General features: G+C 35.8%; 1 pseudogene; it reads left to right on the top strand.

Moving 5' to 3' along the window:
- Positions 1-422,418: 422,418 nt before the first annotated feature.
- Positions 422,419-422,744, top strand: LOC113925649 (annotated as a pseudogene).
- The last annotated feature ends 153,972 nt before the right edge of the window (positions 422,745-576,716 follow it).

Below are 576,716 nucleotides of genomic sequence, written 5' to 3'. Positions count from 1 at the left end.
CTGGTTCCTCTGACTTCCTTTTACTGATTGTTTTAGTCTCTGTCTTTCACATCAAAGAATTTTCTGAAATGTCTATTGATCCTTGATTAGATATTTCTGTTTAAGACATATACACTAAATCTTCAGAATCTTTGTACGTGCTTTAGGGAAAAGAAGACTTGTTACTAGCTGGGATTCATAGTAAGGTGTTCTCCACCTGGTGGAGATCCACATAACTCAGGGTTTGTTCTATTGGGTACATTTTTCTTGATAATGAAGTCATCTTGTCTGTCACTTGGGAAATACATATTTGAAACCGACTAAGGGAAGAGGAGTATATGTGGCTGATTTTCAATATGGTAATTTCTGGTCTCTCTTGTGCCTGATTTCCCCCAAAGTCCAGTCCTTCTAGATTAATATCTCCAGAAGGAAATCCTGGAATCCAAGAACTACTTACATATTTTTTCAACTACTCCTCTTATTTTTTTTCCTTACTGCCACTCCTACTTTTAGAGTTATAAGTTTCTTCCAATTTCTTAATCTTTCTGGATTTTTAAAGATCAGTTTATTTCTTGATTTCTACATTGCATAATTGAGTTTCAGCTTATTAGGGTTTCCAATTATTTATCATTTGTCCATCTGCTTTATTTTTCTCATTTTGCCTTTATGGGCTTTACTCTTCTTTTTATTTCATAGGGTTTTGGGATGGAGAAGATGTAAATCAATCTTTAAAAATCATTTAACAGAGGAGGTTCTAATTAATTTTATTTCAGGAGTCACAAAATTAACTCCACCTTCTCCCAAGATATAGTCTTAAGAAAAAAAAAATGAATTGTTGCTACTTCTCAGATTATAAAGCAAAGGTCATTGACATTGACTGTGGTTGGCCTTGTAATGGTACAAACCAGTATTTGGGTATAGTCAAATGGTAGTTTGTGAAATCATTCTATGACTGTCAATGTTTAAAGAGCTGGTTTAGGTTAGGAGACTATAATAATGATTTTCCTGAGCACCCTCTATGTAAGAAAGAAATACATTCAAGTAGAAAATAAGGGCTCTTGTGTTTGAGTTCCCATGAACGTCTTTCCTTCAGGCAGAAAAGGCATTGCCTGAGGACAAGAGCATGGAAGCTTCAGAAGTTATCATCACTGGAAACTAACTTTCTGTATTTGTGGATCTTTCTTATGAGCTTTCTACTTAAGCCTACACTCAAGAAACAGATGTACTCTTGGTGTGCTGACAAATCAGGTTTAGAATATGCAAGGTTTAAGGACGGACTCTGGGCCAACACAATTTCACAAGATAAATGTGGTGCTGAGTTGGAGAACAAATTTCAGAAAATAACTTTAAAAAAAAGGCAAGTTGGGCAGCCAATATTTCAAACATAGAAATGGTCCAGTGAGGAAACAGAAGACATTAAAATGGAAACAACAGTGACTGAAGTCAGTTCCTAGTTTCACTATGGTTCCTGGAGGCCAGGTGTATCAGTCTGGAATCATATAGCAAAACAGAGAGTGCATATGAAGGAGTCCAATAAAAGGCTCCCTGTTGTACATATAGGGAACTTATTACAAAAACTTTTAGGAAGGGCCTGAAAATTAGACAGGTTTCAATGAAGCAACCAGGGGTTTTTCAGCACCATCCTTAGGGCAGGGGGTACTTAGGGAAGGAGTGACTGTTGGACTGTAAGAGCTGGGGCTGCCTGGCAGGAGCTGAAAATACAGAGGAGATAAATCTATTATCTGTAGATTCCACTAGAGGTGGAGAAAAAGAGAGGGACAAATAATGGCTTTTCCTTCCTCATGCCCTCCCGTACCCCACCAATGCATTCCATTAACTGACCTTAACTAGAAGCCAATTATCAGGGAATCCTAGAAAATATAATTTTCAGGACCAAGGCAGGGAATGTAATTAAGAGCAAACAAGTTAAAATCTGCACTTAGGCTGTAGATACTCTCTCCACAAGTATTGTGCTTATGAATCCAGCAAATAAGCACTGGATCGGCAAAGAGTGATAGCCACACTAACTATCTGATTGAGTTTTTTTTTTTTTTTAAAGATTTATTTATTTATCGGGGGCAGGGGGAGAGAATAGTAGGCAGAGGGAGAAGCAGACTCCATGCTGAGCAAGAAGTCCGATGTGGGACTCGATCCCAGGACCCTAGGATCATGACCCGAGTCAAAGGCAGACGCTTAACCAACTGAGCCACCCAGGTGTCCCTTGTGATTGGGTCTTTTTGAACAGCCTTGTGTGCAGTGGAATCCTTAGTAAATATTTATGTGAAACAGATTTATTCTTATAGTTTGGGCTAATTCTTGAGCTGTATGTCTTTTTACAGCTTCTTCAAAACTTCTTGCCCCCAGAACTCGTCTTGCCCTTCCCAACTTCCAGAAAATCTATCTAATCTGTTAACTATTGACTAAAAGAATTGTGCATATTTTTAATTCTGGATATCTCTCTATCATGTAAAAGAGACAGTAAGATATATTACCGGAAATGCATCCTGATGGGGGAATACCAACTTTTATCTCCTCTTTCTACTCTACTAATTTGCTACAGTTCCACATCTGGAAGAGCAGCTGCAATCAGAGACCCTGCCTATTTAAGTTTGCAATAATTCAATCATTCTTACAGACCCATCAGTCTTTGAAAGTGGCCAAATCTGAGAGTTAAATGGGCTGTGCTATAAACCATCACTCTTGCGTTTTTAGTCTTCGATGGTGGTACTTATCTTTTTTTGCCTTTTCTAGTGATTCAGTATTGCTTTTTATATATAATTTTCTTAGATATGATGAACTATAGTAACTTGGCTCTTCTTTCTATAATAACTCTTCCTAAAGATTCTGTCAACTGCTTACATTATTTCCAGAACCTATACACTCTGGAACTGGAAGAGCCAAACACAAGTGTCCTATTGGGTATACAGTGAGGTGGCCATAGGTCAAAATTGCACTTTTTATTTGATCGCCAATAACACCTTTGTCTATTTTCCCAAGAACTAGTACCAATTCAGTCAGTGCTCAAGAGCAAATTTGGCAGGATCTTTTGGAAGGCCAGGAGATATATTATTAGAATTTATTTGTGATTTCATTATGGTGTCTTTCCTCATAAATACCTGACATCCTCTTAATTCAAGGATACCAGGTCTGTTACAGGATTTAGGTCTGGAAATTCAATAAGAAGTTATGACTCTCTATGGAAATGACACTCCAGACTTCTGCCCATCTCATTTGGATTTTTTTCAGCTGCATTACTCAAGTGTAGTCTTACTGCACATTCTGTATCAATGCTATGGTCAAGAAACTTGCTATAAAGATCACTAGAAGTTAAATGATGTTGATCATCATGTGTTCTGCTTCCTGAAGTGGTTACCGCTGCAAATCTGGCTCTGGTATTTATAGCACTCCTTTAATTCACCCACTCGGTAACTTTCTGCCCCATGGAAATCAGGGAATCTATTTCAACTGCAGCACCGAAGTATCTCTAACCAACATCCTAGCCCAGCAAGATTACACATTCACTTAAATGCTTTTAAAGTTACTGATACTCCTAGCAACAGTGCATTTCTTAAAACCTCAATACAAGGCATGCCTTCTGAGAAATAGTAAGGAAATATGTGAGTCGACCCTAATGACAAATCCACTCTAACCTTCTTCTTTTACAGAGTATTTGGGTTTCTTCTTTACATCACACCAAGTTGTTTTTCTGATATCCTGACTCTATTTAGCCAGGGCAACTCTTTAGTAAGGACTTCGGTTACCCAGTTGAGAAAGCCATTAGAACGACTTTCAAATGCTCAGGTTGACACATTGATCCTGAGATCTACAGGAAGTGCATCCATATTAAAGTTAATGGCCTCACCTAACATTACCTTCTCTACTATTTCTGATGTCCTTAAATTAGTCCCTCTTCTAGTTACCCAAATGTTTGCTAATGTAAATTAGAAAAGTTTAAAAATTTTTGGCATGTACTTAGCCTCCCTGGGCTGACCTTTCGACTGCTTCCTTATAAGTTAGAAGTGGGCTGTGACAAGACTGTAGTTTTGGGGCTGGAGATAATGCGGAAGGCAAAAGATGGGGCACAGAGAGAACTGGCTCCCTCTTGTAGGGTGACAGCGTCCCCTGCATGCAGGACTACACTTAGAGGAAATCAGAGACAAGGCTGTTTTGGCTCATTGGGTTTGTGGGTACAGGGTGTGCAGATTCCTCCAAATTCCCCTATACATATGCATCCCAGTCCTGGTTTCTTCTTTCCCTGTAAGTGCCATAGTCCTCACGTAATAATCTTGAAAGCATTGTGAATTCACTTGAGGTCAGAATTTGTCATCTGTAGGATAAAGTCGTGTGCTTTTAAATTTTGAGATATTTCTGTCCTTTGATATTGAAAGTTTGCCAATCCTTTTAATATATCTCAAAGCCTCCACTGGTACGTTGAGCCAAAGTTATAGGTATTTTGCAGATTTTACTTTGATTCTCTTTTCTTATGGTGTTCATTGCTGTAAAGGCAACTATCTCTTCCCATAGACCTTGACTTTCTAATGGACTTTATGTTTTGGAAGTAGCAAGGCAGTCCCTAAAGACTTACCTTCATTTCAAAGGGGTGATTTAATTAACTGGTTTGTCACCATTCACCAAGGGGTTCCAGGACCATTCCTCACTAGTGGATTTTCACTGTCTTCAGGTCAAATTAAATGTAATCACTGTAGTCTATTGAATAGTGTTCCCTAGAAATTCGCATCCACCTGAAACCTCAGAATGTGACTTTATTTTGGAAGTAGGACTTTTGCAGTTGTAATTAAGGTAAGGATAGATATTAGATCATATTGGATTATGGTGAGCCCTAAATCCAATGCAAGTGTCCTTATAAGAGACAGAAAAGGACACAAAGAGATACAGAAACCATATAAAGATGAAGGCAGGGATGGGAGCTATGCTACCACAAACCAAGAAATACCAGGAGCCACCAGGAGCTAGGGGAGAGAAAGAAATATTTTCCCCTAGAGTTTTAGAGGCAGTCCAACTCTGCCAGCACCTTTCATTTTAGCCTTCCAGCCTCTAGCACTGTGAAAAAATAAATATCTGTTGTTTTAAACCACCAAGTTTGTGGTAATTTGTTATAGCATCCCTTGGAAACTAATACAATCACAAATTATATTTCTTTTCATTTATCAGAGTTACGTGCACTATTCTGATTTTATTTATTTCTGTACTAATTGGGATTCTTAGTTTCAAGAAGAAAAAAATTGCTCCTTTCTGACTAAAAAAACCAGGCAGTTTAGTGAAGATCCCCATAAAGTTTTGGGGATGAAGCTTAGAAAATGGTTAGTTAATGGATAGAAGTCTAGGCAGTCAGAAACAGCCTAGATAGGGACCCAGGTCCAGTCTGGTGAGCCTAGCACTGCCACAACCATGGAACACCAGACTGAAGAGCTGTTCCTCTTCAGCTGCTCTGGACCCAGCATAACACCATTGACCCTGCTGTCACTGCTCCTTGGCCCCTGAACATTGTGGGTGCTTCTGGCACTGCCACAATGAAGTCTTCTCCCTCTTCCTGCTTCTTGGAATCATTAGATGCAAATTTAGAGTCCTAAGAGGTCAAATGAGATTGGTCTAGCCTGGGTTAGTTTTTCATGACTTAGTTTGCAGGAAGACAAAAAGATAGCCTGGATATGCAAACATCAGTCCTCAGAAATCGAAGAGGACTCTGCTTCCTACCAGATCTCATAAATGTTGGGAGGAAGAGTGGAATTTCACAATCACAGGAAGGAGATCAAAGGTGGGGAAAAAATCAAAATAAAACAAGACCAAAACAGCAAAAAATCCTCACAAATATGTGTTGCACATGTTTAAGGCCAGTTCCATTGACTCTGTAGAGAGAAGAAACCCCTTCCAGACTATCAAAACCCCTTCCAAAACTCTGTCATATAGTCTTAATGAGAAAGTAGGAGAAGTTGCATTAGGTTCTGTCACCCAAATGATGTCTTTCTAGTAGAAAAAAGAAGAATGGTAAATACACGGTTGTTCCTTGTATCTCACTCATTACAAGTTTATAAAACACTTGGAACAATAGTGTATTTACTTTTCTTGTTTATCTCCAAGAGATCTTTGCCCATATTTTATCATTATGGTATCTTTGTTAGTGCCATATTCAGAATTAAACTCAGGTGGTTAACTGGTAACATTTTAAACGAATGAAAATGACATTTTTATTTATGTATATGTAAAAATATCAAGGACAATATTAAAGAAACTCAAAGCTTTGATACTATTGTTTAAAGAAATTAAATGAGTAAAAAAGCCACTTTAAATTTCAATTTATAGTATTATTTCAAAGGAAATGTATTTCATATTTATCAAAAAAGAAATGCTAAAAATGAGTTTAATAGACCACTTGAGATGAAAGAAAATTTACTGATGATGGCAATATCTTATTGTCTAAGAAAGTCAGATTTATTGTTGTCACTGGAAGTTTCCCAAAGAAACTTATTAACCAATTCAAAATAAAAATCAGTTTCCATGGTTTATGCTGTCACCACTATGGACGTTTGAATACATATGACTGAATGGCTTGTCTTTGTGTTTGTCAAGTAATGAGTGAGAATAAGTCATCAGTGTAGCATACATAATGTCTATCAAAAATTTAGGAATTGGAAAAAACACAACATGTCATGTCACGTTGCTTTATTCCATAACTCTACTGTAGAATGAACTTCTGGTAAACTGGAGAGAGGAATGGGAATCTGAAAAAGTTTAGCAAACATTTTCACTCTATGAATTCATGCAATCTAAAATTAAAAGCATTCTCTTATATTACCTTTATTTGAAAATAATAACACTTGTTTTAAACATGTATTTGTGGTTAGGTAATGCAGATTGCTTTGCACTTCCTCCATTCTATCAATCTTCTAGTACATTTTTCTAATGCAAATATTGGAAAACTAAAAATTATATTTTTCCAATTTTTAAATTTATTTTTAAAGATTTTATTTATTTATTTGACAGAGAGAGACACAGAGAGAGAGGGACCACAAGCAGGGGGAGTGGGAGAAGGAGAAGCAGGCTTCCCGCTGAGCAGGGAGCCTGATGTGGGGCTTGATCCCAGGACCCTGGGATCATGACCTGAGCCAAAGGCAGACACTTAACAACTGAGCCAACCAGGAGCCCAAAAAATTACATTTTTAATAATTCTTTGTTGCTAAGGTTCCAGATGCTAATTGATTCCCACTAAAAAGACCCACCCATGTAAGATTTGGAAAGCCCAACTGGGAATGAGGCCATCTTTTGGTGTTTGACTGTTTTCTGTGGTCAAGGTCATGCGGATAGGACATTTTTCTGCAGCAGTCAGCATTCCAGTTTCTCTTCTCCAGCTTCCTGATTATAAAGAAGCTGTTACCATGTTCCAGGATCCAGGCACGAGTTTTGTGAATTGGGAGACATTTGTGGTAGTGATGGCTTCCTGACTCTGGATTCCTGATGTCTGTAATGCAATCATGGCAGTGTGATCTTCATCTCAATAGTTTTCATGGTGGCTTCAGGGGTAAGAGCTCCCTTGGCCGGCAAATTGTCAGGGTTTGGGAGTCAGTCTTTGAAATCCCATTCTAAATTTTATTCCTCCAACCCTTGCAATAATTTTGTGGGTACCTACCTATTTCCCTACAGAAAATCTCTTTCTAAATACAGGCACAGAGTGCTTTAGTCTTTTTTATTTCCTGAGTAGAATGGTGACTAATAAAACATTTAAAAATAATCCTTTCCAGGCAATTTCATCCATCTCCTAAACATGAATTATGGCATCCAACAAAGTGTAGGCAGCTCAATTTGAAGATGGACACATCTTTGAGAGGTAGCCAGTCAGATCTTCTCTTCTAGAAAATTTTGGCTTTGGCTGAACCACGACTTCCTTAAAGATGCAAGACATAGGAAGGACTTATAGAACAGACCAAACTGCAAGTCTCACTCTGGTAGTTAGTTAGGGGAATCGTCATTCTCTCTGTGACCTTCAACCCCTATCTCCCAAAGCTAATCATTCACTAATGCATTCAGATTCCTGCTGCTATCACACCTTCACTTGAAATCCAGACCATAAGGAATCTAATATGTAATGATAAGATTTTTAAAATCTCCCAAAAGAGATTAAAAAAATATATTCATCAGTCTGGTTTTCTAGTTAGACTTCATTGTATCTATCATGAAATGTGCTGTTTACTTTCTTTTGCTTCACTCAAAATAAGGTCATATCTACTTCTCAGAGATGCCTAGATTTCACTTAGTGATAAAGAAATGCACTGCCGTAGCTTTCCTGGAGACTTGTTTCTGTTCATTCGTGTTAATTTTTATGGAGCTGGTAATTAGTGAATTATTTAACCAAAATATCTTCCCAGTAATCAGGAGTTCATATTTTATAATTATTACTAAGTTCTTCCACAATAAATGGTGGCAAAAAAGCATTTGAAGCCATAAAAAAATGCGCCATTTAATGAAATTAAAACTCTGGCTTCCCAGAGTATTATACACAATGACATGTTGCTTGAAGGAAGTCCATTTTACTCGGAATAAATAACACTGGTGGGAAATAAATCTCTGTTTCAGATTTCAAATGCAGTTGTTTACAATATTGCACCTAAGGGTGAAAAACAAATGAGGTAAATGAATTTGTATATACATTCCATGATTTTCCAGCAGTGTTATAATTAAGACAATAAAACATCGCCGTTAGCAAATAACTATTGTGGGAATTCTTTCCCACAGCCTTATAAATGGCAACCATACTTTGTTTGCCTTGATTTCCTCCGACAATGATTGTGACTGTCTGCAAAAGAAGGCAAAATGTAATTTTTACATAGAACTGTTTACAAGAAAGACAAATGCTCACAGGATTAGTTTACCCTGATTAGCTTCTGAAAAATAGAGACAATTCTAGATTCAAAACCATCCCTGTGTTTTGAATGGAACCACTGAAGCCCTGATGGTCCCTGGGCAGAGGCTCAGAATATCACAAATCATACACAGAATTGCACAAATTCTAAGATAGGTGAGGGGAATCTCTGCATTGTCAATGTCTTTGTCAATATATTGTACCTTATCCCTGAGGTGACTGGATTTAACTCGTTTTTTGCTAAAAGGCAGATTGCATAATTAATCCAACATTAATACCCCACACCCAAGCCTTGATGTGATAGTGGGAGCCAGCTTCCCAAAGCTCCTGGATGTATTCCCTACTGGCTCTGTGTTTCCTCCTACGCAGAACACTGCTCCTTCTCAGTTTCTTCCATTGGCTCTTTTTCTTCTTTCTGACATTTAACTATCAGCATTTCCCATCACACATTCCTTGCACTTCTTCTCCTCTCCAACCGCACTCATACTTTGGGTAATTTTATGCAGGCTATGGCCATAAATACCATCCCTATCCTTATGATTGCCAAATTGATATCACCAGCCTCAGACTTTCCCTCGGTTCTAGACTCCCCTATTTGATTGGCACATACATTTTAACATGTTTGAATGAGGACTTCTGATCTGTATCTCCAAACCCGCTACCTTCCCCTGAGTCTTCACCATTACTTTTCACTAGTAGCTCAGGACAAAAGCCTAGAGTCATGTTTGTTTTCCTTTTTCTTTCACAGCCCAAATCCAATGCATCAACATGCCCTGCTAAGATATGTCCAAATATATCCAGAATCTAATCACTTCTCACTGCCTCCACTGCTATTCTGTTCAAGTTGTCATCATGTGGACAGTGACAACTGCAACATCTCCCAACCGGTCTCATTCCTTCCATCCCTACCTCTCACCCTTCTCGCCAACTTCACCCTCAAGTTGATTCTCCATGTAGGTGAAAAATATTTTTCAGAGCACATTAAACTCAAAGTCCAATGATTTCCATAACATTTAGAATAATCAAAAGTCTTTATGGCATAAAAGAACCTCTTGAATCTGAATCAGGATTCGGTGAGTGACCTGATCTCCTCCGAGTTCTTCTGGCCCACTCACTTCCAGCCCCACTGAATGCTTGGCTGTTTCTTGAGCACTAAGCTTGCTTTGGAGACTTCATTTTTGCTATTCTCCAGTGTCATCTCCTCTAAGAGACCATGTCTGACTCTCTAACCTAAATAGCATAGGAAACTGACATACTCTGTTTCTTACTCTGCGTTCTTTCACTACACATCTTTTAGAAATCCCTCCTTAGGAGGAGGAGTTTGGTGTTTTGTTTTGTTTTTCCTTTCCTTTTTTTTTTTTTTGAATTTTCTTACTTGTCCCTCTCCCTCAACAGAATGTTAAGTACCACAAGTACCTATTCTCTTTCTTATTTGCCACTGCGTCTTTGTGCCTAGATCATAGCTTGGCAAATAGTAGATGCTCAAATATTATTCATTAAACAAATAAAATTTCCTTTCCCCCCAGCTTCGCTAAGTCAGCCTCCTCCTGAGTATAGCAATTTCAGCATGCAATTTAATCCCCCCTTGAAGAAAATGTTTATTAATCCTTACTTGCTTACTCTGAGCCACTGATACTCTTAAGTCTTACACAGACGTGTTATTTGAGCTTGGCTCTTCTTTTGGGTGTCTTCATTTTACCAAATAGTTAACATTAAAGAATGATTGTAACTCTAAGAAAAAAATTATTTTTAGTCTGAGTTTATAGATTCTATTTGGATTACATATTAGTTCCAGGAGTTAAAAAAAAAACAGAATAATTTTAATAAAATAAAAGTTTCACAAACAAAAACATAGCTTTAGGGGCTATGTTTTTACATACATACTATGTTACAACAATTTTATTTAAAAATGATTCTCATTTATTACTCTAGTTTTTCTTTACTCTTTGTGCTGAACATAAGCTTATTATTTTTGTCTCCATTGCAGTTATAGAGTGAAACCGAGGAAAAATCTATAATTATCATCAGTTTGGAGATTAACATGTTGTTTTTACTTTCTTTTGTGTTTGTGATTTTTTAATCACAAATCTGCACAAATACCACAATGAAGATAGTGTGGAATGATAAAATAAAGATGGTATGTTTTGTTTAACTTTGTTTAAGCTCAGAACTGAGAACAGTGCATTTGATTGTGCTGAATTAATATTTTTTAATTAGATTAACTTGACTTGCTCAAAAATTGGTGGAATCTTAATTATCATTAAATATTTATTATAATTCCATTATTTGTGACACAAGCTGTTTACTTGTGGTTTCTTAATACTTGCTTTCTATGGAATGAACCATTTTCCATAATGATATAGATTAGTGTTCAAGGATCCTTGAACACTTGGTTTCTCTTTAGACAGTTTATGATTCTATCAAGTATCTTCTTGTCAATGAGCTATTAAATACAGGGAAAATTAGCGTCTTTTATTGTAGTTGAAAAATAACCTTTATCATCTCTACAGTGTTTCGATTTTACAAAGACTAGTCACAAACATTATTTAACTTGTTCCTGACAGTACCACTTTAGATTTGGTGATGTTCTCTCCAAACAGCCTCTAAGGAAACAGTCTCTGAGGAACTAAGCAATGCCCCAAGATTATAGAGCTAAAGAGAGGCAGAATCAAAAGTTTAAATTTAGTTCAACTAATTTCAAATCCCAAACTATCTTTTTGTAATATTTTTAGGAGAAACTTAAAAAAGAAAAACAGTGTGCTGCCTTATTACTTGTAATAAGTAGGGAAGAAAATAATTAGACCCAGGGAAATGTACCACATTAAGAGATGCAAAGCTTTTTTTTTTTTTAAGATTTTATTTATTTATTTGACAGAGAGAGACACAGCGAGAGAGGGAACACAAGGGAAGTGGGAGAGGGAGAAGCAGGCTTCCCACAGAGCAGGGAGCCCGATGTGGGCCTCGATCCCAGGACCCTGGGACCATGACCTAAGCCGAAGGCAGATGCTTAACAACTGAGCCACCCAGGTGCCCCACCAAAACTTTTTTTAAAACCACTCCTTTCTCTAACCTGCAAAAGAGTGAAATGAAATTTGTCTCTTTCCTACCTTTCACTAACAGTCATCACAATTTTTTAAACTAGGACCCTATTTCCTATTCTCAATTAGAAATACAGTTGATCCTTGAGCAACATGGAAGTTAAAGGTAGGAGAAACTTTTCTAACCAATTTTTTGTTTTCTTTCATGGTTGTCTCTTTGGTCAGATTATAATGAGTTATTAATCTTTAAAATTAGTTTTTAAAATTCTCAGTAAAATTAAAATTGAACTTTTCATCAAACCCTTGTTTATGGGAGGGCATAGTGGGAAAACAAGAGCCTCAGAGAATTAATATTTTTCTCTGCAGAAGGCCCTAAGTAGAAGTATGAGTGAAAAGACCAACATATAGATTTGCATCCGAGTATAAGCTTTTGTGACAGATGCTTAACTGTGTTCACCCTTATACTAAATGGAGCATATGATACTCCTATTCATTATAGTAGTACTTTATTTCTTCTAAGATATGTTGGCTATGGTAATTGAGCACTCAATAAATCAGAAGGAAATGAGAAATAAAAATATTAAAACATTTCATAGACATTAATGTAAAATCCTATTCATATATTTTTTAAATGGCAGAGATTAATTATAAAGCATAGTTTTTCCCATCAAACAGCAACATGTGGAATCAGGTTCCCTGACATAACTGAACTTTAATCAGAGGAAATAATTAGAAAATGCTCACTGTAATAACTTATTTTTCACAATTTGGAGTGTGTCATATATCAACAGAAACAGACCAAGAGAAGGGCAATGGAGATAAATTATGTTCATAAAATGTTCATAATATTAGTAAAGGAGTAATGATTCTTTTAAGCGCAGATGTAAAAGCAAAATTCTAATTATGGCTTAACTTTCTCATGAATTGTAAGGTGCTGGAACCTCTACAATCTCTAAATAGTTTTCTGGGAAATGCTTCAATACACTAATTGGATTGTTTGAAGGTTGTTAAGACACATGGGTCTTACAGCATTACAAGTATGCTGTGGAAGGCCAGAAGAGACTGGAGAGAATTCTCCCTAAATGCACACTATTGGTTCTCAGTGTTTTGCTTGAACAACTGAATGACAGGAAGTATCATCTGTTATTTACCATTCCAGATACCTTTCTCAGGGCAGTATGCACCAAAGGGCTCTTTGTGGAGTGGCATGATGGGTTTGGGGCACAACCTAAACTAGTCTGCAGAGCAAATAGGAAAAATTACCCAGTGGGTTGGGAGGGGATGTTATGAGATAGATGACATCAGTGGCTTGAGAAAAGAGACATTGAGTGAGATTATGTGTGTTGTCATACTCCTCTGTGATCCCTTCTAGAAAACCTTCAGTAAGATGTAAATCTCTCTCTGTCACACAGTAGGCCAGGGCCAGGGCTGTTGCCCTGAAATGACAAATAGAACTCATGCTTCGATAAGAATTAGAGTAAATAGATGTGTAACTGTGATAGGACAAAGATTCCCTTCTATGGTAGCCGTGTGAGCCTTTGAATGCTGACATGGTCTAGCATTGTAGTTTAAAAGAGGATAAAATTACTGGGCTTTCCTGACCTGGCTGATTCCTCCTTCCACACCCCACACTAAGCCCATCCAATTATTGGTGTGCCTCCCTGAGGAACAATGAGAGACATTGAGGGCCTGTGTACACTCTTTTTATTCTTAGCTGTAGACATTTTGAACTGCTTTTCACAAAGTGAAAGTAAGGAGTCAAATCTAAGTCATCTCTTGCCATGATCCTGAAACCTAGAACTGCCTTTGTGGCCTGCCCTATTTTACCCTTAGATTGGACATACTCTGGAGAAATATAAACTTTGTGTCTCTGCTTCAAGTTTTTAGGTGTTTTTAGGGTAAAAACAGAGGATACAGTTTGTGACAGCCAAAATCTGGAGTGGAGCATAAGGTAGTGAGTGGAGCATATCAGTAGTATTTCCGAAGCCCATAGTAACAGAAAAGAAATAAATAGAACTATAGGAAGACCTAAGGAAGGCCTTATTTGCTAAACTGCCATAAAAAAAAAAAAAAAAAAACTATTGAGAAACAAACTATAGAGAACTCTACAACTTATAGAGGACTCTATACTCAATACTCTATACTCAAACTCCAAACAAACTATAGAGAAGACTATAGAGAAACAAAGAAAAGTATACTTACAATTTAAATCTATCCCACCTGATAGTGTCTATCAAAAAAAATGAAGCAGGAGGAGGACTTTTCATCATGTAGAGGTATGTTCCCTCTCTGTCTGCTTTGTTGAGAGGCCTTATCATAAATGGATGTTGAGGGGTGCCTGGGTGGCTCAGTCGGTTAAGTGTCTGCCTACGGCCCAGGTCATGATCCCCAGGTCCTGGGATGGAGCTCTGCATCAGGCTTCCTGCTCACAGGGAGCCTTCTCTCTCTCTCTCTCTCCTTCTGCCCCTCCCCACCACTCATTCTCTCTCTCTCTCTCTCTCTCAAGTAAATAAATAAATAAATAAAATCTTTTAAAAATGGATGTTGAATTTTGTCCAATGCTATTTCTAAATCTGTTGAGACGATCATATGATTGTTATTCTTTGTTTTGTTAATGTGGTGTACCACTTTGATTCACTTGTGGATGTTGAACCATCCTTGCATCCCCAGGATATATCTCACTTGATCATGGTGAATGATCTTTTAATGTATGGTTGAAGTTTTTTTTAAAGATTTTATTTATTTATTTGACAGAGAGAGACACAGCGAGAGAGGGAACCCAAGCAGGGGGAGTGGGGGAGGGAGAGGCAGGCTTCCCCTTGAGCAGGGAGCCTGATGTGGGGCTCAATTTCAGGACCCCGGAATCGTGACCTAACCCGAAGGCAGATGCTTAACAACTGAGCCACCCAGGCGCCCCTGTATGGTTGAATTTTGTTTGCTAATATCTTGTTGAGAATTTTTGCATTTAGGTTCATCAGAGATATTGACCTATACTTTTCCTTTTTTGTGGCATCCTTGTCTGGTTTTGGTATCAGGGCAATTCTGGCTTCATAAAATGAGTTGAAAGAGTTTTCTCTTCTGTTTTTTGAAAAAGAAGGATTGGTTTTAATTCTTCTTTGGATATTTGGTAGAATTCACCAGTAAAGCTATCTGGTCCTGAATTTTTGTTTGTTGGGAGCTTTTTGATTACTGATTTAATCTTCTTTACTACTAGTTGGTCTGTTCAGATTTTCTATTTCATCATAATTCAGTCTTGGTAGAATTTTTGTTTCTAGGAATTTATTAATTTTTTTTCTGGGTCACCTAATTTATGGCATATAATTGTTCATCGTAGTCTCTTAATGATCCCTTGTATTTCTGTGGTATCAGTTGTAACATCTCTTCTTTCATTTCTGATTTTATTTATTTGAGTTCTCTTCTCTTTTTTTTCCTGGTGAGTCTAGCTAAGGGTTTTGTTTATTTTTCAAAGAACCAGCTCTTAGTTTCATTGATCTTTTCTGTTGTCTTTTTAGTCTTTATTTCATTCATTTCTGTTCTAATCTTTATAATTGCTTTCTTTCTATTAACCTTGGGCTTTATTCATTCTCCTTTTTCTGGTTCCATGAGGTGTGAGGTTAGGTTGTTTATTTGATTTTTCTTGTTTCTTCAGGTAAGCATTTATTGCTATTAACTTCCTCTTAGAACTGCTTTTTGCTGTGTCTTATAAATTTTGGTATATTTCCATTTTATTGTCTCAAGGCATTTTTTTATTTCTGTTTTGATTTTTTCTTTAACCCATTGGTTGTTCAGTAGCATGTTGTTTAATTTCCACATGTTTGTGAATTTTCTACTTTTCTCTGTGTAATTAATCTCTAATTCTATACCATTGTGGTTGAAAAAGATACTTGATATGATTCCAATACTCCTATATTTATTAAGAATTGTTTTATGGCCTAACATATGATCTATTTTGGAAAGTGTGCACTTGAGAATGTGTGTTCTGTTGCTTTTGGGTGAAATGTTCTGTAAATATCTGTTAAGTCTATCTGGTCTAATGTATCATTTTATGGTCTATGTTTCTTTATTGATTTTCTGTGTGGATGACCTATCCATTGATGTAAGTGGAATATTTACATCCCCTACTATTATTATTTTGCTGTTTATCTTTTCCTTTAGGTCTGTTAATGTTTGCTTTATATATTTAGGTGTTCCTATGTTGGGTGCATAAATATTTACTAATGTCATATTTTCTTGTTAGATTGACTCCTTCATCATTATATAAAGCCCTTCTTTTTCTCTCATTATAGACTTCGTTTTAAAGTCTATTTTACCTGATGTATGTATAGCTACTCCAGCTTTGTTTGTTTGTTTCCATTTGCATGGAAATTTTTTTTCCCCATCTCTTCACTTTCAGTCTCTGTGTGTCCTTACATCTAAAACAACTCTTTTGTAGGCAACGTATAGATGGGTCTTGTTTTTTTATCTGTTCAACCACTCTATGTCTTTTTGTTAGAGAATTAAGCCCATTTACATTTAAAGTAAAATTATTGATAGATATCTACTTACTGCCATTTTGTTCATTGTTTTCTGGCTATTTTTGTAGTTCCTCTCTTTTTCTTTTTTCTCTTGCTCTCTTCCTTTGTGGTTTGATAACTTTCTTTAGTGGTATGCTTATATTCCTTTCTCTTTATTTTTTATGTATTTACTATAGGTTTTTGCTTTGGGATTACCACAAGGCTTACATATAACAATTTATATCTATAACAATCTATTTTAAGTCAATAACAAGTTTAATCCCTTTGTAAAGCTCCACATTATTATTCCCTTTCACATTTTGTTTTTGATGTCACATGTTATAGCTTTTTATCTTGTGTATCACTTAACAAATTATTGTAATTATAGTTATTTTTACTACATTTGTCTTTTAATCTTCATACTAGCTTTATAAGTGATTAACCACTACCTTTATTTTATATTTACCTTCCCAGTAGGATTTATTCTTCATATGAGTTCTTGTTACTAATTAGCACCTTTTCTTTTCAGCTTAAAGAAAAGATTTCTTAATTAAAATATTATCCAACGTTATGTCAGTATATCCTCTGGGAGAAAATGCCGCATAGAAAATAAGTTGAAAGGAAGCTCACAGTTTTTAAGATAAGAACACTGACACCTTAACTTTTATTTATGTATTTTAAAATCACTAGCACAGCAACAATAAATGAATAATTCAGTTGTTCATTACTTCCATATTTTTTCAAAATAAAACAGAAAAATTAGTATTTTAAACATCCATGGCCAGAATATTAGTGAACTAAGTTCCTAATTTAGTGAAGAATGTTAGTAAACTAAGTTCCTAATTAGTGAACTAAATTCCTAATTCCTAATAAAAGTGAGAAGTTGTAGGAGGTGAGCCCAGGGTAAGTGACACTATTAGCCAAGAATAGGTTGGAATATTAGGTTTGTCTCCATTCCAAAAGAGCTCTTGGGGATTTTTTTGTACAATATGGGGGTAGGAAGAGTAGATTGAAGCTCTAGTAGAGTTAGACTCTGTGAGTATTCCTGTGATTTAGTATTATTTCATTTTGAGACAAATTTGAGTAAAAAGTAAATTCCAGTTTCCATTCTTAACTCGATTTACATGTGAAGGCAATTTTCATTGTCACTTAGACTACCCATACAAAGCTTTTTGTAATCATCAGTGATAGTAGAGATATTTGTTGATATTTGAAAACAAAATTCTTCTTATCTTTGAAAAAGTGAAAAATGATGAAAAAGTCAACTTTATATTATACCTTAATTATTCTGTCTTTATTTTTGTTAGTTTTTATTTGCATGTAAGTTATAAGTGCGAATAAAGAATTATCAAATAATTCCATGGTTTATTTATTTATTTCTAAAGATTTTATTTATTATTTGTTAGAGAGAGAGAGCACAAGCAGGGGGAGTAGGAGAGGGAGAAGCAGGCCTCCCGCTGAGCAGGGAGCCCAGTGCAGGACTCTTTCCCAGAACCCTGGGATCATGACCTGAGCTGAAGTTGGATGCTTAACCAACTGAGCCACCCAGGTATTCCTCAAATAATTCCATAAAGTTTAATAACCAAAATTACAATCTCCTTTCCCCTTCCCACCAAAACTCTCTAGAAGTAATCATTTTCAACTCATATGGGACTTAAACCCTTTATTTTTCTGTTACAAGGTTATTAAATTTCTACCATGGAAGACAAGGTGAGGTTCAGCTTGATTTAAGCATCACTACTCACCACTAATAGTGGAGTTTTCATACTTACATTCTTCTAATACTGTTAATTTATAATTTTGGTCAGACTAAGTATTACTGTTTCCATAAATATTACCATGCTGAAGCTAGTGAGAGTTTAATCTATGTAATACAATATAATTATTTTTCCTAACAACATTTGTTGTCATTGGTATTAATATTTTTCTTGTTTTGTCCACTTATATTTTAGAAATACTTATCATTGGGGCACCCGGGAGGCTCAGTTGGTTTAGCGTTTGCCTTCGACTCAGATCATGATCTCAAGGTCCTGGGATCAAGCTCTGCATCAGGCTCCCTGCTCAGCGGGGAGCCTGTTTCTCTCTCTCCCTCTGCCTCTTCCCCCAGCTTGTGCTCTCTCTCTCTCGCTCTCTCTCTCTTGAATAAATAAATAAAATCTTAAAAAATAAAAATACTTACCACTAATTAATCCATAAACTGTCCTGCAGTTGTTTACACTCCCCCTCATGTAATACAGTCATAAGATTCCGATATTCTGACACTATTGTCTTCTCTCTCAAATGCCTCTAAACTGTGCCAGTTTGGACCCTTTGTACTCCAGAATTGCTGCACGAAACTTAACCTCTTATTTTCCATCACAATCAACCAGAGAATTCTCTTCAACTCTCTGCAGTTAGATCACCTGTTTCCTGGATCTCATGTGTTTTACTTTATTGAGTTATGGCTTTTTGTTTTCCCCTCCTTGAATCACTTATTCTAGTAGATTCCTGAGAAAATGTGCAAGAGAGACAATTTTTTAAGCCATGATGTCTAAAAATACCCCTACTCCATCCTCACATTTGATTGAAAACATGGTTAGGTATAGAATTCTAGGTCTCTCAAAAGTTAAAAAGCAATTTATTAATTCATTCTAATTCCTGATGACATTATTAATAAAACCAAAGCATTTTTTATTTTTATTCCCCCAGTAATGTGTTCATTTTTTTATTCTCTCAGAAAGTATATCCTTTCCACAGTGTTCTGAAAGTTCATTAACATATGCTTTGGGATGGATATATTTATATATTTGCATAGTATTGGACACTTTTGGGGGATTTTCCAATGAAATGCATTTACTTAATTTTTAGGATAATATCTTGAAAAATCTCTGACATTTTCTTCTTTCCCTTTTTACCTTGTTTCTTTTTTATATCTTTGCCTTATTTTTTCTCTGTATTTTTTGAGATTTAAAAAATTATAATTTTATTAATTTTTTGGTAGGTGTACATATATGTGTGTCTTGAATGTTTGTATATATATTTTTTTCAAAAAGCTTTTATTTGTTTCCTGATAATTTCTTCTTTCCATTCTATTGAATAATTAATATTTATTTATTTTATAAAAAAGCTTACCATGAGAAGCATTACTCTTTCACTTCTTACTCATATATCCAGTTCTCAACCATCAAAATTAACACTTTTATAAATTCTACAAAGATTTTTATACAAATCATCTTTAAATGTATTTTTCTCCTTTTTACACAAAAGATAGAATATTACATCTTTATTTTTATCACCTAATATTTGGGGTTTTTTTGTGTGTGCAGATCACAGAAAGCTTCTTCATTCTTTTTTATGTATAATCGTTTACTTAATGAGTTCTCCCTTGATGGACGTTTGATTAATTCCCATTTGTTATTCCGACAGTAATGCCACAATGAATCACCCTGTTTATAGGCCACTTAATGTATGGGAAAATATATGTTTAATGCATGAGCAGAGCTAAATTCCTAAAAGTGCAATTTCAAGATCAAATGTTATATACATTTGCAATTCTGATAGATAGTTCCAAAGCTGCACACCATAGTCAGTTTTGAATTTTGGTAATTAAACAGGTAAAAAACAGTATTCCAGTATATTTTTAATACATTTATTTTATTCTCATGATGAAGGAAGATTTTTTTTGATGTTTGAGAGACATTTGTATTTCCTTTTCTATGAACTGTTTATGTTTTTTGCCAAATTTTATATTTTGGTAATTGCTTATTTCTTATCAGTTTACAGGCTTTTATAACTATACACTAAAAAAACTTTTTTTTCTCTCTGATATGATTTGCAGGGTTTTAAAAAATATATTATTTATTTATTTATTTATTTGAGAGAGAGAGAAAGAGAGCATGAGCAGGGGAAAGGGGCAGTGGGAGACAGACAAGCAGACTCCACATTGAGCGTGGAGCCCGACAAGGGGCTTGATCCCAGGACCCTAGGATCATGACCTGAGCCAAAGGCAGATGCTTAACCAAGGTCTGCCTTTGGTTTGTCCCATGATTTGCAGGTTTTAAAAAATTTTCTCATAGTTCTGGGAGTTGGAAGTCTGAGATCAGGTGCCAGTGTGGTAAAGTTCTTGTGAGAGCCCTCTGCTGGCTTACAGGTGGCTGCCTTCTCATTATATCTTCACATGGTGGAAAGAGTGACAGAGCTTCCTGGGGTCTCTTTTATGTGGACACTAATCTATTCATTCATGAGAGCTCCATCTTCATGGCCTGTTCACCTCCTGAAGATCCCATTTTCAAATACCATCCCATTGAGATTAGAGTTTAAACATCAGAATTCTGTGCAAATGTAAATATTCAGTCTGTAATATTCCACCCTGGCCCCTCAAAATTCATTCTCTTCTCACACGCAAAGTACATTCATTCCATCCCAACAACCCCAAGAGAGTTAACTCATTCCAGCATCAACTCTAAAGTTTAAAGTCCAAAATTTCATCTAAATATCATCTAAATCAGATATGGGTGAGACTTGAGGTACGATTCATCTTGAAATGAGGTTCCTCTCCAGCTGTGAACCTGTGAAGGCAGACAAGTTATGCGCTTCCAAAATACAATAGTGGGACAGCCATAGGATAGACATTCCCATTCCAAAAGGGAGGGATAAAAAAGAAGGAAGGAGTGATGGGTGCCACGTAAGTCTAAAATATAGCAAGGCAAATTCCATTAGATCTGAAAGCTGGGGAATAATCCTCTTTCAACCGATTCTTTGCTCTCAGGCCCTCTAAGTTAGCAGTCCCACCTTCGGGACCTACTGGGGTGGAGGTCCCAACTTTAGGGTCCACTGAAGGGATGGTTCTGTCCCCATAGCTCACATCTCCAGGGTTCTGCCAGGGGACTGTACCCCAACTTTGATCAGCTGTTGAGATAGGGTCTATTAGGGTTTACCACTGTAAAGTTATTCTTTCCCCTTTCTATCCTGTACTCATTGGAAGGTTGTCATTATGCATGGCCCACTCTTATGGAGTAAGGAGTTATTCTCTATCTGTCTTAGTCAGTTCAGGCTGCTATAACAAATCAGCATAGACTAGGTGATTTAAGCAACAATGGAAACATTTCTTATGGCTCTGGAGTCTAGATGTTGGAGATCAGGGTACCAGCATGGTCAGGTTCTGGTGAGAGATGTCTTTCAGGTTGCAGACTGCTGACTTCTCATTGTATTTTGTCATGGCAGGAAGAGTTGGTTAGCTCTCTGGCTTCTTCTCTTAAGGACATTAATTTTATTTATGAAGGCTTCACCCTCATAATTTTATCACTTCCTACAGGCCTAACCTCCAAATATCATCACATTGGATTAGGGTGTCAGCATATAATTTTGGTGAGGGTACACAAACATTCGTTCCATAATGCTACCTCCTTACAGGTGTGTACCTGCAAAAATTATTAGGATTTCTTTTGCATGGGAAACTTTTCATAATGTTTTTAATCCACCTGCAAAACCTTTTAAAAAAGATCTGTTTTGTTCTATTTCGTTCTCTATTTTGAAGCATAGAAGCTTTCCTCTTAAATATGGTGATCCTTGGTTGTCTGCTAATAAATAGGAGTTGGGAAGAAAAACTAAAAACCAAATATAAGCTTTGTGTATGGGGATGAGGCGAACTGGCTATAGGCTTCACTTTTAGGTTTGCCTGAATAAGTAACCCTAGGTCAGTATCATTGGTTCTTTTTGTTTGCTTGTTTATCTGTTACTTTGGGGTGGTCAGAGTCTGTAGTCAATAATATATTTATAATCTCCTACTGAGAGGGTATATAAGCTTGGCTACTACCTTTGTGAGTTCCTGAGTTGAGGATCTGAGGGAAGTTGGGGAGAGAGGTGGTGTTGTCTGTGGGGATGACTCAGCCCTTAGTATACAGCCAAGTTTTCATTAACTCCTGTGAGACTCTAATGCTCACTCATCAGCTGCACTCTCTCTAATGCAGGGATCTCTTACTCTGCTTTGCATTAGGAAAATGAGATCAGAGGGATTCTAACTTCTTCTCCCTCCATCCTTATTTTCCATCTTTTATGTAGACTTCAGGTACATGTGAATTTAACTATGAAGGAAGTATCAATCAAAAGATCGACCTTTATCACTACTTCCAAAAGCACCTGGTTTCTGGAATCCTGAGTCTTTCGCTTGTTTTGAGTTGTATATCAAGTTGCTTTTCTTTTTTCTCTCATTTCTCCCGAACTGGCTTAGGATTCAACTTTCTTAGCACTATCGACCAGTTTCCTTTGTTTCTAGATTCTAAAATGGTGTTGCTATATGTTTTTGATCTCTTTGTCTTAGGGAGTTTATGACTTTAAAAATTCATCTCCTGTTTTTTAGTAGAGCTTTGGAAACAGATGAAGGTAAATGCATGTGTACAATTGATTCCCTTTAGTTAGCTAGGTCTTATTTTCGTATTGATATAATGAGCTGAGAATATTACCCTCCATCAATGTTTTATAATATCTTTTAAAATACCATCAGTAAAGGAAGGGGAGGGAGCATGGAAATGTGTTGTCCTGCAGCTAATATGCAGTGAGATGCTGCGGCTAGTCATTAAAAGCTGAAGCATGGGGGGCTATGTTCAGTCAGGAGGCTGTGGATGGAGTCTCTTTGGGGCTGGGGATGGGCTGGAATTTTGATAAGAGGTGAGAGAAGCAGGATAAGAGAGAACAACAGGGAGTGAAGAAATTTGACAGATTAGAAAAAGTCGAGTGAAATTATAGCAGTTGTCATGAGTTGGAACATTGAGGGGAGGGTGCAGATCAGTGTTTATGAATAATTTCTGGGATTTTTTAGATGTAAAGTTGCTTCTTTTATGTGCCCGGGATTGCCTGTTTAATCAGCAGTAATGATTTTCACTGTTCCTCAAGATACTTGGAGTCATATTTCTTTTTATGTGACTTTGTTGAGAGTGAACCATGTGTTGTCCTATTTTCTAGCCAAATAGCGCATGCATTTAAATTATAAAATACTTGCTACTTCCAAAATTATTCTAGACAACATATTAAAAACACAGACATATTTACATACTGCATCTGCAAACAGAGTAAAATTTAAAACAGATAATAAATAAGTGAGAAAAACATCTGGCCGACATTGCAAAACCCCTTTTTGAGGAAAATATGACATACAGCAAGCTCTCCTTTCCAAGTAAAGAAAGCATGATATTCATGAAACTCTTATGGTGAAGAAGGAGAAGCAGACATGCTTCTGAAGTCTGTAAAGAGTTCATGGACACTATATCAGTTTCCTGTTGCTGCTGTAGCAAATGACCACAGATGCTGTGGCTTAAAACAACACAAATTAATTATCTTTAAATTCTAGAGGTCAGAAGTCCTAAAATCAAGATGTTAGCAAACTTCGTTCCTTCTGGAGGCTTCAGGGGAGGATCTGTTTCCTTGCCTTTTTCAGCTCTTAGAGGTCACCTGTATTCCTCAGTTGGTCGCCTTATCATCTTCGAAGCTGCAAAGTAGCTTCTTCTATCTGTAATGTCCAACCCCCTTCTTCCACTTATAAAGACCCCTGTGATTCCATTGGATTCACCCAATAATCCAGCATAATATCCCTATCTGAAGATTCCCAACTAAATTATATTTGCAAAGTCCCTTTTACCATATAGGGTAGTAGAGTTAGAAATTTCAGGGCTTAAGCCATCTTTGGTAGAGGGAGGAGACATTATCCCACACATCATAGGTACATAAAAGGTGAAAAACCCAATTCAGTCTAGGGAGTAGGAGGATATATGTTATATGAGTCCAGGCAAAAAATTCAGGGCATAATCATCCATTTCATCCTTTCGGTCATCTGCTCTTTTCTTTGCTTGTTAGTAAAATCATTAAATCATAACAGGCAAAGAAGGGAAAAGAATGCATCAGGAAATGGAAAGCACATGAGAAAAGGCAGCACCACTGCAGGAACGGGCGGTATGTGGTTGGATAGGCTGTGTACATGTGAGCATACGTGTGTGTGCACGTTTCTGTGTCTGTTGTGTTTTAAGCACGTTAGAAATTTACAGAAGGTTCTGATCTAGGAATACAGCATTCTGACTTTATCTGACTTTATAGAAATAATTCTGCCAATTGTAGGGCAGGGTTGGTCTTAGTGTTATTTTTGATTCAGGTACCGAGTTGTAAAAATATTGGAAATATGCCAAAGCAATTTCCCTCTTTCAAATATGAAGTACAAAAAAGTAAACAAATGAGAAAATTTCCAAAATCACTCCTATAGCAAAAGCATTAAATAAGACATTGCTGAGAATGTACTGAAGGAGAGGCTTAGAATAAAGTATGAATGATTTAGAAATAATCAATCTTATAACAACAATCAATTTGGAAATTCTTATGGCCTAAGTGCTGTCACTTATAAAGTCATCACACCACCTCATCATTTAGGATGGGTAATTGCTTATGTTGTTCTGGGATTTGGCAAATATGTGAGCGTGGACAGTCTGCTAAGATGAAAACAATATTCAGCAGTGGTTTCCACTGATCTAGTGTCTTGCTTTCAAAATAAATACAGAATGTCTTTCACTAAGTCCAATAAAAATTCAATTATTGAAATAACTGTAAGGCTTGTGCCAGTACTCACAGAGAAGTAAAGAATAATAGAAGAGTGTTTACATTTCTGCTTGTTTACAATAGTAAGTAGTTTTATCGGGAATATTTCCCTCATGTTCACAGATAAATATGCATAAATACAGACCTTTCTCATTGAACCAGATGCCCAGCGTGTGTGCGCATAACCACAGAGCTGAAGGAGGAAGTCAGAAATCATATTTGATCTAACCTTGAAAATCTATATGCAGAAAGCTTGGGGTGTCTCACCATTTCTTAGTTGCCGTTCCTGTTTATACTGCAAGCATCTGAATGAATGCAGACTTTTTTGGGGACTATTTCTCAAAATAGAGAGGACCTATAAATTATTTATGTTATTGTATAATGGTTGCATAACCCAAACTGATCAAACTAAAACATTTTTAGAGTGTGGCAGATGTAAATAAAATTCACTATGCCACACTAACCAATAATGTTATACTTTTGGCATTTACTTGGGTATTTATATCTGATACTTGATATTGCATCCAAAATTGCTGTCAGTGTAAGTAGTTAATGAGTCTATATTTGCCATCCTTAGAACATTTTTCAGAGGGTTGGTAAACAATTGTGGGTGTTAACTTCCTCCCCTGGTTACATAAAGCTAGTTAAATATACTCTTTCCTGTATATGATAATTTTTTTCTCATTTTATGTTCCTCCCCAGTAATTAGGACAATGCTATCATCCATTTGTTCAAAGGAATCTTTTTTTTAAGCTTTTTTTAATTGTTATGTTAATCACCATACAGTACATCATTAGTTTTTGATGTAGTGTTCCATGATTCATTGTTTGCGTATAACACCCGGTGCTCCACGCAGAATGTGCCCTCTTTAATACCCACCACCAGGCTAACCCATCCTCCCACCCCCCTCCCCTCTAGAACCCTCAGTTTGTTTCTCAGAGTCCATCGTCTCTCATGGTTCGTCTCCCCCTCCGATTTCCCCCCCTTCATTCTTCCCCTCCTGCTATCTTCTTCTTCTTCTTTTTTTCTTTTTTAACATATAATGTATTATTTGCTTCAGAGCTAAGATTCAACAGTCTTGAATCTTTATTGCTGTATTTCTCTTGGGGTTGCACTGCAATGCATTATTGCATGATTTTGTTCTTTCTTCCTGGTCTTCTTTACTCCTATTTTCTCTATCCCACTTTAGTATATAACAAATTTGCCTTAATATGTATGCAACTTTATGAAATACATGTTTTTTTCCTGTTCTTTTGCTTTTCTAGTATTTGAATTTATCTAAGAACATTGGTCTGTTCAAGATTCCCATTTTTTTTTAATTTGGCATTTTATACTGGTTCCAGCAGTTCATTCCTCTGATCAATGTTTTAAAATTCATTGACATGTAGTATTGATATGTTGTTTCTTAAGTCTTCTAATATTATCTGTCTTATTTCCTTATTTTCATTTTGCTTTATTATTATCTCCCCTCTTATTTTTTATTCCACCCTAGGAGATTTTCTGTTATTGATTTTTCCAAAGATTTGCCTTTTCATCCTCATGTAAAAATACATACCATTAATTTCTATTCGCATTTATTATTTCCTTCCTTTTTTAATCTTCTGGCTTTCTCTGTTGCTCTATAACTGTCTTCTTGAATTGAATATTCATTTGTTTTCAGTTATTTCATTTTTTTCTGATAAATATGTTCAAAGCTACAAATATACCTTTAAGGATTACTTTAGCTATATTCTATACAGTTAATTTGAGTATTTTTATTTTAATACATTCCTGAGTGTTATAATTTTCTTTTTGATTTCTTATTCAGTATAAAGTTTACTTATTGATTAGCTTTCAAAGTATGCAGTTACTTTTTTTTATTTCAAGTTTAATTATAGAGGGTTAGAATGCAAAGTCTGTGTTCTGCTAAAACTTTAGAATTCATGAAGGTTCCTTTTTGGACTAGATTATCACTGATTTCTGCTTATGTTATACCTGTACTTGGAGTTCTCTGTTAATCAACTATAAAGTTTATATGTGTACCTTCAGACAGATAAAAGATATTATGTATGTGAGTTTATTAATTGTGATTTAAAAGTATGGTATAATTTTGTTTAGTATTTTTTTCTATGTATCTTTCAGCTTTTGAGAGGAATACACTTGAAAAATCTAAGTACCAGTGTTGATTTATCCATTTCTCCCTATGGTTCTGTAAGTTGTTGCTCTATTTATTTTCGAAGCTCTATTATTATGTGCATATAATTATAATCATCACACTCTATTAAGCTTGATAATCTTTTACAAGTATATAATATTTTTATATTTTATGGTACTTTTGCCTTAAATTTTATTTGATGTTATGTGAAAGTCTTACTTGCTCTTTCTTATGCTTCAAAATGGACTGGTATATCTTTTTTCTGCTCCTTTATTTTCATCCTTTCTTCACCATTTTATATATCTTTTATAACACACATTGTTGTATATGGTTTTAAAAGTTTTCTTCTAATCTGAGACTCCATGTTTTGATTAAGTGAATTTAATCCACTTATGTATATTGCAAATACATTATATTGGGATAGTTCTTCTGTCTTATTTCATTTCTTCTTAGTATATTATTAAAAATCTATTTTAGTTTTATCTTTCCTTCCACTGGTTAGATTAAAATTTCCTCTTCTGTCTTAAAAATAATACTGTCAAATTAAATTTTTGGTGTGATTACCTTACTTATAAGACACACAGTCATATTCACATTTTCTTACATATTGTTTACAATTATTGACATCTTGTCCTTTAGATGAAAGAAGTCCATGTTTTAAAATGCTACTGTCTTTTGGTTGTGTACCCTTCATGGTGTTTTCTTCTGTAGTATCCTCAGGGTCAGACTGAATAATGGAGCTAGCATCCGGGGTCATTTGCCTGCCAACCCCTCCCCATCACTGGAAGTCTGTGAGGTCTCTCTCAAAAAATTTATCTTTGAGGTATTAAAAGCTTTAACCAAACAAATGAACAATCAAACAAATAAGTAAAATAATGTCTCTTTCATTAAAATTCTTTATTAGAAGTAGACTTTGAACTTGAATAACAGATACATAGGGACATATTTTCTGGTAAGAGATCACATGGGCTATTAATGGAAGGAGCCTAGATGTTTAGAACTTCATTTACAAATTTATTTTAATTATAATTTTGTTTTGGCATCTTATGTTATCCTTAACCAATTAAATGGAAGAAAAATGAAAACTTGGGCATAAATATGACAGGGCCATAACTAGGAAATCCCTAACTTACTGGACATATATATGCCATACATACATTCGTATGTGTGAGTAGAAGAGGGTGCCAAGGAAGGCAAACTTCACCTACTGTTCACTTGAGGGGCAGATTTCTGTGGGAATAAAGTGAAATGGTGATCCTATCACTACTGGACCCACTGTTGATTTATTTTATGCAACATGTATCTTCATAAGTATTAGAACTACTTGTACAATGCCAGCGTATAATATAATGCAGAATAACATTATTAACAATTAGACCATCCAGACAATCTGTCGACTAGAATTAACAAAGGGTATGTCTAAATTGTTGTTAATGGTCCATAATAGTAGTGATTTATCATCTTGATTAACATAAAAATCCATTCCTGTTCTTTTTAAACAAACAAGCAAAAAAAAAAAATAAGGTTCACCTAGCTTCCTTCCATCTATTGTTTTGTAGTGTGTGGATTATTTTTATTGTATTTATTTAGTTTCTGTCTGACCAGCATTACCTCCCTTTTCTTGTCCTCACACCTCCCTCTTAATTTGGGGGCTGCTCCTTTTTCTTTTCTAGCCAGTCAAGGAGGAACTGTTAACTACTCACATGATCTCCTCTTTGGCCACCATTGACTGGGGCTGAGGTGTACAGTTATCAGAAAGCAATCATTGGTCTTCTCTCGGGTTGTAAAACTGGGAACTAAGAAAAGAAGCCAGTCTACTCGTGGAAGAAACCATGAAGTTGTCAAACTATCTGTGCCCATGTTTCCCAGTGTGTAGAGAAACTCTGTGGAGAAACAAAACTAATGTACTTTAAAGAGAGAGAAAGGGTGGGGTCTGTGAGTAAGGGAGAGAGAGAGAGAGTTACAAAGTGATAAAATAAATTCACAGGAATATAAATAAGCTGTGTGTGTGTGTGTCGTGTGTGTGTGTGTGTGTGTGTGTGTGTGTGTGTGTGTGAGGTTTAACAGTCCTCTAAGCTGTAATTGTTAACAAACTATGTTCTGACTTAGAATCCTGAATCAAATTCCATTTATCAGGAGGGACACAAACAAGTTACTTACCTTTTGTGTGCTTCCCTATCTTCAACTATTAAATGGCAACAATTGGAACACTTTTCTAGAATAGCCACAAGCTTTCAATGACTGGGTAAAAAGATATGGACATGGATATAGATATAAATACATATCATTTAGAACAATGCTTTGAAAGAGAAAGTGCTGAACATCTTTTATTATTTTCAATAACTGCTAAACGCTAGCTTTTGTATTTTCCTCCTATGACAGGAGCTATATGAGTATCAAACAATTCCCATTCTCCTTTCCTGAAACACACTTAAAATTCCCATCAGTAATTCTTTTCTCAGCCACACCATATCACCACTATCTGAGGTAAACCTATTTCACAAAACAACAAAACAAAATTGGCAATAATCACCAAAATTGCTTTTGTGTGAAGGTTACTACAGGGTATTAAGTTTATTTTTAACTTGGGTTTTTGTCATGACAAATTCTTGTATCTGCACTGCAGTGACTTGTGTGATTTATCCCTCTAAGATGGATTAATAATGAAAGATATATATGTGTGTGTGTATATATATATATATAATTTGCAAAATTACAGAAGACAGAATTCACGTGTTTAGCTTTCAGTGTATGATGTGCAGTGCAAACAGAATTGATGGATATTTAATAGGTTGTACTTAACAATGAAAACGGGCTAGGGCTAATGATTACATTTCTTAAAACAAACTGAGAGTAGGATTCACTTCATATATGTTATTTAAGGTATACAGTACATTTTAAATGCTCTAAACTTAAGTAACTTTATAACACAATTTTAGAAGGTCATCTTAGTCTCAGGACATTAATTTTATATTAATATAAATCATTACATATTGCCTTCTATCTAATTCAAATGTAGAAAAAGATTTAAGCTCTATCACCATACAGAATTTCATTAGTTTCACAAGAGTTGAAGTAGGAGTGTTTGTGTTTGTGTGCATATGTGTGTGCATATGTGAATACATACATCCAAAATATGATTTTATGTTATTTCATATGCACATTATATATTGTAGACATTATATGAAGACACAGGACATTTCTGTGACTTCATTTGAAGAAGTTTAACATAAATATGGTTAAATTTTAAAAAGAGCATTAAGTGACTTTCTTTAATAGGAGAAAATAAAAACTAGAGAAAAAGAAACTAAGTAAGGAAAAAAACCTTAAGAATCTTTGAAGGAAGAAAAGAGGGAAGTAGAATCAAGGGACATTCAATAAATCTCTGACAAAATGTGTCATGATTCATGTTACAATGTTTGAAGAAGGGGTTTACAGAGTCAAAAAATGATCAGAATATTGAGTGATATGATTTATTTCGTTCTCAATGTAAGATTTTCAGTGAGTTTTGAATATAGAAATACGTGACAAATGAAACATTCATAAATGGACTTAGCATATCAGAACAGCACCTTTGGAGCGCCTGGGTGGCTCAGTTGTTAAGTGTCCACCTTGGCTCAGGTCATGATTCCAGGGTCCTGGGACTGAGTCCTGCTTCTCCTTCTACCCGCAGCGCCCCCCATCCCAGCTTGTGTTCCCTCTCTTGCTCTCTCTCTGTCAAAAAGTAAATAAAATCTTTAAAAAAAATTTTTTTATTAAAAAAAAGAATAGCGCCTCATAGAATTAACGCAGAGCCCCATTTGCAAGATGGGGTCTATTTTTAGCCTGGTGAACCATGCATGTCTTCTCACTTCATATTTTTGGAGTAAAAGCCTTAAAGACCCTTAGAGTCTCCCCTTGTAAGTAAGTTTCAAGTTTCCTCCTTTCAACCACATATTCAGAATTAGTTTCCTTTGAAATTTCAATTTTTTTGCTATATATAATCCGATTATTTTAGTTTGAAGTGATTGCAGTACATGAGAGAGCTGCAAAAATTCCCTTTTCCTCTTAAAATCATATAATCTTCTGTAACTTTAAAAAACATTTAAGTTAGAATATTCTTACCCAGTCAGATGTGTTGCTAATTTTCCCAATATACTCCACACACCTGTAGCCCTTTGTGTGATAAGAAAGTGGAAAAGTATCTACAGACCTGCATTTAAATACCTGCTGTCAATGTCCACAATAGCCAAACTGTGGAAAGAGTCCAGATGTCCATCGACAGATGAATGGATAAAGAAGATGTGGTATATATACACAATGGAATATTATGCAGCCATCAAAAGGAATGAGAGCTTGCCATTTGCAACCATGTGGATGGAACTGGAGGGTGTTATGCTGAGTGAAATAAGTCAATCAGAGAAAGACATGTATCATATGACCTCACTGATATGAGGAATTCTTAATCCCAGGAAACAGAGTGGGGGTGGGGTGGGAAGGGATGGGGTGGCTGGGTGATAGATATTGGGGAGCTATGTGCTATGGTGAGCGCTGTGAATTGTGTAAGACTGATGAATCACAGACTTGTACCTCTGAAACATATAATGCAATATATGTTAAGAAAAAAAAAAGAAGATAGCAGGAGGGGAAGAATGAAGGGGGGGAAATCGGAGGGGGAGACAAACCATGAGAGACGATGGACTCTGAAAAACAAACTGAGGGTTCTGGGGGTGGGGTGGGGGGATGGGTTAGCCTGGTGATGGGTATTAAAGAGGGAATGTTCTGCGTAGAGCACTGGGTGTTATGCACAATGAATCATGGAACACTACATCAAAAACTAATGATGGAATGTATGGTGGTTAACATAACAATAAAAAAATTTAAAGAAAAATTAAAAAAAATACCTGCTGTCAACCTAATAGACAGGCTGGGAGTGAGGATAATTGATGTGTGTAGGGCAATAAGAATCAGCCCAAATACTAAATTATGTATTTGTTGCCGCTATGCCATAAAGTCCAACATATCTGGTATGCTTATAAATTTTAAATTCTACTTGCAGGGAAGATGTACTTCTAATAGCTCTGGCTTCATGGTAAAATTAGTCCTTAGAAACATGATTCCAATATGTACTTACTTTTGACTGTACATAGGAAGATAATCTTTCTGTATCCTGGGCTAAATATTTCTTCAGGATTAAGTGTTGAAAGTACTATATTTCTTGGTAACAAGGAGGGATAGAAAACTGCAACAATTCTGGAATATTTTCATATGCATGTTTACTTCCCTTTTCATCATTAAATTAGAAATCGACATGGGCATTAGTTCATTTAAATTTTAACTGGTGGAAAAAATATTTAACTGGAGAATTTACAGAGGTGGTAAAGAGATGTATATAGGGACAAATGGCTGAAGGGAAAGAGAGAAAGCATGGTACATGGCTTCATGGTATCTTAGATCTAGCTCTCCCTCTAGCCTGTGAATTTCTAAGTAGAAATGTGGGCAGAAGAGAGCTAGAGGGTGAAGAAAGTACTATTTAATTTGTATATCCCTAACAGCCACTACTGAAATCTCCTCAAAACGCATTATGGTCAGTCTGCTACCAGCATGCCAACAGGCTGGATTATCAAAGTTCATTTTGGTATGTTTGGGTGTTTTAAAACACATAACACATTTTCTTATGAGACTATAATAATGACATTATAATGTTAAAAATAATGATTTTCTAAACTGGGCAACATTATCTTATTTACTCTCCTTTATAATTTAATTCAGGACTAAAGAGTACTATAGAACCTGGTTAAAATTTATGAAATTAATTCTACAGAAAAGGTTTTCAAGTGCCAACCTGATCTTTGAGAAACACATCTTCCCCTCTGACTTGGCAGTGAAACAACTAGAATCGGTAGTTCCAGTGAACAATCTACAGATTTGTATGATCTATAGATCTGTATGTTTAAGGTGATTTACAACCAGAAGGAACCATGAATGAATCAGCTCAAAGGCAACTCATTATGTTTCCTCCTGCTACTGTTTCCTATCAAGAGAATGGCTTTTTCAGTTGGCACTACTGTGTAACAGAAAACATAACCCACAGTTTACAGAGGAGGAAACAAACTTAGAGTGATTAAGTGATTTGCCAAGGATCATACAGCTAGTAAAGTGGTAGATCCGGGATCAGGGCCAGCTACATAATTTGAGGGCCCAGCAGAAAATGAAAATTCAAGGTCCCTTGTTCAAAAATCAGGAAAAAAGATTTTTCCTTTCCTTGACAGTCTGTTTCTTCAGCTGTCATGGTGTGTTTTATTTTGTGTGTGTGTGTTTTTTTTTTTTTTAATTTTCCATTTGATGTAATGCTCCCTCCAGCATGGGGATATTGACGGGATGAAGATAGCAGACTTGTACGATGTCCTGCCTACTCTATATGTGCGGGAGTGGCGCCAAGATATGCTCCTCACCTCCCCCTCATGGGTGAAGGATGGCAGCAGTTGCTAGATGGGGGCAAGTGACAAAGAACCCACCCAGGAGAGGCGAGGAGGGATGGTGGGGCTGGGAGGCAGGACATGTGTGAGCCAAGACTGCAAGCCCCCAATGCATACGTGATCCCTTGTTCCATCAGACTTCACTTACAAACATAAATTCAGAGATAAGATCGAGAATTTCACTATTACTTCTGCAGAGCATTAACCCCCCAGGTTTGAGGCCTCCTTCTGAGCATGGATCCCTGTTTGAAGGTCACATGCTTTTGAAACTGATCCTATGCAGGACACTAAACCAGGTCATTTTACTTCAGAATTTTGTATTTTCCTCCATACTAACTAACCATTCAAGGTTGAAGTTTATTTATAAAGTGGCCTTCTTAAAGTGTAGCATTTCCATGGAGTGGGCCTGAGATCTGAGGTCTTAAAGAACCCTGGACAAATGGTTCATAGACTTTGGCTTTTGAATTATTCCAAAGGTGCAGTCTTCATACCAAAGTGCATGCATTTTACATTCTTTCCAATAGTAGCCGTTGACCCCTCTTTGTAGAACAGCCCCTGTACTCTTGAGATCATAAAACTCCCCAGGTACAAAATATATTTTCCACTGGGGATTTCTTGACAATTAGTTATTGAGAGTGTCAGAAGTAGAAGTTGGCTTTCAGTTTCATGTATCTTGCTTTTTTTCCTATACCATGCAGCCCATGCCTCATCTGGATTTGGCATTTATTGGCTGGTTTATTGAAATTTACTAGATCCATCAGGTACCCAGCCCACGTTGTAGCTTTTAGTTATATTTGTGTATGCAGTGGGACTTAAGTGCACATTGGAAGGAATATGAAATAGAAATGCTATTCATATCAATCTTAACAAATGAAGCAATTAACGTACCTTCTCAAGAGGACATGGATAAAATTTATATTGTTTGTTTTATCAGTTAAGATTCAAATTCTGACAGAAAGGATTTAAGATAATTGTGCTTGGTTCCATTAATGGAAACAGGTATTTATATTTTTTCCTAGAAAAAATTTTGTCTTTTGAAATACCAAGTATCTAAATATACTGTCAATTTGCTTACCGATCATTTCTCAGCTACATAAGCAGTTTGTGCTCATCTTTGTTTTTATCTTAAGGGTGACAGGCATTTTAATGGTCCTGGCTTGATCTAGAATGATGAGTTATAGCTTTTTTCCTTTCTCTCAAAAGCACTCTAAATCTTTGTAAGTAAAGGAAGATAGTTAAGATTGACTGTGTTTTCTCAATTTGCTGAGATAGAATTTTCTAAATATTTTATGTGCTCAGGTACATGTGAAAAGTGGTAGAATTTCAATATTTATTTTAGAATGACTTGAGTCAGCTCCATTTATGATTGATTCTAATTATTTCTATTTAATAAAGGTAATATGAAGATGGTGTTGCTTTTTCACCCTCCTGTCTTTTTCCCCCTAATTGCCCAATTGATCTAACTTAGCTGTGTAAGAAAGAAGTCTCCACTTCGAGAGTTTCCTCTGGATTATCTTCGCAGATGCACCAAAAACAATTAGGGGGTGGAAATGAAGTGTACACGATTCTCACTTTTTCAGATTTATTCAATCAGTATATTCAGGAGTAAAGAACCAGGAATTTGAATAAATAATTAATTTCCTTAATGATTGCTATGTAGTCTGTCTAAGTCTGCCATGCCTTTTCAATCAAACTCCTGGAATCTTTCTTCTATTCTTTCCAAGATCCTCACATGATTGCTTTATTATGTTTTTCAGGTGTCAAATCAAATGTTCCTTCTAAAGAAGAATTTTCACTGAACAATCAGCTAAATGGGGCCTTCATTCTATATCCTATCCCCAAAGTCTGTAACTTTGTTAACTTTGTTTTTCTGTATTAATTTGAAATTGTTTAATTTACTTGTTAATGTAATGTTTTGTGTTTTTTTAAAGATTTATTTATTTTAGGGAGAGAGAGTGTGGGGGGAGGGGCAGAGGGAGACAAAGAGAGAATTTTTTTTAATTTTATTTTATTATGTTGTGTTAATCACCATACATTACATCGTTAGTTTTTGATGATGTAGTGTTCCATGATTCATTGTTTGTGTGTAACACCCAGTGATCCATTCAATACGTGCCCTCTTTAATACCCATCACCAGGCTAGCCCATCCCCCCAGCCCCTTCTAGAACCCTCAGTTTGTTTCTCAAAGTCCATAGTCTGTCATGGTTCGTCTCCCTCTCCAATTTCCACCCCCTTCATTTTTCCCTTCCTACTATCTTCTTTTTCTTCTTCTTTTTTTTAATATATAATGCATTATTTGTTTCAGAGGTACACATCTGTGATTCATCAGTCTTACACAATTCACAGCACTCACCATAGCACATACCCTCCCCAATGTCTATCCCCGAGCCACCCCATCCCTCCCACCCTCCACCACTCCAGCAATCCTCAGTTTGTCTCCTGAGATTAAGAATTCCTCGTATCAGTGAGATCACATGATACATGTCTTTCTCTGATTGACATATTTCGCTTAGCATAATACCCTCTAGTTCCATCCATGTCGTTCCAAATGGCAAGATTTCATTTTTCTTGATGGCTGAATAATATTCCATTGTATATATATATATATATATACCACATCTTCTTTATTCATTCATCTGTTGATGGACATCTTGGCTCTTTCCACAGTTTGACTATTGTCGACAAAGTGAAAATCTTAAGCAGATTCTGTGCTGAGCATGGGGCTGGAAGTGGGGCTCAATCCTATGACCCTAAGATCATGACCTGAGTTGAAACTGAGTCTGAGGCTTAACCGGGCCACCCAAGGACCCCATTATTTGTTAATGTAATGTAACTTGAAATGGAACATTAATTGTAAAAATCTCACCAGAATGAAGCTTTATGGAAGAATTGTTTCCATTAGTCATTGCTGCATTCCCATAACTAGAATGGATCTGATTCATAGTGATTATTTTTAAAATAATTAATTTTAACTAAAGTAGTTTTAAGAATAGTTATTGAGGAGGGTGATGTCAGCATCATGATGGCATAAGACTCAATGGGAAAATGTAACTAATCAGTAAAGTTGCAGTATGTAAATTCAACATATAGAAATCAGTAACACTTCTATACACTAATGATGAAATATGTGAAAAAGAAATAAACACTGGGGAGGGTATGTGTTGTGGTTAGCACTGTGTATTGTGTAAGACTGATGAATCACAGTCTTGTACCCCTGAAACAAATAATACATTATATATTAATAATAATTAAATAAACACAACACACAAAAAAGAAATAAACAATCCCATTCATAATGGCATAAAAAATCAATGAGATAGTAATAAATTTAACCAAGGAATTGAAAATCCAAAAACTACAAGTTTTGATGAAAGAAAGTGAAGAAAACACAAATGGATGGAAAGATAGCATGTGTTTGTGGATTGGAAGAATTAATACTGTCAAAATGTCAATACTACTCAAAGCCATTTATAGATTCTATGCAATCCCTATCAAAATTCCAATAGGATTTTTCACAGAAATAGAACAAATAATTCTAAAATTTTTATGGAACCAAAGAAAAAAGAAAAAAAAAAACCCAATAGCCAAAACTTGAGAAAGTAACAACACTAGAGTTGTCATGATCCCTGATTTCAAACTATGCTTTAAAACTATAGTAATCAAACCAGTATGGGACTGGCATAAGAACAGACACATAGACCAATAGAATAGAATACAGAGTCCAGAAATAAACCCTCACATATATGGGGATAATATTTGACAAGGGAACCAAGAGTACTCAAAGCAGAAAGAATGGTTTCTTTACTGAATAATATTAACAAAACTGGATCACCACATTCAGAAAAATTTAAATTGATTCCTATTTTACCCCTGTCTCACTGACCACTCACCAAAAAATAATTCAAAATGGATTAAGGGCATGACCTGAAACCATAAAACTCCTAAAAGAAAACATAAGGGAAATGCTTCCTCACACTGGTCTTGGCAAAAATTTTTTTGATTAACTCTAAAAGCACAAGCAATAAAGAAAAAAAAAAATCAACAAGTAGGATTACCTCAAACTAAAAAGTTTCTGCACAGTAAAGGAAAATAATCACCAAAATGAAAAGGCAACCTATGGAATGGAGAAATATTTGCAAACTATATATAGGATAAGGGTTCAGATCCAAAATACATTAATAACAAAATTCAATAACAAAACCCAATTAAAAAATAGGCGGGGGGGGGGGGGTACCTGTGTGGCTCAGTTGGTTAAGCATCTGACTCTTGATTTTGGCTCAAGTCATGATCTCAGGGTCATGGGATTGAGCCCCGCATTGGGCTCTGTGCTCAGTACAGAGTCCACTTGACCCTTTCCCTCTGCTCTTCCCCCTGTTTGCTCTCCTGTCTCTCTCAAATAAATAAATAAAACCTTTAAGAAAAAAAAAATAGGCAGAGGAACTGAATAGATATTTTTCAAATAAGATATCCAAATGGCCAACAAGTACATGCAAAGATGTTCAACATTATTAATCATCAGGGAAATGCAAATCAAAACTACAATGAGAAAATACTTTACACCTGTTATAATGTCTGTCATAAACAAGACAAGAAATAACAAGTGTTGGGAACACTGTATGTTAACTATAATGAAATTAAAATTAAAAACTTAATAAAAATAAAATAAAATATTTTCTTACATCAAGAAAAAAGAATGTGGAGGAAAAGAAACCCTAGTGCACTGTTGTTGGGAAAGTAAATTTGTTTAGTCACTATGGAGAAGAGTGGAGGTTCCTGAAAAAATTAAAAATATGGAGCCATATGATTCAGTAATATCACTACTAGGTATATGTCCAAAGGAAATGAAAACAGGATATTGAAAAGATATCTGCACTACCATGTTTACTATAACATTATTAAAAATAGCCAAGATTTGGAAACAACTTGAGTCCATCAATAGATAAATGTATGTGTGTATCTGTCAACACATGAATATATGTCTATATATATCTATAACAAAGAAGGACATCCTGCCTGCCATTTGGGAAAACATGGGTGGACCTTGAGGGCATTATGCTAAATTTGATAAGTCAAATAGAGAAAAACACATGCTCTATGATCTCACTTATATGTGGAATCTAAAAGAGCCACACTCATAGAAACAGGGAGTAGAATGGTGGTTACCAGGGGCTAGGTGGTGGGGAAATTATAGAGATGTTAACCAAATGAAACAAACTTGCAATGAGAAGATGAGTAAGTTCAGGGGATCTAACGCACAGTATTGTGATCATAGTTAACAAATCAGTATTATGTACTTGGAAGTTGCTAAAAGAGTAGATCTTAACTGTTCTCACCACAGAAAAGAGAAATGATAATTATGTGATGGGATAGAGGTAATAGCTTATGTTATGTTAGTAATCATACTGCAACATGTAAGTGTATCAAATCAACATGGTTTACATCTTAAACTTATACAATGTTATATGTCAAGTATATTTCAATAAAAAGTTATTGAATGAATGAGCCAGTTGTATAGTTATATTGCATTGTTGACTGTCACAAGCAATTTTTCAACATCCATACAAGGCAACCCTGCTTCATTGATTTCTCTGGCTGGAAAACAGTGCTATAGGGACAGCAAATGGTTTCTTTACCACCTTCTCTCAGAGTTAGAGTTCTATATTTATGTGAAAATAAAATATGCCTTCAAATAGGGATTGTTAGAACAAAAAAGGAAATTATGAGATCATTTTATCACATTTCTTTAATAGATTATGAGATCGGTTCAGAATGAATAAATGCCTGATTTAAAGATACAATGATTTATAGGGGAACAAAGTCTCTTATAAATTGGTAACCAACCAATTTGGTTCACCAACTTAGCAGTGTTGCCGCAACTTTCTTTTCTTGAATGAGAATCTTAGTATTAGAAACCCCCAACTCAAACCAAGGGAATTTGCTTACCACATGAGAAAAAAAAGTACTGCCTTCAGTCCCTTCTTGATCCCAGCCCTCATATAGGCTTGTAAGTGATTTCTATGTCTCCATTCATCTCTTCTCTGCTGTTCTCAGTGGGTTGGTCTTAGGTTTCTCAGACTGGAGATGTGCTTATTTAATGTGACTAGAGTTAAGTCCTATGCTCACTCTATTTTACAAGATTTCAGGTTAGGAATGCTAGTGAAAGATGGACAGCATTTTTTCTCCAGGATCATAGATACATAACACACAAGGCCTCTAAGGGTCCCTGGTTGAGTATGTACACTTCTCTGAACCACATACTGTGGGAGACAGATTGATGGTGATGAGCTCAGACAGAGTTCTAAACTCAGTTTTGTATCCAGGAGAACAAAGGCTTATCAATAAAAGTAGGAGAAGAAGAAAAATTTATATAAAAGACAGACAAGCCCATCGCTACCGCAAGCTATTATTCACAATGATTTTTTTTACATCCACATGAATTTATATATATATATACAAAGTTTATATAAAAGGCATTTTCCAAATGTATTCTTCTTAATTATTTATTTACCAGTTCTAAATTCAGTTATTTCTTTGTATCTAAAGCTCTGACATCTTTTGAGATTATCGTATATTTTTTTGGTGATCCTTTCCAAGCTACATATCAAAAAAGAAAAAAAAGGATTTGTATTGTTTGAATATACATCATAATTCAGAAAGAGGAACTGAACACTTTGGTAGAGGAGGAAAAAATGTAAAAACTAATTTCAGCTAGTAAATAATCAATTTTAATAAAAGTATTATCCACAGTTATTATGAACAGTTTTCCATATTCTTAAAATGTGACTTGTAGAGCCATTGTTTGGCCCAAATATGTTCATAGTATTTAAGAAAAAAATATTCCATGTGAAAATATCAGTTCTTTTTCACTTTCTTGCCAAGCCAGACTTCTAAGTCTTATCTCTCTGCACATGTTGCTCTTCCCATAAGTAAAGGTGTCCTATTTATAGAGGAAGGAAAAACTGCTCTTTTTCTTTCCTATTTATATTTTTTGTTTATTTAGTTATTTACTTATGGGGGGAGGAGCAAAGGGAGAGGAAGAGAGAGACCCTCAAGCAGACTTAGCACTGAGCAAGGAGCCTGACACGGGGCTCGATCTCACCACCTTGGGATGACGACATGAGCAGAAACCAAGAGTCGGTTGCTTAACCAACAGAGCCACCGGGTGCCCCAGTATTGCTCTTTTCTTTCAACTATATCCTAGACAAGGAATAGCAATTTTCCACAGAACAGTCAACTTTAGTCATCACAATTAATAAGAATTTCCTAAAACTTTAGAATTCTGGAGGGAAGTAAATACAGCTTGTAAATTCTATTAACTTTTTAGTTTTAGATACCTTTAATGTGTCACCTCCCTGCCTTATTCCTGTACCACAACTCTGTGGCGTTGGGAAGGATCTATTCACTGCCATGTTTCAGAATCGAGAAAAAAAAAATGACTCCAATACTTAGAAATGAAGTTCCCTCCACTTGAATTGAAGCCCAGTCTCCCATGTCTTTATTTCTTGGATAATTTCCCAGATAATTTGCAATAGATAAATCTAGTCTTTTCAGGGAAATCTCCACTCCTGTCCACACTCCTGTTGCAGTCAGGGTAATGGATAAATCTAGTCCTTTCAGGGAAATCTCCACTCCTGTCCACACTCCTGTTGCAGTCAGGGCTTCTGAAAGTATGTCCAGAGCCCATATTTGAATTTGAAAAAGACATCTCATTCAGGCAAACAGAAAACAGTGCCCCTCAGAGGAGCAGATCCACAGACTTCTACTCTGTACAAACAAAACAAAACAAAATAAAACAAAGCAAATAACCCAAACCAAAACCAAAACAAACCAACTGAAAAAAAACCTCTGTTGGGAACCAGACATGGGCCAGGCTGAATTTCAACCTCTATCTGTTCCCAGACAGGGTGCTTTTTCTCAGGATACGAATTGCACAGCTGTGCATAGCAGCATGGGTATGGTCTTGCAAAAGTTATCACACCAAAAATTCAATGTAGTAGATTTTTTATTATCTAAAGAATTTAGTCACAAATAATAGCACAAAAAAAAAAGAAAGAAAGAAAGAAAAGAAAAAAGAGAAATAATAGCACTGGTGTCTTCTGAGCCTTCTATGTCATCATTCTGAGCCAAGTCATGCTCTGCATTCCTAGTTCAGGTTGTTTTCATCAACTCACCTATGATAGAAGGTAGAGAGCTTATCAGGTCTGGAGATCCTACTGTTTTAAGGGCCTACATTTCAGATCCCCTCAGGAACAATTCTCCAGTAGCATGCTCAATTCTGCAGCAATAAACCATATATGAGAGTCTAAATTCTTCCTTAGGAAAAAAAAAACATTAGTCTAAATGAAGCCTATGCAAGAACATAAATCTGCTACAATAAAAAGTAAATTTACATTACTAAATATAGCACTTAAATGTTTGATCCATAAATTCTTTCTGTCAGTTGCTTCCCTGCATTAAGGTCTTGCCTAACTCACAAGGTTCTACTGAGTGATTTATCTTTTACTGTCCAAAGGAAATGGCGCAAAGATAAATTTGTTTTAACACTAAGTAAACAGAAATTTCTTTCAACTTTTAAATGACAGTCTTCCTAACTTAAAACAACAGCCACTTACGTTCAATTCCTAGCTAGGGAAATTTCTTTTTTTTTTTTTTTTTTTTAAAGATTTTATTTATTTATTCATGAGAGACAGAGGGGGAGAGAGAGAGAGAGAGAGAGAGAGAGAAGCAGGCTCCCAAGGAGCAGGGAGCCCGATGCGGGACTCGATCCCAGGACCCTGGGATCATGACCTGAGCCGAAGGCAGACGCTTAACCATCTGAGCCACCCAGGCGCCCTCCCTAGCTAGGGAAATTTCTATATTGTCAGAGAAAAGCTTGATCAGAGACAGAGAAGTAAGGTAGGAATGGTTCTCTCTCTCTCTCTGTCCTCACCCCTTTTTACCCTCTGTCTTTCTTTCTCCCTCCCTATCTCCTTCCCTTCTGATGTCATTAACTATGGAATATTCCTTTCATAAATATGCACCTAAGGAAAACACTCAAGATAATCTTGAATTCAATAAGAAATAAGAGGGTGATCCCAAGGTATGGGTTCAGTTATTTCCATATTTACAATATGAACAGAGCCCCATCTCTGGTTTATAGTTGATCTTTGGGAGCTGGTCCCCATAATGAGTGTGATTCATCATCAGTGGGTTAGAAATTATTTTTTCTACTGTGAGTTTTGCACAAATGCTTTAGCAATAAAGCCCAATTTTGCCTTAGCCCATTTTGATTAATAAGAGTGCTACATTGTCCGTAGAGAAAGAGATGCCAGATTCTCTAGCACCTTACTTTATGTATGACCTCCTATCTGAAACTTTAAAAAAAAGAATCTATTGGGGGATTTTGAATTCCTTTAAAATATAACTATTTCCTTCTCTTAAAATTGATAAATCCTGCTAACTACCAAATTTGTGCAATTTTATTTAGAATTTAATATTTTCAGTCATGTTTTTCAGACTGTGTAATCTTGGGTAACAGGTAGTTTTATATTATGGATATCTAGAGGAGGCCAAGTTACTAGAATTTTAATCCATGCTTCAATATTTAAAATGGGTGAGTCACCTCTACCGGTTTATCAATAGAAGAGAAGGACATATAAAATTTAGGAGACATTTGACAATTGAACTAACATTGCTGGCTGGATCCATATAAAGTTATTAGCCTACTTTCGTAAGAAGAAACACTAGGTTGCTTTTTTAAATTTATAGTGCCAAGTGAATTATTATTTGTTAATACAAAACAATATTCAAAAGGACCACCACATTATGTTTAAGAAGACCGACAATTAAAGATATGCCAGTTTTAGCAAATTCAGTTGTAAGCAGTTTTGATGAACTCTTACGGATTTGTCCTATTAGTTATTTTCTTTACTTGTAAGATAAGAATAGTAAAGTTATTTTTAATTTGCTAAATGGAAATACAGAAATAAAGTATGAGCCCCAATTATTTTCTTGTATATTATCCACATTTGTTGCCTTCATAAATTTTTCATCAGCTGAGATTGTCTCATTTATTAATTTTGTATTTGTTTATATTCTGCTTTTACCAACTGGAATGTAAACTAACAGGTCACTTTTCCACTCTGTTTAACAAAGTGTTTCTGGCACCTACTGTTAGACACATTCTAGATACCTTATAAATATTTTTTGAATGAAACAATGGATAATGAAATATACTATATTCTGTAAAACATTCATTCATTAAATAAAAACTTATTTGTGCCTCGCAGATGCAAAATATTCTTATAAAACATGAAAAATTATGTTATCTGAAAATAGATATGAAAAATATCACATATACATAGATATTGTTTTCAACTTTATGGAGACTTATTTTATTTGGATCAATTTATATTTATGATTTATGAATCAGCAGAGGTCGAGAAAAAACACTGCTAAAAAGCCAGATATTCTAGTATTAACTCTGATTTGAGGAAATACTAACAGGATGAAAATACTCCATTTTCAAACTAAGGAATGCTTTAATAGACAATTATAAAAATATTGCTACTTTGAAGTGGTAAAATCTCATACACACAAAAAGAATGTTCTGACTACCAACTTTAAGAAAGAACTAAGTTATGTCTGCATTAAATTAAGGAAAAACAAAACTGTTTCAACTGAGATGTCTGGTTGACTTTCAATCCATTTCAAACCCTGGTCATTGAGTGAAACCACAAGTAATTAACATTCTCTTCATTAACCAACTAACTAATGAACTACTCTCTGGTGAGTAATTGTTTATAGGTATATGTCCACATAACCTCTTATGTCAATAATTACTAGTCCTACTTTTCAAATCTATAACATAGTTCAAAGCAATTGCATGCTAACTTGGTAGTATCATGGAAAGCATGAAGACAATTTAACATATACAATTATTCCTGTGCTCTCATTCATCATTTTGTCATATATTGTCCATACATTTATTGAGTGCCTGCTCTTGTGTTTTCTATGAAAAATAAATATAATAACTCTATCCTGCAACAAAATCCCAAATCTTACATTTTAAAATAAAACTTGGTGATTAAGGGATGCCTGGGTGGCTCAGTTGCTAAGTGGCTGCCTTCCGCTCAGGTTATGATCCCCGGGTCCTGGGATAGAGCCCCGCATCAGGCTCCCTGCTTGGTAGGAAGCCTGCTTCTCCCTCTCCCACTCCCCTTGCTTATGTTCCTTCTCTCACTGTCTATCTCTGTCAAATAAATAATATCTTTAAAAAAAAGAAAAAGAAAACAAAACAAGAAAAACCCACCTATTAAAAAAAACTTGGTAATTAAAATAAAACAGTATACTTAGTATACTCTGAATTAAGGAGGGAATATCTATTTACAATTTACTGTGTTCCTCAATGTGTTGAAATATAAATTAACTTACTTTAACTCTGAATATTTTGGATAAAATTGTTTAGTAAAATAATTTCTACAATTCTCAAAAATTGGCAATATATAAAAACTTACAATATTTACAACATTAGATTTTGTTCCTCATTAGCTGTTCCTCATTAATAAATACCTGTTGAAGAGCCAGCAAAAACTACCTATCAGTACAACACAGATTCACATCAATTGTAAGTTTCTTCACTGAATGTAAATAAGAACTCTCATCAGGGTTTATGATTTGCAGCGGTTACTGAAGGTATAAAATTGATGTCATTGGATATTGTTAAAAATGGGATTTTCAGGAGATACAGTTTATGTGTGATGTTCTGTGGGCGAGGGAGACATCCATGTAATTTTCCAAGGTCATGTCTACTTTCTATGTATGGCAAACACATTTGTAATATACCATAACTCTAAAAAGTGCTGGATCAAGGTTTTACCAGGTCACAATTTCATCATCCAAAGTCAATGGCTGCTGTCTAAAGATTTGCAACTACAGCAGAGACATTGAAATTTGTTACAAATGTCTAACAGTTCCATTCCAACTTCTGCCATATGGAAGGATTAATGTTGTTCCATTAAAAAAAATGTTTTATCTTGCATTAACTTTCTTGATGATTAGTGGAGCTTTAATCAAGTGGGATAGAAAGACCAGCTATTCAAACTACTGAATATTGAAAAGGTCACTGTACTGCAGCACACTCCCATAATTTACTGTCTCCTATTACATACTCTAAAAATGATCATATTCCTTTCTCAAAGGCAAAATACTAACTATCTGACATAAAGTCACCGTATCACTGAATTCAGATCCATTAAGGTCAAAGCTAGTAACACTATGTTACCTGTATAAAAGCATTACTTTGAAGAACACAGCATAATAGAATTATACAAGAGCAAACCAAATTCAACTTACAACTATGCATCATTAGGGATGTGAAACTGAAAGTATCATGTGTTTATAAATAATACAGAAATTGTTTTTAAAAATCCTAGATGGCACATATCTACAGACTAGAACCTTTCACCGTCTGATGCATCCAAGAGACTCCCACATATATCTTCATGTTAAACTTAGTTGTATCTAACCAAGGCACTGGAGATTTTCTCTGGATCCCATTCTTGGGATGATGTCTCTTACTTTTTCTTAACTTTGACTCTTCTTCAGACTGGTGCTTACAGCACACTTACACGATAGTAGAATAGAACTTGTGTGTGCTGTTAATTTCCATGTTGATAGTCTCATTTCTTAAAGACAAACTATCCAAACCTTTAAAATTACCTTTTTATCTTTACTCCCAGAGTAGCTAATTTTTTTCTTCTTCACTGGAGCATTTATGCTGTTTCACTCTTCTATCCTGCAAATGTAACCTCTGATTGTGTCTCTCTTCTCTGCCATTTTATAGACCCAAGAAAGGAAGTTCAGTGCTTCCTGTGATACTTCCCAGAAACTTTTCATTTTATCTCTCTTTCTGAGTAATGATGATTTTGTAAACTAGTTGACAAAATATTTTTTTATATTTCAAATACTTCACTAATATATGTTTCAAGAAGAATCATAAGTGTCCATTTTACACTGTAAACAGATTTTTGGTAGAGATAGATTTTAAAAACATGATTATGTTTTCAATTTTATTGGAAGGTCACAGAAGGTTTATAATGAAAATTTGTAGTCCTTTCCCTTATACTATATGCAACTACTCTGAACAAATGCTTTTAATCCTCTTAATTATTCTTATTTTTGTTCACTAGCGTATCTCTAAATAATATGCTGATATTGGTCTTTCTTGATTTCCTAATTTGAGAAATTATCTACTGATTTTTGCTGTGGTAGATCATGATTAAGCATGCTTCCACACCCTTGCCTTTCCCCTTCTAATAATACATTATATCATTATTTTAATTCCTCTCTTGGTTACTTCTCTCACTCTGAATAGTACATGTATTTAAAGTGTATTGCACCATTACCTCAAAATACCACTTCTTGACTTCTCATATTTTGAGAATATGTAGTAAGCTCTTGCATTACCCCACTTTTTTTTCCTTCACTGTTCTCAACTTCTTTGCTTTGTGTATATCTATATTTTTTCTTTTTTTAAAAAAGATTTTATTTATTTATTTGACAGAGAGAGACACAGCGAGAGAGGGAACACAAGCAGGGGGAGTGGGAGAGGGAGAAGCAGGCTTCCCGTGGAGCAGGGAACCTGATGCGGGGCTCTATCCCCGGATCCCTGGGATCATGACCTGAGCCGAAGGCAGACACTTAATGACTGAGCCACCCAGGTGCCCCTGTCTATATATTTTCAATATCATGGGTAATGTTTTATATGTAAGTATTGAAACTTTGAACGTAATTCTGAAAGTTAAAAATCAATGGACAAGTTTTTCATAATAATGAACCTACAAATAAAGTTTCTTGTATACCCAAATAGTGTGTCTGTATTTCCTTTTTGTACTTTTCCATTTCTGTTTTCCTGTGTAAGTTATTAAAAATAGTAAAGTCTCTCTTTTTCTCTCTCTCTCATTCCCTCATGGATGTATCTCCCTCTTGCAATTTTCCATTCTCTTGCTTTAATCTGGAGTATTTGTTTTTTAGACTGTTCCTAGTGACTGGCCACCACACTGCACATTCCTATCATGTGCATCCTGGCTCATCAACGTCATAATGCCATAACTTTTTGCTTCCCAATGACAATGTTATGGAAAAGTCATTTCCCAGGATGCCTGGTTGACTCAGTCAGTTAAGCAGCTGCCTTCAGCTCAGGTCATGACCCCAGGCTCCTAGGATCGAGTCCCACATCAGGCTCCTTGCTCAATGGGAAGCCTGCCTCTCCCCCTTCTTGTGCTCTCTCTCTCTTTCTGACAAATAAGTAAGTAAAATCTTTAAAAAAAAAAAGTCCTTTCCCTTTAACTCTATGTTCATCACAGATCTGTCTTCTTCCCCTGCAAAGGTTCTTCTCCTTTTAAGACATTACATGAAATATTTTTGTCCTGTGTGAAGGACAATTCTGAATTAGTTCTTAAGCAGAGCTAATGGTCAACACCCTGAGCACAATGATTATGTACTCTGCCTATTTCTCTTAGATTTCCTTTGTGGTTTACCACTTAGGTATTCCCAAGGCAAAGTGGAATATTTCTAATGATCTTTGGTGATTATTTGAATAGGTATTATGCTATATAAAATTGAAGGAAAAAATCCACTGCTCTTTACACTGTGTGATGAGGTAAAATCTTATACAGATTAGTATAAGTCCTTATTGGACATTTCTATTAGTTATCTGGAAGACAAAGCAAATACAAAATCTCAATAAGATTAGCAAATGAATTATGAGACATTAGAATCCTTAATCAGGACTAGTAGTATCAAAGAGTTATAGAATTTAGTAAATGAACATGATTGAAATCTCAAACTAGGGTTCTTAATCAAAGGTCTTAAAATAAGAACAGAATACAACAAAATAGACTTGTTAAATATTCATTTGGAAAAAGAAATGTTAAGAGATCTATTTTAAATATGCATATTGCCTTAATGCAAAAACTAGGATTGCAGCAACAATGAACACAATTGTTTAGTTCTACGTTAAAAACAAAACACTCCTTTGGGACCAACACATGCTAAAACTTTTGGATTGAATTATCAGTCAGACTACGGTAAGAATAATTTATTCTAATTTGGGTAACTCATTTAAGAGAAATATTCAAAGGAACTAAGGATACTATGTTATGAGAAGGTAAAAAGCGTCAAACATTCGTGCATATTCAAGTCTATAAATCTGTTTATAGCATAAAAACTACTTGTAAGGAATAGGTCACTTCAATATGGTCAATGTAAAATCAATTTGGATTCAGTCAAGAATGTCATTTATCAAGATAAAGAAAATTAAAATAAAATAAAGGCTTTCCAAAGTTGATGTCAGATGCGAAAGAAGTTAGATTTTTTATTACTGTTATTTCTTTGAAAATTATATTTTTAAAAGTTTATGACCACACATTAAAGAATTTATACAAAGAGAAATAGGAAGGTGTCCAATGGCCTGACTAAAGACTTTCCAAAATGACACTCCAAAGACATTTTCTAAAATCCAAAAGTGGTTACTCTACAAAAGGACCCTTGGGTATTAACTCTGAGTTCACTTCCGGCTCTTCTCCCCAATATTTACCCCTTTCCAGCCACATTACCTCAAACTCAGCTAAGTTGATTTTGGCTCTGCCCTTCATACTTCCTCTTCTCTTTGCCTGAAACTTCAACATATTAACATAGCTGTCTCCTGAGCTCAAACATCTTCTCTGATGAGTCCATCTAGAATAGCCACTTCTTCCTACTCCCCATCACCATCTATACTTTGACCCTGCTTTATTTTTCTTCAAATAATTTACTTGATATTATATATTTGTTTCTTCTTCTTCTTCTTCTTTTTTTTTTTTTTTTGAGAGAGAGAGAGAATCTTAAGCAGGCTCCATGTCCAGTGTGGAGCCCAACACTGGGCTAGATCTCATGACCCTGAGATCACGACCTGAGTCAAAATCAGGAGTCAGATGCTTAACTCACTGAGCCACCCAGGTGCCCCAATATTTGGTTCTTATTTACACCCATCTCCTCACTAGAAAGGCAAAGATTTTTGTTGGTTTTTTATTAATTTATTTTCCTAAATATTTTATTGAGGTATAATTTGCATACCTATTTATGTGTAAATTTCAATTGTTTTTTGTAAATTTCCAAAGTTGTGCATATATCACCACAATTCAGATTTAAAATATATTTTCCTCCCAAATACAATCCCTTGTGTTCTCTGCTATGAACCCTGGTTCCCACTTCCAGTCCCAAGCAACCATTAATCTGTTTTCTCTCTCCATAGATTTGCCTTTTCCCAGACATTTTATATAAATGGAATCATATAATACGTAATGTTTTACAATTTTGTCTGTTTTACTTACTGCTGTGCCCTACTTAAAATAAGGCCTGGCACATAAATGGCCCTCAATAAACATTTGTTGTATAAATACAAGAATGAATTGATGCAGATTTGGGGCTAAAATTCATAAGGCTGCAATATCTAGCTCAGATATAAGTTATATGGATTAGCAGCTTTAATAGTTTAAATTTAGAATTTTTTAAAGAGGAAAAAAAGAATGAGAAGGAAAATGGAGGAAGCCATAATTTAGAGTAATAAATACTGTATGGTGGAATAATATGAATCGTGAATATTCATTAAAATATGTAGATTCAAGAAATCTTAAGGTTATCAATGCATATTTTTTATTAAAAGTCTGAGACTCTACAGCAGTTGATTTTTTATTATGACAGGAAATGTTAAGAGCTTTAAGTATAAAAAGGAATATTCCCTGGTTTACCTTGATAATACTTAGCAGAAAAAAATAATTTTTATGCTTCTACTGATAAATATCTCAAAAAATCAACACATCTTTATAATGAGGCAATTCAAAACCAGTAGTTTATTTTATGTCAATCACCATGGTTATAAACTATAATTATAAATTATTTTGCATGCAGGGTGGGTAAAATAATCCTTTGAGCCCCATTTTAAATCTTTCTCAATTAAATATGGCTCTTAAAAATATCTTTTATAGGGGAAAAAGAGAGAGAGAGAGAGACAAACCAAGAAGCAGACATTTAACTATAGAGAACAAACTGTTGGTTATCAGAGGGGAGGTGGGTGGGGGATGGGTGAAATAGGTGATGGGGTTAAGGAGTGCACCTTAAGGTGATGCATAGAATCGTTGAATTACTATATTTAGACCTGAAACTGATATTACACTGTTAACTAACTAGAATTTAAATACAAATTTTAAAAAATAAAAATTAAAAAATATGATTACCTCTACAGTGTCAAAATTTAGTTTATACATCAGAGTTTTTTTAAAAAATGAAATTACACTCAGAACAAGACCAGTCACTGTGATGTTATTTTCAACACCTTCTAAATGATATTTGAATAGTAAACAGTTAAGCTGTTTTTCTACTTTTAGATTTTTCTCATGAAGCCAATGGGTGAATAACTGGCCCATGGCTTTGGAGAGCTAGAATTTGAATTCAGGTGAGCAATTTGCAGTCATTTTCAGTAAATCCCTTATATCATTTGAGAGAGATTAGCAAACAAGACTTTTTTTATTTCTTATTTTATTTTTCAAATTCCTGGCATATCCTTTTTCCTTCCATGCAGCTTATGAAGAAGAACGTAAGGTGAAAAATTTAATTTATTTTTATTATTGTCTAAGAATTCTGGTTGTTTGAATATGTGGGATGCTTTGCTATGTTATCTTATTTGAAAATATTTCTGCTTACAGGAAGTTGGTAAAATATTGTCATCCACATTGTTTTTTTTAAATTTTATTTTATTATGTTATGTTAATCACCATACGTTACATCATTAGTTTTTGATGTAGTGTTCCATGATTCATTGTTTGTGCATAACACCCAGTGCTCCACGCAGAATGTACCCTCTTTAATACCCATCACCAGGCTAACCCATCCCCCCACCCCTCTCCCCTCTAGAACCCTCAGTTTGTTTCTCAGAGTCCATCGTCTCTCATAGTTCGCCTCCCCCTCTGATTTCCTCCCCCTTCATTTTTCCCTTCCTGCTATCTTCTTTTTTTTTAAACATATAATGTATTATTAGTTTCAGAGGTACAGGCCTGTGATTCATCAGTCTTATATAATACCCAGTGCTCATTACATCCCATGCCCTCCTTAATGTCCATCACCCAGTTACCCCATCCCCCCACCCCCCTCCCCTCCAGCAACCCTCAGTTTGTTTCCTATGATTAAGAGTCTTTTATGATTTGTCTCCCTCTCTGATTTAATCTTGTTTCATTTTTCCTTTTCTTCCCCTATGATTCTCTGTTTTGTTTCTTAAATTCCACATATCAGTGAGATTATATGATAATTGTCTTTCTCTGATTGGCTTATTTGGCTTAGTGTAATACTCTCTAGTTCCATCCACATGATGGCAAATAGTAAGATATCATTTTTTTTTGATGGCTGAGTAGTATTCCATTGACTATACATACTGCATCTTCTTTATCCATTCACCTGTCAGTGGACATGTGGGCTCTTTCCATAGTTTGGCTATTGTGGACATTGCTGCTATAAACATTGGAGTGCAGGTGCCCCTTTGGATCACTGTGTTTGTATCCTTGAATAAATACCTAGTAGTGCAATCGCTGGGTCATAGGGTAGCTCTATTTTCAACTTTTTGATGAACCTCCATACTGTTTTCCAGAGTGGTTGCACCAGGTTGCATTCCCACCAGCAGTGTAAGAGGGTTCCCCTTTCTCTGCATCCTCGCCAACACCTGTTGTTTCCTGACATGGCTTCTTTTTCTATGGCCCTTAGCTGAGACTGGATTTTATATTTTTAAATGATTGTTTTAAAAAACACATAACAAACAAACAAGTAAATAAAAAAGAAAATGTGACAGAGACTGTAGGTGGACTACAAAGCATAAAATATCTACCATCTGACCCTCTATAGAAAAAATTTTACCAATCTCTGGTTTAGACCATTTCCATTTTACAGAATTATTGAAATTGGCTGATGTTAAATCTCCTATCTTGCTATTCGTTTTCTATATGTCTCCTTCATACCTACCTCTTTTTATCTTCCTTCCAGGTCAACTTTTGGACTATTTTCATATTTCCATTTTATCTTCATAATAGGGTAAGAGCTATAACTCTTAGTTTTGATTTTTAGTAGTTGGTTTAAGGTTAATAATACACATATTTATTTATCAAATTTCCAAATAACATTTTACACACACAAATACTGTAAAAATCTTACAAAAGTACTGTCCATTTCATCCCTCTTGCCCTTTGTCTTACTGTACTAATACATTGTATTTCACCCTACTACAAGCCACATGATATATTGTTATTAGTTTTGATTTAAACTATCAGTTAATTTTAAATAGTTTAAATATGGACAAATATTTTATGTTTGACCATATATTTACTGATTCTGTCACTCTTCATTCATTTGTATAGGTATAAATTTCCAACTGGTATCATTTTTCTTATTCCTAAAGAACTTTCTTTAACATCTCTGTTAAAAGGTCACTTAGTAAACGTCACTTTCGATGAATGATCTCAGCTTTTTGTTGTTGTTGTTGTTCTACACTTGATGTTCTCCATTTTGGGAACATTTTTGCTAGCCAAAATTTCTAGGTTGACATTTATATCCTTGTAGTAGTCTAAAGATGGTGTCCCATTGTCTTTTGAATGCTGTTGTTTCAGGTGAGATTTTGCTATAATTCTTAGTTTCTTGGAAAAAAATATATTTTTTCCACAATGGTTTAAAATTTTTCTCTTTGTCAATGCTTTTTAACAATTTTATTATGATGCACCTGGATGCACTTGACTTTATATTACTTTTACGTTGGTTTCATTGAACTTTGTATGTCTGTGGATTTATAGTTACTAATGTGAGCAAATAATTTTATCTCCAGTATTTTTTCTACCCACCTGTATTCTCCTCTGTTTTTCTGGAGCTGCTTGGTACTTTCCCAGAGGTCACTGAGTCACAACTCATTTTATTTTCAATCTTTTTTCTCTCTGTGCTTCATTTTGGAATGTTTCAAAAGCTGTGACTTCACTGATCAAGTTGACTTCACAAAAGCAAGTTCACTGATTTTTTTCTTCTTCTTTAGTATCTAATCTGTGGGCAAACACTTCCAGTGTATTTTTTATTTCAGATATTTTTTTCATTCTTAAATGTTTCATAGTTTTTTCTAGTTTGATCTTTATGTCTGAAATTTTTATTTTGTAATTCATTGCTGAGATCTATCACTTTTCATTCTATATCCTCTTATTGTCTAATCATAACATTTTAAGATTTTTAAGTTAATTTATATTAATATCTGTATTTTTTGCTTATTTCTTTTATTTTGTTTACCTTTCATGTGTGTCTTACTTTTATACTTAATTTTTTGATATTTTAAAAATTTGATTACCTTTTCTTTCATCTTTTTAAAACATTTCTTTAATGATATTTTAAAATCCTAGATCACATTTTTTATTTGCTTTGTGAACATGGTTTATTCTTGTCAATGCTCAGCCTATAAATATGTTCAAAGTTTCAAAAAATATTTGTAAAGGTTTAAATATTGTGCCTTTAAGATCCTGTGTTTAAATCACACAGCCTTTAGGAGCTATTAAGAAAGGAGATTTCTGAAGTAATTTTCCTAGGTTCATGGCTCAGGTTGCTCCCTATCCCCACATCAGTGATCAACTATTCATTTCTCAGGGCTATTCTGGTTTAGGAATATATTCTCCCTACAGCCTCATATTCCAGCACGAGATAGCACTCCCCTCCTCAGATGCTATATTTGATTATAGACTCTTCTGGGATATGCCTTTTCTCCCACCCAACGTGTACCTTTCCATTCTTACCTCCAGTATTTGTCCTTCTGACCTTCTCAGTTATGTTTATTTCCCAGTGATTATCCTTCTGGGTCAGATTTTTATTCTTTAGGAGCAAGTATTACGGCCAGTTTTATTTGTCAACTTGTCTAGGCTCTAATTATTCAATCAGACTCTACTCTGTTGCTGTAAAAGTATTTTTGAAATGTACTTAACATTACAATCAATTGAATTTAAGCAAATGATATTATCTTAGATAATTTGGGTGAGCCGGATTCAATTAGTGAAAAGGCCTTAAGATCAGAACTGAGAACTTTTTGTTTCAAAGAAGGGTCAAGGGTTTGGGGAGAGAAAAAATAATTCTTGCTGTGTATATAATATATATATACATATATGATACATTTATACATATATATAATATGTATGTGTGTGTTTCTATGAGAGAACCCTGATTGATACAAAGTATATTTTAATGTTTCTAAGATTCTTGAAGGTCACACATGCTTCTCAGGGTCCATGAGGATCTTCCAGTTATTCTTGGAATCATCCTAAATTTGCACTCTGAATTGGGTTCTTTCCTTTCATGGGAATGGCAGCCTTTGTAATGCACTTCTCAGACAGTGTGTGGGTATAGTTAGTGGGCATCATCCATCTGCAATACCTTTGGGATACACTTCAATGTCTACACTAAAGCCATGATCCCACCAAGCTGCTTCCAGACAATGACTGCAGTTAATACTAATAATAGAGCTGGACATTTTCAGCCCAATGTAGGATTTAGCTAATGGGTAATCTTTGCTAATCTCTACAAGGATAATCTTTGCTAATGTTTTATGGGTTTGTACATTTTTAATTATTATAGTTACTTTCATTGCTTTTTTAATGTTCCAATTGACTGAAAACTTAAAAAAAAAAGATTTTATTTATTTTTCAACAGAGAGAGAGACAGCAAGAGAGGGAACACAAATAGGGGGAGTGGGAGAGGGAGAAGCAGTCTTCCCGCCAAGCAGGGAGCCCGATGTGGGACTCGATCCCAGGACCCCGGGATCATGACCTGAGCCAAAGGCAGACGCTTAACGACTGAGCCACCCAGGCACCCCTGAAAACTTTTTTTTTCTAACTGAAAACTCTTTAAAGACAAGAACCATGTCCTATTTCTTTTTGGAAAGTAACATTGAATAATGAAAAGTACATAGTATTTGCAACCAGGTAAATTTGATTTTAAATACAAAGTCAGCTATTCATTAGATGTAAGAGACTTTTGCATTTGCTCTAATTGAGACTTTCTCAGAAATACACAGCGATAAAATTTTCTAACCATTATTTCTTCATGTTTGAATTTTAAATTCTCCGTGTTTAGTGTTGGTCTTTTATGGCTAAATAGTTTTTTTCAAAGACTCTGATCATCTTGGTGGGTTTTATCTCAGAGTTCTATATACTGCTTAAGAAGTTTTTGACTTGAAAATTTGTCTTTGTCCTGCTATGGGAGCTTCTTTACACATATTTTGTTTGGTTAGAATCAACTGTCAAATACTTGTTTTCTTACACTTTTCTTTTTACCTCCATTTGGTTTTGTCATTTTAAACTATTTATTTTCCTATACTTTCTCTATTTTTCCGGTTTGAAATGTTCATTGATTAACTTTATATTTGAATGATGATGTATTTGAGTAAAATATTTTGGAAACATTCCTTCCCTCAAAACTTGTCTTCTAAGTTCGAAAAATCCTGTTTTATCAACAGTATTTTATCAATATTACTTTTCAATTTTTTTGGAATTTATATCACTTAAAAAAGAAATTTATGTCACTTTAAATTTGGACTTTAATTTCCTTTCCTCATACTGTGGCAGAATCATGCAATTCTGGTCTAAAATTCTTTATTCTACATGTGCTACTGTTTTAAGAAAGAAACATTGTTTTTAAAATATGATGATTGCTTTTGAAAGTGAGCTTTTGAGAGCAGTTCTTCTCAAATTTGATTAAAGAACTTACTGTGCAAATATTATCAAGAATTCTCAGAGGCAAGAGGTTAAGATAAAACAGATATTACAAACTAAGACAGCAATCATGCTTAAATCTGTACTCTTGGGTTGAACTGAAGAGGGAAGACACAGATGAAATTTACACTAAGATGCAAAGGAGAAAATCTATTTAATTAGTAATATTTTGACAGACGTTGCCTAGAACTTTTCCATTTTTGTACACAGGCAATTATGCTTAATTAGCTTGACTCTTTTTCACTTTTATCCTTTTTGTGCCTTTTTAAAGTCACATTGAATCTTTTATCTTCCTCTCCTAAATACTTTCAGAATATGCTAAATGGTCAATATTTTAATTAGCAATAAAGTGTTATAGAGTAAAATTGAACCAGATAATTATTTTAACAAATACTTCCTGAAACAGGACAAAACCATTTATTGATTTTTCATCATGGGTAATCCCTGTGCTAGGAGCTTGACATACTCGATTTTATTTAATCTTCACACACATCTTTCAGTTATTAATATCTCCAATCTAAGAAGGACAAAGGAGCTCAAGTAATGAGGTAACATGCCAAGTCTCCTACATCTAATAAATAGCTGGCTTTGTATTCAAAATTACCTGGTTGCAAATGCTATACACTTTTTATTATGCAATGTTACTTTCTAAAGAGGAATAGGACATGGTTCTTGTCTTTAAAGAGGTTTCAGTCAATTGGAACATTACCAAAGCAATAGAAATGATTATGATAATTTAAAATGTATTTTAAAAAAAGATTAGCTTTCAGTACTTCACCTGTCAGTATGCTGACCCTTGATTCTGACCGTTTTCTATATTCTATTGCTGGAGCTTTTAATAAACATTTTATACTTATGACTTATTTCTAATATTTTCCTCTCTTTAGAGCATCATATCATTTACCTGAGGATACTTTTTTATAATATCTATAAAATAATAACTCATGAATAGCACATTATAAACAGTTGAATGAGTATCGGTGATAGTTCACATACTGATTGATAGAAAATACATCTTTTGTCAGAGGACAAATAAAGCAGCATAACGGATAGTTGTCTAGTGAAAATAATTTATTTTTTAATATATTTTTAAACACTTAAATCAGTGCTATGGAATCATAGGGAGTCTGGTAAAAAAATTACTGGGGAGTCAATAAGATTATGAGCAGTGGGGGTGATGCAATCAGAATTGAATATTAAAATAGGGGTAGAGGGAAGAAAAGACTATAAGGAGGGAAGCCTGTGGGCAGAGGAGCTATTCTAGTAACAATTGCTATGTTCTGGAGAGAGATGAGTGCCCAAGGTAAGGCAACAGTGAGGATTAAGAAGGTAGAAATGACCGCACTTGAGATCAGTAGTTTTCAACTCGTGTGTGTGTGTGTGTGTGTGTGTGTGTGTGTGTCTGTGTGTGTGTGTGTCTGTGTGTCTGTGTGTTTGGAGAATTTGTTGGAGAGAAACTAGTTAAGAGGCAAGTAAAATTTGTACATTGTATGTAAATGTGTAACCACCTATTTTACAGCCTTGAAAAATTGGTGCTGTCTGTGGAAGTGCTAGCATACTATTGAACACATGTGTCTGAAGTGCGACAGGGAGGGGAGGTTGAGAACTGCTTGACCATATCCAGGGGAGGATGGAAAGTCAGAGATCCAGGATGATTCTGGTAGTTTCCAGCTTTAGTGTCTGACTATATGGTTAACATTGACCACTTTAAGAAGAATAGAGGAGAAGTGGTTTGGTTGGTTGGAGATTGAATTTCTCTTTCTAGGATTAACAACTTGAATAGTTAACGAGATTTGTGAATACAAGAGTCAAATCTGATAGAACTCTTCCCTGTTGGATATGTATTATCTCCTTCTGACAAGCAGGATGCTCACTTTTACATAATACAGGAGGCTTGTGAGAAGATGAGGCTTTAACATCTTTTTGACTTTTTCCTAAGCCCTTTAACATCAGGCTTGTAAAGCTATCTTATGATGCCATTTTCTTTTGGAAATATATACTATTTGTCAATTACATCATCTGTAATTCCTCCACATTGTTCTTCAGCAGTATAGCATTATAATTATTAAATACAATTGCAAATTTCCTAATTTTCCTGATACTTTTTAAAGTAATCTTTTCTATCGCATATTGTGTGTTGAACTAGTCCCTCTTGTGAGTATAGGGAACAAGCAGTTTTTTTCCCCTCTGGAACTTTGGAAAATTTGGAAATGTGCACCAAGGAATATTTTTAAGTATTTTTCTAAAACTGTTTAAAAACGATGCTTCATATATCACATATCACTTTTTTTCATTAAGTAAGGCAATGAACAATAACAACTAGTGATGAAGGCTAAAAACCATTATGTGAGTTGTGGTATTATTTACTGACTTGATTACATGGGACCGATTTCCTCCCACATGCACCCTTACACGTTATGTAATAACAACCATCAGGATTTTTTTTAACATTTTTTAAATAAACATAATGCAGATTATACCTGAGGGAATATAGACATTGAGTGTAAGGAAATGTGATACGAGAATTTTAATTATTGAAGAGGAGATGAAGTAAGAAATTACAACATGTCTTCTTAATTAAAGCCACATCAAGGAGCCCCTGGGTGGCTTAGTCGTTAAGCATCTGCCTTTGGCTCAGGTCATGATCCCAGGGTCCTGGGATCTAGCCCCGCATCGGGCTCCTTGCTCAATGGGAAGCCTGCTTCTCCCTCTCCCACTCTCCCTGCTTGTGTTCCCTCTCTCGCTGTGTCTCCCTGTCAAATAAATAAAATCTTAAAAAAAAAAAATAAATAAAGCCACATCAACCAGTGCTCTGAGATCTCAGTGATACTTAGAAAGCTCCATTCTCTTTCTGTTTAAAAAAGCAGAACATTTAGAGATAAGGAAGTTTATGCTGAGAAGTAATCATTTTTAGCTATAATGTTGCCCTTGAAGCAGTATGGTATCCTGCTTAGAACAGGTGTTCTGGAATTATATAAAGCATCCAGCTCTACTACTTATTTGGTTCCTAGACGAAGAACCTTAGTGCTCTACACCACATTGATGAATCTGTGAAATATATCTTTTCTTGAGGAGTAAGTGAAAAATATACGCAGAACACCTATAACTAGGGGATAGCAAGACCTTTGTTTATGAACATTATAACTATTATTACTGATTTTTTTTCAAAATTTGGGGAAGTGAAAAGTTAAAAGAAAGCAGTTTTAAAGTAAATTTGATAATTGGAAAAAAACATGTTTTTTTTTTGTGGATGAAAGAATTGCCTATGTGTGATTTGGAAACTTTCAAGAAGGGTTGTAGATAAAGATAAAATTTGGTATCTATTTAGATTTTAAATTATAATAATTTTTATTGATTTATTTTCTGGTCCAGTTGACTAAAGCCCCCTTGAAGACTGAAACTATGTCTTATTCTTCTTTAGAAGGTAACATGGTGCAGTGGGTATAACATAGAGTTTGCAAGTAGTTGGCACCCCTCTGTCCAGTTCATCAATAGGGGTGCCTTTCTCTTCTGACAGTAATAAAATCTGCTAAGGAAGAATGTGTTTCCAGACACATGCTTTGAAATTTTGGTTTCTCTTTATCAGCTCAGTATCCAATGTAAAAACTCATGATATATTTTCTGACTTTCTACATTGTACCAGCTATTTTTTTAATTTAAATTCAATTAACATATAATGTATTTGTTTAAGGGGTACAGGTCTATGATTCATCAGTCTTATATAACACCTAGTGCTCATTACAACACATACCCTCTCCAATGTCCATCACTCAATTACCCCATCCCGCCACCCCTTTCCCCTCCAGCAACCCTCACCAGCTATTTTTAAAGTGATGAGCAAAGTCATCACAGCCCTTATGTCTACTTACATGGATATTGAGGATATTTCTCTGTCACCAAGAGCTAAATTGTTTACTAAGTCTCCTACTTACACAAGAATCTGGAGCAGGGACAGAGCGCCGCAGAGAAGACTGGGTAGGTCCCGGGAAATCTTCTATTTAAAATAAAGCCAACTATGGGAAAATTATAATCACTCTTAAAATTTTCCTTAGAGTGAGTTTGTATTTAACAGAGGATAAGAGATACCAGCGGCTATAGCTTTTAAAACACTAGGAAAATAGTACAGAATAGCAAAAATCCATAGTAATAGTTTATTCATAAGGCAAACAGTATAATTAGTTGGGTCTGACACTTTCTGTACATCACAAATTTCATGTTCCACTGAGGACTGGCAGATTAATTGCACAGAAACTTTAGTCAGCAGATTCTCTTTCCATGAAAAATTGTCAGAGACAAACACTTCTTAAATGCCCTCTTTTTGTTGATTACTTTTAAAATTACATTGTTGATAAAATGTCAATATAAATGCATTCTTAATTCATTTTTTATGTATTCTTGTGAATACACTTTTTAAAATATCTCTCCTGGTTACATATTTTTGCGTTCATTTTCAGTGACTTCTCAGAGAAAGTCATGACACTGAAGCGTATTTTCGGCCAATTTTCAAATATCTATTAGCCCATGGGTGCATGGCATTTAGTTTACCACCCCCCCTGTTTTATAAAAAAGTCACAGGTTAAATGAAGTAATAAACATCTTTGAAGTACCAACGATACTTGGAAAGTAAACAGAATGGGGAACACCTGCAAGTAAAATATGGGAAGTCTAGGAAGTGAAAAGATGAATACCAAAAATTATTTATGGCCATTGTCCTGAATAAGCCTCAGAATTGCATCCTGGAGCACCAGCTTTTTGTTACCATCTGGCCCTGCATCTAAGAAGACTTCCCTGCCTTGATGTAGTCTGAGGACATATTATCATCAAAGCCTGAAAGCACTTCCAGCACTAACTACCTACCTTTGCAGATCATAAAAAAAAAAAAGGTGGAATCGTACTTAGCATCTACATTACATCTGCTTAGTTTTAGAAGGTTTTACTGCAGGGGTACAGGAGGAATGAGTGTCTAGTTATATCCAGTAAACTCCATATGTTATGGCTGATTCTAAAGGTATCTGGCTCTATTATATTTGCTTAAAACTCTGTTTTATTTTCAACAAATGATTGTTTATATTGGTCTCCTTGTAGCCCATGGTTATGGTTTTAAGGTGTTATGCTATTTTTGCTTACCAGAATGGATATTATACATATACACTCGGCTTTGGGGATTTTCACTTTGTTGTTAGAGATTTGCTATGCATATGCAGAGAAATGCTGGTGAGTCACTGCACTTATCTGTTGCCCAGAGAGATGATGATGGGTCATAAACCCAGATATTAAAACAAACAGCTAGATAAGAGTTCATTTCTTTCAGGTCTGATCCCTAAACGTTTTTCTTAGCCGCAAATGAAACAGGCAGTAGAAGGGAGTCACATTAACAACCCCTTACACATCATATTTACTTGTATCATTGTTAGGTTATGAAATAGAACCAAAATCAATACAATTGCTTATATTTATCCAGTACTTATTCTGTGTCAAGCAATCCTCTAAATGCTGTACATGAATCAATGCATTTAATCCTCAATACCATTCTATAAGATAAATACTAGTATTATCCTGATTTTGCAGTTGAGATAACTGAAGCACAGAAAGTGTAATAATTTGCTCGACATTTTCAGTTGGTAAGTGGTAGGGCTAAGAGTCGTGCCTAGAAAATTTGGTTCTAGAATCCATATGGTGAATTAACATGCTATACCATCTCTTAATGTAAGCTGACACCTGAAAGTGCAGAATGATTTAATTTTGGAGGGACAACTATTCAGCATAAAGAAATTTGCGAACATTGTCCAACCAAATCCATTATTACAAATTTATATGATTTATACAACATCATAAAATACAGGGATTGATAAATCTGGGAGCTGGTTCTGGGAAAAAAATGAGAAAAGTAGCCATACATTAGAAGAATGTAAAATTCATGATAAATACTACAATCAAATGGCATTCATTGAGATTGATTGTTTTCTAAAAAAAAAAATCCAAAGCTGAATTGATATAACAGACCTATAAAAAGTAGTAGACAATAACTCAAAAAAATTGAAAATATAAAAATACTACATTAAAAGTCACAATGTCTTTACAGGTTGACTGGTGAAATCTTTCAAAGTTTGAAGAGCAATACAATTATCAAGTTATATTATCTGTTCTAGATCACAAAGATAATATGAGATTAGCAAATTCATCATATGAAGTTATTATTATCTTAATCCCAAAATGGCGATAAGTAATTAAAAATAGAAAACTCTTTACCAATTTCGCATATGTACACAACAAAAAATTTAAACAGAAATGTTAACAGCTATAGTTAAATATGATTCAGCATTACCAAAAAGATTTGATCCAACAGTGAAAGTATAGGTGATGAAATGATATATGTTAGTTACCAAATAAAAAAAAATATATAGTATTGATTAAATATGCAACACTAGTAACTTAAATGTCTTATCTCAAGTTTTAAAATTGAATTTAATTGTTTTAGAGAATTATTCTTTAATGAAATATTTTATTTTTTTAATGAAATATTTTAAACCAAAACTTTAAAACTTTCTCTTTTTATTCAGGAAAAATGATTTCTGTTTCACTATTATTATTGAGTATAATTTGGAAACTTTGGTTGGTCAATGATGTAAGTCAGAAAATAAAATCAGGAGTAATAAATAAGGGAAGAGGAGAGAGAACTATATTATGTAGAGATGAGGCTGTTCTATCTCTAGGAACTAGAGAGCTAGTTTAACCAAGAAAGGAGGGCATTCTCAGTAAAGAGAATGCAAGTGAAATTTGGCATTTGACTAGATCTCTCACTCACTCTCCCCCTCCTTTTTTTTTTTTTTGTAGTACTGCTCTTCTTTTTCTGACTTTCCTTTGGTTTTCTGTCCTTTTTGTTCTTACACAAGGAATATTTTACAAAATTCTGTCTATCCTATGTCTGTCTCACCATTAAATAGCATATAATTTATTTATTTTCACAGGTTCATGGCTGGAGAGGAATTTTCCCTCAGAATAAATCATACTTTAAGCCTCACTCATGTCTGAGTTAGATGATATTCAGATGAAATTTTGGATTTTAGACTTTAGACTTTAGAGTTGATGCTGAAATGAGATGGAATGAATATATTTGCATGTGAGAAGGACGTGAATTTTGGGGGCTAGGGGCAGAATGGACTGAATGTTAGTGTCCCATCAAATTCTTACACTGAGGCTGTAGCCCTCGATGTGATAGCATTAAGAGGTGGAGTCTTCAGGAGATAATTAGTACTAGCTGAGGTTATGAGGGTATAGACTTCCTGAGGAGGATAGTGCCAGAAGAAGAAGAAGACGAAGAAGAAGAAGAAGGAGGAGGAGGAGGGGGAGGAAGAAGGAGAAAAGAAGAAGAAGAGACACTAGAGCTTCCTCTCTCTGCCATGTAAAAGCAAAGCAAGAGGGGAGCCATCTGCAAGACAGGGCCATCACTGAGAAGCAAATCTGCTGGCACCTTGATCCCGGACTGCCCAGCCTCCAGAACCGTAATGATTAAATGCCAGTTGTATAAGTCTATGGCATTGTGTTACGGCAGCCTGAGCTGACTAGGACACCCAAATACAAACAGTTGGCAGAATTGAATCCACTGATAGACAGACCTGAGATCATAGAAAAGATAAGGCTTAAGCTCTAATTAAGAATCACCAAGATGTCAAATCCATAAATATTTGTCCCTGAAGTCACTTTTAGATTGCTTAATTTACTTTAATTTGTCTTTTTAGTCCTTCGTAGATGGAGCACCCCACACACATACACACACATACACAGAGAAAGACAGAGACAGAGAGCGAAAGAATATTACTACACTTCTTGGGAGAATATTGTGTGTGTGTACCTGTATACATACGTATATACTATGTGTCAAAGATTGTACGTTATCATAAAAAATGCCATCGAGTGAGAGCATTAGTCCACCTTTTGAAGATATTAAACTGAGACACAAAGATAAAACTTACACAAGATCCCACTATTTGGGAATTAATTGCCAAGATTTTATGCTCAGTTAGAATACCAAATGAATGAAGTTGAACCATACTGTGGCCCTCAACATCACAAAGTTCTGCGTCTACAGTTCTAAAGATCACTTTTAGATAAGAGATCAGTAGTGGATTTTTCCATGTGTAAGGCTCTATTTGGCATTTATAATTATTAGCAGTAGTAATTCTGGAAAAATTCTTTTTACAGTTTCTTCCTTCTCCTCCCCCCTCCTCCTGCTGCTGCTTCTCTTTCTCCCTCTTCTTCTGCTTCTGCTTCTCCTTCTTCTTTTCTCCTCTCCCTCTTCCATTTAGGAGGGGAGCATCTCATTGAATTAACTGGAACAAAATGGATCTTTGTTTGATTGCATTGTGTATAGACAGCAAATTGTTTGTTTTATTGTATTGTGCATAGAACTGAAAATACCCCAGGAAAGGAGACAGTATAATAAAAAGGTACTTACATGTCTGCCTTTCATTTGTGGTGTGTACTCATGGTATCTTGGCTTATCTTCAGGCCTGCTTACGACTGCTTCTTAACGGTTTTGGCTCTCTGTGACTCCACATAGTTCCCATTGTACTCCAGACTTCTCACAGCATCTCTTCAGGTTTAGCTCCTAACACTAATTATCTTGATACTCATTGTCTTGACATATGGTAGGTCAAATTTAAAAATTAGAAAGCGTATGATTAGACTATTTGAGTTTCTTTTCTGCTATGTCTTATCAAAGGACTTTGTCTTATGTATTGGTCACCCTTGAATTAAAGTATTGGCCACCTTTGAATTAAAGTATTGGCCACCTTTGAATTACCCAGCTCCCACCTTACTCAGTGGTACTCAGAGAGGGGAGGACTGCTGAGGGGAAAGGGCCAATAATTGTGTCTTAGGTTTGTCTTGGGTTTGTGTCTATTCATTCAGTTATTTGTCCCATAATATTCAGTATTTATTATTATTATTATATTTATTATTCCAGGTTCTGGGTTACAACCGTGGTCAAAACAGGCAAAATCCTGTTCTAATGTAGGTCATATTTAATAAGGGAAAGACACGTAGGAACAAATGCTGTGTAAATATTCAATATTTCAGGAGGAAATGGGTCCTTTGAAATAAAATAAAGCATCATACAGGTGAGAAGAGTGGTAGGGTTGCTGCTATCATTAAGGTAATCAGAGAAGACTCCTCTGATAAAGTGACATTTGAAAAGAGACATTAAGGGGCACCTGGGTGGCTCAGTTGTTAAGCATCTGCCTTCAGCTCAGGTCATGATCCCAGGGTCCTGGATCGAGCCCCACGTTGGGCTCCCTGCTCAGTGGGAAGCCGACTTCTCCCTCTGCCACTCCCCCTGCTTGTGTTCCCTCTCTCGCTGTGTCTCTCTCTGTCAAATAAATAAATAAAAAATCTTGAGAAAAAAGAAGAAAAGAAAAGAGGGTAGGATGAAGGAAGCCAAATGACTCTCTAGGGGGATGATGTCCTAGGTGTTCTGTGATATGAGTGTACATAGAAAGTTTAAGGATCAGCTAAGGACATCAGAAAGCAGCCAGGGCTTTTGGTCATGAAAGGACGTTGATTCTTACCTTTTTTTAGATGGAAATGATTTGAGCATTTGAGCAACAAAGTGACATCAATTTATTTATGCTTTTCTTTAGAAACATTATGATGGCTGGCTGTGGGAATATTTAGTAAAGTTGTTGGAATGAGAACAGGGAATTTTTCCTTAAAGTAGTTATGGATGATTCGGGCGCCAGGACTGGTATATGTCCATTTCAATTACATACAAAGTCTGGCTGATCAAATCTAGTATACCCAGTGAAACAACTTACTATACTTAATATTTATAGAGTAAACAAAAGAGTTACTGATTTTTATAAACATATATTTTAGGAGGATATTAACAGTATCAGGGAACTTCCACAGTCATAGAGAGCACTTCTGTATATCCTGCAAAGTTCAAAAAATTACCAATGCTATTTTCAGTTAGTTCTTTTTACAGACTTCTGTGTGCACTAAAAGTATGACCTATTCATTTCATACTCATTAAGAAATCAAGGTTTTAGAGCAAATGTTACAAATGAATATTTAATTTAGTTGCAATTAAGAAAGTGTATTTACAGAACATTTCTTATTAATTAACACAAACCAGAATGGCTAAACATAGAGAAGTTTGACCTTCTACTAAACCATTCACTTGGCTCTGCATTATTTTCAAAAGCACCAGAACTTGATCCAACCTGGTCATGTCTCCCTCTGTAAACACATCTCTTCCTAATGAGGTTTCACTCCCCAGGCGGTATGCAGCAGGTTCAGCTCTTTGCATTTCTCTGCAAAGAGTCAAACACATAAATCTCCGGTTGATACTGAGGAAGGTTTAATATCCAGAAGCCATTCCAATAAACCGCTATTATATAGTGCCTTCCCATTCCTACTCAAAATGAGCAAAAATGAGTGACTTTCCTCAAAATGAGATCTGTAGTACAAATATAAAGACAATACATTTAGATATACACTTGAGTTCTAGCCCTAGGAATCACAAATCAGAAGAAAAACTGCATTCTAATTTAACTAGACCTTTATCACTTTTTTTCCTCTTTGGACTTTTCTTCTAATTAAAAGCCAAAATTAACATCAAATAGTTGGGAACTATGCTATAAAAACTTAACTAAGCCAATCAACTAATTTCTAAATGCATGCATTCACTTAAGCTCGGTGAATAAAGAAATAACAGCATATTTCTGGACACTTAAAGAAATCACCTGTGTTCTGCCTGATCATAATCTCTCCAAAAAAAGATTATAAACATATTCTGTCCATGTTACAGCTCATAAAACAATACTTAACCCACCAAGTCCCAACCACAGATCATGATGGTTTCACAGTTCACTTCAACCCTTTAGAGATAAATAACCTGCCACTTAAGTCATGAGCATTGCTTATAATTTTGTTAAAATTGTTGTCATTTTGCTAAATATAGAGTCCTGAAGAAATAAGAGGTAGTTTTATCTACTATTTATCACCACTTAACAATGTTTTCTGGGCTTTAGAAGTTGACATTTGGTCTGTTATACAGGAGCCACATATAAGAGAATTAATAAGGCCATAGTTATGTTCTTATTAATGTTATACATTAATGTCTTGAAAAGTTGGCAGAGGATCGGTACCTAACATTGTTAGAGCTAGTTAATAATTATTCATTGCAGATTTATGCTATAATGTAGTTAAGTGACAACAAGCTCTTTTCTTAAATGTTAATTAAGAAACTTCTTAATTTATGAAGCTCTATGCTGTTTGTGCAACATTGAAAGAGACCACTCGTATTGCCAAATAAGTTCCTCTGAATAAATCATGTCTCAGTAACAATCATTTGCATTTTTGTCAGTGCAAAATAATTTAGGAAACACCGTGTCAGAAGACACGTGTGGACTGGGCAACCGCTAGAAGACTATCTCTTTCAACCTTACGATTATTGAGAAGATTTAATAATATTATCTCTAAGTAGGAGGAAACTTGAATTTCTGCAGGCAATTATTTTTTATGAGAATTAGTAATGATTTACATCTTTCACTTATCCTAATTATGCAAAGCATATGCTTTTTCAAATATATGAATGAATCACATAAAGAAGAACCTTTTTCGGAATGTTACATAAGCATTTTATGATATATGCTTTCTTGGTGGGCACTAAAATGAATCTTAGGGAGAAATAAAGTTTTCAATCGAATTTCTATGTTGGAAGTCTCAAACAGGAACAATGGTTAATTATTTTCTGTAGGATTCTTGATTAAAATTATAGTAGGGAACACTTTTCTATTGTCACAATATGCCAAGACCTATCTGCCTTGTATGAAATGTGGGTTGTGCGTGTGTGCATGTGTGTGTGTGTGACATAAAATGACTTAATGATGTATCTTTGCTCCCAGTTTTTACCTTTATATAGGAGGTGTGATGGTTACACATAGAACAAATGGAACTAAAAGTGCATTTCACAACTTAAACATTTTTGTATAGTATTATGTTCTGTGGTCTGCCAGATTTAAGATAGTTGTATTTCCTTATAGTCACATTTTCCTTTGTTAATAAAAAGACTTTAGGCTTTCATCTGACAGTCTCCAAGTTCCAGGTGCTATGTTTCTGTCACATAGCTTTGCATACTAGCAAAGACAGTATGATTCTTCATATTAATCAATATCTAATTGAGGCTAGAAAGGTATTGATGGTATATTGAAACAAGACTTGATTTTCCTTGATTCCAAATTAGTCAATTTTCTGTCTTTTGTGAATATTTTGATGCTCTCTTTGAATTCTTGGAATTATTTTTAATTCATTATACAGTTTTACCACATGTATCTATATGAAGTATACTTTCCGCCCTGAAATAGGGTCACATAATTACCCACTGACCAATTTCAAAATCCCTTCATATTTGTCAACTTCAGCACTATCAATGAAATCTTCATATAGTAATAGAAATTCTTTTCTTAAAACCATGTTATTGAGGTATTATTGACATATGAAAAGCTGTACATATTTAACATATACAGTTCAATGAGTTTGGAGATAAGTATACATCTGTGAAACCATCATCACCATCAAGTTGTAAACAAATCCATCACCCCCCAAAGTTTCCTATTATTATTATTATTACCATTGTTATTTTTGTGGTAAGAAGACATAACATAAGATCTTAACAAATTTTAAGTATACGATAGAATATTGTTAGCTATAGGTTCTATGTTATATAGTAGTTCTTTGAATATGAAGGTCTTAAAATTATTTTTATAAGATTTTAGACATTTTTGTGAATAATTTTTATATTAGATATTTCTCCCTCCCATATGTTCATCTGTTTTGATTCTTAAATTCCACATATGAGTGAAGTCATATATTTGTCTTTCTCTGACTGACTTATTTTGCTTAGCATAATACACTGTAGCTCCATCCACCTCATTACAAATGGTAAGATTTCATTCTTTTTTGATTACTGAGTAATATTACTGTGTGTGTGTGTGTGTGTGTGTGTGTGTGTGTGTGTGTGTGTGTGTACCACATCTTCTTTGTCCATTCATCAGTTGATGGACATTTGGGGACTTTCCATAGCTTGACTATTGTTGATAATGCTGCTATAAACATCAGGGTACATGTACCTCTTTGAATCTATATTTTTGTATCCTTTGAGTAAGTACCTAGTAGTGCAATTTCTGGGTAGTGCTATTTTTAACTTTTGAAGAACCTCCGTACTGTTTTCCAGAGTGGCTGCACCAGTTTGCATTCCCACCAACAGTGCAGGAGGGTTCCCCTTTCTCCGCATCCTTGCCAACACCTGTTGTTACTTGTGTTGTTAATTTTAGCCATTCTCACAGGTGTGAGGTGGTAACTCATTGTAGTTTTGATTTGTATTTTCCTGGTGATGAGTGATGTTGAGCATCTTTTCATGTGTCTGTTGGCCATCTGGATGTCTTCTTTGGAAAAGTGTCTATTCATGTCTTCTGCCCATTTCTTAACTGGATTACTTGGTTTTTGGGTGTTGAGTTTGATAAATTCTTGATAGGTTTTGGATATTAACCTTTTATCAGATATGTCATTCACAAATAACTTCTCCCATCTTGAAGATTGCCTTCTAGTTTTGTTGTTTCCTTCACTGTGCAGAAGCTTTTTTATCTTGATTAAGTCCCAATAATTCATTTTTGCTTTTGTTTCTCTTGCCTCTGGAGACATATCTAGTAAGAAGTTGCTATGGCCTTTGTCAAAGAAGTTGTTGCCTGTGTTCTTCTCTAAGATTTTGATGGTTTCCTGTCTCACATTTAGGTCTTTCATCCATTTTGAATTTAGTTTTGTGTGTGGTGTGAGAAAGTGGTCCAGTTTTATTCTTCATCATGTTGTTGTCCAGCCTTCCCAACACCATTTGTTGAATGAGGAAAATGAGTTTGTCATCAAAATAGGTGAATATTAAACAAACATAACTGCTCTGTTTTCCTATCTGTGTATATATCAGGACTTGGGCGGGTGAATTTTGTTTATTTATTTGGTTGTAGATTTTGTATTCTATTTAATCACACAGTATAGTACTTTGGAATATAATGTGGTCAGGGTGAAGATTCCATAGACAAGATGACAATGGACAGTTTGGTCTGGCTATGTTCAAATAACAAGAGCAGTGGTTGCAGCAGCAATAATAATGTCAACTAGCGTTCATTGAGGGACACTAGTAATAGTGCTGAGTAGTACATCACAAACATTAACATTTAGTTCTCCCAGCCTATGAGATGAATGTGCACTGTGGTCTAAGTTTCACAGATGAAGTTATTAAGACAGAGAAGTTAAGCGATATGACCCAAGTGACCCAGCAAGGGGTAGAGCCACCATCCAAACCAGGATGCACTCTTGTCCTCAAATCTTTATAAAATGTTCTTTCCCATTTGATTTTTAACTTCTGGGTTGTCATATTGGTTTGTATGATACAAATGTACAGGGTTCAAATTTTTGTTGCATTTTTTAAAAGAAAAAATGACTTAAAAAGATGGCAAATATTGCAAAGTTGAAACATGGTAACTTTACAAACACCCAGCTCTCATGGAGTAACTAAATACTGGATTTGATGTTGAAAGACATAGTTTGAATACTTACTATAAACCTTATTATATAAGACATCTTGAAATTTCTTAGGGTGCTCTTTCTTTTTCTGGAAAAAAAAGGGTAATGATCTCTACTATATGGGGTAAATATAATATTCAACATTTACTTTAAATGGAAGCTTTTTTATAAATATGAGAATATGGGATGTCTTTTATGAATCTAAACACTACCTTGTGTTATCTATGTCTTAAATCTAAGACTGATGTTAGACAACTTATTTGACATATCTTTGCTGTCCTCTGTTATACACGGGCACTTAAGTGATGCCCACGTTGGGCTAGCGATGTGATGTTGGTGATGTTGCCAGAACAGCCCTGTGCTCTGCCATCATTCTCCCTTCTGATATTGGTGATATGCATTTGAAGGAACCTGTAACAAGTTTTAGTGAAAACCTAGTTAAAACCTTCTTTGATGCATGAGAAAAAGAGATCTTGGGAGGGGAAAAAAAAGTTACTTGCAGCAGATTTGATTAGTGACAGAGTGAAGATGAAGCCCTGGCCCTGGCGATCAGTCCAAGGGTTCTCTCTAAATGCCCTCTTCCTGGTTGGATCAGGAAGGTCTTCTATAGAAGAAAGCAATTATCATTTATGAGTTAAGAGGTGGCTTGGGATTATTGAAAATATCATAGAATCCCTTCTAGGGAATGCCTTGCTTAAATACCATTTATTAATTGGTGTGGCAGATCACTCATTTCTTTTCAAACATTATTCTACAAATGTATTCAACAAATATAATGGTGCCCACCAGTATTTTAGAGGCTTAACTAGATGAAGGGAGGATGGTAGATTAGGGTATTAATTCAAGGCGAACTTTTATTTTTATTCATTTTTCAATCACATCTGGGTTTTAGGTCTATTTCTCCCACCAACTACCTGGCAAACTTGAAAATTATAATTAACTCCTTTAAATGGATCCAGCTTATTGCATCTGTACATAATTTACTGAGGGCCTACTATATATCAAGCATGCTTGCAGCATTCTTTAGGTAAAAACTCACTTAATCCTATGATTGCCTACTCTGTCATTATTTTTACTTCTGGTTTATGGATGAGAAAACTGAGAGGACAGTTTAAGTAACTTACTCAAAATCAGTCAATACATGGGATTTTAACTTATGTATCAGTCTCCAGGATAGGGTTGTAATTACTACATTATACTCTATCCTTCCTACATTGTACAGTTCTACCATTTAAATATTGACTGAGATAATGCATGCAAACTACTTAACACACTTCTCATTTTGAGGACTGTGTGAGGGTTATTATTATTATTATTATATTATTTTAAAAATTTATTTATTTATTTTGAGAAAGAGAGAGAGAGAGAGAGAATGTACAAATCATGGGGAGGGGCAGAGAGAAAGAACCTCAAGCAGACTCTTCACTGAGCAGGGAGCCCGACCCCACCCAGGGCTCGATCTCAGGACCCTGAGATCACAGCCTGAGCCGAAATCAAGAGTCAGATGCTCAACCAACTGAGCCACCCAGGTGCCCAGAGGGTTATTATCATTATATACTAAGACAATCTCACAAAGTTTTATGCATCACTGAAAGACAGATGAAAAATATATAGGACCAGAAGCAATCTGCATCTTTTTATTAGGACAGTGTCTATAATCCATGTTTTAAAGAACAAGTAGAACAAAAACGATATAGTCTTTTGTCGCAACGGCCTTCTTTATTCCCTTTGCTGCTGCTTCTGTTACCATCTCACTCTTCATTAACACTTTCACAAGAGGGTGAGCTAAGTCAGAGGACCTTTGTGAAAGCCAGTCATTTAATTTGGCAGCACTTATAAAAGACATGGATTTAAAAGAAGGAGAACATGGACCTGAAACATATTGTTTAAAATTAGCCTCAGGAGTTTAAAGATTCCCATTACATATGCTACTTGTTTCCCCGTGGAGACATGTAACAGAATCTCAGTCTCTATTCCACTTCACTATTTTTAGACAACTTTGACTATAGCCTGTCAACAATATCATATTATTTTGATTGTTTCATGATAGAAAATTCAGATTCAGAAGATGCAAAAATCACCAAGCCCATCTAAGCATTTCAGAAGCTCAGATAACATGTATCTTTCAGTCTGTTTTATAGACTTTCATCTTCTCAGAGGTAGTTCTTTACACATCTCGGCCACAATTTCTACAGAGTATTAATTCCCCCCAGTTTGTGGTGCAGTCAAAAAAGTGTCATGGTGCCCAAATTATGAGCTCTAAATATATCTTCATTTTGCTGATGGTTTCAGCTTGCTATATTCCAAGTGGATAATGGTACTGTTTTAAGGTTTTGGTGTTCTGTTTTTGTTTTAAATGAGGCAAACTGACATACAATATTATATTAGTTTCAGGTGCATGACATAGTGATTCCATATTGTATACATTGCTAAGTGATCACCACAGTGAGTCTAGTTACCATCTGTAACCATACAAAGTTAATACAATATTATTGACTATATCCCCTGTGCTGTACATTACATCCCCGTGACTGATTAGTGTCATGTCTGGAAGTTTGTACATCATGACCCCCTTCACCTATTTCACACTCCTCCCCCAAACTTTCCTCCCTCTGGGAACCACCAAACTATTCTCTATACCTATGGGTCTGGGTTTTGCTTTTTTGAAACTTTATACTGTTTTCCACAACGGCTGCACCAATTTGCATTCCCACCCTTTTTCTCCACATCCTCACAAGGGTCCCTTTTTCTCCACATCCTCACCAAAACATTATTTTTTGTCTTTTTGATACTAGCCTTTCTGACAGGTGTAAGGTGATATCTTGCCATGGTTTTGATTTGCATTTCCCTGATGATTAGTGATGTTGAGCATCTTTTCATGTGTCTGTCGGCCATCTGCATCTCTTCTTTGGAAAAATGTCTATTCAGATCCTTTCCCTATTTTTTAATTGGATTCTGTTTTTCTTACTGTTATTTAGTTGTATGAGTTATGTATAGATTTTAGATATTAACCTCTTATCAGATATATTTTTTGCAAATTTTTTTTTTCCATTCAGTAGATTGCCTTTTCATTTTGTTAATGGTTTCCTTTGCTGTGCCAGAAGCTTTTTAGTTTGATTTAGTTTCATTTGTTCATTTTCGCTTTTGTTTACTTGCCTTTAGAGTCAGATCCAATGAAAACATTGCTAAAGTTGATGTTGGGGAGCTTACCACCTATGTTTTCTTCTAGGATTTTTATGGTCTCAATCTTATGTTCAAGTTTTTAATTGATTTTGAGTTAATTTTTTATATAGTGTAAGAAAGTGGTCCAGTTTCATTATTTTGCGTGTACATGTCAGTTTTTCCAACACCATTTTTTTAAGAGATTGTCTTTTCTTCATTGTTTATTGTTGACTTCTTCATTGTAAATTAATTGACCATATAAACATGTTTTTTTTGGGGGGGGAGAAGGGGCCTTATATTCTGTTCCATTAGTTTATGTGTCTGTTTTTATGCCAGAATGATATTGTTTTGATTACTGTAGCTTTGTAATATAGTTTCAAATCAGGGAGCATGACAACTCCAGTTTTGTTCTTCTTTCTTAGATTTTTTGGCTATTCAACGTATTTTGTGGTTCCATATAAATTTTAGAATTATTATTATTATTTTAATTTTAGAATTATTTGTTCTAGTTCTTTGAAAAATGCCATTGCAATTTGAAAAGGATTGTACTGAATCTGTAGATTGCTTTAGGTAGTATGGACATTTTAACTGTATTAATTCTCTAATTTGTGAACATGGAATACCTTTCCATTTATTTGTGTCTTCAGTTTCTTTTGTAAATGTCTTATAGTTTTCAGTGTATAGATCTTTCATCTTCTTGGCTAAATTTATTCCTAGGCATTTTATTCTTTTTGATGCAGTTGTAAATGGAATTGTTTTCTTGATTTCTCTTTCTGGTTATTAGTGTATGGAAACACAACAGATTTTTGTATATTAATTTTGTATCCTGGAACTTTACTGAATTCATTTATTAGTTCTAATAGTTTTTGGGTGGCCTTTGGGGTTTTCTATATCTAGATTGTGTCATCTGCAAATAGTGCCAGTTTTTATTTATTCTTTTCAAATTTGTATGCTTTTTAATTTCCTTTCTTGGATAACTGCTGTGCCTAGGACTTCCAATACTGTGGTGAACAAAAGTGAGGATTTTTATCTTATTTCTGATCTTAGAGGAAAAGCTTCAGCTTTTCCCCATTGAGTATGATGATAGCTATGGGTTTGTCATATATGGCTTTTATTATGTTGAGGTACATCCCTTCTGTACCTACTTTGTTGAGAGCTTTTATCATAAATGGATTTTGAATTTTGTCAAATGCTTTTTCTGAATCTATTAAGTTGATCACATCGTTTTTATCTTTCATTTTGTCAATGTGCTGCATCACATTGATGATTTGCAGATGTTGAACCACCCTTGTGTCCCTGGGCTAAGTCCCACTTGATCATGGTGCATGATTCTTTTAATGTATTGTTTGGTTTGCTAATATTTTGCTGTGCAGAAATATTTACTAATGTTATATCTCTTTGTTGGGTTGACCCCTTTCTCATTATATAATGACCTTTTTGTTTCTTATTACAGTCTTTGTTTTAATGTCTATTCTGGCTGTATAAACACAGATACTCCAGCTTTCTTTTGGTTTCCATTTGCATGGAATATGTTTCTCCATCTCTTCAATTTTAGTCAGTATGTGTCCTTACCTGAAATGAATAGTGAATTCTTTATTGGCAGCATATAGATGTGTCTTGTTTTTCTTTTTTCTTTTTTTTTTTTTATCCAGTCAGCCACTCAATGGCTTTTGATTGGAAAGTTAAGCCAAGTTACATTCAAAGTAATTGTTGATAAATCCCACTTGGTCATGGTGAATAATCCTTTTAATGTACTGTTGGATCCTATTGGCTAGTAATTTGGTGAGAATTTTTGCATCCATGTTCATCAAGGATATTGGTCTGTAATTCTCCTTCTTGATGGGGTCTTTTTAAAAAACTTTTTATTGTTATGTTAATCACCATACATTACATCATTAGTTCTTGATGTAGTGTTCCATGATTCATTGTTTGTGCATAACACCCAGTGCTCCACGCGGAATGTGCCCTCTCCAATACCCAGCACCAGACTAACCCATCCCCCCACCCTCCTCCCCTCTAGAACCCTCAGTTTGTTTTTCAGAGTTTGATGGGGTCTTTGTCTGGTTTTGGGATCAAGGTAATGGTGGCCTCATAAAATGAGTTGGAAGTTTTCCTTCCATTTCTATTTTTTTTTTTTTTTTTGGAACAGTTTCAGAAAAATAGGTATTAATTCTTCTTTAAATGTTTGGTAGAATTCCCCTGGGAAGCCATCGGGCCCTGGGCTTTTGTTTGTGGGGAGATCTTTGATTATTGCTTCAATTTCCTTAGTGGTTATTGGTCTGTTCAGGTTTTCTGTTTCTTCCTGGTTCAGTTTTGGTAGTTTATACATATTTAGGAATGCATCCATTTCTTCTAGATTATCTAATTTGCTGGCATATAGTTACTCATAATATGTTCTTGTAATTGTTTATATTTCTTTGGTGTTGGTTGTGATCTCTCCTCTTTCATTCATGATTTTATTTATTTGGGCCATTCTCTTTTCTTTTTGATAAGTCTGGCCAGGGGTTTTTCAATCTTGTTAATTCTTTCAAAGAACCAGCTCCTAGTTTCGTTGATCTGTTTTACTATTCTTTTGCTTTCTATCTCATTGATTTCTGCTCTGATCTTTATTATTTCTCTTCTCCTGCTGGATTTAGGCTTTATTTGCTGTTCTTTCTCCAGCTCCTTTAGGTGTAGGGTTAGGTTGTGTATTTGAGATCTTTCTTGTCTTTTGAGAAAGGCTTGTATTGCTATATACTTTCCTCTTAAGATTGCCTTTGCTGGGCTGCAAGTTGGTTCAACATCTTCAAATCAATCAGTGTGATACAATACATTAATAAAAGAAAGAATAAGAACCATTAGATCCTCTCAATAGATGCAGAAATAGCATTTGACAAAGTACAGCATCCTCTCTTGATCAAAACTCTTCAGAGTATAGGGATAGAGGGTACATACCTCAATATCATAAAAGTCATCTATGAAAAATCCACAGCGAATATCATTCTCAATGGGGAAAAACTGAGAGCTTTCCCCCTAAGGTCAGGAACACGGCAGGGATGTCCACTCTCACCACTGCTATTCAACATAGTATTAGAAGTCCTAGCCACAGCAATCAGGCAACAAAAAGAAATCAAAGGCCTCCTAATGACCAAAGGAGAAATCAAACTCTCACTCTTTGCAGATGATATGATACTTGATGTGGAAAACCCAAAAGACTCCACCCCAAAACTGCTAGAACTCATACAAGAATTCAGTAAAGTGGCAGGATATAAAATCAATGCACAGAAATCTGTGACATTCCTATACACCAACAACAAGACAGAAGAAAGAGAAATGAAGGAGTTGATCCCATTTACAATTGCACCAAAAACCATAAGATACCTAGGAATAAATCTAGCCAAAGAGGCAAAGAATCTGTACTCAGAAAACTATAAAATACTCATGAAAGAAATTGAGGAAGACACAAAGAAATAGAAAACATTCCATGCTCATGGATTGGAACAACAAATTTTGTGAAGATGTCAAAGCTACCTAGAGCAATCTACACATTTAATGCAATCCCCATCAAAATACCACCCATTTTTTTTCAAAGAAATGGGACAAATAATCCTAAAATCTGTATGGAACCAGAAGAAACCCCGAATAGCCAGAGGAATGTTGAAAAAGAAAAGCAAAGCTGGCGGCATCACAATTCCGGACTTCCAGCTCTATGACAAAGCTGTCATCATCAAGACAGTATGGTACTGGCACAAAAACAGACACATAGATCAATGGAACAGAATAGAGAGCCCAGAAATGGACCCTCAACTCGATGGTCAACTAATCTTTGACAAAGCAGGAAAGAATGTCCAATGGAAAAAAGACAGTCTCTTCAACAAATGATGTTGGGAAAAATGGACAGCCACATGCAGAAGAATGAATCTGGACCATTTCCTTACACCACACACAAAAATAGACTCAAAATGGTTGAAAGACCTAAATGTGAGACAGGAGTCCATCGAAATCCTAAAAGAGAACACAGGCAGCAACCTCTTTGACCTCAGCCACAGCAACTTCTTCTTAGAAACATCACCAAAGGCAAGGAAAGCAAGTGCAAAAATGAACTATTGGGACTTCATCAAGATAAAAAGGTTTTGCACAGCAAAAGAAACCGTCAACAAAACCAAAAGACAACCGACAGAATGGGAGAAGATATTTGCAAATGACGTATCAGATAAAGGGCTAGTATCCAAAATCTATAAAGAACTTAACAAACTCAACACCCAAAGAACAAATGATCCAATCAAGAAATGGGCAGAAGACATGAAGAGACATTTTTCCAAAGAAGACATCCAAATGGCCAACACACACATGAAAAAGTGCTCAACATCGCTTGGCATCAGGGAAATCCAAATCCAAACCTCAATGAGATACCACCTCACACCAGTCAAAATGGCGAAAATTAACAAGTCAGGAAACGACAGATGTTGGTGGGAATGCAGAGAAAGGGAACCCTCCTACACTGTTGGTGGGAATGCAAGCTGGTGCAGCTACTCTGGAAAACAGTATGGAGGTTCCTCAAAAATTTGAAAATAGAGCTACCCTACGACCCAGCAATTGCACTACTGGGTATTTACCCCAAAGATACAAGTGTAGTGATCCAAAGGGGTACGTGCACCCTGATGTTTATAGCAGCAATGTCCACAATAGCCAAAGTATGGAAAGAGCCATGATGTCCATTGACAGATGAATGGATAAAGAAGATGTGGTATATTATATACAATGGAATATTATGCAGCCATGTAAAGGAATGAAATCTTGCCATTTGCAATGACGTGGATAGAACTGGAGGGTATTATGCTGAGTGAAATAAGTCAATCAGGGAAAGACATGTATCTTTCAGTATACTGAAACTGCCAGTATACTTAGGCATGCAACAGCATGTTCTCTGGTGCTTGTGGATGAATTAGGAAGAGGTACTGCAACATTTGATGGAACAGCAATAGCAAATGCGGTTGTTAAACGACTTGCTGAGAACATAAAGTGTCGTACATTGTTTTCTACCCACACCATTCATTAGTAGAAGATTATTCTCAAAATGTTGCAGTGTGTCTGGGTCACATGGCATGCATGGTAGAAAATGAATGTGAGGATCCCAGCCGGGAGACTATTACCTTCTTCTATAAATTCATTAAGGGAGCTTGTCCTAAAAGCTATGGCTTTAATGCAGCGAGGCTAACTAATCTTCCAGAGGAGGTTATTCAAAAGGGACATAAAAAAGCAAGAGAATTTGAGAAGATGACTCAATCACTGCGATTATTTCGGGAAGTTTGCTGGCTAGTGAAAGGTCAACTATAGATGCTGAAGCTGTCCCTAAATTGCTGACTTTGATTAAGGAATTACAGACTACATTGGAAGCTTTGAGTTGGCTTTGACAAAGGTGGTAAATTCAGACAATATTATGATATAATAAACTTTAAATAGGTTTAAATAAAGCCCTCACTGATACGAGGGATTCTTAATCTCAGGAAACAAACAGAGTTGCTGGAGTGGTGGGGGGTGGGAAGGATGGGGTGGCTGGGTGATAGACATTGGGGAGGGTATGTGCTATGGTGAGCGCTGTGAATTGTGTAAGGCTGTTGAATCACAGACCTGTACCTCTGAAACAAATAATATTTATATGTTAAAAAAAAAAGAAGATAGCAGGAAGGGAAAAATGAAGGGGGGGAATCAGAGGGGGATACAAACCATAAGAGACTATGGACTCTGAGAAACAAACTGAGGGTTCTAGAGGGAAGGGGCGTGGGGGGATGGGTTAGCCTGGTGATGGGTATTAAAAGGGCATGTACTGAATGGAGCACTGGGTGTTATACCAAACAATGAATCATGGAACACTACATCACTACATGGAACACTACAACACCACATGGAACCCTACATCAAAAACTAATGATGTAATGTACGGTCATTAACATAATATAATAAAAAAATAAAATAAAATAAAAATTTTTAAAAAATCAATTATTGATAGGTATCTACTTACTGCCATTTTGTTAGTTGTTTTCTGGATGTTTTTGTATTTCCTCTCTGTTCTTCCCTCTTCCCTTGTGGTTTGATGGCTTTCTTTATGGTTATGTTTAGATTCCTTTCTCTTTTTCTTTTGTGTATTTATTATAAGCTTTTGTTTTGTGGTTATCATGAGGTTCACCTGTATCATCCTATGTATAAAAGTCTATTTTAAGGTGATAGTAACTTAAATATGAATGCATTCCAAAACTCCATGCAGGGAACATCCTTCGATTGCCTGGCTCTGGTGGCCGAGGGGGCTGGTGTTCCTGAGTTCCATGGAAATATACAATAGAAAAGACAGTTCTTGACAGGCCAAGATTTTAGCTAGATAGTCGGAGAGTGTAGGAGGTGGGGCATGCTGGCTGACTTCAGAAAGGCAGCAGGAAAGAGAAAACAATGTCTGGTCCAGTCAGATTTCAGCAGGCATATCTGAACAAATTGTCTACAATATTTAGATGTACACTTTGATATCTATTTTCTGCTTTACTAGTGATTTTTTGTTAATATACTATAAGAGTTAAAACCCTATAGGGAAAGAAAGGTAAATTTTACCCCAATTCCTCTCTTCCTCCTGAAACCATTGCAGAATGCAGTAGTTGTCTTTTAAAACTATAATGTAATTTTCAGAACCATATTATAGCAAGCTTACCCCCAAAACGATATAAAAAAATAATAACTTTTATATGAATATTGTGCAATTTTTTAAATGTTTTGTGGCTTCCTTCATAGTTCTATTGTAGCATTAATTGAAAGTCTAAATTCAGCTCATTGGTTTTCAATAGAAACCATAGGGAACTCCTGCTGAGAATATTATAAAACTATTTATTTATTCATTTATTTCCAAATGTATAATGTAGAGATGAAAATGGCTTTGCTATTAGTAAAATGAGCCATCTTTGACAAATATTTAAAGTGGGGAATAAACTAAAAAATATGGATTTGACTCAGCTTTTCTCTCATTCCAAAAAGACTAATCTTCAATAAACAGAGCACTGAGGACATTTCCACAAGATGGTGGCATAGGAAGATTCTAAACTCAGCTCCTTCCACGGACACACCAAATGTACAGCTATATATGGATCATTTGCCTCTGAAAAAGATCTGAAAACCAAGTGAATTGCTTCTCTACAACAAAGGAGTGAAAAGACCACATCAAGAAAGTGGGAGATGCAGAAACACAGTGTCCCAAAAACCCCACCCCCACTGCAGTGACACATAATAAAGAGAGATCTCATTAGTCTTGTGGGTACTTCTCCAGGGGAGCAAGGATTTGGTGTCCCACATCAGGTGCCCCAACCCCTGGGATCGACACCAGAGAGATGAGGCCCAAAAACTTTTGGCTTAGAAAACCAACAGGGCTGATGTCCAAGGACCCAAAGTGTTATGGAAAACTGAGCTTCCCTTTTAAAAGCCTTGTGTGTAGATTTTCTCCCTCTGAGACCCAGGCAAAAAATAGCGGTTTGAAAAGCAGTTAGACTATGCATGAGGGACATTCATTTGCTAATCTGAAAGCATATGCTGGAAGATCAGGGGACTGTCAAAACTCTGCCTAGAGACAAACAGACACCATTTTTTGCACCATTTTGCACATCTACCCCACTAGCATAAATGGGTGAGCTGGGACCTTCCACCACCTCACCATGTGGGGTTGAGTGGATGTGGTACTATCCTGCTATCTTGCTGTCTTGCTAAAGCCAGAGAGCACAAGCAGTAGCAAAGTTGTGGATTAGCCAGAAGTGTAATGAATTGACTGGAAAACTCAGTTACATGAGAAAGGATTTCAGGCCTGATGTATATTCCCATTTGCAAGTAAAAGAGTGTTACTTGGTGGGTCTTTCTGTTGAGAAGAGCTAAGAAGTCATGCTTATATCTGTCTCCTGGAAGGGGTGGGGGGAAGGAGTTCCAAAGAGTTAGTTGGTATCAGCGGGAAGTGTAATAAATTGGCCAGAAAACAAGCTTGCAAAAAATTAAATTGGAAAATTTATGATACCTGCTTTCAAGACTCACTACAAGCTTATAGTAAACAGTGTTCTATTAGCTTAAATGTAAATAAATAGACCAATGACAGAAAATAAGGAGTAAAGATAGACAACAAATCACATAATTAATTGATTTTTTAAGTAAAAGTTACTAAAGTGATTTGAGGAGAATAGAATAATCTTTTGAACACATAATACAGAAAAAACTTAATATCTGCATAAGAAATAAAAGGTGACAATATTTTATAGCAAACACAAAAATTAGAGATGGATTATAGACCTAAGTGTAAAAACTAAAAAAAAATAAGTTTCTGGGAGGAAAGAAGGTAATGCCTTCATGGTTTTGGGGCATGCAAGTTTTTTTTTATTGCCAGAACATGGTTGCTGTACATATATCTGACAAGGGGCCTCTGTTCTGAATATGTAAATAACCTACAATGCAATGATTAGGAAAAAAAAAACAACTGAATGAAAAAGCTAATAGATATAAGTGGGCACTATGCAGGTAAAGAAACAAATAATTCAAAAGCACATGCAGAGCTGCTTAACATGACCAATCACTAGAGAAATGCAAATTAAAACCACAGTGTGATACTCTTTTTCACCCACAGAAATGTCTAAAATTTAAAGGCCAGATAACATTCCCTGTTTATGTATGTGGAGCAACTGGAACTCTTATACCTTGCTGGTGAATTGCAAATTGTATAACCACTTGGGAAATCATTCTGGTAGTTTCTCACATAATTAAACATACATTCTTATGACCTACCAATTCCATATTTAGATATTCTCAAAATAAAAATTAAAACAGGGGCGCCTGTGTGGCTTAGTTGGTTAAGCATCAGCCTTAGGCTCAGGTCATGATCCCAGGGTCCTGGGGTCAAACCCCATGTCTGTCATCCGGTTCCGTGCTCAGCGGAGGGCCTGCTTCTCCCTCTCCCTCTGCTGTTCCCCCTGCTTGTGCTCTCTCTTTCTCTCTCAAAAAAATAAAATCTTTTTTTAAAAAAAGAAAAATTAAAACAAATACAAAAAGGACTCATACAGAATGTTTATAACATCTTTATGCATGATAAAGATGCATTTCTCAAACTGGAAACTGCTCAAATGTTTGTCAAGGGAAGAATGGATAAACACTCTGTATTAGGTCCATACAGTGTGTCTTGTTAATCAACTCCACTTGCAATAACAAAATACCATAGGGTAGGCCGCTTAAACAACAGACAGTTCTGAAGGCTGTGAAGACCCAGATGAAGGTGCCAACTGAATCAGGCTTTCGTAGGGCCCTCTTCCTGGCTTACAAATGGCTACCTTCTTGTTGTGTCTTCACGTGGCAGAGAGGAAGTTCTGCTATCTCATCCCCTTTTTTTCTTTTTTTTTTAAGATTTTATTTATTTATTTGACAGAGAGAGACACAGCGAGAGAGAGAGAACACAAGCAGGGGGAGTGGGAGAGGGAGAAGCAGACTTCCCGCCGAGCAGGGAGCCTGATGTGGAACTCGATCCCAGGACCCTGAGATCATGATCTGAGTCGAAAGCAGACGCTTAACGACAGAGCCACCCCAGGCGCCCCCATCCCCTTTTTATAAGGGCAATAATTCCATAGGGTCTTTACCCTGATGACCTCACCTAATCACCTCACCTAAGTGGCCCTACTTTCATATACCATCACATTGGAGCTTAGGCTTTCAACATACGAATTTGGGGGGAACACAGCATTCAGTCCATAACATTCAGCAATAAAATAAAATATGCTACTAAGATGTGCAATAACATGCATGAATCTCAAAAACATTATTCCAAGTAAAAGGAAACATGTACAGAGAGTACTTACTTTACGATTCAATTTATGTGAAGTTCTAGGGCAGGCAAAGCTAATCTATGCTGAAAGAAATTAGAGCAGTCATTGTCTATCGGGTTGCGGGCCTGGGAAAGAAGGGGCACAAAGGAACATTTCAAGTTTCTATATATTCGTAAGACTATGACTTGTGACTATTTGTCAAAACTCATCAAACTATACTCTTAAGATCTGTGTATTTCATTATAATGTAAATGATAAAAAATTTTAAAAATAAATTATAAACTTACAAAAACTTTAAAATATCCAGTGAAAAATTCTAGGGTAATAATTAGGTAAAAAAAATAAAAGAAGTACTAATATTCTTCATCCGATCCACCACTCATAGTAACTACGATTTTACCCTCAAAAATTCACCAAGATCCAGCAATTTCCCACTACTTTTATTATTATAACTCTACCAAAACAATATCTTTCTTTAGACCATGTCTTTAACCTCCTGATTTCTCCCACTATTTCAATTCTTACATCCCTACAGTTATTTTATTCTTCAAGCAGTGTCAAAGATAAACAAAGCCAGACACTAGTTAAAGCCCAGAGGACAGATTATTCAGCAATAACTCTTATAATAGGGTAGAGGGTCCAGCACGAACTGAACTCTATTACAATTGTGTAGAAGTAACCAGGCATTTTAGAGGGAGAGTTAGGGAATAGGGAAGGGGATGAGCAGGAGCTTGGACAGAATCAGGGAAGTGAAAATTTCCAAAAGATGAGAAGGGGCTTTGGTTAATGTGATTAGACCATCTGGGTTTGCTAACTGGCACTTGCTGAAGTTAGGCTATTACCTCCCCACAGAGACTGGAGACAAAACCCTTATCTTCAGGTGTTAGCTGGAACAAACAGTAAATTCTTTTGGCAGCCTTGAGCTTTCCCAGGCAGGAAATTAAGGGGCCTGCAGTCATGCAGGAAAGCAGTTTGAGCTGCTAGAAATATGTTAGTGTTTGTTTGAATCTCTTATTGCTTGTGTGTTTGAGTGGGTGGGGGCGGGATGTGGGTGGAGGTGGATGGAGAGTCTGCAGCTTTTATAGGCCAAGGTTGTGGCCTAGTTAAGTAAGAAAATAGCTCAGAGGAGTCGGAGTAGAATTTGGTTAGGGAGATAGTCTTTGTCAGCAGCCAGAGAAATCTTTTTTGAAAAAGTCAATCAATTTCTGTCATGCCCTACAAAAAATTCTCCAAAGGTTTGCCATAACACAAAGAAGAATGAAACCCCTTAATGTGGTATGGAAGGATTTAAATGCTCTTTCCTAGTCTGTCCATCCAAAATCAAATCCAACATTCTCCTCTTGATTATTCTGTTCCAGCCGCCAACCTTCTTTAGATTCATTGAATATACCAAATATTTTATTATCTTAGGGCTTTTGTATTTCTGGCTTCTTTTTTTCTGCAAGCTTCTAATTTGTATCTTTATATAGGCTGCTCCTTAATTTCCTTTAGGAGTACTCAAGTATCATTTCAGAGAACCTTCCATGAACTTCCTATCTAAAATTGCACCCCACTCTAAATCACTGTTTAATTTTATGCGTGGCACTTTTCCTTCATATATTATTCATGTGTTTATTATTCAGTCCATTTCTCCTCATAATGATATATACTCTTAAGGACAAGAATGTGTCTCTCTTTTTCACAGCTCTATCCTCTGTTTTTAGAAGAGTATCTAACACTTAATAGATGCTTGTAGATATATGTTGAAAAAAAGAAACAATTAATTAATTTTCTACATGTGGTTTTATATTTTCACTTGAAAAAATTAGTGTTGCTATAAAAGTTTGAGTTCATCTCTAATTTCAGGATAGCAACTTACTAGTCATTCAGAAAAAGGGACTATTATTGGGGAATTAAGCTTAAACCTATTTCCAGAGTTTATATGGCAATTTGAAGACATTATGAATAGGACATATTGAATCTGATGAAAATCTCATGAAGAATTAAAGCATTTTTTTACTAACAATACACTCATTAGGAAAATAAGCATGATCCAAACATATGAGAATGGCAGGTGATGGAGAATATTTAGGTTGCCCGTGTTTAGTGATATACTTTACTGAATTTAAAACTCCTTTCTGTTGAGTCAGATTTATAGCACTATCTGCCCAGGATTTTTTTTCTTATCTGGTATTTCCTTGTTTAGTAAATTAATAGAGTCCTTCTGCCTACAGAATGTCCATCTTGGACCTTTTTTATCAACTTGAAATAAAGTAAGTACTTGAAAAAAAAAGAAGTGCCATTTGATGGCAGTGATAATGACTTCCGTACCTTACATTTCTCTAGGATTAATGATTAGATATTCATCCCAGGGACATGGATGCCTCCCACATGATCATTAATCTCCAGGAAACCACCTGCACTTTGATTGTTATCCTTAAATTAAAACTTAGGGGCAACACAGAGGACAAGGCAACTGATCACGATTCTCTCAAATTCAAGTACCAGATTATGTTCTGATAAAGAATTCTAGTCTTATAGAATCTCATAATGAATGACTGAAGAAAATAAATGAATGTGTTTTTTACAGCCCTGGGTCAAATGAATGAGAAGTCTTGGTACACTTAAATATCTAAGCAGTACTATGATATGCATTCCCGTATTCTTATATAAAGATCACTGGATATACATTTTCTCCTCTTTTTTACTTAATGCCAGGCTTTGATAAAGGGATATCCCTAATACAAAATATGTTTGAATGGTGAATACAAGAGTGGAGTTGTAGGGCAGATGAAATGGGGGAAAGGTCAGAGAAAGATGAAATAATGACCATCTTTCTGTAAGATCTCAGGACTAAAAGCTAATAGTCAACAGGAAGGCAAGGGCTTTCATCTGCCTTTGAGAGCCTATTTAGTTTGTGAGTCCATACTCCTACCTCTACCCCCAGATCCTTATTTCCCTTTTTTGGTTTACATTTTTTTCCAGAATATTTGTCACCATCTACATGCTATATATTTTATTACATACTTTGTTCTAAGGTAAGTTACTTAGTTGGGAAATTTTTTGTTTCCTGTTGTTTCTTTATCAACTGGAACCTGAGTGCTACATAGTAGGAATTCAATAAATATTTTTTGAGTGAATTAATGAGGGTTGTTATTTGTCAACTTCTACCAGACAATAATCAATATCTGTACCACAGTTTTCCCTTAAAATAATACAACCAAATCACTCAAAGAAACTTCATCTTTACCATTAAGCATGGTTTGATTATTTACAAATTTTACAAAAATAGATGCCAACAATATCATTATTTGGCCACTTAAAATTCCTTATTAGATTTTTATTCTTTCACTTAAAAAAAAAACTTTCCTTACTCTCTAGCATTTTTTACTTCCAATCATTTTGTTAAAAGAGCAATAAATACTTGAAAGATAATCAACCTGATATGTATTCATGGAAATTCAAATAAAACAATCTATGGAATATCATTTTTACCCTCATAATTTGATCCCAAACCAGAGGCAGACAAATAGCTGAGGAAGATTGTATATTGGGAAAACAATTTTTGAAAATAAATCAACATTATTTTGTGTGTTGAGTTATACACTTCATAATCTAGCAGCTCCAAATATAGATGTATATGGCCAAAATAAACTCTGGGTTACGAACCCAGACATATTTAGAATCCATTGAATTGTTTATGATAGCAAATAGAAAAAATTAAGTGGCGATGCCTGGGTGCCTCAGTCAGTTAAGTGTCGGCCTTTGGCTCAGGTCATGATCTCAGGGTCCCGGGATCAAGGCCCATGTTGGGTTCCCTGCACAGTGGGGAGTCTGATTCTCCTGCTTCCTCTGTCCCTCCCCCCAGCATATGCTCTCTCCCTCTCTCTCTCTCAAATAAATAAGTAAAATCTTTAAAAAATATGTGGAAACTGTTTGAAGCTATTTATGTTCTTAATTTATAACCATTTTCCTTTCTGCTCTGCCACATTTCCCTGAGGGTAGGGTCTATTTCCCACACTATCGATTTCAGGCTTTACCACATGAACTTACATGGCCAATAGAATGTGAGTATAAATGACATATGTTCTGTTAAATGTTTTCATTTAAACCATCTGAGGTCAATTATCTTCCTTTCTGAGATTCAGACTTCTTTACATGCAGTGTTCCTGAATGCCATGATTTGTTTACTTATAGGAATAGTGATTGCATAATTTATACTTAATGAAAATATGAATAAACTCATCTGAACTGAACTCAAGGCCCTATTGAGTGAGGCTTCTGGGAGGTGAGCATACCAAGAGATGAAGACAGATGAATAAATGATTTATTTCCATGTAGCATTTAGGCCCCAAGTTCTCGGAAGGTGGAGCAGGTCACATGGAATTCTCACTTCTCCTCCTCTCTCTCCTTTCTCTATTTTTTTCTTTGAAAGCTAACAAGTCTGAGAACTAAACACAAAGCTGACTAAGTGACTTCTTAGCTCTTTTCCATCTAAACTCACATATAGCCTTTGATATTCTATATCTTACCACCTAGATACTAAGGTAAGGTGAGTTCCAGCAAAATAAAATCAGTTGATGAGCAGGATAAACACGTAGTACTTGTCTCCAATACCAAAGAAGAGCCGCTGTGGTTGATACAGCCTGGGCAATGATAAACCCTCCTGTGTAACCCAGCCAGCCTATGTAGGAGAAAGAACCAGGGACAGCAGACTTCACATCACTATGGGCAAATGAGTGGGAGGAATCAAGAGAAACCTGGAGTCAAAGTTGACATATGACGGTAACTATGCCTATTCCTAGGTCTTCAGGTCTCCCCAAATAAGGCTGGTAAAATTGTTTCAGCTAAACAATTCATTAGATTAGCAAAAAACTTAAGAGTACAGGTGATAGAAAAGAAAAAATTCCATATTGACTGAATGTCTCACTTTTTAATTCTTTGCATTATTAAAAAAATCTATGCATTTAGACCAATAAAATACTTGAGAAATTTCAGTAGAAAGGTAATGCTAATCACCCTTTTATAAGCATCAGATAATCCAGCAAATAAGATGCAGTAGTCTGGGTTCTACAAGAAACAGGAACAATTGGAGATATATCGATTCTAATCTGTATCATCCCTATGTATCATTTTTATCTCTATTATATCTATATCTATCAGAAATTTATCATAAGGAATTGACTCATGGGGTTATGGAGGCTGGGAAGTGTCAGGATCTGCAGATGGCAAGCCGGAGACCCAGAAAGTTGATGGTGAAATTTTATAATTTTAGTCCAAGTCCAAAGGTCTGAGAATCAGAGGAGCAGGTTGTGTAAGTTCCAGACAGAAGGTTGATTGGCTTGAGATCCAAGAAGAGCTGATTTTTCAGTTTCAGCCTGAAGAGGGGAAAAGAGCAATGTCTCAGCTCGAAATTTATCAGAGAAAGGGAATTCCTTCTTTCTCTCTCTTTTTTCTCTATTTAGGTTTTCAGTGAATTGGACGAGGATCACCCTCATTGGGCAGGGTAATCTTCTTTTCTCAGTCTGATTCAAAAATCAGTATCATCTAGAAACACCCTCACAGTTACATCCAGAATAATGTTAAACTTAATACTGGGCACCCATGGCTCAGGCAAGTTGGCACATAATATTAACCATCACATTCAGGCATTCTCGGAAACAACTTTTTAGGAAAGATTATTTCCTGTGTTAAGAAATCTTCAGTTTCTGTTTCCATCACTACTTTTTTTTCTAAGTTTTTCTTTATTTCTTTTTGACATCTTAACATGATCAATTTTCTTCATATGATTTTATTGCTTACAAAGAATATATTATGCACAACAATAAAACAAAAGGAAATGAAAACTAAACCCTAGAGTTAGCAATATTTAGCTTAGCAGTGTGCCAAGTAACTTGGATACTTTGGGAAGTTTTATTAATCTTTTCAGGTGGCTTATAGTTGTTCTTGAGAGTGTGAAAGATCCTGACTGATAGGGAGGAATGTACAAATTGGGAGACTGGCCTTTAATATTTGCTTTAAGGCTGGTATATAAGGCCTTCCATAATCTGCTCCTGATTATCTTTACCTCCTTATTTCCTGGTACAGTTGTCTTGAGAGTTTCCATGTCTCAGTCTGGTTGTCTCACTGCCTCTCACTTTTGACCCTTGTCCTTGATTCCCTGGCCTACATTTTCCCTGAATTTCCCTGAATGTTGAGCTGCCCACCACTGAGAGTCCTAGTGGAAAAGGCACCTGAAATGGGTTGAGTGAGACTGGATTTGTGTTTCAGCACCCCCACTACCATCTGTGTAATCCTGCACATAAACATCTCTTAAGTGGATGTAGCACACATTACACGTGTTTTATTCTCCAATCAGAATAAATTTAGTTTGTAATCAAAAACTCCTTGGAAATAGAAAAAAAATTCATTATTATCCATTGTTACCATATTTACATTTCCATCTGTTCTTCTATTTTTATTGTGAATACTATTAACTCTATGTTTTATTTATTTTTTTCAGATTTTATTTATTTGACAGAGAGAGAGAGAGAGAGCACCAGTAGGCAGAGAGGCAGGCAGAGGGAGAGGGAGAAGCAGGCTCCCCACTGAGCAAGGAGCCAGACATGGGGCTCCATCCCAGGATCCCGAGATCATGACCTGAGCTGAAGGCAGACGCCTAACCATCTGAGACACCCAGGTGCCCCTTAACTCTATATTTTAAAGGAGCAGAACATGATTTTGAATCATTTTAAGGTACCACAAAAATGCCACCAAAAGAAAATTGGTAAGTGAATTAATAAAAGAGCAATCTTTGCTGATAATAATGAAAAAAAGCAACTTTAAATATATACTTTTATCTTAAAGACTGTTTTTTTTGGAGAAAATGTGTTTTCCTTAATTCAGTCTAATGTTTGATTAGCATGAAAGAATTCAATATAAGTTCAATAATATAATGAAAAGTGATAAAGAACAAATTAAATTCATCTGAAAAATAAATGTGTCTGGATTTATTGTCCAATGAGAATCCACAGAATGGTGACTATATCTATTTATATGTATAGTACTGTACCTACCATATTAATAGGGTTCAATAAATGTAATAATAAAGTATTCAGTTTATGAAAAAGTGTAAAAGAAAGTTCTTGGAGTGGAATCACCTGATTCTATATCTTAAAATTTTATAGGATGGTGGGTGTATTATATCTCCAAAATAGATTTCAAAAATCACTGGTGCCTTGAATTTTAAAATGATCTTTCATGAATTCATGCATGAGTCACTTAGAGAATAAAGTTACTATATCAGCATTTCATTTACAAAGCAGCTATTTTGGTAGAGAAAGAATAATCAGAACTGCACTACTGTGAAAAACTACAGCACTAATGATGATACAGAACTCCAGTTTATGTAGATAAAATGGATTCTGGCAAAAAAATAAAGCCACAAAGTGACCATAAAAGTAAATATATGTAAAAAAATTGTAATTCAGAATGTATATTCCTTGTAACACCACTGAAAATATGAAAATACTTAGGAACTAAAGATTTGGAAGAAACTGTTTTCATGTTCATGACCACTATTGCTGATACCTCATCTCATCTCAGACAGACATGGAAGTAGAATTTTTTTATTGAAGATTTCTTTTAAAGTTATAAAAGGTGATCTGTTCTAAATGAATGACATCACTGGTTTATAATTATGTAATTGATATAAAAACATCAGTTGTATGCAATTATGAAAACCATAAATTATTTAAAATCATTTCAAATGATTAAAAAAATCTTTAATATTAGTCTGGCTCCACACTGGATGTTGTATAGAAGGGATGAATCACTACATTCTACATCTGAAACTAATATTACACTGTACATTAACTAACTGGAATTTAATAAAATCTCAAAAAAGGAAAAAAAGGGGGGGTCCTGGGTGGCTCAGTTGGTTAAGTGTCTGCCTTCAGCTCAGGTCATGATCCCAGAGTCCTGGGATCAAGCCCCACATTGGGCTCCCTGCTCAGCAGGGGGTCTGTTTCTCCCTCTGTCCCTCCCCCAGCCCATACTCTCTCTCTCTCTCTCAAATAAATAAAAAAATACAAGTTAATGATGTGATAAAAAAAATTAGTCTGGTTGCAAATAAACTGATGACAAAATTCATTATTAAGAGATAAGATGGTTTTCTAAAATTAAATCAAAATATCCTTTATAAAGTACATCATGTTGGTTTATGTTATAAAATAAATATATGATATTTTTTCAGTATGACATTTCTTGATTAGCCAAGCATTGAATCTACACAGTTATTTCAAATGAGTTTCTTGAGCACTGGAAATTATATTTCTACGATGCAGGAAACAATAGTCTTTTTTTTTTTTCTAAAGAGGATGATTCTCCAAAGACAGTTATTGAAATTTCCTTTATTGAGCTGAATAGTCCGAAAAAACAAGCTCATTTTTACTCCTACATTGGATGAAAATTTGCTATTTCTTACTTAAGATGCTGCAATTGCCTTAGGCGTCTTGTTGACAATAGATTCCACCAAATTATATAAATCAATGTCTGAAGTGGTGAATAACCATAAGTAAACATAGACTTGCAAATTCTTGGAAAAATCCATAACTTCTGACCTTATACAGCACTGGAACACATACCTGTAATTCTTTTATGCCTTGGATCATGCAATTTTCTGTCTTAGATGGGTTCCGTTTCTATTCTACCCCAATTCATATATGCTATTCTCACTGAATTGTGTCCAACTTCCTGGAGCAGATCTGCTGTTTCCTTCTATATCACTCCTGTGCACATTTGGCCATATCATCATTGCAGCATTTATTATTCTATTCTATTCTGTTCTATTTTGTTTAAAAATATGACTCCCTTAGATTTGGACATCTAAAAGGCAGGACCTTGCTGAATTAGTCTTCATAGTCATGATGCATAAATAGAGTCATACAATAAATAATGCTTAAGTATCTTATTTGTTAGATTTAAGTGTCTTATTTGTTATATATACATATGTTATATGAGAACAAGACTTTAATGAAACTATTTTTAACATAGAGAAAAGCGTACTGGACAGGTTTTGCAGATCCTGAAACATATAACTTGGGGGATCTTTTTAAAGAAAAAGAATGTGAAATTATAAACTAAAATGATGAATGAAAACAGGTCATTGTTGGTTCTCAGTCTCAGGAATTTCCCTGGTGATATCTGAAACTGGCATCCATACATGGAAGGCAAGAAGAGACCAAAGAAAAAGGCAGGCCCCTCCAGGTTGGTGGGTGGCAGGTTTCATAAACAAGGGAATGTATCTGCAAAGCTTGTCTTGGGTTGCCACAAGATCTCTCCATCTGCCTACCAGAATCTTAAAAATTTATATAGAATCTTTACCTGGGTTCAGCCACATATATTATCCTGAGGGTCTCAACAACACATTGTTCTCTCAGGGCTGTGTCATTGAAAATGGCTCCCATTGTAGAAGTGGTGGGCAAAACATACATTCCAAGGACAGGGAAGGCAGTGAGGTCCTCCAATTGCCTGGGTCCAGCTCAAGGGTCAACCTGGCATCACGTTCTCTTGAAGACCTCCTCCAACAGTCATTAGAGCATTTTTTGTAGCAATTACTACTTCCAAATGGCCAGCACTAATAATTCATGGAAAGGAATGAAAATCATATAGATATCCTCCATAAACCTAGCCAAATGTTTTTCCAACTCAATTTAGCTGATGGCCAAAAATGTCCCTGACTATTGCAAAGACATTTAACATAATGGGAAATGTGATGGAGGGAAGTTTAGAATGGAAAGAAATAGCATTATTAAATGATTGAAGTTAAAATCACATCTGCAAAATTTACCAAAAAAAATTTTGTGTGAACACTTTGCTTGACTTCTTCCAGGGTTTTAAATGGAGCCAGAGAAGCCAAAGGAACCTGAAACTTCACTTCTTTTAGCTTCACAATGGAGCCACCTCTGCCAGACAAGAAGCTAAGAGATTTGTATTCAAGTTCCAAGTAATCAAATAGGTATCATGTACTTAAAAATTTGTCGAGAGTAGATCTCCTGTTAAGTATTCTTATCATAACAGCAATAACAAAAACCCCACAATGAGACACAAAGAAACTTTTGTAGGTGATGAATATGCTCATTACCTGGATTTTGATGATAGGAACATGAATGTCTACTTATGTCCATATTCACCAAGTTGTATATATTAATTATATGTAGTTTTCTGTGTACCAATTATATCACAATGAAGCTGGGAAAAAAATTTAAAAGATTAAGAAGGAAAGAAGCATGATTAGGATAAGGAAAGGATCCTAAACAGCAGATATTGATGTGATTAAAATAATTATAAGATAATTCTCAGTGCAAATTTATGGTCAGAAAAATGAATGAATGAATGAATGCCAGAGGAAATGATCTCTTGAAAAAACTAAAATTAACAAAATTAATCCCCCCAAATCGAAATACTGGATTAGACCATTTGTCATTAAATACAGTGGAAAAGTTACTAAAGATCCACCTTTAAAAATAGCATCAAGGGGCACCTGGGTGGCTCAGTTGGTTAAGCGTCTGCCTTCGGCTCAGACCATGATCCCAGGATTCTGGGATTGAGCCCTGCATTGGGCTTCTTGCACTGCAGAGAGCCTGCTTCTCCCTCTCCCTCTGCTGCTTCCCTGCTTGCTCTCTCTCGCTGTCAAATAAATAAAATATCTTAAAAAATGACATCAAGACCAAAAACCAGTTAATTCAAATATTTTAGACAATACAAGGCCCTAAAAGATATAAAGATACAAGTTACTATGGTGGGAACGTTTGTGCACCCCCAAATTTATTTGGTGAAACCCTAATCCCCAAAAATGATGGTATTAAAAGGTGGGGCACTAGAGAGGTGATTAGGCCATGAAGATGGAATGCTCATGATGTGTTTAGTGTCCTTATAAAAGAGGTTTCAGGGAGATCTGTGGCTGTGAAGTCACAGCAAGAAGTCACCAGCTTTGAACCAGGAAGAGAACCCTCACCAGAAGGCAACCATGCTGACAAGCAATTGCTTGGCGAGGGAAGGCTCCCACATACTTGGTGACCAGAGTGTCAGAAGTGACTACCCAGCCTCCAGAACTGTGAGCAATAAGTTTCTATTGTTTATGAGCTACTCAGTGGTGTGTTGTTATAGCAGCCTGAACAGACTAAGATGCAAACATTAATACCAAAACTTGATTAAAAATAGTCCAGGGGTGCCTGGGTGGCTCAGTCGGTTAAGCGTCTGCCTTTGGTTCAGGTCATGATCCTGGGATCCTGGGATCGAGCCCAGTGTCAGGCTCCCTGCTCAGCTGGGAGTCTGCTTCTCCATCTCCCTCTGCCCCTTCCCCCTGCTCATGTGCTCTCTCTTTCTCTCTCAAATAAAATCTTAAAAAAAAAAAATAGTCCAGAAAAGGAAATCTCTATGTAAACTTATAGGGTTCTTGTGATGAATAAATTATTCAAAATATACAGTTTTTTAAAACAATAAAACTCAATGTATGGTAGCTAAAAACTCCTTCTTTTTAATAGGAATGCTAAGACCACAGTTACAGGACCAGCAAAGGGAATTGTACAGGGTATCAGCAGAAGACTGTGCTATGACTAGACCAAGGTTTCATCTAAGAAACAGGGATAATTTAATATCAAGTATACAAAATTTATCTGAACAAATGAAAGAAATGATGTCAAATGTTGAAAAGGTAACAATTTGGTAGTCATTCTAAAATTTAAGTATAAGCCACATTTCTTACCTAAATGTAACACTTGCTATTTACCCCCAAATCAATGTCAAATGATGCTATATATTGAAACTCAAAACCCATGTAAAATAAAGCCAGGAACTCGGCAGGAATTTCTCATTTTACTTAATGTTTATATGGAGATTTTAGAAAATGCTGTAAGTTATTTTATTATTTAAAATACTAAATGCCTGATGTAAACACTGGAAAAAATAAACAAAATACATTTTTTCTGATGATATGACTAAAAACCTTGAGTGATAGAGATGAAAAACAAAACAATAAAAATTAATGAGACTTTGGTTAGTGGCTGGATTCAATATAAATATCCATAAGTCAAAACTATTTCTCTACTCTGTGAAAAGTATCTAAAGGAAGTGTGAAATAAAGTGCCCATTAAGTAGCAAGAAGCTACAACATACTGAGGAATACTAACATTTTTGGATAATAAGATACCATGTCATATGTCATATATACACAGTCTGAATAATAGAAAGACATACAAATTCTATATGAGAAGACTTTGTTTAACAAAAATATCAAGTGTCCCTAAATTGACAAGGAATATATTGCTGGAAGCTGTATGGATAAAAGGATCTTAAAGTTTACATGGTAAAATGAATATCAGAGACTAACAAGAAATAAATAAAAAAGACCAGTGAGGGGGGAACTTCTTTAACTCAATATCAAAATGCATTATTCTAATAAACCCACTGTAATCAAATCATTTGCTTTTGGCTTGGAAATAGACCAGACCAGAGGAATAGAACGAAGAACCTAGACATCAACTCTAGAATTTCAAAGAACACAATATATGGTATTCATGACAGTTCAGTTTAGGAGGAAAATAAATAGACTATTTCATAAAATTTGATAGTACACGTGGCTAGGAGAAGGGGAAACCTTAGCTAAACTTGAAAACTCATAATTAAGATTATAGGTTTTCTCTTAAAGGAAAAAGTATAAATAAAGATATGGAAAGATACCTAGGAAAGGAAAATAAATATATATATTTAACTATATTAAAAATTTTAAATATTAAATGTTAAATTCATTAACAATATCATTAGACAAAGCCTAAAACTAGGAACCATGTAATATAGAAGATAATGAATTAGTAACTATAATCTACAAAGCACCAACAAGTTGACAGATGTATAAAAAATGGGCAAAACATGTCTGGACAAATTAGTAAAAAAAAAATTACTTAAGAGAAATAATTATTTTTAAGAAAAGATTAACGAAAAAATGTTCATTACACTTAGGAAAATACAACAGGAAAAGTAGCTTTACAATTTTATATCTTTCAGAGTAATAATAATCACCAAGATCTATATCACCTATTCTTGAAGTCATGTGTGGGTGAGGGCTTATGTTACTAGTGGAAATGTAAAGTATTATAGACTTTTCAGAAAGCAATCTGGAAATAACTACAAATAATCATATATCTTCACTCACAACTATTGTACTCCTGGAAATTTAGGTCATAGCTAAATGATATCTATTAATCGATTGATAGATATACATAGAAATAAGAATATTTTTATAACCTCTTTATAGTATCCAAGAAGTGAATAAAGTATATTACAATGAACAAGGGGGTCACTGAATAATCTATAGTATATATACACTATGTCATGTTATGCAATCATAAAGAGAAGAATGAATTAAATGATACTTGACTGGGAGGATTTCTCACTAGATATTGTTGAGCAAAAAAAGAAAATGTAAAAAAAATTTAATATGACCATATTTTTTGTAAAACAGTGACTAGGTATTTTTATATTTTGTGAATATACATATATATCCTACATGCATACATATGTACTTATATGTATACACATATGCACTTATCTCACAGAGAAACAAATGCACCATGCATCTGTGTACTTACTTTTTTTGATAAGCTAGCGTTGGTGAAGAGGAAATGAAAAAGGAAAGCCAAGTAAAATAGTGTTTATGGGGGGAAAGAAACGACATATGAAATTACATTTATACATTTCTGTAAAATTGTGTGTATTTATATATAATAAATTTTTAAGATTATTATGGTTTAAAAAAACCTCAGACAATACTAATAAAAACATGTGAGACATAAAGAAGTAGAAATAGCAGGGTAGAAAATGAGTTCTTCAAGGATTATGGTATGGAGAAGCAAAGAAATTGGATTGGAAATGGAGGAACAGTGCAAAGGAAGGATTTTTAAGATGAGCAAAACTGTGGTACATTTTTACACTGACAGGAATGGCTCAGGAGAGAGGGAGAGAGAGACAACACAGAAACGCTACATAGGAACTGGAGTAAAACCCTTGCAAAGTTGAGAGGGATGGGATTCAAAGTGCAGTGGAAAGATCCACTGGTGTTGTACTGGGGTGGACTTTTTTCCCTTTTGGTAGTAAGAAAGAAGGAGGTAAAACTGACCACTTGCATACATAGTCCTGCTGACATTGTGATGGAATGGGGGATGTATGCCTGGTGGCTTATATTCTTTCATTAAACACACATTTCCTAACCTTAAATTTAAACTCATAAGAAAATAACATAGGAACATGAAGTTCTTCACATTTCTTTCAACAGTAAGTATTGTTAGTCTTTCAAATTTTTGCTAATCTGACACTCTGAAAATTCTAATTTCATTTACCTTTATTTGGTCACTACTTTGAGGAGTGTGAGATAATAGGAAATACAAATATATTCATTTCTGCCCCTAAACAGAGCTCCTGAAATCCTTGTAAATTCCTGACTAATAAAAATACCGGAAGCATCCTTTGTTCTAACATTTGGTCTTTGACCCTGGGTCTTGACACAGGGCACTAAACCCTTGGAATTTCTGGGCGACAGCAATATCTTTTGTTCCAAGGAGGTGACTCTGGGTGAGCTCCTGGATGGCTCCTGGGTGGCAGCTGGTCATCTGAAAAACCAAGCCATGATGAGAAGCTTGGAATTTTCAGCTCCACTCACCATCCTCTGTGAGAAAAGAGAGGGGCTCAAAATGAAGTTAATGATAGGTAATGACTACTAAGTGATGAAGCCTCTACAAAAATCCCCAAAGTGTAGAGTTCACAGAGCTTCCAGGTTGATGAGAAAGGTAATGCCACCCAATTCCATGGAGGGCAGAAGCTTCTGAACTCCAGAACCTCCCAGACCGTCCTTATGCATCTGTTCATCTGCCTTTCATCTGTTTCCTTTATCATATCCTTTAATAATCTGATAAATATAAGTAAGTGTTTCCCTGAGTTCTGTGAGCCTCTCTGGCAAATAATTAACTCCAAGGGGGAGGTTATGCGAACCTCTAATTTGTAGCCAAGTCAGACAGAAGTTGTGGGTAACCAGGGACCTACTACTCTTGATTGGCATCAGAAGTGGGGGGAAGTCTTGTGGGACTGAGCCCTTAACCTGTGGGATCTGACATTCTCTCCAAGTGGGCAGTGTCAAAACTGAATTCAGTTGTAGGACTCCCAGCTGGTGTCAGAGAATTCCTTGGCGAGGGAAGGCTCCCACATACTTGGTGACCAGAGTGTCAGAAGTGAAGTATTCTGTGTAAAAGTAAAGGAGATAGACACAGGATGAAGACTGAGGTTTTTTCTAACTCAGGAAGAGATTACTGAATTTTTCTAACTCAATAAGGGAGCATATTAGTTCTCAATTGCGGTTTTAACAAATTACCCTAAAATTAGTGGCATGCAGCATATTCTCTTAGCATTCTGCAGGTTAGAAATCTAACTTAGGTCTCACTGGGCTAAGCCAACGAGTTGACAGGCTGCATTCCTTTCTGTAGGCTCTGGATAGGATCTATTCCCTTGTCTTTTCCAGATTCCAACACCCGCACTCCTTGGCTTATGGCCCCATTTCATCCATTTTCAAAGCCAGGAACATCAGGCCAAATCCTTTTCACATAATATCACTCTGAATGCCTCTTCTGAAACCTTCTTCCAGGCTTATTCTTATGATTAAATTGGGCACTCACAGATAATCCAGGATAATTTCTCTACTTTAAGGTCAGCTGATTAGTGACCTTAATTCTGTCAGCAATATTATTTCCTGTTTTGTATTTCATAACAATTTCATGAATTTCAGGGATTAGAGTATGGCCATCATTGGATGACCATTATTCTATATACTACAGGGAAGATGGTTTTATATAGTGTGTGTGTGTGTGTGTGTGTGTGTGTGTGTGTGTGTTTCTTATTTCTTCTGTTTATATCCTTTACTTTGAGATGTTTCTCTTTTTTATGATTTGCCACTGATGATATGATATTTGCATGTAAAATCATCTTAAAATTTGATAGCTAGTATGAAATTAATTCCTATCAAATAAAATATATAGTCTGAACACCTTGAAATAGTATCCAGTGTTAGTGAAACAGAAGTACCTTTCCAAACTAAACATTCACTGTGTGTTTATGTGTTTAATTCAATTTAACCCTCTAAGCTCAGATGGAGGCAGAGCAGTAAAGTTTAGAATTAACTCAGTTCTCATTTGCCACGTGATTAGATGTCTTTACAGATTCTTTACAGATTCAAGCACATAGACCATATTATATCTTCTTTTAATTTTTATTGTAGTTAGGATAATTGGTTAGTTAGTTGATTATGACATGCATTTTCTCAGTGTAAACTACTTATTTGATTCTGTCACTGTAACTACTAGTTAGCCACTAAGATGGCCCCAACTATCTGAGTCTCCTGGAAAATTCACATCTTTGGGTAGTCCCTTCCCATATTTTATAAGAGTTGGTTTGTGTGAAAATGGCAAAAGTGATTGTTTGTCACTTTTTAAAAAAAATATTTATTTTATTTTATTATTTTATTTGAGGGAGAGAAAGAGCACAAGAGTGGGTGGAGAAGCAGAGCAACAGAATCTTCAAGCCCGACTCCCTGCGGGGGCGTGGGGAGCTAGACATGGCGCTGGATCCCACCACCCATGAGGTCATGACCTGTAGCAAAGCCGAGTCCCACACGCAACCAACTGAGCCACACAGGTACCCCTGTATGTCACTTTTGAGATGAGGTTACAAATACTACTTCAGCTTCTGTCATTCTTTCATATTTTTTCTCTCTTTCAGATCACTTTCTCTGAAGGAAGCCAGCTGCTCTACCTTGAGGACACTCAGACATAACTGTGGAGAGAACCACAGGATAAGAAACTAAAGCTTCCAGCCAAAAGCAAGCAAGGAACTGGACTCTTGGTAACAGCTATGTGAGAGGACCTTCTTGAAGGTAGATTCTCAAACCTCAGCCACAACCTTAGCTAATGCAACCTAGTTGAAAAGTTGACTTCAATCTCAGGAGACATTCTCAAAAAGACCCACTTGGCTAAATTACTCCAGGATTCTGACTCTCAGAAACAGAGATAATAAATGATTATTGTTTTTAGCCATTAAGTCCTGGAATAATTTATTGTACAGCAATAGATGACTACCACAATCATTGTTATTATAAAGTAACAACCACCATGGACTGTGTTTTTAAGCTTTAAAATGGAAATGATAGAACCAGGCAATACAGTATTTGAAGATCAATAGACCTTTTTAATTAGAATATATCTATATTTTAATTTTAGCCCACACTGCTTGCTTATTTTATTAGCACCCAGTATATTTCAAAAATATTAAAGGAAGAATTTGAACCAAAATTTACTTGACTAAATGATTTGCATTTTTTAAGTTTTTGGGTATATTTTGATCATTTGACCTCCTTATACTTACTGGCATAAGAGATCAGCCTGTGGCAATTCCACAAAATATTATCTTTTGCTGTCACCCCAAGAGTCTGGCAGATCAGGCTATTGAAGTCATCTTGGGAAGTTCCCAGCACAGATTGGTGATAACACGACTTTTCCATTTCTGTATTTCCTCGATCTTACCGCTGTCCTATCAGTCTCTTTATTGTTTGCCTTCACCAATTTTAAGTACTATTCCAGTTTGTGCTGGGGCTCAGACAGGTTTTAACTGTCTTCTACATTTTGCTGATTTATCATTGGTTAAGTGTCCTGACCTCTGTAGTATGAGAATGAAATCCAGGTTCATACATGTATTGACCATAAAGACCCTCTTTCATATAACAGATCTTTATAAGCATAAAATCCAATTCCTAAAATTCATTTTCCAAAGACTAGCAAAGATAGATGGAAAAATACCATATTGGATGATAGCAATTGGGTAATCCAGATTTAGTCTAAAAAAAACTCACCTAGTTAAATTTTGAGTCTGTAGCCAAACTATTAATTTGACAATCTTTAAATTTTGTGTCTGTAAGTGGTGAGTGACTTTGTCACCGAAGCTGTAAAGCATAGTTTTCAAATTTCACCATCCTCTCTCATATGAGTTTGGTTATGCATTTATATTACCATGATGGATTTAGAAGTAATCTTTGGGGTTAATCTAAATTCATAGTGATTAATTTACTATATTTTTTATCTTCATATTCAAGAGAATGCACAAGATCCATGGGTTTACCGACAGCTTTGTATGTACAAGTACCTCATTCTGTCAGAGGAGATTTTTGAGAAAAAATATAAAGGAAATTTAGAAACACAAAGCCATTCAGTATGCTCCAGTGGCTGTATATAGGAATTTAAAATTAGGCTGCAATGTACCTCTCAATGTCAAAAATTCATTTGTTTATAAGTTTTGTCTCTCAGAGACCTTTGATCTGAATCCTATTTTCCATCTTGCAACTTCAATATGTATAATGTTGATTCATTATTTTCTGACATTTTGCTTCCTAGTGAGCAGGTAGAATTTTAAACTGGCATATAAAAGCGATTTCTAATGGTGTTTCCAACATGTAAGAGGCAATCAGATTTTCAGTGGCTCATTTGAATGAAGAATCTCAGCTCTGAATTGAAGATTTCAGAAAAATGTACATGTTTTTTACCTTACCACTCAAAAGGGCTTTCCTGATTTTAAAAAAAACCCATGTGTATATACATTTTTACTATGAGAATTAGAATCTATACATAAATAATCATGTTAGCTGACATGAAGTTTGGGAAACCACTACTGTTACCCTAAGCATGTTCATTACTTTATAGTAAACAATCCTGAATTTTTTTTATAATATTGTCCATATTTCACTGATTGCCGAGAATATGAAATATATGGCAAATCACACTTGATTAAATATAAAATTAAAAATATTGATTATTATTTAATATGGTTAAGAAAAAAATACTTAGAACTTGGAAATAATGAAAGGGATAGCAGCATGTACTTCTAATGTCATACTTGGTTGTTTATCAGGTCTAACTAAAGGCTTATTCAGCTTTCTGGGATAATGTATCTGTGTTTGATTTAGCCTTTTACTCCCAATTAGAGCTCACACTCTATGAAATTATAAGCTAATTTGTAGATTTTTGTCTGATAGTTATGCAAATGGTTTCTTTCTGATAGAAATAATAACCTCAAAGGTTATGGTTATGAATTTATTGCCTTGTAGGTTATTAACTAGTTTTACATATAATGTACCAATTTTATCCTCATGTTTATTTTTCACTGCTTATAAATTACTCATTTCAACAAATAATATTTGAATCAGCTTTACCATCTTACTGGTTTCATACATAAATTAAATAAATTTTTGACGAGTTTATGAATTAAGTTCAGCGTGCTTCACTAAAAATTTATAGACATTCTTCAGATCATGCTACATTTATATAAGAATCAAAAAATTTTTTTTTGAAAATTATAATCGGCATTTTCAATCACATTTCAATAGTTAAATCTGTTTAAATTTGAGGCAGCCTTTCAGAACTTATTTCACTATGGAAACTTTTCATGTAATATGCATGAAATTCCATAGTATCAGTAGTGTAAAAATTGCCTGGAATATGGTTGAAAATGGCAGCCTCCTGGCTCTACAATCTTTGTGACACCATTGTCACCATAATGACTAAATGCCTTGGTAGTCACAATTATCTCCTAATGCCTTGTTCACAACCTGCCCTCATTCAACGCCATCCTACTAATAATTGTTATAATTGTTCCTCCACATGCAAGGATTCAGTGCCTCATTTCCTTCTGGAAGCAAGTTTCAAGCAATCTTCAAATATGTAAGGTTGCTAGAAATTACCAGAAATATTTAGTACTCCTGGTATTATTATTTTTTAAGTCTCCTAGCAGGGAAAAGATAGATGTTTAAATGAGATAATAAGGAGAGAGAAAATTAATTGACTATTTGCAAAAATATAATCAGAATTAAAGGAAACCAATAAAGACTGTTGAAGCACTCCAGGATTGGCAATAACAGGAGCCATTACCAATCCTAGGCCTGAAAGAACAGTGACCGTGTGCACCTGGAGAGAGCTAAAGCTGTAGCTAAAAGGACTAACCTGTGGCTTTTGATAGAAAAACACAGGGATTGTCCGCCACCTAAAGCCCAGTAGTGAAGAAGGCAGGGATGTGAACCCCTATTTCCTCCTGGTGCCTCCTATTGGAAGTCAGAAGTCAAGAAGACCCAGTTGATGCAGCCCATAGAGGTCAGCTTCACAGGACAGTGTGGAACTATAAGGACAAATAGAAAATCCAGGAAATTCTCTATTACCTAAAATTTGCACAAATTTCCCTCGTCAGACACCAGGTCTTAACTTTTATGTCAGGTCATCATTACTAGAAAGACCATTGAAGCTAAAGCTACAATTTGATATCCCTGACGTTTGAACTATGACTCCATGATTCCCAAGCATTCTGTCAATTCCAGGATGAATAATATAGGCTTATCTTAATTAAGGCTCTTTTGGTAATATATAATAGAAAGCCATTCCAGCTATTTGCTTTTTTTTTTTACAGCTTTATTAAAGTGTTTATGAAGTACATACCATAAACCTCATCCATTGTAAGTGTACAATTGACTATGTTTCAGTAAATTTATAGGGCTATGCCATCGTCACTGCAATCTAGTTTTATAACATTTCTATCATCCCCACAACATTTCTAAGAGCTCTTTCACAGTTAATCCTCACTCCCAATCCAGGCTCCTGGCAATTGCTGATTTGATTTCTGTCTCCATCAATTTGTATCTCCTGGATATTTCTTATCAGTGGGCTCCTTTTTATCTGGCTTCTTTCACTTCACATACTGTTTTTGAGGCTCATCCATATGGAAGCACACATCACTATTTCATTACTTTTTAATTGCATTTTAGTGGTTCATTCTCACGAACAGGGAAATGCGCTATAATTTCCCCAGTCTTAAAAAACACGTAAGCAAAACTCTTTCTTGATAACCACATTCTGTTGAACTACTATTCTCCTCACGCAAGTCTTCAAAAGAGTTATCTATATTATTACCTCCACTTTTCCTTTTTTTTCTCTTGAAACACTTCCAAGGAGACTGTTCTCCTACCTGTCCAAAAAACTGCTGTTTCCACAGTCCACAATGAGTAAAATCTCAATTTTTACTCTACTTTACAAGTCTATTCTCAATATAGCAACTAGGGAAGAAAAAAAAAAAAGTTTTTTAAATGTAAGTTTGATCTCTTCACTCCTCTACTTAAATCCCCCCAATTCTTTACCACTTTGCTCAGAATAAAAGTCAAAACCCTCATGATGGCCTACAATGTCCCATCTGGTATGATGAGCTTGCATTAGCTCTCTGTTCCCACCCCCTCCTCCTGGCCCCTTTGAGCATCCATAAGAGCCACAATGGTCTTCTTGCAACTTTTGGAGGACATTTCAACTTTCTATTTCTTCTTTCTGGAAAAAAAAATCATAGAGATACTCTTATGGCTTACTCCTCTCTTTCTTTTTATCTGTGAAGATTTCCCTGAATGCATACTTAAAATAGTTCATCAACACCTTCTTCATTTTTCTCCTTAGCACTTACCTGACTATATATTTTACTTATTTATGTCTTGTTCTTTGCTGGACTCACCCTTTGAATGAACATTCTATGCTGGAACATATTATTAGGTATTTAATGAACACACATTGATTGAACAACTAAATTCAATCACTTACTTTCTTTTCCAGTAAAAAGGTATTATTGAGGAAGAAAAGAAGAAATTAAAATCCTGTGGGAAAATAATAATAGGACTGTGGAAGATTGTTTTCATTAATGACATTGATATTTCATGTTTTCCCATATCTTCTCCCTTTGGTGGTTGCCATGCTGAGGTGACTTTGTCCTTTGCCATGTGAGTAGCTCTGGCTGATGGGATAGCAGACCACTTGGTATAAGAAGATACTAGAAAAGTGTTTTCATGCTCCCATCTTTTCTCTTGTTCCATTGCTTTCTCCACCAGAATACCCTCAGGCTTGTCTGTTGGGGGATTAAATATAGAAAGCAGAGCCAAGTTACCCCAGAAGATCCAGCTAAGGCAACAGACTTGTGACAGAGCCCAGCAAGTTCTGCAAATCTATCTAGTCAAACAACACCTGACAGCAATTGCATGAGTGAGCCAAACTGAGCCCAATTCAGATACAAACACCTGACCAGACAATCCACAGACTGAGGAGTAAATATAAACATATATTGTCATGTTTACTCTACCCTGGGGCTTAATGGTTGTTTGTTACACATCACTATAATGGCAACAGATAACTGATACAAGAATAATTTTATACTAGAGTACCTGAGCTGTAACTGGATACACCAAATATTGATGTAATGATGCTGACTCACTACATATGAGGATGTAAAGAATAGAAATAAAATTAAGTTGAAACATATAAAGCACAACACTTAAAGAAAGCTTTGAGGGCCATGTGCTGATAAAGAAGGAACACATTGTAGCATGATCTTTAAAACTCAAATTTAAAAACTGAAATATCTATCTTTGAACATAATTTGTCCCAAATTGTGTGTGCGTGTGTGCATGTGTGCATGTGTGCGTGTGTGTGTGTGTGTGTGTGTGTGTGTGTGTAGTGCTAGGAGATATATAATAGGTCTGAAATTGACTACAATGCTAATATATCAAATTAACAACACAAATATATTTTTCTTCAAAAAAACAAACAGGTATCCAGACTTCAATTTAAGCATTTTTCATACTACTTATATATTTTTTAAAGATTTTGTTAATTTATTTGCTAGAGAGAAAAAGAGAGAGAGTGGGAGCTCAAGCAGGGTGAGGGGCAGAGGGAAAAGCAGGCTCTGCACTGAGCAGGGGGCCTAATGTGGGGCTGGATTCCAGGACCCTGGGATCAGGACCTAAGCCGAAGGCAGATGCTTAACCAACTGAGCCACCCAGGTGTCCCTTTTTCATACTATTTAATATCAAGAATAAAAACTGAGAAATTTCTTTATAAAACAAAGGAAAATCACGACAGATAATAGGACTTTAAACTTGAATTGCTGATCTGATTTCTTAGTTGAGGAAAATGCATATATCCAATTCCAAATGTTTTAAAACAGTAACACAAATAGAGCATTGTGAACATAATAGTGTCATATGGGTAATGTCTTAACTAGAAATATCTGCCAACAGAATCCTAATCTATACCAAAATGGCCAGATAATGAGCCATCAACCATGGAGAGAAAAACACAAACTTGTGCTTTAGTTGATTAACCTTTTTCACATGTAAAGAAAAAGAACCCCAAGCTAATCAAGTACATTTCTGTTTAATAGAATAGATTACTCATTTCTCATAGCAGTATCCTGCTAATGGATGACAAGAGATGAATGCTTACCCATGATCTAACCCAACATGTTAGCTAAATTAGAAAGATATCACAATTAGTATGATTTGATCTCCATATGAAAGTTAAATAACACAGGAGACGAATGATGAAGAAATTCAGAAATTTGGATCTGTGGAGCCGCTTTGAAGTCTGCTCACTAGCTCATTATCTTTTTGTCAATAAAGGCTTTAGAGCTGAAGATTCAGGAACTCTGTGTGAAACCAAGATCTTCAGAGCAGCAGGTAGCCATAGTTTTCTGCTTTTATGGCTCTGGCATCCGCTTCCTTAATTGTAATGTCTATGAATCATACATAGCATTAAGTATCAGAACACATTAAAAAATCCATGAGGGTCCTATATTTTGATCAATTTACCATTTCCAGTCAAAAGGGTGATATAGGTAAGATTTGCCTGTAGGACTCATTTAGAGTTCTCCAACTCTTCCTCGGTATAGCTTTTGTTTTTCTATTTTTATCTACATAATAGTTATTTTATGACTTCTTTTTAATGTCCTATACATTTCAATAGCCTGATTAAAAAAAAAATTGAGGGGCACCTGGGTGGCTCAGTCATTAAGCATCTGCCTTCGGCTCAGGTCATGATCCCAGGGTCCTGGGATCGAGCCCCACATTGGACTCCCTGCTCTGCGGGAAGCCTGCTTCTCCCTCTCCCACTCCCCCTGCTTGTGTTCCCTCTCTCGCTGTGTCTCTCTCTGTCAAATAAATAAATAAATCTTTAAACAAATAAATAAATAAATAAATAAGAAATAAATAAATAAAAATTGAAACTAGTATGTTCAGGGTTGACAAAGGACAAGCATGGTACTTTACTAGATGGTTATTTTTCTTTTTAATATATTTGCATTTTGTTATTGGGCTCTGATGGATTAACCTGAAGCATAAGTATTTTGGAACATATAGGTACTTTTGTGAGGATAACCACTTTGTGGCTGGGGGATGTTTTTTGTCCACTAATTAGAATGAGTAGCCATTTTGGAGATTGGGTGATTCTAGGCAATAGACTAGCAGCTGTAACTCATTCCCAGTAAACAATGTAATGCCTTATATGAAGAAAGTGCTTTAGAAGTAAGAATAGCATTGTTATAACAATTCTAGAGTAATAATATATAATTCTAATAATAATTCTGTAATAATAATTCTAATAATAATATATAATAATATAATATAATAATTGTTATAATAAAAAACATCATTCTAATACTTTTAGAAAACAACAAATGATATTTAACTTGTCCTTCCCTCATTTTTTTAAATTTCAATTTCCCCCTTATTAAATTAACATTTATTTCACTTACTAATTTTAATCATTTTGCTTAGGAGAGAAATATTTTAATATCTAATTTTTAATATATTTTTAATACAAGCTCGTAGAGTTGCCATAACTTCCATGTAACTAAATCATTTTATTACCAAAATAAAATCTTTTCCAATATATACCACTTATTTCAGAGATGGCTATTTAAAAAATAACCCCCCCAAAAATAAAAAATAAACCCCCAGAACAAATTTGGATATATAAACAGTAAAACATAAATAAATAATGAACTGATGAATATACCTATATATATGTATATATACATATATATGTGTGTGTGTATATATATATATGTATATATGTCAATCAATAGAAAACTTATTGAGATTTGTAATTTATTTATTTTTGCATAATGAAAAACACTTTGGTGACCTAAAAATGTATGTAGTTTATAAGCATGAATTATGATTTGTAAATACATAATTATAATATTATGTCTACATATAGGACATTATTAAAACTGATATTCATTTCTGGGTTTCTACATAATATGATGCAATCAACAATTTTTAAAAAAATTTATTTATTTATTTTAGAAAGAGAGAGAGAGAGAGAGAGAGAGAGTGTGGTGGGAGGGGCAGAGGGAGAGGGAGAAAAAATCTTAAGCAGACTCCCCTGGAGCTCAGAGCCCACATGTGGCTTGATCCCATGACCCTGAGATCATGACCTGAGCCAAAATCAAGAGTCGGATACTCAACTGACTGAGCCACCCAGGCACCCCACGATCAACTTTTTATAATTCAGCACAATGTGCTTATGTAGATTCTTTTTTTTAAATTTAACCCTTTTTTAAAAAATTATATGTAGTATTGGTTTCAGGAGTAAAATTTAGTGATTCATCACTTACATATAACACCCTGTACTCATCCCAAGTGTTCTTCTTAATGTTCATCACCCATTTAGCTCATCTCCCCTCCCACCTCCCCACAACAACCCTCAGTTTGTTCTCTATAGTTAAGAATCTCTTATGGGTTGTTTCCCTCTCTCTTTTTATCTTATTTTATTTTTCTTTCCCTTCCACTATGTTCATCTGTTTTGTTTCTTAAATTCCACAATAAGTGAAATCATATGGTATTTGTCTTTCTCTGACTGACTTATTTCGCTTAACATAATATCCTCTAGTACCATCCACATTGTTGCAAATGGCAAGATTTCATTCTTTTTGATGGATAATATACACATACATATATACCACATCTTTTTTTTTAAAGATTTTATTTATTTATTTGACAGAGAGAGACACAGTGAGAGAGGGAACACAAGCAGGGGGAGTGGGAGAGGGAGAAGCAGGCTTCCCTCTGAGCAGGGAGCCCGATGCAGGGCTCGATCCCGGGACCCTGGGACCATGACCAGAGCCGAAGGCAGACGCCTAACGACTGAGCCACACAGGTGCCCCAATATACCACATCTTCTTTATCCATTCATCAGTCAATGGACATTTGGACTCTTTCCATAGTTTGGCTATTGTTGATAGGGCTGCCATAAACATAGGGGTGCATGTGCTCCTTCGAATCAGCAATTTTTTATCCTTTGGGTAAATACCTAGTAGTGCAACTGCTGAGTCATAGGGTAGCTCTATTTTTAACTTTTTGAGGAACCCCCATGCTGTTTTCCAGAGTGGCTGCACCAGTTTGCATTCCCACCAACAGTGCAATAGGGTTCTCCTTTCTCCACATATTTTGCCAACATCTGCTGTTTCCTGAGTTGTTAATTTTAGCCATTCTGACAGGTGTGAGGTGGTATCTCATTGTGGTTTTGATTTTTATTTTCCTGATGATGAGTGATGCTGAGTGTTTTTTCATGTGTCTCTTGGCTATTTGTATGTTTTCTTCACAGAAATGTCTGTTCATATCTTCGGCCCATTTCTTAACTGGATTATTGAGACATTATGTCTACATATAACATATTTTTGAAACTGATGTTCATTTTGCAGAATTCTGCATAATATGATGCAATCAACTTTTTATAATTCAGCACAATGCGCTTACATAGATTCTTAAAATGGATAATGTCTTACAGAAAAAAAATAATCTTAATAAGATGGAAATGTTCATATAATAAAAAGTTGTTTTGCAGTACCTTCACTACTGTTTAGAAGATTGTATCTTACCACTTCTTTAAAACTTTCTTCCAACATTCTTCATTTTTAATAAGTAAACTCTCATTTTCAAAGTAATTAAAATACATGTTTGTGTGAATGTTTATTTAAAAACTTAGAAATATGTCCCCCAAGTCAGCCACTTTTAAAGATAATTTCTATAGTTACTTCAGCCATACAAGTAAGTGCACACTTATTTAAACTCACTGTTGGAATGTTCCAGAAGTGCAGAGTATACATAAATTAAATGGAAATATGTTCTAATTTGAAAGTATAAGAAAAAAGGAATTCCTTCTGTCAAGAGAAGTTAATATTTTAACCCCACTTTTTAAAAAAAAGATTTATTTATTTATTTTAGAGAGAGGAGTGTGTGGAGTGAAAAGGAGAGAGAGAATCTCAAGCAGGCTCCCCACTGATTTTGGATCCCGACATGGGTCTCAATCCCACGACCCTGAGATCATGACCTGAGGCAAAATCAAGAGTCAGACACTCAACTGACTGAGCCATCCAGGTGCCCCTTACTGCACTTAAGAAACAAAAACAAAGACAACTTTTTTGGGGGAATAACTTCAAACTTAAAAGTCAGATCAATAGAAATATTTCATATACTCTTTACCTAGATTCCCTGCTGTAGACATTGTATACTATTTGCTTTTAACTGAGACTTCTTTCCTCATTTTCATTTGTCTGGTGTTTGGTCATGATTAAACTCAGTTTATATGTTCCTGGCCAAAATATTATAACCCAAAGCTGTGTGCTTTGTGGGTATTACATCTAGAGGCTCTGTATCCATCCAGCCTTTATTGGTGATGTTTAATTGGTCAAGGTGTTGTCTGATTTCTCCGTGGCACAGGCACTATTTTTTCCCTTGTAATTACTAAGTAATCTATAGGGAGACAAATATCCTCCTCATCAAAATTTTACCCTAGGTTTGTCATCCATCCATGATTCTTTTCTAAAAGAATTTTTTAAATGATTGTTGCAAAATGATGATTTGCCAATCCCATTTCTTTCTTGTTGGCATCTATTTTCAAGAAGTCTCCCTTTTTGTTTTATCTATCATCCAAGTGTGTAAGTGTGTATCTGTTGTCTGTCTATCCGTATAAACTCATGGAATCCAATTTTTCCAATTGTTTATAATTAATTTCCCTACTTAATGATTTTGGTGTTTAATTTGGTGTCTTGGATTTGGCTAAAGGAGCTCCTCTGAGCAAGCTCCTTTGTTCGTGTGACATGTGCCCATCATTTTTGAGCACTTCTTTTATTTTTGGTATCACAAAATACCCCAGGTACTTTTGTACTTACCCTGCTACAAATCTGAAAACAGCAAATTCTTCAAGAAGCCTTGGTTCCTGGAGCGCCTGGGTGGCTCAGTCGTTAGGCGTCTGCCTTCGGCTCTGGTCATGGTCCCAGGGTCATGGGATCGAGCCCCGCATCAGGCTCCCTGCTCAGAGGGAAGCCTGCTTCTCCCTCTCCCACTCCCCCTGCTTGTGTTCCCTCTCTCGCTGTCTCCCTCTCTGTCAAATAAGTAAATAAAATCTTTAAAAAAAAAGAAGAAGCCTTGGTTCCTTTTAGTTGGAAATAATATTAGAGACCTAGATCTGAGTGTTAGATCTGTTCATTATACTGCAAGAATGTTCAGTGGACAGAGCAAGGAAATAAATGTATGTGTATTAATATAAATTATATACATACCTCTACATACACACATTATTAAAGAATTGTTTTTTTCCAAAAGGCAAATTCATGCTTCTTTTCAAACATAAAAAGAATACATTAATTAATGAGGACAAAGTACTGTATTACAATTGGTTCAAAAAGGAATTCAAAGAGCAGACACATACAGGTATCCTCTCACTTTCTGAAAGTTTGCATTATACTACATTACTTTCATGAAAGACTGAAGTTTTTTCCAGTGGAAAGAAATCTGAAGAGGATTTTCACTTTTACAAAACAGTTCTTACCTTATTAATGTAGGTTTTTGGGTTTTTTTTCATAAAAACAAAATGGCCAAATGTGAACTTTTGGGAAATGGGGTGGGGAGATGAACACAAAGTTTGTTAGATATTTCCATTTGCCAAATTTGCCTCCAAAAAAGTTGAATTATTTTGTATTCTACCAGCAACGTGTAGATGGCCTGTTTTCACACAACCAAATCAACATAGTGGATTTATTTTATTTTTTTTAATCCTTGTCAAACTGATGGACAAGAAGTGATAGTTCTCTATAGTATAACTTGCATTTCTCATTATGAGTGAAATCAACATCATATAACATTTAAGGATCATTCTTAAATCTCTTTTTATAAATTTTTTGTGTATTTTGTCCATTTCTATAGAGTTTTTGGTCATTATTTTATCAATTTTTAGTTTCTGTAAATTAAGGATATCAGCTCTTTATCTGATATATATTGTGGATATTTTTTCAGTTTATCATTTCTTTTTACTTTGCTTATATATTTTTTGTCATTAAATTTTGTAGTCAAATTTAGCTATCTTCTTTTTAAATTGCATGTGGTATTTGAGTCATAATTAGAAAGGCTTTTCCTCATTCAACTTGCTTTTAAATTATTTGTCTTCTTATTTTGTAAAAGCAGGTATCACCAGTTTATAAATTAGAGGACTGAAAGCAAGAATTATTAACATCAAGGAGAAACAGTTGTTTGGAAGAATGGATCAAAGAAGAATTTAAGGTACCCTTAAAGTTCTCTTATTTAGAATAGATGATCTCCAAATATTTAAATCCTCAATTCTTAGAGGATCATATTAGTTCTGAGCTGGACCTCAGAGTAAACCAAGAAAATTTCTATTATAGATCGTTAGGCATAATTTCCTAAGTTCTCAGCTTCCTACTCTATCCTCCATTAATTAATTAATTAAAGATTCCTTGACATAGAATAACATTGAAATTGAGTCTCAATCTATTTTGCTTCTTAACTCCTACTCTGCTTAAATTATCAACCCACTACTCAAGTTGAATTAGTTTATACCTTCTCCTCCAACACAACCTTTACTCCTGCTAAATTGTCACTTTCAATTTTGTTCCTTCTCTTCTTCACCAATCTAAATGTCCCATAAGAACCAAGTTATCTTTATCTATAAAAGCTTTCCTAGTGAGAACGTGGCAAGAATGAGGTTATCTAATTTCATTTACTTGGTGAATTGCTATGAATGCATGCATGACTTAGCATTGTACTACAGACACTGATGCTTAAACCTATAACTGATCTGTATTGGCATTTCAATATTTTATTCTGCACTATTAAAACCACCCAAAATAGAGAATTTCTTGAAGGAAGAGTTAAAGAGTGTTTTATGTTTCCTTTGGGATAGTGGACATTTGCTAATTTTGACTACTTAGGAATAAGTACTCTCCAACCTCTCCCTGCGCTTCACTGGAAGCTGACTTTGATCTTGAAGTAGGCATGACAGTCTGGTCTCAACTAATGGAGTAATCTCTCTCTTAGGCCATGGAAATAGGTGGAGAATGTCATAGAAACCCTAAATCAATTTAATCAGAGTAAAGCTCAGGATTTCCATTTAAAAATTGGTGGTAAAATCATGCTCTTTCTCTTAGACAAGAATGAGGAACAATTTACTCTATGAGTCATTGACAGTCAACTGGGTTCAAAAGTACAGATATTCAGAACAAAAAAAAAGTATAGATATTTGATGTGTGTGGATTCTATACTAAGACAGCGGAGTCAAAATAGAAGAATTTTGGTCCAAAGCTATTTCTGGAGGTTCCATCTCCACTTCTAACCACTCACTTTAAGAAAATTAGACACTGGGTTAATACAAAAAGACTTTTATTTATATTGAAGTAAAAGTTTTCTCCAACCAGGATTAGTAGGTGATGCTGTTGTTAGAATACTATGATATATTAAAATACTGGGCTGTGATTTTCTTTTACATTTTTTTAGTGTTATTTACTTATTCCAGAGGGGGTGAATGGAGGGGGGCAGAGATAGAGAGAGAGAGAGAATCCTAAGCAGATTTCCCACTGAGCATGGAGTTGGATGCAGGGCTCAGTCCCACGACCCTGAGATCATGATCTGAGCCAAAACCAAGAGTCAGACCCTCAATCAACTAAGCCACCCAGGTGCCCCTGGGCTATGATTTTCTAAAGCATAATTTCAGTCAATGCATAACATTTCCTTTGAAGCTTTGTGAAATAAAAATCTATTCCAAAGAATCAATGGACATAGGAAAAAAGATATTTTTGAAGATGCTTAATAGGGAAGTAAGCTCTTATTTAATTGTTAATTGAGAATAGAGCATTGAAATTCTTCCCCCTTCTGTCTCCATAAATATACTTAGAGAAATTAAAAAGAAATAGCATACTAATATCCATGTTATCAAATTTATATAATTTTAAAAAATCTCCCAATTACCCATCAACATACAGGAAATCATTGATAAATCAAGACTCTTATTTACTGAGACAATGCCATCTAATTTTTGTTCTCGGAAATTTTTTAAGGTTGATTTAAGATTCACTGGCAGCAGAATATTAGCAAGAGACTTAATATCAGTTACTTCTAATATGATCTAATGTTTTTCAAAAGAGAATTGTGCTACTTATGATTACCATATTTTTGCTCCAGTTAAGGCCAATCTTTGCTTTTTCCCTTCTCTATGTACTTTACACAAGGCACAAGCCCCCAAAGAAAATCTTACTTATAACTAGGGCTGGTTTCCTCACAGAAATTAGTGTCATTCTTGGTTTGAAGAATTCAAATTATTATATCTAATTTATTGCAAAGCTTCAAGCTGATTAACTGGTAAGAGAAAATGTGTCATGGCCTTAAGGGAAATTCTTTGATCCAAACTGTTTCTTGACACTCTACCTGTGCTGCAAATGTTTCAGTAGAGGGTAATTGACGATGGTGTTGACATTATGCATGTCTCATAAACAAATGCATGATTAAAAATTCAAGTAAACCACTGAACTTAAAACTTCAGAAACACAAGATGATGCTCAACAAGAACAGAAAACTCAAAAATAGTACAACAGAATCAGAAAATTAATTTTGTAAAGCTCAAATACTCATATATATCTATATCTAGCTAGCTAGCTATATCTATATCTATATATATATGTCTTTAGTATTGTGGTAAAGTAGGAGCCTGGAATAGAGTCTGGCTTTCTGCCAGAGGAGCTTCTTAATGTTCTTGAAGTGATTAATTTTCATACATAAAAAAACAAAGAGAACATGATTTCCAACTTTGGAAAGATACCATCAATGCGTAGAAGTTTCTACACTTTTTAAAATAAAGTTTGTAGGATGTTGACACAAAAATTGTATCAGTAACGAAAGTCTAATCTTTTAGAAGAATTTTGGATGGCATGGAAAAGGAAGTCTGGTTAAAGTGGTACTTCACTGAAAGGGGATTACTATTGTAATTTTAATTTCCTTTTGTCTGGAAATGTACATCTTAGTTGCCAAGTGATATTGACATCTTTTGTTAACACCCAGCATAGACTTGTGGCTAGGTCTTCTTATTTCCCTTCTTGTTTTCTTTTTGTCTGCTGAATTCCTAAAGAAACCGTGAAAACAATCACCTCACTTTAAAATAAAAACAAAAAACTAAAAGTAAAACAAATAAACAAACCTAAACTTTATTTATATATGTTTGGAAAAGTTAACCAGCCTTACGTTGGGCAAAATACCTTCTTAGAAATAGCCCAACTGAAAAAAATAAGGACAGTTTTCATGGCATAATATCCATTTATTGTATTGAGCTTTAAAAAAAAGAAAGCCTGTAAAACATTAAAAAATGTTGTTAGTTTTGGGCCACCTGGCTGGCTCAATTGGATGAGCATGCGACTCTTCATCTCATGGTTGTGAGTTTGAACCCCGCATTGGGTGTAGAGCTTACTTACGAAAATAAACTTTACAAAGAACAAAAATATAAAATTAAAAAATAATATCATTAGTTTTGTTGTCATAAGATGTCACTGGAGTTATGCTTAATTCCTTAAATACCTAATCCCATGTCAGAATTTAATATAACCTCTAACTCTTTCTTACTAAGTAGGTTTTTAATTTGTGTGTGTGTGTTTCCAAACCCTAAGACCTTTATTCCCTCACCTGCAAGTATATTAAATCAATGTTTTCAGCACAGAGATTTATTATTGCCCTTTTGCTTCTCAAAGTTCTGATTCATCAGCTAGTTGTTTAGACATTGAAGAGGATGTATACACTCATCATTTGTTTTAAACGAGCCATGTTTTAATGGCCTTCATTTTATAAAGTTTTGCTTTTCTCCTCATATTTTTTGAAACAGTCTGGCTATACCCTCTTTCAGTTTCAGATTCTTTCTCTGTAAAATAAATATAATAACTCCCCACAGGGCTGATGTAAGGTTCACGTAAGATACATAAATTACCTAGCACAATGCCAAGCACAAAGTAAGTATTCTCTAAAAATATATAGTTATTTTTAATATCATATTTTGGAACATTATTTGAGATTCGTATTTGTAATCAAAATGTGTAATAACATCTGGTACTCCAAGCAAATGAGCTAATCTGCTTACATTTTACATAACCAAACCTGAGTTTTGAGTTAATTCTTAAAAAGTTCTTTTAAATTCGAAACTCTCTGAAATGCGCCACATATATTTTTCCCTTTCTAAGTCAGCCAAGATATACGATAAAATAATGACAATTGCTCTTGATGATGAAGTCTTCTATGAAGAGTGGCCATTATGGGTCTCGCAGGAGCTGCTCACTCTATACCATGCCGAAACTCTTTGCACAAGTTATCTCTATCCTCCTCAAAAAGATACAAGTTGGATAGTAATAATGCACGTATAGGCAACATAGCTGAAGATCAGAGAGGTTAAAAAACTTGCTTAAGATCAAATAGAATAAATAATACAGCTACATTTTAAATCCAGATTTGCCTAATCTGAAAATTTTTGAGCTTGATTACTATTAATCAATTTGTTAAAACTTGAAATAAATAGTAAACACTTAGTTTTGTGATTTTTTTTTCACAAAGGACTTTCATGCATATGATTTTTATGGACAGGCAAATATAATTGGGCACATTCTTTGCATCACAGAAAAATTGCAGTTAAAAGAGAGTATATGACTTGCTAAGTTTATGCAACAATTGGTAGAGATATTGTCACTTTTTCCCAGTATATTATGTGGTCTAAATGAGAGACAGAAAGTATGAGGATATGTGGGTCCAGTTTTCACTGAAGCTAACGAGAAGCAGTATAGTTCTGAATTAAACTGAATCTCACTTGATGCTTACTCGGTGTAAAAACTAATTGTAAACTTGGACTGTACTGGCACATGCATAGTGTTTGGGTTAAGAAAGTCCTTTGCTCCAATGTGTAGAGGTAATATTTACTGCTGTTGGGACACTTTTCAACAGGACACAGACACTGAAGACAGACTAAGAGTCGTGTGAACAATATAATAAAGTGTAGCTCCTGTCATTGAGAAACATTTACAGGTGCAGAAGATATTCAGCCCTAGAGGAGTTGGCAGCTCCATTTCTGCTTTCAAGTATTTGAAAATCTAAAACATGGAAGAGGAATTGGAATTTATGTTCCATAGAGCTACGGGAATGAGAACAACTGAATGGGGACAGATTTTGATTTCAATAAAAGGAAGAGTTGCCTGGCAGAGCTGTTCAGCAATGTAATGAGTCGCTTATATGATTGGGAGGGTCTTGTCCCTAAAATGTTTTGTCTTCTCAATAAAATATATAAAATTTAATAGTGTGTAAAATGTATTCTTTGGTGACAGTTTTTTTTCACCCACCCTGAATATCAAATATGTGCTCATTACTCTCAACCCTTCATTCCCTGTAGAAATGGAAGGTAGATGCAGCACATTAATGAAATCTAGAGCAAATCCCAAATTTCATTTGAGCAATTAAATTCCAACCTTCTTCCCTTATCAAATCTTCCTGACATTGTTAACAAGCTGGCCTACCGAACTGATTTACATTTCAGACCTTTTACATTTATTTGGTTTAAGCAAGGACTGGGGGCAGGGGAAAATAAGCAGCAGGAAAATAAACAAAACCTGATGAGATCTGAAGTTTGGGAAGATATTTGTAAAGGGTTAATTTGTTTGAACATTGACTTTCCATATATAAAATATATATCTTTTATTTTATTTATAAAATACATAAAATCTATATTTTAATGTTTTCTGTTAATATATGTTTGAAAAGATCAATGGGTATTACTTTACCTGCTTTCCTCTTTGAAAACAACTCTTATTTTATTTCCTCTTTCCTTATTCTGAATATTTTCTAGTTTTCCATGTCACTATTCCTCAGCAGAGGACCCCATGTAACTTAATGAGGAAATTGTCAATTCTTTCATAAAAACAATGTTCATTTCCATGCTTTAATTTAATTTTTGCTTATATATGTGTGTCTTGAGTTGACTCAAATGTTATACCATTGCCTACGCCATTGCCTCTCAGTGAGTGGTGCCAGGGCCAACAGCTTTGCCCTCACCTGGAACTTGTTAGAGATGCAGAACTTCAAGTTCCATCTCAGAAACCACCAAATCAAAAATCTGGATTCTAACAAGATTCCAAAATGACTCCATTTTACCCTAAAGTGTAGAGTCACATGCTTTCAAGCTTTCCAAATTCACTGTTCCCACCTCTATTCTGATTTGTTAGTTCATTAAGTCATTCCTTCACTAAAGAAATATTTCTTGAGGACCTATTATGTGCGGAGCACTATTTTAGTCCTGTTTAGAGGACACAGCTCTTAAAATTATAAACAAGGCCCTGGACTCTTAGTAGCTTATATAATAAGCAATGAAAAAAAAACAAACAAAAAATAGTTTCAGATATATGTTGTGCAAGTATTTGTCCCAGTCTGTGATACGTCTTTTCATTCTCTTAATATTTTTTTTTTGAAGAACAGCAAAGCTTTTAATTTTGATGAAGCTCAGTTTACCAAATTATTCTTTTATGGTTTTATAGATTGTTTTATATCTAAGAAATCTTTGCCTAATCCAAGGTAACAAAATTTTATTTCTTTTAGAAATTGTATGGTTTCAGATTTTATATTTAGATGCATGATTCATTTTGAGTTATTTTTGTTTATCATGTGAAGGATGCATGGAGGCTCATGCTTTGTTTCGTATATGAATATCCAATTAATTCAACACCATTTGTTGAAAAGATCCTTCCTACACCGAATTAATTGCTTTTGCACTTTTGTCAGAAACTAGCTGTCCATAAATGTGTGGGTCTATATTTGGCCTCCAAATTCTGTTCCTTTGATCTATTTCATTACTTTTACACCAATACTGGATTCTTTTGATCACTTCAGCTTTATAATCACCACATCACTATTCGTGGAATCAGGAATCAGTTAACACTAGCCCTCCAACTTTGTTCTTCTTTTTCAAGGGAATGGTATTTTTCTTTTAGCATTCCAGACCCTGAGCATTTTGATTTTTAGGATCAGTTTGTGGATTTCTGTGAAAAAACAAAACCAAAAACAAACTGTAAGAATTTTAATTGGAATTGTGGTGAATCTAGACATCAGTTTGGGGAGAATTTATATTGTAACACTAATGAGTCTGCTGACTCATGAACAAACTGTACTTCTGTATTTATTTAAGATTTTTTTAATTTCTCCCAGCAATAATTTTTAGTTTTTGGCATATATGTCTTACACAGATTTGGTTGGTGTTTATATAAATATTTCATATATTTTGATGTCAGTGTAAATGGTAGAGTGTTTTTACTTTCAATTTCCAATTGTTGCTGGTATATAAAATACACTTCATTTTTATATCAATCTTGTATTCTTCAATGCTGCTAAACTCATTTATTAGTTCCATGAGCTTTGTTATTAGGTTCCACAACATTTTCTACATAGATGATCATGTCCTCTTCAATTAAAAGCAGTTTCACTTCTTCTTTCCCCATCTGAATGCCTTCTATTTTTTTCATTTTTGCCTGATGACATTGACTAGGACCTCCAGTACATTGTTAAATATACATATATATCTTATATATTCTTTAAATATTACATATAAGATATATGTATTATATATTATTTATAGTCTATATATATTCTAAGAACTCACCAATAACAATCAATACAATTAAAAATGGGCAGAAGATTTTAAAAGTTTGCTAAAGTGATATATGGATGACATATAAAGCTTATGAGAATAAGCTCAATATCATTAGTCATTAGGGAAATGCAAATTGAGACTACAGTGAACTCTCTACAGACTTACTAGAATGACTGCAATTGAAACAACTGGCTACGCTTTGTGTTGGCAAGGATGTAGACGAAGTGGATACGTCACTGTTGGGAATACAAAATGGTACAGTCACTTCGGAAAATTTGACATTTTGTTAAAAAGCTAAAATGCACCCACCATGTAATTCAGACATACTGCTTATAAGAATTTCCCAAAGGAATCGTAAGCCTGTGTCCATGCAAATACTTTCATATGAATATTCAGGGCAGCTTTATTTGTAATAGTCCCCAGATGGAAAGAACCAAATGTTCGTGAACAAATGACAGAATAAACAAATTTTGATGTATCAATACAGTGAAATACTACTCAGCAAAAAAATAATAAACTCTTGATGCATGCAAGAACCTCTTGAATCTCCAAGTATTTATGCCAATTGAAGGAAGCCCCAGACAAAAGAGAATGTGCACTGTGTGATTCTATGTATATAAAACTACTCTGTGCTGATGGGAAGCAGTTACAGTTGTTGCCTGGTAGGAGGGGCCAGAGCAGGGATTCCAAAGTAGTAGGAAGAAAATTGGGGTGAGACAGTTGTGTGCATTATCTTGACTGTGGTGATGGTTTCACCTATATACATGTTGTCTACATTTGAAGTACGCAACTTGATGTTTGACATATATAAAACCATATATATGATTTATATAAAATTATATATGAAACTATATATACATACATATTTATATATACATGTCTATTCACATACATATTTGCATATATGCATGCATATAATTTCATGTGTATATATAGTGCGGTTTAATTTATGTCAAACATCAAGTTGTAAACTTCAAATGTGGGCAGCTTTATCATAAAAAAGACTCTTATCATTAGCTGACATAATACAGAATAAAGGAACACTGGGTCAATAATTAACTACTTTGCTAAAGTCTGGGGGGGTAAATCTGACCTAATATTTTGTTAGAGTTCATTTTGGTCCCCTGAGCCTCGGAGCTATTACCGACTGGATATGTCCTTTCTGACATAACCTCATGTATCTATAACTGTGTTCAAATCGAAACTTGTCATCTTTTCCCAGGAAACTGGTTTCTCCATATTATCTCATTTAGAGTTATGTCTGTCTTTCTAATTGCTCACACCTTCATGTTGCTGTAATGCAATTAGGCTAGGCAGTAAATGCTATTTGAGTTGGGGTTTGAGAGAAGAGTTCTTAAGTGAGCCTGGAATTTTCTCACTCTGTCTAATCCCACATCAAATCAGGCACTAAGTTCTGTTGGTTTTACTCTGCAATGTCCTTCAAATTTGTACACCATTTCCCAATGCCACTTTTTACTCCTTTAGTTCAGAACACTTTCGTTCCTATGTTATAGGACCAGCTTCCTAACTGATATCCCTGTGTCTTATGTTTTAGTCTCTACAATCAGTTTTCTGCCCTGAAGCCAGAGTAATCTTTTCTAAACTGCAAATCTAGTTATTCCAAGAGCCAAGAACAGTGCCTGGTATGTGGTAGGCAGTCAATAATTATTTGTTGTATGGGAGAACAGAGGAGTGCCACTTTCCAGATTAAAATTCCTCATTAGCTCAGCATTGCACTCAGGTTCAAATTAAAATTGTCAGTCGTAGCCCAAAATGTCTTCCCAATCTAATTTCGCCTACCACTCCCAACTAAAGGTGAACACTATTTTTGAACTAAAGCATTTCCCTGAAAGTACCCACTTTCCTTTGCCTCTGGACCTTGGACTTACTACTTGAACTCCCTGCCTTGTCCTTCTCTCCTCTTTAATGTCTTGTTCTACTTATATTCCAGAACTAGCCCAAACTCTTTTTTCAGGGAAATGTCTCTGCTGCTGCCAACTCCTCAGGCTGCCCTATGTTCCTTGAACATTCTGCAAATGGAGAGTGCTAGCCTGATGACACGCATCTACAAAGTGCAGAGATTATGCCTTATTTAATGTCCCTTTGGTATTACGTAGACCCTGAACCATAGTAGGCATTCTATTAAAACTACTTTAATAAAATATTGATTCTTTTAGCCCATTTTATAATCTATCTAGTAAGACTGGTAGTAGAGAACAAGGCTGAGTTTAAGAAAAAATATTTTATCCCCCACTATGGAATCAGAATCCTTGTAGTTATAAATGGAAGGGAGCATCTCCTAGTCCAATACCTTAATTGTGAAGGTGAGGCAACTAAGATGCAGAAAATAAATTGAAGTAGACTTGGAACTGAATCTGTTGCATAGTATTGTTCATTTCACTGCCTTAAACTATTATCCATTCATTCATTTAATCATTCATTCATACATTTATTCATATATTCAACCAGTGTAGTGCACACTCCTTTAATTATTTGGTAATTCCTTGTAGCATAATGATTAACAACATAGCTGCTGGACCCAAATTCTCCTGGTTTTACTGCATATGTAATACTGCGGGAGGTTGTTTAACCTCTCAGCTTCCTCTTCGTTTATAACAGAGCCAATAGTTGTAGGTACCTCCTCAAGACTGTGTTAGTCTCTAAAGGGCATTAAATGCCTTTAATATATGTTAAGCATCTTGTGTGCCCGTTATTATATGAGTAAAAGATTCTGCTGTTTATGTATTTAGTACTTAGGAGTAGGCTTTGCCCTTTGCAACTTTTACACTCTGTTCCATTCCTTCCTTTTATTTTCTCTATAGATATAAAAATTTAGGCACCTAGATGGCTCACAAAACATGTGTCTAGGACCTACAGGGAGGCATTTTCAGATGAATGAATTCAAATTCTCTGTAAGCACTAGGTGTAGAATGATATAATCAAATGGGAAAGTATTTTAGTAGAAAAGCTCATGCAGCCTTTTCTCCATAAAAACCTATGAATATAATAAATGATGCCTTCACAGCTGAAAATCAGCAGGCATTATAAACACTTACAAAGTGGGTTAAGAAAATGTTTTTCTTCTTATGGGAACAGCAGTTTAAAAGGCCTAATGGTGCTAATTATAATAAGTAGCTGGTAAATGTTTCATCAAGAACACTGACCCACAGTCTTAGCAGGTGCTCATTAAATGTGGAAGATTCTATTGTTAATAACCATTTACTCCCTTGTAATATCTACATTTGTAATCAAGAAAAAGAAAGTAATAAACATTTTGTTGGGGAGACTCATGAGGCTGTGAAAAATAGCCAGAATGCTGTAGTAAAACGTCTTAATTTATCAGGCATGAATACACAAAGTCAAGTCTTATAAATGCATACTTTTGAACCACAAAATGACTTTAAGAGAATGCCATTTTTAGATAAGGTATTTAAAGCTCTGGCATTCTGTAATTTTAAAAACTCTATTAATGAATATTTGATTAGACAAGAGACATCTTAGAAGCAACCAATATCTCAGTTCTTGTTTTATCTTATTTATTTAAGATTTATAGCACAAATTCTTTTTAAAAAAAGAAGCAGGCTGGGTTAAAATTCATCATGCATAATATGTACAAAAATAAAGTGGTTTTTAAAACAAGTAATGCATTCACCTGGTTAAAGAAATGAAATAATATATAAAAGTTCACAATGAAACTCCTCATTCTCACCCCAGCCCCTCCTACTTCTCTACTATAAGTAACTAATTTTATTAACGTTTCTGTTTCCAAGAAAATACAACCATACAAAATCATAAATTTCTTCACTTCTTTCACAAAAGTTAGCATAACGTGCATTTTCTGTATCTTGGTTCTCATTTGCTTATTTTACAATTAGTAATATGAACCACATAAAACTGCCCAAGAACTACTATGTTATTACATTTCATCAATTCCATATGATCCGACATATCTTGGAAATCTCACATTAGGACATGAAGAATGTCCTTATTTTTTCTTTCCCTCATATTCTCAACAGTTGCAGAGCATTTCATTGTGTGGATATTTTGTAGTTTACTTACTCAGTCCCGTAGTATTGAACACTGGGCTGTTATCTACATTTTGGAATTCTGAATAAGAGTCAATTAATAAACTCTCAAATGCATTTTAATCATATGCAACAGTATCTGCAGGATATACTCTTAAAGTGGAGTTATTGGGTCCATGAGTAAATGCACTCATAATTTTGATGGCAAGAAGTAAGATTATTTTGTTTCTTTATCAGTTATTAACTGTAGAGTTAAAAACTGCAGCTGCAACATAATCTCACCAGCATTCCCCTGGCCAGCATTTCCAACTTTTCTGCAAGTGTCTTCAGGATGGACTGGAAGTCTCTATGTTATACTTTATTGTGAGAACTTTTTCTTGAAAAGTACCTAAAATTTCTGATAGTTCTTTCTTTTCATGTGTTTGGTTTAAAATGAAACGTTTCTAAACCAATGAAACATTTTCACCAGGGAATAGCTCATAAGAAACTGAGATTTCTTCTTAACCAGGCCACACAGGAACTCAAGCATAAACAAGCAGTGCCTAAATTAGGTGTTTGGGGACCTGCTTTTAGCAGATGAGAGAAATTAGAAATTAAAATATCTTTGTTTACATATAAAATGGTGCATCAAAATCCGTTAACAATGTTTATATTGTCAATTTTAAAGTAAAGCTATTCTCCCTAGGTAATGATGAGTTCTTTTCAAATTTACCACAAATTCTGACTAAGTGGGGTTCAAATTAACAACTTTTATTCAAGGATCAGTCAAATGATATACCATCCACACTAGTCCCAAACTGACTTCTGAAGGATGTCTTCAACTTATAAATCCTATTGCATAAGATTCCAATGGTTATTTTTATTTGTAACGGTGACTTTTTCTTTCATCTAATAATGGGTGGGTATTTTATTTATTTGTATTCCTGTTATCTTCCACACAAGGATTTACTGCTGATATATTGTTATTAAATGGTAAGTAATTTATAAAATCTTAAATTATAATTCCAGAAATTGAGTCTGAGCCCTCTTCATATTCTGAGAACTCAAGAAATAAAGCATCTTCAATTTTGTTGTTCCATGATGCTCCACTAACTTAGTTCAGGAGGGTGGCGATTACATTCCAGGCACCCATGTTCTGAGCAGTGGGATGGAAGAATTAAAAATAAAAATTTAAAACATATGCTCTTAAAAAAGTTGCCTGGAATCTGCTACATGGCAATTTTCACCTGCCTCCCATTGACAAGAACATCATCTTTTGGCCATACTAACAAAAAGGCAGTCTGGGAAACAGAGATCTTTTGCTGAGCAGCCAGTTTCCAAGATAAATATGAATATGACAGTAAAAGAGGTAAACTGATATTGGGGACAACCAGCTATTTCTTTCTCATGTCCTTATACAGTTCTTGAGAAAATATCACACATATGTAATAAGATATTAAGGCCAGGTTTAATCCCAGAAGATGATACCTCAAAGCAGTCATAAAATCCCAAACAAATCATGTATATCTTCTAAAATAAAATGTCGAATGGCTAGCAGCCTCTGAAGCTCTGGCGAAACAAGGAGGAGGGAAAGAAGTGAAACATGAAGACATTAAAAAGATAGAAATTCATGACAGTACCAAAAATCAACGTTTGGTTAGTAAATTCTTCAAATCTGGGAAGATCTCCCATTAATGAAAGAGCATTACTGGAACACAGATGTGGCAAGCTTAAGCACTTTTTCTTGTTTGATTCCTGGCACCCTGAACTATCCAGGAACACTTGCCATCGATATATAAGGTTTTGAGTATTTGAGTTCTCCTCTGGCCTTCAGATTTTCAGACTACAATTCCCACAAAAATCAAAGTGGTATACCTGTCTATGATACAATGTATGCGGGGAAATGAAATCCTCCCAAGTAAAGCCCTTTGGAGTTCAGTAAAAGCCTTACTAGAACTACATAGTATAGATTGGTGTGTGTGTGTGTGTGTGTGTGTGTGTGTGTGTGTGTGTGTGTGTGTGTGTGTGTGTAGAGGGTGATTGCTTTTGTTTACCTTCACATGGTAATAGAATTACGCAGTGGGAAAAGGGGGAAAGTCCACCTCAAATCAGTGAAGATGAATGCCTGATAGATACTGTTAATTGGACCAGAAGCTGTGTATATCAACTGATTCTTCAGTTAACTAAAAATGAAATTTTATGATTCATCCATTCAAGAATACATTAAGTACATAGGGTAGAAATTGTGATGATCAAAACAGCTGCGGTCCCTGACCAAGTGGAGGTGTCATTCATTTTTTTGGGCAAGAGATAACTTACCTACTTCCTTTTCTTCACTGTTTTACAATAATGGCAAATTCCTATATTAGATAAAATGATGTAATTTGAAAAAAATAAACCACTGTGGGGTCTATGTCACAAACAATATCTTATGTATGAAGATATAGTAACGTATACATGAGGATATGAATAAAAAGAAAAACTTTTGGTGAATTTTACTAAAAACATAAGAAAATTGTAGAAAGTTCTGTGATGATTTCACTAGGATGAATAAAAAGAGATAAAAGCAATAAAGAGAGAATAGACTGAAAATGAAATCTGAAATAGAAAATATTGTTTGGGTTCAGAAAAGTGTTTAAGACTGCTCAAAATTCACTAAGTACATAAAATATAAATTGAGAATTGTAGAAATAATTAACACTGAAGAAGATGAAACAATAAAGATGTAGGATTATGGGTGTTAAGGAAGGCACTTGTAATGAGCACTGAGTGTTGTATGTAAGCTATGAATCAGAAAATTCTACTACTGAAACTAATACTACACTATATGTTAACTAACGAATTTAAATAGAGACTTGGAAAAGAAAAAAATTATGAAATTTTTTACAAAAGTAGTGGTAAGGGAAATATTAAAGAAAATAATTAGACAAGAGATACCCAAAAAAGACAGAGAGGTCAACTAAATGGGTTGTAGTTTGCAAAAAACTTTGGCAGCTAAAATAGACCAGAGTATATATTGTATTTTGGATAAAATTAGTAAAAGAGACTTAATCATCATTTTCAGGCAGCATTACTTGATCCATAAAAAGTCAGTGGAAATCAATGGAAAAAATAGTTAGAACTATTAAAAATTTACTAAAGTGTCTAATAATAAGATAAACACAAACATACACCAAATGATGACAACAACAAAAAGCTTTCTTATATGCAAACAATGGAATAGTGAAAATAATAGTTCCATTTACAATAGAAAAAATAAACATTATTAAGTAGCTGTAAGTATCTAATAAGGAATGTATGGGTCTTATATGAAGAAAATTATGAAACATTAATGAACTTTCTATAAGAATATTTTAATCAGTGAAAGGATATTGCTGCCAACAGAAATCTATGGCCATGAACCCACCCTTCCAGAATGGATCATGTAGATATCATTTTAGAGCCCACTCTGGTTTGCTGCCCTCCTTTGACTTTTGAGCAGGTTGTAGTCACCAAATTAAATCTTCCAATCCCATCTGCCTTTGGCCTAAGGCCTAATTCTCTTTTATTCATTCTTCTACTGTTACAATTCAGGTTTTTTGTTGCTAAGCCCACAAGAATGAAGTATATACTTCACCAGATATTTACCTAAAAAGACGCATTTCTCCCTCTGAAAAAACTTCCTCTAAGTACATGCAAAACAATGTGGGTATGAGGAGTCTAAAATTAGAATTAGAAAGACCTTTGCTGGAATCATGGCTCATCATTTAATAATTGACTATTTTTAACATTTTACACAGGCCTCCAAGCCTTGGTTCTTCCTCTATAAAATGAGAACAACATATTAAAATTATTATCTAAAACTGCTGCTATTAAATGTCACAATTATTAGTACTTAGCTTTTTTGATAAAAATAGATCTATGTAACACAAAAATCTTTGTGTTCACTGTTCTTGATTTCTTACTACCAATTTTGTCATATTCTCTAATTTTTCAGAGGTAAGTTTTAAATCTTAAAAAAAAGGTAGAAATGGAAGAGTCAAATGTAACCCAAATTCATCAACATTGTAAAAGAATCCATTTGCTCTGTAAATATTGGACAGGCCAAACTTTATGTGATAAAGCAAGAATAAAATAGTGCTAGTTAGTAATTTTACAGTCCTATCAAAATATGATAGAATCTAAATCTATGCAGTCCTGTGTTTAGAATATGTGGTACCAGCCCAACTTCATTCTGTTGATATAAAAGACTTTTATCAAGTTTAATTCCAGAAATATTTATGTCTTTCATATTGATTGGTTTCATTAGGACCAAGATTTATAGATTTAAATTGCACCTTTTTATACAATATGAGCTCTGTTACATCTAGAACTACTTGAAGGAAAGTTTGTGGTAAATAAATGGTTAAGATATGTTATGAATCTCACCTAAGCAGAATAGGGTAAGAATAATAGACAGAGCATTGACATCAGATACATTACCAGAAGAAAATGGTTTATGAGGGCAAAGAAGTGAGAATGTTAATTGTTCAATGATTGTAAAAGAGCAACAACTGTCTCTGGTAAGGAATTAATATATATTTCTCAGATTTCCTTAAGGGCTAGAAAGCTACACTTACATAGGAGTAGGAATCAAGCATGGAGAATAAAAACAGTTAAAAATGGTACATTGAAGGTTTTGGCATTTGAATTTGTTAAATTAAACTTGAAAATCTGTATTGCTAACAAACCAAATCAATTATATTGTGGCTCCTGATTAAGGAATCTGTGATCAATTAAAGGTTAAATAGGGATTATCATGGTTATATGATTATAGTTGTAGAGTGGTTAGATAGATAGCATACTTTTAAAGCATATATAGTTTTAAAGGAAGACTAAAATCAATGAAAACATTTCTCCCTGTAACCGCATCCTTTGTATCTCACACTAGAATGTGAGTGTCTTGATGGCAGGCGCAATGCAAGTCAGGTCATCTTTGGGTCTGCAACACCAGGCACACTGAGAGGGCTCAATAAAGGTTTGATTGATAAGCCCGTGAATGAATGAAAAGCAACTGAAAGCAGTTATTTATGACACACCAGAGCTTGGCATTTCTCCTTTCAAAGGAATCAATCATTCCACTTTTTAACCATGAACCACCTTTCTTCTAGATTTCTCACTACGTTACTACTACCACTACACTGCCAATCCTTTGACACCCCCTCTTCATTTCTATATATATTTAATTCCTTTCTTATTGAAGATCCTTACTTACTTATTGGTGACCTTTCCATATCCATTATTCTTTTATGGATACCTTAACTTCGCTTACCTGCTGCTCTTGATTCCAAGACCCTTGATCCAAGCCCTGCCCTCGATCTAACTAAATGTAGTTAAATCCAAGTATCCTTTCCTGTCTTACCCCCAGATTAAACTTATCAGAGAAAATTCCTCACCTATACAGATTCACGGTTATAGTCTCTGACTAGAATCTCTGTACCTGCCACCCAGACTGCCTTTTATGTTCTAGATTCTGTTCAGTTGGTAGAACACAGGAAGAAGGGTGAGAATTTTCCTGCAAGGTGTTTATAATATAGAATGAGAGAGAGCTAGCTAATGAACATACAAGCAAACACATGCAGAGGGCAATGGTAGGTATTAACGAATGTCATGAAGAAGATGAAATGAGAGGTTCACAGTAACTATCAGAGTTGGTGGCCAAGGAAAAGCTCTAGGGCGAGGTCTCATGTGAATTGAGACCTGGACTAGAAAATCTAGGCAGCCTTATGGAAAGAGCTTGAGAAACCGGAGAAGCAAATTTGTAGATCCTGAGATGGCAATATGCTTTTCCTGATTAAGGGGCAAGAAATAAAAGCAAAATTTGTTGAAGTGTAATGAGTGGTGGCAAGAGAGGAAGAAGATGAAGTCAGAGAAACTGTCAGAGATGAAGTTCTGGCCATTGTTAGGGAGTTGGATCTTATTTTAAGAATAATGAGAAGACTTGTGAGGATGTTCAGTGGAGCTGTGTCAAGCTCTGATTTCTATTTTAGAACAATCATGCTGGCTCACATTTGAAGAGACAATAATGGTAGCAGGGAGATTAAGCCATAGGCTATTTTTATGTTAGATGTTAGGATGGTGATTTGAACTATAAAATTAGTAGCTGAGACTTTCAGAAATGGATGTATTTTGAAGATATAAATAGCATGACTTGCTGATATATTAAGAAAAATACAAAAAAAATTTGTGAGGAAAAAAGAAACCTCAAAGATGAATCAACTAGATAAATGATGGTATCATTTACTGAGTCTGAGAAGACTTCAGGTAGAGAATAGTTTCAACGGGAAGAGATGAAGACTTCAGTTTCCATCATATTTAGTTAGAGATGCTTATTAAGTATTAAAATGGAGTTTTCAAGTATAATTATGTATAGACAATTACATATATGGAACTGTAGTATACATGTTTCAGTTCAAGGCTCAGGTGAGAGCCCAGGATGAAGAATCATATTTGAAGCTGTTGAACTGGATAAAATAATTTAGAATGCAGGAAATAAAATAGAACGCAGTTAAAAAGAGGTAGAGGCTGAATATAGTGTCCTGGTTGCTGTAATATTTAGAGGCCTGTTAAGGACAAAAAGCCAACGGTGAAAACCATGTTCAAGAAGGAACCCCATGGGGGAAAAGAAAAAGAAGGAACCGTAGGACAAAGTGATATCCTGGAATTCAAGAGGGGAAAGTATTTAAATGAAGGAATTGTCATCTGTGTCAAATGTTGAAGAGGGTGTAAGATAAAGTCAGAGAATTGACTGTTGGCTTTTGCAAGAAGAAATGACGTCCAGAATGATAAAAGGAAGACAGAAACATTTCTTGCATTATAATAAGAGGGAAGATAGAATATGTGGCACAGGTATCAATGACTTGCTGGAATTAATGAGAAGTCAACTCATCTGATACTTATATTTTCCTATGAAAAAGTAGAAAATGTCATTACCTGAGATTTAAGGAAGCAGGAAGTAACGAAGAGTTAAGAATATGAGGTTGTGTAAATGACAGTCATAGACTGTGGGAAAATAAAATTTTAAGGGAAAAGCCCTAATATTTTCTGGTAGTATAGATCATTTGACATTTACAATCATAACTGAAGTGATTTCAGTCAAAACTTCATTAAACCTTTCTACAGCAACTTTTGGCTAAATGGAAGTGAGAACCTGGATTTAACTAGGGTTGGAATTTTGTCAGTTGAGAAAAAAAAGGAGAGATAAGGAAAGAGTTGTAAAGTGTTTGTAAAGGAATGAACGTAGTACAGGATCATAGAGGTTACAATGGGTTCAGGGGAATTGAGGATATGAGATTCTAATGTTTATTATAAATGTCATTGTGTTTACACTTATCAGAGTGGTATAGTAGCCCAGGGAGATGAAGGATGAAAATGATGGCCAAAAAATGGTATGTTTCAAAATGAGACTTTGATATAGTTACAGAGGATAACAGTAAAGTAATTAAATGATTAACTGAAGATATCAAGGAACTGTGGGTTATGTTGAATGGATCGTCAGTGGACTTCAGTGTTCAAAGCACCATGAGGGTTGATCTTGATCGCAGGGCAGTGAAGGGAGAGTGCCAGAATCCAGGGGCAGAAGTATTCACTGAAGGTTGGAAAAGAACTGGAATGTCAGTAATGCCAGTCTTCAGGAAAAGAAGAGGCTTATCTGGGTTGGGTCTAGCGAACTGGGTGCTAAATTCCTGCCTCATTCTGAAAAATGTGGGTCTCACATTTTCAGAAATAATTAGATACCTAAACCAATGTCTATTTTTACTTATAAAATGATACATTTTAACAAAATATGTAGAAGTTCATATAAATGGAAGTTAGCATTTAACTTTTATTTGAATCTAAGTCTAAGTAAACATTGAGACTACTCAGGAATTCAGACTCTATTTTCTTGAGGTTTTCTTGTTAATTGGTTGTTAGGCAGGTATCACTCTGATTTCTACCCTCACTGGAAAGCTCTCTAAAATATATAAATGTACCTCTCTGTCTTAGGGAGCATGGAACAGTAGACTATATCTTTAATAGTTGAGGATGTTGCTATGTGTGAGATAATCATGTTCTGAGTATGAATTTATTTATATAAATGTACCATAATGAATTTATTTGTATAAGTATTTATGTAAGTATGATAATGAATCTGAATCAATGTAACTTCAAAATTGTTTTCCTCAAAATATATGCTTATATAACCTTAGAATATTAAAAAAAACAAAAATGACTTATTATTGAGTGATTCTCAAACCAAACCAATGAGTTCTGCTGCATTGTCTTTAGAAATAGAAGCTTTACAAAGGCAAGTCTTTTAAAATCTTGTGCAAACTACATAAACTTCAAGTGTATTCTATTAAAATGTACCAATCACAGCACTTAAGGATATAGAGTTATTTTCAACTCTAATCTTATGACATTTTGATTTGAAGTAACTTATCAATATATTATTTTAAAGATTTTATTTATTTATTTGAGAGAGAGAGAGCATGAGCGAGTAGAAGAGCAGAGGTAGAGAGAGAGAGAGAATCTCACGCAGACTCTGTGCTGAGCACGGATCCCAACGCAGAGTTGATCTCACAGAGAGATCATAACCCGAACCGAAATCAAAAGTAGGATGCTTAACTGACGGAGCCACCCAGGTGCCCCAAAATATTATTGTATTTTAATATGATAACAAAATAACTTTAATTCTGAAAGATGGTGGTGGTTGGAGTGTGATGCCACTGTTTATGCATGGGAAGTGTTAGTGTCAATATGGTGGAAGAAACTGGAAAAATCCCTAAGAGACTTGCACACTAATTTCCTATTAAAATATAAAAACTGTCTTCAGTTTGGCTAATTTGACAGGTTGAAAAAAATACTATCTTTAAAGAGATTTTCAGTATGTTCAATTTTAATGCTTTTTTTTGTTCCTTCTTTCAATTTCATTCATTCATTAATGCATTTTTCTCTATCTTTAGACTTCTCACTGAATTGACACCATAGTAACTCATTATATTGTAACTACATTTCTAAGCGAGTTCTTTTTTCATTGGAATATGTTTAAAATTCTTGTTTGTTAAAAACTTTCTCTTGATTAATTTTTCTTCTTATATGTACTTGAACAGAATGAACCTCTGAAATCTTTTACCTGGAAAGTTAACTTTACCCTTTTCTTACTAATCAATTTGATGTGCATAAAAGAAAAGCTTTTCAAAAATAATTGAATTTTTTCACAAAAAGTAAAAATTAATTTACTTTATTATTTTTTATTTTTTATTAACATATAATGTATTATTTGTTTAAGGGGTACAGATCTGTGATTCATCAGTCTTACATAATTCACAGAGCTCACCATAGCACATACCCTCCCCAGGGTCCATCACTTAGCCACCCCATCGCTCCCACCCCCTCCACTCCAGCAACCCTCAGTTTGTTTCCAGAGATTAAGAGACTCTTATGGTTTGTCTCCCTCTCTGGTTTCATCTTGTTTCATTTTTCCTTCCCTTCCCCTATGATCCTCTGTCTTGTTTCTCAAATTCCTCACATCAGTGACATCATATGATACTTGTCTTTCTCCGATTGATTTATTTTGCTGCTTATTATTAAACTCGACTTTTTTTTTTTATTTTGACAGAGAGAGACACAGAGAGAGAAAGAACACAGGCAGGGGGAGTGGGAGAGGGAGAAGCAGGCTTCCTGCTGAGCAGGGAGCCCGATGCTGGGCTGGATCCCAGGACCCTGGGATCATGACCTGAGCCGAAGGCAGATGCTTAACCGACTGAGCCACCTAGGTGCCCCTAAACTTGACTTCTTAATCACAACCCACATATTGATCCTTGTGATGTGTCAAGCACTGTATCAAGCACTTCACTTTGCATATTTGTAAATGTGTTCTTTGTGGCTACAGTAAATCAAGAAAAAAATTTTAAATTACCCATTAGCAGCTTGTATTAAATAGCTATGTTGTAGGTTAGGGAAAGAATGTCATGAGTATTCTTTAAAATAATTTGAAAGTGCTTTCTTTTCATTAAGAAAAACAGTAAGAACTAGGCAAATCAGGGCATTACTGTGTCTTAAAAAAATAATAGTTCTTTATTCAATTAATAAGAATGCTTCAGACGCAGTGGAGTGATTACTTCAAAATCCTGAATGTGAAAAAACTACTCAGAAAAGAAATAATTAAGGTGGAGAATGTATCATACCTCTTAACTCCGGCATAGTTCTCCGGATAATTTATACATCAGATGTATTCAAATATTGTTAGACTCTAATCAAATATTAGTCTCCCACCAATTTTTGAAAGCATGTATCTCAAAAAGAAGAAATAAACACCCAAGGAAGTAAGTCTCTATTACCTGAAACAGGTAAATTGAGGGTGAATATAACATACATGGAAATCTCAAGTAGTGTTAAACATCTCAAAATGCAAAGTCACATTAAAGTATACATAAATACAAGGTAGTCAGTGCATTGATTTTTTTTTCAGGATAACAATTCATGTATCTTTACATAAAACCTCAAGTAAGCCTGCTTAGTGGGTTGCTGCAGTGTATTGATTAGCCCCCCTTCTCTGTAGCCTGCCCCTTTCCCTACACTTAGCAATTCAATCTCCTGAAGCAGAAGATAAAGGAACGGAATGAACGAAGCCAAGACCTTTTCTCTCTGCTTCCACGTTGTTTATTCAAAGCCAAGAGAGCACCCTCAGCACAGCATTCAATGATGCCTCATTTCTTGATTTTTTGGAATTCACTGGATTTTCGATTTTCAAATTCTATAATTTATAATGTTAGACTATTTCAGTAGATCCTCATTATTTACCGATTCCATATTTGCAAATTTGCCAGCTCGCTAATGTTTAACTGTTACCCCCAAATCAATCTGCGTGGTACTTTGGGGTCATTTGCCAACATGCACAGAGTGGCGAGAATTTTTCGGCATCTGATGTTCATGTGCCCAGCCGAGGTCGAACAAGGCAAGACTTCGCATTGTTTTAAGTCTCAGAATGAAAACAAGCACCCTTTTCCGGATCTATTTAATGCCATGACTTCCACATTTGTGCGCTTTTTTGTTGGTGATTCTGCTGTTTACGATGGCCCCCAAGCATAGTGTTGAAGTGCGGCCTAGAAGTGCTAAAGTCTATGATAAAACTTCCTGAGGAAATATGTGTGTTACATAAACTTCGTTTGGTAGGAGTTATATTGCTGTTGGCTGTGAGTCTGATGAATCAGCAATATCTATTGAATAAGGTATCTTTAAACAAAAGTTGAAAAAAAAGCTATATATTGATCGGTTAACAAAAATGTAATTACAGACTCCAGAATTCTAACTCTATTTTTCCCCTAGGAACAGTTGTTCTTTTTCACTAATTCAGTGTTCATGGTGACTCTATAGAATCTAGAACTCTATAGAACCTACATAATGAGATCGGCTTTGTATTGTTTTATATATTGCTGTTAATAAATGATACTTCCCTTTATTTTACTTTTTAATTTTTTTTAAATGATGAGTTCTTACATTTTTGTCTGCTGTCAATTAATCATTCAATGTATTTGTTCTTTTATTGCTGTGATTTACTCTCATGGCTGTAAATGTTTGGTTTCATATTTGAATTTTTATCTATTTAAAATTATTTGTGCAATGGAAAAGAGGCTGAGTTTTGGACTGAAAATGAGACCTCGGTATTGAACTGGGCTTAATTCTAACAACAGCATGAACAAGTGGAAATTTATAGCCAAGGAGCATGGTGAAGATCAGTGGATGCAGAATTACTAAGAGGAAATATCAGGAGGCAAGGGGGATTTCTGGTAAACCAATGGATAGGATTCTTGCTGAATGAAGGTGGACCAGGGTTATCAGATATCCACTTGGGCATATGGAGACAAAAAAATATGATCAGGTATAGAGAGCAATCAGATACTGAGAGTGGGGAATTCTCCCTCAGCAGATTTAACAAGATTTGGCTGTTGAAGTCAAAGCCCAAAATGAGGCCTAGTTGAAAAAGAGTTTGGAAGAACCTGACTCAAGTTTGGTTAAGAGGAGAGTCTTTGCAGTGTAAAGGCTTGGAATACCTTGGGACCCTGCGTGGACCTTGTATTTTTCAACCCAGAAATGAGGGGAGGGGAGGAATACTTCTCAATGGGCTGCAACTGCGAACAATAGGAAATAGGAATTGGTGGATATATTTACTATCCCATGTCTCCATACCCTCCATCACTGTAAGATGTTCTGAGATACAGCTGATGTGATATTTTAACTTCTAAAAAGAAGCAAAGTTAGTAGAATCGGTCACTCCCAGGGGTCTCAGGTTGGCTCTCTCTCTTTTCCTGTCATTTCTTTTATTCCTCACTCTTGCTTTCCTGAATTGCAGACCTAATGAGAGTGTGGCAAATGAGCATTTGCCTCAGAATTGGCTTTCTAAGAATCACAGATTAAGATACTCAGAACTTTTTTGTTACTGTTGCATAATACCTAAATCAGAACTATCAGGTGGTGTGTAGGCTTCAAAAGTGACTCAGTTCGGGGCTCCAAAATTATCATCAGACAAGATTTCTTTCCAATTCTTGGTTCTGTTTTGCAATTTCTTGTTTTTATTCTTGAGCACCATGTGCAATACAATGAGAGTGTTTTTTCGGTTCTGAAATCTGAGGTACCATAGAAAAATCAAGAGACCCCTTCATATAACATTCTGCCAAAAGATTTATTTCATTGTCCTGATTGAGTCACAGTTCCATCACAAAACCAAACACTTCTGTAATACTAGCTTAAGTTCAGTCATCTTCTCATTCTGTGAGTTCACAGTGAACCCTGATGGCCTATAAGTGGAGTGAATTGTGTTTCCTAGAAGAAAATCAAAGCTTGTTTGTGAATGGATGCTGCGAAGTCAACATTTGTCCTCTACCCAGGAGACACAAGTACAAGAGATAGAAAAGGCATTTTCCTAGTTCAAACAGCTTTGGGTACAGAAGCATCTAGAGATGTAGCTCTAATTGGTGAAGCACAGAAAACAAAATACTTCTAGGTGAATCAAAATCAGGGTGGACCATTGTTACTGCATGCAGAGCTGAACAAGAGTGTGGGGGCCACGTGGATGGGGGCATTAAAAAAATGAGAAAAGAAACATCTGTGGACAGTCAAGAGAAGTGTTGGAAGCAGCAACTGCACCAGGTGTGAATAGAGGCAATGCCACCAATATGAATTACATGTCTTAGTAATCCCATTGACTCACAGAGATTAAAAAAAAAAAGTAGATGAGCTTCAATTTTGTTATTTGGAAGGTGGGAGCTGTTGATTAGTGGATTTAGGCATAAACTCCTAAATGCCTCTATCTACACTCTTAGTATCACCAATTTCAATTCGTCAAGTCAACTTAATGAAACTTAGCAAAGACTGAGCTTTCATTTATTTTTATTTTACATTTATTCTTACTAATGTGCATTTCACACGTTCTTCTGTGTATTATTTTTACAGGATTTGGATTCCAGCTCTGCCCTTATATATACTTAGGAGAAAATTATTTATTCTCTACCTCAGTTTCCACATCTGTAAAATGAGACTACCTAGTACCCACCTTAGAAGATTTCTTGGTTAAGAGAAAGTACTCAGGAGGCAGATTACCTGCCAAATCTCAGCTCTTTTATTGATCACACTAGCTCTGTGATCTTGGACAAATTACTCTCAAATGTTCAGGTTTTATTTTTCCATAAAACAAGAAACAGAAAAGTATCTGCTTTGTAGGTTGTTATGGGAATTAAGTAAACTGGTATTAGTAAAAGGTTTAGGAGAGTGCCTGGCATACATAAGTACAATTTTGCTTAAAAAATGGTCAATACACATTTTCTTCCATTTATCAAAAATTATGTAAATTGGAAAGTTCAATTAATGAAATCATCTTCTTTTAAAAATGCACCAATTAATTGGAGAGGTTTTTTTTTTATAGATACTGTTTTTGTAACTTATCTGTGCACTATAGACAATCCTAGAATGTAATATTTCTATTATATATCATCTGAAATCAAGTGGAAAACATTGGTAAAATAATGTACCTAAAATTGAAGACACTACTTTGCATTATGAAACGAGTGTGTCTCTGTAATATGCAAAAATATTAGATTTGCTCTGGATGGCTACATATAGAAAAGTTTAGTAATCATCGGCATTTAAAAGGATCCGAAGTAGAGATGTGATCTTTCTTTAAACCTGAGTATCCACTGATGCTGTTTTCCTTGACAAATAGTGAATTTGATTGGATACTCAGGTTTAAAGAAACTTCTCTAGAGAAGTTTACGTAGTTATTATTGTGGAGTCCATTTAAGAAACTGTTGGACATTGGTTCAATAACTGTTTTTAATCTTTTCTATCTTGGAATATTATAATGTAAGTTCATTCTCTCCAAATTTAAATAAGTTACACCTTTGAAGAGAAAAATAAAAAATGAGGGCAAATAACAATGTTTAACAAAGGAACTGAATCTAAAACTAATGCTCAAGGAGTGATGTCAAGGCAAGTTCTCATCCGTTTTTTGAACCTCTTGAGAAATCTGAGCTACACTTTACCGCAAATGAAGCATTTAGATACTTTGGAAGGACAGCTGTGTCAATCAGATGCTCTACTTACCATTGAAAGCTTTTTTCTTATGCTTTGCTGAATTTCTAAACATGTCTCACATTACCCAGCTCTAGTGATTTAAACCTGTTTCTCTGTGACATACAAGTAAGGAAAGCCATTTATTTTTTCTTTAAACAGAGTTGTTCACAGGGTGGGAAAGGTCTCACACTTTTAATTTTCTTTTCTTCATTTACAGGGAGCCATAATCTGCCTGGAGACTTGTAGCGTTTCCCATGGGCTGCAGACATAGCAAGATAATAAAAGCAGCTTTATGTTGGACCACTGCACAGTTATTTTAAAGAAAATCCATGAAAATCTCCTCTTCTATTGTTAATGCATTTTACTTTTCCTATTGAATTTTGTATTGTTGAAGATCCAGTGAGAATACACAACTGTAAAATAAATTTTAAGTATAACGTAAATCTAATACGCTTATCCAGAAAGATAATTAGTATTGTCCAAAAAATGCTAACAATTTCAGCAAGATACCACCACCTTCAACAAAATGATAAAATATTTATAACAAAATTGTGAAAGTGAAAAACTTGAAAAGACCAACTCAAATTGGTAAGAGGGAAATATGTGCTAATGTTAAGTGCCTACAAATGTGCCAATTAATTAACATATCAATCTTCAGGATGACTCTCTGCATTTATTATTTTTAAATAAATATTTATTTAGCTCCATTTATGTGCTGAATGTTTGACTCTATCAATTAGTGAAAGAGGCATGATCTCTGCTCCCATGGAGGTTCTAGGCTAATAGTCTCAGTTTTGCCTTGATGAAATATGTAATCTTAACAAATTTGAACCATTATCCTCATTTTCAAAATAAGGAAACTAAGGTTCAGAAAGGTGTTGTAATTGTCCCTATTTAACACAGCTATTGAGTGGCAGATATCAGAGGTGGGATTTACACTCCTTTTCAGGGGAGTCTTCAGAGTCCAGCTCCTTCCATTTTTCTGTAAGTTTGGGATTTGTACCTTAGCATCAACATTTTCCTTTATAATGTCTTCCTTTTTAACTCTGGATTTAAAAGAAAATATGATTCTTTTGAAATTTCAGGAGAAAAAGTGCCTACAACTTTGATTGTTAATGAAGATTTTGCCCTGAAAAATAGGAAACTACTATTCAAGCCAGTTTTAGATAAATTAATAATTAAAGACAAAGATGAGGAAGAGAAGTTGAGTTTGGTATGTACTGACCTACACTGAAAAATCATAAACATAGACATGTAAACCATGGCCACCGTAGAATAAAACAGACCTATGGAAAGTCAAAAAAGTGAACTACCTCTATTTAGTGATAAAATTCTGATCCCTTAGAGGGAGGTTTTCTACTCTAGCTTATAAATTGTAAATTGGGCTCACATTCAACAAGTGAGTTCTGAAATACAGAATGTAATTCTATCTGTTCATGGATTTGCAAAGTTCAACAATAAGTCAGCAAAAAAAAAGCCTAAAAACTCTATCATGAAAAAAATTATGTGTGTGTGTATGAATGTATGCACTAAAGAAATTTGAAGTTTTTTTTATTTCTGTTTAGTTAATAAAAAATTTCTTTACTACATTTAGTTGAGTCATGTATTTTTTTTAAAGAGTGACCGAATGTGTCACCGCCAAATATGCTAATTAGGCCTAATAATTATTTTGAGCTGAAGGCTATTGAGAAGAAGCAGATACAAGGAAACTCCCCACCTTCCTCCTATTTCCCTAAAAGCAAGACACAAATTTTCAAAGGTGTCCCTCCTCCCTCTCCACCAGGAAGAACAAAAGTTAATCACCAGAGGAAATTTGAAATCCCTATCACCCTGAAAGGGCAACAGCAAAATCTACGTAAGAAATGTTACTAACTTTTCTTTATCTACCATTAGTTTCCCATATATTTGCATTCCCACAATTTGCTGCCCCTAGAAACTCAAGGGCCTTTTCCTTTGTCTTGTGACTTCTCTAAAAATGTATTGTCCCTAAGCTAAGATAGCATATAAACTCGTTTGGTTTTTAAAAATTTTTTATTGTTATGTTAATCAGCATACATTACATCATTAGTTTTTGATGTAGTGTTCCATGATTCATTGTTTGTGCATAACACCCAGTGCTCCATGCAGAACGTGCCCTCCCCAATACCCATCACCAGGCTAACCCGTCCTCCCACCCCCCCTCCCCTCTAGAACCCTCAGTTTGCTTTTCAGAGTCCATCGTCTCTCATGGTTCGTCTCCCCCTCCAATTTCCCCCCTTCATTCTTCCCCTCCTGCTATCTTCTTCTTTTTTTTTTCTTAACATATATTGCATTATTTGTTTCAGAGGTACAGATCTGTGATTCAACAGTTTTGGACAATTCACAGCGCTCACCATAGCACATACCCTCCCCAATGTCTATCACCCAGCCACCCCATCCATCCCCCCCACTCCAACAACCCTCAGTTTGTTTCCTGAGATTAAGAATTCCTCATATCAGTGAGGTCATATGATACATGTCTTTCTCTGATTGACTTATTTCGTTTAGCATAACACCCTCCAGTTCCATCCACGTCGTTGCAAATGGCAAGATCCCATTCCTTTTGATGGCTGCATAATATTCCATTGTATATATATATACCACATCTTCTTTATCCATTCATCTGTCGATGGACATCTTGGCTCTTTCCAGAGTTTGTCTATCATGGACATTGCTGACAGTATGGTACTGGCACAAAAGCAGACACATAGATCAATGGAACAGAATAGAGAGCCCAGAAATGGACCCTCAGCTCTATGGTCAACTAATCTTTGACAAAGCAAGAAAGAATGTCCAATGGAAAAAAGACAGTCTCTTCAACAAATGGTGTTGGGAAAATTGGACAGCAACATGCAGAAGAATGAATCTGGACCATTTCCTTACACCACACACAAAAATAGACTCCAAATGGTTGAAAGACCTATATGTGAGACAGGAGTCCATCAAAATCCTAAAGGAGAACACAGGCAGCAACCTCTTCGACCTCAGCCGCAGCAACTTCTTCCTAGAAACATCGCCAAAGGCAAGGGAAGCAAGGGCAAAAATAAACTCAAGTTTTAACCAAACCTTTGACTTACTCATTTTTCCATGGGCATCTCTCATATGTACATAAGTACACACGTAAATAAACTGTTTTTCTCTTGTTAATCTGTCTTTTGTTATAGGGGTCTCAAATGAGAACTTAGAAAAGAGAAGAAAATGTACTTTTCCCCTTCTACACTTATTTATATTTAACTGACAGCTGTTCTCAAAGAGTCTTCAGTGCTGTGTCAATATGACTACTACAATTTCTCCAAAATCTGCCATGAGCTCTATGGTGCCTTCCAACTCCAGACACTGGTTAAGGAAAGACATTTTCAATATAAACTGAAAAATAAGCAATATCCTCATGAGTGCATGCTCACATTGCTATTACCTCTGAGATTCTAAAAGATGAAGTGAAATATTTGTTAGCATCTGGTGTAGTTTTCTCTCTTAGTGCATATTTTCATATTTTAGCTTATTCACCCTTTACTGACTCATGCATGCATAGAAACATTTGTTCAACATGTTAATGAATCCCTCCTATCTACTAAGCACTGTTCTTTTGTTATAGACAGGAAATAACAACAACTAACATTTACCCAATGCTTATTATGTTTCAAGAATTATACATTTAAAATTAATTTCCAAGCCCTGAAGGATTCCACTGTTTACAAAAGGAACAGACAAACCATTGTGATTCAACATGGCATGTTAAAATAGATATCTTTGGACGAGAAGTGTTTGAAACAAAAAAATGAGTGATTAGCTCTCTTTTGGAGGCTGATTTAGTGAAGGTTACATGAACTGTGTGTTTGTTTATTTGTTTGTTGTCTTACGAGGAAAATGAAAACATTCTCAGACTTCAAGCAGAAAAATAACATAATGTGTTTGAAGAGCATCATGTAGTTCAGTGTATTTGTTGCAGAGAATGTGATGAGGTTATAGAAGGGAGAGAAGCTTTGTAGCTCTACCTAAGTCATTCAGTTTTTTTCCAAAACTATAGCAAAAATTAGCCATTGGTTGATCCTATAGGAATATGACATATTCAAACTGGCATTTTAGAAAGAGAAGTCTACTGGTAATATGGTAAATTTAGGTGAAAACTGGTGCATGAAATCAAATGTCAACTGTTTAACCAGATGTGAACTGAAAATCATCTGAACAAAGGAAGTAGTAATAACGGGTGAGAGAAGTTGTGTAAATTTTAAAGGGTTAATGAGTTATATCTGAAGGAATTAATGATCATTTGGAAATAGGAATGGACAAGAGTTGAATGCCAACCATGTGCCATGCACTGTTCTTAGCAGAAAAGGGAAAACAGATGAACAAAGAAACAATAGTACAAGAAAAAAGTGAAGAGGAATATGGTAGACAGACCATATCAATAATTTCACTGAATGTAAATATACTGAACATTCCAATTAAAGGACAGTTTACCAGGCAGAGTAAAAACAAAACATAAGCTGTACGTATGAGACTTATTTTAAATCCAAAGACACTGCCAGAAACTGGGATACTTAGATTTCATAGGTGGAAGCGATTGAGATGAAACCGAGTTCCATAGTAAAAGTACTTAAATGGAGAATGATCAGTATAAGAAGGATATATTTTTTTGAAAAGTATACTTGTAACTTTCTTTTAATTGTTTCCTTCTATATGACTTCTTATTCAACTGGAGGCTTTGGTTGCTTTGAGGATGATTAGTAATCTAACAATAAAGGAAGAGAAGAAAGAACAGTTGTTGTTGTTCAAATATAAGATTAGGTAAGGAATTGAAATCCATATACCTCAATCAGAGACAAGCAGAAGCCACAAGGACGGCAACTACAAAGGATCAAACCGGACTATGGCATCTTTCAATGAGGCTTGTGCCCCCTCCCCCCATGCTTTATCAAAGACCTTATGGAATTAATTATGTTAGAAACTTTGAAGTCCCTCACAACAACCTGATTGACACTCTTGAAATATTTATTCACTAGCCAAAGTAATGTATCATTATGTTGTTAATATAAATTGAAATTTAATTTCTAAAATATAAATAAATGATAGCACTATGTCATCAAAATAAAAATAAATTTTTTAACAACAGAATTCTGATTAAAAAATGGGCAGGGCTGGGGGGCGCCTGGGTAGCTCAGTCAGTTAAGCGTCTGCCTTCGGCTCAGGTCATGGTCCTGGGGTTCTGGGATCGAGTCCTGCATCAGGCTCCCTGCAGAGCAGGGAGCCTGCTTCTCCCTCTCCCTCTGCCTGCCTGTTCTGCCTACTTGTGTTCTCTCTGTGTCAAATAAAGAAATAAAATCTTTAAAAAAAAAAAAAGGGCAGGGCTGGAAGTCAAAACTATTGATTCCTGTCTTGGCCATGGTAAATGAATTCCGGAAAGTCTCTAGGCCTAAACATTCTCATTTATAATTAAGAGAGTCAGATAAGAAATCCAAGGAAAGACTTTAAGTGAGCTGATTGTTTATAATAAAAATTAAATGATCTAAAACACCTATGTAAATACAGTCAACTGATCTTAGACAAAGGAACAAATGGAATACAACGAAGAAAACATAGTCTTTGAACAAATGGTGCTGGAACAATGGATTTCTACCTGCAAAAAAAACCTAAATCTAGACAGTTTTTATATCTCTCACAAAAATTAACTCAAAATGTATCATAGATCAACCTAATTGTAAAAACACAAAACTTTAAAACTCCTAGAAGATAACATAGAAAATCTAGATGACCTTGGGTTTGGCAATGACTTTTTAGATAAAACACCAAGTCAGGATCCATGAAAGAAATAATTAATAAGATGGACTTCACTAAAATTAAAAACTTCTGTTCTGCAAAGACATTGTCAATAGAATGAAAAGACGAATCACACATTGGGAGAAAATATTTGCAAAAGACATATCTGCTTAAGGACTCTTATCCAGAGTATATAAAGAACACTTAAAACTCAATAAAACAAACAACTCAATTAAAAAATAGACCACAGATCAGAAGGGACAGCTCACCAAATAAGATAACAGATGGCAAATAAGCATATGAAAAGGTGCTCCATATTGTATATCATCAGAGAAATGCAAATTAAAACAACAATGAGATACGTATTAGGATAGCCCAAATTCAAAACACTGACCTCACCAAATACTGGCAAGGATTTGAAAAAACAGGAACTCAAATTCATTGCTGGTTGGAATGCAAAATGGTATAGCCACTTTGGAAGACAACTTGGTAGCTTCTTACAAAAGTAAATATATTCTTACTATATGATCCCACAATCTCATCCCTTGGTATTTAAAACCAAAGGAGTTGAAAACTTATGTCCACACAACAACCCACAAACAGATGTTTATAGCAGCTTTATTCATTATTGCCCAAACATGGTAGCAATCAAGATGTCCTTCAGTAGGTGAAGAGAGAAACTGTGGTACAACCAGACTATGGAATATTATTCAGTATGAAAAAGAACTGAGGTATTAAGGCATTAAAGACATGGAGGACACTTTTTTTCCTCCAAATTTTTATTTAAATTCCAGTTAGTTAACATAGAGTATAATATTAGTGTCTGGTGTAGAATCCAGCGATTCATCACTTACATAACAACACTCAGTGCTCATCACAAGTGCCCTCCTTAATACCCATCACCCATTTAACCCATTCCCCACCCCCATTTCCTGTCCATCAACCAACAGTTTGGTCTCTACAGTTGGGAGTCTGTTTCTTGGTTTGCCTCTTTTTTTTCCCCCCATGTTCATTTGTTTTGTTTCTTAAATTCCACATATGATTGAAATCATATGGTATTTGCCTTTTTCTGACTTATTTCACTTAGCATAATACCCTTTAGCTCCATTCACATTACTGCAAATGGCAAGATTTCATTCTTTTTAATGGCTGAGTAATATTCCAGTGTGTGTGTGTGTGTGTGTGTGTGTGTGTGTGTGTGTGTGTGTGTGTGTGTGTACATACACCACTTATTCTTTATCCATTCATCAGTCAGTAGACATTTGGGCTCTTTCCATATTTTGGCTATTGTTGATAATGCTGCTATAAACATTGGGGTCCATGTATCCCTTCAATCAGTATTTTTGTTTCCTTTGGGTAAATACCAAATAGTGCAAATATTGGATTGTAGGGTAGTTCTATCTTTAACTTTTTGAGGAAACTGTAATGTTTTCCAGAGTGCCTACACCAGTTTGCACTCCCACCAACAATGTAAGAGGGTTCACCTTTCTCCACCTTCTCTCCAATACCTGTTGTTTCTTGTATTATTAATTTTATCCATTCTTACAGATGTGAGGTGATAGCTCATTGTGGTTTTGATTTGTATTTCCCTAATGAAATGAGTGATGTTGATCATCTTTTCATGTGTCTGTTATGGTCGTCTTTATCTCTTCTTCGGAAAAATGTCTATTCAAAGGCATGGAGGAAACTTAAATTCTAGTAAGACATATTTCTTAAACTTAGTAATGCATATTACTAAGTGAAAGAAGTCTATCTGAAAAGGCTACATACTACATAATTCTAACTCAAAGACGTTCTGGAAAAGGCAAAACTATGGAGACAGTAAAAGGCCCAATAGTGGCCAGGGGTGAAAGGGGAGAATTCATGGATAGTCAGAATACAGGAGATTTTTAAGGCAGTGAAACTATTCTATATTATACTTCACTGGTGGATATATGCCATCATACTTTTGTAAATCCATAGAATGTACAACAGCAAGAGTAAACTTAGTGTAAATTGTGTTCTTGGGTGATAATGATGAGCCAATGTGGGTTCATTGATTGTATCAAATGTACCACTCTGGTACAGCATGTGAATAACGAGTGAGGCTACGCATGTGTAAGAATAGGCAGTATATGGGAACTCTCTAACTTTCTGCTCAATTTTTGTGTGAATGTAAAATTGCTCAAAAAAGTCTATTAAAAATATAAAATGGTATAAATATTCTTACAAAATAGATCTGCCAGTGTATAATTGCTTCCATTCTTTAATTTTAGAGCCTGGCATTATGTATAAATTTTGCTCTCTTCGACTATGGTTTGTCTCACTCAAATTCAGCTAGCAACCCAGGAGCCTCAACATCTTATCATTATACACAGTACAATGATATATTTTCAATTAAATATAATTAAAACTGAGGGAGAACTTTTTCTTATAGAATATTTTAAATTTTATTGAGATTAGTATTATTCTGAAAAACAATTTAAAACAGAAGAGGTTTTCAAATAAATAAAACTGGGAATTTATCTAAAGAGTGCTAGAAAATCTTTTTTGTTTTGTTTTTTTTCTGGTTCATTCACATGATACCACCTCTTCATTCTCGGTTATTTTTTTATGCTAATTCCAAATATTATGACAAAGTATTATTTTAAAAAAACTTATTTTCCTTACTGCCTTATGTTTTCATTTCCATTTAATCACCAAATAATCCTGCTGTGTCTATAGAATATATTTCTTCTCTTCATTTTCAGGTTAGGGAAGAGAAGACTGTCAATGATTTTCTCAAAGCCACATAATGACTACACAGAATACAAATCCAGATTTTTACACAATCTGACTTTGTCTCTGCTGAATTCCTTCTGCTTCAGGGCTACACTTAGGAGCTTGAGTAGACTTTCTTGGTAGGATTCCTGCCTGTATGTTAAATGTCATTTCACCATTTCTTCTTCATTTTTAATTCCTTAATGGGAAAAATAGAGGGTGGCAGTAGGGAAAGAGAATAAAATTACTTGCAATTGAAAGACAATAGTATTCCTTTTCCTTTTGAAATTTAGATTCAAGCCTTTTACCTTTTATTGTTCCACAAAAAAAGAAGGAAGTAGATTAAACAATCCAAACATATTATCATCTTTTTATTTTTTCATCAGAATTCTGTTTTTATTGATGATATTGTTTCCTATTGTTCTCATCTATTGATTATCCCATTTCTTAATTCTATGTTTACTTTCCTCACTACAGAAATAAAATAGACTTACTCTTCATTCCTCCCCCTGTGTTTATAACTAGTTCCTGAATAACTGATTTTATATATAGATACAGACAAGAATTTAGATCTGCGTCACTACGTAACAGAACTTCCAAACTTATTTTTCTTTTTTTTTTGATGTAGTGTTCTATGATTCATTGTTTGTGCATAACACCCAGTGCTCCATGAAGAACGTGCCCTCTTTAATGGTTCAGCCCCCCACCCTTATCATGTATTATATTCTAGAACAAGAGTTTCCAAATATTTTATGATTCTGTAACCATTTTCATAAAAAAAATCTGAATACACACCTCAAATACATGTGTACTTGTCTATTTATAAATATTATACATGTCCTATTAAAATAAATGTTATGTATTATAAAACAAAGTATCTATTTAACAGCTAATATTAAGTTACAGGCAGATATAAGAATCTGATAGTGAATAATTCTTAAATGAGTGAAATGTGAATATAGATATAAATTTATAAATGCATCTGTATGTTGCTTGCTACTCAGTTGTAAACCGATAGTCTAGGAAAGTGAAACAAGGCAATGGCAGTCAAACCTGGAGACATGTTAATAAAAATAAACATAGACTTGTTCATTGCTTACACGTTAGAAAGCAACAGCTACCGAATTCTAGGGGAAATAACCAAACCTTCTCTTCAAGAGCTTACACCTAAGGGTATTAAGTCAAGAACATAAGTATCTATCATAGGAATATATGATAAGCGCATATGAAAGAATCAAACATCATGCTGTGGAGATATAAAGGAATCCCAGGCAGGAAGGGGATTCTCATTCTCTCCTTTTGCCATCTCAGGTGGTGATAAGGAAATTGCTCTTTTCTTGAGGGTGAAAATGCAAACTACATCAAAGACACACAAGGCTTCTTTAGAAGGAAAGGCTGTGTTGACAGCAATCATGGCCATTTCAAAATTAGAAAGGGAACTGGAGGATGAGCTAACCTGCAGAGGAAAATATTTCTCTACACTGACTTCTCAAAGTGTGTGCCAGGAGCCACGGAAGGAATGGGATTAAATGCATGCAACATCACTGTTTTCCCCCTTCATTTACCATACCTCTGTTAAAGCACACAACATGCACCTGACCCATGCTGTTGAGGGCACTTAGGGGTTTCAAAAACTCATGTATTTCTGACTTAAAGATGGATTTATATTTTTATGTAATAAATGAATGAATATTGACATTAAAATTTTTGTATGTCTTAAAAATGAGTGTTATATTCCCTGACACAGAGATTTTGACATTCTGGCCAGGTCTGTGGTGAAAGCTGTGAATTGCCAGATGTATGAATGCATAACATCTCGACTGACAGATAATCTTTACGATCTAGATAAAATTTAACATTGAGAAAGAGAACAAGGTGCTTCTAGTTTCCTATTGATCTGAAAAAACTATTAGAGAAATAAAATTGTGAAATACTTGTTAAGATCAGAAAAGGTCTGAAAAAGTCAGACGGCTGCTCATGGGAGGTTTCAACTACCTAAATATTGACTGTGTAGCAGCTATGCAAAAAATGTAACAATGTGTTTTTTAGAGAAAATTCCATTTGTTCATAATTTAATTTGATGAACAGCTAATCTGGCAGAAGAGAAAGAACCCGTTTGTTATACATTGTAAGGTTCACAGCCAGGAATTATTGATAAATAAATATGAAACCAGGGACTTCGATTGCATGATAATAACCATGATACAGTTTGCAAATAAAGAAAAAAAATCAGTTACAGACTTGCAGATTATAAGCGGTTTCATTTTCTCCTGTTCTTAGACAAATTTGCTGCCCAGGAAAGACTACATTCAACTAAGCTCCTCATTCAATAGTCTCTTTTTCCTAGTTTTGGGTGAAGTACAGTGTGGAGTGAGTTAGAAAGGAAGAGGAGACAGACAAAGAGAGATTTCAAATCAAGATCTTTAGGTATGAAGTCAGTTGAATATAAAATAGAGGCAGTCTTATTAATAATTTCCCTTGGGCAGAGGTTTCTCTTGGTTCTCTCAAGCATCTTTTCTATGTTCTTCTTTCTATCTTCTCTCCAGATGCAAGCCTGATGCTCCTGGCTTTTCACATTTAAAATCTTACTAGAAAAGATACCAATGGATTGATTTATTTTGTACAAAACTGATTTGTTATAAAGTACCCCCTGTAAGGACATTTATATTCTAGTTTGTCAACAAAGCATTAAGCCAAAGGAAGAAAAATGCAGAAATAGACATTAGAAATTAGAACCAGAGAGTGGAACTTAGAATAATAGCAACAAATGAAAGAAAGGAGAAATTGAATTGGAACAGAGCTTGATTCAGGGCTGACTTGCTTAGCAGGTATCCTGGGCATGAACAAACAAAAAGGGTTTACTACATTGTGGGGAGTCATAAACAACCTTTCTTCTGATAAGAATGATGTAAATTGAAGCCATGCTGAGATGCCATTATTCACTTACCAGATTTGTAAATATTCCTAAATTTGGTAATATACTTTTGTCAAGGCAGTGAGGGAATCAATGATGTCAATATATTGCTGGTGGGAGCATAAATTACAATAATCTCTGTGATCAGAAATGTAGGAATACCTATTAAAATTTCAAATACACGTTTTTGACCAGGCAATTCTTTTTCTGGGAATTTAGTCTACACATGTGGTTGTACGTATGCAAAATGACATAAATACAAGTTTCTTTGTTGCAGCATTGTTTGTAATAGCCAAAGAATCAAACCGCCCAAAACACCATCAAAAGCAAAGGGTTTAAATGAATTATGATACATCCATCTAATGGATGATATGTGGATAAAAACCAAGTAAGCTACCTGTACACTGATGAGAGCCATCCTCCAAGATATATTTTAAGTGAAAAATCATGTGCAGAACCTCGTGCATAATTTACCACCTTTTGTGTACCCTGAGAGAAAATCAGGATCTGTATCTATGTTTCTTTGGCTATAAAGATACATAATAATAGATACATAATAATCTATGACAGTGATTTCCATGCTGAGAGGGGGGAGGGATAGAGAGAGGAGCAAGCAGGAAGGGAGATGAGTTTTTCAGTGTGCGCCATTTTATACTTACATATGCATATTACCTGTTGGAAAGTTAAATAATAAAGCTTTTACCAAATATTACTGGAATAAAATTGGAAATGTAGAACCACTTAACTTTTGCATATGCACAAAATGTAAATTGATACAACTCCCACTGACTAAACAGTACATTTTAGTTTAAAAAAAAAAAGTGTCCAAAGAACAAGATACACTGTATTAGTCAGGGTCCAGCCAGAATAGACTAGGTTATGTTGCAGTAATTAACAACCACAAAATCTTATTATTTTACAAAATATGTTTGTATTGAGGGTCTGCTTAAGTTTTTCCCCATATTGTCTGCATCCCAGCCCAATGTCGATGAAACTGCTCCCACTAGGAGTCTCATGCCAGAAGCAAAAGAGTGAGAAGGTGAACCAGAAACTCCTAAAGCTTTCTTAAAAGTGATACATATTACTTATTACTTAGCAATATTTTATTGGTCAGTGCAAGTCATACAGCCTCTCTTAAATTCAACAAGACAGGAACTATCATCTTCCCAGGAAGGAGGGGTGCATCTCAAGTCACATAATCAAGCCAAAATTTAATGGCATAAGGAACTATAAATCCCCACACAGGAAATATTTTCAAAAATAATAGTAATTACTATATGTCCTTTGTTATTAAAAGATCTTCATTTTCTCTTTGTCCCCATTCAATGCATACTGAACCAATCCTAACACTAATGTTAATTCTAACCTTGTGTAATAGATGTAACTTTAAGGAATCTGCCTAAAGTTCCTACATATCCCATTGCTCTCTAGACAGGAACAGACCTTGGAATTGTCAAAATTGTCAGGAAAGGGTTTACTTTGATGGTAAGTGAATTGGTCCTGTTTTTAAAGCCAGTTTCTAATGTTTTCTAATAGATCACATCACATAGTTAAGTCCTCCAAAGTACAGAAGCATCAGCAGGAATTTATGCCTTTGAAGAAAGTGAGATTTATGCAAAAGATTATTTTTAATTGTGGATGAGCAGAGATTTCTTTGAATGAATGAATAAAAGAAACTTGCATTTTAATAATCATTCCCAAATATGCAACTTTTTCTCATACTGAAATAGCTGAGTGAATATAATCTACAGAATATAGCTCATTAAAATTTTAAACTCCATTACTTAATTCTCTTTAGTCCCTCTTCGGTTATTATCAGACACTCTGTACCTTATGCGGATAAGTAGCATATAACATCTGGTGTAAAAATTGAATATCATTTGAATTCTGGATCTTCCTACAAAATTATATTATCTCTGACTCTGTTAATCAGGTAGCATCTATGTGGATTTTATTACCAATAAAAAGCAGAAACCATTTTGACTCAGATAAAACCTTCTTGGGGACCAAAAAAAAAAAAATCCTAAACAAAAAGAATATTTTTCATTTAAAATCATCATCTAGGAAGGGCTACTTGATCATGATTTGAAAGTGGCTGAAGACTTGAATTTCATTTTAATGCCACTTCTTAAGTTGTCTATGCTGTTGTGATTGAAAGTGAGAAGTGAATGAAATTACATGACTGATGGAGAATAAAGGTAGGGAAATGGTATGAGTTTAGGCTTAGAGGGCAGATCTAAGAAGGGATATTGAATAATGAGAAAAGCAATCTGGCTGAAATAGAGGGATTATGCTAGTAAGTTTGGAAAAGTAAATTAGGATAAATTATAGAGGACCTGGAAATCCAGCTAAGGATCCTGATGGAAAGGAGCAGATATGACAGGTTTTCAAATCAGAGGCTGGGAGAAGGAACGGAACAAAGCAGATTGGAAGCGCATGATTGGAAACAGAGAAACCGTTGCCTCAATGAGCAATACTCAGGGATGACAAGGAATCTGAGTTAGACAATGTCATTCTAAGGAGATATGAGAGAAGGATCAGAAGTAATGAAAACTACAAACTAACAGAACTTGCATAAATTAATATGAAATGAAAAGTAGAAAGGAATCTGACTGTGAAGCTGGGAAAATTGGAGGATGGGTGGCTAGGAGAAGCAGAATTCATAGGGGGAAGAAATTGAAGATCAGGCTTGAAGTAGAAAAGGTGTGTGTAAGGTATATGTTTCTGTGTAGAGAGAGACTTAGAAAGTTACTTTTACTAGTATTGAAATTAGATATGAGATAATACAAGTTAAAATGTCAACTAGATATTTCAAATGTGAAATTCAAATTTGAGAAAGAAGACCAAAGAAAAATTTCACCTCCTTCCTTCCTTCCCTCCTTCCTTCCTTCCTTCCTTCCTTCTTTCCTTCCTCTCTCCCTTCCTTCCTTCCTCCCCTCCCCTCCTTTCCCCCCTCCCTTCTCCCCTCCTTTATTTCCCCCCCCTTATTATTCTGGCTGTTCTGTGTACACTTGAAAATAGTGTCATACTGCTCTTGTTGGATGAAATATTCTATACATATAAATTAGGTTGACTTGGTTGATAGTGATGTTCATGCCCTGTATTTCTCTTGAATTGTGTGTGTGAGTGTGTGCATGCAAAAACAAATGTTATTAAGGATATTAGGTACAAAAATGGGTAGGTTTATAATACCTTGATTAATTCCTGCTTTATTAATATGAAATGACCTTGTTTATGCTGTTATATTCTTTGCCCTGAAATTTACTTTGTCTGATATTAATGTAACCACTTCTGCTTTTTAAAAAATTAGTATTAGCATAATTTATCTTTTTCCATCCTTTCCCTTTTAATTGATTTGTGTCTTTATTTTTGACATGAATTTTTTAAGGCAGCATATGGTTGAGTCTTGCCTTTTTTTTTTTAATTTATTTATTTGAGAGGGACGGGGGAGGGACAGAGGGAGACACAGAATCCTGGAGCAGACTTCCCGCTGATCATGGAGCTAGACAGGGGCTCTATCTCACCACCCTGAGCATGACCTGAGCCAAAACCAAGAGTTGGCTGCTTAATCTACAGATCCCAATTCTTGCCTTTTTTTATTCAGTCTGACAAACATAATTGGTATGTTTAGTTTATTTACTTTTAGTGTGGTTATTGATATTTTGATATTGTCAGATTGTCAGATTTAAATTTAGCACTTCAGTATTTGTTTTATATTTGTCTTTTCTGTTCATTTTTATTTTTCTTCTTTTTCATCCTTCTTTTAGATTATATTTTTATGATTCCAGTGGTTACTTAAGGGTTTAAAGTATATACTTTTAACTTATAATCTATTTTCCTTGTATACCATATCACTTCAATTAACATCTACAAATTTCTAATAGTATACTATCATTTTTCTCATTCTAGTAATTATGGTATTTTTGTGTATATTATAAACCTCAGATTCTATTGTTAAAACCTGTTATTAAATAGTTAATTCTTTAAAGAGCGTTTTGAAAGAAAAAAATATATATGTTTACTTGCATACTTAACATTTCAAGTGCTCTTCATTGCCTTGTGTAGTTCCAGATTTCTATCTACCACCATATTTCTTCTGCATTAAGTACTTATTTTAAGATTTCTTTTAGGGGCGCCTGGGTGGCTCAATCGCTTAAGCCTTTGACTCTTGATTTTGGCTCAGGTCATGATCTCAGGGTTGTGAAATCAAACCCTGCGTCTGGGTCTGCGTTCAGCAGGGAGTCTGCTTATGATTCTCTTTCTCCTTGCCTGTCTTCTCCTCCCCACAACGTGCTCACACTCGCTCTCTCTGTAAAATGAATAAATAAATCTCTAAAAAATTTTCTTGTAATGTCCTCTGCTGGAGATGAATTATTTCAATTCTTGTATGTCTGAAAAAGTCTTGATATCACCTTCATTTTTAAGAATATTTTCTCTGGATGTAGAATTATTTGATTCCTTTTGTTTGTATTTAAAACTCTAAGGATGTTTTTCTCTCTTCTGTCCTACACTGTTTATCATGAGAAATCTTTGTCATCTTTGCTTTCCTATATGTAACAATTTTTTTCTTGGTTGTTCTTCAGATTATTTTTCTTTGTGACTGGTTTTAAGCAATTTGATTAGAATGTGCCTTGGTGTATTTCATTGTTGTTCTTTTCATGTTCCTTGTATTTGGAGCCTGTTGACTCTCTTATAAAATTTGAGGCTATTGTTTCAACAAAGTTTTTATAATTTTCTTTCCCTCTTTTGGAGACTCAAATTCCCTGTAGATTAAGTTATGCAGAGTTGTACCATAGCTTCTTGATGCTCTGTTCATTGCTTTAAGTCTTTTCTTTTTGCCCCCTGTATTTCAATTTTGGTAGTTTCTATTGCTATGATGTCAAGTTAACTAACTAATTTTTGCAATATCTTATCCTTCTTTTATCCTATCCAGTGCACTTTTCATATCAGTTTTGTATACTTTCCATCTCTATTTGGCTCTTTTTAAAAAATATCTTCCATGTTTCTACTTAGGATATTTAATCCTTCTTCTGGCTTTTTGAATGTGTGGAGTATAGTTATAATAACTGTGTTATGATGCGTTCCTGATAATTCTAACATTTCTTTCAGTTCTGAGTTGGTTTGGATTGACCAATTATTCTCCTCATTATGAGTCATATTTTCCTACTTCTTTCCATGCTTGGTAATTTTCTTTAGATGCAAGACATTGTTAATTTTGCCTTGTTGAGAGCAATACTGCCCGGATGCTAAGTATTTTTGTAGTTTTCTTGGTAATACTTGTCCAAGTATTTTCTTGGACATTTTTCTTGGACTTAAGTTATTTGTAAATAATTTAAGTCTCTTTGGTCTTCTTTCATTTATTTATTTTTTAAGTGGGACAAGAACAGTTATTAGCCTAGGGCTCATTCCCCTCCTTGACTGACAAAAGATCCTTCTGGGTATACAACCAGTTCTGCATGAAGTGTGATGCTGTACCACCTGAGCCTTAGGTACTGTCTTTTAATCCGTTTGGGTGGTTCTTTACGTGGCCTCTCATAGTTTCTCACACATGTGCTGAACCGTGCTCTGCATAATACTGCAAAAAGACTTGCTGTGGGTCTTCAGAGTTCTTTCTCTGTTCAGCTCTAAACTTATAAATATTCTTCCCTGCTGACTATAGTTGCCCATGTCTCCTTGACTATCAGTTCTGTCTCTTCACCTCAGGGGATCCACCAGTCTCTCCTCGGTTTTCCCTTTCCTGAACCACAGCCTGGAAATGTTCTCAGAGAAATATACCTAGTAATTGCTGAGCTTATTTTATTTGTTTCCTATGAGAGTAAGATGTCTTTATTGCCCAATGCCCAGGGTCCTGAACACAGTTGCTCTATACATCTTGTTTGGTTGTCTGTTTTCTTCAGGTAGATTGGTAAAATCCTTGTATGATAAGTCTCTTTTATCTAGAAGTAGAAGTCTCTTGGTTTTAAGTAATGGAAACTCACAGGAAACAATTAAAAACTGAATGCATAAGAACACAGCACAGACCTGGAGACTAGACTTCTTGATTTTAAATCTTAGCTCCACCCGTGTAACATCAGACAATTTACTTCAATCTCTATGATTCATTTACCTCAGGTGTAAAATAAGAGTGATAAAAGTAACCACTTCACTAATTTAGTATGAGGACTAAATCAGTTAGTATATATGAAGTGCTTAGAACACTGCCTGTCTCATGGCAAACCCTCAATAAGTACTTGTTATTATCATATTAGTTGTATGAGTAAAGGAGCTCTTTTTATTAGTATTACTACAAGAAGAGTGTCCAATAAGGCTCTTCAAGGAATGGAGAGAGGAAATGGATATGCATCAGTAACCAAGGTTACGGTTTTTTCTTTCTCTCCAACAATGGGTGTACCTCAACTATGTTTTTCTCAGTTTCTTCTTCATTCTGATCTTTCCCTCTATAAACCCACTTTCTCTGCTTCTCTTAGTGATTCTGTTTAAATACTCCTTACCTGAATCGCTGAGTTTTTATGTAGTAATGCCAAGATATTGACTAGCATTGTTGACTCTATTGGAAAAATACACATGACTGATTAGGTAGGAAGAGAACTTTTTAGAAAATGCATATTTGGGTTACAGAGGTATTTACTATAGGGACAAGTTTCCATTGAGAATCAAAGAGCCCACTCGCATATCTGAGTTTGTGTGTAGGGGGGCTGAGACACTCATCTTCGGAGATTTTGGTTTCCTTCAGAGATATAGAGATGTCAAAGACATATGATTTAAGGGCTGTAAAAGAACAAGGCTTTGCAGGTGAATTGGGAATAATCTGGAAGCAAAGTTTCCAGAGGTGGGCTTTCTATCTAGTTAACAAATGCCTCCCTCCTTTTCATTATTCAGTAACTCTCACTTCAAATGAATAAGTGTCATTGCAGTAATGCTCTATTTCAAACTAGCTGTCTAATTTTTGAGAGAGATGAATGAAATAATTTCATGAGTAATAATTAACAAGTGACAGAAGTTAGCTATGACTTTTTTTAATTATGAAGAGATAAAATTTTCTTCCATTATTTGTTTAAAAAATTTTGTTGATTGCTCTTTTCAAAGAGAAATGAGCTGTCTTCAGTTAACATCTACAGAAATGATTTCAATGAGAGGATGTTAATATTAGTTCTCTCAATGATGTTTGTATTAAAGCCTACATTAAAAAAAAGCCTTTTTGGACAATTCGCTTATAAGTACACATCAAAGTATTATTATCATCTTTCTGTAAGGCAAAAAGAAGCCTCTAACAGATCAACTCAAATATTTCTTTTTTGGTAGAATTATTTATGGGAGAGAGTGTTCAGAAATAGAACTGTTAGAATAGATAGACAAAGCAAGAAATGTCTGGTTAAAAGTTACTAGGCTCTGGACTGATAGTCCTCTTGGTGGATGGTTTGTTGCTTTCTCAGAACAAGATTTAGACTCATTGTAGTTTAGAATAAACTCCTTACTCATTTTATCAAGACTACGATTTTCTTCCCATAAAAACTTAAGCATTTTCTCACCCAAGTAGCTCATTTTCCAAACCAAGTTTTAAAGTTTTTTTTCCTTCTATTGATCCTACAGAAAGACATTACAGTTCCCCCAAAATCTAGCCTCTTATCCAATAAACACTGGTAAATTTTTGTTATGTGTAGATGAGAAATATGATGTATTTTGTAACATGGAAACTGAATCCAGTTTCAAATGCAAGAGAGGAAATTATTAAACAAACTGAGGGTGAATCCTTTTGAGAAAGCAAAATTCTTAGGTCATGTAAATAAACATTTTGGTAGGCCAGACAGGGTAGCCTACTGGGATGGCTTATAGGACAAGTTATAAAATATTTAAATAAATTAAGGTTTTGTTGTCATTGTTCATTTCTTTATTTTGTTGCTGCTTTTGTTTCAGTGGGTTTTTTTCAATCTATCACATCATGGGAACCATGGTGTGTTTGTTAATTTAAATTAAATTATTTAAATATATGTGCTCATACTTTACAAATCAGAGAGACTGATTTCTTACAGATAAATAGTGAAAATAGTATTCTAAGTCAACTTATAGGGTCAGAAAGGAAACAGGAAAGCTATTATGCAAATGATCTCATACAAAGGCTTTCAGAGCTATTCTGTGGGAAGAGAAAATGTGCAATCTGGAGGAAAGGGGTGGGCCCAGATGGTTTTGGTTTGTCTAAGTTCAAATCTAATTTTTTGTTAATATTGCTTTTCTATTAGATATCTTTAATCACCCCTTCAATCATCTGTTTGTTCAATTTGTGTTTTTAGTCTTCTTTGCTATTTTTAAGCAAATAATTCTCTTTCTATGATAATATAAGTTCCATGAAGGCAGATATTTTTCACACTTGTGGTCACTGTTGTATCCCATTAAGTCCAGAACAACATCTGACTCATAATAGACTTCCAATAAAATATTTGTCACTGAATGTTGAATGACTTTATACTACTTGGAAAGTCATGGAAACAGTCTCTCTGCTACACTTATGGGAAAAGGCAGGAAAAGGAAAGAGAATGTCCAGTAAGCTCATAAATGTCTTGAGCATTGAAAATCTATATGGTGTCCCTTTGTATATTCATAACATAAAAAACTCTAGAAAAAATATAATAGTTTTGAACATAGAAAATAATCAATCACTGCCATTGATAGATTTTTCTTCCAGTAGTTTGTTCCCAAAGATGAAATAGAGAATTTTGAATGCTTTCATTTTTGGCATGTATCTAAAAGTCCAATTCAAGAGCTAACTCCCTCATACCATTTTTTCTTCACAGGTTTCTAAAAGAGAATAAAACCATCCAGGAACTAGTAGTTTCACAGTGTGGTTTTGAAGATAATTGGTGTGGCATTTCACAGCTTTTGAAGGAATAAAAACCACTTTGAGTTTACTCCATTATGAAATAAAACTTCCCTTCTCTTTTTGCATCACTCTCAGCACAGTTTTTGCAAAAATAAAATGCTTGAGGGGCACCTAGGTGGCTCAGTTGGTTGAGCGTCCAACTCTTGGTTTTGGCTCAGGTCATCATCTCAGGGTTGTGAGATTGAGCTCCACCTGGGGCTCCGCGCCCAGTGGGGAGTCTGCTTGAGATTCTGTCTCTCCCTTTCCCCCTCCCCCACTCTCTCTCTCTCTCTAAAACAAATAAATAAATCCTTAAACTAAAATAAAATGCTTGAAAAATATTTATTGACTGAATGAATGGTAATGGTAATTATACAGCAAGATTCACTGTAATAGACTGGAGGAATGGGATAGAAGGATGCATTCTTCACAGCTATAGATAATCCAAGTGTCACTTTTACTTAACTTGAGGTTATCAGTTTTAGATCCCATTTAAGTATGAATAAACCTAAATTTTTGAGATAGTTTGACATAGTAGAAAGAGATCAGGAATCACTCTCTTTCATTGCCTGATATATAATACCCTGAAAATAATTTTTTTCTCTTTTTTCTTTTTTTTTTAAATTATTTTCAGGAGGAAGGTTTTATCTGACCCCTATTACTTCATGTTGGCAAGAAGCAGAAGTTGGAATGTCTTTTTGAAGACTCGGTTATGCACCAGATGGTAGAAACACCTTGCAAAGCTCGCATAATGTCCTCCAACATATCAGCTACCAATATGGTGCTCTTTCTTCTGTAGCCAGGATTCATAAGTCAGGAAATCAAAATTTTGAAAGACAAGTGGTTCTTCTCACTATTATCTACACTGATGTTCTAACAAACTTTTTACTTCCTCTCTCTGCAACTCTAGGTTCTACATGTACCAGAAAGGAAGGCTCCCACCAAATGAAACATCAATGGTTTCATTAAGCTGGATTTGAGACAGCCACTGGGACATTTTGAACTCTTCATGCTAGTGAATAAAGAAGCAAAGAAGGTGGATTAATGTACTGGATTTGATGATTGATCTTTATAGCCATGGGGAAGGTTTGTTTCTTCTACAACACAGTGGTAAGAAGGAACATGTCCATAAAGCAAAAGATCCCCTGGGGTGTTTCCTAGTACGCCCATGTCCCTGATTAAAGTCAAATGAGAAAACTACAATAACCCAATACAAACAGGTCTGGTGATGGTCCATACACTTCAACATTTGAAGAAGGAGGATTTGGATCACTCCTCGTGAGAAAAGGAACCTGGGTATTGTCTGGGAATTGAATAAAACCTGGCAAGCCAAGGTACCTGGGTAAAGCAGTTATAAATATCAACTATGACCATGGAATTAGTTGTATGAAGAAGGACTGTAAAAGATATGAATCTTACTTTTTCTGTCCATTCTCCTACGATCTGTCACAAGATATGTTAATAATAGTTACCCTTAGATCTCAAAATTAAAATTGCAAGATATGCAAGGAGTTGTATGTCAGCTAGATGAAGAATGAACATCACCCACAAACAGATAAAAGGACCTTATGTCCTTTAGGGGGAGATAGTTGGTATATTTTCAGTTATACAAGGGAGAGCTGCTAAAGTGTGCTTTAAAGTTTGCTTAATTTATTTGTCTTTATTTGAACGCTACCTAGTGGTAAAGAAGATGCATATGAATTCATGTTGACCAAGGATGGACTATGGTGGATTTGTATTGTGTCAATTTAGCGAAGCTGGAAATCTGCTTCTCAGAATTTTCTTGTTCCCTGTCAGTGTGTGCCAGAAGCAACATTCGGCACAGATTAGGAAGGCAGAAGGAGCCAACAGTCATCTTCCTGTTAACGTGCAAGAGGTCAGGGAATGCACAAGGAGTTGTTGAAGCTTACACAATGGGTTCACTACGTGGTGGTTCCCTTGTTGGTGTGGGGTAGTAGCCAGGCCTGCAGTGACTTCAGATCATGGCAGATTTTCTTCATTAGTTTCTTTGAGTCTTGGCTGAGGCATGTGGTTAATTAGGTGATGAAGGGTGCCATCTTCTCCAGTTAAACACTGTCATCTTTCAACTTGGAGATTTGGAGATAGTGAACAAGTTGCAATTTGTGTTCATTCTAGATCATCTTGTACTTTCCAGCCCATCTCCACAGGTTCCAATTTGTTCTTGTTTCCTACACTTCACATCCATCCTTCCTTCCTAACTTCAGAATGTAACACCAGACACAGGAGCCAAAGCCCCATATGAATTTTTTAACCAGTTGTGTAAGGCCAAATCTCCATAAAAATCATTTTGTTATAGAGATGTGTATGTATGTGTGTGTGTGCGTGCGTGCGTGTGTGTGTGTGTCCTACTAGTGATTTTGTTTCTCTGAATAAACCATGCCTGAAACATGCGGCTATCTTATTTAAGGTGACTAGAGAAGACTTCTCCAATACCATGAAATACGAGTAAAGTAAGGAAATGAAGAATGGATACAATATACCATTTAATGCAGTTGTGTGTGATTTGAGGAACTCCAAGGAAGCCAAAATGGCATAGTATACTGATCAAGGAACAATAGATAAGGTCAAAATGTGAACAGGGGAAAATTTATTTATTTACTTGTTGGACGTGTTCAGTAGTTTGGCTTTAACTGTAAGTGAAATTGGAAGTTATTGAATGATGCTGAGCAAAAGGATGGCATTATCAGATACATTTAAAAAGATCACACAAGGGAGATGTGGTATATATATACAATGGAATACTACTCAGCCACCAAAAAAATGAAATCATGCCATTTGCAACAATGTCGATGGAACTAGAGGTTATTATGCTAAGCGAAATAAGTAAATCAGAGAAAGACAATTATGGTATGATCTCACTAGTATGTGGAATTTAATAAACAAAACAGAGGATCATAGGGGAAGGGAGGGAAAAAGAAAACAAGATGAAATCAGAGAGGGAGACAAACCATAAGAGACAATCATAGGAAACAAACTGAGGGTTGCTGGAGGGGAGGGGGAAGGGGGTAACTGGATGATGGACATTAAGGAGGACACGTGATGTAATGAGCACTGGGTGTTACATGAGACTGATGAATCACTCAACTCAACCTCTGAAACTAATAGTACGCTGTATGGTAATTAAGTGAATTTAAAGAAAAAATAAAAAACTTCTATTACCTATAAAAAATTTGAATGAGGGGCGCCTGGGTGGCTCCGCCGCTAAGCATCTGCCTTCGGCTCAGGTCATGATCCCAGGGTCCTGGGATTGAGCCCCACATTGGGCTCCCTGCTCCACAGGAAGCCTGCTTCTCCCTCTCCCACTCCCCCTTCTTGTGTTCCTGCTCTTGCTGTCTTTCTCGCTATCAAATAAATAGATAAAATCTTAAAAAAATTTTTTTTGAATGAAAACTGCAATGGAAAAAAACCACCATAATTAAAAATTAAGTTTCCAGTGAAGAGTTCAACAGAAAATTAGGCACGGTGTGAGAGGGTTAATGATCAGGATTGTAAGACAAAGTAACGGTCCAGTTGGAAGTTTGAATAACTAAGAGGATAGAAAATATTGAAAAGAGTGTAAGAGACCTTTCAGACAAAGTGAAAACTTCTAACACATATATTTTGGAGTCAAAGAATTAAAGGATAGAAGCAATATTTGAAAAATATTGGCTCTGGGAGAATACTTCCCAAACTGATTATAACCATCAAACCACAGATTAAAAGGATCATGTTCACAGTTATGTGTGGATTAGATTATGAAAGCAGGGAGACCAGTTGTCTATTACAAAGGTCTAGATGAAAGATTATGTAACTAGGTCAGTTGTAATAGTGTGAAGGTGATGAAAAGTAGGCTGGATTGGGATATATTTCAAAGGAGAGCAGGAAGGAAGTGCTGATAGATTAGAGCTTCGGTGTAGGGAAAAGGATGACACCAGTCTGAACAACTGGGAAATTGAACTGCTTTTACTAAGATGGAGACAAAATTACAGAGTGATCATGTTGGAATTGGAGAGGATGTGAGAATTTGTTACAAAATAGTCACAGATAAAAGGTAGGAACTCTATTAACAATAGGCAGCACTAATCAGAACACACAGCCATACAGTATAACCATATTGAATAAAGGTTCAATTGTAACCACATTGAATAGTTTCAAACACCTGTGGCCACAAAAACGTATCACGGAGATAGAGGGTTCAAAACGGCCTGGGCGGCTCAGTCGTTGGGCGTCTGCCTTGGGCTCAGGTCATGATCCCAGGGTCCTGGGATCGAGCGCCGGATCGGGCTCCCTGCTCGGCGGGGAGCCTGCTTCTCCCTCTCCCACTCCCCCTGCTTGTGTTCCCTCTCTCGCTGTGTCTCTCTCTGTCAAATAAATAAATAAAATCTTTAAAAAATCCCAAAAAACTATATTCTAAAGCAATGAATTAAAAGCTGGCTGAAGAACCCTAATCCCTCATCTTCTAGAAGTCTATAAGTTTTAAATTGCGTTTGTTTAAAATTGCCATTGATTCTCCCTCATTCTTAGCTAGTCAGAGAATTTAGCCCATTGAAATTTATTTGGTAATAGAATTCTAGATTGGAAACTATTTACCCTTACCATTATTAAATACTGTTTCATTGTCTTCTGACATTCACAATGGATGGGAAATTTGCTACTAGTCTAATTGACATTTCTTGGTTGGGAATCTACTTCTTGTTTATTCTTTTGGTTAAATTTTACAATTTTATTAAAATGTGCCCATGTTGAATATGTTTTATTTTTCTGCTTTGGGCTTGGAATAATTCTTAAATCCTTTTTCAATTCCTGAAAATTCTTAGCCATTATCTTATCCTGTTTCTCTATGTTATCCTTCTGAAAATACTACTAGCTACATGCTACAATATTTCATTCTACCTACCAAATCTGCTGGGCATTTTATTACATTTTGTATTTTTAAAAATTACTTGGTTATTTAATTCATAAATTCTCATGATTTTCTTTTCTGATATCTAATCCATTTATTGTTTTTATTTTAATAATTACATATTTTTACTTCTAGATCCTTTCCAAATCCTTATGTTTAAAATTATTTTTTTAGACTGTTCAATCTTTTCCCTGTTCTAGGGATATTAACCCTTTCCTCTTTGCATATTTTGACTCTTACTTATAGGGTTTTTGCTGCTTTTACGATTTTAATTTTTTATTGTGATTTTATCTTCTATGTTGTGTTTTTTTTTAAGTAGTGGGAGTACTATGGCCTGAATTTGACAATAGTCTTTAAAGAGTTATTTTGTGATCATAGAATTTAAGATGAAACTGATGAGCAAGCTCAGAAAGGATAAGAATTAAATGGCTATCTCTTCATTGTCCTGAAGAATTAACTTTTCTTTTTGTCATATTTACTACTCATGATTTAAATCCCAGGAAATAACAACAATATGAACCTAGCATAAGTCACATGGTCACCCCTAAGGTAGAAGAACATAAAGGTTCAATTGATATTCCAAGTAAGACTAAATGACACTAGAGAAGAGCAGAGTGTGGTAACCAAAAATTATCTTTAAAAAAACAAAACAAGATCTTTACATTGTTTACCAAGCATAGTTTAAGTAATGATGTCATTGTGAACTATGATTTAAGAAAAAAGAAAATTATGCTTCATCCTTTTGATTCATAGTAGACAAGGGAATCATTATAATTTATATTCTTTAAAGAATGGATTTTGGCTAGGGAAAACAACAAATATCTATCAACATGAAAGAAAGTTCAATGTGTTAATAGTATAATTAGGGGTGAGGATGTCCTGAATAAGAATTGATCAGAGAAACTGGGCAGATACCAAAAGTTTACCCCAAGTATAAGGTAGAGGAAGACATCATTTGGGGAGGGTGATTATAATTTAATATAGTTAGTGTCTGAGGAACAGGGACTCGCTGAAGTTGCCTAGGTGTCAAACCAGGATGGAGGAGTGACTGTGTAAGCTATAAGACCTAAAAGAAAAAAAGAGTTTTGTCTTTTCTGTGTGTGTACACATGTGCGGTGTCTATGAAAATGAAAGTAACAGAGAGAGAGAAACAGATCAAAAGACAGAAATTAGTAAGTATATGTATAGATTTTGAATTGAGGGGATACTGGTAGTTTGGCCAGAGAATAAATATTTATATTTGGATGCATTAGTATTGAAATTAATATTTGTAAGAAATCTAACAGACATTTCAGAATGAAAGTCTAGAACTGTGCCATCCAATACAGTATCCAATAGCTACAAATAACTATTTAAATTTAAATTTCGGTTTCTCATTCTTAAGAGAATGAATCCAGCCACATCAAAAGGGCTCAATAGCCACATATGTCTAGTGGCTGCTGTTTGGGCAGTGTGGATAGAGAACATTTCCATCACTGTAGAAAGTTCATAGGATTGGAGATAGAATTCAGGAGAAAAGATTTACAATAGGATATCATTGACTGAAATCTGGGAACATTGAGAGAGAAATGAACAAACTGAGAATAGAGCAAAAGAAAAGAAAGTAAAGAACAAAATTTTACAGGATGCCTTATTTTATAGGAGTTAGAAAAAAATGCTTTGTAAAATAGTTAAAAAGCAATTCATATACTCATTATTTCTGTTACTCATGTTTAAAGGTTGTTAGAGGTAGAGGAGTCAGGAGGAGAAGAATCATGTATCTTTATCAATTTAGATCCAAAGAAAATAGACATGATTTGATTTAAAAATGGAATTAAAATGTTATTCTTAGAAGTCTAATTTTTAAAAGTTCAAATTCTGTACTTTTATTAAGGATATTCAGGGTAAACTCTGAACTCTCCTTTGGAAAAAAAAATCTGAAATTTAACAGAGATGAGGGGTCTGTCTATGCTTTCAGAGTCTTCCTCTTTGTATATCCTTCTCTGCAATGTTAATAGAGATTTGAAACAAAATCTTGTGTAGATGTATAAATTTAGTGATTAAGAGGTTACAACAATGCAATGAAGTTGATTTTCATGATTTTGTAACATTTTTTCTACTGGGTGGTTATAAAAACACCAGTATGGATTTCAAAAATCTATTTTAAAATTATTGTTTTAGAATTTACTAAGAAATTTTTATTTTTAAAAAATTTTTAAAGATTTTATTTATTTATTTATTTGAAAGAGCAAGAGAAGGAGAGAGCATAAGCAGGGGCAAGTGGCAGAGGCAGAGGGAGAAGCAGACTCTCCACTGAGCAGGGAGCCCAACATGGGGCTTGATTCCAGGACCATGAAATCATGACCTGAGCTGAAGGCAGATGCTTAACCAACTGAGTCACCCAGGCACCACAGAATTTACTAAGAAATTTTTAAAAAAATATTTAGAGTTCATCAGCTGATAATTTCTTACTTTATTAAAGCATGTAAATATGACCAAAATGTACGTGTGTGTGTGTGTGTCTGTGTGTGTGTGTGCGCCTGTGTGTGTGTGTGTGTGCGCGCTGTTTTAGTTAGGAAATGAATTTGTATTGCTAAACCATATTTTAAACATAAATACTCAAAAAACATTAGAAACAACAGAAATTATAATACGTGTTATCTCTGATGCCAAGATGAGAAATTGATATGCTCTCAATGGCATTTCTTTTTCCTTCTCTGTCCTCCATCAGTTTTAAGTGTACAAAATGGTTTTGGCTATTTTTTTAAAGATTTTATTTATTTATTTATTTGTTTGTTTATTTATTTATTTATTTATTTATTATTTATTTAAGAGAGCGTGAGAAAGAGAGAAAGTGCAGAAAAGTTTAGGAGGAGCAGAGGGGGAGGGAGAGGGACAAGCAGACTCAGCCTGAGTTCAGAGACCAAAGCAGAGCTGATCTCCTGACTCTTCCTGACCTAAGCCAAAATCAACAGTTGGACGCTTAACCAACTGAGCCACCCAGGTGTCCCTTCTGCTATTTTTTTGATTGCCAAATTGGTCATGTAAGCCTTTTTTTTCTTTTTTTGCACTGAATTCTTTTAATGCTGATCCTAGATCTTTTTTTCTTTTTTCTTTTTTTCTCTTTCTTTTCTTTCTCTTTCTTTCTTTCTCTTTCTTTCTTTCTTTATTTTTCTTTCTCTTTATTTCTTTATTTCTTTATTTGTTTATTTCTTTCTTTGTTTATTTGTGTCTCTTTCTTTCTTTCTCTTTTTCTTTTTCTTTCTTTCTTTCTTTCTTTCTTTCTTTCTTTCTTTCTTTCTTTCTTTCTTTCTTTCTTTCTTTCTTTCTTTCTCTATCTATCTTTCTTTCTTGTTTCTTTCAAGAGAATGAATCCTGGAACTTGGACCTCCTTAGGTAAATTCATTCCTTGACCTTCTTATATAAAGTTCTTTCCATTTGGTAACTGAGGCTGCTGAAATCCTGCACAAGATGTAGCATGGTTATTGCTGTCAGCCCCATCTATATAAAGATTAGCTGAAATATTCATGCTTCATCAACTGTCATACTCCCTTACAAAAGACTGCCTCAAAACAAAGTCCACATATTATATGTGGCCTAATGATCCAGTCATCTCAATTACCCATTAGGGTCTTGAACTAAAATAGAGAATATAGAGTACCTTTTCCAACTATTCATTCATGTTTTGTATAGAATTAGAACTCTATTTTAAATGAGCAGAACACATAAGAGACCCTTAACCTCAGGAAACAAACTGAGGGCTGCTGGAGTGGAGGGGGGTGGGAGGGATGGGGTGGCTGAGTGATGGACATTGGGAAGGGTACGTGCTATGGTGAGCGCTGTGAATTGTGCAAGACTGATGAATCACAGACCTGTACCCCTGAAACAAATAATACATTATATGTTAATAAAAAATAAATATCTAGTCAACCCCCCCAAAAATAATAAATAAATGAGCAGCACATACACTTCACAGAGTCCTTATGATTTGAACAAAAATTAGGATATAAAATATCTTGATAATTTTTTGAAGTGATCTTTGTATTTTCTTATTCTAACTCTGATTTTATCCTGTGTAATTAAATCAAATTCTTTTTTTTTTGGTAGGGGGAGTTTATTGGTGATAGTTCATGGTTCTGGGATCATAGCCTTTAACTTCTGGCATGAAAGAAGTTTAGGCTTCTCCTTATGGTAACAGATGTAAAATAGACCACAGCTGTACTCAAGAAACATGAATTTCCCTGAGTAGCTTTTTCCATTACCTGAGACTTTCATGAACTCTTGAGTACTTCTCTTAAATTTAGTTTGTTGACCCTTGAAGCTAGGCTTAATATTACTCCTAATTTATTTTCAATAATGAAGTTTACTTAAGACAATCAATGCTCCAACAAATTTTTATAGCTAGTATTTGATGTAATCTGCACTTTAGAAAAGAAATCATGGCTCTTTCCAGAGACATTAGTTTTTAAATTTATTTTAACCAAACATATCTACTTTAAATGAAAATATTAATTTCCACAATATTCAAAGTACAACAAGAGTGATAAGGAAATTCTATTGTAGATGTTTAAGAAAAGGGCATTTCTTGCTAGCAGAAGTATTAAGTACCTTGTCAACTGGTAGGTTAACAAAATAGCAAAGTATTTAGATTCCTCCAAAACTATTCCTAAAAATATTCCCTTCTAACCAATAAAAATGATAGGCCTTATTTCCTTTGCCTAAATATTCCTATTTACCATTAACTAAAATAATTTAAATTTCTAGGTTTTCCAACCAGTATGTACCACTTATTACCTAAGTGACCTTACACAATCCTTATTAGGAAAATGGGGATAATTATACCCAACCTGCAGAATGATAGCTGAGAGGATTAAAAACGGCAAGTTTATAAGCTGTTTAACAAAATCTCTGAGGATATGAAGAGGGACATAATAAATGTCATCTCCCTGTCCTCACCAGTAACACTCCAAATTCAGGGTGGATGTAAAGTTATACAGAAGCTTACTAGGAAACATGAAAAAGCTGCTACGCGGAACCATCCCACTCAAGTGAGCTCACTGAAGTTTGAAGTCATCTCTTGGTCATTTAATAGATGTAGGCTGCTTGATGACAGATGGAGTGACTTACTTGTATTGTAGTCAGGACCCACTTCCTAGCCCAGAGCCTTACACATATAAAGGGAATAAAATATGTTGTCAGAATTAATCAAAGTGAACTCTTATGCTCAAAATGCTTTTGGTCAATAGTTTATATATTTAAAATTGCTGGGGCACCTGGGTGGCTCAGTCTGTTAAGCATCTGCCTTTGGCTCAGGTCATGATCCCAGGGTCCTGGGATCAAGTCCCGCATTGGGCTCCCAGCTCAGTGGGGAGTCTGCTTCTCCCTCTTCCTCTGCTGTTCCCCCTGCTTGTGCTCTCTCTCTCGCTGTCAAATAAATAAATAAAATCTTTAGAAAAAAATGGCAATAACAAACAAGGCTATGGATAAACACATGAATTAAGGGCTTCTCTTCCTCCAGAATAATTGTCTTAAATATCCCTCTCTAGCTTAATTGTTTTCCCAAAGCCCCAGGAGTGTTGTCTGAGGCATAGCTCTTATGCAAAAGCTTTAGGACTGGGAAAGTAGGTGCAGTGCAGGTGCCTCTGCTACTGTCCTACCGCACTCCTACCTGAACTGGTGAGACTTCACGATCCTTCTTACCTTAGCACTTCAAGGAATCACTGGCGATTGTTTGGATCTGTCTCCTGTCCTAAAGGATCAAAATTTGAGGTGCGATTCATGTATCTCTAAACTATTATCTCTCAGGGAACTAGAAGCTGTATAATTAAATATCAAGGGACACATTATTATGTACTAAAAAGGCAACCTGATCAGGTTATCAAGAGACCTACATTTCTGCACCATTTTCATCATCTTTAAGATGAAAACAGTTTCTACCATTAGTTTCCTTCCAGTTCTAACATCTATGATTCCTCAACTGAATCCCTGAAACACACCTTCCACCTGACTGAAATGCACGCATTTATCCAAAGCAGTCTCTGTAAGGCATTGACCATGGAATAAATAAGAACAACTGAAGTAGTTCTTGGGTCAAATTCTAGCTAAATAACCCAGCTGGTATTTGCTTACCTTAAGAGTTTATTGTATTAGTGAAGTATCTCCAGAAAAAAGTGAACTAAGATAAGTATATATATATATATATATATATATATATATATAGGAAGTATGTCCAATATCTATATATAAATATAACATCTATAAATAAAATGCCTATAGATATAGGATACATATTACAGGATATATACATATATTTATATATATATATATATATACATAAATTTATTACGAGAAGAATAATTGAGAATCCACATGATCTGCCAATCTGCAAGCTAGAGACCCCCAGAGAAGCAGTGGTATAATTTCAGTCCAATCCAAAAGCTTGAGAACCATGGGAGCTGATGATGTAGATTCCAGTCCAAGGGCAGGAGAAGACTGATGTCCCAGCTCAAACATGTAGGCAGGAAAAGAGAGAGTTCTCTCTTCCTCCATTTTTTGTTCTATTCAGGCCCCCAACCGACTACATGATGCCCACCCACACTGGGGAGGGCAATCCATTTTCCTGAATCTACCAGTTCTAATGCTAATCTCACCTGGAAACACCCAGAAATAATGTTTATTGGAGCACCCCATGGCCCAATTAAGTTGACACATAAAATTAACCTTTACACTTATTAAGAGTCCATATTCCTGAATACTAGGACATGTTTCATTGGTAGCTACATTCAGGAACACAAAGGCAAATTAGTGGAAATTGGACCAGATCACTGAATATGTTTTCTCAATTATTCTCTAATTGAGGAATTAAATCAGCTAGTACATACATTTAACACTTTGTGAGTTTCTGTGAGCTACAAAATCTGCACAAGACACTTCCCCTGCCCCTGTAGAGACCAGATACTTTAATGGGAACATAAATCATATGTACATGAAATATCTAGTGGAAAGAGTTAAAACAAAGGATAATATGTTATGCCTATATTCTTGAGTATCCTATCTAATGAAAATAAATAGAAGATTGCATAAGTCTTACTGAAAATTTTCTAAGATCTAAACTATCAGACAAAATGTTTTCTTTACTGAACTCATTTTGTGATAGTAATAACTATTTCATGTACAATCCTCAGAAAATATCATTTATCTTGTCCTCCTAGGCATGGAAAAACTCATCAGCTTGTGGTTATTTAATAGGAGTTAATCTTTATGTTAATTGCTATGAATTCTGCCGATAGCCACATCTTCAGAAGTTAGTGAAAAGGCAGGGGTCAGGAAGATGCTACCTGAAGAGATGCCAGAAAGACATTTTGTCAACAGGGCCTTTGTTTTTGCTCCCCTTGTAACTAGTATGATTGTCTTGGGGTAAGTTTCTAAGTGTTTTGCTATTCTATGTATACTCCAGATAACAACCCTTATAACTTCTCTTGGGCTTTTTGATCATTGCCTTCTTGACAGCTCAACAGTTTTAATTCTCCCGAATTTCATATTTAAAAAAAGTCAGAAATTTCTCCTGTCTTTTGCCACCTGTATTGATTTTTCACAAAGGAGCAAAATGAGAATGAGTTTCTTTCATCTGCCGCCATGACCTGCTAGTCTGCAAGTTCAAGTACAAGTTGACTCTGCAAGCAACAGTCTTCAAGGGAATAGTGCAATATTTACTAACATCTTCAAAAAGCAGGAATCCCTTTTAATTTGGGGGCCACTCATTTCATTTCTTAAACATGTCTTGAGTCCCTTCTCAATGCTTGGAATAGAAGTAGGCAATAAAACCACAGAATTGAGTAAGATGTGGTATGATCTCATACCCAAGGATTTTACATTTTACTCTGTGGGCTATGAGACGTCCACTGAAAAGAGCTCTTTATGAAATGTTAAAACAAATTTAGACAACTTAGATAGAAGTCTAAATACTAAATTGGAGTTTGGACTGGGAACAGTGCTAAAGGCTGATATGTCAAGGCAGCAGAATAATAAATAGTCGAGGTAAAAAATAAGTAAGACTGAACAGAGGCAGTGGGCTTGGAGAGAGAAAAGAGCTAGAAATTTGAGACATATTTCAGAGTTGAATCAACCAGAATATGGTGATTTCTTGAATGTATGGATATTGATTATGAATTTGTAAAACTGTCTAGGTTTTCAAGAGTAAACAAATATTATACATCCAAGAACAATAGACCAATTAATTAGCATCATATAGAAACAAGTTAGCCTTCTATTTCAGTGGTGATAGTGAGCAGTTTACAGTGTTTCATATAAAAGTTTTGTCTCCAAAAACTTCACAGCTCACAGCTTGCTGAAATCTCTACTATTGCGACCATCTCAATGAATATTAAGGAGATATTTATGTTAAAGTTTTCTTATGGGCAGCATAATGTGCAGAGATTAGGGTATCTGGAATTATGACCACTAGCTAGACAAAAAGTGAGCTGGATGCAAAGGTAGAATATGAATATGAAGAATATGAAGTGCACTAAGGAAATATTGGGGCGAAGTGAGGCAAGAGGGTTGTATCGTCTGCTAAAGCATTTGACTAAACTAAATTTTAACAGGATTGTTCTGAATGTAACTACCTCTTTAAGAAGTTAGCATAAGATATGGACTTTGACAGCAAATAAACTAAAGTACACTTTTAAAAACCATTAAGCTTTGGGGCGCCTGGGTGGCTCAGTTGGTTAAGGCAACTGCCTTCGGCTCAGGTCATGATCCCGGAGTCCCGGGATCGAGTCCACATCGGGCTCCCTGCTCAGCAGGAGTCTGCTTCTCCCTCTGACCCTCTTCCCTCTTGTGCTCTCTATCTCTCATTCTCTCTCTCTCAAATAAATAAATAAAATCTTTAAAAAAATAAATAAAAACCATTAAGCTTTCAACTAATTTTGATGGTAGATTTTTTCGAAACCTAGTGCTATCTATTTGTGTGTGTGTGGGGGGGTGCTTTCTCCATGACCCATTTTTTTCTCTGTGCTCAATACATGTTTACTGTTATTATTCACTGAGGTTAATGTTAAATAAAACCAACCTGTCAAGTGATGGGTTTATCTGATGGTTTTGCTGACATGGATTTAAAAGGGGATTGATTTTGTGGGATGGACAGGATAAATACCCTTTCTTTCCTCCCCCCTCTCCCACATTTTAATGTGTTCTCAGATCAACTGCAGACAGGAAATATGAGCTCCTTCACAGGAATTTTAACTTGGATAAATAACAGTGGTTAATAAATAAAATCAACTGACATTTATTACCGAACCCCACTCTTCTTTATGATTTTTGGCTTTAGTTCAAAAAACACATGACTCACTCCTCCTGGGAAGATGCTGTGTCCCCTACACTGCAGCTCTTATCTTTCTTTACCTGGTGTGGGAGAAATTTTCTGTGCTTCGATTCATTGCAAAATGTGCATCTCTCTCCCATTAACATCTGTTTGAGCCTTTCCTTGCCCTGCTGCTTATCAGAGCCGCCTGGTGTGTTTCCAAGATGAAGAATTCTGGTTTCCTCTTGCCGTTTACTACAGACAGTGAATTTAGGTAACAACACCTCTACGGTGCCAAGAGTCCTAGAAATTTTGCTTTTAAAAGTTTTAAATGTTGGCTTCAGCAGAATATGATATACAGCAGGACTTCTCAAGGTGAAAAATAATCACAGTTACAGACCCAATCCCCTGGTTATATACTATGAGGCTTATGTACAATTTTATACTTTTAATCTGCTTTGGTGAATTGATTATATTCATAGTTCTGTCAATGGTCTCCATCCATCTAACATTTTCCTTGCAACTTTTAATTGCCTCTGATTCAGAACACACTACCCTAAAATATGGCATCTTGGCATATTAACTATTCAAAATGAGGATATTTGAGAAATGACAGGTGCAGAACAGACTCTCTGGCCTCACCCTCCTCTCCTGAAGCAAGACAGAAGACCCTTTTGTGAGAGATGCTCTCCCTCTACAAACAGGAGAGAAGCATACTCACCTCTGAAGATGGAGGGACACCAAGAGAAATCTGAATAAATAGGACTTGCTAAGTTTTCTCCAGTTTATTACCCTTTTGTTCTAACACATTTTTCTACGACTTTCCATTTTTCATCAAACCCAGTGTAAAAACATTCAAGTTTAACTATTTCATCAGGTATTCATCTCCTTATGAGGTCTCCTGTGTCATATAAAACTTACATTAAATCAATCCATATGTTAGTCCAGTTAACAGGGCCCCAGCCAGAGGACCTAGGAGGAGTAATGGGAAAAATAATTATTTCCTCCCCCTACAGCTCATACTTGGAATCTGGAATAGCTATTACTTTGACCAACAGATAGAACATTTCTGAGATGGGGCCTCAGAAGGGCTCACATATATCCGGTTTCTCTTTTCAACCCTTGTCTGTGACATGATGAAAACCTAGGGATAAATTTAGAGGATAGACCCCATGGAGCATCGATGGGAATCCATGTCAGGATCATCCTAGATTAACCACATCCTTAACTGATCTACAAGGTACCCACAGACAAATGAATAAGCTAGTCAAGGTAAACTAAGTCTGGACCCGTATCAGTAGCACCACCCAGCTAACACATTGACTCATAAACAAAATTAACATTTATTGCCTATGCCATTGAGGTTTTCTGGGAGTTGTTACACAACATTGTTGTGCAAAAGATAGCTTATAAAGAAACTTAATATTAATAATGAATCCTAAATATTACATAAGTCCTATGATGTTATGGACCTTAAGAAAGCTGGCATTACATTTTATTTTCCCTTATAATTTCCCTTAATATTAATAAATATTAATAATGTGATAGCTAAGACCTAAATCTTCATCTGTCCTCTATTTTATGTTTCTTTAAAAATCCTAAAGTAAATATGGGGGTGGGGGTATGGAGAACCCAACATCTAATTAGAGTCCCTATGAGACTCTAGAGTCTCATATCCCAGTGGAAGTCCTGGTATTTATTGAAGCATTTGATTTCTGATTTCCAGGGCTTTAATGACACTACAAATGCCCTGCTTTTCCTATTTTCCTTTCAAAATATTTTATTCCAATAGATTATTTTAGAGTCATCTATTTTTTTAATTTTTTATTGTTATGTTAATCACCATACATATTACATCATTAGTTTTTGATGTAGTGTTCCATGATTCATTGTTTGTGCATAACACCCAGTGCTCCACGTAGAATGTGCCCTCTTTAATACCCATCACCAGGCTAACCCATCCCCCCACCCCCTCCCCTCTAGAACCCTCAGTTTGTTTTTCCAGAGTCCATCGTCTCTCATGGTTCATCTCCCCCTCTGACTACTCCCCCTTCATTCTTCCCCTCCTGCTATCTTCTTCTTTTTCTTTTTCTTAACATATGTTGCATTATTTGTTTCAGAAGTACAGATCTGTGATTCAACAGTCTTGCACAATTCACAGCGCTCACCATAGCGCATACCCTACCCAATGTCTAGCACCCAGCCACCGCATCCCTCCCACCCCCCACCACTCCAGCAACCCTCAGTTTGTTTCCTGAGATTAAGAATTCCTCATACCAGTGAGGTCATATGATACATGGCTTTCTCTGATTGACTTATTTCACTCAGCATAACACCCTCCAGTTCCATCCATGTCGTTGCAAATGGAAGATCTCATTCCTTTCGATGGCTGCATAATATTCCATTGTGTATATATACCACTACTTCTTTATCCATTCATCTGTCGATGGACATCTTGGCTCTTTCCACAGTTTGGCTATTGTGGACATTGTTGCTATAAACATCGGGGTGCACGTACCCCTTCGGATCCCTACATGTGTATCTTTGTGGTAAATACCCAGTAGTGCAATTGCTGGATCGTATGGTAGCTCTATTTTCAACTGTTTGAGGAACCACCATACTGTTTTCCAGAGTGGTTGCACCAGCTTGCATTCCCACCAAAAGTGTAGGAGGGTTCCCCTTTCTCCGCATCCCCGCCAACATCTGTCGTTTCCTGACTTGTTAATTTTAGCCATTCTGACTAGTGTGAGGTGGTATCTCATTGAGGTTTTATTTGGATTTCCCTGATGCCAAGCGATGTTGAGCACTTTTTCATGTTTCTGTTGGCCATTTGGATGTCTTTGGAAAAATGTCTGTTCATGTCTTCTGCCCATTTCTTGATTGGATTATTTGTTCTTTGGGTGTTGAGTTTGATAAGTTCTTCATAGATTTTGGATACTAGCCCTTTATCTGATATGTCATTTGCAAATATCTTCTCCCATTCTGTCGGTTGTCTTTTGATTTTGTGGACTGTTTCTTTTGCTGTGCAAAAGCTTTTTATCTTGATGAAATCCCAATAGTTCATTTTTGCCCTTGCTTCCCTTGCCTTTGGCGATGTTTCTAGGAAGAAGTTGCTGCGGCTGAGGTCGAAGAGGTTGCTACCTGTGTTCTCCTTTAGGATTTTGATGGACTCCCGTCTCACATTTAGGTCTTTCAACCATTTGGAGTCTATTTTTGTGTGTGGTGTAAGGAAATGGTCCAGTTTCATTCTTCTGCATGTGGCTGTCCAATTTTCCAACGCCATTTGTTGAAGAGACTGTCTTTTTTTTCCATTGGACATTCTTTCCTGCTTTGTCAAAGATTAGTTGACCATCGAGTTGAGGGTACATTTCTGAGGCTCTCTATTCTGTTCCACTGATTGATGTGTCTGTTTTTGTGCCAGTACCATACTGTCTTGATGATGACAGCTTTGTAATAGAGCTGGAAGTCCGGAATTGTGATGCCGCCAGCTTTGCTTTTCTTTTTCAATATTCCTCTGGCTATTCGGGGGTCTCTTCTGGTTCCAGACAAATTTTAGGATTATTTGTTCCATTTCTTTGAAAACAGTGGATGGTATTTTGATGGGGATTGCTTTGAATGTGTAGATTGCTCTAGGTAGCATTGACATCTTCACAATGTTTGTTCTTCCAATCCATGAACATGGAACGTTTTTCCAATTCTTTGTGTCTTCTTCAATTTCTTTCATGAGTATTTTATAGTTTTCTGAGTACAGATCCTTTGCCTCTTTGGTTAGATTTATTCCTAGGTATCTTATGGTTTTGGGTGCAATTGTAAATGGGATCGACTCCTTGATTTCTCTCTCTTCTGTCTTATTGTTGGTGTATAGGAATGCCACTGATTTCTGTGCATTGATTTATATCCTGCTACTTGACTGAATTCCTGTATGAGTTCTAACAGTTTTGGGTGGAGTCTTTTGGGTTTTCCACATACAGTATCATATCATCTGCAAAGAGGGAGAGTTTGACTTCCTCCTTGCCGATTTGGATGCATTTGATTTCTTTTTGTTGTCTGATTGCTGTGTCTAGGACTTCTAATACTATGTTGAATAGCAGTGGTGATAATGGACATCCTTGCCCGCGTTCCTGACCTTAGGGGAAAAGCTCTCAGTTTTTCCCCATTGAGAATGATATTCGCTGTAGGTTTTTCATAGATGGCTTTTATGATACTGAGGTATGTGCCTCTATCCCTATACTCTGAAGAGTTTTGATAAAGAAAGGATGCTGTACTTGGCAAATGCTTTTTGTGCATCTATTGAGAGGATCATATGATTCTTGTTCTTTCTTTGTTAATGTATTGTATCACGTTGATTGATTTGTGGATGTTGAACCAACCTTGCAGCCCAGGGATAAATCCCACTTCGTCATGGTGAATAATCCTTTTAATGTACTGTTGGATCCTATTGGCTAGTATTTGGTGAGAATTTTTGCATCCATGTTCATCAAGGATATTGGTCTGTAATTCTCCTTTTTGATGGGGTTTTTGTCTGGATTGGGATCAACGTGATAGTGGCCTCATAAAATGAGTTTGAAGTTTTCCTTCCATTTCTACTTTTTGGAACAGTTTCAGGAGAATAGGTATTAGTTCTTCTTTAAATATCTGATAGAATTGCCCTGGGAAGCCATCTGGGCCCTGGGCTTTTGTTTCTTGGGAGATTTTTGATGACTGCTTCAATTACCTTAGTGGTTATAGGTCTGTTCAGGTTTTCTATTTCTTCCTGGTTCAATTTGGTAGTTGAATACATCTCTAGGAATGCACCCATTTCTTCCAGGTTATCTAATTTGCTGGCATGGAGTTGCTCATAGTATGTTCTTAGAATTGTTTGTATTTCTTTGGTGTTGGTTGTGCTCTCTCCTCTTTCATTCATGATTTTGTTGATTTGGGTCATTTCTCTTTTCTTTTTGATAAGTCTGGCCAGGGGTTAATCAATCTTGTTAATTCTTTCAAAGAACAAGCTCCTAGTTTCGTTGATCTGTTCTACTGTTCTTTTGGTTTCTAGTTCATTGATTTCTGCTCCGATCTTTATTATTCTCTTCTCCTGCTGGGTTTAGGCTTTATTTGCTGTTCTTTCTCAGCTCCTTCAGGTGTAGGGTTAGGTTGTTGTGTATTTGAGACCTTTCTTGTTTCTTGAGAAAGGCTTGTATTGCTATATACTTTCCTCTCAGGACTGCCTTTGCTGTATCCCAAAGATTTTGAACAGTTGTATTTTCATTTTCATTGGTTTCCCTGTAATTCTTCTTTAATTTCCTGGTTGATCCATTCATTCTTCAGTAGGATGCTCTTTAGCCTCCATGTATTTGAGTTCTTTCCGACTTTCCTCTTGTGATTGAATTCTACTTTCAAAGCATTGTGGTCTGAAAATATGCAGGGAATAATCCCAATCTTTTGGTACTGGTTGAGACCTGATTTGTGACCTAGGATGTGATCAATTCTGGAGAATGTTCCATGGGCACTAGAGAAGAATGTGTATTCCATTGCTTTGGGATGGAATGTTCTGAATATGTCTGTAAAGTCCATTTGGTCCAGTGTTTCATTTAAAGTCTTTATTTCCTTGTTGATCTTTTGCTTAGATGATCTGTCCATTTCAGTGGGGGTGTTAAAGTCCCCCACTATTATTGTATTGTTGTCACTGTGTTTCTTTGCTTTTGTTATTAATTGCCTTATATAATTGGCTGCTCCCACGTTAGGGGCATAGATATTTACAATTGTTAGATCTTCTTGTTGGTAGACCCTTTAAGTCGGATATAGTGTCCTTCTTCATCTCTTATTACAGTCTTTGTTTTAAAATCTAATTTCTCTGACGTAAGGATTGCCACCCCAGCTTTCTTTTGGTGTTCATTAGCATGGTAAATGGTTTTCCACCCCCTCACTTTCAATCTGGGTGTCTTTGGGTCTAAAATGAGTCTCTTGCAGACAGCATATTGATGGGTCTTGTTTTTTAATCCAATCTGATAGCCTGTGTCTTTTGATTGGGGCATTGAGCCCATTTACATTCAGGGTAACTATCGAAAGGTATGAATTTAGTGCCATTGTATGGCCTGTAAGGTGACTGTGCCTGTCTATTGTCTGTGTTCCTTTCTGATCTATGCTGCTTTTAGGCTCTCTCTTTGCTTAGAGGACCCCTTTCAATATTTCTTGGAGGGCTGGTTTCGTGTTTGCAAATTCCTTTAGTTTTTGTTTGTCCTGGAAGCTTTTTATCTCTCCTTCAATTTTCAATGAGAGCCTAGCTGGATATAGTATTCTTGGCTGCATATTTTTCTCGTTTAGTGCTCTGAAGATATCATGCCAGTCCTTTCTGGCCTGCCAGGTCTCTGTGGATAGGTCTGTTGCCAGTCTAATGTTTCTACCATTGTAGGTTACATATGTCTTCTCCTGAGTTGCTTTCAGGATTTTCTCTTTGTCTCTGAGACTCGTAAGTTTTACTATTAGATGTCAGGGTGTTGACCTATTTTTATTGATTTTGAGAGGGGCTCTCTGTGCCTCCTGGATTTTGATGCCTGTTTCCTTCCTCACATTAGGGAAGTTCTCTGCTGTAATTTGCTCCAATATACCTTCTGCCCCTCTCTATCTTTCTTCTTCTTCTAGGATCCCAATTATTCTAATGTTGTTTTGTCTTATGGTATTGCTTATCTCTCGAATTCTGCCCTCGTAATCCTGTAGTTGTTTCTCTCTCTTTTTCTCAGCCTCTTTACTTTCCATCATTTGGTCTTCTATATCGCTGATTCTCTCTTCTGCCTTATTTATCCTAGCAGTTAGTGCCCCCATTTTTGATTGCACCTCATTAATAGCCTTTTTGATTTCAACTTGGTTAGATTTTAGTTCTTTTACTTCTCCAGAAAGGGTTTCTCTAATAACTTCCACGCTTTTTTCAAGCCCAGCTAGTATCTTTAAAGTCATGATTCTGTACTCTAGGTCCGACATCGTACTAATGTCCGTATTGAGTAGGTCCCTGGCTGACGGTACTACCTCTTGTTCTTTTTGCTGAAGTGATTTTTTTCATCTTGTCATTTTGTCCAGAGGAGAATAGATGAATGAGAGAACAAAATCCTAACAGGTTAAGAATGTCCCCAGCAAATATACTCTATACAAATCAGAAAAGACCTGAAATCAGGGGAAAAGAAAGGGAAAGAAAGAAAAAAGAAAGAGAAAAGAAAAAAGAAAAAGATAAAAACAAAAACAGAACAATATAAAAAAACCCAGAATATGATCAAATATGATCAGGCTAGTGCATAGATCAGTGCGACACACTAGATTTTGGGCGTATTTTGGTCTGTTAGAAAAAAGTGCCTCCTCAAATTTTAAAGGAAGACTTATATATGTACAAAACAAGGTTGATACAATGAAGGGATGGAAGATGAGTGTAAAGATGAAAATTATAAAAGATTTTATAAAAGGAACTGATAAGATAAGTTGTTTGAAAAAAGAAAGAAGAAGATTTAAAAAAAGAGAAAAAAAAGGGAGAGAATGTGATCAGGCAGTAGACTAGAACAAAGCCATACACTGGTGATTTAGGGTATATTTGATCTGTTAGAAGAAACTGTATCTCAAAATTTTAAAGAGAGAATAACTTATATATATGCCAAAAATAAGGTTAACTACTATGAAGTGATAAAATATGACTCTAAAAAAGAAAAATAAATTTTTTTTAAAAAGGGTTTAGAAGATGTTGGTTGAAAAAGGGAAAAAGAAAAATTAAAAAAAAAATAATTAAAAAATTAACTTTGAAAAACGAATGAATCATGGTAAAAAAAAAAAAGCCATGAATTCTATGTGCAGTATTCCCCTAGCGCTGGAGTTCTCCCGGTTCTCCTTGATTGGTAAACTTGGTCTTGGCTTGCTGGCTGTTCATGCTGATCTTCGGGGGGGGGCCTGTTGCCGTGGTTCCCAAATGTCTTTGCCGGAGGCGGAGTTGACCGCCCTTGTCAGTGGGGCTAAGTAAGCTGCTCGGGTTTGCTCTCAGGAGCTTTTGTTCCCTGAAAGCTCTGGTACAGCTTTGGAGGAACAGGGTGAAAATGGTGGCCTCCCAATCTCCACCCGGAGGAGCTGAGAACTCAGGGCTCGCTCCTCAGTGCCCCCAGAGAAAAACTGTCACTCCTGTCTGCCTGGTCTCCAGCCGCACTCTGTGCTTACCCGGCCTGTGACCGAATGTTTCTATCTCTGGCACCCGAACCCGTGTGGAGTCTCCAAACCCAGCAGATCCCTGCAGTGCACTCCTGCGCCGCTCCTCCCTGGGAAGGAAGGGGAGTCTCCTCGGCTCTGCCGCTTGTTGGGTCCCTGCTGGAGGAGCAGTGGCCCGACTGGGCCGCGGATCAGAGTTTATGGCACCCCGAGCTGAGAGCCCGCACCTCAGCTCCATCTCTGCAGCCAGCTTCCCTGCTCTGATACCTGGGAGCTCTGCTGCACTCAGGCACCCCCGGTTTTTTTTGTGACCCCAAGGGTCCTGAGATCACACTGTCCCGCGAGGGTTCCACCCCCTGCTTAGCCACTGGAGCGATGTCCCTCAGCGGAGCCGACTTCTAAAAGTTCCGATTTTGCGCTCCGCGGCTCTATCACTTGCCAGAAGTGGCCAACGGAGGCCCCCTCCCCCGCTGTCTTTCCTCTGGAATATTGCCTCGGATTCACTTCTCCGCACGTCCTACGTTCCAGTAAGTGGTCGCTTCTCTGTTCAGAGAGTTGTTGCCACTCTCTTCTTCGATCTCCTGTTGAGTTCGTAGGTGTTCAGAATGGTTTGATCCCTATTCAGCTGAATTCCTGAGACCAGACAAAATCCAGGTCTCCTACTCCTCCCTAGAGTGATCTATTTTTAAACAAATTACTACTAGCTAAATTTAGCCTAGGGGAGCCCAGGTACTCTTTCTAAACTTTCTTGTTTATTCTACATTACCTACACATAGAAAGCCCCCAATATTATTTAATTTATAATTTATATTTGTAAAAGTAACACTAGATATATTTGAAAAATTGAATTTAAGTTATCTTCATTACATTATTTTTAAGCCAATGTATTTGAGAGATACGTCATTATATTTTTAAAATTATTTTATCTTATTATTTATTTACTTAGAGAGAGTGTGCAAGTGGAGGGGGTGCATATGAAGAGGCAGAGAGAGAATCTTAAGCAGGCTTCTCATCCAATGCAGAGCCCTATGCCATGACCTGAACCAAAATTAAGAGTCAAGTGCTTAACTGACTGAGCCACCCAGGCACCCATACCATTATACTTTTGGGTCAATAAAATTTTAATGAAGAATCATATGTGAGATACTATGTCATTGTGGTAATTAAAAATTAAGTACAGGTGTATATTTTTCTTTTCTTTTTTCTTTATTATTATTGTTATTTTTATTTGACAGAGAGTGAGCACAAGCAAGGGGAGTGGGAGAGGGAGAAGGAGACTCCCTCCCATCAGGCAGGGAGCCTGATGTGGGGCTTGATCCCAGGATCCTGGGATCATGACCTGAGCAGAAGGCAGAGGTCTAACCAACCAAGCCACCCAGGTGCCCTTATTTTTCTTTTAGAACAAGGAAATCTAGCCTTCTTAAAAGTTATGGACTGAAAGATTCTGAAAAACTTTATTTCCTTTTTTTTTTAAGATTTTATTTTTTTTTAAAGTAGTCTCTATAGCCAAGGTAGGACTTAAACACATAACCCGAAGATCAAGAGTCCCATTCTCCACTGATCAAGCCAGGCAGGTGCCCCTGAAATACTTTATTTCTAATAATATATTTATTCTGAAGTGTTTTATGAATGGAAAAATACCACTTGTTAATGGAATAATACAACTTCTACTCCTTTTAGTCATATAGCAATGGATATTTCTGTACCTGGATTGCTATACCCCATGTGGATACTCAATAAAACACTTGAGGGAATGACTTCAGTAAAAGTTTTATTTTACTAAGCATCATTAGGCTTAACTCTAGGTTATAGGAACACCACTACTAATGAAATCTTAGTGGTTACATTCTCCTCTCTCTGTTCCACATAGGAAAGGAAAGTTAAAAAGACAGGTGTTACGATGTTTGTAACCAGTTTTTCATCCACAGGTCAAGTTTTCTTACCTTAGGGTACACACCAATGCCCATCTGATGATTTTTGTGCAAAAAGGAATCACCATCATACAATGTAAATATAGTAGACTGTGTATTGAGGAAAAATTTACAACAGACAAGCCACACATAATTCCCAAGCTTTAATCATCCAACAGAAATATGTGCTTAGCTTGATAATATTTGAACTGTATGTACCATGGAAGAGATTCCAGCAAAGGAGCTTCACCTCCATAATGTAGATATTTACAGCAAAAGATGATTAAGAAACATATAAGCAATTATAGAATAATAGAGCTTCCCAGGACAGGAAATGACCTTGCAAGAAAGAAATCTTCCTTGCTCAGCCTGTTCTTCCATTAACCTACATAAGGCCAGTTGAATCACCTCTTAAACTACAGGACAGGGGAGAAAACTAAGCCTTTAGGACCAACTGAATTACTCTCTTCTCTATAACCATGGAATAAAGTTCCTCCTTCGTTTTGTAAATATAACCTTGAGCATCTTATATGAAGTTAAGAAGACACATTAGTTAAGATTTTAGGTAATTGCCCTGACAGATGTGTGTTATAAAGTATTGAAATTGGGTGAGGGGGGATAAGAGGAAATGTAATAAGGAGGAAGGCGTTAAGCAATGGGTTTGTGATCTACAGCCCTCCTATTACTGGACAGATGCTCCTGAAAAAGAAAAAAGAAAGCAGGTAATCCAACCTAATCTATTTGTAAGCTTTCTGAAAATGGACCTTATTAAGCAGACTAATGCTATTTGTCAGAAATAAAGTACTCCTCTATGGAATGTTTATAGCAGAATATCCTTGGTTTAGGATTGCTTATAAATTCTAGAATTTATGATGTGTGAGGTATGGCTTCCTGGGAAAACATCATATAAGCGGCAATACTACCTGGTATAAAAATGGTGATGTTTCAGAGCTAAATCCTCCCTGAAGTATGATGTAATTCACATACTCAATTTCTTCATCTATCATTCTGAGCCAAATCGTGTGAGTCCGACATAGAAAGGGAAAAAATGGGGAGCTACATTCATTTATCTCTGACCTCTCCCTGCTTAGTTCTGTGCCTTTTGATTGCTTATAACTTAGAAAGTCTTAGTGAACTCGATCCTGGGTAAGATCTACAATTCACATGAGTCTATTTTTATAATTTGACGCTTTGTCCTGGCTCACACAGGAAATAAGGTGTTTACCTCTTATTCTATCTTATAGATAGGAAATTATTTTCACCTTGCATAAATCTTCAAAATGTGAGGGTACCCTTGATTCCTAATGACCCCCATTCCTCTTCCACTCACCTCTCAAGACGCTGCCTTCAAGGGGTTACATGTTTCTCTTGTTGGGGCAATACAATCCATACACTTAAAATCATCACATAGCAGTCCTTTTGGCTACCCCCAATGTCTTATCTATTCAGGAGGCTGAGACGTACAATTCATTAATGATTTTATCTTCTAGACAGTTCTTCTCTGTAGTGAGCATAAATGAGTTGCAAACTGTGGCTTTATTGGTTTCACTTCGGGTGGCAGGGAAGGGAGAGAAGGAGCCCTATGTGTGTGTGTGTATACTCACTGACATACGTAAGGAACAAGGGATTTTTCATTCTAGGCTGCAGCTGGATTCTTTTCAACAAACGAAGTCAAACATAGATTGTTACCAAAAGGATCAGCTTCCTTCTAAAGAGCTTCCTGTTTAATCTAAATAAGAAATTCATTTATTTTTAACATAACTTCAAAACCTATATTTTTTAAAAAACAATATACTCAATTTTTTTCTCCTAAGGCACATATTCTTTTCTCTCCTTTGGTTTCATAAAAGATGTCCTTTACTTAAACTAAAATGAACAGTTACCAGCACTTTTCTCCAGTCTGCACCTTCCTATCCTCGACAGAAGAAGAAGAAACTGGAATATTTCAGCTCTCTTTGCTCTACGAGCTGCCTTTACTTTAGATAAAGGAACAACGTTTCTCTACTCATAAAACTTCTGATATCAACTGTGTGGGTTTTCCACACCAAAGAACTCTCCAATCATCTGCAGGCACAAATTGAGTATTCTAGAATTTAATTCGATTTTGGCTACCTTGAGTTAGCACAGACCCCACAGGTTAAGGGCTCAGTCCCACAAGACTGCCCCTCCAATTTGTATGGCAGTTGCAAATAGTGGGTCCTCAAATTATTCACACTTCTTTCTGATTTGACTACAAATCAAGGGTTTCCATGACCAACTCAGACTTAATAATTTGTTATAATGGCTCACAGAACTGAGGGAAACATTGGTTTACTATTGGCAGTTTATTATAAAGAATAGAGATGAAAAGATAGAACAAGGTCTGGAAGGATGCTGAGTGTGGGAGCTTCTGTCCCTGTGGACTTTAGGGTTTACCCCCCTCCTGACATGTGTATGTGTTTACCAACCCAGGTCTCCAGACCCTGCTCCTTGTGGTTTTTATGACGTTTCCGTTATGTGGACACGACTGATTAAATCATTGACCTTAGGTGATTAACTCAATCTCCAGTGCCTCTCCCCTCCCAGGAGGTCAAGAAGGTGGGACTCAAAGTTCCAACACTTATTTTTTATTTATTCATTTGATACACAGAGATACAGAGAGAGAGAGAACACGAGCTGAGGGAGAGGCAGAGGGAGAGGGAGAAACAGGCTCCCTGCCGAGTCAGGAGCCCGATGTGGGGCTCGATCCCAGGACCCCGGGATCATGATCTGAGCCAAAGGCAGATGCCCAACCATCTGAGCCACCCAGGTGCCCTGAAAGTTCTAACACCTTAATCACACGGTTGGTTACGAGCTTCCATCCTGAAGCTATCCAGAGACTGCTCAAAAGTCACATTATTAACATAAGTGCAAGTGTGGGGGAAAGGGACTCATAAATAAGAAAAGATGCTTTTCCCAACCATATTGCTCTGGAAATGACTAGGGTTTTAGGAACTCTGTGTCAGCAACCAGTGATACAGACCAACCATACATTTCTTCTTATATCACAATATCACAACGAACATGTTACTTAATCTTCTCAGACTCTTTCCCAATCTTCCCAATCTTCCAGGTGAAAAGAATGCCTGTCCTGCCTGCCTCATTGAACTCTGAAGAACAAGTGAGAAAACCTATAAAAATACTCCTTGAAAATGATACACTGTTTTAAAGATGTAATGGTTATGGCTACATGCTTAAAGTCAATATCAATGCAGTATGGCCTACGCCTTCATATATATCTATGTGTGTGTATATATATATATATATATATATACATGATTATATATATATATATATATATATATATATATATATATATATATATATATGATTTTCTGGTACTGTATTTCATGGAAATCCAAAGCAGTTTCTAGGATTTTCCAGTATCTGGAGACTCACTACTTCTTTGATCCTTCTTCTGCAAGAGCAGTCCATTTTTTCACATCACAAAATTTTGGCCTTCTTCCACTTTTCACAAAGCAAAATAGTAAACCAAGTCACACAAAGCATTAATGAGTAGAGTAGACTTTAGTGAATATTTGGTTGTCATGATCTCCTACATAGTTAAAGGTTTACACTATAGCAATGAAATCACTTAAAATTTAGTACCATCCATCCCTGGTCCTTAAGTAGTGTTCTGCGTACACAATACCGAGGAAACTCCGCTGGTTCTTCCTCCATGTAGTCCTGTATCTCATACATTTCTTTTTCTTTTCTCCTTGTTTTCTCTGATGGTCTCTATTGTTTCCTCCAACATTTGAGGGGCAGAATAAATTGATGTCCTACTGTCATGAAGAACACCTTGCTCATATTTTACAACTTAGTTTATCAATGTATTTTCCAAACACATTTCCAATTCTCAAAAATAATCATTACACGAGCTGTTAATAAAATATTCATTGAATTTTTATATTCAATAGGAATTGAAAACTACAACCTTTCTGACATATTTTCTAATCCTCACGATAACCCTGCTAGCTGAATGATCATCCTCATTTTCTCTTTGAGGACACTGAGTCACAAAGATGCTAAATTACTTGCCATACATCCGACAACTAGTAAGTGAGAGAGAACATTTCAATGTTAAGCTGTCTGATTTCTACTCTTTTCTCCTAATAATTATACTAAATATTTGTACAGAATTTATTGGACTTTGAAGGGATTTTAGAATGAAAATAAAATTTTGATCACAAAGGAGAATAAAATACAATATTTATGGAGCAGAGGACAATGTATTAGGTTCATCTTAGAAGTAGAACATGTGTACTACCCACTAGAAATATTTCTTAGTGCCTCTTTAGACTTAAAAATTTATTTTTTCCGGTTGATTTTGATGGAATTCAGATATGGGACTTAGTACTTGTGCTCCATTTCAACCAGCAAATATGAGAGTTCCTTCAATCCTATACATTGCTCACTTGTAAGAAAGATTGTCCAGTTGACTTGGATTTTTATAAGAATATTAAGGATTGGGGCTCAGTTGGTTAAGCATCTCACTCTTGGTTTCAGCTCAGGTCATGGTCTCAGGGTTGTGAGATCGAGCCTTGCATCTCCATGCTGAGCACAGAATCTGCTTGAGAGTCTCTCTCTCCCTCTCCTTCTGCCCTTTCCCACACTTGCACTTTCTCTCTCAAATAAATAAATAAAATCTTAAAAAAAAAAGAATGTTAAGGATATTTAAGAGTATTAAAATAAAATTAACATTTTATTTTAAAATTGTCTCAAGTAGGGCGCCTGGGTGGCTCAGTTGGTTAAGCGACTGCCTTCAGCTCAGGTCATGATCCTGGAGTCCCGGGATCGAGTCCCGCATCGGGCTCCCTGCTCAGCAGGGAGTCTGCTTCTCCCTCTGACCCTCTTCCTTCTCGTGCTTTCTATCTCTCATTCTCTCTCTCAAATAAATAAATAAAATCTTTAAAAAAAAAATTGTCTCAAGTATTAAGTTTAAAAAATAACAAATAAATTTAAAACAACTTCCTTTTTTGTTTTATTTAGAGGAAATTAAGTTATCCTCATGAATGGTAGACATAGCTGATCCAGAAAATTGTGGTCCTTAGGTTTTAAAATGCTTATCCACTAAACTTCCATGTTATGTTATATACTTATGAAGGATTTACATGAAAATTTAAAGGCCAGAAAAGCTGAGGTCTTCAGTTGCATAATTGCTTTAAGGTTTAATTTGCTCCATAACTTATCTTTTTCTAATTGATCTAAGCTGCATACTCAACTACAATAAGCATAAAACTCTCCTTGTAGGTATGTGTGCTAGAATCAATGATGCTGAAGGACAAACATATAGATTTTATCATTTGCTTCACCTGAGAGTAAAAAGATGCATTAAAACATTTTAAAATAAAAACTCTCATGTATATTTGTTATTTTGGGGGGGGTTAAGAAAGTTTATAGAAGTTAAATAGTTCATCTGAATTTTTTTTTTAGGTTATTTTTTCTTTTTTTTTTTTATTTTGTTATGTTATGTTAATCACCATACATTACATCATTAGTTGTTGATGTAGTGTTCCATGGTTCATTTTTTGAGTGTAACACCCAGTGTTCCATTCAATACCTGCCTTCCTTAATACCCATCACAGGGTAACCCATCCCCCCACCCCCTCCCCTCTAGAACCCTCAGTTTGTTTTCAGAGTCCATAGTCTCTCATGGTTCGTCTCCCCCTCCGATTCCCCCCCTTCATTTTTCCCTTCCTACTATCTTCTTTTTTTTTTTTTTAGTATATAATGTATTATTTGTTTCAGAGATACAGGTCTGTGATTCAACAGTCTTGCACAATTCACAGTGCTCACCATAGCACATACCCTCCCCAGTGTCTATCACCCAGCCACCCCATCCCTCCCACCCCCCACCACTCCAGCATCTGAATTTTAATATTATAGAAATAATGGTGTTTCAGCAGAAAAATCTATAATGACGACTGACTTTTCAACCACCAGCTGTACAACACTGTCATGCAACTGAACCCTGGCTTTTATCGTTTTTGTGGAGAGGCTAGAGAATGCATACAGTAAATGGCAGATACATGTTTTAAAAGGAATGGAAGTTTACTACTAACTAATGAGTTTTCAAAGCAGTAAATATTGGTGCATGATGAATAGTACTGAGGTAAGGAAGGGTATGCTTCACAATGGGAACCCAGAGAAGTTGTGTATTTTTTAGCTCACAACAGTCATTTCAGATATTAACAAACTTAGTCCTGCCTTGAATATTTTACATGGCTAACATTTGTGATCACAAATTTTCTACAAAATAACAGACTCTTTCTCTATAATAAAGGAAGAGCTTACAGAAAAAAAAAAACTTGCTAAATCTAATGAAATAATTGAATTCTAGGACTATTAAGGAGAGAAAAGTGTTCATATCTGTCAGAGTTTTATCATGTTCTATTTCTAGATATTGAGAGAAATCAATGAATTTTCACTGGGAAAATTATTGACAAAGTAAAGAAATTTCATCAATAAAAACTGCATAACTTTCATTAGAATTTTTATCACTAACATTTCCATTAAGCTTGCTTGTTTTATATACTCTAGATTTTAAATTAATACAGATAATTAGAAGGAAAAGACTAATTATTTTAGATTATCATGGAATAGAAATTGGCTTTCCTTTACAGTTGTTCTATGTTCTAATTTCTATTTATTTATATAAGTAATAGATAACTAAATGGATATACAGGTTAAATAAGAATAGAAGTTTTCTGATTCATAACATTATTTCAACTATATATATGTATACTTTATATTTGTGTGTTGTAAAATAATCTTCATTTGTTTTACTGGACTTTTCAATGTAAACATTTCTTCAAACTATAAAGATATAAGTTATGGAGATAAAGTAGCACTCTATACTACTATAAATTGGGATTCAAAGTAATTAATTTACTCTGGAGGATTTTCCCTTTTAGATTACTTGTATTTTTAAACTATTGTTTCATTTCATTAGTGGGAGTGGAATCACTTTTATGCCTCATTGACAGAAATGCATCTCAACCAGATTGATACAGTTATGAATTGGGTTTTCTTATCTAACAGATGCTTTAAGTAAGTAAATTTGATATCACTTGAAAGAGTAGCTGTAGGATTCTGGTTCTTGATCAGTTCAGCTAACGATCTCAATAAGTCGGTATTTCACAAACATTTGTTCTGTGAATAAATGGATGTAATTAGGCTACAGTGTTTCATAAGCAAACAGAAATACAGTGGTATGACTGAAGTCACCCGACTCAGTTGAAATGTTACAGTTCTTTATGGTATTTGGATGGATTCTACCTTTAGAGAGACCAGTCAGCATTTTGGAGCAAACTAGATGCCTATAATCTTTGTGATCTCATAGGAGACTTAGTTGTTTGTCACTTGTAAGAATTGAGCCTTAAACAGAGAATGGGAATATTAATTCCTACCCCACAGAGGTACATGAGAATTAAATAAGACTGTCTTATTTAATACAGCATGTGGTATTCACACTTCTTCATGCACATCATGTACCTATTGTTTCTGGCATAAAATGAATATTCAGGATTTTTATAGCTACATTCATTCAACATTATCAATTAATAACCAGATGTCTGAAAATTCAAAATGTGGGCAGTATGGTTCTATAATGCTCACTAAAGCAAGAAAGCTAGCTCAGTACTGCTCACTTCTGCAGACCTTTAGAAAGTATGATATTTTCATTGTTTTTTATCATCCAGTAGAAGTTTTCAGCTTCCTCTGGTTTGAAGCTTTGGAGTACTGGTCTCTTTTTAGGAGACTCAAAAGTTACTAAATTTAGGTGATTCTTCTCTTGGCAGTTTGTGGTCAAGAATGATGATATAATTCTCTGTCACTACCCATTTGAGAATAAGATTTGTTTGTTTTGAGGGGATGGTGGTGTTGGGGATTGCATTTGAATCTATTTTGTCCTGGGTTTTACATTGGCAGTGCAGTGTATGAGTATAGCAAAAGGATCGGTCCGTCATTTACAGTTTGAACTTAGGCAAATGACAACTCTTTAGTTCCTCTCTTCTTCTCTTAAAATAGAAATAATATACCTTACAGTGTTGCTGTAAAGATCACAACGGGGAAATGTAGTTTGTGTACAGGGCTAAAAATAATGCCTGACACTAGTAAACAATTTACAAGTATTAATTATTAATACTTTAAATTTTATTCTAAATTAAGTAATAGTTTTTATTGTAATTTTTGTACTAACAACTGTTAAAATGGCAATTTTGACATTAAAATTATAATATATTTTAAAACAGTACATAGAGTATAGGTTTGTCTGCTCCTGAAAGTAAAGCATTCCCATGAAACTTTTCAAAAACCAAAATGGCGAAATGAGAAGAATATCCCCTGGTTTTTGAAAGTTTGTATTATGCCACTTCACGTTTACTGAAGACTTCCATTAATACCTGCTTTTGGTAACCAAAAGAAATCTGAACAGGATTTTTGCTTTTGTGAAAAAAGTTGTTATAATACTAATGTAGGTCTTTCATAAAAGCAAAGTGGTATAACTTTTAGAAAGGGGGTCATACCTGCATAATCCTATATTTACAGAAGATAGTACTTATATACACTATATATGCAAGGAAAGTCTGAAATTATATCATCCAAATAATAATAGTGATCATATGTAAGTGGGTAGGATACGTTTTTATATGCAATATATTTTTAATAAAAAGTATAATTTTTATATTAGGAACCAGTTAATGGAAAGAACTTTAAGCAGCTTTCTAAAGGATTTACATATATGTGAGTTTTTCATTCAAGATCCCCCATTGGCAATCACAGGAGATGTCAGGAACTGCAGTTGAAAATAATTCCAAAAAAAGTGTTGAAATCCTCTGGCAAAATTATCTTTAGCCTTCCCCATTTAGTACATGGTGAATCTCCAGTATGAGGGCAAGGTGATTTATTATCAGCTCAAGGAACAACCATTTTGATTTGCATTTCAAAACCTTACTTGATGGCTTCCTGGTTTGCATTAAGCTTGATAATTTCTTGTAGGTCTTGGGCCAATCGATTTGTGTTGATATGCCGAAATGAATTAAATACATTGCACAGATGATAGGCATCAGAATATTGTTTTGGGTAAAACCCTTTTGTAGCAGGTGAGGAGGAATCAAGGAGAAATGCCTTGCTGTCTATTCCAAAATATCAGTTGAAAGACGTTAAGACATTTGATGAAATAAAAAGCGAAGGTATTATACGTTGTACCAAACTACACATTGTATGACACCTCTTTGACTAAGAATACTTTTAAGGCATATATTGATGCCTAGAGACAATTTATTCTGGAAAAAGGGTAAATCTCAGATAGCAAATCTGTAGTTGGAAATTAGAATGCAATAGGTAGGCCTTTTTTGGTTTGTTTCTCCTGTCAGTCTCTTTCCTGGCGGGTTTGCCTGAGATCTATGGTATGATGCAGATATATTTTAATGCTTAGTTGGACTTCAGACTAAATCATTTTTGTTAATTTTTTTTCTTTGCACTTGTTGACCCCCTTCAAACTGTGGTGTTGGTTCACAATGCTCTCAGGCCAGGTATGATCCGAAACCAGCCCCAGCAAGTGAAGAGCAAGGGGAGACTGAAGGAAAAGAAGAGGTCAATTCAGGCTGGTAGGTGGCGGGAGTTTTGTTTTGTTTTAAAGATTTTATTTATTTAAGAGAGAGGAGAGAGAGAGAGCATGAGCTGGGGGAGGGGAAGAGGGAGAGAATTCCAAGCAGATTCCTGCTGAGCAGGGAGCCTGATGTGGAGCTCGACACAGAGCTTGACCTGGGGCTCTATCCCAGGGCCCCGAGATCATGACCTGAGCCAAAGTCAGATGCATAACCAACTGAACCACCCAGGTGCCCTGGTAGGTGGTAGTTTTAATAAGCAAAAGGAACTTACATACGAGGCTTGTCTTGAGCAGCAACAAGGCAAATTAATCTGTGTATCCACCTGCCAAATCTTAAAAGTTTATAAAGAGGTCTTAACTGGGTTTAGTCACTTATACCGTGCAGATGTTCTTCACATCCTATCACTATGTCAAGGCTATGTCCTCAGAGCAGCTTCTGAGAGCATGAAAGGAAAACAGAACCTGCATTCCAAAGACTGGGAAGTATTGAGGAGTCTCCCAGTGCCCAGGTGATGCTCACAGGTCAAAGGTCAAATTGGCAGTCCCGTCTTTTCCACGACTTTCTCCAGCATCTGGGAACCAATCTTTCCTCATTGTCACAAACTGAGCTAACTTTACAAAGAAGTCACAGCCTCTAGATAATGAGGAATTTAGATACCATTAGCAAGATGCCACTTCTCAAATATCCACATATTGTAATGCTTCCTCTATTTACCATACTGTTGTGCCACCATATTTTGTTCATGTGGAGCAGCAACTGGTTTTGATAATAAATACAGTTTTGTAGATTACTCATTTGGAAGGGCAAATATCCATGTAATTACTTAATGCTGCCACTTCACTCATCTGAACTAGGAAATATAGTAAGATCAAAGAGCAAAATTACTTAATGCTGCCACTTCACTCATCTGAACTAGGAAATATAGTAAGATCAAAAGAACTAGGAAATATAGTAAGATCAAAGAGCAAAATGTTGATTTCTGGTTGCCAATTGTTTAGGCATGACTTCAACAGGAATTTTTTCTGAGATTTCTCACCAAATTATTTTTTCTTTTTTTCTTCAGGCAATATAATGCAGTGGATTGGCAATCATTGCAAAACTGGCCATAGAGATGATGTATTTTTACTTTTTTTGATCACATTTTATAAATATATGTAAAATATTTATATAATATTTAAATATACAATATTTATATGCAACATATATTATTATATATACTATTCTTATAATACATAATATGTATAAAAGGTATGAAAGATAAATATGAAGGAATCATTTTCTATTAATTCTTGCTTTTCCATACCATTATTAGGCTAACTCTACATATTAGTTAAGAATTAATTCATTCAATAATACCAGAGAATGCATATAAATAATATGTGTGTTGTATTCTTAATTTAGAAATATTATTTATTTCCATGTAACTCCACTCTTTCTCTTTCTCGAGAAAGATTAATTGCTTAATATGAATGAGGCATTGTCTAGCCATTGAGAAAGAAAGATGAAAACAATAAGATGCCTAAATTATAGGAGTTCAAAGTCTGAATAGAAAGTCAATCATGTACAATTAATGACATTATAATTTCATAAAGGCTAGAGTAGAAATGTTAATAGCACATTGTGTAAGCACATGTAATAGAGCAAATAACTCTGCTTGTAGAGTAATCGAAACCTTCATAGAAAAGGTGATACTAATAATACAAATAATTCTGGCTCTACCTTAGAACATACTATTCCTCACCATCTGCATTGCTATCATCATCATCCTAGATACCATCAGGTGCTGACTAGGATCTCAAAAGTGCCTCAACTGGTCTCCCTGCTTCATTCTTGTCTCTAGAGTTTTCCTCACACAGCAAAATGACCCTCTTACAAAAGTAAGCCATGCATTAGTTTCCCAAATGGGTAAAATAGTACATGTCTCATAGGTGCTTAACATTTGTTGAATGAATGAATGAATGAGTGAATAATGAATCAGTGAGTGGGAATTTGCCACTGAAATGGATAAGGACATACTAGACTGATGGAAACACTTGAAACAAATCAGAGTTGTAAAAGCTGAAAGTGATATTTAAAATAATAAGAACAACATGACATGAGCATTGACCTAGCAGTCAGACTGGACACTGACCAAACCATTATATCACTGAACACCAGCTGAATATCAGCCGAGCTGAGAGGAATTATGTCTTTAGTGATGAGGACAAGTTATTTTAGTGGAAGCTTAAGTAAATAATAGGGAATAGAAGAAGATGAAATGGAAAAGTAGATCCAAAGTTTGGAGGTCTTTGTAGGGAATTCTAAGAGATCTGATTAGAATCTGGAAAGAAGGTTTCTTTCCAGAAGGCTAATAGATTTTGACTTTTTTCAAAAAGAATTTGCTCTATTCTCTCACATATTTAAAATGTGCCTATCAGAAACACAAACTGGGTAAAATCTTTCTCAGTGGTACAGGTGATTATGGTTTGAAAAGTCATGTTTTCTCTGCTGTTTTAGTTAGAAATTTTTGGATGGACAGTTATAGAAACCCAACTTGAACTGGCTTAAGCAAAAAAAAAAAAAAACATTTTTATAGGATATAAGGGTGATTCATAGAACTCAAGGACAGAGATGCAGCTGGGTCCCAGAAACAATTGAAAATAAACCACCAAGCCTCTCTATGTTTCATATTGCTTCTCGTTGCTGGTCAGCTTCATCTTTCATCTTCAGACAAGCTATTTTTCAGAATAAAAACATAAAAATAGTGCCACCAAGGTCTCTTGAATCTATATGTAATCCCCTTGAGCAAAGAGTCAGAACCCCAACTCTAAATTTACATTCCTAGAAAATGTCACTGATTGGCTCAGATATGTTAGCTTTCTGACCCTGGACTAATTAGATATAGCCAGGCAGAAGTAATGCAAGGCAGATTGGAATAAATATCCTATTTGGCTGGAAATTAAATATGTCTAAGAAGCAAGGTCACATTTTATGAGCCTATAATATGGAAGTTATAATTGTAACTTGGGTTATGGTTTGAAAGATGAAATGGGTTGACATTGATATAATTGGACAGGAAACATCTAAGTTTTATCATTAACATCTGGTAAAATTTTTTGCATTTAGGTAAAAGTTCAGTAAATCTTTACTGCGTTGATACAGTTTATCATTGCTCCTCCACCAACTGCAGATAGGGAGAGTACTGGCTGATATCACAAATCTAGTGGGCAGCAATATATTGTAATGCTTCATAATGGAAACTCTTTGTCATATTCCCCAGGTTTTTTTTTAAATTTTATTTATTTATTTATTTATTTATTTTTAAAGATTTTATTTATTTATTTGAGAGAGAGAAAGAGAGAGAGAGCACATGAGAGGAGGGAGAGTCAGAGGGAGAAGCAGACTCCCTGCTGAGCAGGGAGCCCGATGTGGGACTTGATCCTGGAACTCCAGGATCATGACCTGAGCCGAAGGCAGTCGCTTAACCAACTGAGCCACCCAGGCGCCCTAATTTTATTTATTTATTTGAAAGAGAGAGAGAGAGATGGAGTGGGGGAGAGGTAGAATCAGACTCCCCGTAAGCAGGGAGCTGGATGTGGGGCTAGATCTCAGGGACTCCAGGATCAAGGCAGATGCTTAACTGACTGAGCCATCCAGGTGCCCCATATTCCCTAGTTTTTAATACTGCATTTTCTTAATCAATGTGTGATCCTGAGCAAGTACTTCACCTCTCTATGTCTCAGTTTTCTCGGCTGTGAAATGGTCATTAAATTATTTGTGCTTCACAGGTCTGCCATGAGTATTACATGAGATGAATCATGTGAAACCCCTGGAAGTCTGCAGGTGTCCAATAAATGTCAGCTGGAATAATTGCCACTGGTTATTTTAGAAAAAAGAAAGAAAGAGAAAGAAAGAAAGAAAGAAAGAAAGAAAGAAAAGAAAGAAAAAGAAAGAAAGAAAGAAAGAAAGAAGAAAGAAGAAAGAAAAGAAAGAAGAAAGAAAGAAAGAAAAAGAAAGAAAGAAAGAAGAAAGAAGAAAGAAAGAAAGAAAGAAGAAGAAAGAAGAAAGAAAGAAAAAGAAAAAAGAAAAAGAAAAGAAAAGAAAGAAAGAAAGAGAACGAACAAAAATGGAGTTTTTAGTTTTTTTAAAACTGTTTTGACTCTTATAATGTCTTAATACAAATTTTGCTTTTATGAAACAAAATGAATATAGATAACTTTGACTATACCAAGTTGGATTTTTTTTTAAATAACTTCAGAATTTGGGGCCTAACTTTACTGGTTAATTTTTTAAATTAATTAATTTATTATTTAGAGTGTGTGAGCAGGAAGAAAGGCAGAGGCAGAGGGAGAGAGAATCTCAAGGATTTCGCATCCAGTGCACTGGGGCTTGATCTCATGACCCTGAGATCATCACTTGAGCCGAATGAGGTGTTGGACATTCAACTGACTGAGCCACTCAGGCCCCTAACTTTACTGGTTAATTTTTTAAAAAATCTACTAAGTAGGAAAGTGCAATTTGAACTTATAAATGGAGATACTTGAAAAATGATCAGGTACTAATATTTTGATGAGAGGAATAAGATCTCTGAACACATTTTATTTTCGAGTGCTGCTAGGGTTCTTTTGTTGGTATTTTTTAGTAGTGTTTTGGTTTGTTTCATCTTTACACAAATGTCTGTTTGGGGACAGTTTATGCTGGGGTGCACTACATCTTTCCAGAACTCATTTTCAACGCCTTACACTTCTTAGTTGAAAATACTCAGAAAGATCAATAGGAAAAAACTGTAACTTTTACAAGGAAGAGGATTGTATGATTCATATCTCCCTTTTCTTTTAGAAGAGCCTATTCTGAAAAGCTATTTTGGGATTTCTATTCTCAGTGCACCGTGATAAAGTAAACTTGGGGAAAGTAACAAAACCACCTTTTTCAGGATCAGTAACTCAAATGGTGCTTCAACTTTTCAGTGACAGAAATCATACCCAAATCCTATAATGCTAATGCATTATTCCTTTTGTGCACCAGATTAGGTAATGAGATCCTGGATATCTACATTTAAATGTCTCTGCATTTTGTTGGAAACTATATAGACCCATGGTCATTGACGTTTTGTGTGGATACTGGACATGAATCTGTCTAATCTATCAAATGCAGTATGCAGCACTGTGTTACATATGACCAGGCAATTAAAGGCTCTGGGTCATTAGGAATAGACAGTTTAAATGAGCACCTTGCTTAACAAACTCTAGGCTTTGAATGAGACTACAGATAAACTTCAAATAAGTATTATAATTCAGACTTGAATAGCTTCTAGCATTAAAAGGAAGCCTGGGAGCAGGTAGGGCCCAGGCAAGGATCATTGATTTGTAAAAATGATGGCACATAAGAAATGTCCTTTGACAACTTTCATTCAATATCTCACCATATATATTTGGAAGGATTTCTCAGAAAAATAATCAGTGGAGGTGTTTCAAAAAGGAAGTGATTTTAAAATAAAATAAGTGCTTACACAATTATTGAAGAGAGGGGAAAATCTGCAGCTAGCTTTTCAGTTTGCTGCTAGTTTTCAAGGAACCAGAAAACTGTAGACACTTTGGAACACCTCAACTGCCTACATACCGGAGCAGGTTAATTGCCAGAAAAAAGCCCACAAGTGTTGCAGGGTTCATGTTTTCTGGAGTTCGTACTGCCTGAAGAGTGGTTCCTGCTTTCTCTCTCTTTTCACATCTCACCTGAGTCTTTTCATGACCAAACATAATTAGGAATCTTTCTGGCAAGACAGTCTGAAAATGTAGTCCCCGTATGGCAGAGGAGAACAGAGAAGGCTGTGGAAATGATGTTGAGATGCCAACAGACATCTAACCACAGTTGAGTTCAATTTCTTTTTATCTTCATGAAGATTCCCAACAAAGTTGTAATGGGCATTGAATAGATACCATTTTGAAGACTGTATCTAGGAGAAATTATTATTTTCTTTACTTGCTTCTCCCATCTCTGTCTGCAACAGCCTTGGTTATTTGTGCCATTTTTATGATGATCAAACCACTGATTTTAAGTTCATTACTTATATGGTCTCATGTCCATATTTCATCTTTCTGCATTTCTATAATTTCATCTTTAAAATGCAAAAAAATAATGATTTCATTGGCATGTGGTGAAGATAGATTATCAATGCCTAGGAGGTACCACATTGTGGATGAATAATTTTCAATTGTTTCTGCAAATATCCTCATGCTACTTCTTACTTACATGTAAGAAATGTGCGATGTAGTTATTCAGAACACAATTAAAGTAAAAACTGGGTGTGTGGAGTGTTTCTGATTTTAATGTCTCTTATTTGAATGAGAAAGTTTTAAGAGAATGAATAGAAGAGTAATGTTTAGTTGCAGAGAATGTAGATGATGTGATTTAAATTCACTAATAAATACGAGATGAGGCTTCAGCTCATTTTCTGCATGTTTCCTCTAAACATGAATTCTGTTCTCTGGAATCATAACAAAAAAATTCAGTCATACCAGAAAAAACGATGCTTGTTTAAAATAAAAGTCTGCAGTAGGCAAAGCAAGGGTTATTATTAATGCAGGAAGTACATCTCTATCCTAGCTCAATAAATGGCTGCCAATGGAGGAGATTAAGAGATTGCTATAGAAAATGCAATTTTGATCTACTTGTGGGTCCATCACTAAACAGACTAATAAGGACTAAAAATTAACAATCCCAGATTTTCTAGATGATAATGATCTAAACTTTCTACAAGATAGTGGATACAACATAAGTTAACAGTAGGAGGTATTGTAATGCAAACTGCATTATATTCCCAGCACATAAACAGGCAGTCAGATTCGAGGTATATTTACACACTGACAGGATTCCTGTACATATCTGGGAAATAGATTATTAGAATCAGATAATTGCCTCTGGAAGAATAATAGCTTAAGCATTTGGATTAGTGTCATGATAATTGTTATAACATTTATCATCATTAGTTTATTTTATGAATAGTATAAGTCTAATGCATTAGGTTTTCTTGATCTCAGTTCTAAATTGGACTATGAAATTGCAGACTATTCTCTGTTTTTACTTGTTTGCATTAGCCTTCTTAAAAAATGTGTATCCGCCTTCCAAATCTTAAAAGTTTATAAAGAGGTCTTAACTGGGTTTTATGTGTGCCTATTCTAAAATATTTAATTAGACTGATATGGATCTTTTTTGTTTTGTTTTGTTTTAATGAGATAAACAAGCAGATATTTAATGACATTATTGGACATATTTGGCATTCTTTAAACTAGAACAAAACTAGAACAAAAAATAATTCAGTTATTAAGAATTTATTCAACAAGTATTTATAACAATTGAACTAAACAACTCTGAAGTATATAGAAGTTAGAAAACCTGGAACTTTTTATGTCAAAAGTGTACATATATTTGTGAGTTCCACTAAATGGAAGGTCCCACTTTTGGTGCTTCTAACTCAACTTTTCAAATAGATTCCTGAATAATAAATTTGACAGAATCATGATTGTTTATAAGAATTGACAGTGAATAGTGTTTGAAATATAATTGCCTCTCAAGCCTCTTATTTAATTAATATTTCAACAAAGTTTCTAAATGTGCATTAGTCCCCTTCTTTGATACTTCATTTCACCAATAATTTACCAATTTCCTCATACTTAAAAGAACAACTCCAACTGTTACTTTGAATTAATCTTCTTTAAATTCATTACTATCACTTCCTTCATGAGGAATTTATTTTAGAGTTGTCTATCTTGTTTATTAACCTATTCTAGTCATCAAGGTTATTTTTAAGAGGCAATGTGGTATGGTGACTAAGAGTTAGTGTGATGATTAAAACAGTTGCATTGGGGAACCGTTTGTCTTAGAATTCACCAGCTGGGTGACCCTGGACAAATTACCAAATACTCTCCCACCTACATAATAAAGAAAATAACAATATCTGTCTTGCATGATTATTGTTAGGATTAAATGGGAAAAATGCATGCAAAGTATTCAAAATAGTATCTGACACAAGTAAGTGTTCAACAAGTGTAATTCGATTAATATAACATTACATACTTGAATAGTCTTGAAACAGAGCAAAGCAGAACTACATTTCAAATACACATTGAATTTTGTCAAAGAAATATTTATCATAGAGTTAAAAGATCAGTGATGCATTGACCTAAGGGCTCAAGTATCAGAATCAGTGGAAGAGAAGAGGTAAAGTTAAGCAAATTCTCCAAGAGTGTGCAACCCACTGTTCCATGATAAATGTGACCTAAATGCATCTCAGCAAGGGTAATACAAAGATTGAAATCACTGGTTTCAGCACACTTTTTAGACTTGATGACTACTTGTATCTCTGATTTTCTGAATTAGTATAAAGGAGAAACTTGCTAGAATTTTTCTGAACTTAAAGGTTCATAGAATGTGTTGTCTCTGCATCCTTTTTCACACACGAGATTCCTGCATCAGTATTTTCTATACATTAGAATATGGCTATCATTTCATATTACAGTGTGCTCACTCATCAGTGAGCATCTTATGGGATGCTGCATGATATTGAGAATCAACCTCCATTAGAGTAATTCAACTTAATTGTACTTGTCTTGTCTTTTCCAATACCACTTGGGTTTCTTATCTATAACTGAATTGAAAAGAAAACCAAACAAATTAAAATCATGGATATTTATATACCTATTTCAAAATTCTATTTGCTGATTCTAAATGCAAAGTGTTTTTATCTGGGAACTATTATAAATTACTCTGATCTCTTTGAATTGTCACCAAACAATTGAGAAGATACAAATGCATCATCTTCCATATAGCAAATATATGGATTTATTGCAACTTTTTTTTCTAAAGAGTCAATTGACCTTTTCAACACAGAAATTTTTTTTACCTGAGCTGTTCTAAGTTTACAGCAAAACCATGTGGAAAGAACAGAAGTTCCACATACAACACACCCTCCTGCACCTCCACCCCACCTCCTTCCACCATCAGCATCCCCACCAGCGTGGTATGTTTGTTAGGATCAGTGACCAACACTGACACATCATTATTACCCAGAGTCCATAGTTCACTTTAAGATTCATTCTTGGTGTTACACATTCTAAGGGTCTGGACAAATGTATAAGGACATGCATTCATCATTATAGTATCACACAGAAGAGTTTCATTGCCCTATAAATCCCCTGTTCTCCATTAATTCATCCCTTCCTCCCCCAATCCCTGACAACCACTAATCTTTTTTTACTGTCTCCACAGCTTTGCTTTTTCCAAAATAAATAAATAAATAAATAAAATTGGATTGTATGTTGGGATCATACAATATGTAAACTTTTCATATTGGCTTCTTTCACATAGTAATATGCACTTAAGCTTTTTCCAGGCCTTCTTGTTTTTTGATAGTGATGTGGGAAACAAAAGTGAAAGAATGTAGCTTAAATTGAAATCTCCTTACGGTTTGCAGACCACTGACAGATACCTGAAGCATGCAGAGCGTGACCTTCCTCAAGGAACTCGTGTCTGCCTTTAGTGCCTTAATGTTTAAAAGTAACCCTATCTTGGCAGCAGCTGGCCCCTCAAGGTCCTGAAAGCCTTGCTTCCAGATTCCTTGGAGACTTGCGCTATCCCTAACCCCCACCAATTGAAAAGTATACAATCAGTCACTCCTCACAATCCCAGTACAGCTCTTTCTGGCCACAGGTCCTGTCCCGTGAGTAAGGAAGGGGTTAAGGTATAGACAGGAGAGATCAGAGCCCCCCACTCTACTCTAGGCTCCCAAACTATTCCTGGCAGGTGGAGACGCTGAGACAGAGCTGAACAAGAGATAAAGGAACAAACCAAGACGGCACAAGAATCTCAAGGCCACAAGCTTCCCAGTCAGTTCTCAACAAAAGACTGCCCCTAAAAGCCCTCAGTGGCCACCCATTCACCTCCCCTCTCACTGTAGAGAGAAGAGAGCTTTTCTCTTTCCTATCTGCTTTCACCTTCACTTAATAAACTTTCACTTCACTTCACCCTTTTCTGTCCATTAGATTCGTTCTTCGACTCCGTGAGATAAGAACCCTGCAATCCTGCAACAATAGGTCATTTCTTTTTATTGCAGAATAATATTTCATTTTATGAATGCACCACGGTTTTTCTATTCACCTACTGAAATACTTCTTGGTTGCTTCCAAGTTTGGGCAATTATGAATAAAACTGCTGTAAACATCCACATGCAGATTTTTGTGAGAACATGTTATCAACTCATTTGGGTAAATACTAAAGAGTGTGGGGGCACCTGGGTGGCTCAGTTGGTTAAGCGTTTGCTTTCGGCTCAGGTCATGATCTTGGGGTCCTGGATGGAGTCCCATGTCAGGCTCCCTGCTCAGTGGGAGTCTGCTTCTCCCTCTTCCCCCGCTTATGCTCTCTCTCTCTCTCTCACTCACTCTCTCTCTTAAATAAATAAATAAAATATTTTAAAAAAGAGTGTGAATGCTGCATCATATGGTAAGAAGATGCTTAATTTTGTAATAAATTCCCAAGAGTTCTTCCAAAGTGGCTGTACCATTTTGCAGTCCTATCAGCAATGATTGAGAGCTCTGCTGCTTCATATTCTCATCGGTATTTGGTATTGTCAGTGTTTTGGATTTTTGCCTTTCTGATAGGTATGTAGTGACATCTCATTGCTATTTAATTACACTTAATTTTAGTTAATTTTAACTGAATTTAATTTCAATTTTAACTGAATCTAATTTTCAGTTAATAATGGATATACAGTCAGAACATAATTGCTATAATTTTGTTCCCATCCCCATTTTTCAGTTGACATGCATGTAGCAGGTATTGGACAAAACTGTGTTTAGAGATTGAAGCAAAGACAGTTGACCCTTGAGCAATGTGGAGGTTAGGGGCACCAACCCCACACACAGTCAAAAATCTGCATATAACTTTTAATTCCCCAAACGTAACTACTAATAGCCTATTATTAACCAGAAGCCTTACAGACGACATAAACAGTAGGTTAACACCTATTTTATATCTCCTATGTGTTATATTCTATATTCACACAATTAAGTAAACTAGAGAAAAGAAAATGTTACTTAAAAAATCATAAGAAGGAGAAAATACATCTATAGTAGTGTATTTATTGAAAAAAAAAATCCATGTATAAGTGGACCCATGCAGTTCAAACTTATGTTGTTATTCAAGGGTCAACTGTAATACCAGTTGCAAGAGAGTTTAGGTTTTTCTATTTGCCTGAACTTGGCATAAACTTTAATATTCAGAATGAAATCCAATAATCTTGGATGACACGGTAATAAAACATTTTAGCATAAACACTTTAGTATCTCCTCTGAAAGAATTTAGCCAAAAGACCCGAATCATTAGAGATAAAATGGTGGAGTAGTTTATTTGCTCAAATATTTATATAACAATAAAACATCAGATATGCAGAAAGTTTACACCCCTATGTAATATGCATTAAATAATTACAACTACTCTTCAACATCAAAATGTAAAAATCATCATATAAATAATGAAAGGGTTATGTTTAACCAGCAAAATTAATATATTAACGATATTTGGGGATATTTATGTCTTTATCATAACTACAAATATATTTATTTTTCCATGTTACTCCTCAATTTCACCCTAGCCCTTCCATCTATAGGGACAGTTTGCCTTACTTGCCTAAAATTTTCTTTTGTGGGTTTGTGGAGGTAGGACATTAACTTCTTGTTTTCTTCCTCCACTCTACAAAGTGAACTTAAAGTTTCTTATAACCTTCCTTGGAATAGAAATAGCCATAAGAAAGTTGTAACAAGCAAGTGATACAGTACTGTAAATCAAAATGCAATTGGTAATAAGGCCATACATAAGTTAGTTACAAATTGATTTTCCCTTGCTAATTGATTTTATGTCAATCTTGAGCTTAAATACTATGGATCGGGGACTGAAAATTAATTTAAATCATATCTGTACAGGAGCACCTGTGTGGCTGTCAGTTAAGTGACCGACTCTTGGTTTCTGCTCAGGTCAGAATCCCATGGGTCATAAGATCCAGCCCCACATGGGGCTCCACACACAGTGAGGAGTTGGCTTGAAAGATTCTCCCTTTATCCCCCTCCGCCAACTTGCATGCTCTGTCTCAAATAAACAAATAAACTCTTAAAAAATAAAATAAATAAAATTTATTTATCTATTTGACAGAGAGAGAGAGTGACAGGGAGTGTGAGAGACAATCTGAAGCAGACTCCACACTGAGCACAGAGCCCTAAGGGGGTTCAGTCCCACAACCATGAGACCATGACCTGGACCAAAACCAAGAGTTGGAAGCTTAACCAACTGAGCTACCAGGCACGCAATAAAAAAATCTTTAAGTGATATCTTTACAATATATACAATATAATAGTTCTTACTACTCTGTTCCTAATGCAAAGCATTAAATGTTCTCAAGTTTAGCATTATTGGTGTCATAGGAAACATAATTAAAACTGATCAATGAGGAACTATGAAATAGTATTGTACATATATGAGGTCAAACTATTTGTTCTTGGTTGATGGTTGAAGAATACAGTTCTGTGTTTAAGTAATTGAATAAAATATTGTGTTTTTAGATTCTGATAAGAAAATAAAACCTTGAGCTCTTGGTTACCTAACTCATCAAAATTCTCATTGTGAGAATTGATTTAATGGCAGAACACCTGAAGGAATTCATTTCTATAGGTATCCAAAATTTAATCCTAAAATCAAGCTAGAATATGAAAAACCTGACCCTCATATCTTGGTCCTTAATTAATATTACTTTCACTGAAATAAGCGTTAAGTCTGTATCTTTGACTTACAATGAAAGATGTTATGGATAAAGACTCTGTTCATATATACTGTTGCCAAGAACATCATACATACTTATGAGAACCTAACATAAACATAATGTCTTAGAACTTAACTTTAGGAAAAGCCGTTTTTCTTCTAAGCAGCCATTTTTATTTTTTTCTTTATACCGCTGTAAATAATAACAACAAAATTAAGAGTCATCATTTTCTTCATTTTCTATGTATTAGGCACTATTCTTTGCTTTATTATATGTGTAATAATACATTACATTTTCACACAAACCCTATGAAATAAGTACTATTCTCATCTTTTTAAAATTTTTTTAAAGATTTTATTTATTTATTTGAGGGAGGGAGGGAGAGAGAAAGAGAGAGAGAGCATGAGCAGGGGGAGAGGAAGGGGGAGAAGCTGACTCCCCAGTGAGCGGGGAGCCCAATGTGGGGCTCCATCCCAGGACCCTGGGATCATGACCTGAGCCGAAGGCAGACGCTTAACTGACTGAGCCGCCCAAGTGCCCCTCTCATTTTCTAAACTACACAGTTTGATGTTTGATTCATATCATACTTCATTCAAAAAAAGTTAAAGCAACTTAAAAACTATACATAATACAACCAGGTGAAATAAGATAAAATTAAGAAAATTAAAAAAATATATATATTTGAGTGAGAAAAAACAAAACAAAGCCATACTGTGCTCATTTCAATACGTAAACAGAGACTGGTTAATTATCAAACTCATTTTCTTTTTCTCTTTACTCATGGGGTACAAAGCAAACTTCACTTCTCAGCTGCTCTTACAGTAAGGTATCAGTGCAGGACTGAGGTCTGACCAATAAATGTGGGCAGAAATGAGGTATGGCAGTCAAGACTGGGCCCTAAAACCTCCTTTCTCATCTTTCATGCTCCATTTTCCCCAACTTGTAGGCTATATTTTGATGCCCAAGGCAGCCTTGAAAGACAAAAATTGCAGATGGACAAACTTCTGTCAACACAGGTCCTTGAAAGTTGATGTACAGAGAATAAAAGAAAAAAAAAGATACTGAAATTGTCCTGGTGTTAAACCAACTGGAGGCAAAAGCACAGTTTATTAAAAGTATTTCTTGACTGTGGAGGTTAAAAATTATGTAGTCAGGCTATTTTGTGAATGAATGTTAAGCTTAATTTGGGGGCTCCTTAAAAGCATCCGGAAGGAGAGATGGAGGGTCAAGATTTCAGGCAATCCTCAGGAGTACTGTTTCTTTCAATTTACTGTTTGTTGAGTGTTGGGAGTCAGAAGTTTTTGTGTTTTTTCTCCCTGAAAAGTCCCTAAATATAGATATACCATGCTTGTATTTAAAGGCAGAACTATGTGCACATAAGAGTTAACATCCTCTCTGGAAAGTCGAAGAATCTAAGGGGAGACATGTCCAACTTGGGATGCATGTGAGATAAAGAAAACCCAGGAAGTAAGATTTTGTTTTAGTTTTGTTTTTTGTGTGTGTTTTGTTTGTTTATTTGTTGCCAAAAACAATTATATGTACATTGCACTACAAGAACAAGTGGGGGCCTGTGCTTTGAAAGTTGTACAGGGTATTTGCTTTTTACTTCTGTGAAACAAATTAACCAAAAATTAGCAGTTTAAAGCAATATTTATGCATTAGCTCCTGGTAGTGGAGGTCAGAAGTCCTGCATAGCATAGACAGGTTCTCTGCTCAGAGTATCACAAAACTGAAATCAGGTGTTGAGGGGGCTGAGTTCTTCTTGCCTGGAGGACCCAGGGAAATTTATGCTATTCAGTTCATTCAGGTTGTTGGCAGAATTCTTTTCCTTGTAGTGGTAAGATTGAGGTCCCCATTTCCTTGCTGGCTGTCTGCCAGAGGCCATTTTGAGTTCCTACAAACTGTCTACATCTCTTGACCATATAATCCCTTCCATATTCAGAGCTAGCTACAGAGAATCTCCCTCGTATTGAATCCACTTCACACTTTGAATCTCTGACTTCTTTTTTTCTAAGCTTTAGACTCAGATTTAAAGGGCTTATGTGATTAGGTTAGGTTCACCCACTAAGATAATCTACCTACCTTAAAGTTAACTGATTTGGGACCTTAATTTCATCCGGGAAACCTTTTCATAGCAACATCTAGATTAATGTTGGATTGAATAAACAAGAGAAGTTGTGAATACATGGGGGTCCGAGAATTTTGCCTTAGAATTCTGCCTACCGCATTCCATAGAGATGGCCAGAATTGTGGGGAACTGGAAAGATAAAAAGTTTTTCCTAATGACAATCTGTGAAGTATGGGGCATATTTGGGACCTACTTTAAGCAATTGTTGAGAGGATCTCTGGATATGAATTCTCTAATTCACTATGCTAATCTGATTCTCAGCCATATTATATTCTTAAACTTATCTTCCTTTTAACCTAAATTGCATCCTGATTCATTTTATCTTTTGTATTATTTGTAAGCAATATTATATCTTTTTTAAAGATTGTATTTATTTATTTATTTATTTATTTATTTATTCATCAAGAGAGAGAGAGAGAGCACAAGCAGGGGGAGCGGCAGAGGGAGAGGGAGAAGCAGGCTTCCCGCTGAGCAGGGAGCCCGACGCGGGGCTCGATCCCGGGACCCCGGGATCATGACCTGAGCTGAAGGCAGACGCTTAACGACTGAGCCACCCAGGCATCCACAATATCATGTCTTTAGTGGAGACAGGTTGGGAAATAAATACATTTCAAAAGAGGACCCTATTTCTATTACTTCTTTTTGTTCTTACTTCTTTTTGTTCTGAGATTATACAAAAATGTTATGATCTTACCAAGTGGAAAACAAGTGATATAAAAAAAGATGAAAAGGAGTATTAGGTAGCTTCTCTTGGAGAAAAAAATACACAAAGCCTGTTTGGTGAATGGTATAGACTGGGCTTCTTTCCCAAAGCCCCTTAACTGTTGGCTTTATTGGAGGATGGGATTATACCAGAAAATTATTTTACTTCTATAGTCCTAGAATTCTATTAAAATAATTACTAACTATTGGGTAAAAGTTATCAAAGCTGTAATAAAATATAGTAAATTAAAATATTTGAAACTTCATATATAGTAGTTTTTCAGTGCCTGGAAATTATGTGGATTTTAATAAAATAATAATGAAATAAATATGATGTCTTTTTAAAAATGTACTACACATATACCATGCAATTTTCAAGGGAAGGGCAGAAGAAATGCTATCTTTGAGACTTTGAAATGCTCACTTATTCCAGAAAAACACTGAAATTATATATTGGCTTAGAATGTCTAGTGACTTTTTCAATTTAAAAATCACAAAATTGCATGCCTCAGTAACACTGCTCTATTAAAATTAGATCCTATGAAATTTTCAAGTTGAAGAAGACTTTGTGATGGATGTGCAAAGTATCATCTTTCTATAATCTTCAATCTTTCTTCATTTGGGAGTAGAATCATCTTAGCAAGCATTATGCTCTATTGGTAACTTTAGGGAAAAACAAACAAACAAACAAACACAACACTGAACTTAGGATCCCTGAAAGCTATTCATACATTTTAAAAAATAAACACCCTGCAGGAAAAAAAAGATCAATTAGTCTTTCCAGCACCTCTATAAACAAAGGGGGCATGTACATCCCCTAATAATGGTGTGTGTGTGTGCATGTGTGCGCGCGCGTGTGTGTATGTGTGTGTGAATGAGAGCAAGGGGTGGGGAGAAACACATGCTAAACATATTGGTTTATGTGTCTGTAAATGAGGTGAATACTAAGAGGACAACTTCTATAGTATTTCTTTTTGATTAAGCCATTTGTCAAAATGATGGCCTTCTTATGTGGGTGATATATTGCTTTTCTTGGGAAGAAGAATTTGACTACTGGGAAAAATTTAGGCTTTGATATGCTACATAATACTATTTGGATATCATTGGAAAGATAAGTAGAAAAATTATAAAGTATGAAGAAAATACCTATTCTTAAAAAAAACTCTCTCTTTAATTGAAATGTATCAATTTGAGAAAAAAACTTTTTGGGAAATATCAAACCTTCAGAGAGGTATTCATTATTTCTACTTCAAAGTAAATAATCACTGTCAATACAATTTCCTTAAGGTAGTGACAGACAATGTGTCAACTCCAAGTCCAGGGAGATATACATATATATATATATTTAATAATTATATATTTGATAAAATATATATATATTTGATAATTACATTATATTACATTACATTACAAAGTTAAAAAATAGAATGAGCCACATGTGAACAAGTGTTTATTCTAAGGATGTTTTCAGGACTTAGAAACATTTAGTGTAATATATACTAGACGCTAGAGGCAAAGAAAAACTAAAGACAAGCATGGTAATCAGGAAAGGGGCCTGACTGTGAAGTCTGTAACCAGTTCTAGGGCTTTCATCAAATTTCTAAAACTCATTAAGACTCATTAAGACTCAGGGAGCAAGTAATGCTTCATATATGGGATTTTGTGAGAATTCAATACACATGGTCAACAAATAATTATTGAGTGCCAACTGACTCAATGACTATGACAGGTACTAGGGAGAAAGAAATGAACAAAACCGTCACTATTTTTTTAAGTTTTCATTTTAATTCCAGTTACTTAATATACAGTGTTATATAATTTCAGGTATACACTATAATGATTCAACAATTGCATACATCACCTGGTGCTCATCATGCCAAGTGCATTCCTTAATCCCCATTACCTATTTAACCCATTTTTCCCACCCCTCTCTTTTCAGGTAACCATCAGTTTGTTCTCTATAATTAAGAGTCCATTTGTTGATTTGTAGATGACATATTATCTCTAAGGGACTCCACTCAAAAAACTATTAGAACCAATAAATGAATTAGTAAAGTTGCAGTTTATATAATCAATATAAAGAAATCTCTTGTTTTTCTATACACTAATGACAAAACATCAAAAAATAAATTAAGAAAACAGTTCCATTTACAAGTTCATTAAAAAAGAATACCTGAGAATACCTAGGAATAAATTTAACTGAGGAGGTGAAAGATCTGTACACTGAAAACTATGACATGATAAAAGAAATTGAAGAAGACACATACATATAGAAAGTATTACATGTTCATGGATTGAAAGAATTAATAATGTTAAAATGTTCATACTACCCAAAGCAATCTACAGATTCAATTCCAATCCTTAATCAAAATTCCCCTGGAATTTTTTTCATAGAAATAGAAAAAACAATCCCAGACTTTGTATGAACTACAAAAGACCCCTAATAGCCAAACCAATCTTGAGGAAAAACAAAGATGGAATTATCATGCTCCCTGATTTCAAACTATATTTGCAAACCTATAGTAATCAAAATAATATAGTGCTGATGTAATACAAACACAATGATCAATGGAACAGAATAGAAACCCAGAAATAAATTCATGCATATATGGTAAATTTATTTATGACCAAGGAGCCGAGGACATATGATGGGAAAAGGACAGTCTCTTTTTTAAAAATTTTTTTATTGTTATGTTAATCACCATACATTACATCATTAGTTTTTGATGTACTGTTCCATGATTCTTTGTTTGTGCATAACACCCAGTGCTCCAGGCAGAACGTGCCCTCCTTAATACCCATCACCAGGCTAACCCATCCCCCCACCTCCCTCCCCTCTAGAACCCTCAGTTTGTTTTTTCAGAGTCCATCGTCTCTCATGGTTCCTCTCCCCTTCCGACTTACTCCCCTTCATTCTTCCCCCTCTTGATATCTTCTTCTTCTTCTTTTTTCTTAACATATCTTGCATTATTTTGTTTCAGAAGTACAGATCTGTGATTCAACAGTCTTGCACAATTCCACAGCACTCACCATAGCACATACCCTCCCCAATGTCCTATCACCCAGCCACCCCATCCCTCCCACCCCCCACCTCTCAGCAACACTCAGTTTGTTTCCTGAGATTAAGAATTCCTCATATCAGTGAGGTCATATGATACATGTCTTTCTCTCATTGACTTATTTCACTCAGCATAACACCCTCCAGTTCCATCCACGTCGTTGCAAATGGCAAGATCTCATTCCTTTTGATGGCTGCATAATATTCCTCCACAATAAACCTGTTCAGGTTTTCTATTTCTTCCTGGTTCAATTTTGGTAGTTGATACATCTCTAGGAATGCACCCATTTCTTCCAGGTTATCTAATTGCTGGCATAGAGTTGCTCATACTATGTTCTTAGAATTGTTTGTATTTCTTTGGTGTTGGTTGTGATCTCTCCTCTTTCATTCATGATTTTGTTGATTTGGGTCATTTCTCTTTTCTTTTTGATAAGTCTGGCCAGGGGTTTATCAATCTTGTGAATTCTTTCAAAGAACCAGCTCCTAGTTTCGTTGATCTGTTCTACTGTTCTTTTGGTTTCTATTTCATTGATTTCTGCTCTGATCTTTATTATTTCTCTTCTCCTGCTGGGTTTAGGCTTTATTTGCTGTTCTTTCTCCAGCTCCTTCAGGTGTAGGGTTAGGTTGTGTATTTGAGACCTTTCTTGTTTCTTGAGAAAGGCTTGTATTGCTATATACTTTCCTCTCAGGACTGCCTTTGCTGTATCCCAAAGATTTTGAACAGTTGTGTTTTCATTTTCATAGGTTTCCATGAATTTTTTAAATTCTTCTTTAATTTCCTGGTTGACCCATTCATTCTTTAGTAGGATGCTCTTTAGCCTCCATGTATTTGAGTTCTTTCCGACTTTCCTCTTGTGACTGAATTCTAGTTTCAAATCATTGTGGTCTGAAAATATGCAGGGAATAATCCCAATCTTTTGGTACTGGTTGAGACCTGATTTGTGACCTAGGATGTGATCGATTCTGGAGAATGTTCCATGGGCACTAGAGAAGAATGTGTATTCCGTTGCTTTGGGATGGAATGTTCTGAATATGTCTGTAAAGTCCATTTGGTCCAGTGTTTCATTTAAAGTCTTTATTTCCTTGTTGATCTTTTGCTTAGATGATCTGTCCATTTCAGTCAGGGGGGTGTTAAAGTCCCCCACTATTATTGTATTGTTGTCACTGTGTTTCTTTGCTTTTGTTATTAATTGCCTTATATAATTGGCTGCTCCCACGTTAGGGGCATAGATATTTACAATTGTTAGATCTTCTTGTTGGGTAGACCCTTTAAGTCGGATATAGTGTCCTTCTTCATCTCTTATTACAGTCTTTGTTTTAAAATCTAATTTCTTTGACATAAGGATTGCCACCCCAGCTTTCTTTTGGTGTCCATTAGCATGGTAAATGGTTTTCCACCCCCTCACTTTCAATCTGGGGGTGTCTTTGGGTCTAAAATGAGTCTCTTGCAGACAGCATATTGATGGGTCTTGTTTTTTAATCCAATCTGATAGCCTGTGTCTTTTGATTGGGGCATTGAGCCCATTTACATTCAGGGTAACTATCGAAAGGTATGAATTTAGTGCCATTGTATGGCCTGTAAGGTGACTGTGCCTGTCTATTGTCTGTTTTCCTTTCTGATCTATGCTGCTTTTAGGCTCTCTCTTTGTTTAGAGGACCCCTTTCAATATTTCTTGTAGGGCTGGTTTCATGTTTGCAAATTCTTTTAGTTTTTGTTTGTCCTGGAAGCTTTTTATCTCTCCTTCAATTTTCAATGAGAGCCTAGCTGGATATAGTATTCTTGGCTGCATATTTTTCTCGTTTAGTGCTCTGAAGATATCATGCCAGTCCTTTCTGGCCTGCCAGGTCTCGGTGGATAGGTCTGTTGCCAATCTAATGTTTCTACCATTGTAGGTTACATATGTCTTCTCCTGAGTTGCTTTCAGGATTTTCTCTTTGTCTCTGAGACTCATAAGTTTTACTATTAGATGTCAGGGTGTTGACCTATTTTTATTGATTTTGAGAGGGGCTCTCTGTGCCTCCTGGATTTTGATGCCTGTTTCCTTCCTCACATTAGGGAAGTTCTCTGCTGTAATTTGCTCCAATATACCTTCTGCCCCTCTCTCTCTTTCTTCTTCTTCTAGGATCCCAATTATTGTAATGTTGTTTTGTCTTATGGTATTGCTTATCTCTCGAATTCTGCCCTCGTAATCCTGTAGTTGTTTCTCTCTCCTTTTCTCAGCCTCTTTACTTTCCATCATTTGGTCTTCTATATCGCTGATTCTCTCTTCTGCCTCATTTATCCTAGCAGTTAGTGCCCCCATTTTTGATTGCACCTCATTAATAGCCTTTTTGATTTCGACTTGGTTAGATTTTAGTTCTTTTATTTCTCCAGAAAGGGATTCTCTAATAACTTCCATGCTTTTTTCAAGCCCAGCTAGTATCTTTAAAGTCATGATTCTGAACTCTAGGTCCAACATCGTACTAATGTCAGTATTGAGTAGGTCCCTGGCTGATGGTACTACCTCTTGTTCTTTTTGCTGAGGTGATTTTTTTCATCTTGTCATTTTGTCCAGAGGAGAACAGATGAATGAGAGAACAGAATGCTAACAGGTTAACAACGTCTCCAGCAAATATACTCTATACAAATCAGAAAAGACCTGAAACCAGGGAACAAGTAAGGGAAAGAAAGAAGAGAAAAAAAAAAAGGAAAAAGAAAAAGATAAAAACAAACAAAAACAGAACAAAACAAAAAAAAAACAGAATATGATCAAATATGATCAGGCTAGTGCATAGATCAGTGCCACACACTAGCTTTTAGGCATATTTTGGTCTGTTAGAAGAAAATGCCTGCTAAAATTTTAAAGGAAGAAAGACTTATATATGTACAAAATAAGGGTTGATACAATGAAGGGATGGTAGATGACTATAAAGATGAAAATTATAAAAGATTTTATAAAAGGAATTGATAAGAAGTTGTTTTTAAAAAGGAAGATTTAAAAAGAAAAAGAAAAAAGAAAAAAAAAGGGAGAGAATATGATCAGGCAGAAGAATAGAACAAAACCATACACTAGTGATTTAGGGTATATTTTGATCTGTTAGAAGAAATTGTATCTCAAAATTTTAAAGAGAGAACAACTTATATATATATGCCAAAAATAAGGGTAACTACTATGAAGGGATAAAAATATGACTCTAAAAATGAAAAATAAAAAATGTTTTTTTTTTTAAAAAGGGATTGATAAGATGTTGGTTGAAAAAGGGAAAAAGAAAAATTAAAAAAAAAACAGTTAAAAAATTAACTTTGAAAAACTAATGAATTATGGTGAAAAAGCCATGAATTCTATGTGCAGTATTCCCCTAGCGCTGGAGTTCTCCCCTTCTCCTTGATGGGTAAACTTGGTCTTGGCTTGCTGGCTGTTCATGCTGATCTTTTGGGGGAGGAGCCTGTTGCCATGGTTCCCAAATGTCTTTGCTGGAGGCGGAATTGCCCCGCCCTTGTGAGTCCGGGCTAAGTAAGCTGCTCGGGTTTGCTCTCAGGAGCTTTTGTTCCCTGCAAGCTCTCGGTACAGCTTTGGAGGACCAGGGTGAAAATGGTGGCCTCCCAATCTCTGCCCGGAGGAGCTGAGAACTCGGGGCCCCGCTCCTCAGTGCGCCCCCAGAGTAAAGCAGTCAGTCACTCCCGTCTCCCCGGTTTCCAGCTGCACTCCGTGCTCACCCGGCCTGTGACCGAGCATCTCTATGTCTGGCACCCGACCCCGTGTGGAGTCTCCAAACCCAGCAGATCCCTGCGGTGCACTCCCGCACCGCTCCTCCCAGGGGAGGAAGGGGAGTCTCCCCGGATCTGCCGCTTGTTGGGTCCCTGCTGGAGGAGCAGTGGCCCGACTGGGCCGCGGATCATAGTTTATGGCAACCCCGAGCTCAGAGCCCGCGCCTCGGCTCCGTCTCTGCAGCCGGCTTCCCCGCTCCGATACCTGGGAGCTCTGCCGCACTCAGGCACCCTCGGTCTTTCTGTGACCCCTAGGGTCCTGAGACCACACTGTCCCGCGAGGGTTCCACCCCCACCTTAGCCACTGGAGCGATGTCCCTCAGTGGAGCCGGCTTCTAAAAGTTCCGATTTTGTGCTCCGCGGCTCTAGCACTTGCCAGAAGCGGTCAATGGAGGCCCCCTCCCCCGCCGTCTATCCTCCCGAATATCGCCTCGGATTCACTTCTCCGCACGTCCTACCTTCCAGTAAGTGGTCGCTTTTCTGTTCAGAGTGTTGTTACTCTTCTTATCTTCGATCTCCTGTTGAGTTCGTAGGTGTTCAGAATGGTTTGATCCCTATTCAGCTGAATTCCTGAGACCAGACGAAATCTAGGTCTCCTACTCCTCTGCCATCTTGCTCCGCCCCCCCCGGACACTCTCTTTAATAAATAAATGGTGCTGGGAAAACTGGGCAGCCATATGCCAATGAATGAAACGGGACCATCTGACACAAAAATTAACTCAAAATGGATGGAAGGCTTGAATGTAAGACCTGAAATCACAAAACTCCTAGAAGAAAACATAGGCAGTAAGCTCTGTGACATAATTCTTGGTAATATTTTTTTTAATTTGACACGAAAAGCAAAACAACAAAAACAAAAACAGGTGGGACTACATTGAAATGTAAAGCTTCTTCACAGCAAAGGAAATCATCAAAAAAATGAAAAGGCAACCTACTGAATGGCAGAAAATATGGGCAAATCATACGTTTGATGAGGAGTTAATATCAAAAATATATATAAAATTCATATAATTCAATAGCAAAGAACCAAAACACTCATATAATTCAATAGCAAAGAACCAAACAATCCAATTAAAAAACAGATAAAGGATCTGAATAGACTTTTTCTCAGAGAAGACAGAAAGCCAACAGGATATGAAAAGATGCTCAACATCATTAATCATAAGGGAAATACAAATCAACACCATAATGAAATCACCTCACAGCTATTAAAATGATGATTATCAAAAGACAATAAATAACAAGTGTTGGTGAGGATGGGGAGAAAAGGGATTCCTCCTGCACTGTTGATGGGATTGTAAACGGGTGCAGCCACTCTGGAAAACAGTATGGAGGTTCCTCAAAAAATTAAAAACAGAACTACCATATATTCCAGTAATTCCACTTCTAGTATATATATGAAGAAAACAAAATATTCATCAAAATGATATGTTCACCGTTCATCAAAATGTTCACCGTTATGTTCATTACTTATAATTCACAAGATATAGAAACAACTTAAGTGTCCAATGATGGATAAATGGATTAAAAACGTGGCATATATATATATATATATATATATATATATATATATATAATGAAATCTTATTTAACCAAATAATAATAACGAAATTTTATCATTTGGGACAACATGGATAGACCTCGAGGGCATTATGCTAAGTGAAATGAGTCAGAGAAAGACAAATCGCATACTACTTCACTTATATGCAGAATCTTAAACAAGCTCATAGATACAGAGACCAGATTGGTGGTTGCCAGCAGGGTAGGTGGTAGGCAAAATGGGTGAAGATAGTCAAAAGGTACAAACTTGCAGGCATAAAATAAAGAAATCATGGATAAGGATCTAATGTATAGCAGAGCAACTATGGTTAATAATACATTATTTCAAATTTAAAAGTTTCTAAGAGTAAATCATGAAAGTTGTCATCACAAGAAAAAATAATTTATAACTGTATATGGTGATGGATGTTAACTAGACATATTATCATTATCATTTCACAATTTATCCAAATATCGAATCATTACAATGGACACCTGAAACTAATGTAATAATGTCAATTATACTCAATAAAAATATTAAAAAATAATAAATATGCAGAAACGATATGATACAGAGTTATACAAGACAGGGAAAAAAACACGTCATGCTTGTGGTAACACTCAAAAAATACAAATCTATGCAAAGTTGTGAAAAAAAAATTTCGTCGAGACAGAAAGACTTTTTGTTCAGTGCGGAACAAGTTTCAAGATTTTAGTTCCTATTCCAAGTCAAGACTCTCAAAAATCATTAAAGTGTGGGTTCCTCATTTCTTTCCAGTTACAATAGTTTCACCTGAAACCACGTAAATGAGAAGCACCACATGAAGTGACTGCAGTAAACAAATGGGGTTGCAAATCATCTTCTACATCCGTGTCATATCTGCATCAAAGTCACGCTTTGATGTCCTTCTAAACACTGGAGGGAAGTACCCCTATTAATTCAGAACAAGGCAAGGAAGATGCCCCATTTGCTACCACAAGAAGGTTAACAGTTTAACATAACTCTGACTCTCCTGTGAGAATTAGCTTAGAAAGGTAGAGTATAATTATTCATCATTATGGATTACAAGCCTGGCCTCATTAATCAAGTTGAGATGAAGCAGATCACTTATTATTACTGTAAGTCTTGGGTTTAAAATAACTAGCACTTTAAATATGCTTTATGTTTGGTCAAGTAGGAAAAGCCCATTTGAAATTTAAAAGGCTGCACTAGTTGTAAATTATTATCCTTCTTAAAAAGCACTTCAGAGGGGAATATGTTCACTGTAGATCAAGAAATTTTCAAGGAGCTAGTGCTAGTTCAAGGAGCATTTAAGAGACCAGAGCAAACACAACGTGTAAAGCCCTTGGATCTGTAATCAAGATAGGAAGGATCATCTAGGCATTTAAGTATAGCTAAGCAAATCCATAATAATTTCTTCTGACTGAGAGCACAATATCACACACTCTGCGGAAGCAATGTTAAGGTTGAACAGATGCAGACAGCAAGAAAGACAGATTTTAGGATGTGGCCTGCTAACAAAGGTCCTTAAGTTGGCCTGCCTGTAAGTTCGCTGGGTGCCTCTTGTGCTTATTTGTATTAAGCAAGGATAGTGAAATAAACTTTTGGGTAAGCCTAAGTTATATGCTCTTCATTGTTGGTGTCCTTTACTGGTAGTAATTTGGATTTTAGAAGGAAGCATTACTTTTTCAAGTCCCCACAGCCAGATTTGCCATTTCCTTTTTGATGTCAATAAAACAACAAAAGAGCATATCAAGTGACTTATTGTTCAAGTAGAGCTTAAGATCCGTGAATGCAAGGACATATTTATATTGGTTACCACTCTATCTTTAGCAGGCAGTATAGTGCCTGGTATGGTTAGCCACTCATTTAGTGGTTGTTCAATAAATGAATAAACAAATCATTTCTTAAAAAATAGTTACTATTATCCTAATAATAACTGTCACTTATTAAGTAATTATGATGTGCCAGGCAGTCTATAAACGTATTATGCAATACATTATTAACAAAATTCTTATAAAGTAGACACAGTTATTATCCTCATTTTATAAGTAAAGATACAGTAGTCCCAAGGAGTCAAATACTTTACCAGTTATACATAGTAAGTGGTGGTGCAACAATTCAAACCCAAGTAATCTGGTTCTAGATTCTGTGCTCCTAACCACTGCACTATCCACTCTAACCAGTTTCATAGGAGTTCACACATTATTGTTATCTTCCAGCCAATCTTGAAATCTTCATATTCCACAAGCTGTGGTTCAAGTCCTCTTCAAGCCTTAGCTTTCTTATCCAGCATCTTCTCTGCTATAGAACATCATACTGGTGGCCATCAAATTTGTATCCCCCATCACGATCTCAGCTTGGGTATCTCAAACCCAGTAACACAAAAAACTTCTGGATACCTTGTCTCAGTAAAAGGCGCCAACGTCCAGGAAAATAACCTGGAATTGATTGGAAATGCCACAATACCTCCCTGCCTTATCAGCCAATCTATTATAAAGTCTTTTTAATTCTCCACTCTACATATTCTTCAGCGTCTCTCATCTTCCCTGCACTCTAATCAAAGCCGCCATTGCCTCCCATCTTATTCTGAAAAACCTCCTCTAGTGGTTTTGAGCATTTTCTCTTGTCTCTTTTAACCCACTATCCATAGTGGAGCAGCCCCAATTGTTAAAAAACCAAGTAAACAAACCAACAGACACGAGACCCGGTTTTAACATTTTCCTACATAAAACCCTTGAATGGCTTCTCCATGTATTTCAAGTAAAGGGCAGGATCCTTAACGGAGACTAAATATCCCTGCATGTCCTGGTCCTCCTCTCTCTCTAGCCTCGTGTGTCACCTTTTCGCCTGGCTTCCTATCTCACAGTCCTCTTGGAACATTTTCAGTTCCTTAAATGTGCCATGCTTGCTTCCACTGAAAGACCTTTGCATGTGCCCTTCCCTTGCACTGAAATTCTTCTGGTCCTCTTCTCAACCTGACCCTGTGAACACCTACTGATCCCTTTTGTCCCTAATTATATGTCACTATCATAAAAAAAAAAGTCCCTCCAAACTTCAGTTTAGGTTATGGCACCCCGTTACACACTCTACTAGAACCCAGTCTTTTCTTCCAAATGCAAATCATACTTTTATTTATTTATTTATTTATTTGATTTTTAGAGAGCCCGGGGGGGGGGGCGGGGGCAGGGCAAACAGAGAATCTTAATCAGGCTCCACGCCCAGTGCAGAGCCCCACCCGGGGCTCTATCTCATGACCCTGAGATCCTAACCTGAGCCAAAATCAAGAGTCAGTCACTTAACCGACTGAGCCACCCAGGTGCCCCACAAATCATAATTTTAATTTAACTTTATATTTATCTTCTCCACTCAAATATCTGCCACAGGAGGTTAGGATCAGGTCTTCTATTTTTAAGTAGTCTCTGCACTCAACGTGGGGCTTGGACTCACAACCCCCGAGATCAAGCATTTCATGCTTTACCTACTGAGCCAGCCAGGCACCCCAGGGTTGGGTCTTTCTGATCCATAACCATCTAACACAGTGCCTGAGTAACAAATGTGTCCAAAAATATTTACTAGCTATGTAATCCGTTTGTAACTGAGAACCAACTAGGACAGCAGCAAGTAAAATCTATGGTTTCTGAGTTAACTTCTGTTAATTTTCAAGTATGCCTCTTCGTTTAGTTTAGCTTTTCTACAGAGTTTAACTAAATTAAGTATTTATTTTTCAAACCACAGACATTGTAAAAGAAACAAAGAATGAGAGAGACCCACAATTTTGAGCTTGTGGACAAAAAAGAGGCAGAAGTGGCACCAGGTGCTCCTCCCGCTTAACTCCTCCTCCTGTTTCCAAAGTAAAACATGTCCTTGTTCTTGCTCCAGCTGGATGTGGGAGGTGAAAACTTTTCAAGACCCCTCGTAGACCGACTCTTGGCAGCAACCAGTTCTCTGCTGTTGCTTAGCTTATTCTAAAAGGAAATGTGTTTCATAGAGTCACGTCTCAGAGTGTCAAGGAAAAAGTTAAGCTGTGACCCTCCACAGCCTCACCCAATGGCTCAGAACACTTAACACATAACATATATAACAGATTTTCTGCCCATGTTCCCATTGTTGCATTTTGCAAAGAGACAAGATCATATTGAAGGTGAACAGGAAGGGATGAGAGATATTGTTGCTGTTGTATTAGAAAGTACAATCTGCCGTAGGCCTCAGAAGTTTCTTCCAATTTAATTCTCCTTCTAATTAAGGAATAAAGAAGAGAAAAAAATTCAAAAATCATCAGGCTTGTGCTATGAAGGAAACTAGAAATGTTTCTAATTTATGGAGGAGTAAATCCACATCTACTTAAAATTCTGAGGGGTAAGACGCTCAGCTTAGAACAATTTCAGGCCCAAAGTGACTTTGTTTCTTCACTCCGTAGTATTCTAATATATCTTTTCTAATAAATGATTGTTTTAGCAGTGATGTCCACGGGCCTCAGTGAGCCGAGTGGACATGTAGGCTGACTCTGCCAAATCACATAACTGAGTGTTATAACCCTGTTTGCAGTTTAAAGTCCATATCCTGTATTTTGGGCACAGAGAGAGAACTTTCACCAAGTTAGACACAACTATTGCATCTTATAAACATAAACTAAGTTGTTTGCCACATATATACCATGTATCATCACTTTTCTTTAACAGATTCATACTGACATTCTTTATTATATTTATTTATAAATATATTTATAAATTTATAAAAACTATTTATAAACATATTATATTTATTATATTGAAAAGATTGTAGCATGATGATTAAAGACTTGAGCTTTAGAATCATCCTGGGTTTAAATCTCTGGTCTATGACTTTGATGATGTCATTAAACCTTCAAAATTCAGTTTCCCTAGTGTAAAGTGACACTAATAGTATCTTTCAGAGGATTTTTATAAAGATTAAATGAAGGGACACCTGGGTGGTACAGTCAGATAAGGGTCTGACTCTTAGTTTTGGCTCAGGTCTTGATCTCAGGGTCATGATGTTGAGACCCGTGTCGGGCTCCACACTCAGCACTGAGTCTGCTTAAGATTCTCTTCTCCCTTTGCCCCTCCCTACCCCCATGCACAGGCTCTCTCTCTCTAAAATAAATAATTTTTTTACAATTTTTAAAAAAAGGATTAAATGAGATAACACATATAGAGTATTAGTTTCCTGAAAAACATAGGGTCTCAGTGAATTTTAAATATTATTATTATTATTATTATAGAGAACGAACTATTATTATTGAGATATTTATCTACTATCTCCAAGAAATCTAGAATGAAAGTTGTCATTGTTAAAACATGTAATTTTAGCTAGAAGAGATTGTCATTTCCAGTTCCCTGCCATGACTGAGGTATTACCTTCTCATTTGCTTTTTACAAAAGAAATAAAGAGAACTCAGAGAATTAAGTGGCTTTTCCAAGGTCAACCAATTAATTAATTCAGAAGGCATAATTAGAACTCATGTCTTTTGTTTCTGGGTGTCATGCTTAACACTCCACCCAGATGGTCCTTATAATGTAGATTTTTATTATCTTTAGTATGGTAGCAAATAAGAGTAATATGCTCTTAAATGTTACATTCTTCTCAAGCACTTTTTTCTCCATAGCTCTAGGAAGAAGGTACGAGAGGTATTATTTTATTGCTGGATTAATGAGAAGTCAAAGCCTCAGGGAAAGCTGAGCATCCATTGAAGGTCACATAGTCACAAGGTGATAAAATTGAAATCAGAACCCAGTCAGCCATTGCTACAGGTTGCTCATGATAACATGAGACTTTGTCTAGAATTTTGTATTTTTCAAGACCCTAACATACATTTTCTCAAACAAGTTGTCAAAAAGGTTATAGATCTTTATGGTGGGAACTTCCTTGCAAATCAAGTCCCAAATAGTTCAGAAACAAAAGATAAAAACTGCCATAGCATTTTTCAAATACAAATTTGAAATTGTTAAGCTCACTACTTTGCTGACCAAAAGTCATTAGAAAGACTGCATTAAATTTTCAATTTTTAAGTTACCTCATTATGTAGAAATCATTCGGAGTGAGTTATTTTTCATAGATTTAAATATAATCTTTAAGTATTTTGCATAAAATCCCTTAAACTATATCTGTTTCAACCTATAAAATAATTTTTTTAAACAAATTTCTCTATCAGTGTGATCATCCTTTGGCTCTGAGACTCTGGAATTTGATGGTAGAACTGAAAGAAAGATAGGAAACTTAATTTGGTTGTAAATTTATAAGAATTAATAGGTAAACATTTCACTATCATACACGTTCAGTAGACCAGCAGAGCTGAAATGAATGCTTAATTAATATCTTTCCGTAACCAGATTGTTCAGTGACATCATATATATGGAAGCAGATAAAATGTGTGTATGTGTTGTTTGTGTTGGGGTGGGGGATTGTTTTACACACACACACACACACACACACACCACACAACCCAGATACACAATCACTATTCTCATAACCCCAAATTTGGGACATAAATGTTTAGGATTTGTTTTATTTTATTATGTTATGTTGATCACCATACATTACATCATTAGTTTTTGATGTAGTGTTCCATGATTCATTGTTTGTGCATAACACCCAGTGCTCCATGCAGAACGTGCCCTCTTTAATACCCATCACCAGGCTAACCCATCTCCACCCCCCTTCTCTCAAGAACCCCCAGTTTGTTTTCAGAGTCCATAGTCTCTCATGGTTCGTCTCTCCCTCCGATTTCCCCCCCTTCATTTTTCCCTTCCTGCTATCTTCTTCTTTTTTTTTTTAACATATAATGTATTATTTAAGGACACAAAAAATAACTGCTTATGTCTTCTAAATAAATTTCAACAGAGAATAAGATGTCTGCAATAATCATTGTTAATTTATTGATTTTTAGAAAGTACTTCATATTCAAATAGATTGCTGAAATATAGTTCAAATATAGTTTCTAATGGAAACAGAATCATAATTGCCAGTAGAATAAATTGATTTCTCAAAAAATAGAAACCTAAAAAAACTTTTTGAGATCAAGGGACCGATTTTTTTTTTTTTTTAGTGCCAATTGGCAAATTCTGTAAGCGATGCATAATATTCTATGATACAATTTAATAAAAAATAGTTTTTTAATTCATCCTTTAAGTTTAATCTACTAGAATTTTAAAATCTGGATCTCACCTTCTATAACAATGGCTTAAAAAGACCCACACAGCTCTTGATAATAATTATTTTTCTTTGACTTTCCTCTGCAATAATACCAGCACCACACGGTAATGATTCTACAATAGCCTACATTTTCAGTTCTTACATCACAGTATTTATTTTTTTAATTTGTCTTGGCCTATAGTTTATATGCCAATGTAAAACGTTTAGTAAATTTTGCTTCTCTTTTCCTTAGTTATATCTTCTAAATTCTGGTGGTTGTTAGTAACACCTCCACTAGATCCAAATTTTATGCAACTCTAGTTAATACTTTCTACACTTTATCAAGAGCCAACCTTTTTAGCGGTTTGTTATTTTTACTGCTTCTGCTTTGAGAAACTTCATCTTAATCTCATATTCACTTGATAAAACACTGACTGTGAGAAAATAATCACTTTTTTTTGTACTTAGAGATGTTTCTAAAAGATTTTCTTTAATCCATAGATTATTACAGTTCCTAAGATATTTTAGAAGCCATGAAGTCAAACCTATGGCAGATATATTTTTATATGCTATACCTCTTTCAATCCTGACCATAAACCCATGATGTGGTAATTACTAATCACTTTCATACCAGAGATAACTGGGATAATAGTGATCTAACTTAATAACTTAGCACACTCAGTAAATGACTTACTCCAAATTCTAGGTATTTCTCTTATATTTTCTTGCCTTCTTACTGATTGAAGGTGCACATGCCCATCAACATGATACTCCAAGACCAAAAGCGTCAAAGGACTTGATTAAGATTAAAGAGTTAGTTTAAAGACAAAGATAAGATTAGGTGCCAAGAGAAAAATAGAGTCCAAGTCCAGCTCCTAACAAATATCAGGCAGCATGCAGGACATTGGAGAACCAAGATTAATGGCACACATTCCCTGCTCTTGACAGTATCTCCACCCGGTGGGAAATATAATCATGCTATTAATAACAATATGTGAATGATGGCATCTATGGGATCAGGGAAGAATAGGGCTGCTGATGCTTAGGGACAGGTAGGAAAGCTTTTACACAAGAGGAGACAGTTTGAATTGGGTCTCAAAAGCATGAGCTTGAGTTATGCAGAGTGAAAGGGAAGAGTATGTTTCAGGAAGGGGCAATGGCCTGGGCAAGCAGGCAATAAGACCGCAGCATAGCCATGAAACATGACACTGGAAGAGGGAGTTACAAAATGCTTCCCATGCTGTAGTGCCTACCAGGGATTTTGTGCTTTAGGTAATGGGATAGGAAACCCTCACATCTCTTTTCTTTTTTCCCAGAGAAGTAACATTTTCCAATTCATGGCTTGAAAGGTAACACTGACAACATCATGAAAGAGATTTTTTGTTATTATTATTATGTTATGTTAGTCACCATACAATACGTCATTAGTTTTTGATGGAGTGTTCCGCGATTCATTGTTTGTGTATAACACCCAGCACTCCATGCAATACATGCCCTCCTTAATACCCATCACGGGGCCAACCCCTCCCCTACCCCCTCCCCTGTGAAACCCTCAGTTTGTTTCCAGGAGTCCATAGTCTCTCATGGTTCGTCTCCCCCTCCGATTCCCCCCCTTCATTTTTCCCTTCCTTCTCCTAATGTTCTCCCTGCTGTTCCTTATGTTCCACAAATAAGTGAAACCATATGATAATTGACTTTCTCTGCTTGACTTATTTCACTGAGCATAATCTCCTCCAGTCCAGTCCATGTTGATGCAAAAGTTGGGTATTCATCTTTTCTGATGGCTGAGTTTTATTCCATTGTAGATATGGACCACATCTTCTTTATCCATTTGTCTGTTGAAGGGCATCTCGGCTCTTTCCACAGTTTGGCTATTGTGAAAGAGGTCTTAAATGACACTGATATTCAGGGCGCCTGGGTGGCTCAGTCGGTTAAGCTGCTTCCTTCAGCTCAGGTCATGATCCCAGGGTCCTGGGATCGAGCCCCACATTGGGCTCTCTGCTCAGCAGGGAGTCTGCTTCTCCCTCTGCCCCTCCCTCTCCCCCTCCCCCTGCTTGTACTCTCTCTCTTACTCTCAAATAAATAAATAAATGACACTGATATTCATAAAATTTGAAAACCTTTACAGAAATAAACCCCTAAGGAATATATAACAAATAGTTGAATTTTTTTTTAACTCATATCCCAATAAAGACTGTAGGGATGAATGTGTGTGTGTGTGTGTGTGTGTGTAATTTAAAATATTAATAATATATATTTCTAAGTATATATTTTATATATAAATATATTTTTATATATTTAAAATATTTATTTTTTTAGTTAAATCTGCATTTTTATTTAATAGTAAGTTTATTTTCCTATGATATGTATATAAGCTCTTAAAATATATTTTCTATCTCTAGCACTAAAAATAAAAGTACTTTAAGGAATATTGAGTATCCTACATAACTATACATATATATATATATTATTTACATATTTCCTAAGTTTTAAACTCTTCCTTGTTTGATATGGAGAGTCTGGGCATATCTTTAAAATCATCTTGCTGTCTCAGTAACCATTGTTCTAACAACCAGATAATTCCTTTATGCCCAGAGACTGTGATGGACATAGCTGTCTCAGCAACTCTGTTAATAATTAAGCAATGCTGACACCTCCTTTAGGTTGAATTCTAGATCAGATGCCTGACTAATATTTTACATTAGCATATCTGTTTAAAGATAGGAGAATGGCTGTACTGAGCCAGACTAATGATTCACTGAGGCTAGAGTTTAGAATTCTGACCTCATCGCCTTATTTTTCTTCTTAACAGCAACAGGAGAGTCTCCTCCCCCAAAAAATAAACATTCAAGCTTCCCTTGTACCACTAATTAGTGATTTGCCTAGCAACTTCTTGAACATAAATGTAAAGTAGAACTTTCGTTGGGGAGACTTAGAGAACAGGTAATTGCTTTCAAGTGTAATGGCATTGTAATGCAAGTGGAATAAGTCATAGTCTATAGCTCCACATGATAGAACTAAAGCCAAAGACAGAGGAAGCAGAGAGAAAGATTTCAGTTAGCCACAGGGAAAATTTTTAGAGATGTTGAAATTTGGCTGGGTATATTTAGTGGATGGTTAATGAGAAGGAAGTTAAAATTTGGCAGGTGTTCTATAACGAGAATTAAATGTTAAACAGTTGGACTGGAAAATGTTGGCAAGTGGAGAGAAGGGGCTTAAGAAAAAAGAGTGTATGTGTGATTCAGAAAATGTTTGTTGGGTTTATTCTGATATTCCTAATTTCAATTCCTTTTCCAAGCAGCTGTGAACCACTAGAATTGATGTTTGAATTTTCTATTTCTCTTAGAATTATTTTATTCTCCAACTTGAAGTAAGGCATTGCATTAATTTGAAAGGTATTGCTTGACTTTCTTTCTCATATTTGGTTCAGATTAAACATTTTAACAGTAATATTTGAGATTTTAGGGAAAAAAAATAAAAGCTCTTCTCAAACCCTGAAACCACTTCTCAAATGTAACTTTTCTAAGTTAATGGTGCTCAATTTTATCCACTTCCAAGTCCTCATCTTCTCAACACAAAGTCTTAATTTTTCAGGTGTATTCATGTGGAAAGCTTACTAATAGGCATAATTATCATTTTAAGAATAGTCTTTAATTTTTAAAATTATTAACACAACAAAATTTCATTTTCCTTCTGGTACAGAAGACAGAAATTTTAAACTTAGGTCACATAGAGTGACTCCTTAATCATAAGCTGTCTAATTTGATATTTCTCCAGGTGACCAAAGCCAAGTACAAAGAGAATCATCATATTTGGAACAAATGTTTAATAATGACACTTGTATTCTGCTATTTGAATTTCCCATGAAGAAAAAGCAAAGTGGCTCTTTTAATTAAAGTCTCAAGTAATTAAGACTGCTTAATAGAATTAAATAAAAAAAACCTTAAAAAGGAACTGATTATAAGGAAAATATTCTTTTGTATTTGCAACATAAGTTCTGAATTAATCCAATATCATGAATACTGAGCTTTATTATTGTAATTCTTCAATTAAAGACTTATCATCCGTTAAAAAGTGTCAGTCTTAATATTCACCACTGCTTATTCTATCAAATACTACATGATGAAATTATTAAATTAAAATAATAGCAAATTAAAATAAACTCTACAAAGAAGCAAATATTTTATTTTCCTCAGAATTAACATGTAACTATTCCCTCTAAATTTTAATTTTATTAATAAGACTGAAGTTCCACTAATAGGTTTTAGAAAATATTTCTGCTAACTATAATGTTAGTTAAATTAAGTTAAATATAAACTATTTAAAAACCTCAGGTTGATTCTGTTACTTGTTTACATGTGTGGGTATCATATCTATGACGTTATATGGCCTGCATGTTGGCACAGTTACTTAAAAAGCTGTGCAGATGGAAAAGCAAAGATAGAATAGTGCTCAGACTATTCTGCCAGGGCTAAGGAATTCCTCTATAACAGAGTTGAAGATTTCCTAGGACGTCAAATAACCTTTTTCTGCAAAGAATGTAAATTGCTGATACTACCTGTTCAGTTCCTCTCCCAATTCTATTTGAGCAATTTTTTTTGCATCAATTAAAATGGCACACTAATCCATAATTAGCTTCAAGAAATGAAGTCTGAGCTGACATAATTCTCTCCACAATTTTCAAAGACTATATATGTACTATATCCATAGACACTGAACTTGATGAAGGTTTTAATGTAGATTAAACTATCTTATGAAGTAGGACTTAACGTTACAGCTATAACAGAGCAGTAACTATAGAAGTAACTCTGGTAGAAAACCGATGAAAGTACTTGCTGTTATGTATGAACCTGCTGAATAGATTTACACTCAGCACTGCATGTAGAATATAAATAGGTTAATAGTGCCATTGGAGATCACAGTTATTTAACATGACTATAGATACTCTACTTTGAATGTCAAGGACCCTGTGGGGGAAGTAGAGGTGTGGAGACTGACTTAAGAGCCACGCTAATGGTGGGAGAGACAAGGGCGTATCTTTTTTCTTTCATGTTGATAATTTACCTCTTAAACTCTGGTCTCCCCATCTGTCACTCTCTGAGCTTCACAAAGAATGTCTCCACACTTGTACACCTCTGTTCTACTCTTTTCAGAAGTTTTAGGGCTTCTTTAATTCTCACATTGCTTTCTTTGCTTTTTATTTTTTTACTTTTTATGGTAATAATTTGTGTACAGTTCTTTTATACTTTCTTTGTAAACTCTCTTGAAGACAATGAAAATACTTAACCATCTTTGTGTACCACCTAACATCACTTTCCTTTGTACATAGTTATTTCTTAATATATAATTGAATAAATTCAGAGAAAGAGGGGATGCATTCATAAGATACTGAAGAGATGGGGCACCTAGGTGGCTCAGTTGGTTAACTGTCTGCCTTCTGCTCAGATCATAATCCCAGGGTCCTGGGATGGAGCCCTGCATTGGGCTCCCTGCTCAGCTCTCTCTTTTCTCCCTCTCCCCACTCATGTTCTCTCTTTCTCTCAAAATAAATAAAGAAAATCTTTTTCTTTAAAAAAAAGATATTGAAGGATATAATTGAGAGGATTTGGGAATTCCTTGAAGGTACATCAGTTGATTCTGAAGTCAGTACAAACATCTCATGGTGTGGAAAAAGATGCACCCATCACCACAGTCGTTAGTACAATTTAGGTGGAATTGTCAGAGTTTTAGATGCTAAGCTACATTGGTAACATCTCTTTAGTGCTTACTTTTAAGAAAAATAAATACTAGAAGGTAATGAATGAAGTGAAGAATTTTACTTTCGGCACAGAATGACTACCTTTGAAATTATGGCAATTACTAATTTCTGTGTGGTGGTACTTGGTACCATGGCTGGGATAGTAAAAACACTGGATTTAATATTCCTATTATAGTTACATAAGAAAAATCTATCAGTCGACTAAAAGACACAAATATCAGATTCAAAATACTGGTTTTTCCATTTATGACTCACATCAAATATTTCTCTGAACCTCGGTTTCTTTTCTGCAGAATGAGTTCAATAACATACTCTTTACTAAGATTCCAAGGGAATACAGATATTTTGAAAGCCTTGTTAACAAGTAGTGTTAACACAAAGATAGATTGATATGACTGCAAACCTACATAAAATTAGATTGCCTTTCAATTCATTTTAGTTATGTAGAACTCACCTTATAAAATAAAAATATATTTGGGTTGTTAAAATAGTAACCCCATGATTTTAAATTGAATACAATAAAGTCATAAAATTCACAGCAATAGGTAAGCACATGTTCTAAAAAAAATTTAAAGCAACATATGTTTCTCTTGTTTCAAATGCCCTTGATTATTTTTCATATAACCCTATTCTGCTATAATCTGAGTTGATATAACATGTACATATTTATGATCTTCAAGAATTATTATTATAAAATATTTTTGGTGTGATAATGATAGTTATGTTAAAACAAGTTCCCATTTTTTATAGGTACCTACTACAGTATTCGGGATGAAATGATATGGGGACTAGGTTTTGTTTTAAACTAATCCAGTGGAAAAGAAGAGTAACAGCGTACATATTGATAAAATCAAATTAGCCATCTGTCAATAATTGTTGAGGCTTGGTTATGTATGAATGGAGTATATCATACCATTCTCTGCTCTTTGTGTGCTTTTGAAATTTTTCATAATAAAAGGTTGAAAATAAAAAAGAAAAGAAAGGATAGAACTAAATATGACTTGCGGATGATTTGATACTCTGGCAGCACTACCTGGGGACCTATGTTTTTCATCTGAAAGAATAAATACTCTTTTTTTTTAAGATTTTATTTATTTATTTGACAGAGACAGAGATAGCAAGAGCAGGAACACAAGCAGTGGGAGTGGGAGAGGGGGAAGCAGGCTTCCCCCGAGGAAGGAGCCCGATGTGGGACTCGATCCCAGGACCCTGGGATCGTGACCTGAGCCGAAGGCAGATGCGTAATGACTGAGCCACCCAGGTGCCCAAGAATAGATACTCCTGAGAGTCTAAAGCCTCCACATTGTAAAGTTAAGTAGGGATGATCAAAATTTATAAGATGGAGAAGTTCTGAATAGGATAAAGGCATCTGATAGATGCCAGCATCATAAGGACATGAGCTCCTCAGTCAGAAAGAGAGAAGCAGAGTAGTGGTAGAAAGTAACAAACATTCAGGTTAAAGTTTAAACAACAACTGAATCAGTTTTAAGAAGAGAAAGACATTTTAAGACCTAGCAAACAGAAGAAATGGATTGGGTCTTGCATCTGGTCTCCTAGGATAGTAAATTAATGCCTTGGTGAGATAGAATTAATAAATGGATTCCCATGCAGCTTTGTCCTTAGAAATTTCTTTAGGGGCTCTATATGCATTGTACCTCTGTTTGTAAATTTCAATTTTATTTTCTCCACATTATAAACATAATGACATAATTTCCACTAGGAAAAAATATAGCCACTTAACCACGAGTTAAAATGAATATACCTCATAAGTGGCAGAACCTGGGTTTCTATCTAGGCAATTATAACTACAGTATACTGACTCACTTTTGACAGCATGGCAGATTACAGATGCTAAGGAAGCCTGCCGCTGAAATTATCTAGATGCCACATAAAAAGTAAACTTTTGAAAAACAACAAATTACTTTAAAAATCATGGGAAGGATTTTACTTTCTGCCATAAAAACAAAGCAAAATAAAACATGAAAACATAGATGAAAATCTCTACCACTTTAAGGTAGATAAAGCTTGCTTAAAGTTAAGACCCTCCATAAAAGACAACTTACTGATAAGTTGAACTTCATCAAAATTAAAATATTTTCTCTTTAAAAGATATAATGAAAATGAAAATGCAAGCCTCAGATGAGAAAATATTTGATATTTGCATGTTTATTAATATGTTTATTTTCAAATAATATATGAGGGGTAGAATGAGTGATTAAAATATCAATTATAGAAATAAGACAAGCATCTTTGTATTTTTAATCTAACCTTTTAATCCTTGAAGCCCTATTTGAAGGGCTACCCAAAAGCATAGTCTAGAGGACTAGAATCTACACATTTTAGAAATTGTGGTTCTTATCTTTTTCATATTGATTTGTAGGAATTATTTATGTATTCTGGATAAAAGTGGTTTTTTTACATATATGTATTGTTATATGTAATATATGTATTGCTGACACTTTCTTCTATCTGTGGTTTGCCCTTTCATTTGCTTACTGGTACCTTTGATTAGCATAATTTTAATAGCCAATGTATCAATTTGATAAATTGAGTTACACAAGCAAATCACAAAGAAATAGATATCAGTGACCATCAAACATATGAAAGCTATCTAATATCATTAGTCATCATGGGCACGCAACTTAAAACAACATAGCATCCAAATGGATAAAACATAAAATTGGTGAGGTGATAGAGCAACTGGAATTTTTGTACATGGCTGGTGGAAAGGTAAAATTGTTTCTAAAAGTTTCTAAAAGTGCTTTGGTAGGTAGTTTCTAGGGTAAGTATACCTCTCCTATTACTCAGCCATTACTTTCTTATGTACCTACCCAAGAAAAATAAAGTATATGTCTACATCAAGACTTGTAAATGTATTTCCATAACAACGTTATTCATAATAACTTAAACTGACAACAATCCAAATGTCTGTCACTCAGTAGATTGGATTTACAAACTATGTAAAATTAATAAAATGGGTTATTATTCATCAATATAAAAGGAACAATGCACTGATGTGCCTAGCAACATGAAGGAATTTCAGAAACATTATGATAAGCCAAGGAAACTGGACAAAAACGCATATATCATGATCTCTTATATATGGAGCTCATGAGCAGACAAAATATTTAGGGTGATACTAATCAGAGTAGCGGGAAAATGATTGACTCAGGAGTAGTGGATGGAGGGAGGGATTGACTGGAGAAGGGTGAAAGGAAACTTTTTAGGATGAAGGAAATGATTTGGGGGATGTTAATACAAAGGCATACATTTGCTTCATCATTCTGAACACTTAAGATGTGTGCATTTTATAGTATGTAAGTTGTACCTCAATTAAGTATTGTTAGTGTTTTATTTTTTAATTAAGGCTTTTCTTCTTAAAGACTGGAATCTAAAATGGCTTGTCTAGTACAATTGGCAATAATGTGTGTATACATACTTTTCAAAGATTAGCTAATATTTTTAAAATGTTTATGTTAGAATCACATACTTTCAGATATAGAAGAAAACTTCAGTATAACCAACTCCAATCTCATAATTTTATAGATATAGAAAATGAGATGTAGAGAAATTAATTGATTTGAATCAAACTAAATATTACCTGAAAGCAGGACAGGGACTCTTACCCACTTCTCCAAGTCCTATGTCCCCTACTGGTTTTTTCCATTGTACTCACTGCCTCTTTTGATACCACCACCACCACCAAAAAAAAAAAAAAAAAAAGGAAAAGGAAAGGAAGATGAGGAAAAAAAATGCTGGCGGTTTCTTCTTAAGACACAATTTCTCATATATTTACAGCGATTTCATGAGAAATTTGTATGTTGGATCTTGATGATCACTCACAAAATTGTTTTAACCAAAAGTGAAAGCTGTGATAATATCTGTAATTTAAAATAAGTGCAAAGAAGGAGTCCAGATTATAAGTGGAGGTTTCCACAAAATGAAAATGCTTTGCTCTATTACCTGTGAGAAATGTTTATTCCTTTTTATGCTTTCAGATTTTCTGGTATTGGACGTTTGTTAAATCATACCTTTGTGATAAACTTAATTTTATGCTCAACAGGGACTCTCACTGCAAGTATTGAGTATAATTACATTATTGTAGTGAAAAGTCTGATTTCCAATATAAACAATAGCACTTGCATTCTATCTTAAATGTTAAATTAAATGGTGCCAAAACCTATGTTCTACCTAGAAGGAAAGGATCTTTCCTTTAATTATTTAATTAAAATTTCAGGAGCAAAACTTCTCAAAATAAATGCCTTCGTAAGTAAATTGTTAGAACATCTTCAAAAGAAAAAACAAAAATTATTTTGATTTATATGCTGCAAAGAAGTTAGAAAATTTCTATTTAATATTTTTTGAATAATCAGTAAATCCTTAATTCTAAGTTCCAGATAAAAACTTTTAGAGAAATAAACTTTAAATTTTCTGAATCTATTAATGCTAGTATCTCTTGTCCATTATTTAAACTTTAAAAGTGTCCCTTAAAGGTATATACTTAATTTAAGGAATCAGTAAAACAGATCAAACACATTTTTTAAATTTATACATGAATTAATGTTTAATTGCTTCTTATACTACAAAAAATTTTTTTTCTCACATCTTCACTCCCACCCATTTGCTATGAATTCTTTCAGTCTTCTTTTTCCATTCTTTCTAAATTTTATTTCTTAATACTGATATGGTTAATATCTATCAATCTGTAATAGCCTTTCTCATATACTGTAATTCATATTCAATCATATTTAAGTCGGTTACCAAATTCGTCTTAACTACATTTTAAGATCCTCAGGGCAAGTGCTCTATTTATTTTTCTGGCATCTTTTAAGTGCTACATGTTGCAGGCAAATTCTACTTTATCTTACTCAGCAATTATCAATTCTCATTGATGAATTGTTCAGTGTAGAAATAACCTAATTCTGGAGCAATGGATTTCCCTCATGAATGTTTTTCTAAATCTGTAATTAACTATTTCTGTAGTTCACTTCATTCACTGCTGTAATCATGTACCTCTTAAAATCATGTATCAGTTAAGAAATTACACTGTGATGTGTGCCGCGTGCTAACGGTTGCATTTTATTATTAATTAACATGATGATATTACTATACTTATACTATATTTATATTAATTTATATATTATACATCTAGTATATTTATTATTTATGATTTTACTATATTTCTTAGATTTAGGAGATATTCTTATAAGTAATTTTTATTGAAATGTTCAGATACTTATAGCATTCAGTTGGTTAAAAAATAATCAACCTGATATCTCTAATAAGATCAAACGAGCAAAATTGTCAAAAGATTCAAACATAATAGGCAGAAAAAAATTTCTTGTTCATTAAACATAAGGATCTGAAATGTTATAAAATTATAAACTACAGCCAAATTGTAAGCTGTGACCTTTCAGATTAAAGTAGATAGTTTAATTCAGAACTAAATCTAAAGGAAAGAGATCACAAATTATAAACTATGTTTCAAAAGTGTAGTGTCTGTCAGGATCCTGACAGGAAATAATGGTACACTCAAATCAGGGTAATTTGAAAATGTATTTACAAATATAGAATTTACAGAGAAATCCATGGCTTTTAGGGTATTTCATTTTTGGAAAGAAGTCTACATATTAAGGAGGCTTCCCATATTCCCCAGGAATATATCCACCTGCACATTCTTGAATGGATCTTAGTCGCATGGACAACTAACTGCAGGTGAAGACCTTTATTCCTGGTTATGACATCTTAAACTAAATGTTAGAGTTTTCTTAACAAGGATGAAAAGAAGCTGTTGATTTGGAGTAAGTAATGTATAGCACAAGAGCCAATTTTTGACTTTCACAAATTAATTCCATGTATTTATTCCACAAACATTTATTGAACTTTCACCATGGGCCAGGTACTGCTCATACACACTGGTTGACAGTAACAGCATCTGAACCTATTATGCTATTCCTAATCAAATTGTATGTGTTTGTTCTTACCATCCTTTCAATAAATAAAATACTTATGACTTTATGCATTTAAGCTAGAGTTAACTGACATTTAATAAACCACCTCATTGGTGGCATTAATATTTTTAACAATCATTCTAAAGCCAGAGAATAGAAATAAAGAATTTATCAAAATTACTTAGGGTAAAATTTATTGAGGCTGCTACGCAATTGGAAAGAGGTCAAAATTATACTTTCAAAAGAGAAATGCCAGGATCTGAAGATGGTTGGGAAGACAAAGAGGGCAAAGATGGTACCTTTTCTATCTAGTTATTGGCGAATGTTGAGATCAAGTTTTAAAGAAGTTTTAAAGAAGACATTATAGCATACAATTTAAGGAAAGAAAAAAACTAATGATTAAACATATAAATTATTTAAGCAAAATAAAATTTTTAACCCTGTACTTGGAAGAGGATATATTTAATAACTGTGATCTGGTATTATTTTTAGTATAGACATACTATTCACTACTTCAAAACCGTGAAACAAGCCAGGAAGTCTTTTTTTTTTTTTAAGATTTTATTTATTTATTTGAGAGAGAGAATGAGATAGAGAGAGAGCATGAGATGGGGGAGGGTCAGAGGGAGAGGCAGACTCCCCACTGAGCAGGGAGCCCAATGGGGGACTCGATCCCGGGACTCCAGGATCATGACCTGAGCCGAAGGCAGTCGCTTAACCAACTGAGCCACCCAGGTGCCCAACAAGCCAGGAAGTCTTAATGAAGTCAAATCTTCCATTAGTAGAATTATGGTAAAGAGTAAAGAGGAACGAAAGCATCTCAGAGGAGAAATACTCATTTGACTTTAGGTGTGCTGGGTGCTGGATCCCCAAAATATCACCCAAACAACATGTTGGCAAGACAAAGGTGAGTTTATTGATTACTGTGCTATGAGAGAGCAATGCCTCATAGTCTTAGTAGCATCTTAGAGGAGAAAGGGCAATGCTGGCATATTTATGTGATTTTAAAGACTAGCTAAAAGGAGTCTTTCAATTCAAGAACAGAGAATGGGGTAAGGGAGTTCAGGGCTCAGGAAGGACTCAGTAAGGATCATGGTATAATAATTCATGATCGGAGGACACAGGAAGGTGGGGATGTTGCAACAAGGGAACAGGGAATCAGGGTTTAAATTGTCCTTCAAGCTTTCTATTGAAGAATGGATATGTCTTTCAGATTTTTCCTAGAATGAACAATAACATTATTGCAACATTTCTCTTCCTAGCCAAGAAATTTTCTGGGAAAGTAGTTATGTTGATAAAGACAGTGGAATAGTAAAATCATGTTAATGCAGACGGTAAGTTCAGCAGATGTTTATATTCTCAGAGATACTGGTTCTAAACATCAGTAATGTTGTTTAAATAGAGATATATATATAGAGAGAGAGAGAGAGAGCAGAAGGACAGGAAAGAAGAGAGAGATGTGAGCTCCAGAGTTTCTTGTAGAGCTGTTGGCATAGAGAAAATTACCAAAATAATGAGTATTCTCAGAAGAGCTCTTTGCTGAGAGTCATAAAGAATGAAAATTCAGGAGTCAAGAACACAACCCAGGGAAGGCAAATTAAAGCCAAAAGAGAGAGCGAACAGGAGCCTAGGAAAGAAAGAAGAAAATGGAAGAGAATATGTAAGAATCAAATGCTATGAAAACCAAAGGTGGGGGTTTCATTTCCCTTCCTTCTTTGTTCCTACTGCACAAAAAATGCAGTATATGTTTTTTTTTCTTTAGCAATGAGAGACAATTATATGTATAATTATAATATATAATATAATTATACTACATTATATGTTAATGCTGTTACAAAATATAATGTTGCCAGAGAGAACTGCTCATTGTAATCTAGAATATAATGGTAGAGGACAATCTGCTGTCAACTGTGATAAGTACAAAATTAAGAAGATAGAAAACAACTGTCCTGATAGTGACTAAGCCATCTTACATCTGTACTGAGCAAAGAAGCCACAGTTAGGTCAAAGATTAATTAATGAATAAATAATAGCTTGAAATTTTGGTCATAGTTAATCCAACTGAGGCAGAATTAACTAGTAAAGTTCAATCAACTTAATCAGGAATGTGACTATTTCATATAAAGAAAAACTCAGTTTTTTTTAATAAAACTCAAATCCTTGATGGTATGTTTTTCTAGTGGGTACATACCACTACTATGTTTAAACTTAGCTGTGTATTACTTATAACTTAGAAATGTAACATTCAAGGTCCTTTGTCAGATGGTTAAATTGTAGGAAATAAACAATTTGACACTATGGGATCCTACCATTTATTGAGTATTTATTATGTGCTAGGCACTTTGATTAATGTAATCTAAATATTTCTGCAAAGTATCCACTACCAGATCCAGTGTTTCAAAGGAGAAAAATTAAATTCAGAAGGTAAATTAACTTATCTAAGGTGTCACGGGTAGTAAATAGTAAAATAACGATTTAGGTCTAATTCTGAAGTCCTTGTTTTTGCTGTTTTCAACTGATTTAGGTGTGTGAGTTTTTCATTTTCTTAAGAAAGAATGAACCCATATCAAGTGCCTAAGTTATGTGCCAGTAATTGGACGATTACTGTAATTCTTGAGGGGATATAGCCCAATTAGCACTTGCCAGGGAGAGCAGAGACACTATGTCAATGAAGTATTTATCTCACTGTTTTTATTTGAATATCACATGAGAAATTACCAAAGTGTGCACAAGAATACGAAATCACTGTAATAATTCAAGGTTGAATGTAAAGATGGTGGAGCAGTACATGATGTTTACCCAACCTACATATGACCTTCTGGGACGTGCATAACCTAGCGTTAATACGTGTTGTTCCCTACCCTAACTGTAACTCAGGAAGAGGTCTGTCTGGAAAGAAAAGGATAAAGGGTGGGCAATGTATGACTTCCATTCTTAGGAATAAAAAGGGAGAGAACAGGAGGTCTTTTTCTACCAAGGAAGAGAATTTCATGCAGTCTTTAGGAATAAAGATCGTGATTCTTTGGAGCATTTCTAAAATCCCTATTACTTTGTCATTTTCATTTTAGTGGCTATTATTCTTTTTTCGAAGATTTTATTTATTTTTTGAGAGTGGGGGAGGGGCAGAGGGAGAGAGAGAGGGAGAAGCAGACTCCTTGCTGAGCAGGGAGCCTGATTTGGGGCTTGCTCCCAGGACCCTAAGACCCAACACTGAAGTGGCCATTTTTCTGGGTTTTTTTTTATATGTTATGTTAATCACCATACATTATATCATTAGTTTTTGATGTAGCGTTCCATGATTCATTGTTTGCATATAACACCCAGTGCTCCATTCAGTACGTGCCCTCTTTAATGCCCATCACCAGGCTAACCCATCCACCTATCTCTCTCCCCTCAGGAACCCTCAGTTTGTTTCTCAGAGTCCATCGTCCCTTATGGTTCATCTCCCCCTCCGATTTCCCCCCCTTCATTATTCCCTTCATACTATCTTCTTCTTCTTCTTCTTCTTTTTTTTAAATATAATGTATTATTTGTTTCAGAAGTACAGGTCTGTGATTCAACAGTCTTACACAATTCACAGCACTCACCATAGCGCATACCCTCCCCAAAGTCTGTCACCCAGTCACCCCAGCCTTTTCACCCCCCACCACTCCAGCTACCCTGAGTTTGCTTCCTGAGATTAAGACTTCCTTATATCAGTGAGATCATATGATACATGTTTTTCTCTGATTGACTTAGTTCGCTCAGCATAATACACTTCAGTTCCATCCACGTCATTGCAAATGGAAAGATTTCATTTCTTTTGATGGCTGAATAATATTCCACTGTATATATATGCCATGTCTTATTGATCCATTCCTCTGTCAATGGACATCTTGGCTCTTTCCAAAGTTTGGCTATTGTGGACATTGCTGCTATAAACATCGGGGTGCACATACCCTTTTGGATCATTACATTTGTATCTTTGAAGTAAATACCCAGTAGTGCAATTGCTGGGTCATAGGGTAGCTCCATTTTCAACTTTTTGAGAAACCTCCATACTGTTTTTGAGAGTGGCTGCACCAGCTTGCATTCCCACCAACAGTGTAGGAGGGTTCTCTTTTCACCCCATCCTCGCCAACATCTGTCGTTTCCTGACTTGTTAATTTTAGACATTCTGACGGGTAGGAGGTGGTATCTCATTGAGCTTTTGATTTGGATTTCCCTGACCCAGAGCGATGTTGAGCACTTTCTCATGTGTCTGTTGGCCATTCAAACATCTTCTTTGGAAAAATGTCTGTTCATGTCTTCTGCCCATTTCTTGATTGGATCATTTGTTCTTTGGGTGTTGAGTTTCATAAGTTCCTTATAGATTTTGGATACTAGCCCTTTATCTGATATGTCATTTACAAACATCTTCTCCCATTCTCTCGGTTGTCTTTTGGTTTTGTTGACTGTTTCTTTTGCTGTGCAAAAGTTTGTATCTTGATGAAGTCCCAATAGTTCATTTTTGCCCTTGTTTCCCTTGCCTTTGGCAATGTTTCTAGGAAGAAGTTGCTGCAGCTGAGGTCGAAGAGGTTGCTGCCTGTGTTCTCCTTTAAGATTGTGATGGACTCCTGTCTCACATTTAGGTCTTTCATCCATTTTGAGTCTATTTTTGTGTGTGGTGTAAGGAAATGGTCCGGTTTCATTCTTCTGCATGTGGCTGTCCAATTTCCCAACGCCATTTGTTAAAGAGACTGTCTTTTCTCCATTGGACATTCTTTCCTGCTTTGTCGAAGACTTGTTGACCATGGAGGTGAGAGTCCATTTCTGGGCTCTCTATTCTGTTCCATTGATCGATGTGTCTTGTTTTAGTGCCAGTACCATACTGTCTTGATGATGACAGCTTTGTAATAGAGCTGGAAGTCCGGAATAGTGATGCCACCAGCTTTGCTTTTCTTTTTCAACATTCCTCTGGCTATTCGGGGTCTTTTCTGGTTCCACACAAATTTTAGGATTATTTGTTCCATTTTGTTGAAAACAGTTGATGGTATTTTGATAGGGATTGCACTGAATGTGTAGACTGGTCTGGGTAGCATTGACATCTTCACAATATTTGTTCTTCCAAACCATGAGCATGGAACGTTTTTCCATTTCTTTGCATCTTCCTCAATTTCTGTCATGAGTATTTTATAGTTTTCTGAGTACAGATTCTTTGCCTCTTTGGTTAGATTTATTCCTAGGTATCTTATGGCTTTGGGTGCAATTGTAAATGGGATCGACTCCTTCATTTCTCTTTCTTCTGTCTTGTTGTTGGTGTATAGAAATGCCACTGATTTTTGTGCATTGATTTTATATCCTGCCACATTACTGAATTCCTGTATGAGTTCTAGCAGTTTTGGGGTGGAGTCTTTTGGGTTTTCCACTTAAAGTATCAAATCATCTGCAAACAGTGAGAGTTTGACTTCTTCTTTGCCAATTTGGATGCCTTTTATTTCTTTTTGTTGTCTGATTGCAGTGCCTAGGACTTCTAGTACTATGTTGAATAGCACTGGTGATAGTGGACATCCCTGCCATGTTCCTGACCTTAGGGGAAAAGCTCTCAGTTTTTCCCCATTGAGAATGATATTCGCTATGGGTTTTTCATAGATGGCTTTTATGATATTGAGGTATGTGCCCTCTATCCCTACACTGTGAAGAGTTTTGATCAAGAAAGGATGCTGTACTTTGCCAAATGCTTTTTTTGCATCTATTGAGAGGATCATACGATTCTTGTTCTTTCTTTTATTAATGTATTGTATCACATTGATTGATTTGCAGATGTTGAACCAATCTTGCAGCCCAGGGATAAATCCCACTTGGTCGTGGTGAATAATCCTTTTAATGTACTGTTGGATCCTATTGGCTAGTATTTTGGTGAGAATTTTTGCATCCATGTTCATCAAGGATATTGGTCTGTAATTCTCCTTTTTGATGGGGTCTTTGTCTGGTTTGGGGATCAAGGTAATGGTGGCCTCATAAAACGAGTTGGAAGTTTTCCTTCCATTTCTATTTTTTGCAACAGTTTCAGAAGAATATGTATTAATTCTTCTTTAAATATTTGGTAGAATTCCCCTGGGAAGCTATCTGGCCCTGGGCTTCTGTTTGTGGGGAGATTTTTGATGACTAGTTCAATTTCCTTAGTGGTTATAGTCTATTCAGGTTTTCTATTTCTTCCTGCTTCAGTTTGGGTAGTTGATACATCTCTAGGAATGCATCCATTTCTTCCAGATGATCTAGTTTGCTGGCATAGAGTTGCTCATACTATGTTCTTATAATTGTTTGTATTTCTTTGGTATTGGTTGTGATCTCTCCTCTTCCATTCATGATTTTGTTGATTTGGGTCCTTTCTCTTTTCTTTTTGATAAGTCTGGCCAGGGATTTATCAATCTCGTTAATTCTTTCAAAGAACGGGCTTCTAGTTTCGTTGATCTGTTCTACTCTTCTTTTGGTTTCTATTTCATTGATTTCCGCTCTGATCTTTATTATTTCTCGTCTCCTGCTGGGTTTAGGCTTTATTTTCTGTTCTTTCTCCAGCTCCTTTAGGTGTAGGGTTAGGTTGTGTATTTGAGACCTTTCTTGTTTCTTTCCTCTTAGGACTGTCTTTGCTGTATCCCAAAGATTTTGAACAGTTGTGTTTTCATGTTCATTTGTTTCCATTAACTTTTTAAATTCTTCTTTAATTTCCTGGTTCACCCATTCATTCTTTAGTAGGATGCTCTTTAGCCTCCATGTATTTGAGTTCTTTCCGACTTTCCTCTTGTGATTGAGTTCTAGTTTCAAAGCATTGTGGTCTGAAAATATGCAGGGAATAATCCCAATCTTTTGGTACCAGTTGAGACCTGATTTGTGACCTAGGATGTGATCTATTCTGGAGAATATTCCATGGGCACTGGAGAAGAATGTGTACTCTGTTGCTTTGGGACGGAAGGTTCTGAATATGTCTGTGAAGTCCATTTGGTCCAGTTGTCATTTAAAGTCTTTATTTCCTTGTTGATCTTTTGCTTAGATGATCTGTCCATTTCAGCGAGGGGGTGATAAAGTCCCCCACTATTATTGTATTGTTGTCAATGTGTTTCTTTGCTTTTGTTATTACTTGGCTTATATAATTGGCTGCTCCCATGTTAGGGGCATAAATATTTACAATTGTTAGATCTCCTTGTTGGATAGACCCTTTAAGTAGGATATAGTATCCTTCCTCATCTCTTATGATAGTCTTTGGTTTAAAATCTAATTTGTCTGACTTAAGGATTGCCACCCCAATTTTATTTTGGTGTCCATTAGCATGGTAAATGGTTTTCCACACCCTCACTTTCAGTCTGGATGTGTCTTTGGGTCTAAAATGAGTCTCTTGCAGACAGTATATCGATGGGTCTTGGTTTTTTTACCCAATCTGATAGTCTGTGTCTTTTGATTGGGGCATTGAGCCCATTTACCTTCAGGGTAACTATTGAAAGGTAGGAATTTAGTGCCATTGTATTGCTTATAAGGTGACTGTTCCTGTATATGGTCTGTGTTCCTTTCTGGTCTATGTTACTTTTAGGCTCTCTCTTTGCTTAGAGGACCCCTTTCAATATTTCTTGGAGGGCTGGTTCTGTGTTTGCAAATTCCTTTGGTTTTTGTTTTTTCCTGGAAGCCTTTTATCTCTCTTTCCATTTTCAATGACAGCCTAGCTGGATATAGTATTCTTGGCTGCATATTTTTCTCATTTAGTGCTCTGAATATATATCATGCCAGTCCTTCCTGGCCTGCCAGGTCTCTGTGGATAGGTCTGTTGCCAATCTCATGTTTCTACCATTGTAGGTTACATATCTCTTCTCCCGAGCTGCTTTCAGGATTTTCTCTTTGTCTCTGAGACTCGTACGTTTTACTGTTAGATGTCGGGGTGTTGACCTATTTTTATTGATTTTGAGAAGGGTTCTCTGTGCCTCCTGGATTTTGATGCCTGTTTCCTTCCCCAAATTAGGGAAGTTCTCTGCTACAATTTGCTCCTATATACCTTCTGCCCCCCTCTCTCTTTCTTCTTCTTCTGGGATTCCAATTATTCTAATGTTGTTTTGTCTTTTGCTATCACTTATCTCTCAAATTCTGCCCTCGTGATCCAGTAGTTGTTTATCTCTCTTTTTCTCAGCTTCTTTATTTGCCATCATTTGGTCTTCTATATCACTAATTCTCTCTTCTGCCTCATTTATCCTAGCAGTTAGAGCCTCCGTTTTTGATTGCAGCTCATTAATAGCCTTTTTGATTTCGACTTGGTTAGATTTTAGTTCTTTTATTTCTCCAGAAAGGGTTTCTCTAATACCCTCCATGCTTTTTTCAAGCCCAGCTAGTAACTTTAAATCGTCATGATGAACTTTAGTTCTGATATCTTACTAATGTCCGTATTCATTAGGTCCCTTCCAGTCGTTACTGCCTCTTGTTCTTTTTTTTGAGGTGATTTTTCTGTCTTGTCATTTTGTCCAGAGGAGAACAGATAAATGAGAGAACAAAACACTAACAGGGTAACAACATCCCTAGAAAATATACACTAAACAAATCAGAAGGGACCTGAAACCGGGGGGGAAAGAAAGGGAAAGAAAGAAAAAAGAAAAAAAGAAAAAGATTAAAAAAAAAAGAATATGATCAAACACGATCAGCCTGGTGCATAGATCATTGCCATACACTAGATTTTGGGTGTATTTTGGTCTGTTAGAAGAAAGTGCCTCTCAAAATTTTAAGAAAGAGAAACTTATATATGTACAAAAATAAGGGTAAATATGATGAAGGGATGGAATATGACTGTAAAGATGAAAATTATAAAAGAATTTTTTGGGGGGGATAAAAGATTTATAAAAAGAATTGACAAAATAAGAAGTCAGGTGAAAAAAGAAAGAAGAGGTATTTAAAAAAAAGAAAAAAGGGAGAGAATGTGATCAGGCAGGAGACTACAACGAAGCCATACACTAGAGATTTGGGGCATATTTTGGTCCCAAAATTTTAAAGGGAGAACAATATATATATATATATATATATATACCAAAAATATGGCTAACTACTTTGAAGGGATAGAATATGACTCTAAAAATGAAAAATAAAAAAGATTTTTTAAAAAAGGAATTGCTAAGATGTTGGTTGAAAAAGGGAAAAAATTTTCAAAAAAAAAGAAAAAGAAAAAGAAAAAAAAGAAAATTAAAAAAATTAACTTTGAAAGACTAAAGAATCGGTGGGAAAAAAGCCATGAATTCTATGTGCAGTATTCCCCTAGTGCTGGAGTTCTGCCGTTCTCATGATCAGTAAACTTGGTCTTGGCTGCTTGTTCTTGCTGATCTTCTGGGGAGGGGCCTGTTGCCATGGTTCCCAAATGTCTTTGCTGGAGGCGGAATTGCCCCACCCTTGCCTGGTCCCCGCTAAGTCATATGCTCGGGTTTGCTCACGGGAGCTTTTGTTCCCTACAATCTTTCCATACAGCTTTGGAGGACAAGAGTGAAAATGGCGGCTTCCCGATCTCCATCCCAGAGGAGCTGAGAACTCGGGGCCCTGCTCCTCAGTGAGCACCAGAGAAAAGCAGTCAATCTCTCCCATCTCCCCAGTCTCCGGCCGCACTCCTTGCTCCCCTGGCCTGTGACCGAGCATTTCTCTCTCTGGCACCTGACCCCATGTGGAGTCTCCAAACCCAGCAGAATCCTGTGGTGTGCTCCTGAGCCACTCCTCCTGGGGGAGCAAGGGGATTCTCCCTGATCTGCCACTTGTTGGGTCCCTGCTGGAAGAACAGTGGCCCGACTGTGCCACAGATCACAGTTTATGGCAACCCCAAGCTGAAAGCCCACTCCTTGGCTCTGTCTCTGCAGCCGGCTTCCCCGCTCTGATACCTGGGAGCTCTGTGGCACTCAGACACCCCTGGTCTTCCTGTGACCCCAAGGGTCCTGAGACCACACCGTCCCAGCGAGGTTTCCACCCCCCGCTTAGCCCCTGGAGTGACGACCCTCAGTGGAGCAGACTTCTAAAAGTCCCGATTTTGTGCTCCGCTGCTCTATCACTTGCCGGTAGCAGCTGACAGAGGCCTCCTTCCCCACCGTCTAGCTTCCCGAATATCCGCATGTCCTACCTTCCAGAAAATGGTCACTTTTCTGTTCAGTTGTTGCTATTCTTTCCTTCGATCTCCTGTTGAGTTCATAGGTGTTCTGAATGGTTTGATCCATATCCAGCTGAATTCCTGGGGCTAGACGAAATCCAGGTCTCCTACTCCTCTGCCATCTTGCTCTGAACTAAGTTTGAGTTTTCTACATAAAGAAAGAAAATATCAGAAGAAAAAATAAAATATTCTGAGAAGAATTAGCCTCTTTCATGTCCCTGTAATGATTAGAAGTCTTGCATTTTCAAAGAATGAAATGAACACAATTAAGTGAGGTCCAGTGGGTGAGAGAATGGTTAAAGTCTTCTAATAGAGGCACAGGCTGGTTCTTGCAGACATTTAGGAAATATTAAGGATTTGAGATTTTTTTAAAAAGGAAAATAACTGAAGGAGTATAGCTGGGGTTTGATCTAAAAGCCACATTTTTAAAAGGTACCATTGACTGTATTGTGGGAAGCAGTTTAGAATGAAGTGACAGAAGTGAGTAGAGTCTGATTATTTGGGAGGGTATAACAGACATCTGCACAAGAGAAGATTCTAGCTTCATTGTAATAAAAACCGCATGGACACATCATTTAGGTCATCTGGAAACAGACCCTGAGAGATACCAAGAGTGCAGGAACCTATGAAAAATAGAAAAGGAGAGACGAATCAGAATTAGGTATGGAAAGCCTTCAGACCATAATGCATATAATGAATGTTTGAAAGGGTACCAACCTAGTCCATCTTCTCTAATTTTGAAAGTGGTCCTCAGCAATAATCCCTAAGGAAAATCTCTTTCCAACTTTCAATTCTGTGCCATAAAATAGACTGTGCTTCCTTCTTTTAGTTTCCATAAGATGTACCTCTCTTCTTACAGCACCCCACTTGTGTCTGTGTGTGCATGCATGTGTAATGTCTCATAGGTACAAAAGGTAATATAAAGACTTTATAATTTTTGAGAAAATGATAAGAATATTCTGCATTTTATATTTGTTATTTCCTTGCCTTTCTTTTTAATGTCCTATATATTTATTTGTAAGCAACCTGTTTAGTTTTGCTTTTATAAATGAAATAATTCTCTATATCCTTTCTCATCTTATTTTGCACTCAATGCTCTTTTCAAAAATTTTACCCATGTTGATCTGTGACAGAAGTTCATTTATTGCCATAGCTCCATACCATTTCATTCTATAATATATCATAATTTATTAATCTATCCCTCAGTAGATGAGCTAAGGAATATGTGTTTCTCCCCTTATTTTTATATTATAAACAAAACATTGAATCTATTAATCCATTTGTGGGAAATTTACACCTTGACTTTGAGTTTCCTTAATGTCTTTCAATAAAATTTTATAACATGCCCTTCCACCTTTAACAATATGGAAATTGAATATTTGATTTATTTCATGCACATATTCATATACTTTACATATTACACTGCGTTTTTAACATCAGTATCTATTTGTAAGTTTATCACAATACCAAACAGAGGAGTATTCAGAACTTCCTGGGAAGAAAAGTTGGAAAGTCACCTAAATTACTGACATATTCTTTTGACTAATTGCTGGCAGAAATGAGACTGTTTTCTCTGCTCCAACCATTTCTACACTTTTGGTCATCTTCCCTCTAGCTTTATAAGTTTACTTGTCTATTTAAATCAGGCAGTATCCTTATGTCACAAAAGAACAACTGAATCTATTCTGCTGTGCTTATCTGCTTTGACCTGGGCAATTTCCATCGTGGGATGATCTGATCTGGCAAGATATTCAACTATGTGAGATTTAGATAGTTTCTGGTCCTCAGAACTGAATCTTCAGAAGCTCAAAACTCAAGAGAATTTACAGCATTCCATATCACTGAGTGTGGGAAGAGAGAGAGAGAGACAGACAGAAAGAGACAGAGAAAGAGAGAAAGAGAGAGGGGGAGATCGAGATTTATACTCATTTGCAGTAAAAGACATTTGACAGAATAACCCACATACAACTTTTGCTACATCAACATGTATTATGCTGGAGGGTGAGGGGTTGGGGATGGGGTATCTGGGTGATGGGCATTAGGGAGGGGACTTGATGTAATGAACACGGTGTGTTATACGTACTTGATGAATCACTAAACTGCCCCTGAAACTAATCAAAAGGTATATGTTAACTAAATTGAATTTAAACAAAAACTTTAAAAAAAAATTTCAAAACACATATTAAAATGTAAACAATCTTTAATAAATATTGAACTGAGTGAATTTCCATATGCATATATACCCAAAAAAAGGCTCTTTTGTATATGTAAAGCCAGACTGAACAATCAACAGATGATTTGGATGAATGTTTCTTCGTTACCTGAAAATTTCCACCATGGGATGAAACAAGGATTTCAGCCACATTTTATTCCATGCACAGCTCTATACTTTCTCATTTATTTTTAAGATTAAATTTAGAAAGTAATGTAAATATGAGAAGGGGATATCTAAGAGGATTTCCTGGTCTGTAATCATTAGAATATTCTCTCTTTATAAGAGATGACTTGCAACTCTAGGCCTTCTTCTGCCCAGGTTAGATCAAGGAACATGCACTGAAGCAACGTTCTTAAAGTAACTAAGTATAATAATTAAAAATACCCTTTTTATACTGGTAGTTGTTTTGACTATGCTTGTGTTTTGTTTTTCTGCACACTTTTGAAAACAAATATTAACTGCTATATAAATGTTGATCAGTAATACTTCATGATACCCCTTTTAAAATGTGTATGGTTCTGCAGGCACGATTTAGACTTTTTTTTGTTTTTCATTGTTTTAAATCAGTGTTTGATTTTAAGGTGGAAAAGTCAGGAAATAAAGGACCAGAATAGTTCTGTTCCCTACCTCTTCCCATGGTCCCCATGATCTAATAAAGAGACAAACAGAGATAATAAATACAAGGAATTAAAAAGTAAAAAAAAACAAAAAACAGTAAACAGATCGAGAAAAAAAGCAAATTGTATTTAGTTTTATGGCCTTCCCATAGCAATTTTCAATTCCCATTCTCACTCCCCGGGCCTCCATGTGACCACTATTATTAGTGAGTTGTGTCTCCTGTATTCTTTAAATATTCTTCCTGTGCAAAAGCTAATATATACCCTAATCCTTCAACTCTGTTGCATTTGTAGGTCCAACACAGCCTCTGCTGCATGAAATTTAGAAAAAGTGTGTTTGATTCCACATTCTATTACTTAATGCGTATATAATTTTGAAATTCAAAGAAGTTTTAGTTAACATCTGCCATTCACCATTACATACCTTACATGCATTATCTCATGTAATTCTTACAAAAACTTCATCATAAATTTACATGTTGTAGATGAGGTTGCTAACGTTTAGAGAGTGTTCATTCTGGATAGTTTAATATCTCTTTAACAGGTTTACAGGAGATGAGCTACCAGAATGGTGCTAATGCACTGATTTTGGGTGAGGCTCACTTAAATTTGACAGAAGATATGCTCAGGCTCTGGGCCACTAACAGTCCTCTGCCTCATCTTGGCCTTCAGCCACGTGTGGACCTGAGTTTTAACACTTGCCTCTATTATATATAACCATAATGTCACCTCCATCTTCAGCACCTAGAAGCAGTGGGGTTGGTGATAGGTATCATTTACCATGCACCCACCGCCTCCTTCCCACTTGCTTCCAGGGTACTGATCCTAACGTCTCTTTGTAAAAGTGTTGGCCTTCTGGGTGAACCTATCTGGAATTGGTCAAACCTATCTTTGGGCTACTTTGTACCAAGTGTTGGCTTTCTGGGTGAACTTATCTGGAACTGGCCAAACCCATCTTCTCTAAGCGTTTCCTAAATCCATCCCCAGGAAGGGAGGTTTGGTACAAAGCTTTTGAAAACCCTCAAAGAATATAGGTTTAGCCATTCCCAAAAGCTTGACTGACATTTGGTAGCAAATCCGTGGAAGGATTGGGTGACTACTCTGGATACCAGTTCAGGAAGGGGTGGTACAAACAAGGGAAAAAACACCTGTTGTTGGTGATGTGGTGTGGAAGACAGCAGTCAACCTCAACACTTCAAGGCCTAGGAATGTAATGATTAGAGGATTAGAGTCTAAAAAGTTCAAGAGAGTACACAGTTGAAAAACGTGCTATCTCCATTTACAGTATTACATTCCAAAGAGTAAACTTAACATGACCAGAGAACAAATTATCATTTACATTTCTGTCCATTATCCAGGTAAGACTTGGATTTGAGAGAGTCATTGGATGCCAATAGCCATGGGTTGCATGATGGATGATGAATGATACAGTGTCAAGAGTAAGGATGTAATCAGCATTAAATAAATGGCATTGGGAAACTGCACAGACAAGAAGACCCAATTGTTTCAATATAAATAGCTTCTGACAGACCACAGCATTGTGAATAATAACAGCATTGCTGTGTGTTTTTTCTCATGGTTAGAGATATAAAATTAGCTAGAAATGTTGCATTGAAAGTAAAGAACATGAAAAGATGGTTCTGGGTCATGAACAGGAAGTGATGGTGCCTAGACACTATGAAGAATTTTTATGTGTACTAACTGGAAAATAAATATGTAAGAACCTCTTTTCCAGCCATTATTTTAAATTTTCATAAACGTGGGCCATGTTTTTTAATAGAGAGAGGGAGGGAGGGATGGAGGGAGAGAGAGGGGGGGACAGGGGAGGGAGAAACCTAAGCAAGCTCCATGCCCAAGTGCCCAGCCTGACACGCAGCTCAGTCTCACAACACTGAAATCATGGCATGAGCCAAAATCAAGAGTCTGACGCTCAACCAACTGAGCCACCCAGGTGCCCCAGTGTTGTAAATGTTTTAAAACCAAATATTATATAGAAAGGACTCAGCAAAAATACTTGACAGATCTGCACACCCCATGGGAGATCTTGGTCAGGTTGGTAGTGAAACTCACCACTCTTGAACAAGTAAAGGCAGAAGCAGAGATAGGATCTCCTACCTGCTTTAATCCTTCCTCAATTCCTTCTTCTCTTCTTGCTGGGGGATTGCCAGAGACTCACTAGGACTTCAATGAGAACAGTAGAAAAACAACGCCTCTTTCATCGTCCAAATTATTTCTAATCCATGTAGAGGAATGGTACAGGTTAGGACTTCCCTTTCTATTAGTTAAAGTGATAAAACAATTGTTACATATAACTGGATCAATGGAAATTTGGAAAATATAATTCTGTACTAATTTTTAAAAATCAAGCAGTAAGGAAAAAAATTACTTTATAGTATTGGTGTGGAAGGCATGAACTATTTTTTCATGACTTTAATGAATTTTATATTTGCATCTATTTTTATTCAACTATTTACAGGTTTACTAGTTAGTTTTAATGATACATTGTTTTAATTCAATTTTAAAGCTAGCGTTTGATCCTTGAAAAATTTAAAAAATATCAAAAATAGAAAAATAAGTTGCCTCAGTTTTACCTGCCAAGTGTTATTATTAATAATTTATTGTACTTTATTTGATCCTTGATTTTATGCATTATAAGGTTTCCCTTAAAAAAATTTTAAATATAAATAAAATAGTAGATAAAATATTGTACCAAATGATGCAATTGGATTCTATTTAATACTGTGGTAAGTGATATTTTTCTGATATAACATAAATCATAAACAATCAATAAATGAACAAGCTTACAAAGAAATTCTCATTGGATCTCCAAATATTTAAACAAAGATTATTTAAATTAAATAATTTTAATTTCTATGTAAACATAATATTTCACAAAGAAGTACAGTGTTTTATTTATTTGAAAAATGCATGGGTGTGAAATCAAGCAGTAGTTACATTTTCTTCCAAACAAATTAAAACAAATCAGTCAAATTTACCTCAAATTTTATTAGACTTCTCAGTGCAAAGATGTGAAAAAAACGAAAATTAAAATAATTTTTATAATGATTTATGCACAAATTTTTTTACTTTATTCATGAAACTACTTAATATGCCAGCAATTTCTTGTATATATAAATCAATGAAAAAAAATCTAATACTAATTTATCAGACCACTCCAAAATTAGCTCATACTTTTTAGGTACATTTTGTTCACTATTCACACATTATCCATTACTACAAATTTGTAAAAGAAATAATTGTATAGGGGTGCCTGGGTGGCTCAGTCATTAAGCGGCTGCCTTCCGCTCAGGTCATGATCCCAGGGTCGTGGGATCGAGCCCCGCATCGGGCTCCCTGCTCGGCGGGAAGCCTGCTTCTCCCTCTCCCACTCCTCCTGCTTGTGTTCCCTCTCTCGCTATGTCTCTCTCTGTCAAATAAATAAAATCTTTAAAAAAAAAAGAAATAATTGTATATAAGTCTCTTCCTTCTACCAATAGGTGGCAGTGAAAATGTATATATTTCCAAAATAAAGTGTGTTCACCACTATATCTAAGATTCCTTCTTCCTATAATGCGGCTTCAGCTGTGGTTTGAATGAAGAACACCCAACTACCATAAATGACTCTGATGTGAATGTGAGGAGTTCCATTATGCAAATAGAATGTAAAATGTTTATAATGATGGACCATTACATCAAAGATATTTTATTCGTATTATAAAATTTACATTGTGCTCAACTAAAATTGTATTATGTTTAGCAAATTCGATATCATATTTTTCTATATTATTTCATTATTCTTATTTGGTAAAATTGTCATTTCCGTTTTAGTCTGGGATATTGTTTACCTGAATAAACAATACATGTAGAAGAATTTTGCATAATTTAAAAACATTTTGGTTTTGCGTAGACTGCTTATGAATATATCCTCTGATTTGTGATGGTTAATAAAACTAGGAGCAAATATCTGAGTATTTGTATTTGCATTATTTTTATTAGTAGGGCTCTTCATTTTACGCATGTGTATATAGTTAAAATTCCTCACCTCCATTACAATAGAATTCTGTTATCTCAGTCATTTAGAGTCCTTTTAAATCTAGTTCATTCAAGAGATTCATTTGAACAACTCATTGGGAAACAAAACAAAAGCCTTATGATATTCATTCTGCATTTTTAACAGCAGTTTTATTAAAATGATTTATTGCCATAAGACAAATCTTAACGGTATTCTTATTTTATAACTGTATTTATTACGGGCCTGGTTGGTGTGATTTATTCACATTTTCTAAGAAAATCTGAACCACTGTGTCATTGTAGCTATTATGTAGAAAATGTGTTTTACGTTAGAATAATAAACATATATTTTTCATACCCGAACTTTCCAATAATCAGATATTCTTGAGTAGTTTCAGTGTTTTTATTAGATCCCAGTGAAGTCTCATTATCTTGTACAATTTGTCTGAACTATGCTTCCCCAGATCCCTACTATTTTCAGCTTTTTAAGCCTGTGTGGGAAAATAAACTTACCTGACATGGAGCTTTATTTAATTATATTTCCATTGTCTCATCTCTGATCAGAGATCACTCAACATGAAACACTTTTCTTCCTCCTCTTTGTTATCAGAATTTAGCTTACTCTTCTTATTTTTCTGAGCTGCCAAAACCTTATTTTTTGCTGCCCTCCACCACACATGACTACTTGTGGAGAATAATACACACACATCAACTCCACCCCACACCAGTTCCTTCTTTGATCATCCTTTTCTCTTTAAAGCACAATGCTCGGCTTGAATATTTTTAGGGTTCACAGAATAAGAGAGACAAAACTTTAATCATTATTAGGGAGAGAACAAGCTTAAAGAAAAGATACTTGTTACTTTAACTTGAAAATGCAGGAAAGGATTGAGACTTAGTCGAACATGGATGCATCTAAGATCATATGGTAGCCAGTCTCCAAGATGGCCCCCACTGATCTTTCCTTCTCGGAATCCATCCTCTTGTGTGGTTCCCTTCCACATTATGCCAGAGCTGGTCTGTGTGACCAGTAGCATACAACAGAAGTGATGGTATGTCACTTTTAAAATTAGGTTATCGAAAACTGCAACTTCTGTTATGGGCTCTATCTTTCTGGTTCACCACATCAGATATTATGTTATGAAAATTCCACTCAGGGAAGAAGTGAGGTCTCTAAAGAAAATTGAAGCCAAACCAAAAACCATGTGGGTGAGTTTAAAAACAGATCTTGCTGCCCCAGATGAGCCTCATGAGAGACACTAAGCCTGAAACACCAGTTAAGCCTCTTTTGGATTCTTGACACACAGAAACTAAGAGGAAATAAATATGTCTTGGTTAAAGCTGCTAAACTTTGGAGTAATTTGTTATGTAGCAATAGGTAACTAATATGGATCAAATGATATTATCAGACCTCTGTCAGAATTTCTCTGTACTTGGCTCTGATTATATCAACTTGCATCAATTACAGATGCAAATGGATTCACATGATTAAATGGTGCAATCATGAAGTGTCTCTTTATCATGTGGATTCTATATCAGTGATCCACAAATGACAATTCAGGACCACCTGCTTTGGATAAAAAAAGCTTTATTGGAACACAGTCACTTCACTTTGTTTACCTTTTATCTATTCCTGCTAAAATTGCAGAACTGAGTAGTTAAGACAGAGGCCATATGGCTCATAAAGGCTAAACCCCTGTTCCACATGGTGGGCAGTATATACTTTGGCTTATATCTTTCAGATTAGCAGCAACTGCAGAAAGAAAAATAAAAAATTCTTAACTTGACAAAAAAAAAGTTTAAGCGGAGCCTGGGTGGCTCAGTCATTAAGCATCTGCCTTCAATTCAGGTCATGATCCCAGGATCCTGGGATCCAGCCCTGCATTGGGCTCCCTACTCCACAGGAGCCGGCTTCTCCCTCTCCCACACCCCTGCTTGTGTTCCCTATCTTGCTGTGTCTCTCTCTATCAAATAAATAAACAAAATCTTAAAAACAAAAAAATTTTAAGAGAAGCACTTTAATTTACCTGTCTTGAGTCATGAGCCTTTGTGCCAGTTTTGTAGATAATCTGGTGGAAATGTCACTCTAATCAGCTGAGGCTAGTTTTTAGAAGAGTCAGATGAAATATACTCCAGCCAGATGAAATTGGTTCCCAGTGGAAAAAAAGATTTTGTTACTAAAACAGATGTATTAGTATCTAGGTGTATGTGGTGGGAAATGGGGAAGTTGAATGAGATGCTCACATGAAAACACTATAGATATACACTATAGAAAAATGGCTACTGCGAGGGTGGAGGAGCAAGATGGCAGAGGAGTAGGAGACCTAAATTTCTTCTAATCCCAGGAATTAGGCTCGATAGGGATCAAACCATTCTGAACACATATGAACTCAACAGGAGATCAAAGAAAAGAATAGCAACAACTCTCTGAACATAAAAATGACCACTTTCTGGAAAGTAGGACCCACAGAGAAGTGAATCCGAGGCGATATTCAGGAAGATAGACGGCGGGGGGAAGGGTCTCCGTCAGCCAATAAGGGCAAGTGATAGAGCAGCGGAGCACAAAATCAGAACTTTTAGAAGTCGGCTCCACTGAGGGATGTCGCTCCAGTGGCTAAGCGGGGGTGGAACCCTTGCTGGGACAGTGTGGTCTCAGGACGCTTGGGGTCACAGGAAGACCGGGGGTGCCTGAGTGCGGCAGAGCTCCCAGGTATCAGAGCAGGGAAGCCGGCTGCAGAGACGGAGCTGAGGAGTGGGCTCTCAGCTCGGGGTTGCCATAAACTGTGAGCAGCAGCACAGTTGGGCCTCTGGTCTTCCAGGAGGGACCCAACAAACATGCAGATACTTGGGAAGATAGACGGTGGGGAAGGGGGCCTCCGTCAGCCGCTAAGGGCAAGTGATAGAGCAGCGGAGCACAAAATCGGGACTTTTAGAAGTCTGCTCCGCTGCGGGTTGTCGCTCCAGTGGCTAAGCGGGGGGGTGGAAACCTCACTGGGACAGTGTGGTCTCAGGACCCTTGGGGTCACAGGAAGACCAGGGGTGCCTGAGTGCCACAGAGCTCCCAGGTATCAGAGCAGGGAAGCCGGCTGCAGAGACGGAGCTGAGGAGTGGGCTCTCAGCTTGGGGTTGCCATAAACCGTGATCTGTGGCAGAGTCAGGCCACTGTTCTTCCAGCAGGGAACCGACAAGTGGCAGAAAGGGGAGATTCCCCTTGCTCTCCCAGGAGGAGCAGCGCGGAGGCCCACCACAGGACTCTGCTGGGTTTGGAGACTCCACATGGGGTCGGGTGCCAGAGATAGAAACGCTCGGTCACAGGCCAAGGGAGCACCGAGTGCGGCCAGAGACTGGGGAGATGGGAGAGATTGGCTGCTTTTCCCTGGTGCTCACTGAGGAGCAGGGCGCCGAGTTCTTGGCTTCTCTGGGACGGAGATTGGGAGGCTGCCATTTTCACTCTCGTCCTCCAAACCTATCTGGAAAGCTTGTAGGAAACAAAAGCTCCCAAGAGCAAACCCGAGCAGATGACTTAGCCTGAACCAGGCAAGGGTGGGGCAATTCCGCCTCCAGCAAAGACATTTGGGAACCACTGCAACAGGTCATCCCCAAGAAGATCAGCAAGAACAGCCAGCCAAGACCAAGTTTACTGATCAATGAGAACAGCAGGACTCCAGCACTAGGGGAATACTGCACATAGAATTCATGGATTTTTTCCCACCGATTCTTTAGTCCCTCAAAGTTAATTTTTTTAATTTTCTTTTTTCTTTTTTTTTTTTGGAATTATTTTCCCTTTTTCAACCAACATCTTATCAATCCCTTTTTTAAAAAATCTTTTTTATTTTTCATTTTTAGAGTCATATTCTATCCCTTCAAAGTAGTTAACCTTATTTTTGGTATATATATATGTGTGTGTGTGTGTGTGTGTGTGTGTGTGTGTGTGTGTGTGTGTGTGTTGTTCTCTCTTTAAAATTTTGGGATACAGTTTCTTCTAACAGACCAAAATATACCCTAATCTCTAGTGTATGGCTTTGTTCTAGTCTCCTGCCTGATCACATTCTCTCCTTTTTTTTTTTTTTAAATTCATCTTCTTTCTTTTTTCACCCTACTTCTTATCTTGTCAATTGCTTTTATAAAATATTTTATAATTTTCATCTTTACAGTCATATTCCATCTCTTCATCGTATTTACCCTTAATCTTGTACATATATAAGTTTCTCTTTCTTTAAAATTTTGGGAGGCACTTTCATCTAACAGACCAAAATACACCCAAAACTAGTGTGTGGCACTGATCTATGCACCAGTCTGATTGTGTTTGATCATATTCTTTTTTTTATCTTCTTCTTTTTTTTCTTTTTTCATTTTTTCCCTTTCTTTTCCCCCAGCTTCAGGTCTCTTCTGATTTGTTTAGTGTATATTTTCTAGGGATGTTGTTACCCTGTTAGTGTTTTGTTCTCTCATTTATCTGTTCTCCTCTGGACAAAATGACAAGACAGAAAAATCACCTCAAAAAAAAGAACAAGAGGCAGTAACGACTGGAAGGGACCTAATGAATACGGACATTAGTAAGATATCAGAACTAAAGTTCATCATGACGATTTAAAGTTACTAGCTGGGCTTGAAAAAAGCATGGAGGGTATTAGAGAAACCCTTTCTGGAGAAATAAAAGAACTAAAATCTAACCAAGTCGAAATCAAAAAGGCTATTAATGAGCTGCAATCAAAAACGGAGGCTCTAACTGCTAGGATAAACGAGGCAGAAGAGAGAATTAGTGATATAGAAGACCAAATGATGGCAAATAAAGAAGCTGAGAAAAAGAGAGATAAACAACTACTGGATCACGAGGGCAGAATTTGAGAGATAAGTGATAGCAAAAGACAAAACAACATTAGAATAATTGGAATCCCAGAAGAAGAAGAAAGAGAGAGGGGGGCAGAAGGTATATAGGAGCAAATTGTAGCAGAGAACTTCCCTAATTTGGGGAAGGAAACAGGCATCAAAATCCAGGAGGCACAGAGAACCCTTCTCAAAATCAATAAAAATAGGTCAACACCCCGACATCTAACAGTAAAACGTACGAGTCTCAGAGACAAAGAGAAAATCCTGAAAGCAGCTCGGGAGAAGAGATATGTAACCTACAATGGTAGAAACATGAGATTGGCAACAGACCTATCCACAGAGACCTGGCAGGCCAGGAAGGACTGGCATGATATATATTCAGAGCACTAAATGAGAAAAATATGCAGCCAAGAATACTATATCCAGCTAGGCTGTCATTGAAAATGGAAAGAGAGATAAAAGGCTTCCAGGAAAAAACAAAAACCAAAGGAATTTGCAAACACAGAACCAGCCCTCCAAGAAATATTGAAAGGGGTCCTCTAAGCAAAGAGAGAGCCTAAAAGTAACATAGACCAGAAAGGAACACAGACCATATACAGGAACAGTCACCTTATAAGCAATACAATGGCACTAAATTCCTACCTTTCAATAGTTACCCTGAAGGTAAATGGGCTCAATGCCCCAATCAAAAGACACAGACTATCAGATTGGGTAAAAAAACCAAGACCCATCGATATACTGTCTGCAAGAGACTCATTTTAGACCCAAAGACACATCCAGACTGAAAGTGAGGGTGTGGAAAACCATTTACCATGCTAATGGACACCAAAATAAAATTGGGGTGGCAATCCTTAAGTCAGACAAATTAGATTTTAAACCAAAGACTATCATAAGAGATGAGGAAGGATACTATATCCTACTTAAAGGGTCTATCCAACAAGGAGATCTAACAATTGTAAATATTTATACCCCTAACATGGGAGCAGCCAATTATATAAGCCAAGTAATAACAAAAGCAAAGAAACACATTGACAACAATACAATAATAGTGGGGGACTTTATCACCCCCTTGCTGAAATGGACAGATCATCTAAGCAAAAGATCAACAAGGAAATAAAGACTTTAAATGACAACTGGACCAAATGGATTTCACAGACATATTCAGAACCTTCCATCCCAAAGCAACAGAATACCCATTCTTCTCCAGTGCCCAAGGAACATTCTCCAGAATAGATCACATCCTAGGTCACAAATCAGGTCTCAACTGGTACCAAAAGATTGGGATTATTCCCTGCATATTTTCAGACCACAATGCTTTGAAACTAGAATTCAGTCACAAGAGGAAAGTCGGAAAGAACTCAAATACATGGAGGCTAAAGAGCATCCTACTAAAGAATGAATGGGTCAACCAGGAAATTAAAGAAGAATTTAAAAAATTCATGGAAACCAATGAAAATGAAAACACAACTGTTCAAAATCTTTGGGATACAGCAAAGGCAGTCCTGAGAGGAAAGTATATAGCAATACAAGCCTTTCTCAAGAAACAAGAAAGGTCTCAAATACACAACCTAACCCTACACCTGAAGAAGCTGGAGAAAGAACAACAAATAAAGCCTAAACCCAGCAGGACGCGAGAAATAATAAAATCAGAGCAGAAATCAATGAAATAGAAACCAAAAGAACAGTAGAAAAGATCAACATAACTAGAAGCTCGTTCTTTGAAAGAATTAATGAGATTGATAAACCCCTGGCCAGACTTATCCAAAAGAAAAGAGAAAGGACCCAAATCAACAAAATCATGAATGGAAGAGGAGAGACCACAACCAATACCAAAGAAATACAAACAATCATAAGAACATAGTATGAGCAACTCTATGCCAGCAAACTAGATCATCTGGAAGAAATGGATGCATTCCTAGAGATGTATCAACTACCCAAACTGAAGCAGGAAGAAATAGAAAACCTCAACAGACTATAATCACTAAGGAAATTGAACTAGTCATCAACAATCTCCCCACAAACCGAAGCCCAGGGCCAGATAGCTTCCCAGGGGAATTCTACCAAATATTTAAAGAAGAATTAATACCTATTCTTCTGAAACTGTTGCAAAAAATAGAAATGGAAGGAAAACTTCCAACTCCTTTTATGAGGCCACCATTACCTTGATCCCCAAACCAGACAACGACCCCATCAAAAAGGAGAATTACAGACCAATATCCTTGATGAACATGGATGCAATAATTCTCACCAAAATATTAGCCCATAAGATCCAACAGCATATTAAAAGGATTATTCACCACGACCAAGTGGGATTTATCCCTGGGCTGCAAGGTTGGTTCAACAGCTGCAACTCAATCAATGTGATACAATACATTAATAAAAGAAAGAACAAGAATCGTATGATCCTCTCAATAGATGCAAAAAAAGCATTTGGCAAAGTACAGCATCCTTTCTTGATCAAAACTCTTCACAGTGTAGGGATAGAGGGCACATACCTCAATATCATAAAAGCCATCTATGAAAAACCCATAGCGAATATCATTCTCAATGGGGAAAAACTGAGAGCTTTTCCCCTAAGGTCAGGAACATGGCAGGGATGTCCACTATCACCAGTGCTATTCAACATAGTACTAGAAGTTCTAGCCACTGCAATCAACAACAAAAAGAAAGAAAAGGCATCCAAATTGGCAAAGAAGAAGTCAAACTCTCACTGTTTGCAGATGATTTGATACTTTAAGTGGAAAACCCAAAAGACTCCACCCCAAAACTGCTAGAACTCATACAGGAATTCAGTAATGTGGCAGGATATAAAATCAATGCACAAAAATCAGTGGCATTTCTGCCAGAAGAGACTGGCAGAAGAAGACACAACAAGACAGAAGAAAGAGAAATGAAGGTGTCGATCCCATTTACAATTGCACCCAAAGCCATAAGATACCTAGGAATAAATCTAACCAAAGAGGCAAAGAATCTGTACTCAGAAAACTATAAAATAATCATGACAGAAATTGAGGAAGATGCAAAGAAATGGAAAAAGTTTCCATGCTTATGGATTGGAAGAACAAATATTGTGAAAATGTCAATGCTACCCAGACCAGTCTACACATTCAGTGCAATCCCTATCAAAATACCATCCACTTTTTTCAACGAAATGGAACAAATAATCCTAAAATTTGTATGGAACCAGAAAGGATCCCGAATAGCCAGAGGAATGTTGAAAAAGAAAAGCAAAGCTGGTGGCATCACTATTCCGGACTTCCAGCTCTATTACAAAGCTGTCATCATCAAGACAGTATGGTACTGGCACAAAAACAGACACATCGATCAATGGAACAGAATAGAGAGCCCAGAAATGGACCCTCAACTCTATGGTCAACTAATCTTCGACAAAGCAGGAAAGACTTTCCAATGGAGAAAAGACAGTTTCTTCAATAAATAGTGTTGGGAAAATTGGACAGCCACATGCAGAAGTATGAAACCGGACCATTTCCTTACACCACACACAAAAATAGACTCCAAATGGTTGAAAGACCTAAATGTGAGATAGGAGTCCATCAAAATTCTAAGGGGGAACACAGGCAGCAACCTCTTCCACCTCAGCTGCAGCAACATCTTCCTAGACACATCACCAAAGGCAAGGGAAGCAAAGGCAAAAATGAACTATTGGGATTTCATCAAGATAAAAGCTTTTGCACAGCAAAAGAAACAGTCAACAAAACCAAAAGACAACCTACAGAATGGGACCAGATATTTGCAAATGACATATCAGATAAAGGGCTAGTATCCAAAATCTATAAAGACCTTATGAAACTCAACACCCAAAGAACAAATGATCCAATGACGAAATGGGCAGAAGACATGAACAGACATTTTCCAAAGAAGACGTCCAAATGGCCAACAGACATATGAAAAAGTGCTCAACATCACTTGGCATCAGGGAAATTAAAATCAAAACCTCAATGAGATACCACCTCACACCAGTCAGAATCGCTAAAATGAACAAGTCAGGAAACGACAGATGTTGGTGAGGATTCGGAGAAGGGGGAACCTTCCTACACTGTTGGTGGGAATGCAAGCTGGTACAGCCACTCTCAAAAACAGTATGGAGGTTCCTCAAAAAGTTGAAAATAGAGCTACCATATGATCCAGCAATTGCACTACTGGATATTTAATGCAAAGAATCAAATGTAGTGATCTGAAGGGGTACGTGCACCCTGATGTTTATAGCAGCATTGTCTACAATAGGCAAACTGTGGAAAGAGCCAAGATGTCCATCGACAGATGAATGGATAAAGAAGATGTGGTATATATACACAGTGGAATATTTTGCAGCCATCAAAAACAATGAAATCTTGTCATTTGCAATGACGTGGATGGAACTGGAGAGTATTATGCTGAGCGAAATAAGTCAATCAGAGAAAGACATGTATCATATGACCTTGATATGAGGAATTCTTAATGTCAGGAATCAAACTGAGGGTTGCTGGCGTGGTGGGGGGTGGGAGGGATGGGGTGGCTGGGTGCTAGACATTGGGTAGCGTATGTGCTATGGTGAGCGCTGTGAATTGTGCGAGACTGTTGAATCACAGATCTGCACCTCTGAAAACAAATAATACAATATATGTTAAAAAAAAAGAGAGAGAGAAGAAGATAGCAGGAGGGGAAGAATGAAGGGGGGGAAATCGGAGGGGGAGATGAACCAAGGGAGACTATGGACTCTGTAAAACAGAGGGTTCTAGAGGGGAGAGGGATGGGGCATTGTATTAGCCTGGTGATGGGTATTAAAGAGGGCACATTCTGCACGGAGCATGGTGTGTTATACACAAACAATGAATCATGGAACACTACATCAAAAACTAATGTTGTAATATATGGTGATTAACATAACATAATAAATAAAACAAAGAAAACTCAGACTTATCCTTTAGACTCCATTTTGAGTGTTTAGAAACAAAACAAAACAATAACAGCAACAAAAATTCCCATTCTCCCTCTTACCTAATAATTTATTAGATCCCTCTTTTACATGGTTGTAGAACTTTGAAATTATTATAAAGGTACCTAAATGATTAATTTTCTCACTATTCACCTAAAGTCCATCTCTTCAATTGGAATGTAAAGTCCCTGAGGACAGAGACCTCTCTGTTTTTGTTTTTGATTTTTTTATCAACTCATTACTGATGTCTATGGTAGTAGTTTGTAAATATGTGGTCAATAAGTTGTATTTGAATCAATCAATCAATCAATCAATCAATAAGAAGTAGTGGTTCCTAATTTCTGTTGATAACCAAATATGTCTAATTTTCTCAATTTCTGATATTTTGCTTGAAATAACTTTAGGAAAAATTGGAATTCTATGTATGTCAGGAAACAGCACATACAGAGTGGACAATTTGAGTAGATTGTAGTCAAGGACTGTTTATCAAGGTGTGGACCAGGCTTTAGGAAATCAATTTGGAATAATTCAGTACCCTGGGACTAAGCCTAGGGAGAGACATTTCCAACCCATGTCAGAAGGGACATAGGAAGGGAATGGTTTCCAAAGCTCAGAGAGAGAAACTGGAGAAATCTGCTCTACAGAAGTTGTAGACTTGGTGGAGTGAAGCTAATTCAGCAAGCAGAAAGTCTGTGAAAAATATACCGTATCTCACTTTCCTTCCATCTTCAACTCTCCTGCACATGCCACCACTGATCAAACCCAACTGGAAGCCAGAAAACAAGGGAGACTTATTTATTCAGTGTATACTCATGCCATAACACTCATCTATCTGAAGGCACAGAGCAGGAGAAGAAGGTGGAAAAGTGTATTAGGAAGGGCAGGTGGAAGATGTTCAGCACAAACACCACCTGCTATTAAAGTCATTATCTGTCATTATTAATAGATTCACATGTATTTACTATTGAAGATAATATGTATTGACCTTGATTACTGTAGGGATATTTAACTGAGGAGTTCATAATTAAAATTTAAATTCTTTTCAACTTTAGTTCAGTATACATTTTGGTGTATACTGGTGAACATACTGAAGTAACCATTAGCTATATTGAAAATGGCTGCTTTTCAAGTGAGCAAAGGGAAGGAAACAGAGAAAAATTCTCATGAAAATATAGGTAAATAATTCTGATTTTATTGATTCCTCAAACCAAGTATCTAGAAGCAAAACTATGCTAAAAATTTGGAAGACTTTAGGAATATATACTTGGCTTGAAAACAAGCACATTACCCTTCTATTTTAAAGGCTGTTATTACTTTTTAATATAAGAAAAAATGGCATAGTTAACAAATGTCCAAATGTAGAAGCAGCAATTTAAATAATTTTTGAGAATAGAAAACTAACAGTAGCTGTCCTTTGTTTTCATTTAAATATAAAGGTAACTATTTATTTCACTGTAGTTCTTTTCTCTATTTTTTTCCTTGGTATTTTGTTAAGATCCACATTCTCAAATTCCCACAATGAAAATTTGGGCCCACTTCATGAGATCTCCATATTTGGGTCCCCATAAACTAGAAGATTTCAAATTTTCTTGACCAACCATCAAGAAACATTTTTATGTGGTATACATACACATACCCATCTACACACAGCAAATTTTATAATCAATACTTACCTTCACTTTGTAATGCACTCTGAAATTTTCAGTTGTATACTTCTTTATTATTTCACAGACTCTTAAAGCACTATGATTTATAGATGGTTTGAAAGACAGAGCTAAGGACCTAGGTTTGGAAAAACTTTGTTAGTGCAAAGGCTAATGACAGGAAGGAGAACAAATATTTAAAGCATTTATTAAGATTCATTTGTACTTAGCATAATACCCTCTAGTTCCATCCACGTCGTTGCAAATGGCAAGATTTCATTCTTTTTTATGCTAAGCGAAATAAGTCAGTTGGAGAAAGATAAATACCATATGATTTCACTCATATGTGGAATTTAAGAAACAAAACGGATGAACATAGGGGAAGGGAAGTGAAAATATAATAAGATAAAAACAGAGAGCAAGGCAAACTATAAGAGACCCTTAAATATAGGAAATGAACTGTGGATTACTGGAGGGGTGGTGGGTGAGGGATGGGGTAACTGGGTGATGGGCATTAAGGAGGGCACTTGATGTAATGAGCACCAGGTGGTTATGTGCAACTGACGAATCACTAAATTCTACCCCTGAAGCTAATAATACACCATATGTTAACTTAAAAAAAAAATGTACTTACCTCTGATCCTTCTCTTTCTCTCCACCCCTACTACCTGTGTACAGGTTTTTAGCATTATCCTCTTAAATATATAATCATTTAACGTACTAGTTTTTTTTTTTTTGTCTTAGATCTAGACACTGAAATCCATTTTCACAAGCAGCAAGTGAGATTTTTCAGAAAATGGAAACCAAGCCACGCATCCTACTCTAAAGCAGATCTGAATGGGATCCCTTTCTGGTTTCGTTTTCTGCTACTCTCCACATTCATCCTTTCTTTCAGCCACCTCATCTATGTATGGTTGCTAGATGAAGCTATTAAAAAAAAAACTTTACTGTAAGCATTAGTTATGTTTCCACTGGGGAACAAGAACAACTGTGAATGATATGAAATAAAGCATTTATTATAAGGATCAGGATTTACACAATTGCGGGGAAGTTGGTGAAGTAACGTTCTAGACGGAGACGGTTGAAGCATCAGAGAAAAGTCATTAACCAGAGACCAGGAAGGAAAACTAGTGAAGAAGTCAATGGACTGAATTGTTTCTGCACATTATGGTGAGTCTGAAGTTATTTTGGTCAGTAGTTAGACAGAAAAGTATCTCTAAGTGAAACAGAATTAAAAAAAAAAAAATGAAAGACAAACTAGAAGCCTTGAGAATAAACTGGTGTCCTCAAGGACAGATCAGAACTTGCCTCTAACTCCAGTTATGCAGGTAATCTGCAGAAGCAGCAGGTGTTCTTCACCCCAGAGTTCCACCTATGTCTTGCCCAGAACATGGAGAAGCTGAAGGAAGAAATCAATGTCAGGTAAAGGAACTATGGATCTATGAGTACACCAGTGAGAGAAGCCAGTGGATTGGCAAGGATGTACCAAGCTCTGGCAGTGTGTGGGGGTGGAGGCTTGCACTCATCTTCTGCAGGTAATGGCTACTGCTTCCCTTGTACCTTGCAAAGCTCCTTTGAATCTCTTTTTGTCGATCCCTAACCATACATGGAAGGTGATTCTGCAACATTTGGTTTCTGCCTAACTAAATTGGCAGAGTACAAAACCACCACACTCTAATTTTGCTCTCTTCTCTGCCTGGAGAGTCCCATCACCTCAGTTGTCACCTCTTTGAAGTAGCACCTCCTTCCCTACAGTGTAGCCCTTCGTAAACCCACAGTTTGTTTGAAATGTCTTTCCTCATCAAACTTTGCAAATTACTATCATATTTATTATGCCTCCTATTTATAAATTATCTAATTTTACTAGCTCAAATTTCATTTCCTTAAACCTAGTACATACAGTTGTTCATAAAAAGATTTGTTGAGGAAGTAAATGAATAGAATTTATCACATCCTATCCTTTGTGTTGGCTTATTTATCTGCTGCTCCACTATATTATAATCCTCTTGAGGGAAGGGTTGAGTGGTTTATTTGTGTCTCTGTAATCTTAGTCCCCACCAAATGCCAAAGACATTTTATATGTTCGGTCAATTTTGTTCAGCAAATGATTTTATATACATCACTATCTTTCCTTCCAATAGTGGAAGAAGTCTTTCCTGACAGATGTGTGCATTTTCCACATGTTCACACTGCTAATTGGTCACATAGAGGGCACCTAATAAGTATTGGTTGACAGTATTTCAGAGAGTTATATTAAAATCAATATGTGAATTATACCTGACAATTCCAAATGCCTGACGTGTTCATGGGTAGGTATTTCACAAATGGCACAAGGAATTTTAATGCATTTGTGATGTGACTTGTCAGAAAGCCAAGTCATTGATCATCTTTATAATCCCCACAATGACTGACTCTAACTCATGCATAGAGATAGTTACAGTTGCTGTCACAAAATGTGATCAATCATTTAAGAATTAATTTCAGTTAAATGTTCACAGATAAATTAGATCACGTTTGCCACTTGGATATCTGTTTTGCCTCATCACTTTTATGGTTTCTCTTATCTTTTTGTGAGGCATGTAAGCTCTCTGCCTACAAATTCAACTGAGTAAAACAGGCCATTTAAGACACACTAACATGTTCACTTCTTAGGGGAAAAAAATCATTAAGCTATTCACTAGTTGAATGCAATTTAGCACCAATTTAGCAAGTTTACTAGGCAACACATTTATTCAGTCTAATGCACTGTGTTCTGATTTCTAACAACAGAAGCTAGCTGATTTTCACAATCAATAACAATTTACAGATAAAAATCAATCTGTTTTACTTGACTGGATTGCAAAACACTTTACAAGTACTTATGTTTTTAACTGTTTTTTTTTTCCCAAAGCAAACACACTTAAAATCTCAGTTTGATTTGTTTGTAAACCATTTTAAAGCCATTCTTCCTTTTTTACCTCTTTTTTTCCCCAGGAATCACTTGCCCATTTTTCTCATGCCCCTTTATTTTGAATTTTTCTGTTTATACTTTTTCTTAATCAAAAGTCTTATTTAGGACCTTGTAAAGAGAGGCTTATACAACTTCCATTCCTGACTCTGACAGACTGTATTTTACAAGACCAATCTCCCTTTGAAAGCAGCAACCATAAATGAAACATGAAATACAAACACAAAAATAAAAAAAAATTGTTGCTTGATGCCATCAGAGAATAATCTGGACAGTCAAGACTTGAGGGGTCAGATTCCAAAAGAACAGAAATATCATAAAATGGGGCGGGGGGATGGGTTGACCTGGTGATGGGTATTAAAGAGGGCACGTTCTGCGTGGAGCACTGGGTGTTATGCACAAACGATGAATCGTGGAACACTATATCAAAAACTAATGATGTAATGTATGGTGATTAACATAACAATAAAAAATTTAAAGAAAAAAAATTAGCTGGAAAAGAAATTTCTGATTCTTTAGTGAGGCAGTACCCAGAAGTTGAACAGAAAGCCATGGCTCAAAATATTTATCAACCTCCCAGGACTAGGAGACAAAAATTGGAGTTTTGGTCTACCGATGCAGCTAGGAATTAGGAAGCCCATGCATTCTGCTTTACTGTTCTCTTCATAGCATTTAGAAAGTTGAAGAAGACCTCTCTATGAAAGGAGAGATCAAGCAGACAAGTATAAGGGAATATAGAGAATCAAAAGCTAAGAAGAGTTTTTGGCAATCTTGCCATGCTGAGGAGGTAAAATTGTGAGTTCAGAGCCCACCCAGGATAAAGAACTCTAGTAAATACCCCAGGTTTTCAACGGCAATCTCCAAAAGCCACTCTAGGAGTAAAACCAAATTAGAAATAAATTAGACCTCAATAATGTAAAACCCTACCTCAGATCATTTACTTTATTTATTTATTTATTTATTTATTAAAGATTTTATTTATTTATTTGACAGAGAGAGAGACAGCAAGAGCAGGAACACAAGCAGGGAGAGTGGGAGAGGGAGAAGCAGGCTTCCCACCGAGCAGGGAGCCCGATGTGGGACTCCATCCCAGGACCCCGGGATCACGACCCCAGCCGAAGGCAGACGCTTAACGACTGAGCCATCCAGGCGCCCATTTACTTTTAAATTGGTACAAAATACCCTGGCTGTACTTGATTGACTTTCCAAAAGAAAATCCTCTGGGTAAAGATTGCATCATCTAGAATTTCTATCCAGTGATCTTTCTTATATAGTGACCTAAAATTACCAAGGCATTGCCTGGAGACAGGATCAAAAAGAAAGCAGTAAAAGTAGACAATCAAAAAAAAATCCTGGTAATCCAGATGTGGGAATTTTCAGACATGAGCAGTAAAATAATACCAAGCTATATGTTCCAGAAAATAAAGACACTATTGTGAATTTCACCAGAGTAAGAATCTATATATAAACTCAAATTTTAGAACTAAAACATGCAATGGCTAACATGAAGAAATTAACAGATAAAAGTAATTAAGCAGTGGAGAAGACATTTTTGAACTTGAAAAATAGGACTACAGAACATATCCAGACTGAAGCATGGACATTAAAAAAGGAGGGAAAAAAAGAGAGAGAGCATAATAGCTATATGCAACTTAATGAAAGATCCAGTATATTTTGTTCTAAAGTTCTAAGAAGAGGCAGAAAACAAGAATAAGTCAGAAGCAATATTTAAAAAGATACTGCTTTGAAATTTTCCAACAGACATTCGACATTGAGTCACAGAGTGAAGCTCTAAATAGAGGCTCATTTGCGAACTCTTCCAGCTATGAGCCATGTGTTCTGCGGTGCCCTCTTGTGATATTTGAGATCTTCATTTATGCAATTCCTTTTTTATCTCCCAGGACATTCTTTCCAATCCATTCTTTCCAATCACATTTACTGCATCAAGGCACAGATATTGTGCAGAGTTGTGAATAAAAGAGTCAACACAACACAGATGACCAACAATAATGTGGCTGCTTCTCACTGTGGACAGGAATTAATGCTTTGAGATAAAGCATGACATCTCTTTTATGTAGCTAATTGTATAATAACCCACTGTGGCACAGAGGGAAGAGGAAAATTCATTCCTAACCTATGATAGTAATTAGCTTTTATGCTTGAGAATAAGGATTTATAGCAGCTCTTAACAGTTATCTGCAGCCAGTGGGAAAGAATCATTAGAACATCTACTATACTAGAGATTTACCTGAGCCAATCAGAAACTTGATTTTGTGTGTATGTGTGTGAATGTGTGACGAGTGTTATTTTTGCCTGTCTCTTTGTTCTATGTAAGTCGACATATTTATTAAGAACATGTGCACTTAATAGTAAAGAGAAAAAAGTAGATGTCCCAAATGGGAGATTTTGAAGATTTTCCTTTGTATAGGAGTATCTTCAAATGTATCTTGTATATAAAAATATTTTGTAATAATTTAGTATCCTTGTGGAATGCTTTGTTTCATAATGATTCTCCAATTATTGGATATGTGATTTCTCTAACACTATTACTGTAAGTTACTTGAAGACTCCATCACACTTTTCTCAAGTGTCAGTACTTTTCTGCCATTTCTAGGAACTCAGTATAGTCCTCTTTTTCAGAAATACCTTTACAAATAGTTCTTCTTATCTTATTTGGAAGCCTAATCATGAAGGATAATTTAAATGCTCTGATTTTTTCTGCGTTTTGACCTTGCTCCATGGGACTTCTCAAGATCAATATGTGCAGGGCGCCTGGGCGGTTCAATTGGTTAAGTGTCTGCCTTCGGCTCAGGTCATGGTCCCAGGATCCTGGGATCGAGCTCAGCATTGGGCTCCCTGCTCAGCAGGAAGCCTGCTTCGCCCTCTCCCACTCCCCCTGCTTGTGTTCCCTCTCTCGCTGTGCCTCCCTCTGTCAAATAAATAAATAAAATTTAAAAAAAAAGATCAGTAGGTGCTAGTAATCAAATGTATTTGCTTGACTGTGTTGAAGAAAACGAGCACCCTTGCTTGCTCTGATGTACCCTTGTAATTCACAGATATGCATCTTTAGCTAAGTACTCTGAATTGTGTTTTCCAGTTCAGGTAATCTTTTGCTGAGTCATGGATTTGAAATGTGTTCTCTGTAGGACTTCCTTGGCTGCAACTGTGTTCAGGTAGACGTCTCCATCTGTGACTAATGCCAGCCAATAAGAGGTATGAGCTTAAGTGTAAGAGAAAGCTTTGTCAGACTCCACATAAAACATCCACCTAAAATTATACTACTTTTATAAACTAAGTCAGTCATTTTGCATGTTGTGAATTGTGTTTGGCTTTTAATGTTTACTCCTTGGTAGGAGGACGAATTGTATAACACCAAGAAGTACATCAAAAATAAACAAGCCCTTTCTATATGGTGTCATAGTTCTGGAGTTTCTGCCCAAACTTACAACTGAACACAACATTGTGTGTGCTTCCTCTCAGTACTACATCTAAAAAAAAAAAAAAAAAAGATAACTACATCTCCCCTTCAAGGAACTTTGAATCTGGTAGAGACACAATGCAAACAAGTAATTGCAATAAAGTTAGATGTAGTGCTACCACAGGGCTGATTGCATGGTGCTGTATTGTCTCATGATTCTCACCCCAGAGTTTTGGGTTTTGTTTTTTGTTTTTTGTTTTTGTTTTTGCACTAAATCTCATTATAGGAAAGCATATATTCCCCATATCTGTAGAAGTACCAGGCATCATCTGACCCTGAGAGAAAACCGCCTAGTCTTTTCCCTTTAATATAACTTGTTCCTTCAAGAATATTATTTCTCAGTAATTATTAACCAACTCAAATCTTTCTAATCACATGTATATTTTCTCTCTCCTTACCCCCTCCCTGTATAGGCATGTGTGTATATTTTAACATCTATTTAAAAATCAATTACACAATGATGCTCAAAATAAACTACGAATGTTTCTTGTAACTATAGCTATTTCAGGTTTTTGTTTCATAAAATAAATCAAAATAGAAATATATTGGCAAGTATCAGAGTATCCCGAGGAGCTTATTAAGTTGGTGTTTCTAAGCATCTAGTAAAATTTTAGGAAAAAAGTTTTTTTTTTTTGTCAATATCTCCTTCCCTGAAATTTCGAAATTTCTTCTCAATGCTCATTAATGCTAGAGCCATTTCTTTAAATACTCTGTCCTCTGACTTTCATCAATCAAGCAAAGTTATGCTCTATCTGGTAATAACATGACAATTTAAAAACTTCATTTCCATCAGAAGAAAACATTAAAAATCATTTACATGCATATTTTTCACAGGGTGTTTTCATTTTCCTGGATTATGGATCTATCTCATGGCTATCAAGCAGAATTATGACATAATCTGCCTGAATGGAATTATGAGTTTAATATTTCTCATTTGTGCATTGTAAACACTTTGGAAGCTCTTTTCCTTCTAAGATTTATTCTTTGAAAATATAGTTTCCACACAGTTTCCAAGCTGCAGTAAACTTATCATTAACTAGCAACAGAATGACAGACTGCCATTTAGAGCCCTAATTGTGCTTTTTGCCAAAAAGTCCTATTCACAGCAGACAGCACAGTATTAAAAATGAACAATATGAACCAAAAACTGGAATATGTGGTAGCATGTCTTGGAAAGAAACTCATGTGTCCATGATGATGAGGTCTCTCGGGGCACAATTTCATCCCAGGAAAATGTCAGAATGCCAAGTTCCTAGTCCCTATGAAATATTCATAGCACTCTATAAAACAGTGAAGAAATATGGAAATACACAATTAATAATTAAGAAATGAAAAATGTACTAGAAATCACAACAGCCCTAGTGTGTAAAACATTATCTCCTTAACTCACATAAAAACACAGATATGTTTGCGCAGAGAATTGTCATTTACAACCCCAAAATGAGAACTATTGTTGGATTATTATTTGATTAACCACTCTTTCCTCTTAGATCTTGATGGCAAGAAGAGAGCTCTACTCTTTCCAAAATTTGATCTCAATAATAAAAAGTGATTTTCTCTGCATGTACCCGTTTAAAATGTCACCTGAGGCAGCTTCTCAGAGTGGCCCATAGCAGGTAATGAGCCGTGAGACAACTGCCAGATGGTTTACGGGGATATTCATTACAAGACACAATCACAGTTTATTAACAAAGAAGGGGAAAAATGAAACCAAGTTGGCTTTAAAGCAAAAGATGAGGTATATTAATGAAATAGAACATCAGAAAATTTTCAAGTAGGCTAATCGTCACTTCTCTATACATTGATTTTGGACTCAAATTAGGGACTCCTGTGACAGTGCCAATATTTTTTCTGATTAGATATTTTAATTGGTGGACTTTAATGGTTTAAGATATACTTATTTTCAGCCAATAATGATCAATCTGCCACATGAATGAACATATGCATTTATCCTTAAAGGTATTATGCACTGTAAGAAAATTAGAACTGTATGAGGACACTCAGAGAGAATACAAGCAAATATATATATATATATATATATATATATATATATATATAATCAAAAGTCCACTGCATCAGAGATTCATCCCTACTTAATTCCAAGAGTTTGCAGTCCTGGCACTTTTTCAGTCTCTCCAGACTTTTTCAGTCTCTCCAGTAGAAAGCTGACCTCGGGAGCTGGATTCCTCTCTAGTAAATGGAGAGGGCGGTTGGAGGGGTCAGTCTCCATCTTCTCAGGTTACAGAAACCTTTTATTTCTTGTATTTTTTTTCACTTTGCCTTTCACACGTCCCTGCAGTGGCCTAGAGGTATCATTTTTTTTAGGGGAATTTATTTGCCCCAGGAATGGAAGACTATAAAATAGCATTTGTTGTTAGTGAGTTAGCACTAATTTAATGTTCAGATTGTGCCAGACAAGAGGAAACTTTCATTAAACCTTAAAGGTAGTAGTAATTAGAACTTCTAAAACAGGTTTCTTTAAACTTTTATGTACCTTGAAAATTAAGATATTTTGACTTGCAAGAACCCCATCAATATTTTTATAAGAAAAAGCTGTTTTGACGGTTATAGTTTCAGAAAAATGGTTTTGGAAATTAAGAGGTAAGACATTCAAGGAGCATTTCATTCACTCAACAAATATTTGCTAAGAACCAAGATGTGTCTGTTGTTCTGTGGGGAGATGTAGCAGTCAGCAAACAGACACAAATCCTTCTCTATGGGAATTTTCATAGTGGAGGGAACACAACAATAAACAAGAAAGCATACAATAAATCATGTCTTGAGGCAATAAGCACTATGAAGAAATATAAAGCCAAGTAAGTGGATGAAGAATATGATGAGAAGGTTTTATTTTACAAAGAAATTGAAGAAAATCTTTTACGATAAGGTGGCATTTAACAAGACCTAAGGGAAGTGAAGGGTGAAATTTGCAGATATTTGGGCAAAGAAATTTCCAGCAACAAGTGCAGAAGCTAGCAGTTGGCATGTTTAAGAAGCAGCAGAAAGATCAGTGTGACTGACTGAATAAGAAAAGGGGAGAGTGTCCAGAATGGCCAGAGTGAGAGCATTGGTAAAGTAGGGATTTTCAAATATTATTCTTCATAAAATTTGAAGCCACTCAAGGAGTCTGAGCCAGGAGATCCCTTGGCCTAACTATGACTGAAAAGAAATGACTAGGACTGCAGGGGAGGGTACTGACTATATATGTGGCTGGAGCGGAAGCTGGGTAACAGTTCAGGGAATATCGTCGTGGTCCAGAAAGGGGGTAGATTAGAGTATAATGATGGAAAGTTGAGAACCAGTCAGATCCTGCATACATTCAGAAGAAAATGAAAAAAAGATTTAGTGATGGATTGGATAAAAGAGGTGGAAAATGAAAAGAAGTATAAAATGAATCCAAGAGTTTTGGCTTGAACAACACGAGAACTGAAGGTACTGGGACAGGAAGTCTGGAGGCACATACATCTTTTTCATCACAAGATTTTTTTCATAAAAATTAAAATAGAATTGGAAAAATAATGTCTGTCAGATTTTCTTTTTTACTGACCACAATGAGAAGGGAGAGCAAAAGTGATTTTTCCCTGAAAAGAGGGAACTTCTCCTCAGAGACAGAGATATGTTTAATAGGATTAGGCATAAATGGATGTCTCCAAATTTGTTTCACACGGATTCAGTTTGGGTAAATTCTAGAACAGTGGGGACTTTTACCTCCATTCCTGTGTTACAACCTGGAAGGATTCCAAGATTCTTAGAGAAACCATGGGTCCATTATGGTACTAAAGTGGGAGAAGAGTGATGGTTATTTGAGGTTTTAGAGCCCCGATCAAACTGGTGTTATGACAAGAAGTGCTGACGGACAGATAGAGACCAGTGATCATGAAGGGGTCTTGAGTTTTTGGTGAAGAGTTTACACAGCTGGTTAGCAGCTATCAGAATGGGGTTGAGTGGAGAAAATTAAATCCATCTCATTAGAGAAGCCATGGAAAGGTGTTTTGTTTTGTTTTTAAGAGAGGGAGATACAAAGTGACTCATTTCACTAACATAAGACACAAGACAATTTTTGAATATTAAAGAATCATTCTCTACTCAAATTATAGAGTTTATAAGCAGTGGTCAAGATTACTTTAAGTCTGCTTTTAAGCAAAACAGAAGTTCAAGAGTAAATGAAATTATAGAAAGTAAAGGAAATAACATCTCCATGATTTTGATCTGAAAATGAGAATATGCTCCAATGGTTAATATTTGTTGAATGCTTCCCTGGGCTCGATTTTCAACTAAATCCATTACAAGGATTTTAAAATTTGATCCTGACAAGCCTATGGAACAGACAGATTTATTATTTTCTTTTTATAAATGAGGAAATTGAGGCAAAGACAGGTCAGGCAGCTTTCCCAAGGTCACACGTTTAGTAAGGGGTGAACTTAGTTTTTGAACCCAGGAAGTCAAATGACATTTGTCATCGCATTATACAGCTTTCAGTTACAGCACTATGACAGCACAACAACATTCACTGTGACTTAGAAGACTATTTCCTGGAAACATACTCAATATATTTTTGCTTCCAACTAGAACAACTCATCATTTTTTAATGACGTGTAATGGCTCACTGTGTCTTAGTAAACTTGGCCTTCTCTTTGATATTCTGCTTTTCTTTCCTCTTGTATCCAGCTGGTCGTGAAGTGCTGCCATGATCATAACTCATACTCCACAGTTCTTCACTTCCACAAACATTTGCCCTGATAATCACTAACTTATCCCATCACTTTAGAACATCCTACAGCAAAAATAATTGGGAGAATATTCTTTCTCAGGCACCACAGTTATCATAACTTCTCTCTTGCTCGAATATAAGTATCAACTATGTGTGAACAGAGGGTGGAGTCCTGAAGATACAGAGATGAGAACAGTTTGTTCCAGCCCATATAAAAGTTTTCAATCACTTGTTTGTTTTTGAAAGTATTTAATCAACTAATCTTTACTATAAATGGTCATGTACAGAAGAGTCCACATTCAGTCAAAATGAAAGCCTTTAAAAGCTGGATTTAGATTTTATCTCTAAATATAATCTTTTTTTACCCTAATTCTCCCATTAATGCAAAACCAATCTTAGTTACTAGATCATGGGTACGTAGCAAACTTCCACATAGAATCCATTGCTGTCTTAGTTGCAACATTTAAAAGTAAGGCCCACACAAGTGTCCTAGAATGCTGATGGGAGTTATCTCCATTCATTTTCTATCCCACCATATATGGGGAGGAGCAGATGATGACTCTGCTGCCTCATTTCCAATATTTTTTCGTCAATCTAGGAGTCTGTCATCTTGTTATTTCTAAGTTCTTGCTAAATCTATCTCTACAGAGATCTCTCTCTCTCTCTCCTTGTTAAATGTAATACCAATTTAATACAATTAGAGCCAGCTCTTCCCTAAAACTACCTTGTCAACCTGAAGAGACTTCAGGGTTTTTTTCTAGATTTTCAGAATCAGTACTGCATTACATTAATTTGTGTTTTTGTGCATTTTTCAAGCATCTGTAGGTATTTTTTTCATCATCTTTTTCAAACCTTTTTCAATTGTGGGGCACCTGGGTGGCACAGTCATTTGAGTGTCCAACTCTTGGTTTGGCTCAGGTTGTGATCTCAGGGTCACAATAAAATTGAGCCCCAAGTCAGGCTCAGTATGGAATCTACTTGAGATTCTCTCTCCCTCTCCCTTTGTCCCTCCAACTCTTGCTCTCTCCCTCTCAAATAAATAAATAAAATCTTTAAAAAAAAAACCTTTTTGTTACAGAACACCATTTCTTGAGAGAGCAAGGCAGCAAAGCCAATATCTAAGTCAGTGGAATCTCTTGATTTATTATGTAGCATAGGGAACATGAAATGTAGATTAGGAGTAATAAACAATTTGTCAAAAATATCATTTTGCATTTTTGAGTGCTACCAACACCATATTCTTTTTTTAAAAAGATTTATTTATTTATTTATTTATTTGACACAGAGAGAGAGAGAGAAGCAGCAGAGGCAGAGGGAGAAGCAGACTCCCCGCTGAGCAAGGAGCCCTATGCAGGGCTCAATCCCAGGACCCTGGGATCATGACCTGAGCCCAAGGCAGCTTCTTAACCAACAGAGCCACCCAGGTGCCCCAAACACCATATTCTTTTTACAATCTGTGTATTGTGGCACTTTTATACATCTAAATAAAAAAAACAGAATCTCAACATCTTTTTTCATTTTCTTTCCACCATTTTGGTGAACATTTATCTGGAATAAACACTGGAAATAATTATAAGATGTATAATAAATAACTGACGAGGTCATTGGGCATTTATTGATCTCTGATGAGTTTCTATGGCTGTTGAGGTTAATAAAAATAGAACTTGTACCCAAAAGTCCATAGCCTAGTTGGGAAAATATACATAGAAACAAGCAAATAAAAAACATAGGGCTTATATAAAGTGTTTCGGAAATGTAATAGAGTTTCTATTCATGTGTGCAAAGAGAGGATAAAAGTGATGGTTATAGTACATGGATGCAGATGGACATAATTATGTATATGGGGGAGAGATATAAGAAAATAAAGATATTTCCTTGATTCCTAAAAACATCTTTCCATCAACTACTTTCCAATGCTACCTTACTGGCTTACCATTCTCTATTTTTTCTTGACAGTAAAAATTCTTGATAGGATTGTCTACTTTCATTGACTTTTGTTACTTATTAGTAATTGAATTCTTAAGAATATTCAATCAGGCTCCTCCAATACTTTTCTAATACTATAATAACCTCAAAATGTTACCAGTAACCATCTTGTCAACAAACCAAGTAATATCCTATTATCACTCATCCTTGTCATGTGTTATAGCATAACACTGTCAAGTTCATCTTGTATATGGACATTTATGACCTCTCTATGTGGTCATACTGTGCTCTTCTTCAATGGTAGATTTCTTCTCTCCTCATTAGACTTCCCACTCTCAAGTTGCTCAAGTTTCTCAGTTCATTCATTGACACCTAATTCCACCTGTTAACACATTTCCTCCATAAAGATGACTTCAATCACTATGGGCGGTTTTGACATCCCTCTTTACTCTAAAGCAGAATGTTGGCCTACTGGAAATCTCCAATCTCTGCAGCTAATGCTATGGTCTAGTTGTTTGTGTCCACCGAAAATTCACATTTTGGAATTCTCATGCCCAGTGTGATTATGTTAGAAGGGGGAGCCTTTGGGAGGTGATTAGGTTATACAGCTGCAGCCCTCATGAATGGGATTAGTGCTTTCATAAAATAGATCTAATAGAATTCCTTAGGCCCTTTGATCACATGAGGATATAAGAAGTCTATGACCCTGAAGAGAGCGCTTAGGTGACCATACTATTGAACTTCCAGCCTTTAGAACTGTGAGAAATAAATTTCTATTGTTTAGAAGCTGCCCGTCTGTGGCATTTTATTACAGCAGCCTGAACAGATCTAACTCCCAAGACTCTCCAGATTTGTCCTGACCTTTATAGATAATCCACATTTAGTTTAATTTTTCTTAATCATACAGAATTACTCAAAATGTCAATAAATATGTGAAAATATCTCCCTTCTTTGTTTTTACCTTTGTTGCTCTCTTTTTTTACTATATCACCAAAAATAAAAAATTTACTATACCATGAGCCTTCTGTGAAATAGTCAAATCAATAGCACATATGCAGCTATTCAACATTTCTTTTCTTCTCTTACTATGTTTATTGCTTTTTACCTTATACTATAGGTATCTCTGTCCCTTATTTCTCTCTTTCACTATGAGTGGCAGAAAGGTGTAATGTTTCTAAAGCTACACAGGCTTCAATTGAAACCCATGGTCTATGTTTCCACTTAGATATTGAACAGAAGGTGGTAGTTTTTATCTTTCTTTCCTTACCTCCAGTTTCTCAAATTTCACTGAACGTTAGAATCGCTTGGGTACTTTAAAAATACTCATCATAGAATAACACCTCCTAATACATCAATTTAATTGATCTGGAATCTGGACTGGACACAGAGGATTTTAAAATTTCCAAGGTTCTCAAAATGAACTCCAAGGTTGAGGACACTGCTGGAAATTCAGGTGCCAATCTTTCTTCTCCAATTTTTGTATGGTAGTTAAGTATAAAAATTGTCACATGCTAGGAATATCTTAATTATTTGTCAAATGAAGGACTGCCATGTTGGTAGTTCACAGATATTCCGGAAAGAAGGAAAAAAGCCTAGAAGAGGACAACTATTAGAAAGGCATAAGAAAGAATTGTTAGTCACTTTAGAATAATTAATTTAGCATCTGCAAGCAAAATTGTGGGGAAAAAAACAACCTTGGGGGTCATTCAGATCTAATTTCAATGATATTTAAAGCAAAGAGTAAAAAGATGAATGTTTATCTGGTAAGAAATTTTTGTTTAGCCTATAGGGACCTTAGAGGTGAAGGCAATGTGTGTTTTCTGTGAGACCTTCACATAGTATCTGGCTTCTGAGATCCTATTCAAGGGCTTCACATGCATTTTTCAAGTTCTTCCTATGGCAAGTAAAACCCAAACAGAACCCAAGAAAGTTTCAGGAAGTAAAAGCCACAAAAATAGGCAAAAAAACAACAACAAAAACATGTTGGCTTTGACATTGAATAATCCAGTTCAATTTGGTTTCATCATTTGTTTAGGGAATATGTTGATACTTATTGAATTCTGTCTACATCTCAGACTCTGTACTAGAATGTGGAATTAAATGAGGAAGAAGATATAATCTACGCTCCCAATAAGTATAGTCTGATGGAGAAGGCAAATGAGTAAAGAAAGAAACTAAAGTAGAAAATACAATGTGATGAATTTTATGTATTAAGTAGGCATAAAAAAACCATGAGACCAGCCATAGAAAAGCCAGGAAAGCAGTTTTACAATAGAAAAGGCTAAAATGATCATCTCTATTCTCTCTTATCTTTTTGTCATTCTCAAGTTTACAATATTAATTGTCTACGAATTGAGGTCTACAAAATTACAAAAATTTTCATAGGAAGCAGGAAATGTGCTGTTAATAGTGGGCTAACGATGTTAGCATGCAGCCATGTTGTGGGTGAGGAGGGACATGGGTTGCATTATTAAGGAAAATTAGGGAAGAGAAGAAGAGGAAGAAAAACAACAGTAGTTAGGCTACTGTTTTATTTTCCAGAAATGGTAAAGTTGATGTTTTAGGAAAGCTTTGGCCAAGGGCATTGAGACATTTAAATGCTAGTAATAGATCTAAATGTCTAACTAACTGTCTAAAGTATGTGCAAGTTGGGAAAGACTTTGAATTAATAATCGCAACATATACATACACAAATACACACAGAGAAACAAAAAGCAGTACTGGTCACATTTTAGAAATATAGATGGTAGATCTGAGTCACTAGAAAAGATTTGGAAAACTCCTTGTGAATAAAGGGAGAATAAAATAAATTCAATTAAGATAATGAGCAAATACAGGAATAGTCTATTCATTTCTTCCCCAAGAGTCCGGTTAAACTTTGCAATTCTTTATGGTGGAACAAAATGTGTGCATGCTCTGCTTGTTAGATTTAGCACAAAGTCAAATTTTTTCTAAACCAGAGATTCTTTAAATATTGATCACAGAAACCCTTTATACTCTTAAAAAGTAATGAGAATCTCAAAAACTTTTATTTTAGGGATTATACCTCACAATATTTTTTGTATTAGAAATTAAAACTGAGAAATTTGAAAATATATTTGTTAATTTATTTAAATATAACAATAATAAACCCATTACCTGTTGGTATAATGTTTTTATAAAAAATGCATTTTCCAAACCAAAAATACATGGAGAAGAGTGGTATTGCATGCTATTTCTGTATCTGTCTTTATCATCTGAATTAATTGAAGACAGCTAATACTCACATTTGCTTCTGGTTCAACGTATTTCAATATGTTTTGGTTGATGTCTATGAATAAAATCTGGCCCCCACTGATCTATAGTTGGAAAAGAGTAATGTTATGTAAGTTCTTCCTCGATACTACACCAAAATTCAACCTGTGCTAGTTCTTACAGGTTGGTGTTACCTATACTAACTTTGAATGAATCTGATTTTGTGACATCACTTATTGACTGGAAAATATTGGTTCATTAAGTTATGCATGTCTTTCAACTGTTGACCCACTTCATTACACAATATAAAAATATCACATTCATTAATAAAATCACCAAACTCATCAGAAAATCTTGAAGGCTTATAGTGATGCAAACAAGTTTTCCAAAATTCTAACTGTTGTTTGAAAACTTAAATTTTATCATTGGCCGTAAATCTCATCAGTTATTTTCCTTGAGGTGACAGGCTTCATTGATTTCTTTTTGACAAAGTATATGCTTAGTACCCAAATGGGATTAGTCAGTTTATGTCAGGTGTTCTTTTTTTTTTTTTGTATTTTTTTAAAATTCAGTGCATCAGGTTGGGATACTCAATCACTGAGTTTTTTTTTTAAGATTTTATTTATTTATTTGAGAGAGAGAGAGAATGAGAGATAGAGAGCATGAGAGGGAAGAGGGTCAGAGGGAGAAGCAGACTCCCCACTGAGCAGGGAGCCCGATGTGGGACTCGATCCAGGGACTCCAGGATCATGACCTGAGCCAAAGGCCGTCGCTCAACCAACTGAGCCACCCAGGCGCCCCTATGTCAGGTGCTCTTTAAAGACAAATGGTACCCTTTGAAAAAAATGGTTCCTCAGGTCACACCTCAAACAATTGCATAAGTGCATTTCCTCACACAAAGACTACAGTCTTGATTCATGCTAAGACATCAGCATTTTTTACAGGTCATGCTTTTGAGCTATTAGTGCAAATATTGATAAAGTGAAAAAGCCAACAATAAGAAAAAGTCTTATTGTTATAAAAATAGTCTTAACCCAGCAGATCCCTTGAGTATGTATCAGAGACTCCAAACAGATCACACTTTGCTCTAGACATGTAAGTAATACAAATGTCATGTACAAATGTAGGGAAAAAGTACATGTATATGTATGTATGTTCACATGCATGTGATTTATATAAATATGTGCCATGGGCTGACTAGTGTCCCTCTAAAAGTCATATGTTGAAATTCCAGCTCCCAATGTGATGGTATTTGGAGATGGAGACTTTGTGAGGCAATTAGATCATGATGGTGGAGCCCTCATGATGGGATAGGTGTTGATTATAAGAAAACAAGAAACAAAAAACCAATTATCTCCCTCTCTGTTATGTGAGGCTACAATAAGAAGGCAGAGTCTACAAGCCAGGAAGAGGGCTTTCACTGGAACCCAACCATACTAGCACTCTGATTTCAGACTCCCTAGCCTCCAGAACTATGAGAGATAAATGTGTTGTTTAAACCCTCCAGTTTACGGTATTTTGTTACAGAAGCCTGAGATGACTAATAACAACATGCAGACACTCCAAGTTGTGTTGTTCTCATTTACTTACAACCATTTATTGAAACCTAGGGATGTGTATGTGTTTAGAATTTATCAGATTATTCTAAAATATTTAATAGAATGTTATTAGAAAACAAAATCTTACTTGGCTCCTATTCAAATCCTTCCCACTGGCATGTTAGAGGGAAATTGGTTAATGTGCATCAGGGTATGAAACAAACAGATAAACAGTAATTTAGAAAGACTCCCATAAGATTGAGTGTGCACCTCAACTAAGACATAATTTAAGCTTTGAGACATGAGAATTTGGTGGGCTAATTGTCCAGACTAGGATGGAAACAGAAGAAACTAATAATAGAGGAGAGAAAAATAGATATTTTTATCAAAGGAAGGAATATGAAGTTGAATCTATTGGAAAGATAAACATAGACAAGTGTTTATTTTAAAACTAAAGTTTTGAGTGCTTGCTATGTGCTAGACATCATTCAAGATACCAGGATTGCAATCGTATACAAAACTGATCAGCTCTTTGTCCTCCTGGAGTCTATGGCATAGTGGCTGCTCTATGTGAGTGACAAGCATTATTATAAAATGAGATGGGTGGGATGTTGCTGAATAGAGAACCATCTCTGAATGGTTACTGAAGAGTGGTAAGCAGTTGATTTCAATTACTGTAATGTCAGGCCAAGACAATGACTCAGTTAAAAAGATATAAATCAGGAAAGAATAGAGGCAGCAGGCTAGGAGACAAGGAAGAAAGAAATAATCATATTCAATAAGAGATGACTAGAGTTCTAGACATACAGGAAGGACTGACCAAATAGGCACATCAGTATAGCAGAGCCACAGGTTGGATTCCTTAATTGAATGGCAGCCCTGGGTGACATACAAGGCTCATTTCTCTGTCATTGTTCTACTTGATCACCTCTGCTTTAGATTAATTTTCTTTCCCAGAAAATCATGTTCTTTTGCATGCCTGCTAGATTGCATTCTTCAAGGTCCACACTAAAAAGTAACTTCCTACTTCACCCCTCGGGCCAAAACCTGATAATGTCCTCCACTGTGCACCAGGGCTCTTTATATCTGCCTTAATTTTGACAGTTCTCATGGTGCATGATATTTATTTGTTTATGTGTCTATCTTAATAGAATTTTGAAGTGAGCTGTGATTATAGGAATGTTCTTACCAATAGCTGAACTGTTAGGACTGACATGTTGGCCCTTTGAAAGGTGTTTGGGGAGTTCTCTATTACTCTTCCACCAGAAAAGCAACATAATGTGGGCTCATAGCACACTCCTGAATGCATTTACTCTACATACACTATAGGTTTATAGAAACAGATTTTAAATGACTGCTGCAAATCACAAAAATTTTTCAGTAAACGTAAGCATTCTTTTCTTTTTTCTGAGTTGAAAACATTTCAAAGAACTCAGGGTTTTTATATATAACAGATAGTTCAATTTGGTCTACAAAGTTCAGTGTATCTAGGGATAATTGGTTGTGAATAGCACAGTAATGTGACTGAATGGCGACTGAGTATAACACATAAATAAAACATACCTGTAAAACTGTTCAAAGCAGTTGTTAATTGGTCCACCTGGACTAGAACATAACAGTTGAAAGTGTTCTAAAGGTACCATTTGTCTGCTAATTCATTCAACATTGGCTTTTTGCAACTTCAGATCATATTTCTGCAAACCAAACTAAGTTTCTGAACTAACAGTTCCTCCACATATTTCTAGTAAACAAATGAAATAAGCCAACCCCCATCTAGACAAATTATAGATACAGAAAGCAAAATAGTTAAGGGCCATCTTACTATCTTACTACTATCCTCATTATAAGAAATAGCAATGAGAGTTTACTTTACACTTATATCTTTCCTTTAAGCATTTAGATATTCTGTTGCAACACATTTATAAAAACCCATGTTTTCAGATGGTGGGTTTTTGACAAAGATTAAAACAAATTAATATCAAAAATAATCACATAGAAAAGATAACCCATGGCAGGATAATGGAACCAAGATTAACTGCTCTAAAACTTTCTCAGTATTTTAGTTGCTTTTTGTGTGCTTTTATAACAGAACTGTGAGACAGGTTAGTTTTATATGTAATTTATAGATGGACAGTTATGTCTGAGAAGTCACCTAATGTCACGTAGCACTTGATGACAGATTGAACCTTATGATCCATGGATTTTCCTTTCAAATCCAATGTTCTAATCTCCAGACCTCACTGACTTTTCAAAATAATAATAAACATAATTTCAGAGAATGAAATAAAATGACTTTCCCTTTTTCAAGAATTTTAGCTAAAAGAATTCATGAGGTTAAACAGTCGAGGAAGTGAAATAAAGCATTGTGGATGGGCAGTAAGAGACATAGAGGAAACAGTAATATTTGAGCAGAAAATGGTAAAAATAACCATGAGGAGGGGATCTTTAGAAGAGAGGTTGAGGGCAACTTGTGAAAGCTTTATGCTAGATCTGCCAGCTCGATGGTTTCGAATCATATGCGGGAAATTAACTTTGTTCTCTTCCAGATTCACAGTTACAACTCATGGACAGTCATTTGCCAAGTTTGAGCTTTCGACCCTTCTTCTGAAAGTGTGTTTATAGGGGCGCTTGGGTGGCTCAGTCATTAAGCATCTGCCTTTGGCTCAAGTCATGATCCCAGGGTCCTGGGATCGAGCCCTGCATGGGCTCCCTGCTCCACGGGAAGCCTGCTTCTCCCTCTCCCACTCCCCCTGCTTGTGTTCCCTCTCTCACTGTGTCTCTCTCTGTCAAATAAATAAATAAATAAAACCTTAAAAAAAAAGTGTGTTTGTACTGCTCTCAAGTGTCATGTGCAGTGAAGCAGACTAGAACAAGGAATTCAACTCCACCAGGGTTCCAGTCCTGGCTCCTCCACTCGAGAGCTGGTTAACATGGCCCATTTATGTAAATATTATTGCCTCTCTGTTTTCTCAGCTGTAGATGAAAAATATTAATAACACCCACCTAATACAATTGCTGTGAATATCAAGATGATACATGTAAAGGTTAAGAACCATATCTGGCACAGAGCAAACATCCAGCTGGCATATTCGGGCTGTAAGAATGTAGAAATTTGTTTATGCAAAAGAAAATGAAGGTAAGAGATGTAGATGTGGATATGCAGACCCTAGATAATAGTAGAAATGAAGGAATGATGTGACATTTGGATATTGGAAGCTCTAGAAGCAGAAAAAAATTTTAGAAAAGCAGAATTCTTGCTAGGGAGGCATGTAGGAACTTGAACTGAAGTTAAGGGATATGTTGTCCCTTGCTCTTTTAGAGAACATTCTATGAAAAAAATATTTATTCATTTTTTTAGAGAGGGGGTAGCACAGAAGGAGAGGGAGAGAGAGAATCTCAAACAGACTCCCCACTATGTGCAGAGTCCGATGCGGGGTTGGAGCTCCTAACCCTGAGATCGTGACCTGAGCTGAAATCAAGATTCAGATGCTTAACCACCTGATCCAGCCAGGCACCCCACTATGAAAGAATTCTTAATTGATAAAGTTTTTATGTTTCACATACAATCATACACGTGCACATACATAGAGGTAACCAAATTGAATTTAGTGAGAATAGAGGCAAATCAGTTTAAGACTCTATGCACAGCTACTTCAAGTATCTGCCCCTCCCTACAACTTCTCAATTTCCAAATATTCTGGGTTTTTTTGGTTATAATTAATCTTTGGAACTATTCACATAGTAAAAATAATGAAGTCAGTTTGATTTAAAGAAATCTAAGAATCGGCGCCTGGGTGGCTCAGTTGGTTAAGCGACTGCCTTCGGCTCAGGTCATGATCCTGGAGTCCTGGGATGGAGTCCCATATCGGGCTCCCTGCTCAGCGGGGAGTCTGCTTCTCCCTCTGACCCTCTTCCCTCTCATGCTCTCTATCTCTCATTCTCTCTCTCTCAAATAAATAAATAAAATCTTTAAAAAAAAAAGAAATCTAAGAATCGAATTGTGAAGTATTAACAATGTTATTTTTTAATGTGAAATTATAAATTGATGTGTCTATTACAGATCCATCTCCCAAAATTGAAGTTTCGTTCTTCTTTTAGTATCAGCCTATGATACAAATGATGGTTAAAGAAGACTCTTGAAATATTGTACTTTCTGAAAAAATGCACTTGGTAATTAATGTGAAGGATTTGAATCAAAGTTAGTGGTACTTCTTCATGTAAGGATGACAGTTTTAATTAATTATCACTGCAATTCAGAAGATAATTTTTATAATTGGAAATGGCTACCGTTAGGTCACAATAAGGAAATAAAATCTTCGTTCAGATGAAATGAAACTTTGTTCAGTTATAACGACCCATAGAAAAGAGGTTTTTCAACTAGAGTGTATTCTCATCACATACACAGTAAAATATAATTAGGTTTAGCCCTCATCTACAGCATCAGGTTTTAAAAGCTTAACTCTGAATGAAGCTCCTCCTTTTCATTCTCCTCAACTTCACTCCTCTTCCTTCTGGATTTTGACCTCTGGGTCTTGGAACTATGCAAGATATATTGAGATCTTTGATCTCATTAACATGTTTTGCAATTCATTTTTTCTGTTCCTATCTAGTTAAAATAGATTAGTACTCATAGATATTAAGTTACAAAGCCCAGGTCAGTGCACTGAGATATTGCAAGTCAAAGCAGGCATTTAATTCTTGATTTCATTTAAATAATTATTTAAAGATTGGAACAAAGGGACCTTGAGAGGTTATTTAGTCTATCTCTTGCATCTTAGGCAAAATTATTCCTAAAAGAGGTGCATGATAATCTTTTTCACTCCTAAGGAATCCCCAGAAAGGGACTTAAAATTCTATCTTGGCATCTTAGTCTACTCTATAAAAACACTCAATATTGTCTTAATTTCAGACTTAAATCTCAAATGTCATTTTATTTCTTCTTTGCCCTTGTAAGAAGGATTTTTCCTTGCAATAATCTCATAATTTTAAGTTCTTCTTCCAACTATTTTTTATCCTTCTCCTTTCTCTTTTGCACTCTCAATTGCACTGCAAAATAGTAACTTGTACAGATACTGTGATAAATTCCAATAATATCCCATTACCAAAGATGAAGAAAATAATCTGACAAATATTTATTTAATCTTCAGTTGTACCCTGTTTTTCCAGTGGTAAAAATATTCATGATTTTTCCTACAAAATCAAGACAACTGGTTTGGATGAGATGGTAATAATTTAAATGAATACTTCATAAAATATATTTGTCAAATTCTTTGGCTTTTTGAGTTTTATGTCCCTTATCGAAAGAAAGAGAGAAAGAAGAAAGAAAGAAAGAAAGAAAGAAAGAAAGAAAGAAAGAAAGAAAGAAAGAAAGAAAGAAAGAAAGAAAGAAAAGAAAGAAAAAAGAGAAAAAGAAAGAAAGAAGAAAGAAAGAAAGAAAAGAAAGAAAGAAAGAAAGAAAGAAAGAAAGAAAGAAAGAAAGAAAGAAAGAAAGAAAGAAAGAAAGAAAGAAAGAAAGAAAGAAAGGGGGAGGGAGGGAGGGAGGGAGGAAGGAAGGAAGGAAGGAAGGAAGGAAATAAAGAAGGAAGAAAAAAAGAAAAGAAAGGAAAAGAAAAAGAAAAGAAAACTTGTGTGACTTAATTTAAAGCAAATATTAAAGAAATACTTTTGGGGCACCTGGGTTGGTTAAGCATCTGACTCTTGGTTTTGACTCAGGTCATGATCTTGAGGTAGTGAGATTGAGCCCCACGATAGGTTCGGTTCAGTGCCTGCTTCAGATTCTCTCTCCCTCTCCCTCCTGCTCTTTCTCTCTCTCTCACTCAAATAAATAAAGAAAATCTTAAAAAAAAAATACTTTTATGGTAACCTAAAATTACTGATACTTTTGTGTCAGCCTAAAGTTGAAAAAGTCAGAGTGGAAGAAAGAAGATATTTGAGAACAACTTTTATAAATAAATATGAGAAAGATAGAAGAGGGATTTTCTTATATACTCTCTATATTTTTTTTTCATACTCACTTCTAGAGTCATATTTACTGCTTTTTGAACAAACTCTATCTAGCCTGGTAGCTAGGCTAGAGTTAATTGTGATACCACTGTAAATTGTGAACTTTGTCATATAGTCTAAAGCTTTGCCAATTCCATATTTGAATAAAAATGATTTATTTCGGGGCTCTGCATTGGCAGTGATGGGAATGATCCTTAGAACTCATGGAAGCCTGTCTACATGAAACCTTCCACTATGGAACACAGGCATATACAGGCTAAAGGTGACCCAGAGAAACCTCCAAAATGTGATAATGAACTCCAAATACACTAACTTTCATATTTCATCAACCCCTTTCATACTTCAGTATAATTTCACAATTAAAAAAACAAGAAAGAAAAAAATGGGTCATAAACAGAGGAAACTTTACTTAGAGGGTCAGATTGTTGAGCTTATCTCTGTCCTTTGTCCAGACTTATCTCAGATTCTATTATAACTTCATCTCTTTTAGCATTTTGTGCTTCATAAGGATCCAACCATAGAGAAGGAAGATACTGAGTTTTATTAAGCTTCTGGATACTCCATGCTAAGCTTTGAAAAATCTTCTAAATGTCTACAAATTTCATAGATGTATCAGATAATCCAAGGTTAGGAAATGTGTTATTGTCACAAAGATGTTCTACTTGTTTGGCTGGAAAGGAAAGTAAACATGGCAGGTACCTGGAAGTCAGCTAGCCTTATATATCTTCAAGTAGGGAAGGGAGAAAGCCTGTTTTCAGACATCTCTGTCACTGAGACCAATAAAACTCAACACCTGAAGACTCCCAGGAGATTGTTTTCTCAATCTTAAACTGGGTCTGGCAGCTGACTTACCAAAGGGAAAAAAAGGAAAGATATTAAAGGATAAAAACATCCATGGGCAAATTATTCAACTACTTGGCCTGCTGAAACATTTACTGGAAATGGGTGCAAATAGGATTTATTTGTATTCATATTACCCTAATATTTTTCTAAGACATGTTTATCTATGTACTTATAAAATATTTTGAACCAAGTATGCTATAAATATTTTATTCAGTTTTACTTTTCTTCTTTAAACTTTTTTATTGTTATGTTAATCACCATACATTACATCATTAGTTTTTGATGTAGTATTCCATGATTCATTGTTTGTGCATAACACCCAGTGCTCCATGCAGAACGTGCCCTCCTTAATACCCATCACCAGGCTAACCCATAAATATTTTATTCAGTTTTAAAGAATGTCTAATCAATGGCTTATATGAATAATATATTACAAAATAAATTTCAGTCTTCATATTTCAGGACATTGTATTTTAAAATAAATAAAACACAGAAACATTCCAGTTTTTTACTAGTTGTCAGAAAAACTTACACTTGTAAGAACTGTTTTATGATTTGCATAGTAAGGATTCAATAAACATGTTTAAATGATCTTTAAAAGTAGTAGTTAAACAGATATTCAAGTTTTACATAGAATTCAATAAAATCTTCCCAGCTGTACATGCAGCTTTAAAATAATTTGTGGATATATTTTTTTATCCTTAATATATGCTATCTCCAAATATTATTTCCTTAGAACTCTCTTTTATGAAAGAAATGACAGTATGAAACATGTTTTTCTGTTTTGTTTTTTAATTTAATTGGATACCAGGAATATGGCATTTTGGTGAACTTGTTTCCTTAACATGGATAATCATAACATCTTTGCATGCATAACATTTTTTGAAGATCAGTCAAACAGCCTCACTAACACCTTTTAAGATTAAAATAAAATTTAGTTGTCAAATAAAATAAAATCTAAATTGTTTAGAAAACTCTGGATTTACAGCAGACTAACAAACAGGTCATATGTGAATTTCACATACAGGTTCTTGAAGTTGTAAATTGAAGAAAACTAATTCAAATTGCTGGAGGAAAATATGTTACTCTGTTTATGCTAAAAGCTGTGAGCAAGACAACTTAATGGAAATTGGGTACACTGCTATATTGCTTCAAGCTCCTTTAGCTACAAAGCTGAAGAGATATTTAATTATAAGTTCTAATAAGAATATCCACGTGACACAAGGAAAATATAACTTTTTCTGAAAGTTTAGACATATTCAGGGAATAAAGGGAAATCGAAAACAAAAGCAAGGAAGATACACTTTTCTGGATTCTTCAAAAATACGACCATTTACCTTATAATTTAGAAAACTGTGGATCTAGTCAAATGTTTTATATGAAGGCACTGAAATGTCTGTTAAGTCACCAGTTTTTCCATTGCCAAGCTAGTATTAATTAACATGTCTAGGTTCTCTCCTTAAGGGACGCAAAATGTCATGGTGTGAGCTGGCCTACCGATGAATTGTAGTTCTCTGGTTAGAGATGAGGAGAGTAGGGGCACTGGCCAGGGTGATGGTCTCAAGAAAGAGCACTGTTAGAAGAAGGAACTCCCCGGAGGAGGGTACAAGAGATGCCTCAGGAAGAAAGCTGATTCTTCAGAACCTAAAACTAGAGCTATCTCAGGCCCTCTTAACTGCCCCACATAGCTGTTAATTCTCCAGAACCCACAATCTCCTTACTACTCAATGGGAGCAAATTAGGAGAAACAAAAATTGTGTTCGTTCTGATGTTTCTTAAATATATATATATATATATATATATATATATTGCTACTCCTGATAATTAATGTCCATGGATAACATTAAAATTTCGAATCTAGCATATTTAATACTCTAAGACTTGGTCATAGCTATTGCAAGTCTGGTCCAGGAGGAAGATCCCTCATAAATGAGAACATAAACGCTGCAGCCAAAATGAGTAATGCCAGGAAGCAGTGTTAACACTACGGCCTGGCAGACAACAATGGGCCAGCCCGTGAAAGCAACAAAAAAACACAAACAATGGTTAAAAAAACAGAACTCCACAAAAGGCAAAAATCTCCAGATAACAAAGCAATTTGTGCAACTAACCATGATATCCCCAAGACTTCTCTAGAAGAATGTGTTGCAAGAGAAAGGTGGTTTCCTAAAGAGAAGGGACTGCACAGTTTGCTATGCAGCAGAAAACTACAGTCCTTTTAACCATGGCCACTTAACTGAGACTGAGTGGTTGCTTTTCATTAATCCGTAACTTATCTTAGAGCAGTTGTTTCCTTAGAATATCTTAATGTATCAAATATTACTTATGTTACTATCCAAGTAACTTTAAATTCAAATCCATTCCTCCTCCTCCCTTCTACTAAAAGAAATTCTGACTGCACTCCTTCTCAAGAAGATCATGTTCAGGATTTTGTATGTTTCTCTCTACCACACTTAACTCCGTGTTTACCCAGAGCCATGACTTTAAGATTTTGTGCAAAGATGTTTCTTCTCAATCTTGACATTTGTCTGCTTTTCTGCGTCATCAATTCCCATGTTGGTTGATACTACATTAACACACAAATTTCAAATTTTTAAAGTGTGTATTATTTTCAACCTAAAGACACATCAAAATTAGTGTGCATTTGAAATAGATCTTTTACAATATTCTTTGCTTTTTAAATATAAACAACTTTAAAAGGAGGAAGGGTTTTTATCTAAGTAAGACTTTTTATAACCTTAGAGGTAATTTACTAGATTCTATTAGCCCCAAGTTTAAAGTGCTGAGAAGTCTATATTAGGTTCTGGCTAGGATGACCTCCTTTCCTCTTTCTGTTCTTTTTCCTACTGCATCACCCATGTGTTAGCCATCTGTACACTAAAAGAGAGTTTCTACAATCTTAAAACTTTACTAGTTTGGTAATAGGCTGAAATGTATATTCTTTCTTTGACACTGGAGGTTCTGTATGAATGGCAACATTTTTCCCCATTACTAGAGGATCCTGTTTTGATACTGAAAAACTGATGACAGAAAAGAAACTGTATATTTTGTAAGCCATGGAAGAATTGCCAGATGGTAAATGACACTGTTTTATCAGCAGACTGCCGTTCTCTGACTAGAGGCCAATAAAACGTACTTTGAGGATTCTAGGTATTAAGTGAGGAAGAAGGGCTGGAAAAGCAGACTGCCAGTGAATAAGCATCAGAGGACTTTTCACCCAGAACTGTGCATCAGTTAAGGACTTGCTGATGGTCCTTCCACAACCATCAAACATTGCTTCAAATATTAGAAATATATGAAATATAATTTAAGATCAATAGATGAAAAATTGAACTGCATTAAATAAATTTGGAAAGCATTTAGAAAAAGTCATACTATTACAGATCTACATTGGGTTTTCCTTGCCTGCAGAAATTCCCCAAGGTTGTTACAGTTTTATGTTTTTATCATCAAGCACTTCAACTTCCAGTCTGCGTACAAAAATTAATAGAGGATCATGTTATTTTCCTGATTCTACAGAAACAGTTTCCTGACACTTATTAGTGGCGTAAACTTTTCAAACTATCGAAACCTACCAGAGTCTGTTAATTCCTTCGACTCATCTCTTCGTATGTCAAGGTAAGGGCGAGAATGGCTCGTAGGACAAAGCTGATCCTTCAGAAATGTGATTTCCCTTCCCTCTTGATTTCCTCCACAGAGAGTTCAGTATATTAAGATCTTCTGAGAAAAATTCATTTTGTTAATGTTTGCAACATTTTATTTGAAAAGTTTCAAACCTTCAGAAAAGTTGAAAGAATAGGATAGGTGAAACATATAAGACTATCGACAAATGGGACTTTTTAATTTACAAAAACACCAGTGAACTATGTGAAAAGTATAGGAGCATTCTTTTGTACATGGAACTGCTATTTTTATAGGTTTAAAGTGCTCAGTGTCTGTAGTTTCATGTGATTCAAAGTAAATACAACTAACATACCTATACCTTTTGCCTAGGTTCTCGATTGTTCATGTTTTGCCTATTTGGTCACTCTTCTAGATAGAAAAATAACCGTAGATATAAATGTATAGACCTATTCATTCAGATATCTATCCATTTATCCACCTGCCTGCCTGTGTATCCATCTTCCATCTATTATCATCTATTTAATCTATCATCTATCGTCTGCCTAATTATGCTAAACCCATTATTCCAAAGTACTAAACTCTCTCTCTCTACACACAGACACACGACAATATTCATATTTCTTGTTCTTTTTAAAGATACATGGTACGCCATTGTGGGGGAGGGGACGTACTATAGATGAGTCAACCACTCTCTGCATGAGAATTAAGATATTCTCAGAATGTTGCTATTGTAACTAATTTCAAAATGATTAAGATTATGCACTTTTGTTGTTTTAGATTTTTTGTGGCTTTAAACTAATGGAATTCAATTCCTAAAAGCAGAATTGTTGAGTAAATGGGTAAATACATATATACTTAATGTTATATACTGCTGAATGTCCCTTCAAAGAAGGACACTATTTTAAAATCTGATCAGTGTAAGAGAATGCCTGGTTCCTCACAAGGTGTTGTCAATCTGTGGTCAATCTAATAGCTGGGAAAGACAATCACAGTGTAATTTTGTGTTTCTCTTATTTTAAGAAAAATTGAGCGTCTTTTTGTATGTTTGTTTGGTTGGTTAAATAAGGGCCATTTGTACATATGATTTAAGAGTTTTTAAAAGCATATTAAAAAGTTTAAATTTTACTTTTCTATATTATAAACATATATTCTCAATTTATTTATTTCTTTTACTTTGCATATGCATGTTTCCAGGCAGGTTCTTTGCTGTTGTTGTTTTTTAGGGGTTTTTTTTGGTAGTCAGATTTATCACTTTTTCTGTATTGTACACCCAGGTTATAAGGAAAGTCATTCATACTTTCTTCAAGGATTTGTATGTTTTCAGAGTTTGATCTCATACCCATTTTGAGTCTATTCTCAATTTTTTATTTTTTTGTGAGGTACAGCTACAATTTTATCTTTTTTCAAATGGCTATCTAGATTATTGATACTGTTTATTTAAATGTCCATCCTTTCTTGGGGCACCTGGCTGGCTCAGTCAGTGGAGCATGAGACTCTTGATCTCGGGGTTGTGAGTTCAAGCCCCACACTGAGTATAGAGATTACTTAAATAAATCTTTAAAAAACTTTTAAATAAAAAATAAAATAAGTGTTCATCCTTTATTGTTTTGAATGCCACCCTTCACATACAGTAACTTTCTGTTTGAACTGGGTCTATGTCCGAACTTTCTTTTCTGTTCTATACATTCACGTGTCCGTCCTACACTTCGGTTGTTTTTTTAGTGAAGGCTTTGTAATATGTTCAAAATCTAGTAGATCTCTTGACAGAACTCCTTCAAAGCTTCTTTTTCTCCTAGTTTCTGCTGTGCTGTTTTAGCATGCTATTTTTTTTTTTTCCAATTTAAACTTTAGAATAAACTTTTCTAGTTCTGGGGCAAAACCCCATCCAAACAAGCAAACATGTATTAATTTGGCATTTTGTGATGTGAAATTAACATACTTAAAAATTAAAATTAGATCTTTATTTGTTCAAGTCTACTTCTTTGTCTTTTTGGAGTGTCTGATAATTTCTTGTTTGAATAAAGCTTCTCCCCTAACAGGAATTCCTCCTGTCAGGAATGTCCCTTGAGACAGTCTTCCTTGAGCTCTTGTATATTTAAAGCTATTTTCCTATACACTTGATACTTTAAGAACAACTTAGTTCCCTATAAAATCCTTGGCCCACAGTTTGTTTGCTTTTAATGTGTGATTGAGAAGTTGAAGAAAATCCAGTGTCCTTTCTTTTGCAACTTGGTCTATTTTTTTCTTAACGTTGAAGTCTAATAATTTTATTAATCTTTTTCTCATAATTTTCTGTTCTTGTACATTTTTTCCCAGGTACATGGTAATTTTTTAAATTGAGTCATTTATTTCCAGATTTTTTTTGTGGACAAAGTTTTAAATATTAAATCTGCTTCATTATTTTTGCTTTTTCGAGAACTAAAGTTATATATACAATGGACCATCTTTCCTGTTCTCTGCATCAATTGCCTGTCTGAATCTTTTCACCTTTTCACTTATTTCATTTTGTTCTCAGAGATATTTTCATGTAATTTTTCAAAACTCTCATTATATTTTCAGTCCAATGTATTTTATTCTGACACCTTATAATTTAATTTTTCTAAAGTTACTTTCTCTTTCTCCCATTTCTTTCCCGAGTTTATATGAGCTCTCATTTCACAGATTCTTTTATGTTTTTTTTCCACTTACATTATAAATTTTGAATCATGTATTCAATTACTTTTTCTTATCTACAAACACCTGATAAAAGATATTTAATTCTATTCGAGTGTTGTGTCATAGTTTCCTTCTGCTTTTTGTTGTTTGGTGGAGAACATTTTCAGCAGCTAAATATTTTGATCTGCCTTCTTTTATTAGTTGCTACTTCCTATTTGTTTTTAAATGTCTTGATACAGTTTTATGTAGAGAGTGGTAAGGGGTTTTGGCTGTAGCAGCCATTGGTGGTGTTCTGCTTAGACATCATGGGATCTCCTTCTTGATTGGGTAGTCAGATTCCTTAGGTGCTGTGGCTGTTGCTGTTAATACCTCACGCTTTCTAATTTCTCCAGGGGATTGCTCAACTGGAACTGTATCACCTGGAAACTCCCATTTGCCCCATGATAACCCAAAGACTGATCTGTGAATACCTACAGAAAAACAGGTCCCTTGCCTCAAGGTACAACAAAGTCTATGGTTCCATTTATGCTCCAGAATTCCTGTAGGATAAGATGAATCTGAATGGCACCTGGAACTATAGCCTTCCTTAACATCTTTCCCTTCCTAATCATGCTTTTCATCCTGTCTTCCTCCATTTCTCTAATGCTTTTTTCTTCCAGTTTATCCTCGGACCACTCATTTAATATCTCACCTGCACATGGATTCCCATTTTGGCCATTTCTTCCAGGAACCCCAATCTAAGATAGTCATTTACTAGATTTTTGTTGTAGTTGTTTCATTCAAGGGCACCATTTTAGGGGAGTTGGTATATCTTCTAACTTTGTGATTTAATTTTCTTTCTTAATCATAATTTCTATTATTTAATACCTTTGCTTTACATAGCAAAGGGATTTGATACCGAAGTCACATCCCCTCATTCAAAGCAACATGCCGCCTCTGTTCTTGTGCACTTTCAAGATCTTGCCTTTGGATTCCTCAGAAGCTGGTCCTTTGATCTATCAGTTCTTGATCATGATCTTAGTGTTTGCCAACTCATGGCAAGCCTTTCTCTTTCTGAGATGAATTTATCTTTTATAGCTTAGGCTTCTGCCTTTCTTTTTCACCAAGTCTCCACTGGAGTCTATACTCATTGTGGGCTGTGGAGATGGTTCTGTTGGATTTGGTTATATTTCTCCCTATCTATATATAATATAGATATAGGATATTAAATTATTTAGTGTTCTCTGTTTTCTAGTTTTCTTATAGACCTGTTTTTTTGGTGGATTTATCTGTTCTTGCTTACCTTTTGGGTGTGTGTGTGTTTTCTTTCTTTCTTTCTTTCTTTCTTTCTTTCTTTCTGTCTTTCTTTCTTTCTTTCTTTCTTTCGTTCGTCTTTCTTTTTCTCTCTTTCTTTCCTTTCTTTTCTTTAAGGAATGTATGAAAATGTTTGGATTTATTCCTTGTTTAATTTCTTTATTTATAAAAATCAATTTAATGAATGTGCCTTTAAATCCATGGGATTAAGTACCTTCAGTTCACAGAAAAACTAACTATGAGTCTCAGTAATTTCCCAACCAAGGGTGAAAAAACTTTCTTCAGACTTCATCTCTACTGCTTTTATAAACTAAAATACATCAATAAGGAAGCCATGAGACTCTGACAATTTGAACTAAAGTACACATATCTGGGCAGCCTGGGCGGCTCAGTCGGTTAAGCATCTGCCTTCAGCTCAGGTCATGATCCTGGGATCCTAGGATTGAGTCCCACATCGGACTCCCTGCCCATCAGGGATTCTGCTTCTCTCCCTACTCCTCTCCCCACTCATGGGCTTGTGCTCTCTTTCTCTCTCTATCTCTCAAAAATAAATAAATAAATAAAAATCTTTAAAAAAAGAGTACACTTGTCTGCTTTTATTTATGAAGAACAACAAAGTTTGCTCAAATGCAAAGAATTTCCTTGGAACCAAACAACTTTTTGGGAAAATCCTTCCACAGAAAAGGAAAAATCCTTCTGGAATTCCTTAATCTGAAAAGGTTTAAAACACTGCCTAGCTGTAGAATAGCTATTTATCATGTTAATTTGTTAGATTTTTACAGTAACTATTTTAAGTATCTTATTTAAATTTTGGACATTCATATTTAGTTAATAAAATAAATTAGATAAGTATAGCTAATTCACAAAATTTCTCCATCACTATTTTGCTCAAATGAAATTAGACACCGAAGTTAAAATAAATCAGGTAATTTTTACATGTTTAATATTCAAACATATCACCTAAATAAGTAACAGGGTTTTTAGAGCTGACCCGGAACATTAAAAATTTGTCTATATTTTTATCATTTTCTATTTTTGCATTGATTTGTGTTATTCTGGTTGTGTTATTGTAATAAGAAGTGATAAAAGGAGATAATTGAAAATTACTATTTTAAAATATTTCAATTCTACATAAAATATGAGCCTAGAGATTATTGAAAATAATATATGTAGGTTTGTCATTTATCTTCAGAAATGTAATATGCATTATTTTACTATCCTGATAATAATAGCTTCCTTCATAGAGTATAAACTACCTATTCATTTGTCTATCTCTAGGTCCTATGAGAGTACATGGAATGAAGTGTGGACTTAGAAAGTATTTATTGAACGATGGAATGGTGCATGTTTTAAAAAGGTTTAAAACCACTTTTTCCTTCTTCTTGGACTTTCCTTCCCATTCCTCCTCTGTACACTTTTCTTTACCTTTTCCTTACTCTTTGGTTCTTTCTTGAAGCAGCACCTTCTCAAGGATGCCTTCCCTGATTTCTCTGACTAGGACAACTCACCTGGGCTCTCCATGCACCCTGAAACTCTCATCAGGAATATTTGTTCACAGCGGCAATTTTGCACTTGTTTATCACAATTTCACAGTATGTATCTCTGAATAGTGTCCTAGGGGTGCTGGGGGCTTAAAAACATCCAAACTGTTATTCTACCACAGTTTCAGAGGTCACATGTCTGAAATCTAGGTGTGGGTTGGTGTCTGCAGGGTTGTTTCCTTTTGGAAGCTCTAAAGGAGAATCTTTCTTAGTTCAGGCTGCTATAACAGAATACCATGGACTAGGTAGATTAAACAACAATTTATTTCTCACGGTTCTGGAGGATGGAAAGTCAAACATTAAGGTGCCAGTAGATCTGTGTCTGGTGAAAGCACTCCTCCCGATGTACGGTTGACCATCTTCTCAATTTATCCTGACATGGAAGAGAGCTCTAGAGCTCTCTTTCTCTTCTTATAATCCCATCATTTGGGCCATACTCTCATTATCTCGTCCAAACCTGATTACTTCCCAAAATCCCACCTCCTTATATTTCACTGGGGGTTAGGGTTTCAACATGAATTTCTGGCGGGGGGGATGCAAACATGCAATTCATAATACTTCATCCCCGACCTTCCAAATTTCTATCCTTCCCAGATGCAAAACACCTCTCTTCCATCTCAAGGGCCCCCAGAGTCTTCATCACAGCATTAAAGGTCTAAAGTCCAAAGTCCTACGTGACCATTATCTAAATCATAAATAATCCATCCTAAAGTGAAATTCCTCTTCAGTGGTGAACCTGTGAAACCAAACAAGTTATGTGCTCCCAAAATACAATGGCAGGGCAGCCATGGGATAGACATTTCCATTCCAAAAGACAGAAATTGAAGAGAAGTAAGGAGTGAAGGGAACTAAGCAAGTTCACAACATAACAAGGTAAATCCTGTTGAGATTTTAAGGCTCAAGAATAGTCCTCTTTGGTTTGATGCTCTGTCTTCCAGGACCAATGGGGCGGTAATGTCACCCCAACAGCTTGACAAGGCACTGGTCCTGCTGCTGCCCTTGGCACTGGCCTTGCCCACACCACCATTCTGCCAGGCCTCACCCATGCCGAGGCTCTGCCGGGATGTGGGTCACATTCCCACAGCTTCTGCTGTAAGTCATCTTCCCTATTGAAGTCTTGGCAATGACCTTGATGATTTCTGAATCAATTTCAGGGTGATTTTACTAGCTTCTTGAAGAAAAGTGCAGGTTTATAGCTGAATAGTGTTGCAGGAATTCTCTGCCTTTACTGCCTGCATCTTGGTCATACGGCTTAAAAGAATGAAGAGGTAAACTAGACAAAGAGTGGTGGGCAGAAAGCAAAGTTTATTAAATAATAGTATAAAGCTTCCAGAGAGGGAGGGGTGCCCAAGAGAGTTGCCCTTGGAATTTCTAAGTTTCGGGGTCTTTATGAGCTTTTTGCGGAACTATCTAAAGCAATCAGGGTGTGCTGAGTTGTGCCAATCAGGGCTTTGGTCATGTACCTGTCTACCTATTAAGTCAATGTCAATGTGCTGGTGGTCTTTTTTGCTGACATCTGGGGGCTTATGTCTTAACTTCCCCTTGCCTATGATAGTGACAGATGCTTTGTGGTTAATTATCTTATTTTAGGATGTTTTGCTGAAGTCATTTCTGCAAAGGCTGCAAGCAGAATGCTAGTGTAGTCTTGTTTAAGCTGTAAAACGGGATGTTAGTGCTGTTTTAGCTGTCCTGACTCCATATCTTCTCGTTGGGGACCCTGGCCCTGACTATCTAACTGTCCAACTAACTTCTAACAATAATTATATCATACTGTCCTGTAGGCTCTAAGTGTGACAGCCTTCTTTCAATCTGTCTCATCAGTTTTTCCTTAAGTTCAAACTGGCTGCTTCCCTGCTGGGGTTGCTGATTAAGTTTGTGGGTCACACCCATACTAATCTCCTTATCAAAAGTTTGCTCAGCCACACCCTTCATGTTCTTTTCAGAATATGCTTTCTTGGGGCCCCTGGGTGGTACAGTCTGTTAAACATCAAACTCTTGGTTTTGGTTTGGGTCGTGATCTCAGGGTCAGAAATCGAGCCCACATCCAGCTGCTTGGTGGGGAGTCAGCTTGAAATTCTCTCTTCCTCTCCCTTTGCCCCTCCTGCTCATGCTTTCCTTCTCTCTCGCTCTCAAATAAATAATTTTTTTTAAAGAATATGCTTTCTTATTTCTTGCAATATGGATAGGCTGAAAATTTTCCAAATCTTTAAATTCTGGTTCTTTTTTGCTGAACAATTCCTTTCTTTCTTCTTGCATTTTCCTAGGAACCAAGCTGCTCCTGCAACATTTTGCTTAGAAATCTCAGCCAAGAATCCAATTTCATCATTTGCAAGTTCTACCTTTTGCAAAAAACTAGAACACGAACAATTCAGCTAAGTTCTCTGATACTTTATAACAATATTACTCATCCTCCAGTTTCAAATAACATGTTCATTTCTGCCTGAGATGGCCTTTATTTTCCATATTTCTACCAATATTTGGTTCCTGATTATTTTCGTATTCTCTGAGAAGATAGAGGCTTTCTCTCCCGCTCTCCTTTTTTTTGTTTCTAGACTCTCATCAGAGTCACTTTTAAAAGTCAGTCCGTGGCAATCTCAGCTTTTCCTAACATGCATCTCAAAATTATTCCAGCTTCTACTCATTACCCATTTTCAAAGCTGCTTTCACATTTTCTGCTTTTAAACAGATTCTCACTTATCAGTACCAGTGTCTCTCTTAGTTTGGACTGTTACAACAGGATATCATAAACAGTGTATTAAACAACAAAAGTTTATTTCTCACAGTTCTGGAGGCTGGAAAGTCCAAGTTCAAGGTGTTAGTCAATCTCTTGTCTGGTGAGATCACTCTTCCTGGTTTGCAAAAGGTGATCTTGTTATAGTTTCACATGATAGGAAGACTAATCTCTTTATCTTCTTATAAAAACAATACTCTCATCATTTGGACCCCACTTTCATGACCTTATCTAAACCTAATTACTTCCCCAAGACCCTCTTCCTGATACTATCTCATTGGAGGTTAGGATTTCAACACATGAATTGTGAGGGGACATAGAAACATGCAGTCCATAACACTGCTCCGTGCTTCTCTCCTAGCTTTAGGTGCATTGCTGGCAGTCTTTGGCATTTGTTGGCTTGTAGATTTACCACTGTATTGCCTCCATTGTCACATGACCTTCTTCACTATATATCTTCACATAGCCTTCTCATAAGGTCACTAGTCATGGGACTTAGGGCCCACTATAATCCAGTATGACCTCATTTTAACCAATTACATCTGCAAAGATCCTATTTCCAAATAAGTTCCCATCTGTTTGGACATAAATTTGGGGGTAAACAATATTCATCCCAGAATATTATCCCACTACATTTTAAATTATACCAGAACAGAAAGAGAGTAGGTTTTTGGTCACTGTTGTATTCTATCACCCATCTATGTAGATTCTCAATACATATACAGTAATGAATGACACACTTTCCAATTTTACCTGATTACAAATATATTGTGGTACTTGTGGCAGTGGTAAGAAGACAGAATATGAGTGTTCCAGTACAGTAGGTTTTTACTGATGAAAATTACTGAACAACTGATTACTGAATCACTCTGATTCCTTGTCATTTTGCAACTGGAATCAAAAAGGGGTGGGGGAACCAAAACAATACATTTTTGTTTAAGAGAGAAAATGAGATGTGCCTTCCAGAGCTCTCTAGAATCACAACTACTTAAACTAAATATTTTAACCAGCTGGAGAGATTATAATAATTACTGTTTATAAAGTAGATAGTATAGTGATTTCAGAATTCAACATTACTCCTTTCTTTCCTTTGTGTGTCTGGCAACTTAATGGTTCTGCTGTCATATAATGCCTTTGATAGTGTCCGCTAATGCGTGTGTGGTGAAGTGAGCTAGGATCAGCACAGTAAACACTTGAGATTAAAATCAACTCATATTATTTTGAAAACTCTGGCACAATCATAAAATTATTTTTTTAGGGTAGGCAAGGATATTTAATATGAAATCCTAAGTCTTCATTGCCTTGTTCCATGAAAACATTTTCTTAAATCTGAACAAGTTATAACAACTATTCTGATATGAGCTAAAATCTTTATAAACTTTTTTTTAAATTTTATTTTATTATGTTATGTCACTGTACATTACATCATTAGTTTTTGATGTAGTGTTCCATGATTCATTGTTTGGGTATAACACCCAGTGCTCCATTCAATATGTGCCCTCCTTGATACCCATCACCAGGCTAACCCATCCACCTATCTCCCTCCCCTTTAAAACCCTCAGTTTGTTTTTCAGAGTCCATAGTCTCTCATGGTTCGTCTCCCCTCTGATTCCCCCCCTTCATTTTTCCCTTCCTACTATCCTCTTTTTTTTTTTTTTTTGAACATATAATGTATTATTTCTTTCAAGGGTATAGGTCTGAGATTCATCAGTCTTACACAATTCACAGCGCTCACCAAAGCATATACCCTCCCCAATCTCCATCACCCAGGCACCCCATCCCTCCCCCTCTTCCCCTCCAGCAACCCTCAGTTTGTTTCCTGAGATTAAGAGTCTCTTATGGTTTGTCTCCTTCTCTGCTTTCATCTTGTTTCATTTTTTCCTACCTTCCCCTATAATAGTCTGTCTTGTTTCTCAAATTCCTCATATCAGTAAGATCATATGACGCTTGTTTTCTCTGATTGACTTATTTCGCTTAGCATAATACCCTCTAGTTCCATCCACATCTTTCAAAAGGCAAGATTTCAGGGGGTTAATTTGATGGCTACATAATATTCCAGTGTGTGTGTGTGTGTGTGTGTGTGTGTGTGTGTGTGTATGTATGTATGTATGTATGTATGTATGTATATACCCCATCTTCTTTATCCATTCATCTCTCGATGGACATCTTGGCTCTTTCCATAGTTTGGCTATTTGGGACATTGCTGCTATAAACATTGGGTTGCAAGTACCCCTTCAGAACCCTACATTTATATCTTTGGGGTAAATACCCAGTAGTGCAATTGATGGATTGTAGGGTCGTTTTAATTTCAATTTTGGGGAACCTTCATACTGTTTTCCAGAGTGGCTGCATCAGGTTGCATTCCCACCAACAGTGTAGGAGGGTTCCCCTTTCTCTGCATCCTTGCCAACATCTGTCGTTTCATGACTTGTTCATTTTAGCCATTCTGACTGGTGTAAGGTGGTATCTCATTGAGCTTTTGATTTGGATTTCCCTGATGCCGAGCGATGTCGAGCACTTTCTCATGTGTCTGTTGGCCATTTGGACGTCTTCTTTGGAAAAATATCTGTTCATGTCTTCTGCCCATTTCTTGATTGGATCATTTGTTCTTTGGGTGTTGAGTTTGATAATTTCTTTGTAGATTTTGGATACTACCCCTTTTTCTGATATGTCATTTGCAAATATCTTCTCCCATTCTCTCGGTTGTCTTTTGGTTTTGTTGACTGTTTCCTTTGCTGTGCAAAAGCTTTCTATCTTGATGAAGTCCCAATAGTTCATTTTTGCCCTTGCTTCCCTTGCCTTTGGCGCTGTGTGTAGGAAGAAGTTGCTATGGCTGAGGTGGAAGAGGTTGCTGCCTGTGTTCTCCTTTCGGATTTTCATGGACTCCTGTCTCACATTTAGGTCTTCCATCCATTTTGAGTCTATTTTTGTGTGTGGTATAAGGAAATGGTCCAGTTTCATTCTTCTGCATGTGGCTGTCCAATTTTCCCAATGCCATTTGTTGAAGAGACTGTCTTTTCTCCATTGGACATTCTTTACTGCTTTGTCGAAGATTCGTTGACCGTAGAGTTGAGGGTCCATTTCTGGGCTCTCTATTGTGTTCCATTGATCTTTGTGTCTGTTTTTGTGCCAGTACCATACTGTCTTGATGATGACAGCTTTGTAATAGAGCTTGAAGACCAGAATTGTGATGCCACTAGCTTTGCTTTTCTTTTTCAATATTCCTTTGGCTATTCGGGGTCTTTTTTGTTTCCATACAAATTTTAGGATTATTTGTTCCATTTCTTTGAAAAAAGTTGATACTATTTTGATAGGGATTGCATTAAATGTGTAAATTGTCCTAGGTAGCACATACATTTTCACAATATTTGTTCTTCCAATCCATGAACATGGAACGTTTTTCCCTTTCTTTGTGTCTTCCTCAATTTCCTTCATGAATATTTGATAGTTTTCTGAGTACAGATTCTTTGCCTCTTTGGTTAGATTTATTCCTAGGTATCTTATGGCTTTGGGTGCAATTGTAAATGGGTTCGACTCCTTCATTTCTCTTTCTTCTGTCTTGTTGTTGGTGTATAGAAATGCCACTGATTCCTGTGCATTGATTTTATATCCTGCCACTTTACTGAATTCCTGTATGAGTTCTAGTAGTTTTGGCGTGGGTTCTTTTGGGTTTTCCACGTAAAGTATCATATCATCTGCAAAGAGTGGAGAGTTTTTCTTTGCCTTTTTGAATGCCTTTTATTTCTCTTTGTTGTCTGATTGTTGAGGCTAGGATTTCTAGTACTATGTGGAATAGTAGTAGTGATAGTGGACATCCCTGCCATGTTCCTGACCTTAGGGGAAAAGCTCTCAGTTTTTCCCCATTGAGAATGATATTCGCTGTGGGTTTTTCATAGATGGCTTTTATGATATTGAGGTATGTGCCCTCTATCCCTATACTCTGAAGAGTTTTGATAAAGAAAGGATGCTGTACTTGGCAAATGTTTTTTATGCATCTATTGAGAGGATCATATGGTTCTTGTTCTTTCTTTTATTAATGTATTGTATCATATTGATTGATATGCAGATGTTGAAAAAACCTTGCAGCCCAGCAATAAATCCCACTTGGTCATGGTGAATAATCCTTTTAATGTACTGTTGGATCCTACTGGCTAGTATTTCGGTGAGAATTTTTATATCCATGTTCATCAGGGTTATTGGTCTGTAATTCTCCTTCTTTTGGGGTCTTTGTCTGGTTTTGGGCTCAAGGTAATGCTGGCCTCATAAAATGAGTTTGGAAGTTTTCCTTCCATTTCTATTTTTTGAACAGTTTCAGAAGAATAGGTATAATTCTTCTTTAAATGTTTGGTAGAATTCCCCTGGGAAACTGTCTGGCCCTGGGCTCTTGTTTGTTGGGAGATTTTTGATGACTGCTACAATTTCTTTACTAGTTATGGGTCTGTTCAGGTTTTCTATTTCTTCCTGGTTCAGTTTTGGTAGTTTATAGGTCTCTAGGAATGCATCTTCCAGATTGTCTAATTTGCTGGCATATAGTTGCTCATACTATGTTCTTATAATTGTTTGTATTTCTTTGGTGTTGGTTGTGATCTCTCCTCTTTCATTCATGATTTTATTTCCTTGGGTCCTTTCTCTTTTCTTTTTGATAAGTCTGGCCAGGGGTTTATCAATCTTATTGATAATTCTTTCAAAGAACCAGCTCCTGCTTTCCTTGATCTGTTCTACTGTTCTTTTGGTGTCTATTTCATTGATTTCTGCTCTGATCTTTATTATTTCTCTTCTCCTGCTGGGTTTAGGCTTTATTTGCTGTTTTTTCTCTAGCTCCTTTAGGTGTAGGGTTAGGTTGTGTATTTGAGACCTTTCTTGTTTCTTGAGAAAGGCTTGTATTGCAATGTACTTTCCTCTTAGGACTGTCTTTGCTGCATTCCTAAAGATTTTGAACAGTTGTGTTTTCATTTGCATTTGTTTCCATGAATTTTTTAAATTCTTCTTTAATTTCCTGGTTGATCCATTCATTCTTTAGTAGGATGCTCTTTAGCTTCCATTTTTTGAGTCCTTTCTGACTTTCTTCTTGTGATTGAGTTCTTGTTTCAAAGCACTGTGGTCCAAAAATATGCAGGGAATGATCCCAATCTGTTGGTACCAGTTGAGACCTGATTTGTGACCTAGGATGTGCTCTATTCTGGAGAATGTTCCATGGGCACTAGAGAAGAATGTGTATTCTGTTGCTCTGGGATGGAATGTTCTGAATATATCTGTGAAGTCCATCTGGTCCAGTGTGTCATTTAAAGCCTTTATTTCCTTGTTGATCTTTTGCTTAGATGATCTGTCCATTTCAGTCAGGGGGGTGTTAAAATCCCCTACTATTATTGTATTGTTGTCAATGTGTTTCTTTCCTTTTGTTATTAATTGCCGTATATAATTGGCTGCTCCCATGTTAGGGGCATAGATATTTAAAATTGTTAGATCTCCTTGTTGGATAGACCCTTTAAGTAGGATATAGTGTCTTTCCTCATCTCTTATTATACTTTGGTTTAAAATCTAATTTCTCTGACATAAGGATTGCCACCCCAGCTTTCTTTTTGATGTCCATTAGCATCGTAAATGGTTTTCCACCCCCTCACTTTCAATCTGTCTTTGGGTCTAAACTGAGTCTCTTGCATGCAGTATATCGATGGGTCTTGTTTTTTTATCCAATCTGATAGTCTGTGTCTTCTGATTGGGGCATTTAGCCCATTTACATTCAGGGTAACTATTGAAAGATAAGAATTTAGTGCCATTGTATTGCCTATAAGGTGACTGTTACTGTATATGGTCTGTGTTCCTTTCTGGTCTATATTACTTTTAGGCTCTCTCTTTGCTTAGAGGACCCCTTTCAATATTTCTTGTAGGGCTGGTTTGGTGTTTGCAAATTCTTTTAGTTTTTGTTTGTCCTGGAAGCTTTTTATCTCTCCTTCTATTTTCAATGACAATCTAGCTGGGTATAGTATTCTTGGCTGCATATTGTTCTCATTTAGTGCTCTGAATATATCATGCCAGTCCTTTCTGGCCTGCCAGGTGTCTGTGGATATGTCTGCTTCCAATCTAATGTTTCTACAGTTGTAGGTTACAGAGTTCTTGTCCTGAGCTGCTTTCAGGATTTTTTCTTTGTCTTTGAGACTTGTAAGTTTTACTGTTAGATGTCGGGGTGTTGACCTATTTTTATTGATTGTGAAGGGGGTTCTCTGTGACTCCTGGATTTTGATGCCTGTTTCCTTCCCCAAATTAGGGAAGTTCTCTGCTATAATTTGCTCCAGTATACCTTCTGCCCCTCTCTCTCTTTCTTCTTCTTCTGGGATCCCAATTATTCTAATGTTGTTTTGTCTTATGGTATCACTTATCTCCTGAATTCTGCCGTCGTGATCCAGTAGTTGTTTATCTCTCTTTTTCTCAGCTTCTTTATTTTCCATCATTTGATCTTCTATATCACTAATTCTTTCTTCTGCCTCATTTATCTTAGCAGTTAGAGCTTCCATTTTTTATTGCACCTCATTAATAGCCTTTTTGATTTTGACTTGGTTAATTTTAGTTCTTTTATTTCTCCAGAAAGGGATTCTCTAGTATCTTCCATGCTTTTTTAAGCCCACCTAGTATCTTTATAATCGTCATTCTGCTTTATGGACTTTTTAATAACAGATCACAAAAGAAAATCTTTTAGCTAAGGCATTAATATAAATAATTCTTGGATATTCCTGTAATGTAACTGAAATAAAAAATAAATTATCAAGTATTTTTTGGAGGGGGCAGGATTTACTTGCAGAGGCACAAGGAGACTTTCTGGAGTGATAGAAACATTCTGGATCATGACTGTGGGCTGGTTACCTGACTAAACACATTTTTAAAAATATGTCTAATTTTATACTTAAAACTAGCAAATTTTATTATATGTAAATTATACCTTAATAAGATAATCTTTACTATTTTAATATTTTTATTGAATTATAAATAACATACAGTGTTATATTAGTTTCAGTTGTACAATATAGTGATTGAACAATTCTATACATTACTCAGTGCTCATCTCAATAAGGGTCCTCTTAACCCCCTTCATCTATTTCACCCATTCCCTCACCCATCCCACACACCTCCCCTCTGGTAACCATCAGTTTGTTCTCTTTATTTAAGAATCTTTTTGCTTTGCTTTTTTTTTAAATTTGTTCATTTGTTTTATTTCTTAAATTCCACCTATGAATGAAATCATATGGTATTTATCTTTCTCCGACTGATTTATTTCACTTAGCATTATACCCTCTAGGTTCATCCATGTTGTTGCAAAAGTCAAAATCTCATTCTTCTTTATAGTTGAATAATATATATAATAATATAGTGTTTGTAGTGCATTTTCTTTATCCATTCATCCATGGATGACATAGACACTTACGTTGCTTCCATAACTTAGCTAATGTAAATATTAATGCAATAAGCATAGGGGTGCATACATCTTTTTGAATTAGTGTTTTCATTTGGGGGCTTGGGGGTAGGTACCAGTAGTGGAATTACCAGGTCATATGATAATTCTATTTTTAATTTTTGGGGGAACCTCCATACTGTTTTCCAATGAAGACGTACAATTTGCCAAAAGACACCTGAAAAGATGTTCAACATAACTAATCAGGGCAATGCAAATCAAAACCATATTGAGATATTACCTTACACCTGTCAGTATGGTTAGAATAAAAAAGATGAGAAATATCAAGTGTTGGTGAGGACATGAAGAAAAAGGAACCCTTGTTCACTGCTGATCGGAATGCAAATAACATAATTAAAAAAAAAAATGTTGGTTCTCTTGTTTTTCTGATGACCCGAGGACATATTTAATCTTTGCCTAATCTTTGATCTTGACTCAAATAATAACACAAGACCTGGTCTGATGATTTATATTTTGCTTTGTACATAAGGCTGTTCTTAGTTAAACTAAGCAGTCAGTCTCTCAGTAACATCTGCCATTTCCTGAATAAGTATCTTGCAAACATAGTAAAGTGATGAACACCAACTGTGAGAAATACCTTTGGTAAGGAACAGTGCAAGCTGCACCTGGACTCTAATAATTATCTGACATTTTGAACAGCCTTCTTATCCTGAAAAGTCCAAACCTAAAATATGTCTTTTCTCTGGTAATGAAGGACCTTAGCTTTAAATATGTTTTTAAGGAAACTGATATTTCTTAAAAATACTTTTAATATTGAAATGTCTCTACAAAATGTTTGTTTCTTACTTTTACATAAGTGGGGTAGTGTTTTAACTCAGTGGAGAGGATAAGAGAAGCATGGATAAAATGGTGCAAGAAATTGGTAGTTTACATAGTATTTATTTTTCTTTTACCACTCAATTATTTTATTAGTCTTACTAATAGAACATATTAAATATCTTGAATCAATCAGAATCTTCAGGGAAACAACATAGAGAATTATACATGATTAACTCTAATTATTTTTCAATGAACTAATGTAATTTGGGCATCTGCAATAACATCATTAATGGTGATCTGATAATTAGTTTGAGTAATGCTTCATTGTTATGGACTGAATGTTTGTGTTGCCCCCAATCCTAAAATTAATAGCTTGGGTCCTAACCCCCAGTGTAATGATATTAGGAGGTGAGGCCTTTGGGAGGTAATTGGGTGGAGCCCCTATGAATGGGATTGATGTTCTGATAATAAGTGAAAGACATGAGAATTAAAATAAAAACTTAAGAAAAATAAAAAAATAAAATGTGGCTGTTTAAAAAAAAAGAAAGAAAGAAAAAGAAAGAATGATTTATTTTTCCACCATGTGAGATTACAATAAAAAGACAGCCCTCTCGACTCAGAGGGTTCTCACCAGACACTGGATCTTCTGGCACTTTGATCTTGGAATTGCCAGTCTCCAGAACTGAGAAACAAATTTCTGTTTAAGCACCACCCCCCCAGCCCAATTTATGATATTCTATTATATCAGCCCAAACTGACTAAGGCAGTTGTACCAAGGCTTTCCCCTTCACCAAGATATTAGGGACATAAGTAACTGCAGGCTCTGGATCTTAGTGCTACTTTATATTCACAGTGCTCTAGTAGTTTTCATAAATATTAGATTCTTATGCCAAAAGCATGGATGTAGCCAATTGACTTTTCAAGATTAATTTTAAAGAACCATATTTACTTTGATTCATAAACTCTTCTTCAAATGTGACCTACATGACAAGGTTTATTTTTTACCTATAATTTTTTGTTGTTGTTGTTCAATAACTAAATTCCATTTAAATTGAATTTGTGACTACTGATATCTCCAAAGATACCTTGGGAAGTCTGAAACAACTTTCTATAGATAGCCTATTCCAGTGAGGTTGTCATCATAAAGTGATGGTTAGTGATACAAACCAATTATTTCCAAAGAGTTCATTAAGTGTGAATGCAAGTGGAAGATTCTGGATTAAAAAAAATCACACTGCAATGCTATTGCATTCCTTCCAGTCTATCACATGTATTATTAATAAACAATTGTTCTAAGAGAGTCTGTGACACATAATAGACTCCACTGCTAACAGCAATTTTATATTTACCATTGTTATGAATGTCATAGTCCTTGAATATAAGAATAGAACCTTAGTGTGGATTGCCAGAAATCCTATGCAAATTTTTAAAAAGAAAAAAAATCTGCTGTATCAGATGGGTCTGATATTATATAGTTAATTGAAAATTTAATTCTGAGAAACATACTAATGCATTCTGTTCGGCTAATTCATTTTTCTGAGCCAATCAAAGTCAATTTCTTTTGGTCTTGAATCTATTGAAAGTTCTGTTAATTACAAATTAGTATAGCATGTCACATGAAACACTCCTGATGTGTGGTGGTGGAGGCATTGCTCTGGGATGTAGAATTTTGTACTTAATGCCTTCAGATTGTAAAGAAGAGATACAGATTTTGGTTACCTCTGTTGATATTTTATTGTAAATCATAGAGAAGCTAGAAAACAAGAGATTCATTCTTTCAGCAGATTCAGGAAGAAGTGTAAGCTCTCTCATGGGTATTCATATTAAAGAGGAGTTCCAGTGATCCAGTGGCAACACCAATGAACCTGTGATCAGGCAGTCAGCCTCATACACGCATTCATGTACCATCCTTCCTCTAGTGAATCCACTCTTCTGCTTGTGAACCAACTTGTCTCTGACTCTTTCTCAACCTCTTCTCCTGCTATTTCTGTAGAGTCTGTTTCTCTGCCACCAAAAGTTACCTGTCTTCGACCTAGGAGGTCAGGTCAACACAGTTTCACAGAATACATTGGCAAAGCTCCACAAAGACAGATGTTTCAGTCTATTTTGGCTGCGAACAAAATACCACAGATTGAGTGGCTTATAAAGATAAACTAATTTCTCACAGTTCTGGAGGCTGAGTAGTCCAAGGTCAAGTCACTCACATGGGTGCTTTCTGGTCAGGGCCTTCTTAGTGGTTCATAGCTGGCCTTCTTGCTTTGTCTTCACATGATGGAAAGGGGCTTATGCACTCTCTGGGTTCTCTTTCACAAGAGCACTCATCCTATTCATGAGGGATCCACCTTCATAACCTAAGCACCTTCCAAATGCTCCACCTTTTAATACCATCATCTTTGGGAGTTAGGATCTCAAAATATAAATACTGAGGGGACATAAATATTCAAACCACAGCTGCAATTATGTCTAGTACATTAAAACTCATAGTAGGTGACTGACAGATTGGGAGAGAAACATTTTTGATAAATAAAAAAAAGATGGAATAATATTTAAAATTACAAAGAGCTCTTGTAAATCAACAATAACAACAAAATGATAGGAAAAAATGGAGTACAAATCAGAAATAAAATGTAAAAAAAAAAACCCCAAAACCCGAGGAATTTTAAGTGGAGAAATGCACATGAGTAGCCTTACTAGTAATTAGAGAAAGGAAAACTAAAATAACCAGAAAGGACTCCTTACCCATCAGATTGACAAAAGATAAAATATATATATATATATTTCAAAAAAGTTGATAATACTAAAAATGTGGGATAATGTAAACCTCATGCACTGCTGGCAAGAGTGAAATAGAGTGAAGCCATTATATAATGGAACCTATCAGCATTTAGGGAAATGAAGTGTATGTAAATTTTGTCATTCACCAAGCCTACTTCTGGATATGGGTACTAAGAGAATTTTGCCTGGGTCTCTGAGGTTTCGCATAAAAGGCTATCCATTGTCATGATATTTCAGTGGTTAAGATTTAAAGCTGGCTAGGTATCTATAAATAGGCAAGTGGATGAATAAAATTTGGTAGATACATAACATTGAGTAAATGCAGGGAAAACTATTCAAAACATTCAAACATGAAACAAGATGAATTAAACAATTTCTCTTTATTATTGTTTCCTAAAAAGTTGAAGCTGAAAATAATTCTTGACCCTTAAAATATTGTTTAATGTCATAAAGGACAAGTAGATTAAAAAAAAACATTATAAAAAACTTTTACTCCCTTTCAGTGGGGCAAATGCCCTCCAGTATTCTGAAGTTCAGTATCCTGATCCAAAAAACATAAAAATTTGTAAAGATGTAACATATGCCATTGTTATGCAATTCACTTTTTGACTGGATCTAAAAATTATTTCATAAGCAGTCAACACATTCTGACTGTACCAAAAGACAAACTTAAAAACAGCACATATTCATTCATTTTAGTACTATTTAAAAAAAAGGTAAATTTGGGTATTGTAATAATTTATCTGAAATACAAAATATTTAAGTGGCTTTTACCCACTAGATCAAAATCCCCCAAGTCAAGTATCTCTTGGAGCATGTAGGCACAATAACCGAGAGGCTGAATATAGCTATGAAATTTATGTGTATAAGGTATCCAATTTCATACTTGCACAGCTCCATTGAAAAGAGGCATTTGTCCACATTTGTTCATCCCTTTGTCATACTAGTTAGTGGAAGTTATTTAAACATATAGAAAACAGCATGCCATTGATTATTCCAAAGTAGCTCTGGTATAGTATAGAAGCAGGCAAAATTGTGAAGTAAGAAATGGTCTTTTCTTTCAAGATTTGTTTCCTCTTCCCATCCTTCTGCTGACTCTATCACCATCCCATTCACTTGCCCTGTTTATTCTCTTTACCTGGCATCTTTGACCCATCTCACTTTTTTTTTTTTAACTTTAGGTTTGAGTAGGCCATGGGGAAAACTAAAGTAGGAGGACTTGCAGCTGAGAAATTGATATTGTCACTCAGCTTCAGGGCCCAAGGCACAAAACTAGCTTTAAGTTATGGGAAGAATCAAGACACGATGGAGGGTGGGTCTCATTGGTTTGATGACTGATGACAGGTGGATAATTACCCTCTAGAAAGTCTAGCAAGGAATGAGTATGTCCCAAGAGCTGAAGGACCATAATAATGGCAAGTTCAAAAGCAAGCAATGTACAGAGGCTTAGGTCAGCAAGCTAGGAATCAACTTTTCAACTTTCAGCCAACTAACAGAAACAAGGTCCAAGTCATAGGCTAGAGATCAGTGGAAGGAAACATGGCAATCAGAGTAAGACTGGCTAAAGCAAGACAGGATAACAATTACTGGGCATGTATTTCAGGTAGGTATTAAGAAATATCAGGACTGAGTGTCATCCCCGAAAACCAACTTTTTAATCAGGTAAACACAAACTGTATGAAGTCTAGAATACGTACTGTTGTTATGGAATTTACTTCATTACCGAATGCATAAATTGTGCCATATAAGCTCGACAGGGACAAATGCCACTGGACTTGCTTAAGTACTTTGTATTAGTGATTGGAAATGAGACAAAGGAGAAATAATGTAGAAGGTTAACTATATGGTGAGACATTGAAGTATTGATTGAAGTTTCCCTTTCCATACTAAACCAAGGGCATGATTATTCCTAAAGTGCTGATTATCTTGAATTTACAGTCCAGGGTCAAGGAGGCTAGTTCTGTGGACTACCAATTAGTCAGAGCTTCAGAACCAATAACTGATAAGCTGTTATAAGAAAATGACTTCCAGATATATTTGCATTTTAATAAGAGAAATCTTCAGTACTCTAGAAATTAATCTTTAGAGTTGGAACTATCAGGAAGTGATGAAGATATTTATGAGCAAGAAATCTTATCGAGGTACTCAATATGTATGTAGTACAGATAACCATTCTCTTAAGTGTAAAGTTGAAGTTTGTCACATATCTTAATATATGAGTAAGAACAGACAGAACTGAAGTTTTCCCTTATAGTCAGTCATTTTATCACAAACACACTGAAAATTTAATACTGGCTCATCACATTTGAACTCAAGTCTAGCTCAGATGCCATGTCTCAGTTGGTTCTCTGACTTCTGCCATACTTAAACTAAATTGTTCCCTCAATTCTGTACCTATAATTTTTTATAATATTATTTTATTATCCTGTGCTACAAATATACTTAGATGTTAGTATACCCAGCCAGAACATGATCATTTCTGAGTATAAAAATTTTATACAATTTTTTCTGCTTTTTAAATAAGTGGTATACTGGTATTCAGTTCTCCAAAGGAAACAAACAAAAAATCTCTGATCTGTGGCATTTTCCAATTTCTGAGATAGAAATATTCCCACCATGACACATTTTGAGTGACAAACCTGACTTCACCAAACTGAATGTACATGTGGGGAGGAATGTACACAGTTGGTTCTGAAAGAGCCCATAAGACCTGGCTTCTTCAGACTTCAACTCTCTGGATTTGAATATTGGTTCAAATATTTACAAGCTATGTGATCTTGATCAAAAGATTTGTAATGAAGATAACTATAGCTTTTCTATCACGGGATTGCTGTGTGGACTGCATGTGTTTGTATTTTCGAAGTAACTAGCATAGTACCTAATGATGGGGGAACAGAAGGCTGGTTGAAGACAAAGCATAAGCGGACACCCTGCAACCTCCCGCCACTCCCCACTCCTGGGTGGGACATATGTGACATTCTTCCAGGAATCTCCCAACTATCTTAATGTTGACACCTTACTAGAGGGGTAAACAACCTTAACTTGACAATGGCAAGGCTTCCATTATCTTGTAGGTCCTCTTTAGCATATGAAAATTCTTTTGAAACCTCCCATTTCCTTATGTCCCCCAACCCCATAGTATATAATCAGCCACCCCTCACAACCCCGGGGCAGCAGCTCTTTCTGCCCTGTCCCTGTGCTGTCATAAAACCACCATTTTGTACCAAGACATCTCAAGAATTCTTTCTTAGTTGTTGGCTCTGGACCTCACCCCACCGAACCTCACCTATATTCCAAAACCACATCACCTGACACATAGCAAGCAAGTCAAATTTTTAACGAACTTATTTTACTTTACTATTATAATTGGAGAGACATCTAGGAGTCATGCACAGTAGAGTTCCCCTGTTTTGATTACAAGAAGTTTAGAATCATCGGTTAAGCAGGAATGGGGATTTCAAAGGAAGTCCCTTTCTGAGAGGACTAGAAATAACATATTTTAGAAAAGTGTTTAATCAGAATCATGATTTTTTTTAAATAGAATGTAGATTCTGCTGCTACATCAAAGATAACAAATAATGGACTAATTTACAGGAGAAAAGCTCATTTTTTTTTTTTATCTAATACCCTGAGTTTATGTAATCCAGGCTTGACATGACGGGGTCCCAAGTGCATTTTATTTTCTGCCATTCTTCAAATATAGCCCTTGTCTACATCATCTAAGGTGATTCATTACCAAATTCAGAAGAGAGAACCTCCAAGAAGTCAAGTAAAGAGCAAATATAGGGCAGGGTGGAGAAGGTATGCCATGAGCACACTATGAAGGTGCACACATGAGGTGTGTCTTTCCACAGTGTCACCTTTATTCAATCATAAAGCAAAGTTAAATCACAATTATAAAGTAGGTTCAGGATTCAAAACTCAATGAAAAAAAAAAAAGAAGATAGCAGGAGGGGAAGAATGAAGGGGGGGCAATCGGAGGGGGAAGACAAACCATGAGACACGATGGACTCTGAAAAACAAACTGAGGGTTCTAGAGGGGAGGGGGGTGGGGGGATGGGTTAGCCTGGTGATGGGTATTAAAGAAGGCACGTTCTGTGTGGAGCACTGGGTGTTATGCACAAACAATGAATCATGGAACACTACATCAAAAACTATTGATGTAATGTATGGTGATTAACATAACAATAAAAAAATTTAAAGAAAAAAAAAAACTCAATGACATTTCACCAGGTGATTAAACTTGACTCTTACATGGCACACAGAGCAGGACAGAAGACAAACCACACAACAAAGTTAACAGAAAGGTGCAGGAAGTTAACGAACCAAACTCGAAGTCAGTCTGTGGGCACTCAGTTGAGATAAGGCTTTGGTCTGGTCCTGGTCAGCTCTCAGCGCTTACTGCTCCTGATGTTCAAGCAGTGAAGAATCTGGGTTCTGTTTGGAGATCCATCGGACAGAGCCTTCAGCGGCAGTTGCCTTTTTTAAGTGGTCAGACATAGAGGGGTCAGGTCTGAAGAGTCTGACAGTTCGCTGCTAAAATCCTTCCCTTTTTAAAGGGATTTGATCAGTTTGGGGTCTCTGGTTCTGCTCCTTATCAGTTCTGGGGTGTCAACTGACGTGGGTCCCCACAATGTCTCCTAGTGGTGGTACCTTACCTGCTTGTGTCATTGCTTGACACAGGCTCCTGCTTGACATGAAAGACTCCATTTTGCTGTCTGCAAGGTGCATAAATTAGCTTCACTCACAGCTCATTGGTGAGAACTATTTATCATCATCTCTGTGACTGCAAAGTAGTCTGAGACATGTTGGCTTTACTCTGGGGCAGTCATGTATTTAGTTAAAATGCAAAGTTGCTATTACTAAGGAAAGAAAAGGAGAATGGATATGAGGGTAAAAGCTGTGTTAGTCATCTGAGATGCCTTCCTTCTCCTCATGGGTCATGCGGGGGTCCCGGAAATGTGAAAGAGTATGTAATCCTCTAGAAGACAATCCAGATCCACACTAATAGCCTAATTCCTGTTATTTTCTTTCCGTAGGAAAGAAAGTCCTTCAGAACCATGGTAATCCCTGATTGTACTATTTTAGATAATATGATTATTTTGCCTTGGTTGCTGTTCTAACTTTAAATGCAATTTGTACATCCTGGGTTGATAACATAGCTAAATCCATTCAGGTGAAGTGGGAGTTCTCACTTCTCAGAAAGTAATGAACCTTATCATAAGCATAATCCAGCTGGTTCAGGCACATTAGCTATTAGCAGATGTTCCTTTTGGCTCTCCTTGATTGAAAGTTCTCCTTGATTCTTCTTATCCTGGTTTTTTTTATGGTGCCAAAGATCACCATCTCCAAGGAGACAACACAAATAAGGAAACAAGATTCACAGAAATTCATCAATAAAACATATGTATTTTTTCAGTCATGATATGAGAGGAATATTGTGCATGTTTCAGAATATATGGCTGCAGGCAACGTTTCATGGTACCTGAATTTAAGATCTTTAAAGCAACAAGTAGCTTTCTTGAAAACTAGTGTCATAATGTGGTGCTGCTTTAAGAGAAGGGAAGGAAGAAAATGAATCTTGATTGGTAATTTATTTTTATTGTTTTGTTCTGAATGTTTCTTAAACTTGTTTTTTAACCGAAGCTATGTGAAAGAATGTCATTGAAAATAAATACCCCCTTATTAATAAGTAATATCCTTAAATGTGGAACTTGTTTACAATTAACCAATTATTTCAGAACAAGTCATTAGCCATGTGGATTACATAATGAATAAAAAATAATTGTTCTGAGATTAATAAAGAAACTCTGATAATTTATTTTTTTGTTCATGATTCTACAAATCTTACTACCTTTCATGTGCTCTAAAAATAATGATAGTACTGATGAGGCAGCAGAAGGCTAGCTGAAGACAAAGCATCCTGCAACCTCCCCCAACCCCCACTCCCCCTCTCCTGCGTGGGATATGTGTGATATTCTTCCAGGAAGCTCCCAACTGTCTTAATGTTATTGCTTTACTAGAGGAAAGAATAGCCTTAACAATAGCAAGGTCTTCATTATCTCGTAGGTCCTTTTTAGCATATGAAAGTTCTTTGAAAACCTCCCGTTTTCCCTACCTCCCCCAACCCCATAGTATGCAATCAACTGCTCCTCACAACCTGTGCAGCTCTTTCTGCCCTTGGGTCCTGTCCCTGTACTTTAATAAAACCACCTTTTTGCACCAAAGGCATCTCAAGAATTCTTTCTTGGCCGTCGGATCCAGACCCCACCCCACCAAACCTCACCTATATTCCAAAACCGCATCAGTATGTTTCCCATTTTGAGACTGTAGCTAAATTGAAAGGAGGATGGTCTAATTCATACCCCATTTCCCACTCCCGGTGCTTTTGCATGTCATGACTGAGGCTTAGAGAGATAGAAGGAAAGAGAGTATGCTCTAGAATCAGACATTTGGAGTTCGACTCCTGATCTCACTCTTCCATAGCTTTGTGAACCTGGCTGACAGGCTTGTCCTTCTGTGTCTTTTCTCACTTTTCATCACCATACACGTCTTCTGTGACATTTTTCAGATAGACTCACCTGGGTCTCTAGTTTCTGTTTGAGCTCAGTCAAGAGTAGGCACCTTCAGAAGCAGGGGCATATCATGTTCTCAGGGGCCTGAAACTTTGTGGACCCCCTTATAGAAGAATACAAAATTATACACACAAAATTGGGTAGGAAAGTAAATATTTATTTACATTGAGGGAAGAAACCACAATAAATTATACATTTTAAGATGCATAGGACAAATTCTTGGGTTTTTTTTTTGATCAGAAAAATAAAATATTTTATTGGTTTGCTCTGAAAAACCTTTCTCTACAAAAATTCTATATGTTAGTATATTTCCGAGGTCAAGGTCTTTGTTTGTTTTAGTATTTATTTAAGTTCCAGTTAACATACAGTGTAATATGAGTTTCAAGTGTACAATATAGTGATTCAACACTTGATAAACAAACTGATGGTTACCAGAGGGGAGGCGGGCGGGGGATGGGTTAAATGGGTGATGGAGATTAAGGCGTGCACTTGTGATGAGCGCTGGGTGTTTTATGTAAACGTTGCGTTACTAAATTGTACAGAGGACAAATTCTTAAAGAAATGTTTGAGACAAATGCCACAAATGTCACAACATATAAGGAAAAAAGCATATTTTTGTATTAACTATCTCTTCTTATTTTTCCCTTATGTTATCTTCCCTGCATACTTTCATACGATGCTGATTTTAATAATAGCATTCTCTCTAGAGAGAATAGAAAGATAATTCTGTATTTACTCTTGCATGGTTGAACAATACATGATTTTGTTTCTTACTATATAAAGAGTTTAGAAAAATTTCTTTCAACCTCACAAATTTGGGGGCTGGGGTAATATGTAAATATTTAAGATTGTTGGTGAAAAGAAACAATAGGCCCAAATTGGAGCCACTTGTGTTAAGGTCCACCAAGAGACAAAACCTAACCTAATTGTAGTTTCAGCCTCTCCTAGGAGTAGAATTTAAAACCAGTCAGTCTGAAATTTCCTGATTAGCACTAGGGATTCCACCCGCATGATAGGACCTCCCTACCCTTCCCTCTAAGGGAAGGTGAACTTTCCTGAAACAATCCTTTCTTTTCTTTTGTAGTAACTTCCTTTGCCCACCCTGTTTCTTCCTACAGAAGCCTTCTGTGTGTACAACTCTTCTGAGCACCTTCTTTAGAGGGGATGCTGCCCCACTTAGGGATTATTAAATAAAGTCAATTAGATCTTTAAATTTATGCAGTTGAAGTTTTGTTTAACATTGTCAAATATGGGAAAATATCAGGGTTTTATGTATTAAGTGTACGATTTGGAATATTTTTCCAAAGATAGATTTCAACATTTTAACCTTGTTGCTCCTATTTTTTTTTTTAAGGATTTTATTTTTAAGTAATCTCCATACCTCATGTGGAGCTCAAACTTACAACCCCAAGAGTCACAGGCTCTACCAACTGAGCCAGCCAAGTGCCCCACCTCGTTGCTCCTTTTAAACCTTGCTGCCCCTTTTCTACCTACATACTTCCTGTCCCAAGTGTCCTAGACACATTCCTATAGAACAGAGCTCCGTCTCTTCTTCTTGTTGTTATGAAGACACAGAGGTAATAGGATTTCTGGAACCCATTTTTTTTTATAGTTGCATGACTGACAATGACTTAGCTATACAAAAAAGGGACTGTGAAATATAAAAATATATTCCATGAAAAAACCCTGATTTTATCCCTAACTCACTTTCCCCTTAACTGGGTCCCAAAACTGCCAGTGACCTCTCCAATACATTGATCAGGAGGGAAATTGGAGAGGAAAAAGAATTCATAATGAGTAGTTGATGTAGGAAAGATGTTGGGGTTTTAAGCCAACGGCCAAGAAAGAATTTTTAAGACATTTTTGGTGCGAAAAGGTGGTTTATTAAAGCATGGGGAAAGGACCTGTGGGCAGAAAGAGCTGTACTGGGGTCGTTAGGAGTGGCCCATTATATACTTTCAAGTTGGGAGGGGGTTAGGGATAACGTAAGTGTCTAAGGAATTTGGAAGCAAGGTTTCCAGGACCTTGAGGGGGCTAGCTATTGTTGGGAAAAGGTCATTTATTACTGTCTAGTAAAACATGAGTCATGAGACCCTTTGGATATATATTGTTGGGTCATATGCTTGGAGGATGACTGCCAATATGTATCTTGGTAGGAAGAGATAAAGGAAATTTCCAAAGGAATTTTTATATGTTAAAGTAGATTCTCAGGATCCTGGGGGTTGGGCTAAGATTGCCTTTTGCCCTGAGCAAAGTATTTACACTGAGGCAGCTGAGTTCCTAAAGGAATGTCCCTCTGCCTGTTTCAAGGACTCAACAGTGGGCTATAGATAGTAAGGAAATTTAATTTTTCTTTTGCTTTTGTTTCATCATTAATGATTGAAAAAATAATACTCTTTCAAATTTTACAGAAAGCATGACTTCTAAATATACTGAAAGATTCCTTCCCGACACCTTGGAAGGGATTCATGTCCAACAGACACCTGAGGCATAGCTTTTTTTTTTTTTTTAAGATTTTATTTATTTAGTTGAGAGAGAGAATGAGAGAGAGAGCATGAGAGGGGGGAGGGTCAGAGGGAGAAGCAGACTCCCCGCTGAGCAGGGAGCCCGATGTGGGACTCCATCCTGGGACTCCAGGATCATGACCTGAGCCGAAGGCAGTCGCTTAACCAACTGAGCCACCCAGGCGCCCGAGGCATAGCTTTGTTCATAATTCAAGGCATATACATCTCTGGCCAAGAGATATGCAAGTGGGAGAGAAGAAAGTTTGGCCTATTTCTTCCCTGCTTCCTCCCGGCTCTGGGCTGTCACCTCTGGCCATGGCTGTGTCTCTCCCAGGTGGGTGCCCCTCTGACACATCTCCAGTTCTCCTGGGAGAGAGAAGTTGATATTTATTACTTTGGTTTTCTTCTTGACAGGCTGCAAGTGGGCAGGGCTGTGCTCCTCCCCCTCAAGGCCCAGTACCAATAGGGAAGTCTTTCTCCTAATGGGATGGCTTTCTCTCCGGTATCAACTTTATTCCCCTGTCCACAGTTCCAAGTTCTCTAATGGCTTCCTGCTTTTGCCAGTTTCTGGGTACTTCAATACCCCTTCTTGGTTTTTTTACTCTTCTTGTACCTCTGTAAGGAATCTCTTCATTAAGGTATCTTAAATCATCTGAGCTGGATTCTATTTCCAGCAGCATCCTGACTGATACAGACACGGTACTTTGATCTTCTTAAGCATCAGTTTCTTTATCTGTAAAATGGACAAAATATCTATCTAATAAGTGGGTTGTGAAGATGAAGTGAGACAGTGCATGCAGAATATATGCCCCATTTAATTTGTACCACTCATTCATTCAAGCACACAGAAACAGAGAACCCCAGGCTCCCAGTATAATCTAGTGTCAACTGTGGGGTCTCCTCATAGATGGGGGTTGGCGGCCTTGGTGGTGAAAGAATTCACCTAAGGCAGAACAAAGGAGAGAGAGGTTTATTGAATACACCAGAAGGGAGTGTTGGGCAGGACAGCAAAGCAGAGATTGTCTGCCATGAGCCAGGGGTGAGGCTCTAGTTAATGAGGGATGGCGAGGGGGGACGGGAACGTATGGAATTTTCCTTTTTGGGTATCTGTGCCCTGGTGTAAGTAACCCATTGGGCAGCTAGGGCTTCTGGCTGTTTTGAGGTGGGTCCTCTAAGGGGCCCGTTTGTGTTCAGCCAGGGGGTTACCCTGGGTCCTGCTACCTTCCTCAGGCTTCCATTGTTCAAGCTGATAGTCTAAAGGTGGCTTCTACAGCAACTGTACAGCCCTTCTCACACATTAAAAAAAAAAACATTATATTATTGTGATATTATTGCAACAATACTTTTGTAACATATAACAGACATGAAATCTTAGAAAAAATTAAAAAAATCAAAACCATACAAACAGAAGCTCCATTTTTGTTATTAGTCAATATATATATATATATAATTGCATTTTCAATAAATATAATCACTATAAACATAATAGAGAAGAAAAGAATTAAGAGAAAAGAATTAAAACACACACACACACACACACACACACACACACACACACATTGGAAAATGTAAGTAAGCACTGGTAACTAATATAGACCGAACTTACCCATATGAATACCAGTAACTAACCCTGCCAGACCAGCACCACTCCATAGCCCACACATCAAATAGTATGGGACTGCAGCATTTTATTGTGGTTTATTTATTGTGGTTGATATCTGTAAGGGTCAATGTCTTTACACATCAGCTAACTCCTTCCCCCCGCTCTGTCTTTATTTGTTCTCTTTTTGCTCTTGGTTACTTTGTAGTAAAACTCTCTTGGCAGGGTGCCTGGGTGGCTCAGTCGTTGGGCGTCTGTCTTTGGCTCAGGTCGTGATCCCAGGGTCCTGGGATCGAGCCCCACATCGGGTTCCCTGCTCAGCGGGAAGCCTGCTTCTCCCTCTCCCACTCCCCCTGCTTGTGTTCCTGCTCTCGCTATCTGTTTTTCTGTCAAATAAATAAATAAAATCTTAAAAAAAAAACTCTCTTGGCAAATTCACCATAACCTAGATTTCTTCTAGAGAGTTATTTACCAGAAATCTCTTATGCCTTTATGAAATGCCAGCTACTAACACCAGAATTTCTGCTTTATCAATATACAAATTATCTGATGATAAATCAGGAAGGCTGCCAATATCCAAAACACAGTCTGCTCTCAGCACAATTCCCATCTTCAGGCAGTCCAACAAGAATTCCTAGTGTATTGTTGCATGTTTGCAAAAATCACATGCCCTAGTTTCTGTCTCAGGTTTCTAAATCAGAATTAAGTTTGAGCCCTTACAATCATTTTCCCTGTCCAAACTTAGTTCTGACTATTCTTCATGTGATATAATAAACAAGAATATCAATGTCCAGTGAAATCTTGTGCATGCGTGTGTGTGTGTGTGTGTGTGTGTGTGTGTGTGTGTGTTTTCCTTCTAAACGTCAAATAGGGCAAATGGAGAACCGGGGCCCGCTGGTAGGTTTTAGCCTCTTAGAGATCAAGGTACTTATTTTTAATAAAAAAGGGTAGGTAAGGAGAAGAAAAGGGGAAAAATCTTGAAGGGAAAAAGAGAAGTTTCATTTGAGTGCATACAGGGAGTGTTGCCATGGGAACGCTGCTCCAAGTGTGAAAAGGAACATTCGTTCCCCTGTTATTGGGAAGTCCATCATGCTCTGGCAGCTGCAGAAAACCTGCTCTGATTAGTGCAAAATTTTAATTTTCCAAAGGGATTGGGTATGGATGAATGGTTTTAATAGTGATAAGGCCTCCCCCCAAAAGCTATAGTCATTATCTAAACTCTGGTCCTGATGACAGAATTCTCTCTTATCTCCTCTAATTAGTGTCATTTGCTAAATGCCTCCTGTAACTGCTATAGAGGACAAGAAAGAAAATGTTTGAGGACACAGAATTGCTTTATAATCTCTTTATTTGTTGTTATTTGTCTTAGGCCAACTAGATTCCATATATATCATTCATATCAAATTCTTTAGACTCTCTAGTAGTATTTCCTGAGAACAATTGAGAAGTTCTGCATTATACTACAAAGGTAGCGGATTTTACTATTTTATATTAATATTTTACTACTAAATTATATTAATTTTACTACTAAAATATGAATTCTATACCGACAGAAACTGACCAGAGGTTTAGTCTCAAAATCTGTATTAGCTCACGATTGCAAGGTATTTTATGCTTTGGGGAAAAACTATTAATGCCCAGTCAATTTTTGTTGATAGAAATATGTTTGAATAATTGCTCCTTCACAGGCAGCAATCATAATTCCCCATTTGAGATGCAGGTTAGCAGAGTTGAGAATGGGGACTGCAGAGCCAGTCATCTGGGTTTAATCCTGCTTTCCCAGTTACTAGTAGTTTGTGACCTTGGGCAAGTTACTTAACCTCTCATGGGCCCATTTTCTTCATCTTTAAAATAGAGATGAAGATGAGAGTGATACTCCACAGTGTTGTCCAGGAAATAAAAAGTTTTAATGAAAGGATTGGCAAGCTTCTTCTGCAAAGTCCCAAATAGTAAATATCTTAGGCTTCAGTGGCCCTATGGTCTCTATGGCAACTAGTCAACTCTGTTACCATAGTGTGAAAGCAACACTAGACAGTACGAAAACTAATGGGGGTGGCGGTGTTCCCATAAAACTTTATTTACAAAAACAAGCAGTGGGGCTGGATTTGGCTCATGAGATATAGTTTGTCAACCAATGATTTGGTACATAGAAAAGTTTAAAATAGTACCTAATTCAGAATTAAGTGTCAAGTAAGTGTTAACTAGAGGAGTTGCACTGTGGATTTTTGTTGTTGATTTTGGTTTAAAATGAACACAGTACTTGGGAATTATCAATACATCATCAATACTAGTAATTCAGCTGAATCATATTTAATTCAGGAAGAAATTTTCAAAGCCTGCAAATGACTCAGAGTTTTGAACTCCTCTGTACAAAATAGAAGATAACACTCCAAGGAAATGTTACTGTGGAGATACTTTTACTGCAATAGAAGTGAGCAGTACAATTTGCCTGTTATAAAACAGAAGAAAAGAATAATTAAAATGTGATGAGTAGAATAAGTTGCTCTGTAAGATTTTTAATGTACCTTTTTGTTAAAGATATAAGCAGAGGAAGGTGGGCAACAATAGAAACATCAGTTGAACTGAGATGGAATTAAGACTTTGAAAAAAGTAGTATTTGCTGTGAGAGAAAAGTATCATTAAACTGTGATCACAGTTGATTATACAAAATAAGATTTTAATGTCACTGATAATTCTACTTGTGTTTGCCTTTCATAATTAAGATATGGAAACCACTTGAAATTGTAACCATGAAGTGGCAGGTGGTGAAATTTCAAATGCCTATTTCAATAGCACTAGGGATATTTTAGTTGTGAAGCCTCAAGATTTAAAGGACCATGGTGCCATATTTTCCCTCCAGGAAGTACAGTTTTGGACAGCTCCTTAATTAGGTAATATTCTGACGGCAGTTTACCAAAATGGTCATGAAATAACTGCATTTCTCAAATCATTCGATCCCAAATCAACACAGTCCTCTAAGTTTCACTTGCAAATTTATCCATCATATGTGTAAATTGTGTAACAAGAGCAATATTTTAAAAAGAAAATAAGGATTAACACTAGGTAGCGTGTATTATTTCTCCTGGAACAAAATTTATTGACCAATAAAGACCCCAAAAGAAACACCTGTAGTGGAAGGTTAAATGTTCTTTTCATCTGGAACAGTTGTTTCTTTGAATAATTTGATTACAAAGCCCCTGGAAACCTATATTCAAATTGATTTAACTAATCCTGAAAATGCACAAAAACTTTAGATGACTTTGAAGATTTACACTTAACTCATCCAATGAACACGCACTGTCCAAAGATTTGAAGTTGAGCTCTCTATAAATTGTTTTTTAAGTCGAACTTTATAAATTTTCAAAGATGTTCAGTTACAATTGTTACAAAGGAGACAGCAGGTCCAAAATAGAGTCACTTATGCTAAACCCCACCAAGACTTAATATTTAACCTAATTGCAGCTTCAACTTCTTCCAGAAATGTGACCTTGATTCAGCCAATCCTGAATTTCCTAGTCAGCATAGGAGGTAATCTATTGATACACCTCTTTCCTTCCCTTTAGGAGGGCAACCTTGCCTAAAACAATGCTTTCTTTGCTAATTATTTCCCTTTTTGTGCTCCCTTTCCGCCTTTAAAAAACCTTTCCTTTTCTGCAGCCTGTTGAAGCTCCATTCTATTTGTTTTGTTAGATAGAATGCTACCTGATTCACAAATCACTGAATAAAGCCAATTTGATCATTAAATTTACTCACGTTAATTTTTGTTATTTAACACAATGATCATCATGTTGTTCTAGATAATAAATTTAGAGCTGCCTTTGAAAACCTGAAAACCTGAAAATCTTAAATGTCAACTTCCTATGCTGTACCTTTCATCTCTGTGACTTATTTGTTTTATAACTGGAAGCTTGTACCTCTTAATCCCCTTTATTTCACCCATCCCCCCACCCATCTCCCATCTGATAACCACCAGTCTTTCTCTGTGTTTAAGAGTCTGTGTGGTATTTTTTGTTTGTTTTGTTATGTTTTTTAGATTCTACATATAAGTGAAATCATATGGTATTTGTCTTTCCTTGTCTGACTTATTTCATTTAGCATTATATCCTCTAGGTCTATCTTTGTTGTGGCAAATATTAAGATTTGATTTTTTTTTTATGGCTGAGAAATATTCCATTGTATGTATATACCACATCTTCCTTATCCACCCATCTATCAGTGGACACCTGAGCTGTCTCCATATCTTGGCTATTGTAAATAATGCTGCAATAAACATAGGAGTACATATATCTTTCTGAATTAGTGGTTTTGTTTTCTTTGGGAAAATGCCCAGTGGTGGAATTACTGGATCATACGGTAGTTCTATTTTTAATTTTTTGGGAACCTCCTTATCATTTCCTACGTGTTTCTCTTACATGTCAATCTTTGAGTTCTCAGAGTCTCAGAACTTTGAGAATCCCAGTTTAGGGGGGCTTGGGTGGCTCATTTGGTTGACCATCTGACTCTTGGTTTTGGCTCAGGCCATGATCTCAGGGTCATGAGATGGAGCCCCCTGTCAGGCCCCACACTCAGTGGGGAGTCTGCTTGAGACTCCCTCTCCCTCTGCCCTTCTTCCTCCTCATGAGCTCTCTCTCTCTCTCAAATAAATAAATAAATCTTAAAAATAAAAGAGTATCCGAGTTTAGAAAATAATGTATGTAGATGCACTAGCTTTCAGTTACTTATTTATTCCTACATGCTGTCAACAAACATTTTATTACCTACCATGTGCCAAGCACTCTTTTAGGCCCCGTGTGGGGGTTTTTTTGCCTTAATAAATTTATAAATAAATCTATTAATTATTGAAGAGCCCATAGAGGCTTTTACTTTCCCCAGAGTATTAAAGCAACTATTACAAGCTATTACTGCTCATAAGTAACTGCCTTGGCTTCTGACACTGATGGACTTCATTGGCAAGCTAAGTAGTCCTGACTGAAATTAGAAAATTAAACAGAAATAATTGTCACAGTTAGCTGGCGTACAGCCCTGGCATCAATATAGCATCAGGGTCTAGAACAAAATTAAAGATTTCAAGCCTTTCATATAGCTGTGAGTTTTGAGCTATCAGGCATTACATATTAATATGAACTTCCACACAGGGATAAAGATAAGCTTGCCCTTCTAACACAGAGGCAAATGGAATTAAATTCAACTTTACTAACCAAGACACAATGAAGGCAAAGTTGGAACGGGGTATTTGAAATTGCCTTGTATGGAAATTGAGGTAAGCAGACTGGAAATAGTCCAGTAAATATTACCTAGCACAACACATTGTCCATTATTGACTTTCAGATGAATTTCCATATGCTTGAATGTGCCATATGCTTCTTCACACACTACTTAACTTGATCCTCACAAAAATCTTAAGATGGTTTCAGCCAATATGATCCCCATTCTACAGATGAAAGAACTAAGGTTTATAAAATTAATATACTGGCTTTTTAACGGCAAGAAGCTGTCTCACTTATAGGACATGCAAGTATACAAAATGTAAATTAAGATATATTTTTTATCATCTTCCACATTTAGATGCTAGAATTAAACCTACCCCTGAAGTAACAGTGCTGCCTGCGCCTGTATCTGCTCTCCATTCTTCAGAGATTTTATTTCTCCTAACTACCATGATGGGACCTGACCTCTTCTGTGCCCTATTCCCTTTGGGTTCTACTAGATGTCCAGAGGATGGGAACCATGATCTTTTTATATCCTAATCACAAAAATGACATCCCATAACTTCCATATTCTATTTGGTAGAAGGCAGTCAATAAATCCAGCCCACACTCAACGGGAGGGTATTATACAAGGGTGAATACCTGGAGGCAAGGGTCATTGGGTACCATGGTGGAGGCTGCCTCCCATCCCAAACATGCAAATGATTCCAGGGTCATTGCATCCATTTCAGGAAGGCACAGCTCCAGATTGAGAAGAGGTCGAGGTTGGGGGAGTGGCATTGTGTGGAAGGTTAAAATTTCCTAATAAAAAGGGCCTGCCTCATCTGACAATGGGAGAAATGACAATTCTGCTAATGCTTTCATTTCTAAACAAGGCTACCTCCCTCAAACTGTACCGGAAGGAGAGAGAGCCTTGCGGTCCTTTCTTTAAGAAGCTGTCCAAGCTTTTGTCATGACTCTTACTCTGGAATGACCAGGCATTGAAGGGCTATGAGACCCAAACAAGAATTATTTACCACATCTTTTAAATTATATTGCTAAAACTGGTCACACATTCTATTTCCAAAAGAGTTTTGAGCATAAATTTAAACTGCTTCACTATAAACCAGGTGAATCAATCTGGTTTTAACCTGAGGCATCCAGGCCTTGACTAATTTAGAGGACAGTCATATCCTCTTTAGGGCAAAGGAGGGGGAAAAAAGAAAGAAAAGGAAAAGGGGAAACAAGAAGAGAAACTTTAAAAAGAAAGGAAAAGAAAAGCCAATACCTCCACTAACAATACCACAAACATTGTCTTTTTTAAACCAAAAGGATTCATAAAACCATCTCCCCCCCCCAAATGGGCATATGATCTAGCCACAGCCATATCTACAAAAATGTTACCTGTGCATGAAAATGCCCTTTCTCCACTTTTTCACATAGTAAAATCCTGTCTTCAGGACCAAAGTCAAATACATCTGTTCTAAGGAATTTTCGATAATGTCTTCCTCTGTCCCCAAATAGCAGAAGCTAATACTCCATGTTCTGTCAAAATTCCTCCATACCTCTTGCCTGTCTCTCCTCATATTCCATGTTTTCTCCTCACTTCTTCTAAGAATTAATAACTCTTGAGAATAATACAATCTGAGAACTTATGCTATAATAGGCAATCTAGTGACACTCACATTATTTTATTAAAAATTTATGATTCAGCTAGTATTAATTTATTTAATCTTTTGTTTTCTGAAGAGGAAAGAAGCTGAGAGGAAAGAACTTGTACAAGTCACAGATCTAGAAGGTTGTGGCAAAAGGCGCAAAAGAATTCAACCTCAGCCAATCTGATTCAAATGAATAATGATCAAAGATGATATTAGTATATCAGACTCATCCTGTCTCCCCAGATGTTAAAGTAGTATGAACTATTTCAAGAGGACTCAGGTTTCAATCATGCAGGCATAAAAATGAGCTTAAATGTAAATACCATTCATTTCCTTAAAAATCGTCGCAAAGCTAAGCAGTGATACCTAATTTGCAAGGGTGGGGCCTGGGTCTCACACATCCAAGCGTGTCTAGCACCTAGCAGAATGTCTGGAACCTCATCAGAACTCAGATTTTGTTGAATACAGGTAGCCCCCACTTTTGGAAAGTTTACATTAAGCCACTTCACATTAAGAAAGACCTAGATTAGTACCTATTTTCCCTAACCAAAAATCCCAAGAAGATTTTTGCTTTTATGAAAAAAGGTGAAAAGCAAAAATAGTGTTCGGCATCTGTTTTGCAGAGGACTGTTGCAGAGGCAGCGGGCACCCTGAGCAGAATTGTCCCTCCAGGCTCCTTCCCCGGGACCTACACCCAGCATCTCAACCTCAGCCGCCAGAATTTTGAACTCTCTGTGAGCATCTGTGCTTTATCTTAATTTATTTTGTACATCCATTAACAAGATGTATCCTCAGATATCAGAAAAGCCTATGAGAGATTATTTTTGGGGTCTGGGAATGCTCAAAAAATTTTCCATACAAATTAATGGTAATTGCTTCTTTCTTTTATGCTATTTGGGCTTACAAAAGATTTCATAGGGACACTTTATGTTCAGCTAGCAGGAGAAACCTGTACATTCATAAAAATAATTTTTATATACATACAAATAAATATATTTAAAAATTAGGATGCTACAGGGGTGCCTGGGTGGCTCAGTAGTTAAGCGTCTGCCTTCGGCTTAGGTCATGATCCCGGGGTCCTGGGATCGAGCCCCACATCAGGCTCCCTGCTCAGTGGGGAGCCTGCTTCTCTCTCTCCCACTCCCCCTGCTTGTGTTCCCTCTCTCGCTGTGTCTCTCTCTATCAAACAAATAAAATCTTTTTAAAAAAATTAGGATGCTACTGTGTATATCCTTTTTCTTTAAACATGGCAATACGTGGTGAGAGCTTTAATATGTGACTATTGAAAGCAACATAAGTTTCACATATAGATATACTGTATTTGATTCTCCACATCGGTTATCATATTATGGTATATTTAGGGTGTATACATATTTTTTGTTTGTCAAATGTCAAAATTGTATCTTTCCATATATATGTTTTTATTATCTCCATCTTTAAATATGCAGATGAAAGGATACACAGAATTTTATAATTTACATTGCTCACTTCCAATTTACCTTTCAGAAAAATGTTTTTACCAATTTAAATTCCTTTTAATAGTTAACCCAATCTTTGCGCAAAAACTTAATGATTTATTTTTTAGAACACTGGCCAGTTATGCCAGCCACTGCTGGTAAAAGAGTGAACTAGACCCAACTCCTGCCCTTAAAACAAGATGCACTGAACAACTGTCAGTGATAATCTCTGCAGTAATTAAAACAAGGAAGACAGTTTTGTGGTAAGAGTGTGTTTAGCGGGGGAGGGGAAGCGAGCTTGGGTGGGAGTGATATGTAGGGAGAAGAAGGTGACAATTCATCTTGAACAAATGGGATCTGTATTGCCTCTGGGAATGTAAAAGGAATTACTTAGTGGGCAACTGGGTCTTATTTGTGGAGTGAGGTGGGTGCTTGAGATATAAATTTGGAAGTTAAGGATTCATGACACAAAAATTTTTCATTCATTCCATAAATTCATTTTGATTTTCAAATTCTTTAGTATGGAAGTATAAGCAAAACTCATAAATGGGTATATATGTGTATTCATTCCTCACCTCCAAGTAATTTGTGTTTTTCTTTTTTTTTCATGATTAAAATTCAAGGAAAATACTTAATCACAGCGTATGGGTCTGTGATAATACCGAATAGTTTTTAGAGTTATCTATTGCTTCCTGTTGATAATTTACTAATTTCTACTTTTAATTTTCATTCATAATTTTCTTTCTCAAGTCTCCTGTATATATTTCACTTGGCTTATTTTGACTCTTTAGTCTATTCACATATATTATCTATTACATCTAAAAATAATGCTACCATTCTTGCTTGTGTAACCATTTCCTTGATATTTTCCTGTTCACTCATTCATTATTTATGCTTTTACAATACTTTTGTTTTAGGTATACTTTACATACAGTATGAAGTTAGATTTTATTTGCTCACCCATTTTGGCATTTTAATGTATTTGAATGTTTTTTTCCAAGTTGATATATTCAGGCTTATTTCTGTCATCTTCTATTATGCTTATTGTTTCCTTGCCAACATGTTTTAATCTGTGAACTGTCTTATTCCATTAGATCTATGCACTATTGTGATAATGAACATTACAAAGATCAAAAATGCAAGACCTTCCACTGATTATCCTCTCCATTTTAATTTCTAGCTACTCTGCCTTTGACCATTTAGAATCAAAAATCTGATTTTGTTCTCTCTACCATGCTCTTTCCTGCTTCTATATTTTTTTATTATACATTTTACCTAGAATTTTACTTTGCTCACTACTGAGATTGGCTTGACTAATGTTTATTTTGTAAATGTTTTTTCAGTTTTGTTTACTACAATTTGAATTCCCCAGACCATCTTCATAAAGAGCTCTGTGTTCTTCAACAGTGTTCCCTAGTTCTCTGTGCTTATTTATACCCTGCTTTATAATTAACTGCTTATGTCGAATTTCTTCACTGAACTGTGAAATTCTTGAGTGCATAAAACTGATATTATTTATGTTGGTCTTTCTAGCAACTGAACATTATTTGGCATTTAATAAAAACATAATAAATGTACATTAGTATTGTTTGATTGAATAGATTAATGGACTGTAAGATTTCCAAGGTATATTTCAGACTATGTTTTCCTGAAAATTATCGAGTCCTTTCATATCTCTTTAGTATATCAGGCAACTTGCATTTTCTCCCACTTCTGGTTTCTGGGCTTTGATATTATCAACTTTGTAGCTATAAAAATTTCTTAGATGTAAATGAATATTCAAAATTAAGTGCCTGCAATTTCTGGCTTGTGTTCATTTATTACGACCTTATAGTTTAGTTTTCTTTCCTTGACATTCTGTATTGCATCGTTATATATTTTTTTCCAAGAAGGTTATATAGGTGTTGGCTATCATACCTGATTGTTCTTGAAATGGTTTTTGCACATGAAATACAATTTGGCTAGATATAAAACCCTTGAGCCAAACCTTTTTTTTCCCCTTTACAATTACACAGTAGGTGCTTCATGATCTTTTTTTTTTTCTTAAAGACTTTATTTATTCATTCGACAGAGAGAGACACAGTGAGAGAGGGAACACAAGCAGGGGGAGCGGGAGAGGGAGAAGCAGGCTCTCCGCTGAGCAGGGAGCCCGATGTGGGGCTGGGTCCCAGGACCCCGGGATCATGATCTGAGCCGAAGGCAGACGCCTAACGACCGAGCCACCCAGGCGCCCCTTCATCATCTTCTAATATCTACTCATACAAAGAAATTTTATCCCACATTGATGTTTATCTTGAAGATAGTTTTATTTCTCCTTTTTTAATTCAAAAATGTTTTAGGCAATCCATAGACATATTGTATTATTAAATGATGTTGGAGTGAGAAAACCCTTCCTATCCAAATACTCAAATTTTTGTTCAAAATATTTTTCTAGAAAACTTAGCATCATTTTTTTTCTTTTCTGACTTATGGCTTTATCTGTAGGTACATACCGACATTTTGTAGGTGAAGTTGCCACTCTTTATTCTCCTTTTTTACAACTATTATCTTATCCTTATAATTTCTATCTACCACTCCTCTGAATTTTAAGGGTCTCAATTCTCAGGTTCATTGTCTATCTCACATTTGACAAAGTGTGCATTGCTTTTTCTGCTATTCACTTCTTTTGAGCATTTTATTTTAGATATTGTGATTTTATTGTCCTTTTAATTCATCTTTATCTTGGACAGCATCTTTGTAATTTAAGATGATTGGTTTTTCCTTTCAGTTTGTCCATTCTATTGTCTTTTGGGCCATGTAGAGGATAATTTTTATAACCATTTCTGGTAATATCTTTTTAGTCAGCATATAGTCATAAGATCACTTCTAATTTAAAGAGAGCTGAGAAATGTATTTTTTTTCTTTTCTTTCTCTCTCTCTCTCTTTTTTTTTTTGGTGGGTACATACGCAGCCAGATAAAAATTGGAGTTTATAATACTATTGAAGAATAGAAGAACAGATATTAGGAGAAAACTAGCAGTCTTTGTCATAGCTTCAAATTACAGGTAGAAAAAATATATATAATACAGAAAACTTTATCAATCCATCTAGAAGTGGGAAAGGGGAAAATAAGTAGCCAAATAAATAAGAGGCTTAAAAAGCACAAGGTAGGAGGTAAAAATAAGTCCCCATGCATCTGTATCACATGTCAGTTTACATCATCTAAAGAGCTGATGCCTAAATAAGATTAGACATATAAGAGATTTACTTATGAAATGTCTGTGAAGAATAAGAAGGAAGTTTTTAGTTTGAAGACCAACCCAAGTGAAAGGAGGATTGGATTGGAAAAGAGATAGACTATAGCATACTTTTGAGAAAGTCTTGGCCAGGTCCTTGGTGAACCCTGAAGCAGGAGTTGTCCATTGGAGTGGTCCTCTGTTGGATAGGGATGGCCCTGCAATAGTACCACATGCAGTCATTGGCAGGGACTAGTCCAGAGGAAGTGTGATGAAGTGAATCCCAAGGTAGATCCTGACATGTAGCACTTTCGGAGTCACCAGTCAACTATGTTGCCCAAAGCAACTTCTCTTCCAGCAACTACCATGATTGCCACACACACAAACAACATAAACAGAACACAATAATCCAATCAAAGACATAGGTTATACAGTTTGCTAAATAAATCTACTTATATATTTATTTGTACTATTAAAATAGATAGACTTAAATGACTCTAAATTGGGAGCAAGATGGCAGAGGAGTAGGAGACCTGGATTTCATCTGGTCCCAGGAATTCCGCTACATAGGGATCAAAGCATACTGAACACCTACGAACTCAACAGGAGATTGAAGAAAAGAATAGCAACAACTCTCTGAACAGAAAAGCAACCACTTTCTGGAAGGTATAGAAGTGTTCCAGAAATTATGTGAAATTCCTAGAAATCTGATACATCCTGGTACAGAGTCATCACTTGCAATTACTCCTCGCTTAGCTTCTGAAATTGCTGTCATCAAAATTGAGGCTCACGCTAAATGGACTGAAACTGAGAATCCAGAAAATGTCCCAGCTGACTTTTATACAAAGGCAGCAACAACGGAATCCTTAAAGATGGTGGTACATGTGGATGAAGTCCATTCTGCTTCTGCAAAAAATATCCCCTCGTTGTCAGACTTTTGCCATCCTACTGTCCTGGAAACATGACAAGAGCCTGCTCCTAAATCTGAGAAATTAAGATGGGTAAAAAATGCTTTTAAATGAAACAAAGAGTTGGGGCAATGGGAATCCCAAGATGGCTGCTTGGTTCCTCCCAGTTCCCTGACAAGCCTTATTTTTTAGTTTTTGCATTCCTTCACCAACCGTAATGCATTTCAGAGGACTCGAATTATGAATAGTCAATGGTGGGACCCAGCTATAAAATTGCAAAAACAGTCTATCTGCAACGTCTGACCTGTCAGGTCCATAATCCTGGAAAAACTAGTTTCGTCTCCAGAGGCCTCGGGACCTCCCTCTGGACCTTTGAACACCGGTAGCTGGACTTCATTACATTGCCACCTAGTATGTGATGAGGGAACAGAAGGCAAGCTGAGGACAAAACAGAAGCTGACACCCCACAACCGCCCCCCCAGGGGATAGATGTGACATTCCTCAGGCTAAGGAAAGGAAAAACAAATAGTTAACTTATAGAGATCACAATCCTGCAAGACATAAGTCTCCCTCAGTTTACAAATGTCTTCGCAATTTACAAGAACAAAACATTTCTATCAATAACTTAGCTTCCAGAAGGAAATGTAGATACAACTAAATGCCCTTAAACCTACAGCCCATTGACAGATACTTGAAGTGGGCAGAGTATAATGTTCCTCCAGGAAGCTCCCAACTATCTTCATGTTAATGTCTTGCTAGGAAGAAAAACAACCTCAACTTGACAATGGCCAGGCCTCTGGTATCCTGGGAGTCTTCTTTAACACATGAAAATCCTTTTGAAAACCTCCCCTTCCCTTACCTCCCCCAACTCCCAAGTATATAATCAGCCACCCCTCACAACCCCAGGGCAGCAGCTCTTTCTGCCCACAGGTCCTGTCCCCAGGCTTTAGTAAAACCACTTTTGCACCAAAAAAATAAAAATAAAATAAATGACTCTAAATTATTCATATAAAAGGGCTTAAAATATGCCAGGCAAACATTTACTAAATAAAGTAAGTTATTAATAAAAATACCATATATCATCTAATGAGCACAAATATGTGTAAAAAGGATACCTAGCAATGAAAGGAGAAATTCAGAAATGGTATTTATACGTAAATATTTTATATGTATCTTGCAAAAAAAGCCTCAAATATATAAAGCATGAAGTTATGGAAGAACAAATGGAATTAAGAATACCATATAATGACAGATTTTAACACATTTCTATCTGAAATGAATATATCATGCAGCAAATACTAGCAGAACTGTGAAGTATGTGTGTGGGGGTATATGTGTATGTGTGTATGTATACATGTATAAATATATGCATGTTACCAACACATATAGACTACATATGATGTTCAAGTATAAATGGATTCTTTAAGGCCTGGGTTAAAATTCAATAACTTTCAAATAATTTCATCATACAGATGAGTTCTTTGACTACAATGAAATTAAACAATAGCCATAAAAATATTTTTTAATTATATTTAATGTAAACATGAAAAATTCTTAAACATTTTGTTTCAATGGAAAAAACACACTTTAAAATAACTGGGATTTGAGGAGACAAGTACAAGAAATGCAAAATTTTTTAGATGAATTTTAATGAAAGCACTACCTATCAAAACTTGCTGAATGCAGCTTAATCAGTAAATAGTTAAATTCATGACCTAAAACATATTTAAAAAGTATTTTTCATTAAGATGAAAAATATAGAAAAAGAGAAGTAAATTACACCTAAGGAAAATTGAAGGATCTATGTAAAAATGGGTGGAAATTAATGAAATAGGAAACAAAAGAAAGATTTATGAGGGATCCACAAAACAGGGTTTTTTTGTCTCATAAAATTTTTGACTTCATAAAAAGTTTTAAAAAATTATATAACTTGGAGGTATGGGTCATTTCTTTAAATTTTTAAGAAACAATTTTGATTCCACTCACTTGTATTACAACTGAATAGAGCAACTAAGAATAATCACCAATTGTCTATGCAATTGTTTAGTTAGCACTTGTGCATTATATCATCTTATCAAATTATTCTTTGTTAGTTTCTATTAGTGATTATCTGCAAAATTTGTATTGCTCAGTGGATTTTGTGTTTGTGGGTTTTTTTGTTGTTAAATGTGCAAAATTTTGTACCATATGAATACTTTCTTAAGTATTTAATAAAATGATCATTGGGTTTTTGATTTAGATTTCTTCTATGGAAGATTTGTCAGGGACCAATTATCTTCAAAACAAGAACAAACTATAGATATCTAGAAGACGGATTGTTTGGGTCTTTTGGGATCATTTTTTACTTTACTAAATTGCTCAATCCTCTCCAAAGTCATTGTACAATTTTATACTTCCATTTAGAATAATTTTGTATGAAATTTCTTCAAAAATTATTAAATTTCAGGTATGGATTGGTATTTTGTTAAATAGGAACCATAAAGGAAAAGAAATTCTGTGTCTTATAACTTCTCTATCTTCCTGTAGATGTCTAGATTCTACTCTAATGTAGAGCTGGCCATTGAAATGATCTTAGAAGTTCTAGATTTATACCAGGGTAATCATGGAGACAATAGTATTCATTTAGGGTTTCCATTCTTCATGTAAAGCAAAGTTTTAGTATTTCATGTATTATATATATCAAAACAAGCCAAATTACACCATATTAAGAAAGTTCCAAAATCTTAGTGGCTTACCACAAGAATGATTTATTTATCATTCATATTACATATCCTCTGCAGATCAACAAACTCTATTCACCTCATCTGAAGATAAAAGAGCAGCCACCATTTCAAACATTGTCAAGTTTCTGTGCAGGAAAAGAGGTTTAATGTTCAGAGCTTAACTGTTAGAACTGTCAAATGACCCATGTAATCATAAAAGGGCCAAGAAGTAGTCCAGCATTGTGCCTAGAAGGGGACAGAAGCAAAAATACTTGGTTAATGGTTCTATTGATTATCAGAGTCCTCTCTTCTTGTTACTGTATGTTGATTTCACTCCCTATCTTAGTAACAGTGTAAGTTTCATTCAAAAATGAAACTATATTAAAAGTTTAGCACCTCTGAGGAATGAACACTTGCTTCCATAAGAAGTCTGAATGCATCCTGTCATGATTTGAAAACATAGTGATTTAAAAGACTATTCATCTGCCTTTTACACATCTGATATACAAAATCTATTAGTTATCTATTGCTGAGTGACAAACTACTGAAAACTTAAAACAGCATTATCTCACTGTGAGTTTCTGTGAGTCAGGAATCTGGGAATGAGTTAACTGGGTTCTCTAGCTCAAAGGCTTACAAAGCTCCAGTGCCTCAACCAAGACCACAGCCTTCACGTTTTCATTAGTGGCAGGGTCGACTTCTGCATTCACTCAGTGATTGTTGGAAATATCCATTCCTTTTAGGTAATTGACCTGAGGGTCTTGTCTTCTCTCAAGCTGTTGAAATTTTACAAGACTTAACAAGGGTCACGTATTTCATTCCTCCTTGTGCCAAAAGCTGCAATTACAGTTATTTTCAACTTAATTGCAGACACTTTGCATCTCCACTCATCCCTTCCCCCAGCCATTTCATTTAACTGAAAAAATTTTGGGGGAAGGCTTTAATGTAACTAGAATTTTTAACAACTAGAGAGCTACTCACACTTTGATTTGATTCCTGCAAAATGAACAGTATCTAATTGGTCTCAGGTTTTCAAAACAATTCTGTTTACTATTACAAATGGATGATAAGGAATTTCCTGTCTTGCCTCTGACTACTGCAAGTCTCCATATTTCTGTGATCTCTCTTCTCTTTAGTCTCTGTTTCAAATTGTGCTTTTTCTTTCTTTCTGTGCTTGTAATACCTTGTCAAATTTAGCCCACAGCCTCTAAAATATGCTTTCTATTTTTCAACTTCTTTCCCTAAATCTATGTTCTCATTAGGGACATTTTATCCTTTCCATGTTATTGAGGGAACCAATTTTAAGAGATTTTGCACTGCAGAAGAAGGCTCTCATCCTTCTAGCATCTGGTAATAGTTTCTTCACTATCCACTAACAAGTCTCTATGCTGATGCTACATCTAGGGTTTTCCAATGGAATCAACCCACTTTTAGCTATCAATATTTCTATTAGTCATGATAGGAGAAGTTTCCATGGTGATAAAAAGAAGAAAGAAAATTTGGATGCTTACCTCAGCAAAAATTTATTATTCATCTATTTTGCATGTTCATCATGAGTTTTTAAGGGGCCCCCAATTATTATGGTCACTCAGGGACACAGAATAACAGAATAGTAATCATTTTAAATATTGTCAGTTGCCATGACAAAGGAAAAGATGTCGGGGCTTGTACAATCAATTACATGCTCCAGCCTAGAAGTAAGAGTGCCTCTGCAAAAGTTATCTAGCCCCTGACAATCATGAGAAGACCATTAAGTCAATCCTGTTTTGTTCTCAGAAGACTAGAGACCCAGAAATATTTGGCAAAGAGCCACCGATAACTAGCAAACACATATTACCTCATTTAATTCTCATACAACTCCACAAGGTGGGTATTAGTTTTACTATTTTAAAATGAAGAAACTAATCAGAGAAAGAGCACAGAGGTAATGTGCTCAGTGTCTCACAGGCAGTAAGTAATGGCACAGTGACCCAAAGCCAGCCAGTGTCATCACAGCTTCCTTAAGCATTTACTCTATGGTACCTGACAAGAGGAAGAGACGTTGCCTAAAATTCTATGAGATTAAAAACAAAGTAGCAATCACTCTACTACTGCAGATAGGCTGCTTTTTATCCATTACTTCTCTGATCTCTTTTCATAAATATTCCAAGAAGTAATCTGTAGAAACCTTTCTGCACTTAACCCTACCAAGCCTTTCCAAAATGTTTAGTTTATGTCTTGCTTTTTCTGATTTTAAATAATGAGCCAAAACTGAGTGTCAAGTGCTGCTTGCTTGGGAATCACACTCTTGCAAGTAATCACATTTGTACTCTTAAATCTAATCATGAAGAAGTGCTTTTATTACTATGAAGTTGATGTCTTTAGCTAAAATAAAAGTGCTTCATAGGCACTAATCTTTATTTGATTTTCTTTCTATTTTGTCTTTGAGTCAGATATTTAAAGAACCAGAGTGACTTGCATCAGTAAAGGATACTTATTATGCTAAATAAAAATATTTATAGAATATGGAAACTGAACCTGAAGGGTAAAACAAATTAGGATAATAAGATATGACCAAATATTTATGTGGAAAATGTAGAATTAGCATAGACATAAAAAAGCATAGACAGTAATACAAAGTTTATGTGATAAAAATTTACAAAGTACGGAGAAAGAAATTTAAATGAAGTTTAAGTGTAACCCTCTAAGTAATAAAATAAAATCTCTGAACCACTAAATTGTTCCTACATTTGCCTAAATAAATATAACAAACTACCTGGTAGCTTATAGAAGTTTTAAAATTTTGTTCTTCCTATGTATTTTTAAGAGTTTCATTTCCTTCTATTTAAATACCATCAAAATTAAGGCTCGCAACTCCATATTTTACTTTCCAGTTGAATCAATGCATTCAAGTGTCCTCATGCCAAGTTTCTTGAGATGTTCAATAAATCTGTCATAAAGAAGATGATCTAAAACCTGCAACAGATGCATTGATCTAATCAGTTGCAGCAAAATACCCCATTTAGTGTCATAAACATTTCAATATCCAAAGCATTGGCATTTAGTAGACCAGAAAGCTGACTCATAGGAATATTTTTTTTTAATGTAGTAAAAGTAGCGACCAATAAGCATCTTTCAATATACAGTAGTTACTGTGGACATAAAATATTTCCTACTAAAGACATAAGCATTGCACAAATAAAATTAGATGCTTCACTCTTCAGATAGGGAGCCAATATTGTATTTAGCAGTGTTATAAAACATCACTTTAGAGAATAATCATATTGAAAGGTAACTCAAAATTTAACAGTTTTATGCTTTCAGATAAATCCAGAATCACTATTTAAAAACTCTTATAATGAATTTATGGTTGAATGGAAATCAGAAAACCAGGGCTCTGTTCATAACTTTAATCTGTTTACCTTGGTGATCTTAAACACTGCACTTTAAAGCTTACTTAGTAAAAGCACTGAGCTGGGTTATTCTTTAGTGTGGTCCTTCTCATTGCTAATTTTTTTTTTTCCTGATAGGAAAATTTTAAATGTTTGTCAATAAACTATTGTAGTATTATCAGAGAATGCTGCTCTCAAAAAAAGCTAAGTGACGTGTCATGCTATTATTTTGTTTTGTGTCATGTTGTATAATTCTTCTCTCCTTGAAGAAATAGAACAGAATGTTATTGTACATGCCTCAAAAAATAAAAACAAAAACTCCTGAATTATGAAATGGAAAGGATGCTTTTGTCAAAATATTATTTTCAAACAGATGAAAATATGATTCCCATACAAATTCAAATGACCACATGTAAAAATGTATTTACTTATTTTTTACATTATTAATGAGGGAAACAGTGAAATGCAGTATTTATGAATATTTTTTTCTTCTTTAGAGAAAAAGTGCACAAGTGGGAGGAGAGGGAGAGAGAGATTCTTAAGCAGGCCCCCATGGTGAGTGCTGAGCCCCACTTGCACCTCAATGCCACGACCCTGAGATCACAACCTCAGGTGAAACCGAATCGAATACCTAACCGACTGTGCCACCCAAGCACCCTGAACATGTTTTTGGTTTTTTGGTTTTTTGTTTGTTTGTTTGTTTTTAAGCCAGAATAAGATTGCCAGGTTAGAAACAAAACTGGTTAATGTTTTTTTACAGGGCAGGAAAAGCCATCATCTTTGATGTTTTCTTCCATATCAGTCAGAAATCTATAAATTAATATGTTCCTTTGTATTATGTGTTCTATCAAATAGTAAATTCCAAAGCACATTCTACTTCTTGTAGAGAATTTAATATTCCTTGAACAGCAAAAATAACATAATGTTAATACAAAGAAACAAGTTAGCATTGACTAGAACATCTAGAGTACATAGGTTTAACCCTTTGTTGGAAAAAAAAAACAAATACAGAATCTTTGTGGCCTCAGCTCAGTGAGAGATTGGATTGGAAAGCTTTGTATAAAGCCTGGATTGTCATAAATTGAGCTTTTGGAGTAAAAAACAATTCCTCACTGGAGAAGGAGATTTGGGATACATGCTTATAGCACCCTTGGCTCTGGTAAAGTGGAAAGACAAAAATAATTTCTCAGATTTCCCAATGACAAGTCTATACTTAGCAGAGATTTGGGGTCAGAATCCATATAATATATGTGGCCAAAAGGACATTTGAGAATTAGAAGTTTTTGTTACTCTCGGTAGTCTGGGAAACAACAACGAAAATATCCTTTCTGGAGGAAACTATTTTAAACTCAGTCCTTCAAGAATTCCCATTTAAAAAATTACAAGCAAAGAGTTCGTAATTTTTTTAAATAACAAAAAAAAAAAGTTTTAAAGCCCTTATAAGCAGGTATCAACAGAATCAACTGACTGCAGAATTAGGTCAGCAAAAACTGAAGATAATATGATGAACAAAACAACTTAAAAATAACTTTATTTTATCTGCTTTAGAGAAATAAAAGGAAGAAACAAAAACAGAATTAAAGTAAATCAAATATTATTTCTAAAAATGAAAAATAGGTAAGACACAGCTGAAAAAATAGAATAAGCAATCCCAACAAACTGGGTAATAGATTTATAAAAAAAAAAATTACACAGGAGGTGGCCCAGAGACACAAAGAGAAGGAAAATTTGAGAAAGTAGTTAAAAAACATAGAGGACAACTTTAGAAGTTCTGACCTGGAGCCACACAGGATTCCTGAGGAGACGTGACAACATTAAAAAATACATATATAATGGCTGACAATTTTCCTATAATTAATTAAAGACACCGATTGTCTGAATGAGGAAATCATGAATCCCAAGCAAGATAGACGTAAAGATACCCACACCTAGGCAAATATTAATGAACTTGAGACCACCAAAGATACTGAGTTTTAAGAGCAAGAAATAAGGCAGATTACCTGTAAAAGAATTGAAATTGGGCTAACAGTTGACTTAACAACAGGTTTGGAAGTGAGAATATAGTAGGATTTATTTTAAAAGTGTGACACAAAAATATCTGCCAACAGCCTAAAATTCTATAATATGATAAATTTTATTCTATAACAAGAGTCAAATCAAACAGGTACAGATGAAAAAAAGCTGAAAATTTTACTACCAATTGAATAAAGAAACATCTACAATATATATGTGAAGAAAAATCATAATCACAAAAGAAAAATAATCATAAAATTGTCTTCAGGTGTTGGTACACAAGTAAGTCTAAATAAACACTGACTATATAAAAATAACCACAATGTCTGATTTGTGATGTTCATAAAAACAAAGATAGAATTAAATCATGAATACCTAACATTAATGAAGATGTTATTAAGGAAAAGTGTTTTAAGAATCTTTACTGTTTTCCAAGAGGGTAAAGATATTCATCAATCAGAGTTTAATTTAAAACTACACACTAAAATATCAAGTATAAATGACAAATAATGGAAAATTTGAAAACCCATAGAGGCAAAAAATCAAATAAATAGAAGATTCCTTTAAAAGATTCAAGAAAAGAGTAGGGAGTCGGGAGGAAACAGGTGGCTAGGTAAAGAAAAAACATAGCCTCCCCGGAGAAGAGTGGACTCATCCTAGGCCTTAGCAAACACTATAAACAATTTTCTTGCATATATATATATATATATATATCTTCACTGACCATTCTCTTCTTGTCTTAACTCACAATCCTCAAGAAAACACTGCTCCTTCTTTTCAACATCCAAATTGGGAAATCATAGTTTTTTTAGAGATTTCTAAACTTTATTTGGTCATGGTGCCCTTAGTGTCTAGTAATTTTTTTCACAGGGCTCCTAGGCCAAAGGACACACTTAAATAATTTATCACAGAATGATATACCAGCATGTTTCGTGGAAAGATACCAAAGGGAAAGTGTTAGTAAGAGATTTGGTCAGTGAAGTTCAGGGTGTAGGTCAAAGAACAGGAAAAGAAAGTCCTGAGGAAATAGCTCTCAAGATTTGCAAAGCTGATGAGATGCCTTGTGGTTTTCTAAAATAAATGTGCTCCTGCCCTGCCTTGGTGGATACCCTCTTTCTTGAGATAGCAGTAACAGATTTCACTGGTTATTTCTTGAGGGAGTCCTAGGCAGGTTAAGATAAGAACAGGATTAGTTGGTTCCTATGATCATCACCAGATAACCATAAAGAGAATAGGAGAATGTGATGTCTTTTGTCTTTACAGAACAGCCTGATTGCGTTTTGCAAACAGTCCTTATCCAGGTAAGAAAAAAAAAAGGTAAAACTGTACATGTTATATATTTATCTCCCACAGATCAGTATGAAAGGAAAAATACAATTTTATTATCTCTCAGAAATTTATTCAATATTAAATAGCACCTTAACCATCTTAACTTTTTTTTTCCCAGAAATTTCCTTGTTTAGATTATTTGTGTAGCCAATTCGATTCAAGGACCATAATTCTTAGGATAGATTTTAGTTTTATAGAGTTCTGATGAATGGTTATTCAGCCTACATTGCAAGAATTTTGATAGGAAAATTAAGACATAATCACTAATGCCACCTCTTATTTAAAGATGTAAGTGAAACTCGCCCTAGAGTTATCCTAGAGATCGCTGCTTAAAAATTATTTAATTGTGATAATAAAGGACTTTAACTAGAGAGAGTCCTCTTTTTTTTTATTTTTTTATTTTATTTGAGAGAGAGAGCACATGAGATGGGGGGAGGGTCAGAGGGAGAGGCAGACTCCCCGCAGAGCAGGGAGCCCCATGTGGGACTGGATCCAGGGACTCCAGGATCATGACCTGAGCCGAAGGCAGTTGCTTAACCAACTGAGCCACCCAGGCGCCCTAGAGAGAGTCCTCTTTAATTTTTAGAAATAGCTCTGGAGAATTGGCCCGTTGGAAAACAATATTCAGTGTACACAAATACATAAATATGTAAAATTCAGAAGGTTGTCAAATTGTTTTCTTTCTTTATGAAAGAATAATATATAGACAGATTATTAGATCATTATATTAGGGCACAGAAGGTTTGCTCTGCCAAGAATCCATATCATGCTTGAAGAGGAATGTTTTCTTTGTATATATCATTTAACCCAGAGATTAACATCTTCATGCATTTATTGATTGATTTGCTCATTTATTTGGCAAACAATTATAAACCACTTGAGTATTGTAAGCTGTTTTAACAAGCTTGGACATTATTCTTCAGACTGAGTCACTGAAACGGTCCAACCTAGAATGGCATGGTCACATTTTCTTTTTATGAAATTTATTTTACATTTGGATGGATTACAGGAGAAAGGGACAAGAAAGGGTCATGGTGGAGAACAGTTAGAAACATATTTTAAAGCCTGAGTATGAGATGTGAGGGTCTGAGCCTGAGCTGGAACTGAGGTACCAAAAATATGGAGGAAGAAATCTCTTCAGAGAAATATTAGGTGGTAAAATTAATAGGAATTGGTGATGGATTGTATAGAGTGAGAGGGTGAAGCAGAGGTGACAGAGTTTATTAGGCTGGTCAACAGATTTTCCTATCAACTGAGGTAGAAAAACATGAAAGCTATAGAGTAAGTCATTCCTTAAATACAACCACTTCTCCCTATTCTTCTTTCTACTCACCTAGTCTGCCTTTTAAAAATATCTTCATGGGCGCCTGGGTGGCTCAGTCGTTAAGCATCTGCCTTCGGCTCAGGTCATGATCCCAGGGTCCTGGGATCGAGTCCCACATCGGGCTCCCTGCTCCGCGGGAAGCCTGCTTCTCCCTCTCCCACTCCCCCTGCTTATGTTCCTGCTCTCGCTATCTCTCTCTGTCAAATAAATAAAAAATCTTTAAAAAAAAATAAATAAAAATAAAAATAAAAATATCTTCATGCTTTTTTAAACTACAAAGGCATAATAATATCAAGCGTTATAAAAATAAGTAGAAACATAATAATAATATAGAAAGCTAAAATTCTCCCTAATACTCTTCGCATAAATTCTACCAACTTTCTGAATATTTTTCTAGCTTTTTGTCATTCAAAAAGTACATAATTTGTGGGATGAGAAGAATGTAACTGTATTTTTTTTCCAATGCTCTTTTGAAAATTTTTATGGGGGGATGTTTCTCCCCTGCTATCAGATGGATCCCAGTAGGCTCCATGAATTTGTTGGTGACACTTAGGGAAAAGAAAATCCAATGATCACTCCCAATTTTAAAATATAGTCTAAATGAAGACATTAGAATACCCGGTCTACAATACTAGCTGATATTTCAATCTTAATTCAAAAATAAGGATTCTTTCTCCTGCCCTTTTTGGGCCCAGCTACAGCCTAGAGAAGAGAGGTGGTGCTTTTAGGAAAAAGACTATGGTTGGTTTCTTCTCTCTTCCTGGCTTTTCTCCTTTCCCACTCACCCGTGGTAGTTACTGACCACTCCCAGGATGCAGTGTGGAAAGTGACAAAAGGACAGAGCTGCAGAACACTCTCACTTGACTGGAATGATAAGCTGACTTCATGTTCTCCAAACCTGAGGGAGGATGAAATCTGCCTCCTTCTCTCAAGAGAAGCTTGCACGACTTCTCCACGGGCCCCTTGCTGGCCTCTTGATTCCAATTCCTAGGAGGAAAAGGTACTTCCTTTCCCTTGACTACCACTCCACTCTGTTTGCCAGTAGTCAGCTGCATTCCGATTTACTTTTAGCCCATTGCCCAACCAGGCGTTTTTATAGGAAGGAATCAAACTGCACCAGGTGGCAATCTCCCCTCGTGATTCATGCCTGGGACACAGGAAAAATATATTTATCCTTTTTCCCCAAATTTCAGGTAGCCTTATTGAAGATGTTCTCAGTAGATTTAAGGTGAGAATTACCCACCACTAATATTCCTTGCTTACATGTGTGAGACTCCTAGAATAGCTGCAATTCTTTGGAAAAAAAAATCACACACACCAACTCTCAATCACCCTTCTTGAAATTGTTTACATCTCTTTAGGGGCTTACACCTTCTGAGTAAAGAAGGAGCATCATTTGGAGTTTGGTGATAATTTTCCTGTTTTCATGAAACATTGGAAATACAGGGTGTAGATTATCTGCCTTCTTCATCAAAAACCATCTGAACAAAAGTCTCTAGAAATATTTTATTAACAATTTTGACTTTTAGTTATAGTAAGGAAATACATTACATGATATAACTAGAAAATAAAGGTAGTTCATAATGAATACCTTTTTGGTTTTTATTGTTATTGAAGTATAATTAACCTTTAGTGTTGTATTAGTTTCAGGTGTATGATATAATGATTCAACAATTCCATACATTACTCAGTTGTCATCACACTAAGTGTACTCTTAATCCCATTTATGTATTTCACCCATCTCCCCAATCCCCTCAGGCAACCGTTGGTTCATTCTCTGTATTTAAAAGTGGTTTGTTTTGTCTCTTTTTTCTTTGTTTATTTGTTTGTTTCTTAAATTACTCATATGAGTGAAATTATATGGTATTTGTCTTTCTCTATTTCACTTAACATTAAATCCTCTAGGTCCATCCATGTTGTTGCAAATAGCAAGATCTCATTCTTTTTTATGGCTGAGTAATATTCCACTGTATATATACATACCACTGCTTCTTTATCCATTCATCTATCAGTGGACATTTGGGTTGCTTCCATATCTTGACTGTTGTAAATAATGCTGAAATAAACAGGGATGCATGTATCTTTTCAAATTAGTGTTTTTGTTCTCTTTGGGTAAATACCCAATAGTGGAATTAGTGGATCCTATGATAATTCTATTTTTAATTTTTTGAGGAAACTCTATACTGTTTTCCATAGCGGTTGCACCAATTTGCATTCCCACTATCAGTGCACGAGGGTTTGTTTTCCCTACATTCTTGCCAACACTTGTTATTTCTCATCTTTTTGATTCTAGCCACTCTGACAGGTGTGAGGTGGTATCTCATTGTGGTTTTGATTTGCGTTTCCCTGAAGACCAGTAATGTTGAGCATCTTCTCATGTGTTTGTTGGCCATTTGTGTGTCTTCTTTGGAAAAATATCTGCTCAGGTCCTTTTCAATTCTGTAACTTATTTAGCACTTTCTCTCTTGAGTTTTTAAAGTGCTTGAAAACTTCAGCACATTTATAGAGTGTATTAAAAATCAATTTTGAATTTAGTGAAATTGAACTGGAAAATAACAGAAAATTAAGATGTTTGTACTCAGAGAAATCATTATACGCAAATTTGCTTATTGCAGAAACACTGGGCACAGTATGTTGCTATGAGTTACAACTTTGATAAAAAGCACAACTTCAACGTTACAAATGTGAAGCCACCTGTTGAAAGACAACACCTGGGAGTTGTAGCAAAATTTTTCATCGATTAAAAAGCAAGTAATAAAGTATATATATATATATATATATATATATTTTAAAGATTTTATATATTTGACAGAGAGAGACACAGCGAGAGGGAACACAAGCAGGGGGAATGGGAGAGGAAGAAGCAGGTCTCCCACAGAGCAGGGAGCCCGATGCAGGGCTGGATCCCAGGACTCTGGGATCATGACCTGAGCCAAAGGCAGATGCCTAATGACTGAGCCACCCAGGCACCCCAGTAATAAAGTATTTTGATACTTAAAAAGTGCTTTAATTTTCTTCCCTGGAAAAAAGAACTTCCCATTCATGAGATTTTAGTTGTTTTCTCATTTTTTCCTCTTGAAAATAAGACTGTAAAGGGTGCTATTAGTATTTTTGTCTGAGAGTATAGAGTAGATTTGAACAGTGTGCTATAATTTTTGGACAACACAGTATGAACAGGAAGAAAAATAATGTCGTTTTTGGCAAAAGTGTTATTCATTCATTAATCAAATACTTTCTTAAGTCCTACCATGTGTAGGGCAGTATGGATACAATGTGACAGATTGGAAAAGGGTAAAACTGCTGAGATCAATAGGTACCTGTAACAACTGACTAAGGAAACAACCGTGGTTGGAAGAGAGATGAAATGAGAAAAATGCATTGTGGGAATATCTTTAGAGGGTTATTTTCATGAGGTAATCTATTGTACTCCCCAGGTTTAAAGATCTGCTTCTAGATCATAGTGTTGCCAGGGCGACTGAGTTGACCTTGGGCCATGCTGTGAGGCCTCGACCCAACCATCCAAAAGATGTCACCAGAGGCTTTTGGTGTCATCACGAGAAAGAAATCAAGAACAGACACAACACAGTGGATGAGAAATACAAGCAGGAAGGCTTATTAAAGCAAAAGTACACTCTCAGGATATAAGAGTGGGCAAGCTCAAAGGAGAGCTGTGCCCAGTTTGGGTTTCTGTCTTTTATTGACAGTTGTTAACAAGGGGTAGAATATTCATTTCTTGAAGCTGGGATTTCTTGGAAGCAGCATGGTTTCTTTAGGAATATGGGTTCTGCACTTTTTCCTTATTTAGTCAGGAGTTTCCTGTTACGGCACCTTTAGGGAGGACATTTTAATATGTTAATGTAGTATAATGAAAGAATAATGTGAACTTTGGTCTGCTTTGTCAGTCATCTTGGCCCTGTCTGGTTTGATCTAGTTTCTTATGGTTTTGTTTTGGAGTGCTGCCAGGACAGGCCTCTGACTTCCTCATAGTTGCCTATGACTTCCTCTTTGCTGGACTCCAGGCAATCTGTTAGAGCCTAATTAAATGTCTACTCTAACAATAGAACATAACAAATACAATTAGTACAATTTCAGAAAAGATGTATCCTGAGTCAGCCGTTGACGCATATGCATCATATCTAATCTCTTCCTTAAGTTTGACCACTTACTGAGCCTTCATGACTTCCTGAATGTTTTTCTTTCTTTTGACCATGCTGCTCATTTCCCTATATACTGTTTATCTTTGATTGTGATCCTGAAAACAAATTTCTTTTTCTTGTTACTGGGGCTCCTTCCTTTGAATTACACTTTGCTGCATCATATAGCTGAGTACAGCCATGGTCAAAAGCCTCCATTTTTCTACAGGGTGTTATGCGACCCTGAGTACCCCAAAATGAGTGGAATAGAAGATTTCACAGGAACCATGAGAGGTAGTGATGATTCTTCTATTGATCACCAGTGTTCAGTTGCAAACAGAGAATCTACTATAGCTAATTTGAGAAAGAAAAGTCTTACAACAGGATGATACAAGACATACAGAATTTTTAGGGGAGTTGAAGTGGATTCTGGGTTTGGCTGATGGGAATGATTCTCCATGTGAGACCACAAACTGCAACTCCAAGGAATTTACTCTTGCTGTCACATCAAGCAGCTGCTATAGAGTCAGGGAGTTTGGGCTATAGTCATGACCTTCCTGTCCATGGCTCCTCTGCTGTTGTCCATATCTGAATATGGATGCTTTGCTGCCTACTTTTCTATGGAATTCATAGGGGTATGTCTGATTGGCAGATCTTAAATCAAATCTACAATTATAATTGAAAGAGTATTAAGGATCTGGGATATGCATTCTTATATTTCCATCCTTCTGAGGTTCAGAAAGGCAGTCTATGTGAAGATTGGAGCAGACTTTGTTTACATCCAATCACAGTATCGGTTATGCTATGGTTTATTGGCAGAAGATATAGACTAGGATACATGGGAATTCATTATTATCTTTGTGTATGATTAAAAGATTCTATAATCAGAAAAAGAAAAACAGGCAAATAAATTTTAAATGCAATTGTAATCAGGTAGCTAATAACAAGCAAGAAGGTATTGCTTGTCTGAGAGAACACAACATGTCCAGTCAGTTGGGAAAACCCGAGAAGCGCTTTCCCTGACAAATGTGATGGGGAAAGAGTTCTAGAGATACGATGAACTTAGACACTGCACACACCATCAGAGAACTTACAACTAGTAGGGAAGGCAGATTCTAACCCAGCCATTATAAATACTAGAAATGTCACAAAAAAGAAATATTCTATTCCATAAAAGCATGTGGAAAATTCCTAAATAATCTACTTTCAGATGGTATGAAGTCAAAGAGGGCTTCCTGAGGAGATTATGTTAAAGATAAGGCTTAAAAGATGAGTAGCAGATAAAGAAGGGGTGTGAGTGTAATATAACTGGGGCAGCTGGAATTTAGAGACCGGTAATGTGAGATGAGTCCGAGCTCTTGAGAGGAAACAATAGTCAGGTCATGCAAGACTTTGTAGCCATGTTAAGGTTTTATACTTTATACCCTGGCCAACAGAAAGCCATTGATGAATTTTTATTAGGGGAACAATAGAACATGATTTGTGTCTTCAAGATTTTATTTTTGTCAACCATAGAGAAATTTGTTTTTAAATAGAGACATCGTTAGGAATCCATTTTAACGATCCAGGCAATAGACTAGGGGTGGAGAGAAATGGAATTAAATTAAATTAATTATATTTTAAAAAGCAATAAAACCCACAGCTTATCATTTCCTAATTATTTTACTATCATTTGTACTTTCAAGATTATTTACACCTATTATATCTATATGTTAGATTATTCTGTAATGATGTACTATCGCCCATCTCTTCCCAACTGTGTTCGGTAATAGCACATTAGGAATTTGAAATTGGCCACGGTGGGAGAGTATTTACACAGTGGAAATCAGTCAAAACTACCAATTTGAGCTTGACTGGTTGGTTGTTTTGTTGATTGTTTACTTAGAAGATGGGGAAAATATTAATAATGCAAATTCTATTTGAGTGTGCTGTGTCTCTAACTATTGCACTATGAATAGCAAAAAATTTTCAGAAGATGTTTTTCCAATATTTGAAAACTATTATCTGATTCAGCATTTGTTCTTATCACTGAGAAGTAAGTGAAATTGTGTCACACTTCCATAGTGTTAAGGATAAAAGTAGCTTCATTTCAATGAATATAATTTGTGTGAAGATCAGCAACAGTTTAGTAGTAGATCACATATCATATTTAAAGACAATAAAATTACTGAGAAAAGAGTCGATTGAAATGAAATTCCATTTTGTCAAATCCTGGTTGAACTGTAGCCATATGTTGCCTACAGATACACAAATTTGGCTAAGATCAACACAGTATTTTGCGAGAAGCAATTGGCTATATGGAATTTACAGTGAAAGAAATGCACATTATGATTACATATTATATTATTATTTTTAAGTTTTGTGCCAAACATCCTTTATGACAGTAAAATTTATAGCAAACTATGTGTATACGTGTATGCGTATTTATATACACACATACATATATATTTTTTAATCTGGAGGATTTTTTTTTTTAAAGAGTCTATTTTTAAGTAATCTCGATACCCAACCTGGAGCTCAAACTCATGACCCTGAGATCGAGTTGCATGTTCTTCCGACTGAGCCAGCCAGGTACCTCAAATTTGGAGAGTTGTTAACTTTTATGGGCACACTACTAATCATAGAGCCCTCTTTGCTGTTTGATGAACATTTGGTCTCAATTCTATCACTTTTAAATGTTTTTGGGTGAACTTGAATTTTTACTTCTTATTGTTTCCTTCATGAATTGAGGTGTTGAATAAAATCTTTGACACATGTTCATTTTATATTTATATGGAAGCCATGCTTTTACGTCTTGGAAAATTACACTTTAACATCCATTATGAGCCAGATTCACAAAGATTATTCTAAATAACTGCTTCTCAATTTTATCATTCTATGAGAATCACCTTGAGGGCTTATTAAAACACAGATTGCTGGGCCCCAGAATTCTGATTCAATAAATTAGGGTGAGATCCAAGAATTTGCATATTTAATAAGTTCCCCAGGGATGATGATGGGACCAGATATTGAGAATTATTCTTCTGAATTTGTCATTTACTGTCCAGCTCTTTAATATTCTCTTTAAACTGCTAAACATCATCTATTACAATATTCTTTGCATAAGATTTGGGCAGTTTTGACTTTATAGAAGAAATGTTATATAATCTTGTCAGTTGCACAATTTTCCAATCACTTTACCACATAGTAAATTAGAGTAAAATTCTCCCAAGAACTTCATATCTTTGTTATATACTAAGAATAATTGCTTATTTTTAATGTAAGAAATACAGAATGTGCAAATTAACCAAGCTGGTGTTTTGACTTCTCTCTTGTGTTTTCATAATTCTAAAGAACTTCCCTGTACTTTCATGATGAGGGGGGATCTCTATCTGCTAATGAGTAAAGGAATGAAATACTATTAATTTTCATACTGTCGTAGAACTAATATAGTCCTATTTTGAAAATAGGGATACATAAAGAATTTCTCTCCGTAGCAGAATTCCCTCCCCTGATAAAGGAATTTTAAAAAATCACCTGGGATTTTTTAAATATCAGAAGGGATATTGGTTTCCAATAAGTTCTCTATTATCAACCACCTCTTAATGTTTCCTAAACTTCACTGAGCTAAGAATCACTGGGAGGTACTTGTTAAAAATACATATTCTTAGGCATCCTCCCCAGACCGTCTAAATCAGAATCTCCAAAAGAGGAGCTGGGGGTGATCAGTTGTTCAGCAGAGTCGAAGATAACTTTTATTGTCAGAGAAACTTGAAAGACACTGAGGCACAGAGAGGGTGACCCAGGGTCCACATAAGACTGACCACTTCCTTGAGACATTTCAGTAGTTCCCCAACTTGGCTTCATTGGGATCTTCTAAAAATACCTGTTCTTCTTACCCCCAGACATTCTGACTTAATTGGTATAGTCTGCCACCAAGGCACTGGGACTTTTTAAAGTTCTGCATATTACTCTGGTATATAGCAAAGTTTGGGAATCGCTGACCAGCTTGGTAAGACTTGTTCCAACGCATCTCTAGGATCTTAAGAATAAAGAACTTCTCTGGACTCAGTGTCTCTGAGGTTTATTTTGTAGTTCCTTGTGAAAAGAGGAAAGGTTAAACACTTCAAGTCTATTCATTTCCTTAGAGTGGAAGATCGTGGATTGGAATACTGACGTTTTTCATTAGTTTGCTGTAATTTTACACTATGGGAACTGAGGAGTATTCAGTGCACTGCTAATCATAGTTAGTGGAATCTTTCACAAAAGAGGCAGTGAGCTAACAATGAGAAACCACCTAGTCTTTTTTTTTGGCTCTTAGTGCTCTACTTAAAGGCTACTACCTTCTCTGGGCCTCTACAGCCTTATCTTCCAGATTGGGTCATGACCTTCTGCACAAAATTGTTGTGTCTTTGAATATGAAGTGTTTCACCAATTAAGCAGTGCTAATGATATGAAACAGTATCATTCCCTTCTTGTGTCAGCAAGACTACAAAAGTAATCTGTTTTATTTTACTCATTGCACGTTAATCTTTTTTTCCTTTAAAAATATTTCCTAAAGCAAACCATGCATACTCAAGAGTGACAAATTAAAAACACAGAGATAGATGGTTCTTAAAATGAAGTATTCTCAGTAAATTGAGTCTCCTAAGTACTTTTAATGTTTGTGTGATCGGTATCTGCATGATCATGTTTATTATTATTTAAAATATTTGATATGAGTAAAAGTAAAATATTCGTCAAAGAGTTTCCTAAAATCCGCATTCAATTTTATTGTCCTTTTGACAAGCGTTCGTATTTTACTTTTTATTGAATTTCAGCAAGTTGCTTTTAAAATATTTACCTCTTTTGTTTCGGTTTGTTTTCAGTAAATGACATCAGCAGCTATAGGGTCATTTAGTTTTCCGCATTTGTATGTTCTAAGAGATAGAGATTGGAAATAGTTCCATGTTACTCATGTGTCCTGGATGATAGGTACTTGGATTCTATAAGATAAAATATTTTCTTTATTAATTTCTTTCCCCCGAGTTTCTATTTCCCCAGCGTATATATTCAGTTATTTAAAAGGTTTTACCAGATCTATAGAAAAAGAAGGTGAGACTAAGGTTTTCAAGTGACACTTGGATAACTTCTGTTCACCATAAGAGCGTCCTGATGCTTTCTTCTCCTTTGCCTCCTTTTCGCTCTTCCACCTCCACTTCCTTCTTCTCCTTCTTCTCTACCACCTCCTGCTCCGCCTTTTCCGGCCTCTCCTTCTCCTTCTTCTCTTCGTCCTCCGCCTCCTCGTCCTTGACCTCCTTATCGTCACCCTTTTTTCCTTCTTCTTCTGCTTCGACTTACTACACAAGAGCAGTACGATATTCTTCCAACATAAGAGAAGACAAGGTTGGGAAGGATACGATAGATGTGTGGCCTCCCATTTCACCTTAATGGAAGGTTCAGCAAAATGCCTGTAAATAAATGTTCTCGGTGATGGTATTTCAACCATTTTAACAACGCCCTATCAGAAACTATTACTCTTGTTGTGGTAATCTGCTCTTTAAAGTCACAGAAGTGACTTCAATATTTTTAAAAATTTTTTTCCACTTTTTCAGGTTTTGTTGTTGTTGCAGATCAAGATTCTATTTATGAGAGTTCAAATCCTATTTGGTTGGCGTTATTTAATTAATTTTTAAATTTCTCAGGAATCTAAAGACCTTACTTGTTAATAGTTTGAATGTATATTAATTTGCAGCAAAGCAGCCTCAGGAAAATTGTATTGTGCATGCTCTAGGCTTGTCTACCCAGCCATAGCTCACAAACCTTAGAATAGACTTCAACAGGGAGCACTACAGAGGAGAAACTGGGCAAGTGAGTTTCTTTCTATATCTGTAAATTCCTACATAGGTATTTGCATCTGTATCTCTCTACATCTGCAAGCAGACTTGCTCAAATTCAGTCTAGCCCAGGATTCATAAATATTTTATTAACAGTGAGCACACAGGTCTTAGCACCCAGTATATTCTGCACAATAAACTGGCAAATGTGCATGAGTCTTGCTGTGTTGGAAGCACTACGCCCTATGCCAAGGCAGCCTGGTGAACGGAAGAAATGCGATCGACGTCCTCGGAGAACTTTAGGTTAAGTGGAGACAAACATGCTATAGCAATAGCAGGAGACTAAGCTCCACGAGCCAGGGACCGTGTCTCTCTCCAATAAATCTTTAAAATCTAGCTAAGTGAAATCTTGTAACACATTTTGTTCCCTTTACATGAGGTGACTGAATCAATTTAGGAATTTAGGACATTTTTAAGAAACCTCTCCTCTCTTCTTTATTTTCAATATTCTTCTTCATCTGAAGCTCACTTGGGCCATGCCAGAAATCTTCTCTTTACTTTCATTTTTCCAGCAGATTATGGGAATTCAGAAGCCTGTCAGGCCTCTGAATTAGTTCCTGGGTTCCAGTTCCCCTCAGTATGGTACTCTGCATCAGGACTGTGGCTCAAGGCCAGCTAAGTTATAGCCATTATTGTGTTTTCTGTTTGCCATTTCCCCATAGGCCCTGTTGAGGAGAGATAGCTGTTATCTGTTCACAGGAGTATTGATAATATTCCCTTTCAACACTCACATCTCACCAATATTTTGCACAAGTATGATAAATGTCCTTAAAGGGAAATTAGGAAAAAGCACAAAGGATGGACTGCTGACCCACGGCTGTGGCCCACAGGAAGAATTTCTGGAGGAAGCGATATCTGAATTTGAACTTGCTGTCAAGGATATTTCCTAAAATGTGAAGATAGATCTTTCCTTTAATGTATCAGAATTAATTGCCACTCGGGAGATATGGAAGTGTTTTAAATATCTAAATTTCTAAGCTCGAGTGCACTTCTTTTTGTTTTTCTTTCTTTTTTTTTAAAGATTTTATTTATTTATTTGAGAGAGAGAGAGTGGGGGAGAGCATGAGAGGGGGAGAGGGGCAGAAGGAGAGGGAGAAGCAGGCTCTCTACTCGGCAGGGAACCCGATGGGGGGCTTGATCCCAGGACCCTGGGATCATGACCTGAGCTGAAGACAGACACAACCGACTGAGCCACCCAGGTGCCCCCACTTCCTTTTCTTGAATAACATAATTTTTCGATAGCTTTTCCATATTCCGGATAAAATAATTCAACAAGCAAAATGAAAGTAAAATCACAATAATTTGACAAAGAAATATCAGCGCAAAAACTGTTGACTGGTTTATAATATATACATACATATTTGCACAATATAACAATTCAATTAATTTAATAAAAAGAATCACTATTAATAGATTTGCAGAGGAATATCAAATGTTTCTCTTTAATGCTATAAAAAAGTACTCATTTAGGTCTGATGTATATAACAAACTAGTTAAGATTTTGTCATTAATATCATAGTCTGCATATCTTAATAAGATTTTGAAGTGTCATTAATTTGTGAGCACATAAAGTTAGATGAATAAATTGAGCCTTTGAAAAAGAATAAGTGCAGTTCTAAAAGCTACTCAAATTATTTAGAATTGTGAACTTGTGAAGGAATCATACAAAACACAGCTTGCTCCCACTTTGGCCACCAGGACATCCGGTGGGCAGGCACAAATGACTTTCAGAGGAATTCCAAGAGACCGGTAATATGGATCACTGTAAGCTGGATGAACAGGTTGAAGGTGTCAGAGAGCAAATGTGTACACGTTATGCTAACAAAGAAGTGAAAGCACTTAATGAATTGAAGAGTAGTGAATAACAAGTGTGATGTTTTTTAGAAAAATAAGTCGAAAGAGAAGTCTTTTTAGGGAAGATTTAGAAAATACAATTGATTATTTACATTGTCTGAATCCACTAGATATCTGACCAGATAGTTGATTCAAACAATCATGGCTCTTAACTGTTTTTGTTTTTGTTTTTTTGTTTGGTTGGTTTGTTTCGTGGGTGGTTTTTTTTTTTTTTTTGGTGCAAAAAGGTGGTTTTATTAAAGCACAGGGACAGGACCTGTGGGCAGAAGAAGCTCCTGGTTGTAAGTGTTTGGACTTGCCCTCTGTCTGCCTCCATCTTCTCATCTATGCAACAGGGAAAGTAATAATATTTAGTCACAACATCGCTTGATAATTAAGTAAATTAATATGTGCGAAGTGCTTAGAACAGTGGCCAGCACATAGTAAGTGTTTACAACTGTGTTAGCATTAAAAAAATGACACGGCTTTTGTGCTTTTGAGATCCAAAAAATGATTTCTGCCATGAAATTTTTGTAATTGCTCCCTTCTTTACTCACATAACTATTTCCATTTCATTCTATGCCGTTAAATGCACCCGTTCATTCACGGGCTTTGTTTTTATATTTCCCTTCCCTCCCCCATCCCCCTTGCCCAAGATTGTTTCCCTAGCGGCCTCAGAGTCTGTGTCTCATTCCTTTTTTCCAACCGGGCCACTGAACCTCCACCACTTGTCTTCCACTTATTCAGCTACTCACTCACTCATTAAATATTTGAGTATGTATTAAATAGGTCAGACTCAGGATAGACAGTGGTGAACAAGATAATTTTGGCCCCGCCTTCACAAACTTACAATCCACTATCTATTAAGGAACCGGTTGTCATCATAGGACTTCGTTTTCTTGAATAACATTACTTTTCTGTATCTTTTCCATATTCCAAACAAAGTAGTCCAACAAGCAAAAGGAAAATATGGCCAGACTAAAAAATATGTATAAATTACACATGAATTACTAAAGGACTAATGTGTTACTAAAAACTGTGGCTAAAGTACTAATGAATTGAAGGAAATCTTCCCTTAGTTTGTATTGGTTGGTTGGAGAGGTAAAGAAAAACATTGATGATGAAGGTATATTTTAGTTGCTCTTGAGAAGTTCTTGGCTGGATGAAAAGTTTGGTGTGAGGGAGAATAGGAGATTCAAGTAGAGAGAATGAGATATTAAAAGTCCTGAAGTAAAGGAGAGAATAATCCATTGAAGAAAAGAAAGTCCAGAACCGCTGAAATGCAAAAGCAAAGGGAAAAATGATACAAGATAAGGCTGACATAACAGAATTGGTGGAGCAATGCTTCTCAAACCACCCGATATGAAGGAGCCTCTACACACCCATGCCAACATACACACACACGCCCCAGGCTTTCAGGAACCAATTATATTTCAATATAATAACAACGAGTAAATACAAAAAAAGACATCTAAAATAAAAGCTTACCTTATTACTATTTTATAAATTATTAGATTCAACAGACATGAAATTATTCTGTTAAATTGCTATGAAAGTTTCTAGATCTTTCCTCTCAAATTTTGTATTTATCTTATCACACTTTATGGACTGGCATGAGTTTGTGGACCACACTTTAAGTGGCAGGGATCAGCAAACATTTTCTATAAAAAGCCAGGGTGCCATAAAGTCTTTTTACAATATTTAACTCTACCACTGTAGCTTGAAAACAGTCTTAGATAACTAAATTAATAGATGAGGTTGTATTCCAACAAAACTTTATTTACAAAATCAGTCTGGCTGAATTTGACTGTAGTTTGCCAACCCTTGATATTGTTATAGAGAATGAAGAGGCTTTTGGATGCCATCCTAAAAGCAATATGAGAAGAATGAAGGATACTAAAATGCAAATAATAAAATTTGATTTCACCTTACTTTGCTCAGTCTGAATAATGAAATGAAAAAAAGAAAGTTTCTAGGAGACCAAAGAGATATTATGAGAGATATGGACTCAGGTGATAGCATTTGCTATAAAAGAACTATCTATATTCAAGAGATGTTTTGCAAGTGTAAATTGATATCAGGTGATCAAATGTCCCGGTTTTCTTGGGACTGAGGATTTTCTCAGGACCCTAGACTTTCAGTGCCAATACAGAGAGTAACAAATGCCTCCAATAATTCTGTTTTTAAAAAACCTGGTGGGCCATAATAATTGATATATGTCACTGTACTTTTGTCCAAATCCATACGATGTGTAACACCAAGAGTGAACCCTAATGTAAGCTGTGAGCTTTGGGTGATTTTGATGTGTCAATGTAGGTTCAATAAATGGTAACAAATGTACCACTCTGTTGGGTGCTGTTGATAACGGAGAGACTATGCATGTGTAGGGGCAGAGGATATATAGTAAGTCACTATACCTTCCGCTCAATTTTGCTGTGAACCTAAAACTGCTCTAATAAACTAAAGTCAGTCAAAAAATGCTTTATGGAAACTAATGTCTTTAATGAAAATAAATAATAAAAGTAAAAATACGAGTGAGGGAGACATGTAATGTTTCAGTTTGGAATTCACGAATTATCTACTACCTGGAAAATAAGTCTTGGGACTGAGCAGTAGACAGTTGATAGGTGGGTTCTGGGTTTCACAAAAGAATACCAAACTAGAGGTAAATGCTGGGAAGTTAGCAGACTCTCAGTGCTAATGTGACAAACACCACATGATATACATCTGTCATCAAATATAGTTGAGTCACTGACTTTTGCAGTAAAGAAAACCGTGCACCATGGGGAAATATGGAGTACGTCAGTGAGATGGTGTTAGAAAGGTCTTACTTAGGAGTTGGAAATTAAATGTCATTAAAGATTTAATATCATTTAAAGGTTAAAGTTGTCGATTAATGTCATTAAAGGTTTATTCTGTTTTATATTTTAAAAGATTTTGTGTGAAATAATTTTGGACATGGCACAAAGAATATGTTCTGGGTTGGGCACTTTTAGAAAACAAGGCAATTCTATGATTGAGTACCCTAGTCATTTTTATCTACAAGGTAGGAGGAATGGAGTAGCTCAATTGGTAAAGCAACAGTCACTCCCATTACCTCAGAAACGGCTGTGTTTGGTCCTTTTTGAGATTGCATGGTGTTCTAGGTTTTGTCTACACTCAAGCATGATTACAAAATGCTCTTATTTCACCAGCCACCCTGCACTCTTGTTTGATGTTGGGATTCTATGAAATTGTTTATGTTAAGTAGGAAACACTGTGGTCTAGTCTTTTGGTTGGGACCAATATCAGCTGATAGGTGTCAGGAGTTGTTGCTCTTATGTATTTATTTATTTATTTATTTTCTCAAAACTGAAGCTTCTATTTAGGAGTGACTGGGTGGCACAGTCAGTCGGTAAGGGGTTCAACTTTGTTTCAGTTCAGGCCGTGATCTCAGGGTTGTGATCTCAGAGTCATGAGATTGAGCTCTGCCTTGGGCTCCGTGCTCATTGCAGAATCGGCTTAAGATTCTCTTCCCGCAGGGCACCTGGGTGGCTCCATCAGTTAAACGTCTGCCCTTGTCTCAGGTCAGGATCTCAGGGTCCTGGGATCCAGCCTCACGTTGGGCTCCCCAGTCAGCGGGCAGTTTGCTTGTCCCCCTCCCCCTGCCCCTCCTCCCACTTGTGCTCCCTCTCTCTCTCAAATAAATAAATAAAATCTTCTTAAAAAATAAAAAAAAAATTCTCCCTCTGCCCCTCCCCCCATGCTCACACACTCTCTAAAATAAATAAATCTTAAAAACAAACGAACAAACTAAAGCTTCTATTTAAGCCATGAGCATCTCAGAAATTTGGACAGTGTGCAGATTGCAAGGAATAAAGGACAGAGTGTAGAACTCTTGAGTTATATAATCGGTGCTTTGAAATCTCTATCTTCCTTCCCTTCTCAACCACTCCCATCCCCAACCCCTAAGATCACCTTTAGGTCTTGGAGTAATCTAGAAAAGACAAATCAGGTTTTGCCTTTAGTAAATTGAAGAATATGTTTGACATAAAACCAGCTGTTTCCAAATGAGACAGCAATGTGACATCTCAAACTCTTTTCTTTAAAAGCAGTGACATTGTTTTAAAAATCTAAAGATCACAGAACCCACTTCTCTCAACATTTATATTAGGAAAAGAGGCTTCTGATTGCTATTTCTGAGCACATTAAAAGGAGTATGGAGAAAACTTAACATAATGGTTTTGAGGAGTGTGAGAGAATGCTGACTGGACCACAAGACACTATTCAAGATACTATTAAGATACTATTAAGAATTCAAATGAATTTAATCATCATGCATTTGGCATCACTCAATTTAGAGACTCTTCCACGGTTTGATGGTTCTCTGTAGCTCAGAAATGCAGGATCTTACAAGGTCAGCACTTTTGGCCCTCATTTCCTATCTAGCCCTATCTCCTAATGCTGATATCCTGTTTCCAGATTTAATTTCAGATATCCTTACTGTCAGGCCGCATAATACTGTTGTTAAAAACACAGATTTAAGGACAATTTCCTAGAGTTCCAATCCTATGTCTACATCCTTCTTAATCTTTGGCCTTGGGCAGGTTAATTCATTCGGGCCTCAGTTTCTTCATCTGTAATGTGACTGCAATAGTTTCATAGGATTATTATGAGAATTAACAAGTTACTACATGCAAATTTCCTTAGTGTGTAGTAAGTGCTTTTTAATCATTTGCTGTTAGTATTGTTTTTGTTGTTCCTAATATCATCGTCATCATCATCATCATCATCACCATCATCAAGAATTAATCCTACCCAAAGAGGGATCTGGCCTTTTTGTCCCAGCTCCCAGTAGGTAACCCTTGGAATTTCCCAAGTTATAAGAGGGATTTTGTTATTTGTAGCGGGTCCATAAAACCATGTCTGATCATTTATGCTAATGACATAACTAAAGATAGGGCCAACTACCTCTGATAATCTCAGTGTGAGGGCTATCCATGCAGAGATCAATCATGTGACTATATCACTGGAAAGTTGAGGCACATCATACCAGCCTGACTTCTGGGGAGGGCAGGGGATTTGACCACACCATGATTCAATCAATCATGCTTATGTAATAAAGCCTCAATAAAATCTCTGGACACTGAACTTGTGGTGAGCTTCTTAAATTGGTGATACTCCATTTGTGTGCTACCATACATGAATGTCAGGAGGGTACCACATCCCTAAGGATGTAAAGGCTTTGTGTTTGGAATCTTTCAGTCCCAGATTCCACCCTCTGCCTTTCTTCCTTTGTCTGATTTTGATTTGTATCATTTGGCTATAATAAAAATGAAATTCTAGGTAGTATGACAGTACTTTCCTGAGTTCTGTGACTTGTTCTAAAGAATTATGGAAACTGGGGGTGGTTATAGGATCCCCCAACTTTGTAGTCAGCTGATCATAAGTGAGGGTGACCCTGGGGACCTCCTGATTTACGGCTGATATCTGAAGTTTGGGTATATTTAGCAGTGTGGAGGGCTATGCTCATAAACTTGAATTTGGCTAACTCTTTGTGGAGATAAACAAGTTAATATACACAGATATTCTTACTCTGTAGTAGTACTGCTTGACCGTTAGCTATTACCATTATTTTTGGTGTTGGTTCTATTATTATTTTCAGAATCATGTCCTATGTTTCCTGACGCAAAAAAAAAAAATGATTTACACTTGAATTTGCTCATGTGTTAAAACCACTGCTCTTCTTCCCAATTTTCTGTGATGTTTTGGCCTCGTAATTTAGGTGTTCTTGGTGTGACATTCCAGTCTCTACTCCACATTATCTTTGCCTACCTACATAGAGAGAACATACCCACAGTATGTTCTCCACATAACATTTAAAGTTATTCTTTGAAAATAAAGGCCAGACCATTCTCTTCTGAAGAAAATTGTTTAATAGTATCTCATCCAACTCAGTATTGTGCTTGTATCTTTCACTAAGGCCTGCAGGATCCTTGTTAATATGGCTCCCGTCCCTTGTCAGTCCTCATCCCCTATCATTTTCCCACCCTCAGGCTTCACTCTAACAACCTGAATTTCATACTCTGCCTCAAACACAACTTTATGATCCTCCTTTTTTAAATATAATTTTAATTTCTATTAATATGTCCTCTCAGAAAAAGCTCATTAAATATGTTGAATGAATGGATTAATGGATGAGTGTGTAAATGAAGAAGAAAAAGAATATTGGGTGAATGAATGAATTAATGAATGAATGCATTCCAAGCCTGGTAATGATAGTTCGCTTATGTAAATAAAGCTCTTTAGAATGAATACTTTGACATTATTAAATATGTGTATGAGTATAATTCTTGCTTTTTTTATGTGAAAGGAAAATTGAGTGAATATTACATCCCAAGGCAACTGGAAGACAGATTTATCACTGAAGTGAGAAAACAATTAGTGAAGAAAATTAAAGCATAGGAATAAAACTTTGATTTTGTAGGGAGTATGGGGGACTTTAATTGCAAGTTGTGATTAAAATAATAGCTCTCAGCTCATATTAGTTCTAAGTGCAGTGTTATACAACACATAATTATGTACATATAAAATTTTGTATGAAATTATATTTTAAGTTATTATCCTAATGTACATTATACAATAAACCACATTTTTAAAACTTTTAAAATATAAATAGAACAAAGTTTTGTATCTTTAATGATGTTAATTCCCACATATTGTATTTCATTTTTAAACTATTCCTTAAGATTACCAAATTAGTATTAGGCCAACACAGTTTCTACCATATATAAGGAATATTTAAGAACCACTCCTCTACAATTGCAGATTATTTTCATGACATCTGCTTATATAGGGATTTTTTTTAACATATCTTAAATAATCAAAGTTAATTATTCCCACCACAAAAAAGAAGTGATAATTCTGTGAGTTGCTTGAGATGCTATCACAGCAATGGCAATTGTATTATAATTTACAAATGAACAAATAAACATGTCGCACACCTTACATTTCCACAATATTGTGTGCCAAATATATTTCAATTAAAAAGATTTTTTTAAGAAAATGGATCCAGCTTTTTAATATATGTTTTCTGAGCATATTTGAAAAGTAACAACATAGAAGCAGCATTGCTGATGGGTTAATACCCATGTACTTAATAATCTCAAAATCTTGAAGTTTATGTATTATAACTTCAATCTATGACAGGCAAGACTATTTAAAAAAATACATAGTTTGTAAATGAGCTTATGGGTAAATATCTTAGTTTAATATTGATAGTATTTAATATATATCAGTAGAAATACATAGTTTTATTTGCATAGACCCCACAAAATCTTCATTTGAAACAGAAAGCAGTTATAAATAATACTGCTTAAAAATAAAAATGTCCATAGGTACTCTTACAAAATTCTAGTAATATTAAATTTGGCAAGGATTTTTTTTTTTAAGATTTTATTTATTTATTTGTCAGAGAGGGAAAGAGCGCAAGAGAGCGTGAGCACAAGCAGGGGAATCGAGGGGCAGAGGGAGAAGCAGACTCCCCGCTGAGCAAGGAGCCTGATGCAGGATTGGATCCTGGGACCCTGGGATCATGACCTGAGCTGAAGGCAGACACTTAACTGACTGAGCGACCCAGGAGTCCCATAAATTTTGTAAGAAGTTTTATTTTCTCTTTACTTTTAATCTATCCAGCCTGCCTCCCTGGAATTAACCAGTTATGAGTTCCCCATGATTCTTCATTTCATCCATTCACGCATTCATTCATTCATTCATTCATTATTAAATGAATATGTACTGAACACTTACTATACAATAAACGCTTTTCTAGCCACAGGAGACGCAGGACTGAACAAAACAAAATATGTCATGAGTTTTACAATACCGACAATGAGGCAGATAGTTAACAAACCAGTAAAAATGAGTTGTAGTGAAAAATGCCATGAAGAAAAAACTGTAACAATATAACAAGTTAAGAGGAAAGGATTGTGGGCTAATTTTCAATTTGATCCAGAGTTTTTGCAGGCTCCTCTGAGGAGGTGTCATGTGAGCAGATACCTGAATAAAATAAGTCCCACACAATTTAAGGGAAAGCTCTCTTATACAGAAGGAACATCAATGTATACATCCTATAAGCTTGAACTGATGCCTTTCTACCAGATACTATGAAAGATACTGGAAGCAAAAGTGGAAGATCTGGATCCAGTCCTCAGTAAGCTCACCAGGAAGCCATTTAATAGTGCCACTTGAGTATTGTCACGATAAAGGATCTGCAAGGTGCACAGGACAGGCTAACTGGATTAAGGCAGATTTTCTGGAGGCAGTAAAATGTGGTGGCTACAAGGAAGGGTTTTAGGGCTCAAGAGACAGAGTTTGAATTCTGGCTCTGCTACCAACTAGCTAGATCTCCTAAGGTAAGCTATTTAACCTCCTAGTGCTTCTGTTCCCTTATCTGAAAAATGGGTTAATACTGATACTAACCTCATCAGACTGTTGTGATGATCGAAGCAGTTACTAGAGCTGCAGTGTTTAGGACTGTGTTGGTACATCGAAAGTACTCTAGCAAAGTTAACTAGTAGTAGTAATAGTAATAGTAATATTCGTGGTATTGTTGTTTGTTTTTATACCCTGCCTCCAAAAGACTATAACTGTAAGATTTTTCAGATTAGTTTTTTTTTTCTTTTTAATCTCTTACTTTCCCTAGAAAACTTCCTAGGGAAATATATTAAAATCAGAATCCATAAAAGACAGGTGCATAGTAGATAGTTTATTCAGTTAACTCTGTACCCATTTAACAAAAGTATAATGGCTGCAATCAGAAAAATAAAAGACAAAAAAAAGATGAGTGTCTTGGCTATGTCATTTTATCTTTCCTGAATGTTTGTTGCAGCAATGTTACTTGTCATTTAAGTCAATGGGATTAAGTTCAGCAGTTAATAGATTTTTAAAACCAATATTATTTCTTTGATAAAATAGTGTTCTAAACATTTTGTTGTAGCAGGACGTAATGTAGTATAACTAAATATTGGCAGTGTTCTTTACAAAGATGGGACCTTAACTTTCTGTTTTTCCATAATTCAAATTTTCTCTCTCCATTTAATTCTTCGTAGGGTTGCTATGAAGTTGTAGAGTGAGAGATGAAAAGAGAGTTATAAATTTTTGTAGACTTCCATGAGTATAAAACTTGGATAGATTGACATCCTTTTAAAAGGACCTAAAGGTATTGCCTGGGATGAAGAATTGACCCCATTAATGGTGTGTTGTAAAGGGCAGAGATAAGCTATCATAAACTTGTAGATTCAGCAGGAGAAGCTGTGTGACTATAGCCACAGTAATAGAATGATTTAGAGGTTGGGTCCCACTGGCAAAGTGCCTGAAGCTCATAACATGAATATCAGCATGACAAGAAGTCACAAAGAGAATTTTCACTCAGGTTCATGTCTAAGTATCTCACAGCGTTCTTCTCCATCAAATTCTGCTTCTTCTTCTTCTTTTTACTTTTTCTTTTTAGCCAAACCTTACCTTTCTGTTCATCTACCACATTTCTTCGGTTTGGTTTCTCCTTTCCCAAACTTCCCCAAGCCCTGTCTTCGTATCACTTAATAATATTTAAATGGCTTTGTTTTGCAGTGCACTTATAATCTTGGAATCTTTTTTTTTAAAGATTTTATTTATTTATTTGAGAGAGAGCGAGAATGAGAGATAGAAAGCACGAGAGGGAAGAGGATCAGAGGGAGAAGCAGACTCCCCGCTGAGCAGGAAGCCCGATGTGGGACTCGATCCCGGGACTCTAGGATCATGACCTGAGCCGAAGGCAGTCGCTTAACCAACTGAGCCACCCAGGCACCCAATCTTGGAATCTTCTTAAATCTTCTTAAATTAAATCTTCTATGTTTGTGTTAATATTAAGAGAAAATATGTCATGCATGTAAACGAAAGCTTTAAATATATCAATTCATTTAGTCCTCCAGAAACCTTATAGGAGAGAGCCTCATTGTCATCTGCATTGAACAGATGAGGAAAGTTAAACATCAAGAATTTAAGTAGCTGGCTAATGCTCAAGCAGCTTAACCACCCACCTAAGCCAGGATCTGAACTCAGTCTATCCCAGAGTCTTTCCTTCTAAACTTTTAGTTTAATAAGTTCTCTTCTAGAGCTTAATGTTCGTTTTACTCAGACCCTCTGCAGCTATGAAGGGACCTTAATGAAATGCTTTGATATTTTAACGTGTGTTTTTTTAAAGTATATAGCTTAATTGGGCCATATTATGACCCAACCACATATAACATGCATTATACAGATCTGACAAGAATAAGAAGCTCAAATACCTCAGGAAGGCTGGTCTTTGTAAATATCCCAGGATATAAACCAATGCAAAGTCATGGCATGCTGTTGCTTTCCAGAGCTCTCCACTTGTTATAACTAAAGAATAAATTTCATAAAAATTTCCATGGAGAATAAGAAATTCTTTTGAAAATATGCCACTGAAGCTGAGTGAGCATGCTTTTGTATGATAAACTACTGTGAAGTCTCAAGTAGTCCATCATAGCTAAGAGTATGAACTCAGGTGGATGTTCTTGAGCAAGTGACTTCAGTTGTCTCAGGCTCAGTTCCCTATTCTGTAAATTGGTAAACCTAGTTGTATCCCACTCATGGGTCATTGTTTAGAATAAAATATGGTAATACACGTAAAAAATATGTAGCATGAACTAAGTACTTAATAACTGTTAGCTGCTATTATTAACTTTAGCAAATTGAAGCCACCAGTTTCATTATTCGCAGGAAAGTACTCAATCGTTCATACCAGAAGTTAGCAAGGCTCTTGTCAATAAGAGATGGGATGGCCCACCCATTCACAATCAACAATGTATAATTTTATATATGGCTTTAGAATATCCCAGGGCTTCAGAGTTCCTCAAGGGGAAGAAAAAAAGGATATTAAAAAAATAAAACACTGAACTATTAACTTACTATTTTAAGTTAAATTTAAGTACAGTGTGACTGAATTTTTCAAATTTATTTGGAATACCATTTAAATTAATTTTATTCTTAAGACATATATGCACAACTAGAAAGAAAAGCTGGAATTCACTTATTTAGAGGGGTAATTTGCTAATAACTTTAATATATATATATTTCACTCAAGATAGATTTAAGAAATTGAGGAATTAATAATGAATAAAAACACTACCTACTAAGCTAACTGTTAAAGGATACTTCTGTTTAATTAAATGACATATTATTTGAAGGATTCATGAATTCAGTCTTCTAGGTCTGTATGTGAGATTTAGATCTGGATTTGGGGAGTTCTATAATGCTAAACCACAGAGGGCAAGCATTTTCACAGCTACTCTAAGCATTCGTATGAGTATATCTGTTAGTTTAAGTTGGTTAGATTTATCTCACTCTACTAATTGACTCCTGAACCACAGGGGTCTGCTACAACAGACATGCCAGTGATATCATACTCCAAGGGCTTTCGCTGTATCTTATTGGTGCTTCCAACATACTTATCCAGCACTTAGACCTGCTAATATTTTCTAGCACTTACACTCTCTCCAGTTAGAAAAGAATGTTTAAACTTCAGTTGTTGGATATGCCTCCTATTACCTTTACGGTCTCAAGTAGTAGAATAGCATAGCCTTGTTTTTTATGCACTGTTTATTTCATGAAATGTAACAAATGGCCCTCTGATGTTTAAAGAATCTGAAGACTCAATTGGACTACAATTTTAAAGATTTTCTTCCTTAACCTTCTTGACCCTTAACCTAATTGCTGAAGGTCCTAAACTTCTTCTTCCTCTCCTTCCCTCTCCTCCCCTCTCCTCCCCTCTCCTCTCCTCTCCTCCCCTCTCCTCTCCTCTCCTCTCCTCTCCTCTCCTCTCCTCTCCTCCCCTTCCCTTTCCTTTCCTCTCCTCTCCTTTCCTTTCCTCCCCTCTCCTTTCCTTCCCTTTCCTTTCCTTTCCTGTTGCATACTTAGGACTTCTTCTCCCTCCTCTTCCACCTCTTCATCCTTCTCTCACTCTCTTTCATCTGATCTCCCTCCCTCCTACAACATCAACAATAATAAGTAACATGTGTTTAGCTCTTGCCATGCAGGAGTTTAACCACGTTTGTTTCTTCATTTGTTATATTTTATTTAATCCTCATAACATCCACAGGAAGCAGAATATTATTTTCTGCAGTTCAAGTAATCTAGGCTGCTGTGTTCATAGTTCATTGCAACACACTGACCCAGGAACCTGTTTGCACACCAAGAATTAAGAGAATGAGCTGCTTTTTATGGGATTCGCTTTTTCTTCTCACATACCCCATCATCAAGGAGCAACTCTCCACAAGATGTCCACCAGCTAATGCATCCTTTATTTTTTATTTATTTATTTGAGAGAGAGAGAGAGAGCACCAGCAGGAGGAGGGACAGAGGGAGAGCGAGAAGCAGACTCCCCACTGAACGGAGAGCCCAATGCTGGGCTTGATCCCAGGATCCTGAGATCATGACCTGAGCAGAAGGCAGATGCTTAACCTACTGAGCCAGCCAGGCACCTCTAATATACCCTTTAGTAAGTTTTTCTCTTGTTCCGTGGGGGCAATAGCTGTAGAAGAATGGAAGGAGTCAGAAGATGATGAATATCTTGTGAAGTTGAGATGCTGTGAATAGCATGTGTGATGTGTTCTAAGCCAGCAGCCAATGTATGATATAGCTCTTCTCCTATACTCAAAATTCATGATTCTAGAATCCAAGGTGTAGAAGGAAAGTGGCCCCTCTCACTATTATTTCTCTTATCCTACTGGCAAACTAACTTCACTTATTTGTTACTATGGACTTTGATGTTACACACTAGCCATAAGGAAGAACATGTCGGGAAGGTAGGGGCTCCTCTTAGGCACCTGATATTGCTGCCACATGCAATAGGTAAAGCACCTAGATTACTTTAGTGACTTCACTTAGGAATGAAAACTCCATCTTCCCTTCAGGTCAATCAGAATGACCAACTGAGCCACCAGATGAGGAGGAAAGAGATATCTCATAGTTAATGAAGTTATGAAATCTCTGTATGGCCTAACGGTAGGCAGCAGAAAGAGGAAGTATAGTATCTTCTCAACTCCTTTTCTGGTTGTGCCATTTATATATTTATATATTTGACCTAATTTTCCCTTTCTTTTGGCCCCTAGTGTGTTCTACCATTTTATATCTTGTACAGTGATGGTGGCGAATAGACCACAGATTATAGATACCAAGATAGGATTGCGATCACTAGCAAAACCAGAACTAGAACTGATTACGGTCGGCCTTTAGAAATGATATGTGCTATTTGGGGGGAAAGAGTGGGTACGTTCATTTTTTAATAAAAGGTTAGCTGCCTATCCATGTGGGCATCCGGGTGGGACCATGATGCAATTTTTACTGACATTTGGAAGTCAAAGCGTGGTGGAAGAGACTGAAGATATTAGGGAGATAAGGAGTGGCTACCATGGACATGTGTCACCACTAACATCTTTGAACAGCCTTCCTATTTTTTGACCATTTCTTACACTACGTGCTCATCTTTCTCTAGTGGAAACCAGAAAACTTTCTTTCTCAGGCTTCCTGGCAGCACCAGCACAAGTGAATACCTGCACAAACTGTGATGTGATGTGAAGAAGTGGATATGTGAAGAATCCCTGTTTTAGTGAAGGTGGCAACTTCATACAGACACGTGTAGATGAGGTGTCAAGCTTGACCTGGAGCTGCGGCCCCAGAGTCAAGTGTGTAAGATGGACATTCTGTGCAAGCTGCCATGTGGGTGATCATCAGTAGCAGCCACGGCGTTCTTGCTAGAACATTCTCAAAGTGCCTTTGGGGATTCTGGCTGCATAATTTAGGAGCCTGACTCTCTTGCCCTTCCAGAGATTCTGCAATCGACCTAATATCCTTTACTACAATCCTATTTTCCTCATAAATCAGGGCCTTATTCTATAGTTTGCAACTAAGAGTATCTACTGAAACATTGAGCAATAATATACATTTTAAAAATATTAAAATAAAAAGCACAAGCTATTTCAACTTTTCAACACAAAAAAGGAAGGCCAGGAGATGAACCAAGTAACAACAAATGACCATTTACAATAACTTATTACTGTTTTCTTTATAATCAGTTTTCATTCTGGAATAGAAAACAATTACAGGCATAAGAGAATTTTCTTTCAATTTTATTGTCAGCTCTGATAGGAATTACTCCAAGAAGGAGCATTGTGCCACTTCAACACACAAAATAACTTTCATAAGCAAGAAGAATCCGAACCTATAAAGAAGAAATACAGTGCTGCAGCAAAAAGTCAGTGAAGAAAGGAAGAAGACGTAATGTAGGCAGAGTAAGCCCTTTCGTTGTGAAAATTATTGAGTGATTGAGCGAATAAAAAAAGCAATGAAATAATGCCCTGTTAGGTCAGCCAGAGTATTTGTTATTGATGCTGCAAAGGTCTTCACCCAGAAGTATAAATATTTCACAAGGTCAGGACTTTTTACCTTTGGTTTAGTTGGGATAAAACTGATTAAGACAAAAACAAAAACAAAACATTTCAAAATAGAAATCTATTTTTAAAAATCAAAGAGGTTAGCAAGAGCAAGCAGAGTGGACAGGAATCTGAGATGGCAGAAAGATTTCAAAATCAATAAGAATTCTTTTTAACCTTTAAATAACACTCGAGTTAAGCTCAATTTAAACAAAGACAAAGACAAAGACAAAAAGTCTGTTTCAGAACCGGTTGTCAATCACTAATTCACTCATCAAACATTTATGCAACACCGAGTATTTCCCTGGCATAATTCAAAGCTCTGTGGCTTAAAGACAAATACGCGTCCTTCTACCCTCAAATAGTTCCAGTTAAGGGAGAAGACAGAAAAGGCCATCAGTGAATTTAGAGACACACATAAAACGTTACAGCAGAGGGAAGCACCGGATGACACGGGGGTCCCGAGACTGCGGACTTCTGGAGAAGACCAGCTAGGTGATGAGTAGACTGGGAAGGAGAACTACAAAGGGCTGGTGTGAAAAAAAATTTCCTATAAAAGTTAACCGAATTAAGAAGAGGAACCGCATTAGGTGTACTGCTTTTTTATTACCATTTGTTACCACTTTTTGCCACTGTTTTCTTAGAACTGTTTGGTATAGCGATGATTTCACTTATAATTCAGTGTTAGAAAAATATAAAATTCATTTGCTCCAACAACCATCCACTTGTTTACTCACCCAGTATATGTATATTAAGCACCCATGATATGCCAAACACCCTTCTAGAGCTGGGGATTCAGCACTGAGGAGTAGAGACAAATACTGTATCCCCTTGGAACTTACATTCTGGTGGGAAGAAAATCAGTACGGTCACTCATATACATCAGGCAGTGATTATTTATTTGGTCATTGTAGTACTAGTGAAAGTCAAGTTCTAGATTTCTTGTAAACCATACACCTAATCTTTTTATGCTTTTGCTCTGAGAACTTTCTCCCCCTTTCCACTTCCTGACTTTTCTTACCTGTCCTTTAGTTTTTGGCTTTACCCAACCAACATCTTTATTATATCTGTCTCTAGTTCTTCTTGGAGCTCTGTGCCTTTCTTCTCTCTAATATTTAGCACATTGGCAAATTACTTGTGTCTTCTTTTCTGGTGGAATATAAATTTCAGAAGAAAAGGAATTTGCCTGTCTTATTCACCTCTTTATTCTCAGCCATGAGTATAGCCTTTGGCACATAACAGGTGGTTCATTTGTTATATTAGCGAATGGAGTAATTACATTTTTCCTTTCAAATTCTAAATTTTCAGTCTTCCGGCTGAAGACTTTGGTTTCTAATGACTATGTGATGCATGAGCTGTGGCTTCTGTATTTGTCCTTTGCTCTTCAGCAAGTTCTTCTGTCCTTTATAGGAATCCAAGGTAGAGTGCTTGGTATGTTCAGGAGTAAGTTTAGCTTAAATGGAAATTCATTTGTTAATGGTAAATTTATCTGTACTGACCTAATGATGTAAATAGAAGTTTTCCTATTTCTCAACTCACTATATTTCTAATTCAGTCATGCTTCAAGCCACTTTCTAAGTAATAATCTTTTTATATCATCTTGTGAATTTTTTTCTTCTCTTACGAGGAAAAAATTTTTAAAAAATCTCTATATTTATATTAGATAATAAAGAGTTCATTTTGAATTTATAATAAATATGAGTGGTTTAGACTATTCCAGGAGCAATAAGTAACAAAGAAACACAACTGTATGCATTTTGTCTTAAGACAGAGATCCTTTATGGTCTTTGGAGCTCCTTACACTCTTAAAATTTAGTTAAGGTCTCCAAAAATTGTTGTTTTTTATAATGAGGATTATAATCATTAATATTTATTATAGTATAAATTAAAACCGAGAGAACTTTAATAAAATTGATTTGATTTATCAGAAAATGATAACATCCATTATATGTATATATAAACACAAAACATTATTATCAAAATAGTTTTAACCTTATTGACCAACTGAGCAAGTATCACTGTCTCATAGTGTCAATTTGTTCTGGAATATAAAGAAGCATAATTAAGGACAAAACTTACACATGGAATTTGATTTGTCCCCATCCATAATACTGGAGACTGAAAAAAGCCACGAGATGTGTTAAATTTTTCACATAGCTTGATCAATTTCTAGGTTCTTGATTTCTTCCTTTATCGGTTAATGCCTTCACCTACAATATGAAAGGCTATTCTTTACCTTCTGAGTTTTGTACATTTGTTCAAGAGTCATAATTTTTTAATGTTACCTTTTAAAAAATTATCCTTTAATAGTCCTTAGAAATAATACTGTAAGAAGTATTTAGAGATGTGGAAGGATATGTATGACATAATAAGTTAAAAAGTGGGTTACAAAATAGTATTTATATTAGGATACCAATTTTAAGTATTACCTGCAAAATAAACATATGTGCATTTCTTCATTTTGTTAGTTTGTGATCATTTACGTATATATGCAAATAATAAATAATGTTGTATTTTATATGCATTTGCAAGCCACAGTGCATTCAAACTTCTGTTTATCTCAAAGGCTTACATCTTGTGATTTTCTACTCTTGATGAATTCTCCATCACACTAATTCCTTATAGGGCAGCTCCCTTCTTTTAGGCCATCATGAAGCACAGAATGTTTTCCTTAACTTCTCAAAATATCCTTACATATTCAATTTCCATGTAGCAAATTTTGTTCCTGTTTCAGGAGTAGCAGAAGGTGGCTGCATTGTTGCATGGCACAGAAATTAAAACTGAATATAAATCATGCCTGTCTATGAAATATCTTGGCCATTGCCATCAAAAGAAATCTCTAGCCTGCCATATTTTCTCCTCAGCCTGAGCAATTCCCACCATTTTTTTTTTTTTTACTCTTTTTCTCTTCCTCCTTATTCTCTTATCACTGAGTTCCAAATCCCCTCTTTCTGAGACAGATCTCAAAGCCTGTCTTACCTGAGAATCTTTGTCTTCTCCTATCTTATTCATGCCTTGGGAGCTTCTTTCACAGCCCACAGGATCTTCAATGAATGTTGCTGCTGGTGGTGATGAAGTGATGTGTGTCGAAATCTTATTATGGGCCAGGTACTGGCTAAAAGAGATTGTTTCACTTAATTTAAAATCAACTCCACAGAACAGAAAATAATAGTTTGTACATTTTACAGATGAGGCCAAATATTTGTTAGTGTCCAAAGGTACAAAGGCAGTAAGATCAATGGCCTGGGATTTGCACTCACATGGTATGATTCAAAAGCCCATCATCAAGTTGTTTTTTAAAAGAAAGACATTTCCCCACCCTCAGGGCAGTTCTGTCACCAGTTTTTAAAATTTCACTTTTTCCTTCCATATTACATATTTTTGCACCTATATTTGGAAACAATCAAAACATTTTTTAACAGAGAACAACGGTGATAATCATTTATTATTTTCCTTTCTCTATATTTTTAGAATTTTCCATAGTAAAACATATTGATTTTCCAATATAAATAGGAGAAAACATCTTTCAAAACTAGATTAAAGGAATTTGACTCAGGTAATTTTGTTTCCAATAGAATATCTTGAGTGATGATACATCTGATAGTACTGAAATATTTAGAAACATCTTTGTCTACATCTGGCATCTTGAATATATTTTTTCTAGTAGTCTAAGAAAAATAGTTAAAAAAAAAAGAATACCTCAAACTTTACTCAATTGCTTACACCACAAAGTGGGAAATCAAAGCCAAAGGAACCACTAAATTGTTTCAATGTACACCAAAATTTAAAATCCATAATCCACTATAGCCATTGTTAAAATGGTTCAGGAGCTCCACACATAAATGCCTCTTTTTATCTCTAAGAGATCATTATACTATATCTTGTTTTGTGGAACCTCAAACAACTGTTTAGTATTCAGCTTAATTTTTCTCCCCTTCCATGGAAAGGTGAATTATTTTAAAGTGAAAGAAATACCTTTAACAAATACATGTACTTTGCGACTTGACTTAAAGGAGAGAAGACAGGGTAGGGTGTGTGTGGTGTAAAATCTGGAAACTCTTGCTTCCCATGCTCATGACAAAGTGTACAGTAGAATCACCATTGTTCTCTTCTCCCATTCTGGATGCTTCAGGCACAACCAGGCAGCACGTACCCCCTCCCCCAGCGTGCCAACGTTAGTCTCCTGACCGTTAGTTTATTTTTTCATATTTCTGTATCAGTGGCTCAGAGCCTGTGTTTATGATACCATTTCCATTTCAAATTATAGATACTAACACAATGCTGTTTTGAGGCTTACCCAAACTGATAAAGAAATACGCCATACACAGAGCCCGAAATCAAATAAATATTATACAGATGAACTTAATTATTCAGATAATTCTTGTTGTGCATCTCTCGATGAAACTAAAATCTACTAATGATAATCAATTGCAGTTTTAAATCAAGGAGCCAAGGGCTTGTTTGTGGATTATATCTATTCATGTTTCTTTCTTTCTTTCTTTCTTTCTTTTTTTTACATAAGCTATTACCTTGGATAATTGAGACCTAAATAGATGTTTTTAGAGGCCTATATTCACAATACTTTTGTTTTATTATTTTAATCTACTAGGAAACTAAAAGAAACATCATAAAAAATAATAACATCATGAATGTGGTTGCTGCATGCCTACCCTCGATGAAAAGTCGGGAAGGGAATGATAATAGTCTAAAAACTTCGGTGAGTAGCAAGAACTTGTCAAGGAGTGTAAGAGGGTCACACGGAGGGCCGAGAGAGAACCCAGTTGCCAGGGTAGACGCTGCCCGGAGATGCTGATGTTCTCAGTGGTGACACCGACTGCTCGCCCTTCTCAGGAAAGCAACTGCATTAGGTGCGAGACGGCGGTGATGCTAAATTGGATTTATTTAGTAAGAAAAGAAACTCCATGGGCCATATGGGAAAAACGAACTTTAAAAAAGACTTGATCTCTAACTGAGATCCAGAAAATGACAGCAGAGAAATGCCTCCACACATTTGCAGCTCTGAGGAAACATCCCTCGTGTGGCCATCCTGAGACTGAATCGGTGGCGAGGAAAAAGCACACTTGAATACTGGGAAGAAAAGAAGAAAATCTCCAACAAGATCTGAGAGAGTGAAGGAGTGAGAGAGTGAGGGGAGATGGAGGGAGCGAGGGAGGGAGAGAGAGGACTGCATTGAAGCATGACAAAGAAAATGTGTGCTTGGAGTTCTTGTCTTTGCTCCTATTGCAGTAACGATGCTAGAACAGGCTTGAGATATCTGTAGTGCCTTCTGAAATGAAAAACAAAATAATTTAAAAATTTGAAGAGTCAGAAACCTAACAGAAGTGCTAATAAGAAAATCCCTCTGCAACAAAGATTTTTATTTGAAAGATCATGTGATCTGAAAAATTAAAAAAAAAAAACACTTTCATGTCTCTAGTGAGCCCATAAGGATTCTGATTATTTAAAAAATTACGTAGGCCTTTGAATGTATGACTATGCTTTGAAGGATAGAAGAGCATACATTAGACATAAAGTGAAGCCCATTATTTTTTGACTCAGAATGGAAATTAAATTAATTTAATTTTTCTACAAGATAAGATGTTTTTCCCAAATACCAGTGGTTAATTAATACTCACTTTATGTTTTCTGATAATTTCAATAATATTTAAATTTTAGTAACCTATTATCCTTTTACACATTCCCTTATTTAACTAGGTGAATATGCTTTTCAATATGAATAAGTGATCCTTTGATAATAATTATTTATCCATCTAAAAAAACCTTGAAAATATACCCTACTGTAGGCATTGAGCTATATTGCAGAATGAAAAAGGAAATAATTACTTTTGCTCCCTCTCCTGACCTTGTCAATTTATAAATACAACCATATTTATGACAGGCAGATGATCAGTTGTGAAGTAATCTACAACAGTAGTTGGGACCCTCTAGCCTTCGGACTCTCTAGGCAACTCTTTGATAATAATTGCATAAGTTGTTCTAATAAATAATTCTTTAATATCGTTGAATGTGTAACTATCAGAAATTAACTTAAAATAACATTTATTGGTAAACTTTCATTATCTTGCTAGAGTAGTCTTCAAAAATAATCATATTTCTTTTTGGCTCACTAGAAGGATAATTAACCTGTTTTCTCATGAGCATTCCCTGGAGTTTCTCCAGAAATATAATTTTAATCTAGATTCTTAGTTTCTGTTTGTTCACATGTTCAAAGGACTTATGAACTTGGTCCTGTGCGTGTGTGCACGTGTGCAAACTCTTATTCTCTCTTCAGAAATCACCCTGGATGTTGTCCTTACAGTAACACTTATTCTCAAAATCAGGCTACCTTGCTTTTTTCCCATCTATGAAATGAACCTTTACTCTCAAGATATACATATTTCTTCCTCCTTCACAAAATAAACCTCTCTTTTCCATCCGAAGTCACAAAGCCATTTGTGAGACATAGATTCCGACAAAGGCAAGAGTACTCTCTCTGAAATATCCTAAAAGATTGAAGGCAAATGAACTTTAGGAAAAGTGCCATCTTCATAAACTGCGATGTGAGTCTATGCTAATAAGAAAAAGTTGTATCTATAATATATTGTGTGGTCTACAGAGATTTTCCCCTCTGAATTGTTTGTCTAGACTAAGAAAGCTAAGATGGATATTAAAAACCACGCTCCAGTTGGAAATCTGTATAACTCATGATCTATATTAAGGCTCTATTTTTGTGCTGGACACTATGAAAGTTGCTAATGAAGTAAGAACATTCCTAGGGAGCTTACAGTCGATCGGGAGATAAACAACTGCATTAATAATAGAATAAAATAAGATTGATATAGAGAAAGCAGAAGCATCTTGTTCTATTTGTGGGGCAGAGCCTCAGAAATTCTTCCCAGAGAAGAGGGCACTTGAGATGTGTATTAAAAATAAGAAGGAATTATCTAGATTGCCAAGATTGGCAGCAGGGGAAGAACATGACAATGAGAGTGTATCTTTTGAGTTTAAAAAAAAAAACTTCGTTTATAAGAGTCTGATTTTTATTTAGGAAATGTAAATGGGTTTTGTTCGCCTGAAGCATAGGTTGTAAAGGAGTGGGAGGAAAGCAAAATATTGTAAAATCTGAAGAAGTAAGCTTTAAACAGGTGACAGCTCCTAAAGGGTCTTGTATATAGCAGCAAAGAGTCTAGACTTTGTCCTGAGCAGTGAATGTCAGCAAATATTTTTATTCAGGAGAAGAAATTGTTGAGTTTGTGTTTCAGATAGAGCTTTTGTCTGCAATGTAGAACATGAATTGGAAAAGGGGGTGTTATTGGCAGGGAGACCAGTTTTACCCATAGTTCCAGTGAGAGCTGACGAGTATATAATCTATAGCAGAAGTCATGAATGTAGCGAGGGGGAGTTAGAGTTTAAGGAAATAGAATTTACAGGACTTGGTGATTGATTGCCTGTAGGTTTAAGGGAGAGGCAGATTTTTAAATTATATCCCTTAAGTTGAATTTAGATGACTGAGTGAATAATGGTAAATATTTGGGGAAACTTAATGTTATCCTTTTGTTCTTGTTGTGTATGAGGTGCTTTGAGGCTATTTGCAGGTTATCTCCTATACTCTTATGTATACAAGTCCAGAGTTTAGATGACAATTTGCACAGTAAATATAGATTGGCTTAGTAAACATTTATTGAGACACTATTATGTAACAAGTAGTGTTCTGGGGAATGCAACAGTGAGGAAGCCTCCCTCAAGGAACATTTGCTCTATTGCATTAGACTAGATATTGTGGTCAACAGCAGAAGTTGTCCTAATAGGGATGGATGATCATTTTTATGAAAAGTGAAAAAAGGAAAGGTAGAGGAACAGAGAGAGAAAGAGAAGTGATGAGCAGAGAAAAAGTGCAAATGGAATCTTGGTGGATTTTAACCTTAATTGGCATTACAAGAAGAAAAATGTAAAACTGAATGGGAATATTTAGATAAATTAAAAAAAAAAACCCTAGGATTTTAAACTAGAAATTGGGATCCTAGAAGCCAAGAAAGGAGAAAAGCCAAGAAGGATGACCAAAAAATGTTAAATGTTAAACAAATCCAAGTAATATGAAGATAAAAATAATCTGTTAGAATTTACCAGGCCCACGAGTAACCTTTTAGAGAGGAATTTCAACGAAATAATAGAGGCAGAAGCTTGACAGCAGTAGGGAAAGAAATGAGCGAAATGTGAGAGCTCCCACTTTGAAATAAAGGCAGCAAGCATTCTCTTTTTAGCAAGAATTTTAACAGTGGAAGAATGAAAAAAGTATTGCAGAGACAACTGAGTTTTATTTTTAAATTTGCAGAGACAAACACTTTGTTCCATGTGTAGAAGCAATGACAACGGACAGAGAGAAAAGAGTTAAAGATACAAAAACATAAGGACTGATGAATGGTGAACTATTTTATGACTAAAGAAGTCAAAGCAGGAAAGCTTTTTTCAAAAGCACAAATTGAGCGATTTGCTTCGAACATGAGAAAAGGGACCACTTTTTCCAACAGGAGGAAATGGAGTGAGAATAGATGATGTTAGATACAGATAGATGATGATGATAGATAGATAGATAGATAGATAGATAATCGATAGGAGAGAGAGAGAGAGAAAGTTATCTTTAACACCCCAAATCAAAATTCCACATTTTCAATTATTTATATAAGAAGAAGGTAGACTTGTTCCAGGTTGCAAAAATAATATCCCCACTTGCTTTCACTAGTTAAAATTCACCCCCTTTCTAAATGTTTATTTGTCGTAGGATCTTTTTGATTGCTAAAAAGATTAGCTGTTATAACCCTCTTAAACTGAATGACCTAGCAAGCAGCACATTGTATCGGTCAATTGCACATGGCTATAAGGGTGACCGCATTTAATACACTAGCATAATTGCAAATCTGCTCTTAATAAATTATTGCCAACATCCTTTCTACTAAATTACTTTATGCTTGTTAAAAAAAATCAAACAAGTTTTACCAGTAAGACAGCTCTCCTGCTATATTTTAAATAGGGTCTTTTTTTAAACGATATTCATCAGGAGAGTAGGAATCTTTATAACTCCACCAGGTTAACTAAAAAGCCTCTCAAATTCATATGCCATAAACAAAACTATTGGTATTCTCTCTATCTTCTTTTTATCTCAGAAAATAGCACTACCATTGACCTTGTTGCATAAGCTCCCAAACAAACAAATAGATCTTGTAATAATTCTTAACCCCTTTGTTTTTCCCACATTTATATAAATCCATCAGGAAATCCTGTATCCAACAGCTTCCCACCAGCTTCAATACTATGAGTAAAGGCCAAGTCACCATTGACTTCTTGCCTAGACTACAATAGCTTCCTTACTTTCCTCATCCTCCCAATCTTGACCCCAGTTGATGATTCACCTTTCAGCTGGTAATTCTTTTTAAAACCTATGTTATATCACATTCCTCCTTTCTTGAAGCCCTCTAATGGATTCCTATAACATGAAAAGAATTTAAAAAAAAGAATACACATCTCTTAGCATAACCTGGAAAGGTCCAGTAGGAACTGATCTTGGCCATCTCTTGGACATCAACTCCTACCTTCCTTCTCCTCCATGACTCACCACTGCACCTTCTAGGGCACCAAACATGCTTTTAAGACAGTGCCCTTCCAGATACAGTCTCTCTGCCTAGAACAGTCCTCTTACTTCATTGACTTTCACTCAGTTGTCATCTATTCATGGAGCCTTTTCCTGGCAAGCTTTAAAAAATAATTTTCTGTTAACTTCTTTCCTCTTTCCTGGCTGCAGTTTCTCTTCAAAGCACCTATCTCCACTGGACACTTTCCCCCCACCCCCATTAGAATATAAGGTCCATTAAAGCAGGAGTTCTATTAGTTTTGTCGACTGCTCAATTCCCTAGTAGGCGCAAATGGTAGTTACTCAATATTTGCTGAATGGATGAATAAATGAATGAAAGAATTGTTTCGAAATCTGTTTGCTGATTTTCTTTTCTGGTCGATTTGAGCACATATTGCAAAGACATTGTAGTATGGAGAGAGGCTATAACATTGGATAGCTTACTCACCATATCTGTGATTACTGCTATTTTAAACTGGATTGGATTATTTTGAATAACTGAAAATGACCAGACAACCATGGGGTTTGCTTAAAATCTGATTAAATGATGTGGGAGCAAAGTTAGAAAGAGGTCATTGAAGGCACACAAAACTATGTCACGGATATACTGGATTCACACTGTTCAATAACCTTTTTATGCATTAATAAAAATACAAGGATCAAAATGAGCCTCAAAATCCATAAGCTGGCAATTTAATATATTTATATTTGTTTCTTAATATTGTAATATCATATACTGAACATAATCTGATGTGAATATACAGTGAACCTTGTGGTATACCTGCTTTTTATTTGTTTGATTGTTGTTTTTATTAACAGCTTTTCAAAACCTGCTTCAATTCACAAAGATCACAGATAAATTAATTGGTTGCCTACTGGATTTATAAGTATAATTAAATGTGTAAATTTTATGCATAATTTTGCTTCGAGTCTAATCCCAGTTATACCACTTATAAATTGTGTGACCAGGGGCAAGTTACTTGGATTTTTCTCATCCATTAAATGTTAATATTAACATACTTATTCCATGGGTTGTTATATGATAACATGAATTAATACATTTAAGTGCTTGGAACAATGCTTTGCAAAGAGTGATTCTTAAATAAATTTTTACATCATTAACAACACTATGTGGCAGGTGTTTGGATTATGTAAATATGGAGAAATGTTTCTCTGCCTGTTGTGGAATGAATGTTTATGTCCCTCAAAATTCATATGTTGTAGGGCCATGGGGAGGTAATTAGATCATGAGATTGGAGCCCTCGGAAATAGGATTAGTGGCCTTACCAGAAGAGGCCAGAGAGCCACCCTGCTCTCTTTTCACCATCTGAGGATACAACAAGAAGTCCACAGTCTACACCCTCGAAAAGGAGGACCCTCACCAGAACCCAACCATATGGTACCCTGATCTTGGACTTCCAGCCTCCAGACTGTGAGAAATGAATTTCTGTTGTTTGTAAACTACCCCATCTATTTTACTTTGTAGCCTAAACCAACTAAAACATTATTCTTTCATATAGAGAGGACACAGTAAGTTTTTTAAAGATCACACAGTTAATAAATGTCAGAGCCAGAATTATAACCTAAGTAGATTCTCTCCAGAGTCCACATCTTGGTTTCCATGACACCTCTAGAGAGGCAGCAGGAAATATGAATTGATTTTGAAATACGTGTATTTTTCCCTGAAAATAGTCTAAGGAATAATTGATTGCTGTGAAATATATATAGTTTAGGAAAACAGAACAAAATAAATAAAAAGCACTGAATGTGGGCAAATTAACCATTTGCAAAACAGAAACCAGATTCACGTTGCCTATAAGTAATTTCTACATCTGAATGATATTTAGATAAAACTTTAGGGAATTCCATCTTTAAAATCAGATTTGGTAAAATTTTATTATGCTTTAGATTTTTCCAGAATTATGAATCTGATTCAATTTTGAGGTCCACAGTGAGAATTATTTTTAAAAATATTTTAGGAATATCTGCTGATATTACTACCATTAATAATCTTAATGTTTCATAAAGTGCCACTGACCTCTGCCCCGGGCCCAGTGCTAATGTTGAATGACAAGCCCACAGAAAACACATATTTACCAGAATTGCAGATCCAACAAGCTAGAAAGGAGAAATAACATCAGCAATTAAAAACCATGATTAAAATAGTTTGAAGAAAGGTATTCTTGTGGAAAATTGAAATAATATAATTTAATGAGAATATATCGAAAATGTTGCCTTTAACGTCAAAGCTGTGATTGTATAGCAAAAGATGAGGGATCCTTGACATAAAGTTTGTTCACAAGAAAATGTTCTGGCATTTTAGCTCAGCTTAAGTAAAGTCTGTTACCTCATACATTCTCCATAGGCTTCCCTCCCTCTTCAATGATGATTGTGATCATTAATTTTAGGTGTCATCTTGACTGGGCCATGATGTAATGAGGTATTTGGCTAAACCTTATTTCTGGTTGTGCTTATGAGGGTATTTCTGAATGAGATTAACATTTGATTTGGTAGACAGAGTAAAGGGATCCTCCTCTGACAAAAATGGGCCAGAAAAAGTGTCTCAGCTTCTCGAAAAACAATGAAGAATTGTCTTTACCTCATCATCACATCTTCTTGTTACAATAAAGAAAACAATCCTTCCTCAATCAGAAGCTAATCTTTTCTCCTGTGCTCCAGAGATAATCTCCTCTCAAGAGTACTCCTGTGGTTTCTTTTTTCTCCAGCATCATACATATCTCTTTCTCCATTGCTTATAACATCATCACCATGCAAATTTCCTTTAGTACATTCCACTAGATAGCAGTCGCAACAACAAAGCATGCTTCATTTACTGCCTTTTATCAATTTTACTTCATGGCCAAACACTGACAGATATTTTTCTAAACATTATAGTCACACTTCCTTGAAACTATGTGTTCTAATATAGCTTCTTTCTCTCAGTAACTCAAAGAGAAGTCCTTTCAAAGTTTCCAAAGACCTTCCTATTGCCAAAGTTATTTTTAAATTGCTGTTTTCAATATGTTCAGACTTTCAGGAACATTCTATATAGCTCACAATGACTTCTTTTCATGAAACACCCTCTCAAGTTTCCAGAACACACTACTCTTTTGGTTGTCCTTTTACCAGTTCTCTATCTCCTTAGCAGGTTCCTCATCTATTCTTCCTTCAATGTTGCCAACCCTCAGTAATGAGACTTTTTCTCTCCGTTCCCTGCAGTTTTTCACTTTACAATAAATACCTTCATTTCTACGGATTTAAATGATATCTATATTATATATGCTCTTTTTAGTTACAAATAACAGTCTCCATGTTTTATGAGTTTAAATAATAAGGGATTAGTTGAGTGAATCATTGAAGTCAGGAAGTTGTGTTGTAAGTGGCTTTGGTTTTTGGTCTTTATCTCATAGTAACAAAATGGCTGCCATACCTTGAATCATTCTATTTTTATACAATAGAGTTGAAAGCAAGAGGAAAGCCTGAAAAAAAAAAATGTTTTCCTGATGTCTTCAGGTAACAGGAAGGATAATGTTGACACAGCTTTCAGAAATACTTTTCATGTTTTATTGGCCAGAATCGGGTCACACGCTCACTCATAGACCAACGAAGAAAAGTCATTGTGGAAAAGTTTGCTGTAATGTGAAAAAGTTTGCTGTAATTTAATTAAAATAAAACTAATTCATCCCCTGGCCTTGAATCAGTTCTTATATAAATTCGGAGTTCTATTAAGATGCCCACTCTAAATCATTCTCTCTCCTCTCTCTCTCTTTCTTTAACAAGCAGAATTTTATTTTTCTTTTCATGTATCAAATCAAGAGCCCTAAGTCTATAGAAAAGTAAACCCAGCCCCCAGTCTTGGAGTGAAATTATGGTTGATTTTTTTTTCCACCAATTAGAGGAAAGAGAAAATTTTCTGAAGGGCTTTTGGGAATGATTTTGAATTCTCAAGAGAGGGCTGCATGTACTAAAAAGGACTCTACTCCATTCTGCTCCGTTTTTCCATATTTGAACATGACATGGTGTTTGGAGCTGCTATAGTGAAATTGCAACAGCGAGAGGAAATTAAACACACACATACTTACACACAAACACACAGATTTCTAATATTGTTGAGTCCCTGAACCAGTTTTTACTTTTACCTTGATCATAGCAAGCCTTTACATTCAGAGATTTGCTAGATGAGAAAAGTAACTCCTACTATTTAAGTCACTATTTGTCAGACATTTTGTTGCTTACAGGGAAAGCATAACTAACTGGTACACCATCTGTGTGCTGTTGTCTTTTTAATCCACACTTCCCAGACCTCTGTGAACTGTCACATCTTTGGCACAAGACACAGTGTGTTAAATAATTAAGAATAAGACAACTCGATCTCTGTTAACAAAATTCTTTCTTTTTTTTTTTTTAAAGGTTTTATTTATTTATTTGACAGAGAGAGACACAGCGAGAGAGGGAACACAAGCAGGGGGAGTGGGAGAGTGAGAAGCAGGGAGCAGGGAGCCTGATGTGAGACTCGATCCCAGGACACTGGGATCATGACCTGAGCCAAAGGCAGACACTTAATGACTGAGTCACTCAGGCACCCCAACAAAATTTTTTCTTGACATCTGCAATTGGATGTTCCAAATCAAATATATTATGGTCAAAGCTGGGTTTTTCTTCTCCTCTCTTTTCTTTTTTTTTTTTTAAGATTTTATTTATTTATGAGAGAGAGAGAGAGAGAGAGAGAGAGAGACAGCAGAGCAAGAGAGAGAACATGAGCTGGGGGGAGGGGCAGAGGGGGAAGGAGAAGCAGGCTCCCCACTGACCATGGAGCCCTACGTGGGCCTCCATCTCAGGATCCTGGGATCATGACCTGAGCCAAAGGCAGATGCTTAACCAACTGAGCCACCCAGGTGCCCCAAAGCTGGGCTTTTCATTTCCCCCTGCTCTAGAATTCATTTCTTCCCTCATAATTTTTAACCAGTGGGACAACATGCACTGTTAATGTTCTCCAAAGAAACAGAATCAATCGGATGTATATAAAAAGATTATAAGGAGTTGACTCATGTGATTGCAGAGGGTGAGAAATCCCAAGATCAGATCCAGTACAAGTCTGAAGATCTGGGATTCAGGAGAGCTGGTGGTATAAGTTCCAGTCTAAGTCCAAGTGTGTAGGCAGGAGAAGACCAATGTCTCAGCCCAAAGATAGAGAAAGCAAATTGTCCCTGCCTCAGCCTTTTTTATTCTCTTCAGGCCTTCAGTGAATTATAAAGACCCATCCACACTGGGAAGGGCAGTTAGAACTCTGTGGGGAAGCTCACAACATGTCAACTGGCTTCCCTTAGAGCAACTAGGGAGTGAGTAAAAACGGGAAGCAAAATAGAAGCCACAGGCATTTTGTAGTGTATTCTAGAAAATGATGTTCTATCACTGTTGATATATCCTGTTCTTAGGAAATGAGTCTCTAGGTCTAGCTCATACTCAGTTGAAGGGGATTACACAAGAGCATGAATATTAGGAGATGGGGATCTTTTGCGGATCACCTTAAAGGCGTCTTATACCACACATAATATTTCAGAGTTCTAAATTCAGTCATTATGCTGTGACTGATGCTTTTTATCCTCCAGAATGTAAAACCTATGAACATAAATTCAAATGTTTGTTTACTGCCATATCTCCAGATTCCTGACTATTGCAGATCCATATTAGGCACTTGTGGTAGGCCAAATAATGTCCCCTACCCTTACAAATATGTCTATACCTTAATCCCCTGAACCTGTGACTATGTTATCATATATTGTAAAAAAGAGATTTTACAAATGTGAATATATTAAAGGTTTTAAGATGGGAATTTACCTTGGATTACCTGGATGAATCCAATGTAATCACAGGTCATTTTTAGAGGGAGGCAGGAGGATCAGCGTGAATAGGAAATGTGATGATAAATCAACATGTTAAGGAAAAGGCCACTAGCCAAGGAATGCAGACAGCTTCTAGAAGCTGAAAAAGGTGTCACTATAATTGTGACAATTATACCTATACTATTAATTAGTCATAAAATACTGAATAATAATTGAGCTAACTAAAAATGACTAGCCTGAAAAACAGAACAAGCGAATTAGTACTACACTATTGTCATCAAACACTTGTCAAAGCATGAGTTAAAATCTGAGTTTTGAGCTTTCCAATGAATAAATGACTTAGGTACTGATATAGATTTCAAAGTCCCTTCCAAATCTGAGTCTGTGATATCATGATTGTTAGATCAAAAATGTGTAAATTAAATATTTCTATTTTTATAATGCCTTTAAAAATTGTATGTATTGGTGCCACCTGAACATGTATCTAAATTTAAAACATATGTACACATTCTAGAGAATTATGTACCATAAACAAATCAATTCAATGAAGTATGTTTCAATAATCAAACTCTTGAAGAAAAGTAAAACATCTTTTAGCATTTACTGTTATTTTGTAATCCACTAGGGATTAAGACAGATTGAGTGAAGGAAACTTTTAAAGTGTATCCATATGCAAATGTAATTTAATACGTTTTAGAAAATATGCCAAATATACTCCTGCAACTTTAGACAAATTCACTAAAGTTCTTGAGATACACATTTCACATATTGCTCTTGTAATTTCAGCTTAACGGATTGTGATGACTATTTGCCTTGTTTAGAACTCTATATTATAAGCATACCTCAAAGATATTGTAGGTTTGGCTCCAGACCACCACAATAAGGTGAATATTGCAATAAAGTGAGTGAAATGAATTTTTTGGTTTCCCAGTGGATATAAAAGTTATGTTTACACCATAGGCTACAGTAGTAGCCTATTAAGTGTGCAACAGAATTATGACTAAAAAATAAAATAAAATAAAAATATTTTATTGCTAAAAAGTACTAACCATCATCTGAGCTTTCAGTGAGTCATAATCTTCTGCTGGTACAAAATCTTGTCTCAATGTTGGTGGCTGCTGACTGATCAAGGCGGTGGTTGCTGGCAGTTGGGGTGGCTGTGGCAGTTTCTTAAGACATCAGTGAAGTTTGTCACATTGACTGACTCTTCTTTTCATGAGTGATTTCTCTGTAGCCTGTGATGCTCTTTGATAACATTTTACTCACAGTAAGCCTTTCAGAGCGGGAGTCAATCTTCTCAAACCTTGCCACTGCTTTATCAGCAGTGTTTATGTAATATTGTAAATTTTTTGTTTCCATTTCAGTAACCTTCACTAGGAGTAGATTTCATCTCAAGAAACCACTTTCTTTTTGCTTGCTCATAAGAGGCAACTCCTCATCTGTTCAAGTTTTATGATGAGATTGCCACAATCCAGTGCCATCTTTCAGGCTCCACTTCTAATTCTAGTTCTTTTGCTATTCTCACCACATCTGTAGGTACTTCCTCTGCTGGTCTTGAGCCCCTCCAAGTCATCCATGAGGCTTGGAATCCACTTCTTCCACACTCTAGCCAATGTTGATATTTTGACCTCTTACCAATGAATCATGGATGGCATCTAAAGATAATAAATTCTTTCCAGAAGTTTTTCAATTCACTTTGCCCAGATCCATCAGAAGAATTAACCCTTCACAATTGAGTCACCCTGGTCTTTGAAACTTTGAAACCAGGCATTGACTTCTCTGCTCTAACTATGAAAGTCCTAGCTGGCATCTTCTTCCAATAGAAGGCTACATCATCTAAATTGGGAATCTGTTGTTTGGTGTAGCCAATTTCATTAACTATCTTAGCTAGATCTTCTGGGTAACTTGCTGCACTTTTTACACCAGCACTTGCTGCTTCACCTGTACTTTTATGTTATGGAGGCAGCTGCTTTCCTTAAACCTCATGAACCAACCTCTGCTGGCTTCCAACTTGTCTTCTGTGGCTTCCTCACCTCTCTCAGCCTTCATAGAACTGAAGAGAGTTAGGACTTTACTCTGGACTAGGCTTTTATTTAAGGTAACATTTTGGTTGGTTTGATCTTTTGTCCGGACCACCAAAACCTTCTCCATATCAGCAATAAGGCTGCTTTGTTTTCTTGTCATTCATGTGTTCACTGGAGTAGCACTTTTAATTTCCTTTAGGAACTTTTCCTTTGCATTCACAACTTCACTGACTGTTTGGTGCAAGAGGTCTAGCTTTCAGCCTATCTTGGCTTTCAACATGCCTTCCGTACTAAATCATTTCTAACTAAAGTGAGAGACATGTGATTCTTCCTTTCACTTGAACCTTAAAAACCATTGCTGGGTTATTAATTGGACTGATTTCAACTTTGGTGTGACTCAGGGAATAGGGAGGCCCAAGGGAAAAGAGGGAAAGACAGGGGAACAGACAGTGGTGAAGCAGTCAGAACACACACAACATTTATTGATTAACTTTGCTGTCTTGTGTGGACACAGGTCATGGCACACCAAAACAATAACACTGGTAACATCGCTGATCACAGATCACCATAGTAAATATGATAATCATGAAAGAGTTTAAAATATTGTGAAAATTACCAAAATGTGACACAGAGACATGAGGTGAACGAGTGCTATTGGAGAAATGGTACAGATATACTTGTTTGACACAGGATTGTCACAAACCTCCAATTTGTAAAAAATGCAATGTCTGTGAAATGTAACAAAGTGAAGCATAATAAAATAAGAAGGTATGCCTATAAAATACCAAGAGCGACCTTATTGTAAACTATGAATTTGGTGGGATAATGATGTGTCAAAGTAGGCTCATCACTTGTAACAAATGCACCACTCTGAAGGGGGATGGCCATACTAAAAACATAGGGTTATGGAAACTCTACATTTTCTGCTCAGTTTTGTTGTGTATCTACAACTGATCCAAAATATCAGGTTTATTAAGTTAAAAAAAAAGAATATTTTCTACTCCAAAGAGGATATATTTTTTCAACTTAATTCTTAGGACATTATTCTTTCTTTCACTACTGTGTGGACACCATTAGTAAGATTTTTCCTTCATTTTATTTAGCAAGTATATACTTTAAAACTATATTGCTTTGCATCACCTTAATTCATGTATTTTTTTAAAGCTGAATGAATCGAAATCTTGTTTTTTTATGCCATGCCTTTTAAATATCTTATGAAGTTCATTTCTGTTATACTTTTACCAAAGCCTGAGACTAAAAACATGATAAAGGAATCAGTGATAAAGAATGTGCACTCTGCCAATGTATTAGTAATGTCTAGTTATTAATAATAAGTCTATTTCAAATTTTATAGAGAAATAACATTAGTGGCTTTTAAAATGTTTTGATTATATATTCCTATAGTCTCAAGAATAAACTTACATGTATAGAGAATAGTATTTCTTTCACTTATATGTAGTGATAGAATTCCCAAATGATCCTCAGCCAGTTCTACTTGGTTAAATGTTTCTAGCTTTTTAAATACTTGTGAACAAATAAACAAAAAACTGGTTTGATTATTTTAAATGGAGCCAAAAATACTTGAGCTACCGAACTGTATCATACAGTCATCATTCTATCTAGAATATAAGATTGTAAAGTTTTACAAAACAACCTTGATAAAAATAAAAATTTTTAGTGTTCATAGATCCCTGCTATAGATGAATGTTAATATTTAATAAATATTGATATTTCATAGTAATGTGTATACATATCTACTTATATTGTAGTTATTAAATCTATAGAAATTAACGTGCTTCTGCTTGGATAAACAATTATTTTTTAGGTCTCATAGAATTATGTGGTTTTCTGAGAATTGTAATTCTATGAAAGTAACAATTGGTAGTACTCTTCTAAGATTGTTTAGCTATAAATAAATGACACATTCTTGGGAGGTTCAATTATTTTTATCAGTCTATGTTGATTAAAAATATAATAATTCTTGGGGCCCCTGGGTGGCTCAGTCAGTTAAGTGTCTAACTCTTGATTTCAGCTCAGGTTTTGATCTCAGGGTCATGAGTTCAAGCCCCACATTGGGCTTTGCTGGGTGTGGAACCTAAAGAAAATTATTTATATAGATTTGAGAGAGAGAGAGAAAGAGAAATGAGGAAGAGGGAGGGGAAGAAAGACAGTCTTAAGCAGGCTCCACACCCAGCATGGAGCCCAATGCAAGGCTCAATCTCACAACCCTGAGATCATGACCTGAGCCAAAATCAAGAGTCAGATGCTTAACCAACTGACTCACCCAGGTGCCCTGTATAATAGTAATTCTTGATCAAAAGATTAATGTATACACTTAATTTTGCTATGCTTTGCTCTTTAGGACATTATATAGACAGCTTTCACAGTGTAATAAATCATCCCAAAATGTAGTATCTTAAAACAATTTTTATTTAGCTCATGATTTTATACTGGTGATTGTGTAAGGTTTACATGGCTTGACTAATCTCACCATTAGGGTGAGTCCACTGAGGATGACTGGTATATGGTGGTCTCATATGTGAAGGTGGTGACAGCCAAGATGACTTTAAGATGACTTTAAAAACTTTTAACTGTCTTTCATTTTAAAAAACTTAGACCACTTTCTAGGTAATGCACATTTTCATGGAGTAAGAAATCCTCTTAAAAAAAAAAAAGATTTATTTATTTATTTGAGAGAGAGAGAATCTTCAAGCAGGTTCCACACTGAGTATGGAGCCCCACATGGGGCTCAATCCCAGGACCTGGAGATCATGACCTGAGCAGAAATCAAGAGTCAGCTGCCTAATGGCCTGAGCCACCCAGGGGTCCCTAGAAATCCTCTTAATGTAATGAAGTTCAGCCTGTGAGAATATCAGCTTTGGTCATTTTAAGAATCACTAATTTAATCTTCTCTAAGGTTTTAGGAAAGATATTCTTAGAAATGTAGAAGCCTAGACTCCTGGTTGGAAAAAAAGTGTGGTTTTAAAAAATGAGTTGGCAGACCTATGATCATTAATCAATCTTCCTTCCTGTTACCAGTCACATTTGTGTACCTCACATTACTGGTAGTCACTGCCAAGCAGAGAATAATCAAGTAAAAGTGGAAAAGAAAATTAATTTTATTGTTGTAAAAATGTATTAAAAATTGTTTAATACTTGAAAATGTAAAGCATGGTAAAAAATTCAAATTACTTTTGGCTATTTCCAATATCCAAAAAGTTTATAAAGCTTAGAAAAATTTGAAAAATAAATTTAGTTTGGTTATGTTTACATGATTTTATGTTTAAATTGCACATAAGACATCTATTTTTGAGTTGAACAGTGATACATACAAAACTTATCAGTATCTTCTAAGAAACATCTTCCAGATTGTAGTATGCATTGCAATTTTTACTTTTCTTCTATTTCACTTACTCATTTTAATGTTAATTAATTTATCCATGTGTTCACTTCTATAAAAGTATTTCTTGGGTGAACTTATATATTAGAGACTATATTAGTTTTACTCCTTTATATTAATTATCATAAAATAACCACAGATCATATGTTTATAAATATTAACAAAACCAGTGCTGATATAGACTGGTCATTATCTACCTCAGTGGTTTTCAACTGAGGGCACTTTTGTCACCACCACGACCACCACATTCCCCACCCTCCAGAGAACATTTGACAACATCTGGGGTTCATTTTTCATTGTCATTACTTGAGGGTTGGGATGCTACTAGTATAAATTGGAGAGAGGCCAGGGATATTGCTAAACATCATAGCAGGCACAGAAAAGCTCCTCACAACAAAGAATTGTCCAGCCCAAAATGTCAATAGTGCCAAGGCTGAGAACCCCTGACCTGCTTATACATTTTCAAAATTGTCACATGCGTTATGCAACAAATCTAAATCATGTTTCTCTGGAAAATATATTTATGTTTTTTGTCCATAGCCAATAGCAACAATTTATTAATAATTATTGAAGAATCTATTATCTTCAGATGTGAAAATTTGCAGAATGAAACACATTTTTTAAAGTATAGTGGAAGAGCACTGATTCATGCATGTACATATGTGTGTGTATGTTTGTAAGTAGGTATGCATTTATTTATTGTAAATGTCAGAGATCATAGTCAACACAGCTGAGTTCACAGTGTAAACAATGGCTTGTTCTTTGCAACCTGATTTGTACTGAAAATATGAAAATTTTGTCCCACAGCACTAAAAGATTATTTGTTGAACGAAGCAACTTTGAAAGGCTATTGACTACTTCAGGCAGGAAGTCATGTAATATAACTAAATCACATGAGAAATTATGCATCTTTTAAAATTCTACAAAAGAGTATCATAGTCTGATCTCAACAATGCATTTCAACATATAACAGACTTAGTTTATACTTTCAAAGCAATCCTAAGCCCCAAAATACCTCATTTCTTAGTTTAATTATATTTTCTCTTGTTCTGTGCTCAGTGTAGAAGAAAAACAGCTGGTGCCTGTCCTCTAAAAAAATCTCTCTTCACACTCTTGAGTTCTATTATTAAAAATACTTCAGATGTCTTTTCTTTAAAACCATTCACTTTCTCAAGACCACAAAACAAGTTTGACACGTTCTGTTTGTGAAGACTCAGAGCTAGAGTTAATATATAAGAAAGTCTCTCAGAAATTCAGCCACCTAATTTATCACTAAAGAGCTCTCTTCTTAATCAAACTAGTCCCTTTTATTAAAAGCTCACTTTCCAAAATGAAATCATTTCCTAAGCCAAGAACATTTTCTGCAGATGTCTTTTTTTAGTGAAATTGATATACTATTCTAGAAATAGTGAGTTCAAAAGTATAAACAATAACCCATAATAGAATATCAATGTAGTTTTCATCACCTTAGGTATAACACAACCTGTAACAAATTCAAATATATAGAGACAATTTAAATCAAATTGATTAGCATTTGGATATAATCAGTCATGGGCATGAAATGCGTTTTAATCAGGTAATGACTTCATTAAACATGGCTAATCACACACCACCTTGAACTCATTTTCTAAACATAGAATTAATTATTCAAATTATAGCAATTAAAACACACCAGTCAATGGCTGGATTCATTTTTAAAACTGCCTAGGCAAGCTTGCCAAAAACAAAACAAAACAAAAAAAAACAACTACTCATCATTTGCAGGAGTTGGTGTATGCATTGAATACCTAATTCAAGAAAATAGACTTTTGAGTCCAATAGTATTATAGGAATAATATATAGACAACACTGGGTAGTTATTTCTTAGCCAAATCATAGACTTAGAGAATGAAATAGGTCGTAGAGAATATATTCGAATCTTGAAAAAACAACTCACTTAATGTTTATATATAATGCCATTCATTTTTCAAATGTGGTATGCTTGTTTTGTTTTTTTATCATAGGACAATATTCAACTCAGATAATGTAGAAATGCATTATTTTTACTCCACACAAAATCAATAGATATGTATAGAATGCCTACTCAATGCATTATTTTATGATAAGTACACCGGATAAACAAAAGAAGTACAACCTACTTAAGAGATTGTAAATCCAGTTTGTGATGCTAGATATAAAGTGAGGAAAGCCACAGATAATATGCACTAAACACAGTCAACTAAAGAAGAGGCTGTTGGGCTTTCTGTTTTGAGGCTTACACTTGGAAAACAGTTAATTTACAACGCAGCTGAAGAAATTAAATTGGATTCTGTTTCATTGCATTCTCCACATGGTTGTTCTTGACCACTCTGGCACTGAGTAGAATAGTTTATTTCCTAGACTTTGCTCATTTATATATTCACTAAGAAAAGTTTTGCATGGTCCAAAAAACATCTAGGAGATGCAATGGAGCATATTGTTTTAAATTTACCCTGTGTTTCAGAATTTTTATTCACAGCAATTTAAAAACAGTACTTATTTCGTGTAATATTTGCTTTTTTAATAATTTGATGTGCCATTTAATAATCCCACAATTCAATATTCCAGCTGCTAATGGACATTATAATACTACGTATCTAGGATAATTACAAAAATTTTTCAAACATTAAAAAGGATTGGCATATCTATAGATTCAGTATGTCTATAGATACCTATAGAGTTATCAAGGCACATCAGTAATTTTTAGCCATCAGTTGAAACCCACTGTATAAAAATTGCATAGACTTCTCCAATTACTATATTGTACACCTGAAATGAATGTAACATTGTCAACAATACTTTAATTTTTTTTAAGAAAAGTATCACTTTAAGTGAAAGAAAAAGATTGCATGTGAAAATAATTCTTTCAAGTTCACAAGATGGAGTGAGTTTTGTTGCATCATTCTTAACAATCTTCAGTATAGCAATATTTTCCTTATTAAAATGACTAAGCAGGCAAAAAATGATCACATTTACTTCTGAAGAAGTGAAACTCTGAGCAACAGCATGTAAATGTGACAATAAAATATATAACTCTTTTCTAAGGAAGGTATAATTTTCATGTATTAGTTGTAATTTAGAAAATAGGGTAGAAACGTCAAACGTCCTCATCACAGAATGTTCACTTACAGACATGAGCTAGTCACGCAATGTTTCAAAATGAACAGCTCTTACTAAGAATTAGAAAACAACAGCAACAATAATATAAATTTCAACTATATTCCATTTTTACTTTTCTAATGAGCATTTTTAATAATGTTGGTTCTTCTAATCCATGAGCATGGTATATTTTTCCATTTGTTTGTGTAATCTTCAATTTCTTTCATCAATGTTTTATAGTTTTTGGAGCACAGATCTTTCACCTCCTTGGTTAAGTTTATTTCTAGGTATTTTATTCTTTTTGGTGCAAATGTAAATGGGACTGTTTTCTTAATTTCCCTTTCTGCTACTTCATTGTTAGTGTAGAGAAACACAACAGAGTTTTGTACGTTAATTTTGTATCATGATTTCTACTTTTTAGCTCAAAATCAGGTATGAATTTTCAGGGAATCAATATGCTCCCTGTGTCTGAACCTGTATTTCAGCATATCAAGTAATATTATTGACCTAGTAATTTAATTTAATGGAAATTATACCTCATCATCATAAATTTATAAAATAACACTAATTTTATTGGAAATTGTTTCTGAAATTACATCATTAAAATAGCTTAAAAGGAAATAATATAAAAGGAAAATTCCATCTTCTTGTTCATGCATAACTGTATTTTATAAAGGCTAGCTCACATGTTGATTTTTTTTTCTTTGAGGCTAGGATATGACAATGACAAATGGTAGGTAAAACAAGTAATACATATCTTAAATTCCACCCTGAAAATTAATGAATTTTCATGTATAAGGTCCAACTCAAATGCTGCCTCTTTCAAGGTGTATTCCCTGTTCCAGTATCAAAACCACTTTTCCTCCTCTCAATTTTCCATAGTACTTGACCTTTTGCTTGTTAAACTGATCACTTGTTTATTATCATAATTTTGATCTTATGTATATATTTTTTTCCCGGCAGTGGTTCAGATGTTATTTCAAGACTGTTACAGAGAGCTAAAATTTTCAGACATTGTCATTTAAACTGAGAATCAATGCCTATTGATTGCACTATTGGAAATAGATGTACATACGACAAACTATAACACAATGTGATCATGGCACAGCAGATGTGGTGAGAATATAGGGGAGGTTTACTGGATGGTGCTTGTGATGGGGAGGTCTAGGACAAAGAAGATCTCACCTGTTCTGCCTATGTCATCTTTCCACTTTGACAGAAGGATAACCAATAGTATAAGGAAACTCCCTTGATAGTTAAACATGTGCAATCTGATGAACCCAAAACAGTCACAGGAATTTCAATATTAAAAGTATTAGATGTAGCTGGAGTTCAAGATATTGTGAAGTTTAGAAAATTTACTGCATTCTTTTACATTTTCTTATTTTATAATGTCTCAGTTATACATATTTTCTTTGTTTTTCCTCATTAGTCCTCTCATGATTCTTTTATTTCCTAGATTTCTGTCCGCAACAGATATCAACTACTTATATTTACATAATATCAACACTCTTGATTTACATACATTATTCAGTACAATTAAAGATGTCTGAAATCTTCTACAAGACAGTAGGTAGGGTACATTCTAAGGAAAAATAATTTCCTCAAAATGTAAAACCTAGATATTGTGCTAACAAAACTTTACAAAATACTTTTAGATATCATGTTCATTTATTTAGCTGTGTGAATCTTAAAATTTATCAAACATACACATATAGCAGAGAAATGATACAAAATTATGTTATGAAATTATTAATGAGTACAGTCTTTTTTAAAGGAAAAAGGTTTTCCCCTTGTTAGATACAGTAAGCACTGATAAATTTTAAAATACTTTCTCATGGGTGAAAGCATCAAGGACAATTGATAATGACTTTATTTTTCTTGTTTGTTTCTTTGTTTTTGATAATGACTTTATATCAACATGTCTAAAATAATATTAGACAAACAGTACCAATTCATTTTCTCCCATTCTTCCAAGATGTGAGTTAAGACATACAAGAAATAATAAAGGAAAAAGTGAAATATACATGGGCAATAATAACAAACTAAGTAAAAATTTTTGAAACATTTAAAAAATAAAATTTGGCATTGATAGTTTCAATAATTTCACAAAGTTTGCCATTTGGTATTAATTAAAAGTGAAGCAAGTCATTAATTTTGTCAGCTTCATCCATACCTTTTCTTCTTTAATTTTTACACCCACTTGCTGCCATAGAAAATTATCTAAATCCTCACTTGCTGTTTCTAGCAATGTCAAAGTCCTATAATAACTGTAAAACTCTGCAAGAACTTTGTCATATTTGAATCGTTCTCAGAATTGTATGTCTCATTGAAACTGAGAAGCATCTTTTCAGAAAAAAAGAAATCAAGCTGCTATACTTAGTAGCTACATATCCTCATTCTAAAGTACCATTTTGAAAACCAGAAATAATAATTTTTAAATTTTAAAATAAGCTGTTCCTCATCTTATAATAAAGTGAAGTATCAATCATTTTAAATGTATTTTTTCCTTTCTACACTCTGGGAAAATAAAAATGATTATTCATGGTACATCTTTAAGGAATCACATTTATGCATTGAAGGGTTTTTTTTTTCTCTTTTCCTCTTCAAATGTGTTTGAATTATTGTGCTTAAACACTTTTCACATTTTCTAGAATTTTTTTTATTATTTTTGTCTTGCATGATAAGATTTATACATGTTAGGTAAGTCAAAACCTTTCTTATCTCTACCTGTTAGGAATTATATACATAAATGGTCACTAACTGACATGAGAATGGTCTTTCAGCTTTGGTAATAGTTTAATAGAGGATATTAGTCCACTACATTTATCATATCCAAACTTAGAGGGATTATGATGGTGCTCACTAAGCTTGTTCTCTCCAATTTTGTGGTCAATAAATAGATATGTGTTATGTGCTGAATTATGTTCTCCCAAAATTCGTATTTTGAAGTCCTAATCCCTAGCACCTTAAAATGTGACTATTTGGAAATAAAGCCTTTCAGCAGTAATTAAATTAAAAAGCATGGGTCTTATCCAATATGACTGGTATGCTTATAAAGAGAGGCGATTAGGACATAGGCAGAGACCAGAAGAAGATGTCCATCTACAAGCCAAAGGGAAGCCTCAGAAGAAATAACTGTGTCAAAACCTTGACCTTGGACTTCTAAATTTTAAAACTGTGAAAAAAATAAATTACTGTTGTTAGAAAGCCACAATTGTGTTACTTTGCTAGGGCAGCCCTAGCCAACTAAAGCAAATAGTAGGGGTGCCTGCGTGGCTCAGTTGGTTAAGCATCTGCCTTCTGCTCAGGTCATGATCCCAGGGTCTTGGGATCATCAGGTCCTGCATCAGGCTCCCTGCTCATCAGGGAGTCTGCTTCTCCCTCTACCTCTGACCCTTCCCCTTGCTCATGTTCTGCCTCTCTCTTGCTCTCACTTTCACTCTCTCAAATAAATAAAATCTTTAAAAAAATTTTTTTAAATAATAAAACAAATGGGAAAAAATAAAAATCTCTGTATTTAAATGTATTTATGGGAATTAGTCTGTGAAAATCTGTTGGGCTAATCATCCATTAAACAAACTAGTATTAACTAGTCTTATTGCCATAATCAATTCACAATATATGTAAGTTAAACCATTACACTGTACCGCTTAAACTTATACTGTGAAGTATGTCAATAATATCTCAATAAAAGTGAAAAGAAAAGAATCTGGGTTAAATTAATCAGAGTCTCTCCTGGGCTTGATCTCTCAATGTAACATGGGAAATTCCTTAAATCAGAATTTTACAAACCCAACAAAAAGATTTTTTTAATAGCAACCATTATCATGTTGCTGTTGCTAAATATATATAGATTTTTTTAGCACAGGATTCATCTGAAATAAAAGTATACAACGTAATCCTTTAAAAAAAGACAAAGAAAAAAAAAACAATATAGTAATGCACAGCATGATGGACCATTGAAGAACTGACAAGGCAAGAAGTTAAAAACCTAGATAATGGGATCCTAAGATCTTAACAAAATCAGGTCTTATTCCTCCAAAGACTTAAAGAATTATAGTTATACCTGGATCAAAAAATTGAAAATTAAATAATTCAGAAAAATCATAACCCTAATCAAGAGTTGTCTAGAAGGAGGACAAAGAATTCTAAAAAGGGATTTAAGATTTATATATATATGAAAAATGTTCTTAAAGATGTTTTTTGAATAAGTAAATGATCTAAATAATATGATAATAAAGCAAGGCACCTCAGTTTCCCCTTACCACTAAAAAATAGTCCCATATTTTTCCTTATTTTTATTTAATTATATTTTTACTTTACTTCTCATATACTTTACTCTTTTCCCCTGAAAGGACAATATGATGAAAAAAAAAAACACTAAAAAGGAAAAAAATAATATATATTTTTAAAAAATAGTCTTTAGGAGTTAAAAATACCCTTTTAAGCCCCACTGCTCAATATTTTCCAAATTCTTCTGCTTGTTCTTTAATATTTCAAATAAATTCTCTGATATTTGAATAAATTTATTATAAAATTACATTCAAGTTCAACTTGTGTTAATCATAGTTTTCAAATACTTACCTCTTCTACAATTTGGACAAAATTTCAATAGACTCTACTACTGTAAGTTAAAATTATCAAGATGAGATTTCACTGAAAGTGTTATAGGTCATAAAATCTTAAATGTAAATAGAAGCTTGACTTAATTAAATGCTGAGCAACAGATTTTATTTTTAGTTTATAAACAGAGGATTTAGAATGTTCCTAGTGAATAATTACTATGATTACTCAATAATCATCCAGGAAACAGAAATGATTCAAGATATTTTAACAAAAAGGGATTTAATACAGGAAATTACATGCTTATAAAATTTATGAAAAGGTGACTATTGATTGAAAAGGAATTAGGAAATGCCAAAATAACAGGAATTTACCACTGATGAAACCAATTGCTTCTAGCACTAAAGAAGGTCATCTGAAGCTGCTGAAAATCCTAGACCTGCTATTTTCCCAAATATCTACCTACCATAGCCAGAGGAGATAATAGAATCCCCCCATCCTCTTCTTGCAAATCTCATCCCAATGGCTAAGGAACCATTACATCTTCAGCCATTGTCACAAAATATGCAGTCATTTAAAAAGTAAAGTGTGACATACATATGTTGAAGATGGTAACACAAAGCAAAAAACTGAAATGTCTCCTGTCTTATGTTCTCTGTATGCACGCAGCTGACTTGTCTGTCTGTTACTGAAGTGTGGGTTCAAGGACTCCTATCCCACCAGTTTGCATTTGTAAATGCACAGAGATTCTAACAGCTGCCCCCTCAGTCCCTTCCCTATATTATCATACTTGGGTTTAAATAAACCGTATAGTAACATTGAAGAAAGCAGTAAGTCTTCTTCCAGTGCAGATTTTTTTCTTTATTGTTAACTATATAGTAATCCCTTTGAGGAAGTAATTAAGGTCAAATGTGGTCATATTAGTAGAGTCCTAATTTGATAAAGTTGGTGTCATAAAAGAAGAGGAAGAAACACCAAGATCTCTCTCAATCTCTCTCTCTGAAAGAGCACAGAAGAAAGGCCAGGTGAGGACACAGTGAGAAGGGGATGTCTACAACCTAAGAAGATAGTCTTCACCAGAAATTAAATTTGCTGGCACCTTGATCATGAATGTCTGGGCTCCCAAACTGTGAGAAAAAGAATGTCCATTGTTTAAGCCACTCAGTCTGTGATAACTTTGTTATGGCAGCCAGAGCAGACTAATCTAGCTTCCCTCATATGTCTTGGGTTATCTCAAGTCGGATTGATTATTCATTCCTCATATACTTTGTCTCCACAAACCTCTTCCCCTCACTTTGTATTCATTTTCATGTGTTAAATATATATTTTATTTCACTGAAAACTCATAAAATGTATTTTTTGCATGCATATAATTTACAGAAATAGTCTCATTTTTATATCTTATTATAAATAATATCATTTTTTCACTTGGTGCACCATTGTTAAGACCCATTTGTATATGCAAATAAAATACCTTCCTTGTAATTACTGGATACTATTCCATAGTCTGCTTCCAGACTATGTGTAATTTACCCATCTTCCAGAGATGACCTTCCAGGCACTGCCTATCCGCAATACCACATAAGTACTCAAATATTCAACTGCTGTCTTTTACTTTGTTCCCAGGCTTCTTCTATTTATTTTGGCTTCTTTATCATCTGAGACCATTTCTTCATGTCCTAATCATAACTTCTCTTACTTTCCCTCATCAACAGACCCCCTTTTATACAGCCTCTGTGAAAAACTATAACTCCTAGATAAATTCAGCCCTCTTTATTATATTCTAGGCTAGCCACATCATGCCTTGGCATTTTGTCTTTCATAATAAAGGAATCAATTAATGTAAAAATTAGACTTCCCTACTAAAAAGCAAATTCAGGCCACTGTGGCTTAAATGGCATTTTTTTTCTCCTATGTGTATTTAAATAACAACATTTAAAATAAATTCTAATTTAAATTTAAAATAATAAAAATGTTTACAGACTATACGGCATGATTACTAATATATTCTACCTTACCTTTTACCCTTTACCCTCTCCCCCCCCAAAACTTCCCTGGCTCCCTCCCTGAATTCAGCTTTAGCTGAATCCCACTGTGGAATAAAATAGGCAATTTTTGAGTCCTGTTTTATATTTCAATCAAATCAAAAAGTGTCATTTTAAGTGGGCATTGCAAATTCCAGCTTTTACCTTCAATTAAAAGAACTCAAGTAGAGGCTCTTTCTCCTAACAGTCCAAAGCAGAGGACTACAGGCAATTGGATTTCCTCCTATATACATCACTTACCATTGCAAATTATCTCCCGGCAACAGCTGGTGACACACAGACACTGTGCCTCTAGGAAAGCTCCCCTCTTCCCCCTTGAATCTGTTTCAGTCCATTTACCTCCTAAATGACACACTGTTTTAGCTGGTTTGCTTACAACACCTTATCCACAACGTATTTTAAATCCTTTTTACAGCAATAATTTGCAATTTTTGTAAGGGCTGCTAGACCTGTTTCAATGCTCCACTGCTCTTGAAGTCGCAGTGGACATCTATGAGAATGGAAACAACCACATCTTCTGTTGCTTTTTCACATTTTCACACTTGGTCTGAATGTCTAGACCATGACTGTAACATCTGTTCTTTTTTTTCTCTTTTTAATTGTGTGTGTGTGACCTCTTTTCCCATCTATGATGAAAACACAAGTTCTGACGTCAAACTGCCTAAGCCAGAAGCAAGACCACCATTTTTTAAAAAGATTTTATTTATTTATTTGACAGAGACACACAGTGAGAGAGGGAACACAAGCAGGGGAGTGGGACAGGGAAAAGCAGGCTTCACGTTGAACAGGGAGCTAGACGCAGGGCTTGATCCCAGGACCTTGGAATCATGACCTGAGCCCAGTGGATACTTAATGACTGAGCCACCCAGGCGCCCCAACAAGACCACATTTTATGTGGAACGTTGGGACAGATAGGGAAAGGGTAATGAAAGAAGGAAGGTTTGATTGTTTAGAACGATTACTAAGATGTGTACCTACGCCAAGTGGAGAAGAGGAAAAGGAAATTTCCTGTAGTTATGTCAGTAGGAATAGGAGTAAACATGATTGTATCCTTCTGGCCTATTTCAAGGGAGACAGTTATTTTACCTGTGCTCTGGATTGTTGTGCCAATGGGATTTTATGCTGCCATTAAAAAAAAAATTCCCTTTTTGTTTTTCCCCTAGCACATAAACCATTGTTATTTTTTTAGCTACACTATTCAACTATTACCAATATGCTCATGATTCCCAAAGCTATAATTCCCATCCTGTTACATCTGGGACTCCTGTCCTGGGTTTGAGTGTTTACTTACTCTACCTGAGTATCCCACATATTTTTTCAAACTCAGAATGTCTCAACTGAATATAACCCTCAAATGTGTCCTTCCTCCTGTTTTTGAAAATCTCACTGTTCATTAAAATGCATTGTTTTCCATCTAGTAATTCAAACTGGAACCTTGAAAGTCCTTCTAAATTCTAATTCTCAATTCCAGTTGATACCAAGTCCCACCCACCTCTTATTGGCATCACATCTTCTTAGCTTCCTTGCCACTACCTGGAGGAGGTCATCAGCACTTCCTGGAGCCTCCATCCATCCCTCATCCTATGGCAAGAGTGAAATAATTGTCCCAAAGTGCAAAAGGGTTTATGCTGTGTGCTCAGTGGCTCACAATGTCCAGTTCAGTAAGTGTGAATTTCCTTAATATGGCCCGTAGTCATTTGCTCTTTGCTCAGTTTTTAAGATTTTCTGCCACATTATGGACCCATTTCCCAGTGGTGGTTTTGCCTAAAGTGAGAATAACACAAAGAACAAACAACAATCCTTGCATTCATGAAGTTTACATTCATGTGGGAGGAAGAAGAAAGATAATAAATAATAATAACAATAATTGCTATGGACAACATAGAGCAAGTTTAGCGGAATTGGAGTTTGGGTTTTGGGAGAGATTACAATTGTATATAGTGTGGCCAGGGGAGGTATCACTGAGATGATATTTATGCAGGGACTAGAAGTACATGTAAATATACCTTACCAAATTCTCTTACCTTGCACTATTTTTGCACAGTACTTCTCAGCTTCTAACATATCTATAAATTACTTATTATAATTATCTCCCTACAACTAGGGTGCCTGGGTGGCTCAGCTGTTAAGCGTCTGCCTTCGGCTCAGGTCATGATCCCAGGGTCCTGGGATCGAGCCCTGCATCAGGCTCCCTGCTCAGCGGGAAGCCTGCTTTTCCCTCTCTCCCACTCCCCCGCTTGTGTTCCCTCTCTCACTGTCTCTCTCTCTCTCTCTGTTGAAAAATAAATAAAATCTTTAAAAAAATAAAAAAAATAATTATCTCCCTACAACTAAAGGATAAGCTTCATAAAATATACTTATTTACTGTGTTCATCGATTCCTAGTTCCAGGAATAAGATCCAGCACATAGCGGCCTCTCAATAACTATTGGGTGACTCTATGTATCACATTGAATTGGACTTCTGCCACATTTGAAGTAAGCGTTACACAAATCTACGCAACACCTGGACTCATATTACAAAATAACAGTTTGCCATGTAAAGGCACTGTGAAAATATGCAAGAAGATCCTTGGCTCTGTACATTAGAGCTTCACAAGTTAAAGCTAGAGTGTAAAGCCTGAAGCAACAGCAACTGGAAACAACATACGCAGCTCTCCTTCCTGCAGCCACACCAGTGAGAGCAGCAAAGATTACACAACTCTCCTAGCAGCATAATTTACTTTAGTTTGTAATGAACGCTTGTATCATGGCCATCATTCTAAATGTCAGAGGTCTGAGCATTTCATTTTCCAACATGAAGGTAATTTGTTCTAATGTTAGAACAAAATCTCAAGACTGAATATCTGGATTCCATTGAAGTCTGCTAAAATGTATTTCTGAAATACCTTTCCCACTTTTAGTGATATTTCAAGCTACTATCTATTGATTGCTAATTACATGCTAGACGTATTTTCATATTTAATCTTCATAAAATTCCCACAAGGTAGATTTTATTATCTCTATTTTATGGTTGAGAAAACAAGGAGAAAGGTTAAATAAGTTGTTTTAAAATCACATAGTAAATGGTGTGGTGAAGATTTTAAGCTGCATCTGCTGGCATTTGCAGCTTATACTTTTAACCAATATTTTATACTTAAATTATACTTTATACTTAAATTGCAAAAACAATAACATATCTATATATAATTGTGCAGAATTGTTTCCCTACTTAGTTTTGTTTTGTTTTGTTTTTTTAAGACAAAAAGAAATATTACTTACTGCATTTAAGAGAGCAAACTTGGTTTCTTGCTTTAAATTCTATTTTTTTTATTTTTTAGGAAATTAGGAAAAACATACCTCCATATCAAATTTGAAGATATTAAAAACTTAATTTTTTAAAGTTTCTAGAATTTTTATTTTAATTTGTTTTGTTTATAATAAAGGAATGCATGCGAGTTGTTAGAGCTTTAAATGGTAAATTTTTAAATTAAAAAAAAGAGAGAAAGTAAAATCACCAGACACACCACCACCCAGAGACAACTACTATCAATATTTGGTGGGAAATTCTTTATTGTGTATGTATGCAAATATATTTCTATAGACACATTCATATACATATCTGTATTTCTGGAGTTTGTAAATGAAATTTTATTTGTTTATTTAATTCCTCTCTCATTTGCCATATCCATACAAACCCAGTGGTTAACAGAGAGAAATTTAGACACTAATCTTCAATCTATCTTCCCTGGAGTTTTTATTTTTCCCTTGATGAGTGCCAGTCTCTCTTCCAAATTTGTCTCCTTCCATAGGAAGTAAAACTAATAAAGAGGCTGCTCAGAGAGGGTAATAATCTCCAGCCTTGGCTTCTACTGAATGTCCCAAATGTTTGAATCCAACTTCCGGAAGCTTGCTCCTGTCACTAATAACATGTTGCATAGTTACTAATACAGTGGTCAATGTAGAGGTCAAAATGAAAAACATATTTGACATTTTCAAGGCTGATAAAAAGTTGAACCTTTGTGAATATCACTCATCAACACATACAGACTGTAGTAAATTGTTCGTGTCTTCTTGCCCATTTAGAGACAATTACATACTGATTGATCTACCTTAGCAAGTCTTCTTAAAGGATAATTCAGACTGTCTTTTCCAGTACAATGTTTGTTTCTGGGTTATTACCTAATTTAGAAGGACTTCTTTAATGAGTAAATCTGCCTGAACATGTCACTTGTTTTCACCTTGTGTAATATTTTGAATCAAGTTCCCTCTTCGCAACCCTTGTCTCATTTATATGATCATCCTACAAATGGAAAAAAGAAATGTTGATTTTGATGAAAATTTATATGCTGGTAAATGTTTAATGATGGGTGTTCTCACTGGAAAATAGCTCTGGTTTATGCATTTGCTAATTTCTTTGGTGTAAATACTTCCACCATGGCATATTCCATGCTATAAAGTGACCTCGCTGAATGTGAAAATGGGAAGTGATGTGCAGTAATGTACCCATATACATATTTTCACCACCTGGAAACGATAGATATAAATCATCTTAGGATCAAAGGTAGTACAACGTAATCAAATGGCTAGGAAGTGGTGAGTTCTATATGCTTTACTTGTGTTTTTAGTATTATTTATTTAATTCTAAGTTCATACAATTTAATTTTTCAATAAGATTTTGCATCTTTCCTGAAAAGTGAACAATTTGCTTGTGCGAACTGATAGGGGCCAGCCATGGTGCTCCACCGCGTTATAGTTTTGAAACTTCATCCAAGATTGTGGCTAAAAAAAATTGTGATTTTGAAGCAAATCAATTATTTATGGATTACTCTGTTATGCTAAGAACTGTATGAAGTATTGCAACTATTAGGTTGGATGGGAATTCAGGAAAATCAGGAGTTATAGAAGAGCAATTCACCTGTTTCTGTTACTCACAGTTCATTGCTAACAGCACTATAAAGTTATGTAGGCATTTTCTACTTATGTTACTTTTCTTTGTGATCATTTCTCCCAATTCTTAGTTTTGAAAGAATAAAAAAATCATCTAAACTCAGCCCTGTCTGTGAAATAAAATTATTAAATACTTCTGTTTTCATACTGATTTATTGTTGCAGAAATTACACATCTTACTAGTGTCTATAATATGTAATATTATTTTTAAATGATATTTTTTATGACATATTTACTCTGATTTTATAAGAAAGAGGCAAAAAAGTTCATGGTTTGAGCTGATATTAGTTCTACAGCCCAAGGAATTAATATCAAAATCATGATGAGAAATTAGTAACTATGAATCATAATGTAAAGAAAATAGCATTTAGTTACTAAATTGTTAGTCATTATGAGTCCCAACATATTTAGTAATCATTTCATAAAAACTATATGAACACTTTATAAATACACATAAATTTTTAAAAATGGAAATTTAATGATCTGCTTAACTTATTTTCCACTATATTTATTTATTTAATTAGTTAAGTAGGAAACAACTGTCAGATGTCAGACTCTGGGCTGCCTTTGAGAATCAAAGATGTCATTTTTAGGTGGAACACATCTTTTTGTTGTTGTTAGTGTATTAAACTATTGGAACTGCATCAAAATAAAAAGCTTTTACATAGTGAGGGAAACTCTCAACAAAACAAAAAGGCAACCTACTGAAAGGGAGAAGGTATTTGCAAATGACGTATCTGACAAGGGGTCAATATCTAAAATATATTAAAAACATATACAACTCAACACCAAAAAAAAAATCTGATTAAAAATGGGGAGAGGACCTGAATAGACATTTTTCCAAAGAATATATACAGATGGCCAACAGACATATGAAAAGATGCTCAACATCACTCATCTTCAGGGAAAGGCGAATCAAAGATGCCTTTTTTCAGAGAAACCCTCAGATCACCACTTGTAGGGTCAACTCAACGCATACTCTGAGGCCAAATTTGCTAGTCAAGAGAAACAAGAGTTTAGAGGCCATCAGTTGAGGGATTCAGCATGGTTCCCCTCCGTTCTCATGTTTGAGTTGTAGTACTGGGACTTTTTCTACCCTAACTCTCAACTCCTATCATGTATTCCTGTTCCAGAACTAGTCCCTGTCTCTTCCCTTGAGTCTGAATCTTGTCCTGATTTTCTGTTTGGTTTCCTTTATTATTTCAGGCCTGACTTTCTCTCTATCACTAGGGCCCCACTGATATCAACAGTTTGATCATCAGAACTTCTTTTTATCCATTCATTTAGTATTTATTTAGTATCCTCAATGCCATACACTCTGCTAAATACTAATTATATAGTGGTGAGTAAAATAAACCATAATGTATTTGCCCATCTCATGTCAGGCTTATTCATTTTGCAACTAAAATTGCTTACAACAATCATTATTATTGTAGGTTAATTAGTAATTGTAATAGTTGCATGATATAATCACACACACACAGTCACATGCACAAATGCATGCACATACACACACAAAAACACACAATAACTAAGTAACCCCTGCATTACTGTTTCCATATTGTTAGGTATTGATTTATAATAACCTTGAACATGTTAGGTTTGTCTATACAAGTATACCAATAAGTTGACGAATATAAACTGCATGTTTTCTAAACCTGAATTCAGCCTTTCATTTTACTCAGCCCTAAAATATTAATTGAATCACCAGTTTGTTAGTCATTTGGCAATAAGATTAGCAATATATACATTTTAGAATTTTTGCCACTGCATGTTTTCAGTTAAATTAAAGCAATGAATTCCTTAAACAAAAGTTTAAGAATTTCTATGAGTCCATATAAACAAATTATGTTTATTGTAATCTTCTGCAGCTGAATATGTATATGCTTTAGATCAAGGATCAGCAAACAATTTGAACCCATGAACCAAATAGTATCTTTGGTGTGTTTTGGCATGGCCCTTGAGCTAAAAATAATTTTTATATTTTTATAAAGCTGCAAAAGAAATTTTAAAAAGATATGTTATTGGGACCATACATGGCCTGCAAAACCTAAAGTATTTACTATCTCACTTTACAGAAAAGACATGTCAGCTCCTGATGGGGACTTTGAATCAAAATTCTTGTTCAACAATCAGGTATCTTGTGTATCCAAATGCTAACAGGATGCTGTTAAGATCTAAATTAAAAACCTTAGTTTATGTCTAGAAGCTTACAATGCTTATTTATTAGAAATAGTAAAATGGAGGATAATTCCCTTGTTTTCCTTACTGATATTTTTAATACATAAAAATACTCATTCTGGTATCTGTGGATTTTTGTATCTAACCAAACTGAAGACTTACAGATACTTACACAAAATAATTTATCCTCTGAATTACTGAGGGATTTCAAAAACTACTCATTTTTCTTGGAAAATTTTAACATGATAACTTGGTCTAATGAGCGTCTATTCATACCATGTCATTTCTTTCATCTTCATTTATACAATATTGATAGTTTAAATGTTTAATGAATATTTCATTTATTTATTTTTATGGCTTACAGAATGTGGCTAAGGGCCTAGAGAATCATTAATAATGGAAGGGACTCCCTTGCTTTTGCTGAGCTTCCTACGTCAACCTGGCAAAACATAATACAACATATGGGTCTCACCACAAGCATTTAAATTCAACCTACTCAGTTTTCTGACACAGCCAGAAGTAGTAGGGAATTCCAAAATTCTAGAGACCTTGATGGAAAACATATTCTCTTGAGATTACTAAAACATAAATCTTCATATTCATTACAAACATACCTAACCACTATCAATTACTGTTCAGCATCCTAAGAAAACAGTGTGTAGTAAATCATAAAGAATTGTTCTTTCCTAAATTGATAGAATCTGTGGAAGATCTCTGGCCCCCAGTACTGGGGCCAAATGTTAATATGCATGGTCCTTTCATTTGTAGAAACTAGCCTAACAGGAACCGTCCATTCTGGGGTTGTTGTGAAAAATATGTGAGATTAACTATTATGTAATGGAAGAAAATCTATACATGAAAATGTGTAGAAAAGAATGATATCATTTGTATGAGTACATATTGTAATGCTTAGAGGTTAAGAGGTAGCATGTCTGCAACATACTCTCATACATTTTAGAAACAATATAAATATGCACACATTCACGTACACATGTACATGTATATATGTATTTTTGTGTGTGTGTGTGTGTGTGTGTGTGTATTCATCTGCTATTTTGAACTCTGGATGCCATAATTTGTACCCATCATGACCCATATCGACACACACTAACCAACATGGCCTTACCATTCTTCTCACCTTTAGACAACTTCCTTCCCAACCCTAAGCCCCTGACTTCACTTTTTCTTAGAATATTTACTTCAGAAAACTTGCAGTTGTAAATTCTTTCTTGCCCCTTAGAGATGTAAATATTTCCATAGCTTTTGTCAGTTTTATAACCCAGCCATGTCTTTCTCAATGACCTAGGAGTCATCCCTTCAAAATGTAATCATCAAGAAAGGTAAGTGTCCCTATTTTCCCATCTCTGAGGGAGAGTAGGAGCTAAATTTAGATAAACACCAGTTAGCAAACATAGATCACATTGACCAACCTCCTCTATAATGTCCTCTAGTACCTACCCGTTAGGTCACTCCAGGGTTTAAAGTTCCTCTCACATATTGTTTCAGGGGGATTGAGTTCTGTCTCGCTCCTCTATTGTGATAGTCTCGAATAGTCTTTTTTACCTATTTAACTCCATCCATGCAATTTTTCTTTGATCACACACATACACATACACACAGTGAAAAAAAATGATTAAACGAATATAAATGATTAACTTTTGGGGAACCTGAGTGAAAGGCTAACAGGAACTCTTTGTACTATTTCACAACTTTATACTTTGGGATTTTTTTCAAAATAAATAGTTAAATAATCATGCAAAAATGTACATGAAATGTTCTATAATGTCTAGCAAACTATTTGAATGAAAATCCACAAACTAAATTCCAAAAGCACACAGGATACATGTTTCCAATAGTTATAGCTAAAATAATTCCATAGCCACACCAAGTTGAGATGTATCTGTTAACACCATAAATTGCTAAGAAAAGCACTGAGAAATAATAATGGTTGGCATCACACATAAATAATCATGCTCGAGAGGCTGGAGGCATATTTTGTTCTTTTGTACAAATGTAAAATTTCTTTCAACTTGAAGACCAATTAGCAATGTAAACTATTTAAAATATTTTACATGAAATTCAAAGGCAGAGATCAAAGGACTGTGGAGACTTGAAGTTACTCTAATCTAACCAATTATGTAGTCCAGTCTCATACTCAAACAGTAATTTGTTCCAAGACAACCTAAGAAGTAACTGTCTTGTTCTTGCATAATTACTCTTTGCAGCAGGGATCTTGCCGATTCCAATTCTGGGCTTTTTTATATTAAAAAGAAATCTTACCTTGTCATAATTTTTACTCATTAATCTTTGCTCCATCCTCTGAAAAAGTTGAAGTTAGTTCATATGTTTGTCTTTTAAATATTTAAAGCAGCTTTTATTCATCTTCTCAAGCTAAATATTTCAACCAGTTTTCCTTTAACCACCCTGATCTCTACTTCGGTGCTATTTTATTTTACATAGAATACAATATTCAAATTAAACAGAACAGTTGAGACATGGTCAGAGAACCACCTAATACCGGAGGTGGCCAAATGATGGTAGTAACACGATCAAACTTCAAGGGACAATAGAGACAGCAATGCAAGAGGCTGAGTCAGGTGTCCATTGTGGGTCACCTGGTGATGATGATGGAGCAAGCTATGGTATCTGCTTCAAAACAGTGGTTGTGGTGTCTTCACCAAACTCTCTAGAGTAATTCTGTCATTCTCACTTTCCCCTAACTGCCTTTGTCCCTACCCATTGTACAAGATTCATGTCCCAACATTTTCTCCCAGTCTTTCAGTCTATTCCTTTACTACTTGAATCAAGCAGAGTTGGCTTCATTTGCTTAATTCTAAGAACCTTATCGATATCAATGTTTCTTTTCAACTATTCATCTGATTATTGAATATTTATTCTATGGGTGCTATGTGCTGTGCCAAATGCCATACATATAAATGAGACATGGCCCTGGTCAAAGTGTCATAAATTCCCTTAAAGCCAACCATATGGTCATCGCTTGTGGATTTATTTAAGTATCCTAGGTTTGTTTCAAGTTTCATCTCATATGTTAGAAAGTTATACTTGAGATGTTTTAGGCACAACACCTATGCACCATGGCAATCTGAGCTCAAGATAGAAACATTGCTTTCTTCTCCTGGAGTGTGTGTGTGTGAGGAAGGTAGAGAATGTAAATAATCCTAATACAAGTGTTTATGGTTGGATGGGCAGCAAAGAAAGGAAACAGGCTTAGTAAACTCAGGCTCTGAGCTAAGAATCTGATCACAGACAGAGAGTAGTTTTAGATTCCATTATTAAGCTGAGATCAGAACTGGGGAGAAAAAAATGATATGCAGTGAAGCAAATACCTGACATAATTCTTGGAATTAATTCCTGGCCATTTTGTCACTTAATCGAAGGCTATAGTCAAATTTCTGTGTTTTGTGATCAGACTCATATTTTTTTGAATAGTGCTGCTATGTTGAAATATCCTAGACCTTCTGGGAAAGTTCTTATTCTAATGAATGGCAGCTGCATTCCCCCCATGGTGGTTAAGGTAGACCTAAATTAAGTGGCCATCCGCTAAACTTAATCTTAATTCAAGGAATGTGTCCTAATTCTAGTGTATTGAAATGAGGCCACTAAATCTGTGTTTATCTTATTTGAATTCTACTTGATTTTCTGGAATTTTATCATGTTTTTATTTTGTTCTAGTTTAAAAGGTACATTTTTAAAAACTGTTTTTTTTTTTTTTCATTTTTGAGCAAAACAAGCACAACCAGATGAGTTTGAACTATTTAAGGAGGTGTAAATAGTAGCACTGGCCCCCAAATAAAAATATTAGCCATTTTCTTCCATTAAATTATAAATAACTAGAATCTATCTAATAAGCTATTGAGTTTAGCTGATTAGCCACTCTTAATTTTATGCCTTCAAAATAGCCTAGCTTTGGGAGAGTAAAAGAGACTTTGAAATCAGTCTAAACTATCTCAGATACTTACTTGCTGTGAGGCTTAGGGAAAGTAATTGAACTTCTCTGGGTTTCAGGTTCTCACTTGTTTATTAAAATTATGCCATCTCATAGTGAAGTTGAAGATAATAGAAAAAATAATGAAAGAATCAATCCCAACACAGAGACTGAAACAGAGTAGAAAGTTAAGAAATAAAGTTATTTCCCCTTTGTATCACTCTTCTCCTGCCTTTCTCTCTTGTTTTGGTTCTTTATTCATTTCAATCCCCACCTATTTTCAGTGTAGCTTCCTAGCTATAATTCACACTTGTTAGGGGGCAGGCAGTGAGTCTGGAAGTCATGGTGCTACTTAAAGAATTTCAGGAGAAATGATATATTTAATCATTTCTGTGAAATAGCAATGACTTTATTAACAAAATACGTGGGTATATGTAAGCAAGTTCCTGCAACTAAAAAGTAACACATATAAGATTTTCTTGTAATCATATTTCTGACATTTCCATTAATTTCATTTAACTTTTTGTTTTTTGTTCTTTCTTTTGTTTCTTGCTAGGTATCAAAGGTTGAAAAATATTGAGCAGGGAAACTTAAAATTGAGAGATTTTATTTGACATTTGTTTTCATTTTTTATGTCCTTTTCAATGGGAAAACTTGTCAATATTTGACTTTTGTGTAAGTGTGCTTGCTACCCAATGTTCCATGGATACATAATTTAATATCCAATGGTATTATTATATAACACCTTGATTTGTCACAAAGTCCTACATTGAAATATTTTCCAATTTCTGAAACATGTCTACGTAATCTAGACTCTAGTTTTCAAATTGGATTCCATTTAATGGACAATATATTTGCTATAAATATTAAGAATACTGCCTGACATGCTATTTTTTTCCTCTGTAGCATTTAACTTCTCATTCCTGAGCAGAAAACCTGAAGAATGTATAAACAGAACTCACATCATTAACTTGATTCCAAATGCAACACCTTCAGATCTGCCATTTTTCTATGCTGCTTTGGGATCACATTACGGAACAGATCTTCATTTCAAGGAAAAGATGTACACTTTCCCTCTGCCCCACATTTTTTTTTTTTTTTGGAGTCATTCTCTTTACTTCCAACTAATAAGCAAAGTATCTCAATTCTATCAAAAGGGTCTCTTGAATCCCATTATATTTTTCCCATCCTTACTGCCTTAGTTCAAGCTTTATCAACTTTCATATTAACTATTACAATATCTTTCTACGTCATCTCTTTTCCTTAAGTTTCCAAGCCCCAGTCCTTTCTTCAATGAGTAGTGAAAATAAAAAGTCAAAGATTAGTTCATGGAAGGCCTTGTATTGCTCCGTAGACGTTATTCTTTAAATATGGAGAACACTTAAAGAAGGCATATTGTCTATGCTATGTTGCTGTTCCCATTGTAGACAATGTTTCCTTAAGCATTATTGATTATATCTATTCTAACTTTTCCACTATGGAAGTGAGAGTTGCTAGACCATTTCCAGGGCACTTTATGACATGTCAGCCATATCTGTAAAAATACAAAAATTAATAAGCAAAAAGAAAACTGGAAGAAAGAAAACAATACTACTAATCTTTAAAGGTGATTTTATACCTATATCCACATCTGTATATATTGTGCATAGCTAAAACTCTTACCAAAACTCCACTACACACTGACACAGTATTTTTTATCACATTACAGTGCTATGTATGCTGTTTTTTATTTTAAAACTAAGATATGCCGACATCTATAAACTCTTCAAAAGATCAAATAACAAATATTGTTTATGAAATTACCAAAAAAGTCATGAATTTTGAAAAAAATGACTACTAAAATTATTTTCAAAGGCCCAAATGAAGTAATTTTACACAAAATATTGTAATAATATGTGTGATGGGTAATAATTTGAACTAAGCTTTTAAAGGTGTTTGAATCAAGGAGATGTACAGAGAGAGGTATACAAAATGTGGATAGAGGTACAAAATTAGACAATGATATTGTGTTTAGATCTATAATTAAAAAAAGACCATAGTTGGCATCTAAGAACATAAGGGAAAAATCACAGGGTAGCACATGAGCAATAAAACTGAAAAGAAATAGATAATGTCACTGGGTGCACAGGCATAGATTGGGACAGTATTCAGCATGAGGAAATATCAGGGTCATTAAGAGAAGTTTGGTCAGGGGCACCTGGGTGGCTCAGATGGTTAAGCGTCTGCCTTCAGCTCAGGTCATGGCCCCAGGGTCCTGGGATCAAGCCCCACATCGGCCTCCTGGCTCCTCGGGGAGCCTGCTTCTCCCTCTCCCCCCTCTCCCTTTACTGTTCCCCCTGCTTATGCTCTCTCGTTCTCTTGGTCAAATAAATAAATAAAATCTTAAAAAAAAAATGTTTGGTCAATAGCAATCCTAACTTCATGACTAGTGATTAAGCATCTTGACAATTGATGATTTTGCTATAGCTTACTTCATTCAACAAATTATATATAATAATAATTAATACACATTTAGATTTGATTTTTATAAGTTTGATGACGATGATTTTCATGTCAATGTTAAAAAATCTGTTGGAGAAGTTAAAAATATTATCCTTTAAAGCAAACTAATTTTAAATAAATATTTTAAAAATATTAAAATTATGTCTAGTAAAATAATTTTATATACAATATCTATCTGCTAGTGATTAAGTATTATTTTTAAAATGATAAATTAGAAAGGGATATATAAAATATTTAAGTCAATTTTGGCGCAAGACCAGTAATTCCTTTTCTGGGTATGTATCCAAAGGAAATGAAATCGCAATCTCAAGGAGATATCTGCACCCCCATGCTTAGTCCAACATTATTTACAATAACCCAAACATGGAAACAACTTAAGTGTCCACTGATGGATTAGTGGATAAAGAAAATGTAGTGTACATACACAATGGAATATTACTCAGCCACATTAAAGAAGGAAATCCTGCAACATGGGTGAAGCCTGAGGGCATTATGCTAAGTGAAATAAGTCACATAGAGAAAGACAAATACTGTATGATATTGCTTATATGTGAAATCTAAAAAAAAAAAGAAGAAAAGAAAAACAAGCTCATAGAAACAGGGAACAGATTGGTAGTTACCAGATGCAGAAGGTGGGGGTGTGGGAAAGGAGTTCAAAAAGCATAAATTTCCAGTTATAAGATAAAAAAGTTCTGAGGATGTAATGTACAACATGGCAAGTATAATTAACAATACTGTCTTGTATATTTGAAAGTTGCTAAGAGAAAAAATCTTTAAAGTTCTCATCATAAGAACAAAATTCTGACTATGTGAGGTGATGACTGTTAAGTAAATTTATTGTGGTATGATTTCACAGTATATACTATATGAAACCATTATCTTGTTATCATTAAACTTACACGATCTTATATGCCAATTATATCTCAATAAACCTGGAAATAATAAACAAAGAACAATACTGTCTCCCATAATCAAAGTTTTAGTCTTTGTTCATATACAAGCTTTTAAGTTAGTTCATAGCACCTGTAAACCACATGTGGGAGGACATTCTGCCTCACCCTAACTGAAGCTTAAATCCAAAACCAAAAACAAATTCTGATTTTTTCAAGGTTTGCATCAGAAATATATAATAAAATATATTTAAAATATTCTTACCCACAGTGATTTCTAAACTATTGTGTTTATCCTTTTTTATGGCCATTGTTAACTTCTATCTCTCCCTGCTTTCTAGCTTAAAATATTATAGATAGCTTGGAGAATGTGTATTTGTCTAAACTGTTTTTTTTTTTCTAAACAAGAATCTCTCTGCTCTTATTGCTTTATAAGTTTCTAAGAGATTATTTTAAATGACAGTGGGAAATAGTGTTTACCTATTGAGAAAAAAAAGTTGGCAACATTTTTAATGCACTGTACTTATAAGCCAAGATACATTAGAGCTCTAAAATGTGTTAAGACATACAGTGAAATCTACTTACAGGGAAAATAGAAAGGCCCTGATCTCATTCCTGTTTTTAGGATCTAGCGTTGACATGTCTACATCTACAAGTGGCTGAAATTGCCTCTGGTTGGCAATTACCATGCCTGCCTCTGAAAGTATAAAAACATCAAATTAGCACTAGAATGAACTTCTGACCCCCAAAAGTCATAGTAATAGCTGAGGGGCTGTGCCAGACTTTGCTAGTCTAAATAGTAAGAGTTGCCATTTTGTAGCTCAATGTATACAAAAATATTTACATGGGTTGAATTTTTGTTTTACATAAAAAGTTGGGCTACCATGTTTTTCTCTATCTAAATAATATAAATGATTATCCTCTGGTATCATGACATAAAGTAGCCATTACATATTTGGTGTTCTTTTCATGTCTACCTAAGATTCTATCTCATATTTAACTTTGTTGACTAGTTGCTTTTTGATAGACCATTTTTTTGCTATCATACACAATGCTACCAATTATATTTTCATCTTAAACATTTTTTTAAAGATTTTATTTACTTATTTGAGAGAGAGTGAGAGAGACAGAGAGAGAGAGAGAGAGAGCAGGATAAGGGTCAGAGGGAGAAGCAGGCTTCCCGCTGAGCAGGGAGCCTGATGCGGGGCTCAGTCCTGGGATTCAGGATCATGACCTGAGCTGAAGGCAGATGCCCAACCAATTGAGCCCCCCAGGCGCCCTCAAGTTAAGTATTTTTATTGAAGTATGATTAACATGCAATGTTATATTAGTTTCAGGTATGCAACATACTGATTCAACAATTCTATACATTTCTAAATGTTCACCAACACAAGTGGAGTCACCATCTGTCCCAAACATCATTATAAGATTATTGACTATAGTCCCTTTGCTATACTTTTCATCTAGGTGATTTATTTATCTCATAACTGGAAGTTTGTACCTCTTAATCCTCTATCTTTTTCACCCACCCTCCTACTCGCCTCCCCTGAATATCACTCAGCCATAAAAAAAGAATGAGATCTTATCATTTCCAACAACATGGATGGACATAGAGTATATTATGCTAAAATATAAGTCAGACAGAGAAAGACAAATACTATCTGATTTCACTTATATATGGAATCTAAAAAACAAAATAAACGGGTCAACTTAAATATTTTTCACATTGAGATTTCTATAAGAGAGAATTCTAGAAGGGGAATTTTAGGGGGAAAAGGCTATGCATGTTTTATTTGTTTTATTTTATTTTTTTAAAGATTTTATTTTTGACAGAGAGAGACACAGCGAGAGAGGGAACACAAGCAGGGGGAGTGGGAGAGGGAGAAGCAGGCTTCCCGCTGAGCAGGGAGCCCGAGGCGGGGCTCGATCCCAGGACCCTGGGATCATGACCTGAGCCGAAGGCAGACGCTTAATGACTGAGCCACCCAGGTGCCCCAGCTATGCACGTTTTAAAAGAATCCTGATAGTCACTGCTTTTGCTCTCTGAAAAACTACACGAATTTATGCTTTCACTAAAAATTGATGTGAATGCATATTTATTTACTTTCTTGCACAATATATTAGTAATTTATCTATTAGTTCCCATGAAATATAAAGTATTTTATTATCGGGGTGCCTGGGTGGCTCAGTCGGTTAAGTGTCCAACTCTTGATTTCAACTCAGGTCTTGATCTCAGGGTCATGAGGTGGAGCCCCGAGTCAGACTCTGAACTCAGCACAGAGTCTGCTTGTCCCTCTCTCCCTACTCCTCTCCCCACTTACACTCTTTCTCATAAATAAATAAATAAATAAATAATAAATAAATAAAATCTTTTTTTAAAAAATATTTTGTTGCTTCAAGTTGTGTGTTTTTAATTATTAAATAGGTTGAACATTCTTCTACTCACTTAATGAATTTTTCTATGTCTTTTTCTGGCATTATCATAGCATATCATTTGTCTATGACTTCTATTAATTTATTTGCTTTAAACATATTTTTTCAGAAGCTAATTTTGGTGTGATACTTATTGGTAAATTTCAAAGAATAGAAAATAAGTAATAATGTCTTCTCATTGTCATCTTTAAATAGAAATTTCTATAATTGTTCATTGCAATTCTAATTTTTGTTTTCCAAATATTGAAGATACTTTCTTATGTTGCCTAAGTATCAAGCATTTTTACCTTCTTGGTGGAATGTAACTTTTAGATTAGCTGTAACATAATTTTAAAATGTAATAATGCCCTCTCACCACTCCTTTTCAACATCATGGAAGTATTAGCAAATGCAATTTGATAAGAAAAGGAAGTAAAAGGTATAAGATTGGGAAAGAAAAAAATAAAACTATCTCTGTTTGTAGATGACATTATCATCTATGTAGCTATCTGGAAGAATTGACCAAAAAATCTCCTAAAACTAGTAAGCAATATAGCAAGTTTGCAGGATACAAGATTAATATATAAAAGTCAGTCACTTTCCTATATACTAACAATGACTGAGTGGAATTTGAAATTAAAACACCATACCATTTACAATAACACCTCCAAAATGGCATACATAAGTATTAATCTAACAAACTCTGTACAAGAGCTATGTGAGGAAAACAATAAGACTTTGATGAATAAAGTCAAAGAAATAAATAAATGGAGAGATATTCCATGTTTGTGGATAGGAAAATTCAGTAATATTAAAATGTCAATTCTTCTCAACTGTACGGATAGATTCCAAGAATCACAATTTAAATCTCTGAATGTTATTTTGTAGATATAAACAAATTGATTCTAAAACGCATATGGAGAAAGAAAAAGTTCAGAAGAGCCAACACAATATTGAAGGAGAAAAACAAGAGTTGGAGGACTGAATTACTTGACTTCAAGATTTACTATACAGCTACCATAATCAAGACATTGTAGTGCCAAAGAAAAAAAAATAGATCAATATAACAGAATAGAGAACCCAGAAATAAATTCACACAAATATGGTCAATTGATTTCTGACAAAGGAACAAAGGCAGTACAATGGAGCAAAGATAGTCTTTTTTAACAAATGCTGTGGAAATAACCAGATATCCATACACAAAAATATGAATCTAGATATAGATCTTACACCCTTTACAAAAATTAACTTAAAAATGGTGACAGACCTATATGTAAAAGGAAAAATTATATAGTTCCCAGAAGATAATATAGGAAAAAATTTAGATGACCTTGTGTTTGGGGCTGACTTTTTTTTTAGATATAGCACCAAAGGCCAGAACCATTAGAGAAATAATTGGTAATGTGGACTTGATTAAAATTAAAATCTGCTCTGCAAAAGACAATGCCAAAAGAATAAAAATTTAAAAAAAAAACACATACTGTGAGAGAACATTTGCAAAACACACATCTGATAATGGACTATTATCCAAAATACATACAGAACTTTTAAAACTTAACAATAAGAGAACAGATAACCTGATTTAAAAATGGAATAAGAACTTAACAGATACCTCACCAAAGAAGATATGCAGATAGTGAATAAGCATATGAAAAGATGCTTCAAGGCAGGTATCATCAGAGAAATGCAAATCAAAACAATGAGAAACCACAACACATCTGTTAGAGTGGCCAAAGTCTGGATTACTAACAACACCAAGTGGTGGTGAGGATGTGGAGCAGTAGGAACTTCCATTCATTGCTGGTGGAAATGCAAAATAGTACAGCCACTTTGGAAGAGAGTTTGGCAGTCTCTTAAAAAACTAAGCATACTCCTGCAATCACACTTCTCAGTATTTACTCAAAAGAGTTGAAATCTTATGTTCACACAAAAACCTGCATATGGATGTTTATGGAAGCTTTACTCATAATTGTCAAAACGTGGAAGTAGCCAATATGCACTTCAGTAAATAAATGGATAAACATACTGTGGTACAATCAGACAATGGAATATTATTCAGTCCTAAAAAGAAATGAACTATCAGTCCATGACAAGACATGAAAGAATCTTAACTGTATATTACTAAGGGAAAGAAGCCAATCTGGAAAAGCTGTATATTGTATGATTCCTACTGTATGACATTCTGAAAAAGGTAAAACTATGGAGATGGTAAAAAGATCAGTGGTTGTCAGACACTGGAGAGAGGAGGAGGGATGAATAAGCAAAGCACAGAGGATTTTTAGGCCAATGAAAATAGTTTGTATGATACCATAATGATGGATACATGTCATTATACACTTGTCTAAACCCATAGAATGTATAATACCAACAGTGAATCTTAATATAAACTATGGACTTTAGGTGATTATGATGTGCCAACATAGGTTCATCAATTGTAACAAATGTACCAGTCTGGTGGGGGATATTGATAACAGGGAGGATATGTATGTGCAGGGTCAGACAACATATGGGAGATCCCTGTACCTTTCCCCTTGGCTTTGCTGTGAATTTAAAACTGCTCTAAAAATACAGTGTTTAGAACAACACAGAGAGATGGCACTGACCTGGAGGTCAGCCATTACCACCATGTACCTCTTCAAGAAGTCCAAGAGTGAGATGACCCCAGAGGAGCTGCAGAAGCAGGAGAAGGAAGAGTTTAACCCGGGTCCACTCTCTGTGCTCACACCATCAGTCAAGAACAACACCCAAGGGCTCATCAGCTGCCACAAGAAGAAGAAGCTCTTGGGCCATATGAAGGCAGCCGACAGGCACTACGGCATGGTGCTGGAAAATGTGAAGGAGATGGGGACCAAGGTCCCCAAGACTGACAAGGGCAAGAAGTAGTCCAAGCCAGTCATCAAGGACCACATCTCCCAGATGTTCTTGTGTGGGGACTGGGTCATCTTGGTCCTGTCAACCCACTCATTGGTGGCAAGTAGGGGCCCTTCCCCACCATCAGAATTCCCTCCCTCACCCTGCGGAGACCTGCCCTTTGTAATGGGAATAATAAAATCTTGTGTTTTTTCTAAAAAATAAAAAAAATGTAGTATTTACATAAGTAAACAATAAAATAGAAAAATGTAATTTTTAATAATTAATTTTCATCAATTAATATTCACTTTCTCCTCTATAATTCTGCTTTGGTGTAAATATTCTCCCTCTTGCTTTCTTCTTTTGTCAGTGTCTTAGTCTGTTTGGGCTGCTATAACAAAATACCATAGATGGGTGGCTGATAAACAGAAACCTATTTCTCTCAGTTCTGGAGGCTGGGAAGTCCAAGATTAAGGCATAGGCAGATTTGGTGTCTAGTAAAAGCCTGCTTTCTAGTTCTAGATGGCTGCTTTCTTATGGTGTCCTCATATGATGGAAGGCGTAAGGATGCTCTGTGGGGTCACTTTTAGAGGGGCATTCATCCCATTCATGAGGCCTTACCCTCATGACCTAATCACCTCTGAAAGGGCTTACACTGGAGATTAGGTGTCAACATAGTAATTTTAACGAAACACAAACATTCAGTTTGTAGCATGTGTCCTGTTTTATTTGCCCCCTAAACCAATGTGTTTCAAAAGGCAATTTTACCTTATTGAACATTAGTTTAGCTTTGGTGAATCCAAGATACATTCATTGAGCATGTACTAAGTATATTAACTAGCACTCCACTGGGCATCATTTGGGTTGTAAAGAGGCTAACAAATAGCACAGTCCAAGTTTTCTGTACATTTAATTTGTATCTGGAATAGCTATCAGAATTTTACATGTAGTATATAAATTATCCCTCCCAACAACACCACCATGAGGTAAATATTATTATTATGCCTATCTTAGAGATGACACTCAGAAGGTTAAGTAACTTGCCTAAACTAACATAGTAAAAATGGAGCTGGATTCAACAGACTCTTACAGTCTAAGTAGGGTCACATACACTATAAATATGAAATATTTCTTCAAAGACTATTTTAAAGACCTATGATGACTACAAATTCTATAGCAGTTCAGTGGCACAAGGTGAGCAAGAATGGGGTGATTAAGAGAGCTTTCATAAAGATGATAGGACTTAACTTAGGCCTGGAAGCATAAATAGATTTGGCAGGTTATAGGAAAGGATGAGAATTTTCTAGTACAGACATCATGAGCAAAGTGATGGAAGTGAGAATGATCAAAAAAGGTTTTGCTACTGATATAGATCGGCCTGCAGAGGCAAGTTTCATATATTGTCAGAGAGTAGTCATTTGGTGGGTTTAATTGGTTGGTATCCATTTCCTCTTCTACAGATAAGAACACAGCAATTTTTATCCAGGTGTCCACATTTCCTTGCTCAAATTATACGTTGCATGGTTTGATTTCACTATTTGAGCAAGGTGCAAGGAAAGTGATTCAAACCTAAGTCAATATTGTCTATATTGCTTTATTAAATGATGGGCATCTAACTTCTTCTGGTCCTATCATAATTCTCTCAAACATAGTCATGCACACACATGTGTAAATAACGAGGTACAAGAGGCAACACGGGACCATGAGTGGAGCATCCTGCCAAGAATGGAGCCAATATTGAAGAAGGAGAGCTGTGAAATGGTCCTGGGTGGCTCAGTCAGTTAAGCGTCTGCCTTAGACTCAGGTCATGATCCCAGGGTCCTGGGATCAAGAGCCGCATCGGGCTCCCTGCTCAGCGGGGAGCCTGCTTCTCCCTCTCCGTCTCCCCTTCCCCTGCTTGTGCTCTCTCACTCTCTTGCACTCTCTCTCTGTCAAATAAATAAATAAATTTTTAAAAAAATTTTTGTTTAAAAAAATATGAGGTCCTGGACATGCTGAGTCTTTGTACCAGTCCAGTTTAGAAACTATACTTTTGTTGCAGAGAATACATTCCTTTGTTTTTAAATAGAGTTTGATAGGGTTTTTCATTACAAAGAAAGCATACAGATAATGACATATGAAGAAGGTAATGGGAAAAGCATAAATTAAAAACAAAAACATTTTGCATCAAATTATGACTCCCCCACTTTTTAGATGAGTGACATTTTCAAGATCTTTAACTTCTTCCTGAGTCTCAGCTGACTCGCTACAAAATAGAAAAAACCTAATTACAAAGCATTTAGTATAGACAGAATTGACAGAATGGGATTAGATGGGATAAGAATTAATATGTTCCTGAGCAATTCAATTTTGATAGAAGTATGTTACAATGGCCTTAAAAAGGTTGGCTCAAAGGAACGATATGACGAGAGGGGTTTAGTACATTTATTTGAACACTATTTTGCTTAAAGAACTCCAGGAAAAGAAAGTAGAAAACCCTAATAGTAATTAAGCATGGAGATTAGGGTCTGTGTTAGGGTATTGTGTGCAGGAACAGGAATGAAAAGACTTGCTGAAGGAATATTTCAAAGACCAGAAAAAAATAATTGATCCTCTAGTTCAGCAGAATAAAAAAATAATATTGGCTTAGTTCTATTGAAAACTGACATTCTAAATGGCTGTTTTATAAGTAAATAATAATAATTCGGTTTATGGTTCAGCAAGAAATTAATATTTGAGTTATACTTGGTGTTAGAGTTTTGTAAATCTGTGCTTTTCCATCTGGTTTGTAGTTCACAGTTCAGTTAAAGACCTTGCTAAAACATATGATGCCTTACTACACAGCCAAGAGCTACAGAATAGAAAAATATATTACAGTGAAATATTAGATTTGTATTTGGTAGAACAGTGCAGAGGAATGTAGAGTAGTTGAGATCAGCTTGAGAGTAAAATAAGTCAGAGAGCATGAATTTGAAAGAAACGCTAACCTAAAAATAGTCATAGGTTTGGCCATGTTTATATGCTGGGGGAAAAAATGTAAACACTTCAGACTGCTAAATTTTTCTCCAACCAGAAACTATGTTTACAAAGACAAAGAAAACTGAAGAGTTCAAAAATGCTTAATCGATATAGAATAAAACCACAGGTTTCTTGGAAACGATGAGTAGAGGGAATGACTGAAGTATCTAGAATAATAACTTTATCTATAATACCAATTTGGTTATTTTCAGTAGGTTCTTGTTCAACTTCTCATTTCTCTAAAAATAGCTCAAATTTTGAGGTAGATTGTGGGTGGTACATTGAGGGCATTCCCTGCAGAGAAACAGAGATTTCTGCCCCTGATGTTCCTGCTATGATTGCAAGCTGCTTAGTTTATATGTTGCTTTATTCCCTTTACAAACAAGAGAAAAAAAAGAGGTAATATTCTGGAGATGATTTACAGGTTTGTTTTTTAACAGCAACTAATAAAACATAGGCTGTAAAGCATTTGGAATATATAAAATTGGGGGCTAATGCATAATCCTATGTGCTAAGATACCATGCTGCAAGGGACAACCCAAATATTCCAGGTGTTCACAACTGAAAAAGGCTAATGACTCCAGAGCCACTATAATTCATGAAAAAGACAAAGATCTAAGTTCTGCAAGCCAGAGAAGGACACAGTAAACATTGGAGGACTTTATTCATTATTAAAATATGCAAAAATTAAATAGCCAGGGCCTCAAGCTAAGAACCCTATGGCATTATAAAATGGATTGCAAATTAGTTAGTTTATGCTAGACTATCAGAAGAATTAATCTATAATTTATGCTAAAGAATTATTCATTTTAATTTTTCACCAGGATCTGTGCAAGCCAGATACGCAAATGAAGAGGAAAAAAGGTAATTGTCAGTCCCAATATGTTTTACTACCTCTGTCCCTTTTATTTTCAGCATTTTACATTTGCTTCATCAATACAATCTCTACCATGCCTTGTACTGACCCAGTTCCTAAGCCATTTCTGATTAACGCAAGAAATACAGCTGCTACAATCTGGGGGCCTATAAAATCAAGTCAGATTCTCCCTTTTCAGTGTATGTTGTTGCTTTGTTTAATATCTTACACAGACAGTCCCTCTCTTGATGGAGACTCCGTTTTAGCAAATTCATCTTTATTGATCATTTATTCCATGTTAAAACCTGTGTTTGAGGGCACCTGGTTGATTCGGTCATTAAGCGTCTGCCTTCGGCTCAGGTCATGATCCCAGGGTCCTGGGATCGAGTCCTGCATTGGGCTCCCTGCTCAGTGGGGAGTCTGCTTCTCCCTCTCCCTCTGCCCTTCCCCTTGCTCGTGTTCTCTCTCTCTCCCTCGCTCACTCTCTCTCTCTCAAATAAATAAATAAATAGAATCTTTAAAAAAAAATCCTGGGTTTGTCCTATCAACCTTTTTAGCTTCAAATATTATAAATTGAATTAATCATCTGCCTCACTTCATGACATCTCATCATCACTGGTCACTACCAAGGCTCCTTATTAGTTTATTTCATAATTTTTTTCTTTATCCAATATCTCCTTTCTCAACCTCTTCCCCATAAGGGAAGTGGCTGCAGCTATACAATGCAAGTAGGGAGAATGAATGAAATGCAAAAGTCTTACTCCTATATATTGTGATGACAACTAATGGCAAACTACAAATCAAATAGTCCAGATTCTTAATGGTACAGACCCTCAGGGAATAAAGTTTGGGGTCACTGTGCCAGTCAAGAAACCATAATCATCTGAGGTGCTTTCTGAGGCCAAAGGAAATAAACTGGTAGTGTAAAATGGAAATTACCAACACTAGCTAAGACCGTGTGATCGCTTGCTGCAAGGAGGACTAGTGGTTGTGGCTGTTTCTTCCTTGCTGTGTGTGTGTGTGTGTATACTTATGTGTGTGTATATGAAAAAACATTGTATATGTGCGTGTGCCATTATTATTATTTTTATTTTTTCACTCCCGTTCCTTTATTGTTAAAGCAAATGTATGTTGATGTGTTAATAGTGATTAACCTTATATTTCAGTATTTAGGTGAGAAGATATCAATCATGGATCACTACATCAAAAACTAATGATGTAATGTGTGATGATTAACATAACATAATAAAATAAAAGAAATGCAAAAAAAAATATCAAAGGGGAATATGACTTAGAAGAACGAACATCACCTCAAGGTGAATAAAGTAAGATTTTGTGTATCCTCTTTTGGGGGAGTAGGTTAACATGTTTTGGGTTTAATGTGTGTCAGTTGCATTGTGTCAGTTAAAAGATTATTGTGTTTGGAAGTTGCATATGGCTAAAATGAAGTGTATGAATACCAGGTGGACAAGGTATAGACTGTGGTGGACTATTCTCTGTGGCTTGGTAATGCTGGGAATCGAATTTTTGAAACTCCCCTTCCTTTATGTGTCTGAGTTAAAATTAACCAAAAGAGAAGCCATGAGTGGTTTGGAATGCATAATAGCAACAGTGACTATAATCCCTAAAAGATATTTGTCAAGTTCAGATGTGGTGACTAACAGATTCAGAGATGTGTGCTGACTTCCCATTTACCACCACTATGCTCTCCTCCGTGCCCACCCTTCCTCATGGATGCTGGCCCGCTGGTCAACAGTGACCCTAGGCAGTGACCATATACTTGGCTGTGGATCCCGCCAATAGCTTACACACCGTTCAAATTAAAATTGTATAGTAGATACCTATATAAACCTATGAATTTCATGAACCACAAACTATTCTATTAAATGTATGAAACAACAGATGCACTTTAAATTCTACTGTTCGAATAGCCTAATCTCTCATTAAGATTTTTCATGAAAAGCCTATAATTCTAGCCAGTGGAATGTCTAGCTCAAGTTCTAAGCTGGGCCAACGCTCTCTGAGAGTTTTGAACCTCCGGTTTGTTCAACAACTCAAATCCTGGAAAATATTGCCTTATCTCAAATTTAATTCTGTTTCTTCTGCTCTTCCTTATCTCCTGACTTCTGACCTTGTTCACTGTTCCTCATCACACATTGACTATAGTGCTACTGATCCTGGGGCTGTGCTTATATTAGAGCATGTTGTGTTGAACTTCTCTCTTTAACCGGCTTCGAGTTCTCAGAGTGGTCCCAGATCAGCACCAACGGCAGCACCTGGGAATTTGTTAGAGAGGGAAATGCATGTGTCCCATCCCAGACTTGCTAATTCAGAAGCCCTGGGGCTGGAGTCCAGCCATCTGAACTGCAACAATCCCTTCAGGTGACTCGCATACAATTAAACTGTAGAACCACTGAAGTACAGTGTGCCATTTCCTCTCTTTCTATGTTCATTAACCAGTCCTTCCACCTGGTTCCTAACTTCCTGTGTTCCTCTTAGCCTGCGTTCCTGCTGTTTGCCCAGAAAGCAGTCACAGTATAAGTATTAATCTACTCACCTAATTAATATTCGTTCTATTAGGAAATAAATTAGGGAATTCTCTGCAGCCTATTTAATACCTAGAATAAATTCTGAGATTAGTTCTCGTTTACACCCTTAATTATATTGTTGCTATGACAAAAGCTGTCCGCTTTGTTTTTCACATTATTCCCTGTGGTCTTTAGTATCTTGTTCTTTATTACTTGACTAAATACCTAATTGTTTCTCCTCTCAGAAACTTTTTTTGGATGCTTATGTAGAGTTTTCGCATTCTCTTGACTTGAACATTTCTTCAATTATATGTTGGTAAGCATAATATGATAATCAGTCATTTGTTTATAAAGTTATTTATTGTTTATGCCCAAATCCACTGGTATTAAAGGTAGTACAAATAAAAATTTGTAGTCTGGTGCTATTAAGTTCTTAAATTGCTCTTGTAATACGAAGTTTTTCACTAAAATGTATTTCTTAAAGTAAGTAAATACTGGGATCCCGGCACAATATTTGCCATGTAATGATTAAACACACTGCTCTAACATTTTCCTTGCATTTCTTAGATGGAAATTTAACAGTGTTGTGGAAGATGTATACTGATGCTTTTGCTGCTCCACCGTGGGGGATCCATTTTAAGCCGAAACCAAGCAGAAAATGGCTCATTTCATCAAAGAGATTTAAAACGCCTCTCCTATCACCCAGTAGCAGAGGCTGCTGATTACAGTGGGAAACACAACTCCCCCATTGCCCCCACATACACACACTTCTCAGGTTAGAGAAAACAAGAACTTCGGTATCACGCAGCTACTTTCTTTCAAATGTAACACACGTAGCTAGTTTTAAGCAGAAGATATTAAAAAGAAAAGAAGTCTTCCATAACAATCAGTTTATAAAAATTCAGTTCTTACAGGACTCAGACAATGATAAAAGACTTGCTGTTTTTTGTAATGAGTCCTCTGAAGCACGAAGTGGATACCCCAGCATAGATAACTTAGAATGGAACAATGGCAGATATTTATAGAAGAGAATCCTGGCTCTACCTGAAGACATGCAGCTCTGTTGCTTAGGGGTCTTTGCCAGTGCCTTTGAAAAGCATACCCCTACAATTTTATAGTAGGAAACTTGACACAGCCTTTAATTTCTTATATATTATGTGTGGAATCAAATCTAGTTAACTTTTTATTATCAGAAAATGTGAGGCACTCTTAGGACATGATTTTGTGATCTTTTTAAAGTCCCATGGTAAGTAACGTCTCCAAGTTTATTATTATAAATAGTAATGTGAATAGAGTGGACTCTATTTTGTTACTAACAGTTTAATACCTGGCCAGCACAAACTCTCAGGAATTGTGTTTTAGCAAGACTTTTATTTTCATTCAGGAAATACAAAGTAATTGTCTCTTTCCTTGCACCCACTGAGCTAGCTCAGGAGGTATACTTGTGAGCTGATGGATCTAGCCCCTTGACCTCATGTAGGTACCGTTCTAGTGGAGGAAATAGTAAAAAATACTATAGCAATACAAAATATAAAATAATTAGTTATGAAGGAAAAAACAAGAACCTGAGATAGATGATTGTAATGATGGAAGAAGAAGGGTCTAGGTTTGAAGGGATAATGATGGAAAGAATTTTTATAAAGAAAAAATTGAGCTAAAATCTAAAACAGATTAAGGATTCAGCTATATAAAGGTACAAGAAAGAATGTCCAAAAATAAAATTATTTTTACAAACACATGTTAAGAAATAATATATTTGAGATGTTAGAGGTTCAGAATGGTCCCATAAGAAGGCCCATGTGTATGGATCATAAATAAAGATAAAGTGGCAGAGGTGACCTTGAATAGAGGAGAACTAGATCATACAGATCCTTTTAAGTCAGGTGTTTGGATTTTATTTTTTTTATTTTTTTAAAGATTGTATTTATTTGACAGAGAAAGACACAGCGAGAGAGGGAACACAGGCAGGGGGAGTGGGAGAGGGAGAAGCAGGCTCCCCACGGAGCAGGGAGCCCGATGCAGGGCTCGATCCCAGGACCCTGGGATCATGACCTGAGCCGAAGTCAGATGCTTAATGACTGTGCCACCCAGGCGCCCCTGGATTTTATTTTAATAGGAATAAGAACCCAATAAGGGGTTTTAGACAAGGAAGCCACATGACTCTATTTACATTATCAACAGATAATTTGGAATCCTATGTGGGAAAAAAAAGGAATGAATTTGGATATGGATACCAGCTACAAGGCTGGAGCACTAATTCAGCAAATTTAGACGCTAAGTTGTACACTTTAAATATACAAAAATTTTATATGTCAAAAGTGTCTTAATAAAAAGAAGAACAGTTTTGGCAATTCTGAATAAAGCTGCTGTAAACATCCATGTGCAGGTTTTTGTGTTTATATAAGTTTTCAGTTTCTTTGGGTTAATACCAAGGAGTTCCTGAATCTTATGATAAAAGGACTTTTACTTTTGTAAGAATCTGCTAACCTGTTTTCCAAAGTGTCTGAAGCACTTTGCATTCCCACCAACAATGAAAGAGAGTTACGCCACATCCTTGCCAGCATTTGGTCATGTCAGTGTTCCAGATTTTGGACAATCTCATAGTTGTGCACTGGTATACTTTTCTGTCCCAGCTTAAAAATGTCAGAGGGCACAGTAGAGGGGTTTCTTGGGAAGGAGAAAAGTGAAGTTTACTGAGTAGTTCGGAGATACCTAACTGTTCTAGATATTGTATTAGTATATACACATTTTCCCACCATGTCTCATGGTTCAGTTTCATCCCTAAACAGAACCCATTTGATGACAAGTTTAGCAAATTTCTTATCTTATAATCAATGTACTAGTTAAAATATGCATTCTAAAATTTGGAATTCTTATTACTATAAAAAGAAAGAATGAATTTTGGGAGTCCTAGGGGAGGCAACTGGCAGTCTCTGCCTTAAAAAGCATTTATCTGCAAAATCCAGGAAATCAAAATAAAGTCAGCATATTAAAATTAAAGATTTTTTTTTAGCTGAGGAAAGTATGTGACCTCTCTCTATTAGAGAGAGGAAATAATATTCTCTACACATTCTCATAAAAAAGGATGCCTGTGCAATGTAATAGAACTGTTCTTAATCATTACTACATTGATTTTATACAACAATCTTGTGATATCCTTCAATAAAAACTAATGAAATAATTCAGTAAAAAAAATTACTCTGGGGTTAAAACAATGAAGGAAATAAGGTTTTAAAATATTTTAAAGGAATGAGTAAAAAAGCTTTATTGTCTCTAATACGAAGGTAGAATTATCCTCAAGCACATGTAATGATTGTTTTTCAGTAATTTAACCATGAAAGTTTGCAAGACATAATCTATATTCCATTAGTTCACCTTGAGGTTTAATGGCACATATGTAGCTTCCCCTTATTGAAAATTCCTTTAAACTCTTTAATTTTGTAAGACATGTATATATTTATTTTTATTACAGTTTTATTGTACTATATAATTGCTACTTGTGATTATTAGTATATTTTCATTTAATGAAATTTATTAAACAGTTAAACAATATGTATTACATCTTTTCTTGATAAATAGTAATATCTTTAAAAATCATTTTAATATGTGTATTTCTATTCTTCCTCTCTTAAACCAAATTTAATTTAGGATGTAAATGTGTCTTATGAATATTTTGTTCCCAATTCCTATTTCAATAGCTGGCATATTACATGTACTTGTTGATTTTGCAAACAGTTACACAGTACTGTGGTTAAAGGATCTATTATTTGTTTTAATTTGGTTAATGCAAGTTGTGATAAAAAATACACATCAGTTTTCCAGTGCTTTAACAAACTAGGTATTTATTTTTCTTTTATGTAAGTATCTAACACAGATGTCCTATTGGTTGTGAGTTTCTTTAATCTACAGGTGATTATATATGTGGTGATTCAGCAACCTATATCATTTCCATCCTGTGGCTCCACACAGGTCAGTTTTTCTCAGTGGGGGAGATGATTCTTCAGACAATTAAGCCCTAATGCCCTAAAGCATCCATTTTATATAAAGAATTAACTTTCTTCCTAGGCATCTAACATAGTAATACTTACGTGGATTCTTGGGAGAACTGAGATTAGTCAATCAAATCATTTTCTGTATTTGGTGGTGTAGCTAAGAGCCCTGGTTGAGAAAGCCTCAGAATCCTCTGCATCTAGTCTGCAAAGGAGCAAATACCGTAAGATTTCATTCATATGTGGAATTTAAGAAATAAAAGCAACCAACAACAACAAAGAGACAAATAGAAGACCAGACTCTTAATCATAGAGAGAAAGGTGGGTGGTTTTGAGAGGTTGCTAGAGAGGAGGTGGGTGGCGGATGGGGGAAACAGGTGATGGGGATTCAGGAGTGCGCTGGGTGATGTCTAGAACTGTTGAATCACTACATTGTACACCTGAAATGAATATAGCACTGTATGTCAATTATATTGAAATTTTAAAAATAAAAATAAATAGAGAGGAGAGGCGGCCCACCCACTTCCTTTAAGGCTCAGACTACAAGTGAAACACAAAACTTATACACATTTATGTTGGCAGTAACCTGGCACCAGGCCACATATAAGTGCTAGAGAAAATGGAGTCCCTGGTCTGGTAGCCCTTGTCCAGTGGTATCCTTACGCACTGAAAAAGCAGGAAGGAATTTGGGTGCAAAGCTCACTGCCTCTATTTCATTGTTTTGTGTACTATTTCAGAGTAAAAAATGATGCTAATATCTACTATGTTTGGAGCATCTTCTTTGACTAAAGCCATATACTAGCTAATGTTATGGAACTTCTTAACACATTTTATAGGACAATTAATATTTCAACCCAGATCCGCCTGCTTGCTAGTTCCATAGTTTCTTCCTCCCACAGATTTGCTGACATAATTAAAAGCCAACACAAAATTGAGAAAAGTGTATTTATTAACTTTTATTTTTCAATGAATTTTGGGGAAAATTCCAATATTCCATTTTATTGGAAGGACCATTTGGTGCAATTCACTAGACACTAATATCTTTGGGAATGTAGTTTAAGAAACAACAATCTGAAAGTTGATCAAGAGAGTCAGATGGCTTAAAGCCCTGATTTGTGTGAGAAAATTTCATAGTTGGTGTTCTCTTCATCACTCCTACATAGAAACAGAATGTTGCTTTAAAAAAAAAAATTCAAGCAATACCAAAGAATATAAAATGAAAACATAAAACCCCTGTTTCCTGCTACCTCCCATTTCCTATTTGATGGTGGAACCACAATTAAAGGAGTGCATGTACACGCGTGCACACATGGGTGGGTGTGGGTGCGTGTGTTTGATTGCACATGTAACAAAAATGGAGTTATCTCATGTTACTATTATGGAACTTTCTTATTTCACAAAATAGTGTATCTTAAATTTCACCATGTCATGGTGTAAATAATTTGGTAACACATATACAAAAATTAATGTAATAATTTTATTACTGATTGACATTTAAGAAGTTTCTAATATTCTGTTATGATGATGTATGAATTTATATCTAACAATATATCTTTAAATGTTTCCATTCTGTGCATATAATTCAGTATTATGCATATTTGAAGGTTTATGTAATAATTTCCTTATTGGTGTTTAGTTTTTATTTTTATGACAATGCTGTAATGAGTATACTTGTAAATATATTTGGTGAAATATGCATACATTTTTGTGTTTAATTGGTTATTACAAGTGGATTTTCTGAGTCAGGGTACAAGCACTATTTAAACTTATTTATAGATTTGGTCACATTACTCTCTAAAAAATACATTGTATCAGTCTCATTCCACCAACACTCATCCCATTTCTGCATTGCCTCTACTCTGAATAATTTTGGACTTCTTAATTTTCAATAATCTAGTTGGTAAAAAGTGATATCTTTTTGTTGTTTTGATTGTATTCATTCCATTTCTTGTGAGGTTAAACACATATGCATTTGCTATTTAAAATCTATTTTTGGTAATTAACTTCATACTCTGACTTTTTTATTAGATTTCCACATCCTTATTTTCAGTGTTCATATAAAGGCACAAATAAATAATTACCCTTTTCAATATGTTAACATTTTTCTCAGTTATTCACACATTTCTTAGCTTCATTTCTTTTGTAAAATTTAGTTTTTTGTGTATTCATATCTGTCAATATTTTTCCCTCATGTGTTCTGGATTCTGTTAAGCTTAGGAAAGCTTTCCACACTCTAAGATTATAAAAATGGTCTTCCATATGTCTTCTAATACATTTTTGGTTTCAGTTGTTCAAACTAGTTCCTTAATTTATCTAGAAATTAATTTCTCTATAAGATGGAAAATAGGGATCTATCTTCATTTTTATTCAAATGACCATTGCTTATCCTAAATCCATTTCTTCCCTCCTGATTTAAAATATACGTTCTTAACTGTATTTTGTTCATGTATCTATTTGTCTGTATTTCTGTCATGACCACACTTCTCTAAAAGATCTTAGATTATGTTGCCATTTGATAAGACATGTCTACCACTATTGTTATTCTTTTTAAAAAATGACTTAGTCATATTCATGCAAACACTCATTCACATACGTTTTCAATCAATTTGTAAATTTGTAAAGTGGAATTGTGGTTGCAATTGCAAAGAATTTTTAGACTATCTTGGTGAGAAGTATTAGGTGACTAACATGGTATATCATTCTTTTTATTCCTGTTTATTCAGATTTTCCTTTACAGCCTGTGGAAAAGTTGCATAGTTTTGTTCATATGGGTTTCAAACTTTTCTTGATGTATAAGCATTTTATAACTTTCAACTATATTTTCTCATTTGGACTATTGATCACACATCTACCTTGTGAATACATGAATTTACATTGACTGAACTTCTTTTATCTGCCATATACCATGCCATATGATTTGCTTCCTGCATTCTTTCATTTAATTCTTACCCAAAAAAGGGGGGGTAATATTATTACCCCCATTTGATAGAATGGTAAACTGAGGCTAACGTGATTATTGCGTGACAACTAGTAGTGCAGGAAGACCCAAGTCAAATCCAAGTGCTTCTGTCTCCACAGTCGGAAACACTGGGCTGTTGTCTAAGCTCTAGGGCTTTTTCATTTGAAGTTCACAATTTGTAAGCAGACAATTATTTATGTTGCAAATATTTGTGATTTTTGGTTTCTCTTTGTAAGACTTTTTTTTTTTTTTCTCACTGCAAGGGCTGGAATTTATGGGTCTATTTTTTTTAACAGAAGTTTTAATCAACTTTTTCCAATATTCCAATATTTCAGGAAGGGCAGATTTGTTTGTGAACACACTGAGTTCATTACAAATAAGAAAGAATCATTTCAAAATTTCAATTGTTGGGAAGAAAAATTAACATTATTAACATCAGATTTCAAAGTTTGCAATTTAATTTTGAACTAGAATTTTATCTCAAAGAACAAATTAACAACCCCCACTGAAATCATATTTTTTTGGCTGACTCCACAGGCTTTGGCCTACTCTACGAAGGTAGTACCTCTTTAGAATAATTTTGTGGTTTAGTGTTTGTTATCTAATTTGTATCATTCAGGTAGTAGAGAAAGACTTACTTATCCTCTAAACTGCCCCACCTTCTTTTTTCTAAAATCTATTTTGTTATCTTTCAGGCTACCACTAAGGGTCAATTTTGGCTTTGCCTACACTGAGAAGGCAGGCATGGATAGGAAGAAATTAATATTTGAGTGATCACACTGCATCAAGAATATTGATAAGCATTTTCTCTTATTTTATCTCAGTTACTCTCTACTCTCGTTTAATGCTCACAAGAAACTTATGAGGTTGGTATTATCTTTCATATTTCTAGACATCAGACAATTATTTTTATATTCTGTGGTGATTTAATTCCTCCCTTTTAAACATCAGAGCTGCTACCTTTTTGCTTTTCTGTTCCTTATCAGTTAGCAAATGTGATTTCATGTATATGTAACTAAATGCATGAAAAACTAATTTATTTGTTTGCAAGTATATTTAGATAATGTTGTGGAGAGAGCTTAGTCTGTAGGTTAGACAAATTTTGTTTCAAATACTAACACTATAGTTTACTTACTTAGTAAATTGGTGCACATCACCCACTTCTCTGTGCCAGAGTTCTTTCAATGGTAAAATAGGAATAATAACATTTATATGATAGCAGCATGGGAATGATTAAATAAGAGAACCAGTGATAAGTGCTGAGTTACAATATCTGGTACAGTATATATCAGTATGAACTATTGTTAATAATGCTTGCAATGCATCTAGTCAAAAAATGAATAGAAATATTTACTGGTGTCCTAGATTTCTTCTCTGAAATATGTCTCTTTAGAAACTGAAAAAATCTTGAAGACAATAGTATTTTGCTATGACTGTTTTTTACCATTTCAACATAAAACGATGGCAAAAATTATAATACATAAGAAGAAAGAGAACTTAAAAATCAAGAGTTTTCCAAAACGAGAGTTGTGGAGTAAAGCAATGGCAAATTCTGGGACTTAATGGAGATTTTTCATCAAGAGAATATGAGGGTTTTTTATTTTTTATTTTTTTACTGCCTAGATGTCTAATGCATTTAGTATTGCTTAGAAATATTCCAAACCACAAAACTCTCTAGCAAACGGAATAAACAAGTCATTCTTTTTTTTAAGGTTTAATGGCTCAGTGCTACTGAATGCATATATAAGCCAAATTTCATTTAGTTTTAAATATTTGTCTCAAAAAAATCTCTTTGCCACAGCTATTCATTCATTTGTGCATTCTTTCTACACATATTTCTTGTCATCTAACTATAAAATTAAGAGATACATTTTAATAAATTATTCAGATATAAATTGCTGTTGCATTTGAAGCATACAAATGTGATTGATCAGATGCTGCCAGAATGTTATATGGGGTATAAGAATTAAATAAATAGAATTTGTAATTGGTGAATCTCATAAAAATTAATTATCTAGATAAATTGAGTATATTAGATTCTAAAAAATGACCCTCTGAAATCCATGTCATTAAATAATTTATTGTCTTCTATGTTTGTCAAACTTGCAAAATTTTTTAGCCAGTATTTTAGAAGTGGATTGTATTAGAAAATTTCTTGGTGTCTTTGTTTTAAAGCTTCAAGATTAATATTTATCAAACTTTCTTATGTATTCGATGCATTCTAAAATAAAGTAGCCGGGGAAACACAAATCAAAAAAAAAAAAAATTCACATTAGGAATTGTGGCATATAGAAATACGAAACGCTCAGATTCCCCCCCCAAAAAACAGACTTGCTGTCCAACTGCAAACATGTGGGTCATCTGTAAGCCTCCAGCTGTCAGTTCTTTGGAGTCTTCCTCAGCCTTCAAGGTCATGCTATTCTTGGGCAATCCCCAGACACGGATTGATCAAAGTGGTGGCTTAAAAGCCTAACGGTGTTCATACATGCGGGCAGTCTTCACTCTAGAGCTTTCTCATGCCATAATACACTTGGTAGTTCTGCATCTTGGCCTGATGCCTCCTCTACCCATTCATACTTGATCTCCTTTGCCTTCACAGATGGCACTCTCCTGTAAATCTGCACCGCTAACTTTTTCTCAGCTTCTGCCTCCTAGAGAATCCAATCAGCTCAGGAATTGAACTCAAATGTTTTGCCAACTACGTTATCGCCTTTGAGGAGTGAAATAGTATTTTCCTAAAACAATATGCTTACCATAGCACTTAACCTAAAAACCACTTAAGTACAATTTCAATTTCTCCCCCAACACTCTAGGAACTACACCAGCTTTAGTCATTTGCATGCTTAGTTTATATCATCACATATTATTGCTGACCAGCCATTTCTCATTAGTGATCTTGCATTATTTACAAGCTTGAAGGCAGTAATGCAGGAGCCTCCAGAACACACATCTTGTCCAACCTGAACAATCGGACTGATGTGTCAAATTTTCACATTAACATTTCAGTGCAGTAAAAATCACTGCTCATTCCTCAGTAGTTCATCACTCCTCCTACCAATCTTTGTGTTTTACTGAAGAAACCAAAAACACAAAGATTGGTAGGAAGTTTCTTCGGTTACTTCAATAGGGTGTTCGCTTGGGGAAAGAGAGTCAACTTTTTTTAGCTGGTAGCTTTGATATTCCCAATAGAGAGTGCATCCTTATTCTATTTTTTTTTTTAAAGATTTTATTTATTTATTTGAGAGAGAATGAGAGATAGAGAGCATGAGAGGGAGGAGGGTGAGAAGGAGAAGCAGACTCTCTGCTGAGCAGGGAGCCCGATGTGGGACTCGATCCCGGGACTCCAGGATCATGACCTGAGCCGAAGGCAGTCGCTTAACCAACTGAGCCACCCAGGCGCCCGAGAGTGCATCCTTATTCTAAAGGTAGCTACTTCCCTCCCTTTGCAAGAGATAATAGAAAAATCTTGATGTTTGCATCTGGAGTAGTTGGGACATAAATCTTTGCAATAGTCACAAAGACAAAGAAAGTTTCCAGCACCAGGATGTGGTCAAGAGGGCACGAATTTCATTCATTCCATATCCCTAGAGATAGAGGGAACCTCTAGTTACCATTTAAGTTATAGTAAGACTAAACACTCCAAAGTTGGTTTGGTTCAGTAATATCAACACTGGTGAAATCAGTCCTGACAAAGAAGTGGGTTGCTTCGAAAATGAAATTGATATGAATAAACTGAAAGTAGGTCTTGTTTTTCCTTCATAGATGCATTTATTTATTTATTTATAGAGTATTTTTGGGTATTATGATATGCCAATATGGAGCAGTTAATGTTGACCCTGAACCGTTCCAGAAGGGTTTAGAAATACTGCTACAGGTCAAGTTGGAGTCGGGTATTATCTTGTATAATAATCAAAGAAGCACTGTCCCTTCCTTCTTGGCATGGTGGCGATGACAAGCAGGTAGAAGGATAGGACGTGGGGTGAGGTCAATGCTATGACCAGAAAGTACAGAATGCCACAGGGGCACATATGGCATGCCCTAATGCCGATGGGGGGAACTCGAGCCACCGATGGCTGATTTTACGAAAAGATGATCAGATTGAGAACTGAAGAGTGTGAACATAAGAGGTGGGGCTGGTGTTTTGTGTAGGGAGAGGAGGAAACTGTTGCAAGCAGAGGGAGTAGCATGTGCAAAGAACCATAAGCCAGGGAGAACTTGTTCTTCTGCCCCCTTTTCCTGCATTGGCGATTTCTTTGAAAGTCCTGTGGGACAAAGGGAAAGAAATATCATGCACAGTTAGCTAAGAAAGAGCCCAGTCCTTCATTGAATCAGCCTTTATTGTGCACTGTGTCTGTAGAATGATCATGTAGTCAGTCTTCTGCACCTCCTGTGCTGGAAAGTGCCTCCTCTGCCTTGAAGCACTGACTCATGTCTCCTCTATGAAGACTTGCCTGACATCCAGCACAAGTTTAATCATTTCTTCTGCTGTATTTGGAAGGATAACATGACTTCAGTAGGAAGGGACGGAAGAGTTATGTCCATGAACTCTCGCTAGAGCAGAGTCTTTAACGTTGGTATAAAGGAAATAGCAGAGTGGACACAGTGGGTAGACCCACTGTCATCTCAGACTCTAAGCAGAAAGTGATTCTGTCATCAGGGGGGATTTAAAACCATGATGATAGTGAGTGAAAGGCCACAGGCCCTTCAGAACAAGGCAAAAAATACTCAAGTGGGAGAGGCAGAAGCTGTACCAGCAGCTAGCTGCCATTTGTATGAACCACGTGAAACACCTAGCTCTATCAAGCAGCACTTACTGGAAGAACATCTATCCTTACCCAAGGATTATTACGTGAAGACTATTATTTGCATAAACAAGGGCAAATGTATTTTGTGATTTATCAAATGAAAAGAAACAGAAACTAGAAGCCGGTATCAGTGCATGCATTTTGATATCCGCAAACAAAAGCATGTTGGTACTACAGATGAAAATATATTTTGTATGAGGGCATTTTTGTGTCCACACTTGTTAAGGATTTTCAGCTGCTTCTGGAAGCAAACAACTGCTGATTTCACAGTATATTATTTACTATTTGTTCCATGACAAATTGTAAAATAATTATATGCATATATTTTTTCTAATTACAGAGTTTCCATCTCGTACAAGTGCATTCAGAGCAAGTGTTCTTTTCTTTTTCCCTTTCCTCACAAGTTTCTAGTCAGAGAATACAAGCTAGTATTGTTCATGTCATCCTACAATTTCCTTCTCTATCCAAGATTTACTCAACTTTGTAAAGTCCGATAAGTACCCCCGATAGAAAATGCTAAGTTAAGGAGGCCTACTGCTGCTGTCTCAGTCTCCTCAGTATATATACAAATAATGTAGTACTTTGTTCATATCGTTACCTTAGCCTTTTTTGTCATGTGTATGTATACACATTTATGTACCCATAAACATACACACATGTGTGTATATATGTATATGTAATGTGTATATGTACAAACTATTTTATCCATCACTGAAATATGAGATTCTCATTAGAAGGGACTTCATAGGTCTCATGTTGGTGTCTCTCATACCATTTTGATAGATGAATTAATAAAGAAATGAATGGATTCATGGCCAAAAATTATTTGGCATAATAACGCAGTTGGATTTTAAAGTACAGTCTTAAAATAGTATCATGAAATTATGTTTTGAGATATTTAAGTTGGATTAGAGGAAGCTAAATTTTCAGAGGTAATCAGGGAGAAATCAAGCTTTGCAGATGAACCTGGGGGAATTTCTGACAGATATGCAGAATGGCAAGTGACAGAGCATATCATGTTAGCTCCCTCACAGGACACAGTGTAAAATGTTTCTTTGTCTTGCCATATTTCTATCCCTGAGGTGTGTAGTATGATGTTTTTTTGGCAGGAAAGACCAGAAGAAGAAATTAAAGAAGTTCTATAAAGAAGACTGTATTGAAAGTGCCAGAGTAACTCATGAATACAATTCTTTATACTATATATATATATATATATATAAAAAATATATATATATAGCTGAAATATCCATAAATAAGTTTTTCAATGGAATATTTTCATAACTGGATCATTTCATAGATGCACTAAGGATTTACAAGATGAGTAAGTTCCTTTTGTGAATTCTCTTGGAAAGTGAATAATCAATTCTTAATATACTACATATGTATTGTGTTTTCTCAACAGAAGAAAATCATGTATATTCAAATGTCTTCTGTGGGCAAATTTTTCACGTATCTAGAGAGAAACAATATACACCAAAAGTAAAATATTGGGTAAGAGCCAATCTCACATTGTCTGGCAATAAGGAAATAATTCTGCTGGTAAAAAAGAAAATACTTACAAAAGCATGTTAAATGGCGTGGTTATATGCATAAACCACATAAAATGTAGAACAAGAGAAATACAACAATTTACATAATAACTTTCCTCTAAAGAGATCAAAGGGCTCTCTAGTGCATTATCTCATTTAACCTTAACTTCTACCCTGCTAGGAAAGCAACTGAATTTATTGCCTACAAAATATAATTCCCAGTTCTCCCTATACATCCTGAAATAGAATAGCTTAAATCAGACAAAAACTTTATAAGCTTGCTTAAAAGCTGAATCTGGGCTGTGGGTATTGTTATCAAGACAATGTTTAAAATTACTTATTTTGTTTTATTTTATTTTAAGATTTTATTTATTTGACAGAGAGAGAGAGAGCACAAGCAGGGGGAGAAGCAGGCAGAGGGAGAGGGTGAAGCAGACTCCTGGCTGAGCAGGGAGCCCGATGCAGGGCTTGATCCCAGAACCCTGGGACCATGATCTGAGCCAAAGGCAGACGCTTGGCTGACTGAGCCACCCAGGCGCCCCTAAAATTACTTATTTTAAAACAGGAACTCCTACAATCTAAATCTAACCTAGAAAAGATTACAAATTGTTGCAGGAAAACCATGAATTTCTTGATTAAGACAACACGGCTTTTAACCAGAACACAAGCCAGAAGTAAAAGCCACTGGGGATTTGACAGAGGTTTGACAATGGCCCCTTTGTCACTAATAATCTCTAGTCTAAGACATTAGTCTTATTTTCCTAAAGTTTCATTTCCTCTTTCCTGGCCTGCTGATATCTATTCTTACTTCCAGAGGCTCCATCCAATAGCCAGTCATCCTTTCAAAATGAAAGCTACAGGATGTCTATTTGGAATTTGTCATAGGCACTAAGATATTATAAATATGGTGAAGTTAAGAACCAGACCTCTCTTTCTTTGTGATCGTATCATATTCATCTCCTTACTTTTCTCAAACATGCTCATCATATATCTGATGCAGGACTTCTGGACTTACTCTTCCCTCTGCCTGGCTCGCTCTTTCCTTGGAATTTACAGAGCTTGTCCTTACCCTCACTTCATTCAGATCTCTGCTCAAAAACCATGTCTTCACAAACCCTTTCCCGAACACCCTAATCAAACAAGAATCCACCGCTCCTCTACAAAACCAGCCTCTAAGACCCACGCTTCCTTTTCTTTTCCTTTATACCATTCAGCATTCTCTGACAAAACACTGTTTATATTTTAGCTGTATTTATTTATCAGTGGTCTCTCTCACCGAAATTCAAGTGCCGTAAAGGCAGGTAATTTTATTTACTGCTCTGATTAGAACATTGCTCAGTCTATAGGAGGGGCTCAATGTATATTTGATGAATGAATGAATGAATGAGCACATCTAAACAAACTCTGTCATTGTCTCCCTTGGAAATATTTCACCTAATCAGTAATGGAGGTATTACTACTTAGACATTACTGTTCTTTTGTTCAGATAAGCTGGCTTATCAATATAGAATTTTTAGAAGGAAACAGAATATGTTTTAAGTAAATAGTAATATGAATGAATGAAAAAATTGTGCACTCTAAGATATTTTACATTTTCACTGAAAATGGTATTACTCTTCAGAATTCAACCCTGAAAGAAAAGGTTGATTCTGTCTCAATAATATTCCCCTACACCAGTGGAATTTAATTTGGGGGGGTGATAATAAAATACTTGAAAGTGCTAATTAAAAACATGGAAATTCTTTTTCCCAAAATGTGTTTCAGCCAATACTTTAAAATATGATGCATTCAAGTTCAGTGAACACAGATGTAAGATTAAGACCTGCAGCCATAGACTCAGAATATTTAATGTTATCAAGAATCTTTAAGAGCCCCTAGTCCAAACCCTTCATTTTAAAAAGTGAATCAATAGCATGGCTTGTGGAAGGTTATACAACTGTTAAGTGATAGGTTAATATTTTAACAGAGCATGAAAAACCAGTGCTTTTTCAATAACATTTATATTGAAAGGATTTTTCAAATCTAAAATTTCTGACATAACACTTTGTACATGTCCTGAAATCAGGTAGAAAGTCCCTGATATATTAAAATGTAAATTCCACAGGAAAGGAAGTTCTACTAGGTCCTCCATTATAATACTTGTTTTTCCAAACTATTCCGTAAATAGCTTTTCATCAATCTTTGACAATCTGCCTATTTACTTTCTATCAAGTCCTTTTAAAATTTTATCAATAAAGTATACTATCATATATGCCAAATAAATATCCCCCCTAAGTATTGCATCCATTCTGTAATACTGCATTCAGTTTTTTGACAAATACATGATGCAACATTATTTTCCTCAGCTTAGTTTACCAGAGAAAATTTCTAGCATGTCTCCTAATTTAAAAAAAAAAAAATCTTTATATGGTGGTTTTTAAAAATTTCAGGTACTATATTTTCATTTCTAGAATTTCCAATGATTTATTTATATTTTTTGATTTATGTCCATTATCCTTCACTAAAGCCTAAAGAAAGAAGACTTTTCTTGTCTATGCTTTTTGTTGTCATCAACACACTTAACAAAGGCCTTTCACGTGCCAAGGTCCCAACTTACTGTGGTTTGATTTAGGATCTTTTGACTTTATGATGGTGTAAAAGCGATACATACTCAGTAAAAACCATACTTCAAAGTTTGAATTTTGGCCTTTTCCTGGGCTATTGATGGGGAAGCTGTGCAGTGGCAGCAACTAGAAGACCCCAGTCAGGCTACAATCACGAGGGTAGGTAACAGATACCCAGACAACCATTTTGTTTTTCACTTGCAGTACAGTATTCAACAATTACATGAGATATCCAACACTGTATTATAAAATAGATTTTAGTTAGATGATTTTGCCCAACTGTAGGCTAGTGTGAGTATTCTGAGCCCATTAAGGTGGGTGAAGGTAAGCTAAGATGTTTGTTAGATTCTGTGTATTTAAACGCGTTTTGATTTATGATACTTTTCAACCTGTGATGTGTTTACTGGGATGCAACCCCATTATAAGCTGGGGAAGATCTGTACTTCTGTGTCTTAGCCAGAAAGGTTAGTGTGCACCTTAGTATGCTTGAGAAGATATACCGAGGAATAACTGCTTCTGGAAAACCCCAAAGAAATATATTAGCTAAATAAATAAAAATTAGAAATTTTGTTGATGGTATAATAAAGATGAAAATAATTTAACTTGAACAAAATCTATATTTTGAAGTTTTCCTAAATTTTAGTCTTAGTATAGGTCAGGTTTTCTGACTAGATTTTTAAAGCTTCATGAGTAAGCTCTTAAATGATTATACATTTATGTGTATATTTGACAAATATATTTCATTTACTTTCTTTTTTTAGGGGGGAGGGGCAGAGGGAGAGGGAGAAAGAGAATCTCAAGCAGACTACCCCTTGAGCATGGGGCTTGACGAGGGTTTTGATCTCACGACCCTGAGATCATGACCTGAGCCAAAATCAAGAGTCAGACACTTAACTGAGTGAGCCACCCAGGCGCCCCTAATTCATTTACTTTTTAATGCTCGTTCCATTATTATTCAAAAATAATTGTCTCAGTGCTTGCCCATGTCAAAATCAAACTAGTTTTCATAAAATTTTAAAAAATATATTAAGCAAATTATTTTAAATAATAACAAATGTCAATGGTTTACTTCACATGACTCAGGTGTTCCAGGATGTTCAGTGCTTTTGACAGGGAAACATAATATTATCTCTAAGTTGGCTCCACCAGAAAGAAAGTCTCCTGTTAGGTTGATACCTTGGTATCTGTTTTACAGTGTCCACAGGTCTGTGCTAACCTTCCTTCTTCTGATAAAAAGTCCTACTCCCCTGGTCATACAAATGGTAAATGCCCCAAACCATGCCCAGTGTAATGTGTAGTATGACTTAGTGACTGATCCAAGTAAGTGCTCAAAGCCTTGAAGGGCTGATCAGGTTCTCTTTTCATCCCTGATTGATAAGCTAGAAGTATTTGATCAAAGAGCTATGTGTTGTCTTACCCACTGCCATGAGACTGCCCATTTGTATTAATAGAAAATAAAACCAACAGAGAGAGGCAGAAACAGGCAATCCCGATAATATTTAATTTCTTTTATCTTATCTTTCCAGAAACCAACTATACACATCTGCACTGATCAAGGTTTGTAAATATAAGCAATAACTATCCCATTCGATTGTACCAGGATAAAGTACTGAAGCTTCTCTGGCAAACACAAGGATAAAGTCTTGTTCTGATTCTCCAGCCCATTCCTAAAACTGCTCCCCAGCTCCTGGCCCCGCGTCTCAGCCTCTTCCTCCTAGTGGACAGAATGACAACTTCAAATCCTTGTTGATTCTAGATGAGATCTCTTTCGGTGATGATTTGTAACCATTCACCTACCTCTCTCCTTCAATGACAAATCCCTTTATCCAATTATCATTAAAATGGAGAGGTGCAAGAGATCTATAAAAGCATATTAATAGAATTCTGTGTGGTTAAAAAAAAGCCACAATTCTTTCTTATATTCTTTTTTAAAAAAAAGCCTGCAAGGTAAATTTTTGGATATGTGTCAGCGCTAGGCTTCAGTCATTGATAGATAGAATGAGACTCTCTGGGTTTGTTTATTTCTTTTTCTTCCTACCCAAAACTTGTCAACAATTTGGATCATTTTTGCTAAACAAACTTCCATGAGCTTGTATAAATATACACTTTTGTTTCTTTTCTAAAAGAAAATGTCAAAAATTATCCCCCTAACTTTTATTAACTGAAAAAGAGAGACATAAATCATGACAAAAAAGTTTGTTGTAAAAAAGAGAAGAGAAAGAAAGCATTTTTACAGATGGTATTTTAAGAGAATGATCCACTATTATCTTTTAAGTAAACTGGATTTTAGAAATTATTTTTGTTTTCATACATGATTTTCATTTTTGCTTGTTCATAAAATAAAGATAATGCTCCTAACCATATATATGGATAGTTGATGCCTTTAAAATTTGTCAGATGGTTCACAACAGCCCAAGTATCTCTCTCTTCTAACTTTTCAAGATTAAAGCAATTAGGCTTTCTCCACAGTATTGTTGCAACCTACTGGTGTATTAGGATTAGTTAAAACTAGCTTGTTACACATCAAAACATAGGCATTTTCATGATAATTAATTTATTTTGCATGAATTAGAGGGAATTCACTATCATTCCTGTAATAACTATCTATCATTTGCTTTGCAGTGTCTTTTTTCCTGTGTAGGTAAAAAGAACATGAAGTAATGAACAGTGTCCTTGGAATTAAGCACACTGTAATCTGCTTTTTTTTTTTTTTCAGCCTCAGTCCACAGAGAGGAACTCTTTTCAGGACTTAATGGTTGTGCTGCATATAAATTATTGAAGAGCTTTACTTCCTTCAAGAAATTTTGGTTTCATCAAAATATGAATGCTTCCAGAGTACTGTCATGCATATAAATGGCATCCCTTATGGGTGAGTTTTCCTTAAGGGAAAAAGAAGTTTGAGAGTCAACCAACTAAATTGTCACCTTTATTTACGCAGGAAATCTTTGCTAGGTTCCTGATATGTGAATGTCACTAAAAGTCTGTTAACTTTATTTCTCATTTCTTCTAATTAGTAGAAAAATATTAATCCTAAATGATACATTTTTCAATATCAGAGCAGGAATTATTGCTGAGTTCATTTCCTAGTACTTAGACCTACTTCATTACTAGACAAATATTTTTAGAAGACTACCAATCTCTTGTCTCCAAAGATATGTCTCCACAGGATTGTGTTAAGGAAGAAAAACTCATCTTACAAAAGTAATACTATAATGCCATTTTGAAATGTACCACATGATTTGGGGGTATGCCATCAAATTGAGGCATTTAGATTAAACAAAGTTTATTTTAGCTTCATTTATTTAGGCTCCTAAAGCCAGTCAGTTGTAAAATTCGGTCTGATTAATGTTAAGCACACAGATGCCCAACAGCAAAGAGAAGTGAGGATGGAGCTTCCATTAGGGATTTTAAAGCACAAAGACTCAGAAATAATCATATTTTTAATTTCAAAATCTATGCTTCTACTACATATGTATGTGTATGTGTATATATATATATATACATATATATGTATATATGTATTCTTTTATATATATATATATTTTTTTTTCCCTTGTATTAAAGACACATTCTTTATTGGACAAATGCTCTGTAGTGGATATTTAAAATAACACAAACATTCAGGACTGTAGATTTGTAATTTAGTTCATCATCATATTAGATACAATAGTTAACATGTTTAGGAGAGACAATATTCTGTATGTTCCTTAATAAGCTTTATCAAGCACATTTGTAAAAATTAAACTTTCACTTCTAGTTATTATGATTTCCCCCATACACCAAATGAACAAACATAACAACACAAGTCAATTTTAAATAATGGATACTGTATTTGGCTATACTGTACTCTAAAACTACTTGTTTTTAAAGAGCAAATTTGCATGTTTTTTTCTCTTCATGTTAATACATTTCAATTCTATTTTTTTAAAAGGTTTTATTTATTTGACAGAGAGAGACACAGCGAGAGAAGGAACACAAGGAGGGGGAATGGGAGAGGGAGAAACAGGCTCCCGTGGAGCAGGGAGCCCGATGTGGGGCTCGATGTGGGGCTTGATCCCAGGACCCTGGGATCATGACCTGAGCCGAAGATAGGCGCTTAACAACTGAGCCACCCAGGCGCCCCTGTTAATACATTTCAAAAGCAAACTGGAGAAGACTTTTTGGTTAAAAAAATCTTTAGGTTAAAATGGTTATCAGTTTGTTTATCTAACAGGCAAGATCTTTTAAAAATTAAACCTCTGATTTTTCATAGTAAAACTTCTCATCTTGTTACGGGAAAAAAATCAGACCGGTGAGAAACCAAGCGACACTCAGAGAAGGAGGAGAACTCGGGTTTATTTTATGCAGGTGGACCCAGAGAAGCTCGCACTCAAAATTCTGGGCCCTGGGTAGCAGGGTTACAGAGCTTTTATAGGAGAGTACAGGGGGTCAGGTTCCAAGGGCTGTGCTGACTGCTGGTAGGTAGGTTTAATTGGTGGGGGGGGGTTGCTTTAGGTGGGAACAGTGGTTAGGGCAGCAGTTAGGGCAGTGCAGGAAGTTCCTGGCAGGAAGCCTGTCTACAGAAGCATAAATGGCTGGTTATCTCTTTCTTAAGGGGGGCTTCTGGTTATCTCTTAGTATTGCTCGTAACTTTCCATCTTCTGGGGCCTGCCAGCCTGGGCCTGCTCTGGGTGATTCTCCTCTTCAGTCTGGGAAAATAGAACAACCTTAGATAACTTTTTTTAAATGAAATATTTTAATGAAAATCCATCCTAATTCTTAAAGACACCTTCTCAACTACCAAAACTGAAATATAGATGTCCTATGAATTAGAAAAAAATTAAAAACAAATTCTCTGATATCCAATAACTCAAAAAAAATACAATTCCAGGAAATAAGATATACAGAGAATTATTACAGAATACCAGACAAGATTACTAGTTTTACTAGTTATTACTAGTTTCACTATTCTAATAAAAGGAAAATGAAAAAAAACAAAACTAAAACAGCCTTTATTTCCTCAGAATTTTCCTTTCATGGTAGAACCTGTTTTCCCTGGAGAAACACCCCAGATTATAAATAAGGGAAGGAAGGAGGAGAATTGATAGTTAAATACACATACACTGTGGGGTGCCTGGGTGGCTCAGTTGGTTAAACGTCTGCCTTTGACTCAAGTCATGATCCCAGGGTCCTGGGATTGAGCCCCATGTCCTGCTCCCTGCTCAGCGGAGAGTCTGTTGTCCCTCTGCCCCTCCCCGTGCTCGCACACATGCATGCACACTCTCCCTCTCTCTAACTCTCTCTCTCATATAAATAAAAGCTTTAAAATAAATAAATAAATACACATATACTGTGTTAGAAAGCTATTTCACTTCATAGTGTCTATACCACCTAACACTGAAGCTCTGCCTGTTTTTCTTGCAACTTCTTCAGCCCCAGCAAACAATTTAATGGTCCTCTCCTATGAAACTCTACCCACGGGAAGAGAAGCAACCTTTAAACTCTCAGATTACTAAGGAAAGTCCTCACCTTTCCACACCCCAGACCTACCTCAACACATTCCAAAGCCAAGAGTGATTCCCTAATTTTAGTTTGAGGTCTTGACTGGTCTCAAACTCAGCAGTATTCTTAGTAATACTGCTCTCCCCAACCCTGACTTATCCCATATTGTTTTTTCCCTCAAATGGCCTGGCACGAACATGACAGGAAACATTGAAGACCTCAGATATAAGGGTAAGAGTTTACCCATGAGGTGAAGGGAAAGAATAATCTAAAACATACCCGTGAGCCTCAAAGAGATTGGAGGAATTGATGTTTGGCCCCACGGCAGTATGCCCGCACTTAGGTGGTTAGGTCAGGCTGCCTAGTTCACAGCCAGAGTAGTTGCTTAAGCCCCAGATTCATGTGAAATTCCCCTTCCTAAGAGGAAACAGAGAAGTGTCACATTGGGGCAGAAAGGCACTGACTCTCTTACCATCCAGCTGCAAGAATCCAAAAAGAGGAAGAAAAAGTGACAGATATGTCCTAGATCTTCTTACTACACAACTTCAGGTAGCACAAAAGAGGGCCCAGGACATGGCATCTTAACATTAAGATAAAGGACCCTCACCCCGTGTGGCCTCTTTAAACTTAGTGTGACTCACTGAATGTCAGGGTTCCAACAGACCCAGATTGCCTTGGATCAAGTTTTATAAGACAATTTTGAAACTAAAATGTATTCTCTTCCAAATCAATTTTAATTGAAAAGAAAATAAAAATTTTATTCATAGACTATTTAAAGAATAAGGGTAAGTAACGAGAACTTCACATTTTCAGGGCTCAGGTGACATGACCAATTTACAAGAAAATTAAATAATTGTCCACTTATCCTTAAACAAAAGAGAATGAAATAAATGTGCTGTTTACAAAGTGTTTGGCATTGCAGAGACCATCTTAATAAATAATGTTATTGTCATTATTATAAAGCAGTCATAATGATTTTTAAATAGTAATAATGAATCCAGAAGAAAGAATTCAGAGAAGAAATCAGGAAGAAGGAATTTCTAAATATAAAGACAGAAATAAGAAAAGAAGAAAAATGTAGAAAAGATAAAAATATCAAAGAGGTTGTTCTTTGAAAACCCCAAGAAAATAAGGGATAAATTAATCAAGAAAAGATGCAAGGAAGCCACAGTAAGAACTAGAATAAAAAATTCAATGTAACTGTAAGAGTGAGTAAAGATGGTAAGATGTTATAAAGTACAGTTCTTTACCATATATCAAAAGACTAATGAAATATAAAACTTTCAATTGAAATACATCATCAGACATTCTCACTGTGAGTTTTGCAGAGCTCCATAGAGAAGACCCAGATCCATTCTCAGGCCCTTCCACTGTAGCAGCACAGGTACAAGAAAATTAAACTGATTTCAGTGGATGGGGAAAGCAACAAATAAGTGGTCCAACTTCCAATTCCTGCTTCAGCCCCAGGTGTGCCTCAGTAACTGAGCTTTACTTGCTTTCTGTCTTATTCTGCATTGTTGGAAGATGACCCTCAAACACTGAGAAGGAATCATAAATTAAAAAAAAAATTAGCTTTTTTTTTGTTAAAAATATTAGAAAATACCCTGATCCTTCAATTTTATTGATTTTTTACTCATTTTGCATACATTTGTTTAAGAGTGAAAATTGTTACAGTTTAGGATTTTATTACATTAAGAATTAATCAAACAAAATGTACAGATATCAGTATAGAGCTATAAGACTTAGTTAGCAGTAGCACTTTTTATTTTTCAAACTATTTTCCAAAATGTTGTCTTATTCTCATGGTAATTGATTGAGGTGGGAAAATCATTGTCACTATTTAGTCATGTATTGTTGTAGACACTCTGAACTTGCCATGGTATCCTTTTAAGGAAGGACTTGTGTCTTCAGCGGCTAGGCCCGCTGTTGGCAGATACCTTTTAGATCTCAGTCCCTTGAGATGTTACCTCAACTGCAGAGAACACCCTGACCAAGGCCAAGGCCCTTTCTGGTGCGGCCCACATCCAGTTCTGGCCCAGTGCCAGACAACTCTGCAGGCCATGTTAGCTCCAGAGCTCCCTGTAGGGTTGGCTGAGTCTTGTCAGGCCTCCATGGCAGCTCAACCCACTCCTGCTTCCTTCTTCTGCTTTCCACAGATGTTTATCTCAAGGACTTTTCCCGACACAAATCTGCACACTAAACACAGTATCCGAATCCACTTATGAAAGAATGTCACCCGCAACAGACAGTAAAAGAGACTAGGATTTATAGGGATTGAATAAATTTGCCAGCATTAAAATGTGAATTCATGGTCAAGCCAGACATCAAATTAGGTCTTCCGACTATTTCTCATATAATGATGCCTGAATGAAATCAGAAATTTAAAAAAATTGAACATTCTCTACAACATCACTCATAGTAAATCCTCATGAAAATCCATTTCTAGAAACAGAATACTTACACATTTTAGATAAATAAAAATGAGAAGCAGTATATTTATGTATCAGTTTCTCATTTAGCAAAACAGCAGTGAGTTTATAAACATGTTTTCACTTTTTGTGGTTAATTTGTAATCACTTTATAAAACTTCCAACTGATCCTAATACATCTATCTTTTCAGTTCCTGCTACAAGACACAAAAGCACGAGATTCTTCATCCCTTGCATCACCATCCCATACCTAGAAAACACACACATATACACATACACTCTTTCTCACACACACACACCCTCACACATATGCTTTCAAGAAGAGTTGAGTGACTTTTTAAAATCCCTTCAGCTAAGGAGAAATGTTGAAGGAAGAGGAATCATACGATGTTGAAACAAATGATAGGATAAGAAGTTTGATAAGGAAAAGAAGGAACTAGCAATAATTAGCCTGCCAGCATAGACTAATTATTTTGGTTACTTTATTTTGAGTTTTGTGGCTCTGAGGCTAGGTATCCGTTAAAGTTTTAGCTCACAAACAATAAAATCCCCTCTAGTCAATTTCAGCATCACAGAACCTCCTGGTGAATCAAATAGTCAAGCTTGTATATAAAACACTCAAGAACAGAGGTGCCTGGGTGGTTCAGTTGGTTAAGAGTCTGCCTTCGGCTCAGATTATGATCCCAGGGTTCTGGGATCGAGATCCACATCAGGCTCCCTGCTCAGCGGGGAGTCTGCTTCTCCTCCCTTTGTGATCTCTCTCTCTTTCGCTCGCTCCCAAATATCTAAATAAAATCTTCTTTAAAAAAAAAAAAGCCCCAAACAGAACCCTGGCCCACACCTCCAGGTTGCTCCCATAAGACCTCACCCCCCTGCCACTGGGCACAGATACTGCAGCTTGCAACACTGAGTCAGGGCACAGGATGCCAAAACCTCTGCTTCTCCCTCCTGGGAAAGGCAGAACTTCTGAGAAAGGTACGGCCGGGGTGGTCTTGAACCTTCAGTTTGATGGGAAAAGCACAGAAGGACTGAGAAGGTGAGATTCTGGCTTCTAGCTTGAGGTGTCAAAGTTCCCATTATGGAAAATTCCACAGGTATTGGGAGTTTATTCTAAAGCTGGCCACTAATCCTGACAAATATCTACATGGACCAGCCCAAATTTTCCTGCTAGTTGATGTCTGGGGAGGAAAAAAAAAAAAAAACCACAACAGCATTGCTTGAATAAGATTCATCTATTTGCTTAAGTTTACTTAATAGTAATAGATATTACTATTGTAATAGATTAATCTATTTGCTTAAGTTTACTTAATAGTAATAGATATTACTATAGTAATAGATTAATCTATTTGCTTAAGTTTACTAATCCTGTAACATGCACTTAGTGTGCAAACATGTGGGAGGATTGACTTTTCCCACCAGAGATGGTGTGCTAGAGATGGTGACTTTGTTGGATTTGGGACTGTCAGCCGTGTTTCACAAAGGAGATGCAATATGGACTGAGTTGGAAGAGGGGTCAGTTTCCGGGAAACGGAAAAGTAGCATGGTGTGTGTGTATGTGTGTGTGTGGGTGGGGGTACATCTGTGTGTATGCTATGAGGTTGTTGAGGAATGGGAAAAAAAAGAAACGGGATTTGTTGAGACAAAGGATAGCACTTGGTAGTGTGAAGTGTGTTTGGTAACAGGAAATGGGATCCGGTCAGATTCAGAAGAGACAGGCTACTGAACAAAAAGTGAGAGCAGTTATGGTATCAGATAGTTTCTCCAGGGTGCATCTCTTTCCATCTTCGGCTTTGAGGATGAATCAAAATTATACTGCCCTTTACATCAACTTGATATACTATAATAAAGGTTTTGATTTTCCTCTGCAGAAAGTCATGGACAGAGCGCTTAGCTTCATAACCACTTGACCACTTTGCTAAGCCCCAGAACCAGCTTTACTCTCAAGGATGGCTACAGGGTCTCCGGAAGAGTCCAAAGGCGGCAGAACATGCCAGTGGGTAAGGACGATTCCCATCTGCTGAGTAAAGCGGTCAGGGAGCAGGCATGGAAGCTTAGAAGAATGAAAAGATTGTGGCTGAGGGGGAGCAGTAAATAAGAAATTGTTGCTTGAAGAAAAGGACTAGATAGAAACATTGAGGGAGATGATGAGGTCATGACACAATCAGCGGTGAGCAATTTAGACTTTAAATTGAGTGAAACTACCAGGTTAATAACACCTGCACACTCTGGGTGTTTACAGTTCACTTTCAGAGGCTTCCAGCAAAATGGATTTCTTTTTCTCTCAGAGTTGGAATCAAAGTCCCTACTTCTGAAAAGGAAGACACTGTCCTGAGATTAGACACAAGTAAATGACCAAAATCATTAAGTTCCATTAGAAATAGTGACTATCAAAAAAAATAGTTTAACCTTTCAGACAAAATGGACATCTTTGGAAGTGAACAAAAAAAATCCCTGTAAGAAAGGAGAGCCATATTAGGGATTTGAGGGGCTCACATATGAAATGGGAAAACAGGATAAAATCAGCAGCAAGAAAAAGCATGGCAACCACACCCCAGTTAAACAGACCACTCAAGATGACAATATTACAGACGCAGTGCTGATGATAAAAATAAAACTGTTTTAAGTATACAAGAAACACTGGACATATGGGGATACTAGACCAAAATTCCAAATTCCATTTATAAGCTTCCAAATGCAAATATACTTTTGTACTTGTTATCTAGTATTTGGAATAGAAAATACTATCATTGAAATTGCATTATAATTACAGGATCTTGACCATTATTGTGTCCTTGTAGAACCATGTTACTAAAGCGTGCAGTAACCAAGTCAGTTTTACCTGATCTACATGAAACTATTGATTATAAAAACCTTAGAAGAGATTCTAGGACAAACTCTCCTCATATGGACTATTAGAGGATGGTGAGTCTTGATATTTAACAACATAGTTTGTTTGGAGCTTTGTTCCAAACTGTCCTAAGGAAATTATTTTAAATCTCTAGGAAAATAAGTTAAATTTCCTATTGTAAGATATATGTGTGTATATATATATATATTTACAGATTTTATTTATTTATTTGAGAGAGAGACAGAGAGAGAGGGGAGGTACAGAGAGGGAAGGAGAGAGACAAGTAGACTCCTTGCAGAGCACAGAGCCCGACGCAGGGCTCAATCTCACAACCCTGAGATCGTGACCTGAGCCGAAACCAAGAGTCAGTCGCTTAACCGACTGAGCCACCCAGGCGTCCCGCCAGATATTTATTTAATAATAAAACATCTATTCTTTTGTACAGCAATAATTTATGGGGCAGGATGAGGTAGTCTGTGCCCTGCCATCACTTTGTCCCTCTCTGCAGTCCACAGGACCAGGTAAGATTGCCAGCCATCATCCAACATGTGTGCGTGAACTATTTATTGAACACTTTTTATGTGTGAGCTGCTGTGTTATCTGCTGGGCAATACCACCTTAAAGTTGTGCTGTGAAACGGGATCAGTGTTAACAAGAGAGACATTGGTTGGCTTATATAATCTATCATGGGAGGGTAAAAGAATGTGAAATACAAGACAAATAGGATTGAGAGAGGAGAAAAGAGAAGAAGTGGAAGCATAGCAAACCAGGCCTCGGGGAAAGGATAAGAAAGGATAAGCAGGGAAGTCAAGAAAGAAATGAAACTCCCAAGTAATTATGAAAGGAGATTTAGCGCAAACTGAAAAGGTAGAATATTTAGATGTGTACGTGAGCTTGTGCCTACGTTTGCCCTTCCTGCTGGATTCCCATTGACTAGCCCACAGGTGCGATGTTTTCTGGTAATGGCTTGAGCTTCTGCCCGTTCACAGCAAATGATAACAAAGAGGAACACACAAAAAGAGACTACTCATTGAGAAACAGAAACTGGAAAAGTATGGAAAGGAAAATTTTAAATCCTTAGCACCTAAAAACTTCATGATTCCTGTCTCTCAGCACTTAAATATGTCATAAGCCAATCTCTGCTCTTCTTCTTAAACGTATTTCATTCAGAGAGTACCCAGCAAACTCAGTCCTTAGGAATATGAGGGCATAGCAAATATCCATGCCTCATGTTTGAGAAGGTGATGACAGGCCCTTCTGCAGTCGACAAGAGACAAACTCTTCCCTGTGGAATAGGCATGCAGCTTCCTTGGCTACCCTCTTCTGGGGATTTCAGACACCGGGATTGTGTTTTCTCTTCCCAGGGCACCTGCAAGATAGAGGTTTGTTGGGTTCTTCTATCACCTAGGTGGAACCTGGGGGATTAGAGTCGGGTCATTTCTTTTTTATAGTATTTCTCTTACTTAATAGCACGTACATTTGGGCAAGTTTCTGACTCTCACTTTGTGTGAGCTTGTTCCTATAAAAATAGGGTTAGCCTCTGATCACAGAGGGTTTTAGAGAAGTAAGGAGATAATACACGTGAAGTATTTGAAACTGTGCCTGACACTGTTAAGCACCGGTAAGTGTTAGATATCATCATCACCATCATCATCACCATCATCATCATCACCATCATCATCATCACCATCATCATCGTCACCATCAACATCATCCTCCTCATCATCATCCCCATGCTGTTTATTGCCCCACAGTTTTTTTTCCCCACAGACTTGTGTGTCTATTCTTTTTTTTTCTTTTTAAAGAAAAATTTTTAAAGATTTATTTATTTATCTTAGAGAGGGAGAGAGAGCAGGGGGAGGGGCAGAAGGAGAGGGGAGAGAATTTCAAGCAGACTCCTCGCTGATCGTGGAGCCCCATGCAGGGCTCGATCCCAAGACCCTGAGATCATGACCTGAGCCTAAACCGAGTCTGACACCTAACTGACTCACCACACAGGTACTCCTGTGTCTACTTTTTAGAGCTGCTTTTAGAGCAGTAATTTCACCTTATATCCTTGCAGACTCTAACTGTATCCCCCAATGCATAGAGTGACCTGAATATGTTGCCACCCTTTGTGATCTTGCGTTTGCAATCTTTATTTATTCATTCTTTCTTTCATTTGTCCATTCAACAACACCTATAAACAGCATGTTGTGTGTTCAACATTAAGTTTAAAGTTGATTTTGGAAGGCAGAAAGAAGACAAACGCTCACTTTCTTAAATAGCTACTAACTTCCTATCAACTCCCTCTTTATGCTTTAACTTTACTTCCCAAAGACTATTTTTTACACAGAATGATTACTCTATCCAAATTAGTTTCCTGTGTGCTATTTTTTCTAAATCAATTATAATAGGTTCCTACAATTAAATATAAATTTTAAAATGCAAATGTTTTTAGTACTTAATAAAGTAATTACAACCTTATTGAACACTTACTGTGTCCCAATTGCTTTTTTTTCTAAATTCTTCATGTATTTTATTTCATTAAATCCACACATTGTGAAGTAGATATTGTTGTCTCCCTTTTATAAATAAAGATGCTGAAGTTTAGGGGAGTTAATCTGCCCAGGGCTACACAAATGCTACATAGCAAAGGTTTGACTAAAACCCGTCTGACTCTAAATCCCACATTTGCCATCATAAGAGGACTCCCCACCTTTTCTTGCTCTGTCTCAATAATACGCATGAATCAAATTCACTTTACCTTAATAACATAGTCATGAATCATGTTGTATTTGTAACACCCTCATCTAGACTTTCTAATTGTCCCCAACAAAAAAAATCTCTAAAAAGTATAGGGGCGCCTGGGTGGCTCAGTACGTTAAGCGTCTGCCTTGGGCTCAGGTCATGATTCTGGAGTTCTGGGATAGAGTCCCATAGTGGGCTCCCTGCTCAGCGGGAAGCCTGCTTCTCCATCTGACCATCTCTCTCTCCCTCTGACCATCGCTGTCTCTCTCACTCTCTCTCAAATAAATGAATAAAATCTTTAAAAAGAAATCTCTAAAGCATAATAAATAAAATATCACTTTACCAAAAAAAAAAAAAAAAAAAAAGAAATTCAGTCTATGGGGATTAGAGTAGACAAGTCAACAAGCTAGCAAGGGGCCAAGCCAAGACACAAACTTCTGACCCTGAATGTCATATGAGAAGTAAAAGTCTGGTAATATAGGCTTTAAACAGTGGTAAAACATGGTCTACCAGAAATTATCTGGACTGGTAGAAGCTGGGAAAAGATTGTTAAAAAATACAAAAAAGCAAGTTTCCTAACAGAAGCAGAAGTTGAGGCTAAAACATGACCTCAAACCAGGTTGAATGTAAGAATAAACCAAGAGGAAAAATGTAAATCTGATCACATGACTTTCTGGTTTTATCTCTGTCAAGAGTTCCAATAACCTGTATGGGAAATATCAGAATCTTTATGATGGTTTGCAAACTTTCTGACATATGAGCCATGACTCCATCTCCAGTCTCATTTCTAGGCATTTCTGCTGCCTAAGTATATTTCAGTTCTTTAAAGGGGCCATATTCTCTTGTCTCTAAGCCTTCAAAACATGTTGCATGTTTTGAATTCAAAGACAAAATGGGGGGGCACCCTGACTTGTTCTAGCAGTCACCACCCAGTACTATGCAAAAGCTCTGCTCATAGGCAATAGGAAAGCAGGTTGATAGTGGTCATTAATCCAGATGCCAATCTTTTCCACCTTAACCCCAGGTGATCTGCGGTTACAAAATTGCCTGCGGTCACCAGCGTTTATGGAAGTGGAAAGTCTAGATAAAGACTGGAAGTTGCGGCAAAAGATCCAGCCAAAATGCAGAGTGGATAAGCAGAATCATAATTAGTAGCACCTCAAGGATACAGTCCCACATCACCACATAGTGCCTTAAGACTGAGTCAGTGAATTAATTATTTCATATACATTAGTAGGTATGAAGAGGCTAAACAATGAACTTGGATTAATACCCTAAGCAAGCAGCAGCCATTAACAAAGTCATTAATTAGGGTTATGTTTACCCTTTTATCATCAACTCTAATTATTTGTTTGAACTGAGATCCTTTTATTACCAATCAACATTGCAGGCAGTAGAGGAAAATATGCTTATATTTCTTGAGTATGAATTGCAGAGTTTTGCCAAGCTGAGCTCCGGTCTGGCTTACTGTTTTAATAACAAGGTTGCTAAGGAAAGGTTTTTCTTTACAACAGATATAGGAACCTCATTAGCGAATTTGCTAATTAGTCTGACTTTAATAGATAAATACATTGAAGTAAGAGGACAGACTAATCAGTTTTGCTAAAGGAGCGTGGTTACCTTCCATTTTAAAAACCCTTGGGCTTATAATGAGATATATTATTTCTAGTGAATTATCTTTGGAAAATGAATTACAACATGACTGCTACACTTTAAAATTTCACATCATTGTAACCATATTAAAACCTGACCGCTGGATTAATGACCATAACAGCTATTACAATTGTCCCTATCAAAATAATAATTAAATATATTGAAAGTTACATTTGCATATAGTACTATTTTAATTGTCCTAAATAAACTAACAACTATCATTAAATCAGTTTGTTTCATGGCTTGGGACATTCCAAATAGACCATATATTTTGGAGTTCGGTGTGAAAAATTCTGACTTGTCAATTAATCAACTAAATTAAAATAGTTTTATACACTTTTTAATTTTTTCACATTGCATGGATTAAATGGCAAATTTCAATAGATTTACTATACTGTATTATACTTATTATACTGTATTATTTTTGCTTTTCTCATTTCACCAGTGCATTAACCAGGAAATACAAATATTTCAATGAGCAGACTTACAAAGGAACCCCACTTACGAAAAAGTGGGCAGGGATGAGGAGATAAATTAGCAATGGTGAGATACTCGTAACAGCAATGCAAAACCATTACCATTGTTAGGGCTGAAAAGGCAAGAAGAGCAAGGCCAGAGAACTGGAATTTTGGAGGAGCAGTCACCTGACATACAGATACTGCCAGAGACCTTGTAAAGAAGAAAGGAGCAGGAGGAAATATTATAGTCTTTCGCATTATTCCCCTACAACCTGACAGCGGCGCCCCCATTGGCTTGACCCAACCAGAAGACTGGCAGCTAGGGAAATCTGAAGTTGCAGTCAGCCCATAAGGCCCAGCCTCCTAGGACAGTGCTTGGTAGAGAAGAGCCGAGAGTGGATGAGGATGAGGCAAATACAAAATTTAGCACAATTTGTAATATAAAGAGATATAAATAGCACTGTGTGAACATAAGTTTTTCTAAGAAAGCTCTTAAGACGAAAATTTTATTTTGGATCATAAAATAATTCAAGTGCACAAAAAAGTATAAAGAAGATTTTTCTAATCTTAAAAATTGCCCATGTTTTTAAAGATACTGTATATATATATATATATATATCTCATATACATAGCTGAATCCTCCCATATAATTCTGAACCTTTTCCCCTTTCATTTCTAGGGAATTTCATAACTGATTATTTCAGAAGTGTATTTAGAATTTTACTTCATATATATATATACACACACACACATATATGGTAATATAAAATATATACATTTATAATAATATGTACAATATTGTTTAGTATCTCAGTCTTCAAATGAATTGTATTAGACTGCATATATATAATTTACAGGCTCACTTTTCTCATAACCTTTTAATTTAAAACATTCAGGTAGATACAAGAAATTCTAGGTCATGCATTTTAGCTTTATCATATTCTATTATATTTGATATGAAATTTCCTTATGAATTTTCATGTTGAAAAGTATATAAAAGGTTGTCAATTTTTAACAACTGGAAATAATGTTATAATGGACATAATTATGGTTCTCTCTTTGTGCCCTCAGGATCTGCTCAGCATGGTCAGGTAGATACTATTTCGCCTGATGTAAATGTGCTGGTAGGCCTCCTTGATCTATGACTCAGTGGCTCATGTCATACAATCGCCAAGTTTCCCACAACCCAGCATTCAGTTTCTATCAAGGTGCCGGCTGTGTAAGAACTATTTCTTAGGAGAAGAGCTGTTACTTTCTAAAAAAGCACATGATCTTAAAACAAAATCCTGGGGCACCTGGGTGGCTCTGTCAGTTAAGCATCTGCCTTTGGCTCAGGTCATGAGGCTTAGGTCATGATCCCAGGGTCCTGGGATCGAGTCCCATGTGGGCTCTCTGCTCAGCGGGGAGCCTGCTTCTCCCTCTGCCTTTGCCTGCCTCTCTCTCTGTCAAATAAATAAATAAAATCTTTAAAAAAAAGGCCAGTTGTTCAACTTGACTGTTGGTAATGGCTGACTAAAACAAGGAGAATAGCTGGAGAAAATACAATGGGTATTCATCAGAAAGCATCAGAAAAGTCTCAAAGTAGTAAAGAATTATAAGACAGAGATTCAGAAGAAAATTAGGAAAGGTGAGGCTGTATCCATGGTTTTTGCACCTTGAAAATTTTGGAGAAGACAAAGCCTGGGTAACTGAGCAGTGCTTTCCACAGACAGAAGGGAAGGACAAAGATGGGCATTTAGACTCACAGGTAAAGCCCCTTGGAAAATCGCCTCAGTATCTTCATGAGATCTGAGGCCCAGATTACAAGTGTCTCACTTCCTATTAGATTAAATGAATTCAAGATGGCTAGTGGTTTTAGACCAGCCACCAGCAGGTGGCAAACACACATCTATGGAGGAATATCTAGCTCTCTATAGACTTTATGTGCACTGTGTGGTACGCAATGAAAAAGAACCAGGCATGCTAGTAGAAAATGACCACAAAGCCAAAACAACTAAGCAATAAAAGAGTCAGATCATGCAGTTCTTTATTTTATTCATCAAGCATTGTTATAGCACTTAATATGTGCTAGCCACAGTTTAGGTACTTAAAAAAATGCTACCTGATTTAATCCTCATAACAACCCTAGAAAGTAGGCATTATTACTCCCCCATTTTGCAGATGGGGGCTGTGGGAGGCATAGTAATGTCCCCTGAAGATGTTCCCATTTTGACACCTGAGATCTGTAAATATATTGCTTCACAGGGCAAAAAGGGACTTTAAAATTGTGATTAAGGATCTTGAGATGGGCGATTATCCTGGATTATGCAGGTGAGCTCCCTGTGATCAACCACAAAGATCCTTAAGAGGAGGGCAAGGAGGTAAGAGTCAGAAAGGAAGACGTGATGAGCAAAGCAGAGGTCGGAGTAATGAGAAGGGGTCACGAGGAAGGAAAGACGGTGGTCTCTGGAAGCTGGGAAAAGCAGGGTAATGGGCTATACTCTAGGCCCGAGAAGGAACACAGCCCAGCCAACACCTGATTTTAGTGCTTTTGACCTCCAGAACTGTACAACAATAAATTTGCGTTGCTTTTTGCCACTATATTTGTGGCATAGATATTTAATTAATAGCATCCCGTATTGGCTTTTAAAATATACTAAGTAAGTGGGCACTATATCTAGTAGTTACTTCTGTTGTCTCTCAAATATGTTGATTTATTTCCTTGTGTGTTGGGGATCTTCGCGGTCTCATATTCTCTTGACCATAATCTTAGGAATCCTAAAGGCCTGAGTTGGTGATCTTTTACTCCAGAAAAATTCTTATTTGCTTGTGATGGAAATCAAGGGTAAGTGCCAGTCTGGGGACCACATAATGTCCTTGAAAATCATAGACCTAATTCAAGAACCTCAGATTTAATTCTTTCCCTTGGCAGATGGGCCTGCTGTAGTGCTAATGTTTTCTTTGTCCCTTGAGATAGCACTACTCAGTTTATGTTTAGGTGTATGTGAAGAGCGGCAGTCCTTATTTCCCTTACTTCTTGGGAGTGAACAAATATATGAAAAGGAGTTGTATATTGAAGGTCTAGTCTTAGAGTAAGAAGCACTTCACAGTATATAGTCCATCAAATTGCTGAAAGCAGACATTTTTTGGGTTCTTAGTTACTTCATATTATTCAATCACATGATTTTGCTTATTGCATTTATATAACAACACTCACAGCTGGGCGCTGAAGTTCTTCTCTTTTTCACTTTTATGGTAACCTTGTGATATAGATTTTTGTGCATCAGTTCTATCTCTGATTATATCCTTGGGATAGAGCTTTACAAATTTAATTACTGGATTGAAACATACATCATATCTAAAGATTTGAAAATATATTGTCAGGGGGCGCCTGGGTGGCTCAGTCGGTTGAACATCTACCTTTGGCTCAGATAGTGATCCCAGGGTCCTGGGATCGAGCCCAGCATTGGGCTCCCTGCTCAGGGGGGAGCCTGCTTCTCCCTCTCCCTCTGCTGCTCTCCCCGTTTGTACTCTGTCTCTGTCAAATAAATAAATAATTTAAAAAAAGAAAATATATTGTCAGATTTATTCTAGAAAGCATCTACCAATCTGTACTCTCAACCAGCAGTGTGTGATAGTTCATGTGTTTAATTTAGTGTGATTGTTTATTCCAAATTATTTTCCTTTGGTATTGAGCTTTAGTACATATGGTTAGTTAATTAGAAATGGTGAATATGGCAGAGGGAAGTTAGATGGTTTCCCTGTTCTATGTGATTAAGGCTCTTCAAGGGTGCCCTTTTCTGATCACCTGGAGATGGTCCTGGAGCACCTGACAGAAGATTTATAAAGGAATGTGAGAAGACAGGGTCACAAAATTAACTGCAAAAAATAAACCATACCTATTTGGGAGATTTGCTGAAAGCTGACCCAATTTATAGGATAAGAAATCTTAATAAATTAACCATCCTCTAGATCACATACACATAAAAATAAAAAGTAATTTTCCCAAGGAAAAAAAATCTGTACAGGGATTTATTTCTCTTAACTAAGGGGAGGAAAAATGGTTGTATTAAGAAAACCACTTTTACTTGTATTACTGCTGACAGGGCCCAAACTAGCAAAACAAACATGTTGGATTTCAGCTGTCTAAATGATTAACTTGGCAAAAGTAGAGGCTGCTGACACACTAATAAGAAAAGATTTATTTGCAAAAGATCTGTTGTTGCCTCTGCATAAGATTATGTAACTGTATCTTTTTTTTCTTTCTCTAAAAAATATTCCTTAACTCTGAAATATCTCTAGAAGATTGGAAACTCTTAAAAAGACTGAGACTTATGCAAGAAAAATACATAAAACGATATTTTTTATCTTTCTACTTGTCTTCCTGTAAGCTATCTACTAAGTGAGGTAATATTCACTTCAGAGTATAAGCATAAAAATGTCCTCTTCATTTCAAATTGGTTTTGACCCAATGTACATGTATAAAATTGTGGGCCTAAACAAATATTCAATATTCTAGAGCCTATTTCTGATTACTCTAACTTATTCATGTGATGGGAGCCTTCCTTTGTCTGGATGCTCTTACAATTTTTGAAATTGAAAGAACTATATTAGCATGTAACCAGTCATAGAGTCATTGGTACCCAGCCCAGGATCTAGATGTTTGGTTTACCAACCTCTTTGCCTATGATTGTAAAAATGTATCCTATGATTAATCGTCTCTGGAAACAAAGTTCAACAAATAAGAAGGTTGACCCATACTTGTGGAAGTGTCACATATTCCTGCTTTGAAGAAGAATTTTGTGTCCAAGAGATTCATGTCTCCTGATGGCTATCATCCAGGAGGTTTGCCAACTGCTATCTGAGTACAAGGCTAGACACATTTTAATGTTTTCTCTTTTGTAACATTTTTTAAAGTAACTTTAAATACTTTAGGGGCACCTGGGTGGCTCAGTCAGTTAAATGTCTGTCTTCTGCTCAGGTCATGATCTCTGGGTCCTGGAATCCAGCCCTGTGTCAGTCTCCCTGCTCAGCAGGGAGTCTGCTCCTCCCTCTCCTTCTGCTCCTCCCCCCACTGGTGCCCTCCTGCACGCTCGCTCCCAAATAAATAAATAAAATCTTTTTTTAAAAAGTACTTTAGGGGTGCCTGGGTGGCTCAGTTGGTTAAACCGCTGCCTTCAGCTCAGGCCATGATCCCAGGGTCCTGGGATTGAGCCCCACATCGGGCTCCTTGCTCATGCAGGAAGCCTGCTTCTCCCTCTGCCTGCCGCTCCCCCTGCTTGTGCTCTCTCTCTCTCTCTCGCTCTCTCTGTGTGTCAAATAAATAAATAAAATCTTTAAAAAAAAGTACTTTAAAAATACTTTATTATTTTAAAATAAACAAACTGAAAAAGTTAGCTGAAGATTCTTAAAGAACAAAAACAATTGTTATACCATGAAGCATGTGAACTATATTTGACATTAAAAAATATGAATCTTGGGGCGCCTGGGTGGCTCAGTCAGTTAAGCATCTTCCTTCAGCTCAGGTCATGATCCTGGGATCCTGGGATCGAGCCCCATGTCGGGCTGTCTCATTAGCTGGAAGCCGGCTTCTTCCTCTCCCTCTGCCTGCCACTCTGCCTGATTGTGTGCACTGTCTCTCTCTCTCTCCCTTCTCTCTCTCTCTGTCAAATAAATAAATAAATAAAATCTTTAAAAAATATGATTTTTCCTTAATCTGGGGTAATAAAGGTGACTGAAGGCATTCTGCATTAAGAAAGAGAAAAGGGGCCCCTAAGTGGCACTGTCAGTTGAGCATCCAACACTTGATCTCAGTGTTGTGAGTTCAAGCCCTGAGTTGGGTGCCACTCTGGGTGTGGAGAGTATCTTAAAAAAAAAAAAAAAAAAAGGGTGCCTGGGTGGCTCAGTTGGTTAAGCGACTGCCTTCAGCTCAGGTCATGGTCCCGGAGTCCCGGGATCGAGTCCCACATCGGGCTCCTTGCTCAGCGAGGAGCCTGCTTCTCCCTCTGACCCTCCCCCGTCTCATGTACTCTCTCTCTCTCTCCTTCTCGCTCTCTCAAATAAATAAATAAATCTTTAAAAAAAAAGGAAGAAGTAAAATCACAGTAATATATAGTTATAAACCTATTGTATTGATAAATAAAACACTTGTTCACAATGTTCCTGCCACTTACTTTAAAATACGGAAAACATTGATTTCCTTAAAAGAATATGCTTTGTCATTAACGGAAATTTTAAATTAAATCACAACGTGTTGAAATGAGTTTTAAAAAGAAAGCTACAGTGCAAGCCATAATGGAAAGACACTTACATACATTTTAAATATATACTAGCTTGAAAGATTTTATTAGCGCTGTTTGAAATGTCCCTCGGATAGAGAAAAGAATCATCAAAGATAAAGTACTTTTGATATTTTCAACAATAAACATAATTTTAGGATGGTCTAACCAACAAATCCTTCCATCAGATAACAGTTTATCAGTGTATGGAAAAATAAATTTTTATAAATTTATTAAATTTATAAATTGTATTATCTCTCAGGATGGAATGGACAAGACACCAAAAGCCATGTGATTAGACGTCACACAGATGTAGGTGTATTTCTTTACGTGCCTCTTGGATGTATTTCTGGGCTCTCCTTAAATAAAGTTCTCTGGTCCTTCAGGTTTGAAAATGTTGCCTTATTTCTCTATCATGAGTATTAATTAGAATATTTCACTTTTTTATGTGTATTAAGAATCACAATCTTTGCCTTTACCGAAAGGATATTACATATGTTATATTATCCTCATAACACCGTTTTCCCGATCCCAAATTACTTTGATTACTTTAGTTACTGTTATCCATAATTTTCCAACTCTTAAAAGCATTCTCTGAATTATGCAAAGCGTTTCATTTGCAAATATGCAATGATCATGCACAGGAATCATATGATGATTACTTTTTGTCCCCTGAAAATGCACTTTTGGTGGCCCAAATTGTCTTTTCTACACAGAAGCACAAAACATCAATAGCTTTAAGGAGGGGTCTAAAAATTCTTCTATGTGTGTTTCTTTGATTATTAATTATCCAGAGTCCATCAATATCTAAGTATATTTTGGGTTACTTTTCCAGAAGTATTAATTTTCACTTTCACAAATTGAAGCCTTCTGCTGTCTCATGGTCATGAATTAAACAATTTGTTTCTTGGTTTTCTTGATAGTGTCATGCTAATGGTAGCACACAGACTTTGTCCACTTCTCCTGCTGCAACATTAGCTCCACCCTCGTAAGTGATGATTGTATTATGTGGGGAAGGAAGATGAAAACTGTGAAGATGACCCAGAAAAAGTTTATTAGAGAACCAGGATTTTGCAATCCTTCTTAAGAGCAGCCTACATGTCACTTTGAACACCTTCCCTGTGATACCGTGGCTTAAAAAATGCATCTCCCCAATACCAAAAGTCTGACTGGGAATATTAGTCAGGAAGGGCTGCCATAAAATACCACAGGCTAGGTGGCTTAAACAAGAGACATTTATTTTCTCAAAGTTCTGGAGGCTAGAAGTCTAAGACCAAGGTTCTGGCCTTTTTGGTTTCTCTTGAGGTCACTCTCTTTGCCTTACAGATGGCCACCTTCTCACTCGATCCGCATATGGCTTTTTCTTTGAAGGCACTCATACCTGGTGCCTCTTTTTTCTCTTAAAAGGACATCAGTCCTATTGGCTTAGGGCTCCATCCTTACGATTTCACTTAACCTTAATTCCCTCCTTAAAGGCCTTATCTTCAAGTATAGTCACCTTGGTGGTTAGGGTTACGACATATTAACTTGAGGGGGGATACAATTTAGTCCATCATACTAGGCTTTATCTTCTTTTTTAAAAGAAGTTTCCCCAAACCCACAGTTATGAAAAAGTTTTGGCATCAGCAACAATTTTTTTTAAAGATCTTACTTATTTATTAAAGAAAGAGAGAGAGAGTGAGCATGAGTGGGGGGAGGGGCAGAGGTACAAGCAGACTCCCCACTGAGCAGGGAGCCTGACATAGGGCCGATCCCAGGACCCTGAGATCATCCTGAGCCAAAGTCAGACACTTAAACCACTGAGCCACTGAGGGGCACCAACATTGGCAACAATGTTGAGTGAGATGGTCTCATGCTCTCAAGGTACCCCAACAACTTATTTCTGTTAAATCCCCTTAGAGGATATTTTCCTCATTTTATATACACCAGAAATTAGTGTAGAAAAAAAGGAAGTACTTGCTATTTTTCTTCTGGAACAGCTTATCTTTTTTTTCTTTACAACTAAATACTTGATTAGGGCAAGACAAAGAAAAGAGGTATCATATACTTACCAGGGTATGCATTATACAATGATTCTACTAAGTCCCTTGGGTTAATGGATACCAAAAACCAGAAACCAAAAATAAAAAATAAAGGCAGTATTATATATCCGTAAGTTCATAAGTACTTCCTGTTTCTCCTCAAACGACCCTTTCTAAGAGTCACTCTCTATATAAGGAACAGAGACCCACGTTAAAACTTAAGCTAATTGATATTGGCCTGTCCAACAAAAAAGCCCAGGATCTCAATTTAAAATGCATTTTTAAAAATTATTTATGGCTGGATTTGGTGTAGCGAGGCCTATGTCTTCAGATCTTCAGGAATAATAGGGCACAGCAAATGAATCATAAAGGCTTAGCTTTATAACATGCTCTTCCCAGGTTACCCAGCCCCTCATAGGATTTCAGACTTCATACACAATATAACTTTGTCTGCAAAACCTAACAGAGTAATTTTTATGTTAAGTACACACAGAAGAAAGGAGTCATTCCAATTTACTGTGGATGATCAGGGATAAGAAAACAAGCAAATTTTTTTTTTCCATGGTTGACCTATATTGGTTTCAGATTTTGTGAGTGAATAAACGATCTGGAGAAGAATAAATGAGCCTCTTTAATATAAAGTAATTCTTTCAATCATTCATTGTTTCAGAGCAGCCAAAAATCTCTTCCAGCTTACCAAATTAATTATTACCTTCTCTCCTTCTCCTCCCTCTCCTCATTCATCTTGTCGTTTTTATGAGTGTATGTATTAGACTGTTACCAATGAACCATTAAAATGATCTGTTGGAGGGAAAACTGAATGAAGTTTCACCATGAAAAAGGAGTTTGCTGGGTCAGTAAAACATCAGGGACATGCCTGAGCTATGTGAATTAGAAAAGAATGAACAGTTCATCATCAAAATGAAAAGGAGAATAAGAACTGTGGATTTCCAAATGATTTTCCTAAAGGAAACTAATTCAAGCCTCTACTGTATAAGCTTTAAAAAAAAATAAAAGTGTTCTCTGTTAGATATAAATAATCAAGTAATCGATACCTGCTGTGCGCTGACAATATAGTTGACTCGAGGATAGAAGAAAAAGTGTTATGTTTAAAATATATTTTAAACATTTCAACAGGAAAGTTCAAATCCCTTTCAGAAATTCCTCCAGGAAGAAAGAATTCAGGGGATGATGAAAATAAGTAGGGGAAATATAAAACAGGGCTCTGTGGCCTCCTTTTCATGGTAATAAAATATCGCCCCCCCCTTAGGGAGTGGGGATGGTCCTTCTGTTGAATCACTAGAAGAAAACAAGGCAGGAAGCCATGTACTCTTGGCGAAGAAATAAAACATCTACATGGCATCACAAAAGCTAAAAGAACTTTTGTTCTACTACGTCTGGGTTCTTGACAAATATTTAAATTGGAACAGCTTAGGTGATGCTGTGGAAGGGAAGTGGCTAGGAGGAATTTGCTGGCTCACCTTGAAAATGAAAGCAGCTTATTCTTAGTTGTCTCAGGGTTTTCTGAAGATTAGAGGGTTTCTTGAGAGGATAAAGAAAAATGGAAGTTAAAAGAGATGAATTCCGGTCAGTATGAACCAAATATCACAGCTTTTGGTGTTGAATTGATTTTACAGCATGTTTATTATGGCATATCCATATGTCTGTAATTTTCTCATGAACTAAAACTAATCCACATTACGCTACATTTTGTTTGTCAGTTGTCTAAATTCTTTATTCAAATTTTGAAGTACTTATCAAATGCTGGACTGCAACCAAAAGTGCCTAGGGAAAAACTTTGCTTTCATCATTTACCTGCTCAAAATGTTTAATACCTCAGTGGTATTTACAGTATAAAGTCATATTCTCTAGCACAGCATTCCATTATTTCTATCATATATCCTTAATTTAGTTCTTAAAATAATATCTCCTGGGATTATATTATTGGTCTCTAAGTGTTATTAGCTCAAATATGTGCTCCCAAATTCATATGTTGAAGGCTTAACCCCTAGTACCTCAGAATGTGACTGCATTTAGGGCTAGAGCCTTTAAAGAGGTGATTAAGTTCAAATGTAGTCATTAGGGTGTAATTTAATCCAGCGTGACTGGCCTTCTTTAAAAAGGAGGAAATTACATCCCAAACAACATAAAAGGAAAAGCATATGAGGACACAGTGAGAAGTTGACCATCTGCAAGCCAAGGAGAGAAGCTCCCGAAAAAACGAAATCTGCCAACACCTTGATGTTGAACTTTTAGCCTCCAGAATGTGAGAAAATAAATTTCTGTTGCTTAAACTACCCAGTCTGTGGTACTTTTTATGGGAGTCCTAGTGAACTAATATAGCCAGTTTTAGTTCAAGTTAATTAAATTTTTCCCCAAAGATCTATTATTTATTGAACATTTACTACATGCCAAATATATGTATTATGTCAGATAAAGCACAAACAAAAATTGAATGTAGATTAGTATCATCCTCATTTTAAAGGTATTATTAGTACTTTGCCCTAAATTATACAACTTGTTAACACTGGTTACACCATTTGAATTTTGCTTTTACACATTATAGTATTCTACCTCCCAGATTTGAACTCTTCACACTCCTACCCACTCCAGCTTACTTTCTTTTCCTTTTTGGAGCTCTAGTTTCTGGACTCCTGCTTCAGGATTTTGTTTACTATACCAAATTTTCTATATCTGATACCTCCAATGTCAAAATTACAAGAAATGTAACAGGTTCGGTACAGTAGAAAGAGAACAGACCTCAGTAGGGATCTTGAATCTAGCAATCAATAGTTGCATGATGTGAACCCCTCTAATCTCTATGGGCCTTAAACCATCTGAAGAGTGGAGTTATACCTCCTGTGAGGGCTCTTCTGAGATTGGATGTAAAGTCTGTGCACAGCACCTGGTTTACAACAGACTTATGTATCAGTTGGATCATAAATAGCCTTTAACAGAAAATCTGTGACTCTACCACAAGACTTCATTTTTGTGTGATTAATAGAACTACATAATGAGAACTTTGAGATTCTTTTAACAAATTTTAACATTGCTAGTTCCTTGACCATTAAAAATTCATTATTTGCACAGTAATATCAACTACAGCAAAGCAAATGATTTTTTGGATCAATATTCTCATCTCAGAATTACTTTTTCATTGCGTGCTGCTAAGCAGATAATTAATTGTAAAATTAGTGAGAGCAAGAGTTGTTGCCAACTTGAGTTGTAGGCAACATAAGCCAAAGCAAAGAATTACTCAGAAAAAAATTCTATCCTTCATTATTATTTCATTTGTTAATTCATTCGCTCAATAAGTAGCCAATGAATGACTAACATGTGCAAAGCACTGAGATGATACAGAATTTACAAAAATAAATCAAGAAGGACAGAGTTAATAAAAAATACATAAATGTGATTAATATAAGAAAAAGTGAAATTTTTTGTACTAGAATTGCACAGAAAATCCCAAGAGAGTCTCTAGGTTAAAGAGATTATTTTTAACTGACTTCATTAGGGTAGATAACATAGAAGGCATATAATTTAAACTGGGTTGTAAAAGATGAGCAATATTTAGTCCTTAAGGAAACAAGTGTAGGAAAAGCAAAGAGTATTTTTAATGGGGATGAGAAAGCAGTGGGCACATATACAAGAACTCAGTAGTTCCATTTGGCCATAATGGACTTTTCCTGATTGAAAACAGCTGAAAATAAGCTTAGAAATTATGTGTGTCTTTAATGTCAAATTAAAGAGTTTTGATTTTTTCTGGATGTAATAAAGATCAATTATAGATTTTTGAGCAAGAGGGCATTACTCAATCACAGCTTTGACATTTCTTTAAGTAACCCTTTTCCCTAGTCCACTCTATGAAGAGGCAAGACTAACCTCACATTTGAGTTACAAATCAACATATCTCTGATCCTGCACTTGATTTTGGTAAAATACCTTTATAACTCATCTAGGTCAAGAGCTTTAATCTTTTACCTATGGATAGTATTTAGGGGGCCCACAAATTAGGTGTAGCCCAAAGATTATGCCTCTCTCATTCTCTCTCTCTCTCTCTCTCTCTCTCTCTCTCTCACACACACACACACACACACACACACACACACACACGTTTTTTAAATTATCTTTCTGTCATGGTTAAAAATGTCTATTTGGGGGTGCCTGAGTGGCTCAGTTGGTTAAGCGTCTGATTCTTGACTTCAGTTCAGGTCATGATCTTAGTGTTGTGAGATCAAGCCCTGAGCCTGGCTCCATGCTGGGTGTGGAACCTGCTTAACATTCTCTCTCTCTCCCTCTGCCCCTCCCTGCTCATGCTTAGTCTCTCCAAAAAAAGAAGAAAAAAAAAAGGAAAGTCTATTTGTCTATGAAGCAAATGTTACATTAATGCTTTCATGTCTTTGCTGTAAATGGCTTAATACACTGTTGTGCATACATATGTGAATATAGTCATTACATTCTAAGTACATATTTTACTTAGACTATCATTTAGTATAGTTTCTGGTTGCTAAAAATTAATAAAAACATATCTTTTTCCATTTTTTATGTAGAGCATAATTAAGTTGGAAGCTATCAAAAAGAAAGTTAAATGAGGTTGAAATTCCTTTTGTTTTTGTTTTAGCTCTGAACATCCTATCTTTAAAAAGAAAGAAGAAGAAGGAAGGAAGGAAGGAAGGAAGGAAGGAAGGAAGGAAGGAAGGAAGGAAGAAAGAAAGAAAGAAAGAAGAAAGAAAGAAAGAAAAGAAAGAAAGAAAAGAAAAAAAAAGAAAGAAAGAAAGAAAGAAAGAAAGAAAGAAAGAAAGAAGAAAGAAAGAAAGAAGAAAGAAAGAAGAAAGAAAGAAAGAAAGAAAGAAAAGAAAAAGAAGAAAGAAGAAGAAAGAAAGAAAGAAAGAAAAAAGAAAGAAAGAAAAAAAAAGAAAGAAAGAAAAAGAAGAGAAAGAAAAAGAAAAAGAAAGAAAGAGAAAGAAAGAAAGAAGAAAAGAAAGAAAGAAAAAGAAAGAAAAGAGAAAGAAAGAAAGAAGAAAAGAAAGAAAGAAAGAAAAGAAAGAAAGAAAGGAAGGAAGGAAGGAAGGAAGGAAGGAAGGAAGGAAGGAAGGAAGAAAAGAAAGAAAGAAAGAAAGAAAGAAAGAAAGAAAGAAAGAAAAGAAAGAAAGAAAGAAAGAAAAAAGAAAGAAGAAAAAAAAGAAAGAAAAGAAGAAAGAAAGAAAGAAAGAAGAAAGAAAAGAAAGAAAGAAAAATATTAGTTTTAATTTTAATTTCACTGAAGAACCCAATTGGCCATAAAGGCACAGGATTTATAGAATGGCTTCCCCTTCCCCACCAGTGGTAACCTAAGGCCATTAAGACTGAAAAAGCTGCTCAGATATATCCAACCTGAGAACGTGTCACACAGCATTGGTATTTCTCATGAGAAGATGGCTTGGTTTAAAGAGCCTAGACATTAAAGCTGTACTGAATCAGACCCCTCCTGCAAAGCATTCTACAGGATTGCATATTCCATTGCTGATTATGAAATAGGCCTGCCCACAATTGGAGACCTTGATACAACCATGTTTCCTAGCAGTGAGTAAGCTGGTTTGTAGCTTATTGTTCTAGAAGAAAAGTGAAGCAGTACCTGTGACAAATGACACCACCCACTCTAGAAACATGCACTTGCTTTCTAATATATGAGAGAAGGTCGTGAAGAATTAGTGATGCTGTCTTTTCTCATCGGCATGCAGCTACATAAAACTAACGCAATAACCTTGTGCAGCCAACTCCTAGATTTCAGTTTCTATGCACTCAGATGACATCAAAAAGAATTTATTTTAGAACCCTCAAAATCCCCTGAATTTTCTCTTTATTGAAAGTAAATTCTTGATCTCCTGTTCAGAAATAGAATGTCTGCAAAGTTTAATAACACAGCTTTTGCTGTCCAGGCAAATAAAAATATGTAAACGAGTCATGATTCATAAAACAGTTCGAATTTTTTCTGTGAGACATTAATTTCAATGAAGATGTTGATCCCCACTTTTTAAAATGCTTCAGATAAAGAATTGACAGCACATGGTGAAGTTGCTTCCTCATGGCAGAGAATTTTTTTTTTTTTTGCCTCTCAATAATTAATTCCCAAAGTATTTGAATGAATTTCAGGCATATGTTTGACCATTTTTTGAATGAACAGGAAAGCTTCTTCAAAATAATTGGATCAAGGTTTCCTATATTAGTTGAAAAATTTCGATATACAATGAAATCTTTTTTTTTGACTGCTTGATCTCAGTGTTTGTGAGAGGATTATATTAAAATTTCTGATTACAATTTCTGATTTACCTTTACCCTGTGGTTCTGCCAAAAACTATTTAATATGTTTTGAAGTAGTTTATACAGGTTTATGATGATTATAACTTTTTCATCCCTTATTCTTTACAAGATTTCTTTTCTCTGACCCTATTTTTTTTCCTTCACCTGAAATGCTATTTTGATAATTATTAAGATTGTTACATCCATCTTTATAGTGATGCACATTTTGCTGGTATTCTTTTTCAACCCTTTTATTTTTAACCTTCAGTATATTTTTAAAAGGGAATCTTGAAAAAATTGTTGGGCCTTTCTTTTTTAATTCAATGTTAAGTATCTTTGTAACTGATAAATCAAGCCAACAGACACTTTCTTGAAAGTACTATTAAGTTAGAACTCAACATGTTTCTTTGTATTTCATTTTTATATTATTACACTTTCTATTCATTTTTTCTCCATTTCTAGGTCCATTGGATGATTAAGTTGTTCTCTGGCTGTTCCAAAGTTACACATGTGTCCCATAGACACTGTTCATCTTTCTTCATTCTTTTTTCTGTTCTTCGGATCGAATAATCTCTATTTATCACTCTTCAATTTTGTTGATCTTTTCCTTCTGATAGCAGCTAAAATCTGATTTGTTTCTAGTGAATTTAAATTTAAATTTAAATTTCAGTTGTTCTTTCTAACTCCAGAATATTTATTTTTAAGAATTTCTGCCTCGGGACGCCTGGGTGGCTCAGTCGGTTAAGCGTCTGCCTTTGACTCAGGTCATGATCCCAGGATCCTGGGATCGAGCCCCGCATCGGGCTCCCTGCTCAGCGGGAAACCTGCTTCTCCCTCTCCCACTCCCTTTGCTTGTGTTCCCTCTCTCGCTGTTGTCTCTCTCTGTCAAATAAATAAAATCTTTAAAAAAAATAAAAATAAAAAAAGAATTTCTACCTCATTTTTTTGAAAAGATTTTATTCATTTATTTATTGACAGAGAGAGAAAGCGAGAGAAGGAACACAAGCAGGGGGAGTGGGAGAGGGAGAAGCAAGCTCCCCGCTGAGCAGGGAGCCCGATGCGGGGCTCGATCCCAGGATCCTGGGATCATGACCTGAGTCAAAGGCAGACGCTTAACCGACTGAGCCACCCAGGTGCCCCTTTCTGCCTCTTTATTGATATTCTTTATTTGGTGACATATTTGCATCATATCTTCCTTGGATTCTTTAAGCAAAGTTTCCCAGCCCTAGACTGGTATCTCGTGGGAGAGGCAGCCCGTATTCTTGGCGGCACTTGCCCAGAATAGAGAATGTGGGTTAGAGCTTCCATAGCAGGTTGCTGGAGGAGAAGGTGTAAGAGAGCAATCGGTGGCTGTATTGCCATGAACTCACATTCTTACCAAGATTTAGTAAGTTTTCTTGAATGAATATTTCTCTATTTTTTGTTTCCTAGATCCTGTAATTCCATATCATATATCCACTCCTGCCCTTAGGACAATTTCCAGAGGCTTTAAATGATTTATTTTTATAATTTTCACTAGCTAAGTCGTGGCTCAGTCGGCCATCTCAGGACACAGATTTCCTTTATCACATTGACCATAGGTTCATTCTAAATTTACCTGGTAATTGGGTGATCATCTAGGTTAACTAATTGACTTTATCCAAAGGGAAAAAAATTTCATATTTTTATGAAAGGAGGTTTGTAACTTGAACCAGGAACTAGCTAAAGTTGGGTTCCTGTCTCCCCACAGGAACTGGGAAATGGGAGGGCTCTCTTCCTTGATGATTATATTTCAAAGAGATGGCTCCCAGGTCCTTCCTTGAGAAAGACAGCCATGGTTCTTAAATTGACAAAAAGTCTTATTTAGCTTTTAAACTGATTTACATACATTTCAAAGAGTCAGAAAAATAACTTAAAGTTTCCTAAGGGAAATGCTCTAAGAAAAGAGAGAGAGAGGAAGGTCTCTTTCCCTATTTATATAAGGGAAAATCCATTTTCCTTCCTTTGTTTTTTTCTTTTTGTATGTTTTTGCCCTTACAGTGACAACATTATTTGGTTCAAAATGTGAAGGTTTGTGACATTTGCTTATTATTCACTGATCTTGGAAAAAACAATTACACAAATCTTTCTGCATTAAGAATAACTGAGACAAGGGGCGCCTGAGCAGCTCAGTCAGTTTATCGTCAGAGTCTTGATTTGGGCTCCTGTCAAGATCTCAGGGTCATGAGATTGAGCCCTGTGTCAGGCTCCACACTGGCCTTGGAGCCTGCTTAGGATTCTCTCTCTCCCTCTCCCTTTGCATCTCCCCCACTCTCTCTCTCAGCTCTCTCTCTCTCTCTCTAAAAAAGTAAATAAAAAAACTGAGACAAAATGATACTGTACTTACATAATAGCTTCTTTCATTTCCCTACTGCTGACCTAATCTTACCAGAGGTCCAGCACAACATACTGGAAGACTTAAATATGTGAAGCAAATCTATTTTCTTCCACATTTATGGGAGCAACACTCACTATCCCCCACCAAACTGTGCTTTTTGTCAGTATCTTAACTGAAAAGTAAAATATTTCTCATAGTTCTTTTTAGATAGTTTTCTTTCATGAATTTAATATTCTATATTTTAAAGAGATATATTTAATATTTAATATTCTATATTTTATATTTAAATATTTATTTATATTTAATATTCTATATTTTAAAGAGATTTTAATATTGGATTCTAGCAAGTCTATAGCTACAAACCATACACTTTTAAAAATAATTCTTAAATCTGCTATATAGAATGCAAAATAACTTCGTTTTGATAGAATATTACAGCTTATTCAGTGTTTACATAGGTACTGCCTACTTCCTAAAACAATACTGTGAGTAGGCAAGATAAGTAGAATTATGCATAATATGCTGATAAGGATTTGGGGACTCAGAAAGCTTGGGAAACTTTTCCAAAGTAAGGGAACCCAGCTGAGATTCAAACTCAGCACTACCGATGCCCAATTTCTAGGACTTTCCACTACACCACAGTAATGTAGGGGTGCAAAATTTTTCCTTCACCCTTCAGAAGTTTCTTCTAGCTTGTCTAAGAATTAAAATAACATGAGACAGATTAACAGGAGAAGATTAATTTAATTTTGTGCATATGGGAACCCCACATAAATGAGAGATTCAAAGATAGAAAGGTAAAATGAAGTATATATGCCATCCTGGGTTAAGCAATGGAATAGGGGCCTGCGGCTTCAAAGGGGAGGAGGGCAATTCACAGGGCAATGAAGAGCAGGTGTATGGTAATTGGATGTTTGCCCTGCCATCTAAATGGGTTACTCAGATAAAATTTATTTTAGTATTAACCCTTATTTTGGGAAAAACTTCAATTTAGATTCTTCTAGGTAGTTAAGAGGAAAACAAAATTTTTATTGAACCCACAGGATCTCAGTTGTCTTCAGCTCAAAATCGTCCACATGCCAAAGAGGCAAATCTTGGGGAGGCTTCTTCTGAACTCCCTCACTAATAAGACTTTTTGGTGAAAATTGAATATTTCAACAAAGAGTTACAAAGCAGCTTTAAATATTGGATTAAAATTTGGACTAAGATACCTGTACTAAGAGAAGAATTAATCATCTAAATATGCATTCTTTTATTTACAAACAATTCTATTATTTATCCTAACCTAAGGAAGATACAAAGATTCACTATAAACTAACCAAAAAAAAAAAAATCATTGTTTATGTTTCTGAAGAGGTTTTACTTTAGTAGTATAGTGCCTATAGATACATTAGTTTGATTATTTTTTCTTTCAAAGGGGAGTAAATATGCCCCTTTGGCATAAGGTTTATCGTGAGCTGATTATTTTTGAGAAAGAGCAGACACAGGAAAAACTCAGAAAACCAATTAAATGTTACTCTTTTGTTAAGAAACATTTACATTTATAAGGGAAATCTCCATTTGTAAGGATGTCTCCTTCTTTGTACCCAGGAGGGAATGACTTAAATTTCTAGAAACTATATCAATGGAGAAGGCATGATGCTTATTCAATAATAATTCAGATTTAATAGTGTATTTAAAGCTTTTCTTGGTAATTTTCCATAACACCTCCACCCCCAACATCTTGGTCTTAAAGGCAATGACTTAGGCCATTTCAGAGAGTTACTCAGTTGTTAAACTTCCGTTTATTTTTCTCCTGTTAAGCTGTCAATTATTACAGGAGGGTGCTCAGCCAAGAATCTATAAGGGTAGAAGGAAGATGATTTTTCCTCCTTCACGCTATGAAATACAAGATTTGCACCTTGGTTTCTCTCTTTTGTTTTAGGGCAAGCCTCATTGCATCTATGGTGATTATCCCTTAGCCAAGAATGAAAAAAATCTCTTCTCCTAGTCTGGAGCCACAAAACCAGACATTGAGTCTGAAATCAAAGGTATTTAGAAGATGAAAAATTCCACTTGCCCAAGAAGTCCTCTCCTAGGGATGTGTCATGTCCCTCCTCCCTATTTCTATGTGAATTGAATACTCCACACAACTCAGACACACATGCCTCCGCCAAACCAATAGGATAGCTACTAAATTCAGCTACAGTAGATATTTTTAAGACTTCACTGTTCCCCTGCCATTTTGAACCAATGGTCATTTGACATTGTCTTTTGGTCTTTGCTTCACCAAAGTTGGCTAAAATAAGCAAGTAGATTGTGTTAGCAATACAAATGACTAATCACAGAAAAGATCACTTTGAATCAAGGAAAAATTGCTTATAGATTAGATAACAAAATAAAGTCTTTTTTTCCAGTTCATGAGGAGTTAATTAACATAAATTTGACTGATCCAGTACTTGACACGTAGTAGGTTTTCAGTAGATGTTACTTTTCTTCTTAGTGAAGGTCCCACTTAAATTGTTAATGTTAACATTATAAAATTACAACTTTATTAAAGGAAGTAGGCGTTCCTGCCAAGGGCCCAAGAGCTTCATCATATACAGGATAGAGAAAACCAAAAATTCTCTCCAAAAAAGGCAGTAGATGATTGGATAATTGCCTGATAGGATGAGAAAAGAGAAATTCAACCCCAGAGTAAGTCAATTATAAACCAGACGTTACAGGTGAGAAATTACTTAAACCCTAATAAAATATTTTTCCTGTTTATTATAGAGATTTTCTTAAATGTTAATATTACAATGTGTGTGGAAACCTAAGAAGTTAATGGAGCCCCCAATTATATTGACAACCCCGTTCCATCACTTCAGTTTATTTAACAAAGAAAGGAACTCTCATTAGAAGATCCATAATGCAGAAAAAAAATCCCACGAAGAAACTCGTTTCAGTGAGCCATTATCCTTATCCAGACAAGATTCTTCTGAAAGTTAAGGAAATAAGAATGCTGATGAGTTGATGACGGAAATATGATACAGACTATCAACAAGATGATGATATGATAGAATTCTCCTAATTGACACACCCAGCTGGAAAACAAAAACATAGTAATTAAGCAAGCATTTGGATTAATGGAGGCTTTTAGGTACAGCTTGTGCTGCAAAATAGGCACTTTCAATTAAGACATTGTAAAAATAACAGGAGATATGGTAATTTTTAAAATACAAAACTTTAGACTTTTTGAGCACATATAGCAACATATTATAAAGAAATTGTCGGATAAGTAATTGATATAATTTGTTTCTAGGAGTATGCTTCAATATTTTTCTTGCAAATAAGATATTTATAAAAATAAATTCTTGAATAAAAATATGTTCTCCAATTTAATGGTGACTAGTGTATGCAGCTGATAGAAGCAACCTCATCCAAAAGCCAATCAAAAGTGAGTTCATATCTAGATAATAAACTAACACAACTAGATGCTGATAACCTTAAATTCAACCTGAGTCAGACACTAACTATATTGCCACCCTAGTAATAGATTAACTGCTAAAGAAAATGTGACCTTTTTCTAATAGGTTTTTATTCCTTTATCTGTTGTATTTCTGTGCCATTTTTGCTACCAAAGTAACTGGATTTAGGGTCCAGCTCTCTCTACCCATTCTGTAGTTAGGGCTTCTCAAATGCTGATTAAAATATGATTGAAGACAACTGAAGTAGACACCTCTGATAGCAGCTGATTGATTCTGTAATTTTTATCCTTTTGCATGTATGTTCTATAGGATACAGATAGGACTTGATAAAGAATAGATATGAACTTATTTCAGGGCTTAAGTAATGACAGTTTGGTATAGAGAAAATCTTTAGTGAATATAGTAAATATAGAATTCTGTATTGGGTGATTGGGTCTATAAGCCAAAGGATAGTTTTAAAAAACTGATGAGATGTACTGGCATACTGTGGAATTTGATGACAACCAGCTATGTGATCTTGTATAAATGACTAACCACTCTAAGTTTTAATTTTCTCATCTGTAAAATAAGGATAATAATTTTATCAATCTCGGATGACAGGTGGAAATTAACAAGGAGATAATCTATGTAAAGTGCTTGGCAGGGGAAGTATTTAATAATGTTAGTCCTTCCTTGCTCTTGATTTAAATATAGTTTTTCAATAATAATGTAAGAAATGGATATGGAAAGAAGTGCGAGGGGATTATTTCCTTTTTCATCTCCTTTCAAGAGTCAGCTTTGTTTTCTGCCTTGTTACCCTAATTAGAGCAATTGGGTGGGTGGCCGCTCTTACTCTTCCAACACAGTGTACAGTTAGTGAATACTAGTACAGGAAGACATACCACCTGCTTAACCAAAAATTTTGGTTTAAGGTGTGCAACATGTTGATTTGATACATTTATGTGTTGCAATGTGGTTACCATCATATCATAGGCTAACTCCTCTATCACATCACATAATTATTTTATTTCTTTTTTTGTGATGAGAACAGCTAAGATCTAGTCTCTTTGCAATCTTAAAGTTTATGATACAGTAATGTTTATTATAATCACTGTGCTGTGCATTAGATATTCAGTACTTCTTTAACTTTAGTTGCAAGTTTATACCCTTAAACTTTTGTCCCAATTCCCCTATTTCCCCAGCCTCTGTTAACCATCATTCTATTCTGTTTTTACAAGTTCAATTGTTTAGATCCCAGTAATATCATATAGTATTTGTCTTTCTCTGTCTGATTTATCCTACTTAGCATAAAGCCCTTAAGTTCCAACCATGACAGTATTTCACAAGGTGCTTCATAGGGTAGCACTCCAACAGGGTTGCATAAGGGGGGAAGTACTTCACAGCAGGAGAGCTTCTAAAGGCAGCATGAGGACACCACCCAGAAGGAGAAGCAAGCAAGGGGATTTCTGGGGGAGAGGAGACGAGGCTTGCCCATCTGAGTGATGTCCTTCAGCCAAGGTAGGAGTCTCTGGCTCGGTGGGCTCCAATGCATCAGCAGTCTGGGGTATTTTATAGCTACAGGGTTTGTCTTATCTATGACTAGCAGGTGTTAAGTGCCGTTTCACGGAGTATACAAAGCAAGCCAGCTCAAAATAGTTAAACATATGCTTATTTGGACTCTATTTAAACAACTGGTTGTGTAAGAATTTGAGTTTGGTACTGGTGGGTTTTGAGTTAATGGTACTACTCTACTGTAAGGAAATAAATAACATAGGGGCCAATGTGCAGGGACCACCTTTGACCCATTTATATAGCAGCAACCAGGATGGAAGCTACAGTCTTTTGTAACCTAATCTCAGAATTGATATATCATTGTTTCTACAATGTGAAAAAGGTCAAACAAATCCTGGTATAACGCAAGAGCAACTCACTAAAATGAGAAATCAGGAGTTAGAGATCATTGAAAATCATCTTCGAGGCTGGCTACTACATCCATAAAGAATCACAGCCTAAGAAGAGAGGTGTGAGCCACAATTCAATACCAACTTTTCCTCTTGTTTCTGGTGCCAGACCTTGCCAAGAGTCAATCTCCGACTGTCTGAATATTTAATTCCAGACATTTTGCTCTCTAGTCTCTTAATCTAGGGTTCTTATCCTTGACTGAGCTAATTTCCCTGGATTCAATCCTTTCTTCTTTGAACTCCTAGGTCTTGTTTTCCTTAGCTGATCTTCTGAAGTTCAACTGAGTAAGCCCTGATTCATTGCATTCTCCCAGCTGTCATGTAGAGCTCAACTTCTTTCCCACTTCCCACAAACCATCACTGATTACTTATCACAAAATACGACATGGAGCTGAACCTCTTGAGCACAAAGCTACTATAAAAAACCTCCACCAACTTCATATAAGGACAATTAAATAACACAGTATTATCAGATACAATAATAATAAAAGCAATAATCTTTTCTCAGCGTTCATTCTTCAGTGGATCCTATCATTCTCCCCAAAAAAACCTCTGCAATAAATGAACAGGTATGCAGTGAAACATCTCTTACTTCAGGAAATCGGAGTCTGGACCATAGACCAGGTATCTGTTGTTTCACCTGTGTGGGCCTGCTGCCCTTGACTTCATTCATAACATTAATTCACATTCAGATGGTTCTCTGGAGAGAAAGAAAAGCATCTGACATTCAACTTCTAGTATCCACATTGTTCTAGAAAAGTTGTGATATGACCTTGAGTAATGGAGAATCTAAAACAATAATTCTATTTGAATAGGAGTTTAAAAAGTAAGTTTTGATACTTATATTTCACTGTATTATAAAATGCTCTTTTTTTCTATGACCTCTCACCTTTTTTAATAGAAAACTACTTTCTTATGCCTGCCAAATGAGTCAGTTAGTTGTGAAAATAAATGTATTTGAGAAGACGTGTGTCATGATACTAGTTCTCTATAAAAGGTGAATTTTGGAAATAAGAATGAGTGTTTCAAATACAGTTAAAATACCTGAATACAGATTTCCTGAAAGGATTTGTTCCCCCCATGTTTGCACATATCATAAAAATATTGAATATATTGTATCCTGCTTTACTCTGATATAGAAGATTCCTCTAAGTTGTATTTAGTGGTTTCCTCACCTGATATCCTGTTATATTGTAATTTTTAATGTTACTAAACATATAGTGAATGAGTTGTAGCAGTTAGTATGTCAATGAGAAATATGTTCTTGTACCTTAGAACATTTGGAACAAAGAATCAAATTCTTCCAATGAAGAAAAGTGTGTGTATTTGTTTACCTGTGTGTGTGTGTGTGTGTGTGTGTGTGTGTGTGTTTATGTCTGTAAAGATATTGGAGAACTGAGGGAATATTCCTTTCAGTTATTGTATCATGAATGCTTCTGATTTATTGATACCACAACCTTAAGAAAATGAAGTATCCTGAGTTAGTAGCTTGGCAGGGAGCTGCACTGTCAAGTGCTTGTTCCCAGGGGAAATCACTCACATGGTATCTGCCAACACCTGTATCTGTCCTTACAAAATCACTAAGACAGGAAAACTGTCCCTCCTTGGGACCATAGAAGAGCAATTTGGTGACTCAGTAGTTGTCACTCATCCCTTCTTTGTTCATAATATATTTTTTAAGCACCTGATATAAAAAAAAATTCTCAATTTTATCAGTCTACCTGGTTAAGTTAGGGAAGATTGGAATAAATCATTCTAACATGTCCTTAATTCCTCTTATTCTCTGAGCAGACATGTGGAACAATCCCTGTCTAGACAGAGCTGATGCTTTCTACTATCATGCAAGGGTGATCTTTGAGTCCTATTTCCAGAGTTGAAAGAGATAAACAAATGTTTTGATTGGGATTAAAGATGCCTCTTTATTGGTTACCTGAGTGTCACACTGAACGGGGTTATTTATGGTTCAAATCTGTGTTTGCATAAGAAAAATACATTTAAAATTATTCAGTGCTTATTATTCCAGATTAGGCTCTGCGATAAAATAGAGAGTGAAAAAACAAATGAATAAACAAAAATATATGGCTATCTATCAGGTAACTTAAAACCCAGCTAAAGAAAAAGGCATCAACAAAATCAACATGGAATAACTGTGATCAGTCTTGTGATAAGTACAGAGCACTATGTAAGCACATAGCAGATTCTGCTCTTCCCGGAGGGTCAGAAGTTTTTCTTAGAAACTGACTTTTGAGCTAAGGTTTGAAGGATGTAAAGGGCTTCACAAGAAAGATAAAGGTGAGATGATGAAGAAGGAATATGGAGAAAGAAGGCTGATGATAAAAGGGGTCATGTCAGAGTCATAAAATGAAAGGGGAAAAAGGCAAGTATAGATGAAGTACAGAGAGAGGGAGAAGATCGCGTAAGATGAGAACAGAAGTGTGGGTATGGACCAGATAATGCAAGTCCCTAGTGTTAAAAACAAACAGACAAACAAACAGAACAGGTCCAAAATGGAGTCATTTATGCTAAACTCCAAACCAGCAAACCAAGACTTAATACCTAATCTAATTGCTTTTCTGCCTCTCCCAGGAATGGGATTTTAAACCAATCAATCTAACATTTCCTAATTAACACCACCGAGGTCATCTGCAAGGTAGACCCCACTCCCCCAAAGGTGGTTGGCCTTGCCTGAAAAAATCCTTTCTTTTGTTTGTGACCTCCTTGTGCCTACCCCCTTCCGCCCATAAAAGCTTTCCATTTTGCACAGTTTCTCCAAGCTCCTTTCTACCTGCTGAGATGGGAAGCTGCCAGGTTCATGAATCATTTAATAAAGCTAATTAGATCTTTAAATTAGATCTTCAAATTTACTCAGTTGAATTTTGTTTTTTAACACTATGAATGTGGTGACTATACAACTTATCCTCCAAACTAATATATTTTGAGACAGAAAGGTAGGGCTACTAATTTTTCCAGGATACCAGGCATAAATCAGCACTCTCCAAGGCAAATAAGAATATATAGTATTTCTATGTATAGGCCACGTTAAGGATTTGGGTTTTTATCATAAGAGCAACAGGAATTAATTAAAAAGTAACAAGCAAAGGAAAGACATGATTATATTGGTTCTTTAGGAAAATTTCTCTGGGGCTCCCTGTGGGGCTCAGTTGGTTAACCATCCGACTCTTGGTTTCAGTTCAGGTCGTGATCTCAGGGTCATGGGATTGAGCCCGGGCTCAGGCTCTACACTCAGCACAGAGTCTGCTTGTCTCTTTCCCTCCTCACCCTTCACTTGTGCTCTCTCTCTCTCTCTCATCCTCTCTAAAATAAATAAATAAATAAATAAAATCTTCAAAAAATAAAGAAAAATCTCTCCAAGTTGGAATGAAAATGGAGGATGAGAGTCCTGTTGGAAGGTTATAGAACTTGTCTTAGTAGGAGATGCTAGTAAGTCAGACAGAGATTATTGCAATGGGAAAAATGATTCAGTCGTAGGTTAGAAATAAAATAAGTGGGGTTGAAGATCAATTATAGGCTTCTAAACTGCTCAAGCTAAGTAAAAGGAGATAGATTAGGACTGGCGTAGATCGTGCTGAGGGCATTTTTTGGAGGTTGTCTATACCTGTAACCATAGAGCACCAGAGGCGCACGTGTAGTTGAATAAAGCTGGGTTCATTGACTCATTGCAGTGAGAAAGAATGCATACCATGCAGAACTGTGTTCTATCTCAGTCAGAACATGGGAGAAAGAATATATAAAATTTGGTCTTGTGTTAGGTGTTTTGAGGAAGGTGAAAAGAAGCAGAAATTTTCTCTGAACTAGATGCTATTAGCGGGAGTAATTCTCTGAAAGAAACTGAGGCATAGGGAGCTTGAAACACATTTCTAAAGTCATAAAGTGACAAAGCTGAGATTTTAACAAAGGTACCTGACTCCAGAGTTTACACTTTTAATTGCAACTTCACAGTATGACATATGTACATGAATTGTCATAAAAATTGAACTTCAATATTAAAAGAAAAAGTGAGTCCTGTCCCTTCCACTTACCAGTTACATAAACTTTAAGATGTCACTTAACTCACATAAATTTCATTTATCTTCCCTGCAGCATGAGACAGCATAATGTAAAAGCCTGTGGGAATTAAAATGCCGACTATATAGGAAAGTACCTAGCATTGCATATAAAATCTAGTAGGCACACTGTCTATGAAATTAAATTTTGATAAAATGTTCATGGCATGATTTGGTACAAGATTTGTCCTTAAGTTAAATGACATCAAATGAAAATAGAATAGCCAGAGCTGAAGGAAAATAGATCTGGACAGAGTTCCATTTTCAATGTCCTATGAAGGTTGTGTAACCTGTAAGAGACCAAAAGGTTAAGGACTTGAGAACAATAAAGGTGAAGAAGTATTGAGCCAGCATAAAAAACTAATCATAGCTTTGAAAAGTTAGTAAAACTAATATTTAATCAGTCTTCTAAAATGTTCCTGAAAAACAAAAAGATAAATGGGATACTGATATGTACTTAGATGACTACAAATTCTACAAGTCCTCTGAGTTTGTTGGATAAATAAAGTTATCTTTTCAAAATATCATGAACGGTCAAAATAAAATTCATGTGGTTGTTATGACAACTCTTTCTTTCACCTCTTATGGCAAGGAAACTTGAAAAAGTAATTAAGTTCTTATATTTCAGGAGATTCATGGTGGCTTGTGGCTTGGCACTTATAAAATAAATATCTGGGCACTTAATAAAATAACATGTTAGGGGAAGGAAAGCTGTGGATAGAATAAGATATTTGTTGGATCTGATATTCTACTTGGAGTCTGCTATCAGTTATGGAAGTGGCCTTCAGTGATGTCTTCAACTAACTGACAGAGAAATAGGCATCTTTCAAGAGCTGAGGATTGTGTCTTTCACCAGCTGTCAGAACCATTCACGCAGTAGCATCGGCTAAAATGCTGGAAGGGATTGTCCAGTATCTATCTTTTAATGTTTCATCAAACCTACTCAACACTCAGAAAATATTATACCTTGAAGCTATTAAAATATTTAAATCATCAAATTGTCAAGATGAAATTGAAAAAGGTAAGGCTGTTTTGTAAAAGACCGTGTATTTAATTTAACCCAGACCGGTTTGAAAAACCCAAGGCAATGTCCTATAACCCCACTTGATGCATGATGGAGTGTGCCTCAGCTCTTTGAATGCAAGTCATTTTTTATATGTCACTTTTTCATTAATATGGAGAAAGCTAAGCCTATCTCCGCTCATCACCAGGACCATAATGTTGTCAGTCATTTTTCTGTGGTTATTCTTCCTTATGAAAAAATAAAGAAGTAAAAGATGATACTAAAAGTCATATCAGAAGATACCAAGCTGACCGAGTTGTTTATATACAATCCACATTACCTCTAATATCCTAGAAATTACAGTTAAATGCAAAAAGAATTATGGAAGCTAGCTATTAAGGGTTTCTTGTGAGTTTTGAGGTAAATACATTCAGATTGCTTGGGACAAATCTTTCTGTGATTAATCATGTAGTATTTATAGCACCTGAGTTGTAGTATCTCTTGTAATTGTATGTGTTTTGCAACATATTTGCTATGTAGGCTTTAAGTTTTTAGAGCACTGAAAATTGTCTTATATTTTAAATTTTAAGTATTTTGACAGATCCAGCATAATTTTTCTGTTTTTACTCTTGTTTGTTTGTAATAGAGTAGATAGGAAAGAGGAGAAATATAGTGATAAGAGCAGTCCTTGTTTGGAATCTAGGTTTTGCTCCTATATGGTCTGGGGTGGATTGGGTTGGGTTGGTGGTTTGTTTTATCGACTGCAATATGGACACCTACTTTGCAGTGTTGCTGTGAGAATCTACCGCAAAGTGGTGCCCAAAAAGGAATATCCACTCTTACAATTTGTTTTATAAATATGAGCTGCTTCAACTGGACACTGACTCGGAATATAATGCCTCCTTAAAACACCCAGATTTTTAAAGAGATTTTTGCAGGTAAAAGCAGGCTCTCACTTCCCGTTTTTTAACTCATCTCTCTGATCTCCTGCTTGAATTCCAGGGCTCAGAATATGTATCATTCTCATATAGCATTTTTAAAGAACACTCCAAAATTCAATCTCTTTGCAATGGTGGTTATTGTTTTTAATTTATATTTTTCTATATTTTGGGGTAAACAAAAGTCAGGGATTGAGTCCTCACTCCTGACATTAGGGAGAAAATCCTTCCCCAGTACAGGTAAGTCCTTTCACCCACCCCAAAGATCTCATGGCTCACTTATGTCTAATAACCAGGAAGAATTCAACATAGTTTTTGTTTTTCTTTTGTTTTGTTTACCTGTGTTGGTGAATCAAGTGCTATGAAGGAATATTCTGTGACTGCCTGGGAAAATCAGGTACTACCTGATGCACAGAGCTAAGTAGTCTTCTATTCAGTGGAAGATACCATTCCAGATACCAAAACTGTATGTTTTCCTGCTGTAGAGAAACTTTAAAGATGAGCAGATCTACTCCCCAGTGTCACATTCAATGAAGAGAGCTCTTTTTCAAACTGGCCAGAGGTGGATATATTGGAAAGCTATTGAGCTTAAACTTTTGAGTCCTTTGCTTTGAAATAGGTCTATTCCAAGACCATGGGAGAGCTCCCAGACATGTGTTCACATAAGCATGTGCTTTATCAAGTGCAAAGTAAGACATTTAGCCACAAACCTTGTAAAGAGTCTCTTCTCTCTGATGTCCCCTTGGCTGCATTTCCCCTTTTGTGGCATAGTTACTTGATTGGCTATTAGTTTTGTGTAGACCTAAGTTGGGTGCTAGCTTTTAGGAGTATTCGTACTAACCACACATTATCTCGATACTCAGGTACAGGGCCAAAAGTTCTCTGACATATAAATATGCCCTCCAGAGTCTAGCATGGAAAGTAGATGGAGAAAAGAAACAAGTTCTGGAAACAGAAACTGGTTTTCAGGAAGTTTGTTCAATCATCATATATACAATTTTAAACAGGAGAATTGGTTCTTAATGCCTAGTCGAAATGGAAATTCCTTCCAGTCAGAAATATACCTGATAATGCAGCATATATAATTATAAATGTGCCACACATTTTTTTCTTCTTTTTTGTTGGAATCATTCTAAATAGAATTTATTGAGAACAAATTTGGAACAGGGCTACATATACTCATCACTTCTAAGTCACATGTTTTATTCATCCTAGCATATAGGGTCATTTTAGCACATCTAATGCATCTTGTCCTAATAAAGTGTGGCAGACCCAGAGGAAACTGCATGCCATTCACAATAAAAGTGGTAACTGACTAAAGTGAAGAGAGAACTTTTAAATCCAAGTAATAAATAGGCTCTTGTTTTATTTGATAATCCAGCTAATAAAAATGACTATATCTTAAGAATACTCGTGGAAAATATCAAATTTATTTCTGATTTGACAAGAAATACTGAAACTAATATGACAAACAAAATTAATGATGTGCCTGTGGTGGTGATAGGCAGAATAATGATCCTCAAGATGGTCTACATCTTGGGGCACCTGGGTAGCTCAGCCTGTTCAGTGTCGGACTCTTGGTTTCAGCTCAGGTCATGATCTCTGGGTTATGAGATCGAGCACCGCATTGGGCTCCATGCTCAGCACACAGTTTGCTTGGGATTGTTTCTACCCTTCCCCTCACTCATGCACGCACTCTCTCTCTAAAATAAATAAATAAATCTTTAAAAAAAAGGTCTGCATCTTAATCCCCAAAACCTGTGAATATGTTACTTTATATGGCAAAAATAACTTTGCAGATGTGATTAAGTTAAAGACCTGGAGATGAAGAGATTATCCTAGAGTATCCTGGATTATTCCTATAGACCCAATTTAATCATATATTTCCATAAAAGCAGATCATTTTTATCCCAGTTATGGTCAGAGGGAGATGTGATGAAGGAAGAAGGATCAGAGAGATACAACGCTGTGGGATTTACAGATGAAGGAAAGGAGCCATGAACCAAGGTATATGGGTAGTCTCTAGAAGCTGAATAGGGTGAGGAATTAGATTCTCTCTAGAGCTTCCATAATAATGCAGTAATGCGAACATCTTTATTTTAGCCCAGTAAGACCTGTGTCAGACTTATGACACACAGAACTGCAAGATAATACACTTGTCTTGTTTTTAGCCATCAAGTTTGTGGCAATATATGATAGCAACAATAAAAACTCATACAGTGCCCCTACAATCATATTAATGAGTATGGTCAATTAGAAGACTATTTGATGAGTTATTGCACTAGAAATTTCGACAAGTCCTTAAATATTAAAGGTCAGATATCAAAGTAATGTAGAGTGGCCCTGTGTTCTAGTTGTTTGGGATATGCAGGATTACACTTGCAGTTCCAATGCAATTAATAATAGCACTCTTTTTACTCTCTAAGTTTTGGTTAATAAGTTAAATCACTGCCCTAAAGAAATTTGATGGAGAGTTTCCACATTTAACAACAACTTCCAAATTTGCCTGGACACTACAAATTACAAGTTGTGAAGTTAAAAGAAAATGTTCTAAGCCAAGAGTTGGCAAGCTATACCCATGGATCAAATCTGGCTCATTGCCTCGTCCTGTATTATTGCCCAGGAGCTAAGAAAGATTTTTACATTTTACATGGTTACATTTTAAATGGTCATACAAGCACCTATGTAATATTATTGATTTTGTCTGTTGGTCCACAAAGACTAAAATCTCTACTGTCTCACCCCTTAAGAGAAACTGTCAATAATGAAAACAAATTTTGAGTAGTTATATTAGACAAAAGATAGAATTCTCTATTCTCTCTACAGAAAATGATTGTATGAAATCATTGTTTTATGAGGAGATGATTAAAGAGTATGTAAGCAGAGAATGTAGAGGGAAAGTATTACAAATATGTGTAAATAATCGTTTTTTAATGTTAGTTTTAAATGTTACAGTGTTTGTGTATGTGTCTGCATACAAATTTCATAATTCATTGTGTTTTATTTTTTCATTTAAGATAAACATTTACTTTCAAACTTCATTTCACATTTGTAATTTTTTTAATAGAAGACCCTCAAAATTAAACAAGCTTTAGGTCTCCCTAACCCGAACACATCTCTATAGGCTGGAGAAGTCTCTAAAAATCAGTGTCTTTTGAATTCTTTTCCTCACCCTCTTCCAGGGGGCAGAAGGTATCCCAGGAGGCCAGGTCAGTGCAGGCTCTCCTGCAATCACCTTCGCAGGCATGGGAAGGTGCCAGCCTCAGGGCAAAAGAAGGAAGTGCTGAGTGTATACAGCACAGCTCAGGGACCAGGACCCCACTGGGCCACATCTGCTGAGAAGCTAAGCCTACAAGAAGTCAACAGCCTGAGGCCATGCTGCTGAGAAGGTGCGCCATCAGGGAGATTGAGCCATCTCTGAAGGCCAAGTTGCCTTTCTATACAGTTCCCCAACTAGAACCTCTTCCAACTGCATTTGTACTGAAGGATGGGTAACACTCTGGGTTCTCTTCAACTGAAAGTGCCCTAGCAGGCCAGAAACCTGTAGATGCAGCTCTTAGTTACACCAACACGGCACTGCTTAAGGCCGGGTCTAAACCGGCAGTTGATGTGTCTTGAGAACAGGCCCATATTCACTGGCTTCCGAACACAGTACCACAGCAAGCCCAAGGGCCATGTTTCATGCTACTCTTATACAAAGGTATTTCAAGGACCCTCACAAAGACCCCATCACAGCAGACTGCTGTGCTGTTTTTCCAACATGCCATGCACACCCCTGCCTTGACATTACATTTGCCTCTCTCTGCCTGAGATTCACTTTGCCCTGCTCAAAGGCCACCTTCTCAGACAGGCTTTCCCTAACAATTCTATTGAAAAAAGTAATTGTTATCATTCTTTACAACCTCAAGCCAGTTCATTATTCTCTTTTTTTAATTTTTTTATTGTTATGTTAATCACCATATATTACATCATTAGTTTTTGGTGCAGTGTTCCATGATTCATTGTTTGTTCATAACACCCAGTGCTCCATGCAGAACGTGCCCTCCTCAATACCCATCACCATGCTAACCCATTCCCCTACCCCCTCCCCTCTAGAACCCTCAGTTTGTTTTTCAGAGTCCATCATCTCTCATGGTTCTTTCTGGACCTTTACACAACTTACTATTTTATCACATACCTGGATTTTTTTTTCTCTTTCTCACTGATAAATTACACAATTGTAGGGACTTTGTCTATTGTGGTCCTTATTGTATTTTCAATACCTAAAACAGTGTGTGGAACATGGATGGACTCAAATATTATTTACTAAATGAATGATTGAATGAGATACGCTTTTTTCAACAGATCGGGAAGCTAACTTCTAACATATTCATGTAATTGAGATATGCTCCCAGAAATCACTTCAAGGTGATCTCAAGTCTGTACAAGAGTGTATTTGATAGCTTCTTTCACTGGAGAAAAAAAGAATGTCCAGTTTATAATGACTGACTCTGGCAGACTGCTCAACTAAATTTGATCTTGGATAGAATAGTCCATATTACATATTTTCCTAAAAAAAGCAAAATATTAGAAGATGTATGCTTATTTCTAGATAATATCTCAGTGTCATGGAAACCGTGGCTTTTATATTTGTATGGCAACATTAAGGGTGCTTGTTAAAACAAAGAGAGAAATTACTATATCTTTGCCTGAACTTGGAATGATAATATCAACGTAAAGAAAAATAAAGATAGTTTTTTGTTTGCTTGCTTGCTTATTTTGTGTTTTATTGTATAGTCTAAATATTAAATTGTTAAGCAATGATGTATGCATGGAAATAAACAAGGAAAGTACAAAGTTTTGATGGATATAGAAATTTTATGAATACTACAAAAGAAATGCTGCCCACAATTTATTTTTCCTGTGATTTATCAAGAGTCTTCAATCTTTTGGCAACTAAAATTGGAGAGTGGAATAGAAGTGATATAGGAGATTTGTCTTTCTGGCTGTTTCTATGCAGGCACAAAAAGCTGCTACTTTATAGAAACTCAATGGAGCCCAACTCCAGGAGAGGCCATAGGGTCTACTGTACCTTACAGCACCAGCTTTCTCTGATAAATGGTAGTAATACTTAAGTAGCCTTCATCACAAATGCTGTGTGACATCAAGAGAAGGGCAATTAGAGTCACATTCCAGGAAGACATAAGAATTACCAGTCAAATGAATTCAGAGCTCACAACAGACTCTGAGTTTATAGATCAATAGACTAGACCTAAGAGCTTTGAACCACACAGCCTCACTACTGCGTGGTGAATAATCCTCCATATGATACTGTTTTGCGAAGCACTGAGATGTACATTAACCATAAAGCCCATCAATCAACAAATATACTTAAGTACTTATTACATATAAATAGTGTGCTAGGCATGAGGAGGGAGATAAAGAAGTTTGAGAGAAGGTTTCTACATCTTATCCCTCAAGAAGCTGAAAATTGATTTGGAAGACACAAACAAAAACCAGATACACAGCATGATTTAAGTGACTAATGCACGGTACTGAAGGTTAAAGATACAGATTTCTCGCTGAAAGTCAGGGCAATCAGGAAAGATTGGTTTGAAAAATGGAGAGTCTTTTGACAGAGAGGAAAAAGGAAGAGAAGGTGTTCCTGGCAGGGCTGAAGATGACTCAGTGACGAGGCGTTCGACCAACGCCTGGCAGAAACAGAGTGTGCATGTTGAGAAATAGAATATAAGATATAAAAGGAAATTTGTGGGGCCTGAAAAGACATGTAAAATAATTTGTCATGTGTTTGAGCACCTCCTCACCTGTATTAGATACAAAATGCTTTTTACAGCAAATATTTTGTGATAGAACCTTTATTAATATCCTGAAATAAATTATAAACCGGTCAAAAATATAAATGTAATGTCACCTATAATATGAAGGAAAACATATATGGGAAGTAATTTATAAGGAAACAATATGTATTTTGTTTCACAAATGCATGTCTACAATAGAACACACAAGTAAGTTCAATGGCATCTATATGCAGAAGCACCATGCATGAATGTTATAAATCTGTAACAAAGTGTTGAGTATTGTGTCTAAAAAACTAGGTGTGTGATGAGGGTTAGCGATGTGATTTCAGTGATATAATTTCCAGAAATATTAAATAAGTCTTCATCAAGTTCTAAAAAACTCATCTTTCAAGGGCATTATTAGAGGCATCTTGGAGAATGTATTATATATTAAAATGTATAAAATATTTTATGTTCTTTTAAAAAATAGGAATAGTTTCTAGATTTATATAATTTTAAGTAGATTTTTAACCAAATAATGGAAATCATGCAAGATGTCATGAAATTCTTTGTTGTACGAGGCCACCCTACATGTTGCAGTCTGGCTCCAAGAGGTCGTCAATTCCAGAGAAAAATAAAACCTTGCCCACAAAATTCCACAATTTAAGATTCAGTGTCTTAGGCTTCAGTGTCACCCTCAGTGAGAAACACTGGCATGAATAACAAAGAATTGTGGAAATGTTTAGAAAAGGAAAAAAAGATATGAAATCTGGTGGTGCTGAATGAAGAGTAGATATCCCTGGTGGTAGTAAGAGAAATTATACATTTATTGTAAAACTTCTGTTGGAATGGAGTATAGATTTAAAATATGAAAATCACAGTGGAAATATGAAAGAGAATACAGAAGTAAAAGAATCATAAAGGGAGAATCAAAAGCAATTGATGATTGATTGGGTGTGAAAAATGAGAGAGGGAGTCAGAGAAGTCTTATTTCTTGCTTTTTCTCTTTTTGTTTTTTGAAGGAGCAAATCACCATTACTTTTTTTTTTTTTGATGGCTGCAAATTTTAAGGAAAACTATATTTTTAAGCATTTTTTTTCACTTATCGTTGGGTTTCTCACCTTTAAACATTGTGCCTTAAAGTAACGGAGTGAACATAGTTGATGGAAGCTAGTGTTATGTTGCATGGTACTTAATGAAAGCTAATGGACATTGACCTCCCACGCACCTGCCACCCTAATGGTGAATCCATCCCATTTCAGTGATGGACAGCCACAGCATACCATCTGCTACACCTGTCTGCTGCACATATCCTAAAGGCATCCTGCAGACTGGAGTAATTTTCTGTTTAAACACAACCACAACCTACTCTTTTCCATTTTGATTAGCATTCAACATTTGCAGTGGGGATCAAGCTGAAGAGTAAAAAGGTGATGGGTAAGTAATCAAAATACATCAAAAATATCATGTAACTTTTGGAAAATAATAGGATTATCGATTGAAACAAAAAGTTATAGTGGGATGGATAACTGGTATTTGGAGGTAAAGGGAGGGTTTGCTATTACAAATGTTATTTCAAGGTGATGCTTTATTTTAAAACAACTTTATAAATAAAAGCATAAAAGCTTTCTTTTAAAATTTGTGTCTCTGCAGGGAAGAATGAAAGGGGGAAATTCAGAGGGGAAGACGAACCATGAGAGATTACGGACTCTGAGAAACAAACTGAGTGTTCTAGAGGGGAGGGGGGAGGGGATGGGTTGGCCTGGTGTTGGGTATTAAAGAGGGCACGTACTGCATGGAGCACTGGGTGTTACATGCAAACAATGAATCATGGAACACTACATCAAAAATTAATGATGTAATGTATGGTGATTAACATAACACAATAATAAAAAAAAGAAAAACATAAGGAAAACAAATTGTGTCTCTGGAAACTGATGAAACCCTCCATTTGTAGAAGGAAGTTTTTGCTATATTTACTGAGTATTTTTCCTATACTTAGTAAACATTAATGTGTGATATTTCTGCAGAAATATATGTTGCCCCTGTGGAAAAGCCATATCATAACAATACTTCTGTAATTCACTGTAGCTAATAACTTGGATGGGATATTTAGTTATCATTAATACTCTGTCTATTATTTTTCATTCTCACCTCTTCTGAACATATAGTAAAATTACATTAAGATGCCGTCTGACTGAGTCGGGGCATGTGACAAGCTCTAGCCAATGACCTGTAAAAGGAAGTGGCATATATGTCTTCTAGGCTGATCCTAAATTGGCAGTGTGAAACATCCCAGAGCTCATATTTGCATATTCTCATGCATCAGTTCAGAAATGTTTGAGAGGGAGGCTGCTCCTTCAGTCTGGGATCCTAAAGGTCAATAATAAGAGGAACCCCTTTCCAATATATGGACAAATTAAGTGTACAGAAATAAGGTTGTTGTTTTAGGTCAATGCAACTGGAGAGTGGATTACTCCTATAGTATAATTTGACCAGTCTTGACTCATGCAAAGTTAATGAATGGACATTCATCTAAGAATCTCTTAGAAATTATATGTAAAATTTGGCATGAAATTATATGTTCATCATCTTCAAAAATTTTGGACATAAGCTATCTGCATTTGTATCCTAATTTCAAATTTTAATACCTTCATGGCCTTGAACAATTTACATATGATCTCTGTGTCTTCATTTGTTTATCTGAATAAAATGGACAAAAAACAGAACCTCTAGATAGTATCATTAATGCTGTTCATGAATACTCCATTCTCTCTTCTTCCTGGCATACTGCAGAATTGTACACCATCTTCCACTTGAAGCTAGGCTGGCCATGTGACACACTCTAGCCAAAGAAATGTGAGCAGAAGCAACATATGTCACCTCTGGGCAGAAGTTTTAAGAGATAGTACATGCTTCACCAATTTTTTTCTATCTACTGTGATAATGAGCAACTTCATTTTCATTTTTTGAGGTATTTTGGGGCGCCTGGATGGCTCAGATGGTTAAGCGTCTGCCTTCGGCTCAGGTCATGATCTCAGGGTCCTGAGATCAAGCCCAGTGTCGGGCTCCCTGCTCAATGAGAAGCCTGCTTCTCCCTCTCCCTCTACTGCTCCCCCTGCTTATACTCTCTCACTCTCTCTGTTGAATAAATAAATAAAATCTTTAAAAATATAAATAAATAGGGGCGCCTGGGTGGCTCAGTTGGTTGAGCAACTGCCTTCGGCTCAGGTCATGATCCTGGAGTCCCTGGATCGAGTCCCGCATCGGGCTCCCTGCTCGGCAGGGAGTCTGCTTCTCCCTCTGACCCTCCCCCCTCTCATGTGCTCGCTCTCAAATAAATAAATAAAATCTTTAAAAAAATAAATAAATAAATAAAAATAAATAAAATAAAGATTTTATTTATTTATTCGACAGAGAGAGAGAGAGAGAGAAAGGGAGCACAAGCAGGAGGAAGGGCAGAAGCAGGCTCCCCTTAGCAGGGAGCCCAACATGGGGCTCATCCCAGGACCCTGGGATCATGACCTGAGCCGAAGGCAGATGCTTCACCAACTGAGCCACCCAGGCGCTCCAGTGATGAGCAATTTTAAATAATTAGCTATTCCCCCATCCCAGATCTTGGATTGAAAACAAAGCAGTATGGAACCCCCAGTCAACTTTGAATGGACATGTATAGAGGTGTTATGCCTGGGATTATTTATGATCCGATCATAACCTAGCCATCAGGGTTGGTTTCTTCTGGAGGCACTGAGGCAGAATCTGCTTCATATCTTTCTCCTAGCTTCTGGAGGTTGCTGGCAGTTCCTGGCGTTCCTTGGATTGAAGCTGTATCGCTTCAACTCTGCTCCCATCTTCATATACACTTCCTCCTGTGTGTGTCTGTGTTTTCTCCTCTTCTTATAAGGACATCAGTCATCAGAATTAGGGCTCATCCTAATCCTGCATTATCTTGTCTTTACTTAATTATATCTATAAAGATCTTATTTCCAAATAAGGTCATATTCACAGGTACTAGAAGTTAGAACTTGAATGTAACTTTCAGATTTTATTTATTTGAGAGAGTAGAGAGAGAAAGAGAGAGAGCATGACTGGAGGGGAGGGGCAGAGGGAGAGGGAGAAGCAGACTCCCCACTGCACAGGGAGCCCGATGCAAGACTCCATCCCAGGACCCTGGAATCATGACCTGGGCCAAAGGCAGACACTTAACCGACTGAGCCACCCAGGTGCCCCAAAAGCCTCTGTTTCTTTATCTGCGTTAATTTTAAAATGAGCTATTGATAGATAATTGTTCAGGTTTTCTCTGGCTTCAAAATTAAGATTTAAAAATATGTTGAAATAACAAAAAAAATTTAAGTGTTATAATTTAGTATTTGGTGTCAGTTAAATTATCGAACTCATCAAACATCTAACTTGGTCTTGATTTTTCTATATTCTTTCTTGTTTAGCCCAAAGATAGTGTGGTACTCTTTTCTTACAAAGGTAAAATCATACCCTCCCCAATGGGAGGGGGGTGGGGGGATGGGTTAGCCTGGTGATCGGTGTTAAAGAGGGCACGTTCTGTGTGGAGCACTGGGTGTTATATGCAAACAATGAATCATGGAACACTACATCAAAAACTAATGATGTAATGTATGGTGATTAACATAACAATAAAAAAGAGGGCACGTACTGCATGGAGCACTGGGTGTTATGCACAAACAATGAATCATGGAACACTACATCAAAAACTAATGATGTAATGTGTGGTGATTAACATAACATAATGAAAAAAAAAGGTAAAATCGTAGCTCACATGCTCTATATCCAACCCACAGCATCCATTCATTAGTGAACAGACTAAGGTCAGTAGACTCTAGGTTTTGTCTGTTTGGTAACTCGTAGTTGTTCAACTATAGCAAGTGGTTATTTGTTTAGTTTAATGAAGACTTCAGTTAGGCATAGTTTCACTAATAAGAATTCTACTAAAGCAATTGCTAAGCACAAGGGTCCCAAAAGCAAATTCTTTCTGATCAATTATCTTTTTTTTTTCTTTTGCTTCTTCTTTTCTACTTTTGTTTCAATAATGTCTACTCTAGTTCAGGGCAGAATGCCTCAAAGCATGTAAGGAAAATAATGCCAATAAGAGGAATCATCCTGTCCGATCCACAACTCATTAGGTTACCTTTGCAGCTTGATGGTGAAAATGTATAAGTTTAACCAGGAAGAGATTGTGCACAGCCTTCAGTTTAGAGGTCACTAACTTTATAAAGTCACTACCCATGAATGCACAAAGAATAATACCTATCAGTTTGACTGGCACACTTAATTTTTGTGACAGAGATAAAGTTACTGTGGTGAGTCTTTCCCTCAGAAAAGGAAATGAGTTGCATTCCCTTGGTGCCTCTACCTCATCATTCTGTCCTTGGATGCCTGAAGTAGATCCTCCAATCTGATTAGGGCTTATAAAACACTCTTCCTGTATGTTTTAAAAAAATCAAATATGTTTTCAATCCTGACTGTTCCCATGTCCCACATGGCCTTTCCTCAATATGCACTTTCTTGTAAATGCATGTAATCATACAAGTCCTTTTTAGACAATGTCCCTCATTATTCAAAGAAAGGAAGCTAACAAGACAGGTTTGCACCCCAAATGGGAAGTTTGTTACATTAAAAATGTCACCTGTTTACATGAGGAGTCACAGCTAACAGTAACAGCAGACCCTGCTGTAGTTATTGTGAAATTCTCCATGACAAGCTTTCCAAACCGCTCTGCAATCTTGTGCCACTCACTGGCCTCCCAAATGAACAGCTTATAGCTCATGGCATGCAGCTTGGAGCTCCAGGCACACTCAGCAGCCCCTCCCTGCCTTTATCATACCCTTCTCCTCCCTGAATTGCCTTCTTCTCCCCTTGATCTGTGTTAATTCTTATTTGGTCCCCGGGCACGACCTCCAAAGTAGGAAGGCTTGTCGACTTGCCCAGGATGTAGCAGGTGGTCCTCCACAATATTTCCCCAGCACCTGGCACCTACCTAGTCACCACGGCCTCTGAAATGTCACTTTCTCAGAAAGATCTGCCTGAAGTTCTGGCTCTCCCTTCCCTGTGGCCTTAGGCACACATAACATAATTATTTGTGTACTTGTTTATGTACTGACTTGGTGTCTCTCTCCCTAAAATACGGGCTCCAAAAGGAAGCACATTTCTCTCTTGTTCACAGCTGTGCCCTGGAATTTAGAACAGTGTTTGGTATACAGTGGGTACTCAGTTAGTACTTGTTGAGCAAGTGAATGGATGATGGTTGAATTGAATTTGAATTTATCTGTTTACATTCTAAAAGGGACAGCAGATATATATCAGAAAACTCTGCACAGTTTTAAGTCCACAGTACCTACTAGAGGGCTTAAAACATAATAGCATTGCAGCAAAAGATAGCAAACGGTTGAATTCAAATGTCACTATAAATCAAAGGATCTCTTCCCAAGGTACAATGTGGAAAGGACTTTTCCCCTAATTTTAACCTAGTTAAATATTTTTGTTTTCAAAATGTAAGCTTTCAAAATGTCCAACAATTTATTCTCTCTTATATGTGTTCAGTGGCCATATTTTATTTTTTTTACTTTAGACCAAAAATCTGTAGCTGACTTAAAACAAGGAGGTAACTATTCTAAGAACTGAAAGAGCCTAAAAATATCCAACCCTAATTATACATCAAACTGTATGAATACCTGAATAGAAGACAGTGTTGATTATCAAACAGTTGTTTTACTGAACAGCTTTTAAAAATATGGTTATATGATTCCCAAAATTTTCAAGGAAAGTGAAAAGGTGCTCAAAACTCAATGAGGCAACTAATTAAATATTATGCTTTAGGGCACCTGGGAGGCTCAGTCTGTTAAGCGTCTGCCTTTGGCTCAGGTCGTGATCTCAGGGTCCTGGGATGGAGCCCCGTATCAGGCTCCCCACTCAGCAGAGTCTGCTTCTCCCTCTCCCTCTCTCTCCCTGCTTGTGTTTTCTTTCTCTTTCTCTCTCAAATAAATAAAAAAATTGAAAAAAATTATATTTTACTGAATAAAGCATAGTGGGAAAGAATCTAATTTCTAAATTTTTTTTACTAAGCCAAACTCAGAAACTTATACCCCACTAACAGCTAGTTCCTTTGGTTAAAAAAATTTCCTAAGACTGAATTATAAATTTTATGGTCAAGAACAAATAGACATTAATTTTTACCAAGACTCATTATAAAGCATTTAATCAGCTCCTTCAGGGGAACTGAAATTGTTCATTTCCCATTTAGAGAAGACACAGTCACAATTTCCAGGCATGTACTGACCTGAAATATGATGGACCTGTGAGGTTGTAATACCATGATACTTTTCCCAGATCAAGTGCTTGAAAATATTATGTTTAAAATCTCCCTTCATTTCCTATTTGCTTTTTTGTCCTTTCTTGTTTTATCTCTACCTCTCTCCTCTTTCCTTTCCCACTGTCAATAAAAATTGGTTTTCTCAGAGCTGTCTTTTCTTTTGACAGAGATTTAATGATATAATTCACACTAAGGTTGTATTAGTCGGAGATAGCTTAACGTGTACAACTAGGAGTATTTCTCTTTGCTAGACCACAAAATATATCCTAAGGGGTATAGTTTTTACACAAGACAGGAACTTTTTGGAGCTTTTCAATCCATAGCCAAGTATACTTTGGTACGTTGCAAGTGCAAATGGCCCCTTTACATGAAAACTCTATATGATGTTGTTTACATTCATAATGTTATAGTTTCTTTTTCTCTGATGAATTTCTATGAATTTATGAAAACAAGATTAGAACATACAGAAATCATATACGGAGAAGAAAATTCACACGAACATGCTTTCTCTCCCTTTCCCACTCTCTCTCTCATATATAAAACATGCAGACACACATGACACAGTTTAATTCCACCTAAAGTCTCTTTTCTAGCAATCAAAATATGCACTTTGGACTAATGTTTGGCTACAGGGGTTAAGAAATTATGGGCAGAACTTCTCAGAGTTGTATGGTATGGAATAATAGGAAGAAGGTGTCCAGCATTATATTAATGGGACCAAGAAGAGCACTGAAAACAAAGGATTATCAATGAGAATATTTAAGAGAGAGAGAGCGCGTTCTGGAGAATGTCTTGGAAAATTCTAAGATACAAAAGATTAAAAACTCATTACATATTATATTTCACATCACAAATTACATGCAGGCACATTTCTCAACATAGTTCATTAGAGCTTTTACAATTTGATTCAGAGTGAAATGTAATATACTCCATTAATAAAATGTATAGAAGTCATGACCCAAATTTGAATGAATTCTTTCCTATTATCAAATTCTTAGGAAGAAACAAAACTGCTGAAATTGAAACACTTTTCAAGTTAAATTCCAAAGAACTAACAGGCCAAATTTTATCCTTCCCTGTGTGTCATCTTCACAGTCTCAGCAGGAGGGCTTTTGAGACTCTAACTCACAAATTTACTCTTCACCACTTCAACCCACACATATTTTTCTACATACAACATACTACATCACTTTTTACCTTGATTTTAACAGCAACTATTAATTTTAAAGCAATATGTGTATTGATTAATTTATCTCTGCTAGCCTTTATCTTACAAAGTAGTATTTCCTTGGATGATATTGGAAAGTAGATGATTGATGGTTGCCTCTGGAACCCTGCCAAAGCCCCTTTCAGAGTCTGTCTTCCCCCCATCCCCAGTAGTGACTGCAAGCAATACCTTCCCATTGATTTCTAAAATAGGAGTTGGATAATAATACCTTCAAGTATGGCCCCTGGATGACATAAAAAATCTTCAGAAAGTGAATATCTCTCTAAAAGTCGAATAACAATTTATGACATAGAGTAAAGATTTTTTTTCCTGGATGTGGAAGAGTTTGTCACAAATTGGATGGATAATAGGGAAGGAAGAGAGAAGCCCCTGTCAAGAAAGGATGAAACAAGATGGAATTGAATAGAGTCTCTATAAATCCCCAGAAGGAAGATATCAGTGATGACCTGAAATACAATGAGTATGAGAAATAGGACTTTGAATGCTATTGAATTACCGATAAAACATTAAGGTGGTCTCTACTTACATATTTTAGTCACGTTTACGTATGGACCCCAGACGGTAGCACACTGAGGAGAAAATGATGGCAGGAAAAGAGAACAATACATGAGACAGAGCCACAGCTACATAACATTTGATCATAGAAGGAAATAAAGAATAGAATGACGGCTTAGGGGCGACCAAAGTCCAAAGAAGAGAGAGCTTGCTGTTGTTTGTAGAACATGACATTCTGAACCGTGTATTTCTGTGTGAACTCAGAGTGAAGACAGCACGTGTACACGCTGAAGTTTCCGGGGGCAGGGAGCAGGCCCATCCTGGTGGAGTTATGAGAGATGGTTAGAAACACAGGTAGAGGCAGAAAAGACAGGTTCTATAATTGGTTGCGGTTTCCAGAAATAATGCAATGCCGATAAAATCTGGAATAAAATGAAGTTAATTTGCTCACGGTCTGCAAGGCTTTAACTCTGTTGCCTCTGCCAGCTAAAATTATAATTCCTGTTAAGAGGGAGTCATGAATTGAGTCTTCTTCTCTAAGAAGATTATTATTTCTACTCTATTTCCTTTTTTACCAGCAGAGCAAACAAAAAAAGCCAGTTCAGGAATTCACATAGCAAAATTATTATCTCCAACCATGTTAGAATATGCTCTAAACATTTAAGACAGTTTTGTTTATATTCATTCATATATATTCATCGACATTAGATATATTCATTTACTATATATAAACATAAATATACATAAATACATATATATGTAAATATATATGTGTAAATATATGTAAATATTTACATATGTAAATATACATGTATATGTAAATAATTTTGGCCACTCTGAAATAACAGCAAAGGAGAATAGTATTAATTGAAAACCCCAGATTTATTCAACAAAGTAATGGTAGTTGTCTAATATTAGTTAAAATTTATCTGTCATAAAAGCTATGTTCTAAGATCTTTATTTTTTAATTTTGTGCAAAACACAGTATGTACAGTAAGCCATCTGTCTTTCATATATGTTTTTGGTCTTTTTTTTTTTTTGTCCAAGAAATATTCTAAGGAGGGCCTTGCTACTCCATATGTGTTCTATGGAACTGAAGCATCACTATGTTCTGGAAAATTGTTAGAAAAGCAGGAATCTTAGTCTCTACAGTAAACCTACTGGTTCAGAATCTGCATCTTAACAAGATCTCTAGGTGGTGTATAAAACCATTTGCCCCTTGAAACTGAAAAGCTCTGTTCAAAAATAAAACAACTCATTATTTAGGGCAGTATAGTACATTTTTGTCTATATGACAAAAATAGAAAGCCTGCTGAGACTTCTGTAGTCTTCTTCACATAGATTTAGTAAGATTTATGGTATCTAAAGTTGTAACATTAATGTGAAGTTATTTAATTTTAATGTAATAGTTCAGTTATGATTTTATAAGTTTTGATATAAGAAATTGCATTACTCTGTTTTAATAGTATATTGAGTACAAACTCCAAAAAATGGCCCCTTTGTGGACACTTCATTTTGAAATAAAATTTGAAATTATCGTCATTGGGTGTGTTCAAATCTTTCTTTACAAATCTAATCTTCCTGTAATTAAATATCAGAAAATAGATTTTTTAAATGTTGAGAAATAGAATGAGCTAATATGTGAAACATTTGGTGAATGAGGAGCTAGTCTAGGATATCACACAATCTTTAATTAGCACAATATCTAATTTGTACAACTGTAGTCGAAGAAGTTTGTTAAAGCAATGCATTAATTCTCCTGACTCAACTCTACAAGATTCTGCAATTTTGAAAAGATAAAAAATGACTCCAGCTAGAAATAGTTTGAGAACTGCATTAGTCATGTTTTGCTAAATAACAAACAATGTCAAAATCTCAGTGGCTTATAATAAACATATATTTTCATGTCCCTGGAGTGCAGGTTGGCGACAGTTCCATTGATCGAAGCTGGGTTGGGCTGGGTCAGGCGAGGCTCCAGACTTCCTCTGGGGTTCAGGTCTCCTCCATCTGTCTTCATTCTGGGACTGAATAACCTGAAACAGCTATTGTTGAATGCTTTTTTATGCGTGGGTTGCAAGAGCATGGGAATTAGTGTGGAAACACAGGATACTTCTTTGGGTTTCTGCTGACAGTTTGCACACCATTACTTCTCTCCACATTCCATTGACCAAAGCATGCCATTTCACCCATCCCAAAATTGGCGCTGTAAAGTTACATGACAAAGAGTGTAGATGCATAATTCCAATACATGGAGGAAGGGATCCAATATCTGTTGGGATAATTAGCTTAAAACTTTTGGTATTTTTGACCTAACTTATGTGACCTTCCTGACTGTAGCTTTTTGAAAGCAAGATCACAATGTAGGCATTGAGTTCTAATGTTCCCTAACCCCTTCAAAAATCTAAATCTGTTTGGCTGAATGTATCTGAGAAAAAAATTTAAAAGAAAAATAAATGGATTGGTCAATTCTTAAAACAACCAAGATTGGAACATTAGGTTTAAAGCTTCCAAGTTTGATCTTCAGGCTAAGTAATCATTTGCCATATAAAGCGATCCCCAGTCGATTTTTCTTTTATTGCAATATTCTCCATAACCATTTCTATGTGTGCAAGGTGTTTTTTCTTAATTATATTATTTATTATTTTGAGAATGCGTATCAATTTACTCGCCTGTATAATATGAGCAAATTACAACTACAATCTCTTTACACTCTCACTGAGATATTGGCAGGATTAAGCAAGATTATGTAAGTAAGAATTTAATATAGTGCCATGTACAGAATAAATGCTCAAAATATATCAATTTCTCCTCCTTTTCCATTTATGTTTTTTCTTTATTTAACAATATTTTCAATGGAATGGTAAAGTTTATGCTCACTAGATTTTGGTATTATTTCTGCCTACCTTGTAAATAGCCTTTATATTTTCAAATTGGGAGAGACTTTATCCAACTTAAATGTATCATTTTACAGACGGAGAAATTTATACCAGAATATAATAGGGTATTGTTTTAAAATCACCCAGAAGATAAGCATCAGCATTAGGATCAGAATTTAGGCAGAATTTAGTGTGTTCTTTCTACCAGTCTATGTGGGCAGTACATATATGTTGTCAATATCTCTTCTCAAGCTGATCCCCCTTCCTCAGTGTGCTGTCTCGGGCCTGGGCAGAGTAGGGGTGTGTGTGACAATACATTGCCCAACTTCTCATATTTTGCTTAATTGTGGAGACAAACTGGAAAATTTTGCTTTTTGGTCGAAATACAAAAAATTCAAGTTTGGTGGGTTTGTTTTTATTCGTTTTTGTTTTGTGTTTTGTGTTTTGTGTTGTTTTTTTTTGTAAATTCTTTTTTATCTTTATTTAAGTAAATGTAAATACATAGATTTTGGCACTACCTAGTACGTCTGTTTGGCAAATATTCTTGAAGTCATTTCTCATAAATATCAGTCCAGCTTGAGCATGCATTTGCCCCCAAGGGATTTGTAATCATGAAACATCCATTTATAACTTAATATTTTAAAATTACAGGTACTTACTAATTCTCCTGATGTTCATGTAAGTCCTTCTTTTAGACCATCCATACTACTAAATGTGTTCACTTCCTAAGAGTGACAATTTAGAAATGGAATATTGCATACATGATAGTGGTTTAACTCAAAGATGTGTCAGAATAAAATCTATTTAATTTTTTTAAAGATTTTATCAATTTATTTGACAGAGAGAGAGACAACGAGAGCAGGAACATAAGCAGGGGGAGTGGGAGAGGGAGAAGCAGGCTTCCCGCGGAGCAGGGAGCCCAATGCGGGGCTGGATCCCAAGACCCCAGGATCATGACCTGAGCCAAAGGCAGACGCTTAACGACTGAGCCATCCAGGTGCCCAAAATCTATTTAATCTATATCAATGCTGGTTGATGGAAATTGATTTTTTCTAATTCTTAAAACCCCAATTTTAGGAGATTGCCTGCAGTTATTTGTCAGAATCAGAGCATTGGGGCAGATTCAATAACAGAATACTGTCTTTATATCGAATGTATAGAATCACATTTGTACAGCAACAATTACAATATTTATTTATTTTTCTTATATGGCAGAAACATTCAAATAGTTCCCCTTACAGGGCTGACTAACCTGACGCTATATTCCAGGAGGGGCATCATGCCTCATCTCCTCACTACTTTGGCAATGATTATAATAAAGCAGTTGGTACAGAAAAGTAGGGAGGTCTGAAATTTGGGATACATCCTTTTCCTTATAGAAAGCAGCATTACTTTCACCTTTTCTGTAAGTGACGTCAGTAAGATACAGCTGATGCTTAATAAAAACAACGAGAAAAATGGCCCATTACTTCCTTATATAAAGATTTTGTATGGGCATTTACCATCTCTGTCTTGGTTTTAATTTTAACTTCCTATCCTAATATGGTATATAACATTCACCACTACTTTTGACTTGCCATGTATAAAAAGACAATGCCACCAAAGAGTTGGTGGGACCCAAAGTGATGGTTCTGCTTGCACATATATCAGTTTGCTATCCAAGAGAGGGTATGTAAAGAAATGGATTAACTAGAGCAGAACACAAAACGAGTGTGTGAATGTGTGTGCATGTGTGTGGGGGTGTGTACGTGGGTGTGGTGAACTAGAAAAAATTCCTAACTATGAAAAGAAAAAAGGATGAAAAGAAACAGAGTTATTTGAGTGCTTTTGTTGGCTAAATGCTTTCCTGTGGGAGGAAGAAAACAGCAAGAATGAAGACAGAGCCTGGCGTGCTTGCCTGATTCTGACTTGGGCCTCCTGAAAAAGCTAAAATTTCTCAAGACTCAACCTACACTTACTTCATTGGCCCTGTCCAGTTCCAATCTTGATCAAGCATGGTTCCTTTGGTCTCCCTCTTTGGATGTTAGCACACTTTAATTTCTACGGGTAAACTGGATGTTGGTTTTCATGATCTCATCTATCTGTTTTTGTGGGATCAATGCCTTTATACCACTTTATACCATGCACACAGACTTGATTCTGCCCCCAGATGAGTCTCAGTAATACACCCGTTCTCTTTCTCCCACAAGAGATCAAGTCACACTCAGAAATTTTGCACGTTTAGCCACAGTGTACCCACATGCGTGCGTGCACACACACAGGGCACATTCCCATGCCCCCTCCACCTTTTCCCTGGCTCCAACTCATGTGACCTCCAAGTATTTTTGGCTCTGTGCTCCAGGCTCTGCTTGCTCTGCAGCCAAGCTCCAGTCCCAGGAAAGCCTCCGTACTCTTTCACAATATTACACCTTATCCCAGCATGTTCACCTGCCCCTGTTTACCCAAGAACCCCATCAGATACAAGTGTGTCTGATGAGCCCTGAGCAAGCTGGGCTCTTTCGCTTTTCTTTGTTCAAGCTATTTCTACTGACAGAAGAAAGGAAGAAATCTGACATCTCACCTCCTGACAGACAGACACACATACCCCTGCTGTTCTCCATCAGGCAAAATCCTATTCAAACTATATAACATGGCACAAATTTTGCCTCCTAATTGGATCATTCGCCCCTAACCTATGGCTAAATATCCCAATAGAATTACTTCTTCCTTTCCCTGTGTTTTTCTAGTATTTTGTTCCCGTCATTACCATAACACTTATTAAGCATTTATCCATCTCTGTATTTCTACATAATTTGTTATAAGTAAGAAATTATAAATACTTATTTTTTCAAGATTTTATTTATTTATTCCAGAGAGAGAGAGAGAGAGAGAGAGAGAGAGAGAGAGAGAGCAGGGGGAGGAGCAGAAGGAGGACGAGCAGATTCTGCTCTCAGCGCGGAGCCTGATACAAGGCTCAGGTCATGACCCAAGCCCAAACCAAGAGTTGGAGGCTTAACCGACTGAGCCACCTGGCACCCCAAGAAATTATAAATACTTATTATAATAATTATTATAAGTAAGGAGTTTGATAAATACTTTTGAAATGATTGATTTGCCTCTTCCATAAACTTCAATCAGTTCATGTGTGAGTTTCTACATGTAAGTTGTTTCTACATTTTTTAACAGTGCTTCAGGTCAAATTTGCTAGTTAATAAAGCATAACTTGTGATTTTTATATTCTTATCAATACTAGCTCCTATTGTTCTGTCTTTTGCTTCTTCAGAACTTCAAAGAGAAAAGTGTTTGGACCCTTATTTTGTCTACTGCTTTTTAAGTTTCAAAATCCTAGCTTCTGTACATGTCTCTCCAGAGTTCTACATAACTAAAAGTAAAGATTTATCTTCCCTTATGTTTAAGTGTCATAAAGACTACCTTTTCCTCTGTCTTAACTATCAAAGAAAATACAGAAGTTGAAGGAGGAGAGATCATTTTTTTTCCCTTTATGCATGATCAGGTTCTTATTTAATCTTGAATTTTCCTTTTAGGTCTTCAATTTGTTTACTTGTTTTCTTATGAATCAATCCCGTATGAAGCATCCTTTTCCTGCAGAAATTCCTTACTCAATTTTTGCCACCTTTGATCTAAAACCTCATACTTCACTTATTCTTGATATCCTGGGGTTCCAATTTCATTGTGTGCTCTCCAATTTGGGGACTTATTTTTCTTTTTGAACTGTCTATATATCTATGTATGTATCTATGTATCTAGTGCACTGTCTTCAATACCATTTCCCTCCTTGATATCTTAATATTTACTCACTTTCAGCCTTCTATCATAGTTGAGTTTATTGTACATTGCCTAAGTCTGCTTTGGTTACATGGGGTACCTTCTTTTGACAGTATCCTGTAATGAGTAACACTCTTATCCAATTTCTAATCTCTCTATTCATCAGAACCAGCCAGTTCCCTAAGGTTTCTTCTGTATGAACAAAACAAGATGAAAATAATAAGCAAACTATACTATTACACCTTACTTACCAAAGGAAATTTTGAACAAATTAAAAATTGAAATACCATATGACTCAATAACTTCACTACTGGGTATTTACCCAAAGAAAATGAAAACACTAATTTGAAAAGATATATATACCCTTATATTTGTTGCAGTATTATTTACAATAGCCAATATATGGAAGTAACCTAAATGTTCATCAATAGACAAATGCAAAAGGAAGATCTGGTGTATATACACAACAGAGCATTACATAGTCAAAATAAAAGGATGCGATCTTGCTGTTTGCAACAACATGGATGGATCCAGAGGGTATTATACTAAGTGAAATAAGTCAGACTGAGAAAGACAAATATGATATAATTTCACTCATATGTGAAATCTAAGAAACAAAACAAATGAATAAACAAACAAAAAGCAGAATCAGACCTACAAATAGAGAGAACAAACTGATGGTTGCCAGAGGGAAGAGGGTGGGAAATGAGCAAAATGGGTGAAGAGGAGTGGGAGATACAGGCTTCCAGTTATGGAATGAATAAGTCACAGGAATAAAAGATACAGCATAGGGAATGCAGTCGATGATATCTTACTAGCATTGTATGGTGACAGATGGTAGCTACACTTGTGGTGAGTGGAGCATCATGTATAGAGAAGTTGAAACAGTATGTTGTACAGCTGAATTTAATGTAACATGGTGTGTCAACTATATTCAAATAAAAAAAATTTTTTGAAGGAAGTTTTGAACATCTTCTCTTCTCTCTCCATTTTCCTTTTATGGCACACATCAAAAGGGGATAGTTTTCAACTCACTTTGACCCCTCACCTTGTTAACCAGAAGCTACTTATCTCCAACTGTAACCATGAACTCCTGATCTAGAAGTTACCTCTGATTTTACATAAAATATTTATCTTTCAAAATTTTTGTGGTGAACAAGGTTATATTCTCCTTAGTTATTTGGATAGAGCCTTAATGAAGGACTAACATTTGAGACAAAATTAAATTAAAAATGTAGTGTGTTTTATCAGAGGATCACAGATACAAATTCCATGTATCTATAACTCCAAATTCTGTTTTTTTTAAGATTTTATTTTTATTTATTTATTTGAGAGAGAGAGAGTGACAGAGATAGCAAGAGAGAGCACAAGCAGGGAGGTGAGGGAGAGGCAGACTCCCTGCTGAGCAGGGAGCCCGATGTGGGGCTCGATCCCGGGACCCTGAGATCATGACCTGAGCCAAAGGCAGACGCTTCACCGACTGAGCCACCCAGGTGCCCCTATAACTCCAAATTCTGACTTCTGTGTGAGAACATCAGCATATTCTGAATGCATTTCAAATGATTTGGGAGTTATTATGAAGGGAAATTCAAAAATTATTGTACAATTTGCATCTAAGAACTACTCTCCTTACAAGAAAGATGGCAGCAAGCTGGATCATTCCCAGGGGTGCTGTTTTGACGTCAATTACCAAACAGCAGGCCAGGTGTTTGTGGAGGTGTTTATGCCATCCAAGGAAGTATTGCCCTTCTACAGCTCCATGCACAGCCTCCTGCGGTGCTGTATCTAACAGAAAAAGCTTTTTTTGTTTCTTCTGTGAATTCCTTCTTTGATGTTCCAACTCACATATAATGCAATGTTACGGCAGTGTTGTCTCAGTAACATGAGCAGGTTCTGAACTTGACAAGTAAGTTGGTTCGTCTTAGATACGTGGCTGTTGTGACATTGAAATGTAGCCTGAACTTACTGGACTAGTTTCCCTGAAGTCTTAGAAATGACATTAAACAACAGGAACAACGGGTGGTGAACTATTCTTGAAGGATTTTTTTCTGACACTGGTCCAGATTTTTCCCTCTGCCTCATTTACCAGACACACATCTTTCTGAGCCTCCAGGATTGTTATTAGGGCACCTTGCTGTTTGTAGGACATTTGGCTTCTGTGTTTTAATACCTGAGCAAATGTTCAACGTGAACCAACACTTTTATTTCCCTTAGGGAAGTTTTACCCTTTAAAGTGTTTCCAGTTTTCATTTCAGAATATCAAAACAATTTTCATTATGTAATTCTGCTTGAAAATGAACAAGATAATGTATGTTGAGGTTTAAACCTAGATTTATCCTTGAAGTCCCGTAAAAGTATTAAGTTCTTTTTCTACTGTAACAAAGAAGAATATGTTTAACTTCCCCTTCACCAGAATAGGGGCCAACTACATACTTATTTTCAGCTGCATTAGAGTAAAGTGATGTTTTTAGAAATATACTTGCTTTTCTTGGACAAAATTCTTCTAGGTCAATTCTGGGCAGAGTGTTCTAGGGCCAAGTTTTCAATTTATATCAAACCTAGTAAAAAAAATTTAAAGGTTCAGATATGCATCAACTTTTATGATTTTGCTTGTCTATCCAATGTCAAATACATATTTCCTAGGACACAACAGAATGCAATTTTGGAAGAATAGATAATAAGTTTGATATTTACTCAAATTTGAATTAAGTCAAAGCTCTTTAATGAATTTGTGGAGAAATTCTCCATTTTTATTTTATTTAGCTTGCACACAGATTCCGAAAGAAATAATTCGTTTCTTAAAGCCAGTCTGTGATTAGACAACTTCTCATTTCACAGTAATATCTCACCTTCCTAAAAAATTTCTATTAACAAGACTTGCATAAGAATACATTGTTTACAATCCTTATTCTAATATGCAGATCACATACCTTTCCTTAATTTTGCCAAAGAACAGAGCTTGAAGTTAAAGATAATTTATTTTTTGTATTGGTAATACATGATCAACCTATCCTGTCATAATATTCTAATCTATCTCATTCCAAGGAGATAAAGAAGCATCATGTAAATTCTGTAAGAATTCAAGTGCCTGGACAAACATAGGCTTAAGCCTTTTCAGGGAAGTTATATGGAGACACAGGTCACAAAAGACAGTATGGTAGAACTTCTAAGAACACAGCCAGAGCCTCTGAGTGCTAGCTCTAACTCCATAGTTGATAGCTATATAAAATCACTTAGCCATTGTGTAGCACCATTTTTTTTAATCTGTAAAATGGGAACGATAATAAGACTTCCTGGCACACAGTAAGCACTCACCAATATTACCATTAACTTTACTATCATCAATATGATAATTTAGGCATTTTTATCACAATCAAGATAGAATAAATATTTTATGAGGCAGAAGAAAGATGCGAGATGGGATTTGAAATTGTTTATTGACAATAAAGGAAAGCAAAAGTTTACTCAGAAAGCTGAGTATATGATTTGGACAAAATAGGTTATTGTAAAAAAATAAAAAATTGCATTTGTCACCTGGAGAAAGTCCTCGAGGTCTCTCTGTAAAATATAAGAACTTAAAAGGTAAATAAAGATTAAAGTCCAAGATAAATTCAATGTACTTCATTGAACTTGGATTATTGGATATTGCCAACCCATGTAAACATCTTCAGAAGATACTGCAATTTTTCAGGGAAAAATGTCAAGCCTCTTAGTATGTTTAGTATATCCAATATTACAAGTCAGTTTTTGGTCTGAAGGTAGAAGATTCCAGGGTGTCTCAAAGTCAGGCAAATATATTTGCCCTGTATTATATCACTTCTTAAATAACCATTGAGGCAAAATATTTGGCTTTTAGTATAAATTCACATTACTTTTAGTAATGAAGTGCTTCAACATTTGAAACTGTGCTAAGGTAGCAGCATTTGGAAAAGTAATGTTAATAACAGATGATATTTGGATTAAAATGCATGTAATCACTAGTATACAGATATTTAATTTCAGACTAACCTGTAGTAAGAGTAACCATCAGACTAATGTGTAGTAACAGTAACCAGTATATTTATCGAAGTTCATTAAATGCACTGTAACTATCAGACATGATAACCCGCAGTCCACACGCTGTCATTTTCTATCAAATCTTATTCAGCATGAAAGCAGTTTCAGGTCACATCCCAGCAAAACTCACCTATTAAAATATACCTTTTTTGACAACATTCAGTTTGATCGATTTTCATTTCTGTTGTTTTCAATAAGGTTTGACTACTCTTTTTCACCCTGATTTGTTTATACTGTGAAATGATAAACAGATTGATTTTGACCAAACACTCAGGTCAAGAAATTATATTCAGTAGTCTATCTGAATCTTGCTTAGGGCTGTCAGCTGGAATTTTGGTAGAGGGAACAAAAAGAAAATTAAATTATGTTTATAAATATTATCAAACATTGAATTGAAGATTTTATTTAAAGATCTTGTTAGATATTACAATTCTTATTTTTTTACTTCATTAAAGGTATTTATAAAAACAGTACATTATATAGGTATACCTAGGAATACCTATATATGCTTTTCATCTGCAATAAATTTAATAGTCCTGACCTTTGATGTGTGTAGAACTATATTTTAAATCTGGGATTTAAGGAAAAGATCAGTGTCTTAATTAAGTCTTTGTATTTAATAGGAATGAGATAGTATACAGTGAAGAAAGATTTCAAACTTAGAATTTATTAATTTTTTTATTTTTTAAAGACTTTATTTATTTATGAGCTAGAGTGAGAGAGACAGAGCAGAGGGGAGGGCAGAGGCAGAGGGAGAAGCAGACTCCCCGCTGAGCAAGGAGCCCGATGCAGAACTCCATTCCAGGATTCTGGGATCATAACCTGAGCCAAAGGCAGACGCTTAACCGATTGAGCCACCCAGGCACCCTCAAACTTAGAATTTAAACAAATTTAGTGTAGTAAGGTTAATTGCCACATTTTAAATAAGACTTTAAAAATCACATTCTAAAAATTTTATGTATTTTATGTTTTTTTATATAATTTACAAAATGCTTTAACATATCTTGCCTCATATCAACCACACAGCAATTATATGAGAAACATAATAGAACATTTTTGCCACATTCTGTTAAGAAGGAAAATGCCAATGAAATTAGCAAGTCACTTAAGATTACTCCTGTCCTGTTGAAATCTGAATTACCATATCATGCTGGGTCTCTATTCAAGACTACAGACAAATCCTCACCTACAGGGGCATCTGCCATGCGTCTAATGGTATGAATTGTAAGAAACTACAAAATCTTCTTCATAAAGAAATCTCTTTAATTTCTTATAAGGAAGTCATTATATGAGTTTAAAGTAAATTTCAATTAGCATTTTATTATTAAATAAGAATTTGTATATACTTCTTCTCTTACATATATAATTACCAGTGTTTGGAAAACATGATTTACAATATAAAATGAGCTTCTCATCTTGACCTCCATTACCATGAATCTGTTAAAATGAAACTTTCACTGGTTTTGAAAAGAGATCTAAACTTCTGGGTTTAAATCAACTTCATGGAGCTTCAGAGACAGATGGAGCTCTGATTCTTTAGGCTTGAAAATCCAATATAGAGTTGTTTTAATCCACCTGACTTGGATTTTAAAACTTAGATAATGATTTTTTTTCTTTAACATCAAAGAGTTAACAGTTGAGATCTACAGGTATTTTCCTGATGTCTGAGTGAGTGATTGTGTTGGATATATGTATATATAAAATGCTTTTCTCAAAATAAGGAAATTTTCCAAAAAGTTTATAAATCACCCTAAATATTTTTGCACTATTATACAACAATTTACGTCTAATCAATGTCTGCTTTCATCAATAGAAGAGAAACATGAAAAAAAAAATTCCTCTTCTCCTCTTCACCTTGAAACACTCACATAGGGAAATGTCAGGATGAGGCCTTGTTGCTCTGTCAACGTTGACTAATTCAATATGGAAGCACAAATACCAGTTCTAACTAATTTTCTAATAAAATCTTCAGACAGAATCTAATTAGCTACATCTTAAAAACCCAAAGGAAAGCAGCACTGAGTGAAGAATGTTATTTGTTCTATGTCTACATAAAATTACCAAGTTTAAAGTAGCCCTGAAGAGAAACCCAAGTGGTCTGGAATCCTACCAAAGCTATGGTTCCATTATTATGTTATTTTCTGGACAACACACTTCTTATGAACTCAAGAAGTAAATTCATATGCACACAGAGGTGCGCGCACACACACCCACACGTGTCACAAATATTTTAAAATCTCCTAGAAGCTCTTCATCCCACAAAGAGCTAAGTTAGTTCACCTTTATTCTCCTGATGTCTCTCCAGGGCTCTCTAACAAGGCTACAGCAACCATTACTCACTGTAATGTGATACTGTCTCTTTCATGGCAAAGCACTTTGATGGTACCTTCTCAGAGAATGTCCAGACGAATGAGTTGGATGGTGAAAATTACAAGCGTCAAGGCAATCTGATAAGTGAATTACTTAGGAACAGATTCTATGACATTTATTACTCATAGGGCTATAGAGCAAGAAGGGCTTCAGTATTTTTGTCTACTCTCCCTTAATTTAAAGATAAGAAAGCTAAAATTCAGTATGATTTAGTGCATTTTTTTTCTTAAATTATACAAGTTAACCTGTCTACAGGTATTGAGTGACACAGAACAAAACCTCATTTTGACTTTTACCTGCCAATTGACCTAGCTCATACATGTCACCGGTAGGAAAAATTCAATCCCCCTTAAATGTCATAAAAAGTGCTTCCTCAAATGATTTTACCAGTCTCATCTCTCATCATTGGCTACCACCCAAACATATTCTCTGCAACCATGGAGAACACTTTTATACTTTTGAAACACAACTCTTCTCTCATTTATATATTTTTACAGAGTCTGCTCCTCTACTTACAATGCTGAATCTGGGTGTTTCTCCAGCCCGCCTCCTCTGTAAAACTTATTCCAACCCTGAAAGCTGCAGTGCTTGCTTGCTATTCTGCTTCCAGAAAGCCTGGAACAAATCCCTATTATAGCATGAATCACACTGAATTGGGATAAACTGTCTGCTTGTTTATCTTTTTCATTTACCAGAGAATTTTGGTGTCCAGCCTACTTCTTGACACACATTAGGCCTTCATTAATGATTGTAGAGCCAATAAATAAATGAAATAAGGAGTAAAATCCATGTGTTCATAATATAAACCTGGAAAGCTCCCTCTGCTACATCACGCTGACTTGGTTAATCCTAAAATGCTATCTCTTGGTTTCTAGGTGTCTTTCCTATGCCAGCCAGTACTGTGCATGAGGCCAATTCAGCCTCAATTTAAACTTCCATTTAACTCAAATGGCATGAATCCAAACCTTCATTCACTTCAGTTGGAAAGTTTGGTTTGAATTAAAATGGCGTCCTTCCTTCATTCATTTATTCAATGCACACTGCAGTTCCTGCTAAACTCATCTGAGAGAGGAGCAGCTGCCTTGGTGGTGCCTTCTGTCCCAGTTCCATTGCACTGTTCCATAAACACAAAGCTTTAGAGAGCTACTATCTGGGCATTCCAGACAAGCCAGTTTGGCTCTCACCATTTTTTCCAAATAGTTACCTTTTTGCGTATTTAGTAGTCTACTGTAACAGTAGCCTAAAATCCAGACTGTACTTTTTCCTATGGACTACATTTTACTCAACTATCCCCAGTTTCATTGCTTAGATTTATTTTCTGTAACTTCAGAGAAACAAATTAATAAATTGTAGATGTTAACTATCTAATAGCTTTCAAGGTTACCATACACAAGAATAAATATTTGTTGATTCCAGTTTTAAGATAGAATTATTTAATCAAGTTTCCTGAAGGATTCTGATGGAATTACAGGATTTTCTGTTCCAGGGAGCACGTCACAATTAAGTGCATGTTTAAATAACCAGACATGGTTATTGCAGAGATGGTGTTTTTCTTGCCTGGATGTCATTGGAACCTAATCCAGATTATAATCCCTTCATTCCGGGGAACTGAAAAAACTTAAAGGAAATAATAGAACAAGCAAACAGGATTCCTAACATGATGAAAATTAACAATCAGAGCTGATTTTCTAGCTGAAATCAGAATTTAAAAAAATAGTGGACATATGGATTAGAGATATATGGCACACCATTTTGAGTAGAAAACCTAGATAAGGGAAAGAAGAATTATTTCATTTCTCAGGTCTCAGGACATTGTCCCTCCAATTTCAATGAATATACACATATGGGAGTAAGAGACTTAAATTATTTATCTTTTTAACTGCTTATGGTGAAATATTTTTGCATGGCAGGTTTGATCAGCCTTTCCTCAAACTATTCATTTCAAATGTGGGTAATATTTTATACTGAACCTGGCCAAAAAAAAAAAAAAAAATAGGAGTAACTTGGACTTTCTCTTTGGGTAACAGGCAGCAAACCAGCTGCTTTTCTGAGGCCCTATTTCAAGGTCTTCTGATAAGCAGGAGAGATCCATCTTTACAGGTTACCAATGGTTCTGCCTTCCCATCCGGAATTATCTGAAAATAATAGATTTTATCAAGTGTAAAGTGGCAATTTTTCCTTTTGATAAGAGATCCTAGAATATATTCAGACTTGAGGCTAGCCAAGAAATAAACTTAATCACATTCTCACCGTAAAAACAACTGCTTCCCAAAGACCCACATGCAATTAATAAGGTAAACAAACTATCCCCACTATGGTAGTGGAAATTCTTACCAAACAAAAATAGTTTTGAACTTATAATCAGACTCTTTAAACAGTTAGGACTCCAGAAATTCAACCTGAAAGAATCACTGATAAGAAATTTATGACGAGCTTGTTGAGAGTAGCAATTTTATCACAATCAAATCGCTTAAGAAGTTGTAATGGGGTTCGATTTGCCCCTTCCCCAAGGACATATTGAATACACACTTTTCTGCCTTTCCTCCCCCAGAATCCCTTCTTTCCACCATCTCTGCCTGTCTAAGGTCTACCTGGAACTCAATACACAAGAATGGTTTCCTCTTTGCAATGAAAACATAACATTTTTGAGAGATATTTCTCTTTCTAAACACTTAGGGACACTTATTCTCCCTTAAATTATTCAAGCTCTTTACAGACCCTGTATCCCTAAATATATATCAAATTCTGTCTTATTCCTCTTTATATGCACAGTACCCAGAATAGAGTTCTACACACAGTAGATGATTATGAACAATATGTTTTCAACGATTCCACTTGGAGACAGTATTATACGACAATTAACAGCAGAATTCTGAAATCTGATTGCCTAACTCTGAAACCTGATACCACCATTTACGCATTGTGTGATGTTGGACTAATGACTTCATTGTCACGCACCTGGGTTTCCCCATCTATAAAATGGATTTGATACTCATAGATCCCTCTGAGAGCTGATGTGATAATTAAATGAGTTACCATGTACATATGCCTAGCACAAAGTAAATGTTTTATAAGTGTTAGAAATTACTAAGCAAAGGAACAGCTTCTATATGAAGCTCTGATATGTGCCAAACACTGCACTAAGTGCTTTACATAAGTTATCTCATATAATTTCCAGAAAAAATATGCTGAGGTAGATAGCATCATTATTCTAAAGATAAAAAAGTTGATGATCAAAGGACATAAAGAATAGGGGAGGAAATAGTACAATTGGGATTGAGTTCACATACGTTTGAACACAAAGTGCAGCCCCTTTTGTTGATAACACTGCTACCTAGGAGTATATATTGGGTACTGAGGCTTAGAGTCTACAACACCGGGCACCTGGGTGGCTTAGTTGGTTAAGGGGTTGCCTTGGGCTCAGGTCATGATCCCAGGGTCCTGGGATCGAGTCCTGCATCGGGCTCCCTGCTCAGGGGAGAGCCTGCTTCTCCCTCTCCCTCCGCCTGCTGCTCACCCTCTCTCACTAACTCTCTCTCTGTGTCAAATAAATAAATAAAATCTTTAAAAAATAAATTAATTAAAAAATAAAGTCTACATCACCTTTTACATATATCATTACATGTGATCTTCCTAATGATTCTTGCATAGTCAGAGGTATTATTATTCTTGTTTTACTAGTGAGAAGACTAACAGTTATTAAAACTAGTTTTTAAGGTCAAAACTCTAATATATATTTCAGAGATGAGATTATGAACTGAGTCTCAACCCCTAAGCCAGAGCTTTTTCTGCCACATGGTGTCTAATGAGGGTTCTTCTCTTTGTACATTATCTGGGAACACCGTTCTACTGTTCATTTAGTAAGAGTGAGCACCTTACGTGTCCCTGGAGAATGCGACTATTTCTTACCTGCATTGTGCAATCCTCCCAAAGATGGCTGGTTTTCTCCTCTTAGAAGACCACATGGAGACAAACTATCACTACAGTGTTTTGTTTTGCATGTTCAAGAGCTCCTTAACGGCTTCTAGCAGGAATTCTTATGTCTTGCCTCATCTGTCACCATTTTAAAAGCCTGTTACAAGCTTTCGTGAATCATAAAAGACCTAAAACATTTGGGCAAGAATGTTCATCTACTTCTCTGTTCTTGCATATGCTGCTGGTTTTGGAGCCAGACCACATACTCAGATGCTGCATTTATTGCCAACTGTATCATGCATTCCTAGGTCCTATTTACAGAATTATTAGATCCACCAATATGAGTAAGAAACATGCAGAATTATATTTTAAAAATCTATAATCTATAAATGAGAGGCACACGAAGATATTCTTGTGTTATTTAGGACTTTAAAAGCAGAAAAAGCAAATTTCATGTTAGTAAATAAAAATCTATTATGAGTAATAACTAGTCACAGTTCTTAAGAATAAAGTTGTTTAGAGAAATAATACTTCATGTTACATTCTCACATTTTTCACCCAACGAAAACAATTCTGAAAAAACATTTTTTGTTCAGCTTATTAACAATTTCTTTCTTGCTCTTACTATCTTGACTACCAATAACCTTCCACATATAGGAAATTATTCATCTTTCTGCTTCCTTGTTTTACATGCTGACTCATGTCAAAGTTACTTTAATCTCTGAGCAGTGGTTAATGTTTGGTATCATCTTTACATGTATGTATATGTGTGTATATATAAAAACACACACACACATATATATGTGTATATATACATACATACTTAAATATGTATGATGTAAAAATACTTAGGAAATGCAGAAAGTAACTGTAATTTTCTCTTATTACTATCATAATGGTTTTATATGGTGGCATGGAAAAGAATTAACACAAATTAGAAACTTGTGAATGTTGATTGAGGTGTTAATGGATTGAATTTCTTTCATTAAGGTAGTTTTCTTTTTTAACTCCTTTTAGAACACTTACCAGCACGGGTGACAATTCCGTTAACATTTATTGTATGTATTCCTTTAATTTTGCGGAATTCTTATTAATGGTTTTTCAATTTGTTTCCCTTTTCACAAATGTACCCAAGCCAAAATTACATATAGTCAGCTAATTCAAATAAGAGGTCTCCAGGTATAGTAACAGTTCTTCACTTTTATATGCAGCAATGCCTTTCTTCCAAAAGAACCCCTTGATACCATATATGTATTCAGAGGTTTCGAACACTCTAAATATCTCTAGTCCCCAGGCCATTTGCCTCCTCACTCAATGTATCCTTTCATTTTTCATGAAAGTATGGATATTCTTGAGTTGAAATAATAAAAGAGAATAAATAACAAGCCCTGCTTACACAAAATATGGGGCATTTCCAATTGGGCTAAAATCAAATTGTTTTAATTTCTATCTCTATAATTTTGCCTTTTCCAGAATGTAATATAAATGGAATCATATAATATATAGTCTTATGAGTCTGGTTTCTTGCACTTAACATTCCATGTATTAATACTAGTATTTTGTTCTTTATATTGTTGAAAACTAGTCCCTTATATGGAATAGCTTAACCATTCAACAATTGATGGATATTTGGGGTTGTTTCCATTTTGGAAGAGGTTGCTATTGCTTCAAATTAATGTAGTATGGAAAGGGATGTACTTATGTGTGTATATATCTATTATATTATATATGTGTATGTATACACACACACACACACACACACACACACACACATATATATATGTAAAGAGATTTACTATGAGGGCCTAGCCCACACACTTATGAAGGGTGAGATGTCCCACGATCTGCCATCTGCAAGCGGGACACCCAGGAAAGCCAATAGTGTAATTCAGTCCAAGACTGAAGGCTTGAGAACCTAGGGAGCCAATGGTTTAAGGCCTAACCCAGGGTCCACAGAAGATAAAATGAGATGTCTCACTTCAACAGTGCAGTGAGAAGAAAAGGAGCAAATTCTTCCTTCTCCTGCCTTTTTTTCCATTCAGTCCTTCAGAGGATTGGATGATTTCTACCCACAATGGGGAGGGCACTCTACTGAGTTCACCATTTCAAAGCTAATCTCATCCCAAAACAGCCTCAAAGAGAACACCCAGAAATAATGTTTAATCTGGGCACACTGTGGTCTAAATTGACACATAAGATTAACCATCATACATTCAAAGATACCAAAAGCATACAGAGACGCTCACAAATTTTAAGAAAAAACTTCAGTAAAAACACGTATAACTCAGGGATTTTTCAGATCTACTTTAAATTGTTCCCACCCCCATTATCTGCTATGTAGAAGAAAAAAATTTCAATTATCAAAACTTCTGTAAATTCACAGGGAGCCAGAATTTTCACTGTGACCTCTGGTTATGACCTCTCACTTATCTTTGTAATGTCTGTTGATTCACCCAGTTATAGAACTCATTTCATTTGTTTTTCTTAGTTTGTATTAGACAGTCACTCAAATAAAGTATGTATGTATGTGGAAGACTTTATTATTAAAAGTGATGGAAGCAAGTGTAAGAGTTTACATTGCAATAGCTCAAGTAATTTAGTCTTGTGGCAATGGGGTGCCTTGAGTGGCTCAGTAGGTTAAGTGTCAGACTTGATTTTGGTGAAGGTCATGATCTCAGGGTCTGTGAGATCAAGCCCTGCATAGGGTTCAGCGCTCAGCATGGAGTCTGCTTGAGATTCTTTCTCCCTCTCCCTCTGCCCCTCCACCCACTGGAGAGCTCTAAAAAAATAAATAAATAAATAAATAAATAAATAAATAAATAAAATCTTTAAAAAAAAAAATCTTGTGGTAATGAATCCAGGTATTATAAGCCCCTAGGATATTTTCTCAATTCAGTTCCCCGCCTTCTGCCTTGTCTGACTGTAGGTCATCCTCTCTTTCTACCCTCTTCTCTGTTTTGTCCTTCCTCATCCCTATTGGCAACCCTAAATTTCCTTCAGATTTCCATTCATTCCTGAGAAAAGAGCTTGACAACTTGTCTCATTGCCTTGGCCCCTGATGACTCCATGACCTGATGGCCTCATGTTCCCATGGCGCACCCTTCCTCTCGGCATGGCCCAAGACAGATCCCTCACTAAGAGGAATAATCCATGTCAAAAAATACTTCCTTCCCCACTGCTAGTGAGTCCAGAAGCCATAGATCAGTTAACTTAAAAAATGAAGTGCATTGTGAAGCATTAAGTACATCAGGACTAGAAGGAGATGAGCAACTGGAAATTAAACTAAAACGAACAAAAACAAAGGCGAGATTCAGTAGTGTGAAATGCTGATTTGTTGGTTTGGGTTTTATTGTACAAGTATAGAAAAACTAAATAAGCCTAAAGAAAGAAACAAGAGGAGAGGAAGCAAGGCAAGAGAAAATTGTGAGAACAAGATTGTTGCAAAAAATAAAAATACAGCAGGCACATAATGGGTGTATCCACATGGAGACCTGAGGCCCTGACAATTATCGTTTCTACTCACTCCAGAAGCCTAACGTGTCTTACCTTTCTTTTACAGCAACTTGACTTCTGCACGGTCCTAGAGATAGAAATACCCTAAATTTATGTGGCTGGGCTAAACCTGTTATGGGGATTGATGTCTTCTATACTTCTAACTCCCGTGGCATGTTACAAAAGCCACTCTAGCTGGTTAAAGCAGCACCTTAATTGAGAAGAGCTACATATGAAATCACAGTGATGTGTAACCTTTGATTAACAAAATTAAAAGTTTTTATAGTATGTCCAATATTTCAGTGAAGTAACAGATTGTAACTTCTGATCACAATACATTTGAACTAATCTAGGTGTCTTTATTAAATAAACTTGAAGGTGACATTTTATTTCACCTTTCTTTGTGAGAATTCTTTCCAAAACTAACGGAAAAATAAATATCGTGAAACAGCATTTTCTATCTTCAAATAAGTTAAAATGTAGTCTTAACTTGTGCTGTCTATTCCATCTTAGCCCTATGTCAACAGCATACACAAATCTGTCTCATGAAATAGAATGTTAAACATTTATTAGATTTTTCCTTGAAGCATGAAATTTACATTTATCTCCAAGATTTTTTTTTAAATTGCTAGGCTTGTTTTGATGAAAAAAGGTTTCACCCTGATTTACCCTTTTTGGCGATCATTATACGCTTGAATTTTCGATGCATGCATTGGAGAAAAAGCCAATTTATTTCACCTCGGTCAATCGGACACAATGTGTCATCAGTTCTCCTAGAGTGAGATTTTGTTTTTTTTATCACCAGGTTAATCCTCAGAGACCTGAAGTGCCAGCCTGAACATTGGCTTTCATCTCAATAGTATATTCAACCAAAACAGTAAGCGGCAAGAGGTTTCAATAGAAAGATATTGAACCTCGCCACATCCATAAATGTCCATTTAAAATACAATTTGTTGTTGAATACATAGCCTCCCACCAACTATTTCCCTTTCAACATATACTGTCATTCATGTGCAATCTCTGAAGTCATGTCTTAAAACAGATAAACTGTGCTTACCACTTTCCTACCTATAAACTTATATATGTATGCTAATGCTATCAAGTCATTTGAATGGAATTATAATATCTTCAGAAATCATTTATTGTGAATTAAACTACCACTTATATTTTAAAGTACATACCAGTAACACTTTTTGAACATGTGAAATATGCTTTCACGGTAACACTGTTCATGTTAAAAGACTTTCGGCTAAATTGAATGACTTGAGATGAGGTTCAAATTTCTTTTGTAACATTTAACATATTTTTAAAGTTTTTATTTTAAGTCCAGTTAACATACTGGAATGTTCTATTAGTTTCAGGTGTATGAGATAGTGATTCAACAACTCCATACATTACCTGGTGTTCATCATGACCAGTGCATTCCTTAATCCCCGTCATCTAGTTTAGTCATCTCCTCACCCACCTCCCCTCTGGTAACCATGTTTGTTCTCTGTATCTGAGAGTCTGTTTCTTGGCCTCTCTCTTTCTCTCTCTCTTTTCCCTTGCTCATTTGTTTTGTTTCCTAAATTCCACATATGAGTGGTGTCATATGGTATTTGTCTTTTTTTGACTGACTTATTTTGCTTAGCATTCTAGTCTCTAGCTCCATTCACATCCTTGCAAATGGCAAGATTTGATTCTTTTTTTATGGTTGAATAATATTCCATTGTATACATATATACCACATCTTTATCCATTCATCAGTTGATGGGCCCTTGGGCTCCTTCCATATCTTGGCTATTGTAAATAATGCTGTTATAGACATAGGGGTGCATGTATCCCTTTGAATTAGTGTTATTGTCTTCTTTGGTTAAATACCCAGTAGTGTGATTACTAGATGGTAGGGTAGTTCTATTTTTAACTTTTTGAAGAACCCCCATACTGTTTTCCACAGCGGCTGTACCAATTTGCATTCCTACCAACAGTGCATGAGTACTCCTTTTTTTCTTCATCCATCTTGTGTTTTGATTTTAGCCACTCTGACAGGTGTGAGGTGTTATCTCATTGTAGTTTTGATTTGCATTTCCTTGATGGTAAGTGATGATGAACATCTTTTCATGTGTCTGTTGGCCATCTGTATGTCTTCTCTGGAGAAATGTCGGTTCATGTCTTCTGCCCATTTTTTAAATTGGATTATTTGTTTTTGGTGTGTCAAGTTTTATAAGTTCTTTATATATTTTGGATACTAACCCTTTATCAGACGTGTCATTTGCAAATTTCTTCTCTTATTCCACGGTTGCCTTTTACATTTAACATTTCTTACAATCTGGCTCCAACAAAACTGTGCAAGCTAATTTCCTATAATTCCCATGAATTTACACTTAATTTTATTTAAACTGGTCTGCTAACAATCCCCTCAAAACACCTCACCATTTCCCACCACCTGCTTTTATCCATGTTCTTCTCCCATTTGAGAAATCTACACTTTTCCTTTTTGCTTAATTACATTTTACACATACTTCCACACTTAAGTCTATTTATTTCCAGCTCTTTGGGTTGCACTTTTTTAAATCATCTCTTTTTAAAAAGAATTATCAGGTGAAGTGATCTCAATTTTATTTATGAAATCAGCTAATTGTCACATCCATAAAAAATTATATTTGTTGCTATATTATTCAAAATAACCAGAGAAGGTTTTCATCAAATTTAGGTGCTATATCTGTAATGGGCTGGTATAGGCTACATGTGTTACACAAATCTTAGGACTTCATCAAAACCTTCCTCTAGGGACGTGCTATTTCCAGAGCAGCTAAAACTAGGGTATTAATCTGCACCAGTACTGTACCAATAGTACCCGTATACTGTACCAGTAGTGCAGGCTATGCACCATATGGAAACTAATTATGGGGAAAAGAAGGCAGAGTACTTTAAAAAGATAGGCATCATTCTCCTGGACCCCTGGAACAGAAGTATAATGAAATTTATGTCTATAGGTGTGCCATTCGTGTTAAATATACCATGGGCAGAGAAAATATATAATGGTTCCAAAATGGTTTCAAATTTTTAAATAAAAAAAATCACAAATGTAGATATTTTGAACTTCAGGAAGAGAACAGTAATTGTTTTTTACATGGAAAAGACTACATAGCATTCTCCCAGATGAGAAGTAAAAGGGTCTTATTTACTCTATCTTGGTTGAAATTGAGGTCAATAACAATTTGTATTTTTTCCAGTTACACAAGTACTATTTTAAAATATTGTTTCTAGGGGTGTCTAGGCAGCTCAGTCACTTAACCATCCGGCTCTTGATTTCAGCCCAGGTCATTATCTCAGGGTCATGGGATCAAGTCCTGCATCCAGCTCCATGCTCAGCAGGGAGTCTGCTTAAGATTCTCTCTCTCCTTCTCCCTCTGCCCTTCCCCTCACCCCCCCACTCACTCTCTCTCTCTAAAATAAATAAATAAATAAATCTTAAAAAAATAGTTTTTATTTTTATCTTGAATAATTAATGTATACTTCTATTTAGCTTCTGATGGCTTTCTATTTTGCTTTTCAACAATATTGCACATTTTTAAGGGCTTATATATAAATCCTCAGTGAGCAGTGATATGAACAGAATAGGTGTGTAGAATCACTGACTAGTCAAAAATGTTTCCACTAGGAAAATATCTACTTCAAGAAAGAATATAAATATATGTTGGTTTGGGAGAAGCCCATGAAAAATCCATTTATTCATTTATTTATTCACTCATTCTACAAACACATTAAGTACACATTATCATATGCCAAGCACTCCACTAAGAACTGAGATTTTTTTTTTTTTTTTAAACTGGCTCCTAACTCAGTGGCCTCATTGTAAAATGGAAATGCAATTTACCTCTCTCTTAGTTTTCTATTGTGAACTTAAAAAATTACCACAAACTTAATGGCTTAGATGACACAACTTTATCTTATAGTCCCATTGGTCAGAAGTTCAACATGGATCTCACCAGGTCAAAACCAATGTGTTAGCTGGGCTGTATTTTTTCCTGGAGGCTCTGGGGAGAATACATTTCCCTGTTCTTTGGATTCTTAGAAGAATTCAGTTCCCTGCAAATAGAACTGAGATCTCCATTTCCTAGTTGGGTGCCTTCTGAGGGCTATTCCCAGCTTCTAGAAGTAGCTGCATTCCATGGTTTGTGGCTTTCTTCCTCTGTCTCCAAAGTCAGTAATATGCAGGTTGAGTTTCTCCTGCTGCTTCTTCTGTAGAAGTAGCAGGATCTCTCTGACCTTCTCTTCTGCCTTCCTCTTCTACTTCTAAAGGTCCGCACTGATAATCCAGGATAATCTGCCTGTTTAAGATCCTTAACCTTAATCCCATCTGCAAAGTGCTTCTTCCATTTAAGGTAGTAATTCACTGGTTATATGGATTAGGGGACACAATCCTAAGTATGTTATGAATAGCAAGTGTGATTATTCATATAAAGCACCCAAAGCACTATATGGCAGACAGGGAGAGCTCAAGGACTGTTGGCTATCTCCTGCAGTTCTTGCTGTTGTTAACATTACTATGATGTGCCCTTAAGGAGTTCACATACTAGCAAGAAAAAAATTGTAATAAAATAATAAAAAATAATTGGTATGTATGAAAAATAATCCAACTATGTATTTCAGGGCTAGATGTGTTTTAAGCTAATCTATTTAAAAATAACCCATGTAGGAAGATAACCAGCCAAATGTTTTATTACTGTTTAACCGTAATATGTGAACTGTTTTTATCTCTGCTTCCCCTCCCCCCCCCCGAGACTTGAGGAAACAGTACCATTGGCAGGAACCAAGAATGGATATTTCCTGATAAAAACCTATAACCTAACTTTTATTATTGGATTATTAAAGTGAACAATAAAAATAACAGACCAGACCCTCACATAACCACTAGGCATAATCCCAACAGGGGACTGGATACAAACAAGAAACAAGACCTAAATTTTGATAATTACTATTAGTGTAAAGATGACATGACTTTTCTACAAAATAAAAGCTATCTATAAAAATGCAATAGAAGTTGAGTATATTTTACTCTCAGTTTTGTGGAAGACATAAGATCAGTCTCACAAAGTCATGATGTAAATTCATGACATAAATTTTAATACAAAGATTAGTTTCTATAAGAATTAGAATATGGTTGACTATTTTTAACCTCATTCTACAGAAAAAATGGACAAGTAAATAAATAAAGCACTAAGAAGGTTAAGTGAAGTTTCCAAGATTAACACTGAGTCAATGCTACCACAAGAAATGAGTGAAACAATAGATACTTCTACCTCTTAGCAGCGCCTAACTTGGACAATCTCATCCCCTCAGCAAGAAGGCCATTAGCCTCTGCCCATATTTATAGATTGACTGAAAAGACGAGGTGGCAATTCAGTCAATAACCTTTGACACAAATTCAGACAAATCTTGTGCTACTCACAATGACAAATTACTCCAGAAAATTAACTGTCGAAAGTGCAGCAATATGATGAAGATTGATTATTTTATTCTTGCAAGTCTGCTTTGAGTTAGAGTAACAGCCTCATTTGGACACAGATGGCACCTAAAGGGAAGGACAGATCAAGTCTTCGTCTCAGCTGAAAAGGAGAAGATGAATTTTCACAGGATCACAAGGGTGATGATTCTTTTTCCCAGAGAAAGAGCTTGTGTTTTGTGAGTGCCTCTTTAAGATTATTTTTTATAGTTTCAGCAAAGAGGAAGATCATATTTTAAAAACATTCTCAACCACTTCTGAATGAACATGTAAAGGCAATTTTAGCCCCTTTCTTCAACTTTTCTAAAAAGAAGAGTTTGAGAGACTACACTTCAACTTCTATATCCTTTGCTGAAAAAATAAAATGATTTTATTTATTTTTTTAAGATTTTATTTATTTATTTGAGAGAGAGAGTGAGAGAGAGAGAGAGAGAGAGCACATGAGGGGGGGAGGGTCAGAGGGAGAAGGAGACTCCCTGCTGAGCAGGGAGCCCGATGCGGGACTCGATCCTGGGACTCCAGGATCATGACCTGAGCCAAAGGCAGTCACTTAACCAACTGAGCCACCCAGGCACCCAATAAAATGATTTTAAATATTTTGAAATTACATATAGTGTTTTCATAAAAGGTATATATTAGATTTGGGATTTTTGTTCCTCCAGAGATTATAAATAATAACCTACAGGCTAAATTCTGTGAGGAGCTTAAGTCTCTCCCTGAAATTCAGGTAGGTATTTTGGAAAGTATATCAGTCATTTCCAGTGAAAAGATCACTAAAATTAAAATTTCTAAAATCTGTTATTTATTATTTGATTTCACACTAATATCTCTACTGCCAAGTGTCTTATAATAAGATATTATTTTATAGAGGATATATTTGAAAATTTTATAGCATCTCCCCAAAAAGTAACTGGAATCTCACTGAAGCATCACAAAAGCAGGTCTGAAGTTATTCCTCTAAGGGAATGTTTCCCAAAGTATTTTTGCCCCATAATCGACCCATAAGCAAATAGCAGGAGAAGAGGGGGAGAAACGAAATCACGTCTGTGGAACACAGAGATGAGAAGTCTAAAAATCTTGTATTATAAAGGGTTGGCTATAAAGAAAATACAGAGGTAGGAGAAAGGCAAGGAGGTGTGGGGAACATAGGCAAATGACAGCCCCAGCATATATCTGCAGGGATACTGCAGAACCAGATGTGGTGGGGACACTTGTTGAGAGTGTGAAGCAGGATGTGTGTCCCAATTCCAAAGAAGCAAACTCTTCAGATAAACAAAAAGGACACTATTGCTGCCCAGTGCATTCTAACTAATTAACCAAAGGAATCAGGGCTTCTCAAATGCGATGTTTCAAAGAGAGGAAGAAATGCAGCAGTGATCAATAGGATGCATGTAATCCTGTAGTTAAAATATCTGGACACTGTACACCAGTTTCCTCTGATTGGCCTATTTGGACAGAATCTGGTACTAGCAGATGCTGTGGAGAGTACAGTGTGCAGCTGCTAGAGAAGTAATACACTTTGATGACTACTAACCATGCTAGAAGAGGTCACCAAAGACCCAGCAATTTCTCCATCTCTTTATTTGATTATTGTTTCTTCTCAAATCAAGTGAGACTATGGAAAGGAATACAGTATTTCCCCAAACTAGAGTGGTTAAAAGAAAAATTGCCTTGTTAGCTTTACAAACTGTAGGATCTCAGGCTACTCTAATTCTTTGGACATTGTAATTAGGTAAGATTCAGTCAGGGATCCAGTATTTTCAACAGAATGAATCTTCTGATTTGGCATGTCTGATAAACACCCAGTAGAGGATAGGCTCGAGAGTCAGACAGCTATGGCACATTTTTTTTATGATTTGTTTATTTATTTTAGAGAGAGAGAGAGAATGAGAGGGCAGAGAGAGACTCAAGCGGATTTCCACTGAGCATGGAACCCAACTGGGGGCTTAATCCCAGGACCCATGAGATTATGGCCTGAGTTGAAACCAAGAGTCAGATGCTTAACCAACAGAGCAATTCAGGCACCCCACCCCCAGGGGCACTTTTTTTGTGTGTGTGTGTGTGTGTCCCCCAGGGGCACTTTTAATAAGAGGTTTTATTATCTGGGGAAAAATTACTGATTTTGGTTTGTACTTCAATTTCCTGAGTTAAAGACTGAAATAACTAGGGTACTTGTCTGCTTGTCTTCATTTAGGTAATTTAGGGAAGGTGCTTGGCCCATCACTTGGAATAAACTTTTAATAAAATGCTAAAACAGTTATCATCATCATTTATTTCTATTGTTATCTGCTTGTGTTATTGATGATTTAACATTTTGCCTTTGAATTTCTCCATAGAAACTTCCTATCCACCACCTTCAAGGCAAAAACACAATGAGAAGTTGAGGGATTTTAATGCTGTCTTCTTCCTCCTTTTCGAAGACAATTAGTGATATAACATCAATACTAATATGTTCAATAAAAATACCAGAAATCCCAATAATGCAGACTATTGGTAGATTTGGGCATCATTAGAGTTATAGCAAATAATCATTTGCTTTCTGAAATAATTCATCAAAAAAAGCCCTTTAAGTAATAAGTGCCTCAGGCTTTTAAAAAGTGTTTTGCTTTACAAAAAAAAGAAAAGAACAGATTAATACAGCTTTTCTTGAACACAGATACTGTGTAAATTAAGTCATCCCAAAAGATTATTGAGACACAGACCTCATCATGACCAACTTAGATGGTGGCCCATATTACCTACATTTGATAAAATTGTCATTATCATAGTTAACTGCCATGTTAAGCAAAATTTGTGTTGCAAGGCATCCTGGAGACAGAATGGTAAACTCTGATGATATTTAAGGGCACACTACATTGGTTTTGGAGTTGATGAATTTGAGTTGTGGTCCCAAACTTTGTTATTTTATAGATGAGTGACTTTGTAAACTTACATAATTTCCTTAGCTTTAGTTTCTCCAAAATAGAGCTAATAGTGTAAAATCAAAGGACTATAAATATTAGGCTATGGATATTAAATAAGATTATTATAGATAATGAATACAAAATAGATGGCACAACCTTGACACATAGTTTTTCAATAAATGTTTGTTGGGTAAATATTAAGGATTTTGTAAAAGAAAAAACAAAGACTTTAAAGTGGCAAATTTAGAATCCATATTTAGCAGTTCTTTTTCCCTAAACATCACTTAAATGAAAATAAATGGAAGGTGCCTTTTGAAAAAAAAAAATGGGGGAAGCACAAACTCCCAAAGGCAAAGAGAATGGAATAGAAGATATCTCTATATTTTAGAAGATGGAAAACAAATGGATGTATGATAACTGACTTAGCAGGTCAAAGAAAGTCAAATCTTTAGCTGGCAGGGATAAATCCAAGAAACATTCAAATTTGCATCTCTGGTGTAAGTTATCAAAGGCCATATAGCTTCTGCCTTGTTCATCAGAATACATGTTTTTGGAGCCATGTAAGGGGGTCAATACCTGTGAGACTACTGTGGTGAAAAGACCACAAGGAGGCATTCTCATTGGCTGTTTCAGGCATCTTCATTAGGATCTTGACTGATGGAAGTATCTTGGACTCGGATTGTCCAGGCACAGTTGTTCTGTCTTCCAGGTACTTGTCTCACTACCAGTCATTTATGTCACCTTAGCTGAAGCCCCAAGCATCATGAAGGGAGAGGACCCACTCATGTTGTACCCTTTTTAGAATTCTTCACTTACAAAATCTGTAAGCATAATAAAAATTATTGTTTTATACTACTAGGTTTTGGATAAAGGATGTGGTTGTTAGGTAGCAATAGAAAACTGAAATAGAGCTTATTAGGCAAAGAGTTTCCACAGATTCTTGTCTTTTTTAAAAATATTTTATTTTTAAGTAATCTTTACACCCAAAATGGGGCCTGAACTCACAGCTCCAAGATCAAGAGTTTCACCAAGTGAACCAGCTAGGCAACCCACAGAGTTCTCTTTGCTGACGGCTAGTGATCTGTCCTTTCTCAAACCCTAGCACTTTACTGGAGGGCAAAACAGGGTTTTCTGGTTGGGATATCAGGCATATTTGAGGACAGAAGTATTACATGAAAAACAGAGAATATGTAGAAATTTACATACTAAATCTGACAACTTCTAACATTCTTCCTTCACTTGGCACACACACACACATCTGGCAGCTATGGTACATGTCCCAGGCCCTATCTTGGAAGAGTCTTATCTTGGAAATCTGATTAGACAAAAAGAAAAGACCTAAAATACTAACTCCAGTTTCCCAATGATACGGTACAACTGAAGCCTCAGATAATAAACTTTAGTAGCAAGCACAAAACTTCCAAAACACCCTTTTCATGAATCACTGTTAAATGAAACATTTATCAAAGCTCATTTGAGAGCGCAAACAAAAGGAAAATAGTTAACAAAATAGTAACTATCTAGGGAGACAAAAACTTAGAAAATAAATTAAAATCTCATTATCATTAATACCCAAAGATAAGAGAAGATAACGTATTCATGAAATAAGACAGAATGCTATCAAAATAACATTATGAAGGAAAATTTTTAGCTCTCAAAAATATTATTGCAGAAATTTAAGTAGAATGTTTAAAAATAAGTTTTAGGAAATATCCCACAAGAATAAAAGTGGATACTTGTCTTTCTCAGATTCACTTATTTTGCTTAGCATAATACCCTCTAAGTTCCATCCACATTGTGGCAAATGGCAAGATTTCATTTTTTTGATGGCTGAGTAATATTCCATTGTGTATATATATATATATATATATATATATATATATATATATATATCACATCTTTTTTTTTCATTCATGTGTTGATGGACATCTCCTATGTGGAATTTAAGAAACAAAACAGAGGAGCATAGGGGAAGGGAGGGAAAAATAAAACAAGATGAAATCAGAGAGAGACAAACCATAAGAGACTCGTAATCATAGGAAACAAACTGAGGGTTGCTGGAGGGGAGGGGGTGGGGGATGGGGTGACCGGGTGATGGACATTAAGGAGGGCATGGGATGTAATGAGAACTGGGTATTTTATAAGACTGATGAATTACTGAACTCTACCTCTGAAACTAATAATACACTATATAGTAATTAATTGAATTTAAATTAAAAAAGAATAAAAGTAGAAAGTTGAAGAAAATGTTTTTAAAAAATAGTATTGTGGTCCACAATAAAAAAAAATATGTTTCCAAAAGAAATGTGAGAAATTTAAAACAAAATCAATTCAAGAAAACTACCCAAACTGAATACATGTTATAAAATGTTTCAAAGAATGTTCAGCCCAATTTTTACATGCAATCTAAGACCCCTCTTTGTGAAAATTAAGAATGCTGAAAACAAAGGAAAAGATTCCAAAAAATTTCAGAGACCGGAAAGAAAGACAGAGCAAGATAAGGAAAGAATGGGTTTGTATAAAAGATTCAGATCAAAATAGCAGTGAACTTCTCAATGGAAACACCATGTACTGGCTAGCTATAGCAGCATAAAAAAAATCATACTCAAAGTTAGCAGCTTAAAACAATAGATATTTATTATCTCACAATTTTTCTGGGCCAAGAACCTAGGAGTGATCTAACTGGGTGCTTCTGGCTCAGTCAAAGTGTGGCTAAGGCTGTAGTCATTTCAAGTCTCAACTGAAGGAGAATCTGCTTCCAAGCTCACTCATGGCCGTTGGCTGGCCTCAAGTCCTTGCTGACTCTTGCAAACATCTGTTCTTGGCCCCATGGGCCTCACCCTAGAGCCACTCCGAACATGGAAGTTGGCTCTTCTCCTCAAGAGAGTAAAGACATTGAGAGAATGAAATGATGAGAGCCCCAAATAGAAGCCACAGTCTTTTTGTCCAATGTCAAAAATGGCATCCCACCATTTCTCCATAATTCTATTCATTAAAATTGAATAACATGTCTAACCCACGTGCAAGGGGAGAGGACTATAAAAAGATGTGAGTACCGGGAGGTAGGGATCACTTGGGGCCACTTTAGTGGCAGCCTGCCACATACCGAGAGTTAGAATGCAATTGAGCAATGCTTTAAAATTCAGAGGGATTAATTTCTCTAAACTAGCATTCTATGTCAAACTAATAATCATGAATGAATATAGACAAACAGCATTTTCAGACTTGTAAGTTCTCAAATTTTACCCTGCATGCACCTTTCCCCTGTGTAGAGGATGCTATGGTGTACCCCTGGCATCCTCCACACAGATGGAGGCACTGACTCCCCAGATACTGGGAATACTGACTGCTGACTGCTCACAGCTAAATACTTTGGAAATTGCCCTTAACTGAAGAGAGCATTTTTACCTAAAGCTATGTTTCTTCCCTCAGGACAGCCTGCATCCAATGACTGGTCAATGGGGAAGGGTACAAATATTAAGATATCCTCAATTTGCAACAGCTCTGAAGGGCTATCCCAGGTCCAGAACTCCCTCTGGAACAGCTGAGATCTATGTTCTGTATTGCAGTTCAACTTCTCATTCTATCCAACTCTCTCACTTCTTCACAAGTATTCCTGAGAGCATTCCTGAATGCACTTCTTGCATACAAATTTCCTTCTTGAAGCTATTTCCTAAGTAACCCAACTAAAAACAATTCTTACCAGAAATGGATGAGGAAGCAGAGTCTAAAAATGAGAGTTTGGAGCTAGATCATCACCAGATGGCTGGCAACAAGTACAGCATCATGGGTGGTAATTGGAGTGATGATAGCAACTGGCATATTATAACAGGGAAATTTTTAAATCGTGCATTGATTGTAAAGTGGGATGGGAAATCAGTTAAAGAAAATGCATCAGCAGGTGTACTATCTCAGGCATTTGGTAGATTCTGAAGAGGCAGTTATTACAACAGCAACAGAATAAGATGGCAGTTTCTCATGTTATTGATGCACTGGAGAAAGAAAATGAGGTTTAATGATGCCAGAGGCCAAAAAGCTAAGAATCTGATTTAGGACTTAATTATAAGTGAAATAGAGTTCCAGAGGTCTATTTGTCATTTGTGCTTTGCAAAAATCAGGGTTCAGATTAGGAAGGATTGGGACCCTAAAACTTTTACTGGAGACACCTGAGCTTCTCTTGAAAGGCCTTCAAAAGTGGCCCACTCCTTCCCATTAAAGTCTAGCATGCTCCCATTTTTAAAAATATGATGCAGAGGCCTCTGCCTTTTAAGACAATGTACTCCCCCTCTCAGGATCTACCTCCACTGATCTTCCTAGTTACCAGACAAAAAATTAAGGCCAAATCACAATGTAATCCAGGAGATGGTTAAAAGAGAATTACTGGACCAAAAGAGCTGTAGGATATAGCCAACACATATCAGTAAGATCCACAATAATGTGTATGGTTGTGGAATCTGAAAGGGCTGAATCAAGGTGAGTTAGGTAAAAAGATGGATAAGGAGAATTTATTGATATAAGAATACTCTCTCTCCCCCTTATGAAAAACTGATAGAGGAGGAGAAAGGCTATATACTTGGCTTATAAATGGGTCAGTTCAGTACATGAGTAAAAGCTGAAAATATATTGTTGATGCAGAACAGTCCTACTCAAGGTGGCCCTGAAAATAGGGATGTGTGAAATCATTCCAGTGGTAGAAACTTTTTGCACCACACATGATATTTCACATTGTTTAAAATGAAAAGTTGCCCAAACCAAAACACACATAAATTCTGGTGCAAAGTGACTTGATTTCTTATTCAAGGACCTGGAAAGACAAAGATTGGCAGATAAGGAACTAAGAGTTATGGAAGAAGCATGTGAATGGACCTGAGTGGTCATGAAGTGTAAAGATCTTTGTATTACATGCTATTGACCATCAGTGAGTACTCACCATGGGAAAGGCACTAAAAAAACCAAGTAGACAGAATGGCTTAGCCAACTGACATAAACCAGACCCTGTCTTTGGAATTTATCTTGTAACAATCGATTCTTGACCAAAGTTGTCATGGCAGTGGGGATGAAGACTATTCATGATGTCCCACCTACCAAGCTGATCTAGCTACTGCTGAAACAAAGACCAATTCTGAGTCCCAATATGGCAACATCTCTTCAGCAACCTGCCCGGTGGCAGTTGATTTCACAGGACTCTTCACTCTGAAAGGAGCAGCTTATTTTAATACATTCCAGGTATGTAGGAATTAACACGTTCTAGGTACGCATTTGCTTTCTCTTCTTGCATAACATCAACTAGTCTCTAGGGAACCTGAACCAGGACACTCCTGAAATGACTGTTAGATGTGTTCCACAAAATGAAAAATTAAACCAAGAAAGAAACGCACTGGATTCAGCTATCCCAGGTTCCAACAAAAGAGATATAGGGTGGGAATCCCCAGAATGAGGATTAGGAAAAATCCCAAAGGGCCATTGTGAAGCTACTTTAAAGAGATAGCATTCCAGGACCCTCCAGAAGAGATTTCTTGCTAAAATATTATGGGAAAAAGCAGGCTAGTGTGTGAGTGTGGGTGCTACATACACTATAAAAAATGGATGGAACCACATCCATTACAAAAATCTTGACAAGAAATAGATCAAATAATTCTCTACATAATTTTTTTCTAATTACTTTGTAAATTTATGCCTTGCCTTGTTCTTAAGTGGATTTGGTCAATTCAGCTTGCTATAAAACTTGTATACATTATTTCCAATTTTTACTCCAAATCAGCAAGGTAGGAATTAATTTTATTTTTGCTTGTTTCAGAATATAATCAGTGTCTCTGAGGGGTTAAATAACTTGTTCAAAGTCACCCAAGAGGCTAAGCCATACTCCCAACTAGAAAAATAGTTCTGTTAGAGTGACTATAAGTGATTTATTTTCTACCTCTATTTTTCAAACTTTCTGAAATATGCTTATGCTTATTTTATAGTGAAAATAAGTTGTAAAATAAGAAAAAATAGACTTACTAGATGTTCAATACATATTCATTGAATTTTCAAGTGAAACAGCAACACAGAACAATTGGCATTCAAGATCCTCTGGTTCTATTTTAAGAGGCTTGGTTAAATTTCATGCCAGGAAATTGTGTTCTCAGCCTAAATTGTCCATACAGCAAGTATGTCATTTTCACTCCTTAATCTAATAACTCTGAATCATTGTGTTCAACAACTTAGCTATCTACATTTTTGAGATGGCTGAAGAGATTCTTATTTAAGTAGTATTATAGTTTTTAGGTAACAAATAGAGTTTTCTCTGATAGAAGGAAGCAGTCTTTTCAAGTATAACAGGAAAATATTGTCATAATAAAAAGTGTCACATCTATTAGCTCCACTGGTAACTTTTGGGTCTTCTCTCTTTTATACAATGCATGCTAAGTAAACTCAAGACATAGAAAGGAAAGTAAAATGGGTGGTTTTTGCAGTCTCTGGAGAGGCAGCCTTGTTCATAAAAGTAACTCATCATGTTCACTGAGGAGATGAAAAAACTGCAAGAGCTTGATGAACTTAGAGAATATACTGAGTTATAAGCCAGTACAGCTGCCCCATCATCTCATTCCTTTCAAAATTATAAATGGATCTTATGAAAAAGGTATTTTTTTTAAGAATATGCCATGTACTACAATTGGATTACGTTAAGAATTTAAACTAGACCTGTAGTCAGGTGCTTGAACTTTAATGAGATGATTTTCCTCATTTTAGCCGCTCAGGATAAGAACAGCAGCTATGTATGTAATGGGCTCCATCAAACCTGTTTCTATTACCATAAATTTACTTTAGAAACCATCATTTTCAGGAGAAAATGGGTTAAATATCTCTTGGGTAACTTCACGTACAAAGAGGTGTGCTGGGGGTAGGGGTGGACCAAATAACTCCCATTCTTGTCCTCCAAATCAATTTCAGAACTGAGAGATAGATTAGTATAGGAGTTAAGCATACGGCAATCGAGACACCACTTCATTACTGATAATATCAATATTGGAAAATATGAGCTACAGTAGGTGCCAATGAAGCAAGCTAGGCTTTCTCCCCCTCCCGCCCCACACTCCATTATTCGAGAAATGAGTGAGAGGACAGAGGAAAACCATGTGTCACTTAAATGAAAGACTGAGTCACAGGAAAACATAAAGAAAGCAAAAATGGTGCCTTCCAAACCTATTATCCTGGGCCCTTATATGTGATCAAACACCTGTAAGATTTAATCGTCTCATGAGATCTAGTTAATGATTCAAGTGAGGAAGATAAAATAATAGTCCATAAGTTGACTAAAATGCTTGTTTCCTCCCCATACTGAAAATTGCCTGATAGCAGAGACTGACATCTACATTCTCAAATTCTAAGAATATTTTTTTAAATAATGAATAAAATAAAACGGAAAGGTAAGGACAAAAAAAATGGTTTAAGGGAGTTAGAGGTCGCTGCTTAGTACATATTCAGGGCCAGTGTCACAGAGGAGGGAAGGGTTAGTCAGAGTTTGAAAAAAGAATGGTATGTGAAGAGTGAGAAAAGGAAGAGAAAAAGACTTTTCAGGCAGGGAAATTAGGTATGAGTAAAACCACAGGGGCATATTAATAATAAACAGTATATTTTGAGAAAATGGGTAAACCTTCTGGGCTGGAGGGAAAAAGTCAAATTGTGATGAAAATGTAATATGATGGAATGGAAGTTTAGAACTAGGCTCTTGAAGAAATTATTGGCTTTGCAGAGGTTGTCGCTTTGTTTTATATTATTGTAGAGACAGAAAGGAGCTATTGAAGGTTTTTAAGTGAAGCTGTAATATAAAAATAGTAATTTAGGGGAAAAAATAAGCTGGCAGCAAACTATCAAATGAATCAGAAGAATATCAAACCTGGGCTAGAGAGACAGAAATGAACAAATAAATCCCTTTCCTTTCCTCATCTAATTTTTCCCTTTCTTTGACATCCAGACCTACCATGGTAATTAGATTAAATGTGTGTGTGTGTGTGTGTGTGTGTGTGTGTGTGTGTGTGTGTGTATGCTGCAGGGAAATTATTTTCATTTTTAAAAATTTACATCAAAAAATATTTCCCTTATATCACGTAAGCTTGTTTTAGTTGATATATTTATGTTCAGCTCTTAAAATTAACTCCTGAAAATATTTAATAGTGAAAGACCAAAGAGATTTGGATACAGAGGCCCTTCTTTAACTACTTCTCCTTTTCCCTTTCTTCTCATTCTATTTCTTAAAAAGTCTTTGAAAACTCATTTACTGGAAAATGTCTAGCAACTCTGATTCCATATGTGTGACTTGGCCTTGTTCTCCATCACATTGAGAGATTCCATCATCTCCTTTATTCCCTCATCCAGTGAATCACCGCCTTTGCCTTCTTTTTTTTTTTATTTTCTCTTAAGGATTTATGAATTTATTTTAGAAAAAGAGAGAGAGGGAGTGTGTGGGCATGTATGCACGCACACACAAGCAGAGGGAAGGGAGAGAAGCAGACTCCCCATTGAGTGGGGAGCCTGACAAAGGGCTCAATCCCATGACCCTGAGATCGTGACCTGAGCCGAAATCAAGAGTCCGTTGCTTAAACCACTGAGCCACCCAGGCGCCCACCTTTGCCTTCTTATATCCTGAATGTTTGTCTTATGTGTTGTGATCACCCTGAAGAAGCAGGATGGACCCTGACCCAAAATTTGGTTCAGATATCCAAATTGACAACCCCAGACACATACCAAGAGAGTATGGTAAGATTCATTACTTAGAAAATAAGGCTTTCTGGGGATTTAAGGACAGACTTCCCAAGCTGGTCTGAAAATGGTTTGAGAGAGGAAGGAAAGGAGACTGGCTTGAGGTTTTTATTTTGGTTAGGATCTGGGGCCAGGATGAGGGTTCTAGCGTGCGGGTAGGGACTGGTATGGTTTGATTTACCCTCCAGACCCAAAAGAGAAAACACTAGACTTTCTTACCTTCCCCAAACGGGGGTCAAGGTTTAAAAGCTGTCATCAGTCAAACAACAAAACTGAAGTCAAACTCGTTTTTACACTATTAAACACCATTCTCATCTCTCGTTTGCACTCGTGCCCTAGACTCCCAATTAATCTCCCTCTAATCTCTGTGATCTGCCAATCCATCTTTCACCAACAGGCCAGGTTTGCACATTTGCAAATGTGATGATGCCATGACCCTGTTCAAAATTCTTCAGTGTTCTGCATCCCTAAGCAGTAATTCTCAAATGTTCTCATGGAGATTTAGGGGACTGACTCCTGGAGACAGAAGAAAATTCAAAGCAGTTCTCTGCAAGACAGATATTTTTGAAGTCTACTGTTATATCTTAAATTTCTCTCCTGAGATTTTGTCTTTTCCTACAGATAGTCATGTAAGTTTTAGTAGAAAAATAATCTCCCACATACCAAATTAATATAGACTAAACATGCAGAGTACTCTTATATCTTCCTGGGGAAGTTACCATATTGATCCTATAGCTTTTAGTGCTTCACCAAGCAGACCCTTAGGGCATGAATACTTTAGTTAGAGAAGTATAACTTTTACACAATAGAATATAAAGGCTGCTATCTAGTATAGGAGACCCTTCACTATCATAATCCATATCCACCCTCAGTCCCTGTCATCATGGTCTGCCTCTGCGAACTGTACACAACAAGCCCCGCATGCTCTTGCAGCAACAGTGACCCCCACGTTTCACTCTTCTGTGGCTTCACGTGATCTTCTGTCCACAGTGCCCTGCCTCCCCCCTCACTAGGCAAAACTTTTCTTTTGGGGCTTAGTACACTTAATTCTTCAAATTAAGGATTTTAGCCCCTCTTTGAAGCATTTCCCTACATTATCTCTGAACATTAAACTCATCTACGTTATAGTAAGGATTATTTTGTTTTGTAATTTTTTTCATCTCTACCTTCCCCAAAGTTTTCATGGACAGGTACAGGGTCCTTCCAACTACATAAGTTGGCACGAAGCCTGCTGTAGAGTGGTATTCAATACACTTTTGTTGAGTGAATGAAGAAATATTTCTGAAGTGACATTTATGATAATGACTGTTACTGCCCTTTCCCTTAGAGGCTATTAAAGAAACATCTCTAGTAATAATACGGTTGAAATTCTTAATTTACCTCATATGAAAGGTGATTTAAATATAGTTAAAATTACAAGGCACATTCATTTTAAAAAGTATTATAAGAATGGCCAAAAGAGAAAAAAAAAAAGAAAGAAAAAACCCCAACAGCAGAACAGCAAACAGCAAAAAAGGAAGTAAAATAAAAAAGAAGCTTAGAGAAAAAGAAAAGTATGAGCCAAAAAAAAAAAAAAAAAAAAAAAGAATCCCACTTGTCTGTGTAAGCTCCCAAGAGTAAAAACCAGGGGCAAAAAAATTCATACAATATCGCAGGGTTGAATGATATGGGAGCGGAAAGAGAATTTATACAAACCATGAGGGAACAAATTGGGGCAGGAGAGAGGCAAAGAAATTTAAATATGAAGCAAGCCCATGAAAATATAATTATATTTGCTGATAAGGGGACAGTGGGCTTCAGGTGGGCAGTGAGATAAGCTGAATGCATTATTAGGGGTGTGTGTGATGGGAATATGTAAGTAAAAGATGAAGTTTTTACTACTGGTTATAAGTTATAAGTTGCTAAATTTTTATCCTAGTTGATTTGTGTAACGTGCCCTCATCTTCAGACCACCGGGATTGTGGACCCCGGCATATTTGTTTTCTACAAGCCTTTTCGCTCCCAGAGTGATAATGACAAGAATAAGAATAATGAAAATAGAATAATAATCACAATAATAATACAGCATTTACAACTTACCGTATACAAATTCAATTGTGTTAGAATTTTTTATTTAATAAATATTAAATTTATATCATTTTTTATTTATAAATATTTATTTATTTTTTGTTTTTTCTTGGACATAAAGTAATTCCTGTTTTGAGTCCCACAGCACTCCGTTGGGAGAAAATGATCTTAGTCCTTCTTGGATCTCTCTCCCAATCCAACTCCCCAGGATTAAAAATTAATGAAAGTATCAAGGAGTAAAGAGAGAAGAAAGAGAAGGACGTAGACCTCAGTAATCAGTTTCCACGGTCGGCCTCTGAGACATGTTAGTTCCCAGTCTGGCAGCTCTGCGGCACCCTCTGCTCGTAGCTGTACATCTCCCTGGTCTCATCTTTCCTTCCTAGAGCTTACAGCAGTTTATTTCTAAACTCAGAGAGAATCCTTCTCCCCTCAAATTATGGGTCAAGATACATTGCCTCTACCCAGAATCCTCTCTTCTCTCTGGGAAGAAAGGAAACAAAAAGCCAAGAGAATTGATGACTTCTTTCAGCACTTAAGTCAATAGCATTTTGTTACACGAGGAAGGGTCAATAAAACCAGAAGGGAGAGAAAGATTGTCATCACATAAGCATTATTCTGACACAGCAGTTATCGTTTATTGCCTGCTTACCGCATGCCAGGCGCTGAGGTCATCACCACTTCATGCTGGTCAGGGTTCTGAGGGGTATCGCTCATAAAGAGGATCTCTTAAGTTGAAGAAAAGAAAATTCTCTGGAGTAGTTACTAGAGAAAATATGAGTTAAATCCATTGAATTTAGAAGTGAAGACACAAAGATCAGTGGCACGCTGGGAAGAGGCAGTGAGAGCAAGGAAGAGGAGACAGAAGGTTTGCGGGTAACAAGTTAAAGGCATAATTGGCATTTGACCAAGTAGAGCTGAGGGCTCAGCAAAGATTGAACTAGGAATAAACCGTACTTAGTTAGTAGTCCTTAGCAACAGGGCTTTCTCCTTATACAAATGACACTATAATGGAAAAGGTCATTTGTTATTTAAGTCAATAGTCACTAGCAAAAGAGTATTTTGCAAAAAGATGCTGTTTAAATAGTTCTGACTTGGGAGAGAATCTGGAAAGGATTTTTTAGAGAATTTTGTACACTTAACAAAGAGCAATATAAGGAAGGAAAGAATCTGAATTATATACAAAGAAATTCAACCGAGTCTGTGTAAGAGGGAACTTCTTCCATTGCAGAGACTTATTTTGTCTGCTAATGATCCTTTTCATAGACCATGTAAATAAACTAAATATACCCCAGGTCTATACTTTTTCAATTGTCATTTCTGATGTTATTATTGCATGGAAGAAAGGCATGAAGGGCAAAAAGAGTTCATTTAATACTTGAAAGGTAGCATAATATGCCACTCTAAAATATGCCAATAAACTGTAAGAGTTATTCGGAGTTAAAGCCACTTGAAAAACAACAGGTGCCAGAAAGGCTGTCTGACCTCTCCATTTTCTTCCTGAAAGCAGGAGATAAAATCTTCATATGGAAGATGCCCTATACCAGAAACACTCTTATCGCCAGACACAGGAAGTCTCATACTCGTTAGAATGGCTATCATAAAAAAGACTAGAGATAACAAACGTTGATGAAAATGTGGAGAAAAGGGAATCCTTATGCACCGTTAGTAGAAATACATATTGATACAGTCACTATAGAAGACAGTATGGAGTTTCCTCAAAACATTAAAAATAGAACTGTCATATGATCCAGCAACCCCACTGCTGGATATATATCCAAAGGAAATGAAAACAGGATCTTGAAAAGAGATCTGCCCCGCTGTGTTCATTACAGAATTATTTACAATAGCCAAGATATGGAAGCAACCTCAGTGTCCATTAAGGGATGAATGGCTACAGATGATGTGGCATATATACCATGGATTATTAATTGGCCATGAGAAATAAGGAATTTCTGCCATTTGCAATAACATGGATGAAACTTGAGGGCATTATGCTAAGTGAAATAAGCCAAACAGAGAAAGACAAATACCGTATGGTCCCATTTATATGTGGAACCAAAAAAAGGCAATGGCATAGAAATAAAGAGTCAAATGGTGAGGGGTGGGTGAAATGGGGAGAGGTTGGTCAAAGGGTACAAACTTAGAGTTATGTGCACAGCCTGATGATTATAGTTAATAAATACCGTGTTATATATGTGAATGTTGTTAAGAGAGTAGATCTTAAGTGTTCTGATCACACACACACAAAAAATGGTAATTATGTGACATGATAGAGGTGTTAGCTAACACTGTCAGGGTAATCATTTTGCAGTGTATAAATATATCAAATAAATATGTTGTACAGTTACACAATGATACATCTCAACTATATCTCAGTAAAGCTGAGGAGAAAAAGAAGCAGAGAAGAATAAAAACAATACTGAGAAAAGTTTATAAATAAAAACAAAAGTGCCAATCAAAATGTGAGAGAGATTTAAAAAACAACTAATAAAAACTGTTTCTAAAAGGACACAGTAAGAAAATAAAGTTTTAGAAGAAAACAAAAAATGAAAAAATGCTAGCATCAATGTTATTTCATTTAGGAAATTCTGTCTTAGTTCCCATAGAGATAGCTTCAGAGAGAGAGCCCATATATTTTAAGTGGCCATGAAATGACGTCAATTATTTTTTGACTTCACACGGGAAATGTTTAGACCACGTAAAATAGAAGAGGTGCTGTGAAATTACAAGATCAGATGTTTACTACATACGTAGTATGCTATTTACAACATTTTGGCAAAATTCCATTATTAAAATAGTGAGTAGTAGCTTCCTATTACAGACATAATAGTTACACTAAAAATTCTTTATGTTTGTTATAAAAATTCACATGAAACAGGAAAAACTCAGCAGTTAAGAATATTCCTTTATCCGATTTTGCTCTCTATGGTTCCTAACTGGCAGTGGTAGAAGAGGGGTGTGAACTCTGTGTGGGGGGAGGTGACATTTTAAGATACCAGAAAAGAGTGAACTGCAAAATGCAAAGTGAACATGGAGCTGAAAAATGTCAAAAAGACAAAGATACTAAATCTCATTTGCTTCAGCTTGTCAAACTTAATTTCATCTACTACATGTAAAAGATCTTTCGGAAAATAATTGAGTTCAAGAGGCTGCAGGGTCTAAATGATTCCTGAGGTTACTAGAATTCTTAATAAAAAGAATCCAGGGAGTGTAAGTATATCCAGATGTCCCACAAAGCTCAAGATTTATATGTGATTTAACAAAGAACTCCAAAAGGAGCAAGAGAGGCCTCCACCACCATCAGCTACTAGTGCCAAAAGGCAATCGAAACTGAATGTTTGGGCGACAGGACCAAGGGTTGATTAAGAATAGATTTGAAGCCAAGATTTCTCTATTTGTAATTTTACTAAGAGATATGTTATAGGAAACATGTTTTTTTCAAGAAATTACTTTGTTGTTCTTTTTTAATTTCAGTTTTATTCAGCTATAACTGACATATAATATGGTAAGATATTTAAAATGTACATTGTGGTAATCTGATATACATTGTGAAAGGCTTCTCTCAATCTAGTTAATTAACTCATCCATCGCTTCACATATTTATCTCTTTTTTGGTGAAAATATCCAAATTCTACTCTGTTAACAAATTGCGATTACACAGTAGTGTTATTAACTGTAGTCACCATGTTTTACATTAGATTCTCAGGCGTTATTCACCTAATAGCTGAAAGTTTATACCTTCTTACCAACCTGTCTCTATTTCTCCCACTCCACTGCCAGCCCCTGGCAACATTTTTTCTAGTCTCTGTTTCTATGTGTTTTCTTCTCATCTACAAAACAATCCAAGTGTATAATAATTTTGGTAAAGATTCCAGAAATTATTCTGCTACAATAAACATGGTGATAAAGAAAAAAAAATCACTGAAAGAAAAAGTTGCTTACATTGAAAATGTTTAATTTCTTCACAGATTTGTTACAGCTAGTAATGTGTGGCAACATAGAAAAGAGAGAAGATTGATCATAGCCACATAAAAAATGTTTCTCAAACTGAGATCTTTATACAAATAGCCACATTGGTTGTTATAATATTGAAATACTTAGATTTGATTAGTAAATACCTTCTGCCCCATGAGTGATCTACTGAGTCAGCTGTGAAGCCCAGGAAACTCTGGTGAAACTGGGTCTACCCAAACCAAAGGATATTTTTTCTTCATATAATGTGTTCCTTGCTCCCAAGTCTTGTGCCCACATGGATGTGACTGTCCAGAGAAGCTTCATTCTTCTTTTTTTTTTTTTTAATTGACACAAAGAAGCTGTCTAAATTAGCAATACGGCTTGCCTATTCTGGAAACTAGTATGTACTTGGTTGTACACAAATTATACATAGCTAGTACAAAATGACCAGAGAAAAGTTCTAATGATTTTCTACAGGACTGAATTATGCAATTTTTCTAAATAGACATCCTTGGCAATGTGAGCTTCAGACCTCTCTGAGGTTCATTCCTTTTAAAAGTTATAAAGTTATAAAATAATAACTGAGCAACGCCAGTTGATTCCAATGTTCATATTTGCATGTGTATTTAAGATAAAGTTGCATCAAGTAATTACCTAAAATGAAAGAGTTTTATTTCTAATATATTGTTAAATAAGTCCAGCTGCCAATAAATAAGCAAGTCCAAATGTCAAAATGACAATTATTCTACACTCATACTGAATTATGCTGGTGGTTACAAAGATAAAACTCATTTGCCCCATGTAATAAATATGAAAAATAGATGGTACTTTCAAAAGGTTTACATGAAGACAGTTTAATGGAGTATTACAAATGTATTTGCAGGATGAAAAGAACCAATAAGGGATGATGAAGTACATTGGGACTAGTAAGAACAAAGAACATTTACCACATCTAAACCCAAAGAGGTAAATGGGAGAACAGTTACTAGAACCCAAGAAAAGTCAGAGCCATGGAAAAAAAAAAAAAAAAAAAAAAAGACCAACCATATGACTAACTATGTTTGGCATACAAGGAATTAGGAGAATAAATATCGACAACTGCCTTTCTCTCAGCTTCTCAATCTTCAATTAGTGGTAAACACAAATGGAAAGTCAAAAGGTGAGGGAGGGTGATGTGGTCCATGAAGGTCACTCTTCAAAGCCCCAGATTTGGGCAGAAAAGCATAGAGAATTAATCTATAGGGAAAACAGAAGGAAGTGCTTATCATTTGTTTGTTTTCCTTCAGACCCATTTACTTGCCCTTTCCTTGATATGATATTAACACAGGGACTTGCATTTCCCAGACTTTCTTACCAACTTGTTTTTTAATGATATCTGATCATTGGGAGCTAGTGGGCAGAGATTGGAGGGCTTAAGGAAATCAAAAGTTGTGCTATCTTTCCCAATTTCTCTCCACTTCCGACATTATCTCAGAGTGTTTGCATATCCTCAATGGTCCAGCTACCATTGAACAGCCATGGTCCCAACTCCCACAGGGTTGAGCAGAGCAGAACAGGGCAAAAATCCTGTTTCCATTTCAATTGTAAATTTAACTTTTGGACTGAAACAATATTATCTCCTGTGTCCCTCCAGCCTGGGCATGTGAGTAGGTTCATGCTGTTTCTACTGTCTGGCTTGTCTCATGTTTCTCTGCATAAATTCTCAGGTCTTCCATCACCTGCATATCTAATTACCACTATTATATTTTGTCTCTTCGCAATACCAAGAGTCATTTCTGTTTCTCACAGAACTCTGATAAAATGCTGGGCTAATTTGTGATCAAAAGACATTTTCATAGACTTAGACTTTTACATCCTAAGTTATTTAATAAATTGAAAGAGTGTTTTGCCATCACAGAAAGGATATGGTAAATAACAGTATCATACTATTTTTTCTCAGGCTAATGAGATAATAAAAGCGGAATTTAATAAATTAATCAAATATGTATGTCATACCCAAATGAAGTCATAGCATACTGTATGAAGAAAACTAACAGTAGTTTGAATTGATAAAAGTAGTGGGTAAATTGAGTCACTCTATGGCATAATTGTCAGTGGAGGCATAAAAAAATCATAGATTTTTTGCACTTTTGCACATTTTGAACAGATATATTGTTCAAAGCTTGCTTTAGTCATGCAAGATCTCCATTGTTTGTTAGGAGGAAAGCTAATGGTAAATAATCATTGATGGAAAACACTAGACAGAAAGATAACTGATGACTAATTATTAGGTTAATAATGTAACTTTACTGTCATTCAGTTACTCATAATGGTATTTTTTAAAAACAAATTCAATACTGAATATTTCTCCATATATAAAATGGGGAGAAACTGGAGTGGGAGTTAGAAACATATACATGGATTGATCCTACTCAATATTCCTGGAAAGACTCACTGCATTTTACTTTTTTTTTTTTAAGATTCACTGTATTTTAAAATAGAAATATGCCTATCAAAAAAACCAACATTCCCAAGATACATTTGAAGACTTGCATGCCTAATAATATGTAAGCAGAAATCATTGGGTGGGACTTCCAGTAAATCTCTTACAGGGGGCTTACTCATGAAGCAGGTTCCTTCCCATTTATTCCTGGATTGTAGAGGTATTAGCTGGTTTGTAGATATGATGGCTAGCTTTGACGCCACAATTTTTCAACCATGAGGCAATCTTAAGAGGAAAGTTACTTCCTAAGAATGGTAGTGTGAATGGAAAGCTGAAGTCTGGAACACTGATTATACCATAAAGCCATAATAGTAGACCTGGACAACCAAAGTCCAGACTTAATTATGTAAGAGAAAGCAAACCTCTATCTTCTTTAAACTAATGATACATTGCTCTTTGTTCATATCAGACAAATACAATTACTAATCCATATTAGCCCCCTTTATCTCAAAATATTCACAAAAATGAAACTAGTTTAAAACTTGTCTCAGAAAGAAAGAGAATTAAATAAATGAAAAAATATAGTATTTTTCTTAATGTAAGTGAATTAACTGCAAAATTTGCCATTAGTCCTCCAGATAATTTATATATGAAATAAACTCCCAATAAAAATAGAAAATATGTTAGCTTGAAAAATTAATCTGAAAAGGTAGTAAAATGAGATAGCTGAATGAAATTTAAGGAAATATAATAAGAGGGTCTATCCTACTTTAACCTAACTGACATGGCATAGGAATCAATAATAATTCAAACAGGGTGATACTGACAAACATATCATTAGAAAGCACAGTCCTAGAACAGACTCAAAGATATATGACTTTGATCATAAAGCGTCTTATCCAATAAGAAATAAGAGTGAATATAAGAATTTTGTAGTCTCTTTCTATGACCTTAGATTTTCTCCTAACTGTTGTACTCAGTCTGTTTCCTTAAGACAGACTACTTGGATATCAACATAATAAACATAATGACTATGAATGAGATGATCAGAGAAGGGAATAAAGATGGCTTGGTTCAGTGGTCTTGTCAACAATTGTTCTGCTCCTTCCAAACAAAATGCCAGTAATCTAGTCTTGCTGCACACATATTTTTGAATCAGAGTATTGACATAGACATTGAAACCAAATCACAGTACCAGAGAATAAAATCTGTACCTGTTGACCTCCACTTATGTATATGGAACATTATCTCTTTTGAACAAATGCTCATAGGAAAATGCATCTTCACTCAGAACTGGGGCAGGGAGAGCTGCTTTTATTGGAGGCTCTTTGTAATATCACTCTCCAAGGAGACATAACATGATACAGCCAACTAACTTTGGTACTAAACAACCATGATACAAATCTATTATAAAATCTACAACTTTAAGGTTAATCTATCACCTGTAGGTTAAGAATGCACTGCATGCAGTTAGAAAAGCTCAATGCTCAGGGTCATCTCTTGCATGAGAGTAGGCACCCATGTATTCTTAACAAAAGGGAATGCATCAGTATTGACTTAAGGCAGGGTGCTACACTTTGTGAGTGAAAAAATTCAGTTACAATATTTCTAAAGACCTTATATCAGGGAAAATATTCAGAATCACAATCTCACTGTAAAAAAGGGTAAGAAAAGTGAATGGAATTAAACACAGAGGTAAATACTGATGATATTATTTGTATAAATTCAAATGATTCATAAAGTGATACAAAAGCTCTGCTAATTATTTGTCCTGCATAAAGTAACAATAATAATAAAAGATAATTTATTTTGTACAACTTTCAGAAATTACTATTGATTTTTTAAGGTAGATTATTTGGAATTTATAGTACCAATACCACCTACAATAAAAGTCTTGCCTTTATCTCTAGAGAATTTTTTTAAAAGTGGGAAATGCCTGTTGTAAGTATGTAAACGAATATCTGAGTATCCGAGTTTTAACACTTATGGATGGATGTTAAACACTTATGGATGACATTAGAAAACTCCATTGGTCTGGAACTCTGATTATTCTACTATTTTGTCACTATAAGGTTATAGTTATTGGTGGCGATTTTTGGAAACTTTCCTTTTGAAGTTTTAGCGGTTATAAACTGAGGAAAATTAATTAGGCTACCATGAAATGCAGAAGAGAGAAAGGACACCATTCAAATACTTGCATACAGACTGCACTAATTTACTAGAGTTGCCTTAAGAAAGTATCAAAACCTGGGTGGCTTAAAACAATATAAATTGTCTCACAGTCTTGGAAGCTAAAAATGAGAAATCAAGGTGTCATCAGAGCTGTACTCTCTAATGGCTCCAGGGGAGAATCTTTTCTTAACTCTTCTAGTTTCTGATGTTTGCTAGAAACCCTTGGCATGTGTTGGCTTACAGATGCATAACTTCAGTTACACGGCTGTCTTCCTCCTGTGTCTTCACATGTTTCCCCTTCGTGCATGTCTGTCTGCATTTAAACTCCCTTTGTATAAAGACAGCAGTCACATTGGATTAAGGCCTCATTTTAATCAGATTATCTCTGTTAAAATCCTATTTCCAAATGAGATAACATCCTGAGGTGCTGGGAGTTAGGACTTCAATACATATTTTTTGGAAGGACACAACTCAACACATCAAATAGTTGGGACACAAACAGCATATTTCTTTTTATTTGAAAAGGAAAGATAATATAAGGAAGATAAATACCCAAATGGGTTTTCATCATCAAGATCCTGCATTTTATGTGAATGTGCCAAATGGAAATGTTTCATTCTTTCAGTGAATTAATAGACATGTCTTCAGTGTCAGTGGATAGAGGGTTTACCTCACCTCTGTGACATTATTCTGAAATTATCAGTTCAAATCTCATAAAATGGGTCAAAAGCAACAAAGTGAATTTAACAGTATTAAGTGAAAGTTACGCGTTCATAAAACAAAAATTAACTACAGAAAGGTACAAACTGAGTGACATGACTCAGTTGTAGTTTATTTGAAAGAAACAGAAAATTTTAGCAATAACAAGTTAAAGGTAAAACAACAGAGTCTGGTAAATATAATGTGTTTAACAAATTAGTATTAAACTAATTAATTAACTTTGGGGTACGATGCTGGTCTTAAGTCTTAAGATCTATATATTATATTAAAAAATAAATATCACCTCTATGTCAAAGTCTCTGCTAGATATTACGGAGTATGCAAAGTGAAGAAAGACTTATATTCCTAAAAGAGATAATAATCAATGTGTAGTGGGGTGCAGGGATGCTAAGTGGGTTGTCAAGTACACTGATAGTAAGAATACAAAGTAGAGACTTCCAGGGAAGATGGCAGAATAAGAGAATCCTAAGCTCACTTTGTCTCATGGATATAATCAGATAACACCCGTATCAGTGTAAATAACCCAGAAAATATAGACCGCTATATATAGAAGATGTTATATACAAACCTAATGGTAACCACACATCAAACACCAGTAAAAGATGTGCAAGATAAATAAAGAGAAAGGAATCCAAGTGTATCACTAAAGACCACCAACAAATCATGAGAAAAGGGAGCAAGAGAATAATAAAGGAACAGAGAAGAACTATGCAACCATAAAACAAGTAAAAAAAAAAATGGTAAGTACATACTTATCAGTAATTACTTTGTAAATAGACTAAATGCTCTAATCAAAAGACATAGGATGATGGAATGGATAAAAACGGAAGACCCATCTCATGCTGCCTATAAGAAACTCGTTTCAGACCTAAAGACACTTGCAGATTGAAAGTGAAGGGATGGAAAAGCATTTATCAGGCAAATGGAAGTGAAAAGAATCTGAGGTAGCTGTACTTCTATTGAACAAAATAGACTTTAAAACAAAGACTGTAAAAAAGGGACAGAGGACACGATATAATCATAAAGAGAACAATAAAACAAGAAGTTATAATAATTGTAAATATTTACCCAACATAGGAGCACCCAAATACATAAAGCAGCTAATAACAAACATAAAGGATATTACAATATTGATTATATTGTAATACAATAACAGTAGGGGACTTGAACACCCCACTTACATCAATGGATAGATCATAAGAACAGAAAATCAATAAAGAAATGGTGGCTTTGAATGACACATTGGACCAGATGAATCTAACAGATATATTCAGAAAATTCCATCTTAAAACAGCAGAATATACATTCTTTTCAAGGGCACATGGAATATTCTCCAAAATAGATCAAATATTAGGCCAAAAAATAAGTCTCAACAACACTGTCTTCAATTGACTTCAAAGAGATTGAAGTCATGTCATTCATCATTTTCAACCACAGGACTATAATACTAGAAATCAACAACAAAAAGTCTGAAAAGGACACAAATACATGGAGGTTAAATAACATGCTACTAAACAATGAATGGGTCAGCCAAAAGAGTCAAAGAGGCAATCAAAAAATACATGGAGACAAATGAAAGTGAAAACACACAGTCTAAGATTTGGGATGCAGCAAAAGCTGTTCTAAGAAGGAAGTTTATAGCAATACAGATGTACCTTAAGAAGCAAGAAAAATATCAAACTACCTAACCTTACACCTAAAGGAGCTTGAAAAAGAAGAACGAATGAAACTCAAATCCAGTAGAAGGAAGGAGATAATAAAGATTAGAGCAGAAATAAATGAAATAGAAACTAAAAACAAACAATAGAACATATCAATGAAACCAGGAGCTGTTTCTTTGAAAAGAGCAACAAAATCTATAAACTTCTAGTCAGTCTCATCAAAAAAGAGAGGGGGAGAGAGTGAAAGAGAGAAAGGACTTAAATAAACAAAATCAGAAATGAAAGAGGAGAAATAACAACTGACACTAGAGAAATACAAAGGATTGTAAGAGAATATTATGAAAAACTCTATGCCAACAAACTGGACAACCTAGAAGAATTGGATCAATTTATAGAAACATATAACCTCTCAAAAGTGAATCAGGAAGAAATAGAAAATTTGAACAGACCAATTACCAACAATGAAATTGAATCAGTAGTCAAAAAATTCCCAACAAACAAAAGTCCAGGATCAGATAGCTTCACAGTGAATTCTACCAAAAAGTTAAAGAAGAGTTAATACCTATTCTTCTCGAACTGTTTAAAAAAAATAGAAGAAGGAAAGCTTCTGAATTCATTCTATGAGGCTAGCATTATCCTGATGTCAAAATCAGGTAAAGCACCACACAAAAAGAGAAATACAGGCCAATATCTCTGATGAACACAGACACAAAAAATCCTCAACAAAATATTGGGAAATTGAATCCAACAATACATTGTAAAACATCATTCACTACAATCAAGTGGGATTTCTTTCTGGGATGGAAGGGTGGTTCAATATTCACAAATCAGTCAACATATCACATCGAAAAAGGAAATGATAAAAACCATTTAATCATTTCCATAGGTACACAAAAAGCATTTGACAAAGTACAACATCCATTCATGATAAAAGCCCTCATCAAAGTAGGTTTAGTGGGAACATACTTCAATATAATAAAGGCCATATATGAAAAACCCACAGCTAAGAACATACTCAATGGTGAAAAACTGAGAGCTTTTCCCTAAAATCAGGAACAAGACAAGGATGTCCATTCTCACCAGTTTTATTCAGTATAGTACTGGATGTCCTGGCCACAGCAATCAGACAAGAAAAAGAATAAAAAGCATCTAAATTGGTAAGGAAGAAGGAAAATTTTCACTATTTGCAAATAACATGATGTTATATATAGAAAACCCAAGAGACGCTGCCAAAAAACTACTAGAACTGATAAATGAATTCAGTAAGGTCACAGGATACAAAATCAGTATACAGAAATCTGATGCTTTTCTATACACAAATAATGAAGCAGAAAGAGAAATTAAGAAAACAATCCCATTTACAACAGCTCCAAAATAATGAAATACACAGGAATAAACTTAGCCAAGGAATGAAAGACCTGTACTCTGAAAACTATTAAACACTCATGAAAGAAACTGAAGACAACACAAACAAGGGGAAAGATATCCCATGCTCATGGATTGAGAGAGCAAATCTTGTTAAAATGTCCATACTACCTAAAGCAATCTACAGATGTAATACAATTCCTATCAAAATACCAACATCATTTTTCTCTGACCTGCAGCATTAATCTTCAGAAATATATGGAACCACAAAAGACCCTGAATAGCCAAAGCAATTTTAAAAAGAACAAAACTGGAGGTTTCACAATCCCAGATCTCAATGTATACTACAAAGCCATAGTAATCAAAACTGTATGGTCCTGGCCCAAAAAAATAGACACAAAGATCAATAGGGCAGAATAGAGAGCCGAGCAATAAGCCCATGATTATATGGTCAAGTAATCTTCAACAAAAGAGGCAATCCCTTTAACAAGTATTGGGAAAACTGAATAGCTACATGGAAAAGAATGAAACTGGACAGTTCTCTCCCACCACACACATAAATAAATTCAAAGTGGATTAAAGACCTAAATATGAGACCTGAAATGATAAAAACCCTAGAACAGAGCACAGGCAGTAATTTCTCTGACATTGGCCGCAGCAACATTTTTCTAGATACGTCTCCTGAGGCAAAGGAAACGAAAGCAAAAATAAGCTATTTGCACTAACATTGAAATGAAAACTTCTACACAGCAAAGGAAACAATCAACAAAATGAAAAAAACAACCTACAGAATGGGAGAAGATACTTGCAAATGACATATGCAATAAAGCGTCAGTATCCAAAATATATAAAAAATGACACAACCCCCAAATGAATAATCCAATTAAAAATGGGGAGAAGACATGAACAGACATTTCTTCAAAGACCTTCAGATGGCCAACAGACACATGAAAAGACGCTCCGCATCACTCATCATCAGGGAAATGCAAATCAAAACTACAATGAGATATCACCTCACACCTGTCAGACTGGCGAAAATCAAAAATGAAGATCATGAAAAAATGAAAAAATGAAAATCAAAAATACAAGAAATAAGTGTTGGTGAGGACATGGAGAAAAAGGAAGCTTCTTGCACTGTTGGTGGGAATGCAAATTGGTGCAGCCACTATGGAAAATAGTATGGAGGTTCTTCAACAAAATTAAAAATAGAACTACCTTATGATAGTCCCTATTCTGTTTCTGAATATATGCCCAAAGAATATGAAAACACTAATTTGAAAGTATATATGCACCTATATGTTTATTGCAGCATTATTTACCATAGTCAGATTATGTAAGCAACCCAAGCGTCCATCCATAGATGGACTCCTAACTATATATATATATATATATATATAGTATATATAGTATATATATATACATAGATATATATCACTTTATATATTTATAAATCACTAATCAATATATATTTATATATCACTTCTTTATATATATATAAAAACATATAATGGAATATTACTTAGCCATAAAAAGGAATGAAATTTTGCCATTTGCAACAACTGGATGGATCTAGAGAGTATAATGCTAAATGAAATAAGTCAGAGGAAAAATACCATGTTGTTTCAATCATATGTGTTATTTAAGAAACAAACAACAAAACAACAAAAAACAAAAAAGAGACAAACCAGAAAACAGACTCTTAACTATAGAGAACAAACTGATGGTCACCAGAGGGGAGGTGGGTTGGGGAATGAATAAAATAGATGAAGGGGATTAAGAGTACACTTACCCGGGCACCCGGGTGGCTCAGTTGGTTAAGCGACTGCCTTGGGCTCCGTCATGATAGTGGAGTCCCAGGATTGAGCCCGGCATCAGGCTCCCAGCTCAGTGGGGAGTCTGCTTCTCCCTCTGACCTTCCCTCCTCTCATGCTCTCTCTCTCTTTCATTCTCTCTTTCTCAAATAAATAAATAAAATCTTAAAAAAAAAGAGTGCACTTACCATGATGAGCACAGAGTAATGTATAAAATTGTTGAATCACTATATTATACACCTGAATCTAATACAGCACCATATGCTAACTATACTGGAATTAAAATTTTAAAAAAATTATGCAAACAGAAAAAATACAAAGTAGAATTTGGATACATGTTATAAGAAAAAACAAAATGTCATGTGAATCCAAAAGAGTACAAGAACAAGTCAACTTGGAGGAAATCAGGAAATATGATATACAAGAAGCCTCTGCTTAGAACTCACTTCCTAAAAGGCTTCTTTTATCCCAAAATAAATTATCTCATCTTCTAATCCTGTTTCACCAATACTATACATCCCTCAAATTGCCTTTGTAAACAAACAGTCATTCAACATATTATTTGAGTGTTTCCTATCTGCTAGGTGCTATGTGATCAAACAGAAATTAATATGACAGAAGCCTATTTTAATGGGGAAGAACAATATTAAACAAATACATATAATTGTACATTATTATTGGGAAAGGAGCAGGAAGATTTCTTCTGTTCTGGGATAACAACAGGCCTCACTCAGTAGTGGGATGATGATGGTGATCAAGTGGTAGTATCATTCCAGAGAGTCTTAGTGAAAAATTGCTTAGGATGGTGTTACTGGGGATAAGTAACCTGGAAGGATGAGTAAAAGGATCTGCAGTCAGTAGAGGAAGGAAGCCAACCTAAAGGGATGTCATAGTGTGTAAGGCAAAGGAATAAACACCCCAACTCTCTGCCTTCTCTGATCTCCTGATGCTCACTTCTCTGATCTCCTGATGCCCGCTGTTGGCCAAACTCAAATGGAGGTTGGAAAGCCAAGGAACCCATGGAGACAGTTCATGTATATTCACCTATAGGGCACAGAGGAAGGTGAACAACAAAGAATGTATTTGGAGGTACCATAAGATCACCACTTACAGAGAGAAAAATAATGATTTACAGTATGGAAATCAATATATTAAGAAATATGGGAATTGGATAAAGAGAGGAACAACTGATGTTGAGGGGCTTAAGTGCCTGGAATACAGTAGGTACTCAATGTCACTTGTTATTGTTGTTATTATTATTATTGTTATTATCATTATTACCATTATCATCATCATCATCATCATCAGTAGTAGTAGTATTTTAAAACATTATCATCATTGCTGGAAATGAGACTTTTAAGCACTCAAAGAGCCATCCAGGTGGATTTTGTTTGGGGCCATCTTAGAAATTTATATAAATATAAAGACTGATCTTCATGCTAAAAGTTTCCAATGAATAAAGAGAAGTAACCAAAAAAAAAAAAAAAAGTAGATGACCAGAATGAGGATAAGTTAAATGTAGAGCTAAACGGATTTGCTTTAAAGAACCAAAGATTTGCATAAACTGAGCCTTGAGAACCTGGTTAGAGTTTGGTTGTTAGAGAAGAACAGACAGAGAAATATATAAATTAAGAGGAACAAATGATCAAAACTTCAGTAGTGTGTAAATTGTGGAAATGTGGAGTAATTCATTATGGATGAATCATAGAATATGATTAAGAAACACCGGAATAGGGGAACTTTAATGTAGTTTCCTGCCATATTTTGCAGGGTTTTTAATATCAGGGCAAGGGTTATTGGCAATGAAATAGTGGAGAGCCAGACAAGGATTTTAAGAAAGGGAATAATACGATTGGAGTAAAATAAGTTATCTTAGATATAATTTGTACTGCATAAGATTAGTCAATAATTGTACAGGAAGGGGTGCAAAGAATGAACCTTGAGTAACTAGTCAAAAGCAGATAGACATTATGGGAAGAATATTCCATGCTGAGAAAATAGCATGTACAAAGGCACAGAATTGGTAACTATGATGTCGAATAAGGGTAGATTTTTTCAATACTGGTACTATTGATATTTTGGTTCAGATAATTCTTGTTATTAGGGGATGTGGTTTTCATTTTAGTATTTTTTTTGAAGCATAGTTGATGTTATATTAGTTCCCAGTGAATGTAGTGAGTTGATATTCTATATATTAGGCAATACTTATCTTGGTAAATGTAATTACCACCTGTCTCCATACAATGTTATTACAATATTATTGACTGTGTTCCCTATGCTGCACTTTTCATGCCTGTGACTTATTTATTTTATAACTGGAAGTTTGTACCTACTAATCGCCTTCACCTATTTCACCCATACCCCACAACCCTTCCCTCTGGTAACCACCAGTTTGTTCTCTGTATTTATGACTCTGTTTCTGTTTTTGTTTGTTTGTTTTATTTTGTTTTTTAGATTCTACATATACATGAAATCATTTCTGCCTCTATCCAATAGATGCCAGTAGCTTCTTCTCGCAAGTTGTGACAACAAAAAATGGTTCTGACAATACCTGTCTCTAGGAGGTGGGAAGGGAGCAAAATAATCCACGGTTGAGAACCACTGAGGTAGGGAAAATGCATATCATTTATTAGAACCAAAAACTAAAGTATAGCAATGTGTTGACTACAAACGGAGCTAGAGAGATAGAGATAAATAAAAGCTCTTAGACTGTTATGCTAAGATTTTTACTTTATTCTTGTTATTCAAAGAAAGATAAGAGGCAAAAAAGTGAAAAAGGAAGATTTGTAGTTTAGAAGGATCATACTGGAAGTAATGGGAAGGAGCAAGTCTATAGTTGGGGAGGCTGTTTGGAGGAAATTCCAAAAACCTTATTTTTATAGCATCACTGAGGATTTAAAGGAGACAGCAGGAGATATAAAAAAAAAGTTTGAAGAGATTAGAATAATAAAATATGGAATGGTGGAGCAATAGCATGAGGAGAAAAGATAATTTAAGAGTAATTAAAGAGTAATTCCTAGGGTTCTAGCTTGAGTAACTGTATGGATAAAAGTACCATGTATATAAATAGGTAACATTTTTAAGGAGAAGCATGTCCTGCTGGAGTGATAAGGGAAAATATGATAAATTCATTTTTGGATAGGTTGAATTTGAAGTGCCTGAGGAAAAATCAAGTACAGATGACCAATAGGTGGATGTATCTATATGTTTGTGTCAGATTTGTACATTTAGAAATCATCAAGGGGCAGCTGGGTGGCTCAGTTGGTTAAACGTCTGCCTTCGGATCAGGTCATGATCTCAGGGTCCCTGCTCAACAGAGAGTCTGCTTCTCCCTCTCCCTCTCCCTTTGCCCCTCCCCACCATTTGTGCTCTCTCTCTCTCTTTCAAATAAATAAATAAAATCTTTTTTAAAAAAGGAAATCATCACTATAGAGAGTTTTTGTAATGAGTAGAGGAGGCCAAGGAACAAAACATAGAGAAATAATGCTTAAGGAAAAATAGAGGAAGAAAATCTGGCAAAAGTATTTGGGAATGTACTCCAAAAGACTAATGGATGGAAAGTCAAGGAAAGAGAAAATTTTAAGAATGTTGTTATGGATAATATTTTCAAGTAATCAGTGAGACCAGTATCACAAAAGTAGGATTTAGTAGCAAAAGCCACTGATCTTTACTACACAGTAATTTTATGGAGGGTAGCAAGCAAAGAGATGTGGAGGAAAGATTAGAGAAAAGGAATGTAGTATATTATTTACACATGTATATACGTGAAAGCCAAAATGAAGAATTAGTCAAATGCAAAGAAATGGAAAACTAAAAAAACACATGAACATTGATACACTACATTAATGGAATGAAGAATAAAAATCATGATTATTGCATTATGTGCAGAAAAAGAATTTGACAAAATTCAACATCCTTTTATGATAAAATTCTCAACAAATTAGGCATAGGTATAATGTACCTCAACATAATTAAGACTACATATGACAAACCCACAAGTAACATCATATTCCATGGTAAAAAGCTGAAGGCTTTTCTCCTAAGATCAGGAATAATACAAGATGCTCACTCTAGCCATTTCTATTCAACATAGTACTGGAAGTCCTAGCCAGAGCAATTAGGCAAGAAAAAAATAAAAGGCATCCAAATCAAAAAAGAAGAAGTAAAATTGTATTTGCTTTCAGATGACATGTTATTATATTTAGAAAACCCTAGGATTCCACCAAAAAACTGTTTGTACTAATAAATGAATTAATAAAGATGCAGAACATAAAGTCAATATACAAAGTCATCTGTGTTTCTTTACACTAACAGCAAATTATTGGAAAGAGAAAATAAGAAAACTATCCCACTTACAGTAAGATCAAAAACAATAAAATAATTAAGAATAAATTTAACCAAGAAGGTGAAAAATCTGCACACTAAAAAGTATAATACACTGATGAAAGAAATGAAAGAAGATACAAATAACTGGAAAGATATATCATGTTCGTGGATTAGAAGAATTAATAGTGTTCAAATGTCCATACTATCCAAAGTGATCTACAGATTCAATGCAATCCCTATGAAAATTCCAATGGCATTTTTTTTTACAAAAATAGAAGAAAGAACCAAAATTGTACAGAATCACAAAAGATCCCAAATAGCCAAAACAATCTTGAGAAAGAAGAAAGCTGAAAACATCACTTTCTGATTTAACCTATATTATAAATCTGTAGTCATCAAAACAGTATGGTACTGGCATGAAAACAGAAACAAATCAATAGAATAGAATCGAAAGTCCAGAAATAAACTCATGCATATACAGTCAACTAATTCTTGACAAGGGTACCAAAAGTACACAATGAGGAAAGGATAGTCTCTTCAATAAGTGGTGATGGGAAAACTGGATATCCATACACAAAAGAATGAAACTAAACCCTTATCTTACATCACTCACAAAAATTACCAAGGACACAGTCTTAGATAATGTCCACCTGCAGGGAAAGGGGGAATAAAAGAATTAGGAAAGAAGAGTTTATGGATCAAGACGAGAGAGGAACCAACGTAATCCAACATTACAAAAGAAGAGCACAGGGAGGTATTTCTCAGAGGTAGAGTTAACAAACCCAACAAATACCAACAAATACCATGGAAGTTATTTAGGTTGTTCACAAGTATTTGGTTTTCTTCTGGTCATATGGTAAGATTGCACTTACTGCACATCCCCCACCCATCCCCACATATTCAGGGATGGCCGAGGGACTTACTTTGGCCAATAAAATGTGAACAGAAGTAACTTAAGATCACTTCTAGGTGGAAGCTTTAAATGCCAGAGCATGCCACAGCCACTGACAGTATTCCAGAATGTTCCGCTCTTTTAGGTTCCAGGAATGAGAATAACATTGATCAGATCTTATAACTGATCTTCACTGGACATGAAGTGTGACAATCATGTCTCTGTTTGCTTTTAAGCTAATGATATTTTGTGTTGTTTGTTATGCAACATAAGCTAGCCTATCCTAATTGTAATTAAAAAAAAAAAAAGCAAGCAAGAGGTCAGGGAGGATGGGAACTAAAAATATATTTAAAATTAAAAAAAATTAGAAGTTTTGGAATTTGAAATCAATTTTTTAATGGCTTCTTATTATTTATCAAATTAAAGCAAACATCCCTATCAATATGACCTGGTATTTCTTACCTTTCTTTGGTATTTATATTCTTCATTGCATTATTTTACTTTTTTAAGGTTGTCTAGGGCCAGATCAGGTTATAAAATACCTTAAGTTATTGCTGAAATGTTTTATCTCTTTATCTCCTTCACATATTGTAGTTGCTGCAGGTTATTATGGCTGCCATGAAGTATGTGGCGACACAAGAAGGAAGTTTTTCAATTTGTAAACTACCCTACAAATGGAATGGGATTACAAGAGCATGAATAGCTCAATGATAAATATGTCCAAGCTGAGGTTTGATGACCTTTTATGAGGAGAATTATTACCACTTATTGAATGCCTAATATCTACTGGGTAATATATTGGATGCTTTGTGGATGCCGTTTTTTTGATGTGCACTGCAATTAATGAGTAGATCTAATTAATTCCACTGCCATTAAAGGTATATAAATTGTCCAATCTCTAGTAAGGGGCTGAGCCTGGATTCAACTCCAGTATGGATGGCACCAAAACATGTGTTCTCATTTCAGAGAGACGAAGTTTGGGCTAAATGTCCATTTTATGTTTATATATTTTTTATTATTATGTTATGTTAATCACCATACATTACATCATTAGTTTTTGATGTAGTGCTCCATGATTCATTGTTTGTGTATAACACCCAGTGCTCCACGCAGAACGTGCCCTCTTTAAATACCCATCACCAGGCTAACTCATCCCCCCACCCCTCCATTTTAGCCATTAACATCAATATGACTGATGTTATTCTTTTGACCATTTTCATGTTACTCTAGAAGACCATTCTTGTTTTTATCGTTAGGCATCCTATATAGCATCTAGAATAAAATACCAAGACCCCAAATTTCCTACAAAAATAAGATTAATTCTGTGTCATTTGTATTTTTTAGCCCTTTCCTTAGGGGAAAAATTGTTTTTATAACTCTACAAGGTACAATAATAATTTTCTTTTATAACCTGAGTGGAAAAAAGGTACTGGAAATTCTACTGCTCCCTGTGAATTTGAACGACTTGAAATTTCATCACCATTGTCTCTAGAATGAGATTAACTACTTGCAGATAATAATGAAGGCACTGTTGAAATCATTTAAGTGATTGAATGAAGTATTTGAGAGAAGAAGTCATTGTGAGACATATAATTTCCTTTTTCTCTCCTCTGGTGCATGGATTTCATTCCTTAAATAAATGGAGAAAAAAAAAGTATACTACCTCAAAATGTCCCATATGAAATCTAGTACTCTTGCAAAGACAAAGACATTTACCCTGCGGCAACATTTTCTTTACAAAGCATCCTTCTTGTCATGTTATTTTTGTTGGAAAATGATTTATTAGAAAGCCTTTATAGTATGGAGCTTGAATAAATCATGTTGGCTGGATATTAAGGAGCTGTAATAATCAAATATAGAGGTAAATTCATTAACTTCTAAAAGTTCATGTGAATCATCACCACTTTGGCATAATCCAGTGGTTTTCAAAGTGTGGTCCCTGTACTAGCAATATCAGGAACGGGGAATTTATTAGAAATGCAAGTTCTAGAGCCCCTAACCCAAACCCGCTGAATCAGAAACTCTTGGGGATAAAGCCCAGCAATCTGTGTTTTAACAAGCCCTCCAGCAGATGCTGGTATTATTAAAGTTTGAGGACCACTGGCCTAATCCATGGTTAATGACTTGGACAAATGTACATCTTATCCCCAGTCTTCATCTTTAACAGGGATTCTTAATCTGGCTGAACATTAGAATAATCTGCCTGTCCTTCTTAAAATACTGATGGCCAGACTCACCCCAGACAAACTGAATCAGCATCTCTGAGGTAGATCTGATAAACCAGCTGGACATGAGAACTACTAATGTACGGCAGCGTAGTTTGTTCTGGGAAGAATTTTGAATATAGTGTCAGCAAATATGAATGAGAGTCCTGATCCAAATTTTTATTCACGATATAACTTTTGGCAAATCATAAAAATTGCACATTTTTCCATCACAAAATTCTGCAAGTGGCCAATGAGTTGAATTATGTGATAATGCATTGTAAATTCTCAAATCTTGCTATTTGTAAATGGCCCAAGACAGGCAGCAACTGATCTTGGTTAGAGCTAAAGAACATCCAGCCTCACTAGAGATGATGAAACAGAATCTACACTTTCAAGTGATCTGTCATTCATACACACATTCATGTTTGAGAAGTACTGTTCTAAAGCATGAGGCCAAGATAAGTGATCTTCATAACATATAAAAGAGAAAATGCAATACTTCTCATCACTCAAATTATGCTTGGCTTTAAATGAGTGTGGGGTAAAAAGGGGAAGAAATTTAGAATAAGCATTTCAGCTTCGCATTTTCACTGAGTTTCCTCTTTGAAACTGAAAATGAAAAGACTCTAAGTCTGTACAGCAAACATATGAATGAGTACAGGTCCCCTCAAGGTTTGCTGGGCTCCTAAGAATTTAAAAGCAACTCAAGTTTGAAGAACATTTCTCTTCATGGCTAGTGTCCAAGGGCTGAAAAAGAGTTGAATGATACAAGGATGAGCTGATGAACAACCAGAAATAGCTAAAGTCTGTTGAAAAATACTTGTCAATAAACACACATACTGATTAGTAGCAGTAGTATGAACGGTCATAAACAGACATGCAAGTTAAAGTCAACACATTATAGGTAAATGTCATTGGAATAACATACCAAAAAAAAAGGGGGGGGCAACCAGAAAATAGTGCCTCATATGGATGGTTTAACATATGAGTCTGATTCCTTTCAGCAGGTAGTCCTTGCTGCTTACGCAAGTGTAATTATTAAGGCACAAGACATGATTTTCCTTGTAATAAAGTTCCTGTGTTCCTCTGCTCTTTGGAGAAAGTAATAAACTGCTAGGTGAACAGAAAGTCCAACAAATACTCCCATACACTTCAGCTCATCAGTTGTGTAAATTTTATCGACTTACCGGGATCGTGTTATTTTGGATTTATTGTCCGTAAGGATAAAAAAACTGTAATGAAGGTGGATAAACGGATCCCATTGGCCCATAAATAACTGTTAACCAAAAGAGCTGTGGCAGAGTAACTTTGTTTTCCACCATCTGGTGCATCAGAGAATGTTATCAAAGCAGCAGTAGGTGGTGGTGGGAAAACATCCGTTTCATTTTCATCCTTGAGAAAACAGTAGCATTTGGAAAACACACGCATCCTCTTTCCTGGGCCAACTACCCAAATACCATCCAATATAAAAGGATTTTTTTTTAAGATTTTATTTATTTATTTGACAGAGAGACACAGTGAGAGAGGAAACACAAGCAGGGGGAGCGGGAGAGGGAGAAGCAGGCTTCCCGCGGAGCAAGGAGCCCGATGCGGGACTCGATCCCAGGACCCTGGGATCATGACCTGAGCGGAAGGCAGGCGCTTAATGACTGAGCCACCCAGGCGCCCCAAAGCGTTTATTTTTTTAATATTTTTCCACTTTAGTGAGTTCCATCATGTTATAGGTGGGGAAAGTGCTAGACTGATAAACCTGACATCAAAAATGTCCTATTTTCCTGCATAGCAGAAAGAGCACCATCATGAATAATGCAGAACTCTGAAACTAGGGAAACTGGTGGAAAGTTCTGCAGTGAAACATGAATAGGGGCCATCACATTCTCAGAGGATCTAGAGAGGTCCCACTTCAAGACTTAAATCACATTAACCTCCCTATTAGTTAAAGTATCTTACATGAAGTCCTAAAAATTAGTCCACTAATTGATCCATTCTTCTCTTTTTATAATCCACTTATTTCAAACATTTAAATGTAGCATTTCTAAGCCTTAGGCATTTTGAAATCTCATCTTGTTTATGTAATTCTTTTTCTTGCTGAATAAATCTGTTCTTTATAAACATTGTTTCTTGTGTTTTCATAGGCGTACAAAAAAAATTGAAATTGAATTTTTTAACTAGTTCTATTGTATGCCCACTGACACCCCATTCTAGTGAATGTAGAAAACTTAACTATGTCATTTTTCGGCAAAAGCCTGACTAGAGGATCAAATGGAGGAAAAAACCATCATCCTGGTTCATATCTCAAATTAATATGTTGCTCCCTGCTCACTTACATTTAGAAAATATCCACATCCAATTCTTTCAAATATTTTCACATCCCCTTATCAAATGCTTATGGTTACCAGCAGCTTAGTAGAGAGTGAATTGAAGGGAAAATTAGTGAAAAGACAGAGGTTTTAGGATAAAATCTGGTGTTGACCATGTAATGTTGGGTAAAATATTTAACTGTGTTTCAGGTTTTTTTAGAGTCCATGAAACATATATTCCTTTAAAAAGTTCTGTGATTATATAATTTCTAAATCATCTAAAAGTTATTTTAGGTGCTCATCAATTAACAGAAGAAAAACATACAATTAAAAGCCTTATATGTAGCCATTCCACTAAAAACCTACATTAATTGAGCATTTACCAGAAGTCACTGTTCTGAGCACTTTTGCTTTATAATTATAAAAGCAGTTTATACAACAGAAAATTGAGTCTCAAAGAAGTTAACTACTTTGTCTCTTGTCTCATAGCTAATGAGGGTGACTGAAAAAATCCAAGTGTGACTGGATTACCTCACATGGATCAGAATAAAGGAGAGAGAATATTCTAAGTACTCAAAGGAAGAGCAGGACTGAAATTTAGCTAATATCCTCATAGGAAAATGACCCTTACAGCAAAAGTCATAGCTATTTAAAGAGTTGAGTTCCTAAAAGGGAACTTAATAATCCGTACTAGAAGAACAAAAATTAATTGATCAGGGAAATAAGAAATTAGAGCAAGCATAATAAGTAAATTCAAAAATTAAGAGAGACTATTGGCGGCATGAAGTAAGAAAAACTATTTTAAAGAAGTAGGTGAAGATATCAAATGTGATAAGATATTATTGTTGAAATAAATAATTCAATAAGTGTAAGAAACACCAAATAGATTCAAAGGACAAATGAGTGAACTGGAATATCCATAAGAAATCAGAAATGAATAAATAGAGGAAAAACAGAATAAAAGTAAAAGGGAGTAGAGATCTGAAATAGAAATGTCATCAACTATCAGTTAGGAATCCAGCTAAAGGAATACAACAGACATGGAAAATTTATTTGGGATTTTCAGAGAGAAAAGACATATGACCTAAAAAGAAATAAAATTTAGCCTGATAATGACTTCTCACAGGGCACCTGGGTGGCTCAGTCGTTAAGCGTCTGCCTTCAGCTCAGATCATGATCCCAGGGTCCTGGGATCGAGCCCCACATCAGGCTCCCTGCTTCTCCCTCTCCCACTCCCTCTGCTTGTGTTCCCTCTCTCGCTGTGTCTCTCTCTGTCAAATAAATAAATAAAATCTTTAAAAAATTAAAAAATGACTTCACAGTAATGGCATGAAAGAAAAAAAAAGACAGAATAATATTCTCTAAATAATAAGAGAAAATAACTGTGATTTTGAAATTTTTTATTTGGCCAGATTATCATTCAAAAACTACATTTGAAAGTAAGGAGATTTTCAACAATAGCAATAAAATCTAAGAGACTTTCTTACCAATAGACCTCACTAATGAGATTTCCAAATAATAGACTTCAGAAAGAAAGCAGATCAGATGCTATAATACATGTAAGCCTTAAAATTAAAATAAAAAAGAAAAGAAAAAGCTTTTTCTATTCATTGATCCACACAAGAACTTTACAATTACCATACTGACACACCAGGAAAAGATATTTCATGAATATCTACCTTTTATGCAAATTCTGTCTTTTCTTCCTATTCTCATCTACCTGGCAAACTCCTAATAATTATTACAGCCTCAGATCAAAGCTTTTCCCCTATTGGCTGAGTTTCCAAACAATCCTGAGCCCAGTGGAATAAATTTTGTACATACCTCTATTTTAGCCGTTGTTGTACCCACTGTTTATTTAATAAATAATTACTAAGCTATTACTTTGTTCCAAGCACTCTTTTAGACACTAGGAATGTAATTACAGATGTAAGGAGTCTCTGCGCTCATAAAGTTCCCATTAGTAGACAATAACAAGTTGCAATTATTAGTTATAGAATCTTTTCTATTAGTTAAGTCCCTGAGGGCAGGGAAAACCATAATTTATCTCTGAACTTGCATGTTTCAAAGTCAGTTGATACTTAGCCCCCACAATCTGCTATTTCCAGATGGCCACACATGGATAAATAGAGCCACTTAATTATGTTTATTAGTAGAATAAATCCTGGTCATTACTGAACAAGTATCATTACCTTTCATCTAAGGATAGTAGCTCATCATTTATTTATTTTAGATGTGGTCATTTCTGAGCTACAGCTCACACTTAGATTAGATGAATAGAAGAATTGTTCACTAGATACTTACTTCCAAGTATCACATTCTATATTTTTTAACATGCAAATGAAAGTATTGCATACTAAGACTTTAAAGCAGAAAGAAAAAGTTTATAATATTCACAATTAGGTTATTATTTAGAATTATTTAGGATTAGTGAGAAATACTGTGTTTTCTGACACCTGTATGACTTGGGGGAAATCACTTAACTAAGCTTTATTGTCTTCATTGTAAAAAGTATTGCTGATAATGTCTGCCCCAAACATTTTTATGGAAATTATAATAGGAAGGAACAGAAGGAAGTCTCTTTAAATCTCAAAAGGACAATGCAAACAAGATAGTCTACTGAAATGTAAGCCCCACAAAGGCAAGACTTTTGTCTGTCTTGTTCATAGCTAAATCCCTTGCTTCTAGAACAGTCCCAGACACAAAGTTGGCACCCAACAAATATTTGTGGAATATCTTAATCAGATATTGGTGGTATTAACTGTATATATGACAGAAGTAAGTAAACAATTTAAAAATGCAATATCGTTGTCTATCCAACTGCCCATCTCTAAACTAAACCCTAAAACTTGAGAAATTTGAAGTTTCTTAATTTAAACTCTGAAAGAGATTTGTCAGATTAATCAATGTGCGATTGTATTACTGCATCTATAAAGTCAAAATGAAAATTTCCCTCTATAATATTGAAAAATGGGTTGCAATAGAGATTAATTAAGGAAAAAAAACAAGCAGTGTTTTGAGTGTGTGTGTGTGTGTGTGTGTGTGTGTGGTGGATGGGTGTGTATGCATATGTGTGTGGAAAGCTTTGAGGAACATCCCTGCATCTTAATTCAGGAGCTCAAAAGTAAGCTTTCTTAAGTGTCATCTTAATGTGGCCTATTATATTTAATGTGATTATCAGATACTCAAAGCAATACAGTGCTTTATGTCACTAAATTCTTTTGACTCCTTTTGACTCCTTTGTGTCATTAAATTCTTTTGACTCCTGCTCTGTTTCTACAAGTACTACCCACAAAATGGATCAAGTCACCTTATAAGACTCAGCCCTCATACTAGTGATAGAATCATTTCCTTTTCTGCCCTCCTACAGCTACTTTATCATAGGAAACCTGGGGCTGACTGCAGTAATGGGTCAGTTCTTACTATGAGCTTCCAGATACTTGTGCTGCTTTTACAAATCTCCATGATATGATGTATTACACAAGAAATTCATCAATAAAATCCTTGAAAGACCGACTGTGGAGATCTATCTAAATTTGGGGGGAAAGTAATCTTTACAGAAAGGTTCAGCCTGATTATGATGATAGAGGTGTATTAAGAGTAACAATTATTAGGATTTCAGTGGATGAAGAGGTGTCTGTCTCATAGAAAAACCCTGACTAATGTGGGACATAATATGAATTATTTATCATTCACAAGGTAATAACAGGTTTTGGGGAGGATGTGGAGAAAGGGGAACCCTCTTACACTGTTGGTGGGAATGCAAACTGGTGCAGTCACTCTGGAAAATAGTATGAATGTTCCTCAAAAAGTTAAAAATAGAACTACCCTATGATCCAGAAATTGCACTAGTAGGTGCTTACCTAAAGGATGCAAAAATACTGTTTCGAAGGGATGCATGTACCCCGATGTTTATAGCAACATTATCAACCAGAGCCAAATTATGGAAGGAGCCCAAATGTCCAATGACCGATGAATGGATAAAGAAGAGGTGGTATATATATATATATATATCTTTATATATCTTTATATAATGGACTATTACTTAGCCATAAGAAAGAATGAAATCTTACCATTTACAACAATGTGGATGAAGCTAGAGAGTATTATGCTAAGCGAAATAAGTCAGTCAGAGAAAGGCAAATACCATACGATTTCACTCATATGTGGAATTTGAGAAGCAAAACAGATGAACATAGAGGAAGGGAAGGAAAATGAGAGGCAAACCGTAAGAGAGACTCTTCACTATAGAGAACAGGGAAGTGGGTGGCGGGATGGGTTAAATGGGTGACGGGGATTAAGGAGGGCACTTGCTGTGATGAGCACTGGGTTTTGTGTGTAAGTGATGAATCATTAAATTTTACACCTGAAATTAATATTACACTGTATGTGAACTAACTAGAATTTAAATAGAAACTTGAAAGAGGAAAAAGAAAAGGAATAGGATTTAACAGAGTAAAAAGCAAAAAAAAAAAAAATGTAATAAAGGGTACATACAGAAAGTCCCTTATTTAATCATTTCTTACAAGTGCAAAGGTTAATTTGTATTTTTTCTTCATAGGTCTTAGCAGACTTTTGTTTATTTGTGTTTTCCCATTTCTCCCCTACTTCACTGAGTGGTCCAGGAATGATGGACTGTTTTACTTTGCTCAGCCTTGAATCTCACTGCTGAGCACAGTGAGTAGATGGTATTTTCTTATGTTTATTTGTAACCAAAATGAGAAAATAATGAAGATATCCTGATAAGAGGCATTAAACCTCTAATTTTAAGTTCTAAGCAATTGTTTCAAAATCCAAAAATATTCTGAATTGTGTAGCAAATACATACTGTGAAGATAGAGTCGGAATCTTTTCCTAGCTTTGTCACTAAATCACTTTATGATTTTGGCAAGACCTTTAATTTCTTTGTACTTACTTCTTTGTTTGCAGAATAAAATAAGTAAATACTGCCTGGCTTCATCCATACAGGGAAAGGAAGTAGTAGAAAGCAGATGGCAGAAGCTGGGAAAGATCTCTGACCTATCTAGTTTACAGAGTTGTCTTTGTTTTTATTATGTCCTTTTAGCTCCCAGCACTTTAATGAAGCTCCCTTTTCAATGATGTTTCCATTTTCACCAGAACTCATACTGTATCAACCTTGGTTTTTGCTGTATATCCAGATACCTATCACAAGGTGTGGAACAAAACAAACACTCAAAAAATATTTGTTAATGGACTGATGACAAATAATTGCGGAGTTCATTGTTCCCTTATCCATCTTCCTCACTCTGTCTGATATCCCTGTAACATAGCTACCTTACTGCTTCATCCTTCTTGATAGTATCTGTGCTACTACACTGCATTTGCTTTACTCTCTTCTCTTCATCATTTCCTTCTTGGTGGCCTCTTCTTCCTATGTCCTCAAATACAGGTGTTACCCGAGTTTCAGTTCATAGCTTTCATCTCTGTGTTCTCTATAGGCTCTTTTAGGCAACTCATTCCACTGGTTTCCATTGTAAGCATTATCCCATATAACTTCTGGATTTATTTTTCTGGCGCTGTTCCCTCCACCTTCCAATGTCCAATCTCACATCTTCAATGCCTTCAAGTCCGATGGCCAAATGTGAGCTCACCATTTTCCCTTGCTCCCCAAATAGTCTTCCTGTGTCCTCTGTATTCTTAACAACATCATTATTGTTCTCACTACCTTTCCCTAAACCTTCATGGAAAATCCATCATAAAATCTTGCCCAATCAATTCTGTTTAATCATTCTTGTCTACTGCGTTTCCTATCCCCACTGTCACATACTAGGTCAGCCTTAATTTTTGTTACTTGACCTACTGTGGTAACATCTTCATTGGTATTACATCTTGATGTTCTCTTTCTGGGCCACCCTTATCATGAGGGAAGGGAGAAGGAAATAAGGGTAATATGTATTGCAATTGTAATAGTTGACGGGAATACAAATATGAATGTCTCTATGTTTGAGACGTTTACTCTTTATAGGAAACAGGCATGGATACAAAAGAATGCAAATGAAATATAGCAAGTCTAAGGACCACATTATGCATAATGTGTTATGAGGGAATCGCCTACCTTGAAGTCACATGCCTTTCTCTTCATGGAGCCAAGCTTTGTCCTCCCACTCATGCTCTCTGCTCCCTGGGAGACAGAAGAGCACTAGAATGACTCAGACCAAGGGCACTATTCAGCCATAGTGTTTTTGGCCAGAAAAGCCATGAGGAGGGTATTGATGACTTTTCCTCCAACTGTCTTAGTGGAATGAGGATTAAGAAAGTCAGAGGGCTGTGGGGGTAATTTCTGAGCTAGAATTAAAGAAGTGGAGACAATAATTGTGAAAGATGCCATGCTATGTTACCAGATATCCCATTAGAGATATCATCAGAAGCATCATCCCCCAGGCACTGGGATTACTGCCAGGAGAAGGGCCTCATGTGTCGGCCCTCTTTAAGGACTATCTGAGATAAAGAAAATTATCTGATCCAAGGTCACGCTTCATTCCTGAGGCTTGCAGCATAATTCCCAGAAAAGCAGAGTAATATCCAGAGTAATTTCAAGTACTTATTGGACACAGGATTGAATTAATATCAATATCCATGCATGTGGTACTGCTTTGTGCATGATCTTAGCTCCTGAGCATCTTAGGAAATTAGCTGAGGTCTTTGTTGTGACAGCATTCAGTTCTACTCTTCCTCCTGCCCAATATTCTTTCCCTCTTAATCCCACAGATATTGATTCTAAGAGCCTTCCAAGTACATATTTCCGGCATATATATATATATATATATATGATGTATATATATATATATATATATATATATACATCATATATATATCCATCTCAAAATCTACTTCCCAGAGATCTGGAATCATTGGCAACAACTGTCATTTTTCAAACTGGGCTCTGAAATAAATATCCATGGAATGGATCTGAATTCAACCAGCAATCTGAAGCAGAGCTGTCCCACTGAACCCATGCTAGATCAGAAGATACACAGTCCACCTACATATTGAAAACAAACACTTACAAATGTTAAGCCAGCCAGTTTGGAGACATTTGTTACATAGCATTATTGTGGCAAGAGATGCTGAACATTTTATTCCACATCTTACAAATGACAAGACATTTTATTCCACATTTTACAAATGAGGAAAACAAGGTTCAAAAGCATTTACTAATTGGTGAGTATTGCACAACTGGCAAGCATTAGAGAAAGATTTCAAACCAATTTTTATCATGTGACACCTTATCCTGTGACAACTTCTCAACAACTTTCTGTGACTTTGCATCACCTCCTGAAGAAGTCTGAAAATTCTTAAACATGTCAAAGGTTTCTGGAACATGATCTCACTTTATCTATCCAGAATTGTTGTGTAGGACACTTTTTCACAGTAGGAGCACTTTGGTCAGACTGTACTTCTCCAAGATCCTTAAATATGCTCTCTGCTCTCAAACACCTGTTCTTCGATTTCTGCCATCTCTCTGATGGAACAGCGTTCCTCCAATTAATCAACAGTCAGGGAAAATAAAAGGCTATTTCTTCCAGGAAAACTTCTGATGGTTTAAGAACAAAGAGCGATCATTCCCATCTTTGAATTATTGTGTCACTTACACCTGTCTTATGACGCATTGCCATACTTCCCTGAACAACAGTACCATATGCTAGGCTCCCAGGGACAGAAGGTCTTTGTCTACCTTCTGCACATGGTATAGAGGTTACCAGTAGTAAATTCTCAATAAATATGTTTCGAATAAATGACTGGTGGCTAATAAAGAGTTGCAAGAAAATATAAAAGCTCTATACCAAGGTAAACTATTATTATCTCTGCATTAAATTCTAAATATTTTATTGGAGAAATAAAATGGGCAACCAACCAAGACAGACCTGGATTTAAACCCTTGCTTTATAAGTTTGTCAAAAGTTTTAATCTCTCAGAATCATCATGTCATTTATTAATTGGGAATAATATCTACCTATAGAGTTACCATGAGTACTGAATGAAATGCATATATAAAATTATTGGCTCAGAAGGTGCTGAAATAAATGTTAAGTGCCTTTCTCAATAGGCTTCACTCTTCCACTCTCAATCCTCAAACTTCCTTTTCCCCATAAAAATTCCTATAATTGCAAATGCTTGTTTGTTAATTTTTTGTGTGAATTCAAAAAATCTATACACCATAATCTGTTATACTATCTGTGTGCTTCCATACACAAATGATCATGATTAATCCATAATCTTGAGCAAATCATCTAAATTCTTTGATATTTTTTTTAAACTTATGGAGTGAAAGGTCTACACTAGATAATCTCTAAGGCCCCTTAATAGTTTTTGTAATTTAATTACAGAGCCAAGCTGTAGGAATGTGTGTATGTTTTGGTTGTATATGGGGGTGCAAGTCACCCTCTCCTCTATATTTCTGGGACTAACATTTGCACACTGATTCATAAAGAGTCATAATATGGATATAAGTAGAAATATAAAAAGAAACAAATGTCATATTATCAGCTAAAAGAGTAATGCTAGGCCAGAGATGGTTAAATAACCATACTGATGATACCTATTCATTCATTTTCTTTAAACATATCTATATTTAAAACATGAAAAACCCAAACCATCATGTTATAAGCATTGTGCTATAGCATGCTATGCAGTTCTTTATAGCCAACGTTCCTATTGCAACAAAACTGGACGAGAGGTAAAAGCAATCACTCTTCCGGAGACTACTTTCTAGGATGTTTTATCTCCCACTGTTACTTTCTTTCTTCCTTCTTTCCTTGTAACATATTGTCTGCCTCCCTGCCTTCTTTCCTTCCCTTTCTCCCTCTCCTTCCTTCCAGCCCCCACTTCCCTTTTACTCCTTTCCTTTCTTTCTTCCATTCTTCCTTCTTTTTCTTTCTCATTCCTCATTAAGAACCAGCATGATTGATTTTCAATGCCATCATATTTCATTACTTTGGAATCAATAGTTGAAAAATACTGAGACTATCTCTCATTAGTTATCTTTCTGAAAACTTCTGAATTTGAAAAATGACCCCTCCAAGATGAAGTGGCAGAATTGCTACCAGTCCTTAGAAGAAATTAATATTGAAATCTAATAACAGAAAGAAAAATAGTTAATATCCTATTATCTTAATGGATTGTTTAGGCCAGAACCAGTGAAGAGTTAAGAATAGGCCTTATAAACCTATCACCTAAACTATGAGGAGCACAGAGGCACATGGGTGTCTCAGTTGATTGAGTCCAACTCTTGATTTCAGCTCAAGTCATGATCTCAGGCTTGTGAGATCAAGGCCTGCATCGGGCTCCGTGCTCAGTGGGGAGTCTACTTGAGATTTTTCTCTTCCTCTGCCCCTCCCCACCCCTTCTTCTCTCTCCCTCTCTAAAAAAAATTTTAAAAAAAGGAACACACACTCTGTGTAGCTGTCTATTCATTTGATAGAATTCATTGTCTGAAAAAAGTCATCTTTAAAAAATGCAATGGGAAATTGCACTCTGAAATGGTGTGTTTATTCATTAATACTCTAGTCTGTGAAAACATGAAACAGACCAACAGGCTTCATGAGAAATAGGGGTTTAACA

Source organism: Zalophus californianus, chromosome 2 (assembly GCF_009762305.2).
Source record: "Zalophus californianus isolate mZalCal1 chromosome 2, mZalCal1.pri.v2, whole genome shotgun sequence".
In the NCBI taxonomy this organism is placed as follows: domain Eukaryota; kingdom Metazoa; phylum Chordata; class Mammalia; order Carnivora; family Otariidae; genus Zalophus; species Zalophus californianus.
Note: the sequence above shows the minus strand (reverse complement) of the source record. Positions and strands in the feature narration are given on the sequence as shown.